This window comes from Pseudopodoces humilis, chromosome 2, assembly GCF_049639895.1.
Source record: "Pseudopodoces humilis isolate 2021_Gansu_Grassland_sample_001 chromosome 2, ASM4963989v1, whole genome shotgun sequence".
In the NCBI taxonomy this organism is placed as follows: domain Eukaryota; kingdom Metazoa; phylum Chordata; class Aves; order Passeriformes; family Paridae; genus Pseudopodoces; species Pseudopodoces humilis.
Window position 1 is genome coordinate 15,612,062 of NC_142201.1, and position 421,425 is coordinate 16,033,486.

The 421,425-nt window shown below is 43.0% G+C and overlaps 4 protein-coding genes across 6 annotated transcripts; 1 reads left to right on the top strand and 3 right to left on the bottom strand.

The window, feature by feature from the left end:
- Positions 1-42,809: 42,809 nt before the first annotated feature.
- LOC148184795 (uncharacterized) lies at positions 42,810-48,636 on the bottom strand. Its single transcript, XM_088052084.1, has 4 exons — positions 48,267-48,636; positions 47,519-47,624; positions 43,939-43,984; positions 42,810-43,501 (listed from the first exon to the last, which is right to left on the bottom strand). Exons 1-4 carry the CDS (start codon positions 48,577-48,579, stop codon positions 43,367-43,369), a joined length of 600 nt encoding a protein of 199 aa, XP_087908210.1. The 5' UTR covers positions 48,580-48,636; the 3' UTR covers positions 42,810-43,366.
- A 25,755-nt stretch (positions 48,637-74,391) lies between these two features.
- BEND2 (BEN domain containing 2) lies at positions 74,392-98,303 on the bottom strand. The gene is made up of 12 exons (XM_014251337.2): positions 98,118-98,303; positions 91,916-92,062; positions 90,137-90,297; positions 88,469-88,540; positions 88,183-88,257; positions 87,398-87,502; positions 84,922-85,435; positions 83,241-83,441; positions 82,194-82,330; positions 81,390-81,600; positions 80,067-80,270; positions 74,392-77,455 (listed from the first exon to the last, which is right to left on the bottom strand). The coding sequence occupies exons 1-12, from the start codon at positions 98,128-98,130 to the stop codon at positions 77,223-77,225; spliced, it is 2,073 nt and encodes a 690-aa protein (XP_014106812.2). The 5' UTR covers positions 98,131-98,303; the 3' UTR covers positions 74,392-77,222.
- On the top strand, positions 98,232-99,716 carry LOC148184796 (uncharacterized). The gene is made up of 2 exons (XM_088051851.1): positions 98,232-98,622; positions 99,151-99,716. The coding sequence occupies exons 1-2, from the start codon at positions 98,232-98,234 to the stop codon at positions 99,177-99,179; spliced, it is 420 nt and encodes a 139-aa protein (XP_087907977.1). The 3' UTR covers positions 99,180-99,716.
- A 7,682-nt stretch (positions 99,717-107,398) lies between these two features.
- On the bottom strand, positions 107,399-352,211 carry NHS (NHS actin remodeling regulator). Of its 3 annotated transcripts, none has more exons than XM_088051952.1 (9): positions 351,818-352,211; positions 133,835-133,987; positions 131,515-131,648; positions 122,799-122,861; positions 120,429-120,621; positions 117,134-117,265; positions 112,922-115,879; positions 112,320-112,446; positions 107,399-111,604 (listed from the first exon to the last, which is right to left on the bottom strand). In XM_088051952.1, the coding sequence occupies exons 1-9, from the start codon at positions 352,209-352,211 to the stop codon at positions 110,980-110,982; spliced, it is 4,779 nt and encodes a 1,592-aa protein (XP_087908078.1). In that variant the 3' UTR covers positions 107,399-110,979. The 3 variants fall into 3 exon arrangements, with proteins under 3 accessions (XP_087908078.1, XP_087908080.1, XP_087908079.1); XM_088051954.1 differs by lacking the exon at positions 351,818-352,211 and adding an exon at positions 156,254-156,383; XM_088051953.1 differs by lacking the exon at positions 122,799-122,861 and having other exon boundaries at positions 351,818-352,030.
- Between the last annotated feature and the right edge of the window lie 69,214 nt (positions 352,212-421,425).

Here is a 421,425-nt window from a genome sequence, read left to right on the forward strand (position 1 = left end):
AATCACACAGCCTGCTGCACCCGGACAAGCAAAATGCATTTTACTGTGGGCTAATTGGAAGTAAAAGCATGGTCCTGAGAGTGATACTTGGGAACAAGGGAAAATGGCAGGAAATGAGTCAGCCTTGAAAAAATGAGGGAGGTCATGGTGGAGCCGATAAAAATTTGGTAGACTTCTTCTAAATAATGGAGAATTTCTAAAAGTTTGGATGAAATTGCACAGGATGATGATGGACTGATATTGGAGATTATGGGCATCTTCTAATTAAGATGGGATGCCTTGCAGTACTCCCAATCAGGATGTCTGGTCTGCCACAGAGGGATAATTCAGTGACATTTATATGGGAGGTTGGCTTCAGCAGATCTGATTATTTCTGCAGGTTTTAGGCCTTATTCATCTTTGAAATTGCCACACTGCTTCATAATCTATTATAAATAAATAAAAAAGAGAAGCGACTGAGCTCCCATAGCAAACCCTTTGCCTGCTTCCCAGGCCTCCACAACATGAATTTGTTTAAAAAAAAAAAAAAAGGCAGGACAAAGGTGACAAAGCAGACTCAAACATCACCATTACCATAGCAACAGTGGCATTAGCCTGACGCAGCAGCACAAACCAAAATACAGCCTTGCACAGAATACCATTCAAGTTAGGAAATTGCTAGCTGTGTATGGCACACGAGAGAAACAACCAAAATATAGATGATTATAGACTGCTCAGTAAAATTATTAATTGCTATTTTAAAAATACACTTTCTGCAAATAAATGTTATCTTAATAATATCTAAAATTGATTTTCATTGGCATGAACAGCAGAAGAAAAAAAAACATTTTGAGTTGTGTATGTGCCACAATGTGGAGTGGCATCTTTGCCTGGAAGCTGAAACTACTAAGGCAGCAATGTTGTAGGGGTTCCCTGACTGCCTTTTTGGCTCAGCTCCTGCCAGCAGTGCATTCAGTGACGTGACTAACATCTGTCACATGTGGCTTGCTCTCTCTCTCACCTGCTCTTTGGGGAAGTACTACATATGCAGGCGAGTATTTTGCATGGACCTGCTTTTTTTTCTTTTTTTTTTAATGCATTCACCAGGCTGCATTTAAATGGGGAAAGTTCAAGAAAAAGAAATACACTATATGCATGAAGAATAAAAGGATTTCTTAGCCCTCTATGGGACTTTGTACTGTAGCCTCAGACATAAAAGGACTGAGGAGAGTCTCTCTCTTACCCAGATGAGTTTAGAAGAGACAGCTTGCTCAGTGCAGAGCAAGAACTCACAGAAACCATCACGTTGGACAATTGTCCTTATCATGGTGCTTTGTGGGTGGGTTGAGATGATGCGTGACAGCAGTGCCTCCCAGAGCCATGGCCAGCGTGGCAAAGGGCTCTCAGTGGTGGATGGCCTCAGTGTCCCCACTGCACGGTAGCAGCAGCTCTGCTTGGGGAGATCGGGGAGCAGCACCACTGCTGCTGTTCCCACACAGCCACAGGGACGTTTTAGGCACGCTGAACCAAGGCTCCAGAGATAATTCTGTACATCTTGAGACTCTGTTTAGTCTTTGGGGTACCAGGACAGAGGGCAGAGGAGGGTGTCTGACGTGTTTGCAGCAGGTTGTTTTCTGAGGAAATGTGAAGCTGCAGGCCTCTATCTAGAGAACATTCTGCAAGCCCTTGCCACATCCAGCTGGAAGCTGCATGTACAGGGTGGGCACTTAAGCAGAAAAAACCCCAACCCAGTGTAAACAAGTGTGAAATGAAATTGCTTTCTCCCACCTCTTCTGGAGGCAGACACTGAGGGTTGCTGACAGAGTGCTGGGGATGCAGTGCCCTTGTCCCAGTAGGCAAGTCAAGGCCACTGCTGTCACTCAGACCTGGCTGGGCAACCATGAGCAGCTCCTGTCAGCCCACAGGGCCACTTGGCCTCCTGCCTGTGTTTTCTCTGCCTGTGTTCTCTCCCTGCCTGACCGCCCCTGAGCCCAGGAGCCCAGAGCTCCCACACAATCCAACATTTTCTTGTAGCAGCAGCTGAGCACACAGGGGCTGGGTGCTGCAGGCAGTGTGGCAGGGCATTCCCAGGGGGACACAGGGAGAAGGATGCAGTGGGGAGAGAGATGGGTCCCATCTCCCTGGACCATCAAATGAACCCAGATCTGGAGAAAGTACCCATTCAAAAAGCATCAGTCCCACCAATAAAACTAAGAAAATGTAGCAGTAAAGGTATATTTTTTCCCATTTAATATTGAAAAATTGCCAGCCATCTCTACGTGCTATTAACTACACAGTGCACTCCTCAGATATTCAGACACAGTGGAATAACAGTGACTTGCTCTGCAGGACAGCCAGTCACCAAGATTCCTGGGGACAGAGGGCTCTCCTAATTACTTCAAAGGGATGAATAACACTTGTGCTGGTCCTGAGACAGCCAGACCCACAAAGCTGGGCAACTCCATCATTTTCACTATGATAATGTAAACAGTACTGGAATAAATCCAGACAGGAAAAGGAGATGCTATCAGGTTTATGTAGCTGTTATAAATCCTCTTTTACAGAAGCCTTTTTCCTACCTTATGAACATGTACATTTAAACTGGTTACAAAGCAACAAATTCTCTTTATTTAAGTTCAGCTTCATAACTAGAGACCATTCCACTTCACATGTGTGATGGAGACAGATTAAATAGGATTTAGCCCTCACGGACTGGAATTTATGTTGCCAGAAAGAGATGCTGAGAACAATCTTGGTAGTATTTGATGAAGGCAACACACACGACTTCTGCAAAAGAAAATAAATTTACAACATCTAAGTCCAAAATATATTTTCCTGAGTTAGTTATACCTAGTTACCATACACATCTAGGACTTTTTTTTTTTTTTTTGGTAGAATTGTTAGCTTGACATGTATTTTTATTGTAATGAGATTGCAACATGTCACTTTTGCTTGCAGTTAGATCCCAGCATTGGTCAGAGGTTCTTAGAAGGCAGCAGAAAAATTAAGAAAAGTAGATCATGGAAGTCGAATTGTACTATTGGCAGTAAGCTCCCTTTGGTCACCAAACTAATACCTTCTACACTTTAAAAAATTTCCATAATCAATTAATTCTGTGAAATTACTTTTACCCCCCACCCCCTCCCTTTTTTTTTTTTTTAACAGTAGATAAACCAGAGGCATTTTCCTTCAGGGGGATGTAAGTTATTTTAAAAACTCAGCCTTCTCAGGAGCTTACTGCAAAATGCTGCCTGCCCAGGGAGACAAATACCATGTCCTCTTCAAAGTTACATGAAGATAATTTCAGCTTTCAATCAGGGAATTAAGAATCAGCCTATCATTGATGCTTAAGCTGCTTCCATCTTTTTCAAGAAACATCTGTTTCTCAAGAAGATTATCACAGTTGATAAAAATGCTCTTTTATTTTAATAATCTAGAATAAAAAGGGAACATGAGCTGCTGGGGAAGGGATGATGGTTACTCTTCGCCTCATCTGCATGAAGCACAGAAATGCCTGGAAGGGCTGGATGTGAAAAGCCAACCAGCCTTTCCCAGAGGAATATGATCTACTCTGCAGGGCTGGAGCTGCAGCACAAGCTAAACTGTCACCAGCAGTGGCCAAAGTCACTTAGAAGTAGAAAGATTTTCAAATCCCTTACAATTACCCATTTTCTCCTTTTCTGTCTCTGTCATGTCAAATATTTCCCACTTTTGAATTGCCCTTTAATAGCTGCAGAGAGCATCAGGTTGGTGCTGCAGGCTGGTGGAGAAGGAAGGAGCCAGGCTCCCTGGAGAAGCAGATGATTTTCACCAGCAGCTGGTTAACACTGAGCAGCACCTCCTTGGATACCACAATCTGAGTTCCAGCTGGCAATACAACCATGAATGTAGAATTTGATGAATGGCTGGCAATACAACCATGAACACAGAACCTTCTGTGTCACCTTTCCAATTGTCAGGAAGGTGACCAGAAAACCAAGGCTGATTTATTTTCCTGTTTTGTGGCTGGGAGGGTTGGCCAGTCTAACAAGGCTAATGCCATCATGGCAGTTTGCTTTGCACCCTCCAGGCTGTGAGAGAGGAGCTGTGTGAGAGGAGGGGCTGGGTGGGAAATGACACATTTTGGTATTTCTGCAGCTGTTTCCAAGCAAACCCATGAAAATCAGAGCCCACATCCAGGTGTTTCAGTCAGGGTGACTACAGGGAGAAGAGGCAGGATCACCTCCCAGCCCTGAGCTCTGGGATAGCTTCAAGGTCTTCAGAGCACCCCTGGATGGAGGAAAGATGCTAGTTTCCTATTTAAGATTTGTGTCTCAGATGTCTAAAATCCAAACCAAACCAGTACCTTGCTTGAAAACTGAGAGCACAAAGAAAGCCATGCCCACCGTTCTCCGGCTCTTGATACAGAATTTCAAAATCACCTCTGATACAAGTTTAGATAAGGATGCAGAAGTCCACTTAAATGGCTTTCTGCGGGTATTGCATTGTACTCCCTACCCTAGGTATAGTTTATTTGGTAACAAAATCAGCTTTTTTACTCATGAAGAGAATAAAGGGTATTTCTTGAGCTCTGGACAGCAAAATTCAGGGGTTTTACACACTGGATATACAGCAATGGCATAGTACCCAGCCTACCCTTAAAAGAGAGAGGTGGAGAATTGTATAAATATTCCTGCTTCCTCCTCTGCCAGAAATGATAAAATAGAAGAAGATAAATAATTTATCCTTTATACACCTTTCCTATAAACCTTTCCTGGGGGTTTCCCTTGCTTTAATATTTTTGAACATTTTCACATTAATGTTCTCAGAATGTGGAGGGAATTTGACACTGAGTGTATTTTCCAATTATTTTCCCCTCTTTGTGGTTTTTCACAGCTTTTAAAATGTATAATACATTGAAAAGGTGCACAGCCTTGTAGAAAGGTGGCTGAGAAAGGAAGAGACAAAAGGACATTCCCCCTGATGCACAAGCTACCACTGTGAGGTGAAACAACTTTCCACTCCTTGCAGAAAAGAGAGATAGGAGAACATTATCTCCTGTTTTTCTGCCACAGCCTCCTTGGGGAAGATCTGTTCCATGGCCTGTCGCAGAGAAGCCACGAGGGTTCAGCCACCCAGGCAAGCAGGTGTGCTCACGTGGCTCCAGACATCTTTTGATGTATGGTAACACACTGCTGCTTCCTCATCCCCACCTTGGGTATGTGGAGCCAGGAACTGAATTGATGCTGAGAGATGAGTGGCACCTGGCTGCTCACTGTCCTTACTGCCTTGAAACTGCAGCAAGTGCCCAGCCTGGTGTCTGGATCACACTTAAACCAAATGTTTAACTTCTCATGAGGCTATGGGATAGTAACTCAGGCACAGACCTCCAGAAGTGCCTACTCCAAAGTCAGACTAGCTTTGGGATCACACGAGACTGCTCAGGACTTGGTTTTAAAAACCTTCATGGATGGAGCCAGCACAAACTTGTGGGACAACCTGCTCCACTGTCTGACCTCCCCATACCAGCCTGACTCTCTTGCTTCCACCTCTGCTCTCCTACCGTGCCCCACCCCAGAGACCCTGGCTCCACTCTGATGACCTTCCTGTAGGCACTAGGCGGCTGTTGGGACCTCCCAAAGCTGTCTCTTCTCCAGACTGCACAAGTCCAGCTCCATCAGTTTTCACTTACAACAATTCAGGTATGCAAAATACCACCAAAAATAAAATTCAACCTCTTAAAAAACCCAGCAGTTAACCTCTGGTACCTCCATCAGTGTTTTTCTAAACTATCACAGTTACAGGTAAAGCTCAGTTATAGTTAAACAAGTAATTTTAAAACTTCCTTGACCTGAAAACCTATGCTTCATCTTTGGATCTGTATCCCCACCTTTCCCAGTGAGCTAAGAACCATGGGCCTTCGAGGCTGTGTAGTGAAAGGAGCACACTCCTGACTCTATTTCCTTCCAGACCTTGCAGAATAAGAACAGCAGAGGAGATTATACAATGCAACACCAGAAAAATTTTACATTTTTCATTGAGTAGAATTGTCACAAAACTCAATTTTAGGCTGAGATTTACCAAGGCAGCCTTAAAGGGTTGGGGTTTTGAACACATGAAATAACAATCAATCCATTCTCAATGCAGCCATTACAATCTGACAGAGATGAGGAGGATAACACATGTAAGGAGGATGGAGTAAAGAAAGTATTCTGGAAGTAATCTTTAATTAAAAAATTAACCAACAACAGACATCATATCAAGTGAACCTTTGGAAATGTATGCAAATAGATGAAAAAAGGAAAATGAGACATAGCTCTGGTACATGAATGAAGGGAAGACTTTAAATGGCTTAATAATAGGAACACGTTTAGAAGCAGTGAGGTTAATACAGAAATTACATAAAGCAGTGGGGGGTCTTGGACTAGATTTATTGTGCATACTAATTGGAGGACACTGAATACCAGATAATAGCTGAAGGATGGGGCTTCTACTCTGTCAACATCCTCTTGTTCACAAAGGATGATCCAGCAGAATTTAATAGCTTGACAATGTTGCTGAAAGTGACACTTTAATAGGTAACAAAACACTGTATTTCAGCCCTGTGCAGGGGGAAACCACAAGAAAGTGAGAGTGGAAGAGGATGACACTGGAGGTCTTGCTGGCAGCTGCCAGATCTGAAAGCAGCCCAATTCCCCCAGCCTCTCCCAGACTGAAAAAGAGCCCAGGTGTTTGTCTGAGGTGATACTAAAGCAAGCTTTAAAATAACAGCACCAACAATTGAGACACAAATGTCTAGTAATTATTTTAATCCTTATAACCTTGCAATGACTAAGCAAGTTCAGGAACTTGCTCACTGAAACCTGAAAGTTAATTGGAGCAGGAAAAGCAGCTCTTACTGGTCCTTACTGCCCAAGTGCAGAAATTACACAGACAGCAAATAGATTTACTTTTTCTGTGGTATGGCTTTATCAACAATTCACACAAAAAATCACATAGCATTCAGTGATTTAGGAGAAGTCATGGTGTGTAAATGCAAGCCTTAGCTTTGCAGTACTTAATCTCCGAGTTACAAAGCAGACTTCTGAATAAGGAAACCATCTGTAAGGGAAGGTCTTTCATGAATATTTTTTCCCTATAGCTTTTAACATGCCAACACAAGAATACTGTTTAGAGGTCAAGTGGCAGTCTCTGAGCAAAAGCTCGACAGTCTTAGAAAATCTCATTCCTTAAAATCAAACTGTGGTGGCTGAGGCAATGTTTGCACACTTGAGGCCAGGCCCTGGCAATGTGAGACACATGATGTGTGGAGTGGCTGCTCTTTTGGTGCCATTGGGGATTCTCAGTGGGCTCTGTTGGGCTGGCTGTTGTGCCAGAGGGTCAGAGGAAAGCAGTGACCATGGATACTTGTCCTGCTGCATCTCCAATGGCTCCAGGTGCCTGCAGAAGACAACAGACCTACTACTGACCTTAGAAGCTTGTGCAGAAACAGCCACATTTTAGCAGCTGAATACCACTGGGCTCCACACTGGTATTCACTAGATGGACACAGACTGCCATGAGACCTTAACCTAACTCGTAGTCATAAATGCAGTGAGCACCTTCTGGATTTCTCTGTCGGAAACCCAATCTCGTCTTCCCCTGTACTCCTTGGCACCTTTGTCACCCTGGCACTGAATTAATGAAATGTATGTTTTGTAATGAAATGTATGTTTTTCCTGCCACAGCTACCAATTCAACGTCAAAGAACAAGGTATACTATTTGCTGTGAGGTGTTTATTTTGGTGATTTGCAATGCAGGGAGGCATGAGGGCATGTGTGCCTTTTGGCCTGACCTCAACAGAGCTCAGGGGTGTGCAGGGTGAGGTGTCATATAAGTCACCATAAATAAAGAGAAGGCACCAGTCAGCACCTGTCTGAAAGAGGCCAAAGCACTTGTATCTCTGCCCATCAGCCTAAGAGGGAAAATAATTTTTAAGTGATTTTTCCAGACCGTGGCATACGGTGAGTCAGAGGGAGGAAGGCAACTTTTGTGGGTCAGCATCAGGAGCCCCTGGCCCTTTTTTCATCCTACCTCCTCCCCTGTGCATCATTGCCCTCAAATCTCTGACCCACTGATTTTCAGGCATACTTTATTCAATGGGTACACAGTGGTTTACTCCTGAGGGAATCAGCAAACAGGATGTGCTCAAGGCAGCAAAGAGGAACTTTAATGCAAAGTACATAAACTGGTAAAAGGACGTGTCAGTATCATGTAAAACACACTTGGCAAGGTAGTTTGCCATGCAACTAGAAGCTATCCAGCTAAAGGTGATCAGATACTTATCTGCCACGGCACATTACCAGGGTAAACTGAGCGTGTAATCCAAGCAGATGATCCCACACAGTACTTGTTTAACAGGCTCCATTTCTGTGAAAGCACTGGAGCCAGTAAAAGAAACCTTTCCTCATAGCTGGGATATAATTCCCTTGAAATTCAGAGCACATCACCAAAATGGGTTTTCCTCTCAGGTTTCTTACTGAACGCTGACTTTGCTTAGGTAACCACAGTGTGCCCAGACCTGTAAGCACAAGTGGGGAGAACATGATGAGCTGGGAACAAATTTTTTTCAGAACAGGGAAAAACCAAAACAAATGCTAGAAGAGCAGACCAAATTAAAACCAAGCCCTCAGCTGTACCCCAAAGCCTGAGGCTGGTTCAGCTGGGTGCATCCCTGGGGTGTGTAGTACCAGGGTACTTGAAGTAGGGGAGCACTGGGTGCACTCTGCCCATGACACAGGCTTTGTTCTTCAGATCTGAGCCCTCTGACCTCACCAGGATTTTCAGTTTGATGTAAATTTTCAGGATTCAGTAGCTGACAACTTCCAGGAAGCTGAACTAGATGATTCAATAATTACTTACAGTCTTATACTCCACATGACTGGAAAATATCCCTCAAAATCCTTATCACAGACTTATAGTGAGCTGGTACATTTATTACTTATTATGGAAATAACAGTGCTGATAAAAGTCACTATCTTAGGTCCCTGAAGCTGTCTTCTATCTGTGGCAAGATCTTATTTGCATTTTCTGTAGCTGGGATCTCTCCCAAGGGCTAGGTTCTGGGAGCCAAGAGCAATACAGAGAAGAAACTGGGCCCAGAGCTTGGTTTTTCTTCCCCAATCTGAGATGCTGACACACACTACTTTTGCAAAGTGCCCGATCTTCTCATGTCTAGGTCAGCCCAGCTGCCAAAGTGTGCAGTAGCAGGATCTCACTGAGAGCCATATGTTGCTGCTGGGTTGTTTTGGAGAAAATTAAATTAAAACAATCCACAACAGTTGTTTTAATGCCATTCCTTGTTTGCTGGAAGCCTTGGTCCCAAATTTCCTTTAAGCAATGGGAAGGTAAAGCCTATGGTTTCCAGTAACTTGGGGGACATGCTGAACACTCAGGAATGGCTGCTGATGGGCAGCACAGAGACTCCCAGCCCTGGAAGAGCTCTTGGGAGGGAAACTGGAAAAAAAGGTGAAAAAATATAAGAAGAATAGCATATTTACTTGTTTTAAATTCAGCTAAAAGCAAAAATTGCATTGCATTACATGTCTTTCTCCAGGAAAACATCTTCAAGCCAGTGGTTAACTTCATTCCACAGATTTTTTTGCTTCCTCTCTCCCACTTCCAGCATTTCTCTGCATGTGTGGTTATCAAAATAGGGGTACATTCAATCCACAGGACTAAGCCTCATGCTAAACCCAAATGTGCAGATTATCACTGCTGTTAGGACATAGAGAGCTGTAAGATTAGTGACTGAATTGAAAGCACAGACCAGAATTCCCATGGAGGAAATGGTTTTTCTTGATAATGAGAAGGTGGGCAGAGCTCTGGGGTGTTTGTCAGACTGAGCAACGGTGTGGATGAGACATCCAAAGTGCTCTGCACTGCTGACTCCTGCAGCCTTGACTCCTGATCCTGCCCTTGCCACCAGCAAGGGGGATTGGCATGTTCAGTCCTTTGCTGGGAGTTAAGGCTTGAGAGCAACTGGTGTAACAAAATGTGTTTAAGGCAAATGGAGAAAAAAAATGTTTATTTGTTTTAAGGAGACAGAGAGAACACAGACTTTTGTATTCTGATAACTTCAGGGAGTTCTGAGAGTACAAAGCTCTTTCCAGGCTGGGTAAGAGACCTTCACTTTTAAAACATATCCCAGTATGATAACAGTTCCTTACAGACGTATTTCCTTCCCATGATTTTACACTGAATAAGTAAGAGCGAGAAAGGAAAGGACCCTACAGCACAGGCAGAAGTAGCTGGTATATCCAGAGCCATGCTTTCTGTCTAATGCTCTTTCTGTTCATCAGTTGTTTGTTTGCAGCCATTAGTGTAAGATCTCATTTGTATGATACTGTTTCATCTCCTCCCTTTTATTAGCACTGCAGCTGGATTCTGAGGTGAGGGCACTCTCCTCACTTACTGTTTGTGCAAGGCCCAATGATAATAATGATGTATGTGGTGATGGATGCTCAGGGCTCCAGTGGTGGTGGTGTGGGTTCCCTGGGGAGTAGAGCAGAGCAGAGCAGAGCTGATTGTGTCCTGGACAGCACAGCTTCTACCCCAGAGGTTGTCTAAGTCTGCTGGGCTGGTGTGCTTGTTTGCCCTCCTCTGGGTCTGCCCTGGGGTGTCAGCATGGGAAGGGCACTCAGCAGCCTCAAACTCCCTGGTTCAATGAGGGACCTTGGGCACGTCTCAGGGATGCTGCGGGGGGCTTGCCTGGCTCCTCACTTCCTTCCTGCCAGCCTTCAGGCTGGGAGTGTTGGGGCTCCCAAGGGGACTCCTGTACTTCCCTCTTGGAGTGCCCCCAGTTGAAGTGAGCTGCTCAGGCTTGGATCATGTTTGGTTAGCATCTGGGGAGGTTAGAAAGGTCATTCTTTTACTTTTTATTTCCTCCCCCCATGATTTCATCTCCACTAGAGGCTCAAGGCCAGGGAGGAGACACCTCTGCATGTCTGGTTCATAAGGCCTTTGCCTCAGAGCTGTTTTCTCAACAGTGCTCCATCAAGGGCAGCCTTTGTCTGGGCTGGGATAAAGGGACTTCCCTAATTAAGTTAGCTTAACCACCACTTGGGAAATACAATGTTCGCTAAACTCATCCACAGCCAGGCAGTGACGAGGATCACAGCAATTCTGTGGGAATGGAGCACACGTCAATTATCCCCAGAATTTCAAAGCTGCAAAACCCGATAGTTTCCTTGGCAAAATCTGCCAGGCATGACATGACTGCTACTCTCACTCCACACATTTCCTAATGCAAAGCATTGGACAACCTCAAATACCGATCCAAGAATAGCGAGGGCAAATGAACTGCAAATTACTAAATTCCTTTTATTGCTGGGAGCTACAAAGTAATTTAAATTAGTTTCAGTCTGAAGTGAACTGTGGGGCAAGCTGGGAAAATTATATAAGTGGTGACATTTTAGAAACACCTTTTATGATCATTTAAAGAAAATATTTCATTCACACCAGGGCACTTAATAGTCTTAGGAAAGAGACGTTTGTAAAAGACCATGGTTTTCTGTACATGCATACATGCAGCACATTTAAATGCACATGTAGACACACATGTATGCTTTAACCTATAATGGAAACTGAATATTTTTCTTTCACTTAGCAACTAACCTTTGCAGGGAAAGGGATAGCAACTGACCCCAAGAGAACTTATGTTTTTATGGAAAACTGCCACTAACATTAGACTTGATTACATAACACTCTTTCCCTCTTTCCCACATCCTCTGATGTAGGTGGGTTTACTAAATGGATAGGTAAAATAATGATTTTCTTAATTCTTTAAACAGTTTCCTGCTCCAGGAACTACTTTTGGTTCCCCACTATGGTTTTGATTAACATCCTACCTGTGACTTCTGCAGATGGGTGCTGGTTTGCTTCTGCAAGCAAAGGAGAGAGGGGAATAAGCTCCAGCACTTGGCACTGAATCATTGCAGCTGGAGTGGAGAAGCCATAAAATGCACTGCCTTTTAATGAAATAGGATAGAGGGAATAGATGTTTCCCCCCGCCTTGCAGCATCACTGCAAAAATAACTCGGCCATGCTGAGTGGTGTTGGCTGCATAAGCTCTACATGTCACAGCTAGAGCAGACACAAAAAGACAACAATAAGGATAGTAATAATACTAACAATAATAATAAATAAAAACAGAAAATGGTTTGAAATCTTTCACGCTGCCATGCTTTCTTTCAATGAAGGGAGGTGAAATCTTCAGCCAGCCAAGAAGCAAAGGATAGGATTTGTCCCTCTTACAAATAATGGATCAGTGACTGCAAACACTGGATGCAATATGTAGTTGTAGAAAGCTTTCAGTCAAGTGGAGATAACTTCTTCATGGTACAAAGCACTTTCTGCGACCTCAGTGTCCTAAATGTAAAGCAATACAGTGCTAGTGTGAGGGTGTAATTTCAAAGGGGAATGTCTAGGGTGATGGAAGTAGCATGGACTAGCCCATGCTTTATTGGCAGGTTTTCTGTGCATGTGTGTGTTCATTAATTTTCTCTTTCCTGGAGTCTGAGACTGTGCAATTTCTGTGCTGCTTCTTCCTGTGTAATTCACTTGCTTTTCCTGTCTGGTATCTGGGCTGCAGGCAGGTAAAGATGGAGATGGGTGGGAGGAGGTGGATCAGTGCCTCCAGGGACTCCTCCTAGGAGGGGAACTGGCACAATATCCCAGTCTGGAAGCAAATTTGAAGCAAGCAGAGGTGATAGCAGGAAAAAAATGTTAGCACCTGCGTAAGTACAGGGTGGAAGGGTCTGGAAGGAGATGGTGGGGGTGTCAGGCAGCTTTTCCTAGGCTGTCTCTTCTGAGAGGTTAGACAGAGCTCTGGATCATGACATTCGGGGTCACCCTAGTGGAGAGGGTCACAGCTTCGGCCCCTCACAGGCCTTGGGCTGCTCAGCACCAAGAGGAACTACAAACAGGGAACTTCCTTCCAGCTAGTCCTTAGCTAGCCCAAAGAAAGCCCAGAAGCTTTCTGAGTTAAAACCAAACAAATGAAGACAGAAGAGGACAATATGCTCGAGAGGCAAAGGGGGTCTTGGCTCATCATATTACTGCAAGGTATTATTGCATTGCGTTTCTTCTAAGTAATAATATTAGTAATATACAGAGGGTCAAAGCCTCAACTTTTCCCCAGGCAAATGTCTTAAGTTGGAAGTTAATAAGGAAGCACAGATAAAGAGATGAAAGAGCTATGGAACAGATGAATGAGTGGACTGGGAGAAAGGTATGAGGAACCTGGAAGCCCAGATGACGAGGAAGAATCATTGGGATTCATTTTAAGAAGAAAATATAAAGATATTTTAGCTTAGATGAAAAAGAAAATAGGGATATTTGGATAAGAGTACAGTTTTTCAAGCACATGTGAGTCTTTTGCACCAACTGCTAGAGAGCTGGTGTGAGAGGGATATGAAAACAGTATAAAAGACCAGTTTTCCTTCTCTCTGAATGGGCCTTGTGCATATGGTGAACACAGACTCATAGAATTAATTAGACTGAAAAACTCCTCCAAGATCATCAAGTCCAAACCAACACTGCCAAGTCCAGCACTAAACCTCCACCTGAGCTACCTGCATCTCAGAGGGTGATGTTAACCCATCAGAGTTACTGTCAGTCTTCATGTCCAAGATGCAGCAGACACGTGCTACAATAAGAAATATGCAAGAAAAAATGAACAGAAACATATTGGGATGTCCTCAGGGCACAGCACATGTCCTAAACCTGCCCTAGCCTCCACCCTGACCCCAGAGTCATCATGCCCAGTGCTTGCAAGCAGGACTCTGCCCATGGGTTTGCAAAGCAGCAGCTTTATTCTGGTCATTTAAGACTAGCAAGGAGATAGGAAGGAGAGAAAAAACATCATGTATATTTTGTCTCAAAAAATATTACTGATAGATAATGCAGACCAAAGTTCTTTTGATTTCTTGCCAGAGGTGTAGAAAAGCCAAATTCTTTATGTTTTTCTGCCAGCCCTCCTCAGAAATACAGAGCCTTTGAATTCACCTAGAACTGACTGCACAGATAATCTTACTTTTAAAGGAGTCAAATTGCATCTAACTGAGCTAGGGCTGAGCTCAATAACCTTTGAAAAACTGGGCTGAGAGGACACAGCAATTTCACAGAGTAGCCAGTTTTCACTAACTGCAAGCTGAATTTGTGGTAATAATGGCGGAACGGGAAAATGTCATATTGCAATTTCAATATACAGATCCACCTCTCTGATGCATGTTATAATACTTGAATTTATGCTGTTGTTCTTTTTTAAAAACCTGGGGATATGAGTTTGTTTTAATAATGTCTGTGCATGACACCCTTAGCTTAAATTCCAGTACCAAAAGTCAGTCAAGAGGTATATAGTGCAATGATAGTGTGTTTAGTGCTTAAGAGTATTATTTTATGAAGAGAAAATCCAGACACACATCAGGAGAGGATGCAATCAGAAGGAGTTATTTCCAGATGGAACAGACCCTTTGGAAAAGTTCAGAAAAGTGGGTGGCTGGCAATGAATAATTTGATGGACTGAGAGTCTTCTCTTACTACCTGTGGTCAGTGAAAAAGTGGGCTGCAGGTCCTCCAGATATACTAGATTATCCAAATGACATTGCAAATCTTAAATTCAGAGGCTCAGTTGATTCCAAACACTGTTCTACAGGTATTCAATATATGAAAGCTGCAAGGTGGTCATCATTACCCAGAAACTGTAGGACAGCACTTCTGATCTCCTGATTCCTGCCACACTGATACTTCAGCAGGAATTATCATTCCTGTAAGATTAATTTTTCCCTAGTCCTTAGGCACATTTTTGAATGCAATTTCCATAAATGCCTATGCCAAAAAAAGTGCTGTGCAAATACGGAGCAGGGAAAACAAAAGAGAAACCATGACTTACACAGTTCTGTTTGAAGCAGTCAAGGTGTTTGAAGAAATTCTTTACACAGTATGTACAACATTTCACATTAAAACATTTTGATTATGTTTTTTTGTACCATTACCCGTTTTACTGCTGTGTAGTTATGCATGGAGGACAGATAATTTTGAAAGGCAGGATGGTAAGGGGAAATCAAACAGATCGGAAAAAGTTAATACTCTCAAATATCATTCATTTATTGCTATTGTGCTTGATAGAAATGCTTCTTGCTTGCTTTCTGAAACCATTACAGCACACTCATACCTTTTTGGGTTTTTGCACCTGCAGGCCAGGTAGAGGCAGGTATTTCTGTGCAGCTCAGTGATGTGATTCATGGTTCAAGCTGATTTGGGAGGCTGAACCTTCTGCCAACCAACCTTTTTGATGCAATCTTATTCTTCCTATTCATGATTTCATTTTCACACCCACTCTGTCCCATGGAGGACTCAGATCAGTGTGGGGGAACCTGTGTGCCTGTTCCTGGGGCAAGGAGGGTGGGGAGAGTGAGTGCTCGGCCAGGTGGGCTGGGCTGGGCTGCCCAGCTCAAGGACAAAGCTGCGGTCTGGTTGGGCTGCTGCAGGTGCCTTGGTGGGGTTAGTTTGTATTAAACAAAACCAAGAGGTAGCAATAAAAGGGCAAGCTCAAAAAGCTGCAGATAGAGGTCTGCTTTGGAGTCAGTGCTGCCCTGCTGAGCTCCTGTGCTCTGCTTCTGAATTTGAATGTCATGATAAGATAAAAGCAAAAGCAGGTTTGTATTAGGCTGAGCAAACAAAAAGAGAGCAGGACTTTTCCATTCCAGCCAATGCAAAGTGTCTAATTTCCCCTACCCTTTTCAGGCTGCAGCACAAACCAAGCTATCTCAGTGCAGTTGTTGACACCTACTGAAATAAAAATGCATGAAGTAATCTTTGTGAAGGTCACAGTGACCTTAGTGCTTAGCACAAAATTCTCACTTAAGCTGGGGTTTCTGGCACATCCTTGTCTGTAGCTAGGGAACCAGGCATTTAGCTCGATAGAGACATGATCTTCCCTTGGCTTTGCTCATTCCCAGCCTGACTTGGCTGTGCCAGAAGTACAGTTGGGCTGAAAAATGGCTGCTGATCACACAAAGCAAATTCAAGGACACGGCTCAACGCAATCGCTGAGAAAATGCTGCATCACTTTTGAACAAGTTGAACCAACTTGAGCTTTCCTCTTTGCCAAATTAAATAAGAATCAGTTGCAAAGAAATGAATGAAGCGCATTTTTGCTTGAGTGAAGACAGTGGGGTAGCAAATAAAGGGTGATTTCTAAAAGAGTCTGGGGATTTTGAATTGCAGCAGGACTCTGGGAACCTGAACTCTTCAATTCATTTCAAAAACTTCATGGTAATGTGTTTCTCTAACTGTGGTAGAAGCGGGAACAGCTACAAAATTTGACATCTCAAAACTTGGCTTCAGCATGGATTTTCCCACAAAAATAAAGATTCATAATCTAATATTAGCATTACCAGTACACTTAGGAGTACTCTTAAATATAAAGTATTAGTGATGAGAATTGAAGTGCATCTCTCCACTGGCATTTTTCCAATCTTCTGAATATCGTACTGCCTTTAATACCCAATACTACCAAAAAAGCCCCCAGCTTACTTTGCAGCACTGCAAAAAGACAATGTTTTAGAGCAAAAGGGAAGGGGGCCTGTGCTCACAGAGCCCACGCATATTATGAAATTGCCCTTTGCAGCCTCCCAGCCACATCCTTGCCCTCTGCTGCTCAAGCACAGAGTTCAGGGAAGAAGGCTGAAGGATGGCAAAAGATATGCACAGCTTTTCCTGCAACCCAAACAACAGGACCTGAGAGGTAAGGAAAGGCTTATGTATTGGGTTTTAACCCTTTCAAAGTGGACAAGGTGTTACGAAAAATGTGTGCAACTCTTTCTTCAAACTAGTGTTGGATATTTTTAGCTTATTTTTTAAAAATACTGTATGGAAAAAAACTCTCCATCTTTCTTCATATATGCCTTAAATAACGAGCCCTGAGTCATGTCTGCAGCTCTTCACCTTAGAAAGGAAGTGTTTAACAAAGTCACATAAAAATGTAGGATATTGGGAGGTGTTACTGATTGTGATAAAATCCCATTAGAGTGACAAGCCAATACGATGTAACAAGAGAGTTGTACAGTTAAACACAGCCAAATAACCCTGAAGCAAAAGAAAAACAGGCTTGCAGAATGGAGCATGGCACAAATGAACACAAACAACAAATGCAGTAATGAAAGCCACACATGAAAGATCAAGAAAAGGGTCTCTTTCCCAGGTGCAGCATAGAAAGGAAGGGGGAGAAATGCTGCGCTGCAGCACCAAGCCAAGAGCCACCTTAGGGAGGGAACAACATCTACCAGGGCCCTGGGCCACAGCAAGAATGTCCCACCTGGCCAAAATATTGATTCTGACTATCAAAATGTTATTTCCCAAGTTACCACAGTGTCAGTGCAGAGAGAGAAATCTGCATGTGAGAATATTGAGAATACTGACAGCACCTTGGGATCATCTTCATCAGGTCAAAACAAATACCTTCTCAGGTTTCCCTGTTGAGTTTGATGAGATATAGTTAAGACATGAACATCCAGGAAAAAAAATGCCATACTGACTGGTAAGAAGGAATGACTGAGAAACAAAACCCCAGGTATTTTTAGAATGCATAACTCGGCATTGAAGTGCTCAAAAAATCTTTTATTTGTGTGAATTACTTTATCAAATTGATGGTTAATGCAATTAATTGATCAGAGACATTGCTTCTTGTGAATATAGAGCCATGCCACTCTAAGATGACATTGTTTTCACAGAAAAAGGAGACTTTCCACAATTACAGCCAAAACCTATATTGGAAAGGAACTGAGGCATCTTGTCAGCAAAATACTCCTTTTTTTGGTTTAAAAAAAAAGAAGTCTTGCCAGCTACACTAATTAACATGCAATGAAGCTTGAATGGATGCCAAAGGATCTACAGTAGCACAGTGAACAGTCAAAAAACTCAGACAAGAACTTAGTGTTCCTGCCTCGTCATGCTTCTTTCCTCCACGTAGGTGGACAGACTGAAATGGGCTGTGTGACCTCCTTCTGTCAGAAACTATTATTCATGTTATGCCACTAACGCCCCTGGCTAGCTCAGCTGCCAGATCTTACATTAGGAAAAAAAGTCATTGGGTCCTTTTCATCTCTCAGGACTGGCCACTACCATGGGCCTTGAGATAAAACCCATGCTCAGTGATGGACCAGCAGGGCCAGCCCTGGGGTCCTGCTGGGGATTGCAGTGGGAATTGTAAAAGGAATCACAGTGGGAATTAGAGTCGAAATTACACTGGGAATTGCAGCGGGAATCGCAGTGAGAAGCGCACTGGGAGTTGCAAAGTGAATTGCAATCACAGCGGAAATGGAACTGGGAAATGATCTGGGAATTGCATTGGAAATCACACTAAGAACTGCAAAGGGAATTGCAAAGGGAATTCCAGTGGGAGCTGCCCACCTGCAGCAGGGGAGTCCATAAAATACCTTAGCGTGGCTCTGAGCCTTTCCCTCCTGAGGGAAGGGGACAGCGTATGACTTGCTGCAGCACCTTTGGCCCCAAGCTGGTGAAACTGGAGGGCAGCTGCACCACAATGAGCCCCCCCTGTTGCCAGGACTGGCAAGGCAGCAGAGTGGTTTTGGCCAGCACCAGGGAAGCTGTTTGAACAGGGACCCTGCAGATGCTGGAGGGCTGCCCTCTGGCCAAGCCACCTCGGGGAGGAGGTGGGGAACCCCTCTGCATGGGAGCTGGCAGCTCTCCTCAGAACCATGCTCATGGCCAGCCCTGCGTGCCTGGCCCCACATTAGCTACTGCCTGATCATCTGCATAAGCAATCAAAAGTAAGTTAAAATTCAGGCTGGATACAGTTATGCCTCCCATTAAGCACTGGATGTGCAGGAAGTGGGGTCAGGGCAGCCTTTTAAAAGGTGGTCATGCTAGTTGTGCTACCTCTTGGTGAAGGTACATAGTCTGAGCAGGAGCTAAAAGCAGACTTTTCTCATGAGTGAGGATGTTTATGGTCTCCTCTGGCATCTTGTGAAATGGAGGCCTACGTGCAGAGAAGAGATAACTTTTGGTGCTACAGCCATCTAGGACAGCTGAGGACTCCCACCTTTGAGAGACTGACTCCCAGTGTTTCCAGCAAGGACATGTCTATCTTGTTTTCATTTGGGCTCTGAGTCAGGAAGGTAATAAAAAAAATAACTCTTCTGTGTGTTTTTGCAGGAATTTACAGACACCTGAAAAGGATATTTGCAAAATGACCTATGATCCTTAACCTGCAGTACACACAGTAAATCTGCCACCCTAAGCATTGCCAGCCTTTCTGAATGAAAGGCTGCATTATAACAACACATGTGTATGGCTACAGGGCTGTATATCTTATTGGACCTTACACTCCAATCAACATTTAAAAATTAAAGGAAAGCAACATAAAACTATCTATGCATAAATTCTCTTGCAATGATTTGGCTCTCATTTCTCCCTAGCCCCTTTCCATCCTGACTGATGGCTTTATTATATAAAGGACAGTAATAAACATCCTAGTTAAAGCCAGTGAACTTCTTTCACACATAAATACCTCCTTGGAGGATATCAGGTATGACCAAGAGAAATGACCTTTTTTTTCCATTTATTCCATGTTAATGAAATAACTGCTCATCAAACTGTAGGCTTGGATGTGATAGATTCCCAGTTTTTAACTGGACACCAAAACAGGCTTAAATGGGAGAATCAACCAATTACCATCTTTAAAAGGAAATATGTTGATAAGCACTTTAGGCTCAGGGTAGCAGTACAGGAGAATCTTTTGATTAACTTTTTGATTCATTCTTTTGGTTCATCAGATCATCTGAAGAAGAATTCAAATATAGAACCAGATTAACTTTAAGATTTTTTTTCTTGTTTTCCCTCACCAAAGTAAAAAGAAGAAAAGATAATTTTCAATTTCAGTAAAAAAACCTAAAATATAACATGCTGAGTTTTGTTCATTTCACAAAAGCTGAGGGAGTAAACGCTGGATTCACAAAACTTCCTGCAAAATTTCTTTGTGCCTAGTTCAGCTCAGGAAGCAGTCAATATATATTGGAAACCCAACCTCACATCCACTGTGCGCCTGAGAGGATTCAGCCCATCCCCTAGGACTGCAATCCAACCATTGGGATCTGTCTACTTCAGGATGAGCTCAGCCTTTTCTACTGAAGACTTCTTTTACTAGTGACATGAATATTCATTGATCCAGAAAACAAAGTACTTCCTAACTCATTGGTTAGGCCCCTCTAAGAAGAAGACCTTAGTAGGTTGTCCATGCAGCAGGTTCTCCATTAAAAATAATAATCTAATTGCTCACACAACTTTCACTACCTTACTCAAAGCATTAATTTCTTCCAATCTTTCAAGAAAATGAGCAATACAGTGTGCCCATCTTCCCCTTGGCTGAGTCCCCTTTCATATCTCTTACTTCCTATATCTGGCAGCTATGATGATACTTCTCTCACATGTATGCAGAGAGGCACTGGATGCCCTGAAATCAAGTGCTGTAAAACTACAGTGAAGAACAAAGAGAAGCCTCCAACATCTGATTTTGTTTTATATCCCTGGATTGTTATGCTGATATTTTTTATTTGAGCACAGTTTTGACATAATGTTTTAATTCTAAAAACTAATAAACCAATGAATATTGTGAATTGCCTGTAGAATTTTTTTGGATCATTGAAACCATTTTCCTTGGAGGCCACTGATGATTTTTCTTTGACTATCCAAATATTTTGCACATTCTAGTATATAAAATAATCGCTTTGTAGGGGAAGGCTTCAGCACGGCAAGAGGACTGACAATTGACCACAAACAGTTGTAGTTTATCCAAAAGTCTCAACATTTCCCACTCATAGAACTTGGTGGCAATAGTCAATGTTTCCTGTGAAACAGTCTGCTTCAGACAAATTCTGCACACTGTGCCAAGAAACCATGCAATCAAATTATTTTTGCCAGTTGTCAAGGTGAGGCAGACTATTTCCCAGAGAAGTATGTGAAGGAAGAAAGAAAAAGAAACCAATCATACAAGCAAATGCTGCCCGTATTGAGCTGTACCTTCAGAAGGTTTGGCCACAGGATTGAAGAGACATCCTCATGTCCTGTCTGGGATTCTAGTGCAGCAAAGGGCTCAACAGCCCACCAGTTGAAGGGGTTACTGCAATCAGCGCTTACAGCTGTCAACTTTCATGGGGGTGAAAGCTGACAGGAGCCTTGCAGGGCTTCAGGAGGGTTGCCTCAGGTCCCTGTGCATAGGGGATCCCAGGGGAGCATCCACCCACCTCCAGCCTTTGCCCCTCGGTGCACTGCTCTTGCCCTGGCACTTATCATTGTGGCCAGTTGCAAACCCACCCCTTTTCTCCCTGCTGCCCCTGCACCTTCCCCTCCTTCCCCCATCTTGATTTTGAGACACAGAGCTCCAGATGGGACAGGTGTCATGCCAACTCTCCTTCTACACAGGGCCGTTTAAACTCTGCTCTTTAGACAGTCTCTCCAAACTTTAGGAGATGAGAAAGGAGAAAGCAGGGGATGGGGTGGATGGTCCTTCAGTGCTGGCTGGGGGGATGCAGTGTGGGGGGGGCAGAGCACCCAGGGATGCTCCCAGACTTTGCTAGCACCTCGCTCATTTTCCTGCTTTGTTAAGAGAAGAGAAACAGCTGAAGAAACGTTTGCTGGAAAATGAAACAGATGAAGAGATTTCCAGCCTCCTCTCAGCATCCCTGCAGGATGAGATTCTGAATGCTGCAGAATCCAAGAAGGCCAGCAGCGTGGGGAGGGCTGCCTGTGTACAGCCCCTGGGGAGGGAGCACTTCTGGGCTGGCCTTCCCAGCATGCGCTTCCCAGATGTGCTGCAGCGGGCACGTCAGGATGGGGCTGATTTACTGCAGCTGTACAGGCCATCTGCAGGGTAGCAGAGAGCCTGTGTGATAAACATCCCAGCCGTGCTGGCCTCATGGCACGTGCACCGCTGAGATGATTTATTTGCAAGGCAGTGGCCCTCTGTCCAGCATTTCTGGATATCCAGCAGAGACATAATGCCAGCTGGGTTGTTGGAAAAATATCCAAAATCCTCAGTCCTATCTATGCAACATTTCCAGGCAGAAAAATAGCCATTTGCACAGGAAGCCGCTGCAGCACTGCTGTCGCTGTCAGGCTGAAGGTGTATGGCTGAGACCTGCTCTTGCAGCTCCTGCTTGCATAAACGGCTTGCTGAAACCACTGAGGAACCTCACTGAGGTCCTTGACTGCCAGATTTACATCCCATGTGTTTTTTCTTTCCCGGCTCAAGGCATGCATAACTCACTAGCGAATGTGGCTTGACAATGGCAGACAGAGGAAGCTGCTATGGGCCAGCTGTTATTCGGCACAGCCTCTGTTTCCCACCCTAATTAGGATGAGGCAGCACCCCGAAACGTAAGGAAGCCAGCAAAGCGGTCCAGGGGAGATAGAGCAGACGGCGTTGTCTGTACGGATCCCTCATCCCACCCACAGCAGTGAAAGGCTTTTCAAAGCAAGTGTTTTAAAATGCTGCAGGGTCCCAGCTCTGAGTGGCCGAGGATGTATTGCTATAATCGTCGGGTGGATGATTCACGGCTTTGCACTTACACCATTAAAGGTAGCATTAGCACCAGGACCCTTTATGCAGCAACATTAGTGAATGCTGAAAAACATTCCTCTGAAAGGGCTTTGTCACCTTCCCTTGGTCGTGAAACAGTCTCTTACACCAACCCTGTACATTTCAATTACCATACGCTGGCATTTCTACCTCTTTCCCTAACTCATAAAAATCACAGCCAATAAACACAAATCACCACCTGAAGGAGTCGGTGCTTTCCTCCCACTTTAATATACTTACCCATACTTCAAAGAAACCCGGAGAGATTCTCATATCGGCAGTGCCCAGGCTGCCTAGTCCTAGGCAAGGATTAGCCATGTGTACACTTGGAACAATCTGCTCTTAGTTTGCTTTAACACGGTTTTTGTCCCTCTAAATCACACTCAGCCATTTGACCTGACAGCAGACTAATACATGACCTGTTCCAGGGAAGGAGGGTGGGGAAGGGCAGGAGATTTTGCTCTTGTTCAGATTGGAAGAACGCTGCATCTTTCCAGCCGAGCTCTTTTCTCAAGAAAAAACAGGATTTCCCCTTTGTTTCCCAATGGTAGCTATATTGCTGTATTTCAAGATGGCAAGATAATGGCACTGACTTCAAAGCTCCATAACAAGAAGCTTTACTGGGAACTATCAGGCAAGAGACAGGCACCACTGAAAATACATGTAACCCTGCAAAAAAGAGGGCAGCTAACTGGCAGGCACTGGTAACAGGAGAGGTAATGTGAATACTTCAGTGCTAGTCCCATCATCAGCCTGTCTCTGTTTTTCAGGGGGCTCTGGCAGGCTCTCCTAGGCATTGACGCAGCATTGATTTCACCTGCCTGCTGTGCTAGCAGGTGGGGAGAGATGGTAGAGTCAGGAGTCAGGGAAGCCTGGCGGAAGCACTGCCTCCCCAGCTGGATTCTTCTCACTCTGTCCCAGCACTTTGCTACTGGAGGACTGGGATTTGGGCAATGCCAGTGCTGTGGAGCAGGAAAACAAAAGTAGCTTTTCATTCAGGGCTCTTGCGCAAAGCAGTGGCACTTTAAAGCTTTCCAAGTGTTGCATGGGAGTTTAGCATGTGACTCCCATTAAAGTAAGTATGAGTCATGTGGCAAACAACCCCAAATACTTTGAAGATATACTGCACTTTATGTTTTTCTGATCTCCTCAAAAAAAAAAAAAAAAAAAGAAAAAAAGAAAAAAAAAAAAAGGAGAAAACTATTGTGGACTGGGACTTCAATGACAGCTTTTCCAAAGCTGGTCTCTTTCCATGTTTGCTCCTAGACATAAATCATGGCAGGAGGGAGCACAATCAGGCTGTTAGTTGGTGATGGCACAACAATGGCCAGGCAAGGGGGAAAAATAGGTGTGAAAAAAGAATGCTGGTGAAAATTATATATTCACTATTTAAGCCTTGTACTAAAGTACTGACTGGAAAGAAACCCAGGTGGATTTCAATTCAACACAAAACCTTTCCATGGAAAAGCTGAAGTGTTTAACAGAAACTGGAGGGAAGGTGTGCTCCTGGGTTTTCATCAGTGCCAAACATTCCTGGAAAGATGGGTAATCAGGGGAGCTGAAGGCATGTGTGTGAAGGCACTGCCCCCTTCCCAGATGGTCAGATCTAGCAGGGCCACTTAGCTTTGGTGCTCTGTTTGGGATTGGTGGTCCCACTGCATTCTCATCCCTTTAATCAGGATGAAGCCCAGCCCATGCTGTGTGGGTAAGCTAGACCTTACCTCTTCACAAGTCCAGGCTTGAGGTTCAACTTGAAATTGTCAGGAATATGTTCCTTCTGGGTCCCTGCTATCCCTTCGGGGTAAGGGACAATACCTCAGTCAGAAGAGTGCCTGGGATATCCCCTGCCCATGTCCCATGCTGCAAAATCCTCTGCAGAGCCATAAATCCTGTCCTCCAGCTCTGCTGTTAGAGAGTGCCAGGAGAGGCAGGCAGGCAATGGTGCTGTCCCCTCTGTGACACTGTGACATGCTGCCACTGGCCAGCACTCCCAGGTGGACATCACCTGTGTGACTTCAGCCTCCATGTCCTGGCACCCCTCAAGAAATTGACCTCATAGAGCTTCTCAAAAAAGAAATGTTTTGCATCTTGCTGGCCCCTATGGAGCCACCATAAAAGGGGATGAAGGATTTATCACTGCAGCAGCAGAATGGCAGCTCAGTGTGTATTAAATAACTACAATAGAAGGAGACAGGATTTGTTTTGATGAATAGTAAGTAGAACAAATGAAAAATTCACTTTCCAGTGAGAAATATGCACTGGCTGTTGTTAGATTTTATGGATAAATGGGAAAAAATGTAGGAGTGAGATATTTTTGATACTTCCTTGATATTTTGCTTCAACAATTTCAGAATAAATTGTTTCAATGCATTATTTTGAGAGGACGTTTTTATTCTAAAATTCTCCTGAATTGAGAAATAATGAAAAAAAAACAATCATATGTTATCCTGAACCAAAGTGTGGGGTTTTTTCCCTTTTTAATTTAGTTACAGAACTATTGAAAAAATAATCCACTCAGGTAAGAGTGAGCAAAATAGAGGTTGATAAGAGGCCTGATAATGTGACTGCCATTCACTCATGTCCCTGCCTGGCATACAAAATGTCTTCAGGAAATTAAAACCTCTATAATAGTGTAAATGGAATATTGCCTCTCTGTACTCACCTCCTCTAACATTTATTTTTCATTTTATCTTCGCTTGTCCTTGTCTCACTTTTCATCTTGTGTGGGATTCTTTTATAAAGGATATTTTGTTCCCAGGCAGAAAGCACAAGGCAGGTGAGAAGCAGCTTCCAAGAGAAAATGCAGTGCTGCACTATAGCAAATTCACCAGGGTTAAGTTTGCCATAGTTTTCTTGGCTAGTGAAATGCATCTGTCTAGAAAGTAAATGCAACTCCCTGAGGCTTTGTTGTAACATTTACCTTTACTTCCAGAGCAGAGGAATTCAAGAGGCAAAATCATGATGGGCCCATTTGTATTTTCCTATCCCAGTTATGCATCTCTGCACATCGAACTTCCCAACTATTTCCATGACAACAGATTACAGACACTTTTTTCCCCCATTGGCAGTGAATTTATAAACCAGGGATTTATGAAGTATCATTGTTAAGAGATGCATCAGGATGGGAGAGACATGCCATGTGTTTCTGAAATAACTCACGCGCGGCTGTCAGGAGTGCTGGGGTGCTCTGTGTGACACCATGGTTAACATTCACACATTAATATCACCCACTCATGCTGGAGCCCCAGTAAGTGGTGAGCAGATCCAGAGTGCCATAAATCACTCACCATATCCTTGCTTTTATGTTCTTGTAGTTTTATTGCTTTCCTTTAGCCGCTAGCTGTTGTCACCAAACCAGTTAAAAGTTTACTTATCACCCATGGGTAGGAAACATGTGGGTACTCACCTCCCTTGCCAGTGCTGGGATGTGGGGTAGGCTGTAGGGATCATCTCCAGTCCCATCCCAGCAGCAGAGCTTACAGCCTCTTCCCCTGTGGCTCTCCCACTGATGCATGCTGGGTGCTGGGCTGACATGTGGGTGTCTTGATGCTACTCCAGAATCCAAACTATTCCCAGAACTCCTTTCTAGCTCTTGCCACCATGAGCACAGAATTACAGAATATCCTGAGTTGGAAGGGACTCAAATGGATCACCGAAGTCCTGGCCTTGAATAGCTTGTCCCCAAGAGTCACAATGTGCCCCGAGAGCATTGTCCAAAAGCTTCTTGAGCTCTTCTAGGCTTGGTGCTGTGACCACCTACCTGGAGAGCCTGTTCTAGTACCCAGCCACCCTCTGGGTGAAGAACCTTTTCCAACCTAAACCTCCCCTGACACAGCTTCATGCTGTTCCCTTGGGTTCTACCACTGGTCACCAGAGAGGAGATCAGTACCTGAAGCAAGCAGGAAGCAGGGCAGCAGCAAATAAGGAGCAGTAGTGGAAATCAGCCCCAAAGACCTCCAGTGAGCAGAGTTGTGGCCCTGACAGCAAAGTCCCATCATGGCACAGGAGAGCCCAGGACGCAGGAAGCCCAGAGATGGAAGGATTAAGGTGCCATTAGCCTGGCACATTTCCACACAGCCCTTTGGTTCCAGTTCACCTATGCAGAAAACAGTTCAAAGTATGAAGAGAGGGTTCAACAGGCCTTGGGAGAAAACGAGCGTCCTTTAAAAGCCCTGGGTTGATTTGCAGTTCAGCAAGTTGATAAGAATGATTGTTCAAAGCAGAAGGAAAGGTTAACGCGCAAATGCTTCACCCCTGAAAACTAGGGTACAGCTTCTGATTATGTCACAAGTAAAAAATTAGATTTTTTCCAATATGGAGAAATATTAATAAGACCTTTAATGAGTCCATAAAAACAATCACTTTCTTTTAGTAACTATTAGGCTTGTACGTTTTCTTAATGGAAGTACAGAGCAAGAAAAGTGCTTTCTTATGAAGAAAAACTAGGAAATGGCTGCTAAAAGTGGAATAATCAAGGATGTGAAAATGTGGCTGGCTCCTCCATACATGTGAAGAAATGTGAAGGAGAGTCAGGGGAGAGTGAACTGCCAGGCAAAGGAGACTTGAAGAGGGAGGGCACAGCTCAGACATGTCCATGATTGGGGGGGATGACTGGATGTTTCTGTATTACAATTTTTCCTTTGAAAAGTGACAAACTTAACTAATGTAAGGAAACCCCATTTTTGTAGGATTTTCTCTTGCCAATGAACGCTTATTACCTTTCCTAGGTCTACTTCTATCTGATTACAATAATGTTAGTAATGCAGATTCTGCCTTCAGAATCAATTAAGAAACAAAGGTAACAATCTTACTGCTAAAATCAAAGGATTTTTTTTTTTTTTAATACTGTCACAGCCTTTTATGGAAGCCTTCTTTTCTTTGGAAAGAGTACCTTAAGTCCAGAAATATCACTCTAAAGGAGATCCTTTAAACTGATTTTTGCAGTTTTCCTCCTCCCTTTTAAATTCTTTTTCAAGTATATTCAACAATGCTGACTAATAAGTGAAGGATGCAGCTCCTGTGTTGACACACCACTCATTTACACAGCTGTTGATTCTTATTTGCCTGACACCTTCTCCTCCTGTCCAGGACTGCTGTCCCTTCTATCTGCAAACCTGTTCAGCAGAAAGGCTGCACAAAGCATTTCTGAGCCTTATCCACTCTCCTGAAGCAGCCCTTGAAACTCTGTCCCCATGCAAAGAGGGGCATGGGCAAGCGAAGGCTGTCTGCCGCAGGAGCCAAGGGCAAAGCACTGCTTTCCTGCCACAATCTGGGTGCCAGCAGGGAGTACCCAGGCTGTCCAGGTCCCCTGGATGTCCATCTGGGAGGACAACAGAAGAAGCTACATGACCTAGGGGCAAACCACCAGTCCCACTAGCAGTTCAACAACACAGGAGGAGGAAATATCATCAGTTCTCTTCCTTGCACCTTAGGAAAGATACTGACAGCACTTCACAGAGCTCTGGAGACACGTTGACATTTCCAGATCTGCTATTCAACTGTCACCTGAGCCCTTTCCACAGGGTACCAGGTGCTTTTGCTAAGCAGTGCTGTTGGGTCTGAGCTACGTATCCATAGCAAAGGTGCCTGCCACATTCCAGGGCATTTTCACATCCCAAAGCCTCCCTCAGTGGCCCAGTCAAACACAGGGAGCTGCACGGTGCCCAGGAAGCATAGCACATCCCATGAGAGCCATGACAGAGCCATGTGCTCCATGGTTAGGGTTGGAGGGCTGTTCATGGGAGACAAGGAGGGATCAGGGACTCTCATGAAAGTAATAAAAAAAGCAAGAGCAGAACCAGTCAAGACCACCAAGGCAGGTCCCTGTTGCTCCTCCCCAGCACAGCTATAGTTCAGCTGCACCCAGTGCCCTCTGCCTCAGCCTGCCAGAGGGACAGGAATGAGGCCTGCTGGGGCTCCAGGGATGCACTGCATGGCAGAGGTGACCATGCTCAAGGCAAAAAGGGGCAGACAAGGTGACACAGCTGACCTGAGCACACAGGCACTTTCTGGGGTCAGTCACACCAAGCAAGTGTACATGTGCTGGTGTGTCCTGTGGTGTCAGACACTATCCATGGCAGTGCCAGCCCCAGGATGTAGGAGCCAGCAGCAGCAAGAGCACCTCACATACCCACAGAGCTCTTAACTCAGGTGCACATCTCCTAGAGAAAGCTGCAGCTTCACTGGCAAGGCTGACCAGCCTCTCCCTCCCAAATGTTCACTGTTTCCATCCATTACAGGAGTTATTTAAGTAGCAGGAGTGGTAGCACAGACATTCGGCCCCGCACAACACCCCACCTGAGACTGTGGTGCTATGTGTGGCTCAGGATACTAAGGAAGCCACACTTCTATATCAAATCTCACTTTCTACACCTTCTACACAAATCCAGGAATCAGGGATATGACATCCCTGCATGTATTTATAGTGCTCTCCCTTCCTTATATTCAGCCCCTGGGAAATAGCAGCATGGGCTACTTAAAGAGCAGGGTACAACAGTTCACTGCTGCTTTTGCCTGTGGCTCACGCTTCCAGAGCTGACCATGTCCCATCCAGTTCAACAGAAATGGGTGGGAGGGTGTCCAGCAAGATCTATGAGCAAACACCCAACTCTGCCAACACCTTCCACAGGTCCTGACTTCACAGAGAGGGCAGAGCCTGGCATTGGGTACTGCCAGTGGCGCTCAACTCAGATGTGCTACTTGCTATACAACAAAGCCACCCTTGCTTCCTCACATTTGCTGTGCAGTGGTCATGTCAGTGTGTAAGACCCTGACAGGTTCTAGACTCCAGCCATCTCAGCCTGCCTCCCCCTGCAGCACCCTCTGCCCTCTCAAGACAGCCAGAACCCTGTGCCGAGAATGGTGGGCAGTGAGACACTCGGGCCTTGCAAACTGCAGCACCTGCAGGTCTATTAAACTTTGGCCCTGGGTCCACACAGAGAGGTGGGATAAGCTCAGCATGCTGCAAACAATTACAGGGAGGTGGAGGAGAGACAAGCACTGCTCGGCTCTGTAGCAGTCACCAAGCAGATGGCTCTCTCAGCTTGCTTCGAAACAGAGCTCCAAGGCATGAAGGAAGGCCAAAACCCATCCACTTTTCCGAGAGCTGGGCTCTGAAAACCTGTGCTTTATGCACTGCTGTCGTATAAATCTTAGACTTGCTCACTTTCCCACTTCCAGACCCCTAAGCAGAGCTGAGGCAGGTTCCTGCAGCCCCCTGGTACACAGAACCCAGCTAACACATCCCATCTGCAGCAGTGAATCAGCAAAATCATCAGTATTTCCCAGCAGGATTTTGGCACCTGCTCACAGAATGAGTCGACAGCCGAACCTGTTATTCCCCACTGCAGTAATAATAAGCTTGCGTTTTCACAATGCTTTTCAGTGGAAAGTTTCCCAAAGCATTTCACAAACAGCATGAAGCATAGAAAAAGGGATTGTTCCTGCCAAAACCTGAAGCACAGCCATTCTGTTCTGGAAAACAGCAACTGCTAAATAATGGAGAGAAACAACACAGAGCTTTTTAGGAAGCAAAAACAAATGGCTGGAGGAGTGTAGAAAGACATCCTGGAAACTTAGCTACTATTAATTAAAAAAAACAAAAAACAAAAAACTAAAACTGCGGATATGTAACTGTCTCGGCTCTAATTTTCATTTCAAAAGGCTTCTTTTTGTTATTTGTGTGCCAGTCATAACCAAGCTCCTGTTTCTTTGAAAGACAATCAGCGATCCAATTTCTGCCTTTATTGAAAATAATCTCAATGCTGAAGAACATTTAGATCACTCTAGATGTCCTCCAGTCAGCAGAAGAGGCAGGGTCTGACAGAGGTACAGAAGGGGGTTGCTGGAGTAATTTCAGGAGCCATAGCAATTATCATTGAGTGCTCACACAGTAACAGGAAAATCTCAAAGGCACAGCAGGGACTGGGTCCAGGTTAAGGTCTCTGATGATAGGTCTCTACATCAGAGCTGGGTGCCTAAATTTCCATTAGTGAGGATCCAGTCAGTGGGGGTGGGGGAGCAATGTGCCTCATTTTAAAGGAGACAGCATGGGCAGCTCAGATGAATTCCTCTCCAGATTATGCACTAGAGCTTAAATTGGATACCTTGTGCCAGTTTGGACTCCCTGGGATGTCCAGAGTGTTCAGATGAGGCTGACATAGGAGACACAGCCAAGGGTGCCTTTTCAGAGTAGGAGCAGGAGGGGAGGTCTAGACCTCATTGCATCTCAAGGGACATGGGACAGCACTGTTTAGCAAACTCCCTCCCACCTCGGATCCCTCCCACCTGCAACGGGAGTGCAGAAGCCTCATGCCCATGCAGATACCAAGGTGTGCACACCTACAGCTCACTGCCTTTGGCTCTAGCTGCCTTCTGGCCCTCAGAGCTGCTACAGCCAGTAGCAGCTGACAGAAGGACCTCAAACCACCTTCCATGAAAGGCCCTGTTCAGCAGGAAAGGGAAAGGACTATCCAAACTTCAAATGCTCATGCGCGCTTGACAGCTTAAGCTCCAAGTAGATAATCACAATGGTCTGACACACACCTGGTTCCTACAGAACAGGGACAACAATGAGACACGGTGGAACAGAAATTGCTGAAAATACTGCTGGGTTTGCAAGCCTTAAAATCTAGTAGAAAGCATTCATTCAGCCCAACATTATATATTTTCCAGTGAATTAAATTTCAATAGTATCTCACTGCACCTTGTAGATTGTTGATTTTTTTTTTCTTTTTTTTTAGGAAGAAATGCTGCACCTGCATCTGTAACACTCCAGGAAGAGCCATGTGAGAACACATATTGAATGCATTTTTACATTTCCTAGAGATTATCAGATTATGGTTATCAAATCATGGGTTATGATTTAATTACTTTTCATTATCTGACCTGCAGAGTTCTCGAACCTGAGAAACCTACTCCTTCAAAGACTTAACAAAAAAAAAAATTTAAAAAATAGTATCCTCTGTAAGCATTTCTATAAGCTCTTCTGAAAGAAATCCCTTGCACATCCCATGTGCTACAAAAAGAACAAATTTTATTGTTCAAGAAAAAAAACAGCATTATTTTTCTGAAATAAAATTCCAAGTTCCATTCAGAGGCAGGAGCTTTATCCTGAAATATAGAAGGGGGTTTCCATACTTCTGTGTACATTTTTCTTATTTCAGCAAGACCTTGCCTTTAATACTGCATTAGATAAAGTACCTGGAAAAAGCCGTTTAATTCTGACAAAATGTCAAAGTACGTTTCTGCAAAAACAAAGAGATTTACAATAAAATGTGTTTGAGCTTTTATTTAAAATTCTTTATTAACATGTTCAAATATTTAAACTAATCCCAGGGAAGAAGGGGAACAGAGATTAGATACCAAATTAATTGATTGGCTTAAAACAAAGACTACACTGAAAAAAATCCCCATCACATGCTTTGTATGTCTGCTTAACTTGTGTAAATAATTGCAGATGCAAGTAATTGGCCTAAAACACTACCAACCAATAGCAGCAGTGGAAGAGCAGGATGCCTCAGAGATAGTGGTTTGAGATGACATCTCTCTTGCAAACTGCCTGTTTTTAATTTTGTAGAATCACACGAAGGTAGGCTTATCTTAAATCTCAGGAGGTCAGCTAATTTTAATCCATCCTCCTGTCCTCAGGCTGCAGTGAATACCCATTACTGACAGACATGTGTCTTGTGTAGCCCTAAACCACTCCACAGTTAGTCTCAGTAGCCCCTGCCAATTCTTAACAATCATTGCATTTAACCTAAATCTATCGTGTTGCAACTTAAGCTGATAATTTCTTCTCTTGCCTTTGGTCATGTTGAAGAAATGAGCAACATCCTACTTACAGCAAGTTTATACACATTTTAAGACATTCAAGATTCCTGTCTTTTCTTCAGCATTCATTTTCAGGAAACAAATTACTCAGTCCTGCCCTCCTTCCCTTTTATCCATCCCTCCCTTTCAGCCATCCATCTATCCATCCACCTGCCCACACATGCTGAATTTCACAGATGACTCACAACTTTCTTTTTTGCTCTTTGTTTTCTCTGTAATGTATCTATCTTTCTTTACCTGAATCTTCCAGGCCTGGAAACGGCTGAGGTCTTGCCACAGTGAGGTAGAAAGCTGTAATGGTCGCTTCTGTCATGTGTTAACAAGACACAGGACAAGGATGGTTGCAGCTATGGACCATCACTTGCTAATGCTTAGATCACTTTCCAGTAATTCAATTTGTTTTCATTTGATATAGAAACTGCAGGTTTCTCCTTCAGGTGTGGTATTTTTCATTGTCTTTGTTCAGTGCTACCTAGTGATTTAAAGTAAGTTTGTTAACCAGACATGTATCTCCTTTACAAGGGCACTGTTTAGCTCATGTCTCCCTAGTATTCTTGTGAGTGTAACACATAGAAATACAGGAGAAACTGTAAATTTGACATCTTCTACAACTATTGTGCATTTGCTTTGCCAGCCACCCTGCCAAAGAAAGCCAAAGAAAGGTGGCTTTCATGTGGCTCATTTTGAAGAGAGGTAGGAGGGCTTGCCATCAATTCTCTACTTTTCCTCTATTCTAGCATCATGAAGTGCTCCAAAGGAAAACTATGTGTGTTGGTTTAAGGGCACTCATGAACAATGATGAAGAGCTGGGCTTGTTAAGCCCTTGTTCTCAACCAGCAAGGTTGAGGACCTTAATGCTGTTATCCTGCGCCCAGGACAGACACTGCCACGTTGAGACTCTTGGCTGTTTTGGAGGTGAGACTGACGGTTGTTTTCCTTCAGACACAGTCCATCATGCACTCCTAACTCCATGGTAACACAAAGGTCAGGACTGGGCAAGGCACAGAGAGGTCAGACATCTTCCCTGTGCAGTAGCTGGAAGAAACATGTACCTCCATCTTTTTTCTCTCTGTTCAGTGTGTGTCTGGCTGCCCATTCTGTATCTCTAGTGTTTCCCTTATAAATCCTTTGTTCACCATTCACCTTGCAGGAGCAGCCTGGTTCCTGCTTTGTGGCTGAAGGTGCCCACTGCTTAGTATCTAGATGCCTGAGGTAATTCATAGTACTACAGAACTCTGCATAACACAAACACTTTTCAGCAATCTTGTGAGGCTCTCTTCAAGTGCCTTAAAGAAATTAATTCTGGAAATAAAAACGTGTGAAGAAACTTAATCCAGAAGCATGGGAATACAATGATACTTTTGCAAAGAATCATACAAGTGCATCTGGGAAAAGAAAAGTCCTAGGCAAGATTAATACTTGCATGTTGTGTACCTACTGTCATTTCAAATAATTTACAATGTTTTGGCTCAGGTGGATTTTTCAAAAGATAGGGCTTTTAAAAATGATTCGTGAGGAGAGGCTGCTGCTGCGTTATCCATGTCTCTTTCTACCGGACCTTGTAAGAATATCAAAATTTTGGGTGTATGTGCATCTGAAATGGCAGCTACAATGAATATCAGGAATCAGTTTTACATCTTTTGGGAGGGGCAGAAATGATAAAATGATTCCTTAGCTCAAGTGTTTAAGGAAAAGTGTAATTCCTTTATCACCTTCTCAAGGTCAGTGTAATCCCCAGAGCTTTCAGCTTAACCCATTAAATTTCAAATTAAGTTTTCTTTGTTTTAGATTTTAAAATCCACTCTCTGAGGAAGAAAACATGCACCAAGTACCCAAAACCAGAGGCATGCACTGAAGTATAGCTTTGTATTGCAGTCTTATAGGACTCAAATCTGTTTTCTATTATATTCAAGGAAGAATTTAATCCTGATAATACAAAACAAAGGACTGTGAATTTTGAGCTTTTTGGTGCTGTCAAGCAGCTTGGCTTTAGCAGGCTCAAGGGCAGTGTTTGCTTGCACTGTGGTGGTGAGGCATTCGACGGAAGAGCTGTGGTCTTGCTGCTCTAGCAGGGCAGGGAATTAGCCCACCCAGCCCATTCCATAGGAGATCTATATTTAAAATGAACTTTCCCATCACCTGCCTTCTTCCCCTCCCCTGAAGTAGACAGCTATTTAAGCATTAAAAAGTAATGTAAGGGAGAGAGAAACATTATTATTTAACCCCTGGAGGCACTTACTTTCCCTATTGGTATAAAATGCCTTGGCAGTCACTTAGACTAAAGACCCACTAAAATCAGGCCATGTGAATCCTACTCTTTGTGCTTTCTTTTGCATTTCCAATGAAAAACCTGATGAGATTCCAAAGCCTGATAAATTTTAATGGATCCTTCCCACTGACTCCTTAGGCTCAAGACAGACCAACCCACCCCATTCAGATGGCACACAACACCTTGAGCTGGAGCCACCAGACAGTTGTTCATTGTAGAGTGGCCAGTGGGGTTTAGGATCGTACCTCCTGAGTGCTAGAGGTGATTTGCCTCTCCAGAGAGCCTGCAGTAGCAAAGACCTGACAGTGTGGGTGGTGCCTGGGATATGAGAGCCCAAAGTTCAGGGCCTCGCTTCACTTGGTTCAAACAAAAGGCTTAAAACAAAGGATTCATCTATGCTGTGCTGTGGAGAGCCCCTGCCCAACAGGATCTACCCTGCTGCCAGAAAGGGCGGGTTTCACAGCTGTGTCAATAGAAAGCTACACCCAAACTGCTGGCCCTGCTGCAGCAGGGCTTGCCAAGGTAGGCACATCAAACGAGCTTGTGTTTGAGAGAAAGGCGTGCCCACAGCGGCATTTCAGAGTGACATGGTCTAACTTATCCTCTTCAAAGTGTCTAAAAGGCAGCAAGAAGTTCCACTCTTATCTAAACATGAGCTTTTGCTATCAGCTGAGATGCCATAGCAACAGTAGGACCCCAGCTGCTAGCCCAGAAGAGCACAGGTCACCCACAGATGTTGCCACATCTGCCAGTTTCATGTGGATTAAACTTCTTTAGACACCCATAGTTAGGCAACTGTACCAAGCCCTGATTGATTACAATTGGTACCTTATCTATCCAGCTCACTTAGACTCGTGCGACAATTTCAAACGAATCACACCCACTGTCTCCATAGGTACTTTGGATTAGCCCCTTTAGGCTAGCTTTGGCACACTCCATAGCTCACTTCATCATATCAGCTAGAAATTATCTCAGACTCCCAGGCCATTGTCCTGAACAGGCCTTTGGCTGTTCTGGAGCCCTTCCACAGTTTGAGCAGAAATTCCACCCCAGAAATGGCAGGTTTCACCTCTAGAACTTTAGTTTCAACAAAGCAATGTGTTGGAAAACTACCATCTGGATTTCCCTGAAGATCTTTGAGAATGACACTGATCTTTTAGACATTACTGCCCATGCTGAGATTGCTGTCAGGACCAGACCTTCATCCCTCAATTGCTCTCTTCTCATGTTTTTTTTGGAAGGACATGTGAGCTGGCTACAGGCCTGGGGTTTAGTCTTTCCAGCAGCCCCTTGGCATCTCCTGTGGAGTATGGGTAGGGTGGGGAGAGAAGGCAGGGACACTGGCTACTTCAGTGGACAGGGGCCTCCTGGAGAAATCGGAGGGGGGATTGAGTAGAGCACACATCGGAGGGACGTGCTTGAATGAGAACTGCTCAGAAGGAATGATGCTCATACTGGCATCCTTACTAAAACACCCAAGAAGTTTGCATTGTTCTTTTGGCTGTAACCTGAGTGTTAACACTGTTGTCTGCTAATGAACTGTATCTTTTTTAATCTTGCAGATGCCCAGATATGTAAAGCTGCTCCTTGAACTGCTCCCGGATGAATAGGTTGGTAAGTGGTTACTTCCTTAGCACTTTACATTCCTTGGAAACCAATTATTTTTATTTCAGAAGCTGTGAATCCTAGAAAGCCTGTCCCTAGCTCAGAAATGTAGCTGAAAGCATAAGTACTCTAAATTAGGAGCATGATCTAATTGATTAGTTTTTCAAAAATATGAGTTCCAAATTGAAGCAGGGTTTCATTGCCTTGACTGCTTTAAAGCATGAGTGTTTCCTTTTTAACATTGCTTCTCAATAAATATTATTTTTAATGAATTCCACTGATGTCTTGTGCATTGCTAAAATTTTATCTGACTACACTGAGACATTTTTGCTTTTCTCCTTGAGAAGTTTACATGGGTGCTCAAGATACTTGATCATCAAGAAGGGTGATTTGGGAGGCCTGATCTAATGGACAGGGCACAAGGCTGGGACAGTAAAGACCCAGGTGCTAATCTCCATTCTGTGACCTTGGGCAAATCATTTCATCTTCCTGCGTTTCTCTCCTACCTTTTATCTTTCTTTAACACTCCTAATTAAGCCAGAGTGCTACAGATAATACTGATAATAACCAATTCTTCCCTTTCATGAATTAGACATGCTCCTCTTAAAATGCCATAGAGGTTGGACTGTGGTGAATGTGTGCAATTACTTTTAGTGAAGACAGTGGCTCTTGCACACAACCTCCCTGGATTCACATGAGCATCTGTATTAATTATATCCTGTCTTCAGTAATCCTCTGGAGAATGAAAATAATGAAGGGTAAATACCTTTTATTAATACAATTATAGAGTGTAATATGAAAAAAGCTGAACACATCATACATTCCACTACCTACTTAATGAAGGAACCAGAAAGAACCAGAACACCCTGTCCTCGGACATACTCCATGCTGGGTTTCAGCTGATGGGCCTTCTGGCAGGGAGGCAGAGCTGCCAAGCTTCCCATGCTGCCAGCAGGAGACGCAACCTGGTAGTAAAGGATGGCCCTGTGATACTGAGAATATGCTCTGGGAGCTCCAGCTGTGTGCCAAGAGAGGTTGTTCCTCTCCTGCTCTGATGCTGCAGATGATGGGAGGACTGGGGTCCATGAAGGCTCCACAATCAACCACAGCAGGCTGCATATTTTGGAGGAAAGGAGGTAACTGCCAAGCTGCTGAGCCTGTTTTCAGTGGCCAAGGATGTCTCTGTGAAAGTCACTCAGCCATAATTAGAAAAGTAAAACTTTCAACAGAAAATAATATCCTAGTTAAGCACTCTTAGTGCCTAAAGTAAATGGTGACATCTTTATATTGAAAAAAAAATCTACAGAAGTCTAACCTGTAAAAGCCATCTAGGTGCACACAGTGGAAAATGGATCATGACAGTCTGAGTGTGAGAGGATGTGATGAAAGGTATATCTGTGTTCAAACAGATAAAGTAGATGAAATGTAAAAAATCCAGAGCCCTCTAATGCAGTGCCAGTGTGTTTAGCTGAAGATCACAGCAGAGGGGCACTCAGAGCCCCCCAGCAATGTTAATTCAGCCTCCCCACAGAACCACACCGTGAATGGTCAGGGTGGTCTCTCCCTAATGCTAGCTCTCGGGCAGACAACACACAATGCATGGTTATTACTTGGAATAGGTGTAGGAGCACTTTAAGGAGCCGCTTATGTACAGCATTATTATGCAGGAAAGAACTGGAAAAAAAAGAGGCTGTCTTCATCTTTAGGCTCTGGAGCAGAGGAACAGTACTGCCCCCTGTCCGGAGTCAGCGCTGCCCTGTTTCATTCATGGAATACAATTCCCTGCACACACTTCACTGGGATGTATGGCTTGCAATAATTTAAGGAATGGCTAGAATTTTACCTTCAAATGAATCCTTAGGACATAATATGTCTTTCAGATTACAAAATTGGCTCTGTCTGCTTCTCATCCTTCTGGTAGAAAGAGAAAAATTAATGTATTTTGCAAATTGGTGGGGAGCATCTCCCTTTTCTCCCTTCAGCCCATCTATTGCTAGAGCTTAAAGCCCTGCAAGGTGAGAAATACACACTATCAAAAGGGGCAGTTGAGCATGAGGGTTAGGCTAGACAAACCCAGAGATACTGTGAACCTCAGCTGTCCCATGATCCTGTGAAGAAGTTTACAGTCTTGCTGTCAAATAAGTCCAACAGCTTTGCTATCCAAATACTGCTATTCCTATGTCAGCAGAGCACAACAAAAACCTGGTCCAGTCATCTCTGGGGAAAATGTGGTACATCTCTACCACAGAACCTGTTGTGCTGCCTTTATTTTTTGGCTTCCTATTAGCTGAGCAGGAATTAAAGGAAAAGGAAATAGCTTCAAACCAGATTGGTCTTAAATTCTTTATAAGGGAATCACACAGACCTTCAAAGTTATGCAGACATGTCAAGCTCCAGCCATAGCAATGCATGCAAATATTTTATACCCTGAGTACTGCATTTAGCAATGGGACTTCTGGCTTTTATTTTTTAAAAAGCACATGTTCTCCCATCTCTGCATTGTTATAAACCCTCCATGTCCATGTAATTTTTATTTTCCACTCAATTAAGTAAAACGTATTCCCCAGCAAAATATTCAGAGTGTTTGGCCTGATAACTCCTTTACAGAGGCAATCACAGCCTTCTAAGACAGGGGAGGAGGGCTGTGCATGCTTCATCTCCCCCTGCAGCAGACAGGGCTGCCTGGTGCTATTCCTCAGCTGTCTGCTTCCCAGCCCGCGTCTGGGCATCCAGCCCCTTCCAGTCATCCCTCCTGGCCTCTGTAGCTGTTCAACGTGAAATTTCCAGGTATCTCACTCTCTAAATGCCTGAGGTCGACATGACCCTCAGGGGCAAGTCCCTTCCCTGCTGGGAAGGTAATGCATGTTCACACACTATCATTTTCTTCTTTGCCTGTGCTGCTATCCTCATCAAACACACAAGCACACACACAGATACGTGAAGCTTTTAAAAGCAAAGTCAAGCATGAGCCCTGCATTTGTGTCAAAGAACATAAAATACCCCTGGTTTAAAACACTATTAAAATTATTATTAAACTGAACTGCATATGCATCAAAGAACAACTAAGTTAACCAAATAATCCTAATTCTTAACCTGCTGAGAGAAAACCATCTCTGATTTTGTGTACAGACTGCTGAAAATACACACTGCAAAACTCTAGGTCTGTTTTTGTTTACATATATATGTGAATATATATATCTAGACTACAGTACTTAATGTAATGCTTCGTAGTCATGCCAACCTTTGTATTTTTCATGTAAGTACTATAATTTTATAATCTGGACCCAGGAGATCTGTACCTAGAAGAGCAGAGCTGGAGATAGGTCTAATGGCACTGGGTAATTCTCAGGAACAGGCCAGGTGCTTGGCAGATTGGAGCAGCAGAGGAGGAGGAGGAGAAAATAGTACCTGCCTCCTGGGGAATGGGTATGAGGCTTTAAGCTGCTGTCTGGCCTCATGAACAAACACCACGAGTCCATGCTTCCTCATAACGTTTCTGAATTCTCCAACAACCTCCACCTTTTCAATCAGAACAACCAGAGCATGGCAAACTGCACATACAGCTTCTTCAATGAGGCTGTGTCTGAAATGTTTTTCCCAGTCAAGGCAGCAGTGGCAGAGAGAACAGATCCAAAATGATACAGGAGATAAAGAAAAGGAATCTGAAGGGTAAGGGTGAGGTAACAGAATACCAGAGACTCAGGTTCAAACCTTGTCCTCCATATGAATGAGGTGTCAGGTCTGCAGTCATCTGTCCCTATGCCTGAGGCCAAATGCACTCCTGCCTTCATTGCTAGCCCCCACAAAGATGTTTTGGCCATCTCCTGTGGTGACAAAGCCCTGCTGCACTGCTGCTTTAGAGTGTAAGAGGGCTATGCCCAGAGGTCCAGGTTCTTGGACCCCATGTTGTAACAGCCTTCTACCACATTGCAGCAGGTCTAACACACCTCACTGCCTGTGTAGCCTCACAAAGCTGATGTGAAAGCACACAGAAAGACTTTATACCGAAGACACAAGAAGAGCACTCACCCTGTGTCCAAGAAAAGGCTGGTCTGTGCATTGCAGCAGTAGCTGGGGGCTTCCATTGCTTGTAAGGAAGCCCTGTGCAGGTACACAGCTGGTGCCTGCAGGAACAGGCTCTGGACTCTCTGACCATTCCTTACCCAGGTTTGCCTTACTGAAGAAAGACCAAAACCTTCCTGTTCTCTTTCCTAGCTCAGCATCAACTGAGCTGTGCTCATTCCACCTCCAAACCTTGGCCTCATATACTGTTTAAAACCCCATGTGCTCAAATTCTGTGTTTCCAGGCTTCCTCCTATGACTTCAGGCTCACAAATATTTTGTCTGACAAGAGATATGAAAAGGCATTTCTGACACCACCCTGTGGACAGTGCTGGGGCATCAGAGAGGGACTGACGTGAGGCTTGTCCATAACTAGATGTTCCTGAGAGGCTCAATCACCCTTTCAGGTGCAGGGGATATGTGCACTTGTGGTGGTCCCTGAGTGGCACGTGCCATCTCATGGAGGAGTTCACAGTCCACAGGGGACAAATGGAGTCAGCCTTGTTCATGCTGCCACTAGCTTGCATCTGTGCCTCTCTGCAGTACCACTATAGGGCTCTCCCACAGCCGCTCCCACAGCTTAACACCACAGACTGATCATCACAAGGCACAACACCCTTCACAAGTCATACAGAAGCATCATCTCGCAACAGCCCCCTAGCTCAGCAGGGAAGCTGAGAGATACTAACAAATTGTGTTGGATGCATGTGTCACAGCCCTTGCTGAATGTACTGAGGCCATTTCCAACCACCTTTTCCATGGATAATTTCTGTGGCACCCTGGACAGGGTTCAAAGAGCTGCAAGTGGGTGCAAGCCTTGATACAAACTGACAGGAGCAAAATTTCTGAGTCCCAATCCACTTATCCTCTGTGTTAGGTACTTCAGTGAAATAGGGTTACACAGGACATGACTAAGAGGAGCCACAGGCTCTTGGTGGATTTCATTGCAGTGCTCAGCCTCTGCTGTAATCACCTTCCATGCAGCCCCTGACAGGTTTCCTTTGGCAGATAAGACCCTCACTTGGCCTCATGGTGAATAGGAGTCCACTGTGACTGTCAGAAATACCATTACCATTGGTACATGCCACCTTCAGGCAAGTGCAACAGAATATCATTGAGTGTTTTCCATACTCGGATCTCTTCTACTTCTCAAAAATGACATATAATGCTCAAATAAAAGGGCCTAAAATATGCCACATAGCCAGAACATGTGTGTTGAACTCTGATATTTTGAAGTCACTGGGAAGTAGTGAGTAACACCAGAGTAGTAAGGTAGATGTTTAAACTAACACCCACATGGTCAAAATAACTGTGGCTTCTAGTCTGATGCTGTTGCAGCCACATAAAGCACACTGAAATGTCATCTGTCCTTAGGAAAATATGAAAGGCACTCACTCTTCCACTATGTCCAGTGCTTTGCCATATACTTGACATGAATTTTCTATACGTAAACCAGTAAAATATGTAAAAGTCAAAATCCATGCCAGCTGCTCAAAGACACTTCAAAGACACTCTTGTGACTTGCATTCAATTAGTTTGTCAACAAGCTGTCCCCTGACAAGCCACTCATAGACATGACAGTGCTTTCAGGATATAGAGAAAGGAATAGCCTTTATCAGTAGGAACAAAGAAATATGTTGAATCTCTTGTTTATTCTCTGACTTCACAAAATCACAGAATATTCCGAGTTGAAAAGGACCCACAAGGATTATCATGTCCAACTCTTACATGAATGGCCCATATGGTGATCAAACCCATGACCTCAGTGTTATTTGCACCATGCTCTGAGCAACTGACATAACTTCAGTCTACTCTGCTTCCTACTGCTGTTGCTGAGCAAAAGGTCTGGACTACCTGGGGGCAATACTGGCAGCCCCCATGGAGGAAAAGAGACAGAAAAGATACCCCTAAATATGTGCCTGAATGCAGACACTGACACCTATCATCAGTAAGTCATTTCCATCCAGACCCCGGAGGCTTGAAGACACACAACACAGCAAATGTGGAAGCTGCTGTCTTGCTCAGTGAAATTCATGTCTGCTGGAAAAGGAGGCCTCAAGCAGCCAGCAAAAATTGCAGCAGCCCTCACAGCCTGCATCAGTTCACACCAGGGAATAAAACCAAAGCATCTCAGCGTGAATCTTCCCCAAGATACGCTCCATTGCTTTTCGCTCGCCAACAAGAACTAGGACATAACTGTTTTGTTATCTGTCATTATCTGTTCTCATGTTCTCACAAGCAAATGGGTAATATTCCCCCAGCAGGTAGCACTCTGCAAAGCTGGCTCTGGGAACAGATGAGTGCATTCATTGCAGGGACCTTTGCATTGAAACTGAACCCAGCAGATCTCTGTGGCACTGGGCTGCAAAGGCAGGTAAACAAACAGCAAAGGGGACAGTGAAGTTATGCCAAACATACACCGTGCAATTGATTTCCAAATGTGGTTTACTATCTGTACTAGCAAAGAACAAAGGAGGAGAAAGACTTAAAATATGACGCATGATAAAAATATTTATCAGAGGGATGATTTTAAAAGTTTTCTGTTAGGCATCATCTTCTCTTTAAGCCTTGAATAATGTTTCATTTTCAGAATTTATATCGCAAATAATAACCACATTTTCTTTCTTTTGGAAGTATCTGTGCAGGTCTTCAAATAGTTGGCTCTCAGTTTGACCTAAGAATACTGTATAGATCACTCTCCCTACCAAGGCCTCAAGAGATAAGAGGATAATAACACTACTTGTTGGCCCTTACTGTTCCGTCTCAATGGACCCAGCTACTTCCCAGCACAGACTTGTTTTTTGGTAGCTGGCAACGTTCACTCCAGCAACTCGTGCAGCATTTCCTGCTGTCCCTTTTCCACTTTCTCAAGAAAATTGGAACAAAATAGCTTTGGGGCCAGAGTCGATTACCATCCCCAGATACTTTTCATTCAACATGCCATCTGTGTTTTGTTTTCTTGTTAAGAGGGTTTTGTAACATTTTTTATTATCTACTGTAACTAGAAACAACAGCAGGAAATCGTGTAGTGCAAAGCAAGTATAGCGAGTGATTTGGCTTCACGATCACAGGCCATCAATCCTCCACTTGAAACTTCTCCACTGCAAGTCTTTTCCATCCTCTCTTGCACATGTACCTATGAGAGAGAGCGGGTACAAGTGTGGGGTAAAAGCATGCATATGGCAGAAGGACAGGAGATGGTTAAAAGCACTCCCCAAAAATAAGACATAGAAGGGTTTGATGGTGTTGCAGATACCATTTGCAAACAGCATGCAAACTAGTTAGTTAATTGCTAATTTTTCTGAGGGACACAAACTTTTTTGTATCTTTGGTCAACCCAAGAGATTATCTGACTGTCCAATTTACTTGGTCCTGTGCTCTCAGCAATTTGATTAACAGCTTCATTGATTAATAGTGATTAGTTTAACCAATGGGCTTAACCTCAGAACTAATGTGTGGTCAGTAATTTAAGTGACTTGTAAAAAAAAAGTCATCCTGATTGCTGCCTTGCAGCCCATTTTCCATTAAATCTTTCTTCTAATTTGTAACCTTCTGCTTTGTGTAAAAACTCACCATCTCACATAACTCCAGTTTCAGTGTTTGGACTCCTCTGTAGACACTAAGTGTAGGAAAAAAAGGAGGAAGCAACATGGATTATGATATCCTAGTGCAGAGTTATTGTAAAATTGCACTTGCTGCATGCCAGAGAATAGGAAATTTCGTTTTCAAGGGCTCCCTGGGGGGAGGAGATAAACTACAAAAGTCACAACTTGTCATAATTAAACACTCATGCCCATTACACACAAAGGAAATTACGCACGTTTATCTAGGTCATTGAAACATTCATATGGCAATACTATACAGGAACGTCCATTAATATCCTGTAAGAATTTAGTGAAAGTGTTCTCCCAGAAGCCATGCAAGGGTGTCTCTGATGAAGGTGCTGTAATAGCATGGAGGAGGCAGGGGAAGGAATGGGAATGGTTAATGTATTTCCAGAAGGAATGCAAAAATACTTAGATGGGTATACCCACCATTCCTTCTCTGCCAAGTAAAGCATAAATATATTAATTGGATAAGCTTTTAATATCATTATTCAATATGGTTATCCAGCAATAGCAATGGAAGTGGTTTTAAAAGTGATAAACAGTAAGCGCTGTGGTGCTTGGAAATGAGCTTGGTTTGTCTAGTGAAATTTGTACTGGAAGTTGGTAGCTCTGAAAATATCTCCCACCTCTTCTCTCAGATTTGTATTTATTTTGAGTATCTCCTTTCTGTGGGAATGTGTGTGGGGGTTAAGAAATAAGAAAATAATTTTCTGCAGATATTGCTGTAGTCATCCATATTCTCTTTATTCTTGTCACCTCCTCAATGGTAAACTGTAGTAATTTTGCCTGCCCTCCAGTACTTCCTGAAAGTCAAAAATATGTTTTTCCCCATTAAAAACCCAGCAAGGATTGTTAGGAACAGCCCTGATGAGTTTGGCACTGGCATCTCCTGGGAAATTAATGGCCAGGTGTCACTAATGGCTCTCAGCTTTGTGTCAACACTCCAAGTTACTCTTAATCCCCAGGACAGGCTCTGCTCTTTATTGCTTAATTAGAACACAAACAGTTCTATGAAAATAACACTGATGGTCTGACTTAAACTCACAAAAGAAGATAAAATGCAGGACTTAAGGGTTAAAAAAAAGTCCCAGAACTAACATGCAGCCATCTGTGTAAGTAGGTTTTGTTTTATGGCAAACACTGTTAATAGAAATGGTTGAAAATTTATTTTTTTCAGGATCTGATCTTTTGCAACTAAAAGACCTGCATTCATTTGCTTTTATTCCTAGATTATGGTTTACACTGTTTGGACCACTGCCAAGTATGTGACAGCCCTCATGTGGGAAAGTGGCATGAATTTTAAGAATGAATGAGTAGTCTTCCAAGTGTTTGTGCCAGAAGCACCTCATTCACTAGTGGTGTTTGTTTTTTACTTATATAAGACATTTTATTCATCCAATCAAAGAAAAAAGTCTTACCATATGACCCCTGAAATCTGTGCGTCTCGAAGAGTCATAATGTAGAAGAACCCACAATTTTGATATTTCATCAAAATATTGGGTAAAACTCTCATTCAATAAACATGTTCACAGAAAATCCATAATAAGTCATGAACCATTTTTTAATTCAAAAGGACAGGATTTTGTGATAACATCTGAGGTTATTTCACTTTCGTTTGCTTTCAAAATGCTTTTCAAGCTCTGACATGTACAATAGTTTGCTGTTTGAAGAAGTGTTCCATCCCCAACTCTAGAGGTTGAAAGGTCTGTCTAAAGAAGGGAGCTCCTAAAAAGCCAAATCAATTTAACCATGAAAGTTTATTCTCCTAGGTTCAAACTTTATTGTTGGAATGATCTAAGGATCATTTTTATGAATATGTATAACTTTTTTTTTGTATGGATAAAGCAATCCAAATTAAGCCCAGTGCTCTGCTTAAAATATATGGTAAAATATATGGCATGCAATGTTCATCTGACTGTAGAAGAAATTTCCAGACCTGAACTAGTAAGACCCATGTCTGGATGTAGATTCAAACACATGATTTTGCTTAAGACACTTTGTTCCAGCTGCCAAAGAAAGAATTTTTATTCTTTAGCTCTTTGTGAATCTGGATATACACCAGATACAGTCCTACAGTAAAGCAGGAACACGACCTTTAGACTTTTACAGAAAACCAATGCTAAAACGCATTTCAAATTATTATTTTACAGTGCATTAAAAAAAACCACCTTTCTCTTCCAAATTAGCAGATATCTCTAGACTAAGTCCCATTTCCTTCAAGAGAATGTTAGTGAAAATAAGCTATTATTTAATAGGTTTTCACTGGTGTCTGTCCCTTGGAAAAATAAGGGAAGCATTGATGCAGCCACCAGTATTTTGGATGCATTTGGAATACGTGCCATACTGATTAGCAGTGCTATTATCCCTGTCGGCAGCGCTGCCGTGCTTCTGCTAAGCTGTCTCGGAAGGCTCACATACATACAATGCATCCTGTTTCTTCTAAAAAAAAAAAAATCACTTAAGCTGACTTCTACTAATCCCCCTGGCCACACAGAGCGGGCTCACTCAGACTGAGGAGCCAATTTATAATCAGATCTATAGTACCTCTTGCAAGATAGAAATTTAGCTTCACATTTGGAAAAGGTGAGAGGAGGGAGAAAATGTTGGAAGGTTTTCACAGCTATCCCAGTAACAACATCTGTATGAGCTATGTATCTATTGGAAATTACTGTAATAACACAAAACATCTATTGAGCAATATTAGTTACTCTGTTTTCTTCAGACATGTTGCTTTATTTCTTTCAGCCAGTTCTAGTTTTAGCCTTTTTTAGCAGGAAATATAAATTTTAAATATTGTGAAAGACACCACACACTTGCACTATGAATTATTTCCCTAGGGTTTCCCTGGGGTAGAAGGTTGATTTTAAGCAGATTATCTGTCCAAATGTGGCTGTGTGCATTTGTCACTCAAGTGTTCAATTAACTGGAAACTCCTAATAGCCATGTAGGACCTGAAACTTTTGTTCAGCTTAGCCTGCTTGGCTACACTTCATATCCTGGCAAACAATTACTTTTTTGCACACATGGTACTGTGTGAGGGAAATTTCCCCAAATGAAGGGAAAAAAGTTAGGGCCCTCATTTTATGCACTGTATTGCCACCATTTGCTAAGCATGATGTGCTAGGTGTTGATCTTACAGTACATCTCCAAGGCAAAATGAAGTTATAGATGTAGCATGCCTTGATCTACGTATGCCTCACTGAATCTGCTTAGCCTGGGTAACAGGAAAAGGGAAAGGATGCTGTACAAGAATCAGGACAGCTCAGCAACCCAAGAGCCCTTCCAAGACTCATTAGTGAGGCCTGAAGCCTCTGCACTGCATCTCTGCTGATCTCAGTCATTTTTATAAGCACACCTTCATCTTGTTTTGGAGACCAGCCCCTAGAAATTGAGAGTCTCTAGGAAATTTGTTTCTCCCCATAGAGATTGGAAAAGGCCATCACCTTCTTCTTGACTTTCTTTTCAATGGATGGATGGATGTGGAGGAAATGTGACAAATGTCTTCAGGAAAGAAAGCATCAAAACAGGTAAGTAGTAATACTTACTGAGTATTAGAGCATAGTAGCCACCTGTGGGAAAGTTGTTCCACATTCGAAGGGCCAAGGACAGAAATGCTGTGGAGTGACACCAAGGCAATTGCGTTGGATGCACCTGAAAGGTAGAGGCCACAAATGGGTAACAGAACTCAGAAATACAACGCAGGGAAAGTGCAGAACTGTGTTCAAAACTGAGTGTAAGGCAACTCCAGCTGAGACGAGTCAATAGACAGTGGCAAGGGCTAAGGAAATAAGCAAAGAGGACAAGCTTCCCTACAGCATTCTTCCCAGACTGGAAGGTGCAGTGCTCAAGGCAGCTGGTTCTGGGTCTGGGATGGCCCTGGGATGAGGCAGCAACACTTCAGCACAGACCTGTGGGTTGCTGAAGAAGTTACTCCTGTGTGTCTGTTCTTCAGTAGCATTCCTCGAGAGTTAATGTGCAGTTACAGCACATGCACTACGGACTTTCATACAGTGTAGGTTGTTTAAGTTGTATCTGCATAAAATGAGTGTTCAAAATATTGAGCGGCTGTGCAACCCAGAGTTGAACAGACCTAAACACTTCATGAAATACTAACAAAATAGCTATAAATCTCAAGCGTAAAATGCCCTGCTCAATACATGCAGAATATTTAATCTTACTTTTTCCTCAGGACACACATCATTAACTGCTAATCAACTCAAGCTTCAGAAATCCCTGAGCACTCCTCTCAGTTTTCAAAAATGCAGGCACAAAACAAAGTACTTTTTATCCCACCCTCAGCAAGGGTAACGGGTCCCAGAGGTGTCCAGGTGCAGGCGACACCACTGCGCTGCACACCGTACCACGCTGCGCTGGACACACTTTGCCTGCGTTTTATGGAGCTGACACAAAACCCTTCAGGTTGACAAACAAAACTGCTCCGTGGCACATGGTGTTGCCCTGCAATTAGGCAGCGCCTGGGAAGCTGAAGCCAGCAGAACTCGCCTGCTCCCATTAAGTCTGGGCAGGCAGATGCAGTCTCGGTGGGGCTGGGTGGGAGGGAGCTTGGTGGAGAGCTTGCTTTGCCGAGTGAGCTGAGCGGTGGCATCAGGCACAGAGCAGATCCCTCTTGCTAGAAGTCTTTATTTCCCTCTTGGAATCTAACCTGGGAATGGTCCCCCTTTATGTGCAAGGGCTGAGCTCAAGCACACCCTCTGCAGTGCTCTTATTTGTAAGGGAGGGGCTGCTATTTAATTAGCCTGGCGGGATATGCTGTGCATTTCAACAGAATGAGAGAATGCTGCTTTGTTAAAATGCCTGCTTGCAGGTGCTAACTGGTGATTCCCCCCAGCATAACGTTTCTGCTGGAGAATTTCTGCCCCGGATCCTAGAGCCTCTCATATATCTGAGTAAGTGCACTGCAGCCTAGATTCCGCAGGCTTTTGCTCCAAAGCCTTCTCCCCATCTCTGTAAATTGTTTGGGATATTTATACAGAATGAACACAGAAACCAGGTTGCCTTCATTTGAGTTCATATTGTGGCCAGTGAGCTTGGCCGCTTTCTGCTTCCTCCTCTTTCTCCTGCCTTTTCTTCTCTGCCTTTTCATTCCACAACTATTATTGCAGGGGGCTGCTGATTAAGGTGAAAGCTCAGAAATCAAAATAGAGCAGAGTCTACTCCACCAGCTGCAAGGAGCCCTGCAGTGTGTTAGAGATAGCTAGACACAGGATTAGATATTCAGGACAAGCACATGCAGGGACACTTGTGCTGGACTCCCACCAGGCCCAGAATCAAGCCTGAAGGAATTGCTTTTCCACTGACCCCATATCAAAAAATTCTGCCTACTGGGCTCAGCTGCCTGGGCAGTATATGGGTCTGAGGTGTCACTGGTGAGGCTGTACCTCAAATACTGTGTTTGGTTTTGGTTCCTGTGGTTCAAGAAAGACACTGAGGTGCTGGAGCATGTCCAAGGAGGCTGGTGAAGGGTCTGGAGCACAAGTCTTACATACAGCAGCTGAGGGAGCTGGGGTTGTTTGACCTGGAGAAAAAGAGGCTCAGGGTAGACATTATTCTCTACAACTATCTGAAAGAAGGTTGTGGCAAGGTGGGGGTCAGTCTCTTCTTCAGTGTAACAAGTGACAGGGGGACAGGAAATGGCCTCAAGGTGCACATGAGGAAGTTTAAGTAAGATACTGGGGAACATTTCTTCACTGAAAGTTTGAACAGACATTGGAATAGGCCTGGAATTGTGTTTAATGTCCCCTTGACAGTGGTGGTTTAGTGGTTGGACTTGATGATCCTAGAGGTCTTTTCCAACCTGATTCTATGATGAATAATAAACCTGTGCTTGTCCTATGGATGGACAAGCTCAGACCTCCATGATCTCAGGCATCTCTCTGCCAGACTAACAGTCAGAGTCAATGTGCCTCCCCACCCTCTGCCCCATCATTCTGCTGGAGGGGTCTCCAATTCCTGGTGTCCCACCTGGACAATTTGGCTGTTTTCCAAATCCATAAGGAGGATGCTACTGCACTGCTAAGGGCACCTGCACTGCCAGCAGCCCCTGGCCTCCATGCCAAGCACGACACAACATCTTCTTCCCCCCACTGCTCCGGGCTGGGCCTGTCTGCAGCAAAATGACTGAATCCACACTATGTGATACACTGAGCTGTCCATCACAATGTCCCCATGGCTATGGGTTCACATGAACTATTGAGCCAGCCATCTCTGCACAAAATACTTCCCTAGTAAAGGCTGCCATGTTGCTCAGTGTAGAGGGGGGAGCAGCTTTTGACGTAAATTGGACCAAAAAAAAAATTAATGATCTGGATGATTAGTACCAGGTACTTGAACTGAACCTTCAGCTGAAGAAGGAAGGCATGGAGGACTCTGGAGGGCTGTGCTAGTTCTGCTGAAGAGAGCTGCCTGGTGTGTAGCACATTTCTGTGTTGGTCTGAGCTTCCTCGCCGCAGGCTAGAGGACATTACCATAGCTGACTTTTATTTTTCCATTCTAGAGGGACCTTTTAATGAGAAGGCTTTGCCTCACAGATGTCCCCCTCCTCTGAGTCAGTCTGGTGTAAGAGAAATAAGGATGTGGCCCAGAGGGACTAATCATATAAATAAGATTTTAGGATTCGACTCAAGTAATAAATGAAAGACTAGCAATTTGGTATTATGAAACCCCAGCTGCATGAACTCTCAACTTCAGCCTAGTGCCTGTGCCAGCTTCCAGCTGGCTATCAGAAATCATTTCCACTTCAGTGAGACCAATGTTGAAATGTCCCCTTTATCCTTTTCCAAACCATGCCCACACATTCTAGCTGTATTTATTTTTACTACAATTTGAGCAGAAAAGGTGGCTTGACATCACTCTAGGAGTAGTACAGCATTCATTTGAATGCTTCAAGACTGACGCCTGCCCTCCTTCCCACCCCACCAGGCTCACAGTTCTGCCACGGCCTGTCCCCTCAGCCCCAACCCGCTCAGGCATGCTGCATGGGGGCACGGAGCCCAAAACATGAACAAAAAGTGAAAACAGAAAGGAGAAAAAAACAAAAAAAAAGGCCTATTTCACAGGTTTTTACCATGGTTTTGCCAAGATTTGCGAGATATGGGTCTGGCTGGGCCTTCTCACCTTTGAGTGTGTCACAGCTCATTCATCAGGAGTAGATGGCAGGGGGCCAGGGTGGCTTTGCTGAGTGGCGTTGGCTCATGTTCACCGGCTGGCCTGGGCTTTGTGGAGAGAGGGAATGAAATTCTCCACCACCCCATCCTGTGAGCTCTGATCACGACATTTCAGCTTTCCTGCTGAGTGTGGCTTGAAGCAAGGAAGGTGGTGCAGGCACCACCCTGCCGTGGCTCCATACCCCAGGCAAGTGCTGCTGGAAAGAGTTTTTTTTGTGGAAATTTCTGGGTGACAGCAGCTGCAGGACAGCTGCTCTGGAGGCGGCTGTATTTTGTGTGGGAACCGTATCTCTGGAGGGGTGTGTGGTGTGAAGCCTTGGGGAAGCCCTTCGTGGTGGGCAGCTGGGCACCTCCTACGGCCACCGAGGGTGGCTGCCCCTACACTGGGGCCCACTGTCACCACTGTTGGTCCTGTTTATTAATAATAATTTAATGTGGTCTTTGGTGACCTGGGGGAGGCACTGCCATTAGCAGGATGTGGGGAGATGCCGGTGGCCAGGGGATAGGGGCAGGCTGGCCCTGCAGACCCCCTTGCATGGCAACTGGCAAGACAGGGCTTCTGAGGGGAACAGGGCCATAGGAACCTGCTGCTGGCTTTATTTTTAAACAAAACCCCAAATCCTTAATTTCTGATGGGGGAGGTTCAGTGCTGAAGGGGAAAGCTGGGGGGGGCTCTTGGGGGGAACCACCAGGCTGGGAGGGTGTGAGCTGTCCCCCTCAGAGGGACAGAGATCCATCCCAAAGTCAGTTTGGTGTGCAAAGAGAAGGACATGACAGAGGTCAATAACCCAGCCTGTTGGTGGACTGAGGCTGTCCAGGGAGGAGTATGCCTGAGCATGCAGTACCTGTGGTGCGTCAGGGTGCTCTGGGCATGCAGTTCTCTGCAAGCCTGGTTCATTTCTGTCACTGGGAACTGAGGCACAAGAAATCATTAGTCGCTTTTAAGGATTTTGACCATCATACACAGTCACAGATGAATGTCAGCATATCCTTAAGTGCCAGCTCTTTTCTTAAGAGCTAGATCACCAACAGCTGATTTTTTCAGTTTTAGTTGATCCAACTTTTCCCTCTTTTTAACTCCTCCCTCCCCCCTTTCTATTTTCCCTTCTTTTTTCTTTTCCTTCTTTTCTCTCTCCTTTATGCCTCTTTCTCCCTTGATTTCTCTCCTACTCCCCCACTTTTTATTTATTTATTTTTAGGGGGGTCTAAATAAGCAGGATTTCCTTCAGAGACTGTACAGAACTGCAGATCTATCTGCAAGCCAGAAGTGTGATACACTCACAAAGTTGCCTCATATCATTGCTGATCTTCTTTCAGTGGATGTAAAAAAAATCCATCAGATAGACAGTGCTTTTTAATAAACCAACAACCCTCTCCCAAACCAACCTGACAATAACTCAGCCTCTTACTTCTGCCAGGCCGTAGCTGCTGTGCACAGAAACACAAACATTTGCTGCTCATGGATGTGTGGGGACAGCAGCACAGTGGCCATGGCCGCATGGCCGTGCCACCTGCAGGGTTGTCTGTTCTGCTGCTCAGGTTGGCCTTGCTTTGTAGTAAAGCTGCCAGCAGCTCTCCTGCCAGCTGCAGCACAGCCCACTCCCAAAACTGTGCTGCAGCACGTCTTTGAGCACTGTGGCAGCTTCCCCCAAATCAATCAAAGGATCAAGGGTGTTTTAGGCTTGGTATTGTTTCTGCTGAGGAGAGCAATTAGCTATTTCCCGGAACTCAGAACAGGTTCTCCTTCACCTCATTATCCATAACACCATTTGCTACAAAGCAGTGTCTTGCTAATAACTGGCTTTTGCTTATTACTATGAAATTATTCTTCTGTGCCATATGCCATCTATATTTCTCTCCCAAAAGGTGCTAGGGACTCCGTTAGTGGCATCCACTGCTTATTGGGATCACAGCAAGCAGATAGTGCTTGAAATGTTCCTATTCACATGGGCATAATGTGTTAGAATTCAGAACTTCAAAACATATAAAGAAACAACAAAGGAGAAAGAACACCGCCTTTGTGCTTTAACATTCACTTCTTTATTGACATATGCAAATTCTTCCACAGTGAGGTGCCCTGAGAAGGCACAGCTACCAAACCAAGGGCACTGACACTAAATAAGAATTTCCCCAACACTTGTTTGCCTCTAAGCCCAGCTAAAATCTGTAAAGAACCATAACCAAAAGCGAAGCCATAACCATTACTGTGCTGTCAGAATCAATCTCTACTGGGCTATAAGGAGCAGAAAGAGATTACATGAATCCATGCCAGGGAATTTAAAGGGTCACTAGTTGAAAGTTGTGACTTGAAGAGAGATTCAACAAGCAGCCAGGGAATAGTGAAAACTGGTAAGGTTCTTCCTCCTGTGGAGGAGAGCAGAGCCAGGCTGATTTTACACCAGGCCCCCTGCTTAAAAACAAGAAACAGATTAATTCCACCACAACAGTGTATGGACAGTCTCTTATCTGCCCTATTTTTTTGCTGGCAGATCTCCAGTAGAAAATTATTGTGGGGATCTTTGATGCTATCTGGCATCCATACAAGCTCATGTACATGGAAAAAGCAAAAACAGTGCAACCAATAAAGTGAACCAAAGCAGGACCTGAATAAGTCCTGAATAAACCAGGTGGGAGACCAGGAGGAGAATTTGTGTGGCAGACTAAATAAGGTGTATGCTCAAGGGCAGAGAGACATACAAACACCTTTATAAAAAAGACGTGGTGAAAAAACTTTATGTGTAGGCTAGTGAAGATTACGAGGATATCCCACTCACACACACCCCCACTCTCCCTCCCCCCAGGGGAGAGTTTCCTGTACTCTAAGCCCTGCTGAGGTGGACACACACTTCCTGAATTTCTCTCATGCTCAGCACATACTTCCCTATGCTTGGCACACACCTTCAGACACACAGAAGTTTGCAAACTTCTGTCCATTCAGAGACAAGTATCGTCTTCTGGTGGGGAAGTGAAGGAGCTTTGTGCTTCTGAAGTAAAGGTCTTTGGGCTTCCAACTTTTTCTGCACAGCTCACACAGCTGATGGATAGGCAAGGTCTGCCTTACTCCCCAGTACAGCTCCACTGCCCAGCCTGCAGTTGGCTGGCCACTGGAAGCTTTGGCTAGAGCAGAGCAACTTGACAGATGTTTAACTGCTAACAGAGCCAGAGCAGACATTTTGGGAGCTAAGTAGGCATGGAGAAATTTGGGATCTGTCTCATTTCTCCCAAATGACTTGTCTACCACCTCCCTATTCCCTTATTCCCAGAGACTACAGGGCTGCCGATGAATGGCCAAAACCCTTCCAAGAACTCCACCAGGCTGAAAGAAAATCATGTTGCTGAGAAGCATGAATACAGTCAGAGTGGAGGTCAGAGCAGGGGCTCTGGTTTTTTACTCATTATCAAGACTATGGCAGGGGATTTGCAAGTGCATTTTGTGCCTGAGATGGCACGCTGTGTGTCAGCCTTAAGTACACACACAAGATTGCTTGCTGTGAGGGACTTCTGCAGCCTCATCACTGTGTTACTTCTCACACCTTCTATCACCCCACACACACACCGAGGAGCACCAGTATCTAGCTTCATCTAACAATTAGGCATCTCATAAGAGCCTTGGTTCCCTCCCTGAACAGTGAACAGAAGGTGAGTCAGATGCCCTCAAAGGGATATTCATCAAGGAGCTGCTTTCTCTGTTTCTGGTAACAACAGAGGCTATTAAATATAAATAACCAGCCCAAGTGCTCAGCTTTCAGATGGCTGAAATGGTCAAACAGGGTGAATTCCACACACAATGTATAATATTTGTATATTCATTTTCTTGCTTTGCATAAAAATGTGTATCTGTTATAGCAGGGGCACATGAAAGCACACACACACAGCAGAGAAATGGATTTATTGTGCACGGCTAAAGTATCTCAAAGCCTTCTTCCTCCACATAGTGCTGGCCAAGGCATTCATCAGGCATTGAGAGGCTGTGACCACTTTGTTCTGTGGTGCAGACTTGGCCATGGAGGCTGGGCTGTTTTCCTGATCTGCCTGAAATTAGCTCAGGGCCTACTACAGAGACTGTAGCATTCTTATTTGAAGTATTTTCTTTCTTCTTATGTCTTGGTTTTGCGATACATCAAATGATTTGGCTGTTATCTCAATCCTTCAACATTAAACAATTCATTTTAGTGTTAGGCTTTTATGATCAATAGAAAGCTCTTAATCGGAGCTGCCAGCAGTGCTCTTTTTATTTAAGGCTCACAAAGAATAATGAAAATATATATGATCTCAGTTGTGCTAATTTTTGCTAGCTATGGCAGGTACTCCCAGCAGCCTGTGAGGGTGACCAGCTCTGATACACTTCATGCATCATCATGGACATGCTGACTGATCCCCGCAGGCAGGGATGTATTCCCAGCTCCACACCCACTTACCACATGAATGCTGTCACCCACTGAGGACCATGGCTGTAGGACTCTAAGTGAATCCAGGATCTGGCCCTGAGGGAACACACATTACTGAGGATAACTCAATAAACAAAAAAAGGAAGCCCGGGCTGGCAACCAAAGCCTGGGATGAGTTGGCACATCTGGTGAACAGAGTGGGAGTAAAAAAGGAATAAAAAAAATGTTTTAATTGGATTTATTCATATATTCCCATGGAAGCCTGGAAGTTTTTCACATGGGATGCCATGTGAAAAAAAGCACATTGTGTGAGCCCATTTCTTCCAGCTTGTGGCAAGCAGCACTACTAGTATTAACAAATAGCGGGTTCACTCACTGTCACCCAAAATAGCAATAATCAAGGAGCTCAGAAAAACTTAATACCTCTTCACTGTATTCTTTTAAGTGAAAATTGCAATTCAAATTTCAGTTGTTTCTTACTCTTTTGGGGAGTAATTTGGTGAGGTCACAACCAAGGACAGAGCAAAGATAACATTACCATGAGTGGAAATGACAAGCAACAAGGGTTGGTCCTGCAAAGGAGAAACCCAGGGTGGGTCAGACCACGAGTTCACATACATATACTGCAGCTGAACTCAGCTCCTGACAGTGTGTGAGAAATGTTGCTAAAATCTATTCTGGAGAGATTAAAAAAATAACCCCAAGAAGACAGTGAAGTTTTGGGGGGAAAAAGAGTATTTGCAGCCAGTGTGTATGTGGGTACTCTCAAGTCTCTTGAGGCATTATCAGGTTATCAAGTTAAATCTGTGCACTTTGGTATGCCAGTACATGGTGTTATGTAATGCTCCTGCTGTATTTCCAAGGATGCAGACACTGCCATCCATTGGTATGAGTCCATCACCTCTGCGGAATTCCAGCCTCATTGAAAAATTTGAATTTAAAAGACAAAGACACAAGACCTGTAAATAGAAAAACATTCTGGTTTCCGTTTAGAAATCATCATCACCATCATCTGAAAATCATACAAGAAATAGAGAAAAATCATGAGGCAGAAAGTTTTAGGAGTGAATGGATGGGTAGTTACAGGGCATGAGCAGATGCTGTGTTGTCACTCAGTGAAATTACCACATAGGCTGATCTGAAAAACTTGTAGAAAAAAGGGTTCTAAAGGCAGCAATACCAAGTCTGGTAAGTGAGAGGAAAGATGGGACTGTATAATAGACAATGCCAACAACAATTTGTGTATTTTTGTTTGTGCCAAGGAAAATTCACTCATTTAGTTTATTCTCTCCGCTGACTTCATACAATGAAGAGAAAACATTTCACTAGTAATTCTTACTTTTCCATCAGGAAAGGTGATGATTAAATTTTTTCTGTCAGGAAAGATGATGATTAAATATGCCAGTGGAAGCATAAATGGTATCCATGAATACCCACACCTTCTGAAGAAGAGAAATAGTCTAATGTGTATAAAGGGTGCCTTGCAATAAAGTTGTTAAAGCAAAGAGAAAGAAAATTTATTCTCTTTTTTAAAACAACTGGGCCACTGACTCATTGTGTGGGCAAGTCTTAGGACTTCTTTGCGTCTCATTCACTCCAGCAATTCAACTGGATGAAAGCAGAATGGATGGCAGCATACTCCAATATTCAATATGCTGCAGATGCTGCTGCTAAAAGAAGCATTCTTGGCTAAATAAGCTCACAATGCAAACCCAAGGAAACCAGAGATAGCTGCAGGCACCAGCACAGACAGCAGTGTTTGTGTCTTCTCTTGAAGCCTTTTGTAGATCTTAATGGTCACTCAAGCTTATAGCTCAAAGTACAGTGGACTGGATTAGATGACAGTTAAGATTGCTTCTATCCTGTTCTTCAGGTAATCTTTATAATAAATTCAATGCATAGGTAGGAAAAACAATATGAAACTCTTATTTGCTTAATTCATATATAGCCCCAGGATATTTTGATGTATACACAGCCAAACCTGTAAACGCAGTGCTGCCTAGAATGGTCGTGAAGTGGTTAAGCAAGGGATGAACCTATTTTTAAAATATTTATACATAAAACCTTATTAATTATTCCCATCACAAAATAATTCTGCAAGCTGGAATCACTAAAAGAGTGCATGTGGCATACTTTAAAGTAAATCCCTCTTCATGGAAAAATAGCCTTTAAAATAATAAATATTCAGTGCACAAAACTGAGGTACACAGCAGACAGAAATATAGGTTAAAATCTGGCTTTGGGAGCTGGTTCAGCACTGCATTTAATTGTATGTGGTACTTAGATCCTCATGTAGCAGAGCACTAATGCACACATTTAATTGCCATGATGAATGAAGACCTAAATAGGAATGGGATTACACATTTGTAGCATTCTCAGTAGTTCTTCTGTTCAGCAGCTGTTTAATGCTTAATGTTTTACTGAGCTGGATCTAAGCTAAATTTATTAACAGAAAGATTTAAAATTTCTTCAGGAAATTTCAAGCACCGTCCTGAGGAAAGTCAGAGCTTTTTATTTTTTGAAAACACTGTAAATCCTGGAGATACTCTGGAGTGTGGCTAAAAACCAAACTGCTTCACTGGGTTTTGATAATTCTTGTGAGGCCAGCCTGCATTGGAGCAGGTGGAATTACCTCCTCAGTGCCTTACCAGAATGAATTAAGCATCCAGGGAGTGTGTACCAACATCACAAACTTGCATATTCTTCCAGGACCAACTGTCATGAGCAGCCACAGTGAGTGAAAGGGAGGACAGGCTATGCACATATCTTACTAGTTTTCAGCAGGCAAGGCAGAATAATTAGCATTGCTCTTGTGCTGTACATGCAGGAGAAGAAATGTAAGCAATGCTTGTGCAGAAACCAATAGAGCACAGACACCATGGTTACTGTATGCAGTTCTGGTCAGCCTCTACAAAAGGGATATAGAGGAAGTAGAGAGCAGGACGGAGGCGTTGATGAGAAGCACAGGATCTCTAACATGTGAAGAATAAAGAAACCAAGACCCTGTTCCCTTACAGCAGGAGCAGAGGTGATAGAAGCAATTTGTGACTGAGGGCAATATAATCACAGCTGGCGTGGGGAAGGTGGCCAGGGAGCAAATTTTGTTCTCTTACCACAAGAGTTCAGAGGCACCCCATGAAACAAACAGGCAGCAGATTTGAAAAGTAACACAAAGAAGAAGCTGGTTTCATAGTGTGCATAATTACAGCTGTGCAATTCATTGCCGTAAATGGCTCAAAGCAACTAAAAAGGGAATTAGAAAAGTTCCTGAGGGAGAGCCTATTGTGATATATGAAATTGAATCACAAACACAACCTCTGGCTTGGCGAGTCTTGCAGTAGGTGGAGACAGAAAACATGGGTGAGGATGAGGGTGAGGGTGCCTCAGCTTTTTTTGCATACTCTTTCTAGGTGTCTGCTTCTGGCAGTTCTTGAATTTGATAAGCCTTTGGTCTGATAGAGGTTTTTAATGTTCTTAAGCACCTCTTAAGTGAAAATGGATCCCACCTGCACTCCTCCATTGTGGAACCCTGGTAAACTGCCCCAAGAAATGGAAAGAGGTGGGGTTAATCCCCACAATCTTCTCTCCTTTAATGAAGCTACTCTTATACAAAGCTTCTGGAAACAGGACATGTTTCCTCAGGCAACAGTGCCTCCCCCTGTGGAGGCTCTGGAGCCAAAAGCTATTATGGTGTGGAAGGAGGTCTCCAGGGGGTAAGGTTTTACCCCATTTAAAGTTATAAGAAAGGCTTTTCCCATAGTGCTTTTCACCTGCACTTTATTGCACCCCAGTTCATATAACCAGTTGGCCTGTTGGCTGTCCCTCCCCTTTTTTACCTTGTATGTCTCTCCCCTAGAAAGTTCTCCCTTCCCTATTCCCTGGTTGGCCCGTTTGGTGCAATCCTCCGCCCCTGTAATCCCACTGGCTCTCCCTCTCCCTGACCCCGCCTCTGCACCACTTTCACCTGTTCCTATTGGACCCTGACCCTCAGATCCACCCCCTCAAGCCCTCATATATTCCTGGACCCTGCGTTAGTCCCTGGTTTTTTTCCTGGACCCCTTTGGTGTGTGGTTGGGATAAACCCCACTGGAACTCCACACAAAGACCCTTCCTGCCCCTCTGTTGACCTGAAGCTATCTGTGGTGTGTCAGAGAGTGTGTGTGAGTGTGTGATTACTGCCTGCCCAGACACTGACCTCTCTGGAGGTGCTTTTGGGAAGGTAGCATCACCTTACCATCCACATGCAATGCTACATCCCCCCAGGAAAAAAAACACTACTATGTGCTCTGTGGCTTCATTGTCTTAACTTAGGATGGAGGAAAAAGGCAAGGTGTACCAACTCATTTCTGATTTGATGGAAAAACCTAGTTTGCACAGACCAAGAGCGACTAAATTGGCATGTTGCAGTCACTAACTATGGTGACTGGAACAGACAAGATGATGTTGCTGACAGAGGGTCCAAGTGTCAGTCCATAGGGGACACAACAGGTCTTCTGCATACTTTTTCACACACAGTCAGGACCTAGAAGGACATTATCTTTGTAGATATTTTCCACTCTTTTTTTCTCAGGAAAGCCACTATCTGCCAGTGGCTTTTTTCCTTGCCTCCAAAGCACGGTATTTTGGTGTGCCCACTGAGGGATGTTTTTTAAAAGTTGCAGCAGCAAGAGCAACCCAACTATTTGGGCCAGTACAACCAAGAAACACAAATTTGAAATAAAAAAGCATTATTGTGAAATGAGGAGTTAAACTCTTGCCCAGGTAACAGTGAACTAATATTGGAGGAGAGAGATACGACTTCAAGTTTCAAGCCTAGGCAGAATTGGGATGGGTGGAGCATGGTGGGAATGACTTACTGGTGCATTGATTTATTTACAAAGAGCACTTACACCTGATCAGACATCCCCACTCCAGCTTGGTTTCCTCCTTCTGCAGCTGCCTCGTTACTCCCTCCTCTCATTGAAGAGATGGGTATTTTGTGCTCTCATGACCTGCTGAAGGACAGGACGAGAGTCATCACGACTGAGCAGATTTTTGTCTCTTTGCTTTGCTCATCTCTGCTCCAAGGGAATGTTGCACCAGGAGCTGTTGACATTAAATCTGAACACTTTTTCCTGGCTGTTGCAGAGTGCATGGTTGGCTGAAGCAGGCTTATAATTGCTGTTTTCAAGAACAAGCTTACAGAAACCTTCCTTTTCATCAAGAAAGGTGACTGAATATCCTGCACTGCATTCAAGCACATCACAGGTGATTTACTATGGCAATACACAGGGACCACATTTTCAAGAGAATGGAGAATGGGACTTTTTGCTTTCACAGGGATTGAGCAGGAGGGGAGGCACATCCCTTGGCATTTTGTCCCTGAAAGCCCAAGCCAGGGCCTGAGAGAATAGTCCTATTTGTTCAAAGGCCTGGGATCAGGTCTCAAATACATGCTTTGATGAGACCAGGTATCTTGAATCTCTTGTGCTGGTCAGAAACTTGTCCTTGCCTGACAGTGCAGTGACAGAGGTTGTCTCCAGCACATCCAAAGTGCTGTGGATGATGATCAAACATATCTGATGTGTTTGGATGTTTCTGACCCTGTTACTACCATGTGTCCCACCCCCACTGCTGGGAACACCCTCTTTTCCCCAAGACCAGTGCACATGTAGTTGTGCTGTGATGCTGTGAGAAAATCCATTTAAATCCCTTGAGTGAATAGCACATGAGCTCACTGCAAAGATAGCAGTTGCTCATTGCATAAACAGGGCTTGGTAACAGAAAAGAAAGATAATGAAATATATTCTGATGGATTTCTATGTCTCTATCTCTGAGAGCAGCAACAAAACTTTTCCATGTTGTGAGGCTTTTAATCCTTGGGCTGTGACATTCCAGATGATGCCATTTGTAATAGGGAAGAAGGGCCCTAACTTTGCTGGTGGGCCTGAAGGGAAAGCTGTATTTTAGGCAGTATTAAGGCAGGCATCCCAGCTTGAGGAACACATGGTAAGGCTCTCAAGCTCATGACACTGTATTTAACACCCTGCATTCTTTCCCAGTTTTTCCCTTCACTTTAACAGGAGATATTTTCTGTCCAAATTTCATTGCTGAAGAGAGGCATAACAGATGAGAAAATGCTGTAGTGGTCTTGAGCTGAAATACAGCACAAATGGCTTAGAAACCAATTAAAAAATGGCAAAGAGGGACCTCCCTGTTCTGTTTCAAATCAGCACACACCAGCAGTGCCATGAAAAAACAGCAATCTGAGGGTCAGCAGGAGAGAAAGAGAAAACCCTTCCTACCCACAGATCTGGGGGTGATAAGGAATCAGCTTATTAGTATTCCTCCATGGACACACATTATTGAGCAGATAGGCGCTGGGGGGCTGGTGTGATCACGAGCTCTGGGAGAGCCTGTCACGAGCATGCAAGCGGGAGTAAGGATGGAGCTTGCATCAGCTCCTGGCTCAAAAGCTGTTTCGAGGGGATGGAGAATCTGCCTGAGGCAGGCACAACCTGCACAGCTACCAGGAGAAGCAAACAAAGAGCAAAACTTGCTGGAAGCCAGAATTTTGAAGAGTCAGGTTGCAATTTGAACAGAACCTTCTGCTCAACAGGGAAACCCACCTTCACTTCAGCCCTGGATGGCAACATTTAGAAGCATGGCATGGGAAGGGGAAGGTCACTGAAGTCTGTGCTGCATCATGGTATTGGTACTGGAGGTGCCGTGGTGGCAGTGGGCTTCTCCCTGTGAGACATCCATATGTCCCTGTTGGCACTTGGACATTCTCTCCCTGTGGGTCTGTGGTCACATCCCTCCCCTGCTGACTTGCCATGACACCATGGGCAAGCTCCATGTATTCCCTGGGCCCCGAAGATCTTCCCAGCTGAGGTTAGCATGCCCACTGTCATCCACCAGCAGATAGTGTGGCTCAGTTGTGGGTTGGGTGTTAGGTTATCACAACAAAAATCTTCAGGCTGGGAGCCTTATGTGCTGCCATTGGACTTTGGCTCTCAAAGGCAAGGAATCTAAATCCCAGAAGAGAAGCTGCCTTCTGCGGGACTGCTTTTATGGTTGGCAATAGCAGTCAATGGGCCTGTAAGGTCTTGGTTTAGCATGAACTGCAGAGACCAACAGAGCTCCAGCCCAGTAGTTGCAGTATTTTTTACCACAGAAGGTCAGAGAGGCATTAAAATTGACAAATGTTTTTCTTCTTCAAAGCATTCACTTAATACCAGCACAACACACACCCCTACCCACTCCTCCAGACACTTTAGAAGGAATACACAAAGGGAATATGCACACATACTCTTCATTCTCCTGTTTAACTGCAAGTGATTTCAGTATTCACACAGACACAAGAAATTCTTGTAGGGACTTCCCTATGTGACCACACCACTAATTTTTACTTGTTTGGGTTTCATAAGGTCCAAGAAAAGCATAAAAAGCAAAGCCATGTGTAAAATACTCAGATAAAACCTACATTTTTTGCTCTCAAAGGGAGGTGGGAGGAAGGCAGTGGTTCCTGTAAATGTCTTTCCTCCCATGCTTGTAGATGCCTTGATGCTAAGAACTCATTGGCTCATGTAACACCTGTTCTGACTCCATATGGTTTCTCTTCACCGTCTGTATCATTCCCTCCCAGATGATGCCCAGAAGCACTGAACTTGCCTTTTCCAGCATGGTCTGCTGTTCTGCTCTTGGGCAAAGCAGGCTCAGATCTGGAAGGATCATTTTTAACCAGCTGTTACTCTGTCCTTAAGACCGGGCACAGGGCATTCCTGTCAGCCCATTACTGTCCATCTTTCCCTGGTGCAGCTGTCTGCCCCCAGGTCCTTGTTCTTGCCCTTGTTTGATTGCTTCAAGCCCACTTCCCATGAGGGCAATAAATGCTTCCCTTTGCACTTACATTAATGTTAGCATGAATTGTTAAAATTGCACATTCCACATCCAAGATGCCTTTCAAGAAGTATGGCCAAATGGCCTACTGAAGCCTGACCAGCCCTGCTCACTACTTTACCTGATGACATGAGAAGCTTTAATTCTGGCTGCTGTGACCTGGCACCTGTGGCCCCATCATTCCTCCCAGCTGGATCGTACCCATAGGAGCTGCTCTGGTACCATCAGACTGTGCTACCCAGACTCCAAAAACCATCTGGAGATGGATCTCCATCACCCCCATTTTTTCCATCCACTAAAATCACTAGCTGGATTTCATGAAGAGCATGAGCCTGGCGTTTTTGTGCCTGTTACTCAGCAGTGCTATTCCAAGGTAGGAGGATAACGGAGCTGGAAGTAAGGGGACAGTCATACAGGTGGTAGGCAGGCCCAGCAGGGATGCCCAGGCAGGGTAGAGGCTGCTCCACACTGATATGCCTCATCCACATTTTGTGTGTCTCTCCTTAGAGTGACTTCCACATTCCAGTCAAGCTAGGTTGCTGTTGGCCCATACACTTTGCTCTGTTTAATTTTTTTCCTCATGCCAGCACACACAGCTCAGGCAAAATACTTGAACATCTTGTTTTTAAGTATTTACTTCCTCTTAAGCAGCCAGCCTGGCACCCAGTCAGATTCCCAAAATAATCCAATTAGGATTTAAGTAAATTGCCTTCAGGTGTTGCCCAGCTGCTTCATTGTGAAGAAGTCTTGAACTCTACACTGGGCCCTTAAACCCGAGGAGACAGAGTGCAAGACTGACTTTTTTGCCAGCCTCATACTCTGCTCCTGCTCTGGATGTAGGACAGGGCTGCCTAATTCTCCTCTTCCAACTGCCTGCTGCTGCTGCCTTTTTCCCACTTACACTCTGAGATCATCTCTAGCTATACTGTCTCTAAGATATTTTGCCATCTTCCCCCACCACAGACAATGGAAGAGGAAAATGAAGCAAGTCACAGTGATTCCCTCCAGAGGTCACCTAAGCAGAGGAAAGGGGCACAGGCACAGAGGCCTGCAAGAGAAACCTGGGAAGTCCTGTCTCCATCCAAACCAAGGGGCCTGAGAAGAACAGGGGTTTCATTCCCTGAGCAAAGGTCAGATAACCAGACTTGATGCAGCTGACCCTGGACAGTTTGGCCCCAGGTCTGTGCTGGTTGTAACAAACTCTGGGAGTAGAGCTGCAATGGTGCTATGGACTGGCACAGTCTTTAACCTACCTGGCCTTTGGCAGGGCAGTGTCCTGACACTGGCTCAGGCTCCTGAAGCTCTAGCAGCCAGACCCCTTCTTGGGCTTCAGCTCACTCAGCCAAGCCCCATTCCACCAGGACTGGCAGTACAAATCAAACTCAGGGTAAAGGAGAGCTGTAAGATACTGCAAACCTGCATTCGGCTACAGCTGAGCTGTAAATCTTCTCCTGCTGATGCTCATGGTGGGAAGCTGGGCCACGAGAATAGTTCTGAGAGGTCAATCTCCAAAGCCAGGGTTTAAAAAGAACTTTTCTATGTGAAATTTTACACATGCCTGCATGCTATTGAAATAATGTTAACCAGCTGAGTTTCTACATGCAAATAATGGATATATGTTTTCTGTGCCTGTGCATATACACACCTGCAGTCACACACAGAAGACTGGGTGAGGGGCATTAGATTAAGCTGACTGCAGTAAATAAAAGAAGCAGATTCAGTAATGACCCCAAATATGGATCCAAATGTTCCTTCCTCTGCCACTAACAGATCTAATGGATTTCATATTTGTAACCAGGCAGTGGTTTGAATTGTTTCTTTTTGTTTGCTGCTTTAGAAAAAATAAGAGCTACTAGAACATAACCCATACCATATTTGCAGATGTAATTGCCGTGATATGCCCCCCGCCCCCAAAGCAATTGCCAGTAGTGAATTACTAATAGTTTGGAGCAGTTGCACTGTAATTTATGATGGCAAACACTGGGGCAGAAATCCTCAGTCACTATGCACACAAATACAATGGTATATATGCATATTAATCTATTTTAAGAGCAACATATTCTGGATCCTCTGTCAAGTGCACGGTGCTGTCAGAAGGGAAGCATAATTTGCTTTTATTTGGGTGGGGGAAAACTGAGCGAACAGATCAGCATCTGAGGTGGGAGCAGATCTGCCATGTCATTGTTGCATGAAGCTACTGTGGGGTGTGCTCCCTCTTTGGGAGGCACATCCTTGCCCTTCCTGGTAGTGCTGTTTCATCTCTGTCCACCCACTCTCTCCCCTGGCATTTTGCTATCCCTCATATTCATATTCCTTGTTTTCTTTTCCCCTTGGTCCCACCCCAGTTTCAGTGATTGCAACATGTCTCACTTGAGGGAGAAATTTGATTGAATCCCTCTCTTTCTTGAGTTTGCAAGGCACAGCAGGAAAGCTAATGACACAGCTGCCTGTGCCATGGTAGCTCTGGCCACTTCAATAAAAAATAAAAAGAGGAAAAAAAATGAAGAGCTGTATGTTCTTCAGCTCTCAAACTGGCACCTTTCAGGAGTGTTAAATTGTCTTAATAAGTAAATAAAATGCAGGCTACTTACCAGAGAAATCAGAACGGCTCCTTTGCAGCTGTTCCCATCTCTTGAGAAAAAGGATATAATTAGGAAGGTTTGAGGGGTTTTTTCATTAAAAAATCCACTTAATTTGGAACCATTCTGGTCTGCTGAGTAAGCGTGTGTCTAGGTGAATTTCAAAATACATTTTCTGTGCTGGATAGAAAAAAATTTCAGAAGGAACCTCCCTGGTTTATTGAATGGGTGTGCATTGGGTCAGGTTTAAAAACATTTTAGTGTAGCTGATGGACCATGACCTTTTAGTATCAGTTAAATACAGATTTGTTTTTTAAGAGGTATGCTATGGAAAGGAACTGGCAGCCAAGTTAGAGAAGTCTGCCACAGTATTTTCACAGGATCATTCCAAGGTATTCTGTTGTTCATGCCAAGCAATAAAACCTTAGGCTTTGTGTGCATTTCTGGACCCCTCTGTTCTCTCAGCACATGCAAATCATCTCCAAAAGGTGCTATTTCACAGAGAAAACGATGTTTTAAAAACTTTTCTGCATTAGGATGTTGAAGAAAAAAAAAAAAAAAAGATGGGTTTACATGTGTTGTACATATAAGATGAGAGAACAGGCATGTACTCAATTACTGTTTTAACTGTTTTTCACTTGTAGTCCTCCATATGTTTGCACTGCAGTCAGTGAGCAATAGAAGAGCTCTCCTGTGGTTAATTTTACACCTGTAAAGTCTCCTGGATACAAACCAAGATTGCATGGCCAAGTGCATAAAGTATCCTGCTTATCTGGCCAATGAATTCATAAGCTCCAGGGGGTTGGAGAAGATGGGGAGAATATGAGGAATTTATTATTTTCAGTCTTTAGCAGATTTTCATTACTTTTACCCTTTCTATGTCCAACACCTGAGGATATAAATCCCTGCAGCTTCAGGTTTTCAGTGCAAACATGGGAAGAAATCCCCACAGTGCCTGATCTCCCTGCACAGCCCCGGCTGAGGGACAACAGGGACACACATCTGATTTTTGTTCAGCCCTGCCCCATCTCTTCCACCTGACAATGACCTGACAATCATCACTGCAAAAGCCGTGGAGATGCTTGCATTATTTCCCTACCATCCCACTGGCTGGACACTCCTGGGTTTCCAGGCAGAGCCTTGCAAAAGGCTTTAAAGTGACCTTGTGCCAAGCACAGAGCCTGAGCTTTGCTGCCTCTCCGCAGCAAAGGCTGGCTCCTGGCTTGTCACCCGCGAGAACCAGCTGTTCCATGTGGCCCTCACCTTCTACCACAGGCTCACACCTCTGCTGCAGTCACCGTAATCGAAATTAATAGAAATAATTAGTGCTTCACAACCACGCAGAATTAATAAGGCTGGGAGTGTGACACTAATATATCAATAGCAGAGTTTACATACATCTTTGGGAGCTGCGACCTATATTCGGATATAAAGGATCTTCAATGCTCCTTTGCAAATAAAAGTAAATGTTAATTAAAGCACTTTTCTTCAAAAGGCCTATTTTTTTGAAATGACATACAAGTCAAATATTTGTTTTATGACACAGATAGGAGGGCTCACAGTCTCACAGGAAATGTATGAATGTAGGAAGAAGATTAATTCCCATCTATGGCACATCAGAATAAAGACTGGTGATGAGCTGAAGTGAGAAGGGTACATATTACACATTTGAAATGTTTTTAACTGGAGAAAAGAATTGGATCAGTTTTTCTTTTTAGTGAAAGGGATGGCTAACATACAAAAATGAAATGTAGTCTAACATTTGCATTGTTTCCAAAAGAGAGGCCTGGAGGTATTTTATTTTCACTTTCATAATTTTTTTTCTCCTTAAGAAAGCCCTCTTACATAGTTTATTCGAGGCTATATCTTTCAACACAGTCCTTTGCAGTATATTTTCAGTTACATTCACAATGCACTTCCGAAGAAATCACATACAAAAAGCAATGCCTTTTGCAGACATAAAAACCATTTTTTTCACTGTGCATTTTCTTTTTTTGTGCATTTTTTCCAGTTAGAAGGCCTACTAAATCTCTACTAAAATATATGGTCTCAGTGTAATATCCCAAGACATTCCAGTCACCAACAAATGTTCCTGCTTTTATTAAAAATAAGAAACACAAACACAAAAAAACAGAGTCTCCAGGGAGTCAGACTCTGGTATTGTTCATCCATTTCTGATGCAAGTCAGAAGATAACAGACAATACAGATTACTGAGTCACCACTTGCTAAACTGTATTTTCTTAAACAACAGCTCTCCCAGCTGATGCTTCGAAGTTAGCAGAAAGAATATAAGAATGAAAAAGTCATCACTTCAAAAAACCATGTGCTTTTATGTAGCCAGGTATGCTGGAGCTGGGAAAGAAGGGAATCAGATGGACATTTCAGCGGGGAACTGCTCCAGTTGGGGTGATTTGGGTGGGCTCATTCTGTGACAAAGTGGGGACAGAAGGGTCCCTATAGGGTGTAGGCAGAAAAGGGGGAGTCAGCGTGAGGAGGCACTAGATAAAGGAACTATCTGCATTCTAGCATATAGGATACTTAATCCTAACATAAGGATAAGCAGGGCTTCAGCAGTTAACAGACACATTGGGCTGGGAAATTGATTCAGGACAAGGGGTTCAGCAGCAAGTCTGCTTCTTTCAGCACTTTTTCTTTAAATATCCTAGAATTCATCAAACAGAAGATAGATTACACTTTATAATATAAGCCTCCTGAGGGGATGCTGCTAAAAGGCTGTCAGCAGAAAGAAGAAAAAAAGTGTTCAAAGTGTGCATTTAGGGTTAGGGACTCCACATTTCAACTCGTCTGCAGCTGGAGATGAGATGCATTTGCATTTGTTCCCCTGGCTGAAGACATATTCATTACAAAAGCTATTTCAAAGTGGTTCTAGCCTAATATTTTTTATTCACAGATAAGCCATATGAAATTTAAAATTATATACTGAAAATACATATGCATTCAAAAATTTTATATAGTTACATTTCAGACAATGTCCAGTAGGATTTGCAGAGAGAATACTTTCAGTTTCAATTTTGTTTGTGTCAGACCTTCAAATAATGAGCAGAATATAGTTAATTAACTGTAGTGCTGTTGGGGGTTAGGTGTCCTTCTTTTAGTTCTGGCTTACCTGTGGAATTTTTACCCATCAGTTGCGAAGAAAACCTGACTGCGGGTCCTTAGTAGATACTTGAAGAACACAAAGAGTTCGGCCGGGCCCAGGGGGGGAAGGGGGGGCAGGAAAAAAGGAGGGTGGGGACAGTTTGTCGGCTTCTTCAGCTTTGGAGAAAGACACTTTGGGCGTGGAGCTGTTGAGGTGGGGAGAAGGGAATTTCGCCATCACCCAGACGGAGCTGCTGCTGCTGCTTCTCCTTCTTCCCTCTTTGTTGGTGGCCTCGCATCCCCTGTCCTGCCGGGACGTGTGGCAGTGCCAGGCACCGCCGCGGAGCTGCTGATACACCTCAGCCACCGGCCCAGGATCTCAGCTCATCCCTGCTGATACACCTCATCCACCAGCCCAGGATCTCAGCTCATCCCTGCTGATACACCTCATCCACCAGCCCAGGATCTCAGCTCATCCCTGCTGATACACCTCATCCACCAGCCCAGGATCTCAGCTCATCCCTGCTGTTCCAGCCGACTGTTCCTCAGAGCCCTGCCCGAGCACCGGGACTGACTGCCCGAGGGGTTTGTGAAAACAAAGCCTCTCCTCCATCCCTGTCAGCCGAGAAAGCTGTCACGGGGTCCCTGTTTCTGTTTTCTTGCTAATGCTGTAGTTATTGTTGTTTGTGTGCCTTGTTATAAATACTAGTAAAGAACTGTTATTCCTATCCCCAGATCTCTGCCTGAGAGCCCCTTGATTTCAGAATTATAATAATTCGGAGCGAGGGGGTCTACATTTTCATTCCAGGGGAGGCTCCTGCCCTCCCTAGCAGACACCTGTCTTCCAAAACCGAGACAAGTGCTCAGAAACCCCTTTACACCAAACATTGTGTATAGAAACAAAAATAAAATGACCCCTGGTCCAGAAAGCTTACATGTCATGGTTTCAGCATCACTCTACTCTGCAAATCAGTGGCTTTTGTTAATGATCTCTGTCATTTTCCTGACGTTTAATTGAATAGACTTTCTTTGGAGAAACTTAGACAGACAGTAGAAACAATGTTGTTAGGTGCCTCTGCCACAGGGATCTAAGAACATGGTCACAATAGCAACCAGCGAATCCCAACTGCTTTGTAAAATCCAGAAATATAATCTTCAGTACTTTGTGGAGATGTTTCTACTTCCTGTCTTGGCGCTTTCCCTCACATTCTCTCAGCAGAGATTGGTGACAGCCTCAGGCATTGTCACTCCTCTTGGCCTTCCCTCCTGCTTCATTGAAGTCAGAAGAAGAGCATTTGTGCAGGCACTTCAGCCACTGCTGTTCAGAGTCCAGGGTCCTTGTGCAAACTCCCAAATGACCAACTGGAGTGTGTTACTCAATTGGGATGAGGTCAGCAACCCCAAGGATGAGGGAACATCTAAATTTGCAAAGCTTTTCTGAGTGTCCACAACACCCATTTCCTACATTCATTCCTTGTGATCATTTGATGAATTATTACAATTTTTAAAAAATTATCTGCATTCTCTTTCAACTGTCTCCATATGTTATTCTTTCCTACCTTGAGAAATCATAAATAAGATGGAACTTACACATCCAGATGCTTGCAGAACTGGGCCATAGACTCAAATGTAATAAATGCAAAGCAAAGCAAAAATTTGACTAGATCTGCTTTCAGACTAAGCAAGACTAGGTTTTACTCACAGTTTCTGAGAAAAGACTTTGTAAGGACAAGTGCATGTTTAAAATAAGATTCAGAAAAGCCACAAAAATAGAAAAAAAAAATATCACTGCTTGGGATGTGGTAGGGTTTTTTCCCCTTTTATAAAGAATATGCCATCTCTGCTGTCTTGTCATAGTAAAGTTATATTTTACTGTTTTTACAGTTGCAAGAGAAAAAAAGAAATTACATTCAAAACAAAGTTCTCCATGGAAAACCACCTCACTGGCTACACTGAGGAAAGTAAAGATTTTTACAAACATTTTGTTTTGTTTATCTCTGCTACCAACGAATGCTGAAAGTGTAGCTCTGTAAAACTACATTCTTTAAAAAAAAACAAAACAGGGGTGGACAAAATATGCTCAACTAGCACCTCCATGAGACTACATAGCAGAAAAATATTCCTCACTTAAAATCCAAATACATTCAAGGATGGAAAAATACTGTATGGAAAACTATCTTAATGGAATTTAAGTGTTCTGCAATATGTGGAAAACAAACATATTTTAATAAATTGCTGCTTTCAGTGGCTGAATTTATTTCCAAGAAGGTCATAACCATAAAGTAGAAAACTATTTCTTCCTTCAGAGCAGTGGCAAAAGGGGAAGAGAAAATAGGACACTGAAGTGTTATTTTTGACCTCTTAAATGAGCTGGCAGAAGGCTGTTGGGTTTTTTTGTTGTTGTTTTGTGGCATCTGTTTTGGTTTGGGTTTTTTTTAACGTTTTTTTTAAAAAACCCAAACCTGTTTTTTTCTCTCTTTAATTTAGAGTTAATGAATTATCTGCAAAAACCTTTAAATAAAACCACTCATGTCAGCAATGCATTTCTATTAATTTCTTCAGTATTTTCATCCTTCTTTGACAATTGTGGAAAAATAGGTGCCTACCTACTTCATATCCAAGCAGCTGACTGCTCTGTTCACTCCTTTCCTATAGGCATTAAAACATGCACAGCAGTACGCAAGTCAGGAATGTCAAATATGAATCTATTCTCTGCCCCCACCCTACCCAGCGTCAACTTAAACAGCTTTCCCTTTCCTTCTGAAATTTCCTGCCTCTGGAGCTGGTAAGGGAAAGGAACTATCTTGTGGATCAGAAAACTAAGCCAATCCGTTTCAGAACATTTTTTGTCAAATCTGAGTGAAGATTGATGCTCTGGGTAACACAAACAAAAGTAGGATGCAATACAAAAATGTCTGTCAAAATCCAGTTTACTTAGATCCACTCCTTGCAGACTCTTAAACAATAATTTGCAAATCTCCTTATGTGGGCTGGTTTGTTATACTGCCATGGAACTTTTGCTGTCTCTAATAAGGCACCCAGTGATATTTTTAAATGTATTGTAGCCTACAATATCGTTATATCACCTTCTGAAACCTGACAGTACAGGCAGGAGGATATTCTTCTGGACTACGTGTGGTGGCTTCACAGAGTTTGGGAATTTCCCAGGCCTCTGGCTGCCTTCTGATGGCTCTGAAATTCTCTTCCTTGATGGTATGCTGCCTTTGGCTGGGGCAGTTTATTCACTTCACAGGAGCTAGTATGGGGCTGTGTTTCGGATTTGTGCTGGAAACAGGGCTGATAATGCAGATACATTTTCCCTATTGCCGGAAAGCACTTGCACGGTAGTCAAGACATTTTCTGCTCCTCACCCCAACCCAGCAGTGGGAGGGCTGGGGGTGCACAAGGAGCTGGGAGAGGACACAGGCAGGACAGCTGACCCCAGGAATAGCCCACACCACATAGCATCATGTTCAGCCTTGAGAGCTGGGGGAGAAGAAGGAAGGAGAGGATGTTCAGAGATCACAGCGTTTGTCTTCCCAAGGCACCCTTGCACGGGATGGAGCTTTCCTGGATGTGGCTGGACACCTGCCTGCCCATGGAGAAGCAGTGAATGAAGTCCTTGTTTGGCTTTACCTATTAAACTGTATTTATCTCAACCCATGAGTTTCCTCACTTTTACCCTTCAGACACCCCTCCCCCATAAGGGTAAGTGAACTGCATGGGGCTTAGTTGCCAGCTGGGGTTAAACCAAGGCAATGGGGCCTACAAAGCAGACCTTTGGAAAGTTCAGAATACCAGATTAAATGCCGAAGAATTTGCTAAGGCTGTGAGAAGAGGACGCTGAACCGGGTGTTCCACCACTCCTACATTTTATTACTCATACAAAAATGTATGTGAGTAGTTGCCACATGTGTTAAAGATTTACAGATGATGTTAAGAGCAGCTACAAAAAAATAACATCTCATTGATAAAACAATCCCAACTCAAATAAGATCATCTTTAAATGGGAAGATTTAGCTTAAATGCATAAAGCAGAGGTAGAAGTGAAACCTCTTCCAGTGAGAGCACCAATCAAATTCTCAGAATGGCATCATTGTGTCAGAATATTTAGTGATCGTTTCAGTCAGGGAAGTTTTTGGTTTCTCAGGAAAACTTGGTTCACGGTAGGTGGTGCTATAGCCCTTCAATCCACCCGAGGGACAGCCCTGCTTCCAGTGCTGAAATGAATTTCATGGAGTAGTGTGACACACGATCCGTGTCACTACACCATTTGAAGTGGAAAGCTGGGGGGAAAATACTAAAGAAAAAAACCAACCAATCAACCAAAAAACCCAAACCAACTATGCTGAAAAGGAACGAGTTCTGGGTATAAAAGCTGAACACAGCTGTAAGAAGGGTTGTTTACATCCATGCTGTGAAACCAGTGAAAGTTCTGATCAGAGCCTGCAGGGTGCACCAAGACGACCCAGGTGCCCTGGGGAGCCTGGCCCTGTCCCTCTTGGCCACCCCTGTGCCTGGGCCCAGGCCCTCACCCCTGCAGGGCTGTTCTGCAGGCTGGCCCTGCCAGCCCCATCCCCTGCAGCCCCTCACAGGGCAGGGGGAGCCGAGTGTCCCACTGACAGCCGTGTCCCCAGTCCTGCCCAGGGCAGGCTCCTGCACGATGCTCACACCCATGGTGCTGCTGACCAGGCTCTGTGCCTGACTCACCCCTGTGGCCCTGGCAGTGGCTGCTGCTGGGCAGGGAGCAGCCCACACTGCTGCAGGGGGCACAGGCTGCCTGTGGCTGCAGGTGCCCAGCCCCAGCCCCAGCTGCTCCCTGACACAAAGCGCAGCAAACAACTGTTCATTCCTTAGGTCGCATCCAGGGATCCGCAGCACCTGGCACTGAGTCCTCAGGGCCTCCTGCCAGCCCTGTTTTATGCCTTGAAAAAGGACTAACACAGAAGCTGATTCCACTGCATGAACAAAGCCTCCTCTACTAATACATCACTTTAAAGGACTTTTTTACAAATTTTACTCAACTCCTACCCTTTTGTGGAAAGCTCTGTTTTGGTTAACTTGCACAGAGCTGTAACTGAGAAGTCCAGAAGAGTTTGCTTTGGTTTACAGTTAAGGCAGTCTAAATTTCAAAATCATCTCAACTCAATCTGAAGATCTCTCAAAGCCCTGGTTCTTCAAAGAACATCAGAAGGCTCTTTTCAGATGAAACTGTACTTCAACTGCAGATTCATGACGCAAGAAATACTTAAGATACACATATGTAGTCAAAGAGCAATGTGCTAGTTTTATTTGTAAAATACTTTATTCCTAACAGCAAAATACTTTAATTGTACTTTATAAAAGTTAGCGAAATTTTATACATTTGAAACAGAAACAAGAAAACTAATTCTACTTCAATTATCCAATTTTCTTTTCAAGATGGAAGCTACAGGTATGCACCACACTTAACAGATTTCAGTGCCAGACGTCATTCAATAAATATATCCTACCCTTAAAATACGTGAAGGGCAGTGAAAAAAAACCCATAAAACTACTGAAAAAAATATAAGCATTTTTGGCTTTTCCTCAGGTTTGGAACTAGTAATACCTATACACAACAAAGTTCTTGCCATTTACAACAAGGACTGTATAGAAAGTAACAGAAGAATTTGTTAATAGTACACCAGAACAACCAAATTGGCAGTACATTTCTACCAAGAAAAGTTCAGAAATTCAGTCTGTTTCTTGAATCCTGCAGAGGACTTCTGCAAGGAGGTGGCAGGAGGAACTTAAATTACCAGTTGATTTTATAATTGATAAGGCCATTGCATATCCTAAGTTGCAATTAAAAAGCTGGTCCTATACCCTGTATAATAAAGACTGTCTGTTATGAACAGAAGTTGAAGCGAGAATGAGTAAATTCACTGTTTTATCCTATTGCTAACAAATAAACTGTGAAACCTTTGTCTTGGAGGACAGATTTAGTTAAATCTAATTCTGCTATCTACAGGTGTTATTTTGGAAGCCACAGTTTCCACAACTCTCAGAGGTAAAATCCACTCCCTATGCCAGTCTTCCAAGAAGCTTTCTTCTGGGAAGAAACTGGACCTCTGAGACTGCACTCAGACCCGACACAAGTGGCAGGGCAAGTTCACACAGTCAGCCAGTACAGACTCCAGAAGGACCGTATGACTGATGCCGAAAAACATGGAACAGAAAGGCTTATACCAACTGTATGGAGTTCAACAAGGGCAAGTGCTGGATTTTGCACCTGGAACAGGGCAACCCTAGCTGTGTGTATAAGCTGGGGTATGAGAACCTGGAAAGCAGCAATGGAAAGGGTCCTGGTTGATGTCAAGTTGAATGTCAGCCAGAAGTGCCCTGTCAGCCAGGAGAGTCAGCCCTGTCCTGGGCTGCATCAGGCCCAGCACCACCAGCCAGGTAAGGGAGGAGATTGTCCTGCTCTGTTCTGCACTGGGGTGGCCTCACCTCAAGTGCCAGGGGCAGTTTTAGGCACCACAATATAAGAAAGACATTCAGCTATTAGAGGGTATCCAGAGGAGAGCCATGAGGATGGTGAAGGGTCTGGAGGGGAAGCTGTGTGAGAAGCAGCTGAGGGCACTTGGTTTTTGTCAGCCTGGAGGAGACTGAGGGGACACCTCATTGTGGTCATCAACATCCTCACAAGGGAGAGAAGAGGGGCAGGGTCTCTTCACTCTTGTGACCAGTGACAGGAGCTGAGGGAATGGCCTGAAGCTGTAGGGGAGGTTTAGGTTGGAAACTATTATCAGGATAGGTTCTTCACCCAGAGGGCGGCTGGACACTAGCACAGGTTCCTAGGGAAGTGGTCACAGCACCAAGCCTGACAGAGTTCAAGAAGTATTTGGACAATGGTCTCAGGCACCTATTTTTGGAGATGATCCTATGCACTGTCAGGAGTTGGACTTGATGATCCTGATATGTCCCTTACAAATCAGCATATTTTATGATTCTATTGACTACTTCCTTTTTTGAAAACAAAAAACTTCCAAATAACAAAGAACCTAATCAACAAAAAACCTCATTAACTTCTGTATAGTTACTGCTGTTGAATTCTAACTTACAAATTAAACTAAGATGTGAAATTGAATATATATGGTAATTATTTTTTATTTTTAGAAGTTCAACATCCAAATTATTTTCAAAGTTATTTTGCTAAAATTATTTTGTTTGATATATAACTTAGTGCACTAATAAATCTTAGTCTTGTGTGGACACAAAGGAAAGGCAAGGGCGTGAATATTTATTACTGACAGGTGCTTTTCTGGACTTCATACCACCTACAACAAGGGATTTGTTGAAAATGTGAAGCCTTAGCTTCAGTACTTCAAAGTACTGTTGTTCAGTAAGAAATGGTGGAGTTCAGGATCCTGAAGAAGTATTTTCCTTAAATTTCATTAAGAAAAACAGAACCAATCATTGGACTGTTTTGGATTTCTTTTGTCCTTTTTGTAGAGCTAAATCAGAGCAAAGCAGTATTACCAGCTGTACTGATACTGTTGTCTGCCTCTTACCCTACAAAAAACACTGATATAGGAGGCAAAAATGTGAGAGATCATACAATCATTAAGGTTAGAAAAGACCTTGAAGATCATCAAGTCCAGATACAACAAGTTAAATAATGCAAGTAAAAATATTTTTTCCTTTCTGATATTTTTGCTGAAGATATCCAATTGTCAAAGCAAATTTCATTCTTCACACATAATGAGATAATTTAGCTGGCTATGATTCACCCTCTGAGGAGGACCACTCTTTCTTCTCCTCTTTTCCATCTGCTTCTGCTGAACTGATGCACAGTGCATCTTTTCTAATCAGATTAATCCTTCAGATTCAATGAATCATGGTAAGAAGATGCTTTTAGGAGAAAGCACATTGCAAATGCTGCAGGAACAGTGAAAATAATTTCTGAGGAGCACAAATGCTATTTATGCAAAGAGTTAGGGCTCCCAAGCCTTCTGCAAACTCTGGTCTCACGAAGTGATGCTATTTAGTGCTGCTGACAACTCAGTTGAATAGGACAGCTCAGTATTACAGGCTTCTACATGAAATTAATACAAACCTGCTAAATTAAGATTTTAGACAGATGCTAGAGAGCTTCAATCTGACATATGAGAGTGTTGCTTTCCACTGGCTTTACGGAAGTGGGATCCTCTGGGGGACTCTGCACTCAGGGGCGGCACTGCTGAGGCTCTCCGGCGGATTCCAGACGTAGCCTTTTTAAGCTCATGCCTGAGACTGCGGATTGTGCTGTTTATGGCAGCCACGCATGCCTTCCAATCAAATCCACTCTCATTTAGATCAAAGGATGGAAAATTCTCTTGAAGGAAGTCTAAAAATAAACAAGTATGTAATCGTGAGTTATCAATTATTTATGCAAGCTATATACTCTTTCTGGATGTAATTAAGCTAAAACAAGTGCATGCTACCAAACCAGGACAGCTAGGCATATTGCAAGCCTTGAAAAGCAAAGCAGGGCAGATGCTGCTTTCCCCTTTCCAGTTATATTTGCAAGTGAGTGAAAAAAGGTCTAAGTATTGAAATAAAATATGAAAAGAAAACGTGACCAGGTGTGTGGTTTTGATCCTTTGAAGTGCAGAGTAACTTCAGCTTCTAACATGGTCAGCTAGCAAAGAGAAATCTTGGGCTCCATTTCAGAATGACCAGTACTAGCCAGGACCAAGCTCTCCTTCAGAGGATCTCTGACAACTGTGTTCACTAAAATTAATCACAGCAATTCAGCGTAACACGTATGTACAGGAACAACAGTGACAGAAAAATTGTGAGAGCTCATTCCTTACCGTACTGCAAATAACATCAGTAAATAAAAAGCTGAGTTTGGTAGCAATGACATAAAAAGGGTTGGACTGTGGTACCTTTCTCCCTTTTCAGGAGTAAAATGAGTAGTTTAAAACCAAAATTAAGATCAGTTTTTTAAGTTATTGAGGAGTGATTGTCCTCTTCATCTAAGCTGAATTACATGTTTTCTCTAAGCAACCCTGTAAAAGATTTAAATAAACACCAATAATAAATTCTCATCTGTAATTTCAAATTAAGGCAATATTCCTTCTCCTTCTCTGATTAACATCTAGATTTACCTTCATAGTAGAAAGGAAAGGTAGAACTAGGTATTGTGTCAGCTTTGTTCTTCCACATGCCAGCAAGTAAAAATCTAATATAGTATCATTACTTACAGTTAATATTTTAACTTGTAGTTACAAACCTGGAAACCCATTTTGTCAGAAAAACTTTGGTCTGAAGGAAGAAAGTAACTGAGATAAAAACTTGTGCTCTTGCAGTTCACTCTGCTCCAGGAGGAGAAATGAAAGGGAGAGTAAGTTTGCCTCAGGATGCTCCTGTTAAAAACTATACTGACAAAGGATACCATAGCTGTTGGCTGAAGCAGCAGCCAGGCTCTCTTTACATCAATTTTCAGCAGTAAATTCAAGAATACTTGACCTCAGTGGAACAGCACAGAATTGGAATTTGTACAAAGTCTACAGAGCCTGGTCTCTGTACATGGTCCACAAAACAGCCTTTGAAGTTGTGTCTTTTTTCACCAAAACTGACCAGTTTTGGGGATTACAGTCAGGCTATGCAGGGCCCTTTCCGGCTCTGCAGGGTAACATTCAAGGAGCTGGTGCTGCCATCCAGTCAGGCTGTGTTAAAACAAACAGGGGCAAGGACTGTCCTCTGGCTCCAGAGCCAAGTGACAAAGTCTGGCTGCAATCACAGCACACAGGATTTCTCTCTAATCTGCTCTGTGGCCTATATGGTGTTTTTGCAGCCCTAAGACTTACACTACCATCTTATGAATGCTTTTAAAACTCAAAATGTCAAGAAAAAAACATGTCTATATGTCTATATATATTTATATATATATATATATGTATAAAAATGGAGACATTCAAGTGTCAAAGTTTCCCAGGCTAGTGCTTGCCATACTGGGAATGGTTTCTGGCATGCTATCCCTCAAGCTATGCCCAGACATCACCCCAGAGGTTGAGTCACAGCTCCATTTTATTTAGCATGAATGCTGTTCCCTCAGATGCAGTCCTTCTTCCTGACTTCTCTCCCCCATCCCAGTGGGTGAGGCAGGGGAAAAGGACAGGGAGGAGGAAGGCGAGCAAGCACCTGTGTGGTGTTCAGCTACCCGATGGGTTACAACACAATAGCTGCTGAATTCCAATTCATAAGCTTCCCTTGTTTCCAGTCTCTAAATATGGCTTTTTTGCTCCAGAGCTCAGTTATGATTTCCCTGCTTAGTCCAACCTGTCACCCCACAACTCTCTCAGCTCTCCTTAGTGTCATGATGGATTCTTGTGTGCTTGCAGAAGGCTATTCTTAGAGATCTGTCAACTTTCCTGAGCTTCTCTCCTATTCAGAGCTGTCCTCTCACAAGGTCCCATCTATGACTTTCCCCAAGTATGTCGAAGTGTGCTCTCCCAAGCTAGAGAGCCTATACTCACACTCTTCTAACTCTACTCAGGACCTCAGGGCCCTTGATTTCATAATCTCTACAGGCAATGCCACCACTAATTATCACACAACAACCTGTTTTGTGAAGGGAGCCATAACCTGCTGGACATGACATCTCTGCTCTCTGCTTCATCTACACAGCCTCTGTATTAAGAAATTATCTCTGATGTCCACCAGAAGCCTCAGGGATTGCTTCCATCTCCCACTGCATTGCCCTTTCAAGCCAATGTCAAGACAATTGAGTTTTCCCATACAAACCAGGTTCATGATCTGGAGAATTTCTTGAGCTACCAAAATATAACTTTATCTACTTCCTCTCAATTTGTTCCACTACTTGCAAAAATGCCTGTAAGAATAGTTTCACAGACTAATTTCTGAAGCTCTATGCTTTGTTCATAGGATATGAAGTTAATAGTCTTACTAGTTTCCCCACATTATGATTTAACAGAGATTTTCTTACTTACCTCTGAGAGCATTGATTTTATTGGAATCCAGGGGGCTCATGCCACGATCAAGACTACCATACACGTTGCTTCTGACCAGCACATGCTCAGGGAACATATGACGAATTAGGTAGCGAGCTGACAACTCTGGCCGCGCCTTCCCCTTAGCGACGTAAATGACTGAGAAAGGCAACTGAACATTGTGACATGGGCTCCCAAGATATTCTAGAGAAGATGTCATGGAGGGAAGAGAGATATTTTACTCATCCAACACTGACCATGCTTCAAAGTGGCTGTATTAAATCAAAACTGACTCAAAGTGTTCACCCAAAAACTATACTACTTGCTTAGAAAGACTGAACGAAACTGTAACACCCCAGCTACTGCTAACATGAAACATATTGCAGACACATGGCCAAGCAGCCAGAACACCCTGCTTGGTTTACAATCATGAGCAGTACTTCTGATGTGTCTTCAGCAATGCATCCTTCATTATTAATTATCACTTCCTAACTTGTTTCATCTCATGTGAAAAGATGATGGCTTTACAAGTACATAAGTAAATAAAAGTTCTGCAATTTCAGTGGTGCCTAGATCCTGTAAGTGGAAACAGAAAAAGAGTGAATATTTTTTAACTACTTCTACCTGACTTCACTGCAAACATTAGTAAGAAAAAATGCAAAATTTTTAGAACATAAAGAGATCTGTGGGATCTGACTAACAGACCTTGGGTGCAGGAACAGATCTGATACAGCCCCAAAATGATCCTAATTGATTAAATTACTTCCAAGGGCAACTAATCTCAGCTCATTTTCTTTGAGGGTCTCTAAGCATCACATGCTGAGCATGGATTTTATTCCAAATGCATCTGTATATTGAACACTTTCATTAAAAAAAGTGAAGATATAAAGGCTGCTTTAAGATTTTTATTGTCCTAAAGAGTCAGTTTTGCAGAAAGGTGTGCTTTTTCTTTTGAAATTGCAATATGATTCAATAGATATTCTGGGCTAGCTTACTTTTTTAAGGCAGAATATCTACCAAATAGAAGAAAAAAGCCAGGGCAACTGAACAGAGTAACTGTTCCCAATGTCACAGCAGATACACATTATGGGACACTGGTAGATGCAAACTTACATTTCTGTTAGCCAGATATAATGCTCGTGCTCATTCCCAAAAAGACTTATTATGTATACACCAAATGACTGCCTTAGGAGAAAAAGAAGGCTCACACAGTTCAGAGAATCCCTTTACTACGCAATTATACTTACAGTACCATCTTTTGCCTCTCACTGACCATTTAAAATGTAACAAGCAATTTTAGAAGACAAAAATTTCTTCATTTACCCATAGGTTCCAAAGACTGTTGTTTCCTGACTGAAGACGTTTGGAAAGCTTCTGGAAACGTATCCAATCCTGAATTCTGCAATGTGTCAGTTGTGGAGCCAGTCATTTTCTGAGAGTTTTGAGAATTTTCTCCACTATCTTCATTATAATTTAAATCTAAACAATGAGATGTATCAGGAGCATCAGACACTTCTTTCTCCTCAGTTGTCTCCTGAAACATTTAATGAGGTTAGTACATGCACTGAGAGAAGCCTACCAGGTTTTCAGTGTTCCAGTTTACTTCACATTTAGATTAAACTAGATTTCAGATCTTTGCAATATAATTACTCCTGAATTTCTATCATGAAAACCAGAGGTGGAAAAGTTAATAATTATTCAAATATGTGCACAGAGCATTTTTGAAGTAGTTGGAGGTGTTTTGGGAGAGATGTTTCAGTAAATATAAAATGGAAATGCATGGATGAATATATATGAAAAAAGAAAAAGCCTGCAAAAACAGGTGCTAAGAGCTACTTGTTTAAACTCTCAACCACATTTGACACTACTTCTGGGCAACATTTGCAGTGCTTTCCTTTTAGTATCCTATGCATAACTGAACTCTGGACACAGGGGTGGGAAGAAGCAGAGCAGAAAATGGCATATTCCAGTGTCCCCCACCTGGAACCAGTGCTGCAGTCAGCATGCCTGTGCTGAACAAAACAGAAGCAGAATCCAAGGAATTTCCAATACAGCACTTGTACCATGAGGAGGTCAAATAATTAATCTGAGAAAAAAGTGCAAACTTAGTACGTAATAAATCATCACCTTAGAAGAACTTGTTGACTTTGCTTTGGTTTCAGAGCGCAAACAGCGGATCATAGAATTGACATTTGTGATACAGGTTTTCCAGTCTTTTCCATGCTCACTCAAATCATACGTTGGAAAGTTAGTTGCAAGAAACTCTGCATATAAAATACAGAAAATGTTTGAAGTTTCATGACAAAGCCCAGTATTTAGCAGTACCCTAACTTAGAGAAAGCTAACTAATGCTTCATGTTTACTGCTCTCCATTTACAAGCTTTAGATAAATATAGTAAACTTATGTTTTGAAAATAACCAGCACTATGAATTCAAGATGTTCTGTGATGCTTTTTGAGATGTTGTGAATAATGCTTTTATTATATTAAACATTTCCTGGTAGAATTAGGGAAAATGTGTGATTTACCATACTAACTTTTAATAAAACCCCAAAACCACCACCACCACCATCCCCCACAAAAGAACAGAGACAGGCTAATACTGTTGCTGCAACTATTTCCCATGGCTTATATAAATCTCACACACAATTTTAACCCTTTAACACATATGTGCCATGGGATCTGTGTAAACAACATTTCTTAAAAAAGTCCCTTCCACCTTCACCACTTCTCACTCAAGAGAACTGAACGTAAGAGTACTTCAAAAACACCAGTTAATGTTTGTCTCAAGTATATCATGGCCACAAACTAACCCAAATCAACCAAACAAAAAAACCACCTGACAAAATCCATGGCACACACAAACACAAAATAAACTGCAATTAAAGATTTAGAGACAGCAAGCATGACTGACTAACAAGATGGAAATAAAACTAGAAGAAATTTGAATAGATTTATTCAAATCAAAGAAAAATGAACATTGAGAATTATAAAGCAGGACTTTGAAAACAAAAAGATACTGTAGAATGGAGCACATCCACTATGGCATTTATCTCCTTACCAGTTGCCAGACAATGATTAGCCAGAAACATACAGAAAAGGACTCCTTTTAAGTTCAAAACTTTGGTAAGTATGAAAGAAGTATGAAATCTGTGCATTTTGAAAGGTAACATACCTCTTATTGCAGCAATTTTGTTTGGATCCAATGTCCTACGCCCTCGTGCACTTGCTCCCATAATGCTGCACAATAAAGTTTTCTTGGGGAACAAGACACGAACCAAGTGGCGCGCTGCATACTTGGGTTTAGTCTTTTGCCGAGCCTTCACCAAGTGGTTTCCAAGAACTTTTACATTTCTTGCTGGATCACCAACAAACTCTTTTGTAAAATGAAAACATTCAAAGCAAAAAAATTTAAAATCCCAAGTGAGTTGTTAAAAACAGAACATTTTTTCAAACTCTTGACTCAGAATATGTTCTTTACAACAGTTAATTCTACTATTTATTACTACTTATCTTTGCTCTTACAAAAGCAACTTAAATTGGAAAGGTAACAGAAATATCTTTGTGATTCACATTAACAACCAGCATAGCTAACTGAAAATGAAACACTCAAGAAAATGCATTAGACTGTGGCAGCCCAGCCTGCTCCTGTGATAGCTCGGCCTGCTGCCACCTCAGGACTGCATCTGTCGAGAGTGACGTGGTGATAGAATAAAAGGATGGGCTCAATGGAGTAACCTTGAACAAAAATACCTTTAATAAATGGTAAAAACAACAAACAAGATAATTCCAACAGTGGTATGGAGATACTCCAAAAGCCAGGACCAGGGTGGATACAAAGTGTACAAAGGGTAGGTTGGAGGCAGAATCTGAGAGTGAGGGTGTAATGAGGAACAAGGGTTAGGAATATTTGAATTACTGCAGTAATTTTAAACCAATAACAAAAAGGGGAACAGAGAACTTTCCAGTGCCAGACCTTATAAAGATAAAACTATCTACATACTGATTCCCAGGGGGCAACAATGGTGGAATTCTGCTCACCCTAATTTTAGTGAAGGTTTACAGACCAGACTCCCATGGTTTTAAGTTGATGTTTATGGTCTGATCAACCCCAACATTAGACACCAAATGGTCTACAATATTCACATTGTACTATTTGACATATGTGCAGATACAAGGTATGTTTTCAAGACACTGACTCACAAAGACTGGCATATCCATACACAGGACTGCTAAATCATGAACATAAAACAATAAACTTACAAATTTTTAGATAGATATCTGAATATTTCACCTACTATTCACAGCTCTTCAGCTGTACAAATGTATTTCTTAGGCCAAAATCACAGAAGTCATAGCTCAGCCTTAGACACAACTCAGGGCATTTACACTTTAGAAAGGCATTAGTTTTTAATACATGGTGCTGTTTTATATGTGTATCTTTATTATAATGCAATGATCTATATATAGGATTCATGTTTTTCCTTGGAATGAAGTATTTTGAAAAAAACAAAACACTGGAGGATTTGAGTATAGAAAGGATGTTTCAAGGATAAAATCCCATACAAGAGGAAAACAGATATTTCCTTCACATAGATCAGGTAGGCTGCTTTCTTAAAACATGCATACAGGCATATGCCTCACTTAGCTTTAGTGGCAATCTCTTTTGCTCCTCCAGCACATGGATAGCATGCACGTATTACTTGTGAATTATACACAGAATAAAAAAGGTTACATTAAGAGAGAAAAAGAGAGCCTAGAGTTAGAAGAACCCAAAGCACCTACTGTAAATCAAAGGCTTGTGGCAGCCATTTTTTTAGCCTTTGTTTCTGAGTATTTATCAGAAAGGAACTTACCAAAGCTAGGATTGATGAAGACTGAAGAAGATGGTAGCTCCTCACTAATATTCACATCCTCAGATGCATTTTTGCAGTTCAACTCCACAGCACTATTTTCCTGGCTGGGCTCAGATGGTGCTGGTATCGATGGTGATGCCATGGGTGAAGATGCAACGTTGACAGTACTTTCCACAATACTGGGAGCAAGATTTGATTGTGGTGAAAGGTCAGGCATCCCATTAGTTGCAGTGTACGATGAATGCAATGAATGTGTAGAAACTATAGTGGGGAGTGGTGGGCTCTGCCTTCCAACAAGCTGCTGAGATTGAAGCTGAAAACTCTGTGGGGCATGATTTACTTCGGAATTGACTTGAATGTGGCCATTCTGTAAAGCCACCTTTACCAGTGGGCTAGGCCTTCCTTGGCCTGATGAAGAAACATGAAGACTTAAATCCCTTTCCATGTGTTTTTGTACTCTTATTTTTCCTGAAGGCAAATGACTGGAACTTCTGTATGTAAATCCAACTGGTTTCTGCAAACATAATTCAGAAAACAATTAAAAGGTTAAATTTGACATAGCTGATAATCTTGGAGTTTTTTTTTTTTAGCAAACCAGGAAAACTAGATTTTAGTAATTATGCTATTGGTAGCATACTCTTCCTTGAGGTAGTCTCTGTCATTAACTTAGAGCTACCACGTTTTAGCCTTCCCTATACTATCTTCTGTTCTTATTTGTATTTGCAACACTAAGAGTTTATGTGGTCAGCTTCAACACTTCTCAGATTTTTACCATGTGGGGTGGTGGCAAAATTACTTTCTAGACCTCTATAAAAAAGTAAATAGGTAAAATAAAATTTAGAAATTTTCAGTCATTGATTCAGTCACTGGCTGATGAATTTTCAAGGAATGTGTCCAGTGCCATGCTAGTTCACTTCAAACAAGAAAAAAACCCAAACACTTTCTCTTCCTTCTTTACTTGTTAGCTGAAAACATCAAACATTCAGATCTCATCTACAATTAAGATTCTGAAGAGACTGAGATGGACAAACTGAGAGATGGGCTATGTTTTTCATCACTTCAGTTACTTTTATTAAAAATCATGCAGCAAGCATTCTAGTTCAAAACACAAGTCACTGAGCAGGAGCCACCAAATGTAGATGACACATGTGGATTTGTTTTTCTTATTGTGTTTAATTTTGGCGGTTTTATGTGTTTGTTTAGAGACATCTCATATTTCACCCTTGTAACCTTAAAAAAAATCTATGACCTTAAAGAAGTCTTATGTATTTGAAAGTCTGTCAGTTTCTCCAGCTTTTGGAATTCATCTAATAAAAATAAGTACCTCTTCTCCAAACCATTCCATTAGCCTTTCATAAGTGTGGTACTATAAAGAAAAACAATCAGCATTTCTGATGGTTTTAAATGGCAGAACTCAAGAAAATTGCTGGCAGGTTGCATCTTAATCTTTATAGGGATAAAGCCCTTCAGAAAGCAAAAGAAAAAGAAAAAAGCAGTGCAGGTCACTTTTATCCCAAAAATCCAAATATTAAAGCAGCTCAGAGAGGAGGGTAAGAGCACAGAGGTCTTACATGGTTCATTTGTAGGTGACAAGTTTATTCCCTGAAACTAATGTTTTTGGATGTGTGGACACCACAAGCTTGGAGTTGACAATAAAAATACATACCAAATAAAACCTAGTACCCTACTGAAAACTGACAAGTGTGAGAAATCCAGCTCCATCCACCCTTAAAGTAAATGGCCTTACTGCTGTCTTGACATCTCCTGATGGCAGAATCATCTCTGCCACATTAAAAGCTTTGTAGTGTTGATGACAAAAAAGTCATTATGGATTTTACGACCTTTTTCAAAAATCATCTGTTATGCTTTCCTTTTAAAGATCATTGTTAGAAGTACTAAAATTGTGGCTCCTTATTTAACAGTAGATTGATCACTGAGGAACAAAATGAATACTGTGTACTCCATAACAAACATCAAAAATGTTTAAAAAGTAGCTTCCATTTAAAAAAAATAAATTTTATACTGTAATGGATATGACAACATACTGTTGAGATCTGAAGTTCAGTAAGCCAATTGAACCAACCTGACTGATGCTTAAACTCTCTTCTAACTGCAGAAACCAATGAGACAACACATCACATGTTGCAAAGATGAAACAGCAATATACTAAAGTTTAAGATGCACCTACATAATTCACTTCTGTTCATGCCAATAAAAATAGAATTTTACAGCATCTATCACAGCATCCTGGATTTGATGGGGGTCACTGCCAATCTGTGGCCACAAGTCAATAACACAGGAAACTGAAGCTGGCACATAATCAGGAATCTCAAGTAATTGAATTGAAATAGATTCTAAGTCTACCATTTTTCTACTCTTTTTAATCTTAGTGAAAGGATTGGAACTTTTAAAATAAGCATGACAGGAAATGAGAGAATTAAAGCAAAAATAAATGTCTTAGATCTTTAATACTCACAGGTTTGAGCAACAACGGCTTTATACGAGTATGCTGCATTTCTGAGACCTTACGATGAAGGAGGTCAAATTTCTTATCCAACTTCTGAATGGCATCATACATGGCCTGTCAACAAATGTAAGACTGAAAACAGTAGTGTTTCACAAGAACCCAACCTCATCCTGAAGAAACCAAGAAACTCCAATTAAAACTCCCACACTAAAACTTAGCCAACTTCCTTCCACAGCACTGCTGAATGCTTAAGGAGACTTACAAGACATTAACACTTGGCTACAAACCACTTACAAACTGACTTCCATTAAGCATGGCCTGAATGACTCCGGTCACACAAGTGCTCACCTGAATTAGTATGAGATGCTTTTAATTTTTAGTGCAGTTATTTTCAATTTTGCCAGTTACTTCAGAAATCAAAAGGAAAGACCTCACAAAACCAACACTAGCAGGATTTTTGGCACACCTTTGGCAAGCAACATGTACTTTCAATAGCTGGGTGTGTATCACTGCCATTATCTTTCCCAGTACTAACTATGAAGCTCCTCCCAATAACTAAACTTTACATTTTGTATTAAAGCTTAATATTTAAAAGTTATTCTCATGAAAAGTTCAGAGAATATGAAGGAGATTAGTTTTACTTTTAAAATATTGTAGTTATGTGGGCAATTAACAAGCAAACAATTGGAAAGGATCACAACTGGTTGTCAAGTTCAAGTTTATAATACAAGACTTCCTGAAATTTAACTCAAATTGCTTAAACACCATTTCAGATATAAAAGAAAAAAAAATACCTGGCAATAACTGAGGACCTCCATAAGCGGATTCTGCTGATATCCAGTATAAGAAGCTTCAGATAAAATGCTCTCCTTTTTAATTAAAATAATAATCAAATATAAAAAAGAAAAGAAAATAATGTAAGGTACAAGGACTAGCATATATAGCATAATATACAAGGACTTAGGATATCACATTAAGCAACTAAATCCCCACTTCAGTCTCTCATGTTACTTCAGCCTACCCCAAAACATGCATCCTCAAAGCAGCTTTTCGAAGTCAAACAAAAGAAAATTGACTTACACATTCATAGTCTGGTTCATATTCATAAATAACACTGTCACTATCTTCATATTCTTCTTCCCTGGTTCTTATCTGGGAAATAACATAATTAACATGTAATGTTTTGAAAAGTTAAAGAATTCTCCTAGGAATCCGACCTGGACACTTTTGGTTGTAGCTGTAATTCCCTCCCTTGGCTACAAGAGGGCCCAAGAAATCAAGACTTAGCACAGTCATCTTTTTCTGTCTGACCACTCAGGAGATGCTCTGGTGGTGACCCAGAGACTGTAACTGCTGGGACTGAAGCCCCTCTGCAGTGGGTAGTGCAAATTCAGGTGCCCTGCCTGACTCCCTACATACTCTACTTTCACAGTCAGACAAGGCTTCCTTACCAGCCTGACCTATAGGTTTGCTATAACACAGTCTCAGACATCTGATTTCTTCAAGTAATTTTACCATGGTACAGGAGCAGGAGATATATATATATAAAATATAACGTGCATTTTGATTTGTTTATTCTGAGGCACAACTTCCTCATCTAACTGTATGTACTATACAGCCAAGCTTATGCAATCACAGAATCACTTAGATTGGAAAAGACCTCTGAGTCCAAATAATGAGACTTCAGTGGCTATAACTGAAAGCACAAGCTGTAAAAAATTTCTAAATGAGGCAATTTTCTCACTGCTTTTAACCAGGAAGAATGGTGCCACCACCTGGACAATCCTGGTATTTTCCTTTTACTGGATGGATGCCAATCCCATCAGATTTAATGTGTCTGCCAGTGGTGTTTTCCTTTAAATTTTATTTTTTTTTACTGATCAGGTTTTACTTTAGAAAGGAAGGCTGATGTGGAGGGGGGAGTAGGTGATGCTTCTGTTTTGTTTACAACAGGCAGAATTCAGTGACTGGTAAAATTGTGAAGATTATTCTGGGGGTTACTGAAAAACACCTGAAGGACAACCAAGTCATGAGTCACAGCATGGCTTCAGAAGGGTAAAGTCCTCCTTGTTAAAGTTAATTCTCTTTTTTCACAAGATGACCCACCTAGCTGATCGAGTTGATGCAAGTCAGTTTGGAAGTCAGTCGATGCAATCTGTTTGGATTTCAGTAAAGCTTTTGATACTGTCTCTCACAGGATCCTCTGGACAAAATGTCCAGCACACAGCTGGATAAACACATCATGAGTAACTGGCTCATAAGCCAGGCACAAAGGGTTACAGTGACTGGGGTGACATCGGACTGGGGACCTGTACCTCCTGGCGTTCTGCAGGGCTCCATCCTGGGCCCTGTGCTTCTCAACATATTCATAGATGACATAGACACAGGACTGGAAGGGAGACTAAATTTTCTAATGACACTAAGTTGGGAGGAGCTGTTGACTGCCTTGAAGGTGGAGAGGCCCCACACAGAGATCTGAACAAATCAGAGGCTGGGCAACCACCAACTGTATGAAGTTTAACATGGACAGTGCTGGATTCTGCATCTGGCATGGGGCAACCCTGGATGTACGGACAGACTGCAGAGTAGGAGGCTGAAGACTTGCCAAAAGCATCCATGCATAGATATCCCTACCCATCTTCAGTGGGATGTCATCAAATCAGCACACAACGGTGAAAGAAAAAATTATATACCATGTAACACTGAAACTGGTCTCAAAACGAAGGGCTATTGTTTGGTGAAACATACCACATTGTGTTCCACTACAGCAGGAGAAAGTCGTTTTCTTTTATTACGCAAAAACACAAAATCCGTTTTTACAGGGCTGTGACCATTTCCTCTCTGCATCATTGCAGAATGGCTCATTGGTGAGGACGTTTGATCACTAAGCACTGGCAAGCCTTCACTTCCTGGAAAAGTGAATAGAAAACAAAGCATACCAGAAAGTTTCCCACTGCATTAAACGTTTCACTACAGTAAAAACAGGCACAGTCACCCTTTTTTTTTAAACTTTCAGACTGCTTGATTATTTGAAATTTGTTTACCAGCATATTATCAGTTATTCATCCAATTAATTTAGATCAGAAATGATAAATTCAATTTAACATTGTTTTTTTCAAACATAATGATATAAAAAAAAAAGCACCAGTAAATGTAATACTGACTTTGTAAGAATAAATGGCTAAGAAAAAATTAAAAGGTGTTCTGCAGCATGCAGGGAAAAATAAAGACCTAGATCTCTGTTTGCATGATATTGAGCTTGCTCTGACAGCTTCTTATAGTAGGCAAGAAGATACAAAACTAGAAGAAACTTGTTTGGACAGAGTGACATCTGAGGGAAGGGCACTGCTCTACAAGATACTGGTCTAAGATAGTGGTTGAATAAAACCAATCAGAGAGAATTTCAGTACAAAGTTCAGCAGTTACATTTGAGATAAACCTGTGGTGTGTTTCACTCATATGTCTCATTATACTTGATTTTAACCAGACAATATCTAATGGTAATACACCCAAAGTTAAGAAAACTATATTTTTTCTTTTAATAAACAACTGCTCTCACCATGATTAATTTGTTAATAATGAAATAATTACTCATGTCCTATAACCAAGGTCAGCAACTGTTTATGACAGTTTCTTGGGCAGAAATATTAATTTAGGTGGGGTTGTTTGTTTGTTTACTTTCAGAAATGGAGTAAAACCCCAAGTAAGTCATCCAAACCATCATCCACTCCCAAATTTTAGACATAAACATACAGAAAACTACACAACACTGTAATGTCAGTTAGAAGTCCAAAATGACTAAAGGTTCTCAGAAGCACCGAACAATACTCGGAAACAGATGTAACTTATGTCTGTGAAGACAAACACTGATGGGATACACCACAGAGTTAACTGGCTAAATTTAAAAAACACAAAAGCCCCCCAGTCTAGAATGTACCTTCACTTTGTTACAGTAATTTTCCTCACTGACTTGATAATACTGCTACAGGACTTAATAAATGCTCATAATAGATGTGAAGAATTTTTGTCTGGGCCAATGAAGCGCCGGGTAAGATTTCTTGAGAGACTTTGATCTTGCATGTTAAAATAAATACAGTTAATTAGAGACAATCACAGTGGCTACTTACCTCTAACAATTTATCAGCTTAAACAACCATCTCGCTATCATTACACATCAGTATCTCCAGTACTAAGTTACAGTGGATAGATTATCTAAAAACCTAATTTTTTAGGCTAGGTTACTTCAATGCATTTATTTTCCAAACTGCTTCCTAATTGATTCCTAGGTATACTTTTTATAATGTAATATTTTAGCAGGCTCACCATTTATAAGGACCTTGAAAGTAATAACTGAAAGGCACTTCTCTTTAAAGGCACTGCCAAGCAATTTCTATAAAGTAGCTTTCTAATAAAATGTGTTTTAAAGATACGGGTAATATAAAAAGCACTGAATCCAAAAGCACAGAACATGTGCCATTAAAACTAGCCATTAACTATCAGATCACAATAAAAATGAACAGGAATTACCATAGGCAAGTTGACTCATGTGGTGAACAGCACTGTTTGCTTCGGAGTTCTGTTGCACTGGCATGAAGCTTTGTGTGGATAGTCCATTGTCTCCATGACCCATAATCACTGCTTCATCCTCTTCCTCAGTCTTCACACACACATAATCTATTAGCAGATGCAGAAAAGAAACAGGTATATGCAGGCCGTTCTGCATATCAGGTGACAACTGTAGTGCCTGAATCACACCTAGTATTATCCCAATTGTACCACAGGCTATTATAAATTCAGCTTTGCTTCAGCATCTAAATGCAAAGTCACTTTTAAACACAGACACTGAGGTTTTAACACACACTAGAATGGAAGCAGCTTACTATTGCTTAGTTTGTGGGATTTCTGAAACTATTCAGTACCCAGTTCTTCATAAAGTGTCCAGCTTCAACAGGAACACTTATAAGCCAGTAACAAGCACTTCTACAAACTCCACTCTTTACATATTCAAGTGTATGAAAAAAGTTTATAAATCTGATCTTGAAATTTTACTTCCATAATTAAGACTTGCTTAATACACTTGAAACAATTCAGTCTACAAATCCTAACTGTATACTTGGTATTCAGATCAATCTAAACATTGGCTCCCAATGCAGAAACATTAAATGGCAAATCTCTAGTACCAGATTTTTTCCAATTAGCACACTACATCAAGTGTAAAATGGTTTCAGAATAACTGTATTATAGTTATTATTGCTATAGATCCAGTGGTCGGGGAGGGAGTGGAATTTATTTTTGATGAAACAAATTAATGGAAGGAACCTTATCAAGTTAGGAAATAAAACTCAGCCAGCACACATGCACGACACTCTAACTATGCGTAACACCAGCTATACTTTCCACAGGGTCTCTTGCCCAGTTCAGTGCACAGGATGGACTCAGCTACAGGAGTGAATCAGAACTGTATGAGTGTAACGGGAGTCAGAGTCTCTACTCTCTCACAATCAATTCACTCCAAATCCTATTCTCTTTGAATTTCTTAAAGAGACCAAAAGTTAAGAATGGAGTTGAATTCCACAGGTCATTCAGTTTTCCCTCTGGCCAATACTCCCTTCTAATTCAAAAGACATAATATAGCATAGTTTGGATTTGGTTGTCATCAGATTAAGAAAATAATGGTCTGCTCAGAAACACCCATCAACTGCTACACAGTCAAGAGCTTGCTTTATAGGTGTAAACAAAGCCAAAAAGCTAGCTGGGGCAGAGCTGACCTGTACAAAGGAGTTTAGCTGAGGACGCACTCTAGGATATGCTGCTTAGGCTGCCAACAAGAGAACAGTTCTCAGCCAATTTTAATCAGAAAATTGTATCTTGTATAGAAGTAAACAACAGGCTTACTCATAAACTTAATTTAAGTGCAGCTTTTAGCAAAACACTTCAGTGATATTCACTGACTGAAGTTCATTGCAGGCTAACATGAGTTATTAACATGTGCTGAATTATTTAACTGCCTCACAGGCAAAAATTTTTTTGACAATCTTTTACTATTCTACCTACTTTGTGAGAAAATTAACAAAGAGTCAGTAAAAGTGCATCTGCATCGAAGCAGGAGGGATGAGAATCCTCTCTGCCTATTTCCCTAACCAGAATGCCAGATTAATGCATGGTCTGACAAACGCCCTACTTACAGCTGGGTCTCTGCTGTCCTGCAACCCTCTTTCTATCCCTAACTAGACAAAGCAACACAATTTGTACATTATTTATGCAACCCTAAAAACCACAGAATTTACCTGTGTATTGATAATTTTTGCCACAGATTTCATGCCTCACTCAAATAAGACACGCAAAACAACCCTACTTGATCAGCAACTACATCACTCAAATCTACAGCAGACAGTGATGAGTATAGAAAAGGGGAAATTCTGCACAACCAGCACATAGAAAAGCCCTGGCAATGTCAAACAGCTCCATCTGGACTAGAGGAAGGCCAGTATGACCAGAAGTTACAAGAGTTTCTACAAGTAGTTGATACTGAAAGCAAAGCTCAGTTTTCCATACCATCTACCACCCTCCCTTTAAGTAAGTTTCAAAATCAGAATTTCAACAGTGCAGTGGACTCTCAGCAGAAAGTGTTTCCAAGGCCTGAAGCTACAGCAGCTCACAGCTAGAGAACAAACATAAACCGAACAGGAGAATACAGAAAGGAAAACCACCTCAACTTAAAAAAAAACCCCAAAAAACCCCAACACATTTCTACAATGATGTGGAAGCAATGCAGCAACAAGCAGTAATCTCTCATTTAAACCTCTCAGGTGATGGCCAGGATCTTCCTCATCCCCATGCATTTTAGCTTACTTCCATCACCCATTGCTGAACGTGGCTGCTTTCATACATAGAAAGGAAATTATTCTGTCTTCAGAACAGCACTTTTACATGGACAGTCAAGAAACCTGGAGATTAAAATACACCACCCATTTCCAGGAAGGCTTATTAGTATGACTGGTCACACTGCAACAGTAAGAAAAGCAGCTCCAAGACTGTTTACTCACCGCTTTATACCAACCACTTCCTCCTTTCCCTACTGCATTCTAGTTGCCTGGTCTCTAAAGTCAGTGGACAAACTTAAATGTCTTTGCTGTAGATCTGGCTACATTCATCAGCAAGAGGAATATATATATGACTGTTGAGGATGAAACAGAGTTTACTTACAGAATATTAGAATATAGAATATTATTCACACCTTCAAAAACTTGTGAAAAGAAAAATATCTAGCTATTTACCCATAATCTGAAATACACTGCAACTTAGTCCTCTAAGCAATTCTAAATATTTTTGATGCTTCCTTAAAGTGCTGGGAATAGAGAATATTACCATACAAATATAGCACCAGACACCTGACTCTCAGGCAGAAACCACAAACTGCCAAATCCTATGGATTAATTTGTGCTCCTGAAAATAATGAAGCCATCAAGTGTTTTTTACTTCTGACTTGGATGAAGATGCAGCTGCATTTCTTGTGCCAAGTTATTAATTTACATACATTTACTCACTCCACTGACAGAAAATTTCATTACATAGATATTCAGATGTTTCTGGTAAGTCTTGAAAGGAAATTACAAATTTTAAAAGTGTGACTAAGGAAATATTTCAAGTTTATATATTTCAAACATGGCTTTTACTGTGAAGTGGATTACACATTAGTAAGATTTACTAAATCGGCTGATTTATACAATCATTGGATCAAGTTATCACTTTAGGAGAACTATGAATTTCTGTTTGAAAACTTAAGTAACAGTCATCTAAAATTAGAAAACACAACTAATTTTCTTTTCAAACTCAATGCACACTCTGAGTTATACGATATAGGCTATGACTTAGAATGGGGCTGTTAGAATGCTTAGTAGAGAAGTAGGATATACTAAAAGTTTGAAGTTCATAAAAAAATGTGTATTGTACAGAAAGACATTTATAGACAGAGCAGTCCAGTGAAATGACCGTATTAAAAAAACAAGATTGGAGGTGATCTTTTTAACTTCTAAGATGTTTAAGCTCATAATTTAGAATGAATCAGGAGACTTGTCTTCACTTCTGCACAAAATCATCAGGTTGAAGGCACTTACTCTAGAATTATTTACACCCAAAACCATCCAAGTCTGTGCCTAACCCTGTACTATATTCAATTACAGCCTTTTATGCAGCACTGTGAAGCCAGTCATCACAAAGAATTTATTTCCAGTAACCAACAGAAAGATATATTTAAAAGTGATTATTAACATAATCAATATTAATATTAAACATCAAGAAACACTAAAACCAAGCAAACAAACAAACTTGAACTCTTTCAAAGGCAGAATTGAAAGGAAAACCATTAAAGCTCAACAAAACTCTAGCAACTGTGAATTACATACCAAAACAAATCAAGCAAAGCAACCCCACCCAAATAAATAAAGAACTTACCTGGGTTGAAACTAAGCCACAACAGGAGAGACAGCTAGCTTTAACCTGGATCATAACTAGCTCCTGTGCTATTTATGGCATGACACTTGTGCTAACATACACAAAAAAACAAACACCAGTGCCTAACCCAGGAACACCAGTGCCTTTCAGAGTTAGTATCATCCCATCACAACTCTAAGCAATCATTTGCCTATTAACTCAGTCTCACTGCAGATATAACTGAGAGTTTTAAGCAAATTTGTGCATACTATGATAAAGACATCTACAAACACAGAAATACAACCAGATCTGATGCATTAGCTGGTCTGAAGACAAGATGACAGACTATTTTTTTCTTTACCCAAGTATGTTACTAATAAAATACATCACATAAGCCAATGGAATAAGGAAAGACTTGTACTGAATCAGACATTACCTGATGAATGCTCTTACTTGTTGCAGAAACACAAATATAAACATCAAATACAGAATGGTAAAGGGAGGTGGATGAGAGAGATGAATGAAAGCACCAATTAGTACTAAATCCTATCTCTGCCTCTACTACACAGTTCCTGGAGGGGTTCTTACAAAATCACTAAAAACTTTTCACAGAAATCTGGTGGGTTTTCTTAATTTTCTAAGAGTTTAGTTAGACACACCTCTGTATTACCACAAACATTATCTCAACACACCCAGGTGCAACAACCAGCCATGCAAGCTCTGTATAAGTCAAACCAGATTTTAAAAAGATACTTAAATACTGCACTCAGACAAAAATGGTTGCACTCATAGCACTCACCTCAAGTAACATTCTTGAATTTAGCATACTTCTGATTGTTTTGTCCTTCCACTAGATATGTTGTCAGGGATCAGAGACATCAGAATACCAGAGATAAAATGATTACCTACAGTCTCTGAACACTAAAACAGTTAATTTAGAATTAAATTCTGTTGTCAGAATTTGCAAAAAACTAAGACAACAGAAAGGAATGTTAAGCTCATACAAACCAAGTACTATGGAGAGAAGCAAAATAATAAAACCAGTCTTCCTGTATGTTTACATGTCATATTTAGATCACTGAAATGATAAAACCACTGCAAGTCAAGGTAAAGCCATTATCACACAAAGACCTTTGGTGTTTATTAAGATTGGAGCTCATACTGCACCTTTTGCTTGAAAAATATTATTAATGGCCTATCTTTTCTATTGCCAGGGATTAGTACAGGCTTAGTATTTGCTAGGATTACTGAGGTACAGACAAAGCCAATCAGGAAACCAAAGAATTGAGAACAAAGGAGAAGGACCAACAAACACATCACTGTGTACATTTATTTAATAAAGGTTATATCACAATTGCTATGCTCCTACCCTCCTGCATCTCAGTCCTACCCCTTTAATTCATGTTGACACTTGCAGACACTGCACAGTGAAGCGGCTATTTCTTAATCAGAACAGTTCCTTGAACAATGAAATCATACAAGGAAATTTGTCATCTGAGCAAGACACAACTGGAACTTCTTTATAGGGTAGGTCTGTGACAGCAACAACTTAAATGAACACAAACTAATCTGAGTCTCTTATAAACATCTCTCCTCTGAAGGGCAAGGCAAAGCACATTTCTGCCAGAAAAAGACCTGCTTTGGTCCAAAGTCAAGGTGTCTGAAGTCTAAGACACTTTAAGTTGCACTATGCACTGTGCCTTCCGATAGACAACTCATTACGTCAGGCCTCTCACTTCAAGAATATCATTCATCTCTCTCTCACTCAGGTTTTGTATCCGGGTAACTGCAGCGCTAGGGGAACCGGTCAAAGCTGACACCCTGCAACGCAGCTGGGCACTACGCTCAGCTGCCATTTGAGGATATGGAAAGCACAAGCTTCCCCCACCACCAACACTGGAACCACAACAACCAAGCTGTTGCCACACTACTTCTGAGCTCTAACTTCCCCGGGAGTCCTGCCGGAGCACACGTTCCCGGGGAGAGCCCCGGGGTCGCGCTGGGCCCGCACGCCCTGTGGGGGGGAAGAGGCGCAGCCCCGCCCGCCATGAGCGGCGCCGGCCGCGCCCCTCACCGCGAGACCCGCCGGCGCTGACGCGGCGGCGACGGGCAGGAGCGGCAGCCAATGGCAACGCCGGCCGCGCGGGAACGGACGAATAGCGACGGGCGCGGTGGCCGCGGCCCGGCCGGCTCGGCAGCGGCCGTTGGGGCTGTTACGAACGATGAGGGAGGGTTTCCGCGCCCCGGCGGCGCCGCGTTCCGCTCGCCTCCCAAGCCGGCCGGCCGGGAACCTTACCCTCCTCGGACATGGCTTGCTGGGGCGGCTGAGCGCGGGGTCCTCCTCGGGCAGGCTGGGCGGCGGAGCGAGCCAGCCGAGGCTCGGGCACGGGCAGGGGCAGGTGTGGCCGGAATGCGGCGTTGGAAACGGAAGCAGCTTCTCCGACGTGAGCAAGAAACTGTTTTGGAGCAGTGCGGCTGCGCGCTGGGTGCGGGGGCGCGCCCGGGAAACGGGAGCGCGGGGGCTGTGCCGGGGCTGTGCCGCGCCTGGTGCGCAGTAGTTCGCCAGCGAGCGAGCCGGCTAGCCAGCCAAACAGGCGGTCCGCCCCCGCAGCAGCCAGCTGGCCAGCTAAACAGCCGGTCCGCTCTCGCAGCAGCCAGCGAGCCAGCTGCCCCAGTCCCTCAGTATCCGGCCAGGCCGTCCGCTCCCCTAGCAGCCCTGTCGTTGCCGCAGCAGCCAGCTGGCCCGCTCTGGGAGCAGCTAGTCCGTCGGCGGGGGCTTTTACACCAGCAACCTGCCGGAGGTACGCTGCCGGGCGCGGCTCTCGAGTTACGGAAAATGCCTGGGATTTCCCCACGCCTCTCTGGGCTCCCTGTCGCTGCCACACTCCTTGCTTGCCGAGGCGATGCTGAGGGCAGCGAGCTCCGGTTCATGGAGATTTTTGGGCCCCTGGGGAATGCGGCGCTGCCGAGCTGCTCCCTGGGGCCCGGTGTGAGGGCAGAGTCTGTTGCCTGTGCTATTCACAGCTCCAGATTTCAGGGTACAAACCCCTCTGGTTCTCCTAGCACACACACAAATTTGAGTTTTGGTGGTCTGCAAAGCCCCCTATTTTTTTGATTCACGGCTGGGGATCAGCAGGTCTAGGAGACGCGCTGCCCAGATGCCCTAGGAGTGTTCTCAGGCTCCCCCCTGGAGGCACAGGAATCTCTCTGGGAGAATATATTTCGGGAGTGGTGGGTAGAATCAAAGAATTAATTAGATTGTAAAAGACAAATTTTGAGAGCGTTCAGCCCAACCTATGGCCTGACACCATGTTATCTGTTACAGATAGGTGGTGTCGTGATTGGCTCTCGCAAATGAGGAATGAATATTGTGTGTTAAAAGAAGTTCTGTCCATGTTTAAAGTTGTTTTGATACGTGACTCTGTTCTTGTACGTTGGTTTTGGACCCCTTTTTGTTCTCCCTTCAATCCTCTATTTTCCCCTCTGTACTGTTGCCACCAGACAGCCCTCAGATGTCAGGGCTGTCAGAGACACGTGGAAGGAAAGTGTGTACACGTGTCTCTTCCCCGAGGCAGCTCAATGGGGGAGGATTATCCCTCAGGGGACTTGGCGTGACAACACCTCAGCTCCAGTCAGTTTGCAAGGTCTCCACCAATGGACGGCAGAGTTAACAAAGCAGGCTTTGGGAAGGGCCAGGGATATATAAGGAAAATGTTGGAATATGTACTATTCCATTCATAATATGCTTATGAAAATGTATTTGGCTGATGAAACACCAAGTGTATAAAAGGTAGAGCCTCCATTTTGTGGATGAGCATGATAGTCAGCCATGCTTCCAGCACTGTCCCTTTTGCTTTGTGAATTTTTTTATCCTCAATAAAACTTTTATCACTCATTCCCACTTGGAGTCTGAGTCATTTATAACAGTATTGACTAAACTATGGCACTAAGTCATATTAAATTTTGTTTTAAAACCTTCAGGGACAGTCACTCCACTGTCTTCCCAGGCAGCCCATTCCAATGTGCCAAATAGAGTGACACAGTGTAAGAACATTGGAAGTGAGTGGTTATGGGACTTGATCTACTCATGGCTTGGGGCAGCAAAGTGGCCTATGACAGCCTGAAGGGTCAAAGAAAGTACAGTTCAGCAGAACTATGCAAGGCAAAAGAAGGGCAGTCCCTGCAGGTTTAACCCAAGACCTTTTAAAGAAAGTGAAGGAGATGTGGAAAGTTCTGTTGAGGAAATGAATGAAAATCAGGGAAAGGGGTGGATTGAGGTGAATGGTGGGCAAACAAGACTATGGTGATAGTAAAGGGTCTTCTAGCTTTTCTCTGGGATAATGTGCATACATATGTGTATGGAGGTCTGAGCGCAGTAATGGGAGTCAGACATGTCAGAGAGGCCATGTACCCATGGTGCAGTCCTGGAATGAGTTCAGGTGTGTGTGAGGAAATGTGTGAGCACTAATGAAGGTAAAACTGGATGGTCCAGCAAGTAGGTAGGTGGCCTCAGAGTCAGGGGTGTGTTTAAAAGTGGGACCATAGGGCATCTTGCTGCTGAGGACCAGGGGAATCCTGGCCAGGTACTGGAGAGACCATAGAGCTGGGGTGTCTCAAGAGGTGAGGGAGTCATGTGTCTAAGGGCAAAATCAAAGGGTTGTGGGGGATCCTGGATGCCCTGAACAACACTGGGTCCAGGAGTCTCCTGCTTCCAGCTTGTGGTGCTGCTCTTCTAATAGAACAAGAGCCTGTGAGTACACTGCCTTCTGTAGCTGAAGCAAGAAGACTGTCAATAGGCTCCTCTTGATCAGGCCACCGGTACTAAACATCAATCACGATTCTCTTTGTTGCCTTGGTCTGCAATTCTTACCCACAGGCTTTCTTAATTCTTTTCTGATGGTGGTTGCACTCTTCAGGTTTTTGCTGGCTTTCCATGTGCAAAACCTCTTACCTCTTGTGTGGAGGGACCTGGGGGATGAGGTGGGGGAAGAAGGGTGTCGCTTGCTATCCCAACCATGGGCTACCCTCTTTGCTTGTTTTTTTACAACTGCTACCTTCTCCTTGATGGGGAATGGATAGATCCCCTTAATCTTGAATTATTTCTGGTGACTGCTGCTGTCTCAGGGAGGTCAGACCTTGTTTCTATCAGTCTGTCTCCCTTTCTGACTCTCTAATATTCTTTAATATTTTTTAATTGTAGTATTTTTAATTAACAATTGCAGCTGTTTCCCCTGCATGGTGCAAGAGACACTATTTTAAAGTGTCTAATTCCTATCAAAGGAGAAAGATTGATCTCCAAACTATTCATCACTTTCTGTAGCACTGTCTTCTGAGGAGTCAACCCATTCCTCAGCCTCTGCAGAAGTGAAATGCAGTTTTGCAATACCAACTAGAAGGGGCTTTCATCTTCACACTCTACCCAGTGTTCAAAATGCAAAGACATATGGGTATTCTGGTTCTGCAGTAATGCACACCATGCTCTTTTTTTTTCCTTTCATGAGAATAGTATCTTTTTTACTGTAATTTACACATGTAGACTTTTCTACAAATATAGACTGATGCAGCTCCATGTCAGGCAAATAAAGTTTGTCTCCTGAACATGCACATTATGCTGATGCAGGGTAGAGTCTTCTGCTTCCTTAGTTTGAGCTACACCATCACATGGATGATTCCCAGAAGCAGTTTCAGAAGAATGAGTTTTCAGTAGAATTTTATTGTATTGACATTCTGTGGATTTGGATGCATTCTCTAGACCAGTATCCTGCTTTATGCTTCTGCTTGCTAAATGCTGCTTGATACATTAACACAGGAGGTGATGTGGGGCTGATGTTGGAGCTTGATGTAGGAGTTCTGTGCTGTAGGCAGTAAAGGCTCCAAATTCTTTGCTTGATCCAATACTTGGATGTGTCTACACAATTTCTGAGTTCTGTTAAATGTTCTGGATTGTCAGTTGCCAGACCCATAGACAGAATCTTAGGAGGAATATTGTATTCATTGAGCCACACCTTCATTTGCATGCTTTCTACCAGGTAGTCAGTAGGTCCCTCTATAGCGAGTGGGTTGCCACTTTCTAGGGGATTTAACCCTCTGGCCTAATAAGCCTTCCTCTGGGTTAGTGAACAGAGGGCTTGGGAGTCCCTAGACGTGAGGAACATACTGGGACCAGGACCCAAGTACCTGTTGGCTTCCTTCTTGCTTGCAAGGAACTGGTCATCCTCCCACAACCCTGCTCAGAGATACTCGCCACACCTACTGTGTCTCAGATTCCCTGGGCCAGTGACCAAAATCCTTTATCAACTTTGCCAGTTCAGTGGCCATAAATGGCACTTCCTTAAAGTAATTTTAGGGACTTGATCCTGGTCATTTTCATACAGGTATTCTGTTTTTAGTAAAGGGTGCACACAGAGCACAGCGTCCACCTGAAGCTGTGGCTCTGATAGCTGCTTCCATGGATAAATGGGAGCAACTGATTTGGTTCTTGCATCTTCTGAGCACACTTAAGCATCCACTGGTGTGTTGGATCCCCTCACTAATTCCTCCCATAAAACTTGTTGAAAGTTACTATTCTGTGCCTTTTCTTTCTCTAGCCTCCCTTCCAAGCCCTCAACTCAAGTCCGTTGGGATTGTACCAGTGCCTGCAGGGACTCGATTACCGTCATCTCCTGGCTTCCGTGTGCCGCCTGTTCTTCCATGGCAGCAGCCAATGCAGCCCTAGAGCAGCACATGACAGCAAGATGGCTGCTTTGCCCGTCCTGTTTTAGGTCTTGCTTTAAGCTGCAATGCAACAATGCAGTCCAGCACACTCTGCCACTTCCTTCTAGGCTCCGCACTAAGTGGCTCAAAACAGATCTATTTCACCAGAGGATCCCACTTCTGACACCATTAAATGTCCGCCATGGGGAAGTGTGAGGGATTCTTTTAAACCAATGCTTACGGTGACATTAGATGTAAACAAGGTCAATACTGTATCTGTGAACTGTTTATTAATGAGGGAAAGTAAGTAGCTGTAAGAAGACAACAGAGAAGGCAGAAACAAAGGAAAAGGAGGAGAGACAGAAAAAGAGAGAGAGACAGAGGTTGACCAGCAAGACTTTGCAATGTACCATTGACGTTCTGTGTACTGCAAGCCGGGGGAGTCTCTCAGGAGGAGAGGTGAAACTTCCACAGTCTGCAGGCAGAATGTCTCCCATGTCAGTGAGAGGCAGGATGCTCGGTGAGTTTGCACTCAGGCAGGAGAAGGCAGCAGAAAGTGGCTAGGATCATGCTAGGATTGCATCAGGCTGCAGCAGGATTGTGGGCAGACAGCTGGGGGAACAGCTGGATAGGAGAGCAGCAGGTCCATGGACAGGTGTGGTAGGAGCAAACGCTGGGTGAGAAGGGTGAGCAAAGTGTGGGAAAGAGAGGGCAAGGGCTAGGGCCAGGAGTGTGGCTAGGTGCAGGGCTTGGAGGTGGTCACTTGGGCAGTTGGTAGGTGGCAGGGCTTAGCCGCGAGCAAGCAGGGACTGGATTCAGCATGCTCTGTCAGGCTCATGTGTCACACTCCATAATAGTTTATGTTCTGCAAAGCTCCTCCCATGGTCTGATCACCCAAGAAAGATTACTGGATAGTCTGGGGAGTCTTCCCCAGCAGCAAGGGCTGCCCCACTGGGGAGGGAGCAGTTTGGAATCTAGTAGTGGAGGCTCTCTTTCCGATAGGCTACCAGAAAGTGTCCCCAGAGACAGAACCCTTCTCTATTTCCTAAAGGGGGTGCTTACTCAGAGACAGTCCTCAGCGATCCCCTCCCCTTCATGAGGACTTGCTGCTTGTGCACATGCTCACATGTAACAGCTCCTAGAGCATGTGTCCTTCTGCTACTTTCCTGTTCAGTATCTGTCTTGTTTTCAAAGACAGATGTCTGCCAAGGAAGGTGGAAACCTCCCTTGGACCCTTCCCTCTGAATTATTGTAACTTTGAAATGAAGGGGTTTACAGGAAGGAATATGGGATAAGGAATAACAGTTCTTTACTGGTATGTATATGTATAACCAGGCTAACAGCCACACTGGCAGCAGCAACAAACAGAACCACAAACCCGGGAACAGCCTCACCCAGCCGCAGCACCTTCCCTTTGGTGCAGTTCTGGGCAGGGCTGGCAGGGGCACTGCTGGCTCCCGGCCGGGCAGGGCAGGGGTGATGATTCCCCCACGCCTGCAGGAGGAGCTGGATGTGGTCATGGCGGGTGCAGCTGACAGAAAGTATGGAAAACAGGATTCCTTTACAAACCCCCCAGGGAAGCTGGTCCCAGTGCACCTCTGGATAGTGAAATGAGCTGTAGCAGGAACCTCAGAAGCAGCAAGCTGGAACGGCAGAGGTGAGCAGATTGTGGAATATCAGTATACCTGCAGCTGTAGCAGGTGCCATAGGGTGTCCCGGCAGTCAGGGGATGTGGGGTTACAGTGCAGTGAAAAACCCAAAACAGCGGCAGAGAAATAAATGGCAGGATTGGGCAGCAGCAGCCTGGCTCCTAAATGTGGCCAAGAGAGGCTCCCTTGGAGGGGCAAGGGGTCCTGGGTTTTCCCCTGAGACACCCGCGTAGATGGTGAGGGTCCTTTCTAGTGAGGTAGGGTGTTATAAGGTCCCAGTGCAACAGCTGCTCTTATGGGCTGAGTTCCACTCACGGTAGAAGAAAGCAGGGGATGGGACCCTGCTGTGGTGGCGAATTCTCCCCACAGCAACTGCAGCATGTCTCCCCTCTGATGTCAATGTCGATAGAGAGAGGGAGCTAGAGGCTGCACCCAACCCCTTCCCCCAGTCCAAAATCTCACAGTAACTCTGCCTTTCCCAAGAGAAAAATCCCTCAGGTAGGAGAGTAGCAGCTAGCTGCACTCCTCCCCCTCGTCTCTGGCTACATCCCTCTTGTCTCTTTCAAGTAATGGTCATTATTGTTTCTTAGCAACAAAAGGGAGAAAATTCCCTTAGAGAAAGAAAACAAAAGGAAAAAATCCTAACCACCCAAAAACATCAAATACCAGATTTACAACTACAGTTAAAAATCACAGTTCATAACCACAGTTCAAGAAATAAAACTAAACAATGTTGAGGTATTATTATTTCAAAATTAAATTGGTACCTCACAGTGGTAGTGGTAACAGCAAGAGAGGAGGAAGAAAAGTGGGAACCTTTGCAAGAGTTAAAACTGTTAAATGTGGCCACTCAGGAGTTAAAAGATCTCTTCAGAAAAGCTGGGAATTGAGGGATGCTAGTGACTTGTGAGCTGTGGAATGCATGCCTTCGTCACCACCCCTACAAGACCCCCCACCCACTTCATCTGAGAGCTAACAAGGCTCTGTGGGAGACATGGTTTATAGATTATATAAGTCTTTTCAAGGAATCAGAAAGAAAACAAGTGCTGATTGGGGTAGAAATAGTTTCAGGTCTTGTTGAGGCTGAAGCGGTAGGATGGCCTGTTGGAGAAAGCATAGTAGAAGTGCTGAAGGGATGGTTCAGTTACTTGTCCAAACCCAGGTGTTGCCACAGAGGACCCACGACCTTGAGACCAGGCCAGCCGGGGATGATGTGACAAATAATAGAAGGACGGGCATGTTTTGATGTCCCAAAAGTAAAAAGCTTTTAATACCAAGCAAAACAACAAACACATGCATAGAATCCAGACAGCAGTATGGGGAGCACCAAAAAGGCAATGTGTCAGGGTGTTACAGTAATTTATGTAAACTAAAGTAGGAGTCTGAGGGTGAGGGTCCGACCAGGAATGAGGATTAGGGATATGAAAAAAACTGTGGCAAATGTGAACCAATAACTATAGGGGAAACAACCTTCTAGCAACATTTACATAAAACTGTACAGGGGATTGTGTGGGTAATACTTTGCTCTCCATGACTAGGAAGATTTTTCCCACAGCCCTCAGTCAAGGTTTTCATCGACCTCAACACCCAAGTCTATCCAATATGACAACAATAGTCATTTTACTGCCTCGGTGGTCTAAGAATGGGATAATCTGTGGGCACAAATTTGTTGTGATCTAGTGGAAGACAATAGTCCTTGAAAAGATCAAGGAAATTGTAACCAGATATATAACAAGCTTCACTTAGGCTGTGCTATGATTTGATTTGTGGTACCCTCCATGAGAGAGTAATTAATATTAAGAGAGTAAAAATATTTTGAAACAGACTACAGTGGGATCCACAGTGGTGGATTCCTTCCTTTCATCCTCTCCTGCAAAGGTCAATCCATGGACTGTTCAGAAATCACTGTTGCCATGTGCTGTTCAGAAATATTTAAACCATTGCTGCCATAGACTGTTTAACCTATTATAAGATTTAAGTAATTTCTGCCATAAATAAAACTTTTTGACAGATTGTTTGGCATTGTTTCACCATAATTTAGCTCAAGGGTATCCCAAATGTACCTCTGAGGAACCAGTCTATGACTGCCCTCTCAGATTCAACATTTTGTGGCTATCCCAGACCAGGTGGCCCAGGATTGCCCTCTTGGGACCTGACACTTTTCGTATGTAGAAAAGCACCGGGTATGTTTTATGTAGTCTAATGTTTAGTCTTCACTGAGCATGATGAAATACACATGTACAGTGGGGAGATGAAAAGAAGCTTCTGTCTTCCCCTACAGGCTAAGCTTTTGCTACAGATCTTGCTTACTTTTGTGGTTTTGGGATGGGAAAGGCACACGAGTAAACAGGAAATTACCTACCTAATTACCTACCTACCTAATAATCATTAACTATGTGACCACTTGGTTGAGTGTTATGCCAACTGAGTCACACTTGGAGACTGCTCTAAGGCTACCACATCATTGGGGAAATCCTCATACTGTTGCAAACTATCATTGCAGATATATATTGCAGCAGCATTCCCCAAAGTACCTTTTTCACACCTTCTATAACACCAGACCTGCACATTTCAGCCTTTTTCCCGTATACATTTTTTAAGCACCGAGTACAGCGTTTCAAGGCTGCTTAAAAGATAATAGCTGAAACCAAAGTTTTGTGATGTACATTTTCATGTCCATTTTCAAAGAGACCTGTGAGGTGCTATTGTTTAAACACTTAGCTTCCATGTCCTGACATCTCAATCACCTGATAATTGGACCATTTTAAAATGAAGTTGTGTTTGCTCTTCAAAATTTGTGTTCATAATCTGTGGCCTCACTTTTGCCCAAGGCTTGCTTTATCTAGTAAGATCCAGCCCCTGGATTCTCTTATGTCTTGAGTCTGAAGTGTTGCAATTTTGTTTCCTTTTCCCGCTGAAGATAAAGAAGTGGTCTCTCCATTTTTCATCCCAGTTTTCTTTCTCTTACCCTTTTCTTACCTGTAAAAGCTGTGGGGCGAATTCAGCAGTTGCTAGATTCTGGCAAAATTGTACTGGTGGGCACTTAAAAATCAGTGACATTTTGGATAGACATTTTCCCTTACTCAATTTATGAAAAAAAATAAGTTGAAGAGAAAGCAGGATTAAATAGGTTTGCAATGTGTAATGTGCTGAGGGTGACCTTGGGAAATACCACACTTGGAGTCTGTAGATTTGATTTCACATCTCATTGCAAGAAAGTGAAGAGAACATGGGATTTAATTGCAGTCACGTTTATTTGCAGTTTCTATACACACTTTCTAGGTAATCAAACTTTTCCAACACATTTTTTGAGAGGGGTTCACAATGAAACTGTCACTGTTTTTACTAAAAATAAATACAAGACTTAAAGTGTTGCACAGCTCTAAAATATACAAAGGCTTGGATTTAATGTAAACTTTGAAAACATTTTACAAAAGAAACCATATTTGCAACAATTTAAAAAGTTCATATTTACAAATATTACAAAAATACAAAATGGATGCAAGTCCATAAACCATTGTCTTTTCTGCCAGCATGAACTGGTGCTAGTACCAAAATAGTTACACTGTAACCTTCTTAATTTTTTTTTTTAATTCTTTAAGTCATAACCTACAGTATTTCTCTATCTGCCACCATTGCAGCAAATGCACTCTATCACTGACCTTTGGCAAAAGCAAACATATGCTTTATTTGCTACAACTATCCCATGCCCTCTATGCTGCCACAACAACAAAAACAGAAAGGGAAAGAAAAAAAAAAAAAGAAAAAATAAGAAACAAACAAACAAAGGGGAAAATGTTATTTTTCAGAACACAGATGTATAACTTAAGAAATCATTTTCATAACATCTGTGCAAGCAACACAACAGTAGGTTGAAATGATGGTTCAGCAGTTACCCGATGCACGTATTGTACCCTGTCTCAAGAGTGAGTGATGTTCCCTTTGCTCTACCCCTGTCCTCTGGTGCCTTAATGGGACTCATGCAATGCTACAGGGCTCCCCTCCATTTGTCTTCCTCTGACTCCCACATTCGTTCTGAACTCTTTTCTTCGTAGAGGATTTAGAACCTCTCTGTTTGGGTTTCAGTCCGCTAAATATAAATTAGAAAATTAAGCAAAAGGAGACTATACTCCAATGGGATCATTCTGTGTTTGTTTTGTATGTGATGTATTGCCTCATCATTCTGGTGAAAAAAAACCCTAGTGTATATATATTTATTTAGGGTGTCTGTGAAATTTTTCATTGGTAAAAGTGGTATCATCAAAGTCAATTCAGCTGTATTCTCTTTTCTGTTTTGAATGGCTATTTTAACTCAGGACTATTAAACATTTTGTAAAAGTGCTCCTGATAAAATTTTTGTGGAAAATGACTGAAGATGACAAACTAAAGATTTTCTGCCCATAAACTAGCTTTTCTCAGACTTTTCTTATCTAAACTAGCTTTTTCTCTTCTCCAGAAGGTGATTTGTTATATGCTAAATATTTCCTCTTAAAATATTCTCATTCATTCACTTCACTTGAATTCAGACTTATTTTCCTACCTAAGCTACTAATGTGATAAGCCTTTTGTTTCCAAAACCTTTCTCCCATTACCTTCTACTATTTTAGATGATTTTACAGCCCTTTAACTATGGACCATCCCTCATCCCAACACACCTATCACGTGCACAGTGACTCTACCTCATCAACTGAATGCAACCAGGCTACACAAGAGGACAGTAGGAAACTGAATAATATATGTCTTGTGGTAAGCACTAGACAAAATCAGATGTGAACCTTCTGGGGAATAACATTTCAGATATGTTAAACTGTTCTGATTTGCTTTGACTCCTTGAAATTGTAACAGTTTTAGGTAGAACCTTCCTCTTTATAACATGATCTGCCTTCTTTAATAACACTTAGGTTTATGCGTTACATGATTAAAAGGAAAAAAAACCCTCAAAACCTGAATTCACACATCCCGTCTCTCAGTCCTTTACTTATGCTTAAAGCCAACTTTTAGCCGATTTCTTTATACCCAAGAATGCTTTTTCTGCCATCCTACTTGACCTATCCTACTGCACACCCCACTCCTCCTTCACTATTTTCTCTGCACTAACCTTTCCTCTTTTCCTAACCATATCCTACAGCAACCAATATCAACTGCATCAGTTTTGGATAAAGAGGGCCTTGTCATCTTAAGTAGCACAGATGGGGCTACTTCAGTGGAAATTGTGGTGGCCTAAAGGAGAATCAGGCCTGTTGGTTTTATTCTGTTTAAAAATTAAAAGTATAAAGCAACTCATGGGTTCCTGCAGTTTTAAGATGAGAATATTCAACTAACTTCAAGTAATTCAGTTTTTATCTCCCTGCCTTCATTTGTATCAAAGCAGCTACTTTGATTTGTCTCCTTTCCCACCCCACCCCAATCCCTCACCCTGTTCTGTGTTTCTGGTAAACCCAGACAAGATCCCTACTGTACGTGTCTGGCAAAATGAACTGGAGCTTTCCCCTTCCCAGCTCAGCAATGAATATAAATAATGCATACACATACCTATTTCCCAGCTATGTTTTCACAGTGTCATTTTTGTAAATATTTAGGTAGCATGAATCTCATCAGCACAAAGAGAAAGCTTCACTGAAAACTCATTGCAGATATTTACTGATAAATCGAAAGCGCTTCTTGCATGCTTATAATTTATTTGTTTCCTTTACGAACCAGAAACTAATTGTGTTTAAAGATTATAGTTACCAGGTTATGACTGTGTTATGTATCCCAATAGCCTAATAGGAATATGGAAGTTAAGTACTGTTTCTTCTCACATCTGTCCTCTCTGAAGCAATCCCTGCAAGAATGAAGGCCCAGGGGAGGCTATGGGATGGGACCCTTTGGGGCTTTTCATCAGACCCAGCTTTGTTCTGTCAGAATCACACTCATTTTCCCCACCGATCCTCATGGTAACCCTCCCAGCTATGCTTCCAGTTAGCTTCTTTGGAGCTGCCTTAGAAAGACAAATGGTTTCTTTAATCCTCTCACAGTCAGCCTTTCCATTTCCTTAACTAAGGTGGAAAATTCCTGCTTTCCACTGCTCAATGTCGTCCTTCAGGCCTGTCACACTCAAAGTGGTTATTGGTAGCCATGTTTTATGTTTGATATGAAAATGGTATTCACAGAATACAGTTATTACAATTTAATTAGTTTCTCTCTATAAACAAAGTTGTAATGCAGTAAATCTTTTGCCACATCCACTTTTTGATAATTCTATTTACAAATTTTTATCAAAAATATGATATTTACATATGTTTTGTTAATTTCTTCTAAAGTTTGTTTCAGCTCATTTTAGTGTAGAAAAATACCAATTCTCAAGAGCATTTTCCTTTTTTTTTTTTTTGTTTGTTTGTTTTTTTTGTTTTCTCCCTAGGGAAGCACTACAGTGAGGGATTTGTTTCTAGATGGGCAGCTTCTGGGAAAAAACCCCACCCAAAGTCATCTTTAACTCTATGGAAAGTAAATAGCCTTGAAATCTACATTGACAATGGAAATGAGAGTGGGATAAACCAAATGAAGTCAAAAGAAAACAGAACAGACATAGCATATCTTCATCCTTTTAGAAAATGTAATGTAATAAATAGCTACAGCTGTAGTCCTTTTGTTTCCCCAGCATCTTCCAAACACAAACACATCTAAGCATTGATATTGCCCTGCGATTGCTCTCTTTTCCTTCTTTTTTTTTCTTTTTTTTTTTTTTTTTTTTGATTGCTACAGCATTGGCCTTTTATGTTGACATCCTTAAGAGCTCGAGTGGTGTTGGCAGCCTGGCCCTGGCACCCACACAGCCTATGTAGAGCTTTGAGAAGACCGATCGTCATGGGGGCTGCCGTCCGAGTTCTCGGTCTCCCCCTCGGAGATGGCCTGCATGGGGGTGTTGTACAGCCTGCAGCGCACGCTGTACCGGCTGCTGCTGGCTGCCGGCGGTGCCCGCGACCGCCCCACCCGCGAGGATGCTGACATGGGGAAGTTCTTGGAGGAGAATCCTTCCGTGTTGACCCTGGGGGAGCAGGGGGAGAGCGGCGATAATGCGTCAGGGCTCGCTGTGGGAGGAGACTCTTCCATGCTTTGAAGGATGTCCGCCGTCAGCTCTCCAGGAGACTTCGGCAAAATAGGACTTTTCAGAATTTCTGTGGCAGACATCCTGTAGCTGGAATCAGATCGGCTGCCCTTTTTAAGGAGCAGTAGCTTAAACTCCTCATTGGATGTGTTGGACTTTTTGGCGTTCCTGTATATGAGCCCTGGGGACCTCTGACTGCTAATGGGAGTGCCCACGTTGCTCACTAGTGGCATGTTGCTGGTGGGCAGTGTGCTGCTGGTGGGAGGCTGGCTGCTGGTCCCAGACGAAGGTCTCAATCTGTTTCTTACAGAAAGGTCTCCAGAATCCTTTCTCCCAAGAACTTTCCTTTTTGATCTGTAAAAACACAAAGGAAAACACTTTCATACGTTATTTTTGTAGTATAATGCTTAGCACTGTTCTGGAGCTTAACAGATGCTTTCATATTAGTCAGAGTTCTTTTAATTCCTCTGTAAAATATTGGAGGTGATCAGTGATTCATGGCACTGAGCTGCAGCAGAGTCCCTCTCAACATTACCCAGCTCTTCCAAGACAATGTATGTACAACCAGCTCTTTGTAAAGACAACAATGCATACAGAAACTTAGGTAATAACAATACACAGCAATAATCCATTCAGATTCAGAATCTATCAGAAAATTTCAATTTCAGTTGTGATGCCAAATTTCAGCTGACTACAAAATACTCCAAAATTTAAGAGATGCTTTCTCATATCCTTCTCCCTGCAACAACTCATTCACCAGAATAGAGCTGGTGGACTGGTAGACAGAACACAGGAACCACTGCAGGTAGTTTTCTTTGAAGATGTATGTTGGTTAGAGAGAACAGCCTGATGTTTATATCTGTAAAGCATGCCCCACATGCCATGAAGATACTCAAGACTGCACTCCAGGCCATAATAAAATGTGTTTTAAAGCTGCCTTTTAGAAAACTAAACTGAGTTAACTAAAGAATGTAATTTGAGGACAAGACTTAAACATAGAATAACCATCCTGCAGCTATTGTTAGTGGATAACTGTGCAGGGATGCATGTTACCGCAAGGTTAGGTCACCTGTGAATGACTGCAAACAGATCCTCAGTAGTGCGGGGTTTGTTTGGAGACACGAAGACATCCTCAGTGTCAGCCTGTGACTCCTCGCTCAGTGGAGACATGATGGACTCATCACTTGGAGAAGACTCTTAAAATGAGAGAAGCCACATTATGAGTCAGATTCCATTGCACTTTGCAAGAGCATGGCCAGTTGGAGGCACCAGCTCACAACCAAGTGGGTGATACCACCATACAGCCTTTATCCTCTAATCTAAAAGTCATGTCTGTTCCATACCAGAGCCCATAAAAGGAGCACTGAACACAGGACCTCCCATTTACAGCATAGCTGTGATAATCAGATTCTTCTGTACCCAGGGCCAATGCTCCTCCCTTTTATCTTTTCAGCTGAAATACAGCACAAGGGAGGAAATAAATATCAGGAATACAGTCTGAATACTTTGGAAGAGTGTAAATAGCTTTGGGCTGGCTGGCCAGCTAACAGATATAGGGGAGTCCATGCTTAAACCCACAGAGATAAGCTGATGTGCCACTCTGCTTTGACTCCACCACCACCCTGTCCAAAGCTGTCTGTTTGGGTATGACAGAAAGAATTTCCAACTGACCTTTCAGTGAAGGCTCATCTGTGCTGCCCACTGTCTCGTCTGCCCTGCTGTCATCAGAGGCACTTTTGGTTGGGATACCTGATGTGATATCATTTTCCTGCTTGCAGCCTTCTTCACTGAGTGAATCCACTGCTTCCATCTCTGCTTCATAGCTGATATTCCCAGGCACATGGTGGCTTACATCGGGTTGGTGCTTTAACTGATAGGTGCTGGCCAGTCCCTCAGCCTGAGCCGGGCTTTCATCCACAGGCCCAGCTTCCACCTTCCCCTCGCTGCCTGCGGAGAGCTCTTGCTGAGCCTGAACTTGCTGAAGGTCGTGCATTGTTTCTGCTCCCTGGGCAGGTTTCTTTGTTTCATCATCACCTGTGGGGATAGCTGAGCCCTTCTCAAAGCCATCCATGGGGATGGCACATGTCTCATTCAGAGAGCTTTCTGGTAAGTGTTCAATGGCCAGGTGTGTTTGGTCCTTCCCAGGTTTGATTTCAACCAGACCCATGCTTGCTGAAGTTACAGCTTCTCGCTCACAGCTATTCTGCCCACCAAAAGAGGAGCTCTTCTCTAAAGGTGGTTTTCCAGGGCCTGCTTCTGCTGGGGAAGTGTCAATGTACAGCATTATGGCCTCATCTGTAGAGTACTGGCGTGATACTGGTTTTTTAGCTAAGAGCGGCCTCATTTTGCCTGGAGAGACCTCGGTTACCATCAAGGTGGACTCCTGTATGCAGAGCAGGTCTGGGGTGCTGCCTTTATGTTTCACTCCTTCAGGCTTGTTGACTGCCCGGAGGTGGACAGACTTGAGAACGGAGGGTGTGATGGCGAGGGCAGAGGGAGGGCTGGGCTGCAGGGCTTCCCCGACTGCACTCTGCTTGCTGTGGCTAAAGGTATGCAGCTGGTGCCTGTGAGCGAAGGGCTTGCTCAAGACATTGTGAAGAGCACTTAGGTCAAGGTGAGTAGGAGGTATAATTGGAAGTTCAAGGTCTTTGCTCACTGAGGCAGTGCCATCTTTTGAGAGTGGCTGCTGCAGCGATGACTTCCTCTCTGGAACTTTCGGCTTCCTCTTGCTCCCCCCTGGAGACAATGGTCCTGAAAAGAAAGCTGTTGGAAAAGAAGAGGTGGGCGTCTCTGACTGGCTGGAGTACCCACTGGAGGGTGAGGCTAACCCTGCCAACTTCTCTGGGGAGGCCAGCTTAAACTCATTATCAACAGAGGGGAGGGATGGGGTTGTAGCTCGTGACCCAGACTGAGATGTTTGGGATTCAGAGCTCTCTGGTGACTTGATACACTCTATGACTGTAGTACCCGTAGCAGTGCTTGAATTGGACAAGGACCTGTAAGGATCACTAGATTTCAAGTCATTCAGAAGCCAGAGGTCTGCATAGTGAGGTTGTTCAGCACCTTCATCTTTAAAGGAGGGGATATCAGCGGTGTCAAATGGAGTGTCCTTTAACCCACCATCACCCTGGTTTGGCCAGGGAAGCTCCTGTTTGGCTGGTAGGCTGGGGCCTTCCGCTCGGGAAGGTGTGTTTGAAAACTCAAGGGGCAGCTTCATTTCCCTGGCAGTGTGAGAGACATGCTGCCCACCACCGATCTTTGGTTCTTTCTTGTCAGGAAGGTCGGTGCTGCCCTCTGATTTCCTCAAAGATGAGCTGCGTTTTGGTGGGGCTGGTTTTGCCTTTGGTTTCTTCAGTGAGATGCACTGCCGTGCCTGCCTCCTGTGGCTCATGCACTCCTGCCAGGCACAGTCAGCTAGGCTGGAAGTCATGCTCCCGGTCTGACCACTCTCGGAGCCTGGGGCTGCATAGTTGCAAATGTAGCTTTTATTACCCTTAAGACCGCAGTCAAAGTGCATGGAGGTATAGTATCCTTCAGTATCCACAGAGAAGTGTGAGCTAGTGTCTGCCTTGTCAGAGGGGGTCTTTTCGAGGAAGCTGTCATAGGTGGCCATGCTGGTAAAGCTGGGACATCCCAGGCTGTCTGCCTTCGGGCGCTCAGGGCTGAAATCCTGGCGACAGGAGGCATCATGGTGATGGTGCAGGTAGTTCCACTCACTGTCGCTCGTGTTGCTGTTGTTGGGGTCATCCAGTAAATCTGCCACAGTGGACGTGAAGGAGCTCGCCCTGTGGCCCCTGACCTTGTCTGTATGGTCACCAAACTGCTCTGTGATGAAGACATTGGAGTCCTCGTTGGCATTGGGAGCAGTATTGAGTGATAGCTCGGAGTCACAGTGTGAAGAGCCTGTTAGTGGAGGAGAGGCAGCAGGAGGAATGGTTTCAGATGTCTGGGAGGGACAGGTGGAGCTGCTCCCACTCCAGTTGCCACTGGAGGACTGGTGGTCATCTTTCTGGTCCATGTGGCTGCTGAGCAGGACTCCTGCTGTGGAGATGGAGTGAATTGGGCTCCCGAAGGTGTCTGAGTTAGATGAAATTTCACAGCTGCCTGAATCGACCATCCTTGACAGCCGCGATCTCCCCCTCTCGCTGATGCTATGTTCGGGGCTATGCAGGTGCTGAGGACAAGTTAAACCAATGGGCTGGCACTCCTGTGAGCCCTGCTTACTCAAGATCTCCTTCCCATTTTTTGGGATCCTGTCCTGACCAGCTAGGAAGTGCTCCACTTCATACCCTGCACTCTTGGTGGTAGCATCCTGATGGCCCTCGCTGGCCCGGGCGCCCTCGCGAGGAAGGCTCCGCGAGCGGATGCGGTTGCTCACAGCAGCAGCAAAGACCGCATCCCCGTTGTCCGCCAGCACCAAGATGTTGCCAGTGGAGTGGGAGAGGGAGGCAACAACACTCTGCCCCCGCTGGGCACGGATCCGTCGCCGGGAGGGAGCAGCTATCAGGATTTCTTCTGTCTGGCACTCTGAGTCCCGGGTCCCCAACCTCCTGTTGCTGGAGCCAGAGAATTCTGGGTTTGTGTGCACAATCACATTGCGCTCTCTCGCCACTGGCGACTCGTCTGAATCTAGGACACATGGAAAGCTGGGTGAGTGGGAGAGAGCTCCACATTTCCTGGCAAGAGACAACCCGCAGAGCAACCAAGAAGCATTATCTGCTGTATTCTTTATTTTTTAATCTTTCTGAGCATTGGACCAAATTTAAGTTTAGTTCTTAAATTCTTATAAAGAATTTATAAGGCAGACCTCCTGCCAAAGAGGGAGGAAAATTCTCCTAGCTCTGCAACATGACTTCTGCAATGCGTTTTCGATGTAGAGCTGAGCTTGCTGTGCTAAATTTTAAGACAAATACTAAGTTTTCAGTTTTATATGACTATTTCAGCTACTTAAAGTTTTCAGGAGTGGCCGCTGGACAAAACACTCCATAAGCTTCTAAAAATATTTCTGTTTCGCCTACCTGTCTGTTCAGAATTTCCATTATCTGCTTCTTTACTATCAAGAATATTTGCAAGACAAAAGGATCTTTCTTTCATAGGTTCTCTGATTGCTTATTCCCTGTGATAAACACATTTCTTCTGCTTCCAATCAAGTTTCATGGCAACTGACCAAAACACCAGAGCCATCTTCAGGTGCAGATGAACATTAAGAAATAACAATTCTTCTAGTTTCGTTTTGAGTTAATAAGAATTTCACATTGAATTTGCCCCCAACAGAGTTGCTTCTAATTTACCCTGACGAAAAATGAGGTAATTTGGTAGACTTAAGGCAAATATTCTTGATGATAAAGAATAATAGGAAGGAATCAAGGAGTGTGATAAATAAAATGAAAGTTTAGCAAAGCTCCCATAGGGTACCAGCAGCTGTATCTATGGTAGATATTCATCCACTCATCTAAGTTATCCAGCTGTTGTGACAACTCATCATCACTTTGTGGAGTAACATCTGTCAGTTCTTTACCTTAAGCTCCCCTGATGCAAGAAAAAACTTTCACTTAATCTAGTTACTTTTTATGCACATTAACTATGGGTTCATAACAGAAATAAAATGAAAAAGAAAAAAAGAACTGATTAACATTTACACAATAAGAGCTGAACATGTACATCTATATTACTCAGTAAGGCCCCAGTCCTTCAAGGCCATATGGAGTAATATAGCTTTTCCTACTGTAGTAAATCAAAAGAACAAAACATATCATTCCTAGACTCCACAAGCATTTACACTTTCAAGGTTTTGTTTCTTTGGAAGGCTAACTACCAGCTCATATCCCTGCAATTTAAGTTGGTTAGAAAGCTATCTATGGAAGATTTGTATTTATACTACACCTATTTCTTGTTGCACTCTTCTGGGGATGCCAGAGATGGTTTTCCTCCTCCTCAACTTTCGTCTCCGCTGTAGTACAGATTGTGAATGAACAAGAGAGCAGCGTATACTAGCCTCTCTGTCAAAACCAACTCCTGCAACCCATAAATAGGTCTCATTAGCCTTTAGAAATAGTAAACAAATTTTCATGGCTGGAACACAGTGGAGGTATGTGAGCTTGGATTAAGCCTGTGAATAAACATAAGGGAGCCCTTATGTAGCTCTTATGTAAATTATATCACAGTATATCACAGTTTTACATCTAATTCCAGCTCCCCCTCAGCAGCCTGGTCTGCCAAAAATAACAGAAGGCATGAAAAGAAAAAGAACAGAAAAAGGAAAGAAAATAAAGAAGGCAAATAGAGAGCTCTTGGTAGCAGGGCATCTTTCTTATAGCTATTTATCCATCTGTCATAGGGACAATGACAGCAACTTGTCTGCAAAGCATTATCTGTTCAGCTGTAGCCTGACTTATTTTTAGCAACTAAGTGTAAGAAAACATTTTAAGGTTATAATGCCATATTGTAGTAGTTGGGTGCTTCTTAGGAGACCAATATGCCAAGGGAGCTAACATTTCAAAAAGGAAGGAGACAGCTAAAATGGGGCCAAGTCACCATGCAAGTTTAGAGAGCATTCTCTGTGACAATGACACATGACTAAGAGTGACATTACCGGGGAGCTGCTATTTACTTGCACACATCAGGAAGTGGCCTGATTTTCCCATGTGCACAGCGCACAGTGGGAGTGAGCTCAGGTCACGCAATCAAGATATCCTCTGTTTAGATTTAGAAGCTCAAGTTCTTGAGTATGTTTGTTTATGACCACCTTCATACAGAACAGGTGAGAATTCAGGTTTTTCTTTTATGTTTCCATGGCATTAGCAAAGGGAAGTGTCTTTCAGTGTGATTTTACACCGTTTAACTCAAAAACCCATCTGCACTGGCTTTTTGCACAACTGTACACTCACTCATGCTCTCTAAAGTTGACATGGGAAAGGTAGGAAAAAATGTGCCAGGTCCATAAAAACACTAACATAAGGATTGCTGGTACAGTGGTTTGTAATCTTAAGAAAAACGAACAAACTAAAGCAAACAAAAGGAAAAAAAAATCCTGATAAGAAGCTCTATTTTAATAGCGTATAATTATAGAAAACATAATTATACACAGACATACACATACATATTACATTACATAACAATGTAAAACATTAAAAAGTAACTTTCTTGTAAAAGTTCTTCTTGAAATCTACTACAGTGAAATAGAGGCTTCAGACAGATGTCCTGTAACCACCAATGCCCCTGGAATAAGCAGAGGAAGAACTTTCTTTAATATGGAACAAAAGTGCCGTAAACTCCAACAACAATCATTTTCAAAGAAGTGAACATTTCTCAGGGTTGGGAGAAGCTTAAAAAACAAAAACAAAGAACTAAAAGCAAACTCTTTGAAACAAAAAATCAATCAGCATCATTGCTGGTTTTCCAGCAACTGTGAGTTAGCTGAACATGCTCTGTGTGCCAGATGCACGGGGGTCATCTCCGAGAGGAAAGTGGAAGAGGGTATTTCTTCCCCGTGATGCATACAAATTATTCCCATTAGTGCTAATGAGAATGATACACATAAACATCCAGAAGATTACATACCATTCTTGATCTGTAAAACTGATCAGTGGAAATTTGGTTCCAATGTATGGCAGGTGGAGTCTAGGCAAAAATGGCTATTACTGGAAAAGTTAACATTGGTCCCAGACCTAACTGTCCTCTGGCTGCACTAAGTGACAATAGCCCTGTTAGGAAGCCTGCACTGGTTAGGGTCCTACATTGAAACAAGAAGGAGCATCATTTTATCACTAACTTAACCTCATGGAAATATGCCACATTATCTATGACTTTCTGTGGGTTCTGTGGGAACCTACGACCTTGACCAGCTGGCTCCCAACCTGCAGCCCAGCAGGGTGTATGCAGGCCATTCTGCCACCCAGCTGCCTGTCCTGTGGCCAAAGCACTGTCCTGGAGAAAGGGACACCCACTCCTGGCTGCCACCTCCCCAGGGAGGCAGAACTGGTGGTGCTGTGTAGTGTCAACTCCTCTGCCAGGACAGAGGGGAACTGGCACTGTGCTGCTGTCACTGGGAGGATTCACGCAGCTGATGGTGGAGCACATGGGGACTTGTCACTGTGATGCTGTAAGCCCAAAAGCCTTGGCTGTGAGCTGAAGCTGGACTGTGGGCATACAACCCCCTCCAGCACCACAGTGAATCCTACAGCTTGTCTTGCAGGAAGGTTTGTGCACCACTGATAGACATGGGAAGAACAATGGGAAATGAGGGGCTGTGAACTTACCCCAACCCGCCAGTTACTGGGAAAATAGAATTAAACACAAATATTTTCTCTGGAGAATGAAGGTTAACTGAAAGCCCCCTGCTTTTTTCCTGATTGTTTACATTGAAGTCTATAACTGTGAAAGTTAGCCCACTTTATGCTCTTAAGTTAATCAAAACTTGGTACTTGAAAATATTTTTGAGAAAAACTCAGATCAACTTTATGTTTACCATAGCCCTCTGGAAGGAAAGAAAGAGAAAAAGAGAAAGAGAAAAACAGCCTGATTTTTGATTCTGGAAATAAGTCATCTATCACATTTAATAAGTGATATACCTGCTGCTTCTATAAACAAGTTCTCCTTCAAATAAATCTAGTCAAATATATTCAAATGTTATAGGAATAAAAGAAAATTCCATTACTATACCTTCAGCACAGCTGCATGTAAAGAGATCTCAGAGCGATGGTTTGCATGCTACACATTCATGCCTTGCATGTTTAAAGCACTGCAAATAGTAGCCTACATTCTCTAGTTTCTCTTCTCCTGCTACACATGATAATCATATGATTAATTTTGGTGGCTTTCTGCATTATTTCAGTCAGCTACATTCAAAAAGTTATTTGAGGTCTTTGTTAATACAGATTGTAGATTATATACACAACAAAAGTACATTGTTTCTACAGGGAACTAGGGTTATGTTACACCATATAACATGACTCTGAAAATACGGGCCAAATCAATCCTAGATGCAGCTTCAGCGACTCCAGCAGTCACACATAAGGGATGAATTCAGCCCACTGTCTTTCAGAAAGTAAATCTTCAAGCTAGGGTTTTTGCCCCCAGACTGCACAATCCCATGATTTCAAATAAATTAAACAAAATCAGTACTTGACTTCCCTTGAACCATGCAATAAATACAAAAAGAAATAGAAGAGATTTGTACCAGTGACATTGATGGGGATAATGCAAGAAGAAATCACTTGGGCATCTTGTTTCATTTTCTCCTCTGGAGTTGGGAGAGGTAGTGCTTTACTCCAATTGGTTTGTTTATCCAGTGTAGAAGGGATATTATGTATTGGATTTTTCGGCCTCTGCCCTAACATGACATCTGTATCTTCGTCCTCTGGTGGATGGGACTGCAAATGAATACATTCAAAATCAGTGTCTCCCAATCAGGCACACCAGGCTAATTTTGAAACAAAGCAGGCACACAAATCAGAAATCAATTAAAGGGATGCAGGAGAGAATTGTTCTAACTAAATCACACAGCACCAGCCATTCTCCAGTGGAAACTTAACATCCTGCTAATAGGAGAAAAACATCTCAGCATACCGTAAGTCAGCACATTTACAGTGACATTTACAGGCCATCTCCTCTGTCAAAAAGGGCACATCCTGCATTTGTGCACAGCCATGGCAAGCGTGTCCTCAGTTACCACAAGCATCAGACATGTGGGTTCTCATTTGCAACTGCAACTGGCCTCATATAACCATTCATTCAAGCATCAGAAGGTCCAAAGTTTCAAAGAATACTCCATACTTCAGAATAACCATTTGCATTTCATTTTGTACAAATGACAACCAAGAGCAGACCATAGTACAGCCATCCAACACCTGTGCGGTGTGAAGTGCCAGGTGTTGACAGTGCTGGGACAGGGGGACAACAACTAAAGAAAAGAGTAGCCAGCACCAGGAGAAATTGAAAAGGTTGTTTAGAAACCATGCATATTTTTATAGCATACTACAAGAAGTACTAGATGCTGAAAATGAAGAAAGAGAGAAAAGTAAACAGCATGGAAGAAACACAGACGGTTTGTTTTGTTTTGGAAGAAACAACAAATCCCCCAATACCCTGTCTTGCAAAGAGAAATAAAGCAAGTGCGTTTTCATGTGGTGTTGGCTGCCAGCTTGGGTCTGGGGGGGTCTCTTTGTTTGCAAAAAAAAAAAAAGTTTCTGTTTTGTTTGCAAGGACAGAGGGGAGAAACACTTACCTTTACCTTCTTCTGCCTAATTTTCCTCCCTTCTTCTATTAATACATTCTTCTGTAAGCTGTGATAACTGTTTGGTCAGCTCAGGACATCTGTCTGCCTCTCATTTTTTTAAAAATGAAGTGAAATCCCTTTCAGATCGGCTTTCTCTTCAGTCTTGAATTCCCAGCTGCTTAACTACCAGCCTTCCCTCCTTCATGCCTGCTGTTTACACTTTATTTGCCAGTTTTAGTTTCAGCAGCAAACAGGGCAAAGATGAAATGTTGCTCTACATTGCCATGGCAGAGCACTGAGCAGGTAGGTGGGTGTTGAACACCGCAGGATCATGCCCTGTCTGCCATTGTACTTCTGCCATTCCTCCGCCCAGGCTCCTCACAAATCCCGGGGGAATTAACCATCTCTGGCTTGCCAAACAGCGTTTACGTCCCAGCCCAAAAGCATTAAAGATCTTAACTCTGCAGCTATTTAAACTTGGAGGGCACTTACTTACCTCGTCAGTGTCACCTCCTGCAGCACCCCCAGACCCAAGACAACACACGTTTCCTCTTCTCCCGCCCGCAGAAAACCCTCTTTTCCCACGTAGGATTTCAGTCAAACATTGCAGCCTTCTTTCTGCCTGCAGCTTTTGTGCCGATTCCCGGCAGACGTGAATAGCTCATATAAACTTCAAGCACAAAAGACTTTGTTTCCTAGGTAACTGCCCCCCCCCCGCCCCAAGTTTGATGCATGCATGCAAAAAAACCCACCCTTGCACACACGCACAGGCACGTGGGGACACACACACACACACACACACACACACACACACACTGCATTTGTTGCCGAATTCATCCTTCCCTGGATGACAAAGAAGTGCTGGACAAAGTGGGCGAAGCAACCCTGGCTGCCAGAGCTCCTGCTCTCCAAACAGTGGCATCACCAAATGGCCAGAGAATAAATACCTGCTGTCCGTGTGGCATTGTCCAAACCAATTCTTACCATTTTGGAAAAAAAGAAGGGGGGGTTGCAAAACATGGCAAGAGAATTAAATGCTATTGCTAACGCTATTGAGTCTGTCTGAGTTCAGGCCTTTTAACAGAGTGATAGGGGGAGGCAGCTTTGTGGCCTTGAGCTCCTGAAACCCATCCAAGGTGTGAAGAATGAAAGAATGAAAGAAGGGAGGGAAAAAAGTTATTATTGTGCCTTACTGAATGAGAAAAACAGAAATGGCTTCTTTTAGCGCAGTAAAGTTAGCGAGTGAAAAGCAAGCAAGAGGAAGGGTTAGGATCTGGAAGGGAGAAGAGTGAGACAGGGCTGTTAATTGAGGATTGCTTGTTTTTCCAGTACCTTTCTACTCCAGGGGGTCATGTGGCAACACTCAATTGGGGAGGGCGAACGGGTGCTGTTAAACTATAATTGTGAAATGTAGGAAAAAAAAAAAATTAAAATTAAAAACATACACAAAACAATTCTTGTAAAAGCACATAATTTTTGTCTGGATAAATTAGCATCAGAGCCAAAATGAGCAGAGATTTTCACCCAGTTTCCTGTTGATGGGTTTATTCCCCACAACAGATTGGTTTGGAACCCTGTGAAGTCAGTGCTGGTTTTGCTTAGTTTGGATTAGCTTAGCTGGTTTTGGATTAGACAAAAGTGCAGTGAAATTGGTTCAGCCTCCTTGTACAGACATGTTTAAATTGTCCTAAGAATGCCTTGTATTGATTTGGTAACTCATACTGTTCTGCTTGGAGCAGAAGCAGTGCAAGATACATATCCAATTACATAAATGTAAATTATTTCATAATTTAAGGGATTTTTTTCAATTATTTCTTCAGCTTTAAGCAAATGGATATAAATAATGATGCTGATGGTGATTTATCAAATACATTAATTGCTATGTGTTTCTGATGATATCACTTTTTCTCTAAGTTTGCAATCATTGTGACAGGGTGACAGTGATCAATTGGCTTTTTGTCACTTTTTGTAACACTTGAAAGGACGAATAGCAATTGCCAGAATGTCCTGGGTCTTGCTGAATCCCTACACCTCCAAAATCTTCTTCTGTCAGAAACTGTGGTTTGTTTGTGGCAATGTCCAATTTTCAAAATCAATGAGTGAAGGACAACTGACTTCTTTTGAAATAGGAAATAAAAAAAAGAGATAAAGAAAACAGGTCTGTTGACAACTCTGGAAATCTCTAGCACATGTTTCTTGGTAGGGGTTATTATTTCTCCATGTATTAGCAGGCTAATAATGCCAAATAATTCTATGAATGTTTTTCCTCCCAATCATTATCAACCCTGCTGTGACAGATGGACAAACCTCAGTTTGAAAGATTCTGCATTATATGGTCTCCTCTCAAGACAAAAAGTTGTAGTGAGTCTCAAAAGGCCTGATCCTGCATCTTGTATATCTAGGGCTCTTCCTAGATATACAACTTCTGCTTTTCCCTGGTTCCCATGTGCCCATGGGAAGCCTCCAGATGAGCTGTCCATACAGCTTACAGGAGACCAGAGCAGGGGAAATGTTCCCAGTGAACATTTCCAGCAGCTTAGTTTCTACCCAGACAGTTCTCCCAAGCTGGAAAAAGTCCTTATTTCAGGAATAGCACCTCTGGTCATGCAATGAAGGCTGTGGAGGTACTGAATACATCAACAATTTCAGTCAGCTTACTCCTCAGATACCTAAGGATGACACCACGCTTGGTCCTCTGATCAAGTTTCCAGTCACCTGCTCTAAGCAGACTGTCTGCAGGTACCAGGATGCTTGAAATTCAACTTCCTCATGGAAGGTCCTAGAGGATCTCTGGGGACGGTCAGGACACAGGGAGACTAGTTCTGCTGAGGTGACAAGAGTTCAGAATATAAAAATCCTTGCAATATCCCACGGCCTGTGATTGTCAGTGCACAAAGAGATGAGGGCAGGAGGGACCCCCTGCCCTGAGCTTCAAGCACAGCTACATGCACAAGCCACTCAGGGGCAAACCAGTCCAGGAGAGAAACAGCAGGACCTCAGCTTTGGTCTCAGAGACAGCAGTATGGGCTACAGTCAAGAAAAGCAATATGAGGTTACCCATCTGTCTGTCCCATCAGTGCAGCACCTACCCTACCTCACCTGTGTGCCACTCTGCCAGGTGCCTCTGAGAGACAACCTGTCTGCTTCCATGTACCTACAGCCATCCTTTGATGTGCCAGAGGCTCAGGTCCCTGCTTAAGCATGGCAGGACAAACCTCCTAGGTAAGTTCCTATCATTAGAGATAGGACAAAAATGAAGGTGACCAGCAAAAGTTCAGTTTCTCCTGTCACAGTTGTGCTCCTGAGAAAGCTGGTGCTACCACTGCCTTGCCAAGGGGTCCTGAGGTCACTTAGTGCCTGTTTCCTTGTGGTGCCTATTATTGGGGCAGCTGAGGCATGCTGGCACAGGGCAGCAGCCTCAGCATTTCAACACCTCCATGCTGGGGGAGGCAGTGAACTGCTGCTTTTCAGAAGTTCTCATTCACTCAGAAAACCAGAATATCTCTAAATGTCCTGAGTAAACACATAATTAAGCAAGAAATTATTATTATAAACCCAAGGCTGTTCTAGTCTGATGGGCAAATCCGTAGTTAGGCAGTTTTAAAAGTGAATTTCTTTTGTGTGGGTGTGCTTTGCAAACAGAAACAGTGATAATCATTCTGTTAAATACAAAGCCAGAATACTTTAAAAGTGTGCATTTTTCTTTAATGGGGTAAGATTGCTTTGAAACTAAACTGGTGCATAATTGCTTGAATGGGGATTTGTCACTGACATATGTGAACATTTTTATTTCCTGAGCTATCCCATCAACCTCATTTGCAGAGATGCCATTGTGCTCCTGAAACTGCCTTGCAGTAAAAATCTTGTTGCATATGCACGTGACCTGATTTCTCAGTGCTCCATGTCACTTTAATGTGAAAGTCTTTGGTTTCTGTATGCTACAACAAAATAGTCAGATGTCCAAGTCTGACTCGTCAACAGAGCTTCCCCTATAGAGAAAGAGATAGTGGCTCTGCTGAGGAGCAATTTAGCCCACCTTCTTTCAGCACTTGGGCTAAGATGAAGCACCCTTGAACACTCTCACCCTGATTTTAGGAGGAGCATTACTAGAACTTATGATGAGTCGGGACTGATCATTAACCATTTTAATGAATTAAAACCTTAAAGTATCATCAGGACAGTGACAAAGAAGCAAATCAGCAGTCAACAAACATGCCAGCCTGGCAATTTATGAGTCTGTCCCATTTATTGTCCCAGACCTGGGATCTGGAGAAGGAAATGAATGGCTCAGTAACAGGACAAAAATGCCACATCTGCCCCTCTTCTCTTTTCCATCACCCAAAGCTCTGAGACATGACTGGTGTTCAGCGTCTTCAACATATAGGAAAGACTGATTCAAGAAGCATAATTTGTGTTATATCATGTACCTAGCCTGCCTTACCTATAGTGATTACAGGAGATTCTGAGATTTCAAAGTTAGTGCACAAGGCCTATGGAACACAGTGCAACGGTGATAGGAAAAAACATAAACCCAAGAATGAAGAAACAATTTTTCCTCAGTTAATTAAAGATTGAGAATACTAAAGTCTCATCAAGAGCATTTATCTTCAACATGTTTGTTGAATTTAGACATGGCTGAGTTGATTCCTTCCCCCTCAGCTGTGTTTGATCAGGCAGGCAAGGTGTTATCTCACAAGAGATTTAGGTGGCAGAGTCACAGCCCCCAGCAGCACAGGGCTGGCACAGCCTTGGTGAGGGCAGAAGGTGGCTGGTACATGCTTCTGCACGGTGCTATTCTCCAGGGGATTATTTCTGACTCCTGCTGCCTAAAAGCTGCAGCTAACAAAAAGCATAAGGGTTCAATATTGTTTCTGACTTCAGGTTTCTATTGCAGTAGGTGGAGGAAGTTTCCCTCCCAGGATAACCTTATGAATATCATGGGTGATATTCACCCAAGCAGAGCTGTTGCTTCAGCATCTGCAAGCTTTATATATTCTGTTCTCTCCAGCAAACAGAACATTCATACAGTTTGCTTTCACCCTATGGAAGCATAGAAATAATATGAACAGTACATCCTGACATCTCATTTAGGAACAGTCATTCATGCACTAAAAAATCAACATGTAGAATAAGTGTGAACTAGTGTTTACTCCCACATTCACATGAGTACAGTACTGACTCCTGGGGCTCTGAAACCTCTGTGTCTCCCTCCCTCTGCCTGTGAAATGCTTCCTTAACTCACAGCAGTTAAGGAAAATGGTATTTATTTACATGATAGAAAAACCTGAAGGTCTAGAGAAAGTAGAAGAAATACTAGTAAAAGGGTACCAGCTTTCCAGTATTTTCGGAGCACAGTTAATTAGAAATTCGTAACTATACTGCAGCTTTCTTACACAGTGAACTGATGCTGAAGAGAAAATAATGGGAATATTTCTGGCCCTGCTATTTTTGCTGCAAATCACAACCCTGCTCACCTGCCTTCTCCCAGTGTTTATATATCTGTATGTTTCATTCTCCTCAAGTTTTTATTTTATCTTCTTGTGGGTGTTTTCTTTTCTTTTGGAGCACCACAAATGCAATCAGCTAAAGTACTGACAGTCCTTTAAGGATTAATGTACTGCTCCAGTGTTTTGACAAGGTAAAGACAAAACTAAGACATGTTTTGTGACAGAAGTCATACCACATGTAGCATTTCAGCAGACAAAGGTACAAAATAAACATCCCACAATACAGGGTTGTAGGTATTAGGCTTATTGCACAAATGGTGCTATACAAGTTCATTCTGATGAATAAAGTCAGGTAGGTTTTATTTCTAACAGCTTCAGGCAGGATTTGCATGCAGAAAGTGCAGAGCCCAACTCATGCCTGTCCCAGTTGCTTCTCACTGAGGCTTCATCTGGCTTCAGCACAAAACTCTGTGAAAGTTAGTATATTCAGTCGTACTTCCTTCCCTTTGCTGTACAAAGCACCCTAAAGCAAACCATTGGAATAATTTTGAAATGGCAAGGAGATGGAATAAAATTACCCAATGCATTATTTTCCCTTCACATTTGCTCTGGCCGAGGCCTCAGGGACAGAAAAACCCTATCTGGAGAAAAACCTCCTGCTTCTTGTCCCTTAGATTCCTGCTCAGATTATAATTATGAATAAACTGACACTGAAATTTGTGCAATTGTGAGTGTAAATTTCCAGATACTAAATTCCTTGCTCCATCTCCTTGGTTTCATTATAACAGCTGAGCCACGTGGGAAATGAGAAAGTGTGGTCCCACAACGTTCTGAACTGGAATACAGAAATTTCAGAGCCTTGCTGGCTGGACTTGGGGAAACCCAAGAAAGAAAAAATGCAGAAGAAATGAAAGAGAAGTCTGAAATGCAGTTGGAATGACACAGCATCTTCACACTCAGTGACTGGCCTCAGCAGTACTACAGGCAGGGTTGTCATGGGAACATGTGTAAGAAATATTTTCCTCATTTTGGCAAATCCATAACTTTTTCATACTCTTCTCAGATTATTTCTGGTGTGGGTTGGGCTTTTTCTTCTTCTTCTTCATTGGCAAAAATGCCTGAATGAATGATACTTTTTAATGTGTTTGGTTGTATATTTCTTTAGTGTAGAGAGTGACTAAGTATACCAGTTTTTCAGCTTTAAAAATAAATGGAATGGATAGAAAAGTTAAGTCATGTCTACAAAACCATGGAGAAAGGGAATGAAAAAGCAATGCTTACTGTTTCTCATAGCCTGAGAACCAGAAGGGATATGATGAAATTATGAAGAATTGAGTTTGAAACAAACAAAATCTACATTTTCATACAGATTTTTAAAGTCATTGTCACAGGATGCTGTTGAGGCTCAAGGTGTAAATTTGCTAAGAAATTGTATTAAACAAGTTTCAGAGTCAACACAGAGAGGTTCTTTGGTGGCTATTATTCTGTGTTTGATCTCTGGCCCAGGAACTCTGTAACTGGTTTCTGTATGAAACTGGAAGGATAAATTATGGGACAATAAACAGCAAAAACTATGCCCTGTTCTTGTACTGTTTCCTGAGAGCCTTTGGGCTAAGTGGACATTTCAACAGCCAAATCAGGGAATTTCCTGTAGCAAGAGTAGACATGAAAAAGCCTATTCCATTTCTAGTTCTGTACTCTTTCTCCACAACAAAATGATCTCGTGATGGAACAGTCCAAAATGTCTTTCCAGATCCATTTACACTGGCATTACTTGCTTTGAACTTGAATTCATTTGTCCTTTCTTGGAATGTGTGGGACTTTGGCATCTTTCTCCCTGTAAACGGAGTTGTGATTAAGAGTGAATCTTCATCTGTTGTGATTGATTTTCTCTAGTTTTTCTGTACAATAGGCAAGCTCATAGGAAGAGCTCATAGTCACCTAATTGTTAGCAGTAGTCAAAAGGTATACACATAGGGAACCTTGCCTCAGATATAAGTGACCTGTTTTCTCAGTAGCTTTCAGCAGTGGTAGTTCCCACAGGTCTCACAGTTGTAATTTGAACATTCCTCAAAGTCAAGTTTCTTATTTGAGTATCTTAATACATGGATTTAACTTAGATAGTCAGTTTGGAAAAGTCAGACCCTGTAACTTCCAAAAATTTCCCAGCTTCTTGTTGATCTCTTTCCTAATTTAAAAGAAACACAAAAGGGGGTTCTTTTGATTGTATAGTATTGCTTCCTTCGGCACCTTCCCAATGCACCAGAAGAGTGGAATACACAACATACTGCTATGCCAAGGATAAAAATTCATGTGGATTTAATATCTTTACTTCATTGACGACTAGATGACACCATCAACTGGAATCAGTTATCAGACATTAGCGGCAGTCCCTGAAGCAGATAAACTTTTGCAGATGTTGGTAAAAAAAAAAGCTTATGCCAAAAAGAGCAAGCTAGCCAATAACAGCATTCTAAACTTTCTCTTGTAATGGTATCATTATATCACGAAGGCTGGCACAATATCAATTAGCTATTCACTGTTGCAGTGTCTTGTAACAATCTCTGATTAACCTCTGCCAGACAGAACATTCACGTGCAGCTTCATCTGGCCTTAATTCTCTTTCAATTTTTAAGTTGCCCCATTGACAAGGGGTTTTCTCAGAAATGGGTCAAGGCACTTTGAAGTACTCTGGGCACGATGTATTTGCAATTTCCAAAGCAGAACATCGCCAGATGCCTTGAAATCAATAGAACAACAGCCCTCCAACAGCTCTTGTTTGCTTCTCCGTAGGGGAACACTGAACCCAGTCAGCTCCCAAAATGAGGTCTGATATGGGTGGGCACAAAGCTTAATATTTTCCTTCTTGAAAAGAAAAAGGTGGACTCTCAGATATAGCCAAGACATCTGCATTCAGCATGGCTTAATTTTGTCAACTAATACAGGACTCAGTTGCTCACTATTTGTTATTATTTTGTGTTCCACAGATGGAAGTAATGTATAAAATGTACCGGTTGTTTTCCAAACACAGCAAAGATTCAGGCCTTTAAGCACTGTGTATGCAATTTCAAAAGAGATGCCTTGTTCCCCATCTGATACTAAGACAGCTTTATGTTCAATAGCCTGTCCAAACTCATCTGTAACTAGTTCTGATCCTTAACATGGCATCATCTTCCCTTTACCTTTCAATGACCCTACAACAGTGCTAGCTTTGATGATGACTTATAAAGAAGAAACAGATAATCCTGTTACTTCTTTCTGTCTTCAAACTATTTTCTATGATATCCTTTAACATCAGGGTATCTCCTTCAAGTTGAATCCTAAGGTCTGAAAATTTAACCTGTTCAAAGCCTGCAGTGATGGTGACGCTGTCCTCAAAATTAACCAGATAAGCAGCCAAAAAGCCAGAACAGTCAAACTAATGCAAATCTTATTATGTATTTAATGTTTTTTAAATGAGAAAAAAAACTTTTCCTGTGGACTGATTGACTGATGCTTTGGTCCCTGGGCAGGTGTGACTCATTTACATTGAGTCTTTTACACTGTGAGTGCTTTAGCATTATAGTATTTAAATATGGTTAATATAATGGATTAGGATGAATGCAGTTGGATTTTTAAGCTAAGTAAGCGATGATTTATTGTGGTTACTGAATCATCACTGAGCTTATAAATAAATGTACTCACAGGTGTAGCATCTCTTGAGATGCCAGTGTCCCTGAACTGGCAGGTGCAGAACACATCTCTTACCACCTGACTGAGGGCTGGCATTAGACAAACGCCTCACTTAAAAGCCAAGTCCAGGTCTGACCTACACCTTTTAAATAATGCAACGGCTCTTAGTACAGGGCAAAACATAGCTACTATGACACTTCCGTGAGTAAAACACCCAGAGCCACAGAAATACCAAAGTCCAGCTGAAGTCAGTGGGAATTACCGACCTAATCAAAGTTGTCAATCTAGCACGTTTCCTCTAACAATGATAAATACCATATTGCCAACACTAACTCGATTTCAAATCTATGCAGCAGTGGCAAGTCAGCACAGACATACAGGACCAGATCTTCAGCTGGAATTCCTGCTTGGCTGGTTGCAATGACATGTGTGAGACGTGAAACATCTAAAAAACTGCATGGAGATGAACGCTGCAAAACAGGACAATGGAAAGTGCATCTCCTTGTGGCTGGGGTCATGCTCCTGAACCTCCTGCACACACACAAGACTCAAGCCAGCACTCAAAGCCCTTGAGCTCTTGGCTCCTGGCAATGCTAATGCCAGGGTTGAAATTACAGCACTTTCTGAAATTATGGGAGGGTCCTCAAAGTGCTACCTGCACAGCCTGAGTGGTGAATGTGGAGGACTTGTGGAGGAGTGTGAATGTGCGCTGGCCACGGGTGAAAAATTAGAGGTTTCTGATTGGAAACAGCCACCCTGGGGCTGTCTGCTAGAAGCTGTGACCTGTGGTACCCTGCTGACAGTCTTTAAGGCCAGCTCTGTTGTAGCTGCACCGGCTTGGGGAAGTGGCACTTGTGAAGCACTGTCACATGTAGGTCCCACCATGCTGAAAATGTATTTGTATGTGGTAGCTGTAGTGAAAGACTTACTGGTATCAAATGCCGGTCCTTTATCGCTTGCCTCTTTTGGCTGCAGATTGCAGGGAAGGGAGGAAAGGGGGGAGCCACCACAGCAATGGGGCCTTGGACTTTTTGCTCTCTGTTATCACCTCGGCTTCGATGCTCTGTTTTGGATGAGAAAGAAGATATAAGTCTTTCAAAATGTTAAAAAACATACAGATATCTCTATTAACAGCACAACAGAGGCAGGTACAGAACAGTGGACTCCAAAGACAAAGGTTCTTCTGTTCCCCAGGGACTGGCACAAATGATCCCTGTTACAACTGAAAGGGAGAGGCACTTACTGGACATGGTGTGCCCAGAAGAGCAATACCCATACAATGCACACCAGCATAGGTGCTGCAGCTGAATTGTCTCCAAATGAGATTTATACCATTGATCCCAAGAGACAATGGAGCTACCTTCTAGGCAATTGAGGCCCAAGGCCTGATTTCTAACAGGAACCTGCAGCTCCTATTGCCTTGAAATATTGAGATGCAATAACTATGCCTGCATTCTACCCACATAAAATATATTGCTCTGAGAGGAAAAAAACAAACATAGCTCCAGGTGGGATTTTGGCATGGCAGTGGTAGGTCCTGAGCATTAACTTGACATCATGAAGGTTGTTGCAATGGTAATGCTTAGGTTCCAGCATGAAGGACATCATCCTGGGAAGGTCAAGATCTTTATCCACACTAGGCCCACAGGAGTCTTCCTTCAGCATGGGCTCACAATATTCAATCCTCTTCCAGCATCAGTCCCAAGTCTCTGGAACCTTCTAAATGAATGGAGAATGTTCATGGACTTCTCATCTCTAATTTTAGGTGACAGTTTGATAATTGCTGTCCGCATGGAGCGCTGCTGAAAGGAGATCATATATTCACCCGTTCCACTAGCTGTGGTCCAGTCAATAATATTTACTGCTAGGATAGCTGTTTTGTGACCTAAAATTTAGCTTTAATTACTCCTGGTTGAACAGATAAAGAGATAATGAAATTCTGATAGATGAGAGAGTTGAGACACAATAAGTATGTTTCGAGTAAATTTCAGACTAAAATTTCATCCCCATATATGCAGTTATTTGGAAAATAAGATAAAGCAGCACTTGAAAAGCTGCCTGCTGAACCTGAACAGCTGCCATTAATTATGGAGGATGGGAAATTGCCAAAACTGAGATTTGTAACTTAAAAATGATGAGACATTTTCTGGAGCTGCCTTCCCATGCTGCTGTCAGGATTTCTCCTGCCCACAAGATGGCAGGCAAAGATCAGCCCGGTTCTGGGACAACTGCAAAGCAGAGCTGCTGAGAACAGAAAAGAACTTCTGCTCTACTCCAGCACTACTGTGGATGCAATTTGGCTGTATCACCCTCTGCCATGCTATGAAGACATACTACATCCACAGTGTGATCCTGACCTAAAACCTGTAAAGACAGTCAAATGTGGTAATTAATTGCAACATCTTATCCAGCTAACAGATGCTGTGCAGTTCTAAGTAATCGATTATTATTATAAGCTAGTAACAGTAATAAATAAGCGAGGCAATTAGAGCTGTTGGTGCAAAATGCTTCAAGGCAGGAGGCTGCTGCTGAACATTTTAAGCAAGATCTGCATGGATTTTCCCTCTTCTTATGGCACAGAAGAAATTCAGGCTTGTTTGCCTGCTTTGTCTTAAGTCCTGGTAATAATTTTCCCTTGGTTAGGTTCCCAGTGAAAACTGACCTTTCCCCATCTTTTGTCTTCCCTTCAATGTGCTGTTGTAGGACCATCCAGATGTCTGCATCTAGTAAATTCTCTTTATGGCAAGGATCCAGGTTGTGACCTGGTAATTATGACCCTGTTGCTCTTGCTTCCTCTCTGTGTTGTTTTGAGACCACAGGTCTGCAGTTTGTTAGGCAATGTCAGAAAATGTTCCCTAGCCTGGGAAGGGGAGACCTGCCCAACCTTCCAAGCTGTCCAGGACATCTATCACCTGACTTTCAGCTGCCACTCTTGAAGAACACAAGCATCCTCCAGTATCATGCTTGGAAACCCTGAGCAGACAGCTCTGTTTTTGTGGTGACCAATACCACTGGGCTCTAGTTTCAGTCCTTGTGAAGAAGGCTGGGACTAGATAGTCTGTAAGGTCCCTTCAAACCCAAACCATTCAGTCATTCGACAGTTCTGTGATTCTTAGCATGAGTACCTAAGTCCCAGTGTAGATCAGTGCCCACAGTTGTGTGTGCTTGTGCCTGAGCATCCTTCTGCTGCCTGCAGTGGACCATGGAGAGGTGTTATGTGTGTGGGGCTGGAGCATGGGTGGCACCTACCTCTGCGCAAGGCTCGCAGGTGCTGCTTGGCGTGGTGGTGCAGCTCCTCCACGCAGGGCGGTCTGGTGGAGGGGAGAAAGATGTTCCTTTGCTGATGCCAAGGCGCTCGGTAATAGACACTCAGTTTGCTCTCTGCATCAAGGTTGGAGACAGCTGTAGGATGAAAAACAGAGTGCAACATAAGACTTCTAGTCTCTCTCCCATCAACCTAGCTGAAAAGGAAAGGCTCTTGCGTGGAACAGCATTGTCAAGAACTGGCACTGGGTTTGTTAGAGTACCTTTACTCCCATCAAATAGCAGCAAACATTATCTTCTCTGTGTTTCCACATCATGTTATACCAGTTAGCCTTTAGGCAATGCCCTTTTACCAGATTGCAAATGGCTCTATAGAGGCAAGCAGGTGAAATGATACTACATCAGCTTTTTCTATAAGTGGACCAAAGGGATAATCTTTTTGTAGACAGCAAAACAAAAATGCAAAGAAGCTACACAATCTTTCCATTTCAGTGGCATTTTGAGCAAAGGCTGTGGGAGGAATAGGTCTTCCATTTACTCATTCTCCTGCCAGTGCGTTCTTTCACTACATCACGTTACACACAACTAGTTTCTGACACAGGTTGCAAGTTCACTGCCTTCTAGGGCATAATGACTGAGATTAACTGCTTGCCCTGCTGAGATACTTTGACTGTCACCTATTAAAAGAGGTTCCTTTAATAGACAGCAACTTATGAGGGACAGGAACACTTCAGTTCCTCTTAAAGAGAAATCACAGAAGTCTGGCCCTGAAAATCATATGAATCAAGTCCACTAAAGGGTTGAGAGAATTTCTCAGGAGAGCTGGGACTGATGGTAGTCCCATGGACTATTCCCAGCCTCAGGGTACACAGCTTTCCAAGGGCCAAGGCAGGAGTGGAGGGCCATGGGAGATGCCAGCACTCTGTCCTGGCCAGCGGCAGGGAGCAGGCTCATCCTGAGCCCACAAATGCAGCAGAGCAGGTGGCACATCCTCAGCTATAGCACTGGGCTTGATCCTTCCACCACAGGCACCGACACAGACAGACTCATCTAATGCCAAGGAGCTGCTTTGCTCACAGGACAGCAGACTGACACAGGCAGGCACCCTCATGCACAGGAGATAGCTCCTGGGCTTGCCTTCCCAGTCAGCAGCCAAAGGACCAGTGTGCCTCACACTGATCCCCCCACTGGCCATGCACTCCTCTCCTTTGCATATTTCAGGGCTCTCATCTACTTTCCTGCTTTTGCACTCTTATATTTTTTGAGAGGTAGCCAGTGCATCATGACAGAGAATGTGGTGGAGATACTTTTGTCTTTCTTGTTTTGTTGTTTTCTTTAATGCAAAACAATATTCAATCAGCCTGAGGGCATACCAGTGCTTTGAATAGAGAAAGAACTGGGAAAGTACAGTTGGAGAAGAATGAGGGAGCAGACAGAAGAGAAACCTAGGAACCACACTGCCGTGTGTGGGATGATGAGAGACTATCAGTTTCTTTGATTAGAAAAAACCCCCAACAGTTCATCAAAATTTGTAGGCGTCATGATGGAAGTGGTAGTATGATATGCTGAACAAACCTGCTGATGTTCAGGTTCTTAGAGCTTCAGCAAAAATGAAGGGACCCCCAACTCTCTGTCTGGTGGGAAGCCTTGCTCTGCTTCTCAGTGGATTTTTGCAGGTGGGGTTTCAGTCATTTTTCAGCACATTTGTAGTACTGCTCCATGCAACTGGCATGGTGTCAGTGCAAGGAATGGCACCGGGGGGAAAAGAATTATAGTGGAGGAAGGTACTAGGATGAATGATGGCAACCTGTCAGTGCTTGTTCATCATGAGGATTTACTAATTAAATATTTGACATTGCAAAAACATAATGTTGCCAAATTGCGGGCAGAGCTTTTGATGGCTTGTCTGTCTGTTACCACTGCAGTAGGGAAATACCTCACTCACACAAGCTGAGTTTATATATCCTTTACCCCTTGAAGGTAATGAGGCACTATGTCTGTTTTACATACAAGGTACTGAGACACAAAGCAACTTGCCCAGATCCTGTTTTGAGCCACACTTCCTTCTTGGGAATCTCAGCTCAGGACGAAAATTTGTACACAAACCCCACCCATTCTTTGTATTGCCTAGGGCATGTGATATTCACATCACAAATGGTACCCTGGAGGCTAATGAAAAGGCAGGCACAGGCAGTTCCTTCCCACTTCCAGAAAAATCTGTCTAGGCTGAAGCGCTAGTAGTTGTCTGTGATGAGTATCAGTGAGTGAGTGGAAAGTTTTACCTACTTATGAAATTTTCAGACATTTCATCAGACAAGAATATATTTTGCTGCAAAATTTAGCCTGTAGAAAGCTCTTCTGGCCTTGGCAACTGTTTTACAAACAAGAGTAGGAGTTGGGTTAATATACTTTGTGTGAGACTTAAAGATGAAACCAAGTTCATGCAAGCCCTGCTACACACCTACTATTGTAGACACACATTGCTGCTGACAGATAAAACAGCATGACCTCTTAGCCACCCAACAAGTCTCCCTTAGCCAGCAGACCTGGCAGAGCTGTGCACAGGGCTGTCCTAGAAGAAAAATCACAAATACATGGCTTATCTTCAAATGATAGGGCATTAAGAAGCTTACAGTACCCTGTGCTATGGCCCCAGCCAGCACCCATCCATGCCTTCTCACCTTTCCCTGCAGGATTTCTGATTCATGGTAACAGGAAATATACCCCCTGATACCAAGAAAGCAGAAATATTGCACAATACTCACTGAACTGACCAATCCTTTAAAATACTCCAAAGCTGGAGTGGATTTTCTAGGAGGTTCAGAATAGAAACTAAAAGTACTGGTAAAAAAAGCTGCAAGGGGATGAATGTTCTCAGCCTGCAGTGAGGAAGAAGCTCAGAGGGAGGGAGCAGCACTAGGTAGGGTGGAGGACAATGCTGGCCCAAGGATAAGTAGGTATAAACCCACAATAAATGCAATTAGTCTGGATGTTTGAGGAACAGCATCCCAACCTCAGTGCAGCAAAGCTCTGGGAAAAAAACTCCTGGAAAGAGGAAAGAGGGAAAAAGCTAACCAGCAAGTAAAAGCCTGCCAAAAGAAGGACCTGTTTCCATTTCATTCCTTGCACATCGTTCTCTGCATGTCCTTTCCTGTCCTTTGCACATTTCCTGTTCTTCTGCAATGACATTTTGCCTGGCCTTCACTGATTGCCCCTGGGAACTAGGCACCATTGCTGGGAGCTGAAGCCAGAGGATGCAACCACAGGAGTGCACTGTGAGCTTTAAGGACCACTGAACATCTAATTTTCTTCACGGGACTGAATCTCTTACTTCCACTAAAAGAAAAAAGCCAACCCTGTGGCAGGGTAATTCAGCAGACAAAAGACCACTGGGCTGAGATCTAGAAGAAATGTGCAGTCAAAGCTTCACCATATGCTTCTGCTAAGAGCTAGCGTTAAATATTAAGACTCCCTATATCTCTGTTCTGTGAAATGAGGATAAGGTATCTCTTTCAGCCAGCACTTCCTTTACTCAGTGTTTTACACTGCAGGCTGTTTTTACAACGCCGAGCCTGCGCGTGGCTGTAGCCCCTCAGCATCATCGTAACAGGCATAATAAATAAAGCAATATAGAAACTGTAAAGCAACAGCCTTTAAACGATTAACAGCTGGACATCACACTGAATGAGAAAAAAAGCCAATACAGAGATAGGAAATGCTTCATTTCAGGCATCAGGTATAGACTGTTAACATATTTTTGTGTGTGCTTCGATCAATTTAAACTATACAAGTGAATCATATAAACAATCACTTCATTTCATTCCTGAGTTAAAGTAATTGGGGTCTTTTGTCTTGTGGGATGACAAAATGACAAGAGACCATTTAAATGGATTCTCCATTCCATTCTGTGGATCCATTAACATTGGCTAGTTTCCTAACAACCAATGTCAAACAGACATACACTAATGGCTCTTATGAGAAGATTTTTGAAGATTTCCAAATAGCTGTTTTATTGAAGTTGATTATATTTATCATTTACAGATCCTTCTCATCTTCACATCCTCTCATTCTCTCCCTCTTTTAGCCAAGCAGAAAAAGGATCCTGCCATAGCAGAGCTGGATGTGGATGCTTGAAGGTTGTGCGGCTTTAGTGCACTCAGGCGTGGTTGTTCTAATAATAACACCACAAAGGCCAAGCAAGAAAGATTTCTGCTCTATTTATTTGATAGATCCAGGGGTTTCCCCCCACAACTCCGTCTGCTTCTACAGACACTTCCCTCCCCCTTTCCCAGATCCTTCTGTTTCTCAACTTTCTATTATTTCTATCTGTATTATAGTTGCTATTACCTGTCAAGGGAAGAAAGAAAAAAAGATAATTTCCTATATTTCCTGGTTCAGAGAGAAAACACGATTTGTTGTAAGGTGTGAAAAAGTGTGCAGCCTGGAGGGAATTGGAGCAGCAAGCAAGGAAGTTGCCTACATGTTAAGGGCCAGTGCCTAGAGCTGTCAGCCCTGAATTCTGCACAGGCAAAGCTGAAAACTGGCAGCTGCTGAATCCTTATTAAAGTACCCAGATTCCAAAAGACAGAACCCAAAATTAAAAAGGATCAGACTAGGAATAAGGCTATTCCAGAGCCCAGTTATGCTAAAGAGATGCTGTAATGAGCCAAGCCCTTTGCAGGAGGCAGAGATGCTGGGGGCTGTGCACTTAGTGAAACTCCACCTCTTTGCACACCCTGCTGCAGGGGTACAGGATGCACCCAAAGGTTGCTGTGGTCAGCAGCCCCATCCCAGGCTCTGCCTAGGAAAGCCCTTTTTCTCCAGCTTTAAGGTGGCTGACCTGTCATTTTAGCATATGCCATTTTTTCTAGGTATTTCATGTAAAAATGGTGATTTTTTCTTGTGTGATTCAATGTCATAAGAAAGCTGGATGTTCATCCAACTTTGCATAAATAGGTCTATGCCAGCAGCAGCAGAACTCAATGTGATCAGCCTCTTCCTCAGCTACTGCCCAGGTCAGCAGTGAGTTACTGCCTGCTGTGTTTGTGTGCAAAACATTGCAAGAAAATTAATTCTGAGGAAGACCAGATTATCTCAAAGACTAGGCAGCCTGGCAGCACATCCAACTTCATCATGCAATTTAGTGCATAAATGTTTCATTGAGGCAAGTGCTGAGTCTGATGTGAATTTTATTTACAGCCCTCCATGTCTCGAATGTACGCTTCCCCCAATGTTCTCGTGTAACCACTGGAGCACCCAGGGGGTTTAAGCCTACAACACTGGTAAAAATCTAGTTGCTTTGCTGTTCATGTCCCACATCTATCAGCAAGCTCAGTACTTTCAAAGCAGCTTCCTCTGCAGCTGCTGCTTCCCAGTGATGGCAAAGAGAGTGCAAGGCTTACCCACCAGGGACACCAGAGTCTGGAGCTCCTCAAAGGTGGGACAATCACTCTGCTTTCAATAATTGTGTTCCCTCCCAGCCATGCATACACCCAGACATTTCCCCATTTGCCAATGGCAAACCCCACCAACAGGAACTGTGAGTAGCTATTTGGATGAACTACTTTGCTGTCCTGTCCTTATTAACAATTGGAAAATGCCCATGCAAAGGGAGTGTGTTGGTGGGGCTGCTGTTCGTTGCAAATAAGGCTTGTCAGCTTTTCCAGCACCCAGCTGAATAATGGCAACCTCACTGTAACTTCAGTGACTGCACCTCCAGGCATGGGTATGCACATAACTTCCCTCATACCTCTAGAAAAAAGTGACTGCAGCTAGAATCTGGGACATAACCCAGTGTCCTTGGAAATCCGTGTCACCCTGGCAGGGGCAGGATGCCACACTTTTTTCCCACCAAGTCAGTGCCAGAGCAACACTTGACAGTGATGGGTTTATTTTCTAAAGCTCTTTTGCTGGGGCAAGGAGAGATGATGCAAATGTGACCAGCACTCTGGTTCCTTGGCACTGCAGAGGCTGCTGAGGACCCTTCTGTGCTTCCCAGTCCTTCTCTTCCATGGGAAGCTGGGACAAGTCTTCCCTGGGATGAGTGAGAAATGAGGCAGGTCTTCACAGAGCTTTCTCAGCACATCTCTCGTGTAAAACAAGAGATGCCCAACTCAATGAAAGAGAAAACTGCATGCCAAACCACATCTCCTCACCAATCAAGTACATCTTTGGGATTTGTTCAAAGTTTAGACAGGATGCCCCAATCCTTGGCCACACCTTTTGTTCCTGTTTTCCCTGCGTATTCTGTGTATTTGTGAGGGTGCTGTTCAGGGCAGACATTTCCTTTTCAGTCTTCACAGTGCCCACTGTCACGGGGCCGTGGGTGACTGATGATCCACTTTAGGTGGTTTGCTCCTTGGCTCCTTCTCTCTGGACGCCTGTGCTGGAAAACACGTTTTTTTAATGGCCTTGTGCATCATTATTTCTTACTGCTTTTATCAGAGCAGAAATGCAGAGTATTTCTGAGGAGTTTTTGTGTTGTGCAACCTGAGTTCAGGATGGATGTGAAATGGAAAGCTCCAGTGACACAGACCCCAAGAGATGGTTTGGGCAACCAATCTGGACTGGAAGCCTGGATCACTACATCTGCCCTGCCACTGGCACTTGCACATGCAAATCAAACCCAGCACAACTGTGTCTGTGCAGGCTGCAGCTGCCCTCCAGAAAAACAGGAGGGGAGACATGACAGAACAAGTTAAGTCTTTAGCTACATGTGGGCAACAGCATGAGTACAATTATTATTCTGTTCTGCACTCATGGATAGACAATTTAGCAAATTTTTCAAACTCAAGCAAAAAGGCAGAAATCTCATTGACAGCAGAATCTGTTGAAAAAGACCACAATCTTTTGTGCTCTTTGTATTGTTTCATTTCCTGCCAATACAGTGAAATCTCTCATGTTTCAATCACAGTTTCTGTGCCACATCCCTGTGGCATTTTTCTGCCTTGCATCATGCTACCCATGGAAATAACAGCTATTCAGGAGGAAAAAGGACAAGTGGGCAAAACCCCATCCATATTTGGCATTCAGGTAGCAGGAGAGATTAAAATACTGGAAAGCATATGATTTGGGTGTCATTTCCATGAGCAGATCCCTGAATTTTGCATTTACCTGATGTTTGGTTGACTGGCACAACAGACATAATTCAAGAGGGCTGTGGTTCTTATACACGTAAGAAGATTAGGCTGTTAAGCAATATGCACTTATGTGAAGAGTACCACATGCTAATCCCAGTCTTTGCTTTGCTGCTTTCAACCACTACTGGTGGTGTTTGAACATATTTTAAACTGCTTTTCCTAAGTCTGTCAAATATGTTACAGTGGCTAGAATGCAACTTTGTATTTCAAAGTATTTCAAAGCTGTCACTGCAGGATAGACAATAACCTCATAGAAATACAGAGTACTTTCTATGTTCAAGCCTCCATTCCTGTGAAGTTTTCTAGCAGGCAATTTCTTCCTTTCCTTTTATTCCTGTTCTCAGGTCTACGCTTTACACAGCCTCCAAGAGTGCCCTGTAGGGTAATGGTAAAAAAAACAAAGGCAGACAACGTGGCAGTCCTGCCTGGCAAGCTTAAGGCTGCTGTTAGGTCAACTGTTCTGCAGTAATATTAATTTCATATTCAATTCAGATTGCTGTCATGCTCCATGAGAAAACAAAGGGTTTTAACTAACCAGTAAAATAGTGAAGGCATAAACAGTCTTAGAGAAAAACCCAAACCAGAACTATTTTAAGGTTACTGGACCTAATGGTAAGGATGGATTGTTTCAGCAGGGATGATATGACATCTCACATACACACACGTCTATGTATTTGTGTACACACACTTCAGAGCATGTAGCTGAAGTCAGTGTCCCAAGAGAGCCCTTTCAGCCCTACATGCTTAATTAGTTGAAAGCACTTCTTTCAATTTGACACACTTTCAGTGCTTGTCAACACAGATTTCTTCCCGTGTTGACCCTTCACATTAGTCTCACTCTGGATATGCAGCAAGATAAAGTCTCTTATCTCCAGAAGTGTAGTGTGTGTGGTCTCGATAACACAGTTTTTAAGTATGCTTTTAGACATCCTTTGCAATTCTCTCCCACTGCTTTGCTATTTTTCTCCTGTACTGACTCAGCCCAAATCACTACTAAGCTTGCCTGAGTTGCTCCAGCAGGTCACCATAATGCTCTCCTTTTTATCACAGAGAAGTGTGCTGTTCACTGTGATGTTGCTCTCAGATCAGTCACCTTGATTTCAAGCACTCAAGAACAAAGCTCTACAAAATTCTTTTACTATTCTACCTAACATAGTTAATGCTCACCTTGTGAAAAAAACATCCTATAGACAACTTTATGGTAGGCCAAACTGGTTTTTGGTAGCAGTTTTAGGGTATCCTGCCTATTTTTCTACTCAAAACATTTAATTCCCCTGCATATTTCTTTCTGAATATTTGCACCTCAAGTGGTCATTTTCAAGTAATAGCCCTCTCAGTCTCTGCTGCACATCCCCTTTTCAAGAAGAGCAGAGACTTGGTCATTTCCACATCAGCCATGTTTCCAGATCAGCATCCACAGTATGAACAACCTCTCCACATTTGTGAACCTAGAGACCACCCGTAAAACATCATGAGCCTTGAAAAAGCGCACTGGTAGACGACACTCAACAAAGAATATGCTGTGCTTGCCATACTGGAAGATAAGATTCAGATGACTTATTCTAAGTACAACAAATGTATTTCTGTTTTTCTTGAAATTTTCAAAAACTACAACCTTTCATCTAAGCTCTAAGACTTAGTCTCCATACCTTCTCTTGATTCTCAGAAGCAACATTTAGAATCAAAGACACCAATTTGCACAGAAAATGAATGAGCCAGGCCCCTCTTCCCTTCCACTGGCACTGCCTGTAGGCTGAGGAATCAAACCCCCAAGAGTCAGGAACAACAAGCCATGTGTTAGGAGTAGACATAATGGCTTGTATTTCACACTTCCTTCCCATCAGTCTTTTTCAGTGTGCTTGGCTAGATGCCTTGGATGACACTTAACTGCAAGTCGAGGTAAGTAGCAACATTTTCTTTCCATTCTATTTAGTAAATACTATGCAATACTACGTAAATACTATTACAACATGTCCCTTCCAATTACTCACAGCCCTTCAGTGGAAGACCAAGTCAAGCATCTCAGGGGGACTGATACTTTTTTTCTTCCTCTGGAGAATATTCTTGCTGCTCCTGCAGCTCCATAAGTCTGTTCTGCAGAGGGATTGAGAGACCTGGCTCTGTCTCTCTATCCCTATCTCTGAATAGCTTCCTCCCCAGAATAGTAAGGCAGTGTGTTTCTTGGGACAAGCAACAAAAATCCCACACACTCCTCCACAAGGTGTCTCTGGAGCCACCCTGATGGTGGCCCAGAGCTGGCTGGCACAGAGGTGCAGTTAGAGATACAACCAGGTCACGGTGTAGCTCTTCTTTCAATATAACTCTACCCCAGTCTCAGTAAATACCCAAATCCTCCACTACCGGCCTCCTCAGATGTTTGGTCTGGCTCATGCCTCCCAGGCCATTTACTTGAAGCCCAGTTTCAGACAACCATCTGAATCAGCCCACAAATAACAGAACCACAGACTGGACTGGGCTGTAAGTCCAGAGATCACATAGTTCCAACTCCCTTCTGTGGACAGGAACACCTTTCATTAGACCAGATTGCTCTGGGCCAAGAGAAGGGTCTTCTTTCCACACTGTTCTTCCCCAGTCCCACTTCTGACGGGACACTTGTGTTAAACTTTAGAGCAAACCGGACTCTAAGAGTTCAGAGAACAAGGCCAGCTGAATTGCAGTTTCATTTGTTGAAGCAATAGAGAACACAGTCCTTTTGTTTTGTAAGAGGAAGGAGAGCTGCCTGAAAATAAGGATTTATGCCCCTTTCACTTCTATATTTTCTCAAGGGAATTGTTTTTAATGAAAAAACCTGATTAGGATTTAGGCAATCTTAGAGTTCTTGTGAATCACTTCCACCCACCCTGTGATGCCAAGCACATGTTCCAGCACCCCTCACTGCCAGAGCTCCAGCTCTTACCCAGGAATTGCAGCCTCTCCCCTCCAGGCCTTTTGGGTTTGAAATTAGTCCTTAATCCACAAAGCATGGATGTGTTAAAATATATGTTATGGCCTGTATTACTTACAGTACTTTCTATACACAGACAAAAAGACTTTCTATACAAAGACACCAAGATACACTGGATTACTTTTTAAAGAAATCCATCCAGACAACATTTGGAAACTCTGTCAGTGATGTTGTATATCTAGACTGCAGGATGAATAACTTATGTCAAGATAAATTATTTTCCCACTCTTGTTATTATTTGAATAACATGTTCTCAGCTTACTCACCTTAGGCAGTAAAATTTTTTCTTCAGACTTGCACTGTTTTTTCTACTGTTTTTTCTTGTATTTCAAGCCCTTGCTTACCTCAAATGGTCCACAAGCTCCAAACGGCAAATGCCAGCTTTCAAATTGAAGCAGGAGGTGAGCATTGGTAGCTGTGTCCCTGCAGAGGTGCAAACCTGTAACCATGCCAGCTGGGGAGCCCCTATGGCTCACACTGACCCACTAACTCCCACTTCAAAGTGAGACATTACAGCCAATGGCAACTAGTACATAAAATGCAGCATGGAAACATTTAAGCTAAAATAAATTTTAAAGCATTTACTTCTTTTAAAGTGTCGTAGGGTGTTAATAAAGAACATAACATAGGCTAAGCTTCATTGTTATGGCTAATATGGCTTTAAGAGCCCAAACCATATCCTATTGTTTGTACTCACATTTATACTATTAAGCCACATATTCATGCACAAAGCCTAATTGAGTTCTGACGGGGTTTCTGAAAAGCCACATCTGCTGAAGAGCTTCAGGGTTTGTCAGAGGCTGCAGGGGTGTGGACCACTCTCTGGTGAGAGCTGTCACCCAGAACATAGCTGCAGACAGCTAATTCTCACACATTTGTAACTCCTCTGCCTTTGTGCGCGCCTCGGACCCAGGACGAGGCAGCTTTCAACACGTCAGCTTTAGCACAGCAAATACAGAGTGGCAAACAATTTCTCCCTTAATGTTCATATACAATGATCACCTTTAAGTGTGGGCAGACATTTAATTATGAATGTGTACCAAGCCCTGCACACGAAGAAGAAAACCAGAAGGCATGGCTGAAATGGCTACATTTCATTGCATCCAGTCAAAAACAGAGCAGAAATGTCAGGTGTCAATGCCTACTGGCAACTATCAAATACCACCATGGAATGACTGCACTGACAGCAACATTGGGCAGGAAGCCTTCAAACTCTCAGCTGTAAGCAGTGATGAAAATTAAATAAAACTAATCTGCAGGAAATAAGCTTCTTGAAACAAAATCCACAGGAAAAGAGATTAAACAAGGAAATACTTTCAGAAAAAGAATAAGGCAAGAAACAAAGGAGAGCAGGGAGAAAGGCATTGGGAGAAGGCAGAATTGTCATTAAAGTTATCATGCAGAAAGTATAAGTTAAAAGTGGGGCCACTGAGTAGCAGGCAGTGTTTGACCTTAAAGTATCATGTGTCAAGTGGAATGGTGAATCAGGGCAGAGGGCACTCAGGGGACATGCAGATTTATTCACAATGAGCAAAGCTGACAATATTTCCAAACATAAAGAAGCAGACAACGAAAAGTAACCACAAAAGTAACTTTCCTTAGGGGAGATTTATCTCCCTGGAGAATTTCTGTAGCTAACAGATAGGTTCCTCACTGATTTTGAGTACAGATGAGCCTCAGAGAGATCTGAAGAGTCCTCTAGCAGCACCTGTCCCCCTCTGGTCACTGTGGAAGGACCATGAGAAGACTGACTGTGAGGAGCTGACATGTTCTGTCACCACCAGGCACCAAGAGGGGAGACATCACATTTATGGGGTAGCAGGGCTGCCTACTTGGAAACAAATGTGAGTCTGCAAAGCTATGGATGAGTTCTCACATGTGGTTATTGAATATATTTAATGACAAAGTATAAAACTGGATCACAGACTGGCAAGGCAGAAGGTGAGTTTTAACTCAAAAGGTAAAGCATTGCCTGAGAAACTGAACAAAATATATTCATTTGGATGAAGGAAGGGATAAACTCACGTTTAAACATAAACGTGACACCATAGGCTGGGCCAGGTGTGTAATTTCTCTGTCCTTCCTGAGTCATGAATCTTCCTGACTTCTCTGGACCCTCCAGCTATTCCAGGACATGAGGTCTGGCCCTAATTACTCCCCCTCCCACTTCACTGCCTTCTCTTCTCTGCCTCTCTTCTTTCTGTATGGATTTTCCAAGTGGTGTTAAAAAAAGGAAGTGCTGGAAGAGGTGCCAGACTGCTCTAGAGGCTGAGATGCTGTACATGCTGAACAGTGAAAGGCAGACGACACCCACGGATACAGCACAGCCCTGATCTGGCAGGATCTGTGGAGGGGGGAGGTGGCAGTTGCTCCTCACATCCTTTCAACTCCCGTAGCATCTGCCAGCACAGGCGGAGGGGAGCTACCCCAGCCAACTTTTTTTTTTTTTTTATAATATGGATCTTGTTCATAAAGTCAGAGACATTTTATATACAAATACAGATCAGTTCCCTGCCATCTGCTTATTTCTATGTAGCATCTAAAGTATCATAAGGGTGTTACAGAGAATATGAAAACAAGGTCTTACCTCGGCTGCTGAGCTTAAAAAAAAAAAAAAAGCAAAAAGAAGAAAATACAGGTGTTGGTATGCAGTGAAAAGCTAAAAACTGAGACAGCATTTTCAGTCATGGCTGCCTGGGCTGCTGTTGTTTGCGAATGGAGTTTGGCCTGATAGGTGGATATGCTGGCACATCCCTGCTCTGGGCCTGGTTCAAGTTCCCTCCTGTCCTTCAACAGCCATCTCTTGTCCTACCAGGCACCTCCTGGTCTTTCCTGTGGTCTTTCCACTTGTGTGTCTTGAGAGTAGAAATCACCCTTTTACGCTAAGCATTTGCACCCGCAATTACAGGCCCTGCATTTCATGTGCTAGCTGAGGAATACCTCGCTGGTGGGTCTGTTTAGTGTTATACTCTTACAGATCAAAGTTGTCCTGATTCCCCACTAGGACATGCTCCAAACCTTTGCAGATGAGCTGTGCTCTGTAGTGCCCAGGCTGCAGTTTTGGACCCACGAAACTAGGGGGTCCTACAGCACAACCAACCTTCACCTTTTACAAGCAGCTCCAAAGTCCTGCCCTGGATAAGAAATGGGTGGTTCATTACTCAGAATTAACCCCCCATGGTCAGTATAGAAAAAAGAGTCAGTTTGACTGCTCCCACCAGATCCCAGACCCACACAGCATGGGAAAACACAAGAATTTACTGATCATCTGCCAGAGTCTTTATCACTCAAGGGTTTTTAACTACTTCATTTAAATACAGCTAATTCTGATAAATCAAGATTTTTTCCCTTACTTGCCACTTTAATAATTTCATCTTCATGTTTATTCACATTAGTAAGTATTGATTTCCTCTGGGATGTAGTACATTTTCTCACAGTAAGTGAGGGTGAGGTCTGTTTGGCAAGGTTTTTGTTATACAGTAATTTCTGAAGTTTGGATATTGTAATACTTTACATACTTTTACTGCATCCAGAAAAGAAAGGTATTCTGTGCAAGAGCATAGAAGAAAAAATACCTAAAAAGTGCAACCACCACCTATATCTAAGAAAATGGCATTAGGCAAAGATTAATGAGAATGCTTTTTATTTGAGTTATCCTTCATCCCATCTATTAACACCTCAGTTCCTTCTGTCTTTGTAATATTGCACAGTGACAACACTTTAAAAATACCACAGTCCTTCTTCCCTCCACAAGGGCCAGAGCAACCTCTGCACAGCTAGTACAACTCTCCCTGTTTTTGGCTAACTATATCTGGGAAGGGAATATACTTCACATATATTACATACTTTTGGGATGGGAAAGCTACAACAAAAATTCAGCCCATCAAAAGAACATATCTCAACTTTGAATATTCTCATTTAGAGTCATACAACAACTTCTTTTGCAGATACTTCTACAGGACAGTGTAATAATTTTCAAGGCCTTAAGAAAGTTCTGTCACTACTGAAGTTACAGCCACATCCACAATAACTTATGACTAAGGGAAGTATTTGCTAAAGGGATGGCCCAGAGACACTCATCTTCCTTACCCTTTGATGCCCTGCTGTGGACACTCAGTGAGTGTAGGATGACGTTGCTCCAGAAATACTGCAGCCAGAAGAAACCAGTGATAACCAAAGTACCAGACATGCCTCACAGAAATTAGCCTCAATAAAGGGCTGTGGGCAGAAACTCCTTTCTCACCCCATTTGTCAACCATTTATACAGATATGTGCCCCAAGCTGAGTTTATTCATATAATCTCCAGGGCAGTTTTTGTATTCAGAAATCCTTTATTTTGAGGGCAAAATGACATTAATTTGTTGCTTGCCACAGAAAGAACAACTTTGCAACAGCACTGTCACTGCCTGGTTTGTGTTGATTCACTCATCTCAACAGGAGAAAAATGCCTCTTCCTCCAGCCAACTCCATTGTCCATACTCACCCCAGACCTCCTGCCATGAGCTGAAGCCCCATTGAACTACAGCTTTAAATTTTTCAGCCTTTCAACTGTCATCATGCCTAGCCATGCTGATAGGGGCTCAAATAATCAGGTAATGAATCCTCCTTTAACACGAAACCAAGGAGACTTGGGGATAGCTGTCCATCTGATACATATCTCAGCAGTACCTAACATTTCTACGCAGGAGCCCACGTAACACTGGTTTTAAGATTACAGCTGATGATAGTTTCATTTTGCATTTCATACTAGCAATCTTGCACTTGGACTAGGTGATCATGGTAGGAGGCTCCTACCAATTGTTAACATTCTGTTCTATTCTATTCTATTCTATTCTATTCTATTCTATTCTATTCTATTCTATTCTATTCTATTCTATTCTATTCTATTCTATTCCATTCCATTCCATTCCATTCCATTTCATTCCCCCCTACCCTTCCCTACCCTATTATTTCTACCAACATGACAAACACTGCTAATTTTATACCTAAGCTTCAGATTCATAATATCTCCCAGTCTGACAACTCCCTGCATGCAGGACCTCTGTAGTACTGTGTTGGGAGGTCATGAACCAATACAAGGCAGTGTATTGTGCACATGAGGCAATGACCCTCTAGAAATAATAGGGTCTAGCTAACTCCAGCTGTGTTATCTGGGGTCATTTCCCACTCTCAAACTGTGAAAGTTCTTCAGGTTTTAATGCAGCAAAATGACCTCTGTCTTTATACAGTACATTATACCTTCAAAGCAGCTGCAGCCATGCTGACAGAACTGCATTTTAGCAGTCAGTTACTCTTTGCACCTCCATATTCTTCAGAAAGTACATGATGCTGATAAATGGTAGCAATGGCTTTGGCTGGCACAGTTTTACTGGTCAAAGATCACCCTATTTTCAGAGCTTTGTCCCATACCTTTGCACAAGCAGAGATGAATTGTGAAGAAAATTAGGTTCAATATATTCATTCAGACTTGTTATGGGGAACATAAGCTTTTACATTCATAACACATGAAAGACATTTTAAAGTGTGGGGTAGTACAGTTTATACTCTTAGCTTCATTGACTTCAGTCTCCTCCCCTTGAGCTTTCCTACTTGACCCACTGGGTAAATACAACTTCCCAGGAAGGACAAATTTCCATCCAGTGAAGCTGAAACCCTTTTCATGGGGTCCCAAGCTCTTCAGGGTTGCTTTGTTTTCCAAATCCTATTCTGATAGCCCACAGATCACAATTCATAATATAAATAAAGTTTATTGCATCTCTTAGAGGTACCACCAACTGCACAGTGCCTCTGCTTAAACAGCTGCCAGAAGATCAAGGCATGGCTCTGCCTGACTCCAAAAAAGTTTCCAATAATCCCATGGAGACTTCACTGTGATGATGGCACCAGAAACAACCTGGGACTCACAAGCTGACTGGTCATGCAATCACCTTCCTCCAGAGAGGATCAGAGACTGCAACAAGGCCAACCCAGGGCAGGATGACTGGTTTGGAGAAAAAGCAAGACACACTGAAAGGATCAGGGCAGAGAAGATGGATTCCTGAAAAGTTGCCAGTAAGTGTAGGTGTTGTGAAGAGGCACCATAGGAAATGCAGAGAAAAAACAGCATGAATTGTAGAAAGTAGAAACCCCATGCAAATTCAGAACATGGGCTAGAGTAAACCAGACTGACACATCAGCCAGCCTTTGAGTAGGCTGAACACTTTCTGCTACATTTATGCAGTTGTGTACAACTTACAGGATTTCTTTTTTTTTTTTTTAATTTTGCCATTTTGCCTCATATGAATAGACACCTGGCACTACCAAGGCAGAAAGGGGCAGTCATATGTTGAGACAGAACAACTCAAGTCAAAAGATTTTATCAAGTTTGGGAGAACCCCTTTCCTCTCAGGTATTTTCTGGACTTCTCTAACGTTGACAGAGTGAGAAATTATGAAGGGCAGGTTTAGGATATAAGACAGGACAATCCTGGACTGCTCCAAAGAACCAGTACTGAGCTTTCAATACCTGCCAGAACTGGAGATCCTGAGGCACATTTCCAGGATGAATACCTTTTTCCCATGGCACTACTAGATCCAGGCTGGTGATACCAATCCAGTGACTGAGCCTCTGCTCTGGCAAGTCTTGATACTTCCAGAAAATCACAAGATTTGGATTGGACTATAACCTTGGAGCTCTGGACTTGCCTGAGATTGGCGTCACGTGGATGGATTATAGAAGGGAAAAGAAAGCACATTACTGTTTGTGCAGGCTGAATTTGAGGAGACTACCATTTAAGCACTGCACACCTTGTATTTAAAAGGCTATTCAAGGTATTACAACCATTTTTCTCATATTACAGCTGCAGCATCTCCAATGTACTCTGCCTTCCTAAAATGCTCATTAACCCAAGCCTTCTGAATCACATCTATCTGTTCTTCCTGCCATTCAAACTGCCCTAGTGCAAGTCAAGTCCCTTTCTTACAGATCATGAAAGAACATCTTGAGAAGAAAATTCAGTCACCAAAAACTTGGGAGGAATTCAGTTCAGCAGGAATTCAGTTCATACCACCAAACCTTGGTTTTTTACATTGTTATATGACACACTCACTGTTTCATAGTTAATTGAAAAAGCTGTAAAGTCACAGAACTGTTCTAATCTGTAGTAAAAATACAACCATGGAACAATACAGAAACAATGAAGTTCTTAAACCATTGATGGACAGGTTATAATAATTATTGCAGGCTCATCTCAGCATCTGGAGTTAGACATTGAAAGTAAAAGGGCTTTGGTAGGGTGGAGCTGAGACAGTCTGGGACAAACTAGGTGCAAGGGAAAACTGATCCTTCCCATAGCAACCTCCCTTACCATGCCTGTATTTGAAGTAGGCAGTCTGGGGCTGTAGCAAGGTGATAACACAAACCCCCACTGGCCTCACTGCTGGCCAGTTGCAGAGCAGAAACCCTGGGCTACAGGTGTGGGATTTCAGCTGGCTCACTCTGCAGGGTGTCAGGAGCAGGTGAAGCCCTCCAAGGTCTGTGAGTTCTACCAGAGCACAGGCAGTGAATAATATCTTGTCAGCAGGCCACATTATTGAATAGTAATAACTTTCCATAATAACTAATTAATGTCACGTACAGACCAGACACTTGGAGAAAGTGCTATAGCTCTTCCTTCATCAAATTGCAGCACTGAGGTCGAGGTTTACTCATCTGCTGGATTGGTAGAAGAAGGTACCTGCATGAGAGCCAGAACCTTCCCTTTGGCAGCTGTGGGCTCAATCGAGCTATTTGGCACCTCCCCCAGCTCTAGGGTGCCATTAGTTCTGTGGCCATCCTGCCTGGAAAGCAAACTCTAGTGTATTTGGATATCCCTCCCCCATCCCTGATATGTCCTACAGCTCCTGCCCCACCAGTGACAACCCAGCCCTGCAAAAGGAGGGTCCCAGCAGCCCCCATCTTGGGCAGGGCTCACACCTCCCAGGAAAGCACTGCCTGGACCCAAAAAGGCTCCTCGGCAATCCTGAGACCCTAGGGAACCTCAGGGAAAGTTTATTTTGGCAGGCTCAATAGTGTGGGCATGGTCAGCACTCTATCTCCTCACTTTTCCTGTGTACCAACAGGGGGACACATCTGTGACACTCCATGTCAAGCATGTTGCCTTTTCATTCATAAAAGGCAGCCTTGTATCTTTAATCACTTTGCCAGATAATAGCAAAGAAACAAGCACTTGATTGTGTTATCAGACACTGTTGGAAAAGTCTAGATAAGGATGCTGAACAAGCTTGTCTTATTAGAATTCCACATGCAAACGCTTCCCCATAATCCAGAGTCATCTGTATCCCAGCAACCCTTTAAATTTCATTCTCACTGAATTGCCAGATCTTTATCAAAATATAATTACAGTCTTAATTTGGATGATAAATTTTGATTGCTTGTGCTGCGCCAAAATAAAAAGAAATTGTCAGGTACACAAAAAATGAGGTGCAACTGTGAGATGTGAATCTGCATATTCTGACATTGGTGCATCACCTTTCTTCTTATCAAAAGTTTGGCTCTGATACCTAGCAATGAGGTTATGTAGGGGTAAATAGGCAGGGACATGAAAAAAACAGTTTTCTGATGCCATCAAATGAAATTTGTACTAAAAACAGGGAAGAATTTGAAATCTGCAGTTGCACATGAAGATTATCACTATTATGAGGATTATATACTATTATCATTATGAGGTAAACAATGTGCAGCACTGCTGTGCAAAGCAGAAGAAAACACAGGTCCTTCTTGAAACAAGAAGAGATTGTGCAGAACTCACCTTTTCTCCCACTGCCTCACCCCCCCTTCTTCAATTACTGGCAGAAAACAGCATAGTGCTTTATTGTTATATCCAGATTATCTGCATACTTAAAAAGATTTTTCCAAAACAGATAGCCTAAAAAAAAGTATCACAAAGGAATATAACCACTGCCTACTCTACCAAGAGAGCCCAAAGGAGAGAAGATGGCCTTGCCAGCAAGCCATGGAGGTTACCTAGTTTCTGACTTACCAGAGTACTGCAGTCCAAACCCACTTCAGTTTTACCCTGTTGAAATGCCAGGGGGGAAAGATAATTACTCAGATGACAATGGCATAAATGCAATCAGACATTTGACCTTAGTGTTTCTTGGTCACATGCATAGAGTTGAACTAATTGCTAAATTTGGGGCTGGGAAGTTCTTTTCCTTCTCTTCCACAAATGCACTCACACCAAGTTATTTGCACTTTTTCTGCATCCCTAAGAAGGATCCTTTCCTAGGACAGATGTGATTTCATCCCTTGAAAATTATTTCCTGTGGGGGCTTTGGGTACCCAGCCTTGGTTTTCCTTGTTATCCGCTTCCCTAACTTTGATCAGCATTGCATGCACCATGAAATACCTCTCTGACACACCTGTTAGCTTGAATTCATTCTCATGGAGGGTATGTTGTCCTCCCCTGAGAAGATCATGCAAGATGAGAACAACTGGAACAGTAAGTAAATTCTACCACATAAGTATGCAGAAGGGTTACAGTGTAGATTGAAAAGTCACACTGGGTCACAGTTACAGTATGAAAGATGTGCTGCTTCCTTGTTGAGCACTGGTCAGCGACCTACCTCAGGTGAGGTCTGTTTCCCTAATGCTCCACAGCCCCAGCACTCTCCAAGAGACCACTCCAAACCAAATGTAATTTCATCCAGAGCCTGATGTAAGCAAATGCAGTTGCCAACTAATGGTAAAATTCAAAGCCCACTGAAGTCCAGAAAGATACTGCAACCTTTGCAGTCACGTCTGTGCCCTGGGTCCCATTCCCTAACAATCATGTCCATCACTGACACATCAGTAATGCTTTTGCTGACAGTAGCAGCACAAAGTTTTACAGCTGAACAGTCTGAGGCATTGAACCATTCTCATCCCTTTGGTGGTAGGAGCTCGATGGGGCTGATGCTGCAGTAGAAATGGAAGGCAGGAAGAAACCATATGAGAATTGTCTGGTCTATGACTTTTCCAACTCTGAAACACAGCTAAAATTAACAGCAAATGAGGTACCCACCTCCTGACACAGAAAATCTTTCCTGTAGTGAATTTTGACTGATGTGTGACCAAACCTGTCCTAAAAATGCCAAAATGCAAAGCCAAGTGTAATTCCACTACTCTAAAGTGGATAAAGTATTTTCAGTTCACCCCAATTTTATTATTCTTAAAAAGTCTAAAAGAAGGGCATCCTATAAGCTCCATGGGAGCCTGTCCCAGTGCTTTATTCCTCTTTGTGCTTGGAAAGGTCTTGCTAACCTTCCTGCAAAGTCAGCTGGCTCCTAAGGGGGAAGGCTGCAGAAGTGGGCATGCCGGCTGCAGTCACATGCAGCTCCCCTCTTCTTTGGATATCAGACTCCATCTCTAGAGCCATAAATTTGCAACTTCTCACCTCAGATGAACTCAGCTGAGACAAAAATGCCAGAACTAGTGCCCTGTCCCAAAATTCAGAGCTAGATTTCATACCAGGCAGTGGGGGAAGCGGGAATGCCTAAGCCCCCAAAGGAGGATGATTAATCACTTCTTATTCCAGATGCACGGTTCTTTGCTCTCCTTCAAAAAAAAATGAATTTATTTCCTTCTGGTGAAGGGTGCCACGCTAAAATCACAGGAAAACAAAGTTGCCTATCCACAGCAGCAGATTCAGCCTGGCACTAGGGAGATGGAAAGCTTCCATGTGCCATGGTGACTAGTTCAGTACAGCCTGTTAACCATTCCCTCCACCTGCCAGGCACACCGGCCCCCACATAAGCACTGTTAGTGAAGGCAAGCATACAGCTGGATGAAAACCATGCTGAGAGGAACATGCCATTTTTAAAGCCTGGCTTTTGTCTTTCAGTTAAATGTTCCAACACTAAGGCTAATGTTGAGAGCACTGGCAGAAGAGGTTACCAGATTTACTCTTCCTCTGCACCATGGCATGTTGCAGGGGGAGGAGTCCAAAATGGCCCCTGTGACGGCTGCCAGCATCTCCACAATAGCTGCTAAAAGAGAGGCTTATTCCTCCCAGCTACTCCTCAGTAAGAGCTTTCTCTAGGGCAGCAACGGGTTCCTCAAGCCTTCAGCCACAGCAGGAACTTCCAGAAGGAACATTCTGTATTTAGAAGGAATCACAATGTTCCTATTTCTTTTCTGCCTCTTTCATTCTTGAGCCCAGATCTCCCATCTCTGAGCTCACAGTTGTCATGACAAACTACAGCAGGAGGTCTGTGGCTATCACACAAACATCCCAAGTTCCTAGTAAGCAAAACTGTGGTCTGGCTTCCTCAGATATATTAAGTGTTCTTCTGGGTGAAAAGACAAGCAAGTCTCACCATTGGGTAAAGGGATCCCAGAGAGGAATGTGACAAGACATAGACAAATGGACCTTTGGCATGACATCCTCTGCCTTTGGACCAAGCATCATCACAACAACCACAAACCCAAACTGTACCGGTGATACCAGCAGCTGAATACTTGGAAATATAAACTGGGGATACTTTTCACTGCCCGCCATTTGGGCTAAGACACTTTACCCTTGATAGACCTGTTTTGACAAACTTATTTATCTAAAAATGACTTGACTGCTTCTGCTGATTCCAGAGACAAAATAACCTGCCCACCTCTGCCCACGGCACAGCCTGGTATCCCACTGATTTCTATGGAAGACAGCAACAGGGCAAATGCAGTGAGAGGGAGCAGCACACAAGTGGTTAATGCATGCCATGAAGAACTATACATACATATCCTGTCTCACATAGACAGAATCTCTTATATTGACATTTTACATTCAATGCCACTAGAATTAAAATGCTCATAATAAAAACCTGCCAATCAAAAGCATAGAAATTATCACCCAAGAAAAATTAATTTCTGTCTATATAGTTGACCAGAAGTCCTTCTGCCTCCTACAAGCAACATTAATGCCATCCATTACAACAACAAATGCCAGTCAAGTCCCTTTCTTTCCACCTGTGATTTTAAAAGTACATTTCCTGTGCAGAATGCTGTGTGCTTGGCAACCTCTGCATCTCCCCTCCTGATGAGTAACAGAAACGCTGCATGCTAAACTCTCCTGTAATTACAAGAATTTCCCACATCAGAGAAAAATTCTCAAACTACCCAGGAAAAACTTCAAATAACCTGCCAGGTATTTAACAAACCAGAGGCAACAGTGAAAGTCAAACCCTCAAAACATACAAATAGAGAGAGAGAGAGAGAGAGAGAGAAAGAAAATAAATGCCCCCTGCTTGACCCAAAATAACAGAACAGTTCTGTATAGGAAAGAAAATGAATTACCATTGTGGGGACCCTCAGTCATTTAGTCTCCAGTAAAGGCTGAGAGCCATTCTGAGACTGCAGGTTTTTCCTTTAACTTCACTCCCCAGCTCTGTGAGGAACCAGTTAAAAATGACATCACTGCTCATACTACCCTCCTCCCCCTCCCCATTCACTTGCTAAAAAAGCTGAGGCTGCTCCTCTCCCCCTGCATTGGCTCCAGATTTGGTCCTCGCTCCTCTTCGACAAGTTCCCGGTCTGCAGTTGACTGTGTGCATCGGTGTCAGTGTGGGACGGAGGATGCGCCTCCGCACTTTTCCAGCATCCCTGCTGGCACACACTTGAGAAATAAAATAGCCTTTCCATTAGGAAATCAGAAGAGGTCTAACCTTGTGATGTATAATGCATTACACAACCAGCTCCGTTTACAGAAGGCAGACAGTCTTACTCTTTGAAGTGGAAGGGAGAGAGAGACCCTCCAAGGGGCTCTGCCTTTCACCTTGTCTTCCTTAGAGGAGAGAACTCTCTCTGTGGTTTGCTGCATCCTCCTTGCATTAGGACTGCAATCTATCTTTTTTTTCTTTTTTTATTTCCCTCCTCCTAAGTGTGACATCATCAGACACCAACTCTACTTCTGTAATAAAAAAGGATCCCAAGCAGAGATACCTGGGACGAGGTCAACTGGAGGATCCAGGCGATTCTGGCTCCTGAACAACTGTCGCTTCTTACAAAAATACTTTGCTCTTACACAGTGTCATCGGGATTTAATAACCCTGCGCTTGCTGCAGACCAGGAGACCTAGCTGCAGGGCTGAGATCAGTCTCGTTTCTATCCCTGCAAGCTCCACTGGCATCACCAGCTAGCAGGTACCTCCGGAGCGCTCCTCTGGTACTCATCTTTCACCTCTCAGCTCCTTTGCTCCCCCGTGACTGCTGGGAAGGATGCTGCAGCAAAATCCCTCGGCCAGCACTCCCGTCTGCTACAAAGCAGCCAGGCTGCGAGCACCCAGCACACACTCTCCCAGTTCTCCTCCGCTCTCCTCAGCCTTTTAAGCATCACTGAGGGGGCCTCTGGCAAGCACGGTCACCCCTGGCAGGCGGCGGCAGGAGCCAGCAGCTCCCGGCCAGCCGCAGCGCAGGGCCTCCGGTTGCCAAGGGCGATTTCCCCTTACCTGCATTTTCCCTCCCGGAAGAGCGCAGGGCACTGTGGCGAGCCTGCCCACCCCCGGGGCAGCCAGGGGGTACCCGGGTGCCTGGGATGAGCCCCGGCAGTGCCGCGGAAGGGATGGAGGCTCCCGGGATCGGCAGCCTGCCCTGCGTGCTCCCATGCTCGCAGCGGCAGCCACGGCGCTGCCAGGAGAGAGGAGCTGCACATGCATATGTATAACATCCGCCTCCGTGTACCTGCTACACACACACAGCTACATGCAGATATAAACACAGACTTCATTCTGGATCTCTCCCCGCTTCCAGCAAAGCTGCAGACCTATCAAATACCGCACGAGTAAAAGGGCCAATGGGATAAGTAATTTAAAAGATGTGCAGATGTGGCACTTAGGGATATGGTTTAGTGGTGGACCTGGCAGTGTTGGGTTAATGGCTGGACCCCATGATCGTAGAGGTCTTTTACAACTGAAATGATCCTGTGATCTTATTATAAGACCAAATTAGTAAATGTGCTCTGACTGGTTTTTTGTGCTAGCTGCCTGTACAGCCTGCACACGAGTATAACCCTCGCCGCAGTGCTGATTGCAGGTGAGTACCTGACACAGGGCTGTACAAGCGTCACAAAACTTATACAAACTCCTCTAAAAGGGGTAGTGGTATGTCACACATGTCACGTAATGGTCCTGCTTTGTAAGCTAGAAATGTCTCACGTGGAGGGGGACTGGAAAGGTCTTTCAACAATGAAACCCCCATCAGCCCTCAGAATTAGGAACATGCTGGTGCATCAGGTCCCGGAGAAAATCGGTGCTAGAGACAGGGAGTCAGTGGGAAATTGAAGGAAGTCAGTAAAAACCCTGCTTTCAGAGTTTATTCATAAGTCCCTCCCCCTTCTTTTCCAGAGCTGTGCTTTGCACATGGGCTGGCAACACATTCTTATCAAACACCAGAACCTTTCTGAAAGAACCAGAATCTAAAACCTGACATCTCCTGTCAGCTGGGACAGAACAACATTACACACTCTTGAAAGGCAGGATTTCCACTACAGAATCTCCATCTTTTAACAAATATTTCTGCAGGCCTCTTTCTCCACATCACAGCCCTACCAGAGTGCACTCTCCAGGCATTGTGAGCCCAAGACTCAGGAGCGATGCCTGTGGTGGATAGGGATGTGGGACCATCTTGGAAGCTCTGCCAGTGTGAACATCCAGATTAATACACAAGACTGTGTACTCTGCCATCACTCCTCACTCAGTTTTCTATCTGCTATGGTAGGTATATCACAGTCATTAGCAAAGGGGGATCCTACGTACACGTAGCAGCCTCAATAGCATCTCTGGAGAAACATTGATTATACATCATATACTAGATCAAAAGACAAAAAAGAAGAAAGTGTGCCAATTCACCACATTCATATTTCATTTTTAAATGAAGTAAGTGTTTAACCCAGCTTCTTAAGGAAAAAATGTGAGCCTGCTGTTGCCTGTCCCATGCATCCAATCCCCATAATTTTTGAGTTTCCTCCACAAATTTGCCAGAATAATCTGATTATGTTCTATACAATTATATACCTAAAATTTTAAGATGAGCAAAGTAATTTAAAATTCAAATCAGTGCCACTCCCATTTGGAGTGCCATTTGGCTACCAGGTAAAATTTTCACTGGGAATCTACCGGCTGACTAGCCTTGTGCCAATGGTGGTCCCCTTGCCATGGGAAAGGGAAGAGTGTCCTCTGTATTTTCTGAAAAGGCAAAAAACATTTCAGAGAGTAAAGAACAAGTCTACAAATCCACATGAAGTTCTTACTTCTTTGCTTTCTTTGGTTAATGTGACAATTTATTTAGTGTTTTCATTTTCTCTACCTAAATCTGCTTCTCATGGGTCAGCACTTTGGAGTTCAAATGCCTATGGATTTTATTTCCTGATGAAACCTTTGAATGCAGCCTTCTCATTTAACTTTGCTTCTCCTAACCAATGTCATTGTTTTAATGGGCAGACAGGAACGCTGGCAGACTGCTGGCTGGTTATAACAGCTCACAGACCCCACAAGTTCCATGCTCATTCCTGGTTGTGAGATGTTTTTGCAGGAAAGCAAACAAACTCATTCCTGTAAGAAAGAACAGGCAAACAAACTGTGGGATTGGGTGGTAGAAAGATTGCATCAGAAATAAATTAGGGCTAGAACTTTAGCCAGAGCTCTCAGAGCCCTCAAAGAGGCAGAAATCCTTTCAGCCTGAAGAAAAAGAAGCTTGCCCACCTCTCCCATCATTTCCCCTCCTGTTATACTGATATTAATTAACTGTTTTATTTGGTGAATGTAGATTGTCTCAAGTTTTTGGGTGACTGGTTGAAGATCAGTGCTCAAATAAATGATCATCTAGTAGCACTACTGCCTTAATATACGCATTTCAGTGTACCTTGGGGTGCCTCCAAAGCAAATGGGGCAGAATATGTTCTACATTATTCGAATCCTCCACTTGCCTTAGCAATCTCTCACCTTGTTTGGGATTTCCACTATCTTCTTTCCTCTAGTACTATGCCTCCCACAAGCACAGTTTAACAAATGTATTTTATCATATAAATGGGTGTTTCTTATTTTGAGAATTCTTCTGAGGTAAGGGGAGAGTCCTGGACTACTTTCCTGCTCTGACCAGTCTTTAAACGCAATCAAGTCTAGTTACAGAACAAGAAGGAGTCAGCAGATGAATGTCACACATCTATTTCCTCTGCTATTTTTAACAGCACAGAGCATACTGAAGGGAAGAATGGAAAGTCGTCCTCTTTAATGATGTCCCTGAAATTTTCGAAAAAATCTAAATTTCAATACTCTTCCACTTCAACCAAACTGTTACAAAGTAAATCAAGGTCACAGCTGTCTGTCACTTTCCCAAATTACTCTTGAGTAAAGACAGCCCTCAGCCAAATAATATCAGTCTAAATAGGAACTCAGCCTCTTCTGTTTCATTATCCCAGAGAGGTTTCAATTTCAAAGCTGACTTGGACAACATAAAAGTTAGCTTTTAAGCTGGAGCAGTATGAATATTTCTGCCTCCCCTCTATTTTACCTTCTCAAGGAAAGAAAGAAAGTAAGCTCCAGTACCAGTTCCAGTGACCTGACACAAGAGAAAGAAGCAGAGCACAGTGATATTCCTTTGATAGGAAATCTCAGTGCCATTATTTCATCATCTGTTTCCCTTCTCCACTTGATTGCATGTACCCTATAAGCAGGCTGCTCCTGCCTGCCGCTCCCATTTCAGAGGAGCTGGCCATCGTTGGCAGGGGCATTGCTAAGCACCCACCATTTGGCAACAAAACCTGACAATCAGTCCTGGAGATCCTTAATGGTGTTATCCTTCTTTTTCATGAGGAGCAGCTGGAGCAGGTCCATAGAAAGGTCATGAAAATTATCAGAGGGCTGAAGCACCTCTCCTATGAGGACAGGCTGAGAGATTTGGGGTTATTCAGCCTGGAGAACAAAGAGAAGGCTCCAGGGAGATCTTCTAGCTGCCTTTCAGTGCCTACATGAAAGCTGGAGAGAGACTTTTTCCATGGGCATGTAGTGAGAGGACAAGGAATGGCTGAAAGAGGGCAGGTTCAGATTAGAATACTGTGAGGGTGGTGAGCCACTGGAACAAGTTGTCCAGAGAAGCTGGGTGGGGGATGCCCCACACTTTGAAGTGTTCAAGGACAGGTTGAATGGATCTTTGAGCAACCTGGTCTAGAGGAAGATGTCCCTGCCCATGTCAGGGGAGTTGGAACAACAGGATCTTTAGGGTCCATTCCAGTCCAGGCTATTCTTTTATTCTATTATGATTTTATGGAATGTAAGAAATGGAGACAAAAAGGAGGAAGAGAAGAGAAATGTAATGCCTCAACTGCCATGGTATTTGTGTGCCAGCTGCAAAACAAGAATTGCAGAACAGGATCCTCTCATTGACCCTTCTTTTGCCCAACTCAATTAATTTGTCTGAAGCCTTTACTTAGCCCCAGGTGACAGTGCTGGGGCTCTTAGAAGAACTGAACCCTGAGTTACATGAGCTTTATATCATAACTATATTATGTTTATTGTTCTTCACTAGTGTTTCCAGCCTTCCTGATCCTTTTTCACAAGATTTTCTTCTTGTTTATTTCAGAAGAACTACTGACTGTGTCATAAATATTGATGTTTTATTTAATGTATTTTGCTTTTAGCCTGGCAACTCTATATTTCTGCTTGCCAGGGCTCTGCATTTCAAATAGCTAAAAACACAGTTGTTATAATACAGACTAATAACTGCTTGAAAAGACCACAAGGTTTTTTTAATGCAAATAGAAATACAAGTCACATTCAAGTAACCCACTGCCTAAAATAGTAACCATGTCATTGTCCTAGCACAACTGGTATCTGAAAAGCCTGCAAACCATCCAGCAAGAATTGCCCTATTCTGACCTGTTAAAACAGGGCAGAACTGCAACAATCCCATAGTATTTAATGTGCATTTTACAGCAAGCTCTACCCACAAGCCCAAATAACAACCTAGGGAACTATCACTCTGTACTGACTGCATTGGCACAAATCATTATTACTTATCTAATAATTACTATCACTTCATGGAAAATAGTTGAGGAGTGTAATTTTCACTGCTGTACTTTCAATGTTGCCTTCTCGCTTTGATATCGAGTTAAACCCTGAAGATATATCTGCTGAATTTTACTGACAAATTACATTCATCATCTATGTGCCTGTCTTGTCAAGCGTCTGAGGTGTAATACATATTAAAATACTACACATGAATTTCCTGTTAGAGCACTGTGCTTGATTTCCAAAACCCAAACCAATGCATTTAGTGACCCCCAGGGAGCAGCCAAGCTTCAGGATTAGTGACCTCTATAAGCAGTGGCCACAAATACAAGAATCCAATGGGTATTATCCCCAAGTGAGCTTGCCATCTGCTGCCACAGGAGAACCACCCCAATTCCTTTCCACACACACAAAGTTTGAGACAATTGTGGAAATGCTATGTTTATTTTCCATATCCATGTGCTTCATCCATCAGCTATGAAGGAAGAGATTATCATTTTCCCTGTGAGGGCAGTGCTGTGTCTGTGCTCTGACCAGAAAAACACCAGCACACGGTGGCAGGACTGAGCCATCCATGTGGAGCTTCTGGCTCTGCTGGAGAGGGTAGCCAAGAAGGTTTCAGATGGAGCAAGGATGGACATGGTTGTGGCAAAGGCAGGGAGAAATTAACCTAGAAAGGATACATGTGACCCTGTATTTCTTAGTCTTACTGCATTTGGCTGTGTGTCTCTGAAATGTGTCTCTGTGTGCTACTGAAATTTCCCTTCAAAACTGAAAATAGGACAAAGAAAGCACCTGAACGTGTGCCTTTGATTGAGGGACACGGCATCTCTTCTTAAAAGCCTTGACCATCTTCTGCTTTTAGCTAAAAAATAGCTTATAAACTCAGTGTCTGTTCTTGCCTTCATGACAGTGTAATGGGAGAACAGTTGTATTTTATCCCTGTCCTCATTGCTGCTGTGGGAAAATGAAGAGAGGAATGTGCATAATCAAATGGGAGAGAGAGAGAGAGATATACTGATCCCACATACTGTCTGTCAGCCACAAACAGCTCAGAGAAGGGAGGAAAAGCAGAAAACCTTGAGCCTTCATGTCCTGGAAATAAATGGCCACTTATTTTAGAGATAAGCAGCCTTCATAGGAAAGAGAGTCTGCAGTGGTCACTTCCAGATGGAAAATGGTGAAATCCTGTCCCAGGTGGAGCCCAAGATGCCCACTTGCATCCCAGCAAGGCCAAGGCTGTGAACGCTCCAAATGCTTCCTGCATGTCAAACATTTAAATGGATGCTGAAAATGCTCAGTCTGAAAGACAGGAGCCTATTTGGGCAGGCTGGTGACTGAGGTAGACGTGTGCAACAGCAGTGACAGCGCTGCAGTGAGCAGTGATAGTAATCCTCTTTGTGGATCAATCTTCAAAAAGCCGAAAAAAAGATAAAATTGCGGAGAGCTATGTGACACCATGACAACATGCAAGGGAATGTCATTGTACAACTATTTTCCCTGAGTTTCATTAGACGGCCCTGAATTTTGTGAAAATATTGACAGGCCAAGGGAAAATCCCAAGTGCAATTTAATTTTGACAGATGGAAAAAATAATGCCTTGTACAAAGCATGGTAGCTTGACGGTCTGCTTTGTCCCTTTTTATCAAGGACCAGCTCACAGAGGCAGAAGCCTGGATAAAGCACATGTCAAATACAAGGAATGAGAACAGCAGAGAGATTTTATGATTAAATATGTACAAGGGAGAGTGACAGTGGGGGGAGGGAAGGATGTACATACAGTATATGAAGTAAATGGTGCAGAAGAGACAGACACAGCAATACAGAACTGCCTGATGTGAAACTGAAACCCAGACTGTCAGAGAGGCATGACCTACCTCATTTACTCACCACAGTCTACAACTGGAAGTCATCCCAATAATTTATCTCAATTCCTTACTCAACCACTTTGTTATTTGATAAGAAAATAGTTTTTTTTCTGCTAGCATGTATGAAACTCCTATTCATAGTAAATCTGGGACTAATTTTAATAAAGCCCTTCCTTGGTTGTTGCCCTCTTCTTGAAAAAATGTTGTGAAGCAACTACACAGATAGCATTATCTCACAGAGACCTAGTGTAGTTTCATTTGGTACTGACAACAGTGATTGAAGTTGGTTAGATAAATATGGTTGGGCATTGCTGTTGGGAAATGAGGGGTGCTGCAGTCTGGCTCTTCTGTTTCTACGTGACCTCCATTGCAAACACCCCCTTGTGCAGCCCTTTGGTTGACTTAACATGGGCCAGTTCGTGTCCTGGGATGGAGCCCCCCGGAGCCAAAGCCATCCTTGGCACGCTGCTCCAGCTGCCTTGCTCCACCTACTGTGCAAGGTCATTGCACGGTGCCCATGAGGCAGGAGCACAAGGTACCATGGATGGGAATTAGAAAAGGTAAAATCATTTCTCTTTGACAGCATTTAAAATCTGCTTCCCTGGCCCTTTGAAATATGCTTCTCACCAAAGCTCTCTGTTCAAACAAAACTAGTGCACTGTACAGTGGATTGGTCACAGGCGTCTTTGTTCTGCACCCACACAAAATTGGAAGTGACACTTTACTTCCATTGCAGACCAGACATCAAGCAGAGTCGTGTCCCCACTTATAGTTTATTTAAAGCCATAGATGGCTTTTTAGGGATCAAAGAGAAAGGGGTATAGGAGGGGGATGCTGCTCAGGGGAAGACTGGGAACAAACCACTACAGTTTCTTTGACTGCTCCATGTTTGCTTTTTAAATTGCTGAAATGTAATGTGGCAATGAAGTTACCTAAAGCACGAGACACTGAGTAGTGGGCTATGAAGCTTTTTCAGTTTGTCAGCACTTACAGCTCTCTGCAGTACCTGTCACAAAGGTAAGGGATTAGACTGGTGTAAATCAGTGCTGTTCCATGAAGAGCAGCCACAGTGGGAAGCCAGGCTAAAGGCTCAGAGGGCTTCACAAGCTGAGACTACAAAGCACCATTAGGATACAAAGCACACTGTCAGCATCTGAGCTCTGGGACAGGATGTTTGGAAAGGGCACATAGATTTTTTTATCATGACTTGGACTCTTTTTCAAAGGAATCCCATTTAAACCAGAAACAGGGCTCTGTGCACAGTCAGGTTCTCCAGAGCCAGCAGCTCACCTCTTCCCAGATCAGTACTTTTGTGTTACAAGCAGCTGGATGCCCCAGCCCTCTCCGTGCTCCCTGTAACTGGGTTTCAAGTTTACAAGTATCACAAATGAGTTCATTTCCCCTCATTAACTCTCACAAGTAGTTGCTGCTCCTCTGAACTCTGTATTTCTCTGCCCCCAAATCCCTCGGGAGTCTCTAGGGCTGAAAAAGCCCTTCTCGATAGGAGAGGTTTCGGACGGCTGCCCAAACAAAATGAACAAAGGGGGCCTCATTAGACTGGACACAGCACTCACAGAACGGATGGGGAGCAGGATTAAATCAGCAGAGAAACTTATAAAGCAGAAATCTGAGCAGCTTCATTTTTTTCAGATAATTGTTTTCAGCAGGTTTCTTACCCAATACAAGTCTCACCCAAAGTGGTATGACAAAGTATTGAGTTCATGTTCCCAATTCAGTTTATTCCTCTCTCTCCATTCCAGGCCTCTCATTTTCTTACTTTTCTCAGCAGCCCACTAATTTCTCAAAATGACAGCTTAGATCCCGGGCTGTCCTGACTGTCAGATATTGCTCCAAATATGCAGCATGGAAATGTTTTAGACCCCAGAAAGCCCCACACTAAACAGCCAGTTTGAAAACCTTACTGCACCCACTGCATGCTAGAGGAACTTCTGGACTGTCTTATTGACACTTCCATCAAGTCTTCTACCACACACGAGGTGGCTTTCGTAAACCCCACCTCCCCATGGGGTTTTATTTCCATCTGGGGTTTCTCTCCCTCTTGTTCTGTCTCAAATGATTTTCATGCTGAAGACTTTCATGAACTTTTTTCCAAAAAGCAGAACAAACAACCTGAAGCAGACACACAGTTAGGGTAGAACTCAGCACAGGGATATTAAAACAGCATGTGCATTTCCCTCCAAAACCCAGCACTGAAGACATAATGACATTGAAAGCTGAAACAAAAATAAAGCAAGCATAATAAAGGTAAGTGAAAAGGCTTTGACTCTTTCCCTGTACATGACATACACAGTGGACTGGACCCACTGCAAAACTTCCTTTAATGACCCTTGGCTAGTCAAATTATTCAAATATGAGGAAACCACAAATAAATCCAACCAAACCCACCATGTGGATATGCCCATTCTTGAGACAGGGCAAATTCCACCCATCAAAATGCCTGATACCCTGTGAAGAGGTCTGGGCTTGGGTCCCAGTTATCACAGAGGATTTATATGTGATCTTGAGCAAACCACTTAGGGTGGGATTCAGTTGCTTAAGCAAAAGTGTCCAGTACTATTTGAGATGCCCTAGGGTACACAACACATCTGTTCAGGGCTGGCTGGATGAAAATAGAACCCTGGTATAGCAGCTGGAGGGAGGAAGGATTTAGACACCTGTAATGCATCCTGTACTGCTTTTTGAGTGTCTGCTATAGATACCTCATGGAGCTTTCCAAGCCTAGCAGCTTCAGCTGGAGCACCCATCATCCAAATCTTGTGAATGGCCCAGCCAGGCTCTGCACCCCCTGGCCCAAGGAACTTCCCCCACCAGGCTGTACTTTCACTGGAGGGCAGCTGGCAGGGCTGGGAACATCCTACATGCTGCAGCCCAAAGCCAAGGACTGTCAGCAGCAGGACTCTCTCTCCCCAACGGCAGCGCTGCCCACAGGGTTTGCCCAGGAGCTAGGTTTGCTGGAACTAGAGTCACTGCACTGGCAGATTTGCACTGGTCTCCCAGTCCATCCTGTACACTACCCCTGGAAAGCTCCATGGGCCAGAGTATCTCACCCAGTGCGTTAATCCCTCATGACAGAGAGAGCCTCCAGGCTGTCCAACATGCTCAGCAAAGCTGGTGTGTCTGTTCCTGGGTGTATTTATGGAGTTGAGAATATCCTCTCCCAAAATAACAAGCCCTCATTCCTTTAGCAGTTTTCCAAACCCAGCAAGGCACAGGTGTGAGTGCCACCAGCCCACCAGCCATTGCATGCTGGGCATCAGTGCCCTTTCTACTCTACATGGGCAAGACCTGCTATCATCTCCTCCAGCCATGGGCTGGCTCTTTGAATGTGCATGCTCCAAGCCAGCTTTACAGGACAATCACATTTCAAAATTCATCACGCAAGCCCAAGCTGCTGGTGAGTCTGTCAGAGACAGAAAATTTTGGCAGTTGGGGTTGTTGGTGGCCAGAGACCATTCTCAGTGAGTATAACACCGACAGGGCATGGGCTCTCACAGTGATTTACTGAGCACTCCAGACATAAATCACAGTTTCTTCCTGACTACCTGTAGATGTAATTATGTAAGAAGGGAAATAAAGCATTTCTAGAGTCTTTTTTTTCCCAGTTTGCAAAAAAACATTTATTTCCTCCATCTTATTGATGTCTGACATTTGCACTTGGGCTACTGAGAAATTGCAGCTGGGTTTTGGAGTCCATCCCAAAGCCAAGGTGACTTCTGCACACCCCTCCATTTTTGTGCTTCTGCCTTACCATGAGATGCACATGGACACCGTGTTCTTTTCTGAAAGCTTTGCAGGGGTAAAGAACAAGCAGTCAGGGCATCCACAGCTACCTCCTTCCTGGTCTGATGCCAGTACTGCCCACACTTCAGACTCAGGTTTGTGCTATCCTGTGCATCCCCACTTTAGGTGAGTGGAAGCTCTCCCAGAGTAGGGGCTGTAAGAGGCACTCAAAGGCCAGACGAAGTTTTTTCACAGGGGAAGAAGATGACTCTGCTCCTCATTTACTGCTTGTCTGTGAAAGTGAGCACAGATCGATCAGGGGTAACTCTGAGAGCATTTCTAGCACTCACTGAGTTGTCCCGAGCCACCATCACCAGGACAAGCACCTGTATTCCTGTTCTGCACCTAGTGTTAAAAAGCTCCAGAGGACATTGTGTAGTAGGTGAGGAAAGTGCCCCAAAGCCCCAGGGAGTTAGAGGACTGCAGCTGGGGCTCCTGCAGCACAAGGTGGGCTATGAACTGGAGATCTTCCTCCACACTGCCCTTCCCCTGGGCCACCAGCAGAGCGAAGTGGTGTCCCATCATCTTGCCCATGCCCTGGCAGGAGCTGCACAGGCAGCACAACTGCTGCCCTGCTACCCTGACCGCATTAATACAAAACCCACCATTACACCAGCTGCTGCTACCTCTGCTATCCAACAACAACCAGGGTAATTGGCAGCAGCAGAGTAAAATATCAAATGGACTGTGTTTTTGAGGGACTTTATAAGAGGCCAACAAAAGCAAGGACATTCAAAGCTCTCAGCTAAGCATAGCAAGAGGTCTCAGTGGAGCGTCAGATGACGAGACACAGATTTGCTGCATTACATAGTCATGTCAAAGGGCTGTGCCAGAGCTTTAGCTGACAGCAGGCCTGAATTGCTTTGCACCCGCTGGCTTGAGCCAGACAGAGGCCTGCAGACTTGTGTTTCATATTGTGCCTATCTTCTTTCTGAATTTCATTGATCAAAGTCTGATAGCTCTCTCACATATTTTATCCTACTCCACACGGACGCCACCACTTTTGACATGGGGATGACTTAGCACAACTACTGCAGGAATAAGGCATCTCTTACAATTAAGGGATGGTCCAGAGATCAGACTGCACCAATTACCATAAAGATGCTTTATTAAATGGTAGGTAGTCATGGTACAAGCCCTTCATGTTTAACTGGGATGCAGTTCCTCCTTGGTTTGGAGCAAACTGATTTCAAAGGCCTTTTTTAATATGGGGAATTTGACAAATACATGGTATTTTTTTCTGAACATTTTGTGTAGATTTCCATAGGAAAAGTAGATTTATCGAAGAACCACTGTTTTACTAATTTCTAAAATCCCTAATCATTGCGGAAGACAGTTCACAACAGCAGGTACTCTGGAAGAGCTATTGTCAGAGAGTGGCTGTGTTTGTTATGTATCAGTTCCACATCCTCAGGGGGACTGAACCTATCCCATTCCTGCTGAACCCAAAGTGAGCTGCTAAAGAAAAATAGTCTGATCTGTCTGTCCCAAGGTCTGCATCCCTTTAATAGTTTATAGTTATAAATAATTTAATAGTTTTAAAATTACACATTTATTTAGCTGAGAATATATTTTTGACATACACATAGACTTAGAATTGCGCTCAGCTGAACAAAAAAAGTCCCTATTATACAAAACAAAAACAGCTTCACAGACTGTTTCTAGTTAAGGGCACATCCACAATGGGCTTGTGATAACTTAGCAAGTAATATCTGCAGAGATGCTTCAGTGTGTGTAGTACCAAACAAATACTCACCCATATGGTAAGCAGTGACATCTATAACTCAAGGAATAAATGCACAGTAAATTTTACCTGCATAGCAGGAAAAACTTTACTGTGTGGGTGACCATGCACTGGAACAGATTGCCCACAGAGAGTGTGGAGTGTCCCTCATTGGAGATATTAAAAAACTGCTTGGACACAATCCTGGGCCATGTGCTCTGGGATGACTCTGCTTGAGCAGGGAGGCTGGACCAGATGAGCTGCTGTGGTCCCTTCCAGCCTTACCCTCCTGTGATTCTGCGACAGAAAGTAAAAGAGGGAAGCTTTAAGCTGAAGTAAGTAGAGACCACTAAACACAGAGATGGGAGGAGGTAGCTTTGCTGATAGTGGGGAACCTATTTTTAGTAATTTACCTAGTCTAGATGGTATCTCCATCTGCCCAAATCTTGTTTTTCCCTGGTCGAGCAGAGCGAGACACATTTAAGTTGTATATAACAGGTCTGTGGAGCCCCTGGATATTGCTAGCAGGTGTTGCACACAGTTACACAACAGAGCAGGGAGATTGCTTTCACAACACAAACCCCTTAACAACAGCAGGAACATCTGGAACAGGACATTGCTTTCTTCAGCCACAGGATGTCATTAGGTCTGCAGAAGTTGTACCATAATGCTAAATTTTTGAAGACATAACTAGGAAGTACTTCTTTGCTTTTAATTCTTATTAAATAGGGGGCCCAAATAATTGGGAGAGGGAGGAATGGGATGATTCCTGTGAAGAAGGCACCCACAAAGCTTGTTGAATACAAGGTGGCATTTGCACAAACACAGCACTTGGTTTCATGAACCTATCAAGAAGCAGTTCTGTGTGGACTTGAGTGAAATGTTGCAGAGTGCCACTGGGAGGTGACACTATAAAGCAATAGCGTCAGGCCAAAGAAAAAAGCTGAATACAGCAGAAGGCACATGCTTTATTTTCAGGGGGACTATAAAAAGGGGTGTGTGTGTGGTGGGGGTTAAATCTGGATGCCTGACATTTTTGTCACTGGGTGCCATCCATCCACAGACAGTGTTTTAAAGTGACCCACCCCGGCCAGAGAGTTGACACCTGTTATTGACTTCCCCTTTAATCTGTCAGCATTTGCTGTAACACAGCCTCACGTGCATGCACACACAACAGCCTCCAAGGGCTTCCACATTAGCGTAATCTTTGCCAGGCATCAATAGATTTGACACTAACAGGGTTTAACAAAACCAAACCTTATCCTACCAACCCTTCAAGTCATGGAGGAAAGTGCTGAAAGAGCTAACTGCAAAGCTAAACACATCAAGCCTCACCCTGATACTTCCACTCTAACCCTCTCTTCTACTATCTCCCTGCCTCTGAGCACTTAGCTAGATCTCCCTTATTAAACTGATCATGCATCTGATGCAAAAAAAGTTTGACTGAATCTGCATTTTGCCTGGGGTCTTATTCCTTTATTTATTTAATTTGGTGTTTCATTTTGGGAAAAAAAAAAATCCTGCCAAGTCTGCATTTTTTTTTCTGCAAGGAGCAGACAAATAGAGCTATTTCTCCCTAGTAGCAAAACCAAACAAATCAGAAGAGGTTTACAGCAGATTTTAACATCAAACCAATTAAGCAATATTGGTAGTGTCATATAAAAAAAAAAAATTATGGAGACCCCTAGCAAAAATAACCAGAAGTACTATCAGCTGCCTCTGAAGGCTGGCTGAATTTCAGATGCTATTACACAAAGACCGGTGTCATGTCTCTCCACCACCCCATGAAGCTCTCCTTGGTGGGTGGGTGGTGTTTCACACCCACCACCAGCCCTGCGGAGGAGGCGCAAGGCCAGCACTGAGCCCCGAGCTGCCCGAGCTCCCTTCTCCTGCCCGGTGGGGTGCTCAGGGTGCTTCATGGACTCTCCACTCAAAAACGTCTCAAACAAAATGCTCCAACAGAAAATAAAATAATCAAAATTAAATACTCGAGCAGGTTTGCCAGCTCGCAGTAGATAAACGCTGGGAAGCCTGAGCACTCTGTAAGCCAGGTTTGGTGAGAAATACATGCTAGTGGAAGTTTTACGGCATCTTTGGCTGCGGGAACGGAAAAAAGGAAAGAGGGGAGGCGTCTTTAAAACCAGGTGCGACACTGAGCAGGACGGCGAGCTCCGCGGAGATGGGCAGGGTTTGGGGAAAGCATCCTTGCCCCGCCCGAGGGGAGACCCGGCGGGGAAGGGTGGCTCTGCTCCTCCAGGTGTCCCCTCCAGGTGTCCCTTCCAAGTGCCCCGTGCCCGGGGGGCTCCCGTGTCCCGCGGCAGCAGCGAGCCCCGGCCCGGGGGCAGGCGGGCCCCGCCGGGGGAGCAGCCGGCACGCAGATGGCCCGGCCCGGGGCTCCGGCCGCCTAATCCCCACTCGAGCCCGTCCCCGCCCGGAGTGGGGAGCAGTAATCCCCCTGCCCCCTCTCTGCAGGGTTAACGCTTTCCTGCCCTGGAGCAGCGCCGCTTCCTCGCTTGGCTGCTGCTCCAACGGGAAAGGCTCGGGAAACATTCCCGCCACGGATGGGAGAGGGGGGAGGAAAGAAGAGAAAAAACAAGGCTGGTAAAATTTGCTAGGAAGGAAGAAGGGGAGAAAAGACATCACAAAGATGTGATTAAAACCTGCCATTTCTAGGCTGCATGCGCCGAGCATCTCCTGCCCCAGCCCTGTGACCGTGACTTCTTGGGCCGCGCTGGGCAGGTGCCAGTGACGAGCAGGGACCAGCCGCTCTCCCGGCCGGGACAAGGCCAGGACAAGAACCCGGTCACACCTTGCACTGCTCACAAGCCTTGGTGTCGCCATGCTAGAAAGACAAACTGCAGCAAAGAGAGACAACCGGCCCCTCTGCAATACTTCCTTAGGCTTCCTGAGCATCGTCAGCTGAGTACTTCCAGCTCTCTGATTCCGATTCCCACATCTGGATGTGATGCTGTGCAGAACTGCAAGGAGGACGAAGTAATTTTCAGCTAAGGAGAAGTCCCCACCCCAACCCACTGGCCGTTCAATAGGCTGCTCCACCATGTAATAGCACCTTCAATGTTGTTATCATCGTGCAACAGAGATGTTCTCCAGAATTTTCATTTCTCTGTTTTCATTTTCTGTGGGTCTCCACTTGTCCTTTTAAAAGTATTTTTGTTCATTAAAAAAATTCTAACTGCCTCTTTTGGTACACTGCATATGATCATTGATAATGGTAACCAGGTTAGGAAACACTGAAACCAAAAAAACGGAAAAGGTGGGCAAACAGATTTAAGGAGAGATTTCAAAAATGTAAAAATTACAACAGTGATGGTAAAATGAGGAATTTTCTTCTCTGCCTGGGAAACCAAAGACTGTGATTAATGCTGGAGCTCCCTGGTCAGGTTACCCACCTCAGCGATTACATGAAGAGCTGAGCGATGCAGCTTGAGTTCAGAAGGTGATGAGCTGAAGCATAGCACAGGCTCTTTGATGCATTAAGACAGCCCAAGTCAACAGCAGGTCTGGCTGTAAGGGAGGCAGCAGTCTTGGAGAACGTGACCTACATAGATGCTTCAGCCTCCCAAGCAGCAGTGAGGGAAATCAGCAGCTTATACAGCCACGGACATTTCCTAAAATACTTATAATTGTGATACTTGCTGCCTGCTCTGTCCCCTCCCTTTGTGTGTAAGTCCTGGCACCAAGTGGGAGCAGACAGAAAAACAGATCAAGCATTTCTACAGGGTTTTATTAAGGTATGACTTATGAATGAGAATTTTCATTAACAAAAAAAAAGGACAAAAGGTAAATTAATCCATACATTTATTCAAATCCTGTGCTCTGATCCCAAGTCAGTCACAAAGCAGTTACCTTCCCAAAGCCAGCAATTTTTCCGTAAAAATAATCTCACAAATGGAAGGAAGAGGTGCTTTAAATTTTATTTTTTCTAGGAAGTAATAATAATTTTTAAAGGGGTGATATACCTCCAGCCCTGTTTTTCCCTTAAAATGACCCCAAGCTGCACAGGAAAAATATTTGCTCTCAGTGCTTGAACAAACCTCAGTGAATTAAGTTTTTGTTGTTAATGGCAAGGCTACTGTTTATCTGCAGAGAATCAAACCAGATGTGGAAAATAACTGAGGGTTTAGTGGCTCAGCAGCTCGCCCTTCAACCTCAAGGAGGAAGCCCAGCACCCAAACCCACTCAAGATTGTAAACAGCCCTAAAGCCTTGGAGATGTCCCTGTTTGCCTGCCACGGCCATCGGTGCACAGCTGGTTCCCAATGGGGATCAGGAGGTGAGAAGTGGGAGCCTGGACCGGCTCCAGAGGCAAAGCTGGGTGCTTTGGCACCTCTGTGACCTCTGCACTAAACTTTCACATGGTTCAGCCAGCTTTGAGCTTGTGACAATATTGAGGGCTACTTAAAATTTTTAAAATCTGTCCTTTGCCACTGCAGAGGAAATCATGTGTTTAATACAATGAAATCTGTTGTGAAATCTTTTCCGCCATTGTAAAATTCCCCCAGACTGGGAAGATTCAGTGCTTAGAGAGTACTACCATGGAAACACAGTGTGAGATGGCACACAGCTGTGATCAAGGTGTCCCCTGCCCCTTGCCACCTCCTTCCCCTGGGATTGAAGGAAGGCCAGGCTCCTGTGGGGAATGGGGCTCTCACTAACCAGTGGGGGGAACACCAGTATCCTCAGATGCACAGCAATACAGTTCCCAGCTGGCCCCACCGTGGCTCTTCCGAATTTTAGCTGGAGATGTGTGTCAGAAAAATGTTTGCTTTGTGGCTTTTACATTTGTGTTAGAAGTTCTATCTCCTGCTGTGTCTTTTTGTGGCTCTTTACCTATTAACATGCAATACAGTTCTTCATTTTCTTCATGGGACAGCCAACAGGTACTGATGGTTTAATTCCACTGTTCCTTTATCCTTAAATAACCACACTTGTACTAAAAATATATAATTTTTTGAAAGAAATTTTATATTTTGAACAAACATCCAGCATGCAGAAAATGGAGGGTGGTACTTCCATACAGTATCTTGGTAGCTGCTAAGCAGTTTCCACTGAAGTCAGCTTTGCTAAGCTTTCACATGGCTGAGACAAGGAGATGCACACATTCCAGTAAGGGACCAATCCTGTCTGAGGAGGCAGAGGCAGCAAAGGCAAATTATGCCCCATCTGATATGAGCTGTCCTGATGGTCCTGCAAAACTGAACACCCTGTTGATCTAGTCTTACTCATCAGAATATACAAGTTGGCATTAAGAAAAAGCAGGTGGGTTAATTGTTGCTGCAGCATTGCAAGAAAAGTGTGTGCAGCTGGTATGAGGATTTGCATGGGGCTGTCTCTGTGCATGTGGAAGAACTGCTGACTTACAAAATCAGGTTGCCTTTGCAATGCTTCACACAGACCTCCTTCTCTTCCCCTCCCTGGAGAAATCAGGACTTGAAGAAGCAAAGCTTTCTTCCTTCTTGATGTTTCCTAACTAGGCCAGATCACTTTGGAAGATGGCCAAAAGGTAATTTAATATTCACCACTGACCTGTTTTATTCCTCTGAGGTTTCAATAAAAAGTTGGGTGAAAGCCTTTTCCTCTGTCTGTTAGTGTGCCACTGTTGATGCCAATCCCTGAAACAGTCTGCAGTGCACGCATAAATGATTTATTTAGAGCTGCTGCTACTTACTTGCTCCATCAACACACTCCTGCAGAAACTTGCTAGCTGCTGCTCAGGTAATATTCACTAGCAATCTCAGCAACATCAGGAGAAAAAAAATTAAAAAATTAACTGCTTCCTTTATATTTTAACACCTTTCTTCATATCTCTTCAGAGTCATGAAAGAGATTTGGAAAACAGGTAAGAAATACCAAACCCCCAGCTCTCCTCGAGCTGACTGTGTATCACTGTGCTTCTTAGAGGGGAGATTATGCAGCTGTGTAATCTGCAATGCAAAGCTGAATCCCTCCTGCTAACCATCAGTACCTGTCTGCAGTACAAAGGTGCTGTTCTGGCCACTGGAAATAAGAAAGGATAAGGAGAGGAAATTGCAGAGGCAGAGATTTTATTTTCTATAATAGTACATGAAAATCCAAGACAAAGTAAGTAATGAGTGTAAACAAATCTGGAGTGAAAATGGTGTTTGTTTTTTTTTACTTGCAGGTGGAAAGTATTGTGATTCAGTGTTGCCAGTCATACCAATCACACCCAAACCTACAGAAGTAATTGTTAAACTGAATTAGGAATTTACAAATACTGTACTCACTTGCACATGTGTTCACATGCAGGATCACTGATCACCTATGCAGCAGATTCTGCTGGACAGACAGACATAAGCCAATGGCTGTAAGTACACAAAAACCCACTAATTTTGGAAATTGCCCTAAATATCAAGCATATGTTACGTGTCACTAATCCTCTTGGTGTCCATTTTCTACAATAGGAGTTGTGAGTGTTCAGTTCTTTCTCACACGTGGCTATGGAGGAGAATACATTTCTGTGCTCGCCCCTACGTGCTCAGACACCTAATTTAAGTTACTGGTTGTGACAGGGACATTGAATTTAAACTAATGATTCTGGATTCAGTCTTTCTCCAGTGAAGGGATGAACTGCTGAAGTCCCAACCATAAATAAACGCTGATATCCCAGCCAACACTGGTCATTAAAGATCTTGATGATATATCTCACTAAATGACTACTGTCTTTTTTCTTCAAATCAAGCTGCCTTGGAACAACATCCCCTTTTTATTTTAATTGGAAAAACGAACTGCTATAGTTCTTAAACTAAAACATTCTGCTTCCAGTGAGCTCTGATACCTGTGCTAAACACCTGCACTGCTACTCCTGCCTTGATGGCTTTTCAGACACATTTGCAGTTTTAGGCAGCGGATCATGCTGGATAAAAGCTGCTGCAGAAGGTGACGTGACATACATAATTTGATGCTTGCAGAACTGCATCAGAGGCAGATTTTCAAGCGGCTTGGAAGTGCATGCTGACGGGTCCTGGTGGATGCTTTACAGGATACAAATATGTATATGAGTATATTCCTCTCAAAGGACAGCTATTCAGCTACCCATGATTTCAGGGATGCTCTGGTGACAAATTACAGCACCTCTGGAAAACACCTAAGAGGTGTTTAGTCCCGTACCTCCACAGGACTTAACCCTGTTGAAAACCTTCTGATGAGGTGCAATTCAGTTTGTATGACACCAGTTGTCTAAAAGTGAAGTGCCTACTCTAATCCAGTTGTCCAGACTTCTCTGAGTCCAAAGGGAGAGACAAGCACCTTGGGAAGACAGCTCCTGTGGTTCACATTGGACACTGTGGTCACAGTGGAGTGACTACCCACCTGGATGCATCCACAGCTCTCTCCTGATTCTGGACCAGGTCCAGAGAGCCCCATACCACATAACTCAATTTCAGAGACCTCCTATTAGACGAGATGAATACCAGCCTTGGCAATTAGGTGGAGTCTTTTCCTCATTCTCCCTGTTTCCTGGCAAATAACCCCACTGAGTAGGCTCTTAAATCCCCAAGTCCTCAGTTTAGGCTCCAGGCTGGAAAGTGTCTGTCCCAATACCATTAGCACTGCTCCTCCCCCTCCTCCCAAGTCCATTTTCCTCTTCAAAACATGAATTCAAACAGAAACATTTAATACCTAGAAGAAGTAACCAGGCAGCACCTTTCTGTATATACAGAAATGTTTAACTTCTGGGGAGTTCTTTTCTCACAATAAATAAATGAACATGCAAGGCAATTTCTACAGAATAACTGACACTGCCAACTGATTACTTGTCTGGGTGTTTTCCCTCTTATGATAAGACTATCCTTGACTCTGGATGCCAAACACTTCCCAAACAGCTCCCCTGACACCTGCATGAGCTCTGGTGCTCGCGTGAGGGCTCCCAGCGAACACAGCCCTGGCAGATAACACAGAGCTCAGCTCTCCTTTGATTTACAACCTCCTTATGCTGCTGCAATGCAAACATCCTGCAGCCCAGCATTATTGTGTAACTCATACAATCTGCCTCCTGTGATTTCCATCAAAAACCCTTGGCCTAAAATATTTTCATAGATCATAAATCCACGGTTTTATCAGGATTTCTCAAGTGATGGTGAGCAAGATGTTTGCACCTATGGGAGTCTGTTGAAAACTTCTGTCAGCAAAAGATGGCTTTTGAAAGGAATAAAGATTTTCTTGTGATTTCAAAATCAATATCATCACTTTGGGGGCATACTAAAGGGAAGATGTTTTGCTTCCACAGAAAAAAAATCTCTTACTGGTGAAGGCATTTTTCTTTGTTACAAATCTTCAGTAGATGAGAAAAAAAAAATTTAAAACCTCTTATGTCATCATTACCTAATGTTTAATTAAGCAAACAATCCTGTTTTTCCAGAAAGGCAACAATCTATGTATTTGGGACAAAAAGATGCAGACATTACAACAATTATGAAGCAAAGCAAGAAATGGCAAACACACAATAGCAGCTAGTGGGTTTTTTTCTGTCTGTGGTGGAAACATTTTCTTTCAAATATCAAACACTGAATTCATTTCTTAAGGTGAATAGTTCAAGTGGTAAAGGCACATCAGACAAGAATACAGGACAGAATCACGTATGCACACAACCTGCAAATCATCTTATGTAGTGTGACTTATTTATACTGTACATCAATAAAATAACAACTTTCAACCCACTTACTGACTTTTTGTATAGGGAGAGAAAACGAGCACACCTAAGTAGGCAAGGAATATTCAGGTTAAATGTACAAATTATTTATACCTTGTAGTTATTTTGGAGGAAGGATTGGGGGAGGAAAGGGGAAGAAGCAGAATGCACTTCAAATAGCATTATTTATAATTTCCTGACTAAATATAGCATGCATCTCAGGAAAAGATTGATTTTGGGCTTCCCAGTCAGTAGCAAAAGGAATTAACCCATGCTGGGTTTGGCATAAACTGGTAAATCCTTCAAATATGATCCACACCTTAAATTAAAGTCCAAGATGAGCTGCTGGAACTGGGTGTAAGGAGAAATGTTCCCCTTCCAATGACAATTTGCCTTGAAAAAAAATATGGTTTTCCCTTAAAATTGCTAACCTCTGAATGTGGCGGGATTTCTGTGGGATGGGGAAACAATCCATCCCCTCTTGTCATCAGCCAGCTGCAAGCAGGAAACCCACATCTCCATGTGCCAAGGAAGCTAGCCCTGGATGATCACTCAGTTGGTAAATCCAAACAGAAGTGAGCTTCCAAGTTCCAAGAGACCCAGACATGGAGCAGTATGAGGTCTTTAGCTAAGAAACCAACAATTTCTGAAACTGTGAGGCCCTGCATTTGTGTAAATCCTGGATTTCCCATTTTTTTTGGTGGTGTCTGACCTTTGCCTTACCTGCCTCCACAGTCTAAGTGAAAAAATTTGGCAGCATAGTTCATGGGAAGGATTAGGCAAGAGCATTATTTCAGTATTATGTTGCAGCACTTACCTCAAAAGCTGTGCAAATGTGCAAAATAATACATTCCCTTAAGTGATGAAAATTCACATGGAAATTGAAGTAATTACCTCTTTGGAAAAGCAACAAATATTTCACCATGCAAAAGTGCACTCGCCTTTGCACTTCCAGCACCAGAGTTATTTTACAGCCCTCAGAATTGACTCCACCATTTATATTTTATCAGCTATAGCACACTAGGGTACTATAAACATAATCCAAAAGAAGCTGCCAGCTCAGCTTCTAGAAAGCAAAAATATCCCACAAAAACCCCCCCCCAAACCAAAGCCCTATTCCAAAGGGAGACACAGAGGAATCACTGGGTATCCTCCTGATATCAGGAGGGGCGAGTTCCTCCCTCCTGCTGGAGACCGCACCCCTTTCCAGGGGCTGGAAAGGCCACAGAATGGGATTGATGTCTCTGTGTTGAAAAGAGAGACAGGCAGACTTCTCAACTGCTTCAACCAAGGATACTTATCTCCCTTTAATCCCAAATTTATTCCTGGTCCCAGAAATCACTGCTGTTTTCCCACATATGTTATTACGAGCTATATACATCAAGCATACTGAAATGAAAGCCTGAGGCTCCAGACAATGTTCTTGCCAGTACAGAAGTTGCTCCCATGTTATCTGAAATAATTTGTATGTTTGGTTTTCTTTCTTCTTCCCGTTACCTCTTTACCCATCAGCACGGTCCACGTTTGCATTGTCGTAACTTGACAGATACACAAACAAGTAGCAAAAAAGGTCCTGAGTATTTATTTATAGTCTTCCTGTTGTTATGGTGCTGCATTATCTGGTCTGCCTGCCTGCCTGTAGTAGTAGGAGGGAAGGAAGGCTGAATGCTTTGGCTAATCCTAAAGTGCTATCAAGCTTTTCCTCTAAATCACCAGTCCAAATGGAAACTCAGCAGTGACCAACCATCCTTATGACTTGCTCCAGCTGCCTTGCAGAGCTCCTGAAATGCTGTTAACTCTCCCAAAACATATCTACCCCAGCAGAAATCCTTGCAGTGTGTCTAGCAGCTATGGCCCAGAGGCTGGACACTGAACTAGCATTTGTTTCTGCCCTGTTTCTAGGTAAGACAATGGCTGTCACCTGTGTAAGGCATGTGGACCTCGGAGAACTCTGTGTTAGCAAGTGGTGCAGAGCAATGGGAGCTGGTCTGCAGAACGAATGTCACAGGACACTCCTGGACCAATCTCTGGTGTCTGGGATATGGGTCACAGGGGACCATGGCATCTTGTTGTCCTGCTGTGCAGTCCACCCCACCAGCCCCTCCCAGGGCAGGCCAGGCAGTCTCACAGCCAAATGCATGCCAAGCACAGGCCACACCTGTGGCAGCCAAGGGCAGGCAGGTCTCACCTCCGCCACCACAAGCACAGCCCTGCCTGTTCCGCAGGAGCCGAGGCAGCCATCTCCGACCCATCACTCAAATTTCACATGGAAACACAGCCACGTTCACATGGATGCCACTGCTCTCCAGTCCAGCCATAAACAGCATGCAGCCTATGGCAGGTGTGGCAGGCTGTTTTGTCATAAATAGCAGAGAAAATGGGTCAAGCTGTGACTCACACAGGGTTTTGTCCATTGAGCCTGGAGCTGCTCTAGTATTTTCAGTAGAGTAAACCAGATATGGTGTGGGCCTAAGAGGCTTTGCACTCTCTGATTGCTGTTGTTTGATGTGAACTGCTTCAACTGCCCTACCTTCAGTATTGCATTTGGAAATTATTGCACAGTACGGGAAAAATCAGGAGGCTTTTCCCTTTGAAGAGTTGCTGGCTACTTCTGTGAGCAATCTTCTCCTGCCTTGATCTTTACATGTTCTACAGGCACAGACTATTGCATCTCCTCCTCTGCTGTGGCACTGCCAAACAAACCAGGTTTAATTCTTGCAAAGCACAACTAGCAGCCTAGCACCCTTCCAGCTCCATCTTTGTTGCCCTTTCCTGAACTCTAACCATTTTTCTGGCAACCAACAGATCAGAACTAACCCCAAACTTCCAGTTACAAATCAAATCTCATGGAGACAGGAATTACTTCTTTCTCTGGGTCCTGAAGTCTGTTCATAATGCTTTATGTTTTAAATCTTCTTTGAAGCCAGTCAGTGAAGCGCTGCCCACCTTCCCACATGCTCCTTTAGCGCAACTGTGTTCCACACTTCAAAACATCAAAACCACGTTTCATGTTTTTCCCTAGAGCTTAAACTTGTGCTTTAACAAGTCAAATCTTACTTTGTTATTTTCTGTGCATTTTTCCAACCTGGCAAGGCCTGCCTGTCTCCCTGTTCAGTACTGCTCATGGATCTCATTGCTTTTTCCAGTTCTTTCCCATATGGTGTCACCTCCAAATTCCTTGACAGGTGTTTGAGAAAGAAGACTTTCTAATAATAAAGAAGAAAAGAGAGGAGAGGAGAGGAGAGGAGAGGAGAGGAGAGGAGAGGAGAGGAGAGGAGAGGAGAGGAGAGGAGAGGAGAGGAGAGGAGAGGAGAGGAGAGGAGAGGAGAGGAGAGGAGAGGAGAGGAGAGGAGAGGGAGAGGAGAGGAGAGGAGAGGAGAGGAGAGGAGAGGAGAGGAGAGGAGAGGAGAGGAGAGGAGAGGAGAGGAGAGGAGAGGAGAGGAGAGGAGAGGAGAGGAGAGGAGAGGAGAGGAGAGGAGAGGAGAGGAGAGGAGAGGAGAGGAGAGGAGAGGAGAGGAGAGGAGAGGAAGAGGAGAGGAGAGGAGAGGAGAGGAGAGGAGAGGAGAGGAGAGGAGAGGAGAGGAGAGGAGAGGAGAGGAGAGGAGAGGGAGAGGAGAGGAGAGGAGAGGAGAGGAGAGGAGAGGAGAGAGGAGAGGAGAGGAGAGGAGAGGAGAGGAGAGGAGAGGAGAGGAGAGAAGATACCAGATCAATAAGCCAGCATAGCAAGTTGCAGAGTCTGTCCAAAGTGACAAACTTTGCCATCTGCACGAGCACCAACCAGGTAGAAGAGAATGTCAACACAAAAAGATTATTTTTTGTCTAGAGAAAGAAATTAATTAGTTAAAGATCTCAAAACAATGGTAGTGTCTCTGCTCTTTCAGACAGCAGGAATTATTCATGCACCTTTCAGAGAAATTAAGGCACAGAGATTTTAAGGGATTTTCCCAGTCAGCATGAGAGAAAAAAAATCATGGAGCGATGTCCTGATTTTTATTCTGTAAAAGTGAACCTACATTTAATATCCAGATGCATATAGTTTAATTCTAGACTCTGGTATCAGTGTTCTCAAGAGCATATTGCAGTTCGATGAATTTCAGCTAAATGTTCAGGAAAAGTGAGCATCTCTACAACATCATCAACAGGGAACCAACAATAAAACTCAATTTGGTTTTAGAGACAAGATTTCACTTGCAGTGTCTCATCTTATTTGAAGTTATTTCATTTATCTTTCTAATTGCTCTCTAGTTACACAATCCCCCTCATGGTATTGAGTCCTTAGCAAGTGCTTAATTAACAAAAACAAAAATTATGATTTTTCTTCCTTCTCAGATTGCCAATGAAATCACTTTATTGACATATTTTCTAAAAATTATCTATTTCTGCTTGGCTGTGTTTGTGAGTAGTGAAATGAGTGACTGCAAAGAACTTAAAGCGATTCTAAAGAAAAGACATTAGTTTTGAATTTAATTTTTTAAAAAAGCCAACAAAACAAAACAAACCCCAACATTTCTTTCCATGTATGGAACTAAAAGCAAATAATTTAGTTCTGGTTACTGGGTCTTACTTAAGCTTAATCTATCAAAATGACTACAGCGTCTTTCAAAATAATGTAGGCAGTTTAAAAGAAAAAAAAATAAACAGCTACAGAGAAAGGTGAACTTCATTCTCTCTGGACAAAATAATCAAGAAGAATGACAGCAAGAGATGATTAATATTCCAGATGGTAGCACGGTCTGTAATTAAAATATGATATGCCAAAAGATTACAGCCAAACAAGTAGCCTGCCCTCATCTGCTTCTTAGTATTACTAATTGTACTGTTATTAGGCCAAACAGTGGCTTTTCCTCATTACATTAATTCCTTTATTTGCTGTGGAGCTCCTGTCTTAAAGCTGCAGACACCAGAAAAACACTTTATGACAAAAATAAGCCAGCAGAGGCCCTGCTGGGAGGCAGGGACAGAGATGCATGAACAGAGGAAGTGTGGCATCACAATCCCCTCATTACTCTTCTGTACAAATCTATTTCTTATAGCCACCAAGCTGTAAGATGTGTGTGTGTACACTGAGTGTAAGATGCACACTTAGGTTTCCAACATTTTCAATGTCTTCCAATGAGACGAAGGATTTGGGGCAGTTTGTCCTCGTGGGTAACACGTGTAGTATTTGAATGCACAATGAAAACATTTCCCCAGTGGAACTTAACATTTCTCAGCTTCAAGCACATGCTGTACTTAATCAAAACAGAGCTAAAAGAGAATGTGAAGAATTGGATGTCTTTCGAAGTCCCAACAGCCTGTGTTTTCAAATCTCAGACCACCCTTCATCTGATTATCTGTGGGCCTAATGAAGTAATTGCAGAGTGGTGGCCTGATTTCCTTGAATCAAATCTCTACACTCACGATCCTCCAGGAGTATAGGGAGCCTGCTAACACAGTGACCCTGCTGTATGGGGGCCCATACATATTTTTCATATTAGGGAGCAGATGGAAGCTGTAATTCCCTCTAGAGCAGAGGGATGCCTTTTAGCAAACAGTAGCAGATGACATGTTCATTTCTGGAAATGTTTTGTGTATCCAATAGATCAATGGGCTGTGGTGAAGAAGCTGAAACAGGCCAGAATAAATGTTGCAGAGGGGATGGGGAAATACATCTCATGACCTGTGAATTCCTGTGTATCTGGTGCTCAGCATGAGGACTCACCACTTTGTGATGCCAAGAAATCCAGTTATGGCACCCAGGCAAAGGGCTCTAGAAACAGACTGCATTAGCACTGACGGCATCACACTATTTCTCATGAAATACACAATTTTTCACTAGGTGGGCTTTACAGGTGATGCAACCTTTCTGCAGAAGAGACAGTGCAGCCACTGTGGTCTCTTTTCATGTTTGTCTTTTGCATTTAGAAGGTCCAGAATGCTTTTTCTTGAAGTCACAGGTTTGGCAGTCCTGCCTGCAGTAGAGTTAAGAAGCCTGTCAGCTGTCTGACTAAGGGAGATAAACTGCAAAATGCAAACCCTGGTAACTTCTTTAAAATGAAAATACCCAGGCTTGCTGTCTTTCAGCCCTTTTTCAGGCATGCATGTTTGTTCTGCCAGCAAGGCAGCCACTTGGGAAGACAAGGGGCATAGAGGACTTGGAGCACCCTCTGAGCTTGACAAGGAGACTCTCACGAAGAAAATGCTCAGGACTTTTTAATTCAGCCTTTGCAATGCAGTGCTAGCCAAGAGTATTTCCCTATCTCTCTTTTCCTTACTCCTAACAAGGAGAGACCAAAGTTTGCCCTCAGGAAAATACATGGCTAATATTAAGAAGAGCATGAACTAGCCAAGGGAGGATAACTGGAAGACTAAGAAAATACAGAGTAATGTGGCTTACAGTGGGATCTACATCACTGTACTTTTTTAGAAGGTGTACAGGTTCCTTTTTCATGATGCTGACTATATATGTTCCCATACTCCACAGGGCTGTTTAAAATCCCATCTACTGCATAACTTGGATATTTCCACACTCCGAGTTCTGTGGAGTATTAATTTCAGTGCTCATGCACACTGACTTAGTCCATTCCTGAGCTATACAAAATCCCTCTGGCAAACTCTATCACTGCCTCAGCTCTGACCTACATCTTCTCAGTTGCCCAGTTCAAAGCTTCTCCTGCCTGAAGATTGGCCATCAAGGCATAGAGAAGCTCCCTGTGACTGATGGAGCTTCTGTTCCCAGAGGTGAAAGGCCACCAGCTGTGAGAGCCCTCTTTCCTTCCTCTCTCCTGACTGACAACCCTCAGCAACAGCCCTCTAATTCATGCTACACTGCAGGAACTAAATAAACAACTGCATTAAGCAATTACTGCAATAAATGCTTTCTTTATTCCCTCCTTTCTACTACCAATTTGTTGTTGGAGGGCTGGAGTGGCTTAATTTTTTTTAATTGCAAAATAACCACCTCACTGACAGGTGGGTTATGGTACATGTTTAAAAATCCATTGAAATGAAGATAAAGTCAGATGGGCTGTAATGTAATGCAAATTTGAAAGTCTTTGCTCTTAACTCTGCTGAGCTTTTGCCAAGCTTGGGCATCCTCTACAGCAAGCAAAACATTCTCTTCCATTACACCAAAATGTGGGTTTTTTTAATCCTGTTTTCATCCCATTTTTATCCTCAAACATTTCAAATTTGAAATTCATCTTGCCCAGTGTATTTAAGTGCCCAGGAATTTGCTCCTGAAGTTAGTCCAGCCTCCCCAGTTCTGACTGCAAAGAAGGGAAGCTGTGATGGCAGATGTGCTATTCAACTACCAGCTATACCAGTGCCAGCTATATGCTGTCCATTTAGACAGAGATTTGCCCTGCTATGCATAGCTAGATCTTTTCCACAAATGACATTATCTGATAATAAGGCCCAGACCTGACTTGCTTAAAGGAATTTCACTTGAAACTGGAAAATTAAATTCTCCTGGCAAAGGCAAAATAACTCCATAAGCTGACAACACATTTAAAATTAACTGATTTTTAGAAGAGATATCTTTTGGCAAGGTTGATTTTCCAATGAGTCTGACTTTTTTTAAACATGCAGCTCACTATTTACGGAGCAGTAATAATTTCAGGGGCTTGAAAACCTACTGAATTCTTCTGGAATAATTGAAACATCCAGACAATTAAGGAAAGTGTGATTTGGTACTGATTTATTTAGCATGAAAACAGATTTGTATCAAAATAGATGTCAACAGTCAAAATTCAAAAACACCTGCATCTTTACACTAATTTCTCTTCAGTCACTTTGTGTGCATTATGGGCACACTTGAAAAATGGACTTGTGCTTGGGTTTTACTTATATTTAACACAGTTGTAACTTCTCATTGTAGAAGTTAGTTTGGCTGTTTTCTCGTATGTGTTGAGATAAGGGTGCCACCAAGGCACAAGGGTTGACAACCCCGTTTCACAGCCCAGTCCTTTCCACACCTGCAGAGCATCAGCATCATCTCCCTGCTTGGCATCCTGAGGGCAGGGCAGCTCCAAAATGTGGTGCCCGAGCCGTGCAGCGCAGCAGGGCCCGAGTGGCACGGCCCAGTGCGGTGCCATCGCAGCCTCCTCCCCTGTGCCCCTGTCACGGACGGCTGCTACCACAGCAAGGACAGTCAGCAAGAACAAAGATGTTTAAAAACTCATGTCATATGGCCACAGATCTGGAGGATTGTTGGTCACATCTGCCGAGTCTGCGTGGCCCCTCTCCAGCGTACTGCCCTCAGCAAGTGTGTGGGTGAAGATGCAAGGCTTGTCTTTACCTCCTGTTGCAATTTTCTCTTAGTGTTTTCTGCCGAGCTTGGAATATAATATGTGCACACGTAGGAACACAGGCAAGTCATTCAGGAAAAAGCAACCCCCGGAGCAGACAGAGTTTCAAAAGTCTCTGGTTTTGAAAAGCACCGCAGCAAGAGCAGGTGCTTCCACTCACACAGACAGGAGCTAATTGTAGGATCGACTCTGGCCTACAGGCTCTCTTTTTTATGGTTATGTCCACAAAGTCTTTGACTGCTCTCTGTAGTTAGTGACCGCGCACACAAAGAGGTCTTTCATTAGCAGTGCTCTATAGGAAGCCAGGGCACAGAGTAAATGACACCTTAATGCTCCCTTTCAAAGCTGGAGTGGTTTGACAATGACGCGTGTTAGTGAACTGCTGTATGTTCCTCCTGCCTGCCTTCCTCCAGCTTGCAATTAAGTTTACAGACATCTAATATTTAGCTTGCATCCAAAACTTTGGCAGTGATTGCTTATAAGTTACTCTGGGAAGATGCAAGGGAAGATCTTTGTTTCAAGAACACGGCTCCAACTCCACGTTACATCAAGTGCCAATTAACTCACTGCCCCAGGAGAGGCACCCAATGCCTCTAGGGACCAAGCCCTGCAGCTGAGCAGTGAGCCAGCCAAGAAAACCCTGCAAGGATTTTTGGGGCTCTTCATTTTTAGGGCAAAGAATTACCTTTTTTGTTTCTGGAAAGTCCAATGGGATTTTGAATGTCCAACCTCAGGCGTGATGCTGTTTAAACCTGGGGCACAAGTTAGCTGTGGCTATAGATCTCTGTTCGCATCTGCCACATCAACATCTGTGACTTAGCGGCCCGATGGAAGTGGTGTTATCCTCTCCTGTTTAACTGGCTACTGCAGCTTGCTACTTCCATTTCAGAGGTTTCTGTGTCTTTGCTCATTAAATGCAAAGCAAAGAGAGAAACACAAACAGCAGCTGTCACAAAATCCTGTATTTTCATTAATTGTGTGCTCTAGACTGAACTATCTTACTGACAGTTCATGGTGGAGAACTTACAGGCATTACAGATGAAAGTATCCATGAGTATGAAACTGAGCTTTGCCCAGTTTTGAAAGCAGGGGTGGTACTTCTCTGTGTGAGCTGCTTCCCTCTAGAAAGGAATCTCTGTTTACCCACATTATTTACAACAGTGTTGTGTTTCATTAAGTCAGTCCTATTTTTATAAGAAAGTCCTGTTTTTATAAGGCACTGTACTTTTCAGAGACTTCATGTCAAAATCCTTCTTCCTGGGGGAGTAGAGGCAATGGACTGCATGAAAAACAGAAGGCAAGAAAAACAAAAAATACACTTGCTGAGTCATATGCAGGGCATGTTTACAACAGCAGACCAAATATATCTCAGTATTTTCATCATTATTCAATTTGAGGTTCTACTGATAATTTATAAAATGCTCTTAGTTTTGACAACTTAGATTCTTAGGAGGGATTTTATGTACCCTTAAATGATGTGACTAAAAATGCTTGAAAAAACCCATACACACACATGCACATGCTTTCACAAAAAGGGAAAAAACTTACAAGTTTAGAAGTGAATATTATATAAACATATTTAAGTGAATACTAATTAAACATATTTAGAACCATGGAAAAAGAAGGTAATTCTTTACCACTTCTTCCATGGAATTTAAGTTGCATTCTGTATAACTGAAATACAAGCTGATGGAAATGTGATAGAAATATTTTTATTTTAGTTTTGGGGGGAACTGATGGGGGTTTTTCTGAGGGGTTTTCATGTTTTGGTGTTTTTCTTTTAATTTGGAAAATTAGCATTCACAAAGCCAGACAGCCAGGTGTTTTGTCTGTAAGAGATAAGTATCTCATATCTCTCTCAGTTTTGTTTGACAGATGAGCTCTATCCCATCACTTTCAAGGCACATCAGCCAAACTGAGACCTTGCAGCTGCATCCTTTGGAGCAGATCAGTAAAATTATGCGTGGGGAGTATATGTTAGTAAGGTAGTTGTCTGAAGAATTCCTAGAGATACTTGTATTTAGAAAAAGCTAGCTACAAATATATGATACAGATCATCCTAAATAAGACCTGAACTGTAGTTACATGGCCTATTTTCTGCATCAGCAAAGTCAGCTTAGGAAATTCTTGCTTTCCTTTTGTCTTCCTCCATGTTCTCAGCAAGATACAGTAGGATACTTGACACCTTTGAAAGGCAGTAGTCACCCAGAGGCCTAACCCGCACCAGGAGTCAAAGTGCCAGAGAATTAAGGAAATTATTGGAGATAAACCCACAGAGGAGGCAGCAAGTGATGAGGCTGTGCTCTTTTTGGCCACGCTGCTGGTGGGTCCTTCAGCTAACCCAGTGTTGGATCTGTCAGGCATTTAGCCTTTGACCTGAGCTTTAGCACTCCTAGCAGAAGCCAGCTGCCACCACTCCTGACTTCCTTGCAAAGCTTTAGTATGAGCAGAGTAGGTGGGAAATCTGGGAAATCTATTAAGTTTCAATAGACAACAAACAGGAATGCTTCCAAAGTATTTGTGTTCCAAGAGCCATCTACAAACCACAGTACTATCAAAGCCCAGATGACAGAATGATGAGTGATTTAAGTCCATGAGAGATGGGCTTTTGATTTCACTAGGACCAAGTTTAACTGGGCTTCTGTAATGACATAACCATACCAAATCATATTCCTTATAACTGTCCAACTAGCTGTGCAACATTTCTCTAGTTGAAGATATCTGGCACAGCAGCCAGACGAAGGCGTTATGCTTTGGTTGTGTTCTTATTTGTTCTTATGTTCTTTCAACACTGCTCCCTAGGATGTCCCTTTCCTCTGTCTCACCCTTCATCGCTGTCAGGATGCTCCTTAGACCCCTTTTTTCATCTTATTGTTGCCCCACAAGCCTTGCCTGAAATCTTTATCTTAACACCTCCTGACACATCTGAACCACCACATTACTGTCAGACGTTCTGGACATTCGGAACCCATCAACTTGTGCCACATTCCTGTGAAGTGACACATCTTTCATGTTTTGCTTTGACAAATCAGCACCGGGCAACTAAAGTCTATTTTTAAAAGCACTAAAAATAATTGGCTTTTTTGTGAAAATCAGGATTAAGCTGCGCTTCTATGCTAGGAACGTGTAGGGCTTCCTGGAGGGAGCTGACTTGCTCCTGCAAGGCTATTTTTAGAACATCTGAGACAAGTTTCATAAACATGTACTAAACAGGACTTTTTGCAAGTGGAAAGCAGTGCTTTTTAGCACATTTGATTGCTCTTTTTTCTGGGTTAGTGCTCCTTCACGCTTGAAGCTTTCTTGACAAAAAATGAAGAGCTGGTTGGTGGCAACAAGTTCTCCACTGCCTCTCTGCCTTTTCCTTTTTGCCTTTGTTGGTAAACACACTCCTCTTGCATTTTCCAAAGATATTTCAGGTCTGGGTATTATGAACTCAGGGCTACTTTCTCTTGGAGTTTTTCTTTCCACCCGGCTGCTCTTCTCCTGGAACACAGGGCAAAAGACAGATACAGAGAGGCTGCAGCAGAAGTGACCACACTTCTCTACCAATAACCTGGCAAGCAAGGTGAGCATGTGTGAAGCACATGACACCAGGTAGATGCATTTGACAGGATGGCAGAACTTTCTTTTCAAGTCCTCAGTGACTGTGAGAGGAATCCTTTCTCCTCCTCTTTCCCTACATCTGACTTGTACTAAATAAATGTCCTAGGAAAGAGCTGGAGCAAGCCACAAACATTGGGGACCAGATGTTCCAAATCTCACCTTTTAGCAAGATTGAATACAGAGCTGTACCATTTGCTCTTTCTTGAGGGGGATATTTTAAAACTATTCCCCAGGCAGTAGCAAAAGCAGTAGCAGGTTATGCTAGCTTCCAACTGAATGATTCCTGTAAAACAGCCAAGAGGCTTGTCTACAAAATATTTTGGAGCTAGTAGCACCCAGCAGTATGTGCAGCTTAGAAGAGGACTGTTTCCTTAACAAGCTTTCCCACGTGATGTGAGCACTCAGTGCCTTCGTATACCCATGGATCTCCTTCAACTTTGGCTCCCTCAGACTGCCATTCTGCTCCTGATGCTGCAGGCCCCAACAGGGCATCCTTGAATACCTCAGAACTTGTTGATACACAGGATAAAACACCTTCATGCCATTTGCTGGTAATTTACTTCATTACACAAGCTGTTTGCCTGGCTAACTGGGTATTTTTCCCTCCAACACCTGCGGTGCAAATTCTGCTGCTGGTTGCAGGGCACTGAATCACACATTTCTTAAGGGTGATTTCTGCTTTTGCAACTGGTCTAAACTCTTAGGAAGGATGGTTACATCTGCAAAGACAAGCCATGTGGTGTGGAAACTCCCCTCCCAAAACCCATGAACATTTCCCTTCTAAACGGACCTAACATTAGGAGTGAAAGGTGAAATGTTTCTCCTAAACAGAAACCTCATGGGTTTGTTTGTGAAGAAGTGGTTTTGAAAGTTGGTCATCTTCATATCTACAGTTCCAGGTTAAACAGGTGATGACTGAAGCAGTGGAAGAGAGTGGTCAGTAAATAGAAATAGAAATAGAGACAGCAGAAAATAAAGGAGGAACAGAGCTGAGAAATGTTCACAAAAATTTAGTAGCGCTAGGAGTTGGGTGAACATGTAGGAATCAGCAAGTCAGACGTGGTAGAATAATTTGTTATGACTATTTTGACTTTACTTACTTTAATATGAATACAGCATCATGAGGAAATTCTGGTCTGTTTTCACATCCCCATGGTGCTAGGGGGAAGACCAGAGCTTTGATTGTGAGCCCAGCATTTCTGGAAGGCTCCTGCTCAAGATCTGACACAAGTCAGAAAGTTTTTCATATAGCTGCAAGGTAAGTTTCAGAGTCTAGGGACATCAGAGCATGGGTTACTCTGCCTGGTTGTGTAGTTCATGCAACAAGCACTGAACTCTCAGTCTCCTCCTGTTTATTGATAAGGAACACCACTACTTTTGTGCATGTCGATAAAACAATATGCAGGATGGCTGTTCTTAATATCTCTATTGTTTGGGCTTGCAATTTTTTTGTCCACTAGCTAAACACCTGATTCACAAATACTTCAAGGCTTGGGTTGGGATTGGGGTTTTTTTCTTCTTGTCATGCACATTTTCCTTTCTTTTCCCCATCCAGCTTTCTAAGCTTTTTAACACTTCTGCCTCAACTCTTGGCAACACCTGGATCACATACTTAACTTGCTTTTTATCTCAGCAGCTTGTAAGCTTTAAACAACTGACACACTCCATCAAAGGAAGAGAAAAACCAAAACAAGAACCCTATTAACCTCTGTTACCCATATAAACTAATTAACTCTAACCCCTCCCCAATTATCCCTGGAGAGGGGAACTGCTTTTATAAGCTTCCTGCTTTTCTTCACCCCTCCTCTTCATGGCTGCTTGCCTTGTTCCTGAGGAGCGAGGCACTGATGTGCCCCCATCTGCGGCTGCCTTTGCAGCCCCAGGGGCTCTACAAACACTGGGCTGCTGTGAGATGCTGAGCCCCACATCCCTGCTTGGCCATGGTGCCCTTCAGGTGCCTGGGGGAAGGGGAGAGGTTGCTTTTCACTACAACTCTTGGTCACACCTGGTTGTTCAGCCCACGGTCAAGGGTGGTGACCCTTAGTTTCTGACCTTGGATTATATTTCAGGTTTCAAACAGGCTTCCCGTCTGCTGATTAAAGCTTGCTTGTTCAAAGCAAAAGGATTAAAAAGAGTAATTATAATCCTGCTAATTTATGTGATTCTTCATGCTAAACCATGCCTGTGTGCATAGACATCTGTGAGCACACGTGCCTGGGATGGTTTTTGTGTGCATTTGTTTTAAACCTATGCCAGCAGTGAGGGAGACAAAGATTATTAACTGGCTGCTGTTAGTCCTCTCTGTGCCATATATATGTCAACACACACCATCGTTCTTCCTTTTTTCATTAAGAACTAGCTAAAAGCAGTGAGTTATTTCAGGATGCCAAGCTCTTGCTTCTGAATTGTTATTCAACAAGTAATCTGATGCTATTGTGGCTACCCTACCCAGCTCCACCTGACTTTTTTGTCGTCTCTCTTATCAAGCAGAGTCACAGTTACACATTTCCAATGCAGTGCATGCTGAAGACAGATCATTTGTATGTGGAAGTGATAACATGGACTGATTATATGCAGGTGAAGGGGGAAGTCTCAGCAAGGGTCCAATAAAGCAGAAGGCAGCAAGGGGGGGGAAGCCCTGTTCCATGCTTTCAGAAGGGATATTACTAGCAGATTATTAATAGCAAGTTGTAACCATCCTGATCAACATCACTCAAAACAAGTGGATAAATTCAGAGCTCAAAGCAAGAGGGAGGTATGGGGCTCTCTCAGGTCTCTTGGTCACTATGTCTCAGTTATTTTGTGCTGAGGAAGGTGACAGACTAGTCCTGGGAATTGAGCTCCTTTCTGCAGCTGGATGGGGCAGCATGATGCAGGCCAAATGAAAACTCAAGGCATGATCCACAGTTATGTAGAGGGGCTTTGGACTCAGTCCTAACTTAATCTGAAAGTTGCTTGAGGGACTTCTCAATACACTTTGTTACTTGGGCCAGGAGAGGTGTTTTGGATTAGGATTTAGCAAAACTCCAGGTGGGCCAGCCACTGGATCAGGGGCGTGTGGTCTCTCTCCAGGTGAATGCTTATGGAGCATCCAGTGCTGCAAGTCACTGCAGAGTAGGGAGGGCCCAAATGGCCATGGCCAAAGAACAGGCTCCAGTTAATCTCATCCTTACAGTGTGAATCATAAAAATATCAATTTTTCTAAAATGTCCAGCCAGCACACTTTGAGGGGCAAACAAGGATTTGACTGGTTTTTTCTCCTGAAAAATGCTACAGACTGGAACAGACTTCTGAGCAGGCTCTATGGAGCTCCACAGAGTCCACAAAGCTTCACTTTTGATATCATTGCCCAATTCTCATTACCAGCTGAGCAGCAGTGCTGCAGAAACCTTCCTTACCTTCCTCTCATTAGAGATGAGTCAGGTTTATTTTATCCCAGGGTGCTTGACACTCGAGTATTGCCACTTAAGTAACTAAAAAAAATAAGAAGAGTCTCTAACATGCAGGCACTACAGAAGTGGCCTGCATTACGGGGAATCTAGCTTTGATGTGCCCTCATGGCTACAGCAAGTCTCTCCCCACTCCATCTGTGTTGGTGAATTTGAGTGCTTTGCTTCTGAGGATGAAGAATTGAACCAAACCCAGGTGGATCCACCCAGCCCACATGACAGCATTCCTTCAAAAGATAGTTGCCAGCCTGTCCTCCCCCTTGTTTTTATTCTTTTCTGTTGGTGTTTCCCCTCTCCTGCCCCTGGGCCCAGCCCTGTGGTGCTCAGCCAACTGCTGGCTGAGGATGCTGTGGGAGGGAGCAGAGTGGCCCTGGGGTGGTATCACCACAAGTGGTGCCTGCCTGCACAGGGTTCAGCACACTGGGGGCGCTGGGTCTGGCCACAGAAGCTCCCGTCCCTCCCACCGTAGTCCCTCTTGCAGAGCATTCCTAGCTGTATCCACAAAACCTGCATCCCCATCTTCTGCTTCTCTCTCTGACTCCATGTGAGAGAGCAGCAGCAGCAAAATTAAGGCAGCAGATTAGAAATTCTAAAAATTTTCAGCAGTCCTTCCCCATCCTCCTCTTTAGGAAGCTGCTTTCAATCACTTTATGTACTGAAAACAAACATGAAAGGAAAAACTCTCCTCTGCCTTCAGTTGTCAGAGCAAAAACCAGAATTCCCTGAGCTCTTTTCAGAAGTGCTAATATTCTCCCCTAGGCCTTCATTATATCGCACACAGATCTGCAGTCCTCTGCACACAGGCAGGGAGGGAACAGCCTTAAAAAGTTGGGCTGCAATATGTATGTATGTATTTATTTATTTATTAAAAATTAAAACAAAAATTTGCCAGCACCAGTGAACAGCAGATCACAGTGGAATAAAAAGGAAGTTTATGGCTCCAGCACTAATCAAACAGGTAATGTTGGCTCAGTGTGATGGGGACCCACCCTAACCTGGCTCAGGGTGAATATGGCCAATGTGTGGCTGGGTCCTCTTCCTCCAGCCTGGCACCTGCATGTCCCAAAGCAATTAAGTTTTGCTTCTGTAGGTATCCAGTTCTCCATCCCTTGTTTCCTGCACAAATATAAAATTTTTTTCTGTCTCCTGCAACTGAGAAAAATTATGTGCCTCCTGTTCCTTGTTCCAGGTGCCCAATGCATAAATTTCCTTGCTGTTCTCCTTGCAAACCATTTTGATTTTGTCAGTGGCACTTATGCTTCCAGCCTCAGGAAAACTGTTTGTTTGAAATTTGAAACTGGAATTTGTTCAAAGGGAACAAAGAGTCTTAAAAATTTCAATTGGGAGCCATTTATGATTGAGGAAACCCTCCTTTGGTAGTTAGGTACCCAAAACACAGGGTAAATCAGCCCAAACACCAAGTGAGGACCAGGCAGTGGAATGAGCAGCCAGAGGGTGAAATTTTTCACTGTTCCTCCTCTCCCATCACCCACTTATAAAAGCCTGTATTATGTTTCAGCATATTACAATCATGGGTATTGACTAACGGCAGGACTGCAATGGCTGGAATAACTCCAGCCCAGAAATGACACTTGTACACACTGCCAGCAGCCATTGACATCAGCCCCCTCAATTCCTAGATTACAGCTTACAGCATACAAGGATTTTTTTGTCTCTCACTTTATTCGCACTGTCTAAAGAAGAGAAAGAAAAAGGGGGAAAAAAAAGGTCCAAAATGTTTCTGTATTCTGTATTCAGCCCTTTAAAAAAGCCCCACCATGGAGCACCGTTCTAGTTGGGTTTTTCAAGCACTCTGGGAAGACATTAACCCTATGATACCATTGCAGGCATACAATGTGTTTGGAAATGAAGATTCACTTGGATTTCACTTGGTGGCCCAGAGCATCTTTTGGCTTTCTGCAAAGTCATGTTTGTTAGATGAGTCTAAAATGTCAGTGCCAACACTTCAGCACTGGGAACAGGGACAGGAGTATGTGAATTGCTGGCCTGATTTGAGCCAACAAGTAAGAGCTCACAAACAAGACACACCATAACACATATGGCTACACTCATAGCAAGGCACCTACATAAGGGCAACAGCAGATTTTTCTAAGCACAGAACATCTTTCACCTGCCTCTAAGAGCCCCAAAAATGATAAAAATTTTTAAAAATTAGATCCACTGTCTTAATGTGCTATATAAATGCTAGGATATCAAACTAGAAGCCTATGTTTAGGAGCAACCTCCCACTTCTAGAAGTTGAAAGCATTTTTAGTGTCGTGACTCTCGAATCTGTTGGTTGTACCAGTGCTGGGAAGCACTGGTTAATTCTAATTCTGCCCAAAGGTCTGAGTCCCTTGTCCACTGTCTGGGGCCCAGAATTTGAGTGGTTTAGCATGTATTGGCATTGGTTCTTTTAGAACTCCTCACATATTAAAAAGGATAGGATAAACATTTTGAATATCTGTTTTGAGAACTGATACCTTGCATACAGCTTGCTGCTGAGCATCTAGTAAGAAAGCCAAGTTTGTTCACTTGACTCACTGGCGTAATCCTGAGAAAATCAATAACAGTCAAGATACAGCCATGCCATTCATATGGAATCTGTATTTCAGCTAGAAGTTTAACACTGCATCCCTCAGGCTGTTTTCCAAGGCCAAAGAATTTTTAACCATCATTACAGCACTGAATGCATACCATGCAACACATGTAATACACCCCCACACCTCCATCCCTTTTCTTTTTGCTAGAGAAAAAAATCTCACAGAAACTAAACCAATAACAAAATAACATTGTTTCCTGATCTATATTATTCCCAGAATATTAATCCCCCATTCTCAGAATATGTTCAATAGATGGGGCATCAATAAAAGAACCTGTTTTTTCAAAAGAATACACTTTGGCATGACCACCTACCTAGAGAATTTGCCTCAATAGATCATAAAGTAGTGATTATATTCCTGCTCTTCTCTTAGATCAATTCTGGCTGACAACTGCTCTCAGACAGTCTCTTCAGAGTTGATTAAGTTTGCTCTTGCAGACAAGATAGAACAAAGTTAAGACTCACAAGCAGAAGTAATTTCTTTTTGTATACGAAAACTGACTGTGGACTGAGGCCAAGTGGATGCTCTCCGAGGGCAATGCACCACGCTGCTTGCAGAAATGAAGTGGTCCCTGTCTTCTATTGACCAGGTAGAGACCTGGCCAGCCATAGCGGCTGCCACTTCACAAAAACAATGGGCAAACAGGGAAGGTATTTCCAAAGAAAGGAGCTGCTTCTTTCAGTCCTGCAGGCTCCACAGAGGTGGCAGATCTGCAGATGTCCCCATCTCAACTCTTGTTGTCATCTTGAAACAGCAATGTTAATTAGTCCCACAGACCATATTTAGCAAAAATGGACAAACTTTCAGGCACTCAAATGTTTTGTATTTGATTATGCTATTTTCTGCCAGTAGAACATAGTCAAATAACAGAATACCCTTTAAAATGTGCAATAAATCCAATTAACTGACAGGATCTTAAATGATAGGATGAGTAAGGGGAGATAAGGTAAAGCAATAAACAAACAAACAAACAAACAAACAAACAAAAAGCCCTGCATAAAATGAGGTGGATTTTGGGGCTTTCTCAGTGTGAAAGGAGTAACACAGACAGCAGGAATATTTCTCTATATGTTATGACCTGCTCAGTAAAAACCCCTACATGGTATCTGTTTAATGTCTGCCCAGTGGGGAACACACTTGTCAGTACTTAAAATTAGAGAGGTCTACATCATCATGGGTGGAAGAAGCTGAAGATGGATCTCAGAGTCAGTCTAGTCTCAAAGCTCATGCCAACAACCCGATGTGCCATCACATCGCTGCTGTGAGATGTGGGCAGCTCTGCTGAGGACCACCAAAAGAAAGTTGTATAAACAATCCTTCAAATGCTGTTTGGTCAGCAGCACAGGGCAATTTAGGGTGCAGCATGCACAGATACCCTCAATGAAAAATGAAACTCACTGAAAACTCAATGAAACTCAATGAAAAAACAACTCACATTTTTACTCCAAGCAGTACACAGCTTGCTACCCAATGAAAAGGCCAAAAGTCAAGATGTGATGGATACTCTTTCAGGATGCCACAAAGGAAAAGAGACCCTTTTCTTAATCATAGTACCACAGGCCCAGTAAGAGGGCTTTGCTTTCCTGAAGCTGAGGATAAGATAACTGTGAGGTATCCAGCTGGCAAGGCTGTCAGAGAGTTTCCCCAAGGCAAAGTCTGAGCCTACAGACTCCACTGGGCAAGATAAACAGATGTACCAAGCACATACTGAGATTTCTATGAGTACACTAATCATGCTTTACACCATGTCTAGGAACAATCCCACTAAGGTTTTTCCATGGATGCAATGACCTAGATACTTGCCAGCAATGCAGTAGAAGGCAAGGAATTATTCTGCTAAAGTTACCATCAGGATGCCACAGCCCTATGAAATCACCAGATGCCAGGTATGATAAATGAGCGCAGTTCTTCACCTTTAGGTATAACCTTAGTAGGGCAAGAGAAGAGGTCCAGTGAGAGGGGACATACTTAGGAGAAATACTAAAGAAATAATCTCAGCATATCTTCATATTCTCCTTGTGCCAAAATTTCCGTCACTCTTCAGCATCCTCCTTTTCATCCCCACTGCCAGCCACCAGCGAGGATGAAATAATCAGCTTTATCAGACAAACACTATTGGCAAGAACATCTGTGTGCAAGTGTACCTTTTCAGCAATGCTAGTTTACTGTTTCTAGGATTGAGTGCTTTTTAAAATGATGATGCAAATCTGACACTACAACTGCAATGAAAAATATTTCACCTTTTATAGTCCCTTAGCATGACGGAAGATAGGAAAACAACAGGGTCACCAACTGTCTTTATGCTGAAAAAACAATGTTTCCTGACCTTTCTTTTGCTTTTACCTTTCATGTAAGCTCTGCTCAGGGTCTGTTGAAGACAGAAGATTATTCATCTGAAAGTTGCAATCCCTTATTATATTATTATAATTAATGCTAATAGACACCCAAGTGGATCTCATCATAATTAGTGTGGCTCTGTTAAAGTACTGGAGAAAATAGACTGCTCTACATGTAGGCTGCAGCACCAACTGATTGACAAGGAAACTGCAAAACTACTTGAAAGCAGCACAGGGCTGAATCCTGCTCCATTTCTATTTATGTCACTCCAGTGATGCTACAATGAGACACAGTGGTGTAAGCCCTATTATTCAGTCATGAGACTGTTTTGGTTTAGATGCTGATTTTGTTAGATATGTTCATATTCTGCAGGGGAATCAGAACATCAGCAAACAGGCCATCTAGCATCCCAAGAGGGCCAGCATTTTCAGAATTCAGAAAGATTAAACACAGCAGTGATAGACAGCTCCAATGAGTATTTTTAAATGGCAACTTGCCACACAAATGGTGAAGTGTGGGTTTTATTAACTAACTTTTCGTTAATTTACTGTTCAGTGGGATTCAACAATCAAGATACTGCACTTTTCCTATGACTTAAAACACTGCAGTGGCAAAGCCTAGGTAAGCATATTCCTGTGTCTTTTAACAGTGTGAAAATGCTCGAGAGAAAAAAAAAAGAAAAAAAAGAAAAAAATAAAGGAGACTCTTGAAGTTGTGTGTCAGCCTTTGATGTTGTTTCTGAACCCTCCTAAATACTGTGGCTGAAATCCTCACTCCCATGGCAGTGAGGGAGGGTTTTCATGGGCTCATAGAATCAAAGAATGGCCTGGGTTGGAAGGGACCTTAAAGATCATCTTGTTCCAGCCCCCTGCCATGGACAGGGACATCTTCAAATAGACCAGGTTGCTCAGATCCCCATCCAGCTTGGCCTTAAACATTTCCAGGGATGGGGCATCCACAGTTCTCTGGAAAACTTTTCACAGTGCCTCATCACCCTCAAAGTAATAGAATTTTTTCCTAGTTTCTAATCTAAACCTGCTTTCTTTCAGTTTCTATCTTCAGTTCTTTACTGATTCCTTATGGCAAGCCACAAGTTGCAACTGAAGACTCTTACTTGACTACAGATTAAATAACAGAACACACAGGAGGACCTAATCTAGGAAGAGGAAAAATTTCAAAGTGCTTTGTCAAACACAGACATCAAAGAGAAGCTGAGGCAGTTTGACTTCTATTTACCACTTTAAAATTAGTCAATCTTTTCTGTAGTAGTTATCTATCTATCTATCATCTATCTATCTATCTATCTATCTATCTATCTATCTATCTATCTATCTATCTATCTATCTATCCAATATACATTATAGAAAATATATATATACATAAATATATATGAGAAACTGTTTACATGTTCTTAAAAAAATTAAGAGTCAGCAACCCTAAAATAATAAGCAGATCTAAACCTCAAACTTCTAAGTTTTTATTACCAAGACTGAGAAATATTTTTTTAAGAAATGAAAGTCACAAAGGGTGTGCCTGTCTCATTTTTCTTCCGCTCCAGTTATTTACAATGCACAGCATGTGGCGGTTATCTGACAGTGAGATTCTTCAAGTTCTATACACCACAGTGGTGGGTTTGAAGGATGCAAACAGCATGGCCTCAATTCATACTTGTTTTACTAATGCCTTGTGTCTATTTTTACAGCCTATTTGAGAATTCCTTGCTTTACAATGGTGACATAGTTTTAATTTACAGCAGCCAGATTCCTAAGAACATTGCTCCCAAGCAACCAGCATTTTGACCTCTGCACTTTCAGACACTCATAACCTCCTATAAAGTAAAAAAAAAAACAACCAAACAAACCAAAGAACCCCAAAAGAATGATCATCCACAGAAGGGAGAACTTCAGCAATGTCTGTTGTCTCCTAACACATCTAAAAGAGATGCTGTCCTCTCTGTGTGCATCTACATTATTGTTTTGGCTTAAATTGAGGGTATGGTTTGGAAACAAATCTACCTGTCTTTTTCACTTGCCAGATTTTGGGTCACATCAGAGAGTGGATTTTGAACTGGATGTTTTCTACCTTGAAATTAATTTGGAAGACATCTCCCAAGAGTGCATTCAGTGTTCTCTGACCATGAATGAACATGCAGCTCCCCAGTACCAAAGTAGAGTTAGTTCATAGTAAACTGTCAGAGTGTATATGGTGATAATATCAATTCTCAGCATCAACTGGTCTTCTTTTGCAGTGTGCTACTTGCTAATGTAGTCACAGTCTCTCAAACTAGTTTCTAACTTTCTCTACAGCCTTCCTTGGGAAGTGTCTGCAGTGTTACAGCTGGACAACAATGCCCTTGCTCCATCTGCAGGACCAGAGTGCAAAGCTGCTGGCATGTGGAAAGACTCAGTGTCCCCTTCCCTCCACCTTCCCTCACGCCTTTCCTGGCAAATCTGCCTTTCAAATCATAGAATCACAGAATATGCTGAGTTGGAAAGGACCCATCAGGACTCCTGGCCCTGCACAGGACACCCTAGGAATCACTCCATGTATCTGAGAGCATTGTCAAATACTTCTTGATCTCAGTCTTGGTGCTGTGACCACTTCCCTGGGGAGGCTTTTCCAGTGCCCATCCACATTCTGGGTGAAAACCTTTTCCCTGATAATTAACCTAAACCTCCCCTGACTCAGCTTCATGTCATAATATCATAGCCCCTATATATGACTTGGTGGAAAAACAGGCCCTAGAGTTTCCATTCTTGGAGATATTCAGACACCTCCAGACACAGTCTTGGTAACTGGCTGTAGGTGTCCCTGCTTGAGCAGGGAGGGTTGGACAAGATGACTTCCAGAAGTCCTGTCTAACCTCAACCATTCTGTGATCCTGTGACAAGCATTCTTTTCCAACTATACCATAAAATCTGAAATGTACAGCCCACAGGACCAGAAGAACAGGTCACCAAGCTCCCAATGGAACATGTTTGAGGGCTCCCAGGGCTGCCAGAGTAACTCACCGTAGCCATCACAACGGGATGCTTCTAATCCTAGGAGAAACACTACGGCTGAAAACATTTGTCCTTGACTGGAACATCTCCCAAGTCAAAATGATGCCATTTCCATAGAGACATGGTGCTCCAGCAGAAAATCAAGTATTGCAGCCTCTGGCAAGAGTGGTGACTGCCTGCCTGGAGCTGGGCAGAAGCCACCACCAGCCCATGCTTCAGCTCCTGCTCTGCTCAGGAGGGGAATGTCACTAAAGGACATGAAATGATTCACACTACTACTTTCAGTGTTAGAACAAAAACCTGTGACTTTATTTCTTGATTCCAGTATTTATAGATTCTTGACAATGACCAGAGATTGGATAATTAAGTTACCACCTTCCCAAGCACACTGGTCATGCAAAACGTCCATCAAAAAACGTTTCTCAGAAGGAATGTGATAAACAACTCATGTTTACTGGACTCTCATGGGAAAGCAACCAAAACTATGGAAACATTATCAGAAGGCTTAATTTTCAGGGTGACAGGGGAAGCCACAAGAGATGGCTATGCTGATCTTCCCTATCACTAATGTTGCTGAGGGTGTGGTGGGAAACAGCCCTGGAAAAGTATAGGCATGGTACTGAGGGGAAAATGCAGATTAATCAGACCACAGACAAAAAAAAAAAATAAAGAGAACGGTGAGCTATTTATTCAGGGTCAGCATTTTTGAGGGAAGGAAAACAAAACAGTTTTGCTTATGGCTCAGGAGAACATGATATAAAACATATTTGAGGTTTGCGGCTAAATATCCTCTAAATTCACAACAGAATTTTTACAGAGGTCAAATAAATTTTTTAGAGATGAAAAGAAAACACTGGCTTAAACATTGCAGAAAAAAATATTGTTTCAACTAGTTACAGTAACAAGTGCTGGGCTAGCAATATCCTCCAGCCAACTCTTTTTGTCAGAATTGATCATAAAAAGCATTTCAGATGGCCCCTCTGCAGCTTTACAAAGCCTTCAACAGAAGCTGCCTTTTGTGAGCTGCATAACCCATAGGGCAGCACAGCTGCCTTCCATATAAGTCACAGACTGAGATGTGGACATCACAAGAGAAAAAGCTCTAAAGGCCTCAAAAGCAATTTAGTGACAATAAAGGTCCTTTAAATATATGGACAAGCAGTGGAAATGATACCTAAGATACACATTAAAATTAAAGAAATGCAGAAATAAAGCACATCTTCCCATGAAGACAGGAATCTTCACTTTCAGATGACGACTTTTATCGTCAGCCATAAAATTTTAGTTGGGTTTATTGGATGTAGCCAAGAACTTTCAGATGGATTTCTAAGTGTGTCATGATATAGCCAAGGCCTTCAGAGTGTTTTATTTACTAATTAAATGGACGCTGGTAGGCTGAGTGCCAGTCTGTGCCATTACACAATTACATTAAAAGATCTGGATGATGTAGAACTTTCATCACCCATTTGGGGTCTTACCAGGCTATTTCACTTTCTTTACTAGTATTGGCTTGTTATAGTAGGTGCTGTCATTAGCGTTCAGTCAGCCAGAGCTGAATTTGCAGCCAGTTAGACGCAAGCATGTGCTGCTGTGTATTAATTAGGAAGTGCTGAGTGTACCGTGTGACCCGTTTTCCTCAGCTCTGCAATTAGCAGCTTCACAAAAGCGTCTTCTGAGAACCCGAACACAAGTTAATCTTCTGGGGGGAAATGCTAAAAGAAACAATCAGCAAAACATTTCAAATGGGATTTGAGATAATGCTGCTTAAATCTGAAAGGTCTCACGTCTATGCAGTTGCTTTTAGGACATTGGCAAAGTACCATGTCTTTGTTTCTGGAATAAAAAATTCCAGTGGAGTACACTGCCCTTCGTGTTTGCATCTTTCTTTCTTTCTACATTTTGGAAGCCGCAAACTCTGACCCAGCATGTCTGCATGCCTTATTATAGCATGACATCACCCTCCTGCCTATAATTTGGAAGAGAAAACTTGTCATTCCCAGTCAGATACCCACTGCACACAAAATTTGCTCCATCAGTTGTTCAAAGACCTACTGAGAGCCAACTGTCTGAAGTTTCTCCAAAAGAAACTGTTTTCCAGCTGTGTTTGTGCAGTATTCAAAATGCATTTGCCACTCTGGTTAGAGTTGGAGACAAGATGACTTTGAGGGATGTGCTTATTTCCCACCTCACTAAAGGACACTCAGTTTGCCATCCATTTCCCTCCTGCACTCAGTGTCTCCTGTGGCTGGTACCAACCCAGCTCATTGGAGGCTGCAGGCTCAGGGACTCCCACTGCACTTAGTCTGGGGAGGGTTTAACCAACAAACAAATACATTTCTCCAAACAAGCTGTTCTACGAAACTGGCTTTTACAAGTAACTTTCTGTCAATGGTGAGGGAAGATAGTGAAGATCAGCTCAGGTAAGCATTACCATTTGGAATCTGTCCAAATGAGATCAAACGTTTTGAAGTTCTCCTCTTGTTGAAGTCTCCATCAGCTCTTGAATTTTCTGGCAGTTGCTTAATGCCTTCTGGCATGCTCTCCCCTCCAGCTGCATGTACACAATATCCTTGGGGTTTTCATGGAAGCTGCTTCTTTCTAGTACACTCAAGCCCTACTATCTTTTACCCAATGAGAAACACTACGTGATGAACTTCTCCCTCAGTTTCAGCTGACGTCAATGAGCAATGATTGAACATAAAACCAATGCTTGAATCCAAAAGTTAAATAATCTAGCTCAAGATTTCTGTAACAGTTTGGTACAAATTAGGTTGGCTCCCAAATTTACAATGGCTGGCTCAATTCCTAGATTTTACAGACACCTGTTAGCAGCCATTAGCCATATCTTTTGATTTTACTTCTAATACAGTGGCATTATTCCAAAACAATTTCTCCAACAGGTGACACAGATGGGCAATCACCACCTACCAAACAGATCAGTGTGAATACTGTGTGTGGTAACAGCTAGAATGAGGATTCTCTGTGTTTATCCGACATGATATTCTAGATGACACATCAGTGCAGTTAATCTGACACTTGGCTAACGTTTCCTGCACAGGAGCTGTTTACAGCTCAAATGGCAGAAAACCCTGTCCCGGCTCAAGTGAATGTCATAGAATTACAGAACATTTTGGATTGGACTTTGAAAGGTCACACAAGTCCAACCCCACGTCAGGAGAGGGGGTCACCCAGACATGGTAGAGGTTACACAATATTCCTCAAATTTATGCAGAAAACTCACATTTCTTACTCTCTCCTGCTCTCTGAGGAGTAGCTTCAGTCAGTCCCCATGACTCCAGCCATCAAAGTGGCACAAGCATGGGCAGACTAGAACCAGCAATCTGTTTCTCAGTCCCAGCAGAATTCAACAGCAGAGCTAAAAAGTCAGCTGTCTTGCGATTAGACAGAGAATGGAAAGGCCTTGGTGAATAGCCACATAGTGAAATCTAGTTCCCCTGTTCCTTGAGAAGATCTTGTTGATATCTAATGATATACAGGAGCACACAAACTGGTTGTCCGCCTGTGTAAAGCTCTTCTTCAATCTCAAACTGCTTAATAGATGTTCAGTAAGACTCACTCCCCTCCTCTGACATTGGCTGGACGCCCCTTTTGCAGATACCTTTTTGGTAACTGCCAGCTGGGGAGTAGTGGGTCAGAGGCAGAATCATGGAATCACAGAATGTTAAGGGTTTGGAATGGACCTTAAAGGTCCCCAACATACAGCCCCCTCCCAGCATGGGCAGGATACCTTCCACAAAGGAATCCTGATTTTGAATTACTCCAGTCACTGTGTGATATTCCTTTCCCTAGAAAACCTTAAAACTTTTGCAATACAGAGGACAGAAACATAAATTATCAGCCTTGTTATTACTTCTAAGCATAGCTCCCAAGAAAAGCAACAGGAAAAAATTCTGACATTCCTTTCCCCCTTCCTACCCACCCTGGTAATGGCCATCAACATTCTACTGAACCTAATGAAAACAATAAGCTTTATTAACTGTGACTGTCAAAGTTGTGTTGTCAATAGTTAGAGGAACTTTTTGTGACACTCAGAACTGTATGTAAGAGGGACTTTTGCAAATAAAGACATTGATACTCTGTAGTTTCTCACATAGTCTAAAAACCAGATAATGACCAAATAATAAATTATCTAGATCAGAAGAAGAGCTGTGGCTGGGGAACAGGTATCTGTTCCAACACTGTATCGTGTGTTTGTTGGTCTTGGGGCTACTTGATAACCTGAGCCCCTTGCTATGAGCAGCCTGACTCTGATGCCACCAGGATTCAGCAAAGGTGCAGGATGAATTTCTGTTCTTTTGCATTTGCTTTGATTGTCTTTAGTAATAGCATTCATTCCCCCCTAGCAAATGTTCATAGATCCATTCAATGAATATGTCTTCAAGGCAATTTGTTAGTAGCCTGCATTTCCATCAATTGCAGCAAACATCCTCACAAAGACAGCAAATAAGAAATACAGTGGATGCTCAAAAATGTCTCTTTGAAGCTGAACAATGACTATTGCCACACATGGACTTTTTCAGCATGTTTTATCCATACTTCTCCTTTTCTGGGTTCTCTTGTTACCCCTCTCTCCTTAATACATTTCCCTTTCCTGTTTGAGAAATACTCCATTAGCGTAACTTTTACAGAATTAGGTCACCCACAGTTATTGCAGACCAGGAATCTTTGATGAGTCCTACACTGTAATGATGCTTTATAAGAGTAAAGCTAAAGTAAGTCTACTAAACCTGTCCAGCTCACCACTACCACAGCAGTGTTCCCATTAATAAATTGAATAATGGCTCTCCTAATCCTAATCCATTGAAGAACTGTTCCACAGAGACTCAAAAAGATATCTAAATGTAGCATTTTAAATTCATGTACAGATAGTTTGTTATTACAGAATATATATCCTGAAAAATGTAGTATTTACTAATCAGTAACTAGCCTAGGTATCAGCAAAACTGAAAACTAATTTGGGTGGTTTTAAAAGGAGGCCTTTTCCCAGGATAAAAAAATCTTTCTAGTAGTTAGATTTAAAATTTTTGAAGCAATGTACCTGAATACAAAAATAAGCTTGAATTCCCCACCGGTAACGGAACTCAAGCTACCAGAAATAAGACCATCAGTGCAGTAAAGCAAGCACATGTGCTGGCTGAAGGGCATATTTCCAAGGACCTTATCAGCTGATATTCAAATGGAATGGTCTTTACTCCCATGGCAACCACAATTTTTCTCTTTTGAAGCAAGGAAGTTACCATCCTGAATGTTCTGCTTATGAAAAGATTCTTCTGAACTCATCCAAGGGCCACCAAGTCAACAGAAAAATTCTTCTAAGTAATTTGTTTTCTTATGTCTAGGGTTTTTCAAATATGCATTGATTTGTTTATGAAAGATAGTGATCACAACTTTGTGGGCATAATTTCCTGTCTGAAACTTACAAGAAACAACAAATTAAAAGAAAGCCTCTTCATCACCCAGCATTCTCATATTTTAAATAAAAATTTGCCTGTGCTTTTTCCTGGTGAAAATACTGTTCATCAGACCATGGGGATGCCCCATTTTGCAGAATAACTTGATTCAGTGACAACAGTGATTCAGCTGACAGTGACCAAAAATTAAATGCTCAAGGATGAAGGCATTTACCTCAATGATCTTCTGCTTAAAATGACAAAAAACATTTTGTGTCACCACTCTTGTTCTTTCTCTCTCATCCAGCTGCTAATTTGGGCTTCCCAGCAAGCCTTCCAACAGAGAAAGCAAAAACCAGGAGGTAGTTCTTCAGCCACTGGATGTTGCTAAGAGCTCTGCTAAAGTCACTGAAGATGAAGAAAATTTACACCAGCTAAAGATCTCTTGCAGGGCTCAAAATGCAGTCAGTTGTTGTCCCTCCTTTCCCTTCACCATGCAAACAAAATTTTATTTAACTTGTACCATACTCAATACTATTGGGAAGATGAGAGAACAGAAAGGGAGTTCCCGAGATTAAACATTTGCTATCTGAGACTTGGATAGAAATCCACAGAACTGTGAGCAATCAGAATGCACCACATGGAAATGATGATGGAAAACCCCAGTGAATAAACATGCCAGCAACAGCAAAGCCTGTTCAAAAGAACATACTATTGTAGGTTTACTTTTTTTTTTAGTAAGAATTTGGTTGTTGTTTTTTTTTAATAAACATTTTCTTAGCTTCCTGATTTAGGTCTTTTTCTCTTCTTTCCATAAATTTCTCCCTTCCCTCTATAGCCCCATGTGTTCAAAGTGGAGATGGAACATTAGGAACCAGGCCAAATGCAACTGAAGAAGCGTTCAGGTACATGGAACAGGCTATGGGATGGATGGGATGAGCGCCTCATTTTTTATCATGTGGATGACCTGGTCAGCAATGACATGGAGCTGATATGCTATACCAAAAGTTCCTCTCACATCAGGACATTTTATAAAGTCTCCAACCAGTGTAGCAAACTACAGTGCACTCAGTTACCTGGGGGCAGAGCAGCTGAGCTGCCTGTGCTGCTCCAGCGTGGATCCCGTAGGAATTACAGGGCAGAGACAGCACGGTGCAAACACAGCACAGTGACAACCCAAACCAGCTGCTGGCTTGTCAGCAGTGGGACTCAGAGTAGTCCCCAAACCCCTGGAAATGTTCTCACTGCGTCCTGAGGTGAAATAAAGCCAAGCTCTACCTGGCAGGCAGGAAGGAAGGAAGGAAGCAAGCAAGCCCAGGTGTACGTGGGTCACACTTTGCAATGAAATGTCATAGCTACTCTGGGTGGTCAGAGACCAGGAGTTTTGGGTGTACCACCAAAGGAATCCTCCCTGTGTGGCAGCCAGGAGTCATCCTTGCCCCTGTACAGAGTTTAGGCACCATAAAGCTGAGCAGAAGTGACAGGATTTATGTCACCTGCCTAAAAGTTTGGCTAGGTTCTTTCCATAATCAAAAGAAACACGCAGCTCCCCAGCAGAGTTCATCTCACCTATTTCAGGATGGGATGGCTCACTCTTCAGAGGTACTGATCTTTCTCCACTGTCTCTAGAGGACATCTTACATACTTTTAGACAGATAAGAAAAATGAAATTATTTCCACCCAGGTTTCAAAACTGGCTCCTTTTGTTCTTGAAATTTGACTAATACGTTTAATCAGAATGAACTGACTCATGATAATATTGGAAAAAAAAGGGATTAATAGGAGTGAAGACAAGATAAAGGAATCCAAGTTGTCTCTGATTAAAAGGAAGGAAATTTATGGTTACTATCTGTACTGTCATTAGGAGAACATTATATTTCTATAAAGAAAGCTTTGTATTCCAGTTCACAAGGTACAGAAAATGTGTCGATTGTGCCCAAAATGCCAGCCTAGTAATTTCCAGTCTGGTAGTTTTGACAGTCTTAATGAACGGGCTCAGCAAAAAACAAGGACTGGAGTGCAGAGATAGCTCTATTAGGTGGACTGACAGGCTCTTTGAGAAGGGCTGTGTAGGACCTGCCCTAAATATTCTCAGCCACCCTGTACTAGCACTTCTCACTTTCTTAAGCATGAAATTGACTTACATATTCTAAAGAAGAAAAAAGGGGGGGCCTTGGAGGGCAAAGAAGAAATTGCCATTTTTAGTGTACAAGCATATTTACATAATCAGGGCAAAAACCTGCATTTTAAAAATGCCCTAAATACATATTTACATGAGAGAATGCAATGATTCCAAAGAGGCTGATAAAATGCATTTTAAGTATAGCTAACTACATATTTACACAACCAAGACAATAATCCCCATTAAGGATTTTTTTTTTCATATTGCCACATTAGAAAACTGAACAGTTATTAATCCATACAACTCCACATTAACTCCTAGATACTGCATGCCCTCAGGGCACTGCAGTACCAGCAAGCATATACTGAAGCCTAGAAAATTCCTCATGAGGAAAGGAGAGGTTCCCTCTCTCTCTGGGTTTTGCTCAATTATCAGTTGTCTTCCAAGAGATGTCCCAGAGCTGCAGTGTCTCTGCTGCAAGCAGAATCCTGCTTGAGTCACTGCTGAGCTGCACCAAGCATGGGAGTAAACACCTTTTAATAGTTACGATTCAGAACAATATTTCTGAATGAATTGTGCCTACAGAGGCACACATCTGCTCGGCACGGCCATTTCTGAGTGTAAATGCACTTGAGGTAGGGAATTCCCTTTTTCCTCAGGGCAGGAAAACCTGGTCTCCTTAGAGGCTCCAACAAACAGCATGCAGGAATGTAGCGCTTTGGGCGTGACAAGGCAGGGGGGTACATGGAGACAACAAGAAAGGATCTCCGCTATCACCACCAAACACCTCTCCTAAAAAATTTTATGTAGTGAATAGATTACTAACGTGAAAATTAAGCTTGTGTTCCCTCCTCCATATCCTGTGAATTTTTCCCATCAGAAAGTCCCACCTCATTAATAAGTTGAACAGTATTTTTATATATTTCCCTGCTTCCTTTCTTCTTGCTTTAATTTCAGTGACAATGAGTTTCAGGAAATAAGACATACTAGATTTTGTTTTCTGGTAATTCACCATCTATGATCAATACAACAACTTCAGTGTATCTGTGGGCACAATGTTTTGTTGTTTGTTTTTTTTTAAACAGACTAAAAATAATGAATTATGAAACATTTTAAAAATTAATGCATGTTCCACTTTAAGCAACTGTCAAATTCATCTCCTCCTCCTCCCCACAGGAAAACATCTCTTCCCCCAATATCAAAACCCTAAAGACAGCCAAATTCAGAACTTTTACTGGTGCAGAAAGACCATCCTCAAAAGCACTGGCTGTCTTTCATATCTTTTCTGCACTACCTCACTTTCTCACCACTCCCAGCCCTGTCCCATTAACAGAAGACCTGAACAAAACACCCAGCAGTGCACCTGCCATCTGGTACATGTGCTCCATCCTGCTCTCAAAAGGGAAAGCTGGGTAATGCAGTCAAGTGGTTCAGCAGGGTTTTGTTGTGGGGGATTATCCACGTTTTCAGTCTCTACACAAAGCAGACATCCCAGGGAAGTCCTTAGATTTGATTACACCTGGGCAGAGCTGGGATTGGCAGGTGGAAGATTCACTGGTATGTGGGAATCAGCCCAGACAACTAGTTATGACAATGTTCTTGGGAACAGTCAACAACTTTGTCATGTACATGATGTTTTTATAGCACCTTTGCTTGCAGGTTAAACTTCCTTAAGCATTTATTTTGCCTTAACTGGCTTTCTCTGCTGCTGTTCTCACACTCTGTGCTCTCACCTCACTGGTGAACTTACAGAAAAAAATTTCCTTCTCTGACATGTGTCCATCTTGTTCTAATTCCCTTTATACTTCTTCCCACATTCTGCTAATATTTGAGGTCCAGCTCAGCATACCCCAGCTCCACTGATATGAGTCTTAATCAGCTGAGAATCCAGTAGCAAAGAAAATCCAAACATGGGATAAGTGATCATTTCAAGGCTATTGCCTCTTCAGCAGCTGCAGCCACTGACAGGGTACAGGGGGATACCAGAGACACAGCACAAGTTCACAGGCCCTACCTGAAAGCAGCACCACACAATAATAAATAGCATCACAGGGCACTGGACCATGAAAAACTGCTGACAGATTTTAAAGGATTTTACGTACTTCCCAAAAGAAGTATGGAAAATTAAGGAGTCTGACTCTCAGCATAATCTATGCTGCCTGTTGGGCATTTTCATAAACAGCTGTGATTATTTTTAACTCAAACTAAGCAAACAATAGCATTGACACACAAAAACACTTGCATGTACACACACCACCTGAAGAAAGCTCCGAGCTCTGGCAATCCCTGACCTTTGTTTGCAGACACAAAAGGTGTTGTACAGTCCTCTTCTGTATATTTCTCTCTGCCACAGACCTGCTGGCCTGAGCACAACCAATGCACAGACATCAGAACAGAGACAGCACAGAAAATAACAAGCCTCAGAAAGGTCATCAAGGGAAGAGATTGATCAAGGAGAAAGTTTGGCAGCCAACACAAGTAGGCTGAGAAAGCTGTTGTGCTTTCAATAGTATAAGTTCCTTGGGCCATAAAGCTGACAGTGGAGCTGCACACTTGCATTCCAACCCGACACATTTATTGGAGAAGCAGAAAGCTAATGTTGGCCTATTAACAATTGCTGTCAGCTGTAAATCACTGCAGGACCTCCCTTGAAGCATATTGCCTTCCATTTATCTCACTGGCATCAAGGAACCCTTTGCCCTCTTCAACTCATTCTTTGGCTATTAAATCAAAACATTGCCTTTCAGGGAGAGGACTGGTTCACAAAAACCGAAGCAGAAAAAAGACCATTCCAATATGAGGTGCAAAACATCATTGGGGAATATATATGATTTGATCCAAACTTGCAGTAAGTTTGTTGCAAAAATTTGCCTTAATTTTATTTCCCTCTCTGGAAAAAAAATTAGTGCTCCAAAGCTTGGTCAGTGTTCTGGGAGAGAATCTGCTACAGAAACCAGCATCTCTTGAGGATATGATACATAAACAGATTTGCTACTATTGGAAATGAATGGAGATTAAGAGTTTAGTATCAGTTTCCTATGGGCTTCTTGGATACAATTTTTCCAACAGGGTTAATACAAGACTGGAATGACAGAATTTAATGCTGCAATTATAAATTTCTGGCTTATGCTGAAAAATTGCAAGGCTGAGCTTTTTTTTCCTAAAGTAAAAAGCATCCTCTATAATTCCTGTACTATTCAGGGGAAGACGAGCTGATAAAAATTGGTAATAGGAAATAGGAAGTGTGGAGCTGAGATATTTCTATGAACTTTCTCTCATCTGGGCTCCATGGACTTGGTCAGATACATTCCCTGATAAACTCACTCCTTCTGTGATCGGTGTTCTTTCTCACTGACAAGGAACAAACATGCCCCGCTTAGTCACACAGTAGGAAAGAGCAATAAGCCAAAAAAAGCAGCAGTGAAGTTTATGTGGGAGAATCCTGTGTTCCCAGTTCATAGCACAGAGGTGGCCCCATGTGAGAGCTCACACCTCCGCCCACTCTGTCAGACAGGGGTGGCCCAGGTTTGTGTGTGAAAGGAGGTGAGGTCCTGGCAGTGCAGAGCAGGTGGGAATCCTGTTCTGCAAACATTGTGGGGGTGTGAGCTATCACACCCTCATCCACATGAGAGAGGACAAAGCTCTACAGCTCACACAAGAATGAGAAGACCAGAGCTGTGTGTATGGTCTGAGGGTCCAGAGTCAGGCGTGCACTCAAACATCTGTACCAAGGTCCTGGGGCAGGACAGAGAGAGGTGCAGCAGCCACCCAAGAGCAGCATGTGCTGGTGCCAGGGAGGTGATTGGGTACCCACAGATGTCGTCTTGATTTATTCACAGACTTCAAATATAAACCAGATATTTCTATTTTCTGTTATTAATGTTAACCGCAAAACTATAAAGGTTTGGAGGAGCCAGTAAAGATAGCAGTGTGAAATCCAGGAGGGCCAAGCCACTAAAGAAATGTTAAGCTGTAGAAAAAGTTAATAAATTCTGGAGGAATGTTTCAGGCTTACTCTGTTTCCAAGGGACCCAGAGATCCCTCTGTGCATAGCTCATGGGTCTGGCCAAAGGGGGCTTGGACAGACTTCAAGGGAAACCTGCAGCTATCTCTGTCTCCGCTGCCAGAAATTTAATGGTGCTGAGCAGCAAAGCACCACTGTCGATTGACAGAGTGGTGGAAAAATAGATCAGATGCATGCCTGCCTCCCAGAAAAGGCCCTGCAGTCCAGGAGAGCCTCCCATCATTTTGATAAAGCAATCCTTTTGAAAAAAAACAATTTCACTTCTTTTTTATCTGAAGTGGACAGACAATGACCTGTGCTCCCTGACCCTGTCATGCCACGGTGCTACAGAGTTTCCTGTAAAATTCAGACCTTCTCACAGAACCAATTTAAAAGAATACAAAGAAGAATGCTGTTTGTACACCTTGAAATGATTTAGGAAACTGAGAACTTAAAAGGAACAAGTTAATATAGTTGTGTTCTGCTGCATCAGCCATATTGGCCTTGGGAAGTACACTTTTATATCAATGGACCAAGTAAGTCTGAAATCTAATGTGATGGTTGCCTGTGCCATCACTGATCATGTGGGGCCCTGCTTGCCTCATACTCTTCCCAAGGCATCAGTTTCCAACTTCACTTCCATCAGGAAAGCATCACATTGTACTGACAGGGAGGTACTTGGGGAAAGCGAAGCAGAAACGAAGAGGCTGGTCACAGCTGGCCAGAGCTAGGGCAGACCTGTTCACACAGCTCTTCCTGCTCACACTCAGGCCCTGGCTGATCTTTTTATGGACATGCTTTGATGCTGTGCACAGCAAGCCTTGTTTTCCAATGTGCCAGTGGATCTGTATGTCTGAAAAATTATTTAATAGATTTAGGAGCATGTGGACACAGCACAAAACTTCAGAAACAACATTAACCAAAAAACCAAAAAACCAACCAAACAACCAACAAAACCAAACCAACCAAAAAAAAATAAAATTAAAAAAAAGTAAAAACAAAAAAATCAAACACTTAATCTTAGCAAATGGAAACCAATGTGTAAGAAGGTGCCTGTGCTTTTGATAAAACAAAAAGAGGGAAAGGCAATGATTAAAAAAGAGAAAGTTATAAATAATTTTCCTTTTATTCATGCAATAGAGCTAGAAAAAAGAACTTTTAAAAAGGTCTTTTAAATACCTTCCAATGTGCACAGCTAAAAGCTTTATTTTTACCTTTCTGGTTTTAGATATAAGTTTTTCTGTTGATCAGAACAATTATGCTTATAATGGGGAATAAAAGGAATTGGTTACCTATAGACAGACAAATTGGCAATGTAATGCTGAAGGTACAGTCACAATCTGCTACTTAGATTGGTTTCACCTGTGCATTTGTCTGTAAAATGTATACACTTTTTCTTTTATTAGCAGCTTTTGATTGCCTATGCAGTTAATACTTTTACAAGCAGCAAAGCTTTCAGCTTGGGGAAAAAAAAAAAGAAAAAAAGAGGGACTACAAAAATTTTATGAGGCCACAACAGCTAAAAAAAATCTCAGAAAAACTATTATAAAACCTTTGGTTAAACAATGACTTTACTCTTTCAACCAATGGGAAATGCTGTTGCATGCCATGATTTGCACTGTGTTCATCTCAAGCTCTGTGCTGTATTGAAAACCTACTGATATCAGTTATTGCCAGAAACAGGGAAGCAGACAATGTGCACTACTCACTGTCACAGTTCTTATATCCCTAGATTTTATTCCACTGGTATGATAATGGAATGCTCTTACACACTGTCTATCCAGAAGGTCTGCATTTTAATTACCCCTTAGATGTCTGACTGGAAGTTGGCTGTCTCAGTAGCTTTGCTTTCTTTCTTAACATTGCCTTATTGCTTAAGGCTGTACAGATCCCTTTGTGATAACTGCAAGCAACAAAAGAATGGAAACATCTCTTGGAAAAGTAAAAACCAATCAAGATTTGGGTTCAGGATGGTTTAGCAGAATGCATTCTTATTCACAGTCTTCACATTCTTGCTGAGGCTTCACTTTATTGAATTCCCAACATTTTTCTGTTGCTCTTTGATTAGTAAAACTCATTCTAGGTTTCTAAGGCACTGTTGAAGCACATGTTCTTTCAGTATCCCTGCTCAGTGGTGTTACAGCATGTGGAGAAGAAGTGATGAATGAGTACAGTAGAAGAAAGAGGGGGCAGTACAGAGACAGCAAGTCTTCCCTGGCATCTAAAGGGAAGTAACCTCTCACAATGAGATCGTCAAATAACTGATCAAGCAGGTTTATTCTGATTTCTGTGTCAAACTAGAATCTCAATTGCTCCTCAAGTAGCAAGAATGTAGCAGAAAAAATGAGAAGGTAGTGAGGGAGGACCACCTGCCCTGGAGTCACCTTTGACTTGGCTTTAACACAGTGTGAGCTACCACTTTTTCCCTTTTACATCAAATTGGTTCCCAAAAAGGAAGTATGACTATCCAATAGGTCTAAATAATTCATAGATTTGAGCAATTCTGGACTTATAGGATTTTGAGGAGAACAGGAAGCAGTGTGTGCCAGACAGGATCAGAGTTTGCCATGGTAATCATAGGGGTATGGCAAAGATCTAAGCTCCTTCACTTGCTTATAACCTTCATTTTGCAAAAATTGTATTCCTATTCACCACTGTTAAAAAGGAAATACTCACAAATGTGCCAAAGAACAGGTGTCTGCCTCCATCTGTAGGAAGCCTGCAAGAAAATGTTTCACCAGGTGCAAGCATTTCCTGTTCATCTTAACCTCAACCACACCTAACAAGCCACACCTCAACCCTCTGTGGGGTCAGGAAAGGAGCTGGGGAAGAAGGGTTCCATGTGAGGTACAGGGAGAATTCTCAGTGCTTTAATCCACAACTTGTGATAACAATTTAGGTGTGGCTTCTCTAGCCCAGCTCACAGCGTTCAGGCATGAATACAAGGGGGCAGTGTGTGCTACCGTAGCCATTGCTGTCACACCAAAAATCAGAAGAGTTTAGTTTCTGTGCTGTCCTTTTGTAATTTGTATTAACACTATATTCACCTCAATTAATTTGAAAATGAACAGTCCAGGCAATGCTAACTTTACAGATCTTAGAGGGGACAGGGGAAACAGTGTGCTGTGTGCAAATGGAGGTCCCACGGGATCCCAAAACAGGATCCCACAGTGTCTTTTAAAGCAAATTGTTAAATTAGGACTATAGAAGTCATGACAGAGCTGTCAGACAATGCTGTTCCCAGTTTTCAACATTCTCTCTATTTTTTGCACACAAGTACATACACAAATACTCCCACAGCTTCAACAGAGCTCCTGAATACACCTCTGCCAATTCCTTGCCTGCATATGTATGACTTCCACTAAAACTGGCATAAGTTCAGTGAGAAAAAAATGCATTTCTCTCTGTGCCATAATGCATGAGGCAGTGCTTTCTACCATTGCCATTTGTTGTTTATAAAAATTTTGGTTTATGCAAAACAATTAGAAATACTGAAAAAGGAGAGGAGAGAGAACATCAGGAACAAATATATTTGTCCATGACCTTTTGGAAAAGCACCATGTAGAATAAAGAACACCACCACTCTTCATACTTGAACTTAAATTAATCCATCAGTCATCTAAACTAACAGGCTATAATTAGCTAATAATGTGAGGAATTAAATTGTCATAAGCTTACACTAGAAAATTACTTAAACACAACCACAAAATACAGAAGGGTAGGAAAAGGCTGAGGTACAGGCAAGCCAGGCTTCTTGGATGAAATTCCCTCCCCATTCAGCAGCCTCCCACCAACTTTAAGGCCCTGATTTCTCTTCTGGACGTTCTAGCAGATTTTCCTCTCAACTCACTGTTCAAGATCAGAAAAATTTTCAACATCTCCATTTCTGCCAAAAAGAGAAACCAATCACCAAATTCAGGCTACTGTTCAATCTGCTATGTCCTTGTTTCAGCACAAGGCACTGTGGCTGTTTTTTAAAGCAAGAGTCATTCAAAGTATTTTTTTAGCCTCTTAGAAGGATGTAAAATGCCTTTCAGTATGTTTGGTTGGAGGAAGGTTTGTCTTGCTGATATGATGCTGCATGAAAATACCTGTGACCTAAGCTGAGTCCCTCTGTCCTCCATCCTACAAGGATCACTATTAACCACTGAGGCAAATACAATTTTCCCCCAATCTTGAGGCATAATGTAATTTCATACTCTGGAAAAAAAAAATCAAGTGATTATGGCGTGCATCATCAAAAGACACTGTCACATGAAATCCTGCCTTGCTGTAAAGCCATAAAATAATTTTGAAACCATTGTCATCTTTCCCCTACAGGACAAAGTCCATATGGATAAAATAGTACTCTATTACTGTGGGAAGCAGAATGACAATAGAGACATAGATGAGGAAAATGACATCTGTATCCTGAACCATCTCTTGCCAAAACTTGGTCTTGTTCCCCACTCCATCAAGGTGGGGGCAACAAGGACTGGGACAAAACAGAGTAAAGGACTCATGCAAGGGGCAGCAGCAGCAGGCAAGAACTCAGACAATACACAGGAAAAACAAACCCAGCACAGTCTGGACAACCACTGATTTTTGTTCTTATAACAGTTTCTTGAGGTGAGATAATCTAGTATTTCTCATCTTTAAGGAAGATTTCAGGCTGATGGGCAGTTAAGTGAAACTGCTGGAAATGGCATGGAGCCCACACTAAGAGCATGAGGAGGTGTCAATTGAAGAGGTCTGCTCTGGATTTGTGCAGCCCAGCTGCACAAGATAAGGAAAACCAAGAACACATTTTCTCTGACCACAGAGACCTTGTAGGTCTCATTTCCCAGTCTCACTCCAGAAACAATCCTTCATCCTCACACAGGTTTCCACAAAAGTCCCCCCAAGCAGAGCAGTGGGGGAACCTGATGAGTTGAGGCCAAAGCAATAGGGATGGCTGGGGCAGGGTATGTTCAGAGCCTTGTTGCTACACACCGAATCCCACCAAAATACACTGTCCTGCTGCAGAGGGGACCCTCAGACTCTAAAAGAAATGACAGCCACTGACATCTCCTGCCACCCTGGACTTGTGAAGAAACATTCAGCAACTGACTGAACACCCAGTTTTGTGAGCTGGGGTTTTATACACAAATTCATCTGACTGGACATCTACCTCCTGAAACAGTCACTTGGGTACTCCTCTTCCTTCAGAAAGCAGCTGATGTCTTAAGCCAAGGGTGACTGCACTGCTCATTTGGGACCTTGTGTGAGGTGGGAGGAACAGAGTTCTTGGTGACATGTCACTTTGTTTAGTTGTACCTTTTGAAGCTCAAAGGACTGGAAAATCCTGGAAGGGGAAATTGCAACTCTGTACCCTCCTAACATGAATACCCAGGGTGCAAAAAGGCTACGGTAAATCTCTGAATTTTTTGTCCCTTGATTTGATCTTCTTGGCTATGTTCTACATTTCTTAGAAAATTCCTCCCTCTCTCTGTTGGCAGATCAATTCTACACTTATCACACATGTGCTGCTTTAGCAGATGAGTAACTTAATTTTTCCCCCAAAGAAGTAAAATTATATAAAATGAACATCTATGATTTTTCTAAGCAGTAAAATGTCTTTTATTCAACCTGTTTAATAGGTTAAATGATCATTTTGTATTAAAGAAGCATGAAGTATGCTCTCCTTCCCAACATCTCTCCCTCTTTTTTTGATCTGCTGTTTTAAGAGTTTCAAGATCAGGAAAGTGGTTATTTTTGGCATAATATTTAGAAAGTCAATCTTTCAATAGTACTCTCTACCAAGTAAGAGAACTCAAATGAACAGAGCTTATAAATGATTAATGTAACAGCAGTGAGATAACCCTGACAAGTACATCTGGTGTTTGTTAACTGAAGATTATTTCTTTTAAAGTTTTAATTGGGCCACGTTAATTGGATGCTTTTGTTCAGCAGATATTTTTTCCTATCAAAAAGTTAAGCCAGGTTTTGTTCAGTAAAACTGTAAATATGCAATTAATCACAGAAAAACATGGACCCCTCCTTATGCTTGGAACACACAGACCCTGAAAGTAATTTTCACAGGATTTTACTCCCATAAAATCAAGTGAACTCATATGGCTGAGGTCTTGCATAATGTTCTGAACACTGACTGATGTCTCTGTAATTACCATGAGCCTGCACAGCACTGGCAAACCTGTTAAGAGCCCTTCTTGGGAGAAATACCCTGTGTATTTAGGCAGGAGTGTTTCCATGAGAAATGGCTGACAAGAATAGGATGGTAACAGCCCTAGGCTTCCCATGCCACGGAGCAGAATAAACCTTTCCTGTGTGAAGGAAGGCAACAGCTCTGCTTCTGTGCCAAGGGCCACTCAGAAATGGCTCTGCCAGTGTTTGTGAGGAGTCTCTTATAGCCCTGTGACCAAGGCCAGTAAGATGTTAACACAGAGAGGGCATGACAAAATGCACTACCACATTCCCTAGATTATTCATAGTAAAATTGGAAGCCACCTTTGAAAAAATACTGCCAGAAAGGCTACACAAGCCCTTTCTGCTTGGCAGCTGGGTTAGTTAATGGCATAGGGACTGCAGGAAAGGGCTAAGTGCCAGTCCCATCCACCTTGGAAATTATGGTGAAATGCAAGAGCTTCCCATCTACTATTATACATTTTTAGGGTTTGAATTTCACTTTTTAGCCCCTTCCCTTCCCTTCCCTTCCCTTCCCTTCCCTTCCCTTCCCTTCCCTTCCCTTCCCTTCCCTTCCCTTCCCTTCCCTTCCCTTCCCTTCCCTTCCCTTCCCTTCCCTTCCCTTCCCTTCCCTTCCCTTCCCTTCCCTTCCCGCACCTTCCCGCACCTTCCCGCACCTTCCCTTCCCGCACCTTCCCTTCCCTTCCCTTCCCTTCCCTTCCCTTCCCTTCCCTTCCCTTCCCTTCCCTTCCCTTCCCTTCCCTTCCCTTCCCTTCCCTTCCCTTCCCTTCCCTTCCCTTCCCTTCCCTTCCCTTCCCTTCCCTTCCCTTCCCTTCCCGCACCTTCCCGCACCTTCCCGCACCTTCCCGCACCTTCCCGCACCTTCCCGCACCTTCCCTTCCCGCACCTTCCCTTCCCTTCCCTTCCCGCACCTTCCCGCACCTTCCCTTCCCGCACCTTCCCTTCCCTTCCCTTCCCTTCCCTTCCCTTCCCTTCCCTTCCCTTCCCTTCCCTTCCCTTCCCTTCCCTTCCCTTCCCTTCCCTTCCCTTCCCTTCCCTTCCCTTCCCTTCCCTTCCCTTCCCTTCCCTTCCCTTCCCTTCCCTTCCCTTCCCTTCCCTTCCCTTCCCTTCCCTTCCCGCACCTTCCCTTCCCGCACCTTCCCTTCCCGCACCTTCCCTTCCCCTCTTCTACTCTTCCCACCCCTCCCTTTGTCTTTCCAAAATTAGGTAAAACTGCTGTCTAGAAGAAACATCCAGAGGCCATCACTGTAGAGCCCCTCACCCATCCTCACCTATGGAGGCTTTCTGAGCTCCATTCAAGTTTCTTTCACACTGAGAACACACAGTGTTGTGAAAGAAGATGAGAAAACCACAAAGTCAATCTTATTTATGGGAATACCTTCAACTTTTGGTTTAGAATAGGAAGAGATTTTAACCTATAGCTATGATGGAGAAAGACATAAAATATGCAGATGTGGTACTGAGGTACAGACACACACTCAGCACAGGCCAGAGCACTGTCATTTTCTGGTTGACTGAAATTATGATTGTACACCTAGTGCAGTGTAGGCTTTTGCATGAGTCTACACAGCTATATAATGTCTATTGTCATTACGTGGTAGCTGTAAAGTTCATTTGCACTGAATTAATTACGTTGTTCCTGTTACAGATTCATGCCAGCAGGAGTTATGATTGATTAAAAGTAGTTCCAGACATGATCTCCTTGAACATGTGTCAGAGGTCTGCAGCTGAGTGCCCATGTAAATTAGAGTAACACAATCTGCCTTTCATTAGCCATCAGGTCTTGGTTTGAAATGCCCCCGAGGAAACTCTGACCTGCTCTGTGATCTGTAGAAAACACACTTTACTGCCATAGGCCCAGTTCAGGGCAGTGTTCAGCACAAGCCAGGCATTAAGTTAGTGGATACACTGACTTGTCTCAGCAGAACTACTCATGAATTTAAAACTGTGTCCCTGCACATACTAGCTGAACCCAGAGCTAATGGTGGATCAGCATGAGAAACCAAATACACACTCCATGAGCACTTTCAGACAGCCCAAGGCTTTTTCATAATTTTAACAAGGGCAAAAAGACAAATGAGAGATATTTTCAGGGGACTAAAATCCAGAAGAACTTCATTCATAATGCACAACATCTCTCCCAGATTTCCAGCAACACAACAGCCAAGCCAACTGCTTGAACACCAAGGACCTTGGAGAGTCAAGCAGCACCACCAAGGAAACCACACCAGGACCATGGGCATAGGACTTCAAGACCATGAACTGGATGGGGGACTCAAACCAAGAAGGAAGCTCCAGAGCCCCTGGAGACATGGGTGAAGGGCTAGGTCTGACAGCAGGTCTCCTTCCATAGTGACAATGAAGATGCTGGAGGAGCCAGACGGCTTGGACTCTGGAAGTGATAAAGTCCATTTCCTTAGGGTAGACTATTCAGTAGGGATTTTCTTGAGCTGAGGTCTCTAAAAGCCTCTGCAGTCTTTACTTTGATGCCATCTTCAGGCAGTTTTCTAAGTCCCTGGGGAGGTAAGCTGGCAGTAAGTCTGTGAGCTTTTTGAGGAAACCTGGCTGGCAGGAAGGTTTTGAAACCTGCCTGACAGGCAAGGTCATGTTGGAGCTTAGGGTGATTGACAGAAAATCAGCTGAAAGGAGCATGTTTTACATCTGAAAAAAAATCAGCATATTCTAAGATAAAATAATTCTTTTGGAAAATTCCCGTGACCTCTACTTAAAAGCTATCATCTGCCACGGTCTCACTTAGAGCCTTACAGAACTGGATCACTGTTTGTTTGCTGCAGAAAGCCCTAATTGGAGTAATTTCTACAGCAGATTGTTTCTCTGAGCAAGCTTCATTTGGCCATGGAAAATTATATAGTATTTAGATCCACCACAGTAGAGTCATGCTATGTCAGATCAGAGATATGATAATAGGAAAATATTCCCATAACACAAAACATTCTCTTGAAAACAAAATCTGTGGATATGTGGGTTACGCATGGTATCCAACAGCTATCAAATAACTGAGTGGCAGCAGACCTGACACTTTGTTTCACTTACCTAGACCTTCCTTTTATCCATAAAGTTTTGCATGAAGAGCTCACCCTAACAGGTTGTAGTGGTTAAAAAACACCATTAGAAAGAAATCTTCCATCCAAATTTTAATAGGGTTTGAGCCACTTCAAAGCTGTTCATTTCTAACAGTTTTAATCCTTTTCGGCCACTAGCTCTCTCCCCACCAAAGTCAAGTCAATTAGTTAAGAAGTCATTAGAAAAGCCCTCAGATTTGAAAGCCATGTCTTGAAGTTCAGGTCTTTTACGACCTCTCTCAAAAGACAGGGCTGCTAATTTGGCATGGTTTCAGCCCCTTGGTCTACCTGAAACACAAATATAAAATCAGCCTGACTCATCTGCTTTGTCTGATTGCATCCTCAGCCACTGGAAGAGGCTTTCTTCCAAAAAGCGGATGAGCAAGTACCAGCAGAGCAGCAGCCACAGCTTTTGTGCTGGCGACTGAATAATGAATCTGTCGCTTCAGCAGACCTGCTGCAACAAAGTTGTGCCAAATTTTCAACGTCTTCAGAGATGTTGTTGTGCACCAGCCTTGCGCAAAAGCCCTGGTGATCAGTGGTAAATTCAGTCCTAGTCAATGCTCCGTGCCATGAGTCAGCCCTCACCCCAGGGCCAAACGACGTGCGCTGGTTCATGACTGTTCTCGATGTGGGGTCCAGAGATTTCTCCGCCAAGAGAAATATTTGCCTTGTTTCTGACTAGAGCTGTGAATGCAGACACTCATACCTACAGCGTGGGTGAAGAGCGGAGCCATGCCTAAGGGCAAAGCAGGGAGTGAACCAACCTGACAGCACAGAAACACCCAGTGAAATTTATTTTCATTTTTGGCCCATCTTCTCCAGGGAGCTTATCTTTTGTTGCCATACAAGCTCTAACTCATGCCAGGACTCAAAATTTTCCCACTTCTGTGCTTGCTCTGAATGGAGTCAAGCATCATGATGGCAGCAACGCCTGTCCTGGGGGTGTCACCATGTGCACCAGGCTGCCTGGATATTCCATGGCCATGATGTGCCAGTCCCAGCTGCACCAAGGAGAGCTGGCACCCATGCCACTGCCACACTCATGCTGCCAAACAGAAGGAGACCCCTCCCACTGCAGGGTTGAAGTTGGCATTTGCTGCTGACGGATCCCATCCTCTCACTGAGCCACGCCTCAGCAAACAGCACAGGGAGGGTGCAAAATAAACCTTATATATGTCTATAACATTCAGCCCTACATGATGCAGCCTTGGAAACTGCCTACAGGTCCTTTTACTAAGCTCGTTTACATCCTAAGGCAGGCTGTCATCAAACTTGGCATTGCAAAACTGAAACTGGCAGGGACCAAAGGCAAGAAGCATGTGCTTTACTGCAAGTATTGCCTCAGACATCCCCACATTTTGCATTACAGCACAGCAGCAAACAATTTTATCAAGCAACCAAAAATCACTCAAATTACACATATTTACCCCTACAGTAAGTCAGAATGGGTGTTGATTCACTCATCACTCCAAAGAAACTGGATGGAGTGACTAATGTGGAAATGATCATAATTTCCCCTGCCCTCAATTTTGAAACTGAATCCAAAAACATACAGTCTGATGATGGCAAAACATGGGCTGTAAATATTTTGATATGGCAGAATGAAAAAGGAGGCTGTGTTAAAAGGCAACGTAGCAAGAAGCAGGGAGGGATGCTCTTACAAATACTTGCAATTTTCACATGGATTGTGCAATGCCAGAAAGATGTTGTCAAAACAGAAGAAATTTGGTAAATAGCAAAATGAGCCAGTGATAGGCTTAAGTGAAAGGACCACGAGAAATACCATGTCTGCTGCAGAAATGGTGTCAAGATACATCTTCAAATTGCAAGTGCTGTCATGTGCAAGTGGGAAAAATAGGTTATACCAAAAGGATCCGACAAAAAAATTGTTCTCTGCAGCCTTATTTTGAAGTTCAGACCATGCAAGATCCAATGGAGACAAGTAAACAATTGCCTCTGAGGGAAAAGATGGAAGAGAAGTAGATTCGATGCAAATAATCTGTCACCATGGCATGGCAGGGTGAGGGTCCCCTGCTCACAGCCCTAGCTGTGCAATGTGTGTCTGCCCCGGGGGACAGGGACAGCACAGCCCGAGGACACACTTGTCCCTAATCTTCAGGTAAGATGCAGGGAGGGGGGGTCTGTCTTGCTTCTTGCCTGCTCTGTTAATCAAGATATTGGCTCCTCCAGCATGGCAACTGTGGCCATTCTGCCAGGAGTGATAAATCAGGGAGAGGAGAGCACACACCCTTGTTCACCCACACTGCCAACCCCCAGCCAGGCCCTCCACACCTGTAGCAGCGTGGGGTCCTGCCAGGGTCCAACTCGCTGTGTTTCAGCTCCCTTCCCTTGCCTCGTGCCACAATAACAACTCAGAGGGCTTTGGAGGGAGGTGGGCCCCTCAGGGCAAGGGTGGACACAAGAACATGGGGGCAGCTGGTCTCTGGGACTGCAGCACGGCACTTTTGCACAAGAAACTTACTGCACAGAGGAGCAACCATGGGGAATGGAGAGGAGGCAGAAAGGATGGAGCTTGTGCCTGCCTTCTGGCAGTTCAATCACAAACTGCACAAGAAGAATCCCTCTTCCAGGTTTTGAGGGTTCACTACCAGGCTCTTGGAAGAGCTAAAACATCCTTCTCTCTCCCCCAAATATCCACATGATGGTATGGGCAGATTTGGAAGAGGTAGGTGGAAAATGTCCTGTATGTGGAGGTAGAAGCACCCAGCATCACTCTGCGTGCAGTGGATGTTTTCCAGGAGTTCCTGATGTCCAGAAAGAACCGCTGCTCACAATGAGCAGTTTGCCCCAGGGCCCAGGACAGTGCTGCAACCCCAGTCCCAGACCAGGACACTGTGACTGTAGCTGATACAGGACTAATGAACACATACCAACAGTGTAACACCACAGGACGGTGTGAAAGTCATCAGCCCCATGCCCTGGCTCTGGAATATTGTACTGATGTGGAGGTGTCCTGGGAGATGACATAGGATTTCTGTCAGATGACTTTGCTACTGCAAACAATGCTAAGAAACACTTATGGACAGCGTGTGGCTGGGATGCTAGATTTGCAGAGCTCCTCAAAGTCTTCCCAATGTCATCCTGACCTGTAAAGAGCCTGGTATTTCAGTGCCAACTTCCTTGGTGTACCTCTGTTTCAGATAAGCCCCCAAACAATCTATTTTGTGTGTGTTTTAATTTAAGGGGAAAACATCTGGCTGTTAATGATGCTGTTGTTATTGGCAGCATAATTAAGACCTTTGTTTTCATAAACTAAGAATAATGGTGAGCAGTATTCAGCAGCCTGAAATCTTTATGCTGTATATATAGGAGTCATGATTTTTCTAACAAGTTGGCTGATTGAAATGTGTTTATGTGTCTATAAAGAGAGCTAAGTAGCATGTAGTGATGTTAATTGCAGAGCTGACAAGTTGTTCTACCCTGTTATTACATTGCCCCCTTCTACATGATCCTAATTGATAAGCAATCCAAAAAGTTGTTTTGTTTTGTTTTAAATAGACCTCCCTTGGTGGGGCAAAACTCACTGTAGCCTGCAACTAACCCTGAAACGGAGCTCACCCAAGTGTGATGCTTGATTGTGGTTCATGTTTCAGCCTGGATGTGGCTCTGGCATCCTGGGAGTTAAGTGGATAAAATGCAACACCTCAAACCTGTTATCCACCCTGTGCAAAATCTCATTTGGAATGCCACCCATTTCTGGGAAGGGTCACACTCAGCTCTTTATCCAGGCCCCAGAGAAGGAAAGGGGTGGGGGGATCTGGGGTTTCTAGAGGTGCCACCTGCAGAAGCAATACAACCAAGGGGCTCAGCCCAGGTTCTCTACAAAACAGTCTCCTGACACTGCAGCAACACCATGACTGCAAGTCAGGTGACATCTCTGGGTCTTGGAAAAGTAGTGAAGGTAACAACCAGGGCAATGCATGCACATTTCTGGACCACAGACAGACTGGCACTGGCAAGGGACAGTTTGCTTGTGGCCAGCTGCCTCTGTGGCCGTGAGCCAGATGAAGAGCACGGTCACACCCAAAAATCCACTCAAAGTCCACACTTATTAGAGAGTCAGTTTGCAACATGGAGTGGGCAATGGTCCAGAAGAGGAATGACAGTACTGTGAGCATCTTAACTAGACTGCCAGAAAACCTGCAATTGGAAAAGCACTGTAGGTTCTGCATTTCTTCTGCATTCTGGAGGGCTACAACATGCATAGTCCATATTTCCATATTAAAAGCTGGAAGTCTAACTTTACCACAGAACTTCATCATAAATGCACAAGCTAGAGCACACAGACATCTGTCAAATATCACAGGATTTGCAACAGCATCCCAGCTACAAGTGCTGAGCTCACAAGGCTCTTGGTCAATGCAAGAAAAGGGATTTATAGTTTATTTGTAAGTGACTACAGTAAGAACACATGAAGTAGAAGAACAATTGTCAAGGCGAGGAAAAAAACCCAAGCAGATGGCAAGAAGCCACAAGAAAAAGAGAAGATTCTTACTGCAGAGGAACAGGAAACTAAGACTTCCTGCTTCTCACTGGACTGGAATATCACAACCTCTGTCTCTCTCAAACCCTGGCATAACTTGGGCATTTTGTCTTGTGAGGAACATGGTATTGACAAGAACAAGCACAGAAGAGGAAAGAGCTACCCATATATTTTTCATGATCACAAGGGTGATCACAAGCTGGGGACCTGACATCTACGTGAGAAGCTCCACCAGTGGTTTAGTAGCTCCAGCCCACTGGTCAATCCTGCTAATGCTAATGGTGTTTTTGTCTGGCTGGCCTGCCCTAGTACACAATAACACATGGTCAGTTACAACCACACCCTGTACATAGCTGTAGCGCCCCATACAGCTAATGGATACGGACTGAGTGGGGTTTTCCTTTTCCTTCCCATAGAGAGAACTTATTTCAAAGGAATGTTTTCTCCTCATTCCTCCTTACAGATGGTGCTGTCTGGGAATTGCAGCTCCGATGCCAATACACATACATTTCAGGAATGAGCACCCTTTCCCTTCATTCCTTTTCAATCTCTGAGTAGACAAAGAAACATCTTTGCTTAACACAACCAAGACAGAGGCTAACATCCAGGTGTGAGCCATCAGGGAAGCCTATCCATTTCCTCTCTTCTCTGACACAAATGCAACAAAATAATGAGGAGAGTCAACTTGAGCAGAAGAAATATATCTCTGTGGTCTGGTACATTTGCAGTGGAGAAAATTTTTTTGCTTTTATTGGCTTGTTTATTTTATTGTGTAGCCAAATATACAAAATCCAGTGTAACAGACTCTACAAAAACAAAACATAAACCACTGAAGGGGCAAGGCATTCCTACCTGGTCTGAAAGAAATTGCTCTACTGATGAGGAAGCACAGAGGAGCTGGGAGCTTCCTCTACCATTCTGGTGACTTTCAAGCTAAGCAAAGTTTAGCATGCTAGCAAGGGACCACTCTTTTTTCCTTCTTTTCCTCTTTAGAAATGCTCAGGTTCATTTTGAGCATTTGGGGAAAAAATGCTGGTTTCCACTCATTAAAGGAGAAGATGTATTCCTGCAAAGTGATGAGCACTTCAATTCCTACTGACAGAAGTGGCTTTTTAAATAATACACTATCTTTGCTGACTGGTACATGTGCTGACAGGTTATATTATTAGAGAATAATATGTGAGGAAGTTTATTTTACCATAATCCAAATGGACAGAGTTCAGGTTAAATGCTATTGTTCAGCTTTTGAGAGATTACGTTAAGGAATTTGCCATTCTCTGGATATTTTTTTAATTTGTATCAAGTGTCTAACTGTAGAGTGCATCAGTACATGGGGTCAAACAAGATACTCAGTATACGCAAGAGGTTACAGCCTCTGGAGATTCTGAGAGTTTCTTTTTTGTGTTCAACAGACTACCAAGTAGCACAGGATAGATCCTCCATTCAGTCAGCTTAGTTTACAGAAATATAGATGAACAGTGCTTAGCTACAACTAAACTCATGCTGTCTTCTGTGGCAGGATCCATCCACTCATGTACTGCCAAGGGTTTGGTTAGAAACACACACCTACACTCTGCAGCAGAGACCCACCAGTGGAAATTTATGTAATAACACCCCCTTCTCACGGTCTAGGGAGACTCACATACAAGAATATGATGGTGGCCAAAAACGTGGCTTGACTCCAAAACTAGTTGACCATGGCCATGTCCCGTTGAAAGGAAGGCTTTCCACAAGCTGGGATAGTGATGCTCCTGTACACACCCTCACCTTATGTACACATGCCTCCCTGTCAGAAGCAGGGACAATGGGGAATCATTTGATCAGAGCAACACAAAGGGCTCTCTGCCCTGTTTATTCTAGGTCAGCGAGCAAGCACAGCGGTTAAATTGGGGTTTAATGTATAAACTGCCACTCAGTTGTTTCTGATTGTCCAGAATGTGTCTTTGTTTAAACACATAAACCCCCATCTGGTACCCATTACTGGCCTGCTTCTTTGCCTTGTGCATGGGTAACTAAACACAGAAGCTTGTAGGGAGGTTGAGGCTTGTCCACATGGCCTCACAGCTCCCTCAAAGAGCCAGCTGGGCAACCACAACGTCCACTCACCCTGTCAAGGAATCATCTCCACTGCTAAGAGGGGACCAAAAGGCAGACATGCCTTGGTCCAGGAAACCAGATCTCTGAGACAGGAGTAGCAGCGAGTGTGTTCAGATAGGCATACTGTAGCAGTAACAACAAGGAGTGATCAAAGCAGAATGACTGAAATAGGGTGAGCCCAACCCAAAAGGGTTCAGATCACATGCAGAAATCCTAAATCTGGACTGCAACACGTTTCACAGAAATCCACCTTTTCTTCTCTCACACATACATCTATAGGTGTCTACAGCCTACATCACTGTTGTAATAGAAATCTCTACTTTGAGCTCACATTTGAGTTTACTTAGTCTGAACAGGGTAAAAAAGTCCAGCCTCCAGTTCTGCCAGGTTCAGCAACCTTCCTTCTCCTATCAGATCTCAAGTTTATTGTACCCTCAGCAGTTACCTCTGAGTTGACACAAACGACTGTCCTAGCTATCTTACTTCAAGAAGGCTTTGTGGAACAAAACCCACCCCAACCCTATGCTCACAAACCCATTTATTTTCCAACCAACACAGACTGCACATCAACTTGTCCTGACTGTGGCTCCCAAAAATGGCTGTCTGTTGTAAAAGTGGCCAATGGGACAATTCATCTCAATTCACTTTTTTTTTTTTTTTTAAACACTGCATTTTATATATTTGTAACTTACTGTATAAACACCTAACATTTGTGTCCCCCTGAACCTGAGTTGAAGCTCATGCTCTCTGTCACATAAGGGGATGCTCCCATTTTTCTTTTGGCCACCAGTGCATGAGGAGGGCTTAGAAAAGCTGGCTACTCCAGAAGCACTGCACTGCTGTCCCAGGGCTTCAGGTCCTGTCAGCTGATGAGGAAAAGTGCCCCCTCTTTTGGCCATGCCCTCACCTCCATTCTCCCATATTGGGAGCTGACAGAGAACCACATAAAGGCTTTTGCACTCTAATTCTACTTGCTGTATTCAGAACAAGGTATCTTCACAGTGGGTCTAGTGAATGGCAACTGGGTTCACACTGAGGAGAAAAGAAGAATCAGCAAGAATGAAACTGTTCAGAATGATGTGATTTTAAAGATAAATGACAAAGGGCAAACCCCACACTTTTGCTGTGACAGGTCCTCTTCTTCTGAGATAAAGGATGACCATCATGTTAATAAATCATGTTGGGTCTACTGTGCCTTTCTCTGAGGATGCATTCACTGAATCTCATCCATTTCTCAAGTTAAGTGGATTTCACTAATCATCACAATATTTTTATCTTTTTTGGTTGCAAGAGAAAGCTTACACTAAATAAAGCTAAGAAATTGGAAAGGAATTTGTTTTATATAAAGTAGAAAATAACCATGGTAAATTTCTAATCCTTGACTGACTTGTTGGCAATAAAACACTATTGCAGCCAATCTGTTGAGAATTCTGCAAGAATTCTGACTTCCATGATGACCTTCATGAAACACCTATGGCTGTCAAAGGCTGACATGATAAATTAGCCTGTCAATGCCCACCATGCACTTCCAATGAGATTCTGCTCTCCAATTCTCCATTGGCAAAGAAAATCCACCTGCCATGTTTAAAACACCAGAGTGGGAGTAGGCACAGTGCTGAAAACAGAACAGAAAAATCTCACAGGTCCAACACTCAGTTTCTACAAAGCCCTGGCCATGTTTGACATCACAGTGGCCAGTCTGTCCTTCAAACACCCACATCCCCAGTTCAGCGAGGACCACACAGGACTGGGCTTTGTGTTTCTCCACCTGCCACTTACTTTAAGGGCTGCCACTTGGATTCCCAGGAATTGAGGAGGTGATACACACACACACACACACTTTAATCAGCCATGAAACAACCACTGCAGAAAGGACCTTGCTTGTTTCTAAGGAACGCACTAATGAATGCTGTTATCCAGAAACTGGTCAAGAATAGCACTGGTTTTCAAGGCAACCCTTTACCTTTCTGTGCAAAGCTGAAGTTGTTGCACATGGTTCCCTCAGAACAGAGTTTTCTGCAAACTTTTATGGATTGGCTAGTCATCAAAATGGTATGGGAAGAGAATGGAGAAGCCACAGAAAATACCCATTTCAAATAAATTCGAGATGTTTTCACATCCCTGAGGCAGAGTCATGTTGATTTTGGCAAGCACAACATAAAAAAAAACACTGAGTGTGCGGCTCATGAGCAGTTTCCTGCATGGGCTGTGAATTTGCTTTGTTTTCTGCTGTTATTGTTATTAGATGGAGGCTGTGAAAAAGAGCATAGGTACATGCAGGAGGTGAAATAGGAAAAAGTTAATCTGTTGTGTCATCACTTTTAATTCAAAGCATAGAAACTCAGTTTTTTATAGTGTGAGGTCTGATAATGATAATCCAGCACCACCTGAACAAACAGTCTACGGGACAGTCCATACGACAGCGAGTGTGAAGAGAGCGGTTCTCTGTCTGCTCCCTGCTTCTGCTCTGAGAACACTGGCCATGTGAGAGGAGGGATGGGCACATATCTCAGTGCTTGTCCTGTCAACTGGACCAGAACATTTAACTGAAAGGCTTAATCACAGTGAAAAACCTGCTTGAAAGGTTGGCCCAAGATCTTGTCCTCTGCCAGCCATGGATTTCAGAGCAGCCTCCTCTTTTGGAGACAAACTCATGTCTGAAGAGGAGAAAAACTGTTTAAAGTGTTTAATATCTTGCTTGTATTAATGTTTACAAAAAAAAAATCAGTAGAAATAACGTTTCTATAACAACTAGTACATACGAAAGGGAATGACCTCAGCTTGGGTCATGGAAAGATTAGGTTAGAAAGTACTTAAATGGACAGATCCTCTTAAATCATGCGAGTCTGAGGAAATCAATCCAAAAGTACTTAGAGAGCTAACAGAGGCTGTTATTAACAGGCTCATTAGAGAGAGAACCTGTAGATGGTTGAAGAGGCTGGAAAAGGGTAAGCATGAATCTTTGCTTTAAAAGGGAGGAGAAGCAAGATCTCCTGGTAATACCACACTGAAGCTGCCCATGCCCCAGAGGACAGGAGTACAATTCAGGTTTGAAAAACAGTCTGAAAATAACATACTGTAATTCAATTTGAATAAGGAAAACTTCTACATGAAGACTGGGAGAATTAGCTGCATAAGTAGTTGACTGAGAACCATCTGGGCCAACAGCAGCTGCACAGGAGAGGAACCTGTGGTTACAGTAAAGCACAGGGGCTCTTGTATTGCCTGGCTTAGCCCCAGTCTGAGGGGTGGTACAGTAAAGGAAACTTAGAACGGGCAGAAATGCTCTTCTATTCACACAGGGAAGCAAGTATGGGCAGAGAACATCAGTGAGGGAAGGTGGCCAGACTCACCTAGCCTGAGCCCAAATGGCACCCAAAGATGGATAATGGTGAATAAATGAGACAATAAATTGAGGATCACAATCCTTTAACCAGTGTTGAGATGAAGTCTCCAGCTTGTGTTCTTTGGGTTCTTTCTCAGTTTTCTCATGACCATGTATCGCAAAGGACTATTCCTCTCTCTCTCCAGGCTTATAGAGAAAGTTGCATGGAGACCCCATAGCAACCCTCCAGTATCTGAAGGGAGCCTACAGCAAAGCTAGAGAGGGACTCTTCATCAGGAACTGTAGTGATAGGACAAGGAGTAATGGGTACAGACTGAAAAATAGGAAATTTAGCCTAGATTTTGGGAAGAAATTACTTACTGTGCAGGTGGAGAGATACTGGAACAGGTTGCCCACAGAGGCTGTGGATGACCCAGCCCTGACAGTGAACTAGGCCATATTGGATAAGGCTTTGAGCAACCTGGTCCAGTGGGAGGTGTCCATGCCCATGGCAGTGGGGTTTGGGATGAGATGATGTTTAAGGTCCAGTCCAATCCTTAACATTCTATGATTCTGTGTTTATACCAAAAAAAAGATGGAAAATTCAATAAGGCAAATGCAAACTAAACCAGATGCATATTAACATCATCCCTCCACCACCAGGTTGTTTAGATTCAACATTTCTTTAATTGATACATCCTTTAGATGAGTCAATCTACACAGCATATTCCTCAGGGCAATTGGCCATAAAAACACGCTTTATGCATTTATGTATCTGTATTGTATCAGTGACATCACTAGTGACATAATTGCCCAGACATGTCATCAAGTCAATACATTCAGGGATTTGAGGTTTATTTGTTTGGGAGTGTGAGGAGGAAAAAGAACAACAGAACAGAAATTAAGAAGTCTGTGCCTTGAAGGCTTCCACGGGTAGGTTTTGTCTGCAATGACGGACAAAGAATTAGCAGTTGGAAGAGGCCTCTCAGAGGAGCAGCTGTGCCGTGTCATGGCCTGTAGCTGCTGCAGACATCAGTGCTGGCCGAGAAAGGGACAGCCAGCACTTCAAGACTCTACAGAAGGGCTCTGCACCATTTTATCATTCGTGATGATGTGTCCAATGTGTGAACATGAACAGGAGCAGCTGCTCCATGAATGGACACTACAGTATCCAGCCTCTTCCCAGAAATTCACTAACAATGTAAACTACCCCACAGTTTTACAGGAGACACCAAACTGATACCATTCCCTCTCTGACTGTTAAGCTCCTTGTTGCTCATCTTAGTAAAGAGGGGGAGAGAGGCAACACTGAGCCAATGCGAATGAATAGAAATTGTTCCTAGATAAAGAAAAAACCAAGCCACTTCTTGTTCATTAACTGCAACATTCTACAAGTGAGGTGCTTCTTTCACAAAGAGCTAAAGGCTCAAACACGTAATAGGCACCCTGTGGGTGAACTCACTGGTAGATCACCATACCTTGAAATCAAATCATACCAAATCAAGCCAGTAGAAAAGGGTCTGGACATGCAGAAAAGCTCCACAAGAACTCTACAGTTTGACTGTGAACCTCACAGGACTGAGAAGGGCAAAGAGAGCCACAGAACTCAGGAAATCATATAGATAAAAAAAACATTATTTTGGTATGAAAACCAAAAATAATAGAAGAGATAAAAACCTGAAAGGTTTCATCAGACACAAGGAGAACATTAAGACTCTGAAGAGTGAAAGCGCTCTAGATAAATGATAAAATTAGTTAACACAAAAAAATCAGACGCTACTCACACACACATGGGACTAAAGGTTTCCTCAGCTCAAACCATGTCAGTCCTCTAACTGTACTTTTCCCTCTTCCATATGAAACACAAGAGCCCTTAATACTGTTGAAAATGCAGGAATACTTTGCTCCCTGTTTTTCCACTGCTCTATGACAACATGAAATCTGGTATTTGTAGCTCTGTTACTTTCTCTGTGATTGACATTGCACCTGGATGATACTGCCTACCACAGGATTTCCTAACACACTTGACCATGCCAGCAACCATGTTACTGCCCTCGTTAGTCTTCTTTGTCTTGTATTTTGCATATAGATATGGATCTTCTTTAAAGATTATTTTTATTTGGCAGGAAAAAAGCTTTTCCTCTGTGCTCTCCAAAAACTGAGGAAAATCCCTTAATTTTTTTCCTAATGTATTTTCTGTGTTAAAGGTGAACCATTAAGAAAGTATTCAAGAACATGCCTAACTGTAAGAAAATTAGTAATTTGACCAACTTCATTGTAATGAATCATCTACACCTTGATGAACCAGGGCTAAGAGGTTTATTTTGATGTGTAACAAGTACACACAGAGAAACACAGACGTGTGTGAACTGCCTACAACCAGAGACATGAAACAAGTCAGCCATTTTAAGAATCTGGTATCCATTGGTCCATTCACTGTAGAAAATTTATTTTTCTTCTCATATAGGAAAAAAATCTGCAAGACCTTGCAGACTGGTTATAGTGGAAAGGAATCAAAGCATGTCCCTGTGGCACGTTTTTCCACCTCATCCCAGACTTATTAAATCCAAGAATGGGTGAGCCAACAGGCAACAATGAAATCCCCTTGAATACTGCCTATGGACTCAAGATTTCTTCCCTTTAGTTCCTTGATAATTATGGAAGCTTATCTGTGCACAGTCTTGCTTCTCCCACAGAAACCATCAGCTGCAGGTCCTGCAGCCTATTTCAGTTGTGATAACAGCTGCTGCTTGCCTCCCTGCTTTCCCAGTCTTTTCCAAATTGCAGTAAGTTTCCTGTGGTTCACTGGTTCTTCCAGTTCATAAATTGCTTTCAGTGTCACTAAGTATCATGCCTAAAATCTATCCACAAAGAAAGAGAATGAGAAAATGAGGACTGGAAGAAAACAATGAAGGAACAAAAAATGCAGCTGGTGATACATCTTAATTTGATCCTCTCAGGAAGTATGCTGTCCTAGAAAAAAAACCAAACAAAACCAACTCAGCCCAGCAAAAGAAAACATTCAGAGTTCCCCAGATAAGATCACAAAACATGGGGGGAACTGTTCCTAGGGGCACAAGCTGCAGTCAGCTGGGGAGGCAGCAATAGATAGGCAGCAATGCAGGCTGTGGGTTTCCTATGAGCTGGTCCAGCCACTGTCCCCTTGGCATCAAAAGCAGCGCTGGGGGCAGCTCTGGGTGGCAGGCAGCTCCCTCTGTCCTCTGCAGACTGGGTTTGCCCTGCACCCCTCCAGCACATCCATCCCTGGCTGCTGGCAACAGCTCCTGCCTGAGGGGCTCCTCCATCTTCGAAGACACCAACTTTGTGGTTTATAGGTCTGTTTTAGGTTTGAGGGCAAATCTAGGGAGATGGCCTATTTTTTCCAGTTTTTCTTGTCTTTCCCCTCTGGCTTCTGGGGACTTGGAGAGGAAGCATCCCTCCTTTCAAGGGAAAGTCAGCAGAGAGAATGATACAATCTCAAGTGACAGGATTTGAAATACTCAGCCTTGGCTAAGAGACAGTATGAGACAGGAGAAGAAAATGGCTGTGCCCCTGGATTTTAGATTGTGCCAATCTGTGGACATTTCTGTGGGGCTCAGCAGTGAATTATAAACATCTTTTCCACTGCATGCCTTCCAAGTCCCCCTGTGGGAATAATGGGTGAGGTGAGGAGGTGAGGAAACTACCACCAGAAACTTAACTAAAACTGCCCTAGCCAAGTATGAAAATAAAGCTTTCCTGTCTGCTGATGTTTCCAACAATATCTGGAAACATCATGGTCTTAGAGTGCTAACAGATATAGTTCCATTGTGGCCCAGAACACTCTGGGGACAAGTTCAGTGTCTGGCTTCAGATCTGCTGTTTTCTGAGAGCCAGAAGATTATCTTCTCACTGAAAGTACATTTCTCAGAGTTTTAAGCACTCAGTTCACAACCTTTTTCCTTCTTTTCCTAAAAAGACACAATAATTTGTAAAGCAGTGTAGTGTACTGGGAAGTGACACCCATATCCCATCCTAGCAATAGGCTAGGTTTTACAGGTGAATTACCCTCAAACATGCAAGCAGCAGTGTCCTTTGTGAAATGAAAGAGGCTGCCTTGAAAATAACATTAAACATTTGAATGTGTTCAGTACTGCTGTTCTGTTTCCCTGCTCTTCCTCTTATTCATGCATGTCTATGCATGGAGATGGCAAACCCCAGGATGGAGTCTGTTGTAATAACAGAATCAGTGCTCACCTTCCTCCCAGCTACAGAGGAGATCGTACCTCTCCTGCTATTTCTTACCCCAAAGCTACCAGAACAAACACACCCACTCATTGTCTCCAAACAGGCCAAAAAGGTAGTATAAAATCATACACACTAGAACTAAGTGCTCCAGGGGCAAATAAACAGACAATTTGGTGCATGGCAACCTGGGAAGCAATTGAAATGAAAAAGGACATTTGATGCTAACTTCTGCTTTTTTCCCCCCTTACCAGGGCTGGCTTGTACTTCTGCTGCACCCTGGGAGAAGTAGCTGAGTGCTGTGAAGATAAGCCTTCCTGACAGAGCAACCCATGGCACATATTCCCAGGTCCTCACAATGCCACGTGAGCACCAAGGACAAGCACTACAGCTCTCTGCCTTTCCTCCAGCTACTTTCTGAACTGCAGAGGAAAAGCAACTTGGAGACAGAGTTACTGACTTGGTTTCTTGCACTAAGAACATTTTTCCTAGTTCCCATGCAGTACCAGTGAGGAATTTGGCTTCCATCTATGTTTTCCCCCAAGACATCTCAATGTCTTATTAACAGGTCATCTGTCCTAAGAGTCCCACATGCTGTTAAGTCACTGAAACATATGCATAGCAAAGGCCCCTTTACCTTCCATGTCAACAGTGCCACCTGACTAATATGGCTATCTCCTCAATTCCTACCAGTAAAGGGAAACATTGCTTGTGGCTTCATCTCCCCAGGCTTTCAAGAGCTTTGCAAAGCCAGCATTCTGTTCTGCACTGATGCAGTCAGCCACACTCAAAACCCTTTAAAAACCCAAATAAAATCCCTGCTTGGACCCACAGAAACACACATTCACCTGTGAATACTCACAAGTGTGCCCCAACCTAAAACACAGCAGAGCATCTTCTCCCTCCAATTCATCAACAGCTGGGTGTACATCAAGAAAATACAGAGGTAAGGAGAGAAATCAAAGCAGTGTATACATCAAAGAGCCAGAGTCTGAATTTCATGTACACTGCAGGTATCCAAACTCTCTAGGCTCTGAACTGAGTAGGCCCCAACAGAAAACAGAACCAGAATCTTTTTTGACAGCCATGGAATTTGTCTTATACCTCACTGGATTTGGAGAGGGGGGGAATGAAAAAAGGTGGGGGTAGGGAGGTAGCAATAAAGAAAACTGTTGTTTCTCTCAGGACCATCCACAGACACATTTGGTAGCGCTCACATTTGCTCAGCTGCTGTGCTGCAACATGCATGACCTACATTACAATGCCAGGTGAGTGCCAGTGTTTTCTCCTCCGTGGCAGGATGGAACATGCCACCCAGAGAGATCCAGGCCCTCCAATTCTGGATAAGCTGGGTGATTCAAGACAGAAGCAGAGGTCATGTAAAATGTACATGTGAATGTCTGTGATATCTTGTTTGCATTATCAGGGAAATCTCCTCTTCTATGTATTTCTGAAAAAATCATGTGTGACCAAGTGGGATTGCACCAACGTGTGAATCCATCCATCTCACGGTAAGGGAAGAGTGTAACTGTTGGTAGCTCCACTCCACCTCCCACCTTCCCTTTCCCAGTGCCAGGAGCACCCGCTTTGGGTCTCACCACAGACAAAAGAAATGATACCAGATTGTTGCCTTGGAATGGATGCACAGCATGGCACCTTTAGTAACAGAGTGCTTGCACACCATTTTTGTGCAACTGGGAATGTGGACAATGGTGAAAAGCAACATCTAAATGGGGGGGGGGGGGCAGTTCCTGTACACAGAAACTTCTCTGCCAGGTGCTAACCAACCTATCTGCAAACTGATGCAGGATGAGGATCTGTTCATAGGTTGAGCTTTTAGCCACAAAAAAGCAACAGCAACATCCATGAAAAGGATGGAAGGAAACTGATCACATTTTGTTACAGGCATTCGCTTGGAATAAAAGCTTTATTGTATTTACAATGAAAGTGGAACTAAACTTAAGATTGAGAAGTCCATGGCTGAGCTGTGGCTGCCCATGTAGCTCAATATTGAGAAGAAAACCCAACACCCGTAGCAACTGTGAAAACCATAGTATGAGAATACTCACAGTGCACAACTAAATGCAGTGACATTCCTAGGAACTCCTGCTGTACAAGAGCAGAGAACCCACAATTACCTATATAAGCATATGTGGTCAAAATCTGTGCCACAAAACTAGGCAGAATTTCCCATATCATATCCTCTGGGTTTGTTTTTGGGTTTTTTTTTCCAGAAATGTAGATAGAAAATTACTGATGGACTTTACCCAAAGCAAATTATCCTATTGTCTGCAAAACTCACAGTTGCATTTTGAAGAGCTGAATAAATGCTACATAAAATTGTCAGGTGCTATGGATAGGAAATACATTCAATTATCAACCTAAACACCTGTTATTCATCCAAAATTCTTTCTTTACAGCCCCAGTGAAAAAGAAGAAATATTTCACGTACCACAAAAGGATGCAGATTATATTGCACTAGACTAAAACCAAATCCTTGCTTCTGTTTTGGTATAACTTAGTACAGTTTAAAACCTTCCCCTATAATTTTACAAAATTCAGATCATATATTTAAATGAACACACTGTTTCAGAATTAAAGGTTGAAAAGTTTCATTTATCAAATCTGAAAATGACATATTTTTGTGTTCAGAAAATTGCTGCAATGAAATGTTTTGACTTTGTTCAATCTCACTGCCTCCTCTTTTCTGTCAAAAATACTAATCAAATCTAATCCCTTTTCTTGAACAATTTCAGCACCTCTGAAATTACATTTTAGTCAGAATGAACCATGCATTGACACTCCTGGAGGGTGGGATATCATCCAAAGGGATCTGGACAAGAAGTGGGTGCATGGGAGCCTCATGCAGCTTGAGAAAACCAAGTGCAAGGTGCTGCACCTGGATCAGGGCAACCCCTGGTACCAATCCAGGCTGGGCAGTGAATGGATCAAGAGCAGCCCAGTGAAGAAGGACTTGGAGTCCTGGTGGGTGAGAGGCTGGGCATGGCCTGACAATGTGCACTGGCAGCTCAGAGAGTCAAATGTCTCTTGGGCTGCATCAAAAAAGGTGGAGTTCTGCATCCAGCTCTGGGGTCCTCTGCACAGAGACATCAACCCGCTGGAGCAAGTCCAGAGGAGGTCACCAAGATGATTAGAGGGATGGAGCACCTCTCCTATAAGGACAGGCTGGGAGTTGGGGCTGCCCAGCCTGGAGAGGAGACAGCTCTGAGATAACATTATCATGGCCTTTCAGTACCTAAAAGGGCCTATAGGAGAACTGGAAAGGAACCTTTGACAGAGGCATGTAGGGATGGGACAAGAGGCAATGGCTTTAAATCAGAAGAGAGTAGGTTTAAATTCATTATTAGAACAAAATTCTTCATTGTGAGGGTGGTGAGGCACTGGAACAGATTTCCCAGAGAAGCTGTGGATGCCCCATCCCTGGAAGTGTTCAAGGCCAGGCTGGATGGCTCTTTGAGCAGCCTGGTCTATCAGGTGTTCCAGCCTGTGGCAGGGGAGTTTGAAACCACGTGATCTTTAAGGCCCTGTCCAACTCAAACCATTCTGTGATTCATGATTATATGATGTATGCTAAACTCATCCCCTACTGTACTATCATCTTTCTTGAGATGGTTCTCTTAATAGTATAAAAGCAATGCACTTTGCAATTTTTGCTCTTTTTAAATTATTTTTATTTTTAACTTTCATGAGGTATGCCTGCATTTTTATGGCCTGATCACAAATGTGCTTTGAGGGTGAATTTCCTTCCTACTCTCACATGTCTCGGTTAACATCATAGAGTGCTTTGGGAGCATGCAAACTGGATTACTTTCATACAAAACCAAACTGCTTGAGGAACACATCTAACATATTCCAGCTGCTGAAGGGAGTCCAGTCAGCAAGGCTGGGTCTGGCGAGCCCCTGCAACAGGCACAGTGTAGGGACAAGTTCTTAGCACTGACTTAATTTTTGTGCCTACTCCTGCTGCCCTGAACTACTGCTGTGCAGACAGAGCCAGAGTCCCCCAGGGAATGTCTGTTCCCAGCTCTTGACATGCTTTACAAACCTGGCTCAGTGACACCATTCCTATTTTGCACAGGGAGAAAGTGCAGCTGGCACTGTGCACTTATGGTTGGTATTTTCCCAGGTGCTTGCTAATTTTGCATACATCATAGCTGGGCAGGCACTGAGAGAAACTCGTGGTAGGAATCACCCAGCTGGGGAAATCTAAAAGCTAGACCTCTATGTCTGAGTTGGTCAAGAAAGAAGAACAGAGACCTTCATGAGATAATACATTCTCATCCACCTTAAACACCCAGAACACAGAAGGGATGGCTCTTCCATAAACTGATACTGACCATAACAGAAGCCAGATAACCAGCTGAAATTTGAGTGCCTAACTTCTAAACATACAGCCAGAAGCCAGAAAAGCTTTTGGAAGAAAGAAAGAAATCTTTTCTGCTACAGTGTTGATGACCATGGGGGACAAAAACTCTCTGGATCAGGCTCAACAGAGGCTGAAAATCACATCTGGAGCACATCCAGGCCCTTATTCAGGGCAGGGGCAGCTGCAGCCAGTTTCTCGCAACCATCATTTAGCTGGGTTCTGAGTATCTCCATGGATGGAGACTATAAAACCTCACTGGGCAACCTGCTCCAGTGTTTGATTGTATTCACCATAGAAAAGCTTTTTCTTTTCAGATGAAATTTCCTGTCATTTGAGTTTGTCCTGTCACAAGGTACCAATGAGAAGAGTCTGGATTCATCTTCTTCTGATAATCAATACACCAGTAGTCAAATTAAATCTAGCAATTGCTTTTCAAACATAGGAATATGTTTAATTTGTTCTGGTGATCAGTAATTCCTAAATCTATACACCTCATCAGATTTTTCTTACTAGCCTATTTAGTTCCATGAAAAAGTCAAATAGTCATTTTCTCAAGCCTCCCTATCAATCTCCAACTGCTTGTATTTAGAAACTTCACAATTACACTGTTTATTCATGTTTCATAACCTCAAATTCTGTGTTGAAAGATGCAATGATGCACCAATAAACTTCTATGTATGCAGTGAAATGTTTATTGCATAACCCATTCCAATTTTCATGAGATTTTTGCTCATAAATTTCTGCAATTCATTTCATCATTGATATGTCTGCACAGAGGGAGAGAGAAAGATGACAGATAGACAATCATTTTTATGTTTAGTCCTGTGTAAATGAAACCTAACATTCAAACTGGCTTTGTAAATGCACACTGTGTTATTCACATTGGCATTGAAAATGTGTATGCAGATACATGAGATGGTACAGGTGTAGAACTGCAGTGCACCATTGGGCACACATTTTTAATTTTTATTTTCTTATTTGAGTGTCATCAAAGTTTATGTTTATATCCATTCTTCCTCTGAGAAGTTAGGATTCGATCAAATTAAATTGTGTCTGTGCATCTTCAGCCCTGTTTCTTTCACAGTACAATCTAAAAGCCACTTTCTGAAGACAAGGAAATCCACCAGGTGTCTGAAAACAGCTCACAACAAACAGTAATTTAAAATGCACCTGAGGTCAAACTCTCAAGGCTGTAATATGACGGATGTTGGGTGCTTGCCTCCTAATAGCGGTGATTTAAGATGAACAGAGGCAGGGCACCAAGGAAAAATCTATTCTAATGATTATAAAAAGATTTCCTTTGCAATGTGGCAGCCGCCTGACACAATGCCCTCAACTGAACAAACTCCCTTCTCATCCACCTCCAGGAAATCCATTCAATTTCAGCCTGGACCAGCTAGGCAAGTCTTGTTAGCCAACTGTAAACTGAAAGCTGAATCAGTTCATCAATATATGGACAAAACGGAAGACCCTCTAATATGAACATATGAAATTAATTAAAAGATATTCTGGCTACAGTTTCTGGGGAGGGGCTGAACCTGTTCTCTTCCAGCGACAGGGTAGGCTTCATCCAGCCTCAGTTCCTGAGACTGTGACTCTTGCCCACACCCTGACTATGTCAAATAAATGGGTGAATTATTGACCATGTATTGGTGACACAAGACTTCCCCAAGTGTTTTCCCTGAGGCTTAATGCTGAGTTGAGGCCAGGCTGCTCTTTCAATGGTGGAATGTTAGTAAATGCAGAAAAGAAGTTGTGCATCTGAAGATGTTCCCTATTGCCTGTTTGCAGTCCATGTCTAGGCCAGACCAAAATATCCTGCTCCCTCCCTGCTCCTGACGCACAAAATCTTTCAGGGAAACTGATGGAGCTTTGTTTGTTAAGTGCAACTATTTATGAAAATAAAAATTTGCACTATGAATGTTAGTCCTAGCTCTGAGAAAAAATGAAAGATTCCACTTCTTAATTCTCTCTTTTCTCCTTTTGTCTAAGGAATCCCAGCCAGCTGTCAACAGCATTTCATTGACAATTTTTTAGTGAGCTCATAACCAAAAAGATAGCTAAAAGCAGTCATGAACAGCTTAATGCTGGTCCTAATTTGCCAAGTCTTGGAGTGAGTGATAAGGCTGTGTTCAGCCTTCTTCCCATGCTGAGGCTGCCAAGATTCTCAGAAACAGCAATGGAAGTAGCATTTTTTTATAATTTCTATCTGCCTTTTCCCCTTTCTTTATCTTTCAAGCAAGAATACACTGTTCTCTAAAAAAAGCAGCAGTAACTACTCCAGCTTATCTTGGGTGACTTTGCCTTCCAACAAGATGATCTTCAATGCTACATTTAATGCTAATTCTAAGTTCCTAAACTGGATTTTCCTTGTAAACCTCCATAGCTAAAGAAAAATAGAATATACTTCAGAAGCAAAATGAGATCTGTCCGTAAAACATCTTTCAGATGCCTTCAGTTGCTCCCCTGCTTCTTCATCTCTGTCTTTAACAATGAAGTATGGTAGAGTGAGTATTATGTGATAATGTGAAGTCTTTGTAAGTCAGAGATTTTAATGGAAGTTGTTGGCAATATGCCCAAGCAGTCAGAGATTTCTGTGCTCAAATTCTGAAACCCCATTTGGCCAGTCAAGGTCATATTAACACCTTGGGCTCTGGAGACCTGCCTTAATCTGTTGAAACAAGCACATCATGTCAATCAGTTGGGATGTCTTCCTTCTCAGTCTGATAGCTATTGAATTTTTGGCCTTGGAAGTTTGCTGGAGAGTTCTAGGGAATCATATCACAAGAAAGTAGGATGATCTCTAAAGAGAGTTCCTTGTTTGGTATAATCATCAGAAGAATGATATTGTCATATTACAAGCCTTCACTTTTGTTTTATAGAAGAAGATGGACCTTCCCTGTGATGCAAAACTTTAGAAAGCAGCCCTTGCCTTACTGTCGAGATTAGTTATCTCAAATGACTATCATTCTGTTTATAGGAAGATTTGGGACAAGAGTCACTGATAAATAGTCTGGCAGTGCAAACCTGTCATAAATATATTTGGGGAAACAGCACACAGCCCAAGCATCCTTCCACTTGGCAAAGTCCCCTCTCCTTGACACAATTACCAATTGAACTTGTGGGTAGCCAGAAAATGGCAGAGTGGAATTGAGGCAAGACAAGCTAGATCTTGGTCATCTCTAAGTCAGTACATAACAGGAATCCATATATGTTTCCAGTATCTCTCTGGGAAACTGAAGTGTGCCACAGGCTGTGTTCAGTATACTTGCCACCAGTTAAACCTTTGCATTGTACAAAGAGAGATAGCAAACACAGTATTTTCACACATTAAATAACATTAGTGTTAGAGACTAGCTTTGGAAGAAATGGCTTTTGGAGCTCAGTGAGGTGATATTCAGCTTCCAAATGGGGGCAGTATTAAGAAGTGGCATGTCTAATGCCCATGGAAACCAAGATGAAAGGACTGCCCCACTGGACAGCATGGCAGTAGTTCTGAGCACCACGGATCAGCAGGGAAGAGCTCACCTCACAGGACCACAGTGGAAAACAGGGGCATTTCCAGCAGCTGCTACCCTTTGCCCATGAACATATTTCTATTCTATCGGCTCTCATTTTTCAACACTGCTTTTAAAAAAACCCATTTTCAAATGCCCCACCATTCAAGCCAGGAATACTCTCTGCTATTAAAAGAGTAACCTTTTTAAATTATTCTGAAACTGTATCTCTGAAATAGCAAGTTCCCTGGAAACACTTTCTTTCACTTACTTCTCTGACAGGAGTAAAATTACTTCAGCAAGTATTTCTTCCTAGGAGATGAAAATGAGAGATTAGTGGGATTTCCAAGGCTGTATTTGGTGCCTTTTCTATATGAACTGCGATATGTAATTTTGATTTGGGACTCTCCAAAATTACAAAGTCACTTGTCTTCTTTGATATAGTAAGGAGTTAAAAATAAGTCAAACTGTTGAAGAAAATATAGATAAGTATAAAAATGTGATATAAATAACAATTCCCAGACATCAAGCCTGCAGTATCCACGTGTGCATGCACTCTACATATTCATAAACACACTTATGTCAGCCTAGTAGAAGTGACAAAACATACAGGGATGTATCACAAAATCCCACAGTCCTTTTGGGCTAAGATTTACAAGAATGTTCTTAAGATAAGGTCTGGAAAAGAAAAACTACCAGGAACTGGGGATTTTTGAATCTGTATTACAAGAGAAGGCTAGAAGTCTTCAGCTTTAGTCTCCCAAGATGAAGGCTGATGGATTATATTGGTGCCTTCTCTAAGTTCACTGTGGAGATAAAGGCCAAAAATAAAGGCAGACTATGGAAGTCGGTTCAAGAGCAAATGGTCAAAATCTGGCCAACATTAACTAAGGCAAAAAATAAGAAGTCCTGTAAGTTTTAGAGTAGTGAAATACTAAAAATTTTTCAAAGCAACTCAGAAGACTGCCTAGATAATTGCTGTTTCCCTTGAAGTCATCTCCTGGCATGGTATTGGCCAGCCCTTCCACTGTCAGAGTTAAAACTCTAATGACACACATGATCTACTCCACCACCAAGGCAAAAGAAGATTTTTTGCTGTCTTCAAAAGGAAGGATATTTTTCCAAGAGCGAAAAAAGCAATTCAACCAAGGCCAGGTTGGATGGGGCTTTGAGCAACCTGGTCTAGCAGAAGCTGCCCCTACCCATGGCAGGGTGGTTAGAACTGAACGATCTTTCGGGTGCCTTCCAAAACACTCTATGATTCTATGAAAAAGCATCTTTATGAATGACTGGGCTAGCCAGAGAAGGCAGCTCTCCATAGTGTTTGGTACCTTGCTCCTCCAAGCAGGCAGCCGTGTTGGGGCCTTGTCCCAGCACCTGGCTCACATGACTCCGCCCCAGAGCTGTGTGATTTGCCAACAAGAGGCAGAGATTTGGTCCCCATGTGCACTCAGTGCTTGGCTTGTAGTGGCTGTGGCCCCTGCTTGGAGCAGTGAGAAACTCAACGCTCTACCTGCAAAGGTGCCTTCTTCAATTAACCCTGTGAATTTGTCATTCACAAATACCATTTTAGCCTCTGGGAACAAAATCACAAAATCCTTGGAAGCCACAGCATGCCCACAGAGGTATAGGATTTGCTTCACTGAAGGAGAGATCCTAGCAATTTCACTGGAACCCTGCTATCCAGCGAAAACCTTACAGAAGTGGCTGGGCAGGTAGGAGGGCAATGCCAGTCCCTGCTGGGATTTGACACTTCTGAGGCTGAGAGTCAGCAGACAGGCCTGCTTTCATTTACACCGTTTGAAAAGAGGGCTGTGTTCTTCCTCTCAGGGAGCCAACATCACTGCAAAGCCCCCCTGACTCCGTGGCACCCACACAGGCAGCTCCCACGCTGGCCTGGGTGCATTGTCCTGCCCCTCTCCTTTCAGCAATGTGCTGGCAGCAGCTTTACTTTTGTTTTGCTGGCTGATCCCTCCATCTGCACAGCGGCTGGGCCCTTTCAGCAGCCATGTGCCTGTCTCCCACTGCTCCCAGCCCCGGCCCCAGCACAGCCATTGTCTCTGGAAAAGCACTCAGTCTTTTCAAACAAAAGTCCCCAGAGCTGGGTAAATCCTTCTGACATCAGCCCCACAGCAAAGGCAGCTGAACTTGGACTTTCTCCACAGCCACGCTCTACGACTTGCTCAGTGCTGCTGACCTCATGTCAAATAAGCACCGAAACAAAGAGAACCCTCACCCCCATGTGCACTTAGGCATCGCTCATGATCCAGCAAGGGACCCACCAGGAACCCGGCAGAGCTCAGAAGCTGCAGAGCCCTTCTGGGCTCTCTCAGCTTGAAAATCAACCAACAGTAATGCAGGGATGGCAACATTTCTGTGCAAATGCATCCCTGGACCCTGCAATGATGGATCAGAGCACAGCCATGCAACCTCAGTGTGCTCATCCTTCATTTCTTCTCATCAATGTGGAAGCATGGGATGGAAACTGAAGGTCTCATTTGTGGACTATGGGTCCTTTTTTAAGGACAAAAAGTGAAAAAAATGTAGAGAAAGAAAAGATTAAACTTTGCTTCTGACTGGCCAAAGTGATCTGGTTTTCACTTGAGAAGATGAGAGAGAAGCACTAAAGAAAAGATGCAGGAAAGACTTGGCCTACATTATAGACACCTACTTAGACTTTTTCTGTTCTTGACTGGGAATTCTTGTTAACTTCCACTTTGATATCATGCAGGGAACCTACTTATACAGGACCTACTGTACCAGTCATGCACAAATTTATACTGATCAAATTGCTGTGGATCCAGAATAAAAAACTGGGGAAAACAATGGATTTTACAGCTTGAAACAAGAATTTCCAGCCAAAATGAGCTCACAATTCGTTCACAATTGGGATGGTAACAGCACACAAAAATGTACAATGAACATCTACATGTACAGCATAGTTTCAATACAGAGACATTAGACTAAACCTGCCATATCAGAAGTTTCCCACACACACCAGGTACAAGTAATTTATCTCTACCAAACACATACCCCTCCCTATACCTCTCTCAGGACATCTGAGAGATGAAACACCTCAAGAGCAGTGACATATTTGAAGGCCCCAGCATCAAGTGCCATGTGAAGGGCGTACACAGGTCAAGACCCCAGGCAAGTCTCTCCTCACACTGTGCTGGTGAAGCCTGGCCAAAGGCTGGAGGGGCTGAGCTGGCTTCCTCAGCTACTTCACCCTGTGCTGCTCAAGCTCAGCACACACACTGATCACTTGTGGGGCTCAGGAAGGAGACAAGTTCCAAGGATCATCCACAGCTGGAGTGTTTAACTAGCACTTAACCAAACCATGGGAGGGAGGGAGGGAGGGAGGAAGGAAGGAAGGAAGGAAGGAAGGAAGGAAGGAAGGAAGGACATTCAAAGCTAGAAAGGGTCAAGACTGCCATGTTCATAGATGCAGAATTTGGTTTGGTTTATCTAGATACTATCCTCTCCTGCCATAGTCACTGAGATTGTGATTATTCAGCCATATTTATGAAGCTGTGATTGAGAGCTAGGTAATATTCTCCAAATTAGGACCAAAAAAAATAACAAAATCCCTTCACTAACCTGTCTCAGACAACTATGCCAGTCAGAAAAGCCTCTCCAAGCTGGTGACAGTAATAACTTAAGAACTCCAAGTACCTCATATTTACAAAGTGACAGCTTTCAAAAAAAGAAACTTAGAGCCCTCCAGGGGTAGACAGTAGTCTGCAATATTTCCTCAGTTACCTAATTTAGCTTTCCTCTGACTTCCTCCTGATGTGGCCAATGTAAACTTTCTTTTTCTGGGTTTTGTTTTGGGTTTTTTTTCTCTCCTGGAGATCATGCCTTACAACAGAAATATGAAACCAAGTTGCCATTGTGCCAGGGTTGCTTTTAGAATTATAGAATCATTTAGGTTATAAAAGAACTTTGATATCATCCAGTCTAGCTGTTAACCCAGAACTGTAGAGTCCACCAGTAGACCACGTCCCTAAGTGCCACATCTGCTTGCCTTTTAAATAGCTCCAGAGCTGGTGACTCCACCATTTCCCTGGTCAGCCTATTCCCATGCTTGACAAACCTTTTTGTGTATGAAGACTCCTACAAAATGGTGGCTTTGGGTCATTAGTATGCCAAGCAGTTTTTTTATTTATTTTTATAGACAGTTCACCTTCAGGTTTCAATGCTGCTCAAAGGCTTCAATGAATATTAGCACTTTCAGCATTACTTACTTGTGTGATTTGTTTTCATCCTCCATAAAGACGAGGGAAGACTTTGAGTGTTTTCTCTCTGTGTCTGACAAATGTTAACAACGGGCATCTGCATAAGAAAGGCTCATGATTTATATTCTGATTTTCAATCTATACTAAAGATAAGCCGAACCAGAGATCATTTGGGGATGATAAATATTTATCCCATTTTTCCTTTGACAAGCTGGAAAATGCAAAAGTTGGGGATATATTAAAAGGGAGGATGCAGCCTTCCTACACTAAATTTATAGACATACATTATCAGACCTGGCCTTCACAATTCCTTCTCACCTCACCTTTTCTGTGCAAAAAATCTGTAGAGCAAGGACCTTGTGCTCTTTTATTTTTTCCCCCCTAAGGCTCTTAGCACTTTGCAGTGGTGTCTGAATAATTAATCATAATAAATTTGTATATGGTTATGCATGCAGAACTATTTGTACCAGAAAATAACAATATGAACATGCATGGAAACCATGCACATACTTTTGAGAGATTGCCTGGCCTATGTGTTCAGTATTGTTTTAGAAGGAATGAACATCTTAGCATTGAAAGCCTTTATGTGATGATAGTATTGTATTACTGGTTCCATAAATCCTCACAAGAGTTCAGACCTCACAAGAATAAAAATGCGTTATGAGTAGGATGATTTCTTTTTTCTCCAAACTTTCCTCTAAAAAAAATTCTTCTGCAAATCTTTTCCACCTATTTCACTTAAGAAGTGCTCTCAGCAGATAAGGTTAGCACAGTACATATGTCCCTCTTCAAATCCTCACTCATCTTCCTCACTAACCATGCCTGAGATTCAGATGGCTGGTCATGCCCAGCATTCATTCTGTGCATGGCTTACGGAGTCTTTGAGGAAACCACAGCTTCAAAGTCATTATTCCTTACGTGTTTTTTAGCTGCTGCAGCATTTTTCCTGCACCCACATCCTTTACCTGCAGGGCTTTTCTTAGCAATTATGATTTACATTGCTCTACTGCACAGCATTTTTAACTGTGGGACTTTGCCCGACCTCATTCCAGTTGCTCAGTTCCTACCTTCATCAGTTATAACCGGTGTGTTGGCATCTCACCTAGCTCTTCATCTGACAGCCAAACTACTTGAGCTGGTGCACACCACTTCCAGATCCTGCAGTCTGTAGGATATAAATGGCCATTCATGGAAGCATCCCCTATTCTTCCTCTCACCTTCATCTCTGCACCTCAGCACAAAGCTGACACTTGAGCACTATTACCTTGGATAGAGTGTTACAAATCCCATCTCTGTCAGCTTCTCTATGCGCCATAATGGTTGTATAGAGGTTATTTGGTAGGGAAGTCTCAAGGAACATGCATGAGATCTGCTAGAATGATGTGGTGCTCCCAATCCATGTGTGCTCCAACTCCTTACACAGTAGGGAATGGGAAAGAAAGGTGCATGCTCTGGTCGTGCCCCAGCAAGGAGTTTGGGCATGACTGAGGCACACATCCAGGCACAGATGCTGGGAAATTCTGCTGGGTTTATCAGCATGGGCATTACATGGGGCCAAGGCTGTTACTGCATTTCACAGCTACTCTGCTGAAAGCCGTGGGACACTGACAATTATAAATGCCTCTGAAATACATGCCACCAAGCATGGCATTCCTTAATGCCTGCCAACAAACAAAACCAAGTCATTACATTAATATCTATATCCGCCAAGAGTGTTAGATATTGGCAAAGGGTGATGCTGGGGAAGGAGAGGAGGAGCTGGGCACACAGACAGGAATGAGGGGAGAAGTCTTTCCTTACATACAGAAAAAAAAGTAGTCTCAATCAGAGCTTGTGATGTTGTTCTTTCTGTGATCTTCTCCAGCCTGCATTTACCTGCAGAAATCACTGCAGAAAGTCTTTGGTGAAAGCACCAAAAGTGCTGCAGAAGGCACTCCAATCATTATGCACTAGAGTAGAAGGTTTTCACTGGCACATAAGCACATGTGTGCCAGACACACCAGAGCTACAGCTTTCCAGACCAATGTAGTTTACAAATGTGCACATCACCACCGATAAGGGGATGACCAGCAGGGAAGGAAAAGCACAGGCTCTTGCAATGAAGCTCTTCAGTTTTCCAGCCTGAAAAAATGCAGTCTGTCTGTGGGGTATGCTCCAGCAGTTCAAATATCTTTTCTTCTTGCGGCAGTTTCCATTGCCCTCTCTTGCTGTGACTTTAAACGTTCTCACTTGCTCTGCTTTTGATTGACTCTCTCTTCCCTTCAGAGCCAGCAGAGCACAGCTCACCAGTGTCCTGCTGTTCTACAGTGCCCACCAGCCTTTGGCTGTACCACACACTGCAAGAACAGCTGTCACCTACTCTCACCCTCTTGCCAAGCAATGCCTTTTGCTTTTCCTTCTGTTGAGCATTTGCAAGTTGGAGGACCCCCTCCAAGCTGCCTAAGTGTTGAATGAGGAGCACCCTGCAATGCATAATCCTGCAGAGCAGCAGATACTCTGCTCTGTACCTGCTCTAACATGGGGCTAGTACATTCCTCCAGGACTTCATAAAAGATTAGCAGCTAACTTGGGAAGAGATAAGAGATTAGATTAAGTCCTTAAAAGGGTTGGGCTACAACACAGAAGAAAGCAAAAGGCAAACAGAAAAATAACCTTAACTACTCTTCCCTGATGCCCCAAAATGGACAACAGATTTGGAAAATCTGCAAAAGTACAGTTATGTGAGAGGGAGGGAGGCCTTCAATCAGCCTCCACTTTAATGTCTACTTATACTTAGCAAGAAAAAAAGTCTGTTTAGTGCAATTTCACATTTTTATTTTTATAACAATAATTGTTATTAACGTGGAGAATTTCTTCATATGATGACTCTATCCTCAAGCAGAGGCATGTTTGAAAGAAAAGCCCTTCATCTACGAACACAGGATGAGATTCAGTTAAAAGCTATCAGATACAGATAAACCTCTCAGAAAGTATACCTGGTTGTTTCTTTACTATTTAGGAGAAAAGAATTAAAGAACTAAAATTTTTATGATGTTTTTCTATAGGTGTCTGTGAAAAAGTAACATCTTGCAAGCTGTAAAAATTTTTTCTCTGTCCATTCAAATAATTTTTTAAAAATCAGCTGCATGAACTTATTCCCATGGAAATGAGGGACAGATTCAAAGCATCCCATTTTAACAACCTGTGGAAGGTATTTCACTGAATTCCAATAGAGACCTGAATCTCTGTCCCAGTGATGGTGTGAGGGGGAATCCAACAATGGAGCAGAGGGTGACCTCTTTCTTCATCTGGGCTCTGCAGGGAAGTGTTACAAGTCAGGTCAGATCAACACCAGGTTCAAGTCTGCCGAGACACATCTGAGTAACTGGTCTTGGCAAAGGTAGCAAATGCAACAGCTCCACTGAAAACAACCAGCTGTCCTCCAGGTGAGCATCCCACACAGCCTGAGCATGGCAGGATTACGCCAAACCTGAGCAGCCTTATTAAATCTTATTTACCTAAATATGAGATATTACTCACATAAAACATTGCAACAACAGGCCTCTGGTTATTTTGACTTCTAAACCCTGCAATAACTTAGAAACTATTCATTTTAATACAGTACAATATGAACAGCCTAGTCCTCCCTTCAGGAGGTACTTCACATGTCAGAGCACTTCGTATACTTGTTACCAACAAGTACAGGCCCTTTAAGTAAAAGAAAAATACTTTGGCAATAAAAAAGTAACAGCCAGCAGCTACAGACAGTATTATTTAAATAATAGTGACTTTAGGGTCACCTTTTGAAAGGTAAAATAAATAAATCCTTACTGCAAAGGCAACATAGCAAAGCGTTCTGGACTTTCCTATCTCCAACACCCCCACAAGTCTTGTGCAATTTTGGGTTCTGGGAAAGGAAGGTGCTGATAGAAATGAAAGTCCACCAGGCAAAAAATGAAAGTACATGAACTAACAACAGAGGGAAAACGTGGAGATTTATTTGACAATCCTTTCTACAGCACTCCAGAAATCTGATAAGTGGTTGGGACTTTTCTCTGGAAAAAAGAAGGAGTTGAATATGACTTATTTTTTAAGGATAGCATGGAACTAAATCTCTTTTTCTTGATACTGCCAAAAGACCCATTATGAAAAAAAAGCAGAAAAGCAGCAGTTATCTGTGCAGGGCTGCAAAGACTCACTCACTCAATGATTTAAAAACACTAAACTTGTTTTCTTAAGGATCCTGTAGGGATTAGTCTGTATGTTGTAGGAAAGGTGGTCACACTTTTCCTTGGAAACCGACTGGTCAGCCACCCTTTTATGGTGACGGTTGCAGCGAGAGGAACAACACATCATGGCCAAATATGGAGCCCGTCTGAAGTTGCTGAAGCCATTTCTGTTGTTGGACCCAAGCCACTAATTCTGCTTTTTTATTGCATGTTGTGTTCAGCTAGCCCAGATGTTATAGAGGCATTGAGATGCAGAAACACTGTACCTTCCCTTCAAATTACTTCCCCTGAAAATACCGCACAGCCTAATTAAATAATGATAATGACATTTGCAACAAGAGAGATAATGCAAAAATTAGAGCAGCATTTCAGCTTGCACTGCACCCCTCCTTGACAAGCAGCCCAAAGTAGTTGACAGTATGCAGAACATCATGCTGTGCTAGAAGGCCTGATGTGCTCAGAAAAATAAAACCCATCCTCAGCTTGTGCTGCAGTGGGGGAAACAGGCAAGGAGGTCTCCTGGGAGCCCTCCTACAAAGCAGTCCATCACCCGGACCTGCACAGTGGTGCTTTCCAACGGCAAGAGCACATGGTGGCGCATGTATTTAAAGGCAAGTGTGATGCTGAGAAATAACTAAAAGGAGGGATTCTCAGAGACTCACAGATCACTACCAAGACATCACTCAGCTCCTGCACAGCTCAGCACCAGGCCCTGGCTGCAGGCTGAGCACTGGGGCTCAGCTGAGGCAGTGAGGGGGCCAGTGGCACTGACGGGTGGCAGGTACATTTGGGGACTACTGGAAACACGCTCAGCCAAATTTGCCAGGCAGACAGAGAAAACCATTCAATAGGGAATTATATAGAGCTCTGGAAGGAAAATGCAGTGACTAAAAGCAGTTTGGCTTGTTCAGAGATAAGTTGGCCTTTAGGTATAATACCTATTACTGTTCCTCCATTTCTGTAATTAGGCTGAGGAAGGAAATTAAAAGCAAACATAGAGACACAACAGCAATATCTCTTCATCAAACAAGAAGAAGCAAAAGGGAGCAAAAGGCAAAAAATTCACAGTCACCTTTCCCCTGCCCTGCTTTTCCAAGACATCCTTTTGTGCTCCTTCATCTCCACCTTTGCTCTGCCTGGTGCTGGCACAGGCATTTGCTCAGCTCTGTAGTGAGCCAGACCAGGGGAACTAAACCAGGCTGAAACTAATGTTGCAAAAATGAATTACAGCACAGGGGCAGGAATGCACAGCCAGGGCAACAGGAAGGGTAAAATCAGCTCTCTCAGCAGCAGTCCCCCCACGGGGTCATGCTGTACCTGTGAGTACAGATGCTATCACGTAGCAGGGAAAAGGAAAACGGTTCCTGTGGCCACAGGCACACAGGGACTTTAAGCTCAGTGCCTCAGATGCTCTCTAGCAGTGGAGATACAAAAGCACCCAGCTCAGCACATGCAGCAGAGCATGCTTGACAAGGCAGCTAAATATTCAAGCAGTTAGCTCTGTGCTGATGCAGCTCCACAGTTAGCCCTGATTTAATGCCAGCTCCAGTGCATTTGCATCCATCATCGTCGCCACAGAGAATTAAGCGCTGCAAGTGTAGGTCAAGAACTAGAGCTGGTCCCATTTCTTTAAATTCAAATTGACAAACAAATACAAAAAGCAGCAGTAATTTTAACACTTTTTCCCTCGCTTCTGCTATTTGTAAATAGCCTTTAAGAACACTGAGAGGAGCACTGCCTCCCCAGAACCAGTCACAAAAAAATTTTTCCCTGTATTAGCCTTTGATCTCTCTCTCCAGACACATCAGATTTAAAACAACATTCATTTACAGTATAACCACGTTAGCTACCGAAGAATTACAGCAGAAATAAGGCAGACCCACCCCTAATTAAGATTGCAATGTCTCCTTCATTCCAAAGCCTCTTTGCTTGTGCCCAGCTCAGCTCTAAGCCACTGTGTTGCTTTCACCAAACCCAGAGCTGAATCTGTTGCTGGAAGAAACCAGAGCGAACTGGGGGTTGCTAATGAGTGCTGACATGCAGTGGATTCTCAGAAGCCATTATGCTGTGGAGGCAGATCCAAGTGCTGTGCTCTTCAGCCACTGGAATGCAGTATCCCTCGCCTTGACATGCTTCCTGCAACGGGGAAATCCAAGGGGAGCTGGCATCAAGATGGGCTGGCTCCATACCAGCCAAAAATATCCTGGAGCAACTATTCATTTGTCCTGATAAGGGTGCATTTAAGACCCTTATGTACTCCTCTAGCACTTCAGGGTGACCTCTGCAAGGAAGGTCACTGCAGTAAACTTCACCCTTAACAAAAGATGGGGGAAGAAGAGAGGGAAGGAGGGAAGGAGGAAAGGAGGAAAGGAGGAAAGGAGGGAGGAAGGAAGTGAGGAAGGGAGGGCATCAGAAAAATGAATTTTCTGGTAATTAGTTTGTAACATAGTGTAAGTAAATTGTAGTTAATCCTAAATTAAATGGCAGGGAGTTAAAAAAGAACAGAGAGGGAGGAAAGACAGACCAACACACACAGACGTGTAAGAAGTTAACTCTCAGAGTCTCTCTGCAGAGTCACTATGGCTAGCAAGCCGTACAAGCCGTACAAGCAAGCTACAAGCACTCCTGCGATGTGAGGGGTGGATGCCAGGTTCCTGATAACTCCGAGGAGGGTTCTATTCTGCTCTCAATTACACCACCAGAAACTTAGAGTAACTCCCTTTACATCTGTGAACACAAGATCAAAACCAGATCAAGGTCCCTGCTCCACAAAGCTTGCTGTGTACTGTTGACAGTTAAAATGATGAGCAGAGACATCAAACCTCTGGGAAAGAGGGAAAAATAAAGGTGACCAAACAGCAGGAAAAAGGGGCGGGGGAAGAACCACTCTCAGAAAAGCAATTATAGCTTCTGTTTCATGTTTCTTTCTTTATGTTTAGTGGAGACCAAGGGTGTCTTGCATTTAAAAGCCAGGTATGGCAGTAAGAATGGAGAGAAGCTGAGAAGAGATTAATAGGAATTTCAGAGTCAAAAATAACTGACTTTTACTCTAAAAGCTCTCAACAATATCCAGCTAAGGCCAGTCTCCTGACTTACCAGGGTTGGTACCAGTCTTTAGCTGGCAGGAAAGTCTGTGGGTGCTGTCCTACCCTGCCACATAGGCAAGGCATGAGGCTCTTTTAGTAAAAGAACACACAAAAGACACTTTGCAAAGGGAGCTGATGTCACCATAGCTTGTTCCTCAAAATAGTCTAAGCCTTAAAACATAAACCTAGGGGTGATTTGTATTCCTGTTTTGAACTGGGCAGTCTCCTTCAGCAGGTACGAGCTTCCCAATCCCAAGCAGCAGGGTTCTGCTCTGCCTATCAATAAAGACCAGAATTATATGCAGCAATCATTCAAATACACGATGAAAAGTGGTGCATATGCACATGTACACACATCTCCATACATGCACATGCGAGTATTCAAATTTAATTTTGGGCAATACCGTAGCACCTTAGGCTGAATGGCAAAATAGCCAAAATCATAAACTGCCAATCACTGGCACAAACTTAGAAATATATGCCTAACACTGTAACTCCTGGCTTATGGTGCTGACTTAACTGGCTATCAGTAGTCATGCATGAATGGGGCAGAAATCCTCTGAAAAGGAAGTGGTGCCAGTGGGGAAGACATCCATTTGTTTTTCCAATAGCAGGCATACTCTCTTTTCCTGTCCATTTTTGGGCTACCACAAACTCACCCATGAGGGGTCTTTCTAATGTGGCACTGCCTAAATGCAAACGTGTTATCTTTCTGCACTAGTTAGATCAGCAGCAAGAGTAAAAGCCCAGCTTCTCACCTGCCCCCACTGTTCGCCTGGGGCTCCTCACCTTGGGGTCCAGGGCAGGCAGGGCTGAGCCAGCCTGGGGCTCCTGGGCTGGAAGGAATCCCTCTGCATTGCCCCCAGGTGAAGAGCTGCCCATTAACAGCGAAGCTCCTTGAGACTGCTGGGACCTGGCAAAATGTTTCTGCCACATGGTGCTGTTGGAGGTGCAGTTGAAGTAAAATGAAGGCTCTTGGTGAATTTTTAATCAACTGAGACTGCCGCATAAGGAGGGCTGCAGAATTCAGCGTCGCTTTACCAATATGCTGACTAATAGCCTTGATTAAAATCCTAGGGCACTTTCTGGAGCACACAGGAGCATTAATTCCAGTTCAGTTAATTACCTGTGCCTAATGAAATGCCATTTGCAGCTTCAGCCAGGCCTGAAACTCTTTACCTCCCCTCTTAAAAAAATGGTGCTGTATCCAACCACACAGCTTCCCCATCTCCCTGGGATCCACGGTCCTCTCTGCCCCCTCCCACTTCACCCAGGAGGCAGGATGATGCCTGCATGGTAACTCCAGATCCACAGATGAAAAACACGATACAAGGGCAAAAGATGTGCGCTGCCTCCATGACCTGATTTTGTCCTTTTCCATTTATCAGATGTTGGGTTTTGTAGCTTATGGCTGTTTCAGCTTCTTTTGTAAGCACTGCATTTTTAAATGGGAACTCTCAACTGCGCTGCAGTGGCAGCTGCCATTTTGCATTCATGCAGAGAGTGAGGCAGTGAAGGAGCTCTGAAGAAGAATTCACATTACTTCTTTTTTTCTCCTTGTTTTGCTGTTGCATTTAAATATAAAATAAAGGTCATCCTGACTGAAAGGATAGAATTACTCTACGGAGATATATAATGAGTGCACTGGATGTAAAAAGGGCAAATGTCCTTTAAGCAAGAACACAAATCAAATTACCTTTTTAAAAAAAACAGCTTTTACGTCCTCAGACAGCTTTTGTTTGTGACTAGTGTGGGTCAAGGCTCAAGGAATTACAAACTCACATGAGCTGCCACAATTGCAGCAGAGGAAATACTTCCACTGCACAGGAGCCATTTTCCTCTCTAAACTTTCCTAATCTCTAAGTGGAGAATTTTAGGAAATGCTAAAGCTGAAAAATTTGGAGAGAAAAGTTACTTTTGCATGTTTTACCTGTTCCATGTGCTGCTCCAACCTAAAATTATTAAGCATTTCCAATATCACTATTTGGCTTACTGCTGTGAGGTTTATCCCTATTTGAAGGCTCTGACACTTATAGAAAGGAAATTAAACACAGCAGAAGGGAAGCCAGGGGCAGAAGGAGTTTCCAAGTGTCCCTACCTAGTGCCAGCTGCCCCACTGGTACAGACAACATATAAGCTGACCTAAAGAAACCATTGCATGTTTTCTGCCAGGTAAGCTCTGCAAGAGGAGCGTGCAGAAGGGGGCACAGTGCTGCTCCTTGATGAGTAAATGACACCCTGCAGCCCTCCTCCAGCAGAAGACTCTTCCTTGCACTGTCACACACAGAAAACAAAGACTTTATCTGGTGTAACACAATCCAAACCTATACCATAAATGCAGCAGTTCTGTGATGCCAAGAATGCTGGGCTTGAAACACTGAAGTTGTTTGCAGTACATCTTCCTTTCTAGCCTATCTCATCCCTTCCAAAGATGTTCTCAGCTAAGCAGCAACTGCTTGTTATAAATCAGAAAACTTTGGTGGGTCATAAATGGAGGAAATCAGAGCTCTATTGGGTGCAAACACAGCGACATGGTGTTGCATTATATGTTGTAAAATGTATTTTAAAACGTGGTGTACACATGCACTGAGTAGAAGAGCAAACGTGGAACCTCATCAGCCCAGCCAAGAATTACCCTGGATTTTGGAGAAACCCACTACAAAACCTGAGAACAATGGTACCTTAGCATTACTGTGCAAAACTGAGTTTCCACCCAACACATTATGACAGCCCTTTCAAAAGGAGATGCTCAATGACAGGAAAATGAAGGAAATTTAAATAAATGGGAGTTTCAGATCATAATAAGAACATTGGAAGAGAAAGATCAATCCCACCTAGAAAGTAGTTTTGGAGAGCAATAATAGTAATAGTTCAAGCCCCATCTCTAACTACCACTTTGGGGGTAAATGATTAAAACCTGTTTTATCAGTTCCTTTTCTCGGCATATTATAAGCAATCTTTTATTTTTATATTTTCCCATAAATATAGTGCAGTACATGTACACTCAGAATATAATCCAATTAATAAAAATCATCCACACACATAGCAAATTATTGTAAATTTCAAAACACATAAGACTATGCAGCACTGTCTGCCCCAGGCAATGCAAAAACTGTGACTTATACTTCAAGCCAGAGTGGAAGTAATTTTAAAATCTCAATTAAAAAAAGTTTGGAAAATTATCTTGAGGAAATCTTAATTCATGTTCTGTCTTTTGAAACTTTAGAATTCCTATTTGCCAGATTTTCACACAGCCAGGAGGATTAACAGATGCAGCCAGAATCTGAGACTGAGAACTATGTCAGGAATTTGAAATAAACCATTAATCTCCGACAACTCTGCAAAAGGCTGAACTCAAGTGACATCCTCATTTATTTCATTTTAACTACATGTCACTCCCAGACCCTGACTGGGTTCTTGCAGACTCAATAACCCTCCATAGGTGATTTTCCTAGTGAAAATGCAGCCTACAGTGGACACTGGGCACAAGCTGTGAGGTCCAAACTCTTGTCAGTGGCAGTGAACTGCTGGCAAGCACCGAGGCTGGGGTTCCCAACCACCCCCACACCACCTCCTGCCCTGTCACTGCCCCACTACGACGCTCATTCAAGCACCACAAAAGCAACCACATGAATTTCCTAAAACTGATTTTTAGAAAGCGAGCAGGGAGAAGTTCCTGCAGGTGCTGCCACTAGCTGAGATGCTCTCCCACCAGGGCTTTATAGCCCAGATGGGGTTTTTCAGTGCACAGCAGCTCACAGGCCCTGGCCGCAGGGCGGCTGTTCAGCTGGCTGCTCTGCCAGGGCAGCCCTCTCCTCATGTGCCAGCACCAGTCATTTTGGCCAAGTGTCTCACTGTGCCCAGGGGAAACATTCATCTTGCAGCAACCTGAAGAAAAAAAAAATAACTCGTGGAAGCTTTCAGCTTTTGAAATTTTCATCTTTTTACCCCAAAAATCAGGATTGTGCTGCCGGCCAGGCCTCATGTTGGCAAGGGCGGGTCTGTCAGATGGGGCCCAGCCCTCACACTGTGGTGCCTGGAAAGCTGGAGCCAGCACCCTGACTGGTGCCACCTGAGGCGAGTGGGGCTGTGAAAACATCCAACAGCAGAAAACCCCCCTCCATCTGGGTTTCTTTATGCTGCCCTCACAGAGCATTATTTCTATCATCTTCTTTGAATCCTTACAAGTAAGTTCTGCTCCCATCCTCTGCCGAGTCAAAAGTTCTGCTCCCATCCTCTGCCGAGTCAAAAGTTCTGCTCCCAACCTCTGCTTTCAGCACAGCGATCTGTAAGCAGCATGGAGCAGGTAGGGAATTCCGGGCTGTGGAGAATGCACAGCCTGCACTCGGAGCTGCCGACACCAAGTGTGGTGTTACTACTTCATGAAAAGCTTGGGAGACAGTGCTCCTTTGGCTCCACCTCCGCTACCAGAAACATGTTACTCAATGCTTCCTTCAGATGCACTCAGCACAAAGCAGTGCAAAACACGCCTACGGACACACCGATAGGAATTTTAAATTCTTCAGCTTCTTTGCAGCCCCTTCTCTGCACGTGTCTGAAAGCAGGAGGATTCACTCCTTTGCCTTTTTTTTTTTAACTACACTTTTTTTCCCTACCTACAAATTCCTGCAATATCTCCATTCATCAAAGCTGATGGGAGCTTTAGGGAATTACTACTGCTGCCACTATGGAACATGCAGGCTCCTTCACTGCTCCTCCTGCAGATCCACCTTTCTTCTCCTCGGAAGAACATCCTAATGGTTGGATTCAGTGGTCTTCGAGATCTTTTCCAAACTTAATAATTCAATGATCTACAGAACTGTGCAGCAGTTGTAATGTACAATGAGACATTGACCCTTGCCATTTTAACCATAGTGTCTGCCAGAAGTCTCAGGTCTTGATATCACCTGATTGCCTGAAATCCTGTTTTGATTTAAAACTAAATTTCTTCTAGCTAATCTCACTGCAGATTAATGAAAAAGACTTGAAACACTTTAGAATGTTTCAAGACCTGGAGTAATAATAACAATAATGGCTTTTTCCCCCTCTTTTAAGCAAATCTCAGGTGACTTGGACATGACTTCTGCACACCTGCGGCTGCCAGCAAATCAGAACTATCTGCACATTTTCTCCTTATCACAGCAAGAATTCCTGCAGGCACAGGAGGCCAGAGAACTCAGCATCCTAACAATTACAGCGATTACAACTTTCTTGTGAAATAGAGAACTCAGCAGAGGTACAAAGAAATGTAAACAGCATCCAATGAATCATGTGAGAAAGGTAAAGCCAAGCTGCAAAACATCCTCTCCCTTCTTGGCTCCCAGCCTGGGGGCTCAATCTTACCATAAAAGTCCTTCACAGATTATCTAGCAGCAGAGCATATAAATCTCCTTTTATTTCAAAGCAGTAGGTAATCAATATCCTAAATAAGACAAAAACACAACTCTCTTTGGAAGATTGTTTTCTTGATAGAAGACAGGGAATAAATATTCCGCATAGGTCCCTACTTACTTTTAAATAATAACGGCATCAGCTCAGTAATCTGTGGTGCCTCAATTAGAGCCCCATTGTGCTATGAGATGTGCAAACAGGTCAAACTGGTTCAAGTTATTCTTGTGATAATTTCTTAAAATGAACAGAACATGGGAAACATCAAAATGCTGAATGTAAAACCTCATCTAGTTCTCTCAGACATCTTGTCTTGAGAAATCCCCAGAAAAGAAATGAAGCAAGCTACTAGGATAGGCAATCCCTAGCATAAACAAACAAACAAACAAACAAAGCACTGAAAACTGATTTTACATTCATTCTTGTTTTGTGGATTGTAGGGATGAAAGGTAGAAAAGAAGTGTGCCTGGTGAAGTAACTCCCTCTTTTGATAATGCACACACATGCACATACATTTGCCCTCTTCCTATATACAGTAAAGAAATACATTCTGCTTTGATTTTCACAAGTAATAAATGAGTCACATCTAGAAATAAATTAATGTGATTAGTACTGAAGAGCAATCCACTACTTTTAATTTGCCCACTGGCAGTTTCACACACAGATATTTTCAGTGTTTTTTAAATTTGATTTTTCCAAAATGAAACCACCTCTTATCCCACAGTAACATCCACTGAGAGATTGTATTTCCCTGGTCACTTTAAAAATGGGTTAGAAATATGATGATGGAATGAATTTCCAAACTTCCCTTGATTTTGTTGGTAATTACACAGGTAGTCTGACCACCTTTATTCTCTCCAAATGGTGTTTTCCATCCCCACTACGTACAGTAAGAGACGTAGAGTCTTCAATGCTGTTCAGCTATGTACAACCTTTCACAGTGGATCCAAAGATCCTGGAGGTGTAAAATGCAGCAGATCAAGGTTCGTTTACTGTTATTATGAGAACTGATAGAAATTTTTCCTCTTGAAAACAATTATGCAGAAAACTGGGTTTCTGCTAAAGGAACACTTTCTACTAAACTTCTGTTTTCTACTGAAAAACGTCTGTACACTAAATCTTGTACAGCAGAGGTGTTAATGCTGCTGCAGTCAACCTGGGGAACTACTTCCATGTGTTGCTCATGGTCTCACCTTGGGGTCATATCCTGCATGCCTCACAACCCCACATCAGGTCCCTGTCTGGGATAGGCTGTGTCCCTTTTACCACACGGGAATCTTTGACTTGCCCAGACTAAAGGGAAGAGTGCAAGCCATAAGTATCTGTAACTATAAAAGTCACAAAGTGCCCTGGCACTATTTCAAAAGCAATATATTTAGATGTTAGAGAATGCACTTCATCGAAACCTCACAAACTTTATGGGAGGGAAAAAAAAATCCCTCCATTTTCAGATCCAATTACCATAATGAGAAGGTGATCTGATAACAGTACCAGTGTCAAGTAAGAAGCAGATAGGAGGACCTGCTCTCTGCCTGGGGGAGTTTGTGATCTAAGTATTTCACCACTGCCTGCCAAAGTAATATGCAAAGGTATGGTAAGAAAGACGTAAGCAAATGCTTCAATTTGTATATCTGAAATATTACTAAGTGCTGACTCCTCTCATCCAGTGTCTCTCAGCTGTGTAATTCTATGTAGAAAACAGAGTCAGGGAGTGTCTTCAGGGCCCGGAAATTACTTTACTTAAAGATCAACTGCAGATTTCATATCTAAAGTATAGTTGGTAAAAGAAAAATAAAAATCTGTGGGCAAGGTTAGCAGCACAGGTGGGGCAAATGAGTCAGAGGACAGTGTGGAAGTGAAGCATGCAGAGGAGAAAAGCTCTGAGGGGATAAAGGTGCTTGAGCACAGAGGGAGGAAACAGATGAGCCATCCAAAGCAGGTGACAACTGGGCTGTAGAGAGGGAGATGAAAGTCTCAGTAAGGCTGTGGAAGAATAGGAGATGGGTAAGTTCTGTGTGGAAGATAGGAGTCTGGCCAAAGCTTCTACTGCAGGTGGTTTGGGACATGAGAGCAAAAGGAACCAAAGGTGACCAAGGGCTTCTGGCATAAGGATCAGGGTGGAGAAGCAGGATGGTGAAGTACAGCCACGTTTCCAAAATAGGTACACTCTGTGCACTTCTCACTGCAAAACTACCTCCAGCTTTCCATAATGACCTCAGGCAGCCTTGGCCTCTCTCCAGACACCATCTGAGCTTCATTTTACAGCACTGATGTTTGGGCAGTTGCAAGTGGATAGCAAGCAGATAGGAGATCATTACTGTATGTTCTCCATTGCTGTAGCCCTTGCAATGCTAGCACTAACACCCGAGCTTTTTCCTCTTCCCCAGGGAACATTCATGCCTTACAGTGGCTCTGCAGTCAGGTCCTCTGGGTTACAGCGAGCAGACCTACAGCTCCTCCTCCTCTTCCTGTCCTGGCTGTGACCTGCCAGGAAAACCATGTCCTGAGAGGTCTTCCACGCAAAGACTTATCCATCACAGGCACCCGTGACAGATGTGAACCACGTGGCTGGGCAGTGGAGAGCTGCTGGGACTCTGGAGAGTGAGCACCACAGGCTGGTAGGCAAGAGGTACAGGAAGAAACTTCTGCATTCCAGTGTGAAGATGTGCCATGAGCACATTCAGCAGCCCTCACCTCAAACTGTGGAAAGAAAGAGAGAAACTTGCAGCAGCTTTGTTCAAAAAGAGGCTCTTAAATACAGAATTTAGGAGAGACTCAGGTCTGTCCTAGCAATTGAAGGGTTCAACTTTTTGTCATCAGATCTGAAGAGACCACAGCAAAATAGGAGCTGGTACTTTACTGAGATCTCCTAACTCCCATGTGTACAGTCACATAGTTCAAAGGAGGAGAATAAACACAGGCACCTTTGGAGAGGAACAAAGTGACATCACCTTGAAAAACCTTTCCTATAAGTGACTTGGTCCTTTCCTGCTTGCAGGTCTGGTCCCCAAGGAAAGAAGCGTTGAGCAGCTCTGTCAGAGCAACCAGACTTTATCACAAGTTTTGTCATCCATGGCTGAATTCAGGTCCCGCCTCCATGATCATTAATCCTGGCTCTTTGCTCTCAGTACACATTTGATCTGAGTCAGCCCAGGGCACATAATCACATTTAAGATGAATTAGCTAGAACACATGATATGGAGTTTATGCTGGCCTCATGCCAGCTGTGGGAGAATGAACGACACCCGATCCTGCACAAAGCCTGCCAGCACAAAGTTACCCTGGTGCTGTTTTTGGAACAAATGTGAACCAGCAGAGCCACATCAGTCCCCTGGAACCAGCCCTGTGCACAGACTGGTTGCTGCACTTTTGATGCAGTTATACTTAGTCAGAGGCAGACTGACTAAGTCTCACTTAATTATGAAGTCAGGCCAATCAGACTTACTCTTAGTCAAATCACATTTCAGTCCTTACATCAGAGATGTCCCACAGTTAAAAGGATCTACATTACTCCTAGACTGGGTATAAACAAACACATGGTACCTCCTTAGCTTTGTCTCCTTCCTCGCTGGGTCTGCTCAGGGCACATCCCACGGTTCTCCAGTACTAGAGCAAGCAGAGACACATTCTCACTCTTCCCTCTGCATTTTGGAAATTAATTGCCTTACCCTTTTGGGCACATAAAAGAAAATTAGAAGGCTCTCTTGACAGATAACTGATTTAGCCTGTGACTTTACGGTTGAGTTTCTAAACCATCAAACTAAATATTGGGAGGAGAAGAAGGCAGGATGAGAGAACCCCTGGCCAGTGCCTATTGTTTTATTGCAGCAAAGCAGTCACTGTCAGCTGCTCTCTGCTTGAAAATGCATTCCCAAAACATCTGCTGTGTGTGCCACTGCTTAACATTTTAAAATGCCATCTATTATATCACTTTATTAAGTTCAACACAGTAGAAAGTATAGAAAGTATAGAAAACTGACAAGTGTTCAAAGTGCAGTGTGTTTATAGACAGACAATACAATGCACTGTTTTCCTGCTAGTGTCTAGGTGACAATATCTATACATGCCATTCCAACAGGAACTTGCAACCAAATGTTTTCATATTCAGGTTAAAAATAGAATAAGTTTTCTGAAACAACTATTGTACCAGTTATCTTTTACTAGATACAGTTAAAGGGTACTCAAACTTCTTGGATTGAATCCCTAACAGATAATTTGGAGGAAAAATGTAAATTCTAGAAAATAAAAGGCATAGGTACCTCACATGGGGATGCTTATAGAAGTTAGAAAGTTTGAGCAAGACCCTGAACAGCAATTCCACCATTCTCCTCATGACAATGAAGGGAACAAAAGAGAAAGGCAAAGAGACAACCTGGATCATCTTCCAGCCTCCAACTTGCCTTAGTCTGCTTTTCCCTAGTAGGACAAATAATTTCTATCCTACATCATGAACCACATAATTTTTTTATTTCTAAGGTGTGATAACATTTCCTTTTTCCTGCCAGTTGCCAAAGAAAGCTTTCAAGGACCTTAGTGAAATATCTTCTGTTCTAGCCTAGTTGATTCATGAGATAATCTGTTCTTAATATCTGTTCTTAAGAGTCCAAAGCCTGTAGCTCTTAAGTTTCAGATCAGCACAATATTCATTCCTTGCTGTGACTCAGTGGAGGCTGCAAGAGATGGCGAAGAGGGAAAAAAGAAAAGTATTTTTATAGCAGGTTATTTTTATTAGAAAATTGTGTGTTGTATAAAAACAGCCTTATTGAATTGAGGTGTTCAAAGCAATTCCTGCAGAGTAAGATTATAGTGAGCAGAGTGCAGGTGAGAAGGCCAGAACTGCAAACTAAATGCAGTTTATTCTACTGGTGCAGAAACCTAGGAATGTGTTCCAAGGTAATCATAAACATGTGTGATGCAAATATCTCACATGCATAGATGTACATCCCACCACAGAAATCTTGAGCTGTACGCAAAGGCAGTAACAACTAAAAGTAAATATAGTAAAAAAGTACAAACTTTTAGTCTCCTTGCTAAATCATGTAATAGATTATGTTCAGCACAAGTTAGGAGAACAAATGCATGGCTAAAAAGACTACACTTATCATATGCTTAAATAAAGCATTCATGACAAAAAAAGGTAAGCATGCAGAATGAAGGATGTGTTTGGGTGTGTCCATTTCAATCCATAGTAAAGCCCATGGCACAAAGGAGATCAGCCTGAAAATAAAACCCAGGTGGTACACTAAGTATACATAGGTGACTAAACAATACAGTGCAGTGGAAGAACACAGCATTCAAGCAGTGCAAGGGGGGAGATAAGACATCTGTAAACTGCCCAGGGGACACAATGTATGAGATCATACGGGTATTGTAGCTGCTTCCACACATGGAAACCAGGGGGGCCATTTCTGTAGAATGATCTCACGTTCATTGAAGACTGAGCTCTTACTGTCCAGTTGCTACCTGCTCCAAGCTCATCTTAGATCCCCTGTGTCCACTACAGAAGTGGTAAAGGGAATGCACAATGAAGGAGTCTGATAAAAGGCAGAGTTCATTTGCGGTGCTATGAAAATGGAGGGAATGAGGTTGGGGAGAGCAAGAGCAGTACACACTGAATTCACCAAACCACCTGGTACAGTCTTGTATTTAGCATGCAGACTAAACTGCTCTAAATGCAAAACCAAAATGTTCACCAGCAGTACTTTGACCAGTGGCTTCAATTAAACTCAGCCACCCAGAAAAAACACATTTACACATATTGACTCCTCAACAGTTACCCAAGATCAAAGCAAATGAGGATGGGGGTGAGGCGTGGGAGGGGTCACGGGGAAAAAATGTTTTTCTCCTTTATTCTGGAAAAAGATGTTTTCCTCCATTATTTTGCAGTTCGCTCTATGTATTTTCTGAGTGGCATGTTCTTGTCCATACTAAACTCATGGCTTGTCACCTCTAGTCATGCTTAAGCCTTCCAATTTACCAGTGGAAATTAAATGTTCAAGTCTTGCCAGCATGGATGTCATGTCCATCAGCAAAAGACCACACAAAGTATGTTTGCTCCACTGGCATTTTATCACATTAAAATAACTGTGAGCCAAAGAAAGCTGAGAGTTACATTAACACAAATTTCTACTCAACTATATTTTACACTGCTTCAAAAAGCAAGACAAAATGTAGAAAAAGACCTAAGGAAACCAAACACATGGTAAGTTTCCTGAAGGAATAATCCCTTTCCCTGAAGAGCATCTGCAGAATAATATGTCAGTCAGGAATTGGAATTTCCTGCAATTAATCAATTTAATAAAAAAAAAATTGTGACAGCCTTCCTTCAAATTCTGCACATGGTTTGGTTGCATTTCTGTTTCTGGATCTTTTGATCAATCATAGAAGAAAAGTGACTTGCTAGACTTGCTCTACTGAAAATGAAAGATGAACTGGGAAGCTCATTTATTTTATTTGGAGAAAGAAACAAAGACAGACAAACTGACCAAAAAGCCAAACCAGGCCACTGGCCAAACCAATTATTTGTGTCTTGCCAATCATTTCAGTCCATATTTGTTCCTCTAACAAAACTGAGCAGCCTGTTCATACAGTTATTTGCCTAACAATGAAGAGGCAATCCAAAATTTTCTGGATTGTTTCCAAACAAATGTTGAATATAAATTTACATTCTGGTAATTTTTAAAAAGAATGAGTTGGAGGCTTTCAGGCCTCTACACTTACTAATACCTACTAAACAACCAGAATGGAGCTGACTCACAAGAGAAAATGTCTTCTCAGCTGATGGAGCCATGAAATTTGGCATTTTTGGCTTGTGTCTGGAGAGGAAAGTGATTTCCTCTATTAATTATGCTTCAGACATGCCAGTATCCAAACCAGAACTACACAGTAAACACAGGTAGGGGAAGATTGAAGAACAGGACAAGACCCTACAGGATATAACTGGAAGGTCTGCACTTGATTTATGGCCTCACAGCTTGAACATACCTCACTAGTGCTGCTGCTATAGTAACAAAACAGACTGGCATGCAGGTTTGTGGTAATAATGTTTGTTGAAAGAGTTTTCTTAGTTTTGTATTCTTGCTTCTGCTTTTTTTTTGGTTTATCTCTAACAGAGGTTAGTATATAAAAGCAAGAAACGCAAAACTAGAGGGGGGAAAAGGGCAGTAAAGGCTTTATAAGAGAAACACATAAAACTATGCAGTTACTTCATGGAGAAAAGGGACCAAAATGTTAATGATTATTTGGGAATCTCCTAAGCATTTCAGCCACCCTTTGGGCTTGAAAAAAGCCTGACCTGGAGGCACAGTCCTCCCAAACTCTACAAATATTGGCAACTTTCTAACTGAAACTGGCAGCAGTGAAAGGGAACTGAGAGGAAGAGAGCAAGACTTGCTTTATTCAAGGCCAAGTTCATCCTATGGCCCCAGTGACTCAATCCCTTACACATCTACTTTTCTTTAAATGTTACAAACAGCCCCTGCTCATGCAGTGGCAACCAACAGCAAAACTCCCATCCCCTGTATGCATAAAATTACCTGGAAGCTTTTGCTCTTGTGTGGAAATAGACTAAAGCTCAGGTATCATACTGACCCATTGATTGAAAAGAGTCTTTGGCCTTGATTCAACAAATCCCCTTATCCAGAGAGGATCTCTGGTACTTGATCACAGTACATGCACTGCTGATCTGAGATCTTAAATACATCCCTAAATTATCACAACATTAAGGGCATGGAGGTTAATTAAAAAGCAAATGAGGGCATTCTATGAAGGTAATTCCAGTTACTCTGACCTGTAGAGGCATGCAAGGCTTTTGCTCTGGGTATTTAATAGAGAAAGCAATTTAGTTCAATATTGTTATGGCTTCTTGAATATAGCGTTTAGCATGGAAACCCAGGAGTATGCTTTCATTTCTCATGGAACTAAAATGGAACTAATCTAATATTTCAAAAAGATACAAGAATTTAGAAATCAGTGAAGAATTTCATTTGTCTTTACTTACATGTTTTCTAGTACATATTTTCAGTATTCTCTATTTTGATATAATTGATCTGTCACTTTATTCTTGCATTTCTACTCTCTGTTTCTGTAGACCCTCAAGGAAGAACAAGGCCCCTCCACACCTACTCACACCAATTATCTTTCTTACTGATGATTTCTCACCCACAATGTTAAGCTGAAATGTGAAACTTTGACTCACTGAAAAGGAGGAATGGAGTTGCATGCAGCTGGTTTGTGGTTCAGTTCCCCCATTCAGGACACCAGCTTAAAAATAAACCAAGGTGAAAAAAATATTTTCATGGACTGTAGTCCATTAGCATGTAAAAGGACTTAAGAAATGGCATGGCTTTCTGGCATAGGAAAAAAAATCTCCAGTCTGGCATACAGAAGGGGAAAAGCCCATCACCTACAGGACAACTCACCTTATTTACAAGAAGTGTTTCTGCACTGCAAGTTGTTTATCCAAGGCAAACAAGGGACCAACACCATTCTTACCATCTTAACTACTGCAATCCAAGGAAATAAACCATCTACCAACATACCTCTCTGAAAAAAACCCAAGGCCCTGCATACTAGTGCAGGAGGTCAAAAGCTTTTTCACCTTTAGCAAATAAGGGCAGCTACAACATTACTCTTTTTGAGTATATCAGTTTTGGCTTTTGGTTTTCTGGCAAAGCACAAGGTATCCTCTCAGTTACAAAAACCTGTGATCCCTCTGAGACACCAACTGGTTTGGAAAGTGGAATATGGATTAAGCGGCCATTAGCCGTCAGTCCCCATCAATTAGACTGAGAAAAAACAGTGATAAATGAGGGGGTAATGAAGATACTGTAATAAAGTACCCTGAGTCTGGTAGAAATTTTTAAACTCAAAGTAGCATTATGGCTTCCTTCCCCTACCCCTAAAAGAGGTCAAGAACCAAATCAGGAAATTACAGAGAGCTAGAATTACCATCTGGCCCAGGAAAACTTTCCAGGGATGTGACATGAGAACACCTGGAAAGACAGTTTGATTAAGGACAGCCAGCATACATTTAGACACAGGAGGTCATGCTTAACTAACCTGCTGGATATCTTTGAAGATAATGCTGCTGTGGCAGATAAGAAAAGGGTGACAGGCGCTGTATAGCACACTGAGGTTAGATTTTTTCAAAGTTTTGACAAGATCCAGTGTCAGAGATGACTAATGGAGACAAACAAAGTTATGGATCACAAAGTAAAAGGATAGAACAGTGGTGGTGGAGCAGGAGTTCAAATGAGATATAAAAATATGTTGGAAGAAGGGTACTGAATGCAGGGATCAGATTTACAAGGGTTATCCCATCCCATTTGTCCCAAGCATTGTTTGTGTGTCAGACCAAAACACTGTCATGACCTACAGTACTATATTATGGCAGCAATAAACTGTGGCTTTAGAGCTGCTTTTAGTCCACAGTACTGAGCCTGTACTTGTACACTGATGTCAATACCTTCACATGGGTTCAGGATCTAATCTAAGCATCAAATCTAGGGCTGAGCACACTCAGTGTTGAAGAAGTTGGTTCAGTCAGTAAATCACAGAATCATAGAATCTTTCAAGTTTGAAAAGACCTGTAAGATCATCAAATCAAACCATCAACTTAGCACCACCACCATATTCATCATTAAACATCATCCTTACGTGCCACATCCACACTTTTTGTGCACTTCTAGGGATGGTGACTCAACCACTTTCCTGGGCAGGCTGTTCCAATGTTTGACAACCCTTGCTGTGAAAAAACATTTCCTAGTAGCTAATCTGAAGGTCCTCTGGCACAACTTGAAGCCATTTCCTCTTGTCCTGCCACTTTTTACCTCAGAGAAGGAGATGCCCCCTACCTGGCTATAACCTCTTTTCAGGTAGTTGTAGAGGTTGATAAGGTTTCCCCTGAGCCTCCTTTTCTCCTAAACAAACCCAGCTTCCTCAGCTGACTTTGCTCCAGGTAATCCCTTAGCTCCTTCTCTGGACTCACTCCAGCACCTCAATGTTCTTCTAGTGAGGGACTCAGAACTGGACACAGGATCCAAGGTGTGACCTCACCAGTGCCAAGGACAGAGGGACAATCACCATCCTGGTCCTGCTGGCCACATTATATTGGCCTTCTTGGCCACCTGGGCACACACTGGCTCGTGTTCAGCCACTATCAACCAGCACCCCCAGGTCCTTTTCTGCTGCTTTCCTGCCACTCCTTCCCCAGCACTGCCTGTGGTTGTTGTGACCCAAGTACAGGACTTGGCCTTATTGAACCTCATACCTTTGGTCTCAGCCCATCAACCCAGCCTGTCCAGATCCCTCTGCACAGCTTTTCTACCCCCCAGTAGACCACAGCAACCCAACTTGGTCTGCAAACTTCCTTAGGGTGCACTCGCTCCCCTCACCCAGGGCATTGACGAAGATATTAAACAAGGTTATCCCTGGGGAGCACCACTTGTGACTTACCACCAGTTAGATGTAACTCCATTCACCACCACAAATCACAGCTCAACACAAAAGCACAAAATAACTTAATCCCTGAGAAAGGAATCAGGAAAAGCTGAGCATGCTAAGTACTGTAACATGGCACTTTGCTGAGGCAAAGGATTTTAAGGGCTGTAGTGGGAAAATAATGTAATTAAAGCCACCAATATATGTCAAACATCAGAGAAAATGAAAAGAAAAAACGGAGAGATGGGATACAACTTTTGTTAGTAGACATATGGCAATAACAACTAGAAATCAATGGCTTGTTCTGGAGATGAAGGCTTAACAGATGCTCTGTATTAGTCACTATATGACAGATATATTACTGCCTCAGAGGGTGCAAGAGGAGGGCAACAAAAAGTGAAAATGCATATTGGCTCTTACTGGATCCTAAATTACTAAGTGGGTGAAGTGAGGGCAAGTTATGCTTATTTTCATTGGAAAAGAAAATATTTTGATGTGACCTAGTAGATGACTTTTAAAATCATGACGGCAGTGATCAAGGTAAGCCCTACCAAGCTAGGGTGAGCAACTGGGGAAAGGAAGGCGAGGTATGCCTAAACAGGCTGCAAACATCTTAAATTCCAAAATAATACAACTGGGAGAAAACAGGGCAGTTGTCAGGTAAAACTGCTCCAGCTTAAACACAATAAATGTGGAAGATATTATTACGAGAGGCAGCTGAAACAAAGGCTATATATGAGCTCAAAAGACACTTGGACTTATTTCAAGAGAAGAGAAGAATTTGAGGATTTTTGTGTGTACCAGAATTGTGGGATTAAGGTGCAGTGTAAAACAGTAGTTATGCCAAGTCAAGATGCCTAAAATCGTTCATACTGTCACATACATAAAGCAGAATTCCCTGTTTTGCTGCTACACCTTTACCCTGGAGCCACAGTTAAGAGAAATATCTCCATGAAGCAATCTCCCTTCCTGCAGCTTCTTTTGGTCAAACTATTTGGGAAGAGCTCTTCTCCCAAATACCTCAAGGCTACGAATAGCTGTAACAAAGGCAAAAATGAGCTGTAGGAGTGCCACCAAGTCCCACTTGCAGTGACCTCCTGAAGCACAGACTGTGCCTGCTGCTGCAGCTGCTGTATGGCCCCCAAAATACTGGCTGAGGTCTAGGAGGAAAGGAGCAACCAGAAACAAAGTTGTGCTCACTTTTCAGGGAGATCTTCCCATGCCCTCAGCCTGTCAAGCCCTGAAATGGTCATAACGTTTAAGAAACGGGTTCCCTGCAACCCCAAAGCTGCCTCAGCTCCAGGCTACCCCAGATACAGCCAAAACCTCTGAAATGCAACGGGGCAGGGGCTAGGACTCCCCAGTGCTGCGGATCCATTACAGAGACCCTTACAGATGTCTGTTTACCTGTCTGCTTTATGGCATTTTGGTCTAGGATATGGAAGGAAAAAAAATGCTGGGCATGTGCACTCTAGAAGGAGAATGCACTCAGCACTCCCATCCCGAGGCCAGGTTCTGATCCACTCCATGTTGACATCCCTGCCACACCAGCAGCCATGTGATGCAGTTTTGACCAGAATCATGAGTAGGTAAGCAGGATAATTGAAAATGGGTATGTAAGAACTTTAACTCTTTCTGTTTAAATTCCATTCTTATTTTAGAACAGCCACCTCAGAACTAGCCTCAGTTTTGTTATGAGAAAAAAATAATACTCTCTGATTTAGAAATTTACACTCACCAGTCTACCTTCAAGCTCCTTCTTATGGATGAGCTTTAGCATGCAGAAAATAGGTGTTTTGGAAATTTTCACATGCTTCTTTCTAATAGAGAATTCACCATCATGCAGATTTATTTTTGTTTGCTGTGAGTTATAGAAATATGTAACCCTGAGACTGAAACAGGTTTTCTCTTCTGATATTTTTTCTATTACCAGATATCCTGATATCTTATTCAAACAACATCATCAGTTCTGAGCATTTATTTCATGTTAATATGTCATAAGAAAAAGCAAATATCAGAGCTGTGCGAAAAGTATAAATAGCAATGTAAGTATGCAACTGTATAAAAGAGGAAGAATAAAGTAGATGAAGGAACTATCCTGTGAAACATGAGCATCCTAACTACAATGATAATAAGAGAGACAGGATCTAGGACAAGGCACAAGGTTAATACTTATTTTTTAATTTAATTTTGTGTCCTTTAGACACAACTTAGCAAGCGATGTACCTTCAAATATTCCTTGGATGAGTGTGTTTATCTTATTCTGCAAGCACTGAATCCAAACAAACACTAGTCAAAAGCCCAGTCAGTATTCTGCTTTCCCTTGCAAACCAGAGCTGAATCCCACAGCTTGATTTCCTCAGGGTGTCCACAGTATTTCTCTCCAGGGGACCTGCTGTATAATCGATGTCAAGTATGAATGTTCAAGTTTTTCTAGTTTGCAAATCTCAGGCAAAGGATTCCTTATCCCTCCTAATCACAACTAGATCCCCAGCAAAGGCCTTTAACTGGCCCCAGTCATCACACCATCACTGGCAGGGATAACAAATGGGGAACCTCTGGGGAAAATTTATATTATTAGGCAGGGTGTGGAAACAGTTAACACTCTTTGGGGTAATGACAGACCACATTCCCCACAGGTGTAAAGGGACTTTCAACCACTTATGGGAAGGTGGAATTTGGCTGTTGGAGAGCCTGCCAGACTCCTCCATCTATGCTCCAGCATTCACTATGGAAACCTCAATGAAGACCGCCCCTATATAGAACTACAATCAAGTTCCTTCCAAACGCACCTATTTTTTTCTTTAGAAAGTTCTCATCTGAGTGATTTATTGAAATTAAATTCTCAGGACTCCATTTGCCTACAGAAGACAACTGGCATTACTCAGGCAAAGAGACAATTGCTAAGGAAACCAAGTGATGGGTGATGTCACACACTCTTGCTCAAATATGTTGCTTTGGAGAAAGCAATTTCTAGTAAAAACATGTATTTTACATTTGTTCCTTGCTTGTCACAAACTTTCTTCATGTCCAAGATTTACTTAGGATATTTCTTTGGAGTTCAAGGATTGAGAAAGGACTGTTTTTCCTGATAAAAAAATTACAGCTTCCTGTTTTAATTATATGCTGATAAATTATATTGATAATCATGATGACTATGCTGTGCTGTGCACAACTAGATGAAGGTTGAGAAATACTCCTTCTGTCTTTCTAGAAGTCATTCTGGAAGTGGAACACAAACCACATCTCCAGTTTAGGCCACTGAGCAAACTGAAGGACACATAAGTGGCGGAAACACTGTAAAACAAGGTGAGAAAGATTAACTATATTCCAGACTGCTCTTAACAAACTCCAGGTGATCTGAAAACCACAAACATAAATAAAGCTGCGATACTTGTGTCCAGGCTGATAATGTCCTCACCACTATTTCCAGATAAGTAGAAGCATAAATGCGTATATGCCTCTGTGTGTGTGTACTTACGTATTTATTTATTTATCCAAACTGTGAATCTATTTTGAAAAAGAGGAGGAACAAAATTTATTGTTCCATATTGGCACAGCAACAGACAAAGAAACACATCATCTCCACACAGAAGGAGTGCATGGAGCCAGCCACTTGTGATAGAAACAGGAACAGCCAAGGAGCCCTCTGAACAGCAGCGTGGGGCTGGGAGCACCCCCTTTCCCACTGTCTCCATATCATTTAGTCCCAGTGAAGTGGGCTGCGTGAGGATTTTTTTCCATTCCAAAGCAACTTCTACAGCTTTATCATAGCAGAGCTTGGATGAATTGGGATCACCTTGGTGTACAGCAGTGCTTTGAGAAGGTGGGAAGAGTTGTGGTTATAATGAACTGTCTGCATCAAATTTTTTGCTTGCCTACATTAAGTGTCTATAGAAAGCCCTGATTTCCTTTTAAAGAAAATAAAAATGAAGAGTCTGTTTTTGCTTAGATGCATGTGTAGGCTGAGGGCCAAAAACAGCAGCAAGAGCAAAAGCCTTATCAAAGCTTTAAAAAACCAAGTAAAAAACCCCAAACAAACAAGCAAGCATATCCCAAGATAGACACTTAGCTGAACCCACTGTGACACAATATCCAAGTTCCTGTCCTTTCCCACTTCCTTCACTGCTTATTTGGGGCTTGACTATGCTACAGTCTTGCCAGTCCACCCAAGGGAGTCCCAAAGGATGCACTTTCCCACTCCTCTGTGCACAAATGGGAGAAAATATATGGGAAAAGAAAAGCTGAAGCCACTGACCCGCCCCATTTCCTTGCAAGTCAGCAGGCAGACAGAGCAGGAGCAGCAAGGCAGAGACATTCCCAGTGCCCAGCTGAGACTGTGTCTCCTGGAGCAAGAAACAGTCCTGTGTCCCCAGGGTACTGTCAGGGTTTCCAAGGCAGAGATCTTGTACACAGCAACTAAGGCACAAGTGGCATAAATAATCAGTGTCAACAGAGGAACAGCAAGGGAAATGTTCCACTTCAGCAAATCAGCACCTATGTCCCTCATGAAAAAGTAACTCCCCTCTTTCTTAATGGGAATAACAAAAAGTACATTTAATTTTGCCAGAGCAATAAAACAAGTATAAGTATTCCCTTCCTATGTTCATAGCTAGCATTTTACAGAATGATCCATGCCAGCACATCCCCTTCTCCTGCATGTCCCAAGAGATAGTTAAAGAGAGCATTTCTTCATTCATACACGGAATGCACATTCCAGCGCTGCTGTACCAATGCTGTGATGCCAAGGAACGACTACATGATTCTCCTATTCAGGCTGGTTTTTTAAATGGAAAACAAGAATATTACCCTGAACTGTCTGCTTTTGGCTGACATTTTTCAATGTTCATAGAAACTTACCAATGAGATTCTGGCATCCAGAAAAAGAAACAGTTTGGTTCTGAGCTAAAAAGTGAAGTTTTCCATTTGGAAATACTCACAGATACTTTTTTGCCATTTTGATACAAAATAAACTTCATCTTTCCAGCAAAAAGACATTGTTTGGTCTTGACTCTTGCTTCAAAACAGCTTCCTCCTTTATTTCTCACAAGAGCAGCCCAAGACTGTCTGTCTCAATACTTCAGTCTCCTTCTGTAACCCATGCCCACTCTGCTTAGATGATGCAGCTCTGATCACACAGCAGGGTCATGCCATTCCCCTCATGCACATGCAGGGCCAACTGGAGAGCCTAGGCAGCATCTGGAAGGGAGAGTAGATAGGCCAATACCAGAAAAGGCAGCTTGATTTAATAAAGGCAAGTAAATGTTCTACTTTTCCTGATAAAAATTGCTTTTGTTCCTTTAGGGAAAAGAAAGGGAAGCTTTCTCTGCCCTACTCCCTTTCTCCAAATTACATCACCTCAGCCCAGAAAACAAATACATTTGGATACCTGATTAGTGGGAGTTGGACATGCAGGTATTTTCATGCAGCTGAGTCTATTCTCTTAAACTCAGTTGCAATGCTCCCCTTTATACACAACATATCATGTTGCACAGTAATGGGTTAGGGAAGGGATTTTCAGATCTCCCTGAGAAACCAATTTAGTCCTGAAGGCAAAGAAGCTGAATGAATTCACATTACCTCAGACTACACTAGATGCATTAAAACCAAGGATGTGGTTAAGAAACAGTAAAACACAATTCAGGTCTTCTTTAAAAAGCTGCTTCATGATTTCTCTGTTGTTTGTACCCTTTTCTTCTTTCACCTCTCCCTGTTCCAAAGGAGAATAGAAGCTACTCAGTCACCAAGAAGACCTTTAGTCCAGGAAACAAGAGCCAAATTCAGCTCCACAAAGTGCCCCAAGGAAGCTACTGCCCATACAGTTCATGCAATGGGTCTGCTGCCATTAGCTTTATTCACACCTGACAAGCAGAAATGACAATCTAGAGAAAAAGGATGACTCCGTGTCCCTCTCTTCCTCTTCCCCCACTTGTGTCAGGCCTGTGCCTTATGTCTAGTAGTGGCAATTAGTTTCACCAGCTGTGAGACACACACACTCATAGACACAGGCACTGCACAAACAGAGGCGGGAGCAGCTCTCCCAGCCCTTTAGGGTACTGCGCCTTGGGATTGCTTAGATGGGTATGACAGAACCTGCTGGGGAAAAGTGCAGACAGGGGAACCAGCTCACCCAAAATCACAGAGTAAACCCATGGCTTCACCAGTCTCCGCCTCCTAATGCCCTAATGACCGCAATGGGACTGTACTGCCAGCTGCAAGAGAGCATGAGGATGACAAGAGTTTCACTCCCTTCTCTCCCAAAGCACATCCTGTCTTTGTCAGGCCACCTCCTGCCCCAGCTCGTAACTCAGCTGCACCACAAACTCCAGGCTGGCATCACAGAATCTGGCCTCCTGTGGGCAGTGGCAGCGTGAGCACAGCAGTGCCCTGAAGGAGCTGTGGCAGGTCCCCAAACCAGCCACAGACAGAGCTTGTGGCAGCCTCTGCAGGGTTAACACAGAGCTGCCTTCACATTCTGTTCCCTTGGTCAGGTCTTCTGACACTTGAAACCCAGACTCATTTGGAAGACATTAAGATCTTGGGTGGAGGTGCTATTCATGTCCTGGACATGCACTTGGAGATTTAGCTTTTCATTTCAAACCTCTCAAAGCAAGTCAGATGGGATTTTCCCACCGCATTGCTTTCCCCATAGAAGTGCTTTCTAATGACTTTTGCAAAGCCAGCTTTGCCTGCACCATGCAGTTCTCCTCCCTCGACTGTTTCAACACACTGAGAACTTTCAGACCTTCACCTGCTCTCCAGCCCGCTGCCTGTGCCCCTGCCCTGACACATCTGGGGAGAAATGAGCCAGCTGGGAGTGGGGCAGCTGGAGGGGAAGCCATGAAGAGGCACAGGGTGCTGCCTGCACTGGGGGCTGTCAGAAGGGGTAAAAACCTGGCTGTCACACGCGGCCCGTCTGTGCCAGGAGATGCACACAGCTTTCAAGGCCAGCGGGTGTTGCCTCCTTAGCAGACCATGACATCAGTGCTCTGTACAGGCTTCACTTCACAACAGCATAGAAAAAGCAGAAGGTTGGGTTAGAAAAACCAGAAAAACAGTACACAATCTTTTATTTATATTGAAAAAAACATGAGAAGACTGGAGGGGAGGATCCAGCCTTCCTAACATAGTGTCTTAAGTCTGGGGAGGGACACTGATGACCTTTCTTAAAAACACCTACCTCTTTCCAGTGAATATGCAAGGAGCCCAGAGGACTTGCTTCACTATCTTCCTAAAATAGATCTGGGTGGGTCGATGACACTGTCAGGCATTCCTTCCAAGTATAAAAGGTCTTTAGTCATATTAATCCTGCTGCACCAAAGAGTGCAACATCTCATCATGTGAATGAAGACTGCAGTGTAACACACATCTCTCTCTTGGCTGAATTAAGGCTGCATGAACAACATCAGTTCAGGTGTCTTTCACATATTTTTTTTTTTGTAACCTTAATTGTATTCTTTCAATAAAGATGTTCATGAGTTTTGGAGATCTGGGGTTTTGGATTTTTTCATGCATAAGATATTTAATGATACCGGACAGAAGCCTCTGTACATTAAATCAATGGATTTTTTAGCCCATTTACAGAAAACCCTATCTCCAGAGGCGATCAAACCAGAAGAGGCAGAGAAAACTGAAGAGCTGTTGGCTTTTCAGAAGATCCCTCCACAATAGGAGACAGTAACTTCTCAACAGGCTTTGCTTGGAATCGCTGCAAGAAGTAGATCTCATGTGAAAGCTGTAAGGTTAGTTGGAGAAGAGCTGACTGCTTTTAGAGAGTGGTGACAACAGGCTGAGGTGGAGATACACAGTGAAACAACCAGGTGTAGGAGAAGAGTGAGACTTGCCTGCAGGCCAGCACTGAATATTAGCAAGCTGGTATAACAGGGGTTGTGCTGTTCAAATAGCTGAAGAGGCAGACGGTGCATGAGATGAGCATTCTGTACTGTATCTCAAAACATATTTCCCTTTACAAAACAATTGCTTGTAAGTTCTCAGGGCTTTTTGTTTATCCCATAGGTTTCCTGGGGTGACAGAAGAGGTTTACTTGTTTTTAAACATCATGCTTCCTGTCTCTGAATAAAACTGGTGATGTTTATGACACTCAGCGCTCTACAGATATTTATCAGCTGTATAGAGTGCAACAGGCCAGTGAATAATTCTCATATTGATATAATTAAGCCACTTCAAACTCCATCACAGTTCAACCATTTGAACTCCTGGTGAGACTTTTGCTTCTAAAAGAATATATTTTAAAGCAAGTAATTACTTGTCTTGAAGGTTAAAAAAAAAAAGTAAAAAAGAAACCTCAAATCCATCCTCTTTGTTTGTCAGATATTGGTAACTCTGCTTCACTTCATAACCATGATGTTTTCAAAAAGTAAAACAAATAAAGAGAGTGGAGTGAATGCTGAGGTTTAAAAAAGATCAATATGAAGACCTGTCTAAACAGGCTGTGCATTAACAAATGTTTCTCTGACCTCCCTCTTGAACCCTGTGTTTTGCTGGCTACCTAACTTAACCTGTTTAGCATTAAAGCAAGCAGTGAGTCAGAGTCTTAAGCCTCCATAAATGCATGCTAGTAGAAGAAAACATCAACAGTATTTATTTTTGACAGAAACTCTAATATCAGGAAGACAATACAGCAATGGCATGAAGAAAATACATTGGACACAGAATTTCTCATTCTCGTACATTAGAAGACAGACTTCCAGGTTACTCCAGGTACATCCAGCAGCTTGCAGGACAATTCCCTCTGGTCCCTGAGTGCCCTGAACCTTTATTCACACACTGGTCCATCTCTATCTTGCATAACATAAATACTCCTGCAACAGCTCCTGCAACAGCTCCTCAAAAGTGTTTCCAGACCATTGCTTCCAGTAGGGTAGGGTCTAGCTCAGAAGTTAAATTTCAGCATCCATGTGTCTCTGATTACCATTCCCTGACAGAGAAGCAACATTTATTACTGGCTAAAGCACGCATCAGGTCTGTGTGTGCTTTCACACACAGCCCACTGCAAAATGAGGTACAGGTATTAGGGTTCTGAAGGTTCTACAGTGACATTTCTAAAATTAAGTTTTCCCTTCCTCCCAGATCATGCACATAAATCAAAACTGAAGAAGACAACAGAGTAATGTTTTTACTGACTAGCTTTTTAACCTAAAAGTGACAGCAAAGTAGAGATTATATTTGTCTTAAAAGACAAAAATTACCTAGTAGGAGATGAGAAAAGGACTGTAAGACAGTGAAAAGCACTGGGAAAAAAGCACTGTCTGTGAAAGAGATTCAGACAGAGAGGAAAGAAGAAATAAGCTTTCTTTTTAGCCCCTAAAAAGACAATACCAGGTAGCAATTTCTACAATCCAGACCAAAGATTCTCCTTTGCTTCACAGAGTTTGAAAGAAGGGGAGAGAGAAAAAGAAGAAATGGAGCTTCCCTAGCAATGTGGGTGTTGTGCCAGGGTGCCCTTCAAGTGCTGCAGCAGTGGTACCCAAACATTAATTCCTCTGCCACATTGCAGAGAGCCAGTGGCATCTCAGCAGATTCCAACTGCACCTTAGCAATGCCCAGCAGAGCAGCTGCACTCCAGAGAGCAGCTCGCTCACACGTCCCTGAGCTGTCAGTTTGCAGCACATCACTCCAGCCATCCGGATGGGAGGCCAGCAGAGTGGGGAAGGCTCACAGTGACCTGCCCAATAACATTTTCTGCAGATTGGAAATCCCAGTCAAAGCTCATCCAGTCCTATCGTAACCTCCCGCAATCAAACCTGACAAGGAAAGCCAACTACAGAATGCATTTCAAGCCTCGCCCACTCTCCCAAGAGTAGCTCCACAAGCTAGAAGCATTTTGACGGCGTTTCTGAAATGTCTGTCTAGCTAAAGTGACCTACAAATTCCAAGGTACAGCACATCCTTTATTCCACTTGCCTCAGTTTTGGAAACCAAGTGCTGTACTTAATGTTGGGGTGTAACCATAACACAAGTCAAGTCAGAACAAGGAGGTGGGCAATGGAAGAGCAGAGGAGCAAGGACTAGCTACCAAATTCTGGTAGAGGTAATTATCATCTGAAGGATATGCTAACAAATATGTTGTGATGGGGACTATTAGTCCCTTTCATCAGCTATAAAGGTGCCTCCAGAGTAGAATTGTCTTTACTCATTACCTCTGTAAGTATGAACCTGAAAGAAGCAATGGGAAACAGCCAATTTGCAAAACTGTGCTGTGTGAGCAGGACAGGCACTCCCTGCTCCATCAGTGCCAAGCCCCACATGTATGTGCCAATGCAAAGGGTAGATCACTGTGTACACAGGGCTGATCCTTAGCACAGTATCTTCTGCTAATAATAAAGTAAGAGTCATTTGAAGGCATTAAAACAGGCCAAAAAACCAAAAACCTGGACTCAGATTCAAAGGCACAGGTAATCAGTGCATCTTCAGTGATACTAGCCAAGTCACACCAATTTATTCCTATTAAAGTCTGGTCCATTTAATGTGAACACCATCCTTGGGTTTTATTTTCTCTCACTGGATTTAGGAAAATAGGCTCATTTTCTTTACAATAAAAACTTCCTTCTCCCTGTCAAACATCTGTATCTGAATTCAGTGAAAAGAGAGCAGCAGAAATTACTAATTTTTCAAAAACACATCCATCACTGCACATGGAAGAAAAAAAAAAAGGTAAGGCTGTGTATATATATATATGAGAGATTTGAAAATCCCACATATGTGACATATATGGCATACTCCACAGACATACCATATCATGCATGCATATCATACACAAACTGTATAGACATGTGTCTGTGAGGTTGTATATAGACACCCGTGGCAGAGGTGTCTGGAGAGAGGGCAAAGAGAAGTCTTCATGCAGTCCAGACTTTCAGGCATGGCCCCTCCAGGCATCAAGATCATTAATGGTTACTTGGTGACCTTGTGGAACAGAAAATTTTCCTTTCTGTAGGGTCAACTGTTGTGGAGCGTTCAAGCAGGCATTTCCAGCCCTTCCACAGCCTCCGGTAATGTTCTCAAACACAGTGCTTCTCTATCAAATCCTCTGCATTTTCAGAGCTACTTCAGCAAGGCCTGAGAGTCTCACCCATTTTATACAAGGTACCTGAACTTATGCCTGCACTGGAATAGCCTTATCCTTCATGCCTAAGACTAAATGCTCTGCTCCATCAGCATTTCAGAGAATGGTTTGGTTTTTTCCTTTTCCAGGAGGAAAGGAGATCTGTTACATCTTTCTTCCCAGCAGCCTTCTGCAAGCAACAGTGAAGGTGTTCTGCCTAGGGCAGGCACAGGTTCCCAAGGATATCTCTCTTATCCCACATGCAGAAAAGAGGGAGGGAGCAGTGCCAAAAGGAATGCCAAAGTTTGCTGTTCCCTTTTTGGAATGTCAGTGCTCACTGATCACTAAATCACTTGAACAGCTTATTAAGTAGATGCCATAGAGAGTTACTGCCAGTCTTCTATTAATTTAAAAATACTAATGGATTTTTTTTTTGAGTGTAATTCTTTCTGAATGAAAAATGTTCCTTGTGTTAAATTATGATCATTTTGGTCCTCAATGACCAGCGTGCAAGGTTGTTGATAACACAGAACACAGATTCAGAAATTTTAACACCACAATATGTTTTTAAGGTTGCTCCATAGCTTTGTTGTTTTATTTCTTTATCATTTCAAAGGATCCCTTCCATTTGGTTTTTCCATTTGCATACAAACTGACATTCACTTGATATATTTTATTCACAGGTTCATGTCAATACCAGCATAAGTAGAAGCTATCAATCACTTCTCTGATGATAATGGTAAATAAATAATGCACACTTCAAATCTTCAAAGCACTGCATAAATACCAGTTTGTTTTCAGAACATCCCTTTAAGCATTGAGGAAAGCAGTTTAACCATTTCACTAGACAAAAGCTCAGATTCAACCACAGCTTAAGACCTGTATGAATCATTTTGTATATTACCCACAGAAGAGCATACATTCTGATACATAACCTATATACACGAGACTGGGAAAAGCACATTTCCTCCCTCCCCACCCCCCCAAAATTAAACTTATTTTTAAAAGAGAGCCAGAAAGGGTTCCCCTAACAGAATTGCCATGCAATATTACCAGATTGTGCTGCCTTTTCCTTTGGATACTGAAAGCTTCTGCTTCCCCACAAACATGGGGGAAAGGGGAGACACCGCTGCCTGCTACCTCCTAGTGCCCTCTTTCCCACAGGGCATGAGGCTGGAGCAGCAGCACACATCTTTGTAGCACTTAAAGGCACTTCTTTGTGGCCACCTGTGCTGTGCCACTCTCCCATACAGCACAGAACTGCCACAGGCAGGTATGTGCTCTGGGCACAAAAATTAAATACAGGGGGGGAAAAGCTTCCTTGTGGTGAGGCGTGTCAAACTCTGGCACAGACTGACTGGTGAGCCTGTGGAGTCTCCATCCTCTGAGAAACTGAAAATCCAGCTGGACACTGCTCTGAACAATCTGCTGCAACTGCCTCTGCCTTGAGCAGGGGTTGGGCTGGGTACACTCCAGAGGTGTCTTCTTGCCTCAACGGGTTTGTGTCTTTTGAATAAAGAAGAGGGGAATCCCTCATTTGAACTGCTACATGCCCATGAAAAATAAATACCAATGTTTGAGGATACCAAAGCATTTCACTCCCTTTTACTTTTCTGTGGGTACAGCTAGAAATGTCATGCCTGTGGCTAGAGAGGTCATCAACTACCCACTCCTGCAACAAATTATATAGGGGGCCAGATACATGAAACAGAAAAAAAATAGACAGAGGACCAAAACTAGACACCTGACTCCAATGTTCAGTGCAAACAGCAGACTGGAGTTCTTTGTGTTTGGAAGCCTTTCAGCTCTAAAATAAAACTACTGTTCATTCTCCAACAAAAGACTGGGATCAAGTATCAAACTTTTTTTCTTTTCTCTTCTTTTTGTTCAACAACTACCAGCCAGACTTCGTAGCATCCTTCTCCCACAGTTTTCCTCCACAGATGAAAAAAAAAAAAAAACAACCTTCCTGCCCATTACTTCTTTGGTTATTTCACATCCATTGATCATTCTGCCTGTCCACCTAGCAGAACAGGAGCAAATAAGCAAGAAAACTAAGATAAGGCTAGATTTTTGTCCTGGAAAGCTGCAGCACTGTGCTGTTTTCCCTGTTTCCTCTCCCTTTCCCCCTCCTTACCATATCTGCTTTCATCCCTAAAGACATTTCCAATAGCAGATAAATCAGCACTTTGAATTCTTCTTCTGATGTTGTAACAAGCTGGCAACTGGCATGACATGTTGTAGAGAGAAACATGTGAATACCTAAGTCAGAAATAATGAGATTTCTCTCTCATATTCAGCGTGAAATGAGAAGCAAATGGTATCACTACTGAAAACAGAGGAGTGCAAGAAGAGGTGTGGGGAAGGGAGGTGGAATGAGAGGATGTCTAATGCACTTCACTTACTACAGTGGATTTCAGAAGAAAGATTGTCTCACAGGCAGCATCCTTGGAAACAGACTCGGAAGGATGGGACAGTTGCAGAGGGCAGTGTCTCAAATCCAGGCAGCTCCACCCCCCATAACCCAAGGACACATCCCCCGTGGCCAAGCACTGCTGTGTGATGTGGCCAAATGAACCAGCCCTTCAAACACAAACATAAGGGACAAAAGGAGGAAACAAAAGAGAAAGGGAATAAAAGGTCCCAGTAAATCAATTAATGCAAAATTCTGCTTCAGTTAATAGGCAGCACTGTAATTGCTGTGTGTTGCCTGTGATGAATAGGGGCTGGTTACCGTTGCACAACTCATCCTTCTCTGCACGGCTGGGAACCGGCAGAACGCTGATCTCCGCTGAAAGTCTTTAATTATTGTTAAATTAATCAGGGCAGGGTGTCAGGTCTGGGTTCATGCTTAATTGTCCCAATCTCTTGCAGCCTCAGACTCCCACCTTTCCTTCCTCATGCTCCCACCCCCTCCCCTGCCCATGCACCATTTTTGTATTGGTGTTGTTTACACAGCAGGGAGTCACACAAAGGTTTTTGAGGTCCCTCACTTCCACTACTTCAGGACTTTGTATCTTCAAAAGCCACAGTGTAACAAAAATCTCTGGAAAGCAGAACTCCAGACAAACCACGAGACAGAGGGTAGAGTATTTTGTCACTAGTGCAGAATTTGGATATGGCTGCTGTTGTTACTTCTTAACACTGGGCATGCAACCTCTTCTGAGTCATGATCTCATTCTCTGGGCTGGCAGAGAACAAGAGGCATCACCATCTTAAACTTTCTTGTTCCCATTAGTGACCACTAAATAGCTTTTGTCTAAAATGAACATAAGCAAGATGAAAATCTGCTCTAAACTATTTTAGTGCTCAGAGCTGAGGTCAAGAGCCTGTCAGTGGTTAGAAATTATTTCCACATAGTCAGAAGTCTTCAAAAAGTCTTAAGCCCCTAGTTTCCCTCTTCTCTGTCTCCCCAAAATGTAAACAATGAGAGGGACTGGACTGGCATATTCCATGCAGCTTCCAAAGAGTTAAGCCACAGGTACATAAAAGATTACAGCAAGGAGAAAGAGGCTGTGTTCCACGAATAGAGAGGATAGGACAAGAAATAATGGGAGCAATTAAGGAATAATTAAGTTGTAGCAGAAGACATCTAGGTCAGGTGTAAGAAGAAAATAGGCAAGTAAGAGCAGGAAATTACTTGAATGAATTTCCTCGGGAGACTGGGGGATCTGTCACAAGGGGGTATTAGGAAGCAGACAGACATAGCCTGAAGACATTGAGGTGGTCTGAATGACTTCTTCCAGACCTACAGTGAAGTAGAATGTACAGTGAAGAAGACTGTATGTAGGTCTACATACAGTGAATCAGACTGGTCTAAGGGAGGGCAGTCAGAGATGAGCAAAGCAGCAGCAGGGATTCTGAGGACCTGCTCAAAATAGAACTGCAGTGACAAATGCAGTACTCAAGGTTTGGCACTGTAGGAAATCTGAAAATTACCCACACTTCAGTGTCAGTCTAGCCTTTACACAATACATAAACAAGATGGAATTTTCCATGATTCTTATAATGCATATAATTTACGGCAAAGTTTTGGAGAAAAAAAAAATAGGTGCATTAAATTGGACAGTTTATTTATTAATCAAAAAGCATAATCCTCACAGCACTCTGAGTTCACCATTTTCCATAACTATGCAGAAAAAGTTAACTACTTTTATAATGCAATCTGCATGCATAATCATACTTCTCCCCTTTCTCACTCAGCTGAAATGATCCATAGAGCAAGGCACCAAGGGAAAGTCCTGAAAAATCAAATCTGTGCACAGCCAGCATAAGTAATATTCTACTTTCTTTTTTAGCATAGGTTAAAGAAGACTTCATGGAAATTGTTCAGAAAGTTCCTTCATTATTTCTAGGTCATTGACAAGAGCGAGTTTACTGTTTTGAGCAAGAGATTCCCAGTCTAAGTGATCTAATGCATTTAACATTGTGGGGGCTGCTCACAAAGAATTTGGCCATAAATCTGACAGAAGGAGAAAGACTTGAATTCTGAAATCTCCGATAGGATCTCTAGTCATTTATTCCTTCACGTTATTCTATGACTTCTTTACTTAGGGCTTCTCACCAATAAGTAAAAAACCTTCAGCCTGCTGAAGTTAGGCTGTATAAGAATATATCTTTGCATAATTACATTTGATAAGGAAGCACTTTAGATAAAATGTGGTTGTTGTATCACTACAGTGATTCTTTCTTACTTTCTAAAAATGGAAACAAATTAGCAAGTCTTTATTATCCTAGAAAAAGGCATCTAGCTTCTTATTGGGACTCCCAAATTTGCTTGCCTCAGCTTTACATTCATCGGGGCTGATATAATTTACATACTTTTATTTGCACTAGAGTGGCAATTTAGGATCATTATGCAATCCCAGCAATATGTATCACTCTGCATGGCTCTGCCCTCCCCACAGTACTGGGAGTAAGGAATCTAATACCAACATGAGTGAGGCAATAGTCTCTATCTCTTGACTGCTTTCAGCTCCTACACCTTATTTTGGGATGGTTGAGGGAAGGGAAACCGTGGGAAAGAGAAGAACAAGAAACAAGAAGAGGGACCACAATGAGATTCAACTCCCTCGGAAGAAAATGTCTTTTGCTTTTTATTCAGCTGCGTGAAGCAGCAAAATTAATTAGATAAAATTGGAACCTCAAAAGATACATTTCAGTCAGCCCATTTTTTTTCCCACTGAAGGGCAGATACAGAATGATCTACTCCAAAGATGAATATGTTGGGGTCCCACTGTGGCAGATAGATGGACTATAGCAGACACTGGCCCATCTTTTTCTTCCCAAATCCAGAGTCACGAATGCCTGTCTTCTCTTCACTCCCCAAACTGCTCTGGACTAAGCAGCTCAGACCACTCCTGGTCTTCAACTGCCTTATTACCTTGGATTATTTTTGTTCTAAAGGTACTTCTTCTAAAGAAGATAGGCCTCCATTGAAACAGTATTACCTATATAACAAAAAATGCTTTCTCATACATGTGCATTGCATGTACCACCTGATTTTCTGAGGGCCACTACACAATTTGCCAAGAATGGCATTTGTGGGAGAGTTCTTATTTTCTTTTCACATATATTAAAAGATCTATTTCACAGGTAGCTGTAGCTGAGACATCATTTTTTTTCCTTTTTATCTGTGAGATGCTTGCATAATAAAATCATTGTGTTTCGTACTATCAGGAGACAGTAAAAGCACAGAGTGGGTAAAACCAGTTCTAGGCACAATGCAAACCAAATCAGGACATCTTGAATTTGCTGGCACTTATTATCCTGCTTTTCTTGTCCACTGTAAGCATCATAGTGTTATTCTTGAAAAATGTTCTTAAAGTCTTTTTTCTGAGTTTGTTTACCCCTGGGGCTAGTATTTTGTAGTGGAATTTTAGCACTGCCAGAAGAAGAGTCAGTTAGACAGAGTGTTAACCAATGCTTGGGCCCCCATGCTTTATTCCCAGATGCCTCTTTACACTATAGTAATTCCTCTGTTGTTGTTAAATAATTAGAGGTGGGGAAGATGTGAGAAGGAAGTTACATATATTGGCTTCTACAGATGAAAACATAAAAGATACTTAAAATTCTCTCAAATGGGTAATTTCTTAATTATCTTTATAGATTTTCTGCCTGTCTTGCTATTGCTACCACTACATCTCAATAGGGGTTGTTTAGCCTCAGATGGTCTCACAATTGTTGTTTCATGATGCTTTTGAAAATTACTATAATTTGTTTGTTACTTGTGTTGAAAAAGGCTTGAATTGTGAGCTTTTTTAACAAATGTTTACTGAGTATTACAGAAACCATAATGAAATTCCACTTTGTAATACTTGGTGGTTTTAATTTTTATTATTATGATGTTCCTTTCTTTAATCACCTGAAGCATAACCAAACAGTTAAACCCTAAAGCAGAGCTCTTAAGAGTTAAGTTATGGTTAGCCTAGAGTTCTGGAAGTAGGACTTCATTAACTTGAGCAGTGTGTTATTACAGCTTATACATAACAAATCATAGCCATTAGTAGCTGAAAATTATTACTTGAAGGCTAAGGAGAAACAAGATGACAGTCTTACTTGACCTTCCAGGACTGTGTGTCAATTCTCTGTGCCACAAACAAGTTACACAGGATATACTCAGAAGAGAGGTCAAATAAAATTTAAAAAAATATGTTTTTCCCTCCTATGAGACAAAATGTGCTTTGGCAATCTTGAGTTTGGAGAGTGGAAAACAAGAAACATGAAAATGCCCTCTCCTGGCAACACTTTTCTAAAATGGAGACTCAAATGATGACCAGAGAGTCTCCACTGCCCTCATTATAGTTGACAGCACCTGTTAGTGCACAAGATAACAACAGAACATTTTAGATGGCCTCAACCTCCTCCTTGAGCACAAGATGGAAATGAACAGTGCTACTCTGAGGTGCCTGAAGGGCTATGACCCCAAACCTGTCAGCAGGGAGAACAGAGCTATTTGTCACATTAGAATATCACTTTTCCTCCTCAGAGTAAAATGCTAGAAGTATTTAGCAAAGGTAGTGTTATTCTCCATTTTCAATCTGATTTGCTTGTGGACTTGACAAGAAGAATCTGTGACCAGCCTTTTTCACTGTGTGATGGAAGGCGCGTGCTCTCCGCAGCCTCTACAACAGTATGCTTTCCAGAAACAGCACCAAATCTGAGAGCAAAGGGCCCTCAGGAAGATGAGTAATGCAGAGAGAAAAGGGAGAGATTTCCATGGCACAAGGCCCAAACTGCAGCTCTTTATGAAGATCAATCGGGTCTGGATGTTACTGAGCCTGAACAGAGAATGCCTCTGTGTATAAAAAAAGCGCCTGCCCATCACTCATCGCTGTCCCGCAGGAGGCAACTCAGTCATTGGGCTGTCCACTGTCTGCTGTAGAATTTGGTGTCAAACCACATCAGCCTGAAAATTGTATTTCTCCAGGCTAGCACTGACATTCATAGTTCAGAAGAAAGACTATAGGCCTGATTCATCCTCATTTCATGCCACAGCAGTTCCACAGAAGTCGGTGGAACTGCACCAGCTCATACCTGGAATGGGGCTGGCTCAGCAGTCAGGAGGTGCTGGGGTCTAGACAGCTTCTTGGGAAGAAAAGCTCCTGCAGGGAGTTCCCACCATGTGAGCAACAACGGTGCTTCTGAGAGTCTGTGCACAGATTTTTGAAAGGGAAAGATTCAGCTCTGTGGGAAGTATAAGCCCAGTATGAGCACTTCACATTGGTATCTCATACAGAAGAAAATATGACTGGCAGGGCACCAATTCCCTTTAGATCCTAACATTGCTTTAATGCAATTGCCACTGCAGTTTGGTGATGTTGTAGTCTCTTCAAATTGCATGTTCTGGAAATCATTTTCACTGCTGCTTTTTATGTTAGCATTTTGAATTATGAAGCTGAGTACTTTGAAAACAGCCCTGCTGTGAACCTCTGTGAGGACTGACCAGATGACCTCCAGAGATCCTTTCCACCTGAAAAATTTTCCCTGAATTTAAGATTCAGAGATTATTTACTTCTGGTGATGCTTATTCTGCAAAGACCTGTTTCAAACCAGACTCTAGTCATGTAACCCTTTTGTAACCCTTTTTTACTAACAGTACTAATTTAAGAGTGCATTACTGCAAGATCATTACCAACTTATCTACACCAAATCTGCTTTTAACACATTTATTTGTGCATGGGAGTTTGTTGTAATTTCTCCTTACTTTGACATTACTTACACCTGAGAAGCAACTTTTACCAGAGTGCCACTGCCCATTTCGCAGAGCTTCCATATGGCTTTGAACATCTCACCATTTCTGTTATCCCACAGTAAATGAAGAGAGCCTGATGGCAGCCAGAACAAGGAAAACAAATTTCATTTTGTTTTGCTTTTTAATTACAAATAAATAACTTACACATGGCTCTGATATGTGGTGATGTCTCCCTGTGCTCCATTCTGTGTGTCTGTCTATCCAGCACATTTATGTAGAGTCTGTGTAAGCTATTTTCCCAGGAAAAGCCTAAGTCTAAGCCCCAAACCGACACACCCTGGATACACCACTCAAACACAGACAAATTAAAAATATGAACATGCTACATCACTCATGTTTCTCTTGGCACTTCACAAGACTTTCTAAATGGTGTGCCAAAAGTGCTTCTGTCAGTCAGGCTCCAGCTCCTCACCCCAACAGCAAATGCCAAAGTGATAAAGCAGATTTATTGAGGGAGGATTGCAGGAGCAGGGAGATAGGATGGGCTGCCTGGCCCACACCTCTCCGGTTACTCTGCTGTCCTCTCACCACCACCCATATTCTTTTCAGCACTGCACTATGGTGCTTTCCAAAAGGGCTGTCTCTGCCTGGTGGCACCACTGGAGCAAATCAGTCCATTTGAGCTGGTAAGCCTGTCAGTTATTATATAAAAGATGTTCCAGTTTTGCACTATATAAATTAAGTTTGACACTACTGCAGGAGGACCTTTACTTTTCCTGTATATCCAGTTACACTTGATGGGAGTTAATAACTGCAGGCAGTAAGAGAAAGACACTGCTTTCAGGAAAAATAGTGAGGAATCCAATTCAGGGGATATGAAGATGTTCCTTGCAGTGAAGAATTTTTTTAATTACCTGGCAGTCGAAACCCCAAAACACTTACCTGTCTATCTCTTTGATCTTTGGTGCTCAGCACTGTGGCTTGTTGTACATGGCATCTTTCCTTCTCCTGCTTGTTTTGTGCAGGAGCTATATTTCAAGGCATCAGAGTGCTGAAGGCTGTTAGTAGAAGGTATCATTTGTGTGGCCCTTATCCTGATTACCTGTGTTTCCACATGTCCTTTAATTCACCCAACTAATCCTACTGATATCATGACCTTTATCTTTTACCTCCTTTATCACTCTCAGCTAATGAACTAGTTCCCATAACCTAGGTCAACCATTACAAATAATCAGCCAGGACTGAACTCTATAGCTTTTGTCAGCAAAACCAAAATATCTTTGCTTTGCCAAATTCAAAGCATAGCTACAAGCTAGAAATCAGATTATAATGCATTTGTAGCAAATATTTTACGTAAATTCTGGCACTGTTTTTTCTTACTTAAATATTCCATCAGATATTTGTCTGTTATTTCAGACTTTGACTAACTTGACTATAAAATAATATTCTGCAGACATTTGCCACAAATCATTGCATTATGTTTGAATGCACTCTGATAGAAAAGCAAGCTGTAAGAAAGCAGCCATGTCACGTCTGGAGATAGCACTCGTGTTTGGACTGTGCAACCAAATCTGGACTATGGGAAAAAGATACAGCATCATGTCAGGAGACTCCTCCCTATTCTACTTTGATGCACACACAGCTTAGGTGGCATCAGCAAACAAACAGGCCAGTATTAAGAATGAAAAATGAGGACTTACATGCTTAAGCCCTGAGCATTGTTTCCTGCATGGAAAGAAAGCTAAGAAGGCAGAAAACTCAGCAATCTGCAAAACTGGACATTATTTGGTTCACCTGGAAGAGTGGAGCCCAGACCACTCCTTGGAGGCAGCAAAAGCCGTCACAACAGCATGGTGAGATGCCAAGATATGCAACCAGACAACAGGAATCCCCTCATTGCATATTACAGAGTCACCTGGAGCTGCCATGCACCTGAGCAGTGACTTCCCATGCTCACTACCAGCAGCCCTTGGAAAACAGCTACAGACACAAGCTGTCTTCCCTCACAGGAGCTAATCCAGCCTAGAGAGTGATCCCATAGTGGGGAGCAGACCTCAACCAGGCTCACCTTGTATATCTGCCCCACTGGCTAGGTATATGCCAGATTGTCCTACGTAACACCCGAAGTTTGTTTTACTGGTCTAAGCAAACAGAAAGGGAAAAACCAAAAACCAAACCAACCAAAAAACTCAAAAGCATCCTACTTCTCCATATTTGCACAACAAATTTAGTGACTCACAGTGTCACTAAACTAATGGTGTCAATAGGACCAAAGCACACAAAGGCCAGTGACCCACATCAGCAGCAACTATTCTGCCTGGCATGGTACCCGAAAAAGGCATCCATCCCCCCTCTCCCAACTGCAAACAAGGTCCATTGTGTCTTTCCAGTGATCCGTTCTGTTTGCTGAAAAGCTGAAACAGGGCCAGTGGTTCTTCTGTTGGCATCCCAGTCCCCCTTTCGGCTGCATGCCTTGTTCTCTCCTTCTACCCCCAGCCAACCAGCTCGCTTAAACAGCCGACAGCATTCGTTTTGATTTATCGTGCAGTTATGGCCCGAGGCCAGACCTGAGCTGGCAGGATCAGTGGAGGACCAGCATCGTCCTATTCAGCTACACACAACCTACTTGTTGTTCTTTTGGGAACCAGTGACTCAGACATAACTTTATTGCGGCCTGGCAGCTGGTGGGACCGGGTGAAACGTAAAGAGACAATAACTCTGGCACCCATCAGGCCCTGGAGTGCAGAGCAGAAAGCCTGATTGCAAGCCTCTTTCAAACCCTGGCATAATTAAAACAACATTACCATTTTTGGTGACAGATTTTCACCTTCTGTAAACCCAGACTTTCTGTGAGTGTTTTTTTTTTACCAGTTTATTATGCCTGAAAGTCAGTGGATTATAAAACAGAAAAGCAAGACTTCTTTCTTTTTTTTTTTTTTGGGCTACTGCTATTAGAAAAATAACTGCAGCCTACATTTGGGGCTGTATTTTATTATTATATATTTGGAGTGGATGCTTGACTGCACCCTTGGCAGATACCTGGGGGACAGCAGAAGAACATAAGGGTTTACTCTTTTGCAATGCTCCAGACAAGATCTTTTCTCAGGTGCTGTTTCTGAAGTGGGCAAGTGAGAGAAATCTTATATTTATCATAGGCAATCTTTCCCTCTTAGGCTGTGGTTTCAGAGGAGAGCAGGGCAGCTCCATATGCTGCCCTGTGTTGCCACATTCTTTCCTCCTTGCCCATTGCCTGCTCACATCTGCTGCAGTGCCCTTCCAGTCCTGCTGATAGAGCTGGTTCTGCGGGCATGCTGAGCCCAGACCAAGGAACTCATCTGGGTGGATAAGGGAGGGCAAACAAAGCATTAAGTCACCCTAAACTGAAAACAATTGCAGCCTGTTTGCCTCCATGCAGTGTATTATTCTGGGTACCTGCTCCTTCCCAAAGGGCCATAGCCCTGCCAATAAGCATCGCAGCATCCCTGTAATGCCCAGCAGAGCACATGTCCTGCAGGTAGCTTTGCAAATGCCCTAGCTAGAAATCCAACTCCTTTCTGTCTTCTCAGTTACCAAGGATCCTACCAGTACCAAACTACATGTCTTTCCATAAATACAGATTTTAGCCCTGCCTCAACACTGCTAACAGAGGACAGTAAGGGAAGAGGAAACATTTTCAGGGCAGTCACAGACTAAACACATCTCTCTCTTTTTCCATTTCCAGGATGCAAGACAATGTTGTTACTACATCCTCAGGGCTATTTACACTCCTATGCAGCCCATGCATGTCCCATGCACCTGAGGCAATGCCCACTCCTGGTCTAGGCAACTCCAGCACCTGATCTCCCTCCTCTTCACATCACAGCTCAGTGTCCTATCCCCTTCCCCAGTTTCAATTTTTGTCTGCTCTTCTACAGGGAATAAGTCCTGCGGTTGCCTCAGCAGCTGCTCTTCCCTTTCCCAAGCAGCAGCAAGAGCTAAATTGACCTAATTCCTGCTTGTTTCCCTGCCACCCACAGAATCTGAAATAGCAGCAGTGAAAACTGCCAAGGCGCTCGTCAGCGACCGCTCTGCCGCAGCACGGGACCCGCTCACGTTCGCTCCATTTTCTGCAGGCCCCACAAGGCTTAGAAACTTCTCAGACTGCAAGTTTTGAAACCTGTAAAAGTGGTGGACAATTACTGCAGACAGCTCCTTAAGGCAGCCTCAAGGACAAGTGGATTTTTTGTACCCTACGGCACATCCTCGTGCTCTTTATACTGCAAACATCAGACATATCTATTTGTACAAATCCATGGATAGGTCTCTCAGCTGCTCTCTCACCTGCTTTTCACTAGTTTGAATTTGCAGCCAGGTTTGGACTATCATGCTGACTTTTTTTTTTTTCCTTTTAATGAAAGCTGGGACACTCATGATCAAAACTTCTAGCCAGAACAGGAGTTGAATTTGCGTGTGTAATTCAGTAGTGAAGTAAGCTGTCACCTGCCAGGCAATGTGAGTAACCTGTTACAGCTTCATCAGAAATAACCCCCCTTTGCTGACATCTACAGCCTCAGAGATGTTAAAACTATATAAAAAATTACTCTTTCCCTCCAATGGCGACACACTGCCACAATCCAAGCTACCCAACTGCCCCCAGAATTTACCAAACTACAAAGCAAGCAGGAGTGGGAGCATTTAGAGAATTTATGTTAATTAGTATGTGGAAAGGGAGCCAAAGATATGGTAAGATTTGATACGGCATATGGGATCCAATAACATGCAATTAGAGGTAGAAAGCAACCCCCCCTTCACAGTGTAGATTTTCAGCTGCTTATTAAGGCTTTCGGTTCAAACTTCTGACTGAAATTTTGTATGCCATAATTGCTACTATTCTGATAATTAAAGCTTACTATAGTGCAAAAACAAAAGGGCATTTCCTAACCTCTGAGTGTGTGCCTCTTCAACTTTACTCATGTGGTTTCCAGTAGCAGCTGAAGGGGAAGAAGGTGTAAGTCTCTCAACCTGAACATGAGCAATACTGGCATCAAAGTTCTCCCATACTTGATGGGCATCAGGCAAGGATGCAAATTTTAACAGAACGTATTTTCTGTCCTTGCATCTGCACTGTGGTTTTATTACTCTTGAGACTCAAAACAATCTCAAATTTATGTGGAACTCCCACGTCAGTCAGACAAGAGATATCACAAAACATAACAGTGGCCAAGCACTATCCAAATAGTCCTCCTTCCCATACCTCTGGCAAGAGGAATGGTTACCAGTAGAAAAATCTCATAAGTTATGATAACATGAAACATCAGATTTCAATATTTAACTGCAGTTTCTGTAGGTATCTTGGCCACTTCCCTTTCCCAACCCTCATCAGCACAGCAACCAATGACTGTCATTCACTTAAGGCTTGCCAAAGCTTCCACTAAGAATTTCTGGCACTGCTTAGACTCCTAGGAAACCTCAGAGCCAAACAGTCTGTGTAATAACTATGAAAATTGTATTATTAGCTTCTAAACAGAAGCAGCATGACACTACAAAGGAAATATGCAGGCTGTCAGAGGCACTGAGAGAAGGTGTCAGCTACAAATTAATGGCTATTAAAACGTATTATTTGTTCCAAAGTGCTAAAAATGAGATTTTTTAGCTCTGACAGCAGAAGAGGTGGTGGTGTCAGGTCCCACACTGGTATGCCACCTCTCTCAGCTGCTGTTGCCAGTATTTCAAAGCTGTCAATTGGTACCATTTAGACACTCCCATGGAAGCCTCAGGAGAAGCAAAAGCAAAAGGAGGCTTCATTCCTTTCCTTTGGTTTAACTAAGGTAGAGACAGTCCTCTTTTGGCTGTGTTGACAAACATACATGATTAAAGAAATGAAGGCAGAGGAGCAGAGATCACCTCAAGTTAACATGGATGGATGACTTGAGCACAAATCTAACTGGTGGGTCCCTCTTCATTGAGAAACTGAAAGTACAACTAGTTAACTAAGTTTTGGCTCAGTTAAGCACAAGTGGCTTCTACATCCCAAACTCAAGGTACCACAGGTTTCCAAAAAGCAGTGCAAAAGCACAGAGACCCTCACAAGCATTTTCACTGATCTTCCCATTTTTCCCATTTAAAATTTACCACCTCAAAGCATCACTCTCTTATATGAAACAGCCTAGGAAAATTAATTGGGCAGGCTAAAAGCCAGGCCAGTGGCAGGCAGAAGTCTCTATTCTGTCTGTAACAGGCAGGGTCTTAGCCACACCAGCTCTTTTTTGTGAAGTGGGTCTATGGAGGGAGGTGTGTGTTAATCATTGCTATTGTAGATGGAATTAATTCCATATGTGCTGCCACACAAGACACTTGGGGACTAGAGGCTGGTACTGCTAAGTGGAAATACTGCTGAAGTATTTTCACAGCACTTGTAAAGAGAGGGAGCAAGTGTGGCACACACTGGTGCTGCACAGCCCACAGGTGAAGAAAGGACCACTGATTTTAATCTGTTTGAAAATGCTTTTGTTGAACCTACTGCAAACATACTGATGGAGATTTGTAGGTCCAAGTTAAATAACTTGCCACAGCCACAAGAGCAGGCAGGTGGAGTCAATGCTTGGCATGGCGTGCAATACCTGCATTTCATGCCAGCACTTCTTGAAAAATCTTGCTATAGGTCCCTGAGCCCTGGAAAGCAGGGGCAGGAATGCTCAAAGATATGGGATGTGTAGAGCTTCAGAAAAGTTAGGCTTATTTCAGAGCATCCAACCACCTGTCTCACCACAGCCACAGCTCAGGTGCTGCAAGACCAGCCTACCAGGGACACAGACCTGAGACTTCCCTGCTCCTGGCTCCCTTGTGACTGCTGGCTGGGTGTGGACACGGCAGAGACAATGCAGAGAAAGTTTTCTCGAGAAGCTGGTGTCTGTCAGAATTGCACTGTCACTAGCTCAGAGTCACAGACTTGTCCAGTTTCAAGTTGGCATTGTCTAATGGAAAAAGTTTTGTATCAGAATATGCCCAACCAACACATCTGAATATAAAATGATGAAGAACTTTCCCTGAGTCCACTGTGTCTTGGGACAGGCTATCTGAAAATCCAGGGTACTTCACATATTTCTCAGTGATCTTTGGGGTGTAAAATTCAATGGGGACTTCAAAACTCCAGCCTTTTAAAGCCATTTCTGTCTAGAGATCTAGGACCAACCTAAGGCACACCTCCTTTACCTGGTCAAAAGCACTAAAATATCACAAATTTGGTGCATCCATAATTACATTGACACTATCAGCTTTTGAAAACTAAAAAAAGAAAAAAAAATATAAAAAAGTACCTCAAAAGTACCCCCTTAATACATAACTCAATATGCTATCCAAGACCAAAGAGCAGTAATTCTAACTTAGTTACTTACTAATTTCTCTTTTCACTGGTTTATGTCTTTGTAAAAAGTTGCACAACTGACATCAACCTTAGACTCTCACTAAATGTCACTTCATGCAGAACTCAGGTGCTCAGAATGACTGAGATGATGAAAGGACATAAAAGTCTGAAGTGTAAAACAAGGGGACCCAGGGATGGAAAGGGGAACAAATACAGACAGCCTGCACTGGTAAACATGCCAGCAGGAATTCACACCATGAAAGTTAGAAAGGGAGCTTAAATTAGAGGAGGTACTGTTATTCTTAAGGTTTGTAATCAAAATCCTGTGGTTCCAATTAGGAAAGAAAAGATGCCTGGACAACATGCTATTACCAGCTTTTTGGCAGGAAAAGCCATTTACAACAACCAGGCTGCCTCTCCTGCACTCAAGTATTTGTTTTTACATTCAAGCCTTCCCAGACTCAACAGCTCTTGGAACAGCCACACTTGTACAGGGCAAAGTCCATATCAGATGGATCATCAAGCAGAATAAAGTGTTATTACTTTCTCAAAGCTGCTATTCAGTCACACCCCTTACATTATTTCTGTGAAAATGAGGGAGTGATTTCAATTATGGAAGAATGGAAATTTCAGTTATTTGAGTATGGATAAAAAGAAACTGAAAACAGGAGATGAGCTGTTGGCTTTTTTTTAACCTTCAAGGCTGAAGTTCATAGTAAATCTCCTCAGAATAACACAAAGCACCTTTCTTTTGATTGTGCTTTTCCACCTGTCAGTCTTTGAAACACGTCTGGGAGCGCCCCAGAGCTGTGCAAGTTGCTGAGTGTTGGAGGTGTTTGGCTATACTGGAGCAGAAACAAGAAAAGGAAAGGAAAGGATGTTCACTAAGACTAGCATGGCCTAGAGAGAACTTTCTCCACAGGGGCTCCTAACATCAGACTCATGCTCTGCATGAGCCACAGGAAGACCTCCTCTCTCTGCCTCTCTTTCCTTCTTTCTGTGTCTTGATCTTCAGTGTCTTGAGTCTCTTGGGAAAGCTCCTCTTCAAGTTTCACTCTTCCATGCAGTCTCAACCCAGAGCAGAACTGCATGTGTTCAGCAGAAAATGTCCTCCACTTTTTTTTCCCCATGTTATTTAAAGCTCCACTTCATTATATTTACTGGTATTCTGATTTTAATAAATAATAATTGCATGCTTCTTGGAGGCTCTAGGCATCTTAATGCGTAATTAATCATAGTACCAAACCCCATGAGCCTTCAAATCATCATTAGAAAGAAAATCTTTCAGCCAAACACCTTGGTAAAAAAATTAGATCCTTTCCCTTAATTGTTCTGGGAAGCACAAATGCAGCTCTCTTAAATGGATGTCTTCTACACACTGCCCACAGATCTGGGCTCAGACCAAATCAGGGAAATAAATTCCAGAGATGCACAGTCCCCACACAGGCACATCCTACCAGCACCCCTCTCTCTGCAGCACAGTGTGTCAGGTTGGAATGACCATGAGGAGAAGGAAGAGGGAAAGAAAAAAAAAAGGGAATATCCCTTCTCTTCAAGTGATGTAAGAAGAAATATGCAAAGTGAAACTTCAGGAACAAAACACTACAACATGGACATGGGCAATTTCACAAGGCTGCCGTTAAATGACAAGCACTCCTCTTCTCTGAAAGGTGTAAGTGTAAGGCTTCAGAGGTGCTTTAGTTCTTTTTCTACCCAACACCTCCTTAGATCTGGAAAGTTAAACTCAATCCAATTTCCTTTACAGTAAACATTGCCCTTAATTACAGCTGGGGAGTCAGCATGTATGCCTAACAACAACAGAAAGTTACTTCTGGTCTACACAATGATATTAATCATAATCTAACCTAAATGAGCACCACGGCCACAGGCAGAGGGTTTTCTCTTGCCCAGACAGAGCTCCAGGTTAGCCCTGTCCCTGTGTTCTGTGTTTTCTCAGGACTCACAGAGCTTGGGGAGTTTGACCCTCCCCACCAGCCTCAATGAACAAGTACAGCTATCTGGGAGCAGCAGCACGATGTTTCCAATGGCCTTGGAGCCAGTGGTCTGGCCACCCTCACCGCACCTCCTGCATGCACCATGGGCAAAGCCACAGCCATTTGTGGCTCTCCCCAGCACAGCTGTGCTGCAAAGCTCCAGTTTCCCCACTTTGTAACTTCCAGCTCACTCTGTTCACCCATGGTGCTTGCTATTGGCACAGCCCCATTTCAGGGCTAACCCCTCAGCAATCCTAACAAGTAAGAGTAGACAGCTTGAAAAACAGCTTAAACGACAGCTTATTTCCTTCTAATTATTTAAATTCCCCTTCAGTTTTCACGTCCTCTACACAATGAAGGAAGGTCTAATATGTAAATGGTTACTGGCAGGGCAGAATGAGCAAATGGCTAACTTATTTTTTTTAGATGGAGTAATACAATTAAAAGTGTGCAACCTACTGTATTGTGCCCATGAACTTTATCCTTCTGAATAACATACAGTGTCCAAGAAAAATTTCCTGCTCTGAGAGTCTGCAGCCTGGGACCAGAGCCCAAAGACTCCCAAGAAGCTCCAGCAGATGGTAAACAGCTGCATGTCCTAAGGGAATGGCTAACCTGGCAGTGGTTTCCCATATACTAAATCCTCATTGCTTTAACAAGGTTGCCTGGAAGTGGCTTGAACAGAAGTAAAGGGAATGCTGCTCTGATCAAGTGACTCATAGAAAGAGAGAGGGAGGTCTTAAGATACTCTCTGGAAAGGATTTCAAAGCTGAGCATATTGTTCCAGGAAATGTTTACAGACTGGAAAAGAGGAAGTTTTGACTTTCATTGGCTTATTCTGTTGCAACACGGCATGCTTACCAAAAATACACAAAGAGAGGGAAAAGAAAAGCTCCCTTCTGAAGAAGAGCTCGGCAGGAAGCAATAGGAATGCAGCTTTGCCCACTTTACAGTGCCAGCCAACAGGGGAAAATGAACTGCATCCTGGCTCCACAAGGCACACTCAAACCTCAGCCCCATGAACATATCAAAAAGGAACAAATGCCAGAGTAAATCAGAGAGGTCAGAGCATGAGGAGTATACTCTCCCTACAGTTTTTAGGGCCATACATGTCTTATGCTACTCACTTTACAGATACCAAAGAAGACAGTGCTCCTCCCTGGAGATGTTTGCAACGTCTGGGAGGTGGAACAATTACAGAAAGACTATACTTAGGGTTGTGGTGGGTGAAGGCATTTTTTTGTTTTTACAGATTGAACAAGTTCACAACAACCAACAGAAAAAGCAGGACTTTATGGATGCTCCTGTGAAAGGGCTTAAGAAAATCATGTTACATTTTAGGTCAGAGGCTCCTAACTTTTTCTACAGCTGAGACTCCTTTTGGTAAAATGTGCCTACCTATCTAGTCCTTCAGTTACCACACTGTTGCGAGCCAGTGTAATTTCATTCCTCTAATCCACTTGGGATGTCTCCTCTCGTTCTCTGCCAAGAGGCTGCAAGATCCTCCTTTTGCTGCCACTGGGGTTTTGGCAGCAGCATAAGCCCAGAGGAAGAGCTCATGCTCCTCTCTACCCCTGCAGAGGGGCCAGGTGCCAGGGCGGTGAGACAGCCACACTTCAGCTGCTCCTCACTCTGGCTGAGCTACCGACTCTTCAAAGAAGTGTTGTCCTTCCAGCAGAAAGAACTGCAGGAACAGAGGCCTCTGGAGGAACTAGGTGAGAACAGCCCATGAGAAAATAAGGGCTAAAACAACAGAGCAGACCCCTCAAACTTCACTGGACCCTTCTGTTCTGAAGTCTCAGAGCATCTCCTCTTTTTCTCCCCACTCTATAAACCTGACTCCAAAAAGGAGCGTGAGGTCTTTCAAATGGCCCCAGAGCTTGTTGGGAGGAAGAATAGTGAAAACAAAGGGTCATCACAGGCCATGATAGCAGTGATCAATCCAATACCCATCAAAGGTGAAATGATGTTCATTTGGACTGACAAAAAGACAAGGAGCCTGATGTAGAAGGAGTGGAAGAAAGTTTGGCAAGAAGGTAAGCATTTCAGTCCTGGAGACGAGTGCTGGAAGATGACAGGACATGCAGGTATCATCCACAGCTCTTTTTACAAACCATATATACCCATTTTCTTAAACTGCAGAAAGCCTAATGGGGAGGGGACCAAAGCCAAACCACTAAGGTTACTTTGTTCTGAAGCCATTTTCAAAGAAACAGAAGTCCTCCAGATGTCAATACTATGCTAACCTGAGTCCTCCTAAGAGGACTAGCTTTTGCTTGGGAAATGAAGCGTCCCTGCAGTTTGGTGACAGATATTTTGAAATCCTAACCTATTTGACAAGATACTAGTCAAAAAGCAGCCAGAATGTGTGAATTAATGGGACCCATATGTAACTGCCTAATAGTAACCACTTGCTTAATACTGTGTAGCTAAATGGTATAACAAAAGAATTAGCCAGTGACATCCACTTAAGAAATATGATCCAATCGATACTCTGATTTCTTTTCAAGTGCTGAACTGGTTTTGACACATATAAAAATGTGGTTTCAATCAGACCAAACTGCACCACAAAAAAGCCTTGTAAAGAAGCCCAGACCTGTGGTCTTTAAACAATGCACTGAAGTAAAGAACATTCACAATGGGATTGAAACTGGGAGAACGAGGGGAAGAAATAAGTGGTCCCTCAGTCATTATTACCAGCCATGAGATCACACAGACCTTTCATCTTATATTATCAATCTCCCTTTATGCCGGACATACAATAAAATATGTAGTGTCGGGCAGAGCTTTAACAGGAGGAGCGGTCAAATTCCCCTTGCTTTTCTCCTCCTGACTGCCCTCATTTACATTAACTTCTCAGCAAACAGTAATAGCTAATGGAGCAAGACTGCTGCAGTCCTGGTTCAGTGACACTGGCTAACTGGGAACACTAAAAGGATGCTCGAAAACACAGACCAAAATGACAGCAACTGACACAGGGGGAAAAAACCCAAACAACTAAAAATGAAATAAGAAAATAACCCTCCCCCAGACTAAAATACGCCCCAGACCAGGGCCCACTACAGTGTAATATTTTTATGAAGAAACCCCAGTGATCACAGCTGGTCTAATTTTCTGTATGTCCAAACAGGAGCTGAATGAAGTTTCCTCCTGGCAATGGTCTCAATCCAAGCCCTCAACACACCAAGCGCTGTTACTGTCTTGGTTCCAGCAAGACACAGTGCCTGAACAACGTCCCGCCTGCAGTTTTAAGATTGTGTTTCATTAAACTGAGTTATCTTTGTGCAAAATGTACAGATTAGCTCCCTGGCTAGCTCATATTCATAAGTACACACAAGCACCAACAAAGCCAGACATGTTTGATCCCATGCAGGGATCAATGGCAAAGCTAATTGAGCCTTCACAGACTGACTGAGGGTAACACATCTCCTGTGCATCAGGAGTCAGGGGGAGAGGGCCAGGAGGAGCACACATCCTGAGCAGTATGTAGGGAGAGCATGTGTCTATCCCCTTATCTGTAAGCCTACCCTCTGACTATGCTGGCAGGCGACAGAAAGATGGCCATGAGCTCTGCACACATATGAAGAGCTTAAAAATCATACAGGCTATGGCAGCCCATGGCAAACTGAAGGACACTTCAGTTTTAGAGCTGAATGTATCACAAGCACCTCAAGATATAGGCTGCCACTCTTCCTCAAACAGGTTAGTCCTCATTTTACAACTTCTGGCATTGCTGCTGTTCCTCCTGGAGCTGCCCCAATAAGTGCTGAGCCCAACACCTGCAGCCTTTGAGGGAAGCCAGCCCTATGCTGTCCTCAGGGTGCAGCTGCAATGCATTCACTGCCTTGTCACATGTATGCCTCCACGAGATTCGTGTTAGCTGAGCTTGCATCCTCGTAGGGCTCTGGCTGTAGCATCAAGGTGCTCCAGTGAAGCTGCCTGCTGCAGTATGTGGCCAGCCTTTGCAGCTCTTCAGCAGGCTGCAAAACTGGGGTGGTGGCAGGCAGACAACTATTGATACCAACACAGATAAAGACTCGGCTGTGTTTCTGTGGAGTCCCAGCAGGCTCTACAGAGCAAAGATGGTGTGGTCCATCTCCTCCATTCAAGCTACAAAATTAAGAACTCGGCACTCAAGTTTCTCAGCCTACCAAACATTAACTTTCCCAAACCATGTCAGGATCTGAAAGAGACTTGTTAAAAAAAAAAGCAAGTTCCAGCTTTTTAAAAGCTTTGAGTTTCTTGGCTATTCTTATCAAAGCTCACAGTAGGTTTTAAGAGCCAAAGAACTGTTCTCCTGGTTGGGAAATCTGGCTTCACAGCTGACTGAGAATGGATAGACATGAGTAGGTTTCTTTGCTTTCTGAAACAAATATTCATTCCCACATATCTGAGTCAAACATTAACAGTAATGTCTTACTCTAGGAGCCCATAACAACATGAAAGGTGAACGTGCAGATTTAGAGCAGTCAGCTTTCAGAAGAAGACAAATAAGGCTGATGCCAGCAACATCTCAGGGAGGGCTTCATCCCCTTGTATAAAAGATGTAACCCATGTAACCCAGCTTTGTACTATCTAGGAGTAAAGAACAATTTCTTTGTTGCTTTCATCTGTTTCTTTAGTTTTACTATTCTTTATTCATGATCTCACTGGCCATGTCAAGATGACAAGCCATCCTGAAAAGAAGGACTTCATGCCAGTTAGGATAACAAAACTTTCACCAGAGAAAGGTCAACGAAAAATCAGCAGTCCAAATCAAGTCCCCAGTCCTCAGGAAAAAAAAAACAAAACAAAAACAAAAAACCAAAAACAAACAAACAAAAAAAACCCTGTAAACTCAGTATTTGAAGCAATTTTTGCCCTAGCAATTAAATGTTTCCTCCATGTTCATGAACTGCCTAGCACAAATCTGAAGAATCCCCACAGCTTGGGATGGGAGGAAAGGAGGGGGCTGAGGCACATTCCCCTTCTCTACAGGTATAATCTCATACAAGGGGGTGAGAGGAAAGATTCTGCAGCTGCAAGTGCCATATGAGACTGAGTACACTGCACCATGTCAACTTCACAGAGCAAAGCCAACATATTAATAGCTACAGAGAAAAAAATACCAGTTAAATGTTTGCCAAAACTTTTTTAAGAAGAAGGACCTGTTCCAAAAAAGGTTATTCCACAACTAGTTCATCTTAGGAGCAGACAGATAATCTGGTGAACTGTAAGGACAACCCCTCTGTTTCAGAGGATGGAGTTACTAAAGCTTCTGAAATGGCCCATTGGTAAATTGACACTGATGTTAACCCTGTAATAACACCACAGCAATAAAAATAGAGAACCACTATTCACCAAGGAGTACAAAAGGGTGAAGAGCTGATAGATTTATTCACATTTATTTTGAAGTGAGCTAAAAGCAAATGTAAATTTCAAACTCTCCCCCTCAGCTCCATCTCATCACTTTTAACCATACTCATTAAAAAAATCCAAACATAGTGTAGTGATCTTAGGACTTGGATTTGCAATTCACTGGTTACTGCATTAAGATCCCAAGTGCTAGCAGAACTCAGGCACATTTTAATTTAATTTACTCAGTTCAGTCATAGACTAAGACCTGGAAGAGAGATTTTCTTTTTTTATAGTGGGCCACAAACAATATGGGGGACATCTTCCCCTCTGCTCAAGAGTGCAAAATATTGCCATAAAATCCTGCATAAAATCCTTGAGAAAAGGCAAGTTATACATGTCTGGTACACATTTAAATGCTTGTTGACATGACTCAGTCCTTGAACAATAGTCTTCCTGTGGATACACCTGCTTATGGGAGAGTCTCTCTCCCATTGTATTCAGCCACCTGTCACTCTACTGCAGACACCAGACACTCTTCTTCATCATCCCTACCACATCCTGAAAGGCAAAGATCTCCCTCAATTCCTTCAGGCAGACATCAGCTGGGTTAGTTTAAATAACTTGGTGGTTCAAGCTAAGCCAGTCCCTCTGGGTTTTAATTCTTCTAAGACCTGTTCTATCCAAAGTTTCCATAGTGGTTTGACTACTTCAGCTGGGGTGTGATGCTTTACTTGTAAAATTTAAGTGGTAGGTACAGATGTACTTACACTGATACAAAATATTTCACAACACAGTAGTTCATTTCTCCTTTATGCTGTGAATACCTGCAGCAGAGGAAACACCTTTGCACTGCCACTAGAACGTCCATGAACATCCCATGTAAACTTCATAAGGTTCAACAAGGTCAAGTGCCAGGTGCTGCACCTGGGTCAGGGCAGACCCCTCTATCAATAACAGGCTGGGGGATGAACAGATTGAGAGCAGCCCTGCCAAAGAGGACTTGGGGGTGCTGGTGGATGAGAGGCTGGATGTGATCCAGCAATGTGCTCTTGCAACCCGGAAAGCCAACTGTGCCCTGGGCTGCATCCAAAGCAGCATGGCCAGCAGGTGGAGAGGGGGGATTCTGCCCCTCTGCTCTGGTGAGACCCCTCCTGGAGTGCTGCATCCAGCTGTGGGGTCCTCAACACAGGAAAGACATGGACCTGTTGGAGCAGGTCCAGAGGAAGCCACAAAGATGATCCGAGGGGCAGATCAGCTCTCCTATGAAGACAGACTGAGAAAGTCGGGGCTGTTCAGCCTGGAAAAGAGTCTAAGACAGAACTTATAGCAGCCTTTCAACACTTAAAACACACCTAAAGGAAAAACGGGGAGGGGATCTTTATGAGTGTAGTGATAGGACAAGAGCTAATGCTTTTAGACTAAAAGGAAGAAATTTTTTGCAGTGAGAGTGGTGAAACTCTGGAATGGGGTGCCCAGAGAGGTGGTAGATATTCCATCCCTGGAAATATTTGAGGTCAGCATGAGCAACCTGATCTAGTGGAAGATGTCCCTGTTCATTGCAGGAATGTTGGACTAGGTGAGCTTTAAAGGTCCCTTCCAACCCAAACTATTCTATGATTCTGTACCAAAAAGATGATGCCAATTTTAGACTTCTGCTTTCAAACCAACATAATGAAAGTACTTTGTAAAAAACCACACCTTGCAAGCAGCCTTGTTCAATTGTGTTCAGCCTCCTGCTTCATCCATTTGTACTGGTCCCCACTCAAGATTCCTGTTCTTGTTTAACTGAGCAGCTTTTTAAATGCTCTCCCATGTGCATCTGCAGGTGTCACAATGGTGGAAAGGCAAGTGTGGGGATGTGCTCAGGTGACAGGAGCCCTCACGTTGATGGCCCCCACAAAGCAGTGGGACCACATGCCTGGTGGATTTTATTCAATGCACTGCCTTTCCCTCTCTCCCCTGTGCTAAGCAGGCGCATTTTCCATCATTCAGCACAAATGTGGGCAGTGTAAATATGAAGGGACAGAGAGCAAAGAAACTTTTCTCCTAACTTCTCAGTATCACTTTAATAGGTGATTTTTGGGGAAACATGTGAGTACATGCTGTTTGAACCAAAGAGAAGCTAGTTGCTGTAAGCAGGATGTGTGCATATTCAATAACATGAAGGCAAACCCCTCTGTCAAGAGCAGTGCCAGATACCTTTCTCTACCAGCAGGCATGACAGTGGCTCGAAAGGACACCTTTTAACAGGGTGAGAAGATACTAATGCCCCATTTCAGTCCTGGCATCCTCATCACAGATGCCAGAAAGGACCTGCCACAAGGGGCTGAGGGGAATAAGTAGAAATATTTCTGCTGATTATCCAGATAAGACCACCCATCCATTTCATTGGAGGCTTTTCAGTCATCACTAGTGACTTGGAAAGTGAGGTTATACATCCTAAGCCATCCAGTCTGGCTTTTAGATTTTATAGTTTTTAATTTAAATTCTCTTGTTTAATCCTTCCATCTTTCTTTTCTGCTGTTCTGGAGACTGTAATATCTCATGGGCAGAAAACAGAACTGAGGAGGAGGGCAGGAAGGGAAAAAGAACTACAAAAGTGATCAGGTCAGCCAAAGCAGGCAACATAAGAAAACAAAATGTCAGCAGTAGAAGTAGAGACTGAAGGGACTGGCAGGGCAGCAAAGCTAGCAGAGAGATATAGGGCTTTTCCACAGAAGATAATCTTTAAAACAACAAATCAGCTCAGGGCATTGTCATAAAATACTCCCCGTACAGAGGGTAACTCACTCCTCCAAACACGGGTGGAGAATGACCTCTTCACTCAAGCTACAGTCACCCCCTAAGCTTTCCCACAAAGGGCAGAAAGGGAGACACAAGTGACTTGGCCAAATATTGGCAATGAGTTGTAACTCCACCCTGCCTTTTAGCTATTGGCAAGGATGTGTACATCCAGCAGAATACTGTGGATTTTATCAGAACTGGTTTTTTAATACATCCATAATATTAAAAAAATTAAAGAAAAAAAATTATACAGGTACCTCCTTACTAATCAAGCTGACAGCCCTCAAGAAAACCCAGTAATCACAACCAGCAACTTTATTAATTGCATATAGTGGTTTTCTTACAACCCAAACTCCTGATATCAGGTGATTGACTGGAAGCTAAGATTACCATTTTAGTGAGAGGAAATGAAAAAAAAAATAAAAATTAAACCTTATGGTTGTGGAGAAGCATCTATAGATGAGCAAAAGTTTCAAAACAGAGAAATGTTTGAAATAAACGAAAAGCATTATTACATTCAAATTTTAGCGGGCTTTTTTGTTTTAATAAACATCACAGTTCTAAGACTAGATTTTGACCATCTATATGTTGCAACTCACTTCAAATAGACTAATAAGACCTAAGAGAAACTCTGTTTCTCTGCAGTCTTTGACTACTCAACATTTCAGAACAACCTACACCAACCTTCAGTTTCAGTATTTGGAGCCTCTGAACTAAAAGGAAACAGCAAGAACCTACACTTTGTCCACCACCTCTTCTGATTGATTCTTGGATAAGGCACCACTCTGAAACAAACATTTGCTGCAAACAGTCCAAAGAAGAGAAATGAGAAAGATGGGATGCCTAAAAAAATTATCCGAGAGTATAAAGAGAACTGGCATTGTCTAGTCTAAGGAAAAAGTGGGGATGTAGGAGAACAGTCTTCAAATTCATTAAGTCTGTCATGGAGAAAAGTCAATTTTCTATATTCATGATGAACTGAGAAGTAACCTGCTTATATTACAGAGAATACAATTCCAGTTGGGTAGCTGGGGACACTTTCTAATGATAAAAATAGCAAAGCCCTGGAACATGCTGACCATGAACACTTCAATATCAGAGGCTTTTCAACATAGGTTAAACAAACACCTTTTGAGAATGACATTGGTACAATTGATCTGCCTCAGGGTAAGGAGAGGGACTGCATGGTCCTCCAAGGTCCCCTCCAGCCTCAGCTGCCTATGACTGCATGAATTTTAGCAGTTGGACTTGATGATCTTGAATGTCTTTTTCAACATAAATGATTCTACGTTTGTGTAAATTGTTTATTAAACTAAAAATACTTGCCCTTTAAAAATGCTCTGTCATATAATATGAATTAACCACTGAAAACAAGCTGGCTTGTGGGAGAAATAGTATTTGCAAATAATTTCTCTTCATTAAAAAAAAAAAAAAAGGAATTTTCTGGTTTCTTTCTTCATTGTAGCAATGTAGTATTTACTCATTGGTCTCACTACTGTAGGAAAGTAAAAGGCCTACAGAGCATTCCTTTTAATGAAAACAAAAGCTTAAAATGACTACTCTCTCCTTCCCTTTTATTTTGGCTGGTTTTCAGATCAGTTGTGGGCGTCTTACCTGCTCTCCCCTCAGATAATCTCTGTCCTCACAACAGCTATACTACAAGATAATTCTTCCCCTTAGTTTCATTTTCAGCTCTCTGCTACACTGTGATGGAAAATACATGTCCCAATTGCATTTGTTGCTGGTCTTCCCCCCCACCTGAGGATTGATGACACCTCTCCTTAAAACACTCTCTCTTGATTTTGCCTGCATGGATGTAGAAGGACAAAATAGAGACAGATCATCCAGGCAGTGGTAAATGAGATTTCAGAATGGGAATATGCCAGAAACTCATCCCAGTTCCAAGAAGACAGAAAATGCTGGAATAGTCAGGCCCAGACAGTAATCTGCACCCATGACTCGGTTGAGTACATGGAAGCATTTGTCAACAGTAATATGAACTGATGGCATGTTGTAGCAAAACCCATCAAAGGTGGACAAGTCTCCCTTTACAGGATTACCCTTGTCATCCCCAAAACCTGACAAATGAATCTGAATACTTCTCTCCCTCATAAATTCAGCCCATCTCTGAAATACCACAGGGACTGTACCACAATCTTTCTCTCTCTTCCGCTGAGAAAGAAATTGAGGGCTCGGTGAATTCTCTCCATAACAACACATTGGTAGAGGCAAGTTTACTCTCCAAAAGTGACAATGTTTTTTTTTAAACACACCTGTGATGAGCAGTAATGGAGAGAATGCTTCTTAATGTGTGGGACCCAGCTCTACCCTCCCAGGAGAAGTTCTCAGGGGAGACGGTAGCCAAAAAGATTGCCATCCAAATGTGGGTGGCACAAAGGGCCAAGGGATAAAAAAGAATGGACATCTAGAGAAAAATAGTTTAAGATGAGAAGATGAGGGGCAAAACAGTGAAGCTGTTGCGTTCACCATCAGAGATGTGAAATGGTCAATGCCAGCACCTTTGCAAGTTCATAACAAATCTTAATCTGGGAGCAAATAGTTTAAAAGAGAGTACTTAGAGGTTATTAAAATATGGTATGATGCACAAGGGATTAAAAATGCAGAAGACCTTCCAGGTATCCACACTGCCTTCCAACCAGTCAAGATTATTTTGCACCATTCATTAGCAATGTGTTGCACTTAGAAAAAAAAATAAACATTTTTTTTCAAATACATTAACTTCATTGTAGGGCTCCTGAATAGCTAAGTTCACAGGGGGAAGAGTGAAGAGATTTAAATAAATTGAGCAGAAATTATTATAGTGGTTTCTAATTGTACTTAAAGACTTCATCTACTGTAATGAGCACATCTGACACTCAGGAGGTAGCTGCTGCTCTTTGGAGGACAGTACATTTTGGACAGTTGCCCTCTTGAGTGAATATTGAAACAACTAGCTCTGAAACAGCTCTGATGTGTCAAAGGCATCTCACTGACCAGATAAACCTTAATATTTTCAAAGAAATCACTGTGTTCTTAGGTTGCTGAAACACACACTTCCAGTTTTTTGAAGAAGACATGCCCTTTTTGGTTCTAATAGATTCAGAGAGCCCAGACGAAGGTCTCATGACTTTCATTTACATTGTTGTAGCTTTTTGGCTAAAATACATAGAATCATAGAACTGGTTAGTTTGGAAAATACCTTTAAAAACACTGAGTCCAACTGTTTCCTCATGTCATGGTTTGGGAATGGTACTCCCCAATTTAGTGTTCCCACTAAGACCCTCCAAACCATGTGCCGCTCATGGGCAGCTGGAGAGGAGAATTGGAAGCACAGAAGGTAAATTATCACCAGTTGAGATAACTATTTATTGGAAATGGCAAAGAGATAAGAAAACAAACTAACAGCAAGAATATTAATAACAAAAGTGTACAACAGAGTGGCATAGAATAACCTCCAGGTCCTAGCCATGCCCCCTTCTGGCTATGGCAAAAATTAATCCTGTCCTGGCCAGAAACAGGACAACCCAGCACTGACAAATCCACAAATCTACCGCAAGTCCATGTTTCTAAGTGCCACAACTGCATGTCTTTTAAATACCTCCAGGGATGGTGATTCAATCACTTCCCTGGACAGCTTATTCCAGTGCTTGACAACTCCATCCATATAGAAATTTTTCTTAATGTCCAATCTAAACCTCCCTTGGCACAACTGGAGGCCATTTCCTCTTGTCCTATCTTTGGTCACCAACTCCCACCTGGGTACAATCTCCTTACAGACAGTTGTAGAGAGTGATCAGGTTTTCCCTGAGCCTTTTCTTCTCTAGGACAACCCCAGCTGCCTCAGCTGCTCCATATGAGAGTGTCCTCCTCATCAGCCTTGTTCTCCAGACCCTTCACCAGCTCCACTGCCCTTCCCCAGATGTGCTCCAGCACCTCAATGTCCTTCTCATAGTGAGGAGCTGAAAACTGAACACAGGATTTGAGGAGCCATCATCACCAATGCTGAGCACAAGGGAAAAGTCACTGCCCTGGTCCTGCTGGCCACACTATTGCTGACACAGGCCAGGTGCCATTGGCCTCGTGGCCACCTGGGCACACCCTGGCTCATGTTCAGCTGCTGTTGATCAATGTCCCAGGTCCTTTTCTGCCAGGCAGCTTTCCAGCCATTCTGACCCAAGACTGTAGCACTTCATGGAGCTGTTAAGACCCAAGTGCAGGACTTTGCCTTCATTGAACCTCATACAATTTGCCTCAACCCATCAATCCAGCCTGTCCAGATTCCTCTGAAGAGCCTTCCTACCCTCCAGCAAATCAACCCAAAGAAACCAAACTTGGTGTCATCTGCAAAGTGACTGAAGACGCCCTTTATGCCCTCATCCAGATCATTATAAAGACACTCAAGAGAATGGTCCCCAACACTGAGCCCTGTGACTCATCCCCAACACTGGCTGTCAACCTAAGGAAGTGACTGAAAAAAAAACTTTCCCAATTAATGTTGCCTGGTTGAAAAGCAGCCATTACAGATTATCAAATATTAAACCCAGCATTTTAGAAATGTAGAGTTTGCTTTATTAATCCTAGAGAATGGAGGTATCTTTGGGTGAAAATATTATTTCAATGAAATAACAGAAGTTTGGTTTTAGCTTTGAGTGATTTTCCATGAAGCATTTCCTCACCATCTTTCCTCCAATGGCCAGGTAGAGCCCTGGCAAAGATCACCACTCTGCCTCCTGAACAAAAACAGAGAATGAGGATGGGTGCTGCTGAGCTAAACTCTAACTTCATGGACAGTCAGAGGAGATGCATAGGAAGGAGAAATGCAGATTCAGGTCTGTTTTGCTATTCTCCCATGTCCCTAGATCTAGCTTAGTAGCAATTCCTCATGCACAATAACAAAATGCTGTAAGTTGCACAATACAGCGAAGTTAAAACAAGCCCCCTCTCCTCCTTACCCTTTCCAGCAGCCTTCCTATCTGCAGGAAGGGGCGGGGAGGTAGAAGGCTGCTCCCCCTCCTCACTCTTGTTTTGCCCTCAACCTCCCATAAGCTACTGACAAATATCAGATTGCTGTCTCAGCTGGAGCATTCACTAAACAAGAGATAAGGATTACTTATATAGGAACTCTAAACCCATCATCAAAATGTCTATAACTGCAGGAAAAGCCAGCTGTCCAAAATGTGGAGGCCTCAGCTGAGTTTTGCCCGCAGCCTGGGGCTTTTTCTTTCACCTCACCCTTGTACTTGTTCAAAGAAAAGAAAAAATCCACCTTTAGCTCAATTAGTGGGGGCCATTTCCTCTGGTGGTCTATGTCTCTAAGTACAAGAGTAAGCATCTGCGAATTAACTACATAAAGTACAAAATCCCAGATTTTGAAAGGCTTTCAGAGGTGATGCCTCTGTTTCAAGACTTGCCTCCCTACCTACTCCTGTAGATAGTGTCTTCGTCTTTCTCCCTTTGCTCTCTAGCTTGGTTTATTGAAGGTCTACCAAACACACATGCTTAAAAGAAACTTTTCATCAGAAGCAGGGCTTTTGTCAGGATACACAAACATAAGAGCAGGCATAAGCTACCTGTCTCCCAATATTGCCTCATTGCACTGTCTGTCTCTTTGTGATCTACTTTGCTTTCTTTGCACCCAACAGTGACCTAAACTCCTCAGCTATGAGATCCGGACTAATATTTCCAGCAACTCATAAAAGCCAAAGTCAGGCAATAGCCCCTGTGCTTTGATATGTCAGAAGTGCTTGATCTCAGAAGCACGCCAGCCTGCCTATGAGTAACAAGGAATCATTTCTCATATACTTTCAGAGAAAGGAGGATAAATGGAGGTTCACGCCTGATAAAGCAGCCATCTCAGCCTGTGATTGAGTCATGACAGCTTCTTCAACCATGATAGCACGGTATTAAGGAATTCTATTTCTATGCCCCTCAATTTTTCCTCTGCAGTTTCTTTTTGTGTTTTAAGCTCAGAGTTTTATTGGGTTTTATTTCCTCAGTCGTTATAAAAACTATGGATCATTTATACCTCTTGAAATTCCCAATGAGCTGTACAGTCTGTCCTGACTGATATCGATTTCAAGTTGTTTTGCAGAAACTAAGAAAATGACGGACTGTGAACAGAAAGGAGTAATTAAAGAGGACAGAGAGCCTGAAGGCTGCAAAGGTAGCCACTAATCAGATGAAAACTAAATCTCCAGGTTAAAAAATATGGATGAAAGCTTGTCATAAACAGGTGATTTATGCACAACTCAGATAAGGGATTAACAGATCACCAGTGCTATTACTGAATTATATATCCATTAATTATTTCACTCATTATATTATTAATTACTGAAACTTAAATTTCATCCCAACTCATCTGAAGAAAAGATGATGTCATTTCTGGCCAACATTTTACTCCTTGCGCCACTGAAAGCAGCGACAGACTGACAGAGCTGCAGTGAAGGTAAATGAAGAGCAAAAAGCCATCCAGAAACAGTCAGTGTGCTCATACTGTATTGCATGCATCCATCACATGGCAAGAAAAGAAATGAAAAAGCAACTTCCTGTTCTTGTGAACAAAAATAGACATTTGAGTTTGGGTGTTACAGCTACAGTGCTCTTCTACTCTCATCTCTGTGCCTTTTTTCCGTACCACCCACAACACTCAGAACAGCTTCCAATTTCCTTTTTACCTAATGACCTAAATCTCCACAGAACCTATCTTCCCCTTGAATCCTTCCTACATCTGCCAGATTTGGCCTAGTACTTGCACTATTTCATGGCCAAAAGCATCATCCTGGCACCGGCAATCTACCTTAAGGAGTAGTATTTCCCCACATAAAGCGCTAGGCACATTTATGCAGCATGCAGTGGGAATCTTGAGGACGACTTCCCACATTACTCCCTGCATTCCTATAGCATGCATTCTCTAAATTTCATTACACAATCCTAATCCTCACACAGTCATGCCTGAATCTGTCTGCTGCTACAACTACAACACCAGCACGGTGATGAAGCAGCTGTACGGGGGGAGTCCAAAAAAGTGCAGCAAGCTTCTTTTCTGCTCAACATGCATTTTGTCTCCCTCAAACTCATGTTACTTGCAGAAAAGCAAATAATTCATGGTCTCAAATATATATATGTTAATTTTGCTGTTAATGTTATTATTAATGTTTAATTAGTCTTTGCTCTGAAGATGAAAAACAGTGAAGCACATAAGTTAGGCTCCTGCAATTACTGTGATTGCACTCACAAAACCAGCTAATTGCACTTGCAAATTACAACTTAGCTATTTGCACATGTACTTCTGCAGTCTGCCGGCACCACCACGATAACTGTGGAGAGAGCCTAGGAAAAAAATAGGATGAATTATAGTAATTCTGTGGACGGTTATTGGGGCTTTGTTTCCCTTCATACACACTAGGATTTTCTGATTCTGTTGGCGTGGCACAAGGGTTTTCAGATGATCGCATCCCGTGATGCCCGTGAGACCTGGAGCTGTTCCAGGGGCTGTGGGCCCCAGGAGATGCTGTTGTGGTGTCCCTCAGCCAAAACAAGCAAAGAGAGGTCTCCAGGTGAGGTGGACATGGGCTTTCTCTCTCCACTGTGTTATCCCTAAGGAGAATTGCTTCTCCCCCTCCAGATGTGAAGTCTGGCAGGCTCATCTCATCTGTGGTGCACCCACACTCATGAAAAGCTGCTGGCCCTCAACCTCTGCTTTCAGTGTTCAACTATTTCCCAGCACTATGGTGGCTCAAAAGCTGTGTGTGGGGTGAATGAGCTCGGTGAAGCATAAAATAAAGCTCTCAGGCATGACTTCTGCAGTTTTCAATCCAATACAGCATGCTCAGAAACGCCAGCATGTCCTTTAGGAAGGTGGTGACACCAAGGTAGCTATGGCCTTTTACCTCTTTCACCTCCCCACGCCCTCAGGAAGAACCGAGCATTTGTACAGTGCACAGGTAGCACACCTAATTGCTCAGAGATCTCTGGGGTCTCCATCTGGCAACACTTAAACCCTTCACAGCAATGCAGAGAGGACTGGATTCATCAGTCACCTGAAGCTGCAAAGGAGAGTCTGCAGTGTCTCTGTGGCACAATTCATTCATATTTGACTACCTGTTTTACAGGACATTAACAAAAGTGTCAAGGGCTGTTAAGTTTTGCTGATGATTCCTTATGAAATGCACATTATCTGGATGTCTGAAGGTAGCAGGAATGAAAGGGTAGATCAAACCCCTTTTTTCTGAGGAGAGAATTTCAATATGTCTGGTTTGCAGCAGTCATGTTCTTTAACAGCAGCATGGCTTTGAATCCTTTCCCCTCCCCCTTACAAAATTAAACATTTGCTTGTTTTTCTAATCTTGCTACAGACAGCCTCCACTGGTCACGCACAGAATTGAGGACATGATATTAAAATCAATCTGTCCCGCATACTCATCTAAACGGAGGGGAAAAAACAAAGCTACAGAGCAGAACTGCAGGACTGGAATAAAAACCAATAAAGTGCCCCCTCTCTAATTTCTTGGAAGGTCTTTCTCGAGTTTTATTCCCAACAGTGCTTCTTAGATGCGTCGGTTTGCCTGCAGAAACACTTGATATTTCTGTAGTGCAAATCAAAGTGAATTAAACATTAAAGCACTGTGATAGCATAGCAGGTCTGCTATAGGAGAGAAACTGGTTAATGTGGCACTGAAGTTTATGAAGCAGTGGACTGGACTCTCCCTCCCCTCCTCCTTCTTCAGATGTATTTACTTATTTATTAGTTCATTCAGACATCCTTCAGTGCAAAGCAGCAAAATCTTTTTCCAGTATAACTCTCTAGTTATATTGGTCTGGCACTTCGAATTTTCTGCATATTGCATGACACAGCTACATACACACAAGCTGTGAGACAAGCTGCATTCTGATGTGTCCTTACAAATGGTGCTTTCCAATACTCCCTCATTAAAAGGCAGCACATTAAGTGAAGGATCCCAAACACTGCTCAGAAGAGGAATCCCTCTTCCTTTAATGGAAGGCTAAGGAATGCATAAACACCCACGGCCTGAACATCATTACTACCAATCTTCTTCCATTCCAGGGTATAAAAAGCATCAAAGTGATGTCATATTGTTCTTAATCATCTTATTGATGTCTCCAGGTGAGCCCCTGGAGCACCTTGTACTGATTCCCATTGTCTCATCTGACTCACAATGGAGCTGGCAAGCTGACCAGAGATGACAAGTTTTCTGCAGTCAGCTTTCTGCCTGGCTCCTTCTTCCCCTTTCTTGACCATAGACACTCCCTGATTGCCTTCCCTTGGCCAACCCTGCAAATGAGAGAGAAGCGAGGACTTGTAAACAAGGGGAGCCAGTACTCACCCAGGTACCAAAGGGTCTACAGTGGCTCCACACTCAGGAATAGTGAAGAGTTTGGCATCTGCACACACACAGCAAGAGCTGGAGCTTCCAGAAGGAAATTAAAGAAGTAATTCAGAGGAGCACACTGGAGAGCTAGCGAAGAGAAATAATTCCTAAGGCCCACTAAAGGGAGAGACTCTAGCCAGGGCCTTGACTTCTATGTAGTAGAAATCTGCACTTCAGTTAAGCCCAGAGGAAGTTTGTCCACTGGAGCTGAATAATGAAACCATCATTCAAAATGATTTCATGTAACTTTTGAGGTTGGTTGTGTTTTTTTCTTTTCAAGAGAGAAGCTGCAAGGCAGTTTAAAGCTCAACTGCATTAAGGTTCATGGGGGCTAGGTCATCTGGAGAAGCTCTGATTCCCTCTGGGCATTTTGATGATTCTGACTCCCCTCCCACACATTTCCGTCTCTCTCTCAGCATGTCATATCCATGGCTATCAAGCCCTGACCAGCAAAGGCTGGGAAGGTGAACATCATTCACATTCCATCCTTATTCTGTTTAGAAATATTTAGCAAGTTATCTCAAGATGCCTTTGATTAACTGTTTTGTTGGACAAAAAGTTCCAAGCCTGCTTCAGCACTGGTGATCCCATTCCTTGCCCTTGTTTTCAAACTGCAGACCTTAATTTCACACTTCAGAAGGATGATTTTGCATCATCAGAGAGATTGCTCTACATTTCTGTTATGGTCTTCCCTGCAATGCAAAGAGGAGATGCAACAGGTATAGCTATGTATGTGTATATCTTTATTTGGGTCATCACCTGTTGAGCACCTCAGCCAAATGACATTCAGCCACGTTCCTGACGAGAGGGCAGAGCACTCATACATAGGTTCCCACTGTCACTAGGAACAGACCTAATGCATACTATTTTTGGAAATAATATTTCCACCTTGAAAAAGAGAAGTGGGAAGGACATAGGAACATCCTAGGTGAGTGTTTGTTTTTGTTTGTTTTTTGTTTTTTTATTTCAAGAGATAAATATACACAACTCCACTGGAAGAAAGCCAAAAAGATCATAAATAACCTTGATCAGAAACTGGCAGATCAGGTTCCTTTTCCTTTATTCCCGCTATTATTACTTTGAGGACAAAGTCTTGTGGAGCATTGAGGAAAACAAGCACCAAATGTGCTGTTGTAGTGATACTGATCACTACAGGATGAAATTTTATATTTTAAGTTCATCTGTATGCATTGTCCCTCCATCTTCACTTTCTTTGAGAGCATGGTCACAGCAAGTACATGCTGTCAAGTATTTATTAAAATCCTTAGTTTCTTCTGCTCTCACTAACATCTTCCTCACTGACATCACAGCCTCTTTGACCTGGGTATTAGCCAGTGTCTATGAAAAGACTATTCTTCCCCTTAGAGTTTTATAATCTAAACACTCATGAAAAGTTGAGACACAAAGGACTGAACTAGCCTGCTTGCCAGAGCAGGCTACTAGCCAGGCACAGAATATATTCCATATCTCCCGTCTCTCAATAAGGATGGTGGCCTCTTGCCACACTGCTTCAAGCTCTGCAATAGCTTTCACCAATACTGCTTGAGATTCAGGCTGACCCAGGGAAGCTGGCTCTTCTCCACTACATTATGAGAAGCCAGAGGTCTACTAAAAACTTGCTGTTTCTTTCTCCCTGTCACTGGTTGGCATTACCCCTCAAGAGAGGTCCTGTGAGTAACCAAAAAAAAAAATTATTACTTGCTTAAACAGAGGATACAAAAACATAGGAAAGTGTACATATAGGGATTTGAGGAGAAGTTGTTTAAGTTTACCAATCTAGGTATTTAACTTCAGTTTTGAAGTGTTCTCTCTGAATAAAGGTTTTTATTGACAGGAAATGTTTGGCTTTTTTCTCCTGAAAATCAATTCCGAGAAAAGTCTGTATACTACACTGGAAAACTGCCAATTTAGAGAGCTACAAGGGGATAATGATGATCTGACACCACCCTCTCTCAAGAAAAAACAATAAAAAAAGCAAGTAACTTGATTCCCCAAGACACTGATGCACGTAGTGTGGCTAGTCTCCTTTTTCACCCCTATAATCATTGCACTTCTCAACAGAGCCAAGGACATGAATTTTTACTAAGAACACTTCAAAAGCCCTCCCGATGTCCTACTCTCCTGAAGAGCAGCAGCTCCCTGCACACATGAAATTTCTGATGAAGCTCAATTCCAGCTAAAGGTTACATGCCATTTATATCCCTGCACTGAACCTACCTCTTTTTTTCCCCTCAAGCAGCACCCCAGGTTTCATCCTCTCTCCTTACTGTATTCTTCCCTTCCATCGTTAGCATCTGTCGCACTAGGCCCAAATAACACCCACCTGTGTTCCTTTGCAGCCGTGATGCTTTATGACATCTTAGAGCACATGCTGTTGAACAGAACTAGATGGAACTATACCTTTTGCTGTAACTTCATGTAGGTGACTTCCATAAACCAAAGCACTCCATATGTAACTTGTGGAAAAGCAGCAAGAACAACTGAGGCCCACCTTTATCTCAGGCAGGATCTGTTTTGCATCGTAGCTGTAGCATGAGTTTAGGATTTCTTACCCTGTTTATCTTCAGGAATTACCCAGCTATAAGAAATTTTATACTGGGAAAATCTAGCTTAATAATGGATCACATGAAAGCATCTGGTTAATACAGCATAGGCCATTTTTTCTCGTCAGTAATTCAGAACTCAGTGCAGAGGGACAGAAGCACCAGAAGCTTTATTTAAATTGCCCTCTAGATAGAACTCCCCAGACTCATTTAGCATAAGCATAACTGCAACACAAAGCATGCTCCATATTACAGTATTACATGAACTAATGAAAGTTACTTTAGAATTACAGCAATGGTTTGGATTGGATGGGACCCTTAAAGAACATCAAGTTTTAACCCCCATGCCATGGGCAGGGACACCTTTTAAATGACCAGATTGCTCAAAGCCCCATCCATTCTGGTCTTCAACTCTTCCAGGCATGGGGCATCCACAACTTCTCTGGACAGCCTGTTAAAGTAAATCACCACCCACACAGTAAATAATTCTTTCCTAATAGCTAATCTAAACCTACCCTTTGTCGTATCTCTTCCACCCTTGTAAAAAGTCCCTCTCCAGCTCTCTTGTAGACCTCTCTTAGGTACTAGAAAGTGCTATAAGGTCTCTTCAGAGCCTTCTCCTCTCTTCTCCAGGGTCTCTCAGTTCATCTTCATAGGAGAGTGCTTCAGCACTCTGTTCATTTTTGTGGTCCTCCTCTGGACTCCTTCCAACAGGTCGAGATACTTTGCATGAGTGATGAAGAAACTGTTTGTTCCATTGACAGAGTCCTTGCTAGCACATAACTTGCATTTAAAAATACAAACAAAACCATAAAAGACACTAGAAACACAGGGACCACTGTGACAGGACCCATGACATGATTATAATGGGAAATAGGAAATACTTTCATAGGCACAAATCTGGGAGACACTGAAGGGAGAACCTCTATATGCACATACTTTTCAGGGGTACAGACCTTTTTAAAGCACATTTCTAGCATTTCATTATTGAAAACCTCTTAAAATATTCAGACATGATTAGATCAAACATTTCCCTACAAAGCCCAATGAATGAGGTATGGCATTTCAGCTGTCTGAAAGACATGACTGCAAAGTGAAGCCTTGGGGACGAGAAGAGACTTTAAGCTTCACTGACATATATGCCATATAAAAGGCATGCTAGGCAGACTTTTTGGGTCAGTGGTAATCAGCAAGAACATTAAAGACTAGATGTACTGTAACCATGGAAAAAAATCTATTTATTCTCTAATAGCAGAAGCAGTCACAATGGTGTGGTGAGCAGCCAAGTGAAGGGCCACTTACGCTCCAGCCGAGTCCTGCTGAAGCCAACAGCGCTACAACAACTACACCAGGGGTGAAGCCAGCTTGTCAGAGCCCCAAGACACCACTGTGCTCCTAAGCTGCACAGGCACACTCTGCTTTGGCACAACCTGGTTAGGAGACAGCTTCAGCAAAGACAGATCTAATGAAAATGTTCCTCCCCACCAAAAGCACATCACTGAATGCAAAAGGGCACTGATGATCAGTATTGAACAAATGCATCACCAGCCCCCTGACTCACACACTAAGAAAAACTGTTGCACTTTATGAGGTGCTTGGTGTTGTTAAAATCAGATGCCAAGAGACTCAAATCCCTTGCTCAGGTTTGTATTCCTTTCTTGTTGTTCTGCTTGAAATTGAGCTATTAAAAGCAAGACAGTCTTGCTGACTTTGAATGACTCAAGTCATTCAAATCCCAGATTTCACTCCCCATTACAACTGTACAAAATGACAAGAAACAGATCCTTATTTTACTCCAGCAGAGTTTTCTCCTCAAATTAATCATTCACACTATGAGCAATTAAAGAAAATTAAATCTACACATAGCACTTGGATAGATACTGCACTTCAGTACATGTAAACAGGCTCCAGCTTGTTTGAATGAGATTTTAATTACCTTATGGTCAACTGGAAATCTTATGTGGATGACATAGGGCCCTTTCCCAAACTTAAAACATACAACTTTAAAATAAGACCCATTCCTTCAAAGTAGGCCCCAAGTAACCAGACACAGCCTCTACAGAGGTTGTTCTTAGGTGTGGCTGGCTTAAAGGTTTATACCTCTGTTAAACTCACATTAGGGAAAAACATCAGGACTTCACCATGAGTAAGACAGGACAGAGGTTGTCAAAAATCTTTCAGCAAAGAAAGTTCCTTAAAATTAGTTTGAATACTTCTTTCTCCTGCTTTGTCCTCTCTAATGTCTGTCTGCCTCATCACTCGGTGCTACCATAGTCAAGGGGCCCAAAGCAAGTTTGATTTTGAGTGTAATTGACAGCAACCATCTCAGGAAAATCAGAAGAAAACTTCATGAAGAGATCACTTGAGGAAAATCCATAAAACCTTCCACCACATGGTGAAGACACCACATGTTCCCACCGAGAACCTGAAGGGTCTGGCTCCAAACCCTGCAAAGACCTTGCAATACCACCTCGTTCACAGTCACAACTTGTGTCTCCTGCAAAGCCATCTGACAGGAGGATGCTACAAGTGCCAATATTTGCCAGCATGTCCCAGAGCCTTCATGATGGGCACAGCTACTTTTAAGAGGAAGGCAAGGAAGCAGTCACTTGGCACTCAGCATGTGGGGAAATATCCAGACAGACAAACAGAGCTATGGAATGCAACAAATAATCCAAGAACCAAAAGCGTGGGTTTAAGCAGGTACTTGGAGCTTCCACAATTCAAATTCTAATAGTACAGGCCCAAAATACAGACAAAGATCATGGAAAATAACAGGAGAGAAATCCAAAGCTTTGCCCCAATGAAAGCATTTCCTAACTTTTAAGGAATGACAAAACTACCTACATGTATTACAATTACTGACCACCTTTCCTTTCCTCTGCTCTTGGAGCCAGAGCACCTGCACACCATCACAACTTTACAGGTCTCATTTAGTGCGTGTTGTGAGAATTGTTATGTAAGACTGAGTTTATTGTTCCATCCTGGAAGCGCTCTGTGTTTCAGGAAGCCATCACCTGATATTTGTTACCCCTCAGAACCAAGGTGTCAAGCGTATGATGCTGCTTTTTCAGCAAGTAAAGAGCCTCTTGCTGGCAGAGAAGCAAATGAGCAACTTTCCCAGGAGTGTTTTTACAGGATGCCAGCTCAATATTTAAAAAAAAAAAAAAAAAAGTCGAGGATTATGTATGATGAACAGCTGGAGAATGTTAAACATATTTTACTTTAGGTTTGGCAGGGTTTAGTAAATCATGATTTAATCACACTCCCAGGCCATCACTGCAAGTGAACTCTGGAAATGCTCAATAAGACATAAAGAAAGGATAAACAGAAGAATGGAAAAGACATTTTACCAGGAAGGACAGAGTAATTTGTTATTCAGTTTTGGAGAGAAACAAATGTGAAGACGTCTCAGAAATGAGGGATGAAAACAGCTATGAAAGAACACCATGTCACCTTCCTCCCTCAATCACGGGCACGCTTCAGCTGCAAACCTGGCCTGGACCTCCGGCTGGGTGTCCCCACTCCACACACACAGGCACACTCAGAGCTGTAGGCTCCAGAATGAGAACTGCCTGTTCTTTATTCTAATAAGTCTTCAATGTCTGGAAACGCTGCCAGCTTTTTCAATCAGCTAGGCAGTGCATGAGTCCAGATAAATTAAAATTAGTTCCATGAAAGTTTTGAGGAATACTGTCATATGCTTACTGAAAATTAAGGGACAAATCAGTGAAAGCTGTGAAACTGACTTCAGTGGCACAGTGTTGAGCTGTCTGAGCTCTGCATTTACCTTATTTGAGCAGTTTCAGTAGCTGTAATAGCTAAGCCAATGCCCTGATTGATTCTTTATTAACACCAATTGTTCATTTTTTGTGGTTTCATTACCTTCTAGAAGCCAAAGGTTTATAGATTCTGGGCTAAATTCAGAAGCAAGTCTTGTAAAACTGATATAAACTATACTTGCATAAATTATGTTCTACAAAATCTTCTTATGTCCAAAAGAAATGGGAAAACAAACTGTTAAATTGAAGGTCAAAGTGATTATATGTGATTCATTGCACAAGCCACACAATCTTCTGGCCTACTAACTGCTTGTGTGAACCAAAGAATACAAGACCCTCACTAGGTCAGACCAACATTCTGTGCAGCTCAGCAGCCTTCCCTCTGTCCTCTGATGGGCTTTTAGGTTACAGGACACTCTCTTACATGGGTGAGACAGTGCAGGAGCTGGCTCCATCCACTCTACACAAATCTAATGTGGCAGCACCTCCCAAAAAAAAAAAATAACATCACCAAAAGTTACCTAAGCTGAAAGAACATGCAATGACTTTTCTCCGGAGCATCCTGTTTCCAGCAATGTGTCCCTCTGGAATTTCCTGGAACAGAGCAGATGCCCCTGTATTTATCAGTGTTCAGCAGATCTCACTTTCATTAGTGGCCCAAAAGTTTAGGTGAGGAGCTCCCCAGCTGGCCATGGATTCACCTGACATAGCCTTGAACTTGTCACTTGCTAATTTGTTTTTATGTTTCCAACAGTCCTCTAAAGCAAGCAACTCTTCTGGTTTCCTTGGTGACAAGCTACAGCAATTGAGGCTTCTGGTCAACAGCCTAATAGAGTAAACTTTATGTGGCTTTTAATGTCAACATTTCCACTTTTTTAAAAATTATTATTTCACAAGAAAATAGCATAAAAATTAAGAGTTCATTTTCCAGATTAATTTTTTCACGGACTTGTGACTTTTTACAATATAAAAATGTTTAAATCACAAATGCAAACATTTTAAAAACCTTACTGTTTCCTTTCCTTACATTTTCAAGAGGGGAGGGGAGGGGAAGGGGAAGGGGAAGGGGAAGGGGAAGGGGAAGGGGAAGGGGAAGGGGAAGGGGAAGGGGAAGGGGAAGGGGAAGGGGAAGGGGAAGGGGAAGGGGAAGGGGAAGAAGGGGAAGAAGGGGAAGGGGAAGGGGAAGGGGAAGGGGAAGGGGAAGGGGAAGGGGAAGGGGAAGGGAAGGGGAAGGGGAAGGGGAAGGGGAAGGGGAAGGGGAAGGGGAAGGGGAAGGGCACAAATTACAGCCCCTCTTTAAACCATTCTTCAGACAATGATGGCAACAGGCTGAAATACAGACAGTCTCCACTCAGAATTAAGACCATTTTTCACTTCACAATCCACATTATAAAAATCAGTGTGCATACATACGGTCAGGACCTCAATATGATACTTCCTGCCATTGTAAGCACGGAACAAATGGCTTCAGTTCAGATACATAAGCTGAGACAGTGTGTACTAAAGCCTTTCCTCCCAGCCCTGTGGCTTGCAGCGGCTGCTGGAGCCCCAGGACAGAGAAGATGACCTCAATGGGCAGCTCTATCCCCACCACAACTCAAAGCCAGGTAGCAGAGGCTCATGTCACCCAAACAGAACAGCAGCCCTTGTGGAACCACATGTTGGTTCTTCCTGTGTAAACAATGGCCAAGAGGGCATCCCCACTGAAACCAACGGCAAAACCCATGTGGCCAGGACATCATATGGAGGTGTCTGGTGGAAGCTGAGAAAACAGTGCCATTGCTTCAGCCACCTCAGAAAGAATGGGAGACACAAAAAAAATTTAAAATTTAAACCAAATGGGGGATTTTGCTGTGAAGTCTTAAACTGAAAGAAAATAAAACTACTTCAGAGAGTGATAAATATCATTCACAGCTTTTATCTAAGCATCAGCTCAGAGTATTTCCTTCTTTTCTAATTAAAATAGGGATTTGAGTGCCAGAACAATGATCTCTAGTCAAAGACTCTCACAGACGGAGGGATCACACCAACTCATTTCCTACTGGAACAATAAAATCAAACCAAGGTTTAGGAGACCAGCATTTGTTGCTATTATTCAAGCTGGCACCATGCACTCTCTGCAGTACTTTGATGTGGCTGCCTTAGGCAGCTCATAACAGGAGTAATAATATTGTAAAATATAAACAATCCCAGTTAGCAGTTTGGGAGAGGATAAAAACACAAAAATCCCCAACCCAGAGCCCCTGCTTTTGGAGCAAGAACCAGCACACTGCCTTTCCTGTTTGCAGGTTCTGCTAAAACTAACCCCAAATTTTAACTGTGCTCCTGAACACGATGAAAGGGGAGATGGGTGCTAGCACAGAGACTCCCCTGAGCCAAGATGAACAATGCAGTCATATCCCAGAGCAACCCTAAGTGTCCCCCTGATTACCAGTGAAAGGACTCTCCTGATGTCATGGGGGCTACATAAACTTTGAATTGCCGATTTGAATTTAATTGCCAAAGTGATAATCTGAAAATAAATGTAAGTGCTGAGAACATATTGGTCAACTTCCAATGCACCCCTGACACGTAGGAGTAGACAATTCCTCAAATCATTACCTGCTTTTCAAGTGCACATTGCACTGAAAGTAAAAAAAGTGGGCACTGGAAAGAGCCATGGAGCATATCTAATGGCAGATAAACCCCCACATGCTATGCCAGGTGACCAGTCAGGAATCCATCCTCTCAAAGGGGAGGAAAATAGAACAGACATGCTAACCACTTAGGAGTAATATTATTTTCCTGATTCTGAACTAGGCCCCTTTTTCTTCCTCCCATCTTCTCACCTCTTCCCTTTCCACTACCATCCTGATCCAGTGCCTCTTGAAATCAGCAGGATTCCTGATACTGCTTTTAATGGCCCTCAGTCAGGCTCAACAACACTTAAGACTCTGCCACTATGAGCAAACCCCAGCAAGTGAGGAATTTCCATCACGAGATGTGATATGCGTGGGAAGGCACGGCCAGAAATGCTTGGAGAAAGGGCCTGCCATAGTAGAGTTGAACCAGGAGGTTAAACAGAAATACTAAAATCACAGAAATTCCAGTTAAGTGAGGGAAGACATAGCCTAGCCTTGAGATGGAAGAACAAACTGATTTTGTTCCAGTAACTGCATTCTGCAGGAGACAAAAAAAAAACGCAGCACATGTCACAAAATTAGAATAAAATTAATAGTATTAATGCTAAGAAGGAGAGGCTCCAAGTGAATCCAAAACGGTTATTGTCCTTCTACTATCAATTGCTGTGCTAAAAGCCTTTGTATTTTAGAGCCTGAAGCCAAGCTCACAAGCCTTAAGATGCATTAGATCAAAAGAAATAGGAAAACCAGACAGATTTAAGGACATAACCAAACATATCTATTTACAGATCTAATCCTGAAGGCACTGGCTGTTCTACTCAGTCTGCACACAGACAATGGTATTGATGATGGTACTGCTCCAACTTCCTTATTAAAATACATTCAGATGGAGACACTGAGTTGTGTTTTCTATAAGTAAACTTATAGCTATCAAAACCAGACAGTACTCTTCACTTCCTTTATCACATTATTTCCAGATAGATGGAATGCATAATATGAAATGTTGGTCATAGAATATGAGCCTCTGAATCATAAAATGAGGACAGGTTTTAACTAAGTCTATTCATAGCTTAAGAGATTACAAGCATTAAAAAGAGTGTTATAGAGAAAAAAAAAATAAGAATACAGTCGCTTCTTAGCATTTATCTTAGATTCTTGTAATTTAGGAATGAGTTAATAAGAGGAATGTCAAGAGAAAAGGTCTAAGCACTGTTACATGCATTGGCCAATTCTGAATGAAAAATATCTCAATTCAACCAATTTTAACAGTTATTCTTCTATAATTTTTAACTTTCTTTGCAAAAACAGAATGTACTATCACTGTCTGGTAACACTACCACTTCCAGGTTAAATAACAAAATCTACCAAGACCTCCTTAAAATGGAGGGGAAAAAGCCCTATGGAAGTATATAGTGAATGCAGCAGTAAAGTTTCTTTAAGTAGGATGGAAAATTGCCTCTAATTGCACTTACAGAAAACATAGCAATGCCTACCAGGAAGTCCTCTAGACAGACAACTGCCATTTACTTGTGTTTTGGATTTATTTTAAGATTCCTAGATCAGTTCCAAGTAGAATCACCTTATAAGCGAGCTCATATACCAATCTCTATCCATTATTGCCAAGTTCAAGTATTCAGACATCAGTAGTCAAATGCCATTGGCTCCTAAAACAGAGTCTGCATACATAACATCTTACTCAGAAGTACCAGGGCTCTTTGGATTGTTTGATAAATGGTAGTTTAGTGCTCTTCATTCACCTTTACAGTTGTGAAACTCTAGGGTTCAAAACACTAATGTTTACAACCAGACTAGCTAGTAACTTGTTTCTTTTTAAACATGGAGAGCTTATGCTTAAATGAGCATATGAGTCTAGTTTTTGGCAGTCCAAGATGGTCAGTAAAATCCCAGAGGCTGCCAACACTGTCCAGAGTGTCAGCAAGCCTAGAAACAAGAGCAACTGTTCATCTACCATTTTACAAGGTCCTCATCCATCAGTGTTTTTCCAAACAGGTGCTAACAGCATTTCTGGAACAGCACAGCACATCTTATGCAAAAAATTAATAAGATTAATAAAATAGGTGTTAATGGCATTCAGGAATAAAGTTGTAACAAGATAAGAACAAAATACCTTAGCTTCATTTGCACAGTTAGCAAAGTGAGCTCAGACAATGCATTTCTCTCACGTACAGTTTACACTTAAAGGCACTGAAGAACTTAGAGAGTGCTCTCAGCTTCACTGTTTGACTCACTCTCATCTTCCAGAGGCCACAACTTACTCCTAGATCATCCACTCTTTCCTCATGTCATGCAGTGACAAAGGGTCCGAAAACAATCAAACTAATTTCCAGGGAGATGAGGCAAGCAGCTCAATTACACACTTTGTTCTTTCCTTCAAAACAAGCTGCCTTAATGCTTCAGTGCTTTAAGCAGAAAACTGTGTCTCTGCTTGCAAAAGCAAACAAGCAGTTCTAGCCTGACCTTAGGCCTGCACAAGGATGCAGCCACACTCACCACACTTGTAACCATATTCCAAAACCAGACAGCAGCCTCCCTACCCTATGAAAATTTGCAGAAATTATCCTCCCTGCCCCATCATTGCTGCATTCAGCCTAACAATCTTCCAAGCAAATTACCCTTTGAGGGCAAACACTTCTTTCTGCAAGGCCCTCCCAGATGTTTCCTGTTATCAGAATGAGAAATCCACATGCCCTGGTGACTGCTGGTTTGTGGGTATTCTGCCATGGGACATGAGATCTCATCAAGGAGTTCAGGCCATTCAGGCTCTCAACAATCAATTCTTAGCTGCATACTGCAGCAAGTTGCCATGATAACACCACTAACATCACTTCTGCCTCCACGCCAAGACAGGACAGACATTTTCTCCCTGCAGTATCTCCCAAAATGTTTCAGAGGACAGGTCACACCTAAGAAGATCCGCAGCAGTGCTAGAACACGACTTAATCCAGTTCTGCATCAACATAGGGACAAGAACACAACTGTGAAAGAGTTAATCCTCCCAATGTGGTATTTTTATTTATTTTACCTTAGCTTAAGTCAAGTAAAAGAACGTATTTTGCAGCACAGGTGTATGCTAACACAGGTCTACAAAGTCTTTTTATCTTTAAATCATCCATTTTACAAAATTAGTTTTTCCACATGCTTTCAGTTAAGATGATTTGCTTCAGCCTAGTTTCTTTGTCTTTTTCTTGACATGAAAAATGCCAAATTGTAAAGCTGAATGTTTAGGAAGTTATTTATATGAAACAAAGTATACCACACTGTTTAAAATTTCTTACTGATATTCATATGAGTTAGTCACAGCATGTTTGTCAAATGTTGCCCTTTACATTAAGGCTTTGGCAAGTATGATAAAGTGAAAGCTCTATAAAATCATATTCACAACATGAATTTACCTTTATAGCACTAAATTATATGGGACAGCAATAGTAGGGTGTGTATATTTGAGGCTTTCTTAAGTTGCCAAATTGTAGCAGAAAAACATGATTTTGAACATCTGAGGACAATGATATAAACATTAGCCCCTCTGATACAGATAGGAGGAGGCTTGTACCTACTAACTGAGCTCCTATTCAATAAGAAAACATGTAAAATAAAGCCCATAGCTCATTTTCTCAAGAAAAGAAAGATAACACTGTTCCCAAGCTCAGTACCACTGATTAGCCGAATATACCCTCATTTACTGCTACTGTATAGCCTAGACATACATAGGCTCTAAGTTCCATAATTAGTGTCCTCTGTTACAAGGATAGAGTATTACATTCATGTCAGAAAGGAGGGGAGAAGGAGAGGGGTGGGGGAAGATACTGTTCCATATAAAAGAAGCTACTGTGTTTCACTGGCTCTCCGCAGACGGGTTCTGTAGGTGGCCATTTAAACAACAAAGGAAGTTCAAGGGTTCAAAACAGATTTCTGCTCCTTAATACACAGAAATCTGCATTTTTAAACTCAGTCTCCCTGCTGTGCAATTATGTATGAATTTAAGACTAGTCGTTTTCTTACAAGAGGCTGTGTTGTGCAAGTGGGAGACAAAATCAGGTCACCCAATCATAAGAAGTAAATTTTCCCCCACCAGCCACTGCACTCTTGAGAGAGAGACAAAAAGGAAAAGGCAGATTTTGTTACCTGCTCAGACTAGTCCAATTCCTAATCATATCCTTCGGAATTTTGAATATCTCTTCTATTTCCCTTCAGACCTAGGGACTAACATGGGAATCTAATTAAACCGTAAACAGTGTCTGTTTAAAACAAGGCACCTGTCTTTTCTGAGACTCATGTGTCTATTCCAGTATCATTCTCTTTCTCTTACTTGCATTTGAACACTAAATTTAAAGTTGCTTCTTTCCTTGGGGACATTTTATATACCCATTCAGTGTGTTCACTACGGTCCATGTGCACTGAAGGTCACGCCCTTCCAGAGCAAAAACCCTAGAGAAGAACAGACTAGTTCCAGTCGCTGTGCTTCATCCCATTCCTCACCTTAGAACCTCTCAAACTGTCAGCAGAAATTCCTCTGATTTCACAGCGGCTTTGCACAGGCAAGAGAAGCCACAGCAACAAAGCCTGACCCATGAAGAAGCCTCCCTCACCCACCACCCTGTGATTAATGTCCACACATAAAGAACATGAATATTTTACAACTCTTCAGAGAAAAAAAATAAAGCAAATCAAACAAAACACAAACAAAACCCTACCTCCTTGCATTGGACAAGGATTCAGAATTAGTGAACATCTCTGAGACAAAATTTATATTGCTAAAATCAGCTGATTTCTTATATGCTTTCACAGAAAAAACAGCAATTAGGTAGTAGTAATAAGTAGTAATAAGGCTTTTTTCCAGAAAGATATGGCAAAGGAAGTACATCATACCTAAACCATAGGACTGTCTCATTTGCTCCCGAACTTTACCTTCCTCACGATCATGAATGCACAGATATGTTTGGAAGAGCAGACAGGGAAGAAATTACCTTCCTGACTACCCTGAAGGGGATTACTCTAAAACCATCCAGCAACAATTGCTTCTACAGGAAAGATGAGACCCGGGTTCATTTATATATGGCAGTTCTGCTCTGCCAAAAGTTCTGCTAAACAGGACAAATTCAGGATGTACTGCAATGTCTCACAAAGGTTGGCCGTTCTAGGACTCCCAAACAGCGTCTTATTTCCCTTAGGAGCAGCCATTCTTTAGTTTCTGTATTAAAAAATGAGTACTATCAGACATTTCTGTTTATTAGGTATTTAAAAAAAATATTTTGATGGCCAAATGTCAACAGTAACTGTATCTTGTTATTCAAAGCTTATTTGAAAAAGAAATTGATGCTGTACACTAGAGATTACAAAGTTAATTGTGTTTGGTTTCAACACGGGCAATACACTGCACTAGATCAAAAAGCAAAAACAAATCAGAAAATTCTCTGACGCTCCAATATAGCCCACTCTGACCCAGTGTAGCTCAGTGCAGAAGAGCTGTGGATTAATGTGGTTAGTGAGCCAAGAAAGAAAATCAGTCCCTGGAATCACAGCGTAGTACTCTTTATCTGTAAGTAAGAAAAAGTCTGGGTTTTGCCCTTTCCTTCCCTATACAATAAACTACAAATAGCTGCAAAGAATGTTGAAAACGAAGTTAAAATGTGTGAATAAATCTAATAATTCAGGATATTACAGTTTAAATATATGGATGAATAGATATTTAACCTGCATGTATGTATGTATCTGTAGATGTTAGAATTTATAGATAAGGTTGCCATGCTCAAACTGTGTTACACGACCGCAGTCAGACAAGCTGCATACTTTCCCTTGCTAGGGTCACAAGACTACTTTTTGTGAGAGTGAAGAAAGTAAACAGAAGGACAATTTTGAAAACAATCCTTTTTCAGCCTGATTTACTACTTTTCTATCTGAAAGAGGCACCAGTGCATGGTCTACTGAAAACAACTTTTTCTGTCAATAATTTTCTTCCTAGTTCATGGAGCAATTTTTTTTTGGCCTGCACAGGCAAGGTGTCATAGATTATGTTCAGAGGGAAGAGAGACCTCAGGCAGCCCCAGATGAGCTAATAAACATCCGTGTGTCACTTGAACTGAAGTGTTCTCCTGAAATGAGAGTGAATTTCAACAGTACAAGCCTAACTACTGCTTCTTCAGCAAATGTCTCACCAGTGCTAGTTGAGGGTCAACTTTTCTCTAAAACCTCCATCCTCCAAGCATTTAGAAAGCCTAATTTTTCTTTGAGTGCATTTTCACAGGTTAGATGCAGTCATGGCACAAAGGAGGGGACTAAAAATTGAAGTTTTGTCAAACCTGTGCCAGCTTTGGAAGTGCAGCACCTCATTCATCACCAGATAGAACTGGCAACATCTAGCTGTGTGTATTAATGCTGAGGTGGAGCCAGCACTGCAAAGGTCAGAGGCAGGGGCAGCCCAAAGGGTAAGGAAGGCACCAGATGTTCTAGAGGCAGCTCAAGGAAAGAAATGGTAAAGCAAGGTGAGAAGCTGGACCCAGCCAAGTCCAGGACCCACTCAAAGCTGTTTTACGTGAGGCATGCAAGTGCAAAAATATTAGATGGAAAAATAAAAAGCAAGCCCAGCATTAAGAGTTCAGATGATAAATCCTTCCAGATGAGACCCACGCACCACTGTTCCTTCTGTCCGATCTCATGTTACAAAGGACTGAAGCCACAAAACTGCTCTGAGATCACACACATGTACAGTGAACTAGATCCCCTTTGAATTCAATTTCAGCAGGTATTAAAAGGAAAAGATTTCTCTTTCAGCTCTTGTTAGCATTTTCATCCCTTTCTGGAATTTGTCTATCATTTTTATCTTTTAATTTAGTAATGTTAATAAAGATTGATGGTCTCCCTGAGGAAAAACAGGTGAGGAGATAGCACAAGTCGGATTATATCATCCCAATAAATCTTCCTTTCAAAACAAACACAGCTTTCTCTTCTTGCAAAATACTGCTCTTTAAAGACTATACTTTGTTTTTTAATAAAGACAAAAGCCTTTCAACTATGTTAATGATTAGCAAATGATATGGCAGCTCACCAAGATGCTTAGGCTGTAGCTTTAGTCACTTATCATATTAATACACATAAATGAAGAATTCTGTATTCCTCACTTACAATGGCTAGAGTCATTTGGTTTAGTGAGGGAAGGCTACAGCACTGAGCCTGGAAAGATGGGGAGGATGGAGGGAGAAAATGAGGAGAAAGGAGCTCCCAGAACACACCCATAAGGATACTGCTGTCTGCAGCCTCCTTTAAGTTGTGAATGATACCGAGAAATAAAAGAGCTCCAGAAGCAGCTTATAAAAATAATTAGTGGCATGAAAAGATCTACAGATGGAAAGACACTGGAGAGGTCTAATGTATTTAATTTAGAAATAAGGGCACAAGAAAGGGGTACACAAAGGAATGAATAGTACGGAGAGAGAATTCCGGGATTCTTTAATTATCCAGCTTTGCAATGCAAGAACAAGTGGGTATTCAGACAAATTAAACTAATTCCAGAGAGTTCCCAGACAATACACAGGTAACCAGCAGAACTGCTGGCCATGTTTCACCACTAAGGCCAAGAATTTAGGAAGAATTTAAAAAAAAAAACAACCCCACACCCAGCTCAGTTAATAGTAACATGTGCAATGACAACAGAGTGAGCAAACAACACATAAGAAGCTCATTCTTCAAAGGACCTGTCAAAGCCAAGCCTTCCACCTCTAGGATAGAGCTTCATGTGTGGGCAGTTGTTACTACTTTTTACTATAGCACTTCTTACACTTTGCTTGAACCATCTGGCACCAGCCATGATTTTTTGATCGAAACTATTTTTCTGAGTATTTGAGGATTGCCATTAGGCTCAAGGAAGAAAGAATATTCTTTTCCTCCCCTGAGCCCTCTCTCCACTACCTCAGGGATGGGAGGAACCCTGCTCTGTTCTCCCCACTGTTACAGCAGAACACTAACATTACCATGTGTTTTTTCCATGGCCCTGGAACACCCCACAGAAGCACATCAGCTGCTGTAAGGCTCAATATAACTTCTCAAACTGGCTGTCATCCTCTGGTGTTTTCACAGCTACTGAAGAGGACAGACACCACTCCACAACTTTTCTTATCAGCTGATAAAAGGGGGACCTTAATGTAAGTCTGCCACTTACAGACTACACTTACTGTAGCCATAGCTACAGCAACCTCCTTAAGCTGTGGAAGCGGCTAAAAACGAGTCTGTGTGCACCTAGGACCAGTGGTCTGTGCTCATTTCTGCAGTTGGAAAGAAAGCCATCTTCTCCCCAGGGAGATGGGCAGAGGAGTCAATCCTGCACCACATCAGCACCTGGGGAGCACGGGGCAGAGGGGGCACCCTCAGTACACCTCAGGCTATAAGCATGGGACAACTTTTGCCTCCAGAGGGCAGAAAAACGTAAATTGAAACGAACCAGCTTGGTGTGACTGCTCCGCACGCCCAGTCTTTTTACTGAATTCCCTCGGAGTGGGAGGGAAAGGAGGGGAAAAAAACCCAAACAAAAGCCGAGGTGATTCATGAGGGCGGGCAGCTTTGTCTGCCCGAATAATGAACTAACGGCCAGCCCTGCGGCCGCACCACTGCGCCCAGGCGCGCTTTGTTCCCCGCCAGCAGCTGAGAACTTCATCCGTCCCAGCAGTGCGCGGTAATGATGGCAAGGGTTAAACACCACTTACATCGAGGTACAAAAGGCCAGCATCACTTTATATGAGGCCAGACAGCTGGTTTGTATAATTCCAGTTTTCACAGAGAGTTTTCTTTCCAGTGCGTCCCCTTAAGAAAGCTTTTCCTCGTGAGTTAATTCTCTCACCGGAGAACGCCAGTGCAGCTCCAATTATCTCTGAGATCATCCAAAGCTAAATTCGCTGTAAAACTCAGACCTGGGACATAAGGCTTCAAGAGAAAAACTGTTATAAAAGTCCTCACCATGAAATAATTTAAAGACAAGGCAGAGAGTTTGTTTCATGTCTATCCTGTTGTGGTTTTTCCCCCTAAAAAAATCTAACCACTCTATATTTCTAGGAGTTTCCAGATAAGAACATCTGTTTTTAAATAATCTCAGTGCTACTTTGGAGTTTCTACATCTTACCATGACACAATCAGCTGCTTTTTATTAACTTACTTGTTTGTGCAACAGCATTGGTGAATGTTCATCCATTCATCGCTGCACATCAAGCAGTTGGGGCAGATCCAGTAGCAGGAGTGTTCAGTGCTTGCCAGTGCTGGTATATCAGCACTAACTAGTAGCTGAATCCTGCTTGCCTTGCCTGAGCAGGCATTCACTGAAGACAAACACATACACAGTTGCTTACTGAATCCTCCTTCCTCCACATTTTAACAGTTAAAAAGTGAACTAAATACATAAGGCAAAAGTGAGGCATTCAAGGTGCAGCTGAATCCTCCTTCCCCTAACTCCCTGTCTCCAAGACTCTCAAATCATGAAAAAAATGCCCTTTTCCAGAGCTATCTCTGCAACCATGAGAACAGAAAGGAGCTGATCCATGAGGACTCTTGTAAACAGATTTTACACTATCACACACAGCTTTGCAAGGCTTTGGGATGCTATCCTAGAAGTCATTGGAATTTTTCGCTGTGTGAGCTAACAGTCTCTGACTCCCAAAGAGCTGAGGGGAGGGGGCAGAGTAAAACAGTCTCCAATTTGATATGCTGGATGACCTTCACCTCAGCCTGCTACCTGAAGCCTTTGACACCTGATTGTCCTGTCGAGAATGGATGGGGGATACTGGGCATCATTCTTCACAGGACAAAGAACAGGAGCAATAGTAACACTCACAGGTGCAACGTGTGCCACAACAGCCCTCAGGGACCAGAAATGAACAGTTTCACTTCAACAATGTGCATGTTACCACAAAAGGGAGAAAGCCCCTTTACTGCACTCGGTCTGACTGACAGGCTATCTGCCTTGCAAGTCTTCCTAATGGCACAGAGCAGTGGACTTGATGCCTGCCCTTTTAGAAGGTAAACGAAAAGGCATGGTCCTTGAAGCTTTTCATCATGGCACCTCAAGTTCTTAGATGCTTCAAGAACTGGATTATAGAGGGGCACATGGAAGAACCAGAGAAGCCCATAGAGTCTAGTCTGATTTCTGCAACTATATATATTCTGTAGCTACCCCTTTGACAGCACTATTCTATCTGATCCGACTTTGACATTTTGCAATGAGTGGAAGTGGACAAGGTGCTTGGCAGCTGTGAAGATGCTGTGCATGATGGAGCAAGGGGGTGTTTCACTGAAAGGCAGGTCTCAATTTGTCCTACAGTGCCCAATGATCTTGCAAGAACAGATTGCAAGCAGCTTTGAAATGTCGTGACCAAAGCACTATTGCTGTCCCTGCTGGAAACAAAAGCACCTTGTATTCATGCCATAAACTGAGAAGTTTTATAAAAAGCCCTCTCCTCTACCAAACTGCCACTGTAAATCGAAGAATGGAGATCTCCACCTCCACTGAAATGAACAAAGCTGTAGATCTGGGTTTAAAAGGTAAGGGGGGTCTGATTACACTTTACAAGCCACCTGCAGATCTTGAGTAAACTACTATTTAATTGAATCACTCTTCTGAAATTCCCTTTAAAGAAAAAGAAAGATACTGACTCATTATGGTTTCTTTGATCCTTTCCAACACAAGCAGCTATATATAGCAAGTAATTTTCCTTTCCTGGGTCCTCCCCTTTTTGCTTCCTGAAGTGTCGGCCTGCTCCAGGACACAGCCCCTGCTTGTGCCATAGCACTGTTTATCCTGCCCACCATCTCTGTTAAAGATGCAACAGTTCTGATTAAACTACTAACGAGGTAGGTCTACTGCCATGGGTGGGTAAATCATGTCTACCAAGGCACAGCAAAGAATAACCACATCAGGACACTGCTTGTGACTTTCCCAGTCTCTACCAGCATTTTGGGAAAGGGCTGACTTCAATACATCCTGCTCTGTCCACATCCCCTCAGGAATACCAATCAAACCTAATGTTCCCCAGAACCCTTTTATGCTGGAGCATCTCTTTCTTGAGAGACTTCATACTTAAATGATCATTTAAATATCCCTCTATATGTGCATGATAGCTACACTTCCTCTATGCTTGTGAACTATGGAGGAAGAGCTAACAGTAGTTTAATAATACACTAAGGTGATGGTAACAAAAGCAAAGCTACAGCTTTCCATAACATTAGATTTACTATATTAAGCTTTTAATACTGCAAGAGATTAACAGTGACAGATTCTCTTGTAGAGTAGCAAAAGCTATTGCAATTCTTGCAACTTTCACATTAATCACATTTAAACATGCTGCTAACAGATGGGCATCATGGAGTGCTAGGTCTCTCACAAGCCAGTACTAACAAAAAGCTTGTCTAGGAGATCTTGTGGCTTCTACAGTTCAGAGGGATTGTATATCCAGGCACCTTGTTATTGTTTTTGTTGTATATTATCTAGGATTATTAGAAAAGCTCAAGTTAAATAGACAACAGACTTCAGCATACGTGAGCAGGGAAGGGAAAGGGAAGGGGACAGAAAGAGTCAAAACAAGACCACCCACGCAAAGTTCCTCTAAGTCCATACTTCACATGCATGATCATGATTTTTCCACTACACAGGGAAAGCATTAGGTTCTACACTGCAGCTTTTCCTCTTACACTACTACCTGCAAAAGCCTTTCCCCAAAGTCCAGACACAAACCCAAGCTGTGAAAAATGAGGTGCCAGGCTCAAACCTGCCTGGACAGAAATGGCTGTCTGTCCTCCCTCCCCTTTCACTAGTGCAGATGTCAGGTTCAGGTGCCTCTTTTTGACTAAAGCTGGGAGAGCACTGGAAGAAAACCAGAGTTAGAACTTGGCATCCAGATAGAACATAGATGTTTAATAAACTACCCAGCACAGTTTTTTAATTAAACCAAGTCCCAAGGTAAAACCTCATCTTTACATGACTGTAATTAACTAGGACACACTGTAATGTAAGAAAGCTCAATCTTGAGCCAGACCTCAAAAGAAAGACTAGCAATTGCAAACTCAGCCTGACCTAAGGTTAGTCCTTACAGAGTACGGCCTGCAGATCTCTTCAGTTCCAGCCTGCAAGGACTCCTGCTTGCTGAAAAGTAAGACTGGAGATTCCCACCTGTGGGCACTGCCTTCATATGGCACCTGAAAGCATTTGCCCATCCATGAAGGACAGAAGCACTCCTGATGTGGAAGGGGCTCAGCCTTGCAGAGTGCCTGTCATTTACAAAACAGGTCTGTGTGTCGTGGATCTATCGCCCCACAAACCAACTTGCTCTCACTGGTTGTGTGATAACTCCTCTGAGAGAAAGGATGTGCTGGCACTCTGCCACAGACCTGAGAAGAGAGTGCCAAAAAGCCCGTGGCAGTACCCACTTCACACTGTGACATTCATGGAACTTAAGGGACTCATCCCAACACAAAACTTCCTCTGCTCAAGAGTTAAAGACAAGCTCACCTTTGAACAAGACAGATGGTCCAAAGTTTAGAGTGCTAAAACTTGGTGATCTGAATGCCTCTAAGAACCTTCCCCTAAGCTATCATAAAAAGTCGGTGGATGAATCCAGGTCTCCCAAGCAATAGCATTTTAGCTGCTCAGACCTCCTCCTCAGTTCCAGCCTGCAAAACTAAACATTCTCAGCTCACTCAGGAGGAGTTCATTACCTGGATAGGTCTGAGTCTGCTCTATACACCTACCAGACATTGACAGATAGCAGAGGAGTCCACCTAAAAGCTATGTGCTGTGTTTCCTCAAAAACCACATCCCAGTGTCCACAACGTGCTTGGCCAGGACCACACTGTCATGGGGCTTCCAGGGAGAAGAATTCACTTGACAGTCACAACTGACCACCATGACACCAAAACATAGCAGAAAAAAGGTTGTTCAGATATGAAAGGAAAATTCAGGTGATCTTCCACAAGCTCTATAAATTTGTGAAATGTTCCTGTAGTGCTATCAGGGCACAAAGTAGTGGAGAGAACTCTGTATTACATCAATGAAAATGATATTAGTATATAATTCAGCATCTTCATACTCAAGGAATATGATCTGAAAGGAAAAACAGGAATTACTTTGAACTGGAGAGGTAACTTGGACAAAGAAATATTGTAGTATCAGCCAAAGTTTGTCTCAGTCAGCCCCAGCCTTCAATACTAGAGCACTTAATTATGTTATCCAGCATTTAGCTTTAGGGCTCTGTCCATCTGGCTCATGCCACTAGAACCAAGAAGCTACAAAAGAGCAGACTGCAGCAAACAAGGTCAGTATGTGCCAACTTCTGTAGAGACATATTTAACCAGCCCAAGGTTGGACTGTCTCAAAAGGGAACAAAGGAATGGGAGACATCTCTTTGCAAGAATAAATACAACACATTCCTTCTGTGGATCTGAAAATGAGACTGTATGACAGAATCACAGAATGAACTAGGTTGGAAAAGACCTTTTGAGATCATCAAGTACAACCTATGACCTAGACTTGCGTCGCTTTGCCTTTCACTTACCCATCTGTTTTCCTGGAAGATTTAATTTAATTAACTTGGCTTTTCTATGTTTTAATTTTATTTTTCAGCCCTCGCTGTAATACAGCAGGGGCAGTTCATTCAAAAGCAATGTGTTTACTCTAGCAAGTATGCGAGTACCAAACAGCAGAATTCCCACATCCCTAAACAAGATGTACCTTATTTCTGAAAATCCTACATGCAGTAGAAGAGCTTCCATCAATAACATCACAATCTCTGAGTTCAAATTTGTCTTCCATCTAGAGAGGGAGGGAATGGGAATGAAGTGAACTCAACCATGAGATGCTTTTGGATCAAGATACAAAGCCAAAAAAAAGGAGAAAAAAGATACATCAATTACCTTCAATTTTTATTGCTGTAATGAGAGCTGGAGTACTAAATATTTTCTCTTATTTGACCAGTTTGTTGCTAATATGGCTGTAAATTTCTTCTCCCATTTATCAAACTTTTCTAATCTCAGTGACCCATATGATTTTGTCCAATCTTTCAAATTGTCTTTCATTATCTAGATATGCATTTCTCTGTGTATGTGTGTATATATATGTGTATGTGTGTGTGTGTGTGCACGCTCCTCCTCTAGTGACACACAGAATTTTGAGGAAGAACCTCTTCTTGTTTTTCTTCCTCTTTAAGGAAAACCTATTTCAATTGTCATTTAAAATGATCAAAGATCTGCACAAAAATGGGCACACTTATTTTATGGTGACAGAACCTTTTAGTCTCACAGTCCAAGATGCTGCTTATCAAGACAGATCTAAAGCCAAATGGGATTCAGAAAGGAAATAAATAATCATCCTGAGCTGTGATATTTTGCAGTTCTCTTATTTTCTTTAACTAATTGTCATTCTACTGGGTTCTTAGGAACAAGCAGATAAATGAAACATATTTTTAATCTACACTAATAATTTGTGTTAAGTTCCACTTGGACAATTTCATAAATGAATAGTCACTTTATAGCTGCTGAATGTAGCTGTAACCCATTCACTCATTTACAGACACAGCACTTCTCAAATACAGCTCATTTTCATATGTATTTGTAGGCAGATATTTTATCATTGGATCTGAGAGAGAATCGTACTCTAAATTTTGTGTCTATTGACAGAGGTCCCTAAAAATATTTACAGCACAAACTGGGTAAATCCCTTGGGTCATACTTCAATCTGAACATTGATTCACCTCAACCAACAGAGATATATAATTAATAATAAACCTTTAGGTGAGCCTCCTAGTCTCCCTTAGGAGGGTTTTGTCCAGAGCACAGCTTATCCAACCTCTGTCTTGGCATCAAGGCAGTATCAAGCCTGTGGCACCTGCAACAGAGGCTTAAAAATACTACTGAAGAAATGAAGCAGTGATACTTATTTTAGATTATTAGCAGGGTAGGGTAATGATTGCCACAAAAATACACTTCAGCTACAGTGCAATTTGAAAGTACAAGAACTTAAACCAGTGCTTTTAATGTGCCAGGCACAATGAGTGCATTTACAACATCTATTAAAAGCAGGTTATGTTTGGGGGCGGGGGATAATTACATCTTAGCAGGTAGTTTATTAACTGAACAAGACAGCATCACATTAAAGATAATCAATGGAGAATAAACCACAGCTGTAAAAATTAATACTGTTCATTCACACCAAGAAGGGAGTGAGGGAGGGTTGTCTTTGCTATTAAGACAGAAGTAAAAGTATAGCCCCCGTGAAACCACCATGAGAAGAGGAGTAAAGGATAGGATGGCACAAAATGGAAGTCATTCAAGGCATAAGTTTCAAAAAACAATACTGAAATTGAAAAGAAATAATCAGCAATTCTAGAGGGGAAAGAGGAATACGAACAACCAGTTTTGCAAGCAGCGGAACTAATGAAGCCTGGTTTTCTCCAGCTTTTATGTCATGCAAAGACTGATTTTCACATTGAAGTAAATGTGAGCTCCAAGTGGAGCACTTTTTTTTTATTAGGTTGGAACATTTATATGGGATTCCTTCCCTAGCAGATTTTCTAGTTTCCAATAAAGAACAAGACCTTCCTCCAAATGCAGTAGGAATAATCTGTCTTCTCCTTTACCTGGCAGCTTCTTTTATGACTTCTACATTGTGGCAATGTAGTTGAAATTGCAGCTGAGTAACAAATATAAAATTCCTGAATGGCTGGTGCAGGATACCCAGGCACACCCACCCCCTTCCCTGCTATACACACAGAATGTGCTATTCCTTCATATTTGCTTTGGATAAGAAACAAGTCTAAAAACAGTGCTGCCAGGATAATCCAACTTACGGGGAAAATTTATCTTTGGTATGCTAACTGTGTGCAAATTGCTTCAGGCAATTTTCTGGAGAGACCAAGACCTCAGGTTCCTGCAGCAATACTTGTTGTAGGGAGCAGTCAGTACCAGGAGGGGAGATGAGATCTCAGTGTGCTGAGATAGGAGCCTCTGTAATGATTTTAACTGCTGGGATAGAGGAAGGCCAGAGGAGCTGAGTTCAGTACAGCCTGAAGCAGCAGAACCAGTCAGAAACAGGTTTGGATAACTATGAGAAAGTCATCCCCCCCAAAAAAAATCAAGAAAGAAAAAAGGCTTGTATCCAAAATTTCGGCTATGCAGAGCTATGTAGTTTCCAGGGTTAAAGCTGGGCATGTGAAAGCCAGTAGTCAATTCATGATATATATATATATTTCTTAGAAATGAATTAAAATACATCTCTTAACTCTCATCCTGTACACAACACTTAACCAAAAACCACTTCACCAAAGAAAAAAACATGTCTATGACAAGAACTGGCCCTCTTTTTCCTGCAAGTAAATAAACCTTACAGGGAGAAAAAATGCAACTGGGTAGTATCCATTCTTTGGACCTATTCTGATTTGCATGATAAGCATTAAATCATAATTAATCTCTTGTTTCACTTAAAATTAAACCACCCCTTATCATAGATCACTAAGTAGTGGATGCAGTGAAACATGTATAGCATCTTTAAAAAGTTTGCCTCTGAGCATCACAGCGAGTTACTGCTGCCTATCTTGAGTTTCATCATCCAGAAAATCTGATTTCTGCAATCATGGACAGTCATAGGCATCTGAAGAGAACAATGCTTGGTAATGCCTTTTTGGGTAAAAAAAAAAAAATAATAAAATTTGAGCATGCACAGAGAGCACAGTTTTGCCTTTAAAGCAATCCAAAGCCTCTGGACACACTGGAATTTTTCAGTGCACCTCACATACTCTGCTCCTAAAAATGACTCAATTCTGTAGTCATCGATACACACATCTTCAAGAAGGATTAGCACCTCTTCCTCACCCTCTGTCCAAGCCAATTTAAAAGTCTGCTCAAACATTGCCAATATAACAAAAAACACTTTGATAAGGCAGGGGGAAAAGCTGCAGTGGCCTGAAGACTGTGCATATTTATAGCACAAACACACCGCCCCACACTCATTCCCCTTAATCACATGCACACACTCGCAAGACATCTCCTCCAAACTTTCTCAGGGACTTGGTCTGAGTGGCTCTAGTTCAAAGTCCAACTGCCTTGGCAGCTGAAAAGAAAGAGAAAACCATGGTGGCTTTGTAAGAATTACAGTGATCCTATTAAAAAAAAAAATATGTCACTCTCTGCTGGGACTTAACATGGCAGTGCCACGCAGCACTCATTGAATTGAGCAGCATTTCAAGCACACAGCTCCTGGTGCAATAAGACTACAGGCTTAATTAGGTTCCTATCACTATTGCTTTTTTCCTGCCTTCAGCCAAGAAGGTATAAGAAAAGATTGTCCAATACAGATACTGCAATTTAAAGTCTCGAGTTAAGAACACAGTGGGTGTACATCTACTATAAAATCTACCCTAAAAACATGCCAGTTGTTAAACTAAGCAGTGCATTAGAAGCAGTTAGATATAATGAGAATGTAAATGGAAAGTATTCTAGAGAGATATTTCAGCTAAAAACAGCATACACTCTATGCTATCTTTTATTTTAATCATGCTCTAAGCCCTGCCTTTTTGAACTTTTTATAAATTCTGCTATCTCCCTTTGCAGTTACTTACATATTGGTATATAAATTCAAAGACGAGAAGCAATTAGGAATGAAGCGAAGACTCCCTCTCTTGATGCTAATACATCAAAGGAAGTGAAAAAATACCTTCCCCCCCTCATACACACTGGGTAACACAGAGAGTTTCTGCTCTTCACAGCCTAATAGCTCAAGTAGCTCCAATCGAGAGTCTGATGTCAGCCTCTGATTACATGGAGATGCCAAGCGATTGGAAAGAGCAGCTTTTGAAAAATCCCAGTTCTCTGACTCCGGTGACCACACAACCCTGCAACAATGCTCTTAGAACACATATGTGTATTATTCACATCAGCTGGTTCTATTTTTTCCCCACTTTGGACATTGAAACATTGCTATTAAGAGTACCCTGGGAGTATCTGCTTGATTAAGGTACAACATGTGTGAAGGAAATTTGTCAGATCAGGGGCTTTTTTTGAACAGCTGTTGCTCCCCTGCACCCAATCTCCTTTGCTCTCCAGTTTGGAGAGAGGAAGAGCCAGGTGCTGCCTTTAAACAGACACACTTGAGAAGTCTGCTTTTGCCTGAATGGAGAGGGAGAGGTTGGGACTGGCTCATGGCAGGGATCAGTAAGGATTGCTCCCATTCTTTTTCTGCACCTCTGCACATTTCTGCCAGACCAGCCTAATCTGATCCTTGGAACTGAAGCCTCAGAACAAGTAAATCTATGTAAGAAATGCCAACAAAACCTGATTCTACTGATCCAGAACAGCAGCTGAGTGGCACCCTGAAATTGGGTATTTATATTTTCTTCCTGCAAGTCCTTCCCTCAGTCCAAGGACACTTGAAAACAAGAGTTTTTTGGAAACACTCCAGGCCCTTCATCTTTCAAAAAGGAAAACAAAAGTCTCTTATGCATCTGAATCAACAGGTGAGCACCCTCCCCATGCCCTCAGCACATCACCATAGCTCCCCTGTATGAGCAGGGGAACTAACCAAAAGTAGGAATGACTCCATGGATTTCACTGGAACATTCATCTTATGTTTCTGTATGAACACAAACATTACACTATTAAGGCCTTTAAATAGAAGAAAGGAGTTTTAAAGGGGCTATAGGAAGAATTTCTGTTAAACTACTGGATCCACAGTAAGTTGATGTCTCTTACAGGTCTGGTTCCATCTTCTCTGCTGTTTTGCTCCTGTAAAGGAGACCTTACTGGTCTTAAAGGAGATAAAACATTTCCAGCAGAATTTCTAATAAACCCACTGGAGACTTTTGCTTGGCTCTTGAGTATGAGCCAGAAAGAAGCTGCACTAACTACTATGATATTACACAGCTGTGTGGCTGCAGTCAGGTGGAAATCAAGCACTGAATGTTTTTTATATGTTCTTTAACTGGCAGACTCTCCATCTAGTAACAAAATTCCCAAACATTCAAACCTGGTACATTAGCTTAAGTACTATTTGTGGAATGACAAGCAAGGAGCTATAGAAGAGACAAAGGCTTTCTGGGCTACACCAGTGGAAGACCAAGTAAATGATATTCTGCAAAACTCTAGGAGATTTACACCTGTATAACGGGGAATGGCTTTGGAGGAAAACCACTGCTTCTCATCTGCTTCTCATCTGTTACCAGGCTGTGCCAAAGTCTACTGAGTCTACCTGAGCACTGAGCTCTCAGAGCCTTTCCACTGAGCATCTCACTGGCCTTGGCAGGACACGGGATTTTACACTATACTTTTATCTGCAAAGAGACCAGAGTCTGCATTCCACAAGCTAACAATACTGAAGGTGACAAGCCCAGCTTTCAAAAAGTTACATCCCTGCCAAAACCACCTGACAAATTCCATCCCATTACCTGCTATTACATACTAAATGCACAAGAAAAAAATACCTCAAGCAAAGCCTCTGAATGGTCCTATTCCTGTGTTAAAGGTCTTCTATCACCATTCTGTAAACAAAGATAAGGCATTTTTCTCCTAAATGACAGTACTCTAGCTAATGGTGTTCTACTGAATGTTAAAGTGGGGATGGGGTGCTTAAGTGAGCAGGTTTTTCTTCCTCTGTCCCTTTGTTGTTCTGACAGCAGTAAAGGTAAGAAGGAAAGCCCATGCTTTGGCCTCCATCTCCTTTCCACTCTGCTAATGTGCCATCAATCCTCTGCGTTTAGAAGAAACCATGCAGTGGGAAATTCTTCTACTTTTCCCACACCCACAGCTTGGGTTATTTGCATTCACGGGCAAACTACAGGCAAGTGCACCAGAAAGGTGAGTTCTTTAACATGAATGAGTACACAGTGACCAGCAGAACACCAGGAAACCAAGCCTGGCAAGTAAAGCCAAAAGCCTTTCTCCTTTTCCAAAAGGACAAGTGAAGAGTTGTGTCATTCCATTCGGGCAGGTGAAGGACACAAAGCTGAAAGCGACCGATTACTATATCCAGTGTACAGCTACTATTCTTTGGAGGTTTTATTCTGCACCCAATAAAGACTTGACAATTAATATAATTTCAGTGCACAAAAGGGAGCTCTGAATACATCCTCTTGCTTCATGTCCCCAAGGTTACATTCGTGTACACCTCTAAAAGTGAAACTAGCCTCACACTTAAATAGGCTGACTAACTATAAAGGACAATAATACAAAGTTAAAGGAAGCTAGGAATCTCTTTTGTGTTGTCTCCAGCAGTATCTGAGATATTTTTGTGTAAATGTATCCAACCCATGGAGATATACAGCTGTGCCTCAGTAGCACAGAAAATCCATACAATGAAAATTGCACTTTAAATCTCAAGGACCTTGAGAAGCTGAGATAAAGTGCAACACTTATCTTCCCATCTTGGATGTGTGGTTTTTTTTATTTCAAGATGCATCTACTCTTAAGGTCTTATGTATGTATCTCCCTGAAGATGTCTGCAAGGATGCTCACCAACCCTAAGCCTCAGATGGCCTTACAATGCAATTGAATTCTGAGATAGAAGCATGACAATTTCTTGATTCCATTTCAACAGCAATTGAGACCAGCACATCAAGTCAAGGAGGAGGAGGAGGTGCATTTTCTGATGAGCTTTGGGTCCAATATATGTTTTGTAAAAATGGTAGGATTGTGGCGGAAAATACATGAAAACCTTATAAGGGATTAAACATTTCCCTGCAGTGCTCAAAAAACAAACAGAAAAGCATTATGTTAGTGTGGTTAAAAGCCACACTAACAAACACCCCAAACCAAACAAAATTGAAACAAAACCACCTAAAAAGCACAAGGAAAGAGACTAAAAGCAAGAGTGAAACTTGCCAGGCTGCTCTCAGTAACCAATTTCAATCCAATAGAATGAATTAATGCAGAGCCTAAAATGATAAAGAATCAGTTCAGAGCTGTTTTTTTTAACTCAATACTGACACTTCAGGAAGCAAGAAAATCCTATAGAGGAGCTCACTGTAGAGATCCAGGGGCCTCTGAAGAGCAGAGTAACACGGGAGATTCCCACACTTCTGAGCAGCTGCATCGCTAACTGTTAGCACATAGCAAAATCAGGAATGGAAAAGTAGAGCAATGAAGATACAGCAGGCAACTTCTGGAAACCATACAGCTTTTAGAAAGATTGGCTACTGGTAACACATTGATGCTTTCGAAAAAAAGCCTGGAATGTGTGGAATTCTCTGGGATGCCAGGGTGCAAAAAGGATCTCATTAGCTAGGGCTTTCAAAATCCACTGCCCGGTTGTTGCCTATTATTCAGAAAGCAAGATGGCTTACATCATCAGTTTCTGTAAAGTACAATATTCCACTTAAACTGCCAGATCTCTAGTCCCCTAGACTGAGAAATCATCTTTCCAAATAACCATGGAGGCACTGAATCCCAAGTCTACACGCTAGTCCAGCACTTCTATGTTTCTGTATTACCGAGATAATCAAACATCTAATAGTAAAACTGGGCTGTGCCACACTGCTCAGGTCTCTTGTTGGCAGCAAGAAAACTCTAAGCAACATCCAGACTGACAACAATCATGTTATTCCCACATGGTTCTGCTTTAGAAGCAGACCCTGGAGCTGCTCATGATGAAAAGCAGTACAGTGGCAGAAGGGCAAAGTAGTTAGTTCAGGAGCTGAGCAGGAAAACATTTCTCACCCTTGTTTCTCTTACATTCAGAAGATGGGAAAGGATTCATATTTGCAAGATGCTGGCTGGCCAGAGGCTTAAAAGAAAGATGAAAGGACAAGCAGCATCTGGGGAGGCAGAGGTGAGGGACCTTGAGTTTTTGAAGATGACCTGCTTGTAACTGCCCAGAATCCATCCTTTATTGTGCCTAAAAAAGTTTTCCAATCACACTGAACAGTGACAAAAAGAAAGGGCAACACACAGGTAAATACCTTTAGCAGTAGCTTAGTAGAGGACTTAAAGTACTTTAGCAAATTATACACATACTTGCAAATGCTCACCATTGCAACAGCAACAGAGCTGAGAATGTTAAGGCCTTGTGAAAGTGACAGCAGTAGTGATAAGTTTTACTGGAAAAATGCCAGCTTTAATTAACTTTAATTCTTCATTAATATTCTCTGATTCCAACATAGATGTTTTAATAAAATAATACATAATTTTCAGTATAATATACAACATTATTATGCAAAATTGTATTGTATGATATTTTCAAGATAACTCCTTTCCTGCTCCCCTTCCCCTTGGTATCATCTCTGCAGTTTCCAAGGAATGGCATTCTGGGCAAGGAATGCCCCTCTAAACACTGGCTCCAATAGCTCTTGAGATGGCATTAGCCCATCATTTCCTTTTCCTAATGCAGCCTGAGTGTTCACAGGGGAATCTCAGAATCCAGCTGGCTTATGAGGCATGGAGATAAAGGCCTTCCACTCTCACAGCTCAGTATCTAGGGCATGTCCAGTAGCATTACTCTCAAATCACTGTGCTGCACTTGAAGCTGGAATATGAAGAATGTCTCACTGTGGCAAGATAGGCTAGTAGTTTCAAACTGAATACTTGAAAAACTTGTGGTTGTGCTGCACTGTCCTGCTGTTAACATCCCAGTACATGGTGTCTTGGTCAATGTACCAACAAACCCAGCCCCTCCAGACTCATAATATGCAATAAAATCAATGCAGCCATTGCAGTTATGGCATGGGTGGGGTGGCTGCATGCCTGTCACCAACTTGTTCCTTGTGGTCCTGAGTCCAAACCTCCAGCCAGTTCTGAATTTTTCTTAGATGTGTCATTTGGGCTGGACAGCTAAAAGACAGCCCTGAGGCCATCCATAATTTCCATGCTCACCACTGGAGACAGAAGTCAGCATGCCTTAATGTGATGCTGATTAGGTCCTGGGCAGATCTGTGACCACCTGCAATTGCTCTCTTGGTTTCAAAAAAACAACTGGGTGTAGTAACTTGAGTGTAATACTTTCAGGAGTGAATTATGTAGGCACTTCATGCATAAAACAAACATTAGCATAGTCTTGCTGAAAGTAATAATGAAGGAGGAGGTGTCAGCCCAGAGAGGAGAAAGCACACTATCATTATACACTACAGGGAAGATGGGCAGCTTCCTGCTAGGCAGTTTTATCTGTCCCTTGGGAACAGTGAGCGGTCTGCAGGCCAAAGGGAGGTACTGCTGTGGGTGTGTATGGATTTTGGGGGAATGTGACATGATAATGTGTAGAGTGGTGCTGTTCAGCTCTGGGTCTCAGCTGAGATGTTCAGATGCAGCACTATGTAAATGCAGCTCGGCTGATCCACACTGGAGGGGGAATAAAAGCAGCCAGAGGAGGCAAAGAAGTTGGCTGTTCATGTACGTTGGATTGTATCGAGACTTTCACCTTTAGGGAAGATGTGGTGCAGCACTGCATGGAGTGATGAGGACAGGGAGCTGTGCTTTGGGCAGCTGTACAGCTGCAGGCAAGACACACACCTACTGGAGAATGGGTGGGGGCAAAGCCCAGTGTTGTGGAGGATCCCTTGGCTGACCAGACCTAGGGACATCTGCAGATCTATCAGTGGCACTGAGGAAGGAGGAACAGCTGGCAAACACAGGGAAGATCATGATCAAAATTTTCTCCCCTCTTAAAGAGAGGAGTTAAAAGAAAACTGAACACTAAAAAAAATGAATTCTGCATTTATCATCACAGGGATAAAGCCAGACTCTCTAATTAAGCAGATGACATAACTGTGCTGTAATATCAAGATTTTGCTCTGTGATTTGCAAACAAGCTGCACTTGCATAATCCAGAAAGAAAAAAGCCATAGAGATTAGAACAGCTAAGCTCTGCTCTCACTTACATTAGTGTATACCCACACTTACTCAGCTCAAAAGACCTACAGATGAGAATGTGATACGAGGAGTTTCATTTCCTCAGACAGTTCTCTCACTAGCCCAGCCAAGCCTCCTTCTCACTGCAGTTTCCAATCACAGCCCAGCACTCTGCTCTGATTACACACTCATCCTGAAACCACAAAAAATCTCCCTCCGTCTCATCTATGGTTGATGTACATTAATACATCACCAGCAAAGTCACTGTACAGCTGCTGAGTATGTAGCTTAAATACTGTTGAATACTTAAAGCTTGATTCTGTTAATCAGGACAGCTTCATCGATCCTAGAAGTTACATATATTCCACAATGCTCCAAAGGGGAGGAAATCCAAAGCACAATTTTTTAAATGGCATATTCATGCAGAGGGCATGGTCTTGTCTACCCTGGAGTAAACTCACTTTGCTGTACTTAGTGGAGGTACTCAGGATTTAGAGGGGTACAGCAGAAGGCAAAAAACTAAACCAAATTCTCCTTTCAACCCATTGCTTTTCCTAAAACAGATACTGAGAGGTCAGAACCAACACCAGTCGCTGCTACTCCAGACTTGCAACCCACAGCCTTATCTATCAAACAAACACGTATCCACAAGTGCTTGGGATGCGTATTCACCAGTGAGAGTACAAAATCATTACACTGCTGTGAACACGAGCCATATTCAGCAGAAATCAGCAGCTGTCAGGACTACAGAGCTTTTCACTGCTTTTATAGTTTGGGTGGAGAAGAAACAGGATTCAAGCACTGCTCATAACACAAGTTCTATATTGCCTTGATCTTTATCCTCCTCCCCCTCCTTCACCCTCCCCTCTTCGCTCTTCAGGGCCACTCTTTAAACAGAAAGAAGTCATTAGCCAAACTTCCTTATTTTATGGCCCCGACAGTTAGGTAACGACGAAGCAATTTTATTATTCCCACTTAAGAGCGTTCGATCGGGAATTCAGAGACACTTCTAAGGGGTAGATATCTGTCGGGGAAGGGGGACAGGCCGGCAATGGGAGAAAACCCAAATATGCCCGAGTGCGGCGGATCATCTCCATCAGCCCCGGCGTCCAGCTGACAGACCTCGTCTCCCTCCCTGGCCAAACCCTTGGCTGCAGAAGATGAGTCCCGAGAGCCCCGCCAGCCAGCTCCTTACGTAAGGCACAAACCACTGACATCATCCCTCCCGCCGGCATCGCCGCGGCGCCCAGCGGCGCCCACAGACCCGACCCGACCTGCGCCCGCCCGTTCCCTCCCCACTCTGCTGCCCCGCCAGGGCTCCTTTCCCACCGACTCTGCCCCCAAACTTTGCACGGCAGGTTGCCAGGGGATGGCTTTCCCCACCGGGCGCCCCGTGCTGCGGCGCGCTCCATCCATCCCGCGGTGCGCCCCATCCATCCCGCATTCCGCGGTACTTACGCACTGCCTCCTGCTTGGGGTCGAGGCCGCGCACGGCTCCCTGGAGGCCGGCTATGCGGCCGTGCAGCGCCCGTACGCGGCGGTGGGTGCCCTGGATGTCAGCCTCGACCTCCTGGAAAAGGGTGCAGGCGTGCCGGGCCACGTCGGAGAGCTGTCGGAGGATCCGCGACAGGGCTACGTTGCTGACCGAGCAGAGGTCCAGCACCATCAGCACCGCCGCCGCCTCCCCGCCGCCGCCGGCCGCCTCGGCGCCCTCGCTCGCCGGCCCCGGCTCCTCCGGCGGCGGGTCCCGCGGCGGCGGCGGCTCCGCGCCCCCGCTCTCCTCTAGCACGGAGGCGGCGGGCTGGCGCCGGCACAGCCGCTGCGGCTCCACGGTCCGCTTGGCGAAGGGCATGGCCGGGCCCTCGGCCGGAGCTCTGCCGGGCTCCCTCGGGCACTGGCGGGGATAGCTGCCCTCCTCCTCCTCTTCCTCCTCCTCCTCCTCGTCCTTCTCCTGGCCGCCGCCGCCGCTCCTTGCCCGCGGCCGTCACTCGCGGGCGGCCGCCGGCGGGCGGCGCATCGCCTCGCCCCCCCCCTGCGCGGGGCCCCTGGGCTGCGGGGCGCCCGCCGCGCCGCCGAGCATCCGCCGCTGCCGCCGCGGGGAGCCGGGGCGCATCCGCGCCGCCTCGCTCGCTCGCTCGCTCTCACGCCGTCCCGCTCCGGCGGCGGGTGTGAAGGGGCGGCCCGAAAACCCGGAGAGAGGAATCCCGCGGCCGCGAGGAGGAGCGAGCCGCCGAGCCTCCCGCCCGGGAAAGCGGCGGGGCGGGGGCGGGCGGGGGCAGCGGGGCGGTGCCGAGCTCCCGCGGCCGCGGGGAGGCGCTGCGGGGCGGCCGCGGGCCCGGGGCCGGGCGGGAGCGCTGCTCCGGGCAGCCTCTGCCTCCTCGCCCCGGCCCAGCCCGTCTCCGCTCCGGCGGGAGCGCTGCTCAGGTGCGCAGAAGAAAGAGAAGCTGTTTCCAGGGGCAGAAGGGAACCCAACTCAGCAAGGCCCGACTGCTGCGGGAGGGTGGTGGTGCCCGCCCGCTGGTGTCACCTCCTGGGGCACCGCGGAGATTGTTGCACTCCCGCAAGTCAGGTGCAGGCACTTGGGCACCGGCTTCTTAGGAGGTGTCAGGGAAAGCTGGGTTCCCGTCAGACAAGGAGCACTGCTTCTGACGCAACGCGGCTCAGCTTGCGTACGTACACTTCTGAAAGGTGAACGTGCCTAACAAGCAGGCGTGAAATCTGAACACAAACTCTAAATTATTGGTGGTAAATACCACTGAAGGAGGTACTGAAAAAGGAGATCCAGGCAGATGGAAATGCAGGCATTCCACAGTTTGGAAACAGCAGCTTGTTTGCCCGCTTGACCTTAACTTGTCATCCTTCCACTTGAGTGTTGTGGTACAGTCTGTCATTACATGACCACATAGAGGCAGCTTTTAATTACCTCTGGTCAAATAGCCTGAGTTGCAGAGAGCATCACTGCCAGCCTGGTGATACACATACCCCATGTTCTGCAGATGCAACGACCTGCTCCTGGGACAAGCTTAGGTCCAGAGGGGGGATACAGCTGCTTTCACAGAGATCAGAGTCAGAGCTGATGGACTTTGCTGGCCCTGCTGCTGGCTTTCAACATGGACCATTCATGTGCCTTCACACTTTGTCTCTGGAAAGAGGAGCACACCATGACACAAAGTCAGCTCAGGTCTTTAGCTCAGGTTTCTCACTTGGCTTGAAATGGGTCCCAGTCCTATGCATGGGTGGGGAGGAAGGCACAGAGCCTGTTCCAATCTCAGCACCACCTCCCCACACTTCCTGGGGTGCTTTAAGTTCAGGTGTGACCCAGTCACAGGGAGCAAGCAGGGATGTGACAGCTGTCAGAGGCCCAGGGGCAGTGCTCAAACAGTACTAAAACTTGGGCCCAAGATGAGCTTCTAGTAAAATCACTGGGGTATTTGTACCCCACATTGCTGAGTTTCCTCTGCAGCCAGGAGGCTTTTAGCTCTTGTAATGGGGCATGGACTGTACTCCTCTTCCTCTCAGGGGGAGCCATGATATGCTATTTATAAGCCTCTGAGAGGTATTCTAATATTTCACTTGAGATTCATAAAGCAGGGGGAAATTGTTAAGTTTTAATGCTTCAGAAAGAACAGCAGCCATCCAAACTGATGTGGGATCACAAGAATAGGACCAAGAAACAGCAGTATAGCATTCACCAGGCAGGGGCAAGAGATGCCTCTGAGGAAATCAGCTCAGGCACTCATTTGGCCTCTCTCTTAGGAATATGATAAGCCAGTGAATTGAGCCATAGGTAACAGGTAAAAGCTGCAAGGGGTAGTATTTTAGATTGTACGTTACCACAGCTTCCCAATCGCACCTACTCTCTGATCAGCTCAGACAGGACAAGAGCTGTGCAGCTCTCTTCCTTCCCTTGAAAACAGCACCGTGGTTCTGGCAGCATATCCCTACTCAACTTCAGCAAAGCTGCCAGAAGCCAGTGATTCCTCTTCATTTACTTTTCCCAGTCTGTTATTACTACTTTTCATTTACGTAGACTCCATGGTCTCTCTTTTTATCCCATGCTTGGAAAGGTACAGCTTACCTTAGGTACCCGACTAGTCCCACGACAATTGTGTGACTTGAGTACAGGACAGGCAGCACCAAACCACACAGGAATGAACTTGTTTATAGGAGGAAGGTTCTGCCAAGTCTGTGCATCTCCACCATAGGGAGCATATTTTCATTTTGGAGGTTTGCAGCATTACTGTCTTTTCCTCCACAAGTCTAGGTGATGCATTTTACTTAGATTTTCATTGCAATTAGAACAGACTCCATATGCAGCTTGGGTGAGGAGCACTGGCACTTTCTACCAGACAGGTGGAGATACCATGTCACCTTCCTCTGGTCAGAACCACAGCTCCTATCTTTGCAGGCACTGGGGAGTCAGGTTGCCCCAGTCATGCACTTACTATGTGTTTTTTATCAGAAATATTATGTGGTGCAAATCCAAATTCAGTAGCTTCTCAGCTGCCTCTGGGATTGGTCTTGGTATGTGTGTTCAATAAGAGATGTGGTAAGAAGGAGGAAGTCCCAAAGGTTAACCTCAGTCTCACCCAATTGGTCTTTGGAGTCTCTTAGAGCAAAAGGAGAGAAAAAAATCTTTCATGGGGGATTTTGAATGTTATCTCAGTTCTGAAATGCCCCTCAGGTGCCAATCCCTCTGCACTGACTGGAGGCTTCTCTTGGCAGTAGTCAAACCTCAAGACCCAGAGTATTTAATTTCTGAGCACATCAGCCTGGACCAACCAGCTGCATCGCTAGATTTCAAGCACTTGCTGACCTCAGAGATTGAGACATGTCAGAAAGAATATGAGTCATTAACAGAGATAAATAGGTGAAATGATTCCTTTTGTATTTATTTATGGCAGAAAAAAATGTCACGTTAAACTGTACTGCTTTCTTGCATGTGCATGAGCTGTATTCACTGTTAGTTGCTATACATTTAGGTTGGGATGCTGCTGTGGATGGCATTGGCTCTCACCCATGTCAGTGAAAGACGATGGTTTGCTTCCAAGACACATACAATGTGGGAGTGGAAGAGTGGGCTAACAGAGTAAAATAAAGGTCCTGCTTGATCTCTCACTGGTTCTGCTGGTGGTAGCAGGCACCTGGTCATAGCCCACAGTAACTGCTGTGCAGCTTCCCACCCCACTCCCACCGCTGTGCTCGTTCCCTGGCTCACGTGGGCTGCTGGTAGCCTGGCTGAGGCGTGACTTTGCAGCAACACCAGCTTGGGAATATTCCTGCCGATGGAGACAGAGGACAGAGCCATTGGCAGATAAGAAGGGATCTGGTTTCCTGCTGCAGCAAGCTACAGGAAGCAGGGAGGTGGGATTAGGCAATCTCACCCGGTTTGGCAGGGCTGCTCTGGCCTGCTGCAGTGTCTCTTGTTCTGCTGTGCCAGAAAGGGAGGAGAGGCTGATGAGTGCTGTAGGCTATTGTCATTTCCTCCTCTTTCCACAGCTGTCAGGAAGGTGCCTTTAGGCTTCATATTAATGAAGTTGTGGCCTTTTGGCCATGATGTGGAATCTGTCATCACCGATGCTAGCCCACCCTAAATATATCACTTATTTATTCTCAGCAAAAATGTCACAGACAAAGCATTTCCAAACCTGCACCCACTTAGGCTACCAAAACTCTCCTTTTTTGGAAAGTCCCTTCAATAGTCAGCTGCCATTCTGCACTTAGACCCGACAGCAACATTCCTTGATCACAATAAGGCCACATTAAATATAAAAGTCCATAAGGCAGGAAAGCAGCAGTCAGGGCAGTTCCCTGTGAGTTTTAGGACTCTCAGTCCTACCAGTTTCTTTCAGCAGGTGAAAGTTAAAATACTTTCCAAAATGTGGGACATTAAGATTTTAGTGGGAAATACCTTTCCTGAAGAGGATCCCTAATTTTGACTTGGTGAGGCAAAAGGCTAGTAGTTCAAATTTTGATGGTAAGTCCAGGACACAGAGATTACTTTCTCCTTCAGTGAAGGCCACACTGCTGAGGTACTGAGACAAGCATCTTCTTATTTTTGGTTGCTGTTTCCCTAAAATTTTATTGGCACAAACAGCTATACAAATGTGTGCAGCATGCAAGAGGCCACAAACCTCTTCTAGGAGTTGCTATAGGACTATAAATAGATATTGGTGTTCTATAGGTAAGAGTATTCCCTGTTCATCCTTGTTTCTCTCACAATACTCACTATATCATTGTTGCTGCCAGCCTGCCATCACTACTAAAGCTGTGCAGTCTGAATTTTCTCTTTTTCTCTGTTCCAGAGCACACTTTTTCCTCATTTTTTTCTTCTTCTTTGAGAAGAAGAATTTTACTGTTCTCAGTAAAATAATGTTCCTAATCTTTCTCACACCTCCAGCTGAGGACATGTACAGGCATTAGAATGGTGAGTGTTTCTCTGCATTAATCTCTCTCCTGTCCAACTGCATTTCCCCAGGCACTCGTGTGCTGTCACCAGCTTACACTGATCCAGACCACTGCTGCTCTTTCTGGTAGTTGTTAATATTTGTATTGCCATAAACCTTTTCACCCTTGAACTATGAGCCCACTGATTCATTCATTGGTTTAGTGGGGAAAATACAGGGCCTGCAGGAGTCCTTGTACCTGTAGCAAAAGGAATTACTGGACCCCAGTAATTTGCATAGTGCTGCAAAACAGAATTGAATACATTCAAACTATCTTCCTTTCTCCAAAGTCTCCTAATTATGGTTGTTATAGAGTTTACTTGTAATCAGAGTAGGGATGACATTTCAAACTGAAAAGTGATTATTAAATTGACACTTCCTTTAAAATGTGCCTGAAGTCAAGACTGACATGCTAATTGAATTTTATTAGCAAGAAATGTCTGTTTTAATAGGGGAACTTTTTAATCTCTCTATCAAATTCATGCTAAGTGCATACCTACTTAATGTTTTCCATCATCACTACCTGGTATTGCTAGTCAAAAAAAAAAAAAAAAGTCTCATTGTAGCATCCCCCTGAGCAGCAAGCACTGTAATTTCCTTTGATATCAATATTAGTTTCACATTCATATATTCCATTGACTGCTAGCACAAGAACATGTCAAGGAAGAAAAAAACCAAAGCTGTTTAAGACTTTAAAAATAATAGTGGCTAAGAATGTGCAAAAAATCCAAGACCAAATCAAAATGATGCTGGGTATTGCTGGCAAATAACACACTAAACATGTCCAACAGCTCTAGTATGACATATATAAGTATCCCCACCATTATCCTAGAGAGAATACTGATGCTCCTTTTGTCATCTCAGAAGAAAGGAGTAGTGTAGAGGACAGCTGGGGTACCTTTCCTAGACTCCAAACCAGAACACAACATAGCAGAGTAACTGCAGTACTGGAGCAGCATCCAACTCCAAGCTGGACTTCAGGGAAATGAGATTGTACCATGTGGGCTGTGCCACTCTATGTTGGGAAAGGGCAGGTGGGAAAGGGCTTCTTCAGAAGACAAAGCTCTCACACTAAATTCAGCTCTGTTCTATACAGGAAAGCTCTGTTGAGGCAACACCACCAGCAACCTTAGCTGGAGTGCCATGACACCTGACGCCAGCCTGTGCAGAGAACTGGTTAATTCAGCCTCTATGGTCCCAAGTAGGAACATTCACAAAGACAAAAAGTTAACACAGGGGGTTATATCTTAATGAAACACAGTAAAAGGAGAAGCAGACAATAATAAACTGTTCTTCACGAAGAAATGTAATCCTTTCCAGGGAAACAGAAGGGAAAAAGGAGTTTTACTTCCAGTGTGAGCTCCATCCACCATCTTTTTTGCTCTGATTTCTTAATTGCACTTGATTTGATAGCAGTGGGGGTTTAACCTATGTTGTGGGTATTTTCACTGTTGTCTTTAATTTCGCCTGCTGGCATCAGGCAGTTTGTGCACATCACGCCAAGTCTGCTGTCTTGATTCAGGACTCATGACCTCAGCTGACATTTTGCCTGTATCAGAACAGTGGGAGTACACTAGTAGAGAAAAGAAGATTTATTTGGAACAGCATGTGAAACCCCATCACCCACAGAGGAGCTTTTATCCACTATTAACACACGTTTTTACACATTCCAAAATAATTTGGCACGTGCAGTTTGCATGCTGAACATGTCCTAACTCTCTGTCATACAGTCTAAATGTGAAAGCAATTTCAAGTTTCTGTATTCTGGAGACAATCCAGCTCGTGGTGCATGTCACCAAGTCAAGGGCAGAAAAATGTCTCTTCCTCTTATACTCATGATGAAGAGCTGAAGAAGGAGATACTCTGGGAAAGGCTAGATCAGGTCGATGCCTCCGCACTCTCTGTTGCTTCTCTGAGGGGTAAGGAACTTTAGTTTTGTTGGGTGGGTGTTTGTACCTCTGTGTTGTGGCGTGACCTTAACTCACTCGGCCCTGGGTGCTGCTTGGAGAGCAGAGCAGGCTGAGCTCCCTGGCTTTGCAGTGCTGAGAGGGGAGGCTCAGTCTGCATCACGGGTTCCCCAGCAGTGCCTCATGCCAGCCGCTCCCCCAGGGGCTTTAGCCAAGCTCTTGCCTTGGGCTCGCCGAGGTGGATTCCAGCAGAGGAAGAGCAAGAGTGACTCAGGCTGGTTTCACCAAACTGATGAGTTTCTCATCTCACGATAGAGAGTGCATCAGGGTATTGCAAGCTCTAGCTTACAGTGTACAGGCCATATTCCAGCTCAGTGTGTCAGAAGTTTAATTTATTGGAAAACCCGTGTTCCAGGAGTCCAAAATAGCAAAAAAGGGAGCAAATTAGGATTGAATACCACTGGGGTAAGTAAATGCAAAAGCTCATGTTACCCTGCACGTACTCTTTCCAGCTGTATGATTTCCATTATGAATAAATTTTCTCTGCCAGCAGTAACTCTTTGATTTAGAAAGAAATCAAAATAACAAAAGATATATAATTACTTTGTAGGTGGGCTAATTCCTTCTTCCATCTCTTTGTCCACAATGGAGGCAAGAGGAGTAGTTTTATGCTTGGTGGCTTGGCGGTACTTGCAGCCCTCTACCAGCAGAAGGGAAAAGCACTCTAAACATTCATATTTTAAACCTTACCATAAAGCAGTGAAGCTTGGTTCATACTCTTGAGCAGACTGAATAGTTCCTCCATGTAGCAGAACTGGTGATGGAAGCACAGCCAGTAGCCCAGTTTTTAAGAAGAGTCTTCATCTGATATAAATCATTTTTAGTTGGAGACCACTTGTGGTCTCATCATGGCCAGTCAAATTAGCTTCCTGTTTTGTTTTACAACAAGTAGTACTCTAAGTGCTCTGAAAATGCATGATAATAGGAAAAGTCTGACGAAGTGATTACTATTTCAAAGGAAGGCCAAGTTTATAGAAGCATAATTAGTCATCTGCTCTTAAACCAGAAAAATATGGTGGAGAAAAGATGTCTTTGGGGTTTTAAAAAGATATATAGAAATATGTTAAATGATGCAACATCATTAGAGTCTGTATTTATTTTAAGGATAAACAGAGCTATTACACAGTTGCCCACCTTTATATCTACTCTTTCTGTTTTCTGCCTAATGGGCTTTCTTCCTTGTGTACAGAAAAAAACCCAGCTCTATCCTGTTTATAGTTGAGTTGCAATATGCTGAAAATTATTACCTCAGATTTTGTACATTAAGTCTGTCTGCTGGCAAGAGGAAAACCCTCTCATATTATCTAATTATGGCTTCAAGCAGCACTAATGAAGAAGTTGTGCAGGCTGGGGCCTGTTCTCTCCTCTCTGGAGGCGTCAACAGAGTCTGTGGTTGTGGTCACACAGAAGTGGGGAGGGAGGCTGGGGCTGCCAGGCACAGCAGCCAGCAGAGGGAAGGTTAGCTCTCAAGAGCACAAGAGTGGAGTCAAGTCCACAGCCCCAGTGTAGGAGTGCAGCCTCGATTTGTGAGGCTGAGACCCCCACCAATGCCTTCTTCCCCTGCCACCCTGTGGTAGCCTCAGCTGGGATGTGTCTCGGAGGGGATGGAGCTCCCCATGCCTTGGGAAAGAGATGTGCACAGCTGTGCCAGCGTGACTGCAGCACGTGTCTACAACTCTATTCCTGGCAGTGAGCTGCAAGCCAGCATGAGAAGCAGCTGTCCAGCTTTGGGGAAGTTGTGTCTGGTTGTTGGAGACACCCAGGTATTTATTCCCTGGAATCACAGGAGCTATCAATGTAAAATAAGGCAACCTCAGTGGAGACTCATGCTAGACAAGCCAGGCTAAGTACTGAGAGCAAGGACTGAGGCATGGCAGTGGAGATCAGTGAACTTGCTAGTTTAGTATCAACCACAATTTAGCTGTAAAACCCACTGTAAAACTCAAATATAAAAGTCACATCTGAGTTCCCTGCTGCCATTGCTTACCTGTTACAGATTCCAAAGCTAACTAGTTTAGCATTAGCTGTGCTAATTTTGTAAACACAGTTGAAACCATAGCACAGGCATATATGTAGTCATTTGGAGTAATGCAGAGAACAGTAAACATACCAAAGAGAATCAGAAGAAACTCCACTGATAGCTGGCCTTCATGAAGAAAAAAGAGACTCAGACTTAGATACGAGTTAACTGGGATTTTTTTCTACATCTCATTAACCTCTTGGATGGAGAATCCAACAAAGCTGTGATTTATTTACCATAGATGCACTCAAAGGATACTGCATAACTTAGAGTTCTGGCACTGTGAAAGTTATTTGCAGTAATGAATTTTTTTTAATTCTTTGGAGGAAAGTGAGTGCATATTCCCTTCCCCCACCAAATTAAAAAAAAATAAAAAAAAATTGCAGAGTAACATTCAAAGGCTCATTAAAAGCAACCAGGGAAAATAGATTATGAAGACTTCAAAGGCTCATGATACTGGTTAAGAATCAGCTCTCTTTTTCAAAGAAAATGTTATTAGCTAATCCTTGAAATTTGGGTTTTGGCAGATGACACAGTATTTCCTGCAGGTGCAGAAACTAGAGAGTATTAAAAGAGTTTTGGTAGTGCACAAAAAACTTCTAACTAGACTTATGGTTCCCTCTGCTTTAGTCAGCTTGAGTGCACTCCCTGTTCCCTCATACATGAAATGCAGCAGCATTTCAGGAAGCTCTAACTACGTTAAGCTAGATATCTTCTATATTGAGAAAGCAAGTCTGTTAAGACAATGTTTTTTATCTTTTATGTTTCTTTAGTAGGAAAAATAATGCATTAATTATTGCTATTATCAGTAATATTGGAAGGAATAACAGAAAAGTCAATGCAATGAATAATGAAAATAATACTACATAACAAGTACATGAAAGATACATTATATACATGCAAACAAACATCATTCCACTCCACATTCCTGCTTACATCAATATGGATATACTTTGGCATATTGTCTCTTTTAAGATCATCTTTACAAGGTCACATGTGTGTTTTTGTCTCCTCTATCCATGGCTAATCCCAGCTCCCCCACAAGTTAGAAGTCCCTGCTTAGCAAAAGAGACAAGTCCAGCCAGATCTGTCTAAAGTCTTTGGTTAAGCTGTGATCCTTTGGCTTTGATTTGAAACTTGACTGTTTCACAATGACAATATTCTGACTTTCACCTAAAATTTGGCCCAGAAGATGCCCAAAGTTCTGTCTTACTCTTTCCATGGCAACTAATTGCTAGAAGTCAAATAACTGAACTTAAGATACCCTTAGAAAGTAGCAACCTGAAAAGGAGCACCGGAATGAATAAGTGATGATAGAGTAGTGGCAAAATTTGCAAACTTATTCCCATTTTTTAGAAATCTAAAGAGGTTTTTTGCAGGTATTAATTTTCAGCTATAGTCTGAACAACATTGCTTATAAATTCAATTAAGACTTTCAGTTGAAATTTAAACTACAACAGAAGTGAAGTCCGCAAATTGTAGAAGAGAGGTGATGGGAGCTCGTTAAATCTAGCATTCATGGTAGAGAGCTATGTCTACGATATTTAGGAGATAAAAATATCAGAGGGACACAGTAAAGCTCACCACTTTACTGAATGCTTTGCACATGTCTGTTGAAAGTATTTTTTGAGATATTTGATTTGTTATACAGACAGTTGCATTTGCTTCTAAGAGACAGCTACCCCTACTACTCACAAGTTCTTTCTCTGACATGTATTTTGTGCCCATACGCAGTATCAGGTGCTGACAACTAATACCAGAAAACAACACAGCTACAATTGTTTGAGCCATGTGCGTACCACCACAAATCAGACACAAGTTATTACATTGAAAAGTTAAACTAATTCAAAAATGAATATTTGACTTGTCTGATTTGCTTCAGCACCTAGAGCAAATTCGTATTTTTCAATATATATATTTTAATTAGAGGTCTCTGAACAGTCTGGGAGAGCTGGACAGGCAGTGGAGTAGAACTGATGACACTAAGTGGGATTAATACAACATTATTAAACAGGTGTCACAAACATATGTGTATGTGTCCAACCCTTTCCCCACCCCCAAAAAATCCAAATTCAGGCACAAAATCCACCTAGATCCATGTTTAAACCATTGCACAAGAGGTCAAATTTTCAAAAGCATCTCTTGTTGGCCCTTATTTCTCTAGTTTTATTGACATTTGCATAGATATGTCAAAATGCCTGCTGAAAAGTTTAATCAAGTATAATACTGTCCAGAGAACAAGAGGGCTCAGGAGATGTTTGGGTTTTTTTGGGTTTTTTTGTTAGAAAATAGGTTTAAAACAACTTGGGTGGTACAGAATTTTTATTGCTCAAAGAAAAATAACCTAGAAGTTAGCAAGTGAAATAGATGTTTTTGGAAATAAAAGCTACGTTGTGAGTGCAAGGCAACTGAGCAGAGCTGTAAAAGTTGTTAAAGTTCTTGTTTCTTTTGCACAGATTTATTTTCCAGCAGATGACAGTAAATTTTGGGTGCACTGCAGGATCTCTTTCTATCCCCAGCACAGACTCTTCCCTGTGGGAGGAGGCCACTGAGGGCAGGTAGGGTAAGAAGTAGGAAGTGAGGCTGCAGAAAAAGCACATTATGGGGAATACTCTGACCATAACATGAGTCTCCTAACTGTAATTAGAAGGAAGGTATCTAGAACCCTTGTACATGCATTTTACTCAATGTCAAGGTAGAAGGAATTGTTCATCTTGCTAAGACCGGAACTGTGCTCTAAAATTGGCCTTATCTGCCCCTGGTTTACAGAGGCATTGTCTTCCTAGTTTGGACATCTCAGTGATAAACTCAGTATCAACAGTCAGGGGGAATGAATCTGGGTCCCAATATCTCCCTTTTAGAGGAGGATATGCTCACAATGTGTCTCCACATCTTCTGTGTTAGATTAGTGATATCAGGGTTTACAGTAAATTTTCTGGAGTCTCTTGCTCTTCACGTCTAGAAGGCAGAGAAACAATGGCCTGCAGATGATGTTGAGTGAGGATGAGCTATAAGAGGGGAAACATCAGAAAAGGACAGTGGCCACAGTAAATTATAAAAGCCACAGTGGTTCTAAAGTACTTTGGTGTCTTTACCCAGTCCAAGTAGGTAGGAACTTTAGCAGTAGGATAACCAGTTTAGAGGAGGTGGCACTGAATCATGTTGTATGACTGCAGCATGGAATATTTTTTGAAGGCACTGTAACATCCATTCATCACCCACATAATGAACATTCATTATGTTCAACCAGAGAACACTTCCCTGTTCATTCACTAAAATGACAGCAAGAATTACACCAAGACCCTTGTTCTTGCTCATTGTAGTTGTCCTGGATATGTATTTTATGTGGATTTCTCCATGGCTGTAATACTGTCTGCCATCAATTTTAGTTTCCTGATGGTATGTGTTTATTGTTACTTTAATAAGAACATTTGTTTAGTTAAGAATATTTACTATTTAACACATATCTTGACAGCAGCCATGGCTTTACTGGCAAATAAAAATGTTCTGAGTATCTGAATAAGAACTGAGAGCACTCCTTCTGGTTCCTTACAGTACAGTCCATGCTACCCACATTAGGCTTCCTTCTGTGCAGGGGCAATGATGTTGCAGTGAGGCTGTTGACTGGAGAATATGTCAGGATGCTGCTCAAATGAGTGATATGGCACCCAGAATAATTAGGACTATGCTACTTTTGGAATTGCATGTAATCTCCTCTTCAGAAAAACAACTTTGATAATCAAGAGGAAGGAAAAGCATGAGGAAAAATATGTATATGTTTCAACCTTTTTTCCTGCAACTGCCTGCATTTATTACTATTTAAACATTTGTCACAATATTTAAAATCTTACCACAGGCAAAATGTCTCAACAATATTGTTTTCACTTCAAAACTAGACACAGAATTCCAGTCCTGTGAGTCTGTCTTGACAAGCATACAACATTGAGCATTGTAAAGTAAAGCCAAATAGAAATGGCAATTCAGAAAAATCCATGTGCAGAACACATTAAAAATTCACTGCAACATCACTGATCAAGTATAAGGTCTTAGGTTACATGAAATGAGTTACTAAAGCACAAATTGTTCTTGAGAGCTACTTATCTTGCTCTCCATAATTAATTTAATACCTTAGATGAGGAGAACAAAGGTTAAGTCTTACTCTCCAGTGGGGGTCACTGTTGAAGATCAGCCTCTAATTTTTCTTCTACAGAAGTTTAAACATATCCTAAAAACACTGGACAAAATCTATACAGCTCATGCAAATGTGTTGGAATTTGATTGGAGTAGTTCACATCAACTGTTGAAATGAATCCTTCGTAAAGGCACAGTGTGTGGACTGTGGAAAGTAAATTATCAGGTAATTATCAGGAAATTAACACTATATGCATCACAAAGAAGTGAAACTGAAGATGAAAGGGTGGGTACAACAGTTGGACCTCAGTCAAGGCTTGGCCAGAACGTTCTTTTGTAGCAGCTGACTGACTAGCCCATCAACTCTGTTTTGGACTGTGGTGTAGGTCTGTATCCTCACAAGCAACACTTGAGTTCTGAAATTCATCCCTTTAAAGACATTTACTACTCTTCACTGTTGATATTAGATTTCTCACTGAACTTGCTATAGTGCTTCCATTCTAGACTAAGAACTCCCATAAAATGGAAAATACCCCTTTAGAGCAGCATCAGTGTTATCATATATGTTGTTTCTCGACAGGATGATATTTGTATCTAGTTGTATTCAGATTAAAAAGCTGTTATTTTGTTTTCAGAGGACAGCAATAGCAACCTTCAGACCGCAGGACACAGAGTTACAGGCAGCCCTTATGTACTCCTAGAGGTATGGTTTGACTGGACTAGACTAAGACTAGAAATAGAAATAGAAATAGGAATAGAATAGAATAGAATAGAATAGAATAGAATAGAATAGAATAGAATAGAATAGAATAGAATAGAATAGAATAGAATAGAATAGAATAGAATAGAATAGAATAGAATAGAATAGAATAGAATAGAATAGAATAGAATAGAATAGCCATATGATCTAAATCAGATCTTTTGCTCCCATAAATAGGAGTGATGCCACCAGTTCTATCACTTGTAGTGGCCAACATGCAAGTCAGAAACATTCAGTCTGTAAGAAGAGGAGCAGGCAGCTCATCCATCTTCCAGAATGAAGGGAGGAGATATTATAGTAGCAGTTCCACACATAAGATGTTAATCCCTGCCTGAAGGGATTATAAACTTCAGCTTTATACAGTTCAAGGAGCAGCCCCTACCACTGTTAATCATCCCAAATAACTCTTCACTGGGAATAGGTTAAAAGGTCTGTTGCAGGAAGTACATTCTCAGTGCTTTAAATGGTCCTATCAAAGTTGAACAGAATTGGAGACATCTGAAATGCAGACATGACATTTCCTACCTACTACTTACATTTTGTGAATTTTTTAACCATTAGTGTTTGTCAGGGTCAGCAACTTCATGGTACACAAAGGAAACCAGAGAGGAGGAAAATTAAATTTCATTTGTTCCTGAGCTAGGACTGAGCTCTGCCTTCCTCACCATGCTGGTTCAGACATGTCCACATGTGCAGCATGCCTCCATCTGGTACCTGAAAATGAGCCTCTTAGCCACAAGCACAAAAGAAATCAGGGTTTCAAGAAAACCCTGAGAGATCTTTAAGAAATGTAATTACTCTGAGAAATTAACACTATGAAGAATTAGAATTAAACTGTTATTTTTAGAAAAAGAATTTCAGTTTTAAGAGGAAAATTGCTGGCAAAGATAATTCAAAAAGTATGTTCATGTAGCTATAAGCCTAATTCTTTGTTTAATGCTTGCAATCTCAGCATCTTTGCAACTGCAAAATACCAGTTCTTTCACTTCTTTGCATACCCATGTCCTTTCATGTCATTTCTCCATTGCATCTGACATGCTGAAGTGTGTCAGCCAATGTAGCTAACCTGTGGTTAACACTTGCTACAAAAGGGAGGATTATTTGTAGCACAAAAAAGTATTTTATCTAGAGAGCTTGGATGTGGTGTAAGGAGATGTATATGGAAAAGACAAAAGAAAATGCTTCTTCTCAGCTGAACAGATGCAAAACTGTGACTTCATGATGTGCTTCTGCTGCACTCCATTATAAAATGGAAGTTGAACATTTAGTTCTGCTCCAATTTTAGCATCATTTCCACAGGTAACACAGAGCACTTCACAGACTTTTTGAGAACATTTTTTCCCCATAATGTTTATGGAAAAATAAATTTGTCAGGCTACCTTGGAAAGGCAGTTGCTTTGTTGACCAGATGCCAAAATGAAATTCAGACATGGATGGCCAGAAATAAGATTTACTTTAATCCTACTAATCCTGAGTTGTTGATTGGTAAAAGGCACCATTATAGCTGGGTAAGCTTTGCAGGCTTACCGGCTGATTCTCTTTGGAGTCATGAGATCACTTTGGATCCTCAGTCTTTCCCTTGTAAAGGGCAATGTTCCTGTCTCATGTTCCATTTTCTGCTATAAATAATAATGAGCAAAAGAAATCATGTAGTTTTGCCAGAAAATGCAGAAAACTCAGGGCAGGTGTGGTACTGAGCCTGGTGATACACTTTACCAGTGAGAGTGGAATGAGAAGATGTGGCCTGTCAGCCCAAGCCCAACATTAAACCACATTTCCTAGTGCCACCTTTGCATCTCTTCTAAATAGCTGCAGATGTGGTGACCCCACCACTTCTCCAGCAGTCCATTATAATGCTTGACAACCTTTTATTGAGGATTTTTTTCCCAATATTCAATCTAAACCTTCCCTAGTACAACCTGAAGCCATTTCTTCTTGACAAACACTCACAGGTCTTTTTCCCTTGGGCACTTTTCAGACATTCTTCCCCAAGCCTGTAGAGTCACATGAGGTTGTTGCGACCCAAGTGCAGAACATGACATTTCACCTGGTTGAACCTCACTCAGTTGGTCTCATCCCATCAACCCAGCCTGTCCTGACCCCTCTGCAGAACCCTCCTACCCTCCAGCAGATCAACACACATGACCAACTTGGTGTCATCTGCAAATTGACTGTCAGAGTGACAGGCCTGTAGTTCCCTGGATCCTCCTTCTGGCTCTTCTTGTAGATGGTCCAACTTCTGTCAGGAAAGTTTAGCTTTTTTTTGCTAATGGGAAGGAGGGGAGAAACAGAACTACCAAACCATTTTCAGCTGGAATTGAGGATCACCAGAGATCTGGTGGGATCGTATTGATATTTCTCTTCCATCTGGAAGCAGCCAATGGACTTTCACAGTGAACTGTGAATTACAAGGTGGGAAGCCACTCCAGGCATGAAGTACTGACCCACTCCCATAAGCAGCTGTACCCAAACCCTGAATGCTCACACTGCCTGGCTGAAGAACAAATAAGGCCTTTAGAATAAGGCTGTCTCTTGACAAAAATCTGATTTGTTTACTTCTTTTAAATGTACTGATTGTGTTATGTGTTCCAACTTGACAGAGCTGCCTCACAGTACAGATCACCACATTTTATATTTATATGTGTTTTATACCTCACTGGAATATTATCTGTAAATCTGCTGTCTGTATTCAAGATCCTCTGGAAAAATTCCTGCCCTTGAAGCTTATCTTGTTGTAGGGTAGTTAGAAGGACACAGATTGCAGTACATCTGATGTACCTTATGTTGCAATATTATCAAGTTAACACCATCACATCAGCAATACAATTGGAGTTGAAATAAAAAGATACATATTCAGTTTTAGGCTTAATTTTATCTAAGGACTTGTAGATAAATCTTGAAAGGACAGTAGATAAGTAACAAAAAATCTTCTGAGTCATAGTTTCACCTAGAAAGAAAAGGTGAAAGTTTTAGAGATTGAAACAGCTGAGTTATGTTGATTTTCCCTTTAAGATGTCTTCAGGGATCTATACCTTTGAACAGTTTTTGAAACTGCGACTGTCTTTTTTAGTGTGCTCATGTTATCCCTGAAATGGAGCCTCTTCTATTTCTGAGGCTTATAGGTGCTATGGTAATACAGGCAATAGCTGGTAGTAAACAGCATAACCTCCCACATACAATATCTGTATAAGGCAGATGACTGAGAACACTTCTTATGATCCCTTTTAGCAATGGATGCAATTAATTTGTTAACATTTCCCCGCAGTCTCACAAAGAAGCTGAGCAACATGGAAATATAAACCAGATAATAAATGTACATTGTTGACTCATCTCAGTCTTAAGAAGTTATTCATCATTTGTACTAAACATCTTCAAACACACTAAAGGGGAATCTCCTCTTCTGCCAGTGCACAATGCATTCTTGAGACCACAAAGTCCTTCCAAGCATAATAAAACTTTTCATGCCACTATTGTTAGGGTAGGAGTTAAGAACTGCATAACTGAGGTCAGTTGCTGTACTGGTGAGATGTGTCACACTGATCAACATCTCTAGTTACTGGTTTGCAGCCTACCTAACTCTTCACTTTCCTGAGGAATTTCTAAGGGTTACTGGTTTACAGAAGGGCTATTTGCAAATAATATCATGAGTGTATGATTCGCAAAACCAGCAGCTCAGGGAGTGAAAAATGGCTGGGTGTCCTCTCCCAGATCCTATCTCCCAGAGGTAGGATGTGGCGAGAAACCACCTTTGGAAAGTGCTACCTGGAAGAAATATCAAATGGAAAGAAATATATGAGCAGCAGCAGATCCAAGCTACCCCAGGGTTTGGGATACAGCAGGAGGTAGAAATACTTGAATCTGTGAGAAGCTGCTTGAGGGGAGCAAAAGAAAGTGTCATCCTGTCCAATATATCTTACCTCTCCCAAATGGGGTGCATAGGCATGACTTGTAGGCCTGACTCTATGCTGCTGAAGTCAGTGGAAATCTCTGCCCTGGCAAGTGCATAGTTGATTCCAGTGGCAGGAACTGGACAGTATTGAAAAGAGCCTTTTAATTCCTGTCATTAATACAGCAACAACAATTTTCACTGTTAAGGGTCTGTCTTATACTGGAGGGGGAATCTATGAACACCCTTTTGCAAGAGCGTTATGCTCACAAGGACTTATTATGCTGAGGTCAGGGGATTACTCCAGTAAGTTGACTGAACTTCTCCTAAAACTTCTGTCCTAGTAATTTTAGTGGTGATCTCATTCTCTAGTCAGACGATGGGCATTTCTCCATCTGTTCCTGTCAAGAAATGGGCAGCTCAGAGATGCCTCTGACTGTCCTAGCTTTTTGATTTCTGATTATACACAGCTTATGGTTCTGACAGTTCACATAAATAGTCTTATTTAATGCAGACCTGGTGATCTCTTAATGCTTTTCTAGGCTAAGATTTCAAAAGAGTTTTCTCTTTAATTTAGTTTATGGCAGCACTGTATTTCACAGCTGGTTTTAATGTATTTTTGGAGACTATATAGAATCAGTACTTGAGTTACAAGGTATGTATATCAGATTCAGACATAGCCACCATTCCTTGGCAAACTGTTAGATCAAATGATCTGAATCTCCTCTATTTTATTGCCTGATTAATTCTTGAATGATTGCTGAATTGCTGGAGTGGGAAACCTTCCAACTTTGGTCACACTCTGTATTGGGTTATGTCAGAAAGGATTGGAAAGAGGGTTTTCTTTAATCTGGGTTCACAGAGAGAAACTTCTAGGTAGGTGGGCAGGGATTGCTTTTGCCTGCTTTTACAGTTGAATAGCAAGAGGAAGCAGATCTTCAGCCAAGGGTCAAAATCTCCAGAGAGGGGCAGGTCCTACTGGGGAACAGGACCATGAAAGTGCTCACAGTGCTTCTCAGTTGCCAGCTTGCTGATAAACAGGATGGGCTTGGTTTTCTGCAGAAAAGTCTTCCTTGGATGACTAGATCTTTTGTGAGTTTTGCAAGCACTTCCAGCAGTGGGACAGAAGATTTGCTGAGAGGTAAGTTATGGGCTGCTGAAAGTGGAGTCACAGCACAGAAAAAAATTTCCAATAACTGGCCCTGAGGAATTAAAGAAACGATGACTTAGGAATAACATTGCTTCTGGCAGGGTGATGTTAGACACAGGATTGTCAGTGAAAAACTTTTATTTTTCTGGAGCAGCAGTTTCCTGTTTCTGTGTCTTTATCCTGATTTTGAGCAGAGAAGGACTCCTTGGTATCTGGTGACATGACAGGCTTACACTCCCTCCAGGAAAATACAAAATATTTATTCTACAGCCATGGGCTTCAGGACCACTTGACACACTTCAGGTGTGCCTCACCTGAAGTGTACAGGTACCTCAGGTACAGGGGGACAAGTCCTTAGCTCCTCTGGGTATGTCCCTTAGCTCCTCTGGGTATGTCTTTCACTGAACTGCCCTATGTCTGTTAGCTGCACCTTGGACAACCCAGCAGGAAAGAAATGAGAGCATATTCAAAAACCAGTACCCTACCACTAACCTATCCCAGTGTTGCTTCCAACAGTGACAGTGATTAGAAATACAAGTCAGGAAAACATACAAACCTACTCATTTTCATACTTCCAGCAACATGTACTTAGGATGCCAGAGGGTACTTCCCAGTCTCCTGCCTTTAACATTTGTATATATAACTGTTGTCAGTGAATTTTCCCAGTTTGTCTAAAGCAAAGGGTAGAAATGTAATTGGCAAGGATACTGGTTTATAAGATATTGTGAGTGTTGTGGCTATGCTTATTCCTGGAATGAATAATGCATCTAAAACCTTATGAATGAATGACACTGCTTCCACTTACCGTGTAAGCTCAGGCCAGATCTCGCTGTGGGTGTAACTGAGGTCAGTGACACATTACATTTGTTTTAATGAATGGGATAAAATGGCCAAAGGCTAACAGAAAATTCTAGATATGAAACTTAGTGGCTGTTTTACATTTGGATGGCAGGCAATCAGCTTTGAACTGCTGCCTTGGCTGGGCAATAGAGAGCTCTTCTTCTCCAGATGATTTAAGCTCCTAGATTGGAGTTAACCAGAGGTGTAGGAGTTCAGCACTGCAGTAAACACCAGCAGTGGATCCAAGGCAAAGTCCTGTAACAGACTTTGTTTTTCTAAATGTTTGTTGAGATGCCTTTTTTTCCCCCATGATTTCTCTCCAAGTATCACCATCCTTTTCCCTGGCACTTGGCTTATGTTCTCATAGAATCATATAATCACAGAATATCCTGAGTTGGAAGGAATCCACAAGGATTACTGAGCTCAGTTCCTGACCCAGAACTTCTATACTATGCAGTCCACTGAGGATTTGATGGTGACCTCCTCAGACGTAATGCGGAGTTTCTCCACAGCTGAAGAATTCCACCCAGAAGACTGGAGCTCAGATGCTGTGTGAGCAATGCCTGCCTTCCCAGTGCCTTGGCTCACATCTGCAGTAGTTCCCTGCGAGCAATTTTCCCTGAAAAGCTGTCTGATGGGCCACGAGAGCAAGCAAACTTTTGCAACTAATAAAACTTCTGCAACAAGACCCACCGTCCTTTTTAGAGCAAAAGCTTTCATAAAATCACGGAATGTAACAACATAGGCTAGCTGAGTTAGACCCTAAACAAATAAGTGAAAAAGATAACGCAGAACAGCACCATCTCATGCTGTCTATCACTACTGCAACAACAAACACCTCCTTTGCATTTTCATTGCTTTTATCACTATTGGAATTCCATGGACAGGGAAAAGCAATTGAGAAAAACAAGCCTGTTTCTAAATAAATGTTTGTTGGCCACATACTGCCTTTACCTCCACTGGTCACATTAACCAGGGATTACCAATCAAAAAAAAAGGCCAACACTCCTATTTAAACTGTATTCAATTTGTACAAAACCAGACCTGTTCCAAAAGTCCCCCTGTCATTCAGTGGTAGTTACAGAGGGGGAAGACTATCTTAATGATATACCTCCATTTCGGTCACTCCCAGAACTGGAGAGAGGAGACTGAGGTCCCCCAGTGTGACAGGGAGCACACAGGAAGGTAGTTGCTCTCCAAAGAATTTTTGTCTGTAAGAGTGTTGTCTTTAGGAGCTCATTGTAAAAGCATGAATAGAAATGTGCTGGTTCTTTCACTGGCCTCATGAGAGAACTGCATGGTATGCTGGATCTAACACTGGAGACACCCATTTCCCTACAGTGTTTAATGTGTAAAAATGAAGGGGGTTGACTTGTTCTTGTTTGAATACTGACTCACCAAAATTTGCAAAAGACTAACTCTTCCTGCATTTTCAGTGCACTTTTGAAGTCTTTGCACAGAACTAATGCAGACAATGACAACATTAAATTCACTCTAAAAAATCACCTGTTTCTTTTCTTACCACACATGTAGGAAAGTCTTAGGGAAACACCATGCCTCTTCAAAGAGAAATTAAATTAACATAAGAATATTCATATGAATAATGTAAATCATATTACTTTACAGGACTGCTTTTCATACTGATTTAATTTGTCCGTATTTCCAAAACACTCAATAGTTAGTCATTTTTTTTCCACTGCAAGCTATTATTTACACTATCAACTTAGTTGTGGATGATTTATCCTTAGAGCAAGTCAGAACCAGTGTCCGGAAGGTGAGGAAGAAGTGGCCAGAGATGGTGGCTGAGAGCTGCAAAATGAGGCAGCACTAATGCATCCACATGAGTGTAAGGAACCCTGCTCTGCTATGGTGCCCCCACGCTGTCTGCAGAAAAGCAGGATGAGGGAGGCAGGTGTGTCATGTTGTGGCAGATTAAAGAGGCAGGGGCTGCTGACCTTGCTGAGGAACCATGCCTGTGTCTCCTGCAAGAAACTCAAGACACCCCTCATGCTGCACAGCTACGGGCACTGGCACAGCTGGTCTCATGCCAGCATCACTGGTGGAGGTGACCAGGATTTCTTGCCTGCCCCATAAGTGCAGTCAGCTGTGGTTTGTGTTGTGATAAGCCTCCTTGGACAGAACCACATGAGAGTGCTGTTAGTGAGCTGGCCCACAAGGAATGCTTTCATTCTGGGAGCATTTATTTGTTTTGGCTGCTCTGTCGTATGCCTGTGACACTATAGAATTCATCAACAGATACAGATCAGTGTTTGCATGCTCGGCACCTTTCTTGCATCTGAATATTTTCCAAACCAACAAAGTTACACAGATCTGGCTGATATGTCTGAAGCCTACAAACTTCCTCTTTTCTGTTCCAGCCTGTAAGAGCTGGCTGCTGGTGATTAGTCTGCTAATTAGCAAGGGTGGACCAAAAAGAAAAAAAGATCTTTTAATTCAAAGACATATCCCCCAGGCACATAATTGAGGGATCACCATCTCCTAAGAGAAGCTGCTTGCCCTGCAATACATGTATTTATATTTCACATTGCGTGCCTTATCCTGCACTTTCTTTCGGAAGAGTTAAATACAGCAGAAAATTATACTTAATATTTTAATAACCTTTAACTGTGAACCCCTAGCCTCACCACCCTGTAAAGGAAGAGACGCAGGAAAAAAAAAGGCTTATTGGAGAAAATTTAATTAGCTATGCAACTTGCTCAAAATTATTGCAGACTTTCAGCACTTTCTTGAAGATGGGCTTGGTTCCTTGGGCTTGTTCATACAGAGTGACCTGGAGTTATTAAGCTCCACCAGATGCAAACCCAGCAGCATCTTTTCTACCAGACACAACCCCTCAGTTTCACTACAGCCCCCCTTGCAGAGTCATTGTGGCTATCAGATGTGAGAGCTTTGTTTCATTTGCAACTACATTTCCCACATTAATGAGCAGCCTCAAGGATTCAAAATTCAAGGGACAGGACCATCATAGCACCTTCAGGGCTCCAAAGGCAGACATGCAGAGCTCATCACCAGCTCCAGGTGCTCTCCCTGCTTAAGACAGAAAAGATCCAAATACGGTTCCCATTAGTGGGGTACTCCTGGAGGACCACACAAGCACATTCCTCTCCAAAAGCAGCCTCCAGCCTTTCACTGTGTCAGCACAAAGAGTAATTCACATGCATATGAATGCATTTGGCTAATCATAGTGTAGGGATAATTCTCTGTATATAATTACATGCAGTACTAGGCAGTTAACACTGCAGGGATGTTAAGGTCTACTTATATGTAAGAAGGGGGATGGAAGGTTGTTATGCAATGGGCAAACAGGCAGTTTCAGGCCTACTATATTGTGCACAGACATTGAGCCAAAATCTATATGTAACTCGGTGCAGTCCTGATTAAAACCAAAAATAGCTGTTGCTGGTGATGTTCAATTTAAACTCTATCACCTTATCTTTGTCAAAAACTTATGTCATTGCATGAGGATCTCCATCATACTGATAGTTGAAGCTGCCTGGCTCTCTGCATTATTATTAAGCCCTGTCCTATGCACGGTGCTTGCTGTCTCACTTTCAGAAGTTCTGAGCAGCTCTATATCTCACACACAGCAAGGGATTAGCAAGTACTTAGTACCCCTGAATATCATAACAGCTTTGTCTGGGGTTGAGACTTTTCTGAAATCTCTGAGTGAAAGAGAAATATGGAGCCTTTTGAGTCAAAAGAAACTAATACAAACCTGAAAGCAGAATGTCCTTTCCTCTATTTTTTTTTTTTAAATATCAAATACATTTCAAAACTGGAGAATAATTAGAAAAGTAAAACAACATCCTTGAATTAGCCATCAAAAAGATGGAGAAAGCAATTCACACCACTGGGGATACAATAGACAGGAAAACTCAGAAATATGAGCAACTCAACAACAAGAGAGATCCAAGCAGTCACAAGCTATGAGGCTATTTTCCAAAACTCAGGAGTCAGGGTAAAAAATGATGAGGTTTTAAAAGAATAGAAACTTCTATTCCAGTTTCTAAGCATGGAGAAGATACACCAATCTGCTTTTGTCCAAAGCTATTTTTTGCTCTGCTGTCACCACAACCAGAAGCTTAATTTGCACAAGCCAAGTTTGAAATCATTGAACAATTAGCCAGCTTTCTAAGAAACAGCAAATATTAATAGACTCATGAGAAAGTCTTATGAAGTGGCAAAGCTGAATTAGGAGCCCCTGGTGTCAGAGCAAACCCAAACAGAGACAACAAGAACTGCTGACTGAAGCCAGGGCAAATCTCCCTATAAATCCTGCGTGAGCCAGTGATTCTCTGCGTGACCTTTGGCAAATCGTTTGGTCTTGGTTTGTTCCTCTGTCTACTCAGCTGGAAAACTAGGTTAAAAAAAAAATAAAAATGCAGGAGCTGACTAACAACCAGATGCTGAGCATGAGCATGAGCATGAGTCTTTCCAGGTAAATAAATTATTTAAAAATAATTCTGATAACAAAATGTTAAGTATATCTCATGGTTTACTCTATGTATTTACTACTGGACCCAAGCCCATTTCCCCCAGAGGATGTACATGGCCACAGTTGAGAGGAGGGATCTGGTGCCAAATCAATAGGGACAGCCATCAATCCTTGCAGGGTGTATTGGACTGCCAAAGACAACTCTGCGATAACAGCAAATCCCACCCAGATTTCCAACCCATCTCACAGTTGAGGCCAGGGCCATGAGCAAATGGTTTTCTTCTATGCAGGGAAGGACAAGGAAGCTACTGGGAGCCCCAAGAAAGCCCTGGAATTGGGCTCTGTGGATCTGGGGAAACCCCACAGGGGCAAGGCCTCCCATTGGGTTGATTTGGATCCTGGGAAGTGTTCCTGTAGTTTCTGCCAAAAGACAGGCTATGTTCCCAAATCCCAACCCCACCCCCCCATCCCCCCCACTTCAAAACAAGACAGGCTCAATAACCTTTCAGAGATACACTGCAGAAGCTGTTTGCTAGAGCTGCTTTTGTGGAGAGGCTGGGGACATATTTCAAAAGCAAGGGGGAAAAAGCTGTTGGATTGGGGTTTGGGGTTAGGTTTGTGGTTTGGTTTGTTTGGGCTTTTTTTTTTTTTTGGTCAGCTCTGATTTATTGCCAAAGTTCACTTACTAGTGTTTATTTACTGCTGTTGGCAGGCTGAGCATGCACACTGCCTAACAGATTTATCTGCTAGACTGCTGGGTGGTCACCATTCTTGTGCTGTAAGATTAATTGTAAAGACTCCTAGGGCAACTGGTACTGGGAAGTTTAGGCCATTTAAGTAAAATAATGCTGTATTTTTCTCCATGGCTGCATCCATCTGCAGTAGGGAAGTCAGGAACTGTAGCAGAACTGGTGCAACTCCTCAAGCCTGGGGAGGGGTGGTGGCTATCTCAGCACAGAAAAAGCTTGTGTACCTTATCAGCTCATTCTCCAGTCCCAGCAAGGAAACACAGTACTGAAAACACTGAAACTTGCCTTGCTGCACCCTTTGTTCCTACAGGAATGCCACAGCTATGGGCTGTAAATTTTTCACTCGCATCGATTTCCATACCTACTGGCTCAATTTTGTCACCAGTGAACATGAAATAAGTTGCTGGCTTGGAAACTCATGTCTGAGTCCTCAAAAAGATCTAATTATCTTTTGACACCTAAATGCTATTGATTTCTGTTAGTTTGATTTGGAGGTTAGCACAAGAATCCCTTTTGGGACCTGTGCATAAAGTCAATTATCAATGAGAAAAATATAGTTAACTCTAACTGCTGTGGTCTGAACTGAGCTGTTCTTACTGTCCTGCCTCTGTGGTGAGTTCAGGAAATGCTCACAGAAAGCTTTGAGCTGGCACTAATCCATGACATGTCTCCATTTGGGTGTCAGAGGTCAGTGATTTGGGCTGGGAGGGAAATTGCTGGCTTCCACCCCTTAGGTCCAGACAGTGATCACCAACAGCAATGATGTGGAAGCACAAGACTTTCAGTGCTGATGACTTCTCTTATTTGAGCCATGAACAACACCTGCTAAGCCAACAGGAACTACATTCATAGAGGTAACTCCACTGGCTTCACAACCTTGCATGACCCTTACAGCCATAGCTGCATGTGGGAGCTATTGGGGATGCCATGTGCTCTCATACCCGTGCTGCCAGAGGTGTTTCACCAGTGAGGAGAGGTTAATGGGATTCCATTCCCTGGCAGCACCAGTAATTATTGTCTTTACAGTTCATAGAGTGAGGGGAAAACTCCGCTGTAGAGAATATTTTTAGACTGATACTTTTTATGGGTTTGCACTAAGTAAAAGTAAACTTACTTGCCAATTCAAATATCAGTTTTAATAAAGCTTGAAGGACTTTGCCAGTTTGGGAACACAGAGTGCCACTTCTCTGGGGTGTAGAGATTGCTGTCTGGGATTTTTTTTTCTTTTTATGCTTCAGTGACCTTTTTTTTTTTTTTTAATTAGCATTAGCTTTTCATTTCCTTACAACTGAGTGGGCAATAACAAGACCTTAGACACACAGGGACTGCTGCTAAACTCACAGGCACACAGAGCAAGCAGAAGCTTCACAGTAGATCAACCAGACTTCAGGCAGCAAACAACCCCTTTCTGGCTTTCTGATGTTCCAGCTACAACATGAAAAGGTCAAGTGCCAGCTAAAAGCTGCAGAAATGTCCCCTTTCACTTTTTGTTCCGGGTCTGACCCTGTGTTACACAGTGCTTGCACAGCAGCCCATCCAGGAGGGAGAGCGGCTAGCTTGCGTCCGGTGGCTCCCAAATCAGCCGCTGCTTGGGCAGCACAGGCTCCCCAGGAGCTGTGAGCTCTGATGTGTGACTGAGAGGAAAGACTTTCCCACCCTTGATCAAGCTGGTGGAAGGTTATTAGCAAATGCATGGGCCTGTTTGCTCCTGTGTTGAACAAGCAACCCAACATTGTTTTTTCCTATTATTTTTCCGTACTTCCCCTTTCCAGGGACTTCTCCAGGTTGCTTTGCTCCTGCTCCCCTATTTTATCCATATCTCTGTAAATCTGCCTCTCTTCTGCAGTGGTTTCATCGCACAGCCCTTCCAAAGGAGAAGGGACCTTCCCCACTTGTTTCTTCTTCCATCATGAAGCCATACTTGCCATCTCTGAGCAGGTTTGTCAGGCTAACCCTTCTCCTCTGCAGCTGCCAAGCCAAGACCAGGTTGATAACAGGAAGGTTATTGTGCATGCACAAACCTTTTTATTTCCAAATACCTAAAAACTTTACTATGTTTCCAGGAAGTCATCCATCAAAGGCACAATGTGGGCAGGAGGTGAGAAGGAAGCAAGGAACTGAAATAAATTTCCTTAAACCAGATCTAGACCTCTACTTTTTTCAGGCTGGAGCAGTCCTGGATTACAAGAGCATTTAGAGGCACCTGAGAAAGAAAGTGAGGTGGAACCTTCAGAGGGCAGGCAAAGCCCCTCAGCAGATATATGTACTCAAATCTTTGCTCTCACTCTGACAAACTAATCATGCAAATGTTCTGCTCTGGGACAAGATTGTAAATGTTGCTTCTTAGAGGTCAGAAAGGCTTGCTAAGCCCTAAGAAAACTTGGGGGTTGAACTAAGTGACCTTTAAAGGTGCTTTCCAAACAAATTATTCTGTGATTCTATGAAAACCTGGAGAGCTCACCCCCAGTTATGATATGTTAGTTAGTGGCCATAAACTAGCTCACTCCAGACTCTCGGAGGTGTCCAAGAGCATTCTGGGGCAGCCACTTCTTTACCACATTACCACGATCACCCCCTTGTACTCTTCTTTCCCATAGGTGGCTCAGTCAAGTAAATGGGCTGACAAGGGTCACTTTGTTCTCTCTGATGATCAGTCTTGTACAATCAAACCCATATGTCCCCTTCTCTTCTGGCAACTTTGGCCATAAAGGTTCAGATGGCTGTACATGTCAGGGACAGAGTGAATAATCAATGTTAGAAATGGAAAAAAGCTTACAGAATGCACCAGACTTTAATTTTCTTCCTCTCTTAATTATGAAATTACGTTATTTGATAGATTCTTTCATGGTTGTATCTTGCATCCATTTTAGTGGAAGTTTTGAATGAATGAGATTTGTAGTAGCTATTTCATGGTTACCGTTGACTGTACTATATATAACAACATTAGTGCCAGAAAAGATGACACTTTAATGGCAAAGTTACCAGTTCTCAACAGAAGATGAAGTATTTTTTTTGAAGAGCATTTGTAAATTCAATGCATGGTTAAATTTCACTCTCTGCCTCTGAGCACAGTGGTTAGTCAAAAAAGCAGATCAGAAGGTGGGGAACAGAAAACACAGCTTTGCAACAGCTCTACTCCATTTTCCTTTTCTTCTTTTTTTTTTCAGTAAAAGGGTTAGATATTTTTTCACAAGCAGAAAGCTGCTGTTGCCATTTTTTTAACAGAAAGACCTTCTTGCCTCTCTCAGCAAAACTGGAGCATTCTTGTCTGTAAAAATGTCACATCTTCACCTGAGGCAAATTCATGAAAATTTACAAAGATTTACAACAAGAAGCAAAGTTTTAATTTTCATGAATATGCCCCAGGTGAAAATGTGACATTTTTACAGAGAGGAACGTACCATTTTCTTCAGCAAAAGAATATTTTCCTAAAGAAATAGCAGTTCCATTTTAATAGCTGCCTTTCATTATGTTTTCTAGGTCTAGAAAGGAAAGTTTAATGCACCCATAAACTCCTCTCCTTTCCCATTTTGCCACAAACTGGATCTTCTCAGTTAGAGAGACAGTATTATTTTTATTCTCATTATATTTAGGATTCTTAATCATGGATCAAGATGCCATCATGCCAGGCACTGTGTAAAGAGAGAACATAAGGCTGGTTCTTGCTTCAAAGAGCCGAGCCCCCATGGCAAGAGGCAGCAGCATGGGGGAGCGTATGGAAACGAGACAACAGATTATCAGCAGAAGAGGTTTAGAAGCTGATGTACCACAACCACTTTGCCTCGTGCTGGGAGAACAGAGTCACCACCTATCAAATCACAAAACCTTTGAATTCGAGCTGAGGATTAAGGACAGACTTTGAGGGATCTTGCCCGTTTGCAGCAGTCAGAAAAAAATGAGGCACAATGCCATTAATGCGAAATTCTCCATTTGTCCTGCTGACACTCAGATAACAAGTTGCTTATATGTGAAGACAGGACTGATATAAAACACCAGAACAGAGTACCAGAAAGCAGAGAAGGATTTAGGGGTAACTGTGGCATGAGAAAACAATAATGTTCTGCTGCTGCAGAAGCTGAAAGCATTGTACTGGGGTACAGCATCAGGATCACCACTTACAAACTCACATACCTCTTGTCAATTTAGTGCTGCCAAGGCCTGCCTAGGGTATTTCATTCAGTTCTAAGCACACCTTAATTTTTTTTTTTTAAGAGGACAAAAAAGAAGTATGTCCCAAGTACAGTACTTCAAAGTAGCAAAATCAATTAGAGATCTAGAAAATACAATTTATGAAGACTAAAGGAGATTATGTTGTTTAGTCTAGAAAAGACAAGACTGAAGGGAGATAATGCATGTCTTTAAATACATCCAAGTTATTTGAAAATATGGGGGAATCATTTTGATGAGAGGATGGGAAATAATGGACTCTGATAATTACAAAAGAGATTCAGGATGAGTATGAAAAAAATCCTAATAGCAAGGATGATTAAGCACTAGATAGATTGGCTGGGGAAACTGTTACATCTCTACCATTTTTTGTTTGTTTTTGAGTAAGATCTTAAGATGAGTAAACATCTGTTGTGAACATCTTAGGTACAAGCTGATTCTGCTGTTGGGCAGAGAAGGAATCAAATCTGTGGTAAGCCATCAAGGTGCTCTGAAGCACACCAATGCCCAGCTGGAACTGCATTTGCCTGAGGGGTACAAAAACCCCCAACCAGACTGAGTGGAGACATGTGTGAGAAACTCTGAAATGTGCTGGGCAGGACTGTCTCTCACAACCTTTTCAAAAGTAGTCAGAAAATTTATGGCATGTAGAGTGTAATATTTCCTGTGACAAGTCTTAGAGCTAGGGGTCTTCTGTGTTTATGTGTGCTTGAGTATTTTGAAGTCGTATGCAGCTTTTTGAGAAGGTGATGGACACTGGCCCTCTGGAAGGCAGAGAAAAAGCTCTCAGACTTTTAAAAAGCTTGGTCCTCAGTCATTCGTGTCCTCCACTAATTCAAGGGCACCTCTGCTCTGCAGTCTTTTACAGACCAGTTTGGGCAAGACTTAATCAGCATTCATAAAAAGAGATGATTGCTCTTAGAGAGTGTAGAGAAACGGGAAGCAGGAAACGTGGTTACATTGATGAGAAGTACAACGAGTGAGGCTTGAGTACAGCACTGAATCAAGCCACAGAAGTGCACAAAAAAGGGATTCTGGAGACATGCAGAAAAGCCAGCAACTTCTGCTCTCACAAAATTTGTTCTGTGGTTTGGAGATTTGGGTCAGACCACACAGATCAGAAGGAGCTGCAATGACAAGGGTGGGAAACAGAGAGACCCACACTACAGCAAATGAAACCCTAGAAGCGATTTATAGGAAGTGCCTCAGTCTTACCCGCCTAAAATCCCTTTCAAGTGGAGCAGGAGGGAGAGACTATGGCTGCCACAGCATCCTGCTGCTTCCACAGTGGTAAATGTTGCTGTGCAGCTTTGAAACAGGCATGTCGGGTTCTGAAGGCATGAGCATATGAAAAAGATTACAGACACTCTGCAGCTCTGTTCTGTGATATATACTTGTCCTGAAAATGGGGAAAAAGCTGTTCCACTGTTACTGGGGTAGGAACAACACATGAAGAAGTACCAGGGTGAAAGACATGTCATAAGATGTAGTCATCAAATTTTCTGACGCCTCTTCTGCTCCTTACAGTATGGTGCAATAATCCATCACAGAGAAGGGATGGTCAAGAGACAGGTTGTTGCACAGAAACCACTTTGGTTCTTGCCCTTCCATTCGGCTGCTATCTACACCTGCAGCTTGCTGTGTAGTCAGTTCAAGCAATAGTTCATTGACATAATTCTGCAGGAACATGTACTCACCCATCCTGGCATCCAGATGCATGTGTGCCTTCACACCTCTCCTGCTAATACCATGGGATTTACACAAGACCAGCCATGGAAAGTGAAAACAATGATCTCCCATTGCCTCCATGAGGAAATAAAACATCTGGAGAACATGCATTCAATACCTCAGTGTCCATCTGCAGTGCAACTCCTTACCAAGTGCTTCTGCCCAAAGAAACAAACCATAAGGGTGAGTGATAAAGACAAAAAAACATAGGTTTTTAATAAAAAATATTATTTTTATTAAATTTTTTTATTAATTATTTTATTAAAAAATAAAAAATTCCTAACCCATCTCAGACCTGTCCCAGATTGGGAAGATGCTGCACGTGGAAGCTTTCCCTGAAGGTGATGTCTTTCTGCCTAGCACCAGTGCAGCTCTGGTGACAGACAGGACAACCAGAGAAACACGAATGTCAACATCAGGAGAGTTTTAGCAAGTACACCCACAAAGGGACCAAATTTCCAGCAAACAAGGTTGGGGGAGGGAGGGGGATGTGCTGCTTGTGAAGCTGCACTGTGGATGCTGTCAAGTGTATTAGAAACGGGCGGAAGATTTGTCTCTGCCTACATAAACTGTCTGAGTTTTCTTCCAAAATTTACAGGGAAAATGTAGTTCTCTACTGCTGAGGAAAATGTATAATTTCTACAAGATGTGTGCTTCATGTTTGAGTCCCCTGCTTTCACATAAAGGACAATATTTTTTTTCCTTTTACAGAAAATATTATCTTTTTTTTTGCTTGCTTGCTTGTTTGTTTGTCCCCTGGGGGGTGGTAGAGCGGTGCAAACCAGAAGTGACCTAGAGGGTGTTTGTCCAGTGGAGAGGAGAGGTCCCCATAGAAAATATTTTTCCTGACAGGTGGTCTCTGCTTCTCAACTTTGTGAAATGCCTGAAAGACCTGGATAGATCTACCAAAGGTACACATATGCATATGGGAGAGGGGGGTGAGTGGAAAGAAGGCAACAGATAACAAATTACTTTTGAGACTAATTTTGACAGGAAAACACTCTGGAAGTCAGGTCGCCTATGGAGACTGATTCATTTCAGCTTGAAGCGCAAATGTGGTTGCTAGCCTGATCCCCACAAAGCCACAGAGAATTTCCACTAAAGAGTTCACTAGACTTTGACAAACTATATGCACTGAGCTGTGTGTGCTTGCTGGGCTTTCCTGAGACAGTGGAAAGTGTTTAATACACTGCCAAACATCTTAGGAGGGAAGGTATGTTTTCTCATATATTTCCACGTAAAACCTTTTTGAAATTATTCAATGTAACTCTGAAGCTGCCATGTAGCTCCCAGGAACTGCTCTGACCTTGGTAACAGATGGGAAATCAAGCAGCTCAGTTCTGAAAACAGTCTTCCCAAGCTGCTCTCAAGTTTGGTGTTGCAGTTTTATGCAGGAACTTCCCAGTTTGGTGCCCATGTGGAGGAAAAAAAAAGGAAAAAAAAAATAGGATGTTTCTATTCACCAACTGAGCCCTCACAAAGTACTATTGTGTTTCCTTCCCAAGGAAATGCCTAGGGAATAAAGACATTATTTCCTTAAGGACTACCTGCTTCAGTTGCTTCCAATGATTAATTTTCATGTCCCTTTCAAGCAGTCTAATTCACTTTATGCAGTCAGTGGTAAAAAACAGCAATCAAATTAGATCATATTATCAGCATAAGACAAAATAGTAGTGGTTTTATTTTTTCAACCATTTTTTTCTCAATAGCTCAATTTGGAGCAAGTCCAAACTCAGAAATTCTGTAGATTTGCTTTTAAGAGCCCAGCAGGGGGTTTTCACAGAAAATGGTCCAGTATATGAAAGAATTTTTGAATAACCAAGCTCATTTACTATGAGACTTAATGTGGGGTTTTTGCAGTGTGATTTGGTGAAGTCTACGTTTCTGGTTGCTACTTCCTACCATTATGTTTTCATTTTAAAATGCGGGGAAGTTTTCCTTTTTAAAAAAAGTTATTACACTAAATAGCAAAACCAGCAAGTCTTTAATAGGATTATTACTCTAGCTGTAACGTCTTGAAGTTTGTGGGAAGAGAAACTTCTTTTGTTAGAACTACTGACAGGCCTTGGGAAAACAGAAAAGTCATTTTTTCATGCCTGAAGCTGCTGGAGTCAAAGCCCAATTCTATTTGTCCTCAGAGAGAATCATAAACTCTTATTTTGATGGAAAATTTATTATCGCAAGCACAGCCATGATCTCCTGTGCACTTCCATTAGTGAGCTGTGCTCTTAAAAGCTAATGAATCTTCCATTTTTAGGCTCTGATACAACCCAGCAAGCTTGTTTAAGTTGATGACGTATCCTCAGCCATTGACATGTCAACCTGAAGGAGCTGAAGGAGCACCACAGAGATGGGGAGAAAGAGCTTTTGCAGTGGCTGAGCACCAGGCAAAAGCCATGTTGGCCCACATGATGCAGGACCATGCTCCTCCCTCAGTTTCCCACAGCTTCCCAGCACGCCATGAGGGTTGGATCCAATCCAGAGACATGGACATCTCAGAAATCCAGTCCAACTCAAGCCATAAAACAGACATTCAGGTGATGGAGATATGATGATGCCCCAATGAAGAAAAGGCTTTGCAATCTGTGCTCAGTACAGCCACAGATGTCCCGTTCCCTTCCACGAGGTGGTTCCATCCCCACAAGGCACAAAAGGATTCCTAGCTTGGATGTGTAGGAAAGGGTCCTTCACAGCCCTGCTGCCCTCAGGAGCATCTTGTCTTCCTGTGCCTATCCATGGGACTCTAATTAGAAGTGAGTCCTTCACAGACTGCTATCTGCAATGTAAAACAGTTCTCAGCTCTCAAATCTGGTGTTCACAGCACTGTCCAAGCACCAAGGCCCTCTGTATTGGCCCTGCCACTGCACCCCTGCAGGACAGCACTGCACAGGACGTGGCCCCTGCAGTTTTCAAGTGCTTTTGGCTGGAAACCAAAGTGGTTTATCACTCTGTTGTTGAGGTATGTAGGGATGGTGTAGTCTACCTTACAGACAATGGGAATTAATGTTTTTTTATAATGTCCAGGCATTGCAGAAAGATGGCAACAACCATCACAGGTTTGCCTCAGTCTCTAGAATCAACTCTTTCCAGCTGTCACCAGGAAGGGCCTGGAAAGATATAATTTGTCAATCAAACTGTTTGTTTTTACTCTGGAAAATATTGATGAGTATAAGTATTGTGTTTTCAGCTATCAAAACAAAATCCACCTACTCAATAGCTTACCTTGAACTCCTTAGCCACAAATATATAAAAAAAAAATTAGCTAATTGTTTCTTTTGCCTTCATGAGGCTATAGCTGTGTATTTTTCCCTATCTTTGCATACAGCTGAAAAGGAGCTGGGCTACCCACTCACTTTCATGGTTGAGAAAACTGCCAAAGTGGTAACTTAACTTGCATAAGTTTGTAAGAAAAACAAAATTGCCCCCAGCTTCTTCCCTTGTTGCTGTGCAAAGAGCATCCTTCAGAAACCATCCTGGTCTGCAGCCCTCAAACATTGTGCTGACAATGCATGGGTTTTTTCGGTCAGGAGGGAAAGGGAGAGGTTTCACTCAGCTCTCCCAGACAGAGAGCTGTTGGGTCCCTCCTACCACTTACTGGCATGGGCTTGCTTTGCATTTTGAGAGAGTTTAGGATGCAGCTGAAGAGTTTTCAGCAACATTTTCTGAGGTATTGATGGCCCAAGAGCAGCATAGCTGACAAGGACAATAGCAAGCTCTTCCATGCCAAGGGCCAGCTTGGCCATTTGTCAGGATAGCAAGCAAAGAATTAATTTGCATATAAATTACTTAGGATTTTAATCAGAGATTAATAAAGAAAGGTTCTGGTAATTATCTCTACACATATATCTATATTATCTCATAGTTCTTCACACAACACAGTGGCCAGTGTGACTTGCTCTTGGGGCTTCAGAGCGATGTGGCTGGAAAAGAAAAACCACACTGCTCCGCTGGATCAAACTTCTCCACACATGGCTCTTGCTTCAGCAGTGACTGGACCCCCTCTAGAGCACGGGTTCCTCCTTTCCCTGGGGACAGGGAGCTCTGCAGCTGGGCATCTCTGCCATGGCCCTGGCAGACAGGAAGCCACTGCTGCCTGCAAGCAGGGCTCAGCCCTAAATCCTTGCCTCCTACTCCTCTTCCTCCTTATTCTCCTCACCAGGAGCCACCCTGCTTCAGTACAGCCCCAGCAGGCTTGGGCTGCCATCCAGACTCCCTGATTTGCCACATATGGACCCCACAGCATAAGGTGACATTGCTAAAAAGCCACCCATGAAGAAAAAAGCCCCAGTGCATCAGTCTTCATGGGCAGAGGATCACCTGTCTCCATCATGCCTCTGACAGATGGAAAGACACTGACACAGGGTGTGCACAGACCAGTGCCCACCAGGGAGGGTGAAAGAGGGGAAAACATCTCTCCCCCACAAACACTTTGCACTGAAATAACACAAAAGCTCAGGGAGATTTATACTTCTTCGTATTAGCCTTAAGAAACAAACTTGCCTGTTAGTTGGTCCTGTGGATTCCCCTCATACACACTCTGGGGCTTTTGTCTTCATGCATGCATATGCTGCAGTTCAGTAAAAAAATGGAGATTTGACTCCAAGTTCTCACAATAATCTCAACCATTTAGCTTTATAAATGATTAGCTGCTATAGTTAGTCATATAAAAATAGAGGATTTTAAGTCAATACTGCCTAGAAACTGCTGTTGCATACAAGAGAGAAAAGAGATCTCTATCCTTAAGGAAATGCAGGACCAAAATTATTCCTTGAGCACAGAGCTGGTCTGTTCAGCACAACCACAACAGTAGCCCAGCAGAGTAAGGTCAAAAAGAATCTGTAATACAATAAAATAGTAGTTCACTTGTCCCTATTTAAGGGGACACTGCTAAACAAAAAACTTCTCTAGCAGGAAGGTACTGGAGCACATCACCAATATGAAGGAATTGGGTGTTTTTACAAGGAATTTAAATTATTTGGGCTATAAGTTTAATTTTCCTCAGCAATGCTAGGCAAGAGCAGGCACACCAAGACTATTTTAGCTTACTTTTTGTTAGTGGTTTGCAAACGGAAACTCAACAGCTTAATAGTTTAACACAGCTGGGGATATTCAGCTTCAATGACTAAATATGCCTGAAATATGTCATAGCTGACTTGGAGGATTTCATATTTATTCTGCCCAAAGACTTGCTGTAATACTATTTGGCACTGCAGGTAATTGGCTCTGCTCAGTCTCTGTGTTCAACAAAGGAAGGCTCCAGATTTTCCTGTCCATGGGTGAAGGAGACAGTGTTTGGCAGTCCGTCTTGGTGGCAGATTTCAAAATTTCTTTTCTAAGGAGTTATCCAGAAAGGACTGGCTGCCACTCAGGGATGGGCTGGGCACAAGACAGTGGGTGCTGAGGAACTGCTGCATCAGGGTTTCATTTCTCTCTTTTTTCTTTATTTTTTCCCATTAATATTTTTCCCCCTGATTTTCTTTCCCATCCCACTGGGGATGAAAAGAAAAAGAAAAAGAAGGCAAATAAGTCTACAGCTACTTCTGAGAAGGCCTTCCATCCAGGTACAGATTCACAGGGATGAGCAGAGTTGTGGACATGAAAGGAGAAAAGAGATTTGCAGTGTCTCTCTCCTATTAATAGGCCCTGTGCCTCTGTGGTTACACAATTTTTCTCCCCTCCTCACTTGTCCTGATCTGTTGAAATTGGACCTGTCCTCATCTTTAAAAAATACCTGCCACCAGCACTGTCTTTTACTTCTGAGATGTTTTTATCCAAGCAAGCACCTCCCCTCCTCATCCTCCTGGGGCACTTTAGGGCTGATGGCCCTTCCTCATCAGCACCTGTCAGCCCAAACTGAGCGTGTGGTGGGTCCTGGCTCCAGTGCAGGTGAGGATCATTCCTAGTTCATGTTAATCTGCCAAGGGAAAATCTCATTTGTCTTTCTCACTTGTGCTCAAGATACCCTACAAGCACCTTCCCAAAATCTCCCTCCAGGTCATACTTTGCAGCCTGGTGGGGTGCTTGGTGAGGAGGGTGGAAATACATGGTGAGATGAGTGAAAAGAAGCAAGCAGGACCTCTGGAGGAGCTGACAGAGATGCTGCTGCCTGGTACAGTTGTGCATAAGGACCCAAACTTGTGTCTCTTTCTCACCACTGAAGACACAATTCAATGAAAACACCTCTACTGTCTGCTTTGTGAAGAACTTTCTAGGTTATAAAATCCCCACAAAAATCAGTGTGGAGGGGGCTTTAGGAGGTTCTGTGCTCAGAGCAGCTCCAGTCAGAAGTTTCTCAGGGCTATATTGTTCAGTTTTGAGTGTGTTCAAGAATGGAGAAAACACAATGCCTCTGTGCAGTCTGTCCCAGGGTGGTGGGCTAGTCCAGCAGAAGCAGGTGTCACCATTTCCCAGAAGATTCAATATGTGCCTGCCCTGGAAGGTCTGAGAGAAGGAAGGACCCCAGCTCCCCCTGAGACTCTATTTACATGCCCTGGCATCAAGCATTGTCACTTTACTTGCTTTTTTTAACAGGGGAGTGGGGCCATTCGGATCCTTATGTCCAGAGAGGGGAGAGAGCAGCACCTGCCCTCTCATGCAGAGTGACACCATGGACACTGAGGAGGCTGTGAGCCTTAGAGTCACCCTCTAGTCACTCCCCTCCGTGACTGCCATCCAGGGGTGCCATCTGGTGTGATGGGAGTGCTCAGTGCACACACCATGGTTTGTCTCATCCTCGGCTCCAGGATCAGCCGTGCAAGCTCCTCCTTGGTTATTGGGAGGAACATGACTCTCCTGAGAGAGGGTCCTGAGGAGGGGGCAGCAGGAACAGTCTACAGCAAGCTCCTGGGCTGTCCCTCTGAACACAGCATGGCCCCCACTGACATCTTGTGTGGCCTACAGTTCTCTTGTCCATGGCCATCATGGAGAGAGGAGTGACACACCAGAAAATTTCCTGTATCCTGACTGTAAAAATAGAGTTAAAGTAGGACGTTTCCTCTGCTACTTCAGGGCTCATTCTTTGTTACTGAAGCACATCATGTAACAGTTTGCAATTAAAACCATCAACAGCATGGAAGGCCATACCACAATAGCTTTGTAGTCAATTATTTGATTTATAATTAAACATGCTGAATTTCAGCTTACTGACTAGAAAGTAGGACAAGTACTTTGTGTTTGCCTGGTTCTAAAAAAAACAAAAAACCAAAAATCCAGGAATTCAGGCTGCAGTTTTGATAGCATGGATAAATTCTCTCCTCCACTGTAGGCTGTCTAGACAATTGAGTAGGTGAGGACAAAGTAAGTTTTGGATTTTGGAATGCAAATTTTAAGTATTACCATAACAACAATCAGAAGCCCCAAGATAAACAAATAGCTGGTGGCCATGAAAGCCTGTTAGCCTTGTGGGAAAGCAAGCTGGGTAGGACAGAGAGCACTGCAGCTGGTGGGTCAGGTTGGGTGCTCCCTCCATGCAGTGTTGTCCTCCTGGGTTAGGCAATGCTGCCATCGGCTGACACAGCACACTTTGAATCAACCCCCAAGCACAGCAATTTCCAGATACTTTTTCCCTCACACACCAATGACATGTCATCCATCCCTTCATTCCCTCTTTACCTCTCCCTCAGATGGCAGGGAAGATTTAAAGGTGATTTTCATGTCAGAATCCTGCAAAGGACACAGAGGAGTCCTTTGTGTTTGTCGGTTCTAAAATAAAAGACAGAATAAAGAAAACGCCAGGAATGCGACTATTTTCAGCGTGACTGACACACTGAACTTTGCTTTGCTAAAACCTCCAAATCCTTGCGCTTCTGGGGCCAATCAAGCACATATTGGCTGGACCATCTCTGCTAGACACATCAGAACCTGACACCTGTGGCCAAGTTTTGTAGTAGTTCATTTGGCTTCCATTTTTTATGCACACAGAGTGGTACATGGTCACTTCCATGGGCATCCTGTGCACCACATGCACTGTGATTGGGATAAAACTGGGTTTTACTCAGCTGAATGACAGAGCACTACACTGGGTTTAGCCAATTCATACTCATTCTTCTCTGAGAAGCAGTGAGTGAGTGCATCTTAAAGCTGTTACGCTTTTCTGACCACTTTATACAATTAGTCTTGATGACCTTTTCAGAATTTTTTTGTAAAATGAACTCTCTCCTCTAGTCTCTTATACACATTAGGTTTTGTTTTTCTCTTCCACAGCTTTGTAAGAGGCCACTAGAAACTCACAGACTCTCTGCCTCCACTGGACATGCCACAGAGCTTATGACCGCTGCCAGCTCCCAGTTCGTCTGGGACTTCCATGCTCATGTAATGAGAATGGATGCTGAGCCACAGCTCATTGTTCAAGATCCCAAACATCTGTTTGTGGGATAGAGATTCTGTGTATCCATGCAACTTATTCTAAAAGTGACTTTCATGTGAACACATTGTGACTTGTGCTCAAGACTTGGATGTTTTTCCTACCCACTGCTCATTGGAGTAGCAGAAATACTTCAAGCTGTGAGTGGTTAAATGCACATTTATCTAATATGTTTTCATATCTGGAGAGAAGACTTAGCTTCCTGTGCAGACAAAACCATCATTACCTTTCCCATACTCTGGCTTTTGAACATCTCCATTGCTTATCCTTGAGAAACATTTACCTTTACGATCATGACACGGCAATGAAGTAAGGCCTGAGTAGTGGATATCTGCTTATTCCACCTCTTGACAGTAGAAAAGGGGCTTTACTTGCTGATTTGTACATTGGGACATTTGTATGCCTGCTTGCTACTCTGCCTTTCTACAGCAGTGGTGACCTGTTCTTTGTAAACAAGACATCGTGTCATCAGAAGAACCTACCTACTTGCATGCGGCATTTTAGGAAAGTGGAGCAGTAATGTTTCCCTGCTTCAGGGTTTGTTTCAGGAGTCAGTTTTCAGCTTGATCAGTAACAGGTATGCCTTAGTGCAGAAGTGGCTCCTCTCTTCTCATGAGCCTAGCCTAAGCATATTTTCCAAAGGCTTAGATTATTTTGGTATCACAGTGGTTGCACATGCAGAAGAGGCAGATTCCTGCCTTCAGAAGGTTGCAGTAATTGGCCTAATACCTTGCAGGAGGAGCTCAGAGGTGTTCAGCTGATGGGTCAGGTTGCAAGGCTGGAAAACCAGTGACATTTGATAAATGCCAAACAGGGAATATTCTTTTTGCGTGTCAGATGCAATTAGCACAACACTAAAATACACAAAATGGTTACAATTGTCACACAGAAAAAGCAATGATGCAGAGTAGAAATGACTGGATTTCAGTGCAAGGAAAAAAAAAGAAGACATTTCTATTTATGAAAAAATATATTTCACTTGATGCATTCTTATTGCTCAAGTCCCATTCCTGAGCAGACACTAGCAGTGGATTTTTTTCTCCTATTTTCACTTCAGTACACAGAAACACATGTTTTGTAACCATGAAGATCAAATGGTAGAGAACTAAATAAGGGTTATGTCCAGTATTACTTCAACAGTGACAGTTGTTAAAAATAAAATTAAAAACATTTTACCATATTTTCCTTGCTTTGTCATCCAGCCATTTTTCCCAAATTAACTTTTCAACTGCAGAGGGCAGTGATTTAAGTATGAAGGAACCAACTGGGATTTTTGTATGACTAAATGCTATTCCCTAGAGTCTGGAAAAGTTTGCATCAGACGTTGCCAAATCCTGCTTGCCTCCCAGTGAGCACAGGGACATGGCCTCTTGAGGGCAGGGGAAGATGTTCCTCTGAGCCTAATGGGGAATGAGGGGACTCAGAATGACATGGAAAAATCTTCTTCCTCCCAAATCATGGCTCAGTCATAACACTGTACCAAGTGTAGTTATTTGCCTCTCCACAGTGTAAAACAGGATCATCCTTTTTTATTTCAGCCAAATATCCAGAACACCAGCAGGGAGCAGGAGCCCCTGGCTGGGTTTCAGTCTCTGGACTGTTGGCACATCTGAGCTCCTGGGAAGGTTGGCATGCTTAGACAGGCATTTCAGCCAGGCAGTTAAACTTCTGCCTGCCACCACAGTCACACCAGTGCATGGCGGGGACCATCTATTCAAGCAGCTGCCATGTGGGTGTTACAGATAAACATTTAGTAAGACAAAAAAGTCAAAATGAGCTTGGGGCTCAGCTCCCAGAAGCACAGACGTTCCACAGTGCATCCTCCAGTGCTTCATCCAGCCATGATTAAACTTTATGGTCAGTGGTGTGGGACCCTGTTGGCACAACAGGGCAGGGGTGCCCACTGGTGCTGACTGTGGCCAGTGATTCTGCATGCCTCTGGCCACCACCATAGTGCTGCTCTTTACCTTCCCCACACACCTCTGTGCTTCTCCCTCACTGGCTTTAGGCTGTTTTGTTTGATAGACAGAAGTATTTTGTGCTCCTCTTCCTCTTAAATGTCCCAGCCCTCCAGTGAAATGCTTACTTTCATCACACAATTTCCCAGCTATAACTGCATCTGTGACTACTGGCAAGTACAGAATATTCCAGGTTTTCCCACTCACTTTCCTGTGGTCTGTAATTTCTCATGCACAGACTCCAGTGGCTGCTTTCATGACTTCCCACAAGAATCTCTATAGAAGAGGTGATTGCAGACAACCTCTAGCTGGGACACTCCAAGAAGGCAGCAAGTGGTAATTGGTTCCTACCCAAAGCTAGCTATGTATTTTCTGTGTCTAGCTTACATGAATCCCTTCCCATAGCCATGTGTCTGAGTCTTACTCAGCATGACCTGGCTCTCTCCCAAAAAGCCAGTGTTCTTATTTCAAATCTGAGGAGTGATTTGTTTTTCAAAGTGTGCAAAAAGCCCAATAAGTTCTCATTAGTAATTGGCACTGAAAGATGGCACTGTCTTTTTTTCCATAAAGTTTGCTAGATCTCATAACTGGAACTTCATTTCTAATAGCCACACTGCCAAACATTGATTAGCACACTAGGAGGTATCAGAAAAATGCAGCAAGTGTCAGAATCCAGTCTATGTCTCCAAGCCTCACACCTTGCCTTTTCATTATGTTCATTCACTTGCAAAATTCATTTGCTTGTTTTTGGAGAGTGAGAGCCATTAGGGAGAGTTAAAGAGGATCTGCAGAAACTGAGGAAGAAAAGCTTCAACATCTGCACAGAAGGAAGGGAGGAGGGGCACTTCTGCAGGTTGGCTTAAAGCTGCATGATTATGACTGTATGTATTCCTGAGAGAACAGAAATTGTCCGGAATACAGGTCTGCAGTCCACAACCAACTTCATCCTGGAAACGCTGGTTTCTGCCATGAGGTTTCCTAGCCACAGCTGGGGTAATTACACCCACAGACTCATGAGCACAGCAAAAGTAGGAAGAATTTGTGGAAAGGAGAAAGCCGCTTACATTTTGTTATCGCTCAGTGGAGGTAGTGAAGGATTTAGCCTGATTACACGAGCTGCACCTAATCTTTCATTCCTCAGCACCTGCCTCTTGCAGGGACTCTCATCAGATAATGAGGAGTGACACACGGTGTGAAGTGCCAGCCCTATCTAATCGACGCTGTCATCGCCACTGTCACAAGGAAGCACTACGGGAGATAAATTTAAGCCTGACTGGTGTTTAGAATTTGGATGTTGTTTGTTGCTATTTTAATGCAACCACTCTTCAACTCAGTTCTCTAACAGAAGCAGGAGAACTGCTGAGTTACTGATTATGAGAAACAATTCCAGCTAATTAGTGTTTCTGACCCATATTGGAAAAACATGGTTGGTTTTTTCCCCCTGGGTGATTCTAAAGTGCATCTTACAGACCCGAGTCTGACGTATAGGACTCACTGTAACTGCTGGATTTAGCACCTCAGTACCTGCTTTAGGGATACACCTTGTGAAAACATTTTAACTATTTTATATGCAGTTTCCTCAAACTAATTTTGACTTTTCAGATGGTCAGATGTAAACTTCATTTTGTGGCACTGCCTTGAGCCCTCTTGAACAACCGTACATAAAAAAACCAAATGCATGAGTCAGCAATTTTACCCTGTGAGGACTGAAGTTTTAGTTTGATTCTTCCAAGAGATTATTATAAATGACTGGGGGGAAATGATGAAAAATGTAGAGTCTTTTCATGATTCTTGCACTGAGAAATACTATAAAAGAAAAATAATTCCTCTATTGTCCCTATTTTGTTGTATAATCCTTGATGTTAGAGCTCTAAGATTGTATCTCTAAGCCCTTCTCTTAACAATTGCTAATTATAACATGCCAGACACATTTCTCAGTTAGTCATTTCTGACCTGGTCATGCAGAAGTTTACACACATGTTTAAACTCCTGTACTGTGAACAGCCTCCTTGGCTTAGAACTGCTCCCTGTACAGAAAAGTAGAGCCTGTGTTTGAAGTCCTACAGGAGGACTGGAAGTTGTGACCTCTCAAATGGTCTCATTCAGCTCAGCAGCTGTGCAGAAGCCTCCTCACTGCCTGGCATTTGCAGAGGTCCACCCATACAAAAACAAATGGCAAATTTTTTGCCTCAGTCTGTGGCAATTTAAGATAAAAAGTTAAAAAATATTTTCACATTTATTTTTCCAGAGCCAGTGAAAGGAGTGTTTGACCGTCTCCAGTGCTAACACCCATTACCATTCTGGAGCATGCACAGTCTTTGCTTTGCTGGCAATGAGTGCAGTTATTGTCTGAAGGACTGAGAAGTGAAATCCTTGGAAGCAGAGCTCTGTGGGCTCTCTGCAGACCACAGTACCCTCCCCCACGTGTCTACAGGACACGGTGTCACAGTGGCTCTCCAGAAGCCTGTGGTGTGAGTGTTGCAGTGGGATTACCCTGTGAGTAGTGGGGTTACCCATGGGGTGCCCACAACTGGAGGGATATTATATACATTTCTACCCTCTTCAGAATATGGTGACTAGCAGGGAAGGGCACTGTCCTTGGTGGGTGCTGCATGCTAGGTGAGGTGTGTACCCTATGATAAATGTTACACCAAAGAGTAGCAAAAAATCCTGACTTTGAGTCCCACAGGCTTTCCTATGGGGTCCTATCAAGGCTCCTGGTAGACCCCAAATCTGAACTACAGTTTTTCTTGTAAGCAAATAAAGCACATGCTGACCACAGGGGCTGTAGACCAAATGGGCTGGTCTACTCCAAGACCAACAACCACATGGCTTCTGCAGCTGCAAGTCTGCAAATCCAAAGACATTTAGACTCTTGGAGTACTGAACTCTGTTGGCTGACTACAGAGGGGGTTAAAGACCTTTTTGTCATCCCCACTCTCACCAGCAGCAACTGGACTATGATTCTTGATGGTGGAACCCTGTTGCTGAGCAGCAAGTTTCTCTTTAACTGAACAAATGTTTCAAAGTTATTACTGCATTTTGTTTCAGAGGAGGAAAATATAGAATGATTTGTGTTTTCTGTTATTGGATAATATTTTTAAATAAATATTCATATATAGTAATTTTGTGCATATCTATTACTACAGAAATTTTGCATAAAAACCATCATGCAAGCTCTGCTCCCACTCACCCCAGTCAGTGACTTCACTCACTAAAGACTAACACTGATCACTAGGTCAAGATCAACATGTGGATTTTGGTGTATTTCTTCAAAGAAATAAATTAAAATCAGATTAAAATGAACAGACCCTCTAAGGCCCATAGACAGCTTCCCAGCCTCTTTCTTGAGAAAAAAGAAAACCAGAGTTGTCAGCAGTCTTAAATTCCCCATGCAGGGATCCCTACCCCCACAGGAAAATACTAAAAGTTCCAGAAGCCAAAAATACTTCTAAAAGCCCAGCTTTATAAGGTAGGCTTGCTCTTCTCCCTTGTGTCTGGAGTATGGTGTGAATTATTCAGAAATAATTATAATGTCATACAGGATCCTTCTGCATGCAGCAGAGAGGTGGAGGACAGCACACACACTGCTCTTCTCCCAGCATCTGGGAGTCACGTCCCACGGGAATCCAGCACCATGGGCTGCTCACTGGCAGCAGTGCAGAGGTCCCTGGTAAACCTTGCACAAATGATCCCAGTGATAAATGAGGGGAGAAAAACAATAGATCCAGATTAATATTAAATTAAACAAACCCATTTCCAAAGTTCAGCACAATTTACCTCTTGGTCTCTCCATCAACTTTATTCAAGATCTTCTTAAAGTCCAAACACTTTCTTTGCTACTTGTTTCATATCTTTTTACTCAAGAGAACTTGAACTACAGCCATAGATAGGATTGCTGAACTACAACAACATGACTGAAGTATATCCTAACATACCACTAAGGTTTAGAAAATCCATGTTTCTCTGCATTTACTGGCTTCAGACTCAGCTACACTGTTGTGGTCCTTCTTTGCTATTTTTCCAGCGTGACTTGACAGACCATGGATGTTTGGTTATTTTTTTATTTCAACCAGGACATCCCAGTTGATCTCCACTTGTTGGTTAGCAGGAAGTTAATGCCAGTTTAACAAAGGTAATGATATTAAAAATGTTCATGAAAAATCACTCTGTACTTTTCTCAATTTATCCTCAAAATCAGATTTGACAATTAGGTCCACACAAGGTGATGTATTTGTTTTGTTGTGTGAATTGGGAGCTATGTCTTGATCCGCGTCCACGTCTCTACAGATCAAACTGCATTTGGAAAAAATGCAGTCTTTAGTAGATAGTTTACTCCTCACAGAGGAAGAAAAGTAATTTCAGGTGGAATCTATGTTTCTTTGTAAATGCAGAGCTCACCAGCTGAGAAAGACAGCCTGGCTAGGTCTAGGACAGGGACTTACCAGGCACTCTCCTCAGATACTCACAGAGCAAAGAAATCCTCCCAGCTGGCACCAGTTAGGAACCCACAAGCTGAACTCTATGTGTAAGATCCCTTCACAAGACTTTTTAGAAGCAGCAGCAACATAGTCCTCCCCTTTGTGCCCACCCCTCTTTCCACCCCACCCTTCTCCCCCCCACCCCCGTTTTTCCAAACAAGACACCTGAGTGAATAAAGAATAGAGAGCAGCTGCTGTGGAATGGAGAAGATCTCTATGGTTGCCTTCTGCTATGGGATGGAAAGAGTCACTTTTTGAAGACCAACCCAAAAATACTGGAGATCTGAGATCTGCATTCAATCTATCCTCAGACAGCCTGAGGGAATCAAATTCATTCCTGCCTTGAGATGGACCCTGCAGGGGAGAATAACTTCTTCTCATCACAGAGAATTTGACATTTATTTGGTGAGAAGAGGATCCAGGCACCGCTTTAAAAAATTATCTGTAAGTTTCATAAAAAATCTCCATGGTGAGGGGGTTATTTTTACCTCCCTTCCTTGCCTAATTAATATTTACTGATTACATGTGAAGTGGGACAGCTTCAAGCTTGAGAGATCTTTTCTTGGAAGTACTTTCTCACTGAGTGATTGACTGAAGCCTACATCTCTGAGAGAGGCAAGGATAAGACCTACCCCCTCCATCAGTTTTCCCAGTGGCAAAAGGTATGTCCTTTTGCTCATATGGATCTGAGGCTGAAAACCAAGGGGATGGGTGTCAGTCAGCTGTCTCAGCTCCCTGGAGATCTCTGTGTGCTAAGCCCGCAGTGGTCTTCTGTGTCTCTTCTGTGCTGTGGTTAAGGGGCTCCTGCTGGTGCACCTCACTGCTAAGCCACAGCTTTGGGCAGTGCTGTTGCCTTCTCACGCAGCCTGGCAGAGGGGTTTGGACTTGAAAAGATGAATACATCCTTCTCAATGCTCAGAGGTATTCACTGAGCTGAGCTGGGTTGAGGGATGACACACACAGAGCTCTTTGTCAATGCCAGTCATCCCATCAGTTGTCCCTTGGCCGCTGGCACACGATGGACACCAGCCTGGCAAATGTCCTCTCCAGTGCCCAGCCTTGCTTCATTTGAATAATCACTGCAGCATCCAGGAAGATGGCCACATCCATGTCACCTTGGTGTCTGCAGGCTGGAGCTGCCATGGGAAATAGGGAGGCTGCTTAAACCTCCTGGTCCTGTTCTAAAGACCCACTTGTGGAGATAGAGACTCCTGGCCAGGAGCCAGGGAGGCTTCTAGAAAACTGCTCTCTTCTCAGTGAAGAAGGAAAAAGAACACAGAAGCCTTGTAATCCCAAGATGCAACGACCCACCACAGGTCTTATTTTAATATGAAGGCTTTGGTCTTCCTTATATAAATGTCCCCACAGTGTAACGGGGCTCACAACCTAAATTGCTCTAGAAATGCCAGTGGAAAAAGGATCACAAGGAAAATGTGGATAAGTACACAAGGTACCAACCACTGCAAATGCTGTTTTGCATATTTACTAATTCAACAGTAACAACTGGACCAACTGCATGCTGCCAAATTATTTAGCAATATTGTAATTTTAAAACCCTTGTCTAATCTTGTTTAGCATGGAGGCTTTTGAGAAGTACATCTGAGGTACTGACCCTCCTTACAGATGTTGCAGAAAATGCTACAGCAAGCACATCAAACCCAGAAGGATATTCCTGTAAGTCACTGGGATCCACTGAGACTTCCTGCAGTGGTTTGGCTGCACACATGCTCCCCAATGCTTTGGCACTTTGGTTTGTGTGCTGGGCTTGACAGGATGGCTCATGCCCACTAAGTACATGTTTCCTCCATTAACTGGAGCCAAGTGATCGTCTCACACTGCTGACTTTGGTCTTTATTAACCTTTAAGCAGATTAATTACACCTGTGCTATCTCAGTTAGATATCCAGCCACTAAGTTCTGCACATACAACAACAAAGCCACCATGAAGTCACTTTAACTCCAGCTGCAGTAACCACATATGCTAAACTGGGCGTGTGAAGAAATTCTTGCAGGGTTAAGACCTGGGGAGCTAAAGAAATGTGCCCTGATTTCCCAGGGAGTCAAATGAGTGCTCAGATCTGATGAATTCAAAGGATCTGTAGGTTCTCAGCACTTAAGAAAATCAGTTTGCACCAGATTTTTATAACAGAATGATGCCATGCTGCACTTAAAAATAAACATTTCCCCCTCCTGCCCCCTCTCTGTGTCCCATTTTAACTTATTTTTTTTCATTTGACTTTCTCCACAACTTTCTCAGTATGAGCAAAGGAAAAAAATTCCTAAGTTTTAATTAGAAAGTAATCTTTCAACCTACAATGTAAGCAAGGCTTTAAAACCAAGCAAAAAAAATGTTGCAAAGCCTGTTATCCTTAGTTACAAAATAAATATGCAGACAATGTCACTATATTCTTCATAAATATCTTTCAGTTGTTCTTCTTAATAAAGAAAAAGATGAATTCTTCTGTATTACTCTGGGTTTAAAGTATCTCAAATGTTTGGTCTACCAACTTTGACAATGTCCCTTTAAGTTTTCTGATTTTTGTGGAAGATCTAGCCCTGGGGTTTTTTGGCTTAGACACAGTACTTGTCAAAACCCTTCAGACTCTCTTACTGAAGTGGCTGATGCTGTTCTGGAGGTTTTTTCTTTCTTAATATTATTCTTTTTTTTTCCTCGGTATGACCTTATTTCCAGCTCCAATTTCATGAGAAAATATGATCGTGTCAGAATTTTCCTTTGGAGAGAATTTTCATTTTATGGATCTGACAGATTTTCAATTTCATGCTTTGATTTGAAGTTTCTGTGATTCTTTTCCTCTTTCATTTTAATCTGACAGCCTGTGAAGCTAGGGGGATCTATTCTCAAGTGGTTAAAGCAAAAGGTTTTGCATCAAGAGATCTGGATTATATTTCTGGTCTAATCTCCAGACATGCTATGTAATTTCAGCAATATGAATATATGAGTTTGTGCATTTGCGTGTCTGTGTGTATTTTGCTGGGTCCTTTCCTATAAATACATAAATAGGCATTTAAATAACCAACCATAGGCATAAAAGGCAGTAATGGCTACCCACCCTCTTTCAATTAATGCTTTTGAGTATTTTAAGCTTCTTGGCTGTGAAAGGAAAAAAAAGAATAATGCATGTGAGCATTACGGTATCAGTTAGAGTGCTCTCTTCAGCAGTTGAATTTTGACATATCTAAGACAAATATTGATTTGCCAAAGTTTTTCTTGTCTGTGCATGCAATATCCTAAACACAATTTTATTTCAGCAAACAGTTAGGGGGGACTGCAGGCTGTAGAGCTGAGCTGGTTGCTAGAACAAGTTCAGGCTTCCTGGTCAGTGATTGAGAGGCTCCTGCCACTGACAAATAGGCGCCTTGAGAGCAGACAAATATTGCCAGAGTTTCCTATTCATCTGATGGAGAGGAATTTAGGTGCCCCTGTTCCATAGAGAATATCTCCTTGGGAGCCCTTCAAAGGCAAGTACTTGTCAATGGGGAAATTAGGTGGCTACTTTAAAAAGACTATTTCATTAGGTGCCAGAAATGTAGATGTAAATTACGTGCTTATGTTGGCCAGATCCCTGTCACAGAGATGTGAATATTTGGCTTCAAGAGTCCTTCATCTGTTTCTCATCTTGTGGTCATTAATATTTTTATATTTCTGTACTCATAGGTGAGGAATTCCTCATTTATAGAAGTTATCTGAAAATTAAAAAGAAAAGAGGCCAGTCCAAAATGGACTAAAGATCAAACTGTTGAGCACTGAAAATACTGTTCCATGAAAACTGACAGTATTCCCATCCAGGCTTAGAAACTCTGTGCTGTTCTTGCAGGCCGTGTCTTGTGTTTGTAATCAAGACCAATGCTTTGCTCTTCTAGCTGTCAAACACAACTTGGAAGGGAATGTGGAAACCCACAACTTTGCTTTCACAGTTCAGCTATTTTCACATTCATAAATTGGATGGGAACTGTGGGACTGTTTACAATTTGGTTATTACCTGAAATATGATCCATGTAATTGGTCATAGAATTCATATCTATTCTCTCTCAAACCAAAAACAATTCCAAGACAATAAAAGAGGCTTCAGTCTTGTGCCACCAGCTTTGCCAGTGAGAGTCCCCAGGTGATGACTATTTAGATGAGTTTTCACATGATTTTCATTTTACAGTCTTTTTCTGGGGAAAAAAAAAAAAAAAACCAAACAAAAATCACAACAAACAAACAAATAAACAAACAAAAGGTAAGAAAATTCATTTACTTGAATGTTGATGGAAAGCACAAAAAAGGAGATCTGATACTATAAAAGAGAACTTGCCATTGTCTTCAAATACTGGTATTTTATCAACTGCTACTCATTCAGATGCGATCTGTGTCACACAGAGCTCATCAGATCTGATGAATGATCTGATTAATTTTCATTCATATTAATTTCAAGGGGAATAATAAGCATGTAAGAAGAAACTCGTCTCTTCCATCTCTGGCTATATACCTATAAGTCTGGGCCATGGAAGAGACTGGTTCAAATGCTGTCAGGACCTGAAATCCAGAAAGGATTTCATTCTTGGTCATGTGGAGGGACTGTAACTTCTTTTTGACGTGTTTAAACAGTGTCTGCTACAAGCAGCTGGAGCATAAATGCAAATGGTGCACCACAAGGGTCATATTCTTCAGTGAAAGGCACTGCATCTAGAAAGTAATATAAGCTGAGAGGGAAATAAACTTCAGAGGAAATACATATTCACAGAAAAATGTTATGTTTTAACTAAGATCACATGCATTAGAAACAAAATAAAACTACATAAATATATAAACAAAAAACTAAAAAGACTAAAACCAGTCTTTTTTAAAAAGCAGATTTTAAAAATGGCTGCAACACTGATAACCTGTTGCTAATGTCAGTCTCTCTGTCTCCTAGGAAGGGAGCAGATCCAGCAGCATCCTCAGCTCTTGGCAGGCCCACAGAGCTATGGCAGAAGGAGTACAGTGGCATAAGCATGGCCCTAGGGAGGAACTCCTTAATCCTCCATTAAGGTGAGGAAGTTTACCTTCAGCTGGGAGGGGGATGGTATCTTGCTTTTGCCGAATTTGGCACAGGATAAGGGTACAAATACAGGTAGTCATTGAGAGCACAAGGATCTCATGTTTTTACAGTAACTTACTGCACTGTTATTTCCTGAATCATACGCTGTGTATGGTAACTGACTTAATTATGCTACTTTATTTTTCTTGAAATATAGTCCCTTTTTGGTTTTGGTTGGTTTAGCAGAAGTATGGGGAGGTAGTGAGCAGGGATGTGTTTGCAGTGGGAATGTATTTCATATTGCAACCTTTTTCTCAGCCAGCTATTCTCACTTCTGCCTGAACTGTGTTCAAAAGGCTGGGTAAGCTGTGTGTGAAGGAGCACTCTCAGAAACACTGCTGCTCCGCAGCCTTGACAAGCCCCACATGTCTGAAGGCCTGGCAGCTCAGTGTTCAAGCAGCATGGCTTCCTGCAAGGGACACCTTTCCCCTCCCATCTGGTACAGGAAACAGAGAGCCTTCTTTCCTCCTGGCATTAAAATTGTAATTTGTTGGTCTCCAGTAAAACCATCACACAGTAAAATCCATCAGCTTTTCAATTAGAGGAACGGCAGATCAACCAGCCCTCTTTTCATATCCTTTCCAGTTTCCCTGTTTTCCCTGTTTACTCATTATCATTTTAGCCTTGATTCCACTGCTTGTGGAAAGAGTTTATTTGGTTAGCTTCATAAAAAAATGCACCTCTTACAGGAAGGTCTGAAATCCCAACCAGACTTATTCCTCCTCAGCAGGAACTTCTGTGGATGAAGCATGGTGTTTTTTGTAATACCAAGGACAGACACCTTCTAGGTGCTATTAGTTTCAGAGACAGCTATTTTGAGCACCACAGAAATGCTACTCTATAAAAGAGCATTGCAATGCTGCTGGAATGGTTGCTCACTGACAACTTCTAGCCCTTTTGGGTAGTAAGTTGGATTACTTACAGTAAAGAATCACTTCCTGTTGACCATCAGCAAGCGGGGGGTTTGCTCTGAGGGAGCTGTGTGCCCTCTCCCTGCGGTCTCTGCAGGAAGATGGTCATGTGAAAGGACATTGCTGCTCCACAGATGGGTGAGCGTCAGGGTCACAGCAGCATTTTGTGATGGCATGCTAAGGCTTGGTACTGTGAGCCTGGGGTGTGTACAGGGACATAAGAAAGTATTAGGTATGTCACAGCAGTGCTGGGGCACAGCCCCTGAAGGTGTGGGGCAAACTGTCCTGTTAGCAGTGGCCAGCTTTTCTCTTGAAACTTAGATGGTGTCTGGGGCAGGTCTCAGCATGAATTACTACGTTGGCAGTGTGGGGGACAGATTTGTCAGCACAAAGGCCCCTCAAATTGTTGGGATGAATCATCCTGTGGAAGCATTTGTGTCTCCAGGTCCAATAAAGAGAGCTGAGGCAGCCTGGCAGAGCTCTACACCCTGCCTTCAGACTGCTAGGTCTGGGACAGAGGAGCCCCACTGGTGTCTCAACCCTTTCCAGCCTCCACAGGTTTGATTTCTCCCCTATTTTACTGTGTCTGCTGGGACACAGGCCAAAGCCACATGGAGCTGGATCTGCTCCTGATGTTCTTCATGTTCCCACTGTTCATCTCTAAGGCTTTGGGTTAGCTCTTGAGAGGAGCTGAGGCCAGCGGGGAAATTTGGAGCTTGATCAGCTTCCTGAAGTGGGGGACTTCAGATTCAGTGGGTTGTTTCAATCACATTCCCACCAATATTTGCTAGAATAATAAAAACTCATTTCTTTCCATTAGCTCAACTTGGATTTGCTATGTTGGTGGTCTCTTTTTCTCTATTTTCTTTAAGTGTTTCTGTATAAACTTAATCAAAACAAGTTTCCTAGATTTGCTGAAAGATTCCATGATATTTCCTGACTGCCGCCTTTCATGTCTGCTTTGTCTGTTCCTCCCTGTCCTGCAAGGAACTTTAACACAACCCTCTGAACCCACACAGGCCCAGCCCTTCGGTCTTCATGAGGCACAGAAACAGGCTGAAGTAGGCTTGTTTGTTTGTCATAGTAAAGCAAAAGGGTGTCTCTGCTTCTCCAAAGGAAAAATCCCTTTCCCTGACACTCAGCTCTGATTTGCAGCTCATGCCCTACGTGACCAGCAGTTCCCTGTCACCTCTCCCCTCCTGTTAGTTGGCTGTTTTCCAGACACTGGCTCTTCATGTCTGTCCTGAGGTACCTTACAAACTGGGAAACTCATTGTGTCATGCTGATGGATGGCACTAGAGGTGGGAAATGGTGGCTTCCCTCTGCCCCAAGCCTGGGTAGAGGCATGTCTGCTGTTCAGAGGTCAAGGTGCAGATCCCTCCAGCACCCAGGGCTTGCTCCCCAGAAAAGTCCATGCCACCTCTTCTCTCTTCCTGGATAACTGTGACCTACCTTTCTGCATCCTTGTACTGCTCTCTGATGGGATGAATGCCCTTTCTTAACCTTGCAGGAATGTGAGTGCCTACTGACAAGAGGGGATGTATAAAACATGTCAGCTTGTACCTAATACGGTGTGAAGGTGCTTATCTGGAGACACTGGGGCATAAAGACTACGATGTGCTGCTGGGGAGCAGGAATATTTCTTGGTGGCTTTAGGCCTGACATCCTTTGCTGGCTGTCAGAGTGGGAGGGAATGTGAAGCACAAGACAGATTTGTGCTTCAGTGCTGCTTTAACTATCAGGAATTTATTGTTCAATCATTAACATCTTCCATAGGACCTCCTTCCTCCAAAAGCTGCAGTTATTAGAGGGGAAGGAAAGGAAGGAAAGCCCTTTCTGCCCTTTACTTGTTTCCTCTAAAAAAACCTTAAAAAACACAAGCTACATATCCTGTGGAGTGTTTGTTTTGTTTTGTTTTAAAAGTCTGCAACAAGATGGTAAAAAGTGTCAGAAAAAACACAGTGGTTGCTTTGTGGTTTTCCTTGATTCATTGTGTTCCAGCTGACCAGCTGCAAACTTTTTTTCATGCCTTCATTGTTGTTTTTGCTGTCAGTGGTTTTATTGCTTGATTCCTAATCGGACATTTCTTGCAGGTGTACCTCCAGTGGTAAATCAAGGCTGCCCTTGGTTCTTTGATCCGGGTCTTCAAACAATGAAGCTGAGCACTTATCTCTCCCTTTTATCCAGGTGGCTGTGTACTCTGCCAGGGCTAATGAGTGCGGTCTCACGGCACTGAGGAGACAAGCTGCAGGTAACTACTGTCCCCATTTCATCAGAGCTACAGAAGGCTCTCCCAGCACAGCAAGGGAAGGCAGTGGTGCAGCCAGAGCAGCACATCCAGCTCAGGCTGCCAGCATAGCCTCTCTAAACTGACCCTCTCTACTCTGACAGTGACACAGGGAGAGCAGTAGCAAGCCCTGGCAGGTGCCATTGCTCCTCTGTAGATAGAAAAACTGGTCATTATAATGAGAACACATGATGAAGAAGCATGCTTCATCTTTAAAGCACTTTTCAAAAGTAGTTCTATAAGTTCCCAGGTACACCCTTTGCTCTGTGATCCCTGCTTAGTTTACTGAACCTGCTTAATAATAACCTGTACTCTTAATAATTACTGCCAGAGCTCAGGACATTTTTCTCCTGGAAATTAAGGGTGCACATGAAACAATGGGAGCAAGTCAAAAAATAGAAAGGACTGCAACATCTCCCTCTTAAAAATTTGCTACCTCTGTTGTTCCCAGCCTGCTGTGGAGCCTATGGAGCATCCTGGTGCACAGCAGACAACAGCTTCACAGCTGGAGACACAGAGGGCCTAAAAGGGATGACCCATCTGAAGCTGCAGGGCAAACCAGCAGGAGAAGTAGCTGAGTTGCTGACAAGAGTGGGTAATTTTGGTGTAGCTGCCCAAGCTTGCCCACTGAAATGCCACCTCATGAAAAATGACACAAAAGTTGGATTTTAGTGGTCATATAATCTAGTAGCTGTTTCATATCCACTGCTGACATTTTTTTCCATACCCTCCATAACTTGTAATTCCAATTTTAAGAAATGAAAGGTTGTTTACTCCTTCTTGTTATGGTGAGAACTGTGTCCAAATATAGTTTAATGTGCAGATATGATTTTAGCTGGAGGGTATGGTTTCACAAGACACCTCAAGCTGAATGACTGACTCACAGATCTGCTGCTTTACTGGTTCAAATTGGCTTATCTTACAATGAGATGAGTGCCAGAGCTGGTGCAAGGAGAGTCAGGGAGGTGAGGAGTGGATAGTGCAGCCTGGAGTCCGGAGAAGGGCATAGAGGGGATCCAGGATGGAGGAGAACAGGTTCTCCCCTCCTGTAGCAGCAGGTCGCTTCTGGTTCAGCTCATCCATCACCGAGCCCTTATTGACCAGAGAGAGATCAGATCACAGCAGTGTCTGGACAGCTGAGTCACCTCTACAGCTGCAGGGGGAAAGCTTCTGAAGGATCTCATGGCAAGCTCATTGCTCCAGGCCACCATGGTGAGAATTCAAAGAGAACTGCAAGGGAGGTGTCAGCTTGGGAGAAAACAAAGGCAGCTCTGCTACCAAGATCCTGCAACAGCAATTAGTATTATAGGTTGGTATTGCACTCCCACTACAAGGGATGCAAGTTTTAATGAATACACTATAAAAAGTAGGAAAAATAAGGGAAAGAAAACATGCATTCATGAGCCATGATGGTTCAATAAAGCAATAAATAGTTAATGGATAATGATTACAAAACTAAGCCAAAAAGGACTGCAGAAAGATGGGAGAAATTGCAAAAGCAACTGAAACAAACTAGAAGACTGTGAAATTCTTAACGGGGTCTGAAGTGAGGAAGGTAAAGAGAGGAGACGGTCAGAAATTTCTGCAGACTTCTCCCTCTAGTGTCTCATAAAACCCCACATAGCTCAAATTATTTTACTCCAAGACACATATTATAAAGACAAACCTATTATTAATGGGAAATTTTCCTGATATGAAAGGCAATATGAATTTGATCTTGTTCTTGCCATATGTCTTCTGAAATGACAGCTAAAGAAGGCTGAATTGCCTCCAAGAGCTAGGCAGTGGTTACTGACTAAGGAGCTTTTTTATTGAGAAAATTATTATATTCCTTTCCATGATAATAGAATTCTTCATAACCCTCATTAAAAATGCTAAGACTTCCCAGGTAGCTGCTGTGCCCTGCCAGGAACATCGTGCTCTCCTGGAGTTCAGGCAAACACAAGTAACGTGTAGAGCTGTCTGTGTATTTTCAACGTCTTTGCAATCCTCCTTTAAGAACTTGTGATTTGAATAAGCCCAGGAGTGTCCTGATGCTTCTGAGCTGATGCTTGTGCTGCTAATCTTTGCTCCACTATTTTTAGATAATTTTCCAATCTGCTTGCTTTTCAGTTACATACTCGCTCAAAGTGACGGCTTATTTATGTGGTCCGGGAGTGCTTGCTGTTTGCCTCAGTGTGTCAGTCTGAGCTTTGCAAACACTTCCTGACAGAAGTAAGCTCCAGTTCCCCTTATCCTTGGCTCCCTGCTGTAGGAGAGGTCTACATGGGGCACCTGACCGTGGCGTGCTGGAGGAGGAGGGCAGAGCCCAGACCCCTCTCTCAATCCCACTATGTGCCCCTGCTGCCTGCTGGTAAAGGATAATAATCAATAAACAGTGTTCTTCATCGTTTCAAATATTCAGAAAGAGTGAATGATCCACGGAAGTGTAATACACTGTCAGCATACAGCAGTGCCCCCAGCCATGGCAGCAGAAGACCCCTGTGGCACCTGACAGAGGCCAGGGAAGGTGCCCTGGAACACTTACAAGGTTGGTTTTGCCGTGTGTCACCCAAAGATAGGCACACAAGTGAGGCCAGAGGGTCTTTATTGGCCCAGACCCCCTCAAGCCTATGTTTGTGCAGATGTGCAGTGAACCACAGCAAGGAACAGGGTAAAAAATTATAACTTGTTTCCAAACCTATTTTACTCCTGTCTTCATCTAAATAGCTGCAAACCAAAGACTGAGGGTTGGAACTTGGTGGGTGCAGGAGCCAGGCTTCTGCATCCCGGCCACCTGGTTCTATGGATGCTTTGGTGGCTACATGGAACTGACTTCTGCTCCCAGATGAGATAAAAAACCTCCTCAAGAGCAGTGAGATACCCTGCTGCTACAGCCTTAAGGGACAGAGAGGGGGCTTGAGCCATGAGGGGATGTCTGCATGTCTGTTATCCTTTTCACCATCTGAAAAGCTCCCAGATCAAGAAAGGAAGCTTTATTACATTCAAAGCTTTATTACAATAAATAGTTGGATGGATTCAGAGCTGCCTTCTGTGTCTGAAGAGTGGGCTCCTCAGGCTGCAGCAGCTCAGTGTGAGCTGCCAGTGGTGAGTGACATCTGTGTTGGCACTGCAAAGCAAGACTGCCATTTTGCTGTGAAAAAAAGCAACATTTCTTTATGCAGGCAGGCAAGTTTCACCTTGACTCAAACTAGGACAACTCATGCAATGTTTGCTGTAGGAAATACAGTGAAAACAAACCTGTGATGGCAGAGAGATGGGCTGGATGGGTTTTGCCCTCATCTCTGAGTCTATAAAAGTGAGGAAATCTCACTTAGAGTCATATCTGAGCACATCTGTGAATATTCACAAATCTGTAAGGTTTTGCTCCAAAAACAGCCCTGAGCTGTTCAGATGAGACAGTTCAAACCCACCTTCCTTCTCTGCTCAAGGAGCCGAGAAGCAGCAGAGGGTCAGAGGAGTGTGTTTCAGCTACAGCGCAGCAGTTTGTGTTTCACACTCCCATGAAAACTGTGTGGGTTTGCACTTTCAGGAAATGGGGCTGCCCTCGAGGAAGAAAGAGAGGTTTATCTGAGCTGACACTGTGAACAGCACTTGGCTGCTATTCCTGCCACTTTTACTTAAGGCCAACACGAGCTCACGTGCTTTACACAACTGCAGATGCTGTGGGTGTTTCAAAAAATCAACAATTGCTGACAATATATCTCCAGATGAACCCAAACCAAAGCTATTCCTTGAATTTTGAGCACTGAACTTCACTGGAGTGCCAAATGCTATTTACGTAGGATACAGGCAGAATCTTAAATCTCAAGATTCTTACAGCTAAAGTCTTGCTTAAAAATAGATCCAAAGTAGCCAGCTCAAACCCCTCAGTAATTTGTTTATTTTGGGTTTCTTTCTTTCACATTTGTGACTCAACAACCTGGCAGCAAAAGGCCTCAGTTATTCTCATTATACAGGGCAGTGCATTTAAAGAAATTGGACCCAATTATGTTGGTTATGTTTATCTTGCCAAACTACTTCTGCCAGCAAGGAGTTACGTAGCCAATACAGTTTCTCTGTGGCAAATATCTCTCATTTCCTTCCAAACCACAAGTGCTTTTTGCCCAGAGAAGGCTGGCCAGAGCAGCAGGTAGGTGAGGCCATCCTCTGTGCCAGCAGCCACCCCTGTCCCTTGGCAGACTGCCTTGGGCACCTGTCTCCATCGAGGGTGCCCAGGCCACCTCTTGCCTGGGGTCCCTGGTGCTGAGAGGATTACACAGCAAGGGCTCAGCACCCACTGAGAAGGGACCTGCACTTGGCTGCTGCAGCGTCTGGGAGCCCTGGTTTCACAGCTGGTGAAGCACAGGGGATAGAGCTTGGTTCAGCTTTAGGGCTGCTGCGTAACTCAGTGACAGAAGTCCCAGAGCAGATCAGGTGTTGAGAAAAATTTGTCTGTCTGTGGCATTATCACCTGTCTGTGCCAAATGCAGGTAAGCCCTGATGGAGAACAGGAGCCAGCAGGGACATGTGAAAACCTCAGTGTGGTAAAAGTACAAGCCAGTACTAAATTTACCATACCAAGTCACAGCAGGGCAGAAAATCCCTTCAACCAAACACAACAGGCTGAACAGCTAAACAGCTGTTTCTTGTGCACAATTTCTTGTTTCTTGGTGCATCCTCAATGTTTTCATGAGCTTATACCAGGGCTTAACCTTCACATATGAAGCTGCTCACTGGGGAACACAGACTCGCAAGAAAGCTTACAACAGGGGCAGAGCCTCTTTGTTCCCATATCCCCTCTGTTCAGACTTTAAAACCTCCTTGCTCCTTCCCTGACAACCCCTTTGCCCCCTCAGCAGTCTGCTCTCCCTGCCCAAGTACTGCTGCTGTCTTCTCCCACCTGCTTGGCACAGAGTCTTCCTTAGGGGCTTTATTCCAACAGCAATGCTTCTGGAAAAGTGTGGTTGATCTGTGGGAAGTGCACATGTAAATATCCTCCAGAGAGCAGAATTTTTTGATTTCAGACCATGAACTTGGCTTTAGAGATGCTGGGTGACCCCTGGTAAGATGGAAATTTATAGAAATGGTTATGTGTTTTTAAAGGCCATAGAAGCAGTTGGCATAATCCTATTTTAGGATTCATTCCTCTCTTTGAGAGGGAAGTCACACTGAAGGAGAGGCTGTGAGAGATTGAAAATTAGAATTTAAAATTATGAGGTCAGCTTAGCTTTGCTTCCCAAGCACCCAAAACACCCAACCACTTTTCAGGAGGTGACTAATGTTGGGAAGGTTAGTCTTTGATGGGAAGAAGTAAGGACCATGAGAAATGATGCTGTCAAACAGGGTCATTAAATAGTCAGTCAAAAACAGCAATGTAGAGAACTGCAGAGCACCACTGCTGTCAGTGGCCCTTCCCTTTTCCCTTTCCCTCCCTTCTTTTTTGAGCATGTGCTATCCATAGATTCCAAGGCTCCCTAAGTTTTCAATTAAAATGAGTTCTACTGCAAAAAGTGAAGTCTCCCTATGGATTTATTACTCTAATAAGAAAAAATGATGGAATGCCTTGATTCAGCAAACCCTGCCCTGTGTACATACAACCCACACAGGTAACTACTGACAGTTCATCAGGATCAGCAGGAAATTGGCAGGGGAACTGGGAGGTGGCAGTGGCCCATTTAATTGTGCAAGCTGAGGAAAATGGAAAATAATGTCAGAGAGGAGCATCAAGAGTGAGAGGAAAACAAAACTTGACCATCCTTTCAATAGGCATGACTGGTAAAAAAGAGCTTTTTGAAATCTCTAATGACCTTCAGAGATATCCAAATCCAAAGCAACAAGGGGCTGGGGGCAGGTGGTGGGGAAAGATAGGGATGTGATGACAGGCTGAGAGAAAATAACTAGCCATGAGCTTGCTGAAGATCATAAAGCCCTGACTTCACCCTCCATATTTGTCATGCAGGCAAGACAAATGCCTTCAATTTTCAAAGCCCCTCACATTCAAGTCCCTTTAAGGTACCTCACAGCAAACAGGCAAAATTCAAAGAGCTAAAGTTACAGACCACTCTGGGAATTACCTAATACTACTTTTAGAAAATTTTATTTTGAAACTATAACTAGTTTTATCTATTGAGAATTTTTAAAATGTTTTAAATTAGTCATGATTTCTATTTTTTGGAAGAAATGGCATCAATTGTTTTTTATTTAAATGTGGGGGGGGGAAATGGAGCTTTCCTGGCCCTCCAGTTAGCACTAAATCAAGGAGGATTAACCAGCATGCAGCATATTTTTCATTCATGCTCATTTGGCTTTTTTTTTCCCCCTAGAGAGTTTTAGCCTCTTATCTTCAGCTGACATTACACACCAATCACACCATCAGTGCTGAAAGCCAGGCTAACATCTGTGGCAACTTCTCAACTAAATACCCATATTTACCTTGAGAAATGCTTACCATTATCCAGTCCCAGGAGCCAGACCTTGCAGTGTTGGCTGATGGCAACATTTACCAATGGTAGCAAAAGCCTCATCTGAGCAACCTTTACCTGGAGAGGCAACTGGAACAGCAATGGCAACCCATGGACCCCCTTTCCCTGTGGGAGCCAGGACACCCAGAAGTTCAGCACTGGGAGGAGGAACTATTTGAGGTCAGGAGATACCTGACCCCCTGGAGCCTCACTCAAAAGGGGAAGTCAGTGGAGGTGATAACTATTTGATTGAAACTCCTGCTGAAGCCTCCTGTCAGTTAGAGCTCATCATTGAAAGGGAATTTAGCCCTCTATCTCAAGAAATTTGTAAGCTCAAACTAAATTTTCTAACAAAACCCCTAAGTTCTGCAAAGATCAAGTGTAAGAGCTGGGGAATTTGTCAGCTAGCTCACTGAAGTGAAGAAAAAAAAGTGGGAAAAAAAAAGGGCTTTTAATAAATAAAATGCAACCGGAGTAATAAAATAAGCATAGTAGATTCAGTATTATTTGTTTTTATACTAATTTTATGCTGCCTCCACAAACTCAGTATACCACAGCTTTGTGTACTAAGAAAACATGTGCAATATGGAAAGAATTAAGGATGTGTTGCAGAGGTTGCTTTAGAGGAGGGTCGTTACTTTTGGCTGTCTGAGGAGCTGTCTGGAGTCGAGGAATGTGTGTGTCAGCTGATTAACGACCACAGAAGTGATTAGTGAGAGAACCCTTAACAACGCTGCATGTCAATGCACATCTTGAGGTTAAGGAGTTAATTGCATCTCAAAACTGTGGTTTCAAGACTTCTGTAGACCTGGGAAGCAAACCCAATGGCAGTTTGAACTTGATCTGCAGTTTTCAAAATTCATTTCACAAATACAAAGGCTAGATATGTCTCCTTTTAGTTTCAGGAGAGCATTTTAATGCTGTGTTAAACAGCTAATGCTGTGAAGAATGAGGCAGACATGAACTAAACCAGTGTTTACCCATCACCTCCCCTGTTTGCTCCAACCTTCTATTTTCAGGAAAATTATTCCTTGATTTATGAAGCACACTTCTCCAAGAGTTCATGTGTGTCTACCTTCCACAAAAGCACTGATGTGTAGCATGTCCTCCAAAATGCCCTTCCTGACCCCTGGGAACAAGCACTGGCCATTCTTCCCATCAAACCATCCTCTTCCCAACCATATATGCCTGAAGGAATAAATATTGTCCCAAAATTAACTGATCAAGGTTTTATAGACTGAAGGAACAGAAAGACCTTGATGAAAATGCCCTGATGTCTTTATTGCATAAACATAAGAAGTTGGAGCACTTCCACATGGCAGCTCTGCCTGGACCCACCCTGGTGGGCACTGGATACCCTCCAGCCTGGCAGGTGCAGTGTGGAGAGCTGTCCTGTGGGTTCTGGGTGCCCTTGGCAGCCTGATCTATCACCTGGACCCCAAACTGCTCACAGTGCTCACACCCAGTGCTTTGCAGCTGAAACACTGAAATGTCACCATTGAGAAAACTAGGTCTTCCACCAGAGGAGTCCCAGGCCATTTACAGCTTCTAGAGCTCTTCCCAGACAGACCATGGAAACCAGGGATAACACACACTTTTTCAGATAAGATGTACCCAAGGCAAGTGTTGTTTATGTCTTCCACTGCCACTGCTGGGAGGACAGCAGTGAGCCCAGTCTCGGGGTATGCAGGTATTGCTCTCTGTACTGCAGTCTGCGAGCAAATTAAACCCAGAAAAAGCCCCAGCTGAACAGAGGAAAAACAAACATTTGTTCAGGTCAGCTGCTCTGATCTGCTCACATTTTGCTCAGCCCCCCATACAAGCCAGAGAGACACAAGATAGACATAATCTATAATCAGGTGGATCTTTTCTTACCACCAACAGCTGCACCATCAATCTTACCTTGGCTGAGGCCAGCTGGCTTCAGGTGAAGCCCTACCCTTGGCCAGCCTTGAGTAAATAACCTTTCCTTGTAGCTCGGGGCCTGCACACTGATCCGTGCCCCTGCACCGCCTGGCAGGCTGGGGAGGTACAGGGCACACTAACAATCCCAGGCAGTGCCTGCAGAGAATCCATCTTCTCAAACAGTAGATGTTGGGAGTGATGGCTGTGGCTGTGGACACTTTGTGTCCCTGCCAATAGCTGCTTAACACAACTATGAGTTTATGCACCAGCAGCTTTAAACAATAGGAGAGGTCCTTCATGACCTCAGCTAAATGTTTAACCTGAGAAGGGGAGAGCAGCTTTAATTTGCACAAGCACCTGCATATTCAGATGTTTATTTCAGTTGTTTTGGTTTTGTTGGGTTTTTTTTAACAGCTGGGCTTGTCTTCTCTAGATATGAGTTTTTCTTGAGATATTCTGCATTTAATTATCAGCTGGGATAGGAGGCTTGCAAGCACAGCTGTTATTGCAACATTTCAGTGCTTTGACTTTCAGGCCCAGATGGAGTGAGCTATGCAAAAATGAGGAATCAAGAGCAAAGCAAACTTTCTCAAACTTTCAAAGCAGCTCAATGTGAGAAACAGCCCGGGATGGATTAAGAGTGCACAGGGCCCAGCTGAGCTGATGAGTCACGGTGCTACAGCGATGTGACACCACACTGTGGTACCCTGCCCTGCACCAGTGCCCAGAGGAAGGGCTCCTCCACACCCTGCTGCTGTAAAACCTCTCTGCACTGCTGGGTAAGGACTTGGCTCTGCCCTTACTTGGTCAAATAGCCTTAATTCTTTTCCAGGAGCCCATCACAGATAATGGCCTGGTTTGCAGAACAAGGTATTTGGTATTTGGCTACTGAGTGCAGACATGAGGATGGCATAGGCTCCTTGTGAGCCCTCCCGCGCTCACCAGCAAAGCAGCACTGCAGGAGCCTGCTCTCCAAAAGTGCTCTTCTCTCCTTCTTAGTGCAGAGGCAGCCGAGGCAACTAGACACCAAGGCTTTAGTTCCTAACCAGGTGGAATCAAGAAAGGTTAACTCCACCTCTGATGACTTCCCCAGACCACAGAAAAGGATCTGAATCCAGATTTTTACATGGCTCATACGCTAATGCCTGGACTATCTTACTTTTCTGGATGCAGGCATCTGAGACCCAGACTCTCATCAGCAGTGTCAGTGTCAAAAAATGAAACGCCATGACAGCAAAGACAGCCTCAAACACATTTTCCTCTCATGATTAGATTTTTTTCTTCAGGATAATATTTTATGAATAACTGTAACCCACCCCTTTAATACCTACATTTACTAGCAGCTGTCTGTCAGAGGCCCCTGTGCCATGCATTGTGCAGGACACTGGCTGACGGTGCTCAGCACCTGCCCCCAGTCAGTCCCACCAGTTTCGCTTTCCCAGCTGTTTTCATGCTAATGCTGAATAAAGTCCAGGTCTCTATTTCCTTGTTAGCTGGTTACAGATAAGGGGAAAGGCATCCTGTCTCTCTCTGGGGGCCAAAGAATCCAGTCCACAAGCTTAAAGGAGTGGATTTCTAGGAAGGCAGGATTTCAGACAGCTTTATGGAGCTCTCCCTACTGCCTGTGCAAGAAAATAATCTCTTTGGCTGGCTCATCCCATATTAGCCTCCCGATTCATCCTCCCTACTCTTGAGCCAGGGCCATCCATACTTCATTAGTTCACTGAGCCCTGTTGCACCTGCCACATACATGTTATTAGGTCACTGCTGATTAAATATTTCAGTCTCTCTGAAAAATTACAATCCTCAAAAAAGTGGGTTATGTGTTGAGGCCAATCCTGTTTGCCTCAAGGAAGATCTCTGCTCTCCTGCCTCTCCAGGGCACAGAAACTAGAACTCAGTTTCATTCATTATCCCTGGAGAAACACTCAGCTAAACAATTATGATCAGCTGCTGCCTAAACATAGAGAGATACATGCAGGCTACAAATCATAAGCAAAATACAGCAAGTAATGTCTTATAATTTCTTTTATGAAGCTGGATATGGTGGTCAATGCAGATGGGATGTTCCCATTTCTAATGGGACAATATTGACCTTGTTTTATCAGAGAATCACACATTGGTTGAGGTTGGAAGGGACTCTGGAAATCACCTCAAGCAGGGTCACCTAGACCTGGTTGTCCAGACCCACGTACAAATGGCTTTCGAATATTTTCAAGAAGGGAATCTCTACAAACCTCTCTGGGAAACCGTGTTACCTCATAGTTGAAAAAGTGTTTCCTGATGTTCAGAGGGAACCTCCTGTGCTTCAGTTTGTGCCCATTGCCTCTAGTACTGCCACTGGGCACCTAATAGTCCCAAACATTCTGGCAGTCTTCCCTGGGAAGGTAAGCCTTGCTCCTGGAGGAAAGTACAGGACACACAGGTTTAGTCCTTTGCACTGGGTCCTTGGAAGTCACAGTAACTGAACCCTCCACTAACAGAAGGACCTTTAGGCTATTACTTATACATTAATACAATGCTTTAGGTTTGGAGCAGTGCTGTTGCATGAGTACTGTCAGCTGAACAGCACTGCTGCCTATTTGCTCTCTCCCAGTATTGACTGTATTTCTTAAAGCTCCAGCTGTTGGAAGCAAGCGATTTAAAAAAGAGTAAGCTTAGCTTTAGTTCAGAAAAAAAACTGTGGTCAAGAATTAAAAAGGGGCCCTGAGCAAAAATTCAGGGGCCAGGAGTCACATTAAGAAAACTTCCCATTTAATTTTTAGATCTCACTGGTTTTTAAGCTCACCTCATGGTTTTGAAGTCTGGATTCATAAATATCATTCACTGAGGCTTGTCACACCTTTGCCAATGTGACACAGGGAAAGTAAAAATTAAACCTTTTTTAGATAAAATTGTTTTTCCTACTAATTTCTTACACTCTTAATGAACTTCTAGAATTTAAGCTAGTTTTGCCACTTTGTAATGTGTATTGACTTTGCAATTTATTCCACCCAATGAAAGAAGGCCAGTCTCTCTGATTAGTGTGGCTACCCTTGACCTGCACAGTTACTGCTTTAAACCTAAAGCACTTGCCTACAGCAAACTTACACATCCAGCAAACAAGTTCACATTTCCCCTGTGTCACCCACTTCCCATTGCAGTAAAAGAAGCGTAATGAAACTACTGTCAGAAAGTAACAGCTACAAACACATACATCTAGGTTGAGGATTAACATAAATAACTTGTGCCCTTCTAACAGATGAGGGGATTATATGGTATCCTATTGTCTAGGCAGTGCATATATCAACCTCATTTCTTTTAGACAAAAGCTAAATTTGAGGCCTGAATTATTACTTCTTCCCTAATGATAAAAGACAGCATAAGGCAATAAGGCAATAATTTGCATAAGGCAAAATGTGCAGTGATGTCTGAGCACAAAAATGAGTGCAACTCTCAAAAGGCTTTGCAAAATTCAAAGAGGAGCAGTAAATACTCCTGTTTAAGGGAAGTAAAAATTGAGACATCCATTACTTTTATTAGAACTGATTTTGTTATCTCACTCCTCTCCTGCCTTTGATCTTGCTTCTTCTTCCTGAGACAAAATAGATGAGTCTTTTAATGAGGCACCTCAAGATGTAAAATTACCTGCAAGATGGTCCAAACTCCTCGGGTTTGGCTTGGCTCCCAAGCCCATGATCAGAGTCATCATTACCATCAATTCCAGAGGAACTTGTGAGCTTGGGATTTGCCTTCTCAGGAGATGCACACATCAACAGTGATGCTTTTACCCAAGGGAGTGAAGTCAAAGAATCAAAGAGCACAAGGTCAGAGGACAGTTTTTACCCTTCTGAAGAGACACCTTTTATTAACACTGTTTTTCAGGAAGGTACAGGCTTTCAGTCAGCTAAGGCCTGCCCCTCCAGCTCTTACAGAAACTTTTCAATGTTCAGTTCTCTGAAAAATGCAGTTACAGAATGTACCTGCTATGAGGCAGGGTGGCTCACACGTACCTCTGATGGTTTACAAAAATATTATTACTTTAAAATGATGCTTCAGGGTTGATGCAAACATTGCAAAAAGAGTGAGAGACAGAGATTCACACTGTCTCTTACAAACTTGTATAGTGTTATTTACAAATTCTCAATTCATTAGTATGATCCCACCATTCCAGGATGCCAGCTGATGTTTGCAGGGCTGCCAGATAGAGGGAAAAAAAGAAAATAAGAACTATAAACTCCTGGGTGTCATGATGCTGTATTTTACAGACTCACTGCTTTAGAAATGAGATGACAAAAAACTGGCTTCAATTTGGCTACCTTACTACTACTACCCAAAAAAATGGTCCCAGAGAGAAGCAACAAAACCAACCAGAGAGAAAGAAATGTCTGGAAGAAGACAGGCTGAACAGATGGGAATTCCTCAGTCTATACTGGAGGAAAACAACACAGGAAAAGATTTTTAAAATAAGTATCAAATAACAAAGTACAAAAGGGAAAGTAAAGCAGAAACTTCTGTAAATATGTCTGTATAGATCTTATACTGCTGAGTGCATTTACAGGTACTTCAACTTAAAGCAGAGAGAAATGACTGTGGTCAGAAGTGAAGCAGAGGCTGGCCTTGAGCACACACTTCAGATTCCAGGGAAGCCAGAAAAAACACCAACATGTCAGCCAAGGCAGTGGTCACCCAAACTCTATTTACTGAATTGGCTTTGACAACTTTGGGGCTCTTCCTTTTTCCTTTAACACTTTTTAGCACTGCATAATATCAGAGTGACATCTTGAATGAGATGGGCCAACCTGGAGCCACAGCCCTATGTGTAGTGCTAGTGTTGCTATTGGTCTCAAATATTATGATTTCTGTACCTTTTCCCAAATTATGTCATGCACTCTCAGGTTTCTGTGCTCAGTTTGAGCTGAGTGCAGGTTTCCACTGATTATTTCAATATTCAGTTTGCAGAGCTGCAAGTCTACGATAAGACCATGTCCATCCAGATGATGTGTCATAGAGGCCCCTCGCTTCAGCACCTACAGCCAAAGCCACTTCCAGAGTCAACTAAATCAGAGCATAGCTGTAAACCCAGCCATACATTTGTACAGGAGGAGAACAAAAGCAGGATGAGTTCCCCAGGCCATGGGCTGAAAGCAGGAGCAGCAGTAAGCACCTGTGCTTTGCTCAGCCTTCCCGGTTTGTGCTAAACCAAGCAAGTGCCAAATCTAGAAAATAAGGCAATGAATCAAACTAGAGAGAAGAGTAATGAAATACAGCTGAGAATCCAACTCATTAAAATATGAATTAGGCTAAGTTAGATTTATAACTAAGGTGGGGGAAATTAAACTGCATTTTTCTTCCTCAAATTAGAGCTTACCTATGGTGGTAAAGTTCAGAGTAGGAGGAAGATGCTGCTGGCCTGCCTCCACCTCAGCCCCTGCAGTCCAACACTAGCGCTGGAGTCTGCCACACTTGACCCAAACACTCATAACTTGTTTGCTCTCACTCTGACATTGCTCCAAGTGCACTTAATGGCCAGCTCTGATTGGAGCATGACACACGTGCAGCAGCAGTCTGAAAGGCTGTACAAATAAATGCATGTGTGTTACTATTTTCTCCAGTATGAGTGATTGGGTGAGTGATAGGAGTAAATAGATTGTAGTGAAAAAGGAAGGTCTGTTCCAAATCAGAGCCCCTAAAAGTCCTGGGATGTCAAAAATCTTGGGATGCCTGGATCAAAGGTCCTGAGGATTTTTGCAGCAAAAAGTGCAGGCCTGAAAGAGGCAGATTCTGCTCTCCAACAAGGTATTTGGAGAGCAATCAAAGCAACATTTTTATTATTTTTTTCCCCCTGTGTGCTATGGTACTACATGCTGGAAACATACCTTTCCCAAGGAGGGGTTTTTAATCCCAGGAGACATTTTGACTGATAGCTTCAGGTGACTGGTGACTCCAGCAGCACTGGTTTCTTTCACATCCAAACTGAGACATCCAAAAAGGAGTGTTTTTTCTGTTGGCAGAGAATGGTGCCCCCAGTATGACCCACTGGGAGGGTCGATTGCTTTTGTCCAAGTGCACATCTCCTTCACCCAAGGTGATTACTCTGAAGGGAAATTGCTGTAAGAACTCATTAATGAAACAGAAAGCCATTATTTCTGACCAGGTATACGCTGTCCTTTACAAACAGCACGAGGCTGGAAAACAAATGCAGGTGAGATCACGTGCTGGCCTTTTCCTCTCAGGTAAGAGTGTGAAAACTGCAGTAAACAATGTGTGCTCTGTATCAGTCTGCTCAACACCCGTATCGCTGCCTTAACGCAACCTAAACCTGTGACAGACAGCACCAACTGCTGAATTCCTTAAGTGACCTTGAAGGGAATAGCTCATGGGTCAAGTGGCAGCCCTGCTCCAAGCATCCTGGTGGTGAGTAGTCCAGCGGAGCATTTCAAAGCACGTTATTCTTTTGTGTGGGCACAGAGCAAAGTAGTGGAGGCACGCTGACTTCCCTGCCACCTCAGGAGCATGATTGCTTTTCCAGAGTCACATTTTTTCTCCTTTTCTCCATCATGGTCCTACCAGAGCTGACATACTGCCTCCTTCCCCTCTTTCCTCCTCACCAGGCTCTGGATGCCATTTGCCATCACGGGCCTGGCACGCTATCGCTGCTCTGCTCATCTCTGGAGGCAGTGAGGTCCTGGTGGAGGGTCTGTGGCAGTGAGGCAGTACCTGCACCTTTGCCAGCTGTTACACCCATGTTTTATTGAAAACCACAGCACACTGATGAGCTCCCTACATGAGCCAAGGATGGCATGTAAAAAGATAACATTTCTAGTGGGATCAGCCTAGGCTAAGGAAGCTATCTCCCCCTCTCCTTCCCATCCTCTCTCCCTCCCACAAAAACCAGATTAGATGCAATATATAGCCTGAGTCTTGTCTAGCCCATCACATTTCTGATGCATAAAGCATCCTCAAAATGTCCTCAGATAAGATATTTTTCCTGCCTCGTGGAATTTAAGTTAACAATCAATAAACATAAATCAATCCAAGATTTAACTGAAAATACTGATTCAGCATGTAGTGGGGTGGGGGGCTACTAGGCTAACACATCTGGAACACAGCTAATGCCACTGCTTCCAGATGTGTGCCCAAATCAGTGGGTACTGAGGCAATATTGAGGACATAAGAGACTGCTGCAAGTGGAGTTCACATTCCCAAGGCCTCCTGCTCCAAGGTGCATTTGAGGGCACTGTAAAACAGGAGGAGCAATGAGACCATGATGTGAAGGAGCTCTGATTTGGCTATGGGCTACAGATGCCTAGGGATTCCATTTCTTTGTTAATTTTCCTTTATTCTGCTTTACTGC

Bases quoted from the DNA above. Each gene is read 5' to 3' on its own strand.
- LOC148184795 (XM_088052084.1), bottom strand. From the start codon at position 48,579: ATGCCACCGCTCAGCTCACTCGGCAAAGCAAGCTCTCCACCAAGCTCC. The intron at 47,625-48,266 runs GTGGGATAAAAA...TCTACCTTTCAG, and splicing joins ACCCGTTACCCTTGCTGAGG to GTGCATCCAACGCAATTGCC. The intron at 43,985-47,518 runs GTAAGTATTACT...TCCTACACTTAG, and splicing joins CTACTATGCTCTAATACTCA to TGTCTACAGAGGAGTCCAAA.
- BEND2 (XM_014251337.2), bottom strand. The intron at 88,258-88,468 runs GTAAGTCAATTT...TTAATTAAAAAG, and splicing joins ATGAACCAGACTATGAATGT to GAGAGCATTTTATCTGAAGC. The intron at 83,442-84,921 runs GTAAGTTCCTTT...ATTTTACAAAAG, and splicing joins CTTCATCAATCCTAGCTTTG to AGTTTGTTGGTGATCCAGCA.
- LOC148184796 (XM_088051851.1), top strand. From the start codon at position 98,232: ATGCGGCGTTGGAAACGGAAGCAGCTTCTCCGACGTGAGCAAGAAACT. The intron at 98,623-99,150 runs GTACGCTGCCGG...TGTTACAGATAG, and splicing joins ACACCAGCAACCTGCCGGAG to GTGGTGTCGTGATTGGCTCT.
- NHS (XM_088051952.1), bottom strand. From the start codon at position 352,211: ATGCCCTTCGCCAAGCGGACCGTGGAGCCGCAGCGGCTGTGCCGGCGC. The intron at 131,649-133,834 runs GTAGGTGCCACC...CATCCAAAACAG, and splicing joins CCTGCGAGCCTTGCGCAGAG to AGCATCGAAGCCGAGGTGAT. The intron at 122,862-131,514 runs GTAAGTCTTTCA...TCACAATTATAG, and splicing joins AGGACCGGCATTTGATACCA to TTTAACAGCACCCGTTCGCC.